This window comes from Buteo buteo, chromosome 8 (genome assembly GCF_964188355.1).
Source record: "Buteo buteo chromosome 8, bButBut1.hap1.1, whole genome shotgun sequence".
In the NCBI taxonomy this organism is placed as follows: Eukaryota; Metazoa; Chordata; class Aves; order Accipitriformes; family Accipitridae; genus Buteo; species Buteo buteo.
In genome coordinates, this window is record NC_134178.1 from 9,397,429 (window position 1) to 9,974,144 (window position 576,716).

Genomic DNA, 576,716 nt, shown 5'->3' on the forward strand with positions numbered 1-576,716 from the left:
CTGTGTTAATTCAAGCCCACATGGACAGGCTGTAGACACCACATACAGGTTCACCCCTACCTCAGTTTCAGTTCTTCAGCTGAGGGCATTGGATCAGGGGTGGAACTTCCAGCAATGGAAACCTTTAAGATCAGGTTAGATGAAGACTTGTCAAGGATTACATGAATATCATAGATCATGCTTAGGGACAAGAAATGAGTTTCCACATGGATGGTTCAACTGGAGATCCAAATTTTTTTTTGTGGTGCATATCCTCATTACCCCAGCTGTTGAGTGGTTTTCCTTCTGCAATCACCAGATGCTCTGTGATTAGAGATTACTTCTGTGCTAGGTTTTGTGTCCATCAGTTTTTAGGCAGGGTGTTAGACTGCCAGCCATGAAGTTGGGGACCAACCAGCCATTTATTGCCACGTGTTTGTGCCATTTGTCCCACTGACTTACAACCATTTTGTTTTCCTTCCGTCTTCCCTGACTCTTTCTACTAAGCCCAGAAGCCTCTACCCTCCTCTGAGTCCCAAAGATCTGCCCTCATCCTTCTGAACCATGCCATGAACTTCTGAAATCCATGCCTCCAGTTGCAGAGTTTGCAGGTCTGCTCAGGCAGGACCTCGTAAGTAATAAATAGGTCCCGTTTGAGCCGCAGGAAGATGGCTGCTCAAGGTTTTTCTCAGCAGCATTATTACTGTAGTTATTTAAACATAGCTTCTCCAGGTCATTGTATTCTTCTAACCTAGAGCAGTAGCTGGCAGAACTGTAATGGATATGGCTGTGAAATTTGCATGTAGTCCTCAAAATCTGAATTCTCATCAGTTCAGGAGAAGACAGCTGTATGTTGAGAAGGGGGGGTTTTTGACTTATTTTGTCAGTAGTATAAAAATACCAGAATGCAGTGACTGATTAACCTCCAAAATGAGGAAGAAGCTAGTTTGTATTTGCATGCTGTGTTTAATTTTGTTTACTAGAGCATGCTGTATTATTAAAATTAGACCTGGATGGGATGATTTTTCCTTATACTTAGAATCTTTCAACTTTAAAATCTTTTCCTCCCTACCGATACAGAGCATAGGATCAAAATAGCAATGTCTTTGTTGTAATACTAACTCTGGGTTGTTTGATAACTTGAGGCTATTTGTGGTACTGCTCCCTTTATTAAAAATAACATTAAAATGGCTTTAGTTTCTAAATCCAATACTCAAAATATACTTTTTTAAAGAATGCCCGAGATAGATTGACATTTTGACACTTCTGAACCATTTTTCACAATGGCCCCACCTCACAAATGTTTTTTGAAGTATCAGCATTTTCTAACAGCCACAAAACAGTTTTGTTGAAGAGTTCCTGACCGGCTCTATTGTAATTTCATATCAGTGTGCGACACCATTTTTTTTGTCGCAGCATGACTCAAAATTTGTACTGTGTGTCACCAATTCAGCCTTGGGTGCTGTAGGTTCAGGTGTTGTGGGTGGGTGCCATCGGACGATAAAAACCTGGGGGTGAGCTGCTTCACTCCAGTGAGCAGCAGGGGCACCTGGGCTGCCAGCAGTTTTGCCTTGTTATTCACTGTATTATTTTGTATGTTCATTTTACAAAGTTAGCACCAATTTATGAAAGTACAGCCTCAGCAGCCTACATGTTCAGTATATGGATTGTAGAGTATATCCGATTTATAGCCCCATCCTGCTCTCAGAAATGTTGTAGAGAAAACGTCTGTTGGATTTTTGCGAACAAAAGTGGGCCTTTAAACTCCTAGTTCATTTGTCTCCTTTTGTGTACTGTACAGGGCTGGTTCTGCTGAGGTCTACGCTAGAGTTACATCATCTCAATTAATGCTCTTGCAAAGCACTTTTCCAAGCTCAGGGGAGACAGTCGAGGCAGTATTTCCAAAGCATCCTGGCTCTTGGCGTACCTTCACTGCTGTTTTCTTGAAAGGAAAGTTTCCGGCTGATGCGAAGTGGGAAGAAAGTTGGTTCAGCAGCTCTCACCGGTTCTGATTTGGTGTTACCGTTGGGTGGTTGAGGACAGTCCTTCCTCTGCTGCTTCATGGGGCTTAGTTGAAGGATGAGTCTTTTTTAAGCCTTGAAGGCAGCAGGTGGGTAGTAGTGGTGGTGTTATTTGCTACTGTAAACGAGGCTTTTAGTGGGTCTACCACCAGTCGGGGGGAACTATGTTTTATTGACTGAAAAACGGCAACTTACCCTTGCTGCAGTAAGCCGTGCTATAGGCTTTGCCCTCCGACGTCAATAGCAAAGTGGGAATGGGATCAAAGCTTTGGATCTCGCTTTAAAGACGTGGGAAGAGCGTAACGGATCGCAGCCTGCATCCCGATCTCTGAGGCTGTGCGCTGCGGGGGGCTAGGCTGCGAACGGCGGAGACGCTGGCCGGTGGGGGAGGCAGGGGAGATGGCAGCTGGGTATGCTGGCGCTGGTGCAAGCTGACTGCTGACGCTCGCAGGCTGGCGGGAGGATATGCTTCATCAGCTTTGTGGGTAGAGAAAATGTCTTGGATTAGTTAGTGCTGGCAAGAGCCAAAGTGAGAAAAATATTGTGAGACTGAAGCGATGGATATGAGTCTTTCCTGGGTTTTCCATGCAGAGCTTCCCAGAGTCCCCCCTGCTCACAAGCTACATGCCACATTTTTCCTTTGAACATCTTTATATATCGCTGAATTGATCCTCTCTTGCTATAGAAATGTCTCGGTTTCCTTCCCAATACGGGCGTTATTTAGCCGTTTAACTTGTGGGTGGCTGGTGCTACCATTCGTTCCTGTTGTGCCTCCTGAGTATCAGATTTGCGTTGCCTCGTTTTTGGAGGTGAGGGAAGGGTTGTGGCTGTGGGGTGACACCTCCCACCCAGACTGATTTAACCTTTGATGCTGCCCTCAGAAAGAGGTCTGGGGCAGGTTGTGCTTTTCCCTTTCTCCCCACAGAAAGTTCCCACCATGTCACTGTTTCGCTGGGATCATTGAGAGGTCCTTGGAGTGCTGGCCTGGAATAGCGCTGGGCAGAAGAGGGCAAGAAAAGCAGCAGCTAAACTAAAAGTGTTGATGGGTTTGATTGCTGTTCATCTTGTACGTTGTGTCACCAGGGACTTTCAGAGTGCATTTTCAAGTATGTTGGGCAGCTTGCCTGTAGGACAGTATTACAGTATTAATAAAGGAGCAGACAGGGAGGAATAATGTCCAGGTTTTTCCAGATCAAACTGGAAAAGAAGCAGATAGGGAGTAGGGAAATAGTGATTTCAGTGCAGTAGAGAAGGCTGTCAGGCTTAGCAGGGGGATTGTTGATTGGCAAGAGCCGTTAAGAGCAGAGTACATTAGTGTCAGAACATTTCCATCCCACATTGCTTCAAGTGTCTGTAGCCCAACTGGTACAGGATGCACGGTTGCATTGTGAAGTGCCAGTAAACCGGTCTAGAGAGGAACCAGGCTTATCCTGGCTGACTTAAATAATGTAAAACTATTGTCCTTTAGTGGAAAACACTAAAAATCCCAGAGATAGTGCTAAGCCCCTTTTATGTGATAAGAAATTAATTCAATTATCTAACCCATACAGCCAATAGTGAGATTAATTTATGCTTCAAGTTCTAACATTAATCTTTAATTTAGCTCAATGCCTCTTCATCTAGCTTGGAGAGCTCAGTATCTCCTGACTGTGCTGTTTTGATCAAAGATGCTGTTCTTCAACAGCTGTGACCCCCCCACCCCGCAATCGAACATAGCAGTCCTAGATACAGACCTCTGCTTATTTGTATGAACAGGCCTGCTAGTAAAGATACTTCCTTTTAAGAGCAGGGCATGTGTGTGGGAGGGTTGGGGACCATTTACTTACCCTCCCTTTTAGGCACTTGGCTCCCATGTGCGGTCTGTCCCTTGGGCAGCACGTGCTGCTGGTCACATGAAAGTTCCTCTGCAGAGCCCCAGCACCACGGCCGGGGCTGGAGACAACCCTCGGGTATTTCTCTTCAGCCCACTGCTCGGGGAACTGAGCCTCTTCGATCTTGACGACTTGCAGGTGGGAGAGTGCATATGCTGTTACTTTTGGAACCGGGCACTTAAACAGTGTAGGGGTCTTTTTGACTCGGGATAATTCGGTTTGCCTTGGACGAGTATTTTGCACATTCAAATACAACCTTTCACTCTTCCCTTCCGGCTTTCATGTTTTGGTGTATAGTCATGTGTCACATGTATTACGGTTGCTCACATGTTCCTCTCTCACATTTTGATAGACTGAAGCAAGTTCAGAGGAAATCCGAGGCCCCTGAGTGCACAGGGGTGTAAGGCAGAGGACTGCACAGCTCCCAGGCTCCAAACTTCTTCCATCTGTTTCATCATCTCTCACTTCCCTTGTTCCAAGGTACTTTGATTTTAACACGGCAGGACTTCTGCCTAAACTCTTTCTGGACCATCTTTTTATACCTTGTCCCACCTTGTCAGTTGGGATGTCTCCTTTCCATTATTTATTTCCTTTACCCCAATGGGATCGTCCCTCCAGAGCGTGTCACGATGTGGCAGTGCACATGCCAGCCACCTCTAGCAATGGACTCGTGGGATAACACAGATCCCATCTGCGATGTCCTGTAGCCTTTTGTTGCATGTTTGTATAGCATCTAGCAGAGCAGCATCTTGTCTGAATGGCTGTGCAAATACATAGGATTACTCATGAGAGTAGGGAGGATTAACTCCATAATTCATACAGATTGATGGTAACGAGAGTTTAGGGAGGACGCTTCGTAGCAGTCTCTTAGGTCTGCTTTTCCTCTGATCTCCCCGAAGTATCACCTGTGGGCTTTGAGAGTGTGGTTGGCAAACTGCAGTCTGAGATGCTACAGACCTCATCTGATGAAATTCCTGTCTGGGGGGAATAAACAAACAGTGTTGTATGTTTTGCTTTAGGAAAGTCAGAGAGTAGTTAAGTCTGTGTTTTAAACCTCCTCCATAAACAGACTCCAGCTGTGACAGTCCTGGGATCTGTACCCTCTTGCTCCAAGCTGCAGTGCCAAAATAGAAACAGGCTTTTTCCTGGACAGGCTTTGTCCTGAGATGATCTCTGTGTTTGTGAATGTGTTCTGACTTGGCAAAAAAACCAGTCGTTTAAAATATTCGGCATGACAGCTGTGAAACTGTGCATACCATGGTCTGGTGACTGACCGGAGGAGTAACAAGTGCCCTCTGCAGAATGACACAGCCAACGCTGGCCTCAGTTCTGACAGCTCCAGCCTCGCTGGTTTGTGGCACATCAACCCTTGTCTTTCGTGGCTGAGAGGTGGAGGTGCAGCTTTTGCCACGAGTTAGAGAAGCGGGAGATGCAAGACAAAAAGCAAAGGTCATAAAATCCATTTGCAACCTGGGAATGCATTGGTGTTTGCATTGCAGTCTTCCATGTGCAAGGCTAAAATAGTATAATGTCTATGTGTAGCTTGAAAGGGGCAGAGTGCTCCAGTGACCTTCCTAGGCTGTAAACTTCAGATTTGATCATGTTGTCTATTTACAGGGAAAGAACCAAACATTTGGGCTGCAAAGGCTTGTTACCAATTTGCGGTGTGGCCCATTTGTATAAATCTCAATAGAAGACATTCCTTTTGGTGGAAAAGAGAGGCCAGCACTTACAACAAGCCCCATTATAGTGCATTTATGACAGTACAAATTAGATGAGTAACAGTATTTGGAGGGAATTTCTGTAAGCTTCTTGGTGGTGACTGTAGACAGTACTGCACTGTAGAATTACATGTATCAATTGTCCAAGTGGAAGTCACTGCTGTGTCCCCAGTTCAAGCTCATATACAGCACTACAGATACTGTGCCAGGATGGTTGGGTACTAACATGCCCTTTCTCTTCTTTAGAGATGCTTACCTGCAACTAACTTATCCTTGCATGTGGACATGTAAGTCCCAGGTGAAAGCATCGAGTTTTCCAGGCTTATCAGTGGATTAAAGTTGGCAACAAAGACAAAACCCTGGTCATTTCTTTTTAGCTAGCTTATGATAAATAAAGGAACTCTGAAGTGTTTCTCCCCCCCCCCCCCCAAAGGGGGAATGTCAGATAGACTATTTCCTGCCTTTCCTCTCTTAAGAATACAGTGTGGGAGGTCTCAAAAGTATAAAATCGCTTTTCCTTAATAAAAAAGACAAGAATCTTGGAGCTTTAATAGAGATATATTTTCTTCTCAACAGTTCTCAAACATTTGTGCTACATTGGATTTAATGACACAGGAGTTTTAAAGGGACTGAATAAATCACTTCTTTTGCTTTTTGTCAAGTAACATGCTGGTGATATAGCCTCTGTTAGAGATCTGGTAGATTTTTCAGAAAAAAACAGCATTAAAACAGGACTGAATTTACTGTGTTTAAAAAACAGCAGTGGAAAAACACGCCTCAAATACATAAATGTTACTGCTAAACACAAAAATGTCAGATGTGCACGAGGTCTCTTCTATTCTTGGAGACCTCGGTTATATTCGGTAAATATATTCAGTTACTAGTGGTAACTTGGAGGACACTTAAGTGCAGGGAAGAGAAGCAGGGATAGCTAAACAGAAGGCTGACAAGGAGGTACAGCTGTGCCAGCACGCGTTGGCTGGCTGAAACTGCGGCGCAGCAGCCGAAGGATGAGTTAAAGCTGTGGTAGATCACAGCACAGTTTGTTCTTTCTGATTTATGAATCCCACACTTTGAGTGTGTCTTTGCGTTGCTGTATTAATGGCTTCAGGAGTGTGTGCGTATCTTCGTCAGGCAGCAGTATATCGTCTATGTCAATCATCAGGCAGTAACAACATGCACACGCAGTGCTACATTCTCACCCACTTGGAAGAGGCTTCTGCTTTGCAAAATGTAAAGCCAGGGGTATGTCACCACATCTTCCAAACTGGCCCCTAAAAAGAATTGTTAGTCACTAGTAAGGACACAAATAGCTCTTATTTGCTTTACAGTTAGATCAAGCTTATGGTGCATTACCATTTGAATGTTACAACCTGTATTTCCAGCACAGTCACTCAGCTCTCATGCATAGATGCTGTCAACCCAGGCAGAATGAAAATCCAAAATGCTGAAAATAAATAAAACAATACGCTTACATGTACTGCACATACATCACATCTTGTTTGTTACATACAACTCTTTTTATGCAACTCCTCCCACTCTATTAATAAAATGTTCTTAAGGTTTTGAAGTGGAAAGCTCAGCAGTTGCTGATGCAAAATGACAGCAGCACAGAGTGATGATGATTTACACCACCCACAGATCAAGTCTGAAGGCTTTATTTACATGCTGCAAGACTGTTTGCACAAGGCTTTGCCCAATTTGACGCATGGGAAATCTGGCGGTGAAACAATTTAGTTGTGTTATGAAATTAAAAAGCCTTCTAAAGACTTAAGGCATTAAGTGCTCTTTGCATGCTGCTGTATTACATTCATAAAATACCCAAGCCTGGCTCTAATGGGCTGTAAACGAACTCTTGGTGAAAAATATATCAAAATAAAACTACAGACAGCCTGGGAGAATGCCTTCCAGGTTCCTCATAAAGACTTCATACCAATTAGCAAAGCTAGTCCCAGAGAGCACCTAACAGGCTTTACGCTAGACCTTGCAGATGCTGGGACAGGACTTTTGCTTTTTTACAATACCAGTATTTACACCAACTATGGGCTTGAGTGATAGCAAACACAAGATTTGCAGTGAGAGCAAGGCAAATAGTATCATTTAGAAGGGAAGATAAACAAAATCGTTACTACTAAGAAAGTGGGAAGTTAGAGCTGCGTGGGCTGAGTTCTGTCCTTACTTGGCTTTGGAGAATTATGTGATTTTATTCTGTGACTCAGAATTGTTTTTACAGCATTTGCGTCACCCAGAAAAGTTGAATCTGCATAAGACTCAGCATGTTCCAGGAGAGAATATTTTGTTCTGTAATATGAACTCACTAACAGACACTGACAGCTTTCATGTTTTGCCTTTCTTATTATTATTGTCATTCAGGCATAAACTGCAAAATGTCTCAGAGCTATCAGGTTGTGTTGCCACAGCAAGTACACGCAGTATCAGGGAAAATCCTGACACTTGGAGAATCATTTTACAAATCAGCAACAGTGAATTTCATTTCTTGAGAGAGCCATGAGCTTTTAGTTTGCCTCCTTCGGCTTCTGTTCACTTGCGGAAAAACACAGCCTGTGTACGAAGTGGGTAATGTAACTGCCCCCCTCAGTTCCACCCGGATCTGACCTGTATTATTTCACTTGCAGAGCCTCACCCATTATAGGTGCCACAAATTAGTCACTGCCCTGAAGTGTAAACGCTTGTGTTTTTCCATCCAGGAGGGTTGTTAGAGGATTTGGCACATAATGCCGTAAGGAGGTGGCAGAACTGAAAGGAGGTGAGCTTGGGCATTGGTTTGAAGGTGCAGGAAATCCAAGCAAATACACATTTAGGCCTTTGAAGGCTGGGTCGCAAATGCTGCAGCAAAGTGCTGATCCAGTATTGGCTCACTCTGCTTGTTCAGACGTGTGCAAGTGTTTCTGAGAAGTTATTTTTGTGCTGGCAGGCTTTGTGAGAGATCAGGTGGTGTCTGCCCATGCGGCTCTGCGTTTCTACAAGCTGGAGATCGTTTCTCTTCCTGCAGCTGGCACGGAGCTGTCATAAAAGTGTGACGCTGACATAAACACCACTCCGGCTAATTAGACAGAAATGAGGTTGCGTGCCTGCACCCAGCCTGGAGCGTGTCGGTAGCACCATGTGGATTGGGTTTTATTAACGGCCGTGGAAGAGCTTCATCCTCCCATCCAGTGCTTGGGGCTGAGTAACAGCTCAGACACCGCTGAAAGCCCAAGCAAGCTGAGTTTTTTCTTGTTCCAAGTGCCTCGCGTGTATCCGAGGGAAGGACACTCAACTTTTACCCCCCTGCTTTGCTGGAGAGCACTGCCACTGGACTTCGACTCTAGTTCACCCTGTTGCTTGTTTGGCGCTGAGCTAAGGCAGGATGGTGGTTCATGACCCCGTGAGCTGTTTATGTAAAGGAAACTTCCTTCTCTCTCACCTACTAATTTTTAAAATCTTTTTTCTTTTTTTTTTAACAACTGCATTTTGCCAGCGGTCTACTTTGGGCTTTTGCTTTTCATTCACTCAAATTTTGTCAAGAAAAAAGGCTGAGGCTGAGTAAGGTGCAGTCATAGGCTGCAGCCCGGGAGGGGGAGGCACTGCACTAATCTCCTGCTCTCTGTCTCTCCTCTTGTGTCCAGAGGAGAAAAAAATGAAGCTGACACGATTATCAGATAGCTCATTAACTGAATCCCATCAGAACTGGTCACTTTGCAAATTCTTGGTGATTTAATTCCCCCATTTAATTAATTCCTTCCCTCAAAATGATTAGCTCACATTAGAGACAATTATTACCTGTTAAATTTCCATTTGATAATTAGTGCTCTTCTAGGCCCTGGTTAAGCTTTCTTGCCGTGTCAGATTTGTTCAAAAGCAGTTGAACTTAAGTCTGTTGATTTGGGGTTCTGTTAATCTTGCCATTTTACATATGGGAAGAAGACAGGCTGCCCTGTCATCGGGGCGGGGGTCTGATAATGCCAGAGGGGCCTCCTGGAAGAGGTGGTTCCCTCCCCATCTCTTCTGCGGACTTCCCACGTGCCTGGGAGAGACGAAAACCAAAAATAAGAACCACCCCAAAATTAATTACAGCACAAAACTTTGACCTTTGCAGCTTCTGCTCTGCTGGTGCCCCAAGTCTCTGGGCCTCGTATTTTTTAACCTGCGTGAGCGTTTGTCCCGCATGGGGCCAAGGACATAGTGTCCTTGAGAGGGGCTGCAGCAGCGAGGGCTGCCTGCGAGGGCTTTCACGGTGGATGGGGGAATTTTGGGGGTCTGGTCTCGGCTCCTGAGGCTGCTTCTGCATTTTATCTACAGATTGGTTCAATGCAAAATGCGGAAGCTGTCCAGGAAACAGAAGGCAACGCTTCCCCTCCGCCGCCCCCCCCCGGATGTGTTTGCAAAGCCCTGTCTCCTCTTTCAGTGTGTTTCTGCCAGACAGGAGCCTGCTGGCATTATTTATTAATTTTGCTGCACAGTGTCATGGTTTCAACAGGAGGGGGGGATAGTCCCCTTTTGATCCGCGCTGGCCCATCGCTTCTCTTGGTGGGGCACTTCTTTAAGGCAGAGGGTGGTGTGGGTTTGGCTCTCCCCGTACGCTGGAAAGCAGAGAACTTGGGGCGGCTGTTTGTCAGGCGAGCGCTCAAAAACCTGCTGGTTACACAAGCCTTGGGTGACATTTCTCGTATAACTATTGCTGCGTGCCGCGGAGCACAGTTTGTCCCTGTATGCTGCCAGGGGAGTGGTGGCAAACGCTCTCTTCATCGTCGCCTCACCGGGGAGGTTGCCCTACTCGAAAGCGACTGCTGGGCTGGGCTCCGTACACGAAATAAAGTGGAGGAGGGCAAGGTCTGTGAGCGATGCCCCAGCAACACCTGATGGCGTGTATTTGGACTGGGCTATTGCTACTGCCCGGCACAGCCCCAAAGCTGCCGGAGGGGTGTTCTCGGAGAAGGTGTGTTCGGATCTGGGCTTTGCTGGCACCAGCCAACCTCGCTGTACCCTGTTACTGCCCTGGCTGCCCGTCCCGTTCCCCTGTGGACGCTACAGCCCCTCGAGTTGGGAGGGACCTGTGCGTGCACCTTTTCTCCGCACCCTGCGATGAGGGCTGATGCTGTAGCCCTTCAGCTGGAGACCCTCAGGCAACATGCAGCCAACCTGGGAAGGTCCTTCAGACCCGATGGGATGCTCTGTCAAAGGCACCTACGGGCCATCTACCCAAAATAACAGGCAGAGGGTGTCCCAGCTTGGTGCCTTCATTCAGCACTTCCAGAGTCTGCTCCTTGTTTTGCAATTTTTAAATTGCACCACTAAAAATCATAGCAGCAGCCCCAAGCAGCAGTTTCCCTATCCTGTTTAAAGGCAAGACAAGCATTTCTGTCACACTGGTGAGCCCATTGCTCTGGTTAGGAGAGAGAGATTGTGGATGAGCTGTCACCGACTGCACCTGAGCAGCTGCTGCGAATGCTCGATTAGTGCCAAGGGGGGAGAGGCTGTGTTTTGGATGTCCCAGAGATGCTGCCGGGCACCGGGGTGAAGGGAGACACAGCCCTGCACGGCCAGGCACGCTGTCCCTTCCCCATCCCACACCCTCATGAGCCAAATGTGTCCCGCCAGCACAATCTGCTAAGTCTCAGAGGAGAAGCATGAAAGTGCTGCCTAATCAAAGGGAAATAATAACCATAGTGAGAAATTCTCGGTAGAAGACAGTTTTTTTGAGGGCTGCGGCGTCTTGCAGAGCCCTGGTGTGATTTATTTTTAATGCTGAACGTCTAGCCCTCCTTCGCATTTCCCACAGCTTGGCTCGATCAATGTGCTTCTGCAGCACCTCCCTCCCCCTCCTTGTACACATAATGTTTACTTCTTCATTTATTATCTGTTTCCCACCATAGAAGGAGAGCAGATACTCTCTACTCTCTGTTATAACTCAAATCCAGCACGGTAGCTCAAAGAACTTGTTGCAACACACTTGTTGCTGAAGTGCAGCTGCCGTAGCACAGCTTTTCTGAGAAGTGCAAAGAGGGTTTATTTAGCCCACCCATCTGCAGGCTCCCACAAACCTCACGCAACCTGCGCAGCATCCCTATATGCAACCTAGAAACGGTTAAGGGATTTGCAGGCTGCAGCTTTGCGGCTATCGTGCTAGCAGGAGTAGAGCTTTCTCTTCACGTTGCCAGTTGCTAGGCTTGGGACTCAGCGCCGGTCCTATCTGAGAGAGTAGTACTCGCCCTGCTGCAGAGGAGTTATTTCTTCTGTCACTCTTGATTTGATATCGCGGAAAAAACTGTTGTGCCCCTTCTCCCTCAGGTATCGTGGTCTTCTGCAGCTGGCAGGAAACAAAGGCTTTTGCATGAGCAGAAGTGGTATACTTCTGTGATCCATAAATACACCCCAGTGTGGAGGATTCGCTGTGTTTGCCCGTAACACAGCCACGGGGGCTTTTTTGGCAATGTTCAGGGTTGACACGGAGGAGGAGGCGTCAGCAGCCCATAAAAATCACAGGCAGGGAGCGAGTGGGAAGAAGAACATGCGGGTGTAAACGTGTGCTTACCTACCACAGTGGCCGTTCCCCTCCCACCCCCGAGCTCTGCTAGCTTTAATCGTCTTAGACCCGTGCAAAAACTCTGCGTACATCAGGTGGTGGATGTTTGAGCAGCTGCATTACTGTAGCTGGAGAATCTAACCCCCTTGCAGATGAACTCGGTGGAGGTCTGGAGAAAGCAGCGTGGCAGACAGCTGCCCCATCGGCTGCTCGCTGTCCCCTCCAGTGCACCCTGGAGCGATGCTCGGTTTCTTACCAGAGTTTCATGCACGCCGTGTTTGGGCTCCCTGAGGTTTTTTGTCCTTTACCCATGACACATCCTTTCTCAGTGGTCCAACACATGCCGTTCAGGTGCGTTGTACCATGTGAGGAAGCTTTTTCTCCCACAGCTGCAGGGAGGAGCACGGGAGACTTTCTTATGCCCCTTTCCTTTACTAGGAGGGGGCATGGGTGAAAGGTGTCTATGTGGCTATTTGTACTGTAACATTAGCTGGAAGGAGGACTTGGCCATATTGAACATTTTTTTCGTAAGTTCTCTTGCTGTGTTTTCAACCCAGTCCTTTAACTGATCTGGGCTTGATTATGCACTGAATGCATTGCCATTACATGCTGAGGAAGGCATGGTAAGTTCATTTAACAAATCTTTCAGATCATCTGTAAGTGTATACTGCTCTAACCTCCTGTTGAGTTCGCTGGTTATTATGTTATTGAAGTTTATTCCTGATTTGATGAGTGGCTCCTTTCCTATCTGCCAGCATCTTTGACAGGCAACAGAATAATCCTTTCAGATTTATTACCAGGGAATGATGGCTGCTTGGCGTGATGGAGTGCTCCTTGTTACTTGGTGTTCAGAAACATTAGTCAGGTGGGAGAAAGTACTGTAATTGGTAGAGAAAAATCACAGTGCAGCACAGTTGTAGCCCCCCGGAGTCCTCAATTCAAGAGTCCCAGGACTTCTGGTTCATTCTCCCCGAGTATCTGATCTGGCTACAGAGCAGGCTCCTGACAGAAGTGCCCGAGTTAAGCGGAGACAGGTAGGCGATGAACCTGCCCCAAATGTTAACACTCTACAGCGGGGAGACGGTGCCACTGATCCTGTCATGTAGGTGGTAAAGATGAATCACCAGGAGGTAAATAAACTATGTGGCGAGGCCTGGGAGGGCTGTTGGCTTTGATAACGTATTGCCCGGTGTGTGTTTATTGCAGACAAGGCTGTTTCAAATGGCGTTTGCAGTGCTGCGTTTTAAGTTCATTGTGCATTGCCCATACGTGGCTGTGGAGGCAGCTTTATTAAGATTAATGGACTCACTAGCCACTAACGGGGAATTAAGCGGAGCTCACTGTGATGTGTCCTTGCCTTTGTGCGTGTACCGTGCAGCCTTCCCGTTCGTTAGATAACGAGGAACTGCAAGTAGTCACTGCCTTGGGCAGCAGCCTGTGGAAAGCCTGAGGACTTAGGCAGGAGGCAAGCAGCTCCCTGTTTATTACACGGGATAGAAATGACCCTGCGGATGCCAAAGGGCTGGGGCAGGGCAGCTGCTCAGCCTCTAGTAAAAGCAGCATGAGCCTAAACCCTCCCGGGGCTCCCGGGCTGTGCATGCCCACACCACTGGTACCCTTGGACCAGCGGGGAGGGCAGGTTGGCCAGCGTGGGCACTGCCAGTCTTGACTTTCCCCGTCTGCTAGTGGGATGTGCGAGCAGCAGCTGCCTGCTCGGCCGCACGCCGGGCGAAAGCGGTGATGCAGCACAGCACGCTGAGCTGAGGGCTGTTTGAAGGCAGAAGCGAGGGCAGGGCTCCCCAAACCCTGCAGAGAAAGACGGGCGATGCAGCCCACGTTCAGGCTTCATCCCTGAAATGCGATGTCTGAGTGTGGCCGGCCAGTTTTAGGAAAAAAAAAAATTTGTGATGGAGGCCAAGGGTCATAGCGCAGATGTAGGAGATGCAGATTCAAGTTCCTCTTCAGCTTTAGTTAACACAGAGCTGAGCCCAGCTTCCTTCTCCCTCCCCAAGGCTGCTCTGGGTATTGCGGGGAGTCAGCCGGTAGCCCCACTGATGTTGTTTTTCAGCATCACATCCATACACATGTAGTGCAATGGGAAGCAGGAACTTACTTCCCAGGTGAGTGCCCAGCACTGCAGAGCAGCCCACACCGGTCCTTTCTTGCTGGAAATGTTACTGTTTGATTAGCACGAGTGAGACACGAAACCACATCCACAGGATGGGCTGGGAGAGACCCCGTGAGCTGGTGTAAAAGCCGGTGGCCTGGGCAGTCTTGGAGAGGGTCCCTGTCTGCCTCGCACGAGGCAGTGGGAGGATTTCACCCCGATGGAGCCGCACTCCATCCCCTGGGCTCCTTGTCCCTTTTGCACGGGGTCTGCGTGACGACTAGTTGGGCTGAGGTTTGGGCTGACAGACGAAGAACGCTAGCCTGTGGTTTGCTGTGCACTGCTTTTGCTTCAGTCTGCCTACCCTAGAGTGTGCTGTTCCCTTTCAGAAGATGCTCCTGCTGCAGCTGCAGGCTCCTGGGCTTCTGCTCCTGCTGCAGGGCTTGGCCATCGCGCGGCAGCTGGGCTGGGGCTTCAAATCTGGTGCCCACCTTGACCCCCTCCCTCTTTCTGCTGCTTCATTGGCTTCGCTTTCCTTACCCTCCCCGTGGGTAAGCGGCTTTTTGGTGGCTATTTCTTGCCAAATGCTGCTGCTGGCCGCCTTGGTGCTTCATTGCTTCCCCCTGCCATGGACCAGGCGGTGAGGAGTCGTGTCCCCCCTCTGAGTTACTCCTGCAGGTAGCCCACAGCCAGCCGAACCCCACTGCAAGGCGGCTGCAGGGCTGCTTCTCCCTCGGGCTGGGTTTATTTCTGAAGGGCAGGAGTCATTTTGACAGCCCGGAGGCACCGTCGCTGGTGGCAGCCCTCTTTGCTGAGGATGCACGGGGAGGACATCGCGGCGGGCACCGCAGCAACTCTCTTTTCCAAGGGGTTTCTTGAGGCAGCGGGGGGTCTTTGCCAGCAGAAGGCAACCTGACGAGGGCACAGCAGCCTGAGGGGGCCGGGCAGGCTGCGAGGGGGCTGCAACATGGGGCAGAGCATGGCAGACAGTGTGTGTGGAGCACCCAGGCTGGGCAGGGACCGACGGCGCTGGGCTGCAATGAAATGAGACCCCCCAAGCCCTTGGGCAAGGGTGAGGGGAGGCCCCAGGGGTGGAACTCCCTGTATAACAACTACAGGTGCCCTCGGAGCCCTAGAGCTTAAAGCCTGAGCAAAGTCCGGGGGCCTCAGTCCAGACAAAAATGCCCCCCCCTGCCTGCAGAAGAAAAGCTGTCCTGTGTTCTGAGCGAGGGAAGGGCTCTTAACTCCTTGCTCGTGAAGTCCTGGTTGGCTCCTCAGCTGCTTCTGCATCTCCTGTGAGGAGCAAACATCACGCCTGCACCACGCGCTGTTTCGGGCAGTGGCGTGGGGCTGTGCTGAAGTTGCAAACCCCGGCACGGCTGCCCCTGCTCCGTCCCGTCGTCTCGAACCGCAGCAGTCCCAGCTGCAGAGGACTCATCCTCCCCACCCCGAACCCACGCCATCCGGAGCTGCGTGTGCAGCAGCGTGGCCGGCCGGCTGACCGCCATCCGCACAGCCCACGTCCCCACGAGGCAAGAGCTGACAACGGGAAGCCCGGCGAGAAAAAAAAAACGCTGAGGCAGCTCCTTCAAAGGTCACCCCAGCGATTACATGTGCAGGAGAGGCTCGGATGTGCCACGCAGCTGCTGTGAGACCAGGGGAAGTATGCACCGAGCTGCGGCTGCTATTACAGAAGCGCAGGAAACCAAAGCCCGGGGCGGACGGAGGGGTTCGGGCGCTCTGTGGTGCAGTGACCTCACCCCCCCCCTGCACTAGTCCCACAAATGCAGGCAGCTCTTCGAGATAAAAAAACCAGGGGAGCGAAGATGTTCAGCCACCGGAGTCAGGCAAGCAGCTCTGCCTCTGCGCTGAGAAGGGCAGCGTTTGGCTGGAAGCATCGAGACGTGCGATGCTTGGGGTCCAGCTAACCCAGCACTGGCGTCTAATGGTTGTGAAGGTGTCCCCAAAGCGGCACGGCTCTCTTGTCATCCTCCGTCGGTGAAAATGGGCCCCGCTGAGGCCCACGATGGCACCCACAGGTAGACGGCTAAAGTGGTGAGATGAGTCCCACCAGCTGTTTTTAGCCAACCTTTGAAAATAAAGGGAATATTTTAACCTGCAGCTGAACCACTGCCCGCACTTAGTGGTCCCCAGTGATCATTTTAAATCATACCAATGTGTATCAGAGGTAGGAGCTACATTCAGATCCTTAACCCACCATCGCATGAAACGCCCCTGGCCATGAAGAAATGGGTTGTTAGAAGCAGTCTTGCATCAAGACTGCGCAAGCTTGCCCTGCAAGGTGGGCTTGTCCTCACAGCCAGCTAGTGAAGCTGTGCCAAGGCTTACATGTCCCCAGCACACATAGCCGGAGCAGAGCGAGCTCCTCTGGTCAGGGCTGAATTCTCCAAATTCTTTTGGTGGAAGATCAGATATAAACATCTATTTTTTATTTTTTTTTTCAGTGGCAGCATAGCTCTGCTGCTTTCTGGGCTCGGCTCCACTGCTATGTTGACCTCTGGCTTCTCTGAGTTCCCAGAGATTAAAAAGGGCAGGACAGGTCATGAGGAAGAGCCCTTGGGGGCAAAAAAATTAATGGCGCAGAGCTGCAGTAGCAAGGTCTATAGCTTCCGAGTCTACTTCCAGCCTGGCAGCCACAGCAGCTTCCCAGCACCGAGCATCTGCACTGTGCGCAACCCTCAGCGTTAACCAGCCGTGAGTCACGCTCTCAAAAGTGTTGAGGTACGGTTTAAAGCCCAAGTTTGTTTATTTTAAGAATAAATGCTGGTCTACCGTATGTACTGCCTGGTATTTAAGTTTTTCTACATAAGAGGACTAGAAGCTTTTCTTTACCAGGCCTCTTTCTCACATTGTCATGCCCTTTCAGGACCAAGCGTTATCGGGAGATGAATCAGGAGCTGCAAGAGCTGGCAGAAGTTCACGGGAAGCACTGGGTGGCAAGCTTGGTGCTCCTTGCAGCGCTCTGCTGAAGCCGCTCGTGGGACGATGCTCCCTGACCAGCTGGCTGCCAGCAGCGGGAGACTTTCCTAGAAACTGTGACCTCAGTGTGTCTCCCACCCCCAGCCTCCCCCCGTGCACATGCTGAGATGTTCGTATCTTCTCCGTGCTGTGGTCTGGAGGCGCTCCTGGTGATGCTCCTGCTCAGAGACGATGCACAGAAATGTATTGCTGTAAGCCTTGGGGCTGCTGCTGCTGGCCAGGCAGGAGCTCCAGGTTGCCAGCACAGGTTGGCCGTGGGTGGGAGAGCTCACGACGGGGCAGGACATGGGCTGTTTCAGCCGTTCCCACCTCCAGCCGCAGCAGAAAAGGCCAGAGTGGGGCTGGACTCCATTGCCAGCCTAGCTGCAGCCACTGAGCTATGTATGTGGGACACTGCCGGCAGAGCTGCTGGCAGAAGCTCCTGCAGGAGCTAATAATATTTGTGCTGGTCTACGACAAGGCTGCCCGTTGCAGTAGCTCTCCGAGAGGTGCTCCCTGCCAGCCTTCCTCCAGCTTCTGCTGGAGCCTCCTCCGGCAGCATTGCTAACAACATCGTGGCTGCTGATTTTCCAGTAGGCACCTACTGCCACCTGCCCCCCACCTCTGAAAGTGACTGCTGAGGTGCATACAGCTCCCACTTTAACAAATTCCCCCCCCAATCCCCAACCTACCAGCCCCCATCCACCCATTGTACCCAGCAGAGTTTCCCAGTACCCTCCGTAGGGGATGTGGTTTGCCGGGTCCAGCAAGCTGCCTCTCTGGAGGAGGCGGCTCTGCAGATCCCAAAAGCACTTTCTGGGGCTCAGGAGTCCTTTATGTCCCATCCCCACCAGTCCCTTACTGCGCACATGGAAGAAGAGCAGTGAGGCGCAGGAGAGCCGCAGAGTCTCAGCAGAAATCTGGTGCCTTGGTGCAGATCATCCCTTCCTCTTTTCTGACAAGCAGATTTAATATCGCTGTGCAAACCAAGCGGCAGGTCTAACACACCAAATTGTCCCCGAGTCCCGCGTACCCTCCTTGCCCACTGCCTCTAACCCTTGTCTACAGCATGTGTGCACCTGGGGAGAGACAACGTTTCTGGTACCACTGTTAGGGCTTTCGTAAATACTGGGGAGAAAGGAGCTGGGAACAGCACTTTTCCCTTCTCCCCCCTAGTTTTCTGCACGGCCGAAAGGCCAGTGACCTGCTTTCTGCGATCACATAGGTTGTGGTTTCCCAGTATTCCCATGGGAACCGGGACCTTCAGGGGAACCAGCAGCTGCCCCAGTGCTGGTGAGCACCCGGACGGTGCCACTTCTGTCCCCACAAGCTCTCCAGCAGCTTCAGCTCCTGTGTGTGGCTTTGCAAATCTCCTCCTCTGTGCAAAGCAGCATGGTGCAAAGCGCAGAAGTGCAAAGCTGGGGGGGGGTTGGTAGAACACCACTGGGGAAAGGTATCCTTCAGATAAAAATCAGTGCTATATGGGTCACCCCCTTCCCTCCAGCCTGTCCCCCAGCACCAGCCTGCTTACATGCTGTTTAGACAGACACAAATTTCCTGAGGTGCCAGCCAGGTGCCTTAAGACTGAGGGAAAGCCAAAACAGAATAAACCTGACGTAGCTGGGTGCTTTAATTTGCAGGAAGAGCCGAGCAGCAGGCTGGTTCCCAGCTGAATCTCTCCTGCTGTATCAAGCATAAATTCATCAGGTATTCCATTTCCTGAAAAAAAAAAAAGCAGAATAATTCACTTCTTAGAAATGAAGAGTAGAGCTATTTTTCCCTCTGACATGGTGAACACAATTACCTAAGGCATGGGAGGCTGAGATAACTCACTTATTCAGCCCCCATTCTCCAAAGAAACCATCATCATTCTGTCAGAAAAGGCTTTAAAACCCAATTCACATCCTGAATGCTAAAACATCGCCACATACAGAACCTGTCCTTATGATTTCCGTGCACCAGCTGCAGCATCACAAGCAAAACGCACTCGTAGACAGGGCAGAGTTCATTATTATCAGGGCCATAGACACCATGCAAGCTCCCTGTGTTTGCTGACCCTTCTCCCGGTGCTGTTGGCGTCTCCTTGTCCTTCAGGAGCAATTCCCAGCACAGCAAAGCCCACGGGCATCCTGTTAGCACTGTGAGCCACGGTGGGACTGGGAAAGCGTGCATGGGGGAGAAGAGTCGCAAGCTGCATCTGTTCGGAGAGCTCAATGAAGGGAAACCATAAGCCTGCGCTTGCCCCCAAATATAATCCCGTTTAGGCTGCACCCTCCACTCCCACCTCCTCTGCCATTATATAATAGGGAGTGGAGTAATGACTTTCAGCAATGCTGTTTGAATGGCAGCGATCCAATTCTGAACTGTATTTTTTTTTTTTTTTTTTTAATGGTGGGGGGAGAGTGGGTTGGCAGAGGGGGGGAAGCATCAGTTTGGTTTGTCTGCAATCCCTGTTTTGCTTTGGGAGCTTTAGAGGACAGACACATTCCTCCATCTCTGCTAATCCTCCTCTGATACAGAGGATTTTCCTGCCATTAAATGATAGCTTGTGAGAAAAAAAATGCCAACTTTTCAGAGACTGACTCGTATGGCTAATGGCAGCCTCACGAGCAGGAGGGAGGACACAGCCACTGCCTGGCTAGGTAAGCAATGTATCTAGGTGATTTCTCTTGGGAATTTTGGTTTCGACTGTTTGATGCTAAGCTGGTGACGCTCCTCTGTACCAGCGCGTATTTCTTAGGGAAAGGGCCAGCCTCTTACTGATCTTTTTTCACCTCAGATGATAGGAACCTGCCCTTGGCACGGCTGGTGGGAAGGATGTGGATGAGTTCCTGAAAAGGAGTAGCGCAAAGCCGCAGGATTCCCTGAGAAGGTCAGTGGTGGAAGAAAGATACCAGAAAGGTGCTGGAGACTTCTTCAGTTTGAAAGCTTGTGGGAGAGGAGCTTTTTCCTTCATCTTCCTTTCTAAACATAGATCTTATTGTGGGAAAATGATGCAGGGAAATGACAGAGGATGAAACCTGTCTCTGTTCTTCCTGTGTGCTTTTAGATCCCTCAAGTTTGCTTGCCAGACCTGAAATGCCACTAGTGAATAATCAAGGTAATGTTTGCCATCATTTTAAATGGTGAGTATACTCTTATTCTGCATTACCCAGTAGTGGATTAGACAGATCGTTCAGAAAGGTGTAGGTTAAATACTCAATTACTGCAATCATTGTCTCTTTACCCTTCTAAAACCTCTGCAAACATCTTTTTAGTCTCTCACTTTTCCTTTCAAATGCTGAGTTACCATAGTATAAAAAAGCAAAAGAGATCACCCCTGGGTGGAGTTTTGTTTATGCCTTAATCTCATGAATATTTTTGATCTTATTGCTGTATTTCACCCTTTTTGTTAAACACATATATCTCATTTGAGCACCCTCTGTGACACTGAGTTGGAGGCATCTTCCAGCTGCTGCCCTGTCTGCTGCCACAGTGTTAAAAGCAAAGAACATCCTTTTTGGGGAAGGGGAAGGAGGAAGGAAGGCAAGGAGGAGATGTTTCATGCTATGTTGGTCAGAGGAGATCTGGCCAACAGCAGAGATCTCGTCTCCTGTGCTCTGAGCAGCAGCTCTTCTGAGGGTTTGGTGGGGTTCAGATGGAGGATTTTCTTCTGACTTCCTTTGCAAGAGAAAGAGGGAGAATTGCCACAAAGACTGCAGTGCTGAGGGGCTGAGCTCCTATTGCCAGGGGATTGGTTTCTGCCTGAATGGTCCTCAAGTGTTTGTTTTCCATGTACTGCACTATGCAAAGAGATACACTTGTAAATAGAGATCTTAGAAGCGTGCTGTGAAATGCCACTAGCAAAAGACCCAGATTTGGCACTAAACCCCCCTTGTGTATAAGAACAGACTGCATATGGCTTGGGTACAGACATTTCCTTTATCAAGTGAACAGAGAATAAGCATGGAGGGGAAGGATGGGATTTGGTTATGGCCGTGCTCATTCCTATGCACACAGTGTACACAGCTGCTGGGAGAGGTCTGCTCTGAAGGCCAGAGCTGTGCCTGAGCTCGGGATAGCTGTAGCTAAACATTGAACTTGCCTGGGACATACTCACGTATAGGATAGCCTATGCACATACGTCCCTCTGGATGTCACCCTGAGCATATGCAAGGCTCTCGTTCCAGCAGCAACACTCGGATCCATCCGTTCCAGACAGCCACCTGCGGTTAGACATTTGGGAACAGGCAAATCCTTAATCTGTCTGGCCCTCAGTTTATGGAAGTGTGTAACAGAAACAACATATGCCCCTGTTTGCAAGCAACAGTGGACTGGTGCAAAGGGTAGCAAACGAGGCAGCCCCTGGGCAGCCTGCACAAAGAAAAAGCAATCGGACGCCGGTGCTTTATCCCCTTCTTGCCCTTAGGCTCCTTGCCTGTTTTCTACCCAGGGCCCTGACTGAAGGGACACTTTCCTTTAGCCATGGATGTTAGATAAGGGCTCAGGAAAAAGGAGGAGAGCATACAAACAAGCAAACAAAATGACAACCTGTCTAAAATCCTTTCCACCTCTCAAGAGTCCTTTACTACCATTTATCCCTGAAGTGATGCTGTTTTGCTAATTCTCTGGTCACGATAGCGTGGCCAGGCTTGATGGGACTTGGATTTTGATAAAGAGGCCACAGCTAAAGTCCTTCAGTGCTGCTCCATCCAAATATCTAAATCCCTCTTCTGCATGCACCGAGCAGGTTAGTTCGAACAGCACCAGGCTTGGGTTGATGTCTTGTCAATGGGGACCTGCCCAGCAACTGGGTTTGCAAGCCTCCTGCTTGAAGAAGCCACAGGCAGCGTAAAGTCATAAATACAGTACCGTGCATGTTGCCTTTAAAAAGGATGGAGAAAGGACAGAGCAATTGCAATTTGAACTGTAGTTCGGTCTGCACATTAAAGCCTTAGAGGCTGCAAAAATAAAAGCTTGACACTTGCTGAAGCTGATGTTTCCTGGCATATCATCTCACAAATCTGTCTTAGTAAAAATGTCCGTCGGGAATACAGCTGTAGCGGGCAATCACTGTGCTGCAAACTGGTGGTGAAAGGCAGCCCGGCTGCTGGGAGCTCCACTCTCCAGACAAGTCTGCAGGAGCGTGGGGGAAAGCCTGGTCCTTGTCCCTTGGGGCCAGACATACACGCAGCAGCAGCAGCAATGTGATCCCAGCAGTGCTGTAATAAAGGTGGCTGCTGGTATCTCATGTCTTGTTGGAAAAAAAAAAAAAAAAGGATTATGCTTCTGTGGGAGCCAATAAACTGCAGCAGAAAAACCAGGCAGTACCAATACCACCGTTTCCCACTAGTGACTACACGGAGAGTTTGCTGGTGTGGCTGTTCATTTTGTTGAGTGGCAGGTAGGATGTGCCTGCAAGAGCAATTACAGAATGAGCTCTGCCTTCAGTTCTTCCCCTCTACTGAGTTTATTTCACAGATGTCTGATTGACTGGATGTTTTTTCCCTACAAAAATGCCTGTCCGTGGAGGCTGATGCCTCCCATTCCTTTTGTTCTTCTTTGATTTCTCCCCAAGAGCACTCTCCTCCTCCTCCTTGTTGTACATCCACCTGTGTGGGACTAACTTGAAAAGAAACAACAATAGCCACACACCTCTCATGTCAGGCTGATAAAAGGGCAAAGCAGCTGTTCCCATCAAGCATAAGGCACTATGGTGACTGCCTTGAGAATTGGCAAAACAGTAAAAACTGTGCTGGAGGCACAGAGTATCTATCTCATCTATGATGAGATCATGAAGCAAGCAGTTGAACAATATCCCTTAATTTGTTTTTCCTCATGCCGCTCTACCAGTACACAGTGGTAATGTGTTTTTAAACACTGTACTGCATCCTTGAGAGCTGCTGGTTCCCCTTGTAGTGCTGCACCAGCTCGTGGTGCAGAAACGTTAGGTTGAATGAACAAAGAAAAGAAAAAAGCAAAACGCATGAATTTGATGTGCCCCAGGCAACTAACTGCCCACTAACTGTCTAACTAACTGTCCCCTGGCCACTGCTGGACTAGCATACACTGCCCTCCCCTCTTCCCCACCCAGAAATACTGCAACCCATCCACAGCTGCTGGCCTTCAAAGCATCTCTGCCTGTTCCCTGGCCAAACCGTGTCCCCATCGACTTGCAGAGACACCAATCACAGAGACACTGAGAAATACTTAAGTCAAGGTGAATCCCCCTTTTGGGTAGAGAAATTAATCAGAGGTGATATTCTAGATGGCATTATATATATATATCTATACACACACATACACATGCATAGACACACACACCCCTTCTCAGAGGGTTTAAAAACCCCAGCAGAAGATTTTTAGGAATCTTTCACGCGATCTCCTTGGTCAGCACTGCTGTATAAGTAGCGTGTGGCAATTAGCCTAACTAAAAAGGAAGGCAAAGACAGTGTAATTTCTTTTTCCTGTCGTGACTAATGTATTTGCTAATGACGTGTCCCCATTCTCTCCTCCCGTGCCTCCGTGGGGATGGCGCGTTCCTCTGACAGTGATCCTTTGGGTCCCCCATGTCCATGCGGTGTGGGCGTGCGTGCGGTCCTGCCCTGCCAACTGCGTGTGCACCCAGGAGCGGAGCTGCTCCGTCCTCTGCGATCGTGCCGGTCTGGGGCAGATCCCTAGCGACTTCCCTTGTGAAGCCTCCTCTATCAACCTGGACAAAAACAGCATCAAGTTCCTCTCCGAGAGGGCCTTCGGGACCTTGCCTTCCCTCAAATCCCTGTCGCTCAACCACAACAATATCTCCTTCATCACCCCGGGGGCTTTCAAGGGGCTGCCCAGCTTGACCGAGCTGAAGATGGCCCACAACGAGTACATTCGCTATCTCCACACGCGGACTTTCACTGCCCTCAGACGGCTGGTGAGGCTGGACCTGGCGGACTGCAACCTTTTCAACATCCCGGACAGGATCTTCATTGAGTTGCCAGCTCTGCAGGAGCTCTTCTGCTTCCAGAACAACTTTCGGAGGATCCCAGGTGCCATCAGGGGCATGGAGAACCTGACCCATGTTTACCTGGAGAGAAACAGGATCGAAGCGGTAGCCTATAACTCCCTGCAGGGCCTGACCAAGCTGAAATACCTGAATCTGCAGGACAACAGGATAAACGTCATTCACGAGGGAGCTTTTCAGGGCTGCCGGAAGATGGAGTACCTCTACCTGAACGACAATTTGATCAGCGAGCTGCCAGAAAACTCCTTCGACGGCCTACGGTGCCTGAAGATGCTCAACCTGGGGGGTAATTTTCTCAGGAACATTTCCAACACCTGGTTCAGGGACCTGGGGGAGCTGGAGGTCCTCTACCTGGACCGCAACAGGATCAACTACATTGAGGAAGGGGCTTTTGAAAACCTCACCAGCCTGGTCGCCTTGCACTTGAACAGCAACAACCTGACGACCCTGCCCTTTTCCGTCTTCCAGCCGGTGTACTTCCTTGGGCGGCTGTACCTCTTCCGCAACCCCTGGGAGTGCGACTGCCGCATCGAGTGGCTGAAGGAGTGGATGGAGAATTACAGGCTCGTCAGGGATATTCCCTGTGCCTCCCCCTCCTCAGTAGCTGGCATCGACTTGATGGACGTGCTCTATGAGAGATCGCCAGAAGGTTACTGTCTCGACCCGGTGGAGCTCAACATTACATCCGAAGGCCCGACCCCAAGTGAAGAGCCTTGGTCTACCACAGAGAGCAAGTTCAACAGCCTTATCTCCAAACTCTTGCTCCAGATGGGCCTTCCCGAAGAGGTGGCAAACGCCACCGAAGCCTATGGTAACAGCACCCAGCTGGACGGACTGACCGATGGGGTTTCTTCTGGGGTGGGGGAAGACAGTATCGAGGCCACCTCCTTCTCTTTTTACCTCCCAGCACTTTTTACAGTGATTGTTTTGCGGTGCAAATAGTCCAAGGGCTGCATGGAGCGTGGCTCCTGCTTAAGCGTTTAGTCCCTGTCCCTACCTAGTCATTAGGGAAAAGTTTGTATATCGCGGGCTTCCGATATATAACTGGCTCCAAACTCTCCCAGGTTGGTTTGGTTGGATCTGGCTCCAGATTCCCCTGGGAGCTGGTAGGATCTGGTTCAAGGCTGGGTCCCGCTCTGCCGTGTGGGGTCTCAGAGCCTCCCAGACACTCCCTGACCTGCGTGGAAGATGAGGAATGAAAGAATAGCAGTAAGGTGAGTTTCGCTTGGAGACGTGCGGTGTCCCTTGCTGGGAGCGGAGGGAAGAGGGCTCTGCACGGATGGCGCCGTTTATTCCGTTGGGCCAACTCTGGTTGACGCAACCATCGACTTTATGAGAGCAAGATGAGGCAGCAAAACCAGATACCCCGCCCCGTTCATATCCTGACAGACGCCCGCACCCACGACGGGTGCTGCTGAAGACTGGCGAACCATTCCTGATTTCCACCAGCGTGTGCCGGGGGGAGCTGGGCTGTCCTGGGCGGCGTCCACGGATGCAGCACTAGCCCTTGTGAACAGAACAGCATCTGGGCAGGGCGCCTGCCCTAGGCGGGTCTGGGATGGGCACAGTGTTTTGGCCATGACTACAGACAGGATTTTGGGATTTTGATCCTTTCTCCCCCCTGCTATCCTGGCACAGGTGCAGGAGAACCGGACAGACCCATGTTTGTCAAAACATTCCTCTCTGAGGCGAAGCTATTTAAAATTAATGGCTTGCTTATTAATGTCATTTCAATGTGTTATTATTTTTCAATGAATCTATTGTTTCAAGGAATATAGTGTTTTTATTTGTAGATTATTTCATGGCATGACAGCAGGGGCAGAACATGACAAATGCAACCAGGCCCTACTAAATATTTTGCATTATTTCCACCACTAATGTGTGCCACATAGCATGTCATATTATGCTGTACTAACCAACTATGCCATCATTTTCTTTTATATGGCATCTTACATGTTTTATCTTTGAAATCTTCAATGAAAGCTGCTAATATGGCCAGAAAGAATTATCACTTTTTATGTATCAGGGCACATCAACAAAATAATCTGATATTTTGCTCACAAAAATAAATTAACTGCTCAAAACCCACATTTGTTTTGAGATCTTCAAATTACTCTGCTGGGTTTTTTTGTAGGCTACTCAAATGTGTGCACATGAATGTCCTTTTTATGGTCTAGAGCAAATGGCAAGCTACTTATTGCAGCATAAAGAATAGACAGTTTAACTTAGAACATGACCGTGCTTACATTTGTGTTAAGTAGCAATGCTTTAAAAAATAAGTGACTATATAGAAATACAATTCTGTGATATTTTAACTATATTAAATTATTATACATGGCTTATCATACTATGATGTACCTGTTCATATGAAATGATACAGCATATACAGTCCTTTAGTACTGCGAAAATGTCATGAAATAGGAATAAAAATGGAAATGAATTAAAAATGACCAATTCAACATGGACGTGACCTCCACCCCTGCCTGGCTCGGTCCCCGTGGGTGCTGAAGCAGCAGTGGCAGAGAGAGAGCTGCCCCGGCTCACTCTTCGCTAAGGTAGTGGTTCAGTATGGACAACACGTTGGCTAAAAACAACTGAGAGTAGCTGTCCTTGCCTCTGCCCCTTCCCCTAGTCGCACACCAGTGAGTATCCAAAAACATAGGCAAAGGACAGGCCAGCTGAAGATAGACTTTGGGCATAGAACAGTTGAAAAATGGTGGGCAATGTACAAACTCATGCACAAAGACCTTTTCTTAGCAGCTCTTGTGCCCTTTCGCATCTGTGATTGTCTGGGAAAACTGGGGAAATAAATAAACTTTTTCAAAAAGGGCTCAACACTTCAGTGAAGGTGCCTTGGGTTGGGTCTGTTCACCGGTGGTCCCGCAGCCCCGTAGGCTAAACAGCTCTGTCGAAAGCCAACATTAGCTCACGCACAAAATGACTGCACGGTCCCAAACTCCCGGAGCAGCTGCCACGTGAGACAGGGAAGCCGCTTTTTTTTTGCCTGCACGTTTTGCCAGCAAAAAAAGGCAGTGTCTCCGGCGGCTTCAAGACACATGCCTTGGGGCAGCCTACTCTGGTCTGCAGGGCTCTGTCCGAAAAGATCTACTGCTGCCTAATTAGCACCAGCGATTTCTAGAGGAAAGCTGAGTACAGGGAAAACCAAACCCTCCCTGTTGTGATGGCTCCTCAGCCCTCCATAGCTCGACCGCAGTTTTTTTCCCCAGGGAAGAAGGATGCCAGATGGTTTGATAAATGCTTATTTGACCTGTTCCATGAACTAAATTCAATGAGTTTGGATTTCCAGGCTATTTATGAATCCATTAATCTTCTTAAGTGCTAAATTCATCTGTGTATTATAAAAGGCTGTTTTTCAAACCTAGTCCAGCCCAATGCTGTAGAGGCATATTATGTTAAGGATGCCTTTACAGGAGCAGTATTTCATCCTGTCAGGGAAGGTTTATCAATAGGCTTGGCACAGATGGTAGGACATTGGGCACAAATGGTTGTATTTCACTTCCGATAAGTACGGATGTCTCATGAGTGAATTGTTTTTATAACCCACATTTTCATTTTCTGCTCTGAAATACATTGAAGCTGAGGATCGTCTTACTCTGCAGTTGTTGAGTATGGCTTCCAAGTTAATTAGGGCTTCAAAGATGCTTCTGTTTTACCTGCAAGAATGGCAGATCTGAATGTGGAGCATCTTGAAGTGTAGGTTTTAGCAGAGATTGCACTGTCAAGTGATGGACAAGGGGACTGTATATGATACTTTGCTGTGTGACAACAGGGACATCAATGGTTTAAGAGTCTCTTGTAGTCAAATACCCTAACTGCTTGCCCCAGAAAGCTTTCCCTGTGCTGCTGTAATATAGCTGTGGCTGCCTAGGAGCGCGGGGCTGGCATTGTGCTGCATGTAATGGGCTTTCAGCTTCCCTGCAGTAACGGAGACAGACTTCATGCTCTCCTGCTCCGAAATCCTGAGCCGAGAGATCAGTGATGTGTGTTTCCAGTGGTACAGAGCATCTGTCATGCTGTGCATTGCTCTCACTTTGCTCCTCTCTCCTCCGTGTCACTCCTTCCTTGTCACCCTCTCTGCTCAGCTTGGGCACTTACCTGGCAGAGCAGTATTCTGGGAAGGACAGCGATGTATGGCTGCTCAAAAGCCCTGACAGGATTTCCAGCTGTGTGAAAGCTTGTATTAGACTAGAAGTGTCCAGTTCATTCTTTCATGATCCTCGTTTCTAAGCTCTGAGCAAAGGCCTTGTTTCACTGATTACATGGGTAGATGCCAATTCACAGTTGCATTTTTTTTTCTTTGTTTTGAATCTCTTGATAGGAAAACAAGTTAAGTTAGGGATCTGCCTTTTGCATGAATAGTTTGATTTTTTAAAATTTTCTTAGACTAGACTCCTGCTGCAAAACTGTGCTTCAGCTGGTAAACCTGAACCAGCTGTTGGTTACAAGTCCCTGGCTGAGAGTCCCTTCACAAAGCAGTGCTGTTTTCAAAATCTGCCTCTGGACTGAGACACCTCCAAAGATGTCACAGAAATGCAGGTCAAGCCCAGCTGAGGTGCCAGTCTCAGTTGACACTGGCTTTGGGACATCCACGTCACTGTGCCGTGGGCTGAGGTACTCATAAAGCAGGGTCTGCTCTAGGAGGGACCTGAGGCTGTCCTGGGGCAAAAGGGCAGCAGAAGGGAGAAATCCGGAGTACAAGGAGTACTTCATCGCTGCTGAGGGCAACATCATCCATCACGCGCCCTGACGCTACTCCCACAGGAGCACACGGACATAAAACCACCATGACGCTGTCGCACTCTCATCCTCCAGTGCCTTGCTCTCCATGCGCTGGTGAGGGCAAACCCCTGATGGTCTGACTGTGATGGGGCGAACATTTAATTAATTGGTGTTCATGTGTATGTCTTTCAATTGAAGCGACGTGATATTGTTTCAGTAGGGTCCCCGGTTACAAAATCATTGCCCTGCACAGACTCTGCATCCCTGTCCCAGGTCAGACAGATGGTGGGGTAGGAGCTGGTAGGAAACCTTCAAAGAATTATTTTTTTTTCTGACTGGTCTGTTGGTTTTGATTACATTGACTGCCTGTAATCTGGAAGGCAGAGAAAATGACTGAAAACTTCTGCCAAACCGGTGTCTGTTTGGACTAATTACAGGTGTTTTCAGCAAAGCCCCATCCGGGAGGGTGATGCGGGTGCTCACCTGAGTCCTGCCCTCAGCTTTACTTGAAGCCGTGGGGAGGGATGGTCAAGAGTTGCCTGGTGTTAGGATATATCTCCTGACTGAAGTTTATTCAGAGAGCTGGTGTTCCCAGACCGAAGCATTTGAGGTCCTGGGAGAAGGCAATTCGTTTTAATGTATGGTACCTGTTAACATAGTGCTGTTCACTGGTGCAACTGTTTTTTTATGCTTTCTGACAGTTGCTATTACATTAGAAGGGAGAAATGGTCAAAGTAAATAGAAAAAAGAAGTTATCTGATTTTGGATATCATTTCTTGGTCTCAGAATTCTGCCCCCGTGTTGCATTCCTAGGGGTCATACTCTGTGTTTAACATGAACACTGTTACGACCCTTTTTTTTTTTCTTTAAATTTACAGCTCTGCCAGTAACCTGCTGTGAGATGTAGCTATTGGCTATTTTGCTTATCTTGTGGAGTCTTTTACATTGTTTTTCTTCTTTGGAAAGAAATATGAAGTCCAGGGCAAGAGGAATCACTGTAAAGATAACTTTGCTAGAAAGGCAGCAGATGCTGGCTAGCTGAGACTTGGGAACTTCATCGCCAATTTTCAAGTGGGTTGTTATGTATTTTAGCTAATTCTCGTCTTTATGACATTTGGCTGCTAGCTTTTAAAAAAATTAAACCTTGGTTTGTTGCGTTTTCCCCTGATAATTTTTTGCGGTCACAAATTCAAGAGGAACCAAATCAACTGAGTTAAAGTTTCTTATTCCGGAAAACTGCTGTTCCTCCTTTGGAGTATATGAAGCCTTGCAAGAAAATAGCCTGTAATGATCGCTGCTGCCCCAGTGTGAACTTCAGAAGATAGGGCAGGTTTGGGTAAGAAAAAAATACTTTCTAGCTACATGAAGCATACCTTTCTAAATGCCTGCTTTTGTAAAGTCAGGTTATGGGCTTGTTGCTGAAACACTAATAATATTGGTCCTTCCTTTCCCCCGACCTGAAGCTGATAGAGGCCTGTGGAGTTTGAAGAATCTGCTGCAGTGACCTCCAAAACAGTTTTAAAAGGGCTTTATGGAAAATGTTAACCATGGTGTAAAGACCATGAAAAAAAAATAATAAAAAGCATCACAAGTATTACTTTAAAGAAAAACACATAATTAATTTTTAAAGCATAACAAAATAATCTTAATACTGAAAATGTGTAAGGTCTAAGAAGCAACTATGTCAAGGGACATTACCAAGTGGCCAGCTGTTGGACAAACTTTAGATTTTACATGATGAAGGACCTATAGGTCAAAACCTAAAGATGCACAGGATCAGCACCAAAAGGTCTCTTTGCCTTGGGGTAAAGCTGGTCTTTTAAACTCTAATATAAAGATGAATACAAATATGGCAAACACATATTTCTGGACAGAATAGATCTTGCCCAAAGCCTGATTTTGTTGACCCTGTGGTTAGCTGAACCAGTTGGATCTTGTACGCTGTGGTTAGTTTTAGCCTTGACTGCAAAAAGTTCATTACTTCTGCAGTTTTTCTCACCTTTGACCTTCACCACATCCTTTGATTTTTATTGTATTTCCCTCTTCATCTCTCCCTCTTTTAAGGTCTGATTTAGAGTTAATTCTTAATTTGTACAGCATAAATCTTATATTCTTTATGAAGAATCCCAAGGCATTTTAAAAAGACCTAAAACTTCCATTAGCTTTACCATACCTACCTGTCCCATGGTTTACTTTACATGCATATCCTATTTATTTGCCTTTTGGGTTAACAGCTAATTTCACTTCGTGTTGTTCAGCATCTAGGACAGGGGTTTTGACCTGTGACAGCAGCTTCTTGATGTGGCTATAGGTCTGCAATGAGACAAGCTTAAGGCGTCCTTCTTCTCCCGCCCTCGTTTCCCCCACCCTCCTTTCCCTGGTTCCTTGTTCCTGTTCCAAGCCAAAACTTGCCTACACCCTCATTGCGCTGCAGCAGCAAGGCTGGCTGTGCTTGAAAGTGGATCACCGAAATGTCCCAGTTAAAAAAAAACATCCGCCCCTCCCTCTTCTTTGATGGTTAGGACCCCAACTATTTCCCCTAAAAGTTTATGAGTCAGGTTGGGCATAAGTGGGTTAAGCTGGGGCTAATAATAAGAAATTGTAATTGCTGTATCTGAAAGAGGGACAAGCTAAATTGGAAAGATCACGCTCAGTTGCTGGTTTGCACCGTATGATTTACTCACGCCAGCATGGATCTGGTGCGAAAGTACAGGGAGAGGTGTTCTCTCTTTTCAGGACCCAAACAAATTAACAACTGAATTTAAGAAATGCTTCAGCAAAATAGGCCCTACACGATAGCTTACGACACGCTGTAAAAATGCTTTTATTCTAGGACTTTTATCATTAACTCTTGTCGTTGCTTGTACTTAGTGCAAACAGCTTTTTTGAAGATGACATCATTGCAGCTTGTCTACCTTCTCCCCCATCTCCCCTGAAACAATACATGAGCAGCCTCCGAGTTGGTTACTTACCTGCTTTAATTAAAACGATGAGCAACAACTAATCATCTAACAACTGATCAGATCTGACCGTGTTCATGTGAAAATGACCCCTGGGAGTTATCTGGCTTCAGCTGGAAGAGGGTCAAGCCGTGCCTTGGTCTAATGAGGAAGGAGGAGAGCAATTCTGCGCAAGAACAGAGCCGCTTGTGTGGGATCGCCCGATGCGGAGCTGTGGTTCTGTGGGACCTGCCTGTAGCTGAGAGGACATGGACTGTGGGCATTCATTTTTGAATATCGGTTTTATTTTTTTATTTCTATTTTGCTTAGATTGAGGGCTGACTCACAGGCACAGGGGTGCTGGGGAGTAGGGAGGAGAGGTCTAGGAAGGCTCGGGCTTTGTGAGAGCAGACGAGGGGATGAGCAAGATTTCCTTACTGCAAGCAAGGAGAGACTGAGTGCCTGGTGGAGTGAGGATCTGCTGGGCTCACAGCAAACTGCGTCATGCAGGCAGGTGTAAAAATAGGTGTAGCTCAGTGGGGTTTTACTCCTGGGCTTTTGATGATGAAAACAAACCCGAGTGCACAGTGCCGGGAGTAGGCAAATGGGCAAATGTGATAAATCAGTAACAAAGGACAACTAGCTATGTGCATATAAATTGGGATGGAGTTGGCAGTAGCAATTCCTCACCATGCTGAATGATTATGTCTCAATGTGCTGCGACAATAAGATATATATCAGACACTATGTGGATAGGCACTTTCTTGATGTATGAGACTGGCAAAGAGTCAGAAGACAAACTGTAGAAATAAATGATAAACTTGCAATCAGACAAAGCTTGTTGTAAATATCTGTGCTGAAATAGGTGATTGATTATTTTTGTAGGCAAAAAGTAGCGCTGAAATTTGCAGATGCAGAATTTTTTAGGCCAGTAAAGCTTAAAGTAGGTTTTGATGAATTCCGTATTACTTGAAAGCCAGGTAATTTGGAGCAATGTGGTAGATAAAATAGTTGTTGACCTATGTAAGGTAATACATATTGGAAGACATAACCTGAACTGCTCACAGGCATGGCTGGGCTTTTGGGGAAAGAAAGACCTGAGAATTGCTGTGAAGGGCTGGTAGATCAACTGACATAAACCAAACAAAATGCTGTGAGTAACAAAGACTGGGACAGGAAAAATAACAGTAGACTGTTATGCCTTTTAGCAGTACATCATGATCTGGAGTATGTCCAGCTTATGTCTCGCCACCTCAGAAAAGACATAGCAGAAATAAAGTTTGGTGACAGAGGTAAATGAGAGTCACGGAACTAAGATTTCTCATTAGCCAGGACTGAAAAGACTGGCTTTGTTTAGGAGACCTAGACGGTGGCAAGTCTTGTTTAGATGGAGAGACCTAGGAAGTGTTAAGTCTTGTGGGAGCTGTGAAGCTCCCTTTGTGTATTGGGTTTCCTTTGAAAGCATCTGTGAGCAAGCCAGTTAACCAAAGCCTCACAGATCATGGGCAGCGTGGGACACAAATGATCACAAATTCTAGAGACGACTGAGACATCTCTGCTCTGTGCCACAGAGCACAATGACCTTCACCACAGGATCCCCTGGGGACGTGGAAGTTCTTTGATTCACAGAGCTTTTCTACTTTTCACATGCTTTTATGTTACACTCCAGTAAGAGGCCCCCAAGCTTTGAAAACAAGACTGAAGTATTTTAAACTCTGGACTTAAGATTTAAATGTAATGTTTCAACAGTTTGGCATTTATGGCAACAGCAACCAATAAAAACAACCACATAGCCTTCAAGTATATCATATATAGAACCAACCTTTTTGAGAGGGAAATTTTTTTCATGAAATCACTAAAATGGGACAAAGTGTTTGTCAGAAACAGTTTGGAAAACAGTGACAAACCAGCCAGGAGGCAGATGCAGGCACTGCAGAAGGAGTGTTGCAACTGGTGTCACACTGGAGAAGACAAGACAGTTTAAAAAACAATGCCCCAAACTCTCAAAATGGAAATAAATCACAAATTGCTACAAGCAACAGCTATAAAGCTACCTATATCCCACAGACTGCGCAGTCCTGAATTTTAAGCTCTGTGAGCAGCTTCCTTGGCACAATGAATTCTTCCTGGTGAGCATCTACCCTGAGCCAAGAAAACCCTCCTCCCTTCTTCCAGCCCTGGGAATTTCTCATCTCTGTCTTCGGTCAATGGAAGATCTTACACAGGATGCTGCCCGTGCAGATTAGTACTAAAAGGGCTAGTTAGTGTTTAGTACCTCTGATTTAAGTATTTACATCTCATGGTAGAAACCTGCCTGTCTTTTGGGCAGATGGTGGACACCACGCCTGTACCTACAGCACCTACTGAAATCCAGATTTAGGCACTGAACGTTACTGTGATGGTGTAAAATCTCTGATGAAACCCCAAGTGACTTTACACAGAGCATGCCTGCAAACACTGCTCAGGGGCTGGGGACTGTTCAGCCTCACCATCAGCTTTAAGCGCCGGAGGAGTTGTTAATACCCGTATATTCTGGTATCACCTTGCAGCCTTACCCATCTTTGCTTGACATTGTAAAACACATGGCGAGTGTCAGGTCCTTATCCACACGGCTTACAACCTAAATAGATAGCAAGTGACAACGCAGGAGAGGACACGCAGGGAGAGGTGAAGCCACTTACCCTGTCTTGCACAGATGACTCCTGGAGTCAAGCACAGCTCTCATGTTCCCAAATCTGCCGCTCTGTTTCTGAGCCTTTGTCTATTTATTTTCTCTGTAGGCAACTTACCTTTCTCTTTGTTCATTCAATCCTAGTGTTTAACTTCTATTGACAGGTACCTTATAAATCCAAATCGGGTTGGGTATCAACTCCTGAAGAGAGCACGTGGATTACTTAAGTGAGGTTCAGGGATTTTCAAATGACAAGAGAAAAAAACCCCTAGTAGTTAAAGTCTGAGCTTAGACTGCCTTGTTCTGTGGATTGAATTTGGTGATTTGCAATCACCTTCTTTCTGATCTCTGGTATCCAGAAAGATGCTTAATTTTATTTAGTAAAATGTCTTCTGTTGCCTTTTAAGTTTTGGGCTTTTGTTGTTGACTGTTGCCCTAGTCTGGGGGCCGAAGCTCTCCAAGTTCTTCTCTGCTTTAGCAGTCTTGTGACCGGTTTCTTTGGGGGGCGCTCTGCTATATCAGGCACATGGGTTTCCCCAAAGAATTCCCCAGCAAATGCAAACTTCTCTGCACAGTGCCTGTGGAGATGTGTCTGTCCTGGACAGGACCAGGATCTCTCTCAGGAGACAACAGACACCAGTCACTGAGCCCTGACCCTGAGGGTCTGTAGGATTTAGTCCTATATACCATTCTGAGCAGCAATGTTACCCTTCCCTCATGCCTGATTACTGCCTGCTACCAAGAACGGAGTCTGTGAGACTCAGGTAGAGAGGACCTCATCGCTGTGTGGATCCTAAAAGGTCCTTTCTAGAGCAAGAGTCGGCACGTGAACCCCAGGCAGCACCGGAGCCTACAAAGCAACCCAGCTGTTGCACAGCTGGGACAGAGGGCAGGAAGGAGAAAGTAGATAGCAACACCCTCGGTGATCTCCAACTTTTAAGCTAATCGTTTTAATGATCAAAACAGATAAATATGTTGAAAACCTATTAATGAAAATACATGGCTAGACTGAAAGTCAAAGCTTCTTGAAATTATTGGGAGTCTTTCCATTGCCCAGCAACACATACGTGCAAGAAGCTAAAGCTTTTTCTTTTCTACCTGAAATTTTGCTAATTTAAAATCACAAATCGTAACAAGAAAATGTTGGCAGAGTGGAACCCTCAAACTGCTGGCACTAAAACCCTTCCGAGGCAGACCCTGGCAGGGGCAGCTGCTCGAGCTGCTAAAATCAACAAGGTATCTTCCTGGAAGCAGGATCTCTCTCTTCTTCCTTTCCTAACACTTGGGAAATACCCCCAAAGGCTTTACTGAAATGCTTATTCTGTTAAGTGAAAAACCAGAATATTTTACTTTAGGAGAGTCATCATTGTTAGCTAACTGGTGAGTTTTTTAGATAAATCTACTTTTTATGCATTACAGAGTTTATTTGTATGTTTTCTTTCCAATATTAAATGAAAATAAAAGTTATGAAAGTTTTCATAATAAACAGAAAATAACCCTGTGGAACTTCTTTCTTCTTCTTTCACCTACTGGGTAACTTCATAAATCTTTACTGATTTATTAAACAATAATCTTTACTGGATTATGGTTTTGACACAGAGCTGTTGCTTTTGTTATACCCATCCTAGTAAACAGAAATGGGTGTAAGGCAGAGTAAGGAGATGCTTAGATATCTAAATTGTTTGATTTAGTGAAAAAGGACTGAGTTTAAAAAGCTTAATTTCTGTGTAAGCCTGGAATGGATTCTTCAGCATTCAGTATTATGTGCTGTATTTACTGTTGATAAATATTCTGTTGATTTTATCAAACTTATCAAATATATATCTGACAATATATATATCTATCAAATATATATAAATATATAAAAATATATAATTCTATCAAAATTACCATAAGATAAAAATATTCTACAGAACTATTAATTGATCTCTCCCTCCTCCACAGCTCCCTCTGGTTAATATGGAGATGAATCTTCAAAGACCTTTTGTAATAAGGATACTAAGTAATGCAGAGGGGTAAGACACATTTGCCAACTGCTAGGAAACGCACCTTAAAATTAAGTTTCTGAATGTGATACCACCCACTCTCCCTCCCCGCAGTTACATAAAGATGGACCCGAGTATAAGACAATTCTGCTGTTTCACATCTGTTTAAATTTCTTTTCACACATTCAATGAATTAGTCCCATAGCAGGTCTGGGCATGGGTTGACACCATGGAGTTCTCCTTACTCTGCTGCGTCTCTCTTTTAAAAGCCTGGTTATGCTTTTGATATATTCCCTGGTTTGTTAACTGTGACATTCAGCACAATCTGCATGTTATCCCTGCTATTTTCAGGACTTGCTCCACCGTCATGACCATTTTGTGAAAAAACAGTGAAAGCGAAGACTCCGTCTGGACAGCTGGCAATGAGAAAAACAGACTCAGGTTTCAGCTTCAAGACGAGTTACACTTAACAACAAGCAAATTCCTCCCTTCCTCTTGGGTATTTCCTCTATACAGATAGAAAAATTAGCTACAGCTACTGATAAGGGAAAATTTGCAATTACTTTGCTAATACTCAACATGAACTCTTTCAAGGATACAATGTGGAATGGGCTACTAGTTCAGTTATCTTCCACAATACAAAACCAGGCTCAAGTTACATACTAATCATACGAACATATGGTAGAGATGTGGCCAGATTTAATTTGCTTGTTACTGATCTTCCCATGGCAGTTGCTAAGAAGAGATACAGCAGAATGCACAGACATGCATATGCAAGCCTCCCCCTTTATTTTTTCTTAGAAAGGTTAAGACTACATGAAAAGCAATCAACTTTCAACTAAAATCTTAACTGAGATTACAGGAAACTGTAATCTCAGGAAACATATTTCCCAGGTAAGAATTAATTATTTATGTAATGTACAGGTCTGGGAAAGAGGCTTGAAAAGCCTTTAACTCTGAGGCTAAATCATAAGAAATCAAAAAGCTTCTGTACTTGCTTCAGTCCAGCTTTCACAGAATTGGAGCAGAAGACTGCTAAAAATCACTTAAGAGGAAGAAAGTAAAAATTACGGTAGGTGCACTAACTGTGTGTATCAGCAAGTGAAAAAAACCCCATGGTAAACATTTAAATGTTGGAACTGGCTTTGTATTTTTTGTGTAGCAGTAGCAAAAAGACAGTCTCCTCTAACTTAAGCTTGTGAGCTCATCCTCATGGTATGCACACAAGGCACAATCATTCAGGAGAAGTTACTTCTGCCCTGCTTGTCTATGATATATTTCCTGTTGTGCAGATATTTTAATTTGTTTGACTATTTGACATAATGTGCAGCAGTCTCCTTGGTAAAAGTTACAGGTATCTCTTAGCTCATTAAAAGTAGTGAAGAAACTAGGCTGAGAGACAGGCTTATAAAGAAAATGAATATGCTTTACATCAAGAAAGCAGGCTTTTCGTGGTGTCTGCTTTAGCTCATACTCTGTCAATTTAGCTTATAAAAAGATGACGTTTACTCCAGTCGGTCAAGAAATGTACTTCTGTAGTTTTCACAAATCCTCTTCTACCAAGTATTTTAACGCCTGAAATTGAGTTCTAACTGCCTTCATTAAAGATCTTGAGAACTAATTACAGTGGAAGAGAATGGGACCAGAACTGTTTGCATGTAATATTTCAGTCTAGATTTGCAAAAAACAATGTAAGCTTTGGCAGCATTTTCAAGTATTTGTTTAAATAATAGGTCTCTGAAATAATTTCTGTAGGGAAAAGAATAAACATGGACCAAATACCGAAGTTAGACTTTTCCTAATAGCTCTAGTATCCAGTTCTTGAAGTACACACTCCAGTTCAATGCTGCTCATCTCATCTTCTACGCTGTCCTTTCAAAATCAACTGAGTAACTTTGCTGATGAAGTTTCTGAAGCAGGTAGCGGTGTTTTCACTTAGAGGCTAGTGGCACAGCATCTTTCTTGACCCAAATCAAATAAAAAGAAAACCAATGCTAAAACATACGGAATAATTCAGTTTTAGTGATGAGATTAAAAATGTCCCTCGGATTTTCAATAGTTGCATGCTGTGGGTTGCATGACACCAGCCAGGATTGTCTAAACTAGGTTACCATTTCCATGCAATAATCTTACCACTCTGAGACATTGAATAACCTAGTGTACTTTTATTAAGTAAATGGAAGCAGAGGTTAATGAACATTTATTGGACCAACTTAACACCTTGAAATCACAGGCATCAGTCAGACTGAGAGGCAGCATACTGATAAGATCAAGTTTTCTTTACAAATCTATGAGCCCCTGTACAAAAATAAAGTATAAAAGGGGCAAACAGAAATATTTGTTTCTTCCCAATCCCAGGGCTGCTTCTGAGGTCACATTCAGCATAAATTTAGAGAAGTCCAAGAGGTGCTCTAAATTATGCGGTGATATTTACAGTACTAGGAGGACCCTTCTCCAGTTGGAGATCAAAAAAAAAAAAAAAAAAGAATCACAACATTAGCTCTGCACCTGCATGAGTCTCCGCTATGCAAGCGAAGCTTCCAGCTGAATTTATGGCAGCCTTTTGCCCTCTACGTACCACACAGATAACAGAGACGCATCAGAAGGGCTTGGGCAGGGCAGGAGGCAGGGGAGGCGTGGGTCGGGCAGGCTGAGGAGTCCCGGGCTTGCTCTGCGCTTCCTGGGCCGGTGCTGAAACCGGTTCACGGAGCTCACTGGGCTGCGTGGTTCGGCTGTGCTTAAAGCCTAGGGGGGGGTTCCAAGTTAATCTTTTGCTACGGAAGGTTCCTACAAGGAAAACAGTCTGTGGTAAAGAGGAGGCAGGACAGTATGCTAGCTGACGTGCTTTACAGGTTTTGTCTCTTGATAAAAGGCTATACAGTGAGAATAAAAGAAACAACACTCTCCAAGTTAGTCTTTCTACTGTGCAGTATTAACTGAATGGTAGCTCCACTTAGAGAAGAAAAGTGTATTAGTTACATGAAATCACTACTTATTGTCATCTACGTAAGGCAGAAGCACCCTCATGGGCCTCATGAGTTTTCTTTCTTTACAGGCTGGATACACAGAAACTCCAAGAAATTCACATTAACAGAGTCAAAAGTGTGTAGTCAAAACATTTATGGTGGACTATAGCCGAATTATCAAAATTACTTTACCTGTTTAATATCATAAACATTTGAGATGAAGAATGTGTCACTGAAGTCAGATACCAATGCTTACCAGAGAAGAAGTTTGTATTTCTAACATCAGAAACACTCCACTGCTTGATTTTCAGCAGGTCTTCCCATCTTTGTGCTTTACTGGGAAAAGAGGTAGTTTGAGAGAGAATGAAACTGTCACTTGGATGAGCTCAGCTGGTGTGTAATACTACCACCGCAACAGCTGATCTACAGGAACACCTGCTAAGGTTCATCCGGCACTAAAATGACACGGCACGACTACTTGAAACGTTACCTCTTACTCACTAAATAACATACTTCACAGTTTGCACCTATCCCCTTTTACGGGGGCTAAATTCAGAACAGATGAGCAGCTACTGTTACTCCAACAGGTTCCCTCTTACTCGCTGGCCCGCACAGATCGTTTCTCACCGGTGAGTTTCCAGCACTCCACAAACTACGAACTCAGGGGACTCGGTTACAGTACTCGTTTTGGGACGCAGTCACCCAACTGTGATTCCAGCTGTAGCGTAAGGGGGTTCAGCAGGTGGGGTAACGCGGCGGCTCACGCTCCCTTCTGGGCTGCAGGCTGTGCTGAGAATGCTGCACAAAATAAACACCTTTTGCCTGACCTGGCTGGCTGGGATGCCTAGCTGGACCTAGACTTTGCCTAAGGATTTTACAAGAACAGAGATTTGACCACCCGACCTGCAGTAGGAGTAACGACCTATGCACTTTATGATAATTACCCCTATGGTAAAGGTTCAACCGTGAGAACCTTTTCTGATTACATGTGCAGTGGTGCCAAACAACTGGAACAGCCCACAGATCAGTTACAGCTGATAGTTCAACTTGGAGGATAAATCCTTCGAGAACACTGCATCATTTTAATATAAACACTAGACTTCATACTATACAACAGCACAGCCAACCGAGCTTTGAAGATAAATCATTTTAAGGAACATCGTATTTCTGACACCTAAAAAGAGGTGGCAATGCTTGCTTCTGTTAACCATTTTCAGAAAAAAATGCAAACCATCAGGGCCAGTGAGAGCATGAAGAAGGGAAACAAAACACCAGGTCACCACACGATTAAATCTTCTTCCTAGGCTCTGCTCTAATTCTAAATTAGCTGAACTTGTGCTGGTAGTACAGGCGGAGCAGAGCCCCTGGAACAGACTACGGGCTTTGCCCTACAAGGGCCTTCGCTTAACGGACTTTAAGAAACCTTTTCTCGTGCATGAGTCACTGATTTGCTCTTAAAACTCCCTGCGATGAAATGAAGGACCCAAAAGCATTTAATTGTTGAACACATAAAAGGAAGTATATTTAAAATAAAAAAAATTGGTCAGACTGTAGAGTCAATTACCATTTTTAAAGGAATTTACAGGGCTGTTGTAGATGAGTCTTTTGGAATAGTCAGTTTATCGCAATGCCTAAACTGGTTTCTTCATTGCACAGTATTTTCTTTTAAAATGTGTGCATCTTTAAACAATTACATACATATTAAAAATCAGCATTTCTTTGCTTAAACTTAATTAAAACGTTAATACTCTCAGACAACACAGATCTGAAATGGTGAAACCAGTAATTGCCCCCTCCCACCTTACAACAAATTAAATTGAGACAAAATTACAAACACATTTCACTACATGATTATTATTAATAAAAATCAGTTTTTTTTTTATAAAGTTGCCCAAAATGCAAGGGATGTGCATAGGTTTACAACTTAGTCAGAATAATATTTTACTTTATTCCCTTGGGTACGTGTTCCCATGAACGGAATGTACTTTGCTGTAGATTACAGGTTTTATCAACACAGATACACCAACGGCATGAACGCTTGCGACTGTCCACATGCATTAAGAGTCAAGACCCAATTTCAAATTTCTAAAAGTTTTACAGAGTTCTTCAAAGAGACAGTATCACATTATCTGGATGTTACACAGAAGTACTTAAAAATACTATCCTAGGAAAAAAAAAGCGAAAAAAGGCCTTTAAAATTTATGAATTTGTTTTGTAACCACTAGACTAATTACTTCAAATAAATAAAGGAAAGCAAAGTATTCCAATCAAAAAATCAGACTCTAAAAAGAATGTAGTGTTCCACCCCCAAGTTAAGGTAACAGAATCATATTATTATTACTATTAAAATAGATTATAGAAAGCAGCATCTATTTTGTGCAGTTTTTAGGGGCCCTTGAAATAAAAAGCTATGATTTCCAAAAATATAACATTCCAAAGGACTGAATAATACATATATTTAAAGATACAGTTTATTAAAGTTTAGGAGAAATGATTAAAAAAAAGATACTGTCTCTTTAAATTAGTGTTTAATTTTTTTTTCCCCTCCTCCTATCTATTCGGACATGACAATAATTATATTTTAGGTCACACTACATCTAGGTAGTCTCTAGGGGCCAAGACCTGTTGACACAAGGTCAATAACGAAGAGGTTTTCCATGTATGAGGTGGTTCCCAGTAATGACAGATTTTTTTTCAATTCTCTCATGACCGGTCTAGTAGACCCAGGAGACCGGGACCCACTGTGAGGCTGTACACACAAGCTCGATGGCTTCCTCCAGGTGCCTGATAGTTTCATCAATCTCATTGTTGATAATTGTTAGGTCAAAGTAGTGTGCATATGTTCTCTGTAAGATTTCGGACTCCTTCTGCAGGCGCTGAAGAGATTCGTCCTGTTCGGCGGTCAGAAAAGAAAACGGGAGAGAGAGAAGTTGGATCCTTTCGTACTCTTCTACAACAGCTTTCTAACTGTTGCTTACAGAGAAGGAAACGGGCCAAAAACCCTTGGGGAGGCCTAGGTCGTTTAGATCCCCCACCTACGTCTATGGAAATCACAGGGGAGAATGGGACAGTTTCTCTCTGGAAGCCGACATTCAAGCAGCACTCACTTATTGACATTACGTGAGACAAAACACAAGCCTAGCGTTAAAAAAGCGAGGCAGAGGATGGAAGCTTAGAAAAGCAGCACAGACATGAGCAACGGAGACCATATATGAATATAACGTACAAAGTGCACAAATATGAGCTATTGGGCCTATGTCCAGGTAAGAACAAGAGAAACAGGAGAGGGTGTATTGTCAGGTATCAGCTGTTCCCGGTTTTGGTCATGTTTTCTGTTCAACATCAGTCTGCCGGATCTACTTCCTTTAATACTCATTTACCGATAAGGAAATTCTCCCTCCGCATTACTCTGCGGTTCCTATTTCAGAGCACGCCATTCCCAGCGTCTCTTAGGGCGAGATCCTGAAGACGAACCACGCAGCCCGCGCTCGAGAAGGGCCAGCGCTGGCAGACGGGTGCTCTCCGTGGCTTCGTGTCAGTGTCCTTACAGAAAGAACCGCATCCTACGGGGTGGGCGTGCTGCTGCGCTCTCTGCAGCCAGCAACGCTACAGCGATGGGCTTTGTGAGTGAGGTCTGCCTTTCTGAGAGCGCGGGACTGCAAAAGGCTTCTTGCTACGGCTCTGCGGCCATTTTTAGTTTGAATTCTCTTCCTGCAAATTCCCTTAGAAATTTAAAAAAAAAATAAAATAATTTGCTGCTTTCGGGAATCTTGAAATAGCCACTGGAAAGTAATCAAGTCCTTCCTGCCCCACAGGTTTGGGGTGGATATGGGGCAAAATTACATATGAACAGTATAGACTCCTGCTGCTCTGAAGTATCTATAGGGTCACTCACCCTTCTTGATCTATCAACTGGGATACACTTTATTATAACAGAGTTTTAGGCTGCAGGAAGTACAGACACAGTGCCTATAGCTGTTTTCAAAGAAATTATTAGCTGATAAATACTGTTCCCAGAGTAAGAGACTCCCCCTTTTTCTGTTTAAACTTCCAAGTATTTGTAATCACAGTGACAAGTAGCTGTGGAACAGCAGCTTTCAGGTCCTCTGAAGGGAACAACCTGCACTGAGACAGTTCTCCTTCCCTGTAGCTATGAAACCAGCCACTTCTGGAGAAGAAGTTCTGTACCAAAGTTACAGTTCTGCTTCTCTCCTGAAGCTGCAGCCTCAGAGGAGGGGGGATGTTGCCTTCACTTGATAATCACTACAGATTTCATTCAAAGTCAGACAAATACTCCTCACATGCGCTTTCGTACAAGGGATGCTCCTTGTATGGACCATTACGCATCGCCAGCGATGTCTGGAACTTCCACAGAAAATACCAGTGCATGCAAATTTAATTTATGGTATTGACAAATTGGACAATATGGATCAATACTAATGTTAAATATTTTTGTGGAACATTTCAGATGGCCCAGTGTCTTTAAGCCAAAAACCTAGTTAGGTAAACTGCCAACTTCTCATAGATTCCAAAAGAGACATCAATTTATGTCAGCAGAGGATCTATACTTTTCTGCTTAAATTAACCTACAAAGGAAAAAAAAATCATAACTGTCAAGCAGAATATTTTCAGTGCTTTAAACATATCTAGCTAAGACTAATTTTATATTTAAAGCCAGTCTTAGCAAAATCACATTGCACCTTTAAAAGAGTTTTAATCTCATGGCACAAGGCTAACAGTATCTGAAAAACCCCCATGAAGCCTTAGAACTGTTAACTCATATGTAGCTTTTTAACTGCTATTCAGATTTCCCCACAGTGTCACCTTTACCTACAAGAATGAACTTTTCTCACTCAAGCATCTTATGGTGACTGACAATAAAAATCTGAAAAACTTACAGCTATCTCATCTTAAAAACAACAACTGGTAGGTAGAGTGAATACTAATATTTACCTTACACACATAGATGTCACAAAACTAAGAGTTTCAAGAATTCATTACATTTTAATATTTTTCTGACTTAGCTTCTCCTAGATCCAACTTTACTGGGATCACAGTGGGTTGTATTTTGGAATATCTGGATTTCCTAGCCTGTTGGAAATGTAAAACATTACTTCTTTCATATACTTTTAGGGGCCGTATTAAGTTTGGGATTTGTACATTCAACACCATATCAGACTTGGCTAAGTGTTTCTTCTGTAAGTCTTAAATGCCAAAGTTCATCTTCGAGGCTAACACTTCCTCAAAATTTTTGCTCTAGTAAGTTCCTCTCAATTTCTCTAAAATGTCTTAATTAAATTTTGAATAGTGAACATCCCAGATTATTCTCCAAGAAGAAAGTTCTCCAGCAGTTGCGCTCTCAATAGTGTCAAGAAAGAAGGTATGTATCAAAAGGTTCAGCTAGCTGCAGACAGACAAATGAATCGCCACAACTTCAGTAATTTCAGTAATAGGCATTTTATGTGGGTCTAGTTGCAGTGTGTCCATTATTGGAACAGACTTTTCTTTCCTGTCACTAGAATTCAGTTCACTTTCCTAATCTTCTCTCCTCCTGCAGCACAGCTGGGACAGAAAGGAGTGAAACACGGCTGTTATCCACGAAATCTCTCCCACGTGTACAATGGCCACCAGTGATATTTTCAGTCTCTGAGGGCTGGGTTTTTTCGTCCTAAATTACGTAGGACAATAGCTGCTGCTCGTGACAGTCAAATCACAGCCTAACAAATTACTAATAATCCCTTCTAAGGCTGTGAACACTGTATAGACACACCATCCGGCCTTTGCCAATTTTGCTCCAACAGAAAGAAATTCTCCTCAATTTAAACAGCTGTTGGACTGCGAACTCCTTAAGAAAAATTCCTTTTATTCTTTGGCTGTAGGAAGGGAGGAAGCATAGCTAAAAATTCAGATGAATTTGGCTCAGTACAGATTTACACATGGCTCAATAAAGATTTAGATCAAAAAAGTGGAGCCTGTCAACTCCTCATTGCTGCTGTCTGGGCAACGGGAGGTAGAAAACAGCTGGAGGAAAGAGGAACTACTTCAGTGTTTCCTGATATGCTCTCTCCTCCCCCTGTTTTTGCACAGCAATAATCTGTTTCCTTTGAGATTAGACAGGTGGGTACACTCTGGGAGATTTCCTATATGATTTAAATCGGTTTTGTGCTTTGCAGAATTGCTCATAGTGCACTGCTATATTCAGTTGGAAAGCATAATATTTTGTCTCTTAACTCTTGCTGTGTGGTCCTTGATTATTGAGATATTTTTTGTGGTCTGTGATAGGCTAAAGTGTCTCGAGAGATCCTTTTAAGATCAGGCCTCTGCACTGATTTTACCACAGAGTTCAGATGTACAGCTGTAAGAGTAGAAATTTTAGTCTCTAGTTTCTTTTTACTAGTGGATAACTTTAGCGCAGATATCTGAAGTCATTACTACATTAAATTTTTATTCCAATGGCGAAAGTAATGTTGAATGGGAACGAGCATATCTACATTCTAGAACTACTGAAATAACCAGGACTACCTTGTCAGCCCCTAGCTGGTACTTACAGGCAATTTTCTGCACCATTTTGGCAGCTATGTACAATTAGTACGAGTGCAGGAAAATGAAAAGAAAAGCAAAGATGAAATTTAAGAAAACATAAGGGGAAAAAAAAGGACAGTCATTTACAGAAATGTTCTCAAAAAGTGTAAGTAAAATAAACAAAACAGGATAAGAGGATAAACAGAAAGGGATACTCATTATGCAAATGAACCTTTCAAAAAGGAAGCATGAATGGGAAATATGAAACACACACTCTCCACCCTTGTTTGCTGCCTTGCAGGCTGCTAACACACAGACACAATTGGCGTTATCTCCCTTCATGCAGCCCAGCAAACCTTGGAAAATAGCATCCTGTATTTGGGTAAGGTCTGTTGCTATTACATTTCCTGCCCCTCCCTTTCCTTAAGTTTAATGAATTCATAAATTAGCATGCTTTATAAGTGTGGCCTCAGTTCAGCAATTCATGTGCCTGAGTGAAACCCTGCACGCACAGAGACTTTAGTCACAAGAGCTTAAAATAAAGACACAGTCTTACAGCATGAATGCAAATATTTAGAACATAATACTTTACTTCTACTAATACTTCTTTGGCATGAACAAATATTTCCCCACCGCTACTATAAAAGGTACATTTCTGTCCTCTTCCTAGTGTACCACGGAGAATATTTTCTCCCTCGTATGAACTGTCCCAAATATCTCTGCATTATATCCTACAGCTGGAAGATTAAAAGTTAAGTACCGCTGACAGATGAGTGAGGCCAAGGAAGACTATTTGGGAGCTGATACACAGGTATGGAGGCAACAAACCCAGGTGATTGCATAATTCCACAGGGTATCTGGCTGCCCGAGTGCTGCTGTAAGCACAATGCTTGCCTGATACATCCAAAGAACGATTCTAACTATTTTTTAAGTGATGCCATGCCATTTGCTTGCATAAAGGCAAATTCAGTGTAGAATATAAAATTTTAGTATTTTCTCAAGATCGTACTGATTTACAGCATATGCCAACACCAGCAGTTAGACAAACTGTCACTTCACTAACATAGCAAATTGTGATATTCTGAGAGACCTTCGTCTGTGCGCTCGTGACATTTACCGGTTAGGGTATGGGTCGATAAGACACAGTGAAATGACATAACTTACTGCTGTGAAAGTTAAAAGTGCCTTCTTCCCCTTCCCCTCTCTCTTCCTGGCTATACGCTTTCACTGCTTGTTCTGGCATTGGTGCTTGTCAGAGCTTTTGTGAGCTGCTTGAAAACTAACAAAAATCCAATTTAGAGCTAAAGTAGCTCACTAAAGGATCTGGTGAGTGCCGTGGCCAGTGCAGACTGGCAGTATACGTCCCAGAAGCAAGTTAGAGAGAGTCACTCCCTTCAGCAACAGTGAACTAGTAGAATGCCTCAGCTACCAGTAAAATTGCAGCTCAAGGCCAGAATTTTTCACTCTCCACTTGCTATTTTAATAATCATTCAGGGCATTTGCATTTAAATATGTTAGTCTTATTCCTTATTTTCCTGCAAGCCTCTGCAGTGATGTCACAGTTTCATACTTATGATACTGTAATTACATTTCTATAGAAACAGGCTGTAGAGACAGGGCTTCTGACTTTATTTTTTGCATGATCAAGGAGACATCTAGGAGATTTGGAACAGATTCATGGTCAAATCCAATTGATTAAATACCTTAATATCATGGTTTAAAAAGGGCTGAGCAGATAAAGTGTTTGTATAAATACCATTTGCCCTGCTGTGAGCTAAATCCAGAACTGCTTGATACCATCTTTGAAATCAGTAGCAATCTGCAGAGTGGATACTCTATAAAAACTAAGTAGGAAATTCAGGATGTGGACCTCCACGAATACTTAACATTATTCCACAAGCAATTACCCCTTTGGCCAAAGCTTCCAATTCTTAGAGAACAGTCTTCAAAATTAATAAGACTATTTCTGATATATATTTGCTGCATAGAAAAAATACTAAAAGATAAAGGCGGAATGACAACACAGTCACACCCCCCCATTTCTTCAGTTCAGGTCAGCTGTAATCTAGTGCTAGCACTGCAGCTCAGAATTGAGTAATTTGTGCTAATGATTTGTTGAGGATTTGGAAATGGATCTTTGAGCTAGGGCAGGGAATGAAATAAAAGAATATGTATTTTTAGAATATGTCATGTGGATATTTCAACTTGAAGTTCATATTTTGAATTAGAAAAATCAGTTAATAAACAATAAACACATCTCAGTCAACTTAATAATGCTGCTATACAACTGTCTTTCTGCCTCCATTTACAGACAAGGAAACAATTAAAGAGTCTTATCTGCATATCTGAATCTCATCCTTAATTCTGTCTCTGATAGGACATTAGATTGCAACATGCCATACCTCATTAATGCCTGGGGTAATCGTAGGTGCAGCAATAAAAACAACAAAAGGAGCAAACTCTGCAGTTCTCAGGACCTTCAATGCCTAGGTGAAAAAAAAATCAGATACTTTAGAAGAACCCCTCAACAATCAATGCGAATAAGTTTAGTCACACAAGCAAGAGATACAAAATCCTGATTTACCAATGCTGGTATTTGTTTTTAACTGATCTGGAGTCAAGACTTCAGTAATACAGACACTTAACTTTTTGCATTATCTTACATTTTTGGTGGTCAAACTGTGTATTAATCCTTAATTAAAGAGAGTTTTCAAGACAATGAAAGCTTTAGCATTTTCAGAGAGGCTCTTCCCATACAGTCTCAAAAAGTGCAGAATTCTGTTTTCATTTAAACTAAATGATTAACACCAGGTAAAAAAATTCACTCATGCCATAAATAGGGAAAAGAGCCAACTGTATTTTAGAATAAATATTGACTAGAATATGATTTTTTCTGACTTTTTCTACCTACCAACACTTTTTTATTATTTTCTGAAACAAATGAAAATGTGATGTGAAAGGTTCAAAGTTTTTAAAAAGTAAGCATAGTGAAGTTTTAAAAAAGTGAGCCTAGCACTAATACAGTAAATGCAGCACCAACCCCCTGAACCGAATCTGTGCAAAGAGTTCTCATTAAAAAGTTGACCTAGTCATAATTTACTGAGTGACACACAGAGCTGCCATACGTGAAACTCTGGTACAGATCCAAGCTAGACTAAAGTGCAGGAGAGCAAGTAAACATACCTCAGCTGAACTCAAATGAATGGACAAGATAAATAAAGACTACTAAAGGTCAGTCTGTTTTTGCTCCTTCCACTTCCTGTCTTCTCCAAAGTTTTTTCTTTTTTTAAAAAAAAGACCAAACAAAACCCCACAATCCATCCTTTTCCCAAGATAAAGAGGTTTTAACCTCTGCTGCTTGAAACCCACCTATACATATATATATATATATGTCATCTATGCCCACCTCCTCTAAACAAGAGATAAACCCTGTATGTAAAAGTCAAAAAACCTCACATAACTAAGAGTACACAAGGGAAAACAGGCAAGTGGTGTAACATAACGAGGAATAAGTCCACAAACAGGCTGGCCTTAATGAGCTGAGATGGATGCATGAGGAAGCTGGTTAAGAAAGAGGCTTGCCAGACAGTGGAGGAAGTGTAGCAAAGGCAGCTGTTACCAAATGTAAATATATTCTAACAAAGATTAAAATGGCTTCTGAGAATTGTAATACTTCTGAATAATGCAAGTTGAAAAGGTTTCTCAAGAGAGTTTGCTTTTAACAGCTGCTCCATTTGAACTAACTACAAATGCTGCTCTCCCTGAAAACTGTTAAATGTGGGCTTTTATTTTTCAGAACAGCACCACACCAGCATCCTATGTTAACTGTCCTAAATAATTTAGTCAGGTATCTTATTTCTGTTATTAAATTCTTAATGAATTTGAACTTCTTGAATCCATTCACAAAGAAGAAAGAAGGCAGCAAATTTAAATAGATAACACTGGTCACAATTTTAATTTGTCTTTCCTCCCATTTCCTTCAATCCGCTAGAATAATAAACATCACATTTGTCCAGATTCACGTTGTTCCACTTAACAAAACATATAAACACATCCCTGTGAACTGAGAATCATGACTACATGGATATTTCAAAGGAAGCATATCAGAATTTTCCACTGAAGATTTTATATAATGAATGAACAAACTACTTGGTGTTTCCCGAGAGCCTGATTTTCCTTCCTGCCCTCTTCTGAAAAGTTTAATACCGCAACACAGAAAGGATTTTATAAATTAACAACACTGATCTGGTCATTGTGCAAACAGGATCAATATCGATGACTGACCACAAAAGTTTCTGACCATGCTCAATAGTGCTATGGAGCCAAGAGTCAGTTAGGAACAAGATTACCCTCTACTACAGCATCAAAGAGAAATTTTTGAAAATATCGAAACATTACTCCTGGCAGGCAATGACAATCACTTGTTTTGATACGTTTCACTGGACATGAGGCTAATATAGTAAAAAGTCACACAGTAAGTAGATTTTCAAGATACAGTGGTTGCATACCAAGATAAACTATGAATTTGTTTCTGCTGTATGTCCTTCTAACCAGATGATTACCAGAATTCTACTTCACAGATTGATACCTTGGTGTTCCAGGGACTTTTGTTCCACATTACTGTATGCATTACTTATCTATTGTGCAATCAATGAAAAGAAATAAATCTCAATAAAATAAGGTTGAAGGATTTGTGATGAGTCCCATTTTAATATACTTCTAATTAGTTACCTGAGGTTCTACATCAAGTATTGCAATTAGTCCCTGCTCATGGATCTTTCGTATTGTTTCCAGTTTTGTCCCATACATTGCATCCTCGTGGCTGCCATATTCCAAATATTCATTGTTTGATATATCCTGCATCATTTGGTCATGTGATACAAAGTAGTAATTTTTCCCATTTTCTTCATCTTTCTTTGGAGGTCGGGTTGTGTCTGAAAATACAAAATAAAATTATTTTTAGTACAAAAGCAATATTAAGCTTATATATGACTTTTTGTTTGGTTTATCAGTGCTTATTCACTGAATGATGACCTGTCAAATCACATATAGAACAATGAAGCATGAGCTTGAGGTAGGCAGAATAACAGGGGCTGGGAAAAGCCGGAGTCTCTGGGGGATGTGTGTTGGGAAAAGCAGGAGATGAAGGGATGTGGAAAAGGTAAAAATCAAAAGGTAACAGAGGAAGAACAGAAGGTCATAAATAACCTTTACCTGGTCAGGACTATAAGACTCCACTTGCTTCTCTTTCTTCTAATATTCCCTTACAAACTGATTCACTCTCATATTTTTCCACTATCATATTTATGTTGGTGACATATCTGAAACACCACATCTCTTCCCAATCTAACCCCATATCTTCCAACAACCCTACCATAATTTCAACCAAAGTATCAAAAAATTGAACTTATCTATTTTTAATTACACCTATTACTGTTCTGAGGAGTAATTAGCAATGTTCTGAGGATTAATTAGCATATTTCAAAGATGAAAAGTTCTATAGAAATATTATAGATCATAGTTATTATTTTAAGGAATTCAAGAACAATGGGTTATATAAACCATATAATATCACTATTCTACTCACTGCTGCCTCAGGTCTACTGAACTTATATTTCCCCCAAATCCTCTTCTTTTGTAAAAACACTTCTGTATTTTCCTTTTCCTTTTTTAATTAAATTCTTATGAGGTTTTCTTCTGAGTGTGAAAGTGTAAGTCTAAAAAGTGGATGAGAGCCTGATTACTTGTGGTCAAGTGAGATGAAAGCTACTTAGCAATAACATACTTTTCGAATATATTGCTTCTGCAGACCTATGTGGTAAGAGATGTATGGCCTACTAATCCTTTTAATTAACTACCACTCTGTGTGACATGACCTTTATGATCAAGTTTTCAGTAGGTAGCTAATTTCTTCATAAAGCATTCCCCAAAACTTCACACCCAACTTAGGGCCTACCTCAAAAGCTACCTAATCCTACCATGGTATTTTAAAAGAATGCAGAAAATGCAGTAAAATCCATCCCTGAGAGTTGGAGAGAATAAATTCAATTACCTAGAGTCAGCTGAAAGACAGATCACGTTCCCATAATACTTAAAGTGTACGTGATATATTTTATATGAGCTATTTATATCACTAACATAAGGAAGTAATTTGGGTCTCTAAACACCAGCATAAAGTGCTATTTTAAATGCCCTAAATGCCTTAAATCTGAAATATCCATATAGGACTATTAGATGTAACACAGGAATCAATGGAGACCATTGCTCTTCTGGAGTGGAGCTGGAGGCCAAGTGATGTCTAAAACAGGCATCTAAACATCAAACTGATGCTTTAACACCTGAATTTCATCCTGATTTGCAGTCTAGTCTTTTTAGTCTTCTTATATAATCAGTGAAGCAATTTCAGTGCTTCCACAGAGCAGGAACCTAATGCAGGCAATCTAAGGCATGGTCGTCATGGTATAGGCGAGTCCATTTTCATAGGTATTTGAAGATAAATTAACTAGTTCAGCTCTTACCTCCCCACAGCAATACAGTTAGTACTTGAGAGAGACTGGGTGAAAAGCATACCATAAAGCATTTATTACTCTTTGTTTTAGTTCTTTGTAATGGAGAACATATTTGCTGGGTTACTGCTCCCTACCTGCCACATAATCTTGTCTGTATTGAATAACATAGGTACAACATACATCACATACTCCTGGCACCCCGCTTTTAAAGTATCTAATCCAGGATTTTAGTGTCTAGATATAAACAGTAGTGTGACAAACAGTGCAGTTTCACATTGCTGCTGGGGCGATCTAATGGCTCATGCTTTCAAAAGGGCTAGGTCTTTCTGTTTTCCTTCTGCTGGCACTGGTCTTTGTCTTAACTCCTTAGCGAGCAAGCCTGGGGAACTTAAATCAGCAGCCAACTAATCCTTTTCCCCTTCCAAATAGGGAAACAGGTAAGTTCTTAAAAATAATACTTTTCAGCAACAACAAAATCCTTATAGGTAGAAAAAACCCTAAGTGCGCTTTTAAAGTAAAGCACTAACAAGGTATAAAGAAAATGAAATTAATTCATAATGGTCATCAGTGTCACTTCTTGGCCATCTGTGGGGTTTCTGAAGTCAGCCTGAAATAGTGGATGGAGTTAGCTGCTGGATGCTCGTTTCAGAATGCCTAGCTTGAGGAAAAAAGGGTGCATGTCCAAGAGAACATGTAGCAGGATATGCAATTCCTGCCATGCTACTGATAGAGATCGTCATGAAGGGAAAACACCCCTGTGCTCTTTGTAACAACCCACTTGTAAGCAGTGAAGTTACTTGTGTTTTCTTCTTATTATTGTCATCTCTAGAAACTTGAAGTTATTTTAGTATAATACTAGTCCTCGAGGCTAGGCTATGAAAGGTAATTTAAAACATTCAGATAAGGTACACCTTAAAGGTCTTCTCTAAATCCAGTTTATATTTCTTCTCACAGGAATTATACACAGTTTTAAACATCAAGGCTGTTCCAGTCTTACCTGAACTGTAAATGTAAAATTAGCACAGAAAAATGAAAAATTTTTCATTCTAAAAGTTTCATTCTAAATTAACAAACATTTGGGGTAGAGAGAAGTATGCTTAACAAGAAGTTTTGTGAATACTAAGAAACATCGAATGTAGAAGTGGTGCTACTTACTACCCACCCTGCCCTGCCCTGAAAACACAAAAGAAGAAATGTAGCCAGTCTTATCACAGTTCCCACCTTTAAGATAGGATTCGTCTCAGCAGAACTGAACACATGTAGTGGTACAATGGGTGTGTTGTCAAGGATGATACAAACAATTTTGCAGTACATTGAACGCTGCTACTTACGAGGAATGGGGTAAGCAAATCTGTCCGGGTGTTTTGTGATGAGTGTGTTTTTTATGTGTCTTCTTCCAACACCGTGTGCACCTAATCCACAACACAGAAATGAATTATAAATTTTCCACTAGAAGAGTTTCAAAACCATGCTGTTACGTTCAGAATAATAACTCAAAATTACCTAGTAAGACTAGTGTTTTCCTTTTGAATGCTGGCAGTTTTACTACTTCTTCATATGTGACGAGATCTAATTGATCAAACACTAAAACACAAAAGAAACCCCCACAGGGATAAGAAAAAAAGGTATATTAAGCGTGATAATTAATTGTGCTACAAATTATAATTTTAGCAAGTTTTAGATTTACAATACAACGTCATATGTTATGGAAAATAAAACCATTTCATTATGCAATTTTAACAAAAGTGTTCATTTAAAAAACTGTTAAGAAGCAATAACAAAGCTACTGAAATGCTCAGGAAAGTTTGCATGTCCTTTCATGCAGTATTCAGCAGACCACAAAAATTAGCTAAAATGGCATGCCATTCACGTTTGCATTCCTAAGAAATAGCAATACTAAATAAAAATCTGTAGACAGTGACCAACATGAATACAATATGAGAACATCTATTTACACTAAAGATAGGGATACTTTCGTAATCATGTTTTCACAAGGTCTATGAGAAATGTATAGAGAAGACTGTTAATACTTTGTGGTATTTAGTCTTCAAAACTACCACCACATTAATTGTAATTAGAGTTCTCTTTAAACACACGTGCTAGTTAACTTGACATGCTTTCAAAACTTGTGACAGAATGAAGAGTTCTAATGAAAAGTGATGGCATTACATAAAAGAACCTCCACCATATTTAGGGAAAAATTGTAAAAGTATTATTTCAGAAATAATTTCAACTGCAGTTGAAATTGGATGAATTCCATCATGCCTATCAATCTATTGTCAATTGCCAAGATATATAATGATTGACAAATCAAGTTTTGTTCACTGAAAACAGCTTAGTCCTCCTGTGCGCAATAACACATAATCTCTGGTAATTCTTGCAGAATTCTAATGAAAAAGAAGCCAGGAGGCAGTTAATTATACTTGTAAAGATTACAGCAATCAGCAATTGTGAGCAGAATAACGAACAAGAGTTTTCAGTTCTGTATTTATGCACGATATAAAAAGAAGGGAGGAGAGACTGCATCTGAAGTATGGGATCTTTGAGTGTTTCCAAGTCCTAAGCTGGTGCATTCACCTCAACTATATCCCATCCATCTTTTAGGATGAGTCCAGATATATCCCTCTCCCTTTCCCCCTATCCAAAACCCCTTAGGAAAGCACGCAGTGGCAGGAGCTTTAGTTTGCTTGCTCCAGAAGTCCCCAGCCACCAAGATCAGCATTAACACTGTGGAGCCTACCAGAAAGCACATGCTCTTTGTACTAAAGTCCCAGTTAAAGCAGCAAAGGGTTTAACTTTATGTATTTCTTTTTATAGGGCAGATTTTTCAATTCAATGGCAGTCTTTTTACCCCAGAGAAAAAGTACATCTACTTCAATTTGGTCAAAGTACAAATTAGTCAATCGTCGTACTCAACTCTTTAAGACCTTGAAAAGATACAGATATGAAAACTTCCTAGTCCATTTGAAGCATTTTGAATTTCATCCTAAAGAAGAATCTCTTTCAACCTTTCCCCAAATATCACAAGCAAGAATTCATATTTTTCTAATATTTTTCTTCCATTCCACAAACATGGAATTCTTACTGCTGTCCTTTTTGCAACTTCACACTATTTAAACTAATTAATAAATAATTTCATATTAGAAAGGGTTAAAGATCTACAACATGTTAAACAGTTTTACCATTCTAACCATCTAGGCCTGCAAGTATCTTTTCCCATTAAAAAATAATTTAAAAAATCAATCCTTTATTTTCTTCTTGAACAAAACCACGTTATGTTAGATACAAACAACAGGAACAAACAACAGAAATGATACATATTAATGCCTTCATCACAAACCAGCAGCATGGAGAAGATGTGTTTCAGTCTACATGGATTTAACTAATGATTGTAGGGTTTTCAAATGCAAACGAAAAATGATTAATTTTTTAATATACACAAGATATGAGGAATACAGGGCACATTTAAAGACTGAACTTTAATGCTTCTGTGTTACTAGCTAATAAAGAAAAGGAGTTCTTGAAAGGAAACAGTAAGAAGCAAATAAAGAGGCATTGTCACTTGACAGGTTACTTACATGCACAGAGGCCATTGGGAGTAAGACAGCATGAAAAATGTACAGGGGTCATTGAGATATGGCTTGTAATATATTAGTAAAATAAAAAGTATATGCACAAAATAAACTTTACCATGCAATAGTCTAAACACAAGGCAAATAAATCACATTAAGAAATTATAAACATATTTTATAAAAGCTTGGCAATTTTCTACATTATGCATAATATGAAGCATCGTTCTAGTATGTTCTAAAGAGTGTTCTTTTATGAAGTCCTGCAATAACATTTCAGTAAAATAAATAAAAAAATATATCTAGATATCACTGCAGTATATCTCTAGAGCATTTATATAAATGTCAGTGAACCTAATAATGAAAAATATTTTATTTTTTCTGTGGGCTTCGGTTTAAAACTGACATTACAATGATAAGATGTATGATTGTGAAATTGTCTCTTGAAGGACACAATAATATCAAGTATGGAGGAAAGAAAAATGGGATGATATTTTTCTTGTAAAGGAGAATATATTTGCTTTTAATTACAAAAACTAACCGGAATATTCTCTTTGCTTCATAAACTATGTCTGATTTGCAGAAGAATTTCATTTCCAGTTCCAGTAATATCCCAATATATCACACTACAATCTTAGCTCTCAAATCATTAGCTAGCCACACAAATCTTAGCTGACTATGAAGTATTTTACTAGGTCGTTTCTCAGCACCCCAGTGCAGTCTCATCTCTAAGACAAAAATAACAGGGAAGTCCAAATAGATTACATACTGCTAAATGATTTATTGAATTTTATACTAAAATAGAAGAAAAATAAATTCTACTTTCTTGTAAGAGCAACATTTTGACATCTGGATTAGACTTCTCAGTTCCAAATTAATTATACTTATTTTGGAACTGACAGAAGAAAAGATCTGCTTTTTATTCTGAGACAGACACACTGAAAGCTTGCAAAAGCCAGCGTTGCCAGATTTCTGACTAACAATACCAGACATGATAGAGTAGTTCAGAGAAGGTAAATTCAGTACCACCTTAGTTAAACTGAAACTCATGCGAGCACCATAGCATTTCAGTGAACCTCCTTATATCCTACATTTGGCATCATTCCCTGGCATATTACTGGCATCACCTGTAATGACTCAAGGACACCAAGATCAATAAACATTTCTAAGAGAAATCTTGATTCCAATCTGCATTTTCATTAACTTTTTGACTTCTTAGGGGGAAGGGGAAGTGTCAGATGGTATTCGGAAAAGAACAGTTTCTTTTATGGTCATTGTGATAATTTTTAATGTTCATGTTTCTAATTTTTGGCAAACACCGTGCTCTGATGTAAAGTGACTAACAGCACTGATAGCGGCAAGCACTGAGGCAGGCAAACTGACTCCAAGTGCTGTCAACCTTCTCCAAAATGTCCCCCCTACATCAAGATAGGAATGTCTAGATTACCTTCCTTTCAGGGATTTAATTGATAGGAAGTCTTTGGGCTAGTTTTGCTCCTAAAGTATTGCCTGCTCCTTCTCCTTCCCTCGCCATCCTCTTTCCTTTGCTCATTCCTTTGTAGCATGCCAGGCTTAGTCACACTGACATTATTAAGTCTGTAGTGGCACTGTGAACTGTATTAAGAAATGTGTCTGCCCTAAAGAAAAAGAATCAGTGTTTTTTGTTGGGTTGTTCTTCAGCTAATCCATTTAACAGCATGGCCACGCAAAGTTATATGGCAGCACCTGAAGGGAGTAGCAATGCTGTGGGAATGTATGCTGGGAGCAACTGATAATACTTTAAAACCAGTACTGTCAAAGACTTTAGGTCATAAAATCCACATTTATTCTCAAGCGTTTTTGTTAAGATCATAATTAGTAAAACATGGTTTACTGCTACCGCAATGGAGTGGAAACATTAAAACAAACAGAATACTAAACCAGCAAAAGGAAGAAAACAAGTTAAAGCTTTCAAACGCTACTTGTAAGGGTTTTCAGGGTAAAGCGTAATTTTATATTTAACTGTGAACATCTGAAATGTGATGGTGAATTAAGGACTATAAATGACAATTACTGTTCTTTGACTTTCTTAGATTTTATTTTCAAACAACTTTTTTTTAAGTAAACATAAATTCTGTAGTACTGCTATATTATGAGCTCTGATACTGCATACAGATTGTACAAGTAATGAGAAATGTGAAAATAGAGATTTATATTGTTTGATTCATGCATTCAAGAATGCAACTGAAAAAAACCCAGAAATTAATTCAATATATAAAATACTTTCATTACACTGTTTGGACAGGTATGTGTTTTAATTCTAATAAAAATCTCTGCAAGTCTCCCAAGAGACTACAACAACATATTTATCATTACAGTATGTGATATCAATGCAAACCCAACAGACAGCTTTAACACATCGAACATTTTATATTAAAAGAAAAAAAGAACTAAATTCCGCTCATGAATGAAGGGGTCTTCCTTCTTTACTACTAAAACTAATGAATTTTGCTCAGCAAGGATCTCTTACTCTACACTTCTACTTTCAAAATTTTCTAAACCAATTCATTTTTTCAGCAGTCTAAATAGGAAACAAAAACTTAGGATTCAGGCAGAAATTGCTGCAAGGATAAACTTCTGCAGTTTGTTCTATTTGGTAACTGTAAATAACACACGGACTACGCAATGGCTCTTATTCCACTGCCAGCTGTAACGCTTCAAGAAAAATATCCTTTCACGATGTTTTCACACATATAATCTGTAACTATAAACACATATTAACAAGGATGCTACTGAAAAGTCTTCTGTAGAGCACAGTACAGTTACATAGACTGCAAAATTCATATCCTCTTGGTTTCTAGTGCTCCTTTAAATGTAAAAAGCAAAACAATGTAAGCTGTTAGGATACATTATGATGCATTTATTTTGTTGCAGCTTGCCTCTCACTGATTAAGCTGTATGTTTCAATAGCAAAAACCGAGCACAGCAATGTTGGCATAATCAGAATTTTACTTCTATTTTCCTAAGTACCTCATCAGGTTTATACAACAATGCCAGCTGAACAATTAACGGCAAGGATTAGATTGTAAAAAATTTAACCTGTTAATGATACTTGCTTTTTTTTTTCATACCTGCATTGTGCTTTGCCAAATATTTGTCTTTGTACTGCTTTTTTTTCTTTCCAAACCAAGTACAGCTGGCCTGTTGCTCCTGTTTGGTCTTCTCCATGGCAATACAAGCAACTCGCCTGGCATATGGAGGAGAAAAATTTTTTTGTTGTTGTAATCAATGTATTTTCAAAAAGCCACATGAATGAATTAGAATGAATTAGAAAACGAATACTTTTTAATAGTACAAGAGTACAGTAAAACTTTTCACCCCCCTTTTTCTTTGTGACTTAAAAGCACTTATATACAGAGGTATTTTGATATAAAGAATATCTTCTGAGTGGTAGATCATTAGAACTCACAAATCAAGTGAGCATGGGAGGAAGGGTCCTGCTAAAATGGCTGTAGACCACTTTGCAGCCGATTAGACTGCAAGAGCATGAGGTCTGTAAAGACCACTATGGTCTAAATTACTTCAGAGCAAGTTGCGTTGCGGAACTGTTTTGAGGTCCATCTTTAGGATTAATTACCGCAAGTGTTCCTATTGCAATGTACACCAGTGTCCCCTTATGTCAGGGCTTGCAAGGGAGCTCTTGAGATGGAATGAAATGTCTTGTCTACCGCTGTTTTTCCTTTAGTAAAATCTCCATGGGCCAGTCTGGGTGGCACAGGTGCTGTTAAACCCTTTATAGCACTCTCATTCTTTTACGTAGCAAATCTTGCATGAAATATTTTGGGGCTAGATTAACCATATTGATAAACTTTCTTGAGTTTTGGCTATGACTTTCATGGCCCAGGACTTGCTTGCCAGAGTTCGTGCTGATACATTTGAAGCATTTACTAAACAGTTTCTGCAAGAGGTTGTTTAAAGGCTCTGCATTGCTTTTGTGGCACTCAGGGCCATTGTCGTTCATTGAATCTGTCATTCAGGAATCTGCATTGTGATTTCTTTTTACTTTTTGGCTTTCATATGAAAAATGAAAAGAAGAGAAAACCCCCAAACTCCCTCAATGACCTTTGTGCTCGACGTCTTGCTAACACCTTATTCCTGCAGCACTTGCATGTAAGCAGTACTAGTGAAAACACTGTTTTGAACCTAAAAAGAATAATTAATTTGACCCCCTTACATAAACAACTAGCCTTCAATCCTAGTTTCCTATAGTATATCAGAAAGCAGAATATTTACTAACATAGGTGATTATTTTTCTAATGTAACCACACATATGATATTGCATGCAACTCTTACTGCTATGCATATACGAGAGAAAAAAATCAATGCCACACAAACTGAGGCAATATATAGACTTTTTTTTGGGAAAAAAAAAAATAAGAAGAAAAAATTATACAAACACTAGCTATACAACAATGAAAGGCATGAAAGACAGAAATAAAAGCAAAGCTAAATTCATTTTTACAGAAAACTTAAGTCATACCATTCTTGAAGTTCAGGAGAAGGAATAAGACCTGCAGTACCATTTTTGGAATTCTCAAGTTTACCCTGCCACCAGTTGTGATCATCTTTGCTAATGATTTGGATAATATCACCAACTCGGAATCTGATGCCAGCTTCTTTGCAAGGAATGAGGTCATCCTTTGCTGGATCATATTCAAATTGTGCTCTTACATATATCTATAAAAAAGAGTTTATAAAAGACACTGCGGTATTATTACTGGTACAGTATTAAAAGTAACAGGTGACAATTTGATCTGTGCATGTAGCAACACATACTGTTTGGAACAAGCAAAGGAAGAAACAGAATGGCAAAAGCATAAGTGATAGTTGAAAATGAAACAGAAACACACCCCCCCAGCAAGCAATGGAGACATATGATGTTATTTTGAAAGCTCATGTCTTCTACATACTGTAAAACCTGAGCAGCAAAAATGAACACATGTAAGACAGAGTCCCTCAAATCAATATTAACTATCACGAATCATTAAAGACTATAAGCCAGCAGCTTACAACTTGAACTATACTGGGCTTTCCAACTGAAGTCCCACGGTATGTTTTAAAAATTTGTATGGCAGGAAATTTTATTGGACAGTGTAAAGGACTTAGGCTACATTACTGATCTTTAGTATTTAGACTGAAAATTTAGTACCTTTTTTAAGACTAAATAGGAAGTCCTGTGTTGCACCCATTGCATATAGTTACTTGGGAGGAATGTGGGAATTCTCTGCATGGATTTTTCAGTAAAAGTCTGCTCCCGTATAAATGAAAACTAACGATTTGAGTAAGTTATTCTCTAAGGAACACTAACAGAAAGAATTCAGATTCTGACTTCACAATTTAAAATAATATACCAATCCTTGTTTTGTGTGTTAGTGAGGTCTCAACCTTAGAAAATAAAAATAAAAGTGATCTACAGTTTTGGTTGCTAATTACAGCCCTGATGCATCCAAGGATCTTAAAACCAGAATTAAATGTCATGTCCAAGATGGGTAATTTCTACAGTTTATGAACTTCAAACATCACACTACAGCATCTCAGGCAGCCATGTATAGTCTACTGCTGATTTCCTTACTAAAAAGGGACTAATTTTTTTTAAAAAAATTTACATTCCAAAGTAATATCCTTCTTTTAAACTGTAACAAACGCCAATTTTGCTCAAATTCTGCTCCAAAAATAGCTGTAACTATGCAGTGTTTGTTAGCACTATTCATGGCACTTAAAAAGTTCATTTCTATAGTAATCCAATCTGCAACCCAACATATGAATAAATTAACTTAAATGGCTAATCACTACTATCTTTTACCCGATGCATTTTTATCTGTTTACAGTGAGAGCATCAGATGATAATATCAATATAGAAGTCAACTTTTAATATACTAAATCTGACCCTTGTTCTGCAGTGCACTGAGTATGTGAGTTTGGACAAGCAACCCAATTTCTTTTAATCACTTTTATTTGGTTTCAAAACATCCTATTTTTTGTTTATTTAGTAATTGGCTTTCTATGAAGTAATCGGTATTGAACCAATCCCTTATTTCTCCTCAACGTTATCTAATATAGGTCTAGAAATGTAAGCAGTATTTTTACCATCTAGAAACTTCCTCGCTTTTCAAGTCCCTGCTCCAGTTTGAGCCATTATCCACCACATACTGGCAGTTCATGGAATGTTACAGACTTCCTTCCTTACAGATAGCAATGTATCTGTTATCCAAGTCCTTACTGTCTTCAAGGATGACAAGCTACCAGAAAAATAATGCTGGTTTAATGGGAAAAGACTCTTGAAAAAACCAGATAACTATAAATGGTGCGAGTACGAGGAACACCATTATTCTGATATGTTTTGAACGAAGTCTCTTCTCCTGGGAAAAATACCTTATGAGAGGCAAAAACCCCCTAACACAACAGCTTGGAAGGTCTTTCATGAAGCCTTTCCAGAATTAAATTCAGGCAGCTGCAAACTTCAGAAGACAACAGAAAATTAAAGAAACATAGCTGTAAGCTTTAAAAATAGGAAACGAAGTAAGAGCAATCCATTCTTGTAATACATGTTCCAGCTAACTTAACCAGACAGTAGTATAAAAAAATTTTCAAAGACAACAGATCGTGGACTTAATTGACTCTTTTGAGTGGAATTGCAAGGGTTGTTATTAAAACCCTTGGTAGAGAAAGAGGTTGAGTCCACGGTTAAAGATTCAGAGGCGGATTCTGGAAGGGCTATATATAAATGGAGCAGTTACTGAAGAGGAATCACAAATCACTTGATGGTATGTGTTGATCTGGAGGCTGCAGTTAAAAACCCTAATTCTTAAAATTGCAAATGGAATCATAGGAAATCTTCTGCAGAGCCTTTAAGGGCTTTCTTGGAATTGTCTGGAGAGGGAAGGTCTTTCTTTGTTCCCTGATGACATGTACTACCATCAGGTCAAGGTAACAAAGTTAAGGGACATTACTGAATCTGGGCCTCAGGACCAAAAATTTAAGAAGGTATCTTCAGACTTATCAACTCTTAATAGAAACTGACCTTAATGTTTTTCTTTGAAGAGCTTTGTTACTGTTAATAATTAAGTTATAGATCAACTCAAGCTTTAGAATCTTTGTCAGTACAATGTTTTAGAGGAGAGTATTAGACACTTGCCCTACTAGTCTCCATTTCAGCTAAAATACAAATTTGAGGTTTCCTCTAAGATGAAAATCTGCACAGGTCACTGCACAACAGTAAGTCTATTAATGCATTCTGAACTAAAACAACATCTCCAGTTAAATTTACAATGACTTTGTAACTCTCACACATATGGACACATACAAAAAAAATGCTATTTTGAATTAGCCACAAACAAATGAGTTAAAAAGAAAAATGAAAAAAATGGAACAAATTTTCCAAGCTTAAATGTTTTAGTCCAGCACATACAGAATATGAGGGGGGAAAAGATAAGCAGGGATGTTCACTAGCAGCTAAGTTTACAAAAATTCCCATGGAGGATATCTATTCACCTGTCTTCCTTTTGGTTGTGTTGTCGATGGCAAGTCCTGCAGAATAAAGTCAACCCAGGAGAAGAAATTTTCATTTTACTTTTTAAGGGTATACAACACCATTTGTTAGTGATTCATACTACATTACAGTAAAATGGTAAGTCAGACAAAAGTATAAAGCGTTGACCCATGTTTAGAAATATTTTTTTTCTTAAGGAAAAATCAAACCCAGGCTGTTTAGCAGCAAGCTGAAGAAAGCAGGTCAAAAGTTTAAGCAGGTAGAGAATGTGCTTTTTAATAAATAATTCATCATCTTCAACACAAAAGCACTGTCAAGTGAAAGAGGCTCTTTATGTGAACACTTTTTCCACTTAATACTTAGTCTTGTTTTAAATAGAGAAGGATGGCTATTATAAATATTAAAAAAATCTATTATTAAAAATATATAATGCAATTAATCGTGCTGAGGAATAAGATTATAACTACTAATCATGTTACAAATTCAATTTAATTCACAAAAGTTTCTTAAAATTTTCATTCACACAATTATTTCTCATTGTTTTAATTAATAAGCACTTTACCTTGTGGCAAATAATTTCTAAGTTGTAATTTTTTTTAATAGTTAAAGGAATAGTTACTGAGTTTTGTTTTTCTTTTTTTTTTTTTTTTAGCTAGTCCCATGAACTCATAATATTGACAGCACTCTTACTGAAGGAACTTGCATGTACAGTTACTACATTGGTCCAAACGATGACAAATGATAAACAACACAAATTTTAACATTACTATACTTTAGAAAAAACCAGGAGATCAACAGCACCTTTCTACCTGAATACATATGAAACAGAAGTACTTTGTGTTAAAGATGTGATGATAATAGCTTGGTTTGTAGTGCAGTTTAAAGCCACTTCCTTTTGCTTTTCATATCCAGGCAAGGCTCATATTTCACAAAGTATGTGCACGTACCACAACAGCAGAGGGCACACCAATTCGTTAACTCAGATAGCGGAAACCAGTACACGTTCCAGAGGTCTCTCAAAACACAAAACTTAAAAGAGTCTAAAATGTCTCGAAATACCAACTGCACAGTTATTCTTTCTTCAAACACTGCTTCCAAAGTTCAGGATAGAAATACAACTTCCACTTTAATCCTTTGCTTAGTTTTGAGGAAACTGCTAACAATGATTTAAGGATGACTGAAGTGTCACATTACAGTTATTAACATTTAATTCACTGCATGGCTTTTAATGAGAAGAATATGTTGGAAAAAAATCTTAAAAAAAAGAAAACGGGGAGTTACATATGTAATAACTTTGGTTCTATCAGCAGGACAAAATTTTCCACTGACCACACGATAAGTATAACAGTAATGGCAGATGAGCACCAACAAAACTTTCACACTTTCTCTGTGTGGAACTGGAAATCTTACCGAAACAGAATTGTTAGTGCTGCTATGACCATTAGCTGGGGACTGTCTGGATGTAGAGGGGGAATCTCTCTGAAATAAGACACAAGGTTCATTAACAACACAACACTATCACAGGAACACAGATATATTTAAAAGAACAGTTACATCCACAGCCTTATAACCATTTGCTTAGCTGCTTCATCTGTGAAAGTTTCCACACTACAAACTCTGTAAATCTGAAAAGTTTTTCCACAGTCTAAGATTCAGGTTTGACTTTTTGATGTATCCTAGGTAACAACTATTTTTACATTGCCTTAGCAATCAAACAGCTTTTTAATTACTGAGTATCTGGGGTCTCTTAGATCTCAAGTGGCTGACAATGCTAAAGGCCGTTAGTCATACTGGTGTCTTTGTTAAAGGCAACTACCTGAAACTTATGTGCTGAATAATACTTTGAAGAGAATGAGGCACATAATTCCATTTTAAAGGTGCTTCCAAATCTTTTTTCAGCTATGTGGTGGTGGTCGGTGTTGGTCGGTTTGTACTCTGTAAGATGCATCCCTCCGCAGTGCCTCAGAGACACAGAAGCTGACACCTGAGAAGGAAGGTGGACACTCTCTTCCCCCTCCTCATCCAGTTTACAGCACACTGAGGTTTTTTTCCTCCAACATTCTTATGGGCTTAAGAGTATTAAACCTTGCCAAAATAGATCACTTCAAAAAAGCCACCTCTCTTGCCTCAGACTACCAGTGTGGTCCTACACTTCAGTGAGGAGACAGCAGATGCAGGGTGTGTACCGGGAAATTCTACAGAAAGGAGAATAGGAATTTCTGACTGGGTTTTGCAAAGGCAAGGAAGTCCCTTGTAGAGCAATCTTTTTCACATGCCATTTTGACTGTACAGCACTTAATTTCATAAGATCAGATAACTGAGTCACCTCTTCAGGAAATAAAATAATACACTCATATGTTGTGGGGGTGGAAAAAAAAAATCCCCTTTACCCCCAGAGGAATTTTGGAATATAATATTCCATGTCAAAGGGCAATGTAGGAATGTCTGGTAATTTTGCCTAATGTCAAGGATAGCAGAAAAAAAGGGCTAAAACAGTTTTCAAAGAAAACAGTTATCCCTGTCACATTTTACCAATACAAGGGCCCTTTGTGAACAAATTAAAAACCAGAATTGGGGTTAAACTCTTCATGCAATATTAATCAGGTAAAGGTCCTCTACTAATATCTTCAAACCTATGCTAATTATGTGATAGCACTCATAGCTATTTTAAAGCATCAAGAAAAGTTAAAATGACAGGCAATACTTTATCCCTGTTGCTGCCTATACGCTTGATGTGCAATGAACTCATGTAGAACTTCTGCACTTTTTTGTGGACTCATTAGATATGATTTCACAGAAAGTTCCATATGTAGCTATCTAGCTGCTTGCTTTGATTTTAACACAGTTGAGGACAGATCCGACAATATTATGGCTGTAAAACCATTGTGGTTCAAAATATGTAGGTCTATATACTTCTGCTACATGCATAAGAACGAAACACTCATTTGCAACATGTAACAGACTGGGGGAAATCAGCTCTAATTCTATTTACAAAATCACTCCAGCATAACAAGTTTAAAATGTTCAAATGAGACTAAATAAGATATTAATTGCTGAAAAAGAAAAAAGAAAAGCCTAAAGGAACTGTTTTTCCTTTATTTTTTGTGTACAGGATTATCAGCATCACCTTAATCCATTAGCAGCTAAGAGATACTTTTTTCCAAAAAATCAGTGACTTCCTTCTTTTATAAAGAGATTTCCTGCTTGCTCCGCAATTCTGTCTCTGGCATTTTCTCACTTTCAAGAAGAGGTGAAAAATTAATTTTACCTTTTTTTTTTTTAAACCTAGTTTGTTATGATCTGCTAGTCAGTGATGGTTTAGCAAGGGAAAGCTTTGAAAAGTGATGCAAGGACCCAAGTCATTTGGAGAAAAACAAGTTTAGAGTAACTTGGGGAATGCCACTATTTTTGGACTCTCTTGAAGGCTTCTCCCTTTGAGGGAAATTTTCTTGGTTTGAAAATGTTTTGATTTGTATTCCTCCAACAATTCTCAACAGAAGACAGCATATTACTCAAAGCAAATGTTCATCATAACATACTGAGGAAAGTACACATTTTCAGTGCTATTGGTGATTTCAGTACTAACTCTAAGAAATTAATTTATGAAGCTAGTCAAGAGGCATATGTACAATTTTTAAATAGTAAGGCAGTTCAGCCACAATTTCAAAGGCATTTAGATTCATTGTTTCCTAGGCACCTGGCCTTTTTTTCCAAAAATATCAGACTCAAAAGTTAAGAGAAAAACTATTATGCACAGTCTAATGAGACAAATCAATGAGTAGAGAGATCCTTGTAGAACACTAGGACTGCTTAAAACTGGACCGGAAAACTTCAGCTTTGGTTGTGAGTTTGTTTCTCCAGTAAATAAGAAAAGGCTTAGTTCTTCCAGCGATAAGAGCGGAAAAACACTTGGAGGATCCAATGATTCTGAGTAGTGTAGAAGTGTTATCATCATATTTCAGTATAACTCGACTATCTAGACTTCCCAACCTTGTCTAGGCCCAAGCCAAATGACAAAACAGAAGTGTTTTGGATCCTTGCTCTTCAGTTGAAGCACACAGCTGAAGCCTTAGAGGAAACAATCACAATTATTTCCAGATGATGGCAAAACTAGCTTCCTGTTGATTCTTTCTTCTTAGGTGTGGATTATGAACGATAAATCAAAGCATTTGAGATGCAATCCTATAGCCAGAAGTCAATTATGTCTACTAGATGTGGCCTGAACAAATTAGATACTGACAAGAACAGTTAGATTAATGACACTGTTGCCAGATCCACACACACACAAAAAAAAGAGACTTTCCAAAAACCTGAAAATACATTTCAACTTCAGTCTTGCTCAAGGAACCTTTCTGGCAGTATTTTTAATACAAATGCAAAAAAGGTTTAAGACTATAAAAAGTATTATAGTCTGAGCACTAGTGGAAACATTGCAAGACTAAAGGAAAAAATCCATGGTGATTACCACCAGATTTTTAAAACCTCATATATAAAAGGGCTTTTCTTCTTAATGAAACAGCTTAAGTGTTTCAGGAAGACAATATGAAACATAAAGGATGTTTATAAGGAATTTTTTTTTGTTAAAGAAAAAAAAAAGTACTTCCCTTACCATTCTCACATATCTGACACTATAAAAAGTTACTTGGGGTGTTTTGTCAGTACAAAGTAAGAATGCAAATGTAGCTAGAGCAAAACGCTTAGTTGGATAAAGCTGAAACATATAAACAGCATACGCAGTCATCAGCCATAAGAAGAATGTGTTGCAATAATTACTTAAGTTCATATTTATATAAGTCTGTAACTTCCTGGGTATCTGAAGCAGAAAACACAACATTCTGGGCACTGTTATCTAGATTCTGAGTAGCTCAGGCCATTTGCCACAACAATGATGAAACAGGTTGTCTCACAGTAGATTAGCTGATCAGATTTTTATACAAGGGTATTCCTAAGTATTATGTTTTCAAGCAAAGCCTGCTCCATAGAATAGGAGGTCTGGTAACTGAATAGAAGGCATGGGTGCAGGAAAAGCCACAAATCCCTAAGAAATTGTAAATTATTCAACTGAGGTTTTGGAAACTGCCTAGTGATACTGAAGTACCATTACTTAATACAGGGACAAGACTTCCCTATACATGCAAAAGTGGCTTAATATTTAGAACACCACCACTACATCACTTCTCTTAAATGCCTACAAAAGAAGAAAAATATGGCAAAAAATGCAAATCTCAGTTATTGAAAAACCCCCAAACATCCTGTGCCCCCCCTCACCTTTGTATATAAAGCCAAATAGGCAGATTCTATGTAAAAGGCAGATCACCTGTGATTCTACTAACATTTAGTTTTTCTTATTTAACAAAATGCTTTGTAATCCAATGATGCAATCATGGTAGGAGTCTCCGAAAAAACCCAGTAATCGATTCTGTTTTATATTCCTCTTTGGTAAAACTATACTATGTGAGCACCAGTCCATGACTGAAGGGGGAGGGGGGGAACCAAACATAAATTTATACTAAATTACTGCCAAAAAATACCTTAACTAGTAAGATTATACTAGTGAAGACCCAATCTCTGGATTTATCCTGCTAGAGAGCATGAGAAGCAAGCCTTCTGTGTCTTAGTAATGTCATTCAACATTCATTTTTAGCCTTTATCAATGGTTAAGAATTTGATTCATCATCTGAATCACAATCCTGAAAAATTCTGTGAAAAAAATCCTCTCTGTACCAAAGGACTAGTGATGCTTTAATAGGATGATTTAAAAACGTTGGCTTTTTGTGTACACTTGTAACAGTTGAAAATCTACCCAAAGTCATAGTGTGGCCAAGCAGGTGGAATAGACTCAGCCATGTCTGATTGAATAAATGCTAAATACCACAAAGTGTGATAGACGTGCTTATTTTTTTTCCTTTGTCTTTGATCACACATTTCTAGTTTTACTGTTTTTTCCAAAGGAAGGTAAGAGTCCATTTTCCTCTATTCTGTGAAATAAACAGTCAAGAAGAACCTAAGGGCACAAAGCTAAGGAAAAGAGATGACCTGCTACTACTAAAATGACACCTAATGGTATTAATTTAAAGCTGTATGCTGAATTTTTTTTTTCAAATAATCATCTTTTCAGCAGGTCTATAATTTCACCAGTTTCTGTATTTTAATATTGGAAAGTGAGATGTCTTTTATTATTACTGCTGTTTACAGCACAGAAGTCAATACATAAATTTGTCAGCACACTCTAGAATTTCTATCTGAGGTGTTTTTTTAAAAGCCTTTGCATTTCATAAAGAAATTTTGCTTTCATATTTATAGCTTTTAAGAGAATTGGCCTCATAGGTGAAAATTTGTCAAACCTTCTACCTCTAAAACCTTTTAGTTCTTGTTGACTTCTATTAGAACTACAGAAGGCAACGAAAAAGCAGTAATTTTTTTCTTGCAAACAGACTGTTTTGACAATCACAATAGCAGTTTCTGTGTGTTCTAGCATCTGTTGAGACACAAAAACAATTAGGGTGAAATCACAGCTCTAATTAAGATAAGGTGCTTGACTTCAACAGGGATTGTGATTTCACTCTTGGAATTCTAATTTGGGAACTGTTTGCGCAGTTAAGCATGTGGCACAGAAAGACTGGCATCATCTACATAGTGCATATGCCATCTGTATGCTTAAATTGGAACAGTATCTCTCAAGTAGCCATTTTCTAGAATTTAATTCCCTTCAGTTGCAGTCTGGAACGTAATTTTGTGAGCAGAAGGGAATTAAACATTACTGTGCAAAAACCATAACACCAAGTTTCTAGTTCCACAAGAACTAACTCTAAATCTGTTTTTCTTCTGTAATGACAAATACAATTTTTTCATGGAAACATAATATTAAGCCACATGTAACTGTTACAGACAACCATCACAAATTTACCTCAACAGGGTTATACAGAAACAGATTCTCCAATTAACCCTTAACAGCCCAAAGCAGTAAAATAATGTTTAATGCCTAAAAAAAGGATGATTGTTCCTCAGCTTAGGAACTTTAATAGACTTCCTGGAGAATGTGTTTAAATTGTAATTTTTTTTAAAGGGGCTTCCTAAATGCAGGAGTTGAGGATCCCCTTTCCTATTTTTTTTTTTTTTTTAACAGGCTGTAAAGAGTTAGTTAAGGTGCTGATGAGATGAATATGAAGGCAGGGCTGAGTAGGTAGGTGGGACCTACTCATGTTCCGTTATCTTTGTTGTAAAATTGGTGTGCGTGATCTAACAGGACAGGCAGAAACAATTTCCCAGAAAGCAGTAACATTCAGCCATCAGCAGGCAGTTAGTTACAGGACTGAGGAAGAAATGGGACAGTTCATTAAATTCATTACCTCACAGGATGAAGATTGCGTGCGATAACTTGGCACAATCTTAAAGGTAATACTTCCACGCATTTCCCTCTGGAAAAAGAGAAGCACTTCTTTAAAGACTAAGACACTGAAGATAAAACCTCCAAACCACTAATGCTTGAAAGGAACGCATCATAGCTTGAGAGCAGCAGTATGTTTTCCTAAAGTAAATATTCAGAAATCTAAAATGCTACAGCTAATTTGTCATTTCACTTATAAACAAACATTTAAATCATCTCTTATTAATCTAAAATATAAACATATATGATCAGTTTGTTCGCCTGACCAGTTTTCAAATGCCTAGAACCTACAGCTGTATTTTAAGGTGAGAGATTCAGAGATGTGTAGGTTTCTTCCATATCAGTCTTTTCTTTGTAGCTATCATCTTGTGATCCACAGACTCTTTGCTACGAAAGTGGCATTTTCTTCCCTTTCATCATACATGTTAAATAGCAAAAGCATATTCACAGATACATTTAAGGAACACATTTTTCCCTATGATGATAATTAAGTATTGGAACAGGTTGCCCAAAGAGGCGCCTGTCCTGTCAAATCTCTGTCCTTGGATATTTTCAAGGCTTAACCAGACAAAGCCCTGAGCAACCTGGGCTGCATTCAACATTGACCCTGCTTTGTGCAGGAGACTGGACTGGAGACCTCCTGATGTTACTTCCAACCTGAATGGTTCTATGATTTACCGTCTTTGTATTTGTGTAGCAATTATACCAACAGTCAAGAAAAGTTTCTTTTCTCTCACAGTATACTCAGTGACTACACTTGGTGTAGACTGAAGATTTAAAATAAGGGCGTGATCTTTATAGACTAACTTGGGATGAGTAACAGGAGGAAAGTGGTATTTTTTCTGTTATGTCCACTAGAGACAAGAGAAGAAACTCCTGCATTTCAACAAAGGAAAGTCAGACATTAGATAAAACTTTCTAAAGGATAGAAGAGTTATACACTAAAGTCAACTGCCTGGAGAGTTTGGGGAATCTCCATTACTCAAATTTTTTTAAGAGCTGGTCAGACATACATCTGTCAGGAATGGCTGGGTGTCAATGATCTTTTCTGTGGGACTAAATGGAATAAATAAAATGACACCTGGAGGTGCGTTTTACCATTCCTGGGTATAAGGTGCAAAAAAAAGCCACTACTAATAAACAGGGGAGAGCCTGCAGAAGGCTTTAACAGCTGAACACAGGAAGACTTTGTGTTACTTGCACATGTAGGCTATCAAGAATAGAAGAAAAAGGGGAAGTCACAATGCAATTACATAAAAGTTGTCAAAATAAGACAGGCACTTTTATAAAGAACATGAAAAAGATTTCATGCACTTACAAGCATTTTTTGTAGTTGTTCTACAGTTTGATTTGCCACACTGATTCCATTTATTTCTCGGATTTCATCCCCTACATGTAGCGTACCTGTGGATTTAACAAAATACACAATTACTTCAAACATGTTTTTACAAATTGAGATAATTTTAAGACAGTACTAATATTGATACAAAAGCACAAATATGAAACAACATTAAAATCAGTTTTTTGGCTAGATTCAGAAAAGGACTTCAGTAGCTATGTATTAGCTACCAAAGATCACGAATCTGTCTTTCAGAGTGCAGTCAATACACCAGCATGAGACTCCTGGGCACCCGATAAAGTACATGGGGAAAACATCAGTCCCTTACAAGGACACTGCAAAAAACCCACACATTGAAAAGAAAGTCACCTGCAACTAGTCAGCTGGAAACATTCAACAGAGATATTCAAGCAGTATTTTATCAGATGACTACTTAATGCAGTTTGGCTTCTGGACACAGTCTTAATTTTATCTGTCAGACTTCCGTATTTTTTCATTTCTCTGATTTTGATTTGCTATAGTTACAGTACGCCTTTTCTGTATGTACACTTGACTACAGCTTGAATGTAATGATTGGTGTGACTACCTACAACGTCAGATGATGAACGAAATTATCTACTTAGCTTAGGCAAGTCAAAACCTGACCTGCTGAAGCTGGGATGGGAATGGCATGCTACAACACAGCTCTAAGACTACAAAAGCTCAACAGGGAGGAGGCAGCAAATTAATTAATTATCTTCAGGATTAGAAGCAATCTAGGAGGCTCTTTTTGCATGATAATTTCTGACTTGAGTAGCTCAAGCCCACCTAATTCTCTAGCAGTTCTCCAAAAAAACTTCCATGGTTTATTGTTAGTCAGAAGATGTTTTTCATGTATAATGAAATATGACAAGACCATTTATTTCACATATAGTTCTATCTGCTATATGATTTAAATAATTTGTGCAAGTATCCTTTTCTAAATACTGTACCTAATACAATTACTGTACCTAATATAATTAATCTTACTTAGAAAACTAGCAACTGTCAAACATTTGCTAAACTAAAACACATGTATGGAAAGTTACCTGGAAAAAGTCAATCAACTAGAATCCTGGAAAATCCTTAACATTCTTTTCCCGAGCCACAATAGTCAGTTTTTCCAAAGAATACCATGCAAGCAAAACTTCTAGCTCGACAAATGTAGGAAAATCAAACTGTGTGCCTGCTAAACACAAGCACAGACTGAACCAAGGAGAAGAATCCTGAAAAGCTCTGTTGCTATGAGTCCCTTTGGGCTCTCCTGTGAAACTGAAGCTCACTTGGCAGTGCTACGGGAGAGAGCCCAAAGTTTACGAAAACTTTCAGTACTCTCAAGAGTAAGTCCTTCAGCCACATTAAATGCTCCAAACAATTCTACCGAAGCTGATCTGCTGACAGTGAAATTATAAAAGAGGACTCATGGCAGTTGTTCTTCCACACTTCAGTGGAAAAATTATCACAATTAATAGTTTACTGAATGTGAATGCAACAGTCCTGCATCTGAATTTCAAATTAATCTAGTTCACATCTAGAATATTAATGACTGAATCTCTAGTGAAACACTTTGAAAGTTCAGTTTTGGCAGACTTTCTCAGGAAGGCATTCAATACCCAATTCTTAAAAAAAAAAATTCTAAAAAAAATGAAGCTCTGTATTGACTGTATCATGCCAAGATTAAATTGTGTTTGGAGTGTAATTGTTATTAAACAATAGTACTGAATCAGAAAGAGCATATGCCCTGGAATAGTATAAAGATTCTTTGGCATTATTCAAAATATAAATCTGATGGAATTAAATATTAGAATGAGAATCAGACTCAGTAATATCCCTGTATCAAATAATTTCAATAGTGCACTATAATAAAATCCCCTCTTCTGGAGAAATTCCCATTTCTGTTACTCTGACAGAAGTGAATATTTTTCTGTTCATGCCTGGAATGGAGCAGTACACATAAAAGATGAGAATAAAGCATGGACATTTAGCAGTAGATAGTCATTCTGTTTTGAGGGGTGGATGCACTGATAAACCACAGGAAGACGTTTGGGGAAGAGGCTTTTATTATTTGTAGAAACTTTTAAATGTTTCTAAATATTCTTGTTGGAAAAGAGTATTCTCAACATCTTTGAATAGAGTCTTCTGTACCATTTGTAGCTCCCATGATACCTAAGCTTAAGCATCTAATTTTGGTTGCTTTTGCTTCCTTTTCTATTGACAGTGCAGTGTTTATTTAGAACTTAAGCTATACATGACTTATTGATGTGTAATACATCTGTAATAACAAAGAATTGATGTATTTCTGGAGTAAATTATTTCCTTCTTTGTCTTTGCAAGGCAGAGTGACGACAGTTTTAGGAAGTGTGTGCTCTTGCTCTGCACAGAAGTATGAGAAATCCTACCCTATTAGGAAGAAGACAGAACAAATTCTTGGAGTCCCTATTCGGAAACATGTTTTGTAGCTAAAAGAAAATCCTGTAGCTTGGAAAGTGAAGGCTGTGAACGTAAAATCATATTTTCACCAAGTCATCACATACATTTTGTTAGAACTGAATAAACCTTATCGGGGTATCAGTGTTCCAAAAACTGGTGTGAGTTTTACATTAAGTCACTTCGACAATGTAGCATAGACAATGTACAACTGCTGTTTTTCTGGTGAAGTTAAATGAGCTGCCAGTAAGTCCTCTCTCTTCTTTGGAAATATTTTTAAATGCCGTATTGGTCCCTCTTCTTAAATGCATCTTAAGAATGAATTCACCTTTAAGCGTGTATGCCCCAAAACCAGTCAGCAGCAAAAACCCCATTGGTTAAGATACTGAGAGCTGCTGAGAACTCAGGCTACATGCAGATCCTCTGAATATAATATTTACAGTACGAGTGGTCTAAACAGAATCCACAGGTAAAAAGTGAATGGACAACTGAGCTAAGTTAAGGCACAGACACAAAGGGGAAAGCCAAGACATAATTAAAAGCCTGAGATGTAAGATACCATTCATTTGCTTATCCTAAAATAGCACACAAGTCAACAAAAAGACAATTTTTAATGACTGAAACTGGTGTTTCATTTTCATTGAGCTGAGTCCCCTGGAAGGTGCAAGTAGATAGCATCTTTACAAGCCTATCTTCCCACTTCAACTCCCCCACCATTTGAGTAAGGACAACTATAATCAGCAGGACTAGGTACAGCTGGCACAGAGACAGGAGGCAGACTTCACAGCACCTTCTATTTCGTGATTGGGAATTGTGCAGTTTCTACGTAATATTGCTAGACCTGAAATTACACATTTCCTGTAACCCTCCCAATAGATCTATTATCTAGTCATTGCTGTTATTGCCTGGCAGTTTTCCATATAGCAAGAGGAGACAGCAGAAACAACAACATACCCCCCCCCTCCCCCGAATCAAATAAAAGCCACAGACTCTGTCAATAGGATTCAAAGACATGTTGTGCTTGAGGTCACTGTTAACTTACACTCGCGTTGTTCTATTCAGTAAAAATATTCTAAATACAGATATGTTGAATGAAGCAGTGAAGCTAGGAGGCATCTAGAGCACTAGCAAAATTAGAAATATTAAAAAAAAAACCCCAAACAGTACTACAAAAGCACTGAAGTATAGTTCATTTTCAAACTAAACGTATGTGCAGAAGAGCTACCTTAGGTAGATGAAGTTTTAACAGGTTTTAAAAGTTTTATTACCCCCATTGTGGCACACTCACGTGAAACAATAGTCTGCAGAGGATCACCACTACCTATGTACTGTTGGAAGAAAACCTTCTTCCTGTGAATCTTAGAGCAACCTCCTTTTAAATTCACTTTTAGAAGCCAAATAAATTTCAGTTCAGAGGGTCCTCTAAAGGAACATAAAAGTCTGTATGAACTGCGTCTTTGCTTGTATGAAAAGTTCCATCTTTCCTGCTTCTTGACAGGTTTGACCATATTGAGGAGATAAAGTGAATATATCAGGGAAAGATCACTGTACCCTTTCCCTGTTTTATGTTTTGTCTTCCTAATTACCTGTTCCTAGCTTCCTTTGAAATAGAACAGTAGGCTAGAAGGAACCTTGGTCTGACAAATGATGAAAATTTTTGTACTCATCAAAAGAAAAAGATGGCAAACTGGAAAAACTAAAGTAATCCTTTTAAGGGTGCAATCCAAACTTGCAGCTAACAACCTAGCAGGGAAGTTCATCTGTTTAAAGTAGGACAAAGCCCACCTATTTTTTGACACCTGATCTGGACACACAAAATGGAAAAAAGGAGTAGACTGGAGATTAAAGATACATGTTTGCAGGGTTTGCTGTAGTAGTGAAAACTGAAAATAAAAATTCAAGTTCTAGGCACAAGAAATATATTTATTTCAAAAATGATTTTTATGACCCTCAACATCAAAAGTACAAAGATCCTCAAGAATTGTGTGAAAATACATGGAGAAATGTAATTTTTTTGTTGAAAAAAGCTCTTTCCTTATTGCAAGGAAAAGTACTGTAACTAGTCTAAAGATTTTCTTTTTTAAACAGTGGCTTAAATAAGTACTGCTCCAGAAATTATTGGCATTTCAATCTCTTACTGAGCTATACTCCCATTACCCTAACTAAGGCTTAAATGAAATATCGTGGGCTCTCATCTCAAGACGCTGGCAGACATCTGCAACTGGAAGGTAACAAAGGCAGTTAACAGGACTTCATCCAAATACAGAGGTACACAACTATGGAATAGTAGCAATCAAAATGAGGAGTATGTACCGTTACACAGTTTGTACAAAATGGTCTAAATAATTGTGTTTGAAGACAAAACTATTCATGACACATGATTACCTTGCCGGTGAATCATTCCTCCATGCATAATTCTTGCCACAATGCAATGGTTCAGCTCATTCATTTTTAAAGTGATTCCCTAGAAAAAGGAAATGTTTATATTTTAAAAATAAAACATTAAGCAGTGTGATTCTTGAGTGGTTAAGAACAGTCACTTCTCCTAAAAGCTTGAAGGTAGAGTATAAATTTTAAGGTTAAAATAAAAACTGTCACTCACTTAAATATGAGCAATGAAAATAGATACTATTTATAAGTGAAGATGCAATACTTCAATATATGAGCATATAAGATTCTGGTTTATTAAAAATGTAATTTTGTATTGAAGTGCAAAGTGTCCGGTTTGGTTTAAAGCCTAATCTGCTATAAATGCTACAAGGTCATTTTTAAACAAAAAAAGCTCTAGTGGTACAGCAGTAGCATGAATGCACACATAGCATTTTAAGTTAAGGATGTGCACAGGAGGATAAGTATCTACAACGGCTGCTGAACTATTCCGATTATACTGGCAGCCCTACTTCAAAGTGCAGAAACTGGCATTAAAATCATTATAATACTGGTCTCTACCAGTACAGAGTCAAAAAAAAGACTGAGGTTCCCTCCATACCATTGGTTCATCTGTGTTCTTCTGGAACTGCACCAGTCGAACTCGTGTTACATTCTCCATGTCCATGTCGCCGTTGGCGCTTTCTGGAGAATCTCCGTTTAAGTATGGAGAGGTGGGAGGAGGTGTAACTCTCAGCGCTTCATCACTGTAAACTTCATGTGCCACTACATCATGAGTTTGAAGTAAGGCCTAGAGGAGATTATAGCAACAAAATATCAGAATTCCATCATCTCTGATGCCCCCCGCTCATTCCTTTAAGTATTTTTGAAGCTTTTCAGAAACTAAAGGAAATCCAAGATATTTGTACCTCACTTTCTATACAGAAACTTTTCCCCTAAAGGATTCTAAGGTAAACTTCAGCAGACTGCAAATGCATACACACATACCTAGTCTTTAAAATCTACACGAGTAAACCTGATTTTCTACTGTAGAAACCTCAATGAGAATGATGCTGCTTCCCTCTCCCCTATCTTCTTGACACCTGCAAGGTGTCAGAATTAAGCTATCTTTATTTATGTGCCTAGACACAGAATTAGGAAGCTATCTTTCTGAGCAAACTATTCTATAATAATTACCCTAGTAAAATGGAAAGGTATTCAGATCCCATGGTATTTCATTCTAATAAAGACCGACTGTGGATCGGTATTGACTGAAAGAATGAAATACTGTTTTTTGTTGTTTACTAGCATCACCACTTCGATACTCTCCCCTTCCCCCAGAGCACAGACCCAGCACAACCACACTGAGTTCAAAATCCGTGATAAAAATTACAGTTTAAACCAACAAACTGCTCAAATACTAATTCATCGGTTTTATTCTGTTTCTTGATGCAAAGAATGGTACAACACATAATTGATTAAATGTATTTAAATATCTTTGATAAGCAGAACAACTGATTAAGAACTCTAAGCTAGGGCAAAGACATGAAGCCTGTATAACTGTAAAAAGTATAACATAGTATTACGAGACATAAGCTGGACAAAGTGTCAACATTTGCAAAGCAGTATTCAATAGTACCAGGCTTTTTTATGGTATGACATTCCACTGTCCTCCAGGATATCGTTAAAAGCCCCATATCACGTCCATTTCACATTTGCATTCAACTTTTAATAAGGAGTATATTATAGCTAGCTTGCTTCTGTCAAAACGCTAAATACAATTTATATGGGAACATGCTAGTTCTACTGCTATACTAACTCATCAAGGACCAGAGATAGATCCTGCCTCTATACCCAAATGGATGGGTCTTTCAGATAAGGATTGATAAATCAAGCCTAGTTCTTAGAATATCTCTACAATAGTAGAGACATCAGCCACCACCATAGTTAGGTCAATCTATATTATAGTTAACATCTTGTTAATTTTCATTTAAATGCTCATAGCTCTTAACTTGCAAAATCCATCAATCCTGCAAGGCTTGAGATTGACCACCTAGAAATTTTTTTGGCAGAGAAATCTGACTCTGCAACATCTTAGTCTTCAATTAAAATGTTTAAGCAGAACTTAAACTGAAAAAAAGGTGATAAAAAAAATCCCTACAAGGGGATTTTTATGGCCTCTACAAAATCCTAAATTTGTTCCCAAGGTAGCACTTCTAAAGTGTGCTATGTTATAAAAGACAACTTCATAAACAGTTTAAGTTCCCTTTCCTCAAATCAGTTTCAAACTATAGTTGGGAATTCAGCATTACAATGATGGAACGGAATTCCCTAAATTAGCAATGCTCTGCCCACATTCCCTCCTGTTTTTCCAGTGTTTCAAGCCCACCTACACAAATACTGTTTTTAGTTAAATACAAACCTGTATCTGCATTTTCTGTTTTTCATCTTATTTTGTCAACCACTAAGCTCAAACTCCTAGGTTTAGAGATTTAGTTTAATTCTCATTCTAGTATCTGAAAACTGTTTGCAGTTGTCCCAGATAAGAGAAGAGCAGCCATGTGCAATCATGCCTTAGCTCTGGCTGTTACAAACCCCATCCATTCTAGGAGTGAGCGTGATCTTGGCTTTGCACACAAGCACTCTTTAACGGAGTAGGATGATCTTCTGTGCTTCCTTCAGCTCAATCTGCTCAAAGCTACTTACTCAACTTCATGCACCTGCCTGTATCTGTTACACTCTCCACGCTTTAATATTACATTTCTTATGTAATTCAGGGCCTTACATTTGTTTCACATCAAATACTTGCCTTGCTTTACACTGTATTTTCAGCAATAATATACACTTTGTAGGAGGTTAAAATATGGTAATCAACATTTTTAAAGGTTCATAATTATACTAGATGACTTCTGAATGTGTTAACAAAAATTAACACAAATTCAGAAACACCAGATATTAAAGTACAGCAAGCTCAATTTAAACGTTGAAAACATTTAATATAAAGGCAGCTATTGGACTTTAAGTAAAGATACTTGTTTTCATGCATTTCTGTTAATTTCGATAATTTAGATTCCCCCCCCATTTCTTTTTCCTTTGCAGAAAATGATAATCCTGCTGAAAATAAGTTTAGTGAGAACAACTGCTTTCTACTATATCGCAGTATCATAGTCTACAAAGAACAGCGTAGGAAGGCAGATGATGATAGATGAAACTTCAATATGTAATTAAGTAAAAGTCTCCTAGTACAGCAAATGTTTCAATTCCTGCCACATACTAAACATATATAATAGAACCTTTTACAGATAATACCTGCACATTTGAAAAACTACTCAAAGTTGTGTAATGGAATAAAAGCTCCCTGAAATTTGTACACAACAAATGAGGTACTTGATAATCTTCTAAAGAATTCTTAAATTAACTATCTGCTGAAAGACCTTTATGCAAAATTTATACACGTTTCTTTAAATTAAAATGTTAAGCTTGTACAGACTAAATTCATAATTTATTCCTGTACCCATAAGGCAAGCAAGGGTAAAACAAATCTAAAACAACAAAAAACTTTGAACTTGAAGATCTCAGTGCCAGTAAGAGTACTTACAAACACATACTTTATTGGCTTTGGTTCTGTAAAGGCCTATACATAGTCTAAGCCACTAACACTGTGTTTAAGTAAACGAGACAGACTATACTCCATTGTCTTCCGATTAGGCATACACATTAGGTAATAATATAAGTAATAGTAAAATACTCTGTTATCATACAGGTATTAATGCACATGATCCTACTTATTACACTTCATTGCTTCAGTCTCAGTGCGTCAGAGCTCAGCGACTTACTAACCAGAGCATTGCTCTGTACGATGTTTGGTAAACACATGGAGTGTAGGCTGACAATATTGTTTTATACAGTTATTTCCTTTCCTAATAGTATCTATTTTAAAGGCTTTGCCTCTGAAGGAAAGTCTGGCAGAATGCCACATATATAAGAATAACTTTGTAAGGTCTGCTACCTTATAAAAGGTGTATCTGGGAGCAGGAGTAGGAATGATGGGAGAGGACGGGATTGCCTCTGACATCTGAAGACTCTTTGGTATCTGCACCCTAAAGGTATGGTTCCACAGCAACGTATGCTGATTTAACTGCTGCTTTACATGTCTGTGCCATTCCTCTCTAACCCGGATTGCGTGTTTCTGTCCCCTTCCTCATTCTGACTCTGGCAGCATTCCAGTTGTCCCCAATTCTTTTTTGCTAAATGGATAACTGTTTGGTTGAAGCAGTTTTCTACTAGTTTAGCACAGTGCAATACCGAAGTGCAGTGCCAGATGAACCTCAGAACAACTGCAAGGGAGAGGATGAAACATGGGGAGAAGGGATGGGACTCCATCAACTAGCAAATTAGCTTGGGATGCCATAGACTAACTTACTGAAATTACTCCTCATCAAAAATATTTGTTAAGGAATTGCAGCTTATTCTTTATAAAAAAATACTTTTTATAGAATTGCAGCAAAAGAATTCTGACAGATGGTTTTAAATTTATGAGGATATCAGGTGGAAATAGATACCTATAAAAGATGATTTCCAACTCACTTTTCCTGTTGCTTGATTTGTTACATGAAATTTTTATATGCCACAATCATTTTTATTGATGCCTACTCTGAAAACATACTTAAAAAATGCTCTTTCTTCACAGTGCCTAATGTTTTTGCAATACTGTGTGGTAATTATGCAAAAAAGGTAAATCAAATGAGCTGTCAGACTGAGTACCAGACAGTATTGTTCTTGTTTTTTTTTTTTAAAATCTTTCTTACAGTATGGCTGAGTACCATTCCACCTTGTTTTCTGTTCTAGCAGAAACAGAACCTTGTTTTTTGTTCAAGCAAGTATTCCTGCTAAACATTGAACCAGATTTGTTACAGACTTCAGGATAGGTATCATCTCCAGGCAATGACATATCAGTGTGTTGCTGAGTACAACATAAAAAGCCAATGTCTGCATTAGCAATTAGTGCAATGAAATAGGAATGAATCAACAAGTAAAACCATTGGGTTAGTGAGGACCCGATGTACACACTGAATGCATTGCAGGAGTTTTTACGTCTGACCAGCTTCCATCTTGCCCTGTGGGCTGAATGCCCATCAGCTGCTGGATTACACTGGCTTCTGGCGTATATCTTCGAGTTTAATTTTATCTGAAAGGAGTCTAGTTTGCATGCTCCAAGACCCTTACATGATACAAGCCAAAGCATTGTAAGGGGACAATCAGGAGATTCATTTCAAAAACACACTCCTGATCTGATTTAAAGTACTAAAAAAAATGCACCCAAAGCTACAGTGGCCATCAAAAGAACACACTGGGACATGCAGCTATCCAGATTTCATCTTATACCTGAATATGAGGTTGGTTTCAGCTCACTCTTTCCTGGAAATTAGGTTTATCCTTCAGACTTACAGTAATTCAGCTTTCAGGTAAGCCAATTCCACAAAGCCCCCTGCATATAATCCTTGTGTTAGGGAAAGTCAAATTCACGATTTTAAACCAACAATACTGTATAGCAGATTTAAGCAAATGCTTTTATTTCTGAACTTAGGAACTTCATCCACAGCATAAACAAAAGAAATCCTTTAAGCAGTTTCAAAAGACTGGACTTCAGTGACTTGAACCAAGCTATTAAGCAGTCACATCCCTGAACTTAGGACAGTTACTGCCCACAAATCAGGTTTGTGAAACAGACACAGAAGGAGTTGATCTGTAACACAAATTCACTAGACTGTACAAGCTATCAATTTATTGTAAAATAACGATAAATAAACACTTATTCTGCAATGAATTCACACACCTTTATCCTAACAAGACCTTGGGAAAAAGGAAGATCCTAGCTCTACCTGCAGACATCCAAAAGGATTCATTCTTCTTTCTATGTGCAACACAGCCCCCGCAAAAAGACAGTGAAACTGCTCCATAATTCGATTACTCCAAACTGTTGACAGTTTTCAGCACAGTAATGGGGACCAATAGTAGTAGTAATAATAATTATTTTGCCAGATCAGCGCATTAGAAATATTTATTAATAGGCCTATTGTATTGTATGCAGTTTCATCACTTGCAGATTTTAGGTAGAACTTACTGAACTTAAGTTTTCTAATATAAAGAATATTACCCCCCGCCTCCCAAACCAACAAGAGTAGCATTTGCTTACCATGAAATGAGGTTGTGTTAAAATACGCTTTAGCTCCTTTGCATCATTGTTCTCTGGGTAACATGAAATTTCTTCCAATACCTGCAAAATAAGCAGGAGAAATGCCCATAGTAACTTTCTTTTAAATAAAGCTATTAATCTAACAAATGAAAACCCTCACTGGTCTATCAGAATACCTCCAAGTAATTATACAAAAGAATATTTTTTGATAGGGAAGGGCTTAGGAGAATGTGCCCTCCCCACCCCCTCAAGAGAATTTAATACCTCATTTCAATTTTCTTTCTGAGAGAGATTGAAGCAGAAATTTGAAGGAAACAGTTGCTCTTTTTTCAATTGACAGCATTCCTCCAACAGCTAAATATATGGAGACAGAAATGAAGTGCTAATAGGTGACACACGTCACCACCACCAATTGCTACTTTCACACATGGTCTCAATTTATTAAAACAATCAGTTTAAAAGCAGAATTAAAAATACTCATAAAACCTTCTCTCCACAAATTAAATTGTCAAAGACATCAAGTGTAGGTGGTCCATCTGCTACCCTACCTCCATGCTCCAGATTTTATAAAATCAGAGTCATATTTCAGCTTATCACTGGGGGAAGGAGGAAGGAGTAAATAAGCTTTAACTCAGTTGCCTGCAACCTGATACTTACACCTTTATTTTCACACTTGGGCAACAAAAGCAGAGTATTTTGGTTCTGGAAGCACCTCCCAGGATTAACTGCCAGAAAATTTTGCAGAATGGGACTTCAGGGTGTCTATCAGTGTGACTTCAGTTATTAAATAGTGTTTTAAAGTCTTCCTGTTCATTCTATTTTAATAGCACTATAAACAGTGTTTTCCTATGACATTACCCCCAACAACTGTACTTATTTATACTGATAATAGATAATACAACTATTTTTTTTTACTACTTGCAATAAACAAACAAAATACTATCTGTCAGGTATAAGAATTAAGAACATCTGTGTCTATCTTTCACCTTAATGGGCCACCTTCATTGCATTTCTAGGTCTGCTCTTCTTAGAATTACCTATGATAAACTTCGTTTTCCAATTTAAAAAGCTGATACCTAGAAAGATATCTTTTTCTGTGACTAAGGCACATAAATGTGAAACTTCTGCTGCAGATAAATAAACTGCACATGACAGATACTGCATTTACCCAACAGGAGTATTCCTTCTAATACCACTATTGTTGCAGGAAAGGTTAAATGATGAAACCGAGTAATATATAATCCTTACAGACATAATGGAATTTTGCAAGTTTATGCAACTTGTTATGTAACTTAAGTAAGCAATGGTAGAATTCCAGAAATAATTCAGATTATGAACCAGAATACATATCAGTATCTTAATGAAGAAAAAAAAATGTTCCACTTTAAATACAATCAAACTTTCAAAGTAAAAAATATATTTTAAAGCCATTACCTCTTTGGCTCTCTGTACAGCATCACTTGGGGGATTCCTGATTTGTGGTGAAGATTTTGTGTTTATTTTGTCGTAAAGCTGAAATAACAAGAAAACAAACTACTGAAATCATATGCTACTTTATATAAAGTAAAGATGAGCACTAACAATAGCCTGCTTATGTTATCATGACAAAGATGATTGTTAAACTGCAAGAACCACAGATGTTTTGTATACAAAATCTAGCAGCTTAGGGTTTTGGCTTTTCATTTTTAAACATTTCCTGATTTGAACAGTGCCATAGATTCAGAGTTCATAGGATGACATGGGAAAGTTCAAGAGGTTAAGGGATTCTGCAGACCTCCCATGCTTTTTCCACAGATTTACAGAAACTATATTCTTCTACTATACGTGATCCTATGAATCTTGAATAAATGCTGTAAATCATACATTCTGCTATAAAATCAAATTAATCTGCATATCCCACTTTTCTCAATAAATCAAATCATCAGACATTCCACACAGTAATTTAAATAAACCTCAGAATATGGGAAAATGCTCTTGAAGATAGAACGCTACAAAAGCCAAAGTCTTTGGAGAAGAGAAACCCAAACCTTTCGAAGAAAGAGTGCTCACAAAAAAGAGTACCCTTATTTTACTAGGATTTTCTATTAGACAGAAGAATGTCAATGTATTCAAATAGGAAATCGTAAACCTCCCAGGTTAATTATTTTTTTTAAAAAACTTTTAAACCCCCCTCAACTACGCAAAACACAATAGCAAAAGATCTATCTTCAGCTGCAAATCAAAGGTAGATATAACAGACTGTCTTTCATACAAACCTAACAGATTGTGCATGTTATAAAGGAATAAACGTATACTTAAGAATAAACAGGCACTGTAATAAGTACTATTTTCAAACAAAAAACTTTTGGCTTACATTTCAAACAACATAAAGATGGTCATGCCTGTAATTATTTCCTATTTATGTTAGACTACTACTTTGAAATATGACAGAAAAAAAGATACAAACCCCTATTCTTAAGATATTAGAGAAATTTTTATCACAATGGGGGTGGTGCAACACTGCAACAAGTTGCCCAGGGAAGTTGTAGAATCTCTCAACTTTGGAAATACTCAAAACTCAACTGAAATTCAAAATAGTAAATACACAAGGGACTCTATAACACTTTCAGCAAATCCTAACACTGTAAAGGACGAGTTGACAAGAACCCCCCCATTTAGGCTGCTCAGCAAGGAGTTCTCAGGAGCCTCCTCTGAGAAGCTCACGGCTCCACTGTTTGGCTGAGGACGGCCTCAGATGTTTGAAAAAGGGAATCTTGTCGAACCACAGAAGTGCCCTCTTCTCTTTCTCACATGAAATACCATTTGGTTTTAGAAGAGATGTAAATTGCAATAAACGCAAACCAATATCATCATCATTTTCCTTGTGTTCCTTAACAATCTAATGGACATGTTGAACATTTCAAGTCCATATGCAAACAAATACAGAAAGACGAAACAATGTCACTTCCAAAAACATTGCCTGTAGGACAGTTATACCACTTATCTTGGGGAAAGAAAAGTAGAAAAGTCAAGCTAAATCAGTTTCTTTCCCATCTGACAACTTCACCTTGTGCTGCCAAAACACTGCTGTGCTCAACAGTTTAAGCAGCCTTGACCATTGTTGACGTTTTTAAAACAAAAGCTTTCTGCTAGCTTATAGTTCAGGAGATACTTTAGTTGTGTACACAATTAGTTGTTTTTACCTTATCTTAAATAAGTTAAGAAAACCTACCCAAGCTCCAGCAACTCCAAATTATTAAGTATCACATTTTTACACCGATTAAGAAACCGCATCAAGCACTGTGTACTGAGTAAAGTGCAGCAGGAGCTGTTGAAAATGCATGATACCCAACATGAATATAATTGAATTTATTTTTCTAAAACTCACACACGCATCCTGCTTAAGATTAATGAAATCACAGAAAAGTTAGCATGAAAATATTTTTATTAGTTATTTCTAGCAATTGTTTAAAAGCTAAGTTGCTGATTTCACTCAAGTCGCTGTGTTATTGTGATCCAAAACAACTGGCAGTTTACAGAAACAACTTTTTCTCACTATCATGGCAAAGTTATCTTCTGAGATTAGGAAGGAGGCAAAAAGGAAAGTAGGAAGCAAAGTGACTCTAAGAATGTTTAGAAAAAAATCAAGGCAAAGTTCAGACTAAACAAGGGTGCATTTATTTTTCCGTAGCGCCTTCATGCTGAGGCATGGCACTTAAATGTCATCTTCCAGGACTGTTACTTACTGAGATTTGCTTCCAAGGCACCAAGCCATTAGGAGCGACTCTGACAGTACTTAAAAGAAAAACCTTAATGTTTGCATTAAGGCTTTAAGCCTATATATTACCCAAGCCACGGGATCCATTCATTGTTTCCAGAGGTAGAAGACAGCCTCAGCTAGAGAAAGGATGTATTTTTGGTAGCTTCACCAGCACACGCAGATCTATTCTAGAGAATCTTCTTCGGTGCTCTACCTCCAAAGCTCATTACAGTGGAAGGCACTCATTCCAGGGTCTAATGGAAAGACTACGTGAACAGCCTACACTGCATTACATTTTTACTATCAGTATAATGTGTTTTTCTCTAAAGTATTATCCAATCTTAACTCTAAAAAGCAAGAAGCAAACAAATCCCACAATAACTCTGAAAAGAAACTTGAACCTCCACAACTTGACATGCATTTTAAAATGGTAAATTCCTAAGTAAAACCAGGGACATTTCATGAAGGCACGATTTAAGGAAAAAAGAAATACACTTTTTCATTTGTTTAACTGGGTCACCATTACTTTAACCTCTGCGTGCAAGGAAAAAGAAAAGTGTATTTTCTGCCCAAATAAAAGACCATACATCTAAGAACAAAGAATACAAATAATACTTACAAGAGGGGGCACTATCTTGGCAGGGGGAAGGAGGAATCTCAGGCAGTCAGAAAGCATAAAGTCAGCTATGTATGAGTTTCTCCCAGGGAAGACCACAGCCAAATGCCATACCGTAAGAGAATATCAACTAAGAAATAAGACTGGTATATGTGTTTGGGGCATGCCCACAATAGATCACTGTTCAGTTCTACATTCAAAATACAGGAAAGATGTCAAGAGGCAGAGTACTCAGAAAATACTTTCCAGAAAGATCAATCATCTCTCCCCACTAGTATAACAAAATGCTTAAGGAAGACAGAAGTTCGATAAAATAAGGGAATTCAGTTTAAATGACAAAACTATCACATGATCTGAGTGAAAGGAAGTAGTCAGGACAAACTCAGAGTAGAATTAAAGCACCAATATCAACATTGCAGGTAATTAAGGGTGTAATTCATTTACTCTTTTGGGAATTTAAAAAAAAAATCAGAAACACGTGTTTTTTAAATGGTACACTCTGATTCAATTTAGTTCATGGAGTTTCTAGCTTACAAGGGGACCAGGCTACATAATTAAAATTGGCACTCCTAGCCACATATTCTATAAACAGATTAACCTTTAAAATTTCACTGTAAACAACTTACTTTGTAATTTGTTGGAAAATGATATCTATATCACTAAAACTGCTGTTTTATGCATTATTCTAAAGCAAGCCAATAGCAGTAGTAGAAAGATTTATTTCTGTATGTGAAGTTATCAATGGTCAAAGATCTCCACATGAGAAGATCCAAATGACATACAGAAAAATGTAGTTTGTCAATTCCTGTACAATATTTTGGAAGCACACATTCTAGATGTTCAGCTAGTTGTGCTCTACCTCTATGCTCTGAATTACTTTTAAAACAGGAGCTGACTGTGGCTTTCATCATATCAAGGTTTTTTTGTCTTATAGATGGGCCACAAATTCTTAGGTTTTAATTGTGGTTCTTGAAATGATGGTGAACACTGTCTTGATCTAAAACTGTTTTTAACCCCGTTTTAACAACAAAACAGCTGTACTTACATACTGACATTTGATGTCAGCAACAGAAAAATTTCCTAGTGGAGACAACCAGTATTGTTACCAAACTGTCTCAGTGTCTATTTTCATATCTCATCTGGAAACAACCTTTTGTTCAGGCCATGCAATTTCTCTCTGGTATAATGCATTATAACACTAAATTATTTTGGAGAGTAGTGGCACAAATTACAACACACAAGACAAAAGTAATTATTGCACACTAAAGACAGTAAAATGACAAGACTGTTTTCAAAACTATAAATACATATACAGCAAACCCCCATGAACCATTTATCTTGTTCAGGTTCACATGTCAATATGTATTTCTAATGCATCCTTAAGAGAAATGAAAATAATATTATGTACAAGATTGTATCAGAAGTACTATTTCTACATTAACTGTTTATGTATTCAAAGCAAAAATAAGAACTCAGAGCAAAAATAAGAATACAACCAAGATATGTATCTTTAAAAACATCTGAAGTAATAAGTGAACCGAGAAACAAAGGAAGTATTAGTACCTCTTAGTACTTGTTTTATATTTAAATTTTTCAATATACCACTTCAACAATGCTTTCACAGAATTTTTTTGGACATTAAAAAAAAAGTCTGGTTCTAAACTGTCTCTTGTTTGGTATGTACTCATGTAAACAGAAGGACGAATCCAGGATATTATTTTGTATCTCTCACTTCCAATTTTAGTAATTGTGCGTTCAGTCTGGTCAGAAATTTTTTAGCATTATGTTATTAAGCCTATTTCAAAAAACTTCAACAAATATTAGTCTTTACTGGTTACAGAATATTAGAAGCTTTCCAACAGGACATAGCAGAAGCTGGTAAGAGGAGCAAAACTTACACCATGCATTAATGCACCAGAACTGGTGAAGCAGTCCTACCTTCTTTGCAATCTTTGAAAAAAGACTGTTTTGCAATACTTTTCAAATATTTTTGCACTTAAAAAATAGCTATAGCAGAAGCAATTTAGAAGAAGGAATTTACAGCTCCATAATTTGTCTCTGAAAGCATCTGAATTAATGTGTCTAAATGAAACCTCTAAAGAAGAACATTTGTTCCCCTGGACATAAGAATCCAACACAACTTTACACAAAAGTTTTACAAAATGTTTAAGAAAAATCTGAATGAAACCTGTTTGCATGCATCACAGCTTAAAGTAAACATGACAACTGCAGCCAGGCTTTATATACTCCTGTGGTACGGAACACATTACTATGTTCAGTTAGCTACACAATTTTAATCACAGAAAACCAGCCTGTTTACAATGCTGTTGTCTTTCAGCAGCCCTGCAACTCCAAGTCCTTCAGGGACCATACCAAAGGTGGTTTCTTGTGGAACAGAATGAACTGGTTCATTCTTCACTGTCCTCAACAGAATGCTTTTCTATGTAATACTAACAGACTTTCAGCAGGGCAAAATCTGTATGTGCCCTAACAATGGGCTTTCTTTTTGCTGGGATGCTCCAATTTCAAGCAAATAACCCTGCCCCCTCACCCCAGTAGCCCAACCTCCAACAATTTCACTCAGCAATAAGCATAAACATAACAATTAAAAATTTCTAATAATGAAAAAACCAAAATTGTTGTAAAATGCCACAGCAATTGTAACCATTGGAATTTCCAGACTTTTGAATACTTTGCGTCTCAATCTCACTCCTCAGCACCAGTTCTTCTGCATTTGCTGCAAGAAAATCAAAATTAAGAGCTTGGTCTAGAAAAGCTTAACAATCACAACTGATATATTAAGAAAACTTGATATAACAAACATAAATTGACATAATAGCTACTTAATAGAGTAGTACTGCTTCTTAAAAAGACAAGTTTTGCTTTAAATTTTGCATGCTAGAACACAAATGCTATAAAGAGAATACCCACAATAAGTCAAGTAGCGTCACTATCAGTTGACCAGCTTTTGCAGGAGTTGAGACTTTGTCTTCTGCCTGTATAAAGGGAACTCGTTTCTTCTGATATTTAAAAGCAGACAGCCCAAAGCCTAATCTGCAATCAGGGAGGCGAGTCAAAACAACACACTGTTCTCTTCTGACTAGTTTTTCAGATGTGCAGAAATTCCTTTTTAACCATTTCCTGTAAGAGGAGTCAGAATACTGTCTGAACACAACCCCCATTCAATGTCACACTGAAAAATCTAGATACATCACAACTAGCAGAAATTTCGCATCAGTGTCTGGTCTAATCTTGAATGTAATCAAAGTTAGATCACACAGTGAAATCAGTAAGTATTTTATCTATCCAAAATCTGGAAGTTTCTGTGACACAAACGAGAAACTTTTGTTAAAACATGAGTTACTGTACTGCTAGTGCATAAAACCCCATGATTTTTCAACACAAACACACATTTTGTGAGGATTCAGTTATAATTCAGACAGATACTGGGTTGCCAACCTCAAATATTAAATCCTTGAATTGAAACATCTAAAAATAATCATTAAAACATGTCCTTATATATTTGGCTTTTGCTTTCTGAACAATATAACCATATGCAACACAGTGATATTAGAGGACTGTTTTTCATCACTTTTAGGTTTTTGTACCATCTAAAAATTCTCAGGTGGGTTTGCTGCCCCTTGCACAGCAACATTTACTAACAAGTAGGCTTGTTGCTCTGTTACCTTTCACAGCTCCCTATCGTGGTACTCCATTTACCCAGAGGTTTCATGTGCTGCAAGTCTGAAAGAAATCCATGACCTCCTGAATGAAAATTCACAAGCAGTAAAAAATGGCCACTTAGATAATTGATAGACCACTTCATTCTTTCTTCTGCTAGTTCTGTTTCACATCTCCTTTTCCATGCAAAATGTTATAACCTTCCCATGGGTGCCTCTTTCCTTGGGATTCTATGCCCTCAAGGAAACACATCCCTGAAGGTAACAAGTCCTACTGGAAAACACACTGAGTAACAAGGTCACAGTCAGCAGGGGCTTTATCTTCAACTTTGTTTAAAGACAGTTTGTTCTTTTAAACCCTCTGTTTTTCACTGCTAAGGACTGTGCCTGAAGCTCACTGTTACCATTTTAGCATCAGTGACCTAACATTCATTTCCCAGCATAATTCTACAGCATGTTACAGTCCCGTCCCATGTGAAAGTCCAAAGCATATTTAAGACTCTACTTTGTGACCTCTAGAGCATTACATGTTACAGCCCTCCACAGCTTCAAACTTTTTTCTGTGTGATACACTTATTGTAGAACTGGAATATGATCAACCTTTGCATTCAAGTTCCTTACACAGTGAAACGCTGTGCAGTTAAACAGTGAACACAACTACTTCAATAGAAGCTTTCAAGAAGCAGTTTATCAGCTAAAATAAGATTCCCTGAGACAGTATTCACAGAACAAGACAGTCTGAAGCAGTCCATTAATTCTGTCTGAACAGACAAGTGTTTGCTTCTCTCCAGCCACAGAACTGACAGCTGCCACCACTGCAGCTTGCTACTTCAGGCACTCAGACTTTCAGTAACCCTGAGAGAGGTTATACTAATTTGAAATACTTGACTTCTTTCTACATATTCACATTCATGCAAAACATAAATTATTTTTTATGTAAAAAAATTCTTATAGTAGCAAAGAGAATCCCAAATTTCACTTTAATTTTGATTCTTTAGGTGACAGAACTGAAATATACATATTCTTCTTTTATTTTTTAGAGGAACTTTTATCTGCAAAAGGTAGGCCAACTGTAATCTGCTTTGAAAGTCATCTGTATTCTTACATATTTATAATGTGTTACTAGTAGAATAGAGTTACACTTGCTCCTACCTGTGTCAGAAACGAACATAAACCCAGATCTTCTTAGGCCTTTACCTACAACAGTGGGTAAGAAGAAATGATGCCAGGTAAACTCAATCAGCCCTATGGAATTTCAACTTTTACTCCAAGCTGCTTCCTTTTTTTGGCACCATGCCACATTTGGGCTTCTTCACTTGTTTTATTTTAAATCAAGAATTTTGGGGGGGAAGAAGAGAGGAGAGGAAACCCAATCAAATTGGGCAAAACATTTTTCCTCTATGTATTAGTTCAATTCCTACTGCATATGATTGGCAAGCAATTGTCTTCTAGAGAGTGACAAATTTCATTGTATTGCATACACAAAACCTGAAATTCTGACCATGCAAAACTGACATACCAATGAAGCTAAATGCCAACTGGAATTTGTTTAATACACATTAGCAGGATGTGAATAACCACATTTCTGATGCTCACAGAGGATATTACATGTTTTTTAGTGGTCGATGCCTTACTACTGGAGAAAGAGGAAATATGTTCTACTTCAAGAACTGCTATAATAAAATTCCTTGACTGTTCAGTGTGCTATACATGACAACAAACACTGCCTGTCAGATGTGGTCCTACTGAGTTATCAGAACACCATCTTAGCAAAGCACAAACCATCAAGGTTCATTCTACTGAGGATGAATATAAATTAAAGGACAGATATGGTCCTTTGTGGATCGATGGACAGATATGGTATCCGTTTTATTAAGGTGGAACCCTGAAACGATCGTAGGCTTCCTTTCAGAGGGAAAACACATCCCCCCCAACCTCGAAGAAGTGCACAGCTGAAGGACCGTGTATGCCTTGCTTTCATAGTAATCCAAGGGGTAAAAAGGAACCCAGAAAGAAATCCTCCTCATTGCCTTCACAGTGTCTGTCTATTGGTGGCAATTTGGTTACATGACAGTTGGAAGGAAAGCATACAGTCCTTTACCAGTGCTGGCAATAGGCATAGATACCAAGAGGCATTACATATGCTACCACTCAATATTTTATCATTTAAATCTTGCATTGACATATTTTGTACACTTGGAAACACCAGGGGAACTAGAAAGTTAAGGTATAGAGCATTGAAAAGGTTTTCCATTCTGTTATGTAGCTAAATGTTGGGATATCTGTTGTAACTATCTTTTGACCAAAACTTAAAAAAGTGAAAATGTATCCAAGTTTAAATCAGCTCAATAGGTTACAATCCTGTAGCAAAACTGCAGGCAGTCATGAACTGTGGGAAATCACACAAAGTTCAATCTGAAACTAAGGTTATACAAATCTGTGCAGCTCCATACACTAAATCCACTGCACTTATATATGTGGGCGTAACCATTTTTTGACTGTAGCTCTTATACTGCTAGTTTGGACAAGCAGCAATTTTAGCTTTTAAAATGATAAAGGAAATATTTCTACTTATGTGTATTACATGGCACATTGCTTTTTACAGTCTTCATAGAACACCAAATATTTTCACAATTTGCTCTAAGTCAATCTTGATCTAATTTTATTTTTTAAACTGATATAGTACAAGCAGATTCAGAGACACACTTATGCTTATACTGGTTCAGACCACATGGTCCAGTGTCAAGATGTTCAGTAATATCTGACTTGCATGTTCTATTTCTTTAAAGAGGCTAACTGTTTACCTTCAGCATTCATGAGCTATGAACAATTCTTAGCTCTATTGTAGAACGTATTCTTTTTTTGCAGAAACTACCACATGCTATGCACCTACTCTGTAAATTCAAAGCCTTCCCACTTCAGAGGTAAAAGAGCTGAGAAAAAGACTATGTTCTTACAAAATAAACTGCAGGGTGTGTGGTTTTTTTTTCCACAACTGTTCTTTTAAATTGTGCCTCTTGATTTGCTTCATATTTACCAAGAAGGGTTTTTTTTTTGTGTCACAGAAGTAACGATGATAAACAGTTATGCTAGTCCTCAAAATCACACAAGACATAATTTCATGTATAATGAATCCAGACTCCAGTACCTGACAGCATTATATTTCACTATAAATTAGGACTCTAACCTAGTAATTTGTCTCATATTTTAAGAAAAACCCATATTAATAGTCATCATAAAAATTATATTGACTGTAAAAGCTGCAGTTCTCAACAAGTGATAGCAGATGTTAAAAGATATGCCAGACAGCACATGCACGTAGCTTGCCAAAGAGGAAGAGGTTGCAATTTAGCAAAATTCTAGATCATATGCGATACATGTAGGTAAACATATGTTCTCTCAAATTGCAAAGTGCGGTAAGCAAAGCCTGGTATTGAATAATCTTAAATAAATACATGCTACACTTTAAAGTCATGGTGCCAAAACAACGATGATTTAGATGTAAGTAGACGGACTAAGATGTTTTCCTACCTCTTCAAAGGAGGTGAGAACTCTTCAATTTCTGCTGCCATGGACTGACTGCAGATATCCAGGCTATCCTTCAGTCCTCCACTGTACACTACGAGAGACCTTCAGTATGCTGTCTAATCTTTTTCTATTTCAGGAACATTCTGCCACAAGTCCCTCCAGCCATTTTTTTGGGGGGTCCTCAACTGCATTCTTATAACATAAACCAGATTTTTCTCTGTTCACATTGCAATCGTTTTAACTTCTTTTGGAAAGATAGACGAAGTTAAACTAGGATGAGATAAAGGTACTACTTTGCACACAGCAGTACCAAGAAAACTAGCACAGCAGTTGGAAAATCAGCACAATGAAATCCAATGGTCCCAATAAAAAAACCCCGCTCTCATTCTGGAATGTACCAGTAGTACTGTTATGAAAGACACAGGCTTAGATCATTATTTCACAAGGTACTTCAACATATTTGTAATCTCAAGGACACAAAAATCCTGTTATTTCGATAACAGTCCCTTGATTTTTTTTTTGCTCCATCAGATATCTAATTGAAGCTGATCTTAACAAAACCAAGGCAAACCACCTTTCAAAGATGACACCAAGCAGCTGATCAGATATAAGTAAACATAAAAGACATTAAGATGCTGAAGCGTGTGCAAAGAACAGCAACGAAGCTGGTGAAGGGTCTAGAGCACAAGTCTTATGAGGAGCGGCTGAGGGATCCAGGGTTGCTCAGCCTGGAGAAAAGGAGGCTGAGGGGAGACCTTATCGCTCTTTACACCTACTGAATGGAGGTTGTAGTGAGTTGGGGTCGGTCTCTTCTCCCAGGAAACAAGTGATAGGACGAGAGGAAATGGCCTCAAGTTGCTCCAGGGGAGGTTTAGATTGGGTATTAGGAAAAATTTCTTCACTGAAACGGCTGTCAAGCACTGGAATAGGCTGCCCAGGGAAGTGGTGGAGTCACCATCCCTGGAGGTATTTAAAAGACGTGTAGATGTGGTGCTTAGGGACATGGTTTAGTGGTGGACTTGGCAATGCTAGGTTAACAGTTGGACTTGATCTTAAAGGTCTTTTCCAACCTAAATGATTCTATGATTCTATAACCACCAGGGAAAACTAATACCCCAACACATGAAGGGCTACAAAAAGAGTTATGTTACATGGACAACCTTTGCCCCCGTCTTACTGCCCCACTTCCAATATGAACTAATGACCTATAGCAGGAACTATAGACTCAGGTTAAGCCTAAATAGGCTCATTCCCAATTCTGTCAGCTGAATTAACTTTTCAGGGTTAGATCACCATCTTGAAGAAAATGATGCTAATGAACACAAACCTTATTCCAGGGGGATACAGAATCCATATAAAACTAGCTAAATCCACAATGATTACAGAGAGTTGCCAAAGAACACAGCTTCCCACTTGTTTTGTGATACTGAGCATATCTTGCACCAGGAGGTGCTAATGCTGGAGTTAGAACCATTTTTGTTTTTCCCTATCCATGTAAACTTTTTGTAATGATATACTGAGAATAAAAATATACTGCAATGAACTCATTAGTACAAAGAACAGTCAACATGTACCAGCCAACTACTTGAATAACTGGAAGTAGGAGGCTGTGAGGCCTGACTGACTTCAAAGATAGAAGCATAGCTTATTGGGCTGTTACTGTACTGCCTTTGGGTATTTTAATGTAAACGAAGTATAGAAGAAAGCTCTCAGCACCAACAAAGCAGAAGTGTTATTCAAGATTTGTGGACTGTACGCCAGGTGCTGTAGCATTTTTTTATTTTTGTCTTTTCTCAGAGTAAGTCCCAAGCTCCTGGAGAAATAATAAATCTGAGAATCTGAAATTTTATAAGGAAAAAAAACCCCAAAAGGTAACCCTTATGGTAAAAAGGAACTCAAACTAACTTGAACTACAGTCAACATAAAAAGAAGTGAAGAAAATCTAGAAAGTCAAATATGAAAATGATCCTCTTTACCTCAAAACAATATCAGTGAAGCTAATTAAATGTTCTGCAAGTGCCAGCAATACAATTCTAGTGTTCTTTGACAGATCAGGGCCCAGTAACACAAAAAGACACTGTAATCAAGGGAATTTTTAATTCCACATGCTAAAAAAAAAGTCTACGGATTTATGCTTTTGGAGTAAGGTGTTGGCGCACACAGACACACACACGCTTGCACAGACACTCACAATGACACACCATTGACACAGGGAAGATGACATTAGGCCAAGAGGAATGGGCCAAATAGTACAATTCTAATTTAAAGTACATACTTTATTAAGCTGAATTTCACTTGATGATTCACCACATCAGTACTATGCTTGTAAATACTCAGAATGACAGAACACTAGTTAGAAATAAAACAGGTTAAGTGCAACAAAGCAACTATCACAGTGTCATGCAATCCGACCCAGAATTTTGCATTGTTGGAAAGTGGTCGATACATACATTTCTCAAAAATGAGTATTATTCAATATAAAAGTTACTGTTAGCTCTTATTTGTATTAGTCTTGTGTTTAAGAGACCCAGTCACATATCAGTATTATATAAGATATTATAAAAACATGGAAGAAAAATGGTTTCTGCTCAGAAGACTAAATATAAGACAAATTCTCTACATAAATTTGTAAGACAGAGAAGCAGGAGGAACAAGAAAACAACGAGATGATGCTGACTTGCACAGTGATCTACATATCCCAGGAACACAGAAAATGAAATGCAAAAACATGAAGGAAGTTGAAAATGGAAGGTATTTTAGAGAATGATTATGAAATAATGCAGAAGAAATTCTAGAGTAGTCTCTGCTTTTAGTGTTCTTTCAGATATGGCCTTCCAGAGAAGTTACCTTTTAGAGAAAAAGCATACTGCAGTGGTGATGATGATCCAGCCCACCCGCTGAAGGAATTCTTCAAACAGTTCTCCCTAAGGCTTGGTCATTGTTCCTTCTACATTACTTGGGAAAGGAGTTTCCATTGCAGTGTGAGAGACAGTCCCTCCCACTCCCTGGGGCTGAGCATGCTGCCTCTGCTGGACTGGGATAAAAGCCAGATTTGATTCCCCAAATAGCAAGGTGCTTTCCTGCCAACATAGTTTCTTTTCCTTTTTTTTAACAAATATTTTCCATTTGCTTTTGTCTTACAAACATATCAATTAAAGGATAATTAAAAATTGGAAAACAAGGTGTTTTAAAAATGAGAAAGGATTATTTCACATAAGCATAACATGTTCTGAGGGAGTTTAGCAAGACATCTAGCACACATACACTTTTTGATGTTTTTGCAAGAGAAACGCATTCATGTTTCACTAAAACATGTTCCACTTATTAGTTTTAACATAATCAGTAGTCAAGTATTCAAGGACCAATGTTGATCCAAAACACTTGAACCACACTATGTGATTCACATAGAAAACCATTCTTATTCAAATAAAAAAATAGAAAATTTAGACGATTCATGAAAATATTTAAGCTTTTTATACACAGCTGCTGGTTTTATTTTCTTATCTATATCATATGATTGATATTCCACCAGTCTATTTATAATATAAAAGAAAAGAAAGGAAGAAGGAAATGAAAGCATCCTGAAAATAGAAATAAAAATGTCTCTTGCTTTGTTTTTTTTCAAAGTATATAATACACTTTGCTCAGAAAAGAGCAAATCAGGGATAAATGTATGAAGAGTTTAAGATATTTCAAACAGAGAACTATAGTATCAGCCATGGCTGGACACTGCTGAATAACAGCTACTTTTACAAAAGACGTTCAAATTTACTGTGCCAACGTCCAACATTGGGAGGGTAAACAGAACAAACCAAAACAAATCCAGTAGAAAGCTTTAGCCAACCATGTAAGAGGCTAAACTGAGGTCCCAACAACATTCACTCTAGCAAAAGAGAAAGTATGTTTCCTTAAAAGTCTGGACTTCAGGACCAAATCTGTTTGGATGACTGAGCTCAAAAGAAATACTAAGGGAACTCTGAAGTGTGCACAGATGCATGTTTTTTTGAAAATTTACCATTATCAGCAAAGGATAACAGACATAAAAGCAAGATTCTCTTGAAATTAAACTCTAAAGGGAAGAAGTAGCTACACATATAGATATGATAAGTATAGCCACTCCAAAATGTATTTAATGAGTTAAAACCGTACGTGTGTAATATGTTATGCCAGCAAAAGCTAAAATAAACTTTCTTAAAAGTTCATAACACTTCTATCGCAGATATACTTGCAGAAATAACAACACTTACCTTAATGATTCCATCTATGAAAATAGTGTAACAAACTTCTTAAATTAACAGCGAAAAGCTATCAGCCTAGAGAACTATCTGACTCAGGACAGACACAGACAAAGCCAGTAGCATAGAGAGGCCCCAGTCACACAAAAGCTGATATTGTTCTCCAGCTGAGCGAAAATCTCACTTGTAAATCGAACGACATCTGCATTCAGAATCACCCACAGAAAGCGTCCCCGGAGAGGTGACCAAACTACTTGACTCAAGAGGAGAATGATTTCTCTTGTCTCCTTCAATGTAGGCAGCTGCATAAAATAGCAGCTTCTGGTTTTACTTTTTAGCAAACCTTGCTTCCTTTGATGCACCAATAGAGATGAAACATAATGTGTAAAGATCTTCCCCATTTGGCACAGCCTTGAAGCCCAGTATACTTTTCGGAAACAAATAATCATTAAAGTAAAATCCTTTGTCATGATACAGAAAATAGCCAAACACCAACGCCTCCAAAATTAGTAACCTCTTCATATTTATTTCCAACTTCTTTATCGGTACTGCTGGCACAAGACAACAATGCCTCCCAGGATCTCTTTCATGAAAGTCAACAAAAAAAATCTTAATTCAAGCATTTGATAAGGCTTCTAAAAATCTGTCAGTGGTAATAAAAAGCTGTTTCACTACTTAAATTTAACTCTGTTTTTCCATAAAGTTATTTATATTCTCTACTTAACTTTGTTACATTCTTTATGATCTAAATTGGATACCAAAATGAAACAATCTATAAAGCTTTATATAGGCATAAACCCAGACAGTTCCAAGTCACACAGAGGAATGTCCTACAGCATTCACCAAAATTTTGATCATCACATTTCTAACAGAAGGGAGGAAAAAAAATAAATCTGTCCAACCCAAAGCTACTCTTTCAATTATTAAACAATAAATTTTTTTTTAGGTGGTGAATATTTCTAAATGGTTGTTCCTAGAAGGCCCTTTTCTTTACTCTCCCCAGTAAACAAAATTAAGTTTTTAATAATTTACTGTGTAACTTTTGTGTAGGAAAAAACACTCAACACAACAGAAGGATTGTGTAAAATTATGAAAAAAACACAATGCAGCTATTCAATAAGCTCACGTCAGGTCTATTGCAGGATTTGGCACAGAGTCAATATAAATTACTTTGTAAGTAGTTGGCACCTTTTCCCCCCTTGTTTTGAACAGCTTTGGCACCCAAATAGTGGAAGAGAGTCTTAAAATAGTTATCTAAACAGACATACAGAAATGAATCAATTAAAAACAATCAATGGGATGACAGGAACCCTGCCTTCTATGGCCTTCAGAGGTGCCTGTCCTCATAGCATTTAAGTTAATGAATTACTCAGAAAGAGGACTTCTATTTTGTGATCTGTAATACCTGAAAAAAACAACACATGGGTAACTTGCACTTTTAACACAAAGATTGTCCTTTCTTTTTTTTACTTTCAGAAAAAGTTAGTTTAGAAGCAAAAGAACGTATTTCAGCAGTAGATGTGATCTATCATCATGTGCCTAATCTAAAAATAAGGATAACTCTTGAGAAAGAGTAGGAACATGAGAACAAATTTAACTGTGGAAAAAGTCCAAGGAAGAGGAACAGTAGTTTTAAGGCGAAGTGACAGCCACAACTTCACAACAGATTAGAAAATTCCTACTTAGTGGAATGCAATGCTTTACAGGTGACTTGTTCTGGTGGCCTCATTAACCTCAAATATTCTGAGAGGAATAAACAGTTTCCCTGACAGAACTTCATCCAAGTACAACTGACGATTTTTTCAGATTTCTGAGAGAAACTGGAATAATATCAATGCATAAACAGAAATCAACTTCCCACATATGTTACTGAAATGAAAAAGCTACCCTTTCAAATAATACTGTCTGTAACTTGCATCAGTCTTTCAAATATGTATTTCATGACATTGCAATCTTTTAGAACTTCATTTTGTATTATTCTAATCAAAGTATTTTTTGGAAGATTCTATCATCCCCCTTCTATATAGCATAATAAACCAAAAATGCTTTTTGATAGCATTTTGTTCTCACAAATATGTTATTATAGTGTGCATTTAAATGTATCCCTCTCTGTCTAAGAGAATGACCATGACTTTTAAATAAAAGAATGGTAAAATGGTATGAATTCATTGCAGCTTTTTCTTGTTTAAAAGGCTACAGCAGATCATTACAGAAATAATAGATCATCAGCGAAGTACTATGAACCAGACTGGTACTGTAAAGAACAGAAAAAAGTAAAAGTATTGCAGAAGAGTGGGTTAATGTCTGGCAGACCTGTCATACAGCTAAATACTTAAAACTAAGGCCATCTGATTTACCAAAGCCCAAGAAGTTATATGACAACATAATAATGGTTAATAAATATCTAAAACCTTTCTGCATGAGTGACACAAGTGTTTTGGTTCTTATTGTTACAGTCATGTTGTTATCTTCCTGTCCAGATTTATATTTCTTGCTCCTATTATCTGACCACCTTTCTATACTGCAGCATGCAATATAAAAAGACAGAGCAATTTAAGCATCTGCAACACAAGCTAGAAGAACTTACACTGGAAAAAAATGATTCATATTTTAATGCAAATTGCAAGATGAGTTGTTGGAGATGCAATTTAGGAAAGGCTTGAACTCTGAATCCCTCCTTCCTGCATGCTTCATATAATTTTCTCCAATGACTGTTTAATGTAAAATGCATAAATAGTTATCAAGAACAAAGATTAGAACTGTAGAGTCTTGTGCCAGAGCAATGCCCTCATCACGTAACAGCTATCTTCAGTTCCTCGAGTCATACGGGCCGCTATGTTGTGGGGAAGCTTTACCAGAAGGCTTATGCTCCCATACGGGCCAGTTCAGAACCCTGCAGCTGGGTCCTCTTCTGGAAGGAAGTATGTGTGGATTTCAATCCTTTAAACTTGAAGGATGCACAGAATCCAGGTGGCCCACTATTCACCAATCACTAAAAAAACTGTAAGAAGTGTACAAATCACCTACTACATTTTAAAGAGTTTGAACACCAAAGGAACTATGGCACCATTTACATTCAGGTCATACCCTTGCAAAGCCGCATATAGGAACTAAAGCATTCAACAATTTTTCAGAAACTCTTTAAAGTTTCTACAACCATAATCGTCTACCTGCAGATCAGATAGCTGGAATGACTCCTATTGCTGTGTGTCTTTCACTGGGTAAAAAGAATAGACATCTTATTAGATTTGTGATATTCACTGAGGTATCCAAGCTGTTAAAATTTAAGACATAGTAGTAGAATGATCATCATCTCTATGGTCACATGAGCATTTTGGTTTGATTCAGGAGTGCATTTTTGAAATGAATCTTCTGATTATGCCTACCTACCATTCTTTTGTTTTCATTGTACAGTGTTAGCAGAGCATATTTACCCTCAAATGACACTAAAATAGAAGATGCTGTTCACGTACCAGTGGTTACTCAGTCCATAGGACTGCGGTATAGCTAGTGTAAGAATTGTTGACACTGGGTCCTCAGTGTCAACTGCTTTGCTCTACAGATCTGTTATTGTTATGCTGTAGTACTTGCTAATGTGGACATAGCCTATGCCTGTGGATCTGGTTCCATTGTAAGTTTTTTCTCAGTGCAATGTGTAGATTGCTTTAGAAAAAGTTTGTCTTGCCTGAAGGCAAGTCCTCTGTCTTCAACATGGAGTATCCATACATCCCAGAAAAAAATCAGGGAAAGTTTTTTCTGCTTCTTTTTCACCTTTATTTTAGACCCCAATACTGTGTAGACACAGAAATCAATGACAGCATGATATGCTTTTGAATTTGTCCTTCAATGAGGGTCTTGGCACTCAATGTGAGGGATGAAGTGTAAGCCTGCAGTGATGCTGAAGGTCCCTGTTTTTGCAGACAGTTGAAGTTCAGCAAATACTTCTACATCAAAACTATACGTATGTTTTCCCAAACTCACACAGTTTTGGAGAAAGTACAATGTATTTGCTTCTTAGGCCTGCTTGGTTAAAAAACTATTGGGAAATATAAATAGGGTTTCTGCATGTGACAAGATAACAAGAAACTTTGAAAAGAGGAAGTCCTCAAGGCACAGAAAGATAAGTAGCGTGCAAACATTTTTGTCTCAAACACCAGACTACTTGCTTTTTAAAATTATTTTTGCAAAATAGAGCGCTTTAGTTTTCTGGAAGAAAAAGAAATCTGTGAACCATCTGATATCACAGTTGATCTGTATGTGTAGCCAGACAGTGAACTATGCTTACAGATAGACAGTGAAGAAACGGCAACCAAGTCCTGATTATGCCTACCAGGAGCACTAACCTGAATCTTCCAGCTTTGTAATTTTTGCACACTTTCTTGTGAAACACCCCCTGCTGTCTTATGGAGTAATAGCTCTCACGAACCACAGAATAATACAGATGTAAATGACTGAGCCTATTACATGCTGTGTTCAAGTATACAACAGAAACGAGCATACCTAGGTGTTTCACACAAAAAAGTCATACTTGTAAGAATATCCATAGAACTGGTCTAAGATAATTACATTACTTAAAAATAATAAAAAAGGAATGAATCTGTACAGTTATAAAGTTGCAAGTCACATTTAAAATAAAAAATATAATCCAGCCCTTACCAAAAGAAAAAAGCTTATTATGATAAATTATTTTAAAGCAGAGCTATTAATTCAAACCAAGTCATTAAGCACTTACATATTCTAAAATATTCTGTATATATAGTCCTAGAATGTATTTTTGTGTAAAGTGCTAGTTGACTGTGACATTCCACACCTAAATAAATTCATTTTTGTATGAAACAATAACAGAGAATATATTCGGGATAAACCAAAACATTATCCAATGAACAACAGACACAGAAATGCACTCAAATTGTTTATCACAGAAAACTTACATCTAGTAGCGTGTGAAGATGCTGATCCTGGAAAACACTGTGAAGAAAATCTAAGTCTTTTTCGCTGCAGTCAGTAAGTGCATGAATTTCTTCCAGGCTGTCCAGCACTTGTGAGACTGCTCCTATGGGGCAATAAACAGGAAAAAAAAAAAAAAAAGAAAGAATAAAGATCAATAAAGCAAAGACTCACAGTAAACTGAATTTTGGAAAAGGAAACTTTCACTTCATCTGGTACAACTGGAACAGGAATCTCAGAAAGCTGGAGTTTTTACAGGAAAACTCACCGAATAAACTTTATGTATATCAACAGTGCCCACATATAGTGTAATTATACATAAGAAATGGTTTAACTGAAGAGAGGTTAAAACCCTTTTTATTAAGCTTAGCTTTGTTCTATTTTAGCCTGGTTTCCAATGCTGTCTTATGAAGTTATTTGGATTATCTGCCCAACTGCCTGTCCTCACCATTCTCACCCCAACCTTCTCTTTTTCACTTTTTTAACAGCTGGCCAATTTCAAATACATATTCCAAATCAGTAAAAATTTGAAAGAAGCAACGTTTTCACAAATTCTTTTAAAATCAGCATCTGGATAGAGGAAGGAAGAGAAAGAAAGACCTGACTGCTGTGTCCTCCGGAGGAGGAAAAAAAAAGGCTGTAACATGAGCTCCGGTTTTCGTTCTGTTTGTTCTGCTTGCTTAGTTATCTCAGACCAGTTATAGCACTTGCTGCCTTTTGACCAGTGGATTGGTTTGGGTCATAGGAAGATGGGGATGATTTTTATATGGCATAAGGGTGAAAAGAGAAGCGAGGGATATGAGGACAAAAAGGAGAAACAGGAGACATTATGGAAGGTAGAAGTCCATGAGGAGAGTTGAACTCACAGCAGGGCAGGTTACAGAAACACAACACAAATCCACAGTAAACCAGCCCATATTGGCTCCTTGTGTAACAACTTGTTTTACAAATCAGATATCAGTGGTGGCTGCCACTTGTGTGCATTACTAGAATGCTAACTTTGGCTTATCTAAACACCCACAGCCCATGTCTTCAGTTTTTCCACAGTGGTATAAGCATCTGGAAAGATGGTAGCATATCCAGTGGTCTACAAAAATGCTGGTGTCTGACAGTGAACTGCTGAATGCTTTTTCATAAATAAATTCTTAATTCTGGATATAGAATTCTGCACATTCTGTATTTCACTAATTTCTCCTTAATATGTTTATCCTGTTTACTTAATTCATTTGCCAGTGTCCTTTTGTCAAGATAGATAATATCTAAAAAATGGCTGTATTTCTTGAAATTCCATCCTCCACTGTATGAACAATTCTTACCAGCCTTCCTTAACTCAAACCCTTTTGTAATCTATTGCATTGTCAGAATGTAATAAAAACAAAAACCCCAACCCCATCTTAACCACAAAAGGAAACAAGTTAAATTCACTTTTCTCTGAAAACCTTGAAAAACTGGAATAAACATAACAAAATACACAAAAACTATTATAGAAGACTTGAGACCTCATGGGTTAGAAGGATGAGTAAGTTACAAGTGTAGAAACTCTTGCATTGCATTTAGTACAAATCTCAACCTAGGATTCGCCTCGCAGTTCCTTGTACACCAAGGTTAAGAACAACAGTATTCCTCTCATCACAACTCATGGCTCAGGAGCAATAAAACTTCTTAGTCCTCTCCCATTAAATGTGTCTGACTACTTATTTCCAACTGATGTATTAATTTAAGTTATGCTCCTTTAAAAAAGCAGTGGCTGGTCAGCAAGTAAAACTAATGGTTTGCCTTATTGTAGTTGCTGCACATGGGGTCAGGTGCACTGATGAAGAGAAAAAACTGCTCTGTCTTTGATAATGAATAAACATGCTCAGCTGAAAGGAACTGTCCATATTCCTCTGCCTGCGCCACAGCTTCCACACTGGGAGACACCGCAGGAAACCTGAGAAAATACAGGCACTGGGAATCTGCTGGTAAGAGCATGGAGAGATCACAGCTAAGCCTCAAAGGCAAGGAAGAAAACCATTACCTAGGGACCCAAAAGGGACCGTGCGCTGAGTTTCTTCTAATGTTTTCAGTATGTCAGTTAAAAGTTGATGAACTTAGAGATCTTCAAGCCTGAAGGAAAGTGCTTGACTTTCCAGAATGCAGTTGGCAGAAGGAAATTTGTTAGAATTCTCTTTTATTTCTATTCTTGTCATGCTCAGAGTTTAAATTAATTCTTTTCTTTTCTAGCAAAACTTCGCTTTCTGGGTTCAAAGCTCTTTCTGTGTATTTGGACTGCTTAAGGAAAACTCAAGATAAGATTCACTTCAGAGACTTGGATATGTTAAGAGTCTCTAATACTGCTCAATGTTGCTCATAACCACTAAAGCTTGAGCCAAAACCAGAACCAATGAGAAGCATGTTCAAAGTTGTCTGCAGCGCTGTATTATTGTGACACACTGAATGCTCTGGACCACCACATTATTTATTTTACAGTATTATTTACTTTGGGAATTTTATTTTGTGGAATACTTTGAGGTCTTTCAAATAGAAATAAATGTTACTCTTTTTCAATATTTGCTTCTCAACAAACTTTTGAATATCTGGGAATTGCAAAATATTAAGCTTTGTTCATTAGGTCTTTTTTCTCCTGTGCATTGGTCGCATTGAATAGACGGCTAAAAAAGAAAGTTTCCAAGAATATTCTTAACAAATCTGATGAGAAGTTCTGACAGTGACTTTGCTAATACCTCAAAATCACAGTTCTACCTTATGTTTTTTTACCTATAATTTTATGCTGTGTCTACTGCCCTGTCTTTCATGCATTTACAAACAACAGGCACCTGCATGAGAAAATGGCATAGTAGCAATATACTGACAGCATGTCATTGCATAAAAAAGCGATAGAACAATTCTGCAGGCATTTTTGTAAACACCTCAACTCTCTCTGTTACAGACATCTGGTTAAAAGCCTAACAGTACCTTTCAGAAGAGTTTTAAATTCAGATAAAAGATACTACATAAAATAAATTGACCAATCTTTACAGCATACCTGTCTCTAAAGAGATTCGTATTCTATCATATTTAAGCTAAATTTCTAATCTTTAGGGAAAGTGTAAAAACACTCAATATTTATAATTAAAGCTTGTATCCTCCAGAAATAGGATTTAATCTCTTTTCATCATTGCAGATGCACCCATTTTAGCCTCAGCATAGATAATAAAGGAAGGAATTGAGTTATTATACAGTCATACAATCTAAAAGCTCGGATTTCTCATGGTCTGTAGCAGTTACAGACAGAATCCATAAATATAAAAACCAGAATGATGCATAAATATTAGGAAGTCAGGAAAAAAAGGAAATTGACTAACTTGACTGGCTTTGTTTGTTTTTTTAAGACTCCCTGAAGTAAACTTTGTTAGAAAATGCTGCTTACTGCCACAGAACTTTCAAGTAGCCCCAACCACTTAGGTTATATGGATCTCACCCTGCACCTTAAGTTACTATAAAAATATATACACATACAATTGCACAGGAAAGCTTTAATTCCAGTGATACAAGTAGAAGACTCTTCTCCACAGTAATAGTAACAAAATCCACATGAAACATGGCTCTGTGAGAAGACTGTGGTAACTGTGGATCCTACTGTAATTGCACAAATGTTCTCAGTGTGCAAATGAGCAGTGACTCTGGGCCATGCACACAACCTTATCTTTCTTGTATTCCCACAAGACCACCTAAGAAAGGATGGCTGCAACTATTCACAGTTCCCTTGGGGCTGACAACTCTGAAAAGTTGAAAACGATGGGCTCTCACTATATTAAAAAGAAAAAAAAAAAGAATGCTTATGACAGTCTTCCGCAGTCAGTACTAGTACATGAAATGTTTTCATAGTTACTGGAATGACTTCTTAAGGATGATATCAAATTACTTCTAAGAAGATGGAGATAAACTGAGTAGCTTTCTGCCTACAGAGGCAGATGTATTATTTGTCAGTTAGACATATTTGCTTTATAAGGCAATAACTTGGGATTATTTCTTCACCTAGTGTGTAGTCAAAGTTATCATAGGTATTTCCTGCAGGTTCTGTTACCTCATTTATGGAGATGGCCATTCTTAAGTAGTTCTCTCTTACAGCTAAATTCTATCTCTGGAGTCTTTGTAGTTCTCATACAGTGCCCTTAATACTACCTGAAGTTGGTAGGGACACTGGTTCATCAAGCTGCAAGTAGACGAAGCTTTGGTAAAATAGTGCTGCTATTACATTCTGGCATCTAGCTGTTCTCATCTGGAACAGGTGGTTTGGCTAGAGAAACTGAACTTTAGAGGTAGGTGGGAGTTGCTTACTTCTCCGCAGAAGAGGAGAGAAGAGAATAAAAGAAATCTTTAAAACACTATTCCATGTATTGCCTACATATTCTCCAATAGTAATATGTCTCCACCACAAAACACACCAAAAGTTTGCTTTCCTGAGGCTCAGCAAACAAGGCAGGTACAATGGACTTCCTCTCTTATGCAGCAGGCAGTACAGAGAATTACGAGCTTCTTTTCATGCAGCAGTGATCTGCGACAGTATATGAATAAAAGAGTGTTTAGGTAAAAAGACTTACACCTTGCTGCAAAATGCAAAGACTACATTCTGACTACAAACACATTCTGAGAAAGCGTAAAAGAATTCTTTGTTTTATTTTTTTTTTAATATTGAAGATTACAAATGCCCATTTAAGTCTTTGTCAGACATAAACCCTCCTCTGAGCAATGAAAACTTGTTAGAGGAAGCCTGACCTTGTTTAAATACAAAACTATAAACCCGTGACCTTTTTGCAAGTCTCCTGCAATTAGTATTCCAGGAAATGACTCTGCAGAAGACCTTATAACAACCATTATAATAATAGCATATTTTTATTAGACAGACACTGACAAAATGCAAACCCCTCAGATTTGTAGAATCGTATAAAATTAAGTTCCTGACACCAACCACTCATTATAATCCTGTTCATTCTTATAAACTACCTTAGTTTGGATGGGCTTTTCAACTATTCTTTATGTTGTACAAATAGGTAAGTAACTATGCATTGAAGATTTTATAGTGGTTTTTAAATGACTAACCAAAGCTTAGCTGCTATTTGCAATTTCTTTATATATCACAATTCAGTCCTTATGGCAGTCAATCTACAATCAACACAAGCTGATTTCTCCTAACTTCATCTCTTGGCTGACTTCTTGTGTGCAGCCATTGGAAATGAAATTAAAAAACAATCCTGGCTCTCAAAGCACAGGCATTTCAGAAGGTAGGATTTGCATTTCACTTTGTTTATGAAGACATCTGAAGCTAGCAAATACAGCAAGGACAGAAGAAAAACCATCCAAAACCGTTAGATTTTAGAGAGATCAAATATTAGAGTCACTAAATGAAGTCACTGGGTACAATCTCATAAAAAACAAGCATGGGCATTATTATGAAGTGCAGTTATTTTCAGAAAAAATATCTTACAAATATTATTAGATTCTGATAGAGAACATCTGGTAAAGTGACAATGAGATAATTTTTACCAACTCTGTAATGTGAGATTCAAGTGGCGTGGATTTTATTATTTTTCACGTTGCTTCTGCTTTAAGACTCCAGCCACACTTATAACTTTAAATGATGTATTTAGTGATAACTGTATAAATCAGTGCCTCCAGTAGTTTTGTTTTGCTGGCATCTGATTACGATACCCTAAAAACACAAGGCATAAATCTTTAACACATTAGGTAATAAAGCACTATATCAAAATGCCGTGGAAATGATGGGGTGTCTGTCAGCTCAGGTTTTCAAATAACAATCATGTACACATTTAAAACTGTTCACTTTAGAGAAACATGAAAATCTAGGCTCAATATCAGCATAATTATAAAAACTAAACACATGCTGTTTCCATTAAAGGCGAGAAAAGAATCTTTTACAGAGATGGGATCTTTCCACTACTTGTGCTGATTTAAATTCTTAGATGTAAGAGAAAGCCAGGTGAGTACCAGATGCTCTTCATCACTTTAAACCACATCTGCAAGAATCACTGAAGTTGAGATGCCTGTAACCTCACACAGTAATTTGTTGCTCTTTGTTTTTCACTATATTCCAGAGAAACTATCTCTGTAAGAACAGATGACAGCCAAGCCATGTGTATATATATGCCTATAATAGCTTAAAATAAGGTGGGAGATACATGTTTCACATATATACACAACAGTGTAATTAAAGTGAAAGGCAAGTAAGGACTCTATCCTTCTCAAATTTGAGCTATATAGTGTTTAATGACTTCTTCCTTCTTGGACAGAAACCAAACAGCCAAGTTTAGACACTCTCTTTTTACATGCTCCCACATGCACACAGTTCTGTGAATGCTACTGGGAAGTGATTAAGACAGTAATAATATATATACACACATTTATATATATATATACATGAGGAAGAATCTAGGGAGACAACTAGAAAGATGGAGGTTTATGGAGACTACAGTGAAACTTTAGAAAGAAGGCAGTTGGTGCGATTGAAGGGTATTGGGATTTACAACTAAATCAAAGAAATTAAGAACAGCTATGGAATACAAGAAGGGAAAGAAAGGCATGTAAAAGTCAGAGAAAAACCAAAGGAAATAGGTGCAGGAGAGAAAAACAGGGAGAAAGAGGAAAAGACCAAACAAAATAAAAGGAAAAGGAAAAAAAAATAAAGAGAGAGAAAACAAGAGATAAAGTGTTCCTAAACAGAAGCAGGAACGCAGAGGAGAGTACTATATATGGAAATACAAAAAAAGGAGAGGGTGAGGGCGAAGGGAGGGGAGGGAGGAAGGGGCAGGGAGAAACTAATGCTTGATTTTGAAAACAGCCTTTGTTTTATTCTGCACACACAGGGGCACTGTGTGTATGCAGGTCTCCAGCTTTCTCCTGTCTCCATACTTGGGACCTTTACACAAAGTTTGTCAATTCCTTTTCCCAGTTCTCTCTCACTGTAAAACTAGCCACAGATACCACAGAAGGCAGTCTAGTGTGCTGGTAAAGAAATATGTGCTGAGAAGGTATTGGTTTTCAGACCAGACCCACACCTTACAAGGTAGCACACTCACATGCAACTAAACAAATAAGTATTTTAACAAATGAATGCCCTTCACTATTACTTCCTTAGATACTTTCTTCTTTATTGCAAAAATATATGGAAACCCTCTTCTGACCAGTAAGAGGGCAGCACACTCTATCAGTCAGTAGGTTTACCTGAAGACAGTCTCTATGCACAAATGAAAACCAAAAATCAGTGGCAGAGGCTCTGTGTGAGATTGCTTTTTTCCCTACAACTGCATAAAAATCATACTGTTGCAAAAATTTTACATAAAAATCCACTGAGTTCTCACTCTCGTATTACTGGACAGGCATTCTGGGATGGGGAAATAGGAGGACAAGGAACAACATTCCCCACAACCTATAAGGTCAAAAGAATAAACCAAACAACAACAACAAAATCCATTACTTTGATCAGAAATGGAGACATGGACATATGTCTTGCTGCCCTGACATAGGACGGAAGAAGAACTGTTAGCCTACGAATCTTAAAATGCTGCAGGAAACCCCCCACTTTTTATAGCTTGTGTTTTGAGATGCTGAGTTTGTTGGTTTTGAAATGGTTGCGGTTTGTCTCAAAGGGTCTAGAATTTCACACCTTCTCCTCTGTCTAGTATAGTCTGCAAGTGTTAGAAGTGCTTGTGCTTTCAGTCTCTGATGAAGCGTGCAGCTAACTTGCAGCTGAACCTCCTCCCTACATGTCAATAATATTCCTTCATTAAGGAGACACATACTGGATAGTTATTTAAATCAGGTGTATGCATATACATAATGCATATGCATATATCATGTATCACATCAACACAGAATGATCAAGAAATTTCATGCAAGGGTATAGCAAGAAAATAATACATGACTAATATTATAGTATATATTTCGTGTGAGGAGAAAAAGGCCCATTAGTCCATGAAGACATTAATTTTGGAACTAAAACACAAAACCAAACCATTTTATCCTTTATTAATTTAATGAAAATTAAAATTTATTTCAGTTGTGTTGCAAATATTGACAACAAAAAGCCAGGTAATTTTAATACTGCCTCTATACTAGAATCTTCAGAATTCCCTGGAAATCGTGTTACTTCTGGGTAATTATACCTTGAAAGTTATAGACAGATTTAGTCAAAAACATACGGGCTATTTTTCTTGAGCAGGCAGTATTAAAACTGAAAATAGCAAAGAGAAGAGAAGCAAGCTGATTTTTAAACATGCAAAGACACACACCATAGCTGAATGATATGCCTTAAAGGAAAACAAAGGGATACCTACTTTCTGCTGCTAGAAGTCCTAGTAGGAAGGCAGCGTTTGGACAAACAACAAACAGTATGAAGATTTCAGAACAAGCGATTTATAAAGCTGCAACCTAGCACACTAGTTTAGCCACAAAATAGTATGAACAAAGTGACAGGACCCCCCAGGTTTTTTTAATATGGTTTCTATGTGTGAAGCAAATGCAACTTGCGACTGAGATGGGAGGAAAACAAACACTTGGCAATGGGAAGGTAGCACATGTACGCAGTGTTAGGTATCTATAATACCAGACTTTTCTCAACATTGGTTAAACTACTTTAAAAAACTCGTGGACAAGAAATGACTTAAAGTAAGAATATTGTAAGAGGTGAACTGAAAAACTATTTCAACATACTGCAAACGAAGCATAACATCATATTAATTAATATATTTACTAGCTAGAATTTAGTAATATTATATTGAAATCAATTTTTTTTTACAAAAGGTGCAGTGAGAACCATTATGAGAACCATTTAGAAATACAATCACTTTATTATTGATTTTAATTTACAGTGGCTTTATATACTTAAAAGTTTTTGTACTTAAATGTACCGGAACAAAGACTAAATAGCTGAAAAATCATAAAGATAATAATGGAGTATTGGAAACACTCAAACTTGTGATCTCAAAACTGATAGTCAGTTATACCTGTAATACTATATAAGGATTTAATAACAGTAAATTATAAGGTGAATGTAATTTTTTTTCCCCAAGCACTCATACTGAAAAAATGTTACACAAGACCCTTTGCAAATATTTACAAAATCATAGGTAATTTTTGTGTAACAACAATTTTTCTTTTTCTTCCTTGTGTCCATGAGACCGATCATTTTTAAGATATGGGCTTATATTGCCCATATTTCATGGAATCTAAATCCCATAAAACCACTAACCACTCACTAAATTGTGAGTTAAGTTAGTTCCACGTATGTTAGAAACAGGGATTTTACAACTTGGCCATACATTTGCTGTTTGATCTCACTCTGAAAGACTATCAGATTTAGCTTTTTTCCCATTATTATTACTTTCAAATTTGAAAATCAAGATCTCATACTGTTAAAAATTTCTCATTTGATATGACAATATAGAATCTAACAGGATAAAAAAGAATGAAAATTTCAACTTACATACAGAAACTCTGAGACAAAATAGCAAAATGCATTTGTAAAAATGCCATATGAAGTTTGTGCCTTGCAGTTTGAGAAAACAAACTAGAAACACTGACATAGACTAAATGTGCCTGCTTTCTGTGCAATGCAAAAACACTGCTTCTATGTTCATCACCTTACACTGTTACCACAGAGCTCAGAAAGCACATAAATGTTCAGGAAATACTGCAACAGTGCTATTTGTTAGCCTAGGCTACACACATACATTTGGTCAGTCTCTTATAAAATATGCTGCTGTGCTTTCTCTGTGGTTGAACTGAAACACAGCATCATAAAATGCCTTACAGGAATCTAGAACCGTTTGCAGCAAAAAGCTAGTCTGAAACCTGTTAGTCACATTTCAGAATATGAGCACACTAAACCAAGCAATTCAAGCAGGCACTACAGAGGAAAGTCCTTTAGCCAAAAGGTAAGGTTTGCTTTAATCTAAAAATCAGTTATGCAGGTTTCCAAAGTCTATGGACTATCCACTGGCTTAACTCCAACACTGACTCAGTAGTTCTGAAAATGTGGCTACAAAAAGGTTTTTGGAAATAGAAAGTTATAAAAAACCTCTTCAATTTATGGGCTTTTCTAACTGTTGGCCTAAAAAATTAAACATCCTGAATCTACTTAAAACTCCAAAGTAAACTAAAAGGTCTTCCTGAATTCAGCTTCCCAAGTCAAAATGTCAAACAATTCCACAGCCTTTCCTTGGGCTCCCGCAGAAAGGGGGAGCTGAAGAAACAAAAGGAGGAAAAATTAAAAGTTTTACCCTGGCGATGTTCATTCTGCAGCCTGAGGCATTCTTATCAAAAAACATGAAAATGATACCTCTGTACTCTCTGTTAGGGGACAAATGGTCAGCATATGACAGAATCGGAGGAAATCCTCTGCCTGGATCTAATGTGCAACCAGGTGATAGGAGGGCCAGGGAGGGCAGGGGAGAGGGGAGGGAGTTGGATGGGGAAGGGCAGCAGAGAGCAAACTGTGAATTTCTCTGGCACCTAATTCATTTCACGGTCCACTTCAAATACTCTCTACTAGGCCAATTTTTCTCATGTGCCAGATTTAGCCTTTAGAGCTGCTGATTGCTAACTTCTGTTTTATGTTTGTTTCAGCATATTAAAAATATCCAAAACATTCACTGCCTTGGGAAACCGACATTTTACAATGTCTTGAAGACAGGCAACCTGAAAGTCAAAAGTTTTACATTCTGGCAAAAAATATTTGCAAGATGTCATTTGAGCTGTTTAGTGGCTTTACTAAAGAAGTTACTGAACACAGCCTATCAGCAGTAAAGTAATATTTTAGTTTAAAAATATTTATCTAATTTTCCAAAACATTTTAAAAGCCTTTATCATACTCTCTCAGAATTCAGCAAGACTGACTTCTGCCATGTTACCAACAGAATGATAGTGGGATTAAGTTAAGTCCTTCAGAGGACAGTTGCTGACGAAAGAGGAAATAGATCACCCAGGACAAGCTGTGGGAACCAAGAATTATTAGCATGCTCTGTATGAATGAAAGGAAGACGTATACAGAAAAATACCTGGTTGACTTTAAATGAACTTTATCTGTGTTCATTCCCATCTAATTTAGTTATGCAATTTGCTGACCCTCATTGCAAATTTCTCTAACAAGAATATCCTTTGTGATTCATCTGACTTGCTACCTATAGTGCCTTCATATCCCAGGCTATTACTCTGGTAGTATAGGAGGATGCTTAAAGGTTCCAGCAAACTCAGGTTCACTGAACTCTGAAGAACACCACTTCTAGATTAATCTGGAAAAAAGACAGGACTGAAATTTTCTGTTTCTGTGTTTAGAAAGACCTGGAGGAGGACAGGATATACAATTTGCATAACCTAATAAGCATTTATATTTCTGCATCTTTATCTCAGTAGGAGTTCCACATTTGCCCCTTTCTGACAAATCATTTAATTTTAATGATAAGCTTCATGAAATTTTATGGGAGGATTAAATAGGCAACAACATTTAAATATTAAACGCTTTTCATTAGGGTTTATGATCTGGAATAACATTATGGGGTGTTAGGAAGGAAACTTAAATAACCTTAAGATAGTCAAGTTTCTACTGCAATTCAAGAGTTTTATGTCTAATTTCTATAAACTAGTTTAGTTTAGAATCATCAAAAGAGTCTATGTTTACAAGCTAGAAATATTTGAAACCTTTATTATTGTACTTCTGAAGAGGAAACAAAATAGATTTCCGTATCTAGCAATTTCAGAAGCTGAAAGTTGCAGTATCTTTTCTTGCAAGCCTCAGTGTTTATCCTGCGATATTAAGTATTTAATCAGCTAATGTAGTCAGTCAGGGAAACATCACGAAAACTACCCAGTTAGTATGGTGTCCTAATCACTACGATCTCCCATCGCAAGATCAACAATGTTAGTTTGGAGAATAACTACACTTCCCTGAGAAATCCAAGCTATTGTTTCAGTTATTTCAGAGATGAACACAGGATAACAATGGATCCAGCACAGGTATTTTGTAGAGTTTACATGTGTACTGGATTCATGTATTCTGTGTGCGGAAAAAATAGAACTTGTACCTTTGCCGTATACTGATATCTGCAATTACATCACTCTATGAGGAAGACACATGCCCTGTTGATGTCAGACTGAAACTGGAAAGAGGAACTGCAGTTTTTAGATTGGGAAAGTTGCCACTGTCAGTCATGTTGGTGGGCTATTCATTTTATTGAAATGGGGGAAGTAGCTGTGAAGAAAAATTAAAGCACTGCAAGTAATTCTGGATGAAGTAAAACCAACCTATTCTTTCTTTAAGAGAATATATGGATCCTTACTTACAAGTACATCAAGTATTCAAAAGCTGGCTGCCTGAAGTTAAGCCATGAGGCTGTAATTACCCATTTGCAATAAATGATCCGAGATTCCCATTCACTTCTATGGAAATTATGAGCAGTGTGCATCTCTAAGGACAAAGCAACCTTTTAATTTAGGTACTCAAACTTGAATTCCAAGAATTGAAATTTAAGAATTTCAACCAAAAAAAATTGCCCCCAATTCCTATATCAATGAGACTGAAATAATTTATAAAAATTACTTGCTCATATGAAAGAGCAGAAATATGTAGTCAGTAAGTAATTTTCTTACCTATAAAAACATTGGGAAAGAGAATTATCACACAGCAGTTCAGCACATGTAATTAAGTTCCTGAAATGTCTTCTAGTAAAGTCAGTGTATAGCTAAAATTTTCTGCAAGTACTACTTGGTTGTTTAGAAAAATAGAAGAGAGCGTCCTATTGGCCTTAAATTTTTCTTAAAAGTTCATTTAACTTTTTTTAGATCAGACAGACCAACTCTAATTTTAGATCAGACAGAACAATGCAGACTTTTGCACTGCGAATGTTGTGAGTAATGTTATATCAAAATTAAGATACATAACTATGACAGGACTGTGTTAGTATAGGGACTGCCAGGTTATTTAAATTCCTGAATATGGGCTGAGGACAAAAGGACTGCTTGGAGTAAGATCACTGTCCTGCCCAACGCCTAGCTCACAGCACAGCAAAAGTATTATCCTCCCCTTTGAAGTATGCTGGGAGGTCCCTGAAGTACATGTATTGTCTCTGAAGATTTGGGGGTCTGGTTTATAGTATCAGAAATACTGTCCAGCGTGCTTTAAAGAGGAGACATCTTAATCATACTGTTCTTTAAAACAGGAGGTCAAGAAACTCTGGTACTCAATGGCTTCTTTTTATAAATAACTATTAGTAAGGTATGAGAACCTTGCTCCTGCCTAAGAACTCAAGACAAAATGTCAATAAGCTTTTACACTCAAGTAATATACATACGAGATTACAGCACTATTTGTAATTACATGTACATACAACAAATAAAAAAAAAAATCAGACAGAATTTCTGTAGAAAATTGCAACTGTGCAGAGATTTTCTTAATTTTCTGCAGTCACTAACACCATTAGGACTGAAAATTACTTATGCTTTCCCATTTAAACGTTAACTTAATATGCAACTTTATGAAATGAGAAATTAGTAAATACTTGGTACTCTAGTCAGCATAGAATTAAGACAGGTTGACTGCATTAAATATACTTTCTGTTAAAATACCTGAGGAGGTGGGGTCTTCAGAGAAGTCTGGCAGCTCTTCAGGGGGGTCACCATAGAAGGAGTTGAATTTGTGGCTTGACACAGCTGCTAGTACTGCCCCCTGAATAAAAATAGCCACAAAGTCTAAATTACACAAAGAAGGATAATAAAACATTTCCAGACACCTTGGATCACTCAGTCTCCTGAGGTCTTTCATGTGGTGACCTTCTCAGTGAAGAATAAATAAGTTTTATAGTCTTCAGCTCTGCTTCACTGTTACCAGTGACCATATCTAACAGAAGATCTGGTCATACGCTACTCTAGTAAACAGTAAATATATTCTTTACGAGGGGATTCATGAGAACAATTCTTTATGGGAAAGCATTTTAAAATAATAAGTGTGAGGCATACATTCCCATAGCACAATGTAAACAAAATAACTAATTTATTGCTCTTTCCCCTCTTACCTAGACTGGATGGCTTAGCAAGTATAAAAATCCAATCCAAAGCAACACAATATGTTGTTATTTGAGAAATTGTCAGAATCTGACACTGACAGCAGTAGGATATTTGACATCCATAATATATCTATATGAAAATGTAATAATCCCAGAATGACTGTTACATGGGAAGTTACAAAGCCAGAAAAATGGTTATCTGCTCTGACATATTTACTTTTTCAAGTAAATTACAGTTTTAAGCACTCAGGTTTTAATGTCTTACAGTTGTGGCAGCAGGCAAAATGGACAACAAATAATTGCAGGAAGCATTCTGCAGAACAGTGCTTTGGATAAAATGGTAGAAAACAAATAGCACTGGTATAAAAGCTCTCAGGAGACTAAATATAGTGACCTCCCCAGGAAGAAATCTGGGAAAGATCTGAAACTGCGCTAGAGCAGGAAAAAAGGTCATATTCTAAAATGTCCTAGCTAACATTTTAATGAAAGCATTACCTGGACATACAAACCACCTAGGAGAAAGTGCTGTTTATGAGGAACACCCTTAACAAGACACCATTGCAATAAACAACTGTGAAGGCCTGTTTCAACTTTTCATTTTATTGCTGACTTCAGAGCATAGATTTCTCTTAGCATTTTTAGAATGAATAAAGTATCACACAAAATTCAAGTTACATAGTTATATTGTTTTAACACTACATTCATGTTACCTTTAGTTTTCGTCTTGCATTGAATTTTCTCAATTGTTCTACTGTTTCTGGAAGATGAATCTTGTATGCATAGCGATCTCTCTCCTTAAAAAACCCCGCAAAAACAAAACAAAAGAAACATTAAATACAGGCTCTTAATATTCTCTCGACATTAAGAAGCTAGGCAAGAAATGTACCAGCTAGTAAGTATCCTAAGGAGAATGAGGATTTGTTGCAACTTAAGGAAAACTTCGAGAAACCGAGAGGGATTAAGATATTTTGAAAGAATTCTTAACTTGGGCCAAGGATATTTTATTTTTGTAATTTTGTTTCCCATTTTGTAGTAAGACCCTAGCCTTTTGTTTTACTCTTGTGCTGTTAGTCAGTCTGTGGCTAGCATTGAACTTTGAAACTGGCAAGCACAAAGTAGTTCTGCTTCCTGGGATTCACAAATCCCAGTGAAGCAATGTGGTCAAGCGCTCTTTTAACGGGTGCTCGCTACAGAGCAGAAAGTGCCAGCTCGATGGATGCTGACACCAGGTGCAAGCTTACAGAAGAATTCTCCATTGCGGATGCAGATGAAAAATTTGCCAATGAACAACGGATAGCGGGGGTAGAACTTGCAGCACTGACTACTTTCTTCCCCTGCCCCAAATCATCACAGAAGCTACATACACTTATTAATTAAATGTAAATATTTATCACATGCATCTCCTGAATCAGAGTGAAATCACTGGCAGAAGTAATTCAGTCTCTTTATGGCACTGAAGATGTCCCTGTCTCATGCTGTATTTGGCTGCTATCTATAAATGGTTTAGAAGAAAATTCTGAGTCAGCAGGGAAGGCAGTTTATCACAGGCAAAAATAAGAGAGGACTGACTGACAGAATGCTGGCCTAAGCTTGGAAACAAAGTTGTCTTAAACTAAATCTTTCTCCTTGCTTGTCTTTCAACAAATAGTGGAAAGATCAGAAAGAGACCACAGACATCAAAAGTGCTATGCTATATAGGAAGAACTTGCATATTTGCATTACAGAATTATCTTTTTTAAAAAGCCTAATCAGCTTAGTTGCTCAAACAACAAAAATGGCAGAGTTTTCTGCCAAAATAACCCTCAACAAAACCCTTGCTTTGGCATCTAAATATGGGTAAGCTCACAAAGTGAGGAAAAAGTCAAATTACAAGCAGGTAAAACCAGATCACCTATGTTTACCACAAACTCAGCCACTGGATTATGATCATTTGGGATTCCCAAACACGGTGCCCATTCCTATGCTCTTTGAAATATTTGATGCACTATGTATGCCCCAGATGAAAAGACAGAACTTCGGCTCGTTTCGAGTGGAAAGGTTTGAACCCACAGTTTCCCAATATTCAGAAGAGTGCCTTAACCACTCTCCAAGAGTGCACACTCCTGCCCTCCTTTTATAAGCTAGACCATTCTGCAGCTTGGAATACAAGTGTCAGAGCCAGAAAATAAGCAGAGAAGTGGAAGAAAAACTCCATTCACTAGTAGTTAGACCATTTACCTGGAGGAAGAACATATGAGCCTGTGCTTCCAAGGTTCTTTTTTTGTGGTTTTGGTTTTTTTGGTCAATATTTGTCTAATGTAGAACATATAAACAGTCCAGGAGCAGACATCAGAACAGCACCCTTTCCAAGTAAGTGCCCTGTTTAAGTTAATGATATTATGACTCTCCCTACGCTGGGCCCACACTACAGAAAAGAAGTAGAGGATAACAAAGAAAAATAATTGATTAAGCAGTTTCTGCCAAAGAAAATACAATGCTCTGAACCAGTACTTGCTACCTTTTAAATCTGCAACACACCCATCATTCTCCAACTCCAATGTTTAGCACAGCCTATTAATGGGACTACTGAGAAGGTAGGTGTATATTCTCCTGCTCCTGTTGTTAATCTTCAGTTTCCAGCAACTACTCTTCCACTGGCTCAAAATGTGTTGTAAATTCTCCCACCACTGCAAAATAATTTGATTACCAGATGCCATACAATTTTATGTAGTTACAGCAGCCTTTGAGCAACACACCACTACCTACTTCCTTCACTCTGGTGGGATATTTCAGGAATCTGATGTAAGAAAGCAGCACAGTTAAGTAGCATAATGCACTGCAATAAACTGCAAGGCTACATGTGTAATATGAAAGAGGTCTAATTATAACTGAGCAAAGAAGACATCAGAAATTACTCCTCTGGAGTTCGAGAGCCGCAGAAAGACGCATGAAGACCTTCTTCAAGCTTTATTCTACGCAGCCCTACTTCCTATACTCTGATGCTGCTGAAGATGCCTAAGTGAGTTTGCTCTTCCTGTTAAGCGAGAGTTCAAGTCTGGGAATTATCAAAATCTCAGGCTCTAATCTTACAAAGCATTTAAAACATATTATCGCACATTTTGTACAATGTCATGTCTACTTTGAAAAGTTCAAAGAAAAAAAAGAAATAAATCTTTTTCTCCCTTGAAGAGGAAACTGGTATGTAAACAGCTGCTTTTACTACCTTTAACCAGGGATGATTCAGTGCTTCATATACTGTTATCCTTTCTGCTGGATCCAGCATAAGCATGCGACGTACCAGATCTTTGGCACTTTCAGAAATATGGCTCCATTGCCTAGGATTCATCTGATTACAAGGAATAAAAAAGAAAATACATTAGTAATAAGAATATAGAAAAGAACCTACTTTTTATGTAAAGTAATTGCAGAGATTTAACAGTGGTTGGTATTTGTAAACATTTTATTATAGTAAATGTAAAAGGAAGTCTCTAAGTTTTTTAATAACTTACAAAAATTGTACATTAGTTGCTATTGAAATGGCATAAAAAATTGAAAACAGTGAGCACTGTATCACATAAAAGCTGACATATCCTTGGTATTATCTTATAATTACAGTGTAATTTTCTACCTATGCTACATTTTCTTCAGATAAAAGTGACCCTTCACTAGAAAAAGAAAAAATAGGCTTTGTCTGACCGTTAACTATGCCTATGATAAATTTAGAAATTAAATCTACTCCTGAAATCAGTATAAGGAATGGCATGACAGTCTATCTATATCAACACACAATTTCATGCCAGGGATGCTGAGTAAGAAGGTAGTAAGCTAATGCCTGTTGTGAACTACTCTGGTCCTGTCCCACAGGTATAATGGACAATGGCTCTTCCCAATAAATTCCTTTCAACTTTACAACAGTTAAGCATCTTCAGCCACTCAGGTAGGGAAGCATACTGACATGTGATCAACCGTACAAGCAATTGCAACACTTTTTAGAGCAAAACTGTATCTTTAGGAGAAAAAATGTGAAGGATGATTTAGAATATATGTTCACCTTATGAAGGTTTATCATATGTAGGTTTACGTCCAACTGGTTGAGATGATGGACACTCGATAGAGCCATACTAAAGTAAGACAATTCTTTCTGTGATGAAGGATTCTATCCTTAAGCTATTTCTAATATTTCTTTAATTTATGAAGAGCTTAAGTTTTATTTAAATAATACACTGCTAATTTTACAAGGTACTAAATGAAAATTCAAAACTATAACCAGACTCTCTTCAATGTTATAATCTGTTCATTTAAAGAGGTCCATTTTATTTAAAATCAGTCTTTACGAAAAATGATGGCTTTAAATTGGAACACTCAGGAACATTATATGGCTATGAAATGCACATTTATAGTTGTGATTTGTCATTTCTTTTTCAGCTCTAATGAAATGAAGGTAATTGCAAATTTGCAGCAAGACTGTTTTGAAATCATTACAGTATTTTCACTGAATAGACATATTATTGTGGAAACAGGAACAGAAAAGGAACTGAGAAGACACAATGTGCTGGCCATGACTTTTTTTTAAACAAAGAAAAGTTAACTTGTACGCTTCCAGAAGCTTTTAGCTGCTTAAGAGATTCCATAAAAAAATCTTCTGTAAAGTGAAACTGGAACGCCTACCAGTCTATGTAATCCCAAAGCTAATGCCATGAAGAAATCCTACTGTTTTTAGGAATACAAAGTTTAAAGAATGAAAAACGTGCTCCTGACCAAGTGCAGTACCACTGCTGTCACTTAAATTTTAGCAGACTGCTATTAAATTCATATAATAAAATACTTCCTAAACCATATTACAGACAATCAGGCAGTTTTAGAAGTTTCCACTCTTAATTGGCTAATACACAGATCATGTATGAGCTTGGTTGCAAAACAGAGCAAAACTCATCTTAGACAAAACCGCAAAAACAGTGAAGTCAAAGCGTTAAATTTGTCTCCATAATGGCTCTAGGATGCTTATGTTATGAAACACGTTTATCTTGCACGCACACCAATATGCTTTCAGTTGCAAGTGGCTCCTTTTGAATCATCAGCTGTACTTCAACACATACTGTACTAAAAAGAAAAATGCATAACTACATTTTTACAGTAACATGCATTTGGTTTTAAACAAAGGCAATATGATGACCAGCCTTTATGATAGTTCTTTTAGGTGACTGAAAATACTAAATGATTCATAAAACTAAGGTAAAATACAGTATGTTATACTTCACAGCTAAACCTTATGTAATCCTACCGAGCCCAATGTATAATTAAGGGCTAGTTGTTGCACCCATTTATTATTTCATCTGAGTAAATATTTCCGTATTCTAATTCCTAACTTTGATAAAAAACACAGCAGGAACAAGATAGACTGGAGAGAGAAAATCATCTCTCTTCCTGTGTAACACAGACAGATTTCTGTAAGCTTCATATTTAAATCAGCCTAAATACAAAAATCAAATTCCAGAAATTTTACCAGCAGAGCTCATCTCACTGGAAAAGGATTCAGGTACACTGTCATTTACCTTGTATTTTCCTTTAATAATGCCTTCAAATAATCTTTCCTTGGTTCCATAAAAAGGCAAACAACCGCTTAGCAGGATAAAAAGGATCACGCCACAACCCCAAACATCTACAGGCTTCCCATAAGGTTCCCTTTTTACGACTTCTGGGGCCATAAAATGAGGTGTTCCTACACGTCCTAAATGGAAATAAAAACAAAATTGAGTCAAGGTGATGTGTGTCGAACATGGAAATGAAGAACATCACTACGTTAAACTAAAAGAGTTTTAATAAGTTTTGTTCATAGGTTAAGCTTTTAGCACAATTCTTTTTTCCTTAAGTTTAGGTTTTTTTAAATATATCCAGTGAGACAAGTCAGTAGTTTCCCTTTTGCTTGATTTATACTTTTATAAATTGAGGAATATTCTATCCTACCCTGCAGACTGTGAAACAAGACTTATATATGAGCACTAAGATTCTTCAGTGAAACATGCCATACGAAAGTAAAAATACCAATTTGGACAATCTTTGAAACAGGAATTACTTATCCAGAGAGCATGTACAAAGACATTGTAGAGTTCTAGTCTACACTGCTTACTTGAAAAAGCTGCCTGTAATTGGCAAAAGCATAGTTTGGTCTGATGCTCTGCCCAAACCTTAGCCAGTCTACTGAAACTGCCAACAAGAATGCAAATACATTGTTCATTTATTTGAAGTAGGCAATATCTTACCGCAGATAAAAAGATAATGCAAATTTGTTTCACAGAGTGCTTTCAATGAGTGCCACACAGTAATGGTTCTGGGACAGTACTGATTTTGGATTGGTAATGAAGGTACACTCACGGAAACAAAACATTTAGTACCAACTAATCTTTTGAGTGGATAAACTGATTAGAATGACTTCATTCCATTTCTACGTAACACATTAAGCCAAATAAAAGCAACAAACATTTTACCTCTCCCTATAAATGTTTCCCATTGTAAAGAGGTTTGTTTCCCCTGCAAAAGGTTTCCAAAATCAAGATTTGAATGCTCAGGGCATTACTGATACTTACAAACACTGTAGTCTTTGAACTACCCTGGTTCCACCAAGTACCAACAGAAGAAAAAACCCACAACTATAGCAAACTGTTACCACTTGTACCACCTTCATAAATTATTCTTGCTCACTGATACTACAGCGGACTTCAGAGGCTCCATTCAATGCTTGCAGCACCTTTGTGCTGGCTAGGAGGGTTTACAATGCAGCCTAGAGAATTTGAGGTGTTTGCACGGCACGTATTTAATTCAGTCTTGTCTTGTAATAAAGAGACTCTTCCTAGACTAGCCTATCCTGCACTCCATTTGAACGTGAGTTAGCTAAGTCACAGCACTGGTAACAAACACCTACGAGAATATCTGGCAGTAGCTTAGTCAGTAAAGACCATCCTTCATGTATACCACCTAATGCAGGAATACGATCTGACCATGTGTGCTGGTTTTGGCTGGGGTTGCACAAGGAGTTGGGAGGGGACACAGCTGGGACAGCTGACCCCAACTGACCCAAGGAATATTCCAGACCATAGGACCTCATACTCAGCATATAAAGCTGGGGGAAGAAGGAAAGGGGGGATGTTCGGAGTGATGGTGTTTGTCTTCCCAAGTCACCGTTACGTGTGCTGGAGCCCTGCTGTCCTGGAGGTGGCTGAACACCTGCCTGCCCATGGGAAGTGGGGAGTGAATTCCTGGTTTTGCTTTGCTTGCATACATAACTTTCGCTTTCCCTATTAAACTGTCTTTATCTCAGCCCACGAGTTTTCTCACTTTTACCCTTGATTCTCTCCCCCATCCCGCTGTGAGGGAGGTGAGTGAGCGGCTGCAAGGTGCTGAGTTGCCGGCTGGGGTTAAACCACAACACTGTGCTCTGTTAACTAGTCCCCACTCACTCCTTTTTGCATCTACAAGGATTAAAAAACTGACAGAAAGACAGTAGCTTTTTCACCATACTGTTCTTAAGGAGAAACACCACCATTGTCAAACTTCTTCACCTGGCTTTGCGTTAAACCTTTTCATTCCCAGTTTATGACGTGATCCCTCTGCCAAACAAATGTTAGGAATCTGTCTGTGACAAAGGAATGTTACCTCACCACTAAGCTAGGCTAGTATCTTAAAAAGTCCATGCAGTCTAGGTTGATGTGATAGCAAAGGGGCAGTTCCTTCTCAGGCTAAAAAGAGTAAAACAGCAAGATGCTGCAGGTCCAGCTCATCCCTTTTATCACTGGGGGAAGAGGAAGGATATTTACTCTGGACAGAGAAAGACAGAGATGGACATGGGGAAAGATTACTAATTCTTCTTGTTGGTTATACACAGTTTATAGGCTTATGATATATTTTCCAGCCTAACTGATAAACCTCAAAGCCAAATCTTCAAGATCACAAATATGAAGTAAAGAATTATCTCCTCAGATGACAGAAAGTCTCTCCCTTTTAGATGCCAGGTTTGGGGAAGGGAAGGAAAACGGAAAAAATTTATATCCAGTATGCACAAGTTGCTGAGAACTCTGTGTCCCCCCCCCCCCCTTTTTTTTTAAATGTGCCTACAAATCTGTATCTCATCTCCATAGGTTTCCTAACTTGTTTCCCCCTAAGATGCCATTTGATGACAGCAAAAATATCAACATTTGCATCTCTGTATCAGGCTATGCATGTACATAAGCAGCAACACCTGCCTGATCAAACAGTATTTGTGTATCACTTAGACTGCTTATGTGACACTAGTGATATGCATACCACAGTCTGGAAATCTTTAGTAGAGACGACATCATGCAAGACCGCAGAGCAGCCTGGCTTACCCAAGTGTTGTTTATCTCAGTGGTAAACTTCCTGGCATCTGGGTGCAGAGGTACTCGTTTGCAACTTTGGAGAAGGTATAACTTTTCTTACACATTGAAAAACACATTTCTGGTAATAAAGATCGTTTAAATCTTTTTTATCAATACAAATGGAAAACTGTGTATACTATGAAGATTCTGCCTTCCTACCAGGCTTTCTAATTGCTGTTATGAAATCTGGGAAGTCTAGAGAAAAGTGATTATTTGAAAGACAAACAGCAGAAATCACTAGAAGACAAGATATCATAAGAACAAAGCAAGCTGTTTAAAAGAGACATTAAACTTCAGGGAGATACAGAGTCATCTGGATCAAGTAGCTAATGAAACTAAGAATCCTATGTATCAAATGGTTTCTAAGTTGATTTAATGTGTATTTCCAATAGTTGTGTGCCACTCTTCTCAGCTCGGGACCTTCTTTGTGTTTTAAGTAAACAATTGCAGAGATGAACATGGTAAAAAAATTACCATGTGCTGTGAGAAGTAGACCTAAAGGTTTGGGTTTTGGTTTTGGGTTTTTTTCTTGCCAGTGTGTTTGTCTGCTGGGCATTTGCAGTACAGTGAAGGCTGACCTATAGGTCATCTTGTTCTGAGGAAAACGCGTACTTGCAAACAATTGCCCATCCTACATTTTCTCCTATGGTGTAAAATAGTATATGTAGCAGCTACATATGGTACATAAGCAATGCAATAGCATTGTTGGGTGTAGGTGTTTAGGTGTCAAGGTGGTGGCAGTTGGGGGGGCTGCAGGGGTGGTCTCTGGGAGGAGAAGCTGGGGCTGTCTCATGCCAGACACGGCCCGTTCCAGCGGATGCACCGCAGGGCACAACTGAGCACAGCAGCCAAGGTGGTGGTGCTTCAGGGAAAGTGTGTGTAAGAAAGGGAAAAACATTGCCCGACAGTGAGGAGTTTGGGAAAAAGTGTGAGAAACAGCCTGGGAGCACCAAGGTGAGAGGAGGAAGAAGTGGAAGAGGTGATACAGGTGCCCCAGCAGAGGTTCTCCCGCAGCCCCTGGAGAGGCCACGGTGGAGCGGGTACGCCCCTGCAGCACCTGGAGGACCCCACACCAGAGCAGGTATCCACCCTGCAGCCCATGGAGGACCCCATGCTGGAGCAGGTGGATATTCCCTGAAGGAACTGAGGCCTGTGGAGGACCCATGCAAGAGCAGGTTTGTCCTGAAGGACTGCAGCCCGTGGGAAGACCCACGGAGAAGCGGGGGGAAAAGTGTGAGGAGGAAGGCATGGTAGAGAGGGGCTGTTATGGACTGACCGCAGCCCCCCCATTCCCATTCCCCCTGCACCACTTGGGATTGGGGGCTAAGGGAGTCAGGAACGAGAGAGTGAAGCTGAGCCTGGGAAGGGGAGGAGAGGAGGTGGTGTTTTCATTTTTGTCTTTGATTCTGACTACCCAAATCTATTTGAATTGGCAATAAATTAAACTGGTTTTCCCCAAGACAAGTTTGTTTTACCCATGATGGTAACTGATAAGCAGTTTGCATGTATTTACCTTGACCCATGAGCTTTTCCATCCTATTTTCTCCCCCTGCTCTGTTGAGGAGAGGGAGTGAGGAGTTTGGCCCTTAGCCAAGGTCAACCCACCACATGTGGTTATGCTGGTATTAACATACAGAATACTGATTAGATGGGAAAAATAAGATGAATCTTCCTCCAAAGATACAGCTTGTTTCTTTCATTTTTAGTTTTCAAGTATCACCTTACCCAATTTAATCATGGGCTGTATAAAATAAGTGATCTACAGTGTCAAGAGAATATTAAAAGTGCCTATTTTTTTGCTTCCTTCTCCCCTTCAGCAAATAATGTTTCAAATTAAAATTACTTTGCAGAAGTTGATAAGCAAGAAAAAATCCTTCATTATTTATACACACTCATAAATATATGCAGAACAGAATAGTTTCTTGAAACTGAGCATTAATCAGCTTCTCTATATTTTGCAAAGCAGGGTCTTGATGGTGGACAACAATTGCAGATTTCCTTTCCCCCTCCACTTCCTGACCACAGGGTAAGACAATACAAAACCACTGAATATCAACAAGTAGCAAACATAACTTGCAAAAGTATGCTTATCAAAATTACAGACAAAACATAATATGCAAGCATTTCTTGTGCAGTAGCCATCCACTGCCAGCACTCTGTTCATTATCAATGACCTTCATCATATTATAGTTATTTTTCATTGACACTTTTTTTTCTAACAGAAAAGCTTCTTGAGGTTCATTTCCTACTTTCTATGTGACAATAGACAAATTACAGCCTCTTGATACTTTAAGGTTTCTATTTTGCTTTATCTGGTGACCTCACATCAGAATGTGAGGCTGCATGTTTACTTAGTACTCAAGTGCCTTTAGAGACAAACTGACATAGAAGTTATGGTTAAAAAAACCTGTCCCTGTCTGATCACCCCAGATTTTCTTTCTCCTCCCTTGGAAGTTAAAGAACTTAGATCACAGGCAGAAGAACTGTGTCTTCGTTGCCCTGGTTCAAAACCAGCATACCATAAAAATCCACTTTAATGAACTGCTTGATGTTGAGCGGAAGGAATATAGACTAGTTCAGTAATAGGTAACATTAAGACCCCAACAGACTGCTGCTATAAACTAGTTGAAAAATGGATGCTACTTAATAGCATGCTGAAAAATCAGTACTACTAAACCTTAATACACACTTTTAAATTTAAAATGAGAACTCCATAAATACAAATCAAATGAGAAAGAAGTCTAGGCTAACTTAATAAAATCCTGCCATTTACCACTCCTAGATTATAATTAGTGAAATAATTACAGAATGATTTGGTTTCATAACCTTTTTAGTGTAGATTACAAGATCCTGATACTTTAGACAGGGGGGACAGTGGTGATGGTGGAAATCACAATTTCATATACATGAAAAAGCAAACCCAGAACAAACAGAAGTAATTAATTAATTGGTTGAAACCGAACTGTCCAGTTAAACAGGATTAAAAAAATGCATATATATGGCTATGTATGTATTAGAAACTTAAAAAGGCTAAAGTAATTTCTGGGGCAGCTGTCATCCTTGTGACAACTAACCACTTCACTGGGTTCATCTAAGGAGCAAATGATGATTTTGAGGTTATTCTAAAAACTGACCTGAGCAAGAACTGCTGAGCTGAGCATTCCTGCATTTCTGAGCTGCACTTAGCTCAGCAAAATGAACGGAGTGCACACATGAACTTACATAGATAGGGATTTTGACTATGTTGCAACGACAAGAACTGTAAGGTGAATATCAGTAACAGGATAAACAAAATCCATAGACAGCAAAGTTTTCTAAAATCATGGATACTCACTGCTCTTTAGACTAAGTATAATTTTTGCTGAAAATTATCTAGTAGAAAATTTGCCTTCTAAATATGTTCAGTGTAAAATTTCAAAATTGTTGTCAACAGTTCAATTGTTTTAAAATATTTTAGAAGCTTTTGAATTTTCTTTGGTGTTTTGGGAGAAGCTTTGCATCTTTTTGGAGGCAGTGTGAGAAAGAACAGTAAGCATAGGCATTTTTCTTTCTATAATAGATAACTTCTGCCTTCCACAGGTCTTTTATTCTCCAGGATATAAGAACACTCATGGACATATTCAAATGACTGCCCATGGAAAAAATAACAGTATTTCAATAAATATTGCATGCATGCATACACACATGATTTTTAGTTGTATCTGTATGTGAGAAGACATTGTATGGAAGGCTGGAATAAATTTTCTGTCTATGTGCTTCTAGGTTCTTCTTCTCTGTTCTAGAGTAGCATTAACTGAAAATCACCACTATATGAAGACTCAGCAGTGGTATGTATTCAATGTGATACTTGCCTCCATCCAATTCATTGTAAACAAATGCCTACAAAGTGTTTGCTGACTTAGGAAGCACTCAATGCCTGAATAGGTACAGATATTCGACATCTTATTTCTAGAGGTAAGCTTTCTTATCAGCCAGTTTTGAGGCATGTTGGTAGTCTGGATATTTATAAAATTGCTAATTTTGCTGATTTTTCCTGTGGATAAACAGACAGCTTCAGTCTTCAGGTGTTGTCAATCTGATATCATTTACAAGCACTAAAGATAAATTTTGACTTACCTTTGATAATTTAGTTTCTATGACTCTTTCCATATTATTCCAGACAATAGGGCTATGCTTTCCACAAGAAGAAGAGTATATACAGAGACCCAATCAGATTTTGTCATCCCTAAGGCAGGGGATTGATGACCAAGATATCAGAAGGAGAGTCTTTCAACAGCAGTAGTATCTGAACGATGTATAAGGAAACAACTGGAACAAATAATTTTTAGGAAAAAAATGTGAGGTACTAATAAACATCACCATCTGACCTCTCACAATAGTGTAATAAGAAATATGTTCATAAATTAAGGAGTTTCTAAAAGAGTGGGATGTCCAGAATAATGTGGAAGGAATCGAAGAATCACACACAACGGATCAGATAGGTCAATACTTTACTACTTTTAATTCCTTTCCACATTACTCCAGACAATAGAGATGTTTAAAGCAGGTGTACAGAGAAGATGAATAGATTTAAAAGAAAAAAAAAAAAAAAAGGCAATTCAGCTTCAGCACAGAAGATTGTCTGAAGAAAATGTATTTTAAAAGATGCATCGGCAGACAACTGGACAACTGGATATTAGTGTCCAGAAAATGAACAAAGCAAAGATCACATGTTAACCAGACAAATTATAATAATTGATTCAATGGCCTTTTCAGCCATAAAACTATGATGGAAGAAGTAAACCTAAATTGACTTTTAAACACATTAGCCTCCTGCAAGCACTCTCAAATCGACCCAGATGTGAAATAGAATTTCTGAGAGACAGTAAACCACAGTTGTATCTTTTAAACAAAACAAAGTCTATCAGAGGCAAAGCTTTGAAGAGGCTCACATTTTTTTATTTTTCGGGGGGGGGGGGGGAAGTGAAATAGCACTCTTGCTTTGCAGAGAAAAGAAACACTACCATTTAAGTGAAAGAAGAGTACTAGTGTAGGATCTCAGCCTACAAATGTTCTCCTTGGAAAACAAAAGAAAGATTTGCTATATCATTGAGACACTGATGATGAAAAGGAAAAAAAGTCTATGCAGTGTAAAAAAACAACATTTCAAAAGTATGATTTTTAAACTGGGGTTTATAAAACCACCAAGAAGATCCAGTTTGGTGAAACACTGGAACAGGTTGCCCAGAGAGCTGGTAGATGCCCCATCCCTGGAAACATTCAAGGTCAGGATGGACGGGGCTCTGAGCAACCTGATCTAGTTGAAGATGTCCCTGCTCATTACAGGGGGTTTGGACTAGGTGACCTTTAAAAGTCCCTTCTCGCCCAAACCATTCTGTGATTCTATGATCATTTTTACATTGATGGGAACAAAACAAAAATAAGGAACTTAAAAGATCTGCCCCCACCCCAAATTCCATAGTCTTATTTGCAGGGAAATACATGGTAATGCCTTCCTTTGCTGTTTTTGTAGTAAGTCTAAAAGGCTAGCTGATGAAGAACCAAGAACACTTGATATTTATGTGCTGTACTTCTATTAAGAACATGTAAGATGTTTTCCAGTAAGATGATGACAGTTGTGTTAGGATACCTGAAGATACTACAGGATTCTGAAGCAACTTAGGGGAGCTAATTAATAATAAAATCAATACTGGACTGGATTAGCATCATGGCACCTGTGACATTTTGCTGCTAAAGGTAAAAAGTGAAAAGCAGTTAACTATCCATAGATAAGACTTGACAGTTAGTATAGAACCTCATACCACTTAGGTCTATACAGTTATCTTATTTTGCACTAGTTGAAACCAGGAGAAAATAAGTAGATTAAGTGAAGGAAATAGCACTTATGGACTCAATGGCTTTTGTTCCTTCAGACTTTTATATGATATAATAGCTAAAAATCACAAGATTTAGCATCCAAGATATTTGATATCTGATAAATCTGATGTCACATTTATTTACAAAAATATTGTGACAATTCATACCACATTCTGAAAGAAAAATTGTCCAAGGAAGAAGACAGAAATCATAATGTGAGATTGCTCTATTAAATCACTGACTTCTCAGGTGTTCCACTACTCCAGCTGCATCATAACCATGCAAACATAACTGTTTCCTGTCTACATCCTGTTCCATAAAAGAATTCACTTATAAATCATGATGATCTGTAACTACTGTGTATACTGCCAGAATTCCATCTTGAAGTACCTACTTCAATGTTTCAAATGAATACACTTAGCAAGATTTTCCACTTCTGATCATAAGAACTGCAAGAAGACACCTTCAGAGATTGGTAGCTCATGAAAACAATTTCTTATAACTCAGAAGATGACACACGCTTATTATTCATTGTGTTGCAGCTTATGGGCAAACACGGTGGAACAAGAAGTATTTCCTTACATTTTCCCTTCTGGTCTTATGAAAAATGAGTTATGGCTATGTCCTTTTTTGGTACTTAATAATAATTAAACTCTCTTAAAAATAAACTCAGCTGGGTTGTTAGCTGATAAAATAGCCATGTTCCTAAAATCTATTCCATAGACATTTTCACTAATGACATCTAATATGATGTCATAGCTTGCTATCATGAGCTCTCTTACACTTCTTTTAAATAACGCTCTATCTGCTCGAAAGAATACTGTAGTTATAATCCTTCTAAACAACACAAGTCTGTCTTTGGATTTATATCAAAAGATTGGGACTGGTCTACTTTCAATACCTGGGACTTAGTTTAACTATTACAAACCCCCCTCTTCCCCCAAAAAACAATTTACGCAAACTGGAAAAAAGATGTCTTTTGTTAAGTTAAAAAAAAAATCCACAGTCCCAAACAAAGCAAAAGCTGTACCCCAGAAGGCAGGCTTTGAAGACATTGAGGGAGAAAATTCCCTTCTATTTGTGTTCTCCTGGGGGTACACACAATCTGGGCTTGCCAGGCACAGGTGTGTCAATGTAAACAGGTAAGCAAAATAGCACAAACGCAAATGCATGAAAGCAAGAAAAAGATTTTAGAATATGGGTAGCCTCTGAATGTTTTAGATATAGCAACTCCTGTTTTAGGAGAAAAAATAGTACCACAAAAGAAAGTGATCATCATAGATATTGAAGAGTTTTTGTATAATGGCTGGATTTTTACGCAAGATTAAGGGAAGGGTTCTATCAGTTGAACTTCACTACATTTGCATTACTTTCAGTGTTGACATGCTTTTTCTAAAGGAAAGCTGTCCTTTTCTGGTTTAAAAGATAAACTACACCAAGCAACATAAAATAAAGAAAGATAAAAGATTTCTTTGCTTGAACACCAGGGTCATCTACATAGGGATTTACACTAGTAATGAGTATATGCTGTTAGGGTATCATGGTAATACCCATTACCTAGATACAGACAGATTAATAAGAACTGCACTTTCTACAAGGCAGCGTGTTTTCAGTATTGTAAAAATTTCAAAGTGTGCTGAGCACTGAAATGGCTTAGCACAGGGGTTTTAGGTCAGTAAGAGAACCTTAATGCCATAATAGCTTTTATTTAATAGAGAATTTCTTTTTTTATGTGTTAACCACCAAATACAGGAATTGCCATGCTGAAAGGGAAATGATTGACTATGTTAAACTGAATCAATTTTTTTCACTAAAAATCAGAAAAAGAATGTGAAAGTGAACAGGTCAGCTATTATACTGCTCAAACTTCTCTATAAGGAGAGTTTCTATTTCATTTAGGAGACAATTAAGAAATAAGTAGTGCCTGTAATTTATTATTACTACAAAACAAAATTATCCATAGGGCACATGGATAAATAACTTAAACAAACATGTAGATAAACCATTTTTTACAAGATATTTATAGCCTAATTCAAACAGGCAGTATTGTTACTTTCATATAACACATATGGGGTGATATTGTAAAGTTGAAGAAATAAAATCTTGCAAGTGCTGTGTAGTGGACTGTCTAGTAATATGCCTTCAGGTAGGACTCTGGAAGGCAAAGGAATTGCCAGATAACAGATGTAGTTTGTGGTATAAAGACTGGAATGGAAGATGAGAAGAAAGAGATAAGGAGTGTGTTAAGGAGAAAGTTTAAAACAAGTAGTAGAACTGAGACCTTCCATGGTATATAAATGAAGTGGAATTACTCTGGATATCCCTGAAAGCAAGAGGAATTTGAAGCTGAAAGTAACAAGTGCTAACGAAAAGGGTACAAATTGGAAATGATGGTTGAGAAAGAGAAAAAAAAAATGAAGGCAGACTGGAAGGAAGGAAGGAAGGAAGAATTTGAGATGGATGAGGCAAAAGATAACAGATACAGAGAAATATTACACTGATGAGGCTTAAGAAAGAAGCTTCTATAAGTACTGCAAACAGAACCAGAAAGGAATGAAAACATTTTTACATAGAAAAGGAAAGACTAGACAAGCACTGATAACTGCATGGAAGTTGAGCACATGAATCATGAGTGTGATCACAGAACAGTGAATGGTAAAAGGAAGGGAAGGACATGACAAATTTGGGGAAAAACGCAGGATTTTCTTTCCAAGTTGAACTTGAGGTTTCTTGCGAGACAGCTAGTAGTCTGAAAGAAAGTACACTGTATCTGACTACCTCCAGAAGAGTAGCTGAAACAGAAGAAATGGATAAAGTTGCTCAGTGAGAATATAAAGAAGAAAAATGAGAGAATCATAAACAAAAGTGTAGAAACTATCACTAAAGAAAGCAGTGGCTGAGGTACAGAAAATTTGAGAAACACAAGAAAAGTAAAGAAAGAAGTGATCTTTCTATTAAGGAAACAACAGTAGCTTAACTGAATGAGTATTTTCTTTGAAAAGATGTATCTAGCTCTCTACGTAATAAGATACTTAGATATTTCCAGGGTATTAGTGATATCTGGAAGGGAATGGAAGCTGTTGGTATGTTTATATTGGATTTGCTTTTTATTTTAAAGAGCATATGAAAGCCAAATTGACGCAGACCTTTAAGTAATTAGATAAGGAAATCTGAGTTTTTGAAGAAGCATGGTACTGAGAGGAAGTTACGAGTTTTGAACAAAAAAATATTTAAACTAACAAAATCTTTTGTTGTGGTCTACTCTGGCAATGAAAGCATCAGAAAATTGATTGGGTCTTCATCTGTGCAGGCTGATTAAAGCATAACCCTATTGTCTGGAACAATATGGAAGGCAGCTAGAAGAAATAAAACCCACAGAAAACAAAACACACTTAGTCAAAAAATATACATACGTATCAAGGTATTGATGTCTTATGCAATAATTACAATGAAATATTAAAACACAGAAAAGAGTCACATATGAAAACTAGTAAGATTTTGCTATTAAACAGCATAGCATTCTGACAGAAATTGCCTAGGAAACATAGGGGAGCATTGACGATGCTGTAGTAAGTCCTTACTCAATTGCTTTGACATACATTTCAATCCTGATAGCATTTTTATTTCATTTGCTTTGTCAAGCATGGAAGAATTATGCCAGAGATTGTATTAAAATGGAAAATTCTTTGCTTTTTTTCAATGTTATTTTGATCAAACCAGTGTAAGCTCCTGTAGATGGATTTAATACTCAGTATATGTACACACAACAATTCTACTAGAAATTTAGCTTAACCGTGTGCATTTATAATGTTAACAAAGTCTTTAGTGAAAGATTATTTCTGAGCTCTTGTTTTGCAGGCCAGGCTGTGTCGGAAGAACAGAACTCTGGAGTACAACATGCATAATATTATATAACTTCAAAGGAAAATTTCTTACCTCCAGCAACTAGCCCAGACTCTCCTAACTGAATTGCTACCCCGAAGCCACCAAGCTTTACTGGGGCTGAATTCTCTTTTGAGGCAAGCAGTACACAGTGTGGCTGAAAAGACAAAACCCCAGACAAATTATTATATTATTTGAGAAATACAGTTTGCATTTTAGAACTTATTTTCATAAATTTGCAAACAGAAGCTAGAATTATTTTTTTTTAAAGAATTTCTTAATTTCAGATATATTTGTTTCTGGCATGGACCCCTCTTTCTTCATTGGCTTCCCTTTCAATTGTCCTAGGCACAGCAAAATCCTTCCAGGACTTACCAGAACTTGCAAGGAAAACAAAGTGACATAATAATAAAATGGAGAAAAAAAATTAACACCTATAATTTCTTACCTGGTATTATTTTTTCTTTTTACCTTTCACCCTTAAGCCTTACACTGTTTCAATTCTCCAGCAGAAATATCCTGCCTATGATACATTTTGTGGGACCCTATCCTTCACACAGAGAACATAAAAAACTATTTTGAGCCTTAATCACAGAATTCACTGATCACTTTCCAACTGCAGGAAAGAAAAGAAACATCCCTGTGATGTTTCTAATAAATATTACAGTAAGGGGGGAAATTGTTTAGGTTTCTAAACTGAATTCCAGACACAGTCATCCATACCTTTGATTTTCCACAGCGTTTCCACTAATAAGAGTGAGGTGTAACGTATGAAAATGGAATAATATTATACAACAATTTGGATGGATAGTGACTGATGTAGGAGGAAGCAACATACAGGCAAAATCTATTGGAACACAATTTAGTATTTAATACACATAGCCAAACTACCGCATTTAATATAGAACAACTTCTGCATTTACTCAAAGCCTCCCTTTGCAGTCAACCATGTTATTTAACAGGAAGAATGTCAGATTTCTATACTGCTTCTTGAGAATACATTACCACTTAAATTACAAAACTAGGAACTCAAAATAGTGGAAAGGGGCTACAACAAGCTCAGTCTGACTACCTGTAAAGTCATCATCTGTAACCACCTATGTTTTCTTTTAAAAAGTTTCGATTGTATGAGAACAAGCACCTTCAAGTAAGAATGCATAGCCTGTTTACAATTCTGACTGAAATTCCTAAACAGATGATATATTAAGAAAGTTAACATGGGAAGTCTCATTTCAAATGCTAAGGAGAATACTAAGCCAAGACAATGTTCTTGAGATGATCATGAAATTTAGGCTACCTTATACCAGGACTTCTAGAATCCATTTTTAAATTTGCAGTTTATAAATGTAATTTTCAATCCCTTACATCCTATTTAAAATAGTATTACCAGGTGGTATTATCTCTGCATATTTTATTTCACTTCTGCCTTATTGAAATCCTTAAGTTGCACACTTTGGGCACTTTCACATTCTCTCATTGCTATCGTTCTGAGTGAAAAAGATCAACCTCAAATTTCTAACCCGAGGCAAGGAGGAAGGTAGATGGGAGAACTACACCAACATAAGCAAAATGTACCATTTCACTGTGGTGTTGATTTATATTTACCCTACATTTGAAAAAGTGATACTATTTCCATGACATTATTAAAAAGAAGACAGGCTGTACCCAACAAAATTGTCATCCAAAAAGGAAGCCACTGACACTGCCCACCAGAAATAAAGTTTCTGAGAAAAAAAATCCAAATCTCCCATTCAGAGTGAAACTCAGAGAAAATTTTATTGTAGAACCTCTCCCAGCAAAGCCCAAATTAACAGCAAAATTGATCTTTTCAATAAACTGAGTTTTGTTAGTTTAAAATAACTTTAAAAAAACCAGTTGCAACACTAGTTAAACTTCCCCTTGTTGCTAATTGTACTGTGTCAGCTGATTCTCATCACTTTCATAGAGAAGCTGGTGCTTTAGCTTTCTAATAAGAGGACTTGCATGTTACTCCTCCCTGTCTTCGCTAGCGGTTTTGACAATCAGGAGAAGTTCTTAATACATAAATGGTAAGTGGCTTCTTTTATACTTAAGCTACAGTAAAACAAATTTCTATTAAAATTTCTCTTAGCTGCAGAGGTACTACTGATGTTCAAATCCTTTCTTAAATATACTTACGTATAAGCATGCCTGCTTGCTTACAGACAACAAAACTTAGGATAACGAAAAGTTATGTTTCTAATGTATCTGCAGTGTAATTGATTTTTCTCTCTCATTGACCTAAAACTTGTCACTACTTAGGCAAGTCATGATGTCAAGCATTTTTATAGAAAAGCAACATAAACAAGAAATTCTAGTAGTAGATAGGTTTCAAGATGTATTTGAAAGCATCATGGTTTTTAATCAAACTTTTAAAATTACTTCTTGTCCTGACAATATGAATGGCAAATATGAAAACAGAAATATTTTTGAAACTGCTAACATATGGAACAAACTTAATGCAATTGTAAGCTCAGCCAACATAGGATGTTAAAATATTTTAGACAGTCCTCTCATAATTCAGATTCGGTATGTACATTAGGTCTTACTAAGAATTTTACCTAAAGTGCTGCCATTTTCACTGCTGTAGCTATATCACACGTTTAAATGTAAATTTGCATTTTTAAGACCTAGCATGCAAATGAAAAACTGTTTTAAAGTTATGTAAATGGCAGTGTTTTGTTGTTGTTTTTTTTCTTGTTACTGTTGTTGGACAACTAAGTTCAGAGTACCAAAAAACAATTCTGAAGTTTTTATGAGATATGGGGAAAAAACCTTGCCCTGTTAAAATTAAGGACAAAAATTAGTAATAATATCATTACTAATCAGTCTTAACCATCTCTCTAAACAGCTTATTGTGATTCTGCTCTCCTAACCACACACTTTTTTGGTCCTCCCTCTTTGGTCAAAGCTCTCTTTTATCTTCCTGATTGTAGCTTCCTGGTCAAAAATAAGCTTAGTGAAATTAAAATTTTGAAATGAAAACAATGAAGATGTGAAAACAATGTTACTGCATTAATGTGGTTTCCAGCTAATATTATTTTATTTGCATAATATTGGTTTGTGAACAGTCAAGAAAAGGAAAAAATACTTAAATTTGCATGAAGATATAAATGATTATAAACAAGCTACTGTAATAGTACTGACTCACAGTGTTACTTCTAACAGATTACATAGCCAAATAAATATTAATTGACAATTGCTTTTCTAATTGAAAACTAGTGACTTGCATGCGAGAGATCCTGGGGACTTACTTAAAATTAATACTGATGAGTTTAGAATTGTTCTCATATATTTCTACGTACTTTTTATCAACACTGAGAAGACTTCACTTAGCTATGCTTACCTGTTCTTGTATCTTAATTAAAAAGTTTCCTGTGTTAGAAAGACTAATCCTAACATCTGAACTTGAAAAAATCATTTGTTCTTATAGATAAAACAAAACATTTAAATTTCTAAAGTTTGCAGCAAAACATAATGGTTGATTTTTAAAACAACACAAGACAGTAATAAAGATGTAATTACAAAAATAGTTATCTGTGTGAGTACTCTGTACCATCTGTTCTTGCCTACTTCACATGAAGAAAAACAGCGAACTGATTATTCTAGACTTACATTGTATCATGATATCCAGCTGAAAATCCTGCTTCTACTCAGCTACAGTGATACTTTCGTGCATTTACTTTTTTAAGTTATTGCCTTTTATGTTTATATCACATAAGACTGTATGCAATAAAGCAAGCAAACATGTGAAAATGATCCAATGGCAATTTAACTCTTAAAATTTCTCTTTGCATCCCTACAGAACAAAAAATCCTCACAAATGATGGCCGCAGCTTCAGCTGATTTACTGACCATTATTCCATACAAGGAAGACTTCTGGAGTAACCAAACTAACCTAGCCATAAATGCCTCAGAAATTCAAAATAATGCCAGTTGTCCCTTAGATGAGAACTCACTGTCACTTGCTTTGATAGTTTTTTACTCCATTATTTTTGTTGTTGGATTGGTTGGAAATATTATAGCCCTGTTTGCTTTCCTGTGCATTCATCAGAAAAGGAATTCTATCCAAGTTTACCTGCTAAATGTAGCAGTTGCAGACCTTCTGCTGATCTTCTGTCTTCCCTTCCGAATACTCTATCATGTTACCAAAAACACCTGGATGTTTGGACTGATTTTATGCAAGATTGTAGGAACTCTATTTTATATGAACATGTATATTAGCATAGTACTGTTGGGACTAATTAGCCTAGATCGTTATGTAAAAATAAATAAGTCTGTGAAGCACCCTAAAATGTTAACTACTACACGAAGTATACATATTTGTTGCGTGGTGTGGGCACTTGCACTAACAGGATTTATAACAGTAGTTGCACCATCTTTCTTTAAGAGCGAGAACAGCAATTCTACTATGTGCTTTCATTACCGAAATAAACAGAATGCAAAGACAGAAGCAATTCTAAATTATATTATTGTAATCATGTTTTGGATAGTTTTTTTCCTTTTGATACTTTCGTATGTTAAAATTGCCAAGAACCTTCTAAAAATTTCAAGGAAAAGAGCAAATTTTCCCAACGCAGGAAAATACACCCAGACAGCAAGGAATTCCTTCATTGTACTCATTATTTTCACCATCTGTTTTGTTCCTTACCACGTGTTCCGGTTTGTCTACATTACATCACAGTTACAAAATCCATCTTGTTATTGGAAGGAAGTAATTCACAAATGCAATGAGGTGATGCTTATATTTTCATCTTTTAACAGCTGCTTAGACCCAGTTATGTATTTCCTAATGTCCAGAAGTGTCCGTAAGACTGTATTCCAACTTATTTGCAGAAGAATTCATGGAGATTCAGGCCTAACTCTGGAAAGCACTTCAGAAATAAAACTTGGACAATATACACAAGAGCGATTATCTACTACCACTCCCCACACAAGTTCTTTGAAGAAGAAGTCTCTGATTTGATTGTTTAAATGAATGGGTACCAGCTTCTCTTTGTCACTCCAGGACATCAATTTAAGATTACCAAATGCTATACTGTACAGCTACTAATCCTGCCTCTGTCTTCCTGTTAAAAATGAGAAGTCTTACTTCTGTTTGTGAAAATGAGAAGTTAGTCTTCAGAAGTATTTTACTCTTGTTTATCCAAGAAAACAAAACAGGAAGTTCTCAGACATCTTCTGTTGGACTGAATTAGAACACTAACTCTTTAAGGAGATTTCCACCAAGTGGTTTCAACCTGTATAAGGAATCTTGTATATAGACATTAATATTACCAACTTGTGTATGTAAATAATAGAAGAATTTTGCAAAAAGTAAATTGTGTCCATTTGAAAAAGCTCTATAAACCATTACAGATTTTATGTACTTCTCTGTTTTAACAGGTTTCAAAGAGATCAGCATTTTAGTTACATTTATATAAGTATTTTTTCCAAGAAAATATTTGAGAATTTAGCAACATATGTGGCTTAAAAATGAGGTGAATAACACAACTGCCATTAATTCAGTTATAATTACAGAAGATACACTTAGTTTTATTAAACAGCAAAATTAAAATATTCAAGCCTCCTAAGCTCCTTATTATATTTTCAACATTTTAATGAATGTCAAGGTCGAACACCTGAGGAAAACTAAGCAATGCTTTTAGAAAATTAGAAATTAATGAAGGAGAGATGACATATGGGTATTTTCAGTTACCTAAGATTTCCTTCAAGCTCTGACAAATTTGGTGACTGCAGCTACACAAAGTAGTTCCAGAAGGAAAATAAAAACTCATAGAACCGAGCGTAAAGAACAGAATAGAAAAATTATTTCTCGTGAACACTTGACACACAAGCTCTGATCTTTGCTCGGGCTCCGTCACTGGTCTACTTACAGATTTCCAAAGCCAGGCATTTCAGCTGCATGCTTCCTCCCTGGCACAGGCCTTCTCTTTTCACGTGATTAAAATAATCTTGATAACTGCTGATGCTATCTCAATAGCAAAGTAACAGCAAAGTCCCATAGATACAACTATATTCTCAGATTAAAACCAAACAAGTTTATGTATTTAGGCACAAACCAAAATTTCAAACTGTAACATTGTTCAAAAAAAAGGGGGCTGAAGGTGGGGGTCGTTTGACCCAAAAATGAGTAAAGAGGCAGTTATATGAAAAACAACTTAAATGTCTGGCATGACACGCCAGAAAGGTGAACAAATAAGACACTAGATGTTAAGCTCCATAAAATAAGGATTTATTATCCTGAACATACCAAGCAATATTGCTCATGTAAGCTGGTTTAAAGAACTTGGTTTTAATACGACTACCAGTAACTTCTCTGATGGATCACATGACTTTTAATGCTAAATCTTTGTCAAACTTGTGGATTTTTACTAATTCTGTACAGTATTCTGGTTCTACAGAAACTACTCATAAAAATCCTATTGAGCAAAGTAAACATAACACTTCACCTCTGCTAGATATAAACTTGGTTTAATTTTTATGTGTTTTTACCTCATTCAGTTCTGGTGAAACTGGGTATAAACACATTAAACAAATTACAGTGACTAGCTAATGTTTTTTGGTTTTGTGGTTTGTTTTTTTTTTTTAAAAAAAAGGGTGAGGTTTCTTAATCTTCAAGAGAGAGATCCCTACAAACATGTAATTTTCATAAAAGTACAGTGGTAACTGTATTTTTTTCTTAAACATTTCAGCATACAATTAAGATATTTGTACAATAATTTGATTGATTCTCACAATAATTGCATTATATTTTTTCATGATCTTTTATCTAGCATCTTGTCATCCTATTACATGTACACTGAAGCAAGAACTGTCTTGGCTCTGTATTTGTACAGTGCAAGGAATAGCGTGTTCCTTGCCCTCTGCAATTCTCCTATGCAGTATAGTAATTCTACATAGTTATATCAACTCTGGTAAATCTAGAGGAGTTTATAAACCATCACTGCACGAGATACATACACTATCTCATCATTCTTTCTTTGCCTATATTTCTACTACTGTGAGTAGTTGACTGATGACACTTATCACCAGGCTGGGAAGGGTGGGGAACATGGGACAGGATGGACACGAACGACACAGTGCGGCCTGAACAAAATTTGAATTCTAAAATTCTTTTGAAGAAAGTGTTCTGTTTAAACCAGAATTTATTTTACAAGGGCTGCAAATCATGGACACTGCATGACTGCAAAACCAGATCTGTTCAGGTGTGTTCAGAAGATCAAGTAATATTATAGGGCTTCAATGCTACAAATGAAGTTGACTTTTAAAGCCAAAGTCAAATAGAAATGTGTTCCACAGGACAAAAAAGACCACCTTAGTATTCTCAGCATACTTCTTCTGTAAATTATGTAATATTTACTTGGTTACTATAATATTATTTTGTAAGCAACTAAATACATAAAAGGACAACAGGAAAATAGTCATGCAGTACAAGTTCAAGATTCTGGTCCATCATGTGAATAGTATTAAATGGGCTATTTTGTTTTTAATAATTTCAACTGTGAAATCTAGTCAGTATTTTCTTCAAGAGGAAAGCCTTAAACACCCATACCTATTTGCATTGATCAGATGTGTTCTACATGACAGTCATTCTTTACAGATTGTAGAGAAGGAGCACCAAGGAAAGCATGCACAATATCAGCAGACAAGGTTTCAGAAAAAAAACATTTTAGAAGAAATGTCAGAGTAACACTTTCCCAGGACTACTTTAAAATAACGCTACACGTTAAAATGTTTCAAAAGCATTTCAATATAGGATAATCTGTCGCTTAGACCAGTCTCTGTACACAAGCAGCAAATATGACCCAAATCTTTTAAAGAGATTTCAGAGAGCTACAGTCTAATGTTCGTATTAGGTAAATCCATAGCACCTATTAAAGACAAATAAAATTAGGCAGGCTTGGATGTATAAGGTACTCTAGGAAAAAGTGAATAGATTTGTTTGAGGCAAGCCATCAATAACAGAGGAGCTCTCTGGAAGAGCTGAGAAGAACTGGGATAAAGGTGATATGGTGTATTTGGACTTCAGCAAGGTCATTTACTAAAGGCTCTAAGAAACCCTAGGATGTTAGATGTTAACTCTTGCTTTAAAACTGGTTAAAAATTGGAAAGAAAGCTTAAAAATACATAGTCTTTTTTCTTCATGATATTCCCCAAGAAAATGCAAATAGAAAGGTTTACGAATATGTTTAACACTACAATGTGGAATGAGTGAGAGTAAGGAGATGACGAAGTTTTCAAACAACACACAATTATTCAGGGTAGTCAAACCTAAAAAAAGTTCAAGATATAACTCTCTGCTGAACAGCAATAAAAGAGCTAACAGACAGTTAAAATTAGGAGGAAAAAACCTGAGAAGTCATGATTGTGCTATTGTATAATTTATATGATATAGAATCTATATAGACTGCATTAAATAAATAACTCTTCAGTTCAGAAATGAAAATCTGAAAGGGAGCACAATAAGTCTATAATAGCAGGTATGGCACAGAAGAGGGGAACAGGTATGACAATATGATCTTTGTCAGAGTGTGGCAATAAGGGAGTAGCAGTTAGAAGAAAAAAATAACCCCCAAAAGCAACCAGACAAGTGAAAATACTTATTGATTTCTACTACTATGTAAATCAGTGCTTTAAGATGTTAAAGGCCAGATGTATCAACTGGCTGAGAAAGGGATCTGAAACTAGACAGCACTGTCATGTAGGAAACAACTACCACTTACCAAAACCAAAAGCAGGTATCTTTACTATTTTTTAAAAATATTTAATCTTTACATTTTTTCTGCAATCAATTTTCCCAAATTTCAGGGTAAAATGCCAGGTTCTGTAAAACAATATTACTGACGAGCAAACAGTCCTGGAGCATTCTGGGAGGTGTGCTGAGAGTTACACTGTGACATGTCAAATGACCATACAATTAGTCACTTTTAGTGTCTCTTACTTCTTATCTTAGCAGTGCTTCCTAAGTACTATTAGGGCCAACTATAGCAATTAGTTGAGTCTTCAGCTGAATTTCAACATGAAAATTATTCTATCTATTCTTCTTTCTGTAAGTAGAGGCTAACTGAATGCACATCTCCACATAACCTGCATGAATCTTGTTTTCCTTCTTTATTCAAATCTACAACACATCCTTAAATTTCAGTTGGTGTACCAAAACGTCTCCTCTTTTTTACCATGTAAAAAGGAGCACATATTCTTCATTAGAATAAATACTTGTTACAAAATGCATAAAAAGCATACATGCTGGCTAGTCACTTCTATACCTTTTAGACTTGACAAATACATTAATAGCTGTATCGTTATACATATATTCCTTAAAATGAATGGAAAAAAATAAGACAAGAAACAAAACTGTTTGCTAGATGCAAGTTTATAGCTTGAATCATAAACATGTCAAAGTGTACCTGGTTTGAGTAAACAGCTGTATAGTTTTGACTGGGATAAAGTTAATTTTCTTCACAGTAGCTTGCATGGGGCTACGTTTTGGGTTTGTGCTGAAAACAGTGTTGATAATGCAGAGATGTTTTCGTTATTGCTAAGCAGTGCTTACACAACATCAAGGCCTTTTCTGCTTCTCACCCCAGCAGCGAGCAGGCTGGGGGGGCACAAGGAGTTGGGAGGGGACACAGCTGGGACAGCTGACCCCGACTGACCCAAGGGATACCCCAGAAGATATGACCTCATGCTCAGCAGTGAAAGCCGAGGAGGAAGTTTGCCAGGTCTGCCATTTCTCAGGAACTCGCTGGGCATCGGTCAGCTGGGGGTGAGCAACTGGGTTTTTTTGCATCACTTGTTTTTCTTGGTTTTGTTGTCCACCCCCCCCCCCTTTAAGCTTATTAATCTCTCTTTATCTCAAACCATGAGTTTTCCCACTTTTACCCTACCCTTTCTGCCCAGCCCACTGCAGGGGGAGTGAGCAAGCGGCTGTGTGAGTCTTATCTGCCTACTGGGATTAAACCACAACCCTTTTTGGCACCCAACGTGGGGCTCAAAGGGTTTGAGATAACGACAGATTTGACCAGAGCGTGTTAGAGGGAGCAGGAGGGAAGATCAGAAGCAGCAGCCTGTTCTGCAGCAAAGCAGCCGCAAGAACAGGAGGGGGAAGAGACTGAAATCATAAACAAGTTTTCGCACTTTTACCCTTCCGATTCTCTTCCCCATTCCACTGAGGGGGAGCGAGTGAGCGAGCGGCTGTTTGGGGCTTACCTGCCTACCAGGGTTAAACCACAACATCAACTTTCATTTTCACACTGCAATTAACTGTAATTATGGTTTTAACCTGCAAATTGGTATTTTTTATGAGGGCAGACAAATATCAATTGTTTTGAGAACGCAACATGGAAAAATTTAATTGAACAACTTCCCTCACAACATCAGTCAATGAAACTATAGAAGTGCAACTTACATCACTGATAAACAAGTGAGAGCCATATTATTCCTGGAACTGGAAAGTTCACATGGACGCTTTAGTTTACTGCTCTCTCTGAAAGCACATACAGAATCAGGGTGGAGAGGAGGGAGTTGTGTTGCACAGTACAATAAAGTGTACAGAGAAAAAGAACCCATTGATAACGTTCTACCAGTCCAAAATATATTTTCAACGTATTCTCTGTAGCACTGGTAACCTGACAGCCTTTTTTCCATCCCTTACACAAAATCCCAACTACTGTGGAATCCAAGGGAAAGGAGAAGGTGCTACAAAGCTGTCACCATTCACTGCTTGTACAGTGAATTGGTAGGAAAAATCCTTGCACAGAAGTTGTTCACAGATATCAGGAGAGTGAGAATAACTGGGGGGAAGCGATGAAGCTGGAAAAAGCCTTAACATTCAAACTGCACAGTTAGAGTGGGAAGTGTAGAAATAAGAACATGAATGGCAAAGAAATGGCTAATTGTGTATCGTAGTACTGCAAAGTGAGAAACAAAATGAGGAGGAAAAAAAGCTGGGGTTTACTCATAAGCCTATGTTTTAACAAGCTGAATGAACTATTTAAAATATACCACAAGAATACATTCTGGTACATGCTACCTTCAAAAGTTATCTTGCTTTTGCCTGAAAATGGTGAGTTTTGCTTCCTTTAAGTTTGCATACAAAGAATGCTAGTACACCTTTGCACTTATTACAAAGCAAGGCCACCTTCTTCATAGAACTCTCAAACCACAGATACAAATGACCGTGCTTTGAAAAGAAAAATATACTTGCTACTCCTTCCACAAAAATTCTTACTAGGTAAAGATGTTAATGTAAGCACGGCCAACAACAAATTAAAAGTCTGATGAAAAGACAGGGTTGTTTTTGTCAGGGGGTATAGAAATGTTCTTTATCAGCAAGAAATTAATTTTGCAGCCAGAACTCCCCAGCTTGCAGCCAACAGAATCTACCTTTTAAGTCTCAGTTTTGCTTTTACTGCCACATTTTAGGTTTTTATTTTTGCTTTATTACTTTTGCATTTTCACAGAAGCTCAAGAAGAACCTGGAAAAGCCAGAAAGCTGTTATGCACAAACATATTTAATTTGAAAAAACACAAATTATAGTATGGTGCAGAAACACAAAGAGAAACTTTCCTATTTGAGTATGATGGCCAACACAGTTTTCATGTTAAAAACTGTTTTCTTAAGTTAAAAGTAAAAATCATCATGACCAATACACAGCCAATGTTTTTTTAGAAGCAAACACAGTTAAAGACACCTCTGAGAGCTGCAGAAAGAATGTCATTGGGGGAAAAAATACCAAGTATTTAGCATTCAAGACCTGAAGTATAAAAATGTTGGAAGATTATTTTTGTTAGTATTGTCAACTTCAAGCTAAGTTTTCCTGCCTAAAAGACATTGTTTGGCTTGTGTTTTGTCTATGTAAAACAATTACCCAGAGCCCATGAAACACTTAACTTTGTATATTTTATGACAACCAAAGAATTGAAGCTACGAGTGCAATATATCCCCATTTCTATATCCCTAAGGATGCTACAGAGTTATGCTGCATACACTTGTAATTCATCAAACAATGTAAGAACTTTCAGTTTGGGCCTATTTTGCTGAACCACAAGGGCAGTTCTAAAACTGGTGAAAATAAACCATTAGTGAACAGCAAAGACAGACCCAGCTCAAACCTTCCAAATACTTTATCTTCACTGATTCAGCATAGTGCTTGACTCAATTAGAGTAGATTTAAACATGAGCTTAGATGATTTTGCTTTGATAAGCTCTTCTTACAATATTAAATACATACACTGACTATAGCTAAAATCCTCATTATATCAAGTCAGGAGAAGAGCTGCACACATAGCGGGTCACCCCTGCAGGGAAAGCTGATGAGCAGGCAGAGCACCATGGTTCCTCTCTGCAACAACTCTCCTGATATAGATGTCCAACTGAAAACAGTTATCGTGTAGTGCATCTGTCTTAAGAGTTTATGCAGTCAAAAAACCTTTCAATTTTAATGTTTAAGGAAAAAAAATCCCCAATGAAACTGAGCACCAAAAGTCAAAGCTCTAGGCAAACTACTTGGTAAATGATTTTTTTTGGAAAGAAAATATGGATTGCACTTGTGTAGTAGCCAGTGCATCTTAGAGACTTATCTTGGTATTAAATGCCATACAGTAGATCAAATTCCAAATACATGAAATTAAATCTCAGTTTAAAGGCTGCTGCATGTTTGGTGCGTGCTGTACATCTATTCGGTACGATTCATCCTCAGCACCCATTGTAGCCATACCCAGGGTCGCACACTTTTCTGTGCCCTAGCCCCAGCAGTCGCCTTCCACCCTTCAAGATGCAGAGACTGAGTGCATCTCCTGGGTCCTCCGCGGCACAGAGAGAGCCAGGACCGCTACAGGAGCCAGAGGTAACTGAGCTGCCGCCTTCTTCCATCCTGCAAGGAGCAACTGCTGCAAATGCATTATATACTCTGTTGTACAGCAGGAACAGTCCAGTTCTCCATTTGGTTTGTGACAGGCACAAGGAGATAGGAGGTTGGCCGGGCCGTCTTCTATCATCTCAAGCAGGTGGAGGGGAGAGGAAGTGGCCAGGCAGCCTGCAAGTGGATCACTCTGTCATATATGATTATATTACATAACACGCTAGGTATGGATTCTATATGGCTAACTGAAATACCTTTCTCCACTGGGAATTTCCCTGGATTTGGGCCACAAAATAAGTTGTCTGCATACAATGGCAGAATGCAACATATGCTGCCTTCTGGCATATAAAATCTAGTTACATGTATAAATTAGAAAGTGATCATGGTTAAAGAGTACAGAAAATATAAACAATTGAGGTGAAGAATGCACATAAAGGTCATTATGAAGAACCTAAGAGCAAATTGCATAAAAGATGCACTTGTACCATTATCATCAAATATATACCATATCATCAAATATATTTTAGATAAAATGTGCCATTTGTAAGTTAGGTGAATGGAAATAGTCCACGAAAAGAATAATGTAGGTGCTTACAAGAGCTTAGAACCAACTGTAACTGTATTTCTGGGGTTGGTTTTTGTTTTTTTTTTTATACTTATCCCATTCCTTTGTTACTCATCAGTTCCAAAATGAAGTCTGATAGACTGTAATTCACTTTAATAATCTATTATCATACAATAATTCAGAAAAAAATGTAGCATTATCTCTTCCTACAGCAAGAGTTATGGTCATCAAATTATAAATAATACAGGCTACAGTTAATAACAAACTGAGTAATAATAATTAAAAAAACCCCTACTAACTGGAATTGCTCACACCATTTTTAGCATGTCTCCTCTTAGCAAATTTTCAGGATATGCATTCTTGTGTCTAAACCTGTATGGAACACCACAGTAACAAGAACTTCTAAGACCACTTAAGAGAATATTAAATATTTAATGAATACAAGATTCCTTTGTTAGAACAAATTTTAATATAACTATACATTTAAAAGTGGAAAAAATAAAAACAAGGTATAACTAAACCTAACAGGAACAAGAATTAAAGCACATGCAAACTAATTACAGTATTACAAACTAATTACTAACACTCCACAACAAGTTTCCCCTCACTTAAACTTCATCTTAAATGAGATCAACTATGTAGTCTAAATAAGAGGCCAGCATACGTATCCATCATTTTGGTAAAAAAATATAAAATTAATAATGAGACTGAACAATAAAATTGATAGTAGATCACTGAGGTGGATTCTCACAGTGTATATTTAAACATAAAACAAAACTAACAAAACAAGAACCTTACCAAAATTGTGGAAGTTTTTGTATGGTATCTCCTCTGTTCTCATAAAGGAACTTACTTATAACTGTTAAAAAGCCGTATCTGACAACCACACATGTATCAGACAGAAGGAAATCCAAAGGTCTCAACCTCTGCAGAGCTAAACAGAGTATGACTGATCTGTGATCAAACCTTTCCTGTGGAGGAAGGAAATTGTCCTGTGCACACTTCTGGATGATTTGTATAAAATACAGTATTTCTTGGACACAGAGTCAGTTTTCCCCAACTGATGCCTAGAACGTATCAGCTGTAAATTGCTTCCACACAATCCATCACCTGAATAGACACATGAGGTGTTCATTTGGTCACTCGTATGAGGACAGACATGGATACAGTATTATTGCATGTGGGGTTCAGGAATAGACAGTCAGCTTTGTGATACCTCTTGGAGCTGAAGAATGGTTAAATGTCATTGAAAATACAAGTTTTCATGCATAAACCAGCAACTTCGGGGTTTTTTCACTCTAGAAAGTGGGCAGTCCTACAGAGAATGACAGTAACAATCCCTCCACCCCCAAAAAGAGGAAAGCACTAGACAAAAGATTGTAAGGTGTTTCTATGCCATACCTACAGGACCGAAGGACTGTTACTACCGCTTTTCGACACTATTTCATTCTTTTTATTTCTCTAATGGAGCTGCACCCTGACCTGATTTCAACGTTTTTTTTGCACAGACAACATCATCTTGTCTGAACTTTAAATGTCTAGCTGCATTTTGCCACTGTAAAAGAAAAGTGTACATTCTGAAAACCTACTTATGTCAGAGAGATATTCTTAACTGTACTTTCCAGATTCAAGTATCATCCGTTTCATTGCAGCACTGGAGATAAAAAGGACATCAGACAGAAAAATTTCCTCTCTGCAAAGGAAGGTGCCTGCAGCTTGCATAGGTAAGCTTAAAACTACTACTTCTTTGTTTCAACTGACAAAATTTGGGCATTGACACAAAAATGATCATTAAGACTTCTAAATGACTGAATTCAACAATTACTTTGTGAATGTAACTCATTATCATAAAAGAATTTCATACATTTTGGCTCAACAATCCATATGGGACTTAGTGTACACTAAAATGCAACAGCTGTAAAAGTTAGTTTAATTTGCAAGTTGTCAAACATGGCCTACAGCATAATTTTTAAATATTACTTTTACAACTTTTTGCTATCTAATTGACTTGGTATCTGGCCTTTTTATCATAGCTACACAGAATCCTCTTTAGTATCTGAGTTCATTTACTTACAGCTGTTTAAAAAAAAATTATCAGTCTGTAAGCTTGAAATCTGTTGATTTTTTCCATATGATTTTATATGGAACAAAAGCTAACTAGGATACACTTCACTAAAACAGTATCTGTACAACAATAAAATCTCTCTTCACTACAGGTTAGTAAGCTGAAATGCCAGTTTTTATATGCATTGTATAGAGCTTTGATTTCTTATTTTCAGCCTGAAAATTGAGAAAAGATTGAAAACTGAACTTGGAAAAAATATATATATTGCAGTTTTCAACAAACATTTTCTATATTGAAAAATACAGACTGAATTGCTTATGCAAAAGGTACGTCTAAGACTAGAGCTTTGAATAAAGTAACATTAGATACAGGTATCAGCACAAAATAAATGCACCTATTCCTGCACCATGCACAGTCTAATTTATACTTAAATGGAGGTACAGGATACTTTTCTGCATTTCTGCAATTAAAGTAGTACTTTGCACTTATTTTGCTTATTTAACTGAATATAGTCTAGAAGTGGTTTCCAAAGTAGGTTACAGACATTCCAGAAGATTGAGAAATAAACCAAGACCACACAGTTATTGTCAGACCCTAGCTTGAACCTTCTGTTTCCTAGTTTATTTTATTAGATTCTATGCATGTAAAATCTTTGGGGTTTAACAAACTCTCAGTGGAAGAGAACACCCAAAGGGTAACCTCATGCAAACTCAAGATGATAACCACAGAGGACAAACAGCACTTCGTAACACTGAAAAGTAGGGGAGAAAAAGGAACAGTTAAAATAAGAGCAAAGAATAAAAGAGATGTTAGAGGCACATTACAGAAGAATAATTCTTTTCATTGTGTTTCAGCTCTGACCATTCATTCAAGAAATACTGGCATAAATGAGAAATTCAACGTGTCTTCTTCAGCCATCGTTAGCTACTACTGTAGCTCTACCAGTCATCTACTCTTTCTTATTTCCTGCTGGAAGTTTTGGAAATATTCTTGCTGCCTGGATATTTTCGAGACAAGCACCCACAAAAAGAACACAATACATTTACCTGGCAAACCTTGTCACTGCAAATTTACTTGTATGTAGCACAATGCCTTTTCTGGCTGTCTATTTTGCAAGAGGGTACCAGTGGACTTACGACTCTGTAGCATGCAGAATAGCAAATCACATTGGGACTCTCATTATGCATGTCAGTATGTATGTTACGATTATAATTTTATGTTCAACTGCTCTAAGTCAGTATGCAACACTGAAGAAAAATAGTGACACACAATACTCTCAAGTGGTTAATGAAAACTTTTACAGATGTGTACTTGAAAAATTTCGTCAGCCAAAATTTGCTAAATATTTGTGCATCACTATATGGCTTACTGTGCTCTGCATAACAGTAACAGCTATAACATATAATGTCCAGGGAAGGGCTATGGAAGAATTTCAGAGATGCTACAATGTCAGGGTAGAAGCTGGGGAATTTACCACAATGATTGCAGCTTCTCTTGCCACTGCGTGTTTTTTTTTATCTTTTACGATAGTTTTGTCATCATACTATTCACTTACCAGACATCTGAGTAAAATACAAAAAAATACCTGTATTGGAGAAAAACATCTAATTTACAATACAGTGAAAAGAAACATTCTTGTCATCCAGATGATATTAACTGTCTGCTTTCTTCCGTATCATATTTTTAGGCCAATTTTTTATATACTGCTTACAAATAATGACTGCCCAAGGCTAAACTGTCTAGTGGAAATTAAAAATTTCCTTACTTGTCTTGCTGCTGCTAAGAGTAGTTTAGATCCAGTTATAACCCTTCTGCTAGATAAAAAATTTAAGAAATGTCTGTATGGCCTGTTTACAAAATCCACACCAGAACACCACAAACGTAAAGCTGATATTTTCACTGAAGAGACTCCCGAAATGTGAAGGAATATGAAAAGATTTTAGCAGAATATAAGTAACAACAAACTCATTTAAATTACCTATAACCAGACTTTGATATGATATAGTGAATATTTAAGTAAAATGATAACATATTACTTGTAAATTTTTTTTTTCAAATTATCTTGCTTGCTACATCAAATTAGCCATAATAAATCTGATGTGCATATCCAAATGAATCCAAGTAATTTATACAGTGAACTGTGTAATACCCCTTCATCCATGCAATGCAAAAGACATTTTATATTTGACCTATGGACAGTGTTTTCTACCTAAATAATCAAGGAAGAAGGCAGAAACTAGGCTGAAGTTGAGGACCCAGTTTTCTTTCATCATCAATAAAAGAATCCCAGGTTTTGGACATGAGTTTCCTTTATACAGAAGGCTGAACAAAGCACAAACGTTTTCTCTGCAATGGCTTAACCACATATCAAAGGCTTAAGGAAGCAGGCACAGAGAGCTACAAAACACATTCAAGATTAATATGTGTTTTTTGTTCAGGACTATTCGGGTAGAAAGTTGATTCCTTTTTTTTTTTAACTGGGGAATGCATCATGAGATGCTAAAACTCTTTAGTGCATAAAGAAAAGTTCTTGATGACATCTTATTCTAAAGTTACTGAAAAATGCCATTATTTACTTTAACTCTGTCCATCACATTAGGCTTTTGCTATAGGAACTGGTTTTTTAGGAGTAAAAAAGTGTGTTAAGAAATTATGTACTTTTTTTATTCTAGCCGTCACAGAAAAAGCTTTACTACAGCTTTGTACTAAAATAGCAGAAATCTCAGATTTAAGATTAATTTATCACCCTGCTCTGACATTTCCTATCATGGCCACAGTGTTACTGAAATTAGACACAGTGACTGAAGAGAAAGTTTTGATGGTGACAGATAACCTGCAGGGGTGAAGCAGCCACAGATGAACAGAAATTAGAAAATCTAGGATTTTACTTAGTGTTTGAGAAGAATGGGTTTTATACATGCTTTGTAGCTTTGTCAGGAGTCATTTTTCTTGCAGTCTTATCCAGGACAGTCCCATTCAACAGCTGAGGCAGTGGCTTCCTTATTGATATGCAGCCTTGGTGTACTCAGGATACCATACTCACCCCAAAGTGCTACAAACTTATTCCACTTCAAAGGTGCATTAACACATGCTGCTCCAGAAGCCACCTCCTTCACACCAATGTTTAAATCCAGACCATTTATAGAAGAGTTCATAAAGCACAAAAGATCTACAAAATTGCAACATATCTGAACGTACAATAATATTCGGCGGGGGGGGGGGGGGGAAGGTTGAAATGCATACATGCAGTTATTTCTAACCTCTGGTACTACTTATGATTAAAAAAAACCCCAACAAAACAAAACAAATCACTGGAATTTCCATACTCTTAGCCTAATCTTGTGAGGTATATTCTATGGTTTAATTAGGAAGGCATAAATGCTTATTATTTACTGGTATACAAAATATATTCAATGATAAACATTTAATGATCATTAACAGTATGAGAGCAATGCAAATCAGGAGATTTTGTGGCTGGCGTGGTTTGTTTTTTTGTTTGTTTGTTTTTTAACTGTAGAAGTTAGAATATCATGATGACTTAAGTAAAGATTTCAATTATTTTGAACCATTTCTGTAGAAGACGCTTAAGATTACATAATGGTTTTTTACCTTTGTACAATCTTCTCTGCAACTGAGCAAGAGAAGTTTACTGAGTGTAAAAAGTGCTATAAAATACTAAGTATTCTGAGAAATCCTATCGCTCATCCAAAACTTCACAATAAAATGTAGTAAGCAATTCTGTCTTCCCAACACTACTACTGAGTTCCATGACAGGTACACTAAACTGACCCAAGTGCCAGTAGACACAAAATACTAGGTCTTCTCTTGGAGGGACCCCAAGACTTCATATCATCTGACAGCTGCTTTGTGTTCTGCAGAAGTTAAATAAAGATGCAAGTGAAAAAGACAGAAAATCATAGGAATATAGTATTTTATTTAATATAGTGTTACCCATGACAATAAAATTTAGTGATTGCTTCTTTCACAGGATTCCCATGTGATGTTTAGCATACGACTTATGGAAAAACCTGAAGTTGGCAGCTTCAGGGTCTAATTCTATAAAGCGCTGTAGGAAAGTTGCTCTGTGAACACAGTCCTTGAGCGTGGGAAGCTGGTTTGTGCAGGTGGGTTTTTGACTGCGCAACAAAACCAATGGCCAAGTACCTACAGCAGGACTGAATCGAGCTGTTTAAGTCCTCCAGATGGCACAGTGCTGCTTAGATGACTAGTTTTAGATCAGTAGCTCTAAGTCTGGGTGAGCAAAGCTGTTTACTACCAATATGTTCTTAAAACTTGCACAGGCCCAAACTGAGAACCCACTACTTCTGTCCCTCCTTAAACACATTTTCTAGGGAGTGTATTTGCAGTTGTTAGGATATCTCAGCAGAGTGTCTGCCTGTGAATGTTCTTCTTTATATAGAGTTCTTGATGGTAGCATAGGTTTAAGTCATTCTTTCTCCACTTTTCTAGTCACTTGTACCCCAGTGCTGCATTTATCAAAAAGGCAAGAAAACAGATGAAACTTTGGGAACTACTAATCAAATATAACTTTGTGATAGACTCTTAGCAAGATGCCTTTCCACCTTTTCTACATAGGACCAAAAAAAATGATGTATACTTTACTTTTTTTTTCTATGTAGTCTGTTCAAGATGATGTCTCCTTTAAATTTTTGAATTGTATCAAAATTTTTCTTGTTTTAAACAGTGGAAAAGCTTTCATACAGTACAAGTAATTTTAAAAACTACAAATTGAGTAATATATTGGTCTAGCATTTGACGGAATAGTTCATGGAGGAAAAATCCCCCAAAACAGAAAGGCATGAAGGAGGGACAGAGAAATACTTCAGCAAAACCGAGCTCATGTGCTAATCTTCTTGCACTGCTTAGACATCCTGGTGCCAAATCAGAAGTTAGCAAGTGACTCATGAATTGTATAATACGAAATAAAATAATTCACTTCCATAGCAGGGAACACAAAATCCTAAGGCAAATATGCACAGCATATGGTTTGCAAAGCAGTTTAAAAGACTGCAAGTGTCTGTCTATTTTCTGGTTAATCTGTTCAAATGTGCTACATGGGTGGCCAGCTCATCGATCAGAAGATACATGTTTTCTGACTGGCTGGGCAAATGACTGGAATATATAAACTTCCTGATCAGAAAGCATGTAGATGTGGAGCTCTAAGTAGGCCAAGCAGCATAAATATACTTCTCAGCAAAACTGCTTCTGAACATTCAGCAGCCAGCTAACAGTACACTAAGAAAAGGGCAGGACAAAAGGAGAATGGGGACTCTGAGATAGGAAGCAGTTGCTACTGGATCTCAAGGATCTAATAACTTCTAGAAAATACAGAAAAAGCACCAGTTATTACTGGCTGTCCCCAGAAAGCATAAAACAGGTTCCATGCCAAAGTGAAAAGAGTAGAAGGAAAGTAACATGCAGCAGATTTCTTGTTTTGGATATTCAAAGATTGGAAAGAGAAGATGGTCTTAAAGAACAGCTTCTATTCCGGTTATTTTTTATATATTTGAATATACACTATTTACATTAACACACACACACACACACACATGTGCAAGCCTTACTCATTTTCTAGATACACCTAAAAGCAGAAGTATAAGACTCTGCTGGCAAAATCTGAAGCGCCTAACTACAAGCAGTTTAGGCAGTGAAAGACAGAAGTGGTAACTGTGTGCGCTCTCAGAATGCATATGGTTAATTAAGTTCTGTATAGCGCATAAATCAACAGGCAAATCTATCCACAGATCAAGTCTCAAGTCACCTGGACCAACTGAGATTTGTATGAGACTCACAACACAGCGCATTAATGCTTAGTTCTACTCTCTGGAAAAAGTGGTTTTACTTCCAGCCACAGAAATATTGAACTGAATCTTAACAGCAGAGAAGTCAGAATCTGTGTATTTTTGCTTTAGCAGTTTTATCTATTTAGACGATCACATGTTGGAAACAAGTGTTCATACCCACTGAGATAAATGAAAATTTTGGATGTCTACATTTAGCCAACAAGCTTGCTCTGACTTCAGTTGCACACCAATCATTCTACTGATCACAGAAACACATACAAACACTTAAACTATACGGAAATCATAGAATAAAGTCGGAGTATTTGGAGTGGACTAAGGATAAAACCTCTGCAACTAATGCTCTTGATGTGATTAAATTACTCTTGTATCAGTTATATTAAAAGGTATTTTTATAACAAGATTTCTGCAACTATATAAAATGCTACATAAGCATCACAATATAGGCTAACTGAAGATTGTAAAAGCTCTTGATGTTTTACTGATTAAAAAAACATTCTGTTGAAGTTATTGCAAAAATGAACAGGTGAAAAAATCTGCAATAAACACTGAAGAAATGCACTTTTTATAGAACACTGTCCTGCTTCATAACTTACACAATGCTTAAACAGTCTATTTCTTGAGCTGAATACCATTCTACTTTCAGTAACTAGCACAAAAGTCTTCTACCAAGATCAACGTTAGTCTATCCTCTTACTAAAAGGTAACTCAGTGAAACTGTCAAGGCAAGATAAAGCAACTTTTCCCACATGCTGAGAAGGTAGTGACTCAAAATAGTGAATGCTGACCAAATGTGACTGTGCTAAATGCACAATGCTGCTTTAGGTACTCTACACCACATTAACTGCCATAAGGATTGGAAATATTCAGGTTCACCTATTTATAACAAATCCACCAACTTCAGCTTTTAAAATCATAATTATTATAATAATTCTATAGCACAGAACTTAAGGAAGCTCAATGATCAGTAGTATCCTTCACAGTTAAGAGTTGCAGAGGCATACTATTAATTTGTCTCCTGCTTGAAGAAAGTTTACAGCTATAGAGCACATTTTCGTTACTTGTTTTTAGTTCCATTAAATCTCCAGGCATGCATTATTGCCTGTATTAAATGTGTTGCTGTATACAAGGGAACTATCTTCAGCTGTATTTATGTTAAGAGAAAAACCACTTTAATGCAGAGTTAACCCAATTTATTACTTTCTTATTCCTGAAGGTGAAGTAAGAGAAAACACTATTTTGCAGGACAGAATATACTGAAGTGGAGATTTGGAAGAAAGAGATAAGCCATTTTTCTCCTAGTTCTTTGTCCTGTTTTAAAGGTCCTCTCCCACTCATCACTTTTTAATGACTATATTAACAAAATACTTTCATTATTGTCTAATACTGACAGCTCAAGAGAAAGTGGCTGACTTCAGTGACAAATGGTACTCGAACTCTAGCAAGGGTTTTATGGAAAAGGCATCTTATTTCAGACCCACATTACTCCCATTTCCCCTTTTTTGATCTCTTACATAAAGATCATTCTGTATATGTATTCCTGTGTAATAACAGTCTATATTGGAAAAGACCCCATTTCAATGTTGCTACTTTTGGTAGCCATCTTTTGGTTATTTCTGACACAGCAAGGTTCTGAAAGAATAAAAGGAATGGCTGAGTCCTATATCACTAGGTTGGCAGAATAGGAATAAATGTTGTGGTAAGGGAAAAAGTTCTTGACATTCACATTTCTGATGCACAGCTGTCTTGAGTTTTTCCCCTTCCTGTGTTAGCATTTTCTACTTTCCTTATTGTATGATCCAACTTCCAAGCAGTGAATGAATGCAAGATCACATTAACTGCAGGTGAAGCAAAGGTGCAATTGTCACTGATTATAAAGCTTTTAAGCAACATTGAAAGGGGTCAAATTATATACAGAGGCTCAAGAAACGTCTGGTCTCACAGAGCAGTGAAGGAAATTAAGACAACTACAGGCCATCTTGTAAAAGCTTTCATGTTTTGATTCTGTCATCGGAGGTGAATCTGGGGCATATGGGAGTTTATCAGAGGCTGCATCATAGTGCTCCAGAAGCTTTGGTAGATCTTGTCACTTACAGAAGTCAGGTGAAGTTTTTGGCACCAGACTACAGCAAACTGAAGTATTCCCGTCTAACTCTTCCTAATTGGTCAAGAGCTAAGGGAGCACAAAAGTGGCTAAAAGACACCTAATTCTTACAGGGACTATAAGGTGCAAATTTTCCTGTGCATCAGATAATGATCAAACATTTTGCAGTTCACAATAACATTCACAGAAAGCTTAAGAAGGAAAAAAATGTAGTATGACTACATCAACCTTACAGATTTTTATTAATTCACTTTCATCTATTCAGACAATTTGGAAATTGGTCATTTAGTCTACTTCCTTTCAAAACAATGTCTACAGTGACATCTAGAGCTGGGATATTGCAGTTAGCTTAGTATGTTACACACCCAAACCCTACAGGCGTACTTCTGCACTGCTTTTGCCAAAATGAAACACTATCTGTTAGTTTACACTACTTTAGACTGATATGTTAAGAATTCTTGCTCACTTATGTTAATTGAACAGGTTTATTTCTAAGGATGGTATTTAATAAAAACAGTGATTTTAAAGTTTTCAGAGTCTGAATAAGCTACAAAATAAACTCCCATTTTACACTCAGTAAAATGGGCCTCCCTCAGAGGCCCTTGAAACTGAAATTGGTTTTCGTTCAGTAACATAGTCCAACAAAAACAGGTGCAGCTTTCAGGAAGACACAGCAACATAAAGATGATATTAATTCTGAAACTCTCCTGTGGTACCAAAAATGAACAATTAAAAGAATCTGGAACCTTCAAGACAGAACAAGATGAGACACTCTACCAGCAATTAAGAGGCTGTATTTAGAATTTGCTGTAAGAAATGACTTTTAAAATAACAAACTTAGAGGGGGAAAAAAAAAAGCCTATTACATGGAATAATTTTCTTGATTTCAGAAGGAATGGAAAAAGATTGACAAAGGTCTGCAATGCCTGCGTACGCAAGACCAAATGACTCTTTAAACGAAAATCTTCAGTTCAGTGTCCATACTCTCTTCCCTTACAGATCACCTGTAGGAGTTTGAAGCACAGCTTACCCTCTCTCAATCTTCTCTAGTCACTAAAACCAGAGATTCACTCCTCAAACTGCACCATCAGAGCTTGTCAGAATTTTCATTAATTCCTATAATGCTTAACTCTGGATAAAAGCAAACTCTTAGAGAAGACAAGTGGGAATAACTATCTTAGACTACAACACTAACAACAAATATGTATATTCAAACTGAAGAGAGTCAAACCCACTTAGGTTAAAACTCCCAATTACTTACATGAAAGTATTTTGGGATAAACTAGTTCCATAAATATCCATAGAAATAGTACAGAATTTACCAGATCAAAAAAAGTATGTACATACACTGTTGTTAAACACTGTATTTCTCCTCCCCAACTTGCTTGTATTAGAGAAGTTTTCATAATAAATGTATAAGACTGCTTGCAACAAGTAGGTAATACTACCAATACTGTGGCATTTAAGCATGCACATCTCTGAAGTCTTAGTCTGGATGAAGACTGTCATTATGCTGTCAAAATGATGCCATTAATCTACCAATTCCAGTTTAATTTATGCAATTAATTTATGTACACACTTGCCTAACAAGAAAAAAAAAAGCAAGCAGATTTCATATGAATATTCAAAAACTAGAAATTAAACTGACTTTGAAAGTAATTTGCAATCAAATGCATATGTAATCTATGAATAAAGACCTCCTAAATGTTCTATATTGATGGAATTAGAGATTGGGTTTAATCTTACATGACACAGTAAGAGTAAACACACACTCAGCAAATATAGCTTCCTTTTCTACAGCTTCCCCCTTCCTTTAAATTACAGAAATAAAAAATCTGTAGTTCGTATTATTGTGGTGAAAAAAAGGAAAAATTAAAACCCCTTACCTTCACATCCCTGTGAATTATATTATTATCATGACAGTAACGTAGAGCTTCCAATATCTGTCTCATGTAATGACTGAAAAAACAAAGACATCATACATGACAAACCTGCAGGGAAAATTACTATAAACATATAACAAACCAAGTTTTAAGAGTCTAACTATGTAAAACTAAATCAACCAACTTAACCTTAAGTATGCAGAGATCAGTAGAATAGAGTTTGTGTTTATAATAATGAATAATAAAATGTAAAGTTTGAGGATTATTCTGATTGAAGTCAAGGAAAAATAGGAAAAATCTGCATTTTCCATTTTGTTAAGGTTTCAAATGTTCAGTAATTCTGCTTCATATGACAAGGAAGTCAGGACCCTTCAGGTCTTCTATAACAAAACACAGAAAGGCAAAAAGTGAGTATCAGTGCTGATTTAACTAGAAAGGGACAGAACCAAGATCTTGGCTTGCTTGATGCAGATTGAAGACTAACTTCTTTCTCCCCTGTGTCCAAAGGATCCCCTGACAGATTACTGACCATAGAAAGCCAGGAAAGCCAACAGCATCCCGTGCTGCATCAGGCAGAGCATTACTATTGGGCTAAGGGAGGCAATCCTTGTCCTCTGGAGGTTCTAGCTGGTTAGAAGGAAATGTTTTTCCCTAGGAACGTAATTATGCACTGGATCAAGTTGACCAGGGAGGCTGTGGAATCTCCATCCTTGGAGATTTTCTAGACCCCCCTGGACAAAGCCTTCAGCAACATAATCCAAATAAAATGTTGACCCTGCCTTGAGCAGAAGGTTGAAATAGAGACCTCCTGATGTCTCCTCCAACCTGGTTTCTATGATGCTAAAAAACCTACAGTGTCAAGAAAAGCAAACAAAGAGTCTCATGGGCTTTGAGCACAATTATCATGCCACTGGGACAATGGGGTTTGTTGTCCTTCTGCAATTATATAGATTCTTTGACTTTAGTTTACCTCGTAAGTGAAAAGTTGAAGTGACCATAAATAAAGTGATATATAAAAAAAAAAAAAAAGGGGGGGGGGGGGGGGATGACGCCATCTAGCAAGACCAATAAAACTCAGACCTGTCAGGCAAGTCACCTAATGCCATTGTATGAGAGATCCATAAAAGGCAAAGACAGAAAATTAAGTATTGGATGTGAAATACTATTTTATTCAATAATCCCATTCAAATATACAACTAGTAAATGGCAAAATGCTCCAAAATTCTACTTTGATCATGCTAATTATTGTAATAAACATTCAGACTGTGGAAACAGGATTATTTATAGTATTCCAACTTCTAGCTACCAGATTGTACAACAGTATATTCCATTATTTTCCATTTATCCTGTGGGATTAGTTAAAATTATAATACATACCTGGCTACAGCCTCGCTGTACACGAATCCAGCATCTGCTCTCTTCACTATTTCAAAACACAGATCTGCTCCATCCATACTGCAGGTAAAAAGAGGGAAAAATGCTTCAGACAGATAACTACAATCAATTACATAAAAATGCTTCAAAAAATCTATTTACTCCACTTACATAAATCTTACATAAAATACTCTGGATACAATGCATTACTAACTAAAACAGCATTTAGTAGGTAATCTAATAGAATATGGCTTGCCACAGGTTAACTGTTTTATGCCCCTCAGATCATATAACAGTTCTCTCAAAACATTAGCAAAACCAAACATTTCTTCTGCTGCTTAAACTGCTCATTGAACAAGGTGCGCAAGACAGCAGAAAGTCAATGCCCTGTACAAGAAGGCTCTGCAAGTTAACAACTAATGCATGACATTACATTAAGTCTGTTCTTAAAAGCATTACAAGTGCAACTCTATCATAAAGACTGTAGTTATACAAAAATCTTACTCAAATTGAATTTTAAATGAAGACTTTAAAAAATACTATAGAAATATAGTATAGTTTTTCCAGTTAGCATTCTCATGAGGATAATTAAGAAGCCAAAAAGATATTTTAAACCTCACAGCCTCACTGAAGGCACCTGAAAACAGTGACAGCACACATACTGTATCACTACCTCTGATACTTGATAATTTTGTTTCTTTTTTCCCTAATTGTCTGTAGTCTTTCTGATAACCTAACTTCCCACAATAAGTAGTATAACACTTTTAGATGCACGTATATTGATAGTCCTTAGGCTAAAATTAGACTACCATTTCTCTAAAACCAAAGCAGCTTGGTGTGGCATAACCGCCCTCCCTTTCTTTCTCCTGTAAGTAACCTAAGGCAGATTTATATCTAAAAATGTTCACTGCTTGACGGGGCAAGGAGAGAGTAACAAGACTTAACAGGAACAATAAAAATCACATTATAATTCATGCATAACAAGGCACTTGCCAAAATATCAATTGTAACATGTCATTTTCAGCCTTTACACATTTCTTTTTCCTCTCCACCAAAGACTCAAAGGGGAAAAAAAAAAAGCAGAATTTGCAAAGTATCTAGAAAGCCAATGTTATCAGGGCCATTTTGGTAAGCTATGCAGAATGTGGGCATACAATTACCTTTGCTTTGTTACGCACCTGTGTATTGGGTTTGCATGGCAAGGTTTTAGTAGTGGGGGGGCTGCAGGGGTGGCTTCTGCGAGAAGCTGCTGGCAGCTTCCCCCGTGTCCGACAGAGCCAATGCCAGCCGGCTCCAAGACGGACCTGCTGCTGGCCAAGGCCAAGCCCAAGCCCTTCAGTGACAGTGGTAGCACCTCTGGGATAACAGATTTAAGAAGGGAGAAAAAGTTGCTGGGGCACAGGAAACTGCAGCCGGAGAGAGGAGTGAGAACATGTAAGAGCAATAGCCCTGCAGACCCCCAGGTCAGTGAAGAAGGAGGGGGAGCAGAGATTCCCCTGCAGCCCGTGGGGAAGACGATGGTGAGGCAGGCTGTCCCCCTGCAGCCCAGGGAGGTCCACGGGGGAGCAGATCTCCACCTGCAGCCCAGGGAGGACCCCACGCTGGAGCAGGGGGATGCCTGAAGGAGGCTGTGACCCCGTGGGAAGCCCGTGCTGGAGCAGGCTCCTGGCAGGACCTGTGGCCCCATGGAGAGAGGAGCCCACGCTGGAGCAGGTTTGCTGGCAGGATTTCTGACCCTGGGGGGGACCCGCGCTGGAGCAGTCTGTGAAGAACTGCAGCCCGTGGGAAGGACCCACGCTGCAGAACTTTGTGGAGGACTGTCTCCCGTGGGAGGGACCCCACGCTGGAGCAGGGGAAGAGTGTGAGGAGTCCTGCCTGTGAGGAGGAAGGAGCGGCAGAGACAACGTGTGATGAACTGACCGCAACCCCCATTCCCGGCCCCCTGCGCTGCTGGGAGCGGTAGGTAGAGAATCCAGGAGTGAAGCTGTGCCTGGGAAGGAGGGAGGGGTGGAGGGAAGGTGTTTTGAGATTTGGTTTTATTTCTCATTACCCTACTCTGGTTGATTGGCAATAAATTAAGTTAATTTTCCCCAAGTTGAGTCTGTTTTGCCCATGACGGTAATTGGTTAAGTGATCTCTCCCTGTGCTTATCTCGACTTATGAGTCCTTTGTTATATTTTCTATCCCCTGTCCAGCTGAGTTGGAGGGGGGAGAGGGAGAGTGACAGAATGGCTTTGGTGGGCACGTGGTAGCCCTCCACAACCTGCAATGCAAAACTTCTCCTTAATGAGTCACAAGCAATGTGCAGAAGCTTTAATTCCCAAATAAATCCAAAAGGTATCCCCATGCAAAATACACTATCATGTAGATAGAGCACTGACAACTATAAGAGAGACTGGTGACCAAAAGAAATGCACATTCATTTAAGTAGGTGGAAAAAAAATTTCCTGGGCAGTTATTTCAGCACCTGGTACCATCTTCGGATTTAACAAGCCCCACAAATAAAGATCCAGAGGCACTCAAGATTTTTAGCAGTATCAATAGTTGCTGAGACACTGAGCCACGAGTGTCATTCCTTTACACTAACTTTTCTATTAAACAAGGTGTTTATAATCAGAATGGTCTTGAACATGTATTTCTACCTCCCACTTACACATACTAGCATTTTTCATGTAAATTTTGTAACAGTAAGTGGCAGTTTGAATTCTTTTTGCATTTTTTTTCAATTAGTTTAAATTGTTTTGATACTAAAAATTGCTACAGACTGTGAGCAGTAATGTTCGAAAGTATTATGCCATTAAGATGAATTCTTTTGATCTCAAAAGCACAAATATGCGGCAGATCTATTTTAATCTCTGACTTCAACTGACTACTTTTTCAAGACAAAATCTTATTCTAGGAGTAGATTTTTCTTCATGTACAAATAAGGCTTGTATCACCCCAATGATGTTGAATTTTATAAGAAAATCTTAGGTGACTTTTATTTAGCTGAGGCTGCAAAAGCAAGAGTCAGCCTCGGTTATAAGAAACCCCAGAAAATTCAGTGCACTAACAGACTAAAAACTCAGCAATATGACAACCACTTAAAAGATGACTTTGCAGAAAGTGAAAGCATTATATAACGTAAGAGCATTAAAGTTTTGAGATACCAATGAAATGAAATTTCAGGAAGTCTCAAGGTTTTTTAAGGACTAACAGCATTAGGCACATGAAAACCATAAAAATAATTTTAAAAAGTTAAAATCCACCAAAATAAACACACACACACACATATATATATGCTGAAGATATAAGAGGAAGATGCAAAAAAAGTTGGCAAAATTACAGCACGCTCATGATCTGAGAGAGAATCACCTGATACCAGTAGAGGGCACTCACGGAAGCTACATAAACTGACTGGGACAGGTCATGGTATTTACACTGAAAGTGCCAGATAAAGCAACTCCGAACGGGGAGTTAACAGACACCACCACCACATCTGAATTGTTTTGGGTATCAATACGAACTATGTCCCCCAATTTCCCATATTCTACTATTGATTTTTCCATGTTTTTAGCAGAACTGTGCCTGGATCTCAGCCCTTTGGATAAATGTTTCTTTCCATAGCTCTGATCAGTGCTACTGTGCACCTTGAAAATCTTTCTACTGATCTGCACAAAGCTGATGATAAGTTGCAACTTGCCCAGAAAGTTTACTCCTGAATCATATTCAACGCAGAAATCTGTTCTGAGGCCAACAGTCACTCTGAAGAATAGACAGTATACTCCAGAAGGGATCTACATTTTAATACCGGGGTATGATAGCTTTGAATTTGCAGATGACCTAATAAGATGTGGCCTACAACTTAATTTATCGATGAAGAATCAGAAAGTTTGAGAAACACTGCTTTAGTGAATTGAATTATTACCTAAAAAAAAAAAAAAGACTTGGCATATTGCTTGTAACAGAGCTTAACTGAGTTTTATACCATGTATGTTAAAGGTCTGTGCACAATACCATTTTTTCCTTCAGTTGTATAGTTTTTATATACTTCCCATCTTCACTTACAACAAATAAACTGCCATAAATTAACTTAAAAAATACAGTATTTAACTTTTCTTGAAGAGCTATGTAGTAACCTCTGAAAATTAAGACCAAGAGGTACAGAAACTCTTACTCCCTATATATTGTCCATGCATCCAGGCTTTAGCTCATTCTAGACAATTAAGTGATGCTCCTGAGTTTACCTTCTCAGCATCTGTTTAGAGGCTTTTCAGTACTTTAGATTGAGACATTTTTACAACTTTGGTGGCAGCCAAGAGATGAATTTCAGTGCTCTTTATAAACTAACTCATTCCATTTAGTCACAAACAATGGACAAACGTCGCTGAATAATTCTTAATTCCTAAATCACAGCACAGAAGATGATCTTAGGAGGAGTAAGTAATTCTAAATAGGTATGCTTGGAAACAATTTTCTACTAGTGTTTTCATAGCAATTGTCCAACCCAAGTATTAAATAGCACGAAATAAAGAACATGGGCATCCTTAAAAAGCACTGATTTTGGTAGTAATATAAAAGTAGTACTGTACCTAACCTGAAATCTTTAATCCATACTCCAATTTAATGTTAAAACCTCCATGTCAGCCAGTATCATGAGGCCATACAAAAATACTCACTTTATAGCAATGCTGTGTGAATTAGTTCATGTTTATACAAACTCTTGAAAATACAAGTATATGCATTAACATTTTATATTGACTTCTACTAGTTAATTTTGCTTAAAAGTGGGTCTTCTGAAGCTTTGCTAACATAGAATAATGCACCTTAATAGCCTGTGATATTTAAAGTTTTAATAAATGCCTGAATTTCAATGCATCGGTGTCTCAATGCTCTGAATTCTCAGTTGCTCTGCCAAATTTTGCTACTTATTATAAGAAAGCCAAAATTTCGATTTCTAAGTCTGGCCTTCTCAACAGGAAGCCCCCAAAGATTGCTCTTTAAGCATTAATACTAATGAAGTCTGGGTCCTATTAATTCCTGTCCTTCAAATGAATGAAATCAACAAATATTAAGCAAATGTTAAGACAAAAACCTGGTATCTCTTTCCTCAAACATAAGTTAGCTTTAAATTCTCTATCACTTCCTTTGACCATAATCAATCAATAGTTCACAGCCTGTCAGGGACAAAAGAGAAACAGCATACCCAGACCAGATAACTGCCTAAACTTTGTGTCCCCAAGTAACAAGGCTACAACGTACCGAATATGCGTAACAGTAAAAGAACAACAAAAAATCCCAAATACAAACACAATGGAAACAGAGGGACCTGGACAACCTTGAGAGGTGGGCCCATGTTAACATCATGAGGTTCAACAAGGCCAAGTGCAAGGTCCTGCATCTGGGTCGGGGCAACCCCCAGTATCAGTACAGGCTGGGGGTTGAAGGGACTGAGAGCAACCCTGAGGAGAAGGACTTAAGGGTATTAGTGGATGAAAAACTGAATATGAGCCAGCACTGTGCGCTCGCAGCCCAGAAAGCCAACCGTATCCTGGGCTGCATCAAAAGAAGCATGACCAGCAGGTCGAGGGAGGTGAATCTCCCCCTCTACTCTGCTCTCGTGAGACCCCACTTGGAGTACTGCGTTCAGCTCTGGGGTCCCCAGTACAAGAAGGAGATGGACCTGTTGGAGCAAGTCCAGAGGAGGGCCATGAAGATGATCAGGGGGGCTGGAGCACCTCTTCTATGAGGACAGGCTGAGAGAGTTGGGGTTGTTCAGCCTGGAGAAGAGAAGGCTCCGGGGAGACCTTATAGCAGCCTTCCAATACCTAACGGGGGGCCTACAAGAAAGATGGGGACAAACTTTTAGCAGGGCCTGTTACTATAGGACAAGTAATGGTTTTAAACTGAAAGAGGGTAGATTTAGACTAGATATAAGGAAGAAATTTTTTACAATGAGGGTGGTGAGGCACTGTAACAGGTTGCCTGGAGAGGTGTTAGATGCTCCATCCCTGGAAATGTTCAAGGTCAGGATGGACGGGGCTCTGAGCAACCTGATCTAGTTGAAGATGTCCCTATTCATTGCAGGGGGGTTGGACTAGGTGACCTTTAAAGGTCCTTTCCAACCCAAACCATTCTATGATTTAAAATCAGAGTTAGTCACTTTGGGCTCCCTTTCAGTCCACAGGAAAAAACAGCACGTACAGAGATGCCTCAGATTTAGAGTGTAATTTTTAAATATCTGAAGTTAGGACAGACAGACTTTCTAATTTAATGACTTCTCTAAGTGTATTGTAAGCTTTTCAAAATTAATTTGAAATTTTTTCCTTTTGTTGGATATTTCGAAAGTCTGGCCCTAACTTTAAACCCAGAAGCTTCTGAAATGATTTTCTTTCAGTAATCACAGCAACCTGTTTTGGTGTAAAAAATACAGTTTTTAGTTTCTTTTGATTTTACTTTTAAAAGTTAACATTTAAGACTTATTTTTATCCTAGATGTAAGTTCTTTCATACTTGCATTATGCATATAAAAGATGAAGGACTACAGGTGAGACTGTGTTTAAAAATAAAACCATAACTGGAACCCTAACATCATTAAGTAAATAATATAAAAAAGTTTTCACTCCATAAACTAAGAAGCTGTGCTATTTCACAGTATTGTAATAAGGCAGAATAAATAGAGAGCATTCATTTTTTTCCCCTTCTTTTTTAATTAACACTTCAACAAAGCCAAGTGATTGAATGTACTGTCATTTAAATGCTCATCAGCTTATGCTTAATGTAAACCTAAATAATTGCAGCATTTTGAAGTACTGCTTTTATGAATTTGAGATTTTAAAACTAAAGCATTTTTACGTTAGCTAGGTTAAATGGCAGTTACATGTATATAACTATACATATATGCAGCCTAACTGGTAAATAAGATCAGTTCTTCTAATGTCCCAAGAGATAAATCTCTCTTAGAATGCACTAAGAAAAGCAAAACCACCTATGTATAGTGGCAAGACAATATTCTGCAAATGACCAGATATTAAGGTGTCTGCAATTCACTCACTACTTATGTATCTGAGCTCTTCAGCATGAAAGGTAAGTACTCTCAGTCCACATATTTTGATTATACTGAGAATAAAATGCATATAATGTACTCTAAGTCTAAAATGCACTCTTCAGACACTTCAAATGGAATATTTGCTTTGTTTCAGAAATATTGCAAGTAGCTGACCCTTCTCAAAGTATTGTCATTGATAAAGACCCACGGTCATTAGAAAAAGTCATAAGCAACAGAATATAAAAGCAAAAGTGATAGTTATATACCAAACAGAAGACAGCATTCTACTTAAAACCAGTGTTTCTCCCCTCCACATGCATAAACTACCAAGCAAACATGATGTGACAGGGACAGCACTGTCAAGAACAGCACAGTATTGAACAAATACTAAAGAAACCAGACTGTGCCCCATTTCATAAATGGAATTTTTAAATAGCAGGAGAGTTTTGCATATTATTTGTTCTTTGCAAGGCACAGACTTAAAAAAAGATTGCTTTCATCTATTTTGACACTGTAAAATATATCTGTTTCACATACTTCTATTGACTACATGCTTGTGTTAGGTAAAAGGTCACAGTTAAATCAAGACTAATGATGGATCACTTGTGGTTGGAAGATAACTTCCTGACACAGCTGGGGAAGGTGTCCCACTGGACCTGTTGTTCACAACCAGAGAAGGACTGGTGGGTGATGTGATGGTTGGAGGCCCTCTTGGGCATAGTGATCATGAAATGATAAAGTTTTTGATTCGTGAAGAAGTAAGGAGAGGGGTCAACAGAACTGCTACCTTGGACTTCCAGAGGGCAGACTTTGGCCTGTTTAGGAGACTGCTTCACAAAGTCCATTGGAAGGCAGTCCTGAAGGGCAAAGGAGTCCAGGAAGGCTGGACATTCTTCAAGAAGGAAATCTTCAAGGTGCAGGAGCCGGCCATCCCCATATGCCAAAAGATGAGCTGGCAGGGAAGAAGACCAGCCTGGCTGAACAGAGAGCTTTAGCTAGAACTCAGGAAAAAAAGGGAGAGTTTATGACCTTTGGAAGAAGGGGAAGGCAACTCAGGAGGACAACAAGGATGTTGTGAGGTTATGCAGGGAGAAAATTAGAAGGCCAAAGCCCTCAAAGAACTTAATCTGGCCACTGCTGTAAAAGACAATAAAAAATGTTTCTATAAATACGTTAGCAACAAAAGGAGGGCTAAAGAGAATCTCCATCCTTTATCAGATGTAGGGTGAAACAGTGACAAAGGATGAGGAAAAGGCTGAGGTACTCAATGCCTTCGTTGCCTCACTCTTTAACAGTAAAACCACTTGTTCTCTGGGTACCCAGCCCCTGAGCTGGAAGACAAGGACAGAGAGCAGAATGAAGCCCCATAATCCAAGGGGAAATGGTTAGTGACCTGCTACACTACTTAGACAAACACACATGTCTGTGGGACTGGATGGGATCCACCCCAGGGTGCTGAGGGAGTTGGTGGATGGAAGGGCTCACCAAGCCACTTCCCATCATTTATGAGCAGTCCTGGCTAACCGGGGAGGTCCCAGTTGACTGGAGGTTAGCAAATGTGATGCCCTTCTACAAGAAAGGCCAGAAGGAGGATCTGGGGAACTACAGGCCTGTCAGCCTGACCTTGGTGCCAGGGAAGGTTGTGGAGCAGATCATCTTGAGTGCCATCACACGGCACGTACAGGACAACCAGGGGATCAGGCCCAGTCAGCATGGGTTTGTGAAAGGCAGGTCCTGCTTGACCAGCCTGATCTCCCTCTATGACAAGGTGACCCAGGCTTGGGGAAGAGCAGCTGGAAAGCTGCCTCGTGGAAAAAGGACCTGGGGGTGCTGGTCGACAGCCGGCTGAATATGAGCCAGCCTGTGCCCAGGTGGCCAAGAAGGCCAACGGCATCCTGGCTTGTGTCAGAAATGGTGTGGCCAGCAGGAGCAGGGAGGTGATCGTCCCCCTGTACTGGGCACTGGTGAGGCCGCACCTCGAGTGCTGTGTTCAGTTTTGGGCCCCTCACGACAAGACAGACATTGAGGTGCTGGAGCGTGTCCAGAGAAGGGCAGCCAAGCTGGTGAGGGGCCTGGAGCACAAGTCTTATGAGGAGCGGCTGAGGGAACTCGAGTTGTTTAGTCTGGAGAAAAGGAGACTGAGGGGAGACCTTATCTCTCTCTACAACTGCCTGAAAGGAGGTTGCAGTGAGCTGGGGGTCGGTCTCTTCTCCCAAGTAACAAGTGATAGGACGAGAGGAAACGGCCTCACGCTGCACCCAGGGAGGTTTAGATTGGGTATTAGGAAAAATTTCTTCACCGAAATGGTTGTCAAGCATTGGAAGAGGCTGCCCAGGGAAATGATTGAGACCCTGGAGGTATTTAAAAGACGTGTAGATGTGGCTCTTAGGGACATGGTTTAGTGGTGGACTTGGCAGTGCTAGGTTAACGGTTGGACTTTATGATCTTAAAGGTCTTTTCCAAACTAAATGATTCTATGATTCTATATACAGCTGTCAGCAAATAACACCACAGAATGGGAAAGAAAACTGTGACTGTATGATGAAGAGTAAAGCTGGCCCTATCTCAGATGCAAGGTCTCTCCAGAGTCTCCAAGGGATCTCTTCCACCAGTGGAAAGAGTCCATTACCCTTCTGAGGAGCAGCTGGGGTGTGTGTGGGAGCAAATAACTTGGCACAGGTACATACTTTCTCATTTATGATGTAATAACATCTAAATACTTTTAAAATAATAATTTTACTTTAAGAATTAGACTTTCTGGGACAGAGTCTGCTTCTTACTCTACACAAGCACTTCATCTATTAAGACCAACTGCTTCTATGCAGTTTATTACAGCAGTACCATATGGCTAATGGCAACCTACTGGTAACATGACATGATGGCCCCATTCTAAAGAGTGCTTGAATTTCCGTATAAAGTGGTTAAAAACATAGCTAAATTTTTTGTGTTAAACTTCATTGCTACTGTTCATGTTCATCAGTACTTCTATGAATTATGACTTGATTTTTTAAACGTTTATTTTTACAAAATTTTCAAAATTGGGCACAGATTGTATTTTTTTCCTGAGTTGTACAATCTCTTGTTATCAGATATATGCTGCATTTGCTTATTTAACGTGTAATTTTTCAAATACGATAGATTTGGCAAGATATTCAGGGCCATTTTAGCAGCTGCTCCATGTAGCTCACAGCTTATGAAAGAGAAACAGTAGTGCACCTATGTATCATTTACGTGCAACTGATGGCACAAAGTTTTAGGTTTGGTTATTCCGTGCGTTTCATGAGCTGGACTTGAATTAATTTTCATGCAAAGCATCTGCCAGTCCACAAATAGCCCATCACCAGCTGGGCTTATATCTCCTCTGCAAATCTGTGTTGTCTTCCCCTTTTCTGTCATTTCAGAATAACTAGACCCTAATAAAATATATTTTATTACTGTAGATGGAACTTTGTTGCAAAGCAATTAAGTTTGTTATAATAATAGCATAATGAACAGAAAGCAGTACGAGGAAAAATAAGTTACCTACAAATACATAGATGCTTTTCTACTAACTACAAGTTTCTTATTATGGTCACAATTCTATAGTATGCCACTAACTCAATAAAACTCACACAATGCAGTCTTACTCCACAGCAAACATCAGTCTTCTGTTGAATCTCTTTACCAAAGCGTCCCCTTCAGCATAATACACTGCACCCACAACTCTTCCATTCCCTGCTACATTTTGAGCACAGGTGTTCCTACTGTCTCATTTTCTATCACTGTTTGTTACAAAAGAGTGATGTCTTGCAGTGTACAAGGGAGACAAGGACATATAAGATGGTAAAGATTTATTATCCTTCAAATAATTTAGCCTCGTATTTCCTTCTTTCATGTGGCCTGAAGTCAGGTGCAGTATTTGTGTAGTAATCCTAATTGTTCAGACTTACTTTTTATGTGTACAAACATAAATGATAATAGGCTTGTCATTAAAAAATAATTACTGCTTTTGTCTCATATTTCTGAGCTACCAGCATGGTAAAAATAGAAGCAAAACCTTTTTTCCATTTCAAAATCTTGTTAATTATCACAGTATGTCTCCCCAAGGTGTGCATAATTATTTCATAATAGGATAATTAAAGTCCCTTGGTCCATGCTTTGGGATTTACAAAATAAAAACCAAAGTCAGTATTGAATCAAAACTTACAAAAAGGAAAGCATAAAACAATTATTTCACACAATCATAAGTTTATAAACTCACCTAAAAAAAAAAAAAACCCAAACCCAAAAGCAGAAGACTTAAAAGCAACAACTTTCACCTTTACATCATTTTTTTTTTTTGCTGTTACCTCCTGCCGCCTTCTCTACCTCAATGGTAAAACTAACATGTGAGAATTATTTTTTAAGTGCATATCTCACATCAAATTCTTGGCTCTAGTGGACATGCCAGTTCAACCTAACACACTGGTATGATGTGGCTTGCTCCAACATAAGCAGGCCAAATGCATCAGAAAACATAATGCTGGAAGATCAGAGAAATTAAAGAGGTAAAAACACATATGCCCAGCCACACTAGGAATCCATATATGGGGAACATAAAAAGAAGAGCTGGTAGGTGCAGAGAAGAGAAGGAAGATTGAATACAGAAGTGCACAAATCAGCATTCTGCATGTCTATATTTGTCCTTCCCAGTTAGCTAAAACCTAACTCAAGAAGGACTAAAAATTTTCCCTCAAAGAAGGAATGTGGCGATTTAGGGGCTGCCCCCCTTTTGTTTCTTATTGTCAATTAAAAATACCTGTACACTGCTGAAAAGTCATGTTTTGTTCACCGTTCCATATGCCAACAGTAACTAAACTCTTACATTCAAACTTCCAAAACATATCTTTTAAACAAAAGCCTCTCTTCATATGATGTGAACAGGTATATTGATTTACAAGAATACTCAAATACTTAAAAAAAAGGAAAAAGCAGTGCAAAAGAAACAATAGTCTGGGAAAAAAAAACCAAACAAAACTTCACAACTGGAATAGAATACCATCAGTTACCCAAAGATGATGACCATCAGCAGATTTTTAACTCGTTCTCATGTACCCTATTAGGGACACAGCAGCCATCAATAAACTGCATGTCTGCCCTTAAAAAGCATGCTATAAAGAATCAGCTTGATGTCAGCCACTTAGCAGTGTGACAGCTTTTTTTATTTGGGACAACCTGTACTGGTCAGAAATAAATATTTTCATAGCACTCAAGACTTCTGAGCTACAAAACAAGCAGGTGAAAGCAGACATAGTTTTAGGATTTTATTTAGCAAATGACAACAAAGAAAGGTAAAATCAAAGAGAGAAACTTACAACTCAAAGACCATATAAAGCATTCCATCTGAGCTGTATGTCTCCAATAGTTCAACAATATGAGGATGCTTCAGCATGTGACAAATACTGGCTTCTCTCTTCAGATCTGTGAAAGATAATGAAGTAGTATATTAGCTATATATCCAAGCTGTTGAATACAAAAAAAATTTGAAAACAATTCAAACACACTGTTTGGAAAGACGTACACATCTGAAATTTCTAATAAATTCTTTAATCTTTATAAAGAACACTGACAAGATGATATTTAATTACCCTCCTTCAGAACTTGTATGAAATTAACTTAAACTCACACAGATCTCAAAATATAAACACACAAAACTTAACAGGCTTTCTTGATTTGACCTATTAATAAAAGATCTCTTTGGTCATAATCTGAAGGACTGTACAGTCATACATTCCTTTAATGCACATATGCAGACTACACCAAGATTTTCATCCTAAATATCCAACATCACTGCGAAATTATCTCCAAATACAGAAGACAGGCTCTTTCACCACACTACAGAACTATTAAAACCTGGAGGTCTCTAGTCCGATCCCTCTGCTCAAAGCAAGGTCAACTACAGCAGGTTGCTCAAGACCACATCCAGTTGGATTTTGAACATGTCCAAGAATGGAGACTCTACAACCTGTGTAGGAAATCTGTACTGGTATCTGATCACACTCATAAGTAAATAAGTTTTTTTTCTTATGTTTAAATTTCTTGCAGTTCTTTAATAGTGATTTTTTAAAAAATAAATGAATAAATCACAGTATATGAAATAACACTCGCATAAATTTTAACCAGCTTGTATTAGCTTGCACCTCTGTTCTAGAGAAGAGGGAGAAAAGCAGAAACAGTTGTGAATAAAGAAAGAGCAGAAACCACTGTGATATCTCTCAAAGCTTGAGAGGTTTTGTTTTTACCAAACAACACACTTGCTTTTTCTGATCACAAATTAATCCTTCTGCTAGTACAGAAATGCAAAAAAGGAAACCACACTGAATTAATTTTCTTTCTTCTTTGTTGCAACTATTTGGTATTTTTGTTAATTAATCATCCTTAAATGTGAGTGTTGGGTTTTTTTTAAACTTACCAGTAGTATTCTAGAAAAATACCAAAGTCCTGAATGAATAGCCTTGATGATAATTTGAGAAGAGAGGAAAATGCCAGTCTGTATTCTGAAGTAGACATTTTACTTTTCTATTCTCTTTCCATACAATTGTTCATTGTTCAAGAATGACCTATATATATTTATGGGAAAATACAAATACACTTTCTCGATTTGAGAATGCTTACCATATTGTTGTGCTACACTAGAAAGAAATTTAAAATGCACTATCTTCATATGTGTCCTATTACATTTCTAACATGAATCAACAACATTCAGAAATACAAGCAGCAAGATGAACATTCTTTCACGTGAAGCATTTAACAGGTTACTCAGATTTATGTTAGACTTGTGATCTTTTAGTCATCTATAAATTTGGAAGAAATGCTCAGAATTTGGAAATGATTAAATTTTAATCCAAGAAAAATTTTCAGATTCACAAAGTGGAAATTTTCTTAATAGAACTGTCATATTACACTTGCATTATGCGCTTCCTCCCTCACATCCTTGCAAATATAATCTAAAAGCAAAATGAGTAGAGCAACCTCTTAGAAACCATTATGTAATGTCATCTTAGGAAGTGCAAACAGAGCAGCAAAAAGAAGCAAATAACTGTCTTTCATTGATGCAGAAGAAATTTAGATAAAGAAATTCATGTAAAATTTTTCCTTTATACAGAGATGAAATGCTATCAAGTAAGAAAACACCAGTATGTCTTTCACTATTGAAAATACTCGCATATAAGTTTTCACATCATCTTCATGCGAAGTAGCTACTAAAACCATATTGTAACTTTCCCTTCCATCATGTTTAGGCATTGATTTCACACTAGATGATTAACACCTCTTTTCTAGGCAGTGAGGCTCTCCTTGTCTTTCACTGAAGTACACATCCAGTCTTTCGTAAATAGCATCACAGGTAAGCATACCGATGGATAGCATAAGAGAATAGAAAACTATGTGATTCTGTGAATGACTATGATCTCCAGAAAATATGGTGCTTTTATTTTGTCTCTTACTGTATAATGACTTTAATGCTACCACACTTCACCATAGTATCTGATACCTATTTTAGATGGAAAGCAAAGTGAAAATCCAATAGGCAACTACAAAAAAGTTCTGCTTTATTTACATGTAGAAATTGTGTTCAAAATAGTTTATTTTGGCTGCTTACTCTCTTAATTTCTTGTGGGCTTTATTTATATTTTGAAGGGAAGCAGAACTGTGAGGAAGAAAATATATGCTGCCATTTACCTCATTCCTTTGTGTAATATTGCATGGATGAAACAATTGCTCACAGACTGAGCATCAGTACCAGAGGAAGGAGAAACAGAAGTGGAAAATAAAATCTCCAAACAGGAAAACAAATGAACAGAAGTCAAAGAACAAGGTTTTGTATGACTAAGGGGTCTCGGGGCTAAAAGCAGAACAAAGTCCTATTTTAAAAACAGCAGGAACTTGTTTAACAGTAGACCTATTGTGGAAGAAGAAAACTAGGTATAAAGAGACAGACAAGTACATACCACATTGATTCAACAAAGGCAAAGGGCAGAAAAGAGATGATGGATTCTGAAGTCCATTTGGACTGTGACCCAAGTGTCAAAATATGTCATGTTTAAGACCAGTAAAAAGGAAAGGGGAAGGAGGAGAAAAGGCAGAGATGGCACATATATGTCATTGTTTTCACTTAAAAAATGACATCATCATCTACTCAAACCTTTATCAAATGCTTTTACTGGACTAAATTAAATTTCATCTCCACATATTCCTCAAATGGTAATTAAAATCCCAAGTGCCTATAGATACTGTTCCAGTTCTGAATACAACATAAAACCAAGCAGATGTTTGGCTGCAAGCAGGTGACTGAAGTTATCCTAAGAAAAATCCCAGTATTATCTTGTGAGCCACCATATTGTCTGTAATTTATCATTCTAAATATAACATTGTATGAAATATTTGCTACTCCTCTAAGTTTTCTAAACATCTGCTGAGTATTTTAGCCATGTTGTGTAGTAATAAAGGTCCAACACATCCCATAGCAAAATAAGCCTTTCATATTCCAAACACCTAAAAGAGCTTCAGGACAACTCTAGAATCTGCCGATGGAGTAAGTCGGCTTTAAGCAGCAAGAGGTGACATGTACCATTTACTAATGGTTATGTATCTAATATTTAAAACAGTCTCCTTCACTAGTAAATAAAATTTAGGTAAAAGAACATACCCTAAGGTAAGACAAAGTCTTAGAATCTAAACCAAACCATGATTTTTTAATTGCTGGACTATTGTACTTTATATTTGAATCCTTTTTTGAACACGTCTTCTATTCATTTTTTCTCTTCTTGATATGGCTGAAGAAATTACTTTCCAGTCCATTCTTTAAGCTTTCTCTGTCAGCACTCTTTCAAAATTAAACATTAATGCCAACAGCGATAATAAAGAGAACAGCAAGGTTTAAAAGCACAAGCTTTAAAAGTTCCTCTGCCAATGGCATAAAAGGTATTGTTACACAACCAGAAATAGGGAGAAAGATGTGGTGTTTCACTTAATTTGCTTAGCAAACAGTCTGATACTTTACATAATAATTTGAAAAGCATTTAAAAGCTGCCATTTTACACTACCTTTACCAATAAGCGGTCCAGAATTTCATTCTGTTTACAAAACTCTAAGGGTTTTTTTATCAACTGGAGACATGTTCAGGTTTCCATTTTATACGTGGCTAATTATTTAGGGAGAGTCACTGAAGTTGTTAAAATGGCATGCAAGTTCAGACTTCTGTAACAAATAGAAAAGTTCCAAGATGGAAAAGGGAACTCCCAGCGATAATCACCATACAGAGAAAACGTAGCCTTGTGTTTGGATAGAGACACTGCAAATGAATTGCTGGAAGCCCTAAAAAGAAAACTGCTCTAAATAATCGCAAAGAAAGATATGTCAATCTTTGATAGAAAATATAAAACATGAGCATCACTTAACATTTCTATGGGACTTAACTACCTAATATCCTACGCATCTCTGACAATTCTGGCAAATACTGAATTTCCTTTCAAAGTCTGATACCCAAGGTTTTAAAACATCTCAAACATACTGAACACATTTTGAAAGTATGCTCATGGTATCCTACAGCATAGAAGAATTAGATGCTCTCTAGCAGCCTGGATTATAGCCCCATACTAGCTACTATGAAGAAAATTAACTCTATCGCAGCCAAAACCAATACAACATTAAACAAACAAATTTCTTCCCCCCTTTCCCAGGCTCAGCTTCACTCCTTCACTCCAGGCTCCTCTACCCACCAGCTCCGAGTGGTGCAGGGGGTGGGAGCCATGCTCAGTGCACAGTGGTTCCTCTCTGCTGTTCCTTCCTTATCACACCTTTCTGCTGCTCCAGCATGGGTCCTCAACAGGCTGCAGGGGATATCTGCTATGCCATGGTGAACCTCCTCCTTCCCTGATCTTGGTATACCCTCTTTTTGTTCCACATTCCCTATGCCACACTCTAGCATTTCCTACCCTTCCTTAAATATATTTTCACAGACGCACCACACACGTGGCTGAGGGGTTCAGCTTTGGTTCATTGGAGCCATCTGGAACCGGCAGTGTACAGCACAGGACAGCCCCCAGCCTCTTCCTACAGAAGCTGCCCCTGCAGCCTCCCATCACCAAAAACTTGCCACTTGCATTTAATACAAGTCTGCTCCATTTTCTAGTAGCCAAGACTACACTACACGCTGTGCTTCAAGGGGCTCCAAAGGAGTTGACTACTTCCATGCCAAGCACACCACTATATACCTCTGCCTCGAGACAGCATGTAACAAGCACACGACACAACCTGCACAACAGCAAACTAGTTTAACCAATCATACTGTACATGAGGTCACACTTCCAAAACCAGGCAAACTTTCATTGCAATACTAGCTTAAAAAGCTTCCCTATCCCCTCTCTGTTTGCTCATTCTTGCTCCTCTGTGAAAATTACTTCTAGGCTTTATTATTCTAATAATATAGCAAGGAAGTCATAAAAGCCCTCAGTACAGCCAACATACTGCAACAGGAACGAGCAGCTGGAGGTGGGAACATTCTGTATTGACATTGGCAATCAAACGCTCATATTACAGAACCACAGTGATGTTTCTGCCCCAAAGACTTTCTTATTTTTTTCTTCCACGAGAGAGTATTCCCCTTTCTCTTAATTAAAACCGCACTGCCTACCTGCCTGGAATATGTGACCGTCTCCTCATCGCACAGATACATCTGACCAGTTAATGATTCCTTGCCTCAACAAGTAGTAAAAGCTTTCCTGCCTCCCCTCCCACGCACTTTGGGGTGGCTAAAGCTCTGCGGTAGCCAAGCTGATTTAACTGCTGGCTGTTTCTCCCTTCATCCCACACACATTCTTGCCCTCTGTTCCACTGTGCAGCAGCCTGGAGCTTGTCACACCACACACCAAACCATTTCAGTGTTAACTCAGTAAAAAAGCACATTCATTTCCCGCCCCCCCCTCCCCTGGCTCGGTGTCATGCAGTCTTAGCATGTGAAATGGCTCAGTGGGCAATCTCAAGTACAGAAGCTGGCTTAGAAGAATGGAAAGGACTATGGGAGGAGAAAGCAAATCAGACTATGTGAAAGTCAGCACTTGGAGCTGCTTAGGATGTTGCAAAATACAAGTACAAGCCCAAATACACACCTTTCCCTGCAAAGTGTCTCCATCATCATCAAATCTTTTACAGTATAATCAATTGGTATCATCAATCTCTACCTTAATAAACATGCTTAAAACACATACCAAAAGAAACAAATGCATATAGCTTGTGAACGGCCCTTGATAAAAACACCATGGTAATCGGCAATTACAATGACAATGTGAGATAATCCATCTCCAGTCGGTATCTTTTGTTTATATGCTACTGTAGTATTTGGAAACAAAACAATGACATGAAGAAAACCAAAACGCAGTTACACCTAATACTCAACAACCAGAATCCATTTCTGAGCCCCCCATGCAGATATCTATGGAAATGTCCATTTTGTGGAATCAGACTTTATAGACGCTCACTAAATTCTGAATAACTTCCATTTTCTACTCTATTCTTTCTCAGTGTTTGGACATAAATATAAACATGTTAATGGCTTTTTAGCTGGATCTGGGTGTCTTGGGAGACTTAAAAGGCAATTTTCCTTCCTCAGTTTATACTCCATCAGCTTTAAATACATGAAATTGGGTGTGAAAAAACACTTTTCTCTCCTTTTCTCTCATGACTTCTGATACATCCACCAGACTTGTCCAGAATCACATATCTGACAGACATTGTAAGTTGATTTGCATGGTTGTGTCCATGAAAGCAAACCCTCCCTCCTTTTACTCATTTCCTCATTTTTATTGGCATACAAATAAGCAATGTTTCATAAATAAGATGGTGTATTTTGGGTAATGAATCAACTTGAACTAATAAAAATGTTTAAGAATGTCTGAAAGAATAGTGACAGCTGCTTATTGCAGATAATTAAAACCAAATAACTTAATTTCATTTAATTAAATGATAATTCTTAGCAACTTTTTACAAAGTACCCACCACAAAGAAAAAAAAACAACCAAACAACAAACTAAATCTAATCTTTCTCAAGCAGGAACAAAGATTGGATAAGCCCATATCTCTCGTCTAAGTTTTTTCTACATTCTACATCCTCTCAGTTTATACTCAACAGCAGGTTCTGAGAGGTAGGGGAACAGAGGAAGAAGAGGGGAAACACAGAAAAGTGGAACCAACACTTCCTGGGTTTTTTTGTTTTGGTTTGGTTTCTTTTTGATGCACAGTCTGTATTTCAAAACACTTAGTAGTTCTCCCTGCTGCAAAGTAGCAGTTTCAAAAGCGTTTCACAAACTCAAGTAGGGACATGATAATCAGAAGTAGTGTTATAAACTCTATAAATTAATTTCAAAGGATTAAGTAGGGTTCTCTCTGTCACAAGTTTGGACTTCCAAACAGAAATGGAGTTGCTGCTGAAGACATTTTGGAACCTCTGCTGTAAAATCTGAACCACTTTCCTTTTCTCCTAACATTGCTCTGTTTTCAATAATTAATGAAAGGAAATTGAAAATAGTCATTGACTCTCCAGCCATGATCAATCAAATTATGAAAGTGGGTTTACTACTGACAACCATATTGTATTAAATCCCATGTTCCCACCTGTTATGCAATACCGCGTAATAGTCTGAAACCCAACACCTTCCCAATTACCTTAGACCACATGTTGTTACATTACAAACCACAACTTTAAACACTTTGCGATACAATAAATTCTTTAACAGAGGGAAGCGGAAGGGTACGTGCAGCAGCAGATCTCTCAGAACATGCTGTGAAACTTCTTTAAAAAAATAAAACAAAAAATAGAAAAACAATTAGACATAAGGTGTGTATTTGGTGAAAGAATGCTACACGCTGGCTGGAGCACTGAACTGGCAACATGCTCACCTGTAAGGTCACAGCAGTTGTTTTTATTGAAATGACTGGAAGGTCATAATTTCACCAAGTTACACAGATTATCAGTTTTCACTACAAGAAAAAACAAACACTTAAAACTAGCAGCCCCATTAAAGGTAGTAAACGTTCCCTCTTCTGTCAACTCCTTCTCCCCTCCTGCACAATCTCTCCCCTTCATGCTAGCGCAACTCCTTGTACAACTGCACAATCAACATGATCAAGGAATCAACCCGACTGCAAACAATCTTTTTTCCCTCTCCCCTCACAGCTCTTTTTCAGCCAGACTAGTTCTGGCTAGTTCTGGGTATCTGCACAAACACGTATGAGCACAATCGTGTCGATAGCACAGCAACAGAAACAAGCGGCCAGGTCCCATTTCTCTTTCGTCCCTGTCCTTCCCTATGCTGGTGGAACTCCAAGCCGACGTGCGTGGATTCCTCGCTAGGTGGCAACCCATCTCCTGCTTGGAGCTGGCGTGGACTCAGCAACCGAACACAAAAGCCGGCCGCTTTTAGTTAGCCGCAGAGAGCTCCACGTTTAGCCAGTTTTATTCCACTGATCTGATTAATGATGGTTACAGTACAGACCCGAGAACAAAAAAAAAACCTACGCCACCCTAAAATAATTAAGGTACATCCAGGACTAAGCGCCCTTTTATCCAGATTCCGTGGAAGACCGTTCTCTACGCCTAACGAGCCATTCCGAGCCGATGACTACACCAGCACACTGCACACATCGATAATTGTATTAGACAACTAGAATACATTTAAACACAGTTTGCTCACGTAAGCCAGAAGTTCTTTGTTTAATCCACAAAACTATAACACGGCAGTGTGATTATCGCTTTGAAGTCCAGCAAAAAGCTTTAGAAAGCTAGAACTTGCAAGCAGTTCAGTTTAAATCACCGGCATTTCTCCTTTTTAAAGGTTAATCACACAGGGTGGGTTCTTTGTTTTGGCTTTTGTTTGTTTCCGGGGATTTTTTTTTTTGCTGCAGGGGCGCGTGTTTTCTCTTCAGGCTTTGGCTGGGGCAATACAGGTAATGTATTGTATCTTAGAATGTGCTAAGAGCATCACTACCAATGTTAAATTCAGATTGGCAGAAAATTTTTACCCCAAACTTTGACATCTCTCTAATATTTTGGCCGAAATTAATTTAGGTAGATCAGGTTAACTAAAGGTTAGACTTTGCAGTCCTTTAAATGAGTTTTTAGTACTCATGTACTAAAATGCAATGACATTACATCAAGTAAGTGTCCTTGAAGGCAGTGGAACATTATCAAGGAAAGAATGTTACTCGATCCTGAAAAACGAAAAGTTATTTCTGTTGCTGATCATTCTAATATTTGCAGTTTTCTTTTTGTTTGAAATATCTTTTCTTCTGTGGCTTAGCCTTTACCTGAACAATATGACAGGGAAATTTACTTTCTGATGTTAACAAAGAATCTCAATTTTACGGGAAAATGTCTGGAATTTGAAGGTCACAACAGAAATCTATTCATAACAGATTCAGCTCGTCTAGACAAACTGTCCCTAACTCCTATTCTAGGAAGGGTTAAATAATCCATTACACTGCTGCTGTTGAACACTAACAGGCAGAAACAGACTGCCCCAAGGCACTCAGAAGAAGGAACTGACTGCTTAAGATGCTTCTCATACAGACAAAATTTACTTGTTTGTTGGCTTTGATCAAAGTTTCTTAACTGCTGGGCTCTGCACAGCCAATACGAAACCAGTTGCTCACTAATGCCAGAAAGGAAATAGTCTACTTCTACTTTGCCCATATCAAGTCTAGACAACCCAGGCAAAACCAGCATTTAAAATATCAGTCTGCTCCAATGAATTTAATTCAGCAATGTCACATAGCTCAGTGAGTGACAGCGTTTTAGTTCTGGTAGCTGTGGCATGCAGGACAGGTTACTGTACAGTTTTTCTCAGGTAAAATAGCGCAAGCTGCATTATATGCTGCTGTACTGAGACAGCCTCAGTACGGAAAGCGCCTTCCACAGCACGCTGAACTCTAGGACAAACAGCAGCTACAGTTCACTGCAGAGACGCACCCTAAGTAATAGATAACTGTCTAGCAACTTCTAAGGATGATACCAATTCTGTCCAGCTAGGAAATCCTGTAGCAGAATGACGTCTGAACACTGGAGAAAAATTACCTGAACAAAACTTGTTTTCTGGTTCAGTGACAGAACAATGTCAGGAACCAGAAAACTCTTTTCAAGCAGTAGTAAACCAGGATAAGAAAAAAGTTAGTTTTGGTTTGTTCCACTTCTGCACATGCTTCTCTTTGCAATTATTACCTAAAGTCATAGAAAACTTGTTTATTTTCTTTGTTAACTGACACATTATAAAGCAAGTTTTGTAGAACAGGTGTGCAAGTCTTAGTTCAGTAATAAAAAATTCCCACTACAGAATGTATTCTTCACCAGCACTTTCAGGATTTCATGCTAAGAACCAACAAAGTTTTAACTAGACTTCTTGTTACTTCCACATATTCCAAAAATACTTTTAAATACTGCCTGTTAAGGTTGTAATGCTTTAAAGAGCACATCTTCCTTTTTCTGCTTGTGCAGTTGCAATACTCTTCCGAGCCTCTGAAACCAGTGCCCTTAAAATATATCCCCCCTTTCATTCAACAAAAATCAAATGTTAGTGATGAAACCAGTGTAACTGAGCTCAAACTTGTTTCTAGCAACATTCACGTCACAGCTCTAGGAATAAGGTTTTCACTTGCCTAACTTGTCTCAAATTGTACAACAGGCTGAAAATACTGCAAAATTTTACAAATACTTATGCTTTTCTCTGTAAAATAGCCAAAACTGACAAAGGTAATATATCCCCATAAAGAAACTATCCAATGAGAATTTTGCCTATGAACGGATTTGAATCCTATCACAATTAAAGGTCACCTGAGAAATATTTTCTTTCATAATATTCGCACACTTCTCGTGATATTTAAAGGACAATTCTTCTTCTCCAATACAGATATGAAGAGTTTACTTCTTTAATCTCACCCAAGTGTTAAGAAAACAGTATTTCATTTCCCCTCTTTATTATCTGGTGATGAGTGAGGAACAAAAAATACCTAAAATTCATACTTAGCAAAAATTGAGTTAGAAACCGTTTGGTCACCTAATCCACTCTGTGAACTTGGAAATTATATCAGAATGCAGGAGATACAGACTTGTAAACAGTACTTCCACATGGCTTTTTAACTAAGTTCTGAGTGAGTTTCCCACTGTCTCTGAAATTCCAGGTGATGTCAATGGCAAGAACCACATAGTAATACACAACAATTTCCTTCACTGTCACAGTGCATTTTGAGGGATTGACATCGATCTATAAAGCCCTGCAGTAACCAGCTGGTGATAATGGATTGCTCCTCCTGCTTGACAGAGTAAAAATTATTTAAGTATTTACACTCATAGTACTTGCATGTAAAACACTCTCAGAACTGAATGAACCTTCTTCAGGTGTTAAAAGGCTTGACTCAAATTTGTTCCATCAACTAACCTGTACTATCTCACTCCTGCACGCTTAGCATGAGATCCATTTTCTTACTTTGGTATCCAAATGTGAAATGAGGTTCAATCAGAGTAAGAACAGAACCTTATAAATTCTGCCCATTTTTCTTGCTCTAAAGTGCAGGAGCAACAATAAGCTTGCACATATATTAAATGGGCAAAGCATGTCCACTATTATATTTTAGAAGTCTACAGAAGTAGAATAACTGATAATAATTTGTATCCTCTCTGCAAAACAGAACTTTGTAAGAGCACTGGAAGAATAGCTAACAGGGTTCTTTTGTTAAAAGAACGAACCAAATTTCCTTTCCTCACAAGTTAAAAAAAAAAAAAAGATTAAATATCTGTCTACATTAAATACCACTAGGATAAGAATTTCATTGACATGACAGGGTACTTGGAAACGTAAAACATAACACTCATATAGGTCAGCTGAATTAAGAGACCCCTGGCCCATTCTGCAGATTCTTTAGACCACCTTTCCTGTCTGCACAACAAAATCAAAACCATGACTTAACATGATAACACATGACTCTCAGGCTGAATGCAGCATTGTCCAGATCCTGAAAATAATATGAAGCACAGTTAGTTGCACGAGATGTACTCCCCATCCCTTCCTCAAAGGAGGAAGCAAATACTAGTTCTGAGCCTGACCTCCCTTCCCTCACAAACTTCTGGTGAAACCACCTGTTCAGTGAGCCTCACGCTGCACAACCATGTTCTCATTCTTCCAGAGAACTGCAGTAGGCAGAGGCAGATGAGAAACCGAGGCAGGGAGGGGTGTACTTGCCACTAGAGGAAGGGGATGAGTTATGCACCTGTAACTTGGACAAAAACCAGTCAAATTTGCAAATCTGTGAGCTGTTTATGCAGGTTGTATATGCATCTGCAACAGTATTAAGAGCCAGCTCAGGTCTAGCAGAATTTATTAGCTTAAATGCAGTATATGCAAAAGAGCTATGTTGCTTCAGGGCCTGATGATACAGTATAGTCTCTCCCAGTCAATACCTGAATTAATAAACCATGATGGACTTGAGCTAGCTCCATGTAAAGTCACTTGAAAGTCACAGAGACCCTGATTCTTGAGGATTTATTAGCCCAGTTAAACACAAGCTGTGGATACACTAATAAACACTCCCAGAAATGGAGTGCCAAGAAAATGGGTCTGATGCTCTCCTAAGGGTCAGTTCTGGACTGGTGCTAAGCTAGAGCTCACAAATCTCAACAGATACTAGCACACTGTACATGTTTTGCACATCCACATGTTTTCTAACACATCCCACTGTACCTGTATTATTGCACTTCTTTTATCTTATTAGCTACAGTACCTCAGTCTCCATTTACCGTAGAGAAGTAAGATTCGGCTGCTTCAATCACTCTGTTGTATAAATCCTCATTCATGAACAACTAATTAGGGAAATAAAATGGCCTCAGAGCACAGAGAAATTCATACATTTTATATATATCCTATGTTTTACACATAACTACAGTCAGTTTAGAAAGCCTATTTGTAATTTCTAGGTAAGTAGGATTTTTAAACAGAATAAACTGCATCATAACATTCTTAAGCTAAAAAAAAAAAAAGCTCTCAACACATTTTTTTAAACCTTTAAACCTTTAGCATTGAACCTGAGCCTAAACCTTTGAACTTTTCAGCATTCTTGAGATATGCTTTATTAAATTAAATAATCTTTCATCTTTTGTTTTCCAAATGCCACAGAAAATCATGAAACTGGAATCCATTTAAACCTTTTTTTACCACAAGTAATATTACTCAAGTGATGCTCATGCTGGCTTAAGAACACTCATAAACACAAAAGTGCCATGTGTTGCCAGCAATGAATACTGGACTCAAAGAATGGTGAAAGCAGACGATGACATATCTGTCATGAGCCATTTTTAAGAGTTTTTGCAAAAATAGGTGTAACAAAAGTCTAAGAAGCTATATCCCAAATTAAACTTTGAGGACATTAACAACGGCCCATGGATTTTAATGAAAACATTGGCTGAACTTTAACTTGTTGTATGTAAGTATAAATGTAAATACTGCACAAATGTAACAACCATTTCTCCTACAGACTATTTTCTTTGTTTTGCCGTCTTTTAACTGCAAATTTATCTTCAAGTTCCCAAAATACTGATAAAATTCACATGATAAAAATGATATAAAACCAGTTGCCTGCTAATAGCAATGAAATCTGATTCATCGTCTCTAGTTTGGAGAAGGATTTTAATATACAAATTTATTATTTACACATAACATAATTAGTAAGCACAAAAAACTTGTAAGAAAATTTTCTAAAGCTTTCATTTTCTAAGTTTAAAAGTTAAAAAATTTTCTTCCGCTTCTTGTATTCACATATCCTTCATTACTATAACACATTTTCAGTATAATCACCTAATATTGTAAGTTACAAGACCTTCAGCAATAACTAATCTTTGAGTTGGACTTTGACCACTCTTTGAGTGGTTAAAATCTGTTGAAGAATGGATTTGGACACTGAAATAAAGTATCAGCATAGCATCAAATGAAAGGGAAAAAAATTCACTTTCTATAATCTTTCAAGATCTAAGGAGCCACAGAGTTGCAACAGGATCCCACAGGGACCTGCTCAGACAACAGGCTTAAGAAAGGAAGGCCTAGAACAGAGCTTACTTGTTTTTACAACCTCTTTCTTGAAGTCCTGATACATGAAACATACCATCCTTTTCGGAAACAGTTCAGATGGATAGAATAAACTCCATTAATGTAACAACCAAAGCAAACCACCTGACCTCAGAACACTCTTAGGGTTAGCCTTTGTGCAAAAGCCTCCAGACCAAATGAAAATGACAATTTACATCTTGATAATGGAGGAACAACATAAGTTACTCTACACAAACAAAACTGCTCCTTTGTCCTCCCCATACCACTTCAGAGAACTGACAGCTACCAAGATCACCATTTACACAAACAAGTAATATATTTTTTTGCAATGTGGTATGTGTTAAATGTTGCCCCATTAGTCCTTAAAATCTCTAAACTCTGTTGGGAATTGGGTCCTTTTCAATAGGTTCAACTTTTCCTATATACAAACATCTAAGTGAACACCAATTAACTTCCTACTAACACATGACAAGAATTGCTGCCAGACAGACTCCATCCAACTATAAAAGGAACAAGATTCCTAAAGCTCTCAGGGCCCCAGAAAACTGCTGTGGAAAGTTCAATCTGTAGGAATACTAAGCCAGAATCCAGTCCACTTGGTGAGGTAAGGAACTCTTACCTTCCCTGTAAGAAAGATCCTTATTAGTAACAGGAATGGCAAAACAAAACTATGCACAAGTGCCATCCAGCATCTACAAAACATGTGGCAACTGTGGGGTGATGCACAACTCAGAAATTCCATCCTAACTGATACAGAAGGAGGACAGAATCTTCTGAAACAGACAAAGCAAATCCTGAAATCAGCATTATCTCAGCAAAGCCAGTGCCCTCAAGGTTAGCAGTTCCTACACGTTACAAGTAACCGCAGAACTAGACCAATTGTATTTATTTCTTTTTTGGGCCACTGGATCATGAATACAGCCAACAAACTTAGGAAACAAAGCATGTACAGGAACTGAAGGTCCAAGGTTTCTTACTAGGAAGAGTAATCACAATTTCAGAAAAAAAAAGGATAGCGGAATCCTCTTCATCTGACATGACGTTCTTCAGAGGAGCTACTTCTCTTGGGTAAATCCAGCAATCAGGTTGCAAGAGGCAAAGGTGATAGCGAAGAACAATACTGAGAGCAAGGGGAAATGAGGTTACTGCAATGTCACATGAGGGTACAGATTTGATTCAGGATATGAATGCCTTGCTATTGGCAAACAAACAGTCACCACAGCATGACCAGCTCTAGAGCCCTGTTCTACAACAAAATATTTCTAAATGCTAACCCAGAAGATACCCAATTTTATAAAGAAACTATGTCTCCTCTCAGTTTTTACATCACTGAAGAAACAGATTTTTTGCAGTAATCGGTATTACATGGAAGACCTAAAAAGAAAGAGGTTTCAAAATGTAAATTATTTTTATAAAAGATCAGAATAGATAAGAAAAGATTTTTTTTTTCTCCAAAGATCATTGCATATCTTGGTGCACTTAGGTGTGGGTTCAGTCCTCAGACCAGCATTTGCAACTCAGATTACCGTGCCCTGAAGCTGTGAATAGCTTTGACTGTTAGTGAGTACAGCCCATAATTCCTCAAAAGTCATTACAAACTATACTCTGTAGGGGGAAGTTAGTAAATACAACAGAACCAAGGTAGAAGTTTCTCTTATGTTGTAACACACAAAGGGATAAGCAAGGAACAAAACAATACCCAGCACTGAACTCCAGCTGTACTTCCCCTGTAATCAATTTATCCCAACATTACCTGACAACAGCAAATGACCAAATCTTCACAGAGGACAGTGAAAAAGCAAGACTAGCAAAGACCAAAAAGAGAAAAAGAAGAGCAAACTCATACAAACTCATAAAAGAGTGCTTGGGGGTGCGTGTGGTGTATTAGGGATAACCAGCAAGCGGTTATGCTTAATGTAGCAAGAGGCTGCGGGGATGCCCTCAGGGGAAAGAGGTGAGGGGCTGTCCCACGCCAGACACAGGCAGCTCCGCAATGGACCCACCACAGAACATAGCCGAGCCCCATCAGCCACATGTGTGCCGCCTCTGAACCAGAGGACTTCAGAGAGCCTCTGTGAAAACATATTTAAGAGAGGGCAGTAAACACCAAAAAAACCAAGATGAACAACAAGGCCAGAGCAGGAGGAGTGAGAAGCCAGAAGAAAAAAGGTGCAGGCTGGAGCAGAGCCGAGGGGTATGGCTCCAGAGGGTCTGCTGCCGCTGCAGGAACCAGCATGCGCTGACCCCATCTCCTGCCTGCCCGCTGCCTCTCCCAAGGGACCGAGGGCTACGTGCGGCCACGGGAACGGAGACCAGGCAGAGGGGAGGGCGAGGGATGTTTTGCCTAAGCTCGTGTGTGTTTGTTTCAATACCGGAATCAGTAATTAAAAGTTTGTTAATGGATAATAAATTAAATTGATTTAAATTCCCCCCAAATTAGTAGACTCTTCTTTTGGCCATGTGATGGGGGAGGGAGGGGATAATGACACAAAAGCAGCAAATCCCAACAGAACGAGAGCCTTCAGTAAATCAGGCAGTGCCCTTAAGAAGAGCTGATCATAGACTGCTCCACAACCACAAACAAAACAGGACATGACCAAAAAAAGGAAACTGGGGGAAAAGCCTGGTAGTCCAGATAATTTCTAGAATGGAACACATATCTTTAAATCCTTAATTGATATTTAATTGCTGACCAGTCCTACCAGATGGACAGGAACACAGATAAGGACAGCAGCTTTGATAAGATTTGAGGCTTCTTCCTCTCACTTTCTCATCAGTGTTACCTTGTGCATGCACTTTCTCTAGCTAGCTTGTTTGCTTGCTTGTTATTTAAGGCAAAAAGAAAAACCAAACATGCCTATGAGCTATTTAGGAAGGAACTGAGGTAGCAACCACAGCTATTTACAAGACTTAAAAGACATGCTCATACAGTTCCTACTCCAGCCCCAGCTTGTATTCATGTGTTAAACAGAGTCACAGGTAGCCCTTAGAAGTGAACCTCTCTTCTGTTTTCTAAGCATCCCACACTGGTTTATTACCTCAGATTCTAGGCTAATACACAACATACAGAAATATTTTCCTCTGAAGACAATATCAAAATTCCCAGCTGAATAAATTCAAAGTATGCTTGCTTATGCTTTCCCCTTAACAAGGTCATTCTTCTTGAACCCTATCAGGTTTCTAAATAAGGTGCATTTAAAAAAGGAAGCAAGCCAGTTGACAAGAAAGTAAAGTCTAACAGACTTAGGGTGCAAATCCTCTGTCCACTTCCCCCCCCCCCCCCGCTTGATTTAGAATAAATCAGTCCAAAGGTAGAAAAAGTAACAAAGCCAATGCGAATTAAATGACAGGACTGCACAATAAGGAACCTGGGCTGAAGAAATGGGGCTTTCCATCCCCCTTCAGTGGCCAGGAGCTGTTAAATCAGCTGTCCTGGTTTCAGCTGGGATAGAGTTAATTTGCTTTCTAGTAGCTGGTATAGTGCTGTGTTTTGGATTTAGTATGAGAATAATGTTGATAACACACAGATGTTTTCAGTTGTTGCTAAGTAGTGTTTACACTAAGTCAAGGATTTGTCAGCTTCTGATGCCCAGCCAGCAAGAAGGCTGGAGGGGCACAAGAAGTTGGGAGGGGACACAGCCAGGGCAGCTGACCCAAACTGGCCAAAGGGGTATTCCACACCATATGACATCATGCCCATTACATAAACCAGGGGGAGCTGGCCTGGGGTGTAGCAAATCACTGCTTGGAAACTAACTGGGCATTGGTCAGCAAATGGTGAGCAATTTTATTGTGCCTCAGTTGCTTTGTATATTCCAATCCTTTTATTATTGTTATAATTTTATTATTGTTGTTATTATTATTTTCTTCCTTCTTGTCCTATTAAATTGTTCTTATCTCAACCCACGAGTTTTACTTTTTTTTTCCCCAATTCTATCCCCCATCCCACTGGGTGGGGGAGAAGTGGGCAAGCAGCTGCGTGGTGCTTAGTTGCTGGCGGGGGTTAAACCACATCATCAGCTCGGCCAGTCTTATTGAGGGGGAAAGGGGAGGAGATGCAAAGCAATGAGACTCACCCACACACTGCAGAGATGGTAAGTGGCATCTAATAATTCTAGATGTTAGCATCCTATCTTTCCAGGGCATTCTAGTTTCTTTACTGGTTTTCCCCTCAAACATAAGCTTTTGAGAGACAGATATGGTAGGTGCCCTATCACTCTGCAGCACAAGGAGAATAGAGGTTCTTGTAAAACACCAACATCAGAGATTAAAAGCTTCTTTCCAAACACATCAACCCCACTTGTCCAGCCCTGTGCTGGAAACAGGCTCCAGTTTGGCACAGCTTTTGAAAGAGAACTATGAGAACAAAAGAGAATACAGTGATGATAACCTGTACAGACCTGAAAATGCTGATGGGTAACACAGACATATTGTAATAAACATTTATGTGGTGGCAACTTGGATACAAATACTTATTTGATTTGGCAAAGGAAAAAATCTACCTTACTCAGGCAAAGTAGTATTTCATAAGCCATTTTCACTATTTATGATGCTATAAACTAAGGCAATATTTTCACCAGGGCCTACAATTGTTAATTGTCATTGTTTCACAGGCTATGTTAAAAGTGACAGATATTAAGAAATCTGCAATAACTGGTTCTGTCACAGTAGATAAAACAATGTGGTTTTTAACCTAACTTTATTCAGTTAGTCTTCTGGGAAACCAGAAGAAATCAAGAAGCTTGGGTTTTATATCGCTGACTCTGCTAGTAACTTTCTGTGGAACTTGGAATATATCTATAAAGTAATTCCTCAGTTCTGTAAATTATTTTAAAAAATCATCATTTAAGTGCCTTAACAAATGCTAAAACATTCTGAAAGAATAAAACATTACTTTTTAGCACCAGTTTAATTTGCAATCCAGCTATTTCTTCCACAGCAACTTCAAAAAAGAAAGAATTTGACCACTGAATATTTTAGGCAAAATAAATACATAGAACAACCCCCTCCCCCAACCAAGAAACATACTGTAAGTCTTATTCATATATGATCTTAAAAAACAACCTCCAAGAAAAATCTCTGTCACAGATTGGAAGTAAACCAACTATATATCACAGTATTTTTATTTACAATGCCAATTTACTTACTGTCAACTGTGCGTATTTGTGGTTGGATTCATATTAGGAAATCAAGTATATACAATACATTCAACATGAGCAGGCTATCCAGGTGTCCCTGATAAGTGTCTTCATTAAAATAAATGACTTGTAGCTAGAAAATGCCATGCCAGTAAGCACTGTTTCACAGTGTTCAGACTGCAGTAATACACAGAGCTGTTAAAACAGGTCTCTCTCCTAAAGCCTTTGGCACTTAAAGAAACCCAAAATTGCTAGGCTATAACCTTAAGAAAATGCAAGTATCTTGGAGTGCTTAGTTAGATATGATATAATATTCTCATCCTTCTATCTTCTAGGTAGTTAAGTGATCAAAGTGTTTTAAAACCATACATCTTCCATTCCATTACTCTGCAGTGGGGAGAATGACAGTTGTCTCAGTCAAATTCTTAAAGTTACTGGTTAAACACGTAATAGTTTTAAAACATAGAAACAGGAGGAAATTTAATGCAGTATTAAAGTTGAAGATAAAATTGAATTCCTAAAATGTATGTTTATTCAAGTTTTTAAGTGGATTTTTATCTTAAATTTAACTGTATAGATGAACACTTATTGTTTGTACCTAACTTCTTTCATCCTATTAAAATAATTAATATACTGGAAGACAACTGGCATTATAATATTTGACATGGTAGAACTAGAATAGCAGATAAAATGTAGAAAGCCTTTAACAAACAGAATTAATTTCATAGATCTCCTCAGGACCTCTAGGTCTTTGATTATTTAAATCAAAATGCTTCTCTATATTGAGAAGCTAAAAATCTCCAAAGTCTACTCTATATGTTAGCCGAGACCTTTTCTTTAAACTGTTTTACAAGATAGCTTCCAAAAAATATTTCCATCTGCCTTCATGTCAGTAGACTTGTTTCTCTTGACGTTTTTTTCTTCTCTTTTCTCCAAAGATTTTTACTTAAAAAGATTACAAGATATATTTTTTTTCTTGTCCTACTGAAGCAACTCTTGTCCTTGAAAACACAGCCATTGTTTGGCAGTGTTTAAAACCGGACTAAACCCATGACTTGCACTCAAGAAAGGCAGATACCTTTGCATCTCTATAAGTTAATATGTGCTAATGTGACCTAAAGTATTTAATTCTCACAAGCAAATGACATACTGACAACTTCCTGAACCCCATACATTTTCAACTTTCTTCTCCTCAAAATATTTCCATTCTCCCACATAATGACATACTATGGAGATCTCTCAACTCCCATATACTTCACGTATTAGTCATAAGTATTTGCTGATGCAGATGTTAGAAGGAAAGTTTCTATGAAGATCAGTGTTCAGTTTCTACAATTGCAGTGCAGATTGTGAGTGTGTCACTGGTCTTTAGCTTTACCATTTTTTCCTCTACTTAATTTTTCAGTTTGAAGACCAGTTAGGCGGTTTTAGTAAACTGCTTTTACAGTCACCAGTCCATATGCAGCAAATTGACATATTGTACAAATACTGATACAACTTACAGCAACTGATAGCAACCATTAGGTAGCTATCTTGTATTTTCTTAAGTAACTGATCATTAAGCAGTCAAGATCAAAAAACATTTTTATTTAAGGCATGCATTCTTGTTTATCTCTTGTATTTTTACTGATTTATGAGCAAATACTTTTAGTTTTGAACTACAAAAACCAGCATTTGTTCTAGGTTTTTACTCTGTATGTGTATGGATATTATTATGAATATACAGACTTATATATATTATATTTTAAAAGTATGCCCCCATTTAAAAAGGTATCAGTCTTTCTCCCATCCTATTATTTAGGGGGTCCATCAATGTTTGCTAACACATCTTTACTTTTGCAAATTTCCATTGCCTATAGCTCAAAACCATGTTAATCTATAATCCAGGAAAAATATCAGTACATGCAGAAAAGCACCAAGTGGAATGTTTGTAGCTGATTTGTTGGAAGATTACCTAAGATCATGATGTACCTATCTGACTTAGCAGAAAACTCAGGAGAGTACAAAAGAATAGGAATCTATGGATCACAAACCATGAAATCTCTGCTGTTGGAAAAACAGATTTTAGATAAGATTTTCACAGGATGTAAACTGTCCCAAGCAAAAAGTCACACAACCTGAAGACTGAATTTTTGCCAATGTCTTACTGCTATGGCAGGATACAGGTTTGTCATTCTAACATGAAAAGCAGTTCTAGAAGTGTGATACTACACAAGGATCATTATTTATCATATCACAGTGACATATATTTTTAGATTCACAAAACAACAAAACCCAGCATTTAAGAGTCAAAGAAGGTTCTCTTTGGATCAATGAATTAACAGAAATTGCAGCTCAGCTGCAATTAATCTTGAGTTTTGTTGACTGTACAAAGCAGAACAGAATACATGCTTGCATCCAAACAGAAAATATTTGAAAATACAGCTGATGCTTATTATCTTCTCTATGTTTGTAACCAGCCTGAATTAACGGCAAGCACAGTTAGAAGCCTATTTCTGGAATTATTGGCAAGAATCATGATTCATTAAATGAGTACAGACTGTGTACAAAGACAGAAGTGTTTTGGAAAGCGTTTCCACTTTTCAGAACAGAAGTTGGACATACCTCATGCATTCTTGCAAAGAGATTAAAGACAATGTTTAAGAATGAAGACTTGAGAGCGTTCTCAAAATAAATCTTTTAAAAAGCATATTTCCTGATTTCTTTGCATAAATTTAATTATGGCTTTGTTTTTCAAAGAGGGTGAAGAAACACACCTTTGTCATTTGGCTTACTGTGCCGGTAAAAGCTCCCGGCATTGCTTACTACTTTAGGAACACCAAAGGAGGAATATACCTGCTTCCCTCTCCAACCTAGATTTCTTTTTCAAACAAACTTGCTTTTCTCAAACTGCTTCTCAGTTTGTTTGCTTAAGCAAGAAGGCAGCTGTAATTAAACTAGGGGTTTTGAAAAGAAAAATGCTATTAGGGTATGTAATAAAACCTCATCTGCTACACCCACAAAGGAGCACAGAGAGACAATGCTGTGCAGGGTATGGGAGGAGACCAAATAATACCCTGCTCAGCTGCTCCCAGGCCCATCACAGGAGAGACATCCATCCATCCATCCATCCATCCATCCATCCATCCATCCATCCATCCAAGAAATTCTGAGGCTGCCTTTGTAGAATCACAGAATGGTTGAGGGTGGAAGGAACCTCAGGAGGTCAGCCAGTCCATCCCCCCGCTCAAGCAGGGCCACCTAGAGCATGTTGCCCAGGACTGTGTCCAGGCGGCTTTTGAACATCTCCAAGGATGGAGACTCCACAACCTCTCTGGGCAACCTGTGCCAGGGCTCGGTCACCCCCACAGTGAAAAAAGTGTTTCCTGATGTTCAGATGGAGCGTACTGTGTTTCAGTTTGTGCCTGCTGCCTCTGGTCCTGTCACTGGGCACCACTGAGAAGAGCCTGGCTCCACTTTCTTTGCACCCTCCCTTCAGGTATTTGTACCCATCAGTGAGATCCCTCCTGAACCTTCCCTTCTCCAGGCTAAACAGTCCCAGCTCTCTCAGCCTTTCCTCACAGGACAGATGCTCCAGTCCCTTCATCATCTTAGTGGTGGCCCTTTGCTGGACTCTCTCCAGTATGTCCATGTCTTTCTTGCACTGAGGAGCCCAGAACTGGACCCAGCACTCCAGGTGTGGCCTCACCAGTGCTGAGTAGGAGGCAAGGATCACCTCTCTTGAACTGCTGGCATCACTCCTCCAAAGGCAGCCCAGGGTACCATTAGCCCTTCTTTGCGGCAAGGGCACATTGCTGTCTCATGTGCAACTTGGCGTCCATCAGGACCCCAACCGGGCCTTTTCTGCAAAAATACTTTCCAGCAGATCAGTCCCCAGCATGTACTGGTGCAAGGGGTTGTTCCTCCCCACCTGCTGGACCTTGCACATTTCCCCCTGCTGAACTGCATGAGGTTCCTGACAGCCCATTGCTCCAGCCTGTCAATGTCCCTGTGGATGGCAGCATGTCCCTCTAGTGTATCAGTCACTCCTCGCAGTTGTTTTCAGTTTCTGTGGTGGGGTTTTGTTAGCAAGGGAGAGTCTACAGGGGTGGCTCCTGTGAGAAGCTGCTAGAAGCTTCCCTGGCTCCAAGTCGGACCCGTCTCTGGCAGAGGCCGACCCAATCAGCGACGGTGGTAGTGCCTCTAGGAGAACACATTTAAGAAGGGGAACCTGCAGTGAGCAGGGGGATTGGAATGTGAGAGGAACCCCTCTGCAGATACCGAGGTCCATGAAGGAGGAGGTGTGCCGGAGGATATTGATGCCCTTGCAGCCCGTGGTGAGAGGGCAGGCTGTCCCCCCGCAGCCCATGGAGGGGAGCGGGGGAGCAGATATCCACCTGCAGCTTGTGCAGGACCCCACACTGGAGCAGGTGGATGCCCCTGAAGAAGGCCGTGACCCTGTGGGGGACCCACACTGGACCAGTTCGTGAAGAACTGCAGCCTGTGGAAAGGACTCCCATTGGAGAGATTCATGGAGGACTGTCTCCCGTGGGAAGGACCCCACACTGGAGCAGGGGAAGAGTGTGAGGAGCCCTCCGCTGAGGAGGAAGGAGCTGCAGAGACAACATGTAATGAACTGACCGCAACCCCCATTCCCTGTCCCCCTGTACTGCTGGGGGGGAGGAGGCAGAGAAAATCGGGAGTGGAGTTGAGCCCAGGAAGGAGGGAGGGGTGGTGGGGAAGGTGTTTTAAGATTTGGTTTTATTTCTCATTAGCCTACTCTGATTTGATTGGTAACAAATCAAATTGATTTTGGTTTTTTTCCCCAAGTTGAGTCTGTTTTTTGCCCGTGACCATAATTGGCAAGCGATCCCTCCCTGTCCTTGTGTCGACCCACAAGCTTTTTGTTACATTTTCTCCTCCCCATCCTACCCCGAGGGGGGAAGGAGAGAGCAAGCAGCCTTGTAGTGCTTTGTTGCCAGCTGGGCTTAAACCACAACACCAGTTTGGTGTTATCTGCAAAATTCCTGAGGGTACACTTTGTCCCATCACTCAGGTCATTAATGGAGATGTTGAAGATGATTGGACCCAGCATTGACCCCTGGAGTACAACGGTAGTTACTGGCCTCCAACTAGACTTCACGCCACCGGTGAGCACCCTCTGTGCCCAGCTGTTCAGCCAGTTTTCAATCCACCTCATTGTCTGCTCATCCACCCTGTATTCCTTCATTTTCTCTATGAGAATCTTATGGGAGACAGTGCCAAAGGCCTTCCTGAAGTCTAGGCAGACAAAATCCCTTGCTATCCATCTACCAGGCCAGTCTTTTCATCTTTGAAGTTTCTCAATGTTGGTCAACCATGACTTCCCCTTAGGGAATCCATGCTCACTACTCCTGATTACTTTCTTGTCCTTCATGTGCCTGGAAATGGTTTTCTTTTAGGGATGGAGGCGAAGCTGACTGACCCTAGGTAGTTCCTTGGGTTTTCCTTCTTGCCCTGCTTGAAGATAGGAGTGACATTTGCTCTCCTCCAGTCCTCAGGCACCTCTCCCAAACACCATGATCATTCACAGATTATCCAGAGTGGCCTTGCAATGATATCTCTCAGCTCCATCAGCACTTTTGGGCCCTGATGGAATGGACCCACATCTGTGTAAATACACTTAGAGGCAATGAACACTTTAACAATATGGTATCCTCTTAAGTGCTTCAGGCCTGTTTCTGACTGACACAAAGCAGAGAGTTCTCAGACATGTCCTTTACTGAATACTTCACATATTTAACTACCAAATGTCAGCACGTAAGTCACCATACTCTTAAACTACCGCATGCATGCAACTAAACGTTTAGTAAAGGGACAGAAAAGATTGAAATAGTATGAGATTTTAAAGCCTATTTTTGAATAACAGCGAAGCATGTCTGTGATATTTTGTTTTCCTTGTTTTTCTGGGAGCGAGAGGATTAGTATAGAAGGGTTTTTAGAACCCTGCAACTACAATCTTTCTCATTACAGTTTGGGAGATATGGTTTGATAAGCAGTATGAGGTTCAGAGTGACTGACTGAGGATACAACTGTAGCTGAGTGGGATGGACATTTCAATGACAGACTCACCACCGGCAAAAAACCCCCCACAAAATAAACCTAGGACAGTTATTTCCAAGACACTTGTAAAGTATTCAGTAGATCATAGGATGTCCCAATCACCTGGCAGGCAACATTTTGCCAGTCTGCTTGGAATAAATAGTATCAGCTGCAGCTTTGGGGTTCTGTGATTTATGCTGAACCACAAGCACTATCTGAAAATGTTTTTTCCTAAATTCAAAAATTCTATTAAGAATTTAAAATATTTTCAAGTTTAATTTTCAGTGAAACTTACATTTTAAATGGTTGTGAGCTCCCAGGTACAGAGATGGGACTCAAACAACAGATTTAAAGGACTGACCAGTTTTGTCCAGATGAAGCAGAAGTGATGCATAAGTACAAGTCGGTACAGAAGTTTTCCTCAATTAGTAAATATCGTTTATGACTTGAGATGACTAAGATGTGCATAAATTATGTGTATTTCTTTGGAAAAATTGTTCAGTATTATGTATTACCCAACAAGATTCACATATTTAACAATACTAGTTATTTCAGTAAAGATTTTAATAAATGGCCACTAAGGCCTATTTTATATCTACAGAGAAGAATTAATTTTTAAGTGACAAACCATATTCACCGACTTTCACTGATGTAAATGACAGGAAGTTTAAAGAAACTTTTCATAACAAGATTCATTTGTATAGGTCTTATTTTCTTGTTCACATATGTGAACATATTTTCCTGTTCCACCTGTATGGAAGTGGGATGTAAAGTGAGAGAAAAGATTATAGCAATGTTACATCAGGAGCACTTTTCAATCAATTATGATTACTTTTTAAAAAATGCAGGTCAATTGCATACTCAGTTATATAACAAAAATAACAGTTAAGTTATATATTATCTGCTGTATAAATTCTGTTTAGTGCTAATTACATAATTATTTCATTATTATACGTGTGCTAAGAATTTCAAGATACAGCAATTTTTTAGTTAATGCTCTAATACGTTATTCTTAGACTAAATAATTATTAAAATGACAGTCAAATACACTTCATATAATTGCATTTTGAAACCTATACAGGAGTACTGTTCACATTTATAAAATTGGGAAATGCATCGACTAATCTTGCTGCTCAGCTGCATAATACCATCCTCAAAAGCAGTTTCACGATAACGTTATGCAAGACCTACGTAATCTGGCAATGAGCAACCAGTCCATAGTGGTTTCAGCCACTAAATATAATAGTCATTTTTACAATGTTGGCACTACACTGAAGCCAAGAACAGATGAACAAAGTTATCAGAGCAATGTGTAGCCAAGTAGTAAAGATTAAAAAAGAGGGGGGAAGAGGTGTGCTCCTGCAGAGCCATTGTGTGTTCAGTACTATAGTAAATCCAGTAAAAACAGATACATATTATAGGCAAGGGACTGAAGTCATAAAGCAAACAAAGCTGTCCTTATTTTGGAGACTGATTAGGAGGAATAAAGAACCAATTGCTTGCAACACATAAAAACTTAATGATCTCCCTTCTATTTAAGCAATAGTTCATAAAAAATTAGGTAAATATTCTTATGTGCTTTAAAGTGGATGTAATAAATTCACAAGCTATGCTTTCCCTTCTGAAGATGGAAAGGGAAAGCATTACGTCAACACTGCTGTGACTATGCTTGCAACAAATTTCAAGAAATTTTATGTTCTTGAAATAAAATAATACCATATAGTTGATCTTTATTACTCTTTGCTTATGATCTGGATGAAAGGCCATGTTTCCTTATAGAACTTTGTATTTGTTTCCTTGGACCAATCAAATTCATATGTGGGACTCCAAAAGAGGTCAAAACAATGGTAATTTGACCTTAGTGACTTAGTGACACGTCATATCCCACTCCTGGGAGCCTGTATCTCAGCACATACTAGAAACAGCACCAAAAAAGGTCCCTAATATATAACGTTGTATTTTACACTTTTTAAAAAATTATGTGAAGTGTTGCCTAAGACTGAATTCTGTATTTCTAACCAAAAAACACGTGCACCATTTCTGCAGTGAACTGACTTCCAGTAGCAAGAAAAAAAGGAGTCCTGAAAAAGAAATCCTTGTTATGCTTTCATGCATTCCTGTGATTCATTGTACCTATTATATAGTTAACATGCTTCAACACTTATAGAAATGCCTTCTGGGGAAAAAAGCTTGGTTCCATCTCTTACATTATGTTTCTGCACAGAAGTATTTAATTCTAATGACTCCTTATGAAAGTTATAGCAGAACTATAAACCAGTTACACATTTATGAAATTTATATGTACAAAATAGTTGAACTGAATTTATAACCAAATTGAAGCCTATGGCTTCTCCAAAAAAAGAAAAGAAGAAAACTCAAATCCTTCATTAAGTTAAAACAAACAAACTCCTCAAAAAGGCTTAGGTAACATTTTCTGTACCAAAACAGTAATAGTTCTACCCATGTATGAAAGAAGTAGAACTAAGGTAGGAACTACATGTTAGTAGTATTATTCTAGATAATTCTATTATTCTACAGAAAGGTAGACTCCTGAAATGACAAAGATCAAAACTTGTTTTAAGCATCATTCTTCAAGCCCTGTTGATAGGCACAAACTCTAGTACGGGTCCCCTTTATCATGACCTTGACACCCGTTCTCTTTTTTTTTTTTTTTATTTTCCTAAAAAGCATTCTTTTTATACTTGATTTTGTATTACCATAGCTACATGGTAAATTCAAATGCTTCTTACCTTTTTACCCCTTTACAACACAGAACTGACAACTACCAGAAATTCCAGGTGAGTTGGTATTTCCAAATCAAAGGCAGAGTCACTCACCCTTTCTTCAAATCCAGTCTACATATGGTATAGTATCATAATATCTGATGACATACAGATTTGTAATATTTTTTACTGAAAGACTTGAGCTCAACACTGACGCTGCATTTTTTTTTTGCTTAAAACCTTGAAAAAACAGGGAGGAAGGTGCAGAATCCTACACACAGATAGTTTTCCAAAAAGTAAGTCGTGATTCACCACAGCCTTCCAATATCAAAAGTTTAAGATACTGGGTTGTGTGTCTTTACTCAGAATTAAAGTAAAGCCTTTCAAATGAACTGCCCTGACAAAATGATTTAAAAAATGCAAGTCTAAATAAAAAAAACCCAATAAGTTTTATTTATTATCCTATTTAAGGAAATATGCAGAACAAGAATAAGGTCTCAGTTGTAAGAAAATCACTCACAACCTGACAATAAGTCAGGGAAAAGATCTGTGGGCTCTTTGTAGAAAAAAACCAAACTGATGCCAACTTTCACATTTTTTGTCCCCAATGAAATAATTTTGGAATTCTTCTAAAATGGATGATCCATAGCAATGCCAGTTTTGATTCCATTATCTTGCCCCTCCTCATGCTAGAAGTAGTCCAAGAACTATGTTCAAACCACTTCTTTCTTGACTACAATTTTGCTCTTTGTCACAGCCAAAAAACTTTTTGCAGAGACTGTCTTCACAGCTCACTTCCAGTAGAACCAGTTGGGGTTCTAAAGGAAACCTTAATCTTTCCTTATCAGCTCATCTATTCAGCTTCACAGTGCCTTGCATGCATACAAACCTGTACAGATGCATATATCAACCTAATAAATAAGGTCTACCCTATTAGAAGGTTGTGGAAGTAATGGTAATCACTTTCTTTCAGAGGACGTTTCTATCAAAATGAATTACAGATAACCGAATCTAATATATGATGAATCAAATCTTGAAAAACAACTTCAAAAAGACATGCACTGTAAGCACAGGTCACTGCCCTTTAAATTGCTTTAATAAAACCCCTCAGCATGTTACAAGAGAACAATCTGACATTAAGAAAAGGCAGACAAACGACATATATTGGCTTTTACTAAGTACTAAAGAACCAATCACCATTCTCTCCCTGAGAAATAGTGTTTGCACTTACAGATATTTGGTGTTAGAACAGCTAACTAAAAGCAAGATATGCAAGTCAGAGAGAAAAATAAGAGAAAAATAAAATGCATGGGATGTGAAGAGAACACCAGAAGAAATGGACAGTAAAAGGTAACTATGGTGTGAGCTGTAACAAATTCAGAAATAAGGAACATGCTTTTTACACTTTTCTATAGCAAAAATTCTGAGTGTAACAACTAAGAGCTGCGTTTGAAAACAAATTTATTTACACTGATATTTTTATTAGGCCTCAATGAGTAAACTAGCTTCTGAGAGCATCAAGTACTCTTCCACATGAATCCTCTAAACTGAACTGTATAAAATAGTCACTTTTATTTCTAAAAATATTCAAGCTTTGCACTTTCTTATATTTTATTTTTTTTGTGTCTATGTGATATGAAAGCATAGTGAACTGTACTAGAATCTGTCATCATGTAAAATAGGCAACATTAATCCAGTAGATCATGTGGCCACTTGAACAGTGACAAGGTGTCAATATACTCCATTAATATGGTTGAATTACAACACTACAGAGATTGATGACACACAGTATGCAAGACCATGAATACTAATACTTGAATCCAATAGAATTTAGCCTAAATTAGATTTGTTAGCTGTCAGGCATCGTTACATAGCATTAATTTCTTTTTTTTTCCTATTATCAAACCACTGCAGAGATGCACACAGACATAAAAATCACTTGAGATGTCCATGTCTATACACACTATGTGTAAGCAGTCTTATGGAAAGAATGCTATACTAGATGAAAGTTTGCCTTACAAGCTAGTGGCTTCTCTATCATATACCACAAATGCTCACGATAGTACCAATTGTTAAACACAGATTAGCCTAGAGAAGTATTAATATTTCAAGCTTGATTGCTTTTGTTACTATAGTAAGGCAGATACTATTATTGTAAAAAATCATTTTTTTTTAATGAATCGTTTAGACTAGCAAATAGTCCTTTGCAAATACATTCCGTGCCCAACCACCACACAAGTTAAAGAAATGGAAACATTGTATCAAAACCAGGTTTAAATTAAAACATTGTATCAAACTACAACAAATTGACTCTTAATATTGAAACACTGTATCAAAACCAGGTTTAAATTAAAACATTGTATCAAACTACAACAAATTAACTCTTAAAATTGAAACATTGTATGAAACCCAGGTTTCATTTAACTCTTTTTTAAGCACAGTGCTGTTAAACCTAGATTTTCTCCCTAAATAGTGCTGAAACTATATAGCCCCACAGATTACATGCAGACTGTTGCTCCTAATACCACAGAATCACAGAATCAGGTAGGTTGGAAGAAAGCTGTGGAGGTCATCCAGTCCAAAGTCTTCCTCAAAGCAGATCAAAGTAGATCAGGCAGCTCAGAGCCTTGTGCAGCCCAGGTCTGAGCATCTCTGAGGATGCTCTCCACAATCTCTCTGTGCAACCCGTAACAGAGTTTTACCACTCACAGGGTGATTTTTTTTTCTTGTCTAATTGGAATTTTCCATGTTGCAACTTGTCTGCATGGCCTCTCGTCTTTTCACTGTGCGCCTATACAAAGTTTGGCTCTATCTGCTCTCTACCCTTCTATTAAGTAGCTGAAGACAGCACTAACTCTCACCTTAGCTTCTCCTTTTAAGGCTAGACAAACCTAGTTCTCTTGGTCCATCTCTGTTGGACTCGTGCCAGTACATCATTGTTTTTCTTGTACTGGGGAAGCCAAGAGTGCACACAGTGCTCCAGATGCGGTCTCACAAGGGATGAATAGAGAGAATAATAACTTCCTTTCACTTGCTGGCTACACTTCTGCAAGTCTGCTATGCAGTTGGCTGCCTCTGCCACACGAGTACGCTGCTGACAAATACAAAGACAAAGTTCTTACCCATAAACACATGTCATCCCACATGGGTACTTATGCAATAGCACTCAAGAACAGAGACTTTTTAGACTTAATCATAAGCGTGGAGGCATACTGGGGTCTTTACCTCTCAGCACTCTACATGTATGTGAAATTAAGGAAGGAACTGTCATCAGCTCCCTCGCATGCAGAATGTCCTACTCTTCCACTCCTGTGCCTCAGAGAAAGACTGGAGTTGGAAAGTTGTACAAAGATAACCTTCAAGACCAGAATGGTCTTGCAGAGGGCAAAACTTTGAGGTAAAGAATGTTCCTAAGGATTAATGTTACCATTCCATTCTGCCTACACTTTAACACAATTTACAACTACAGCTTCCTCCCAGATAAGTTATCTAATATTTATTTTATTCAAATACCACCATCATGGCTCCCCACCAATATGTTTAAGGAATGCCATATCAGAAATAAGACCAAAAAATAAAAAAAAATTAAGAAAAACAAAATCTTTGAAAATATAAACCTAGAGGATGGATAGAAGAGAGGTACACACACACACACAAAAAAAAAAAAAACCCAAAACAACCCAAACCAAGCACGGAGGAAAAACAAAGAGTACACAAGATGGAAAGAGTTTGTGAAAAATAGGCTTAGATTCTTAAGTAGAGTTAAGGACTTGCTCCACATTCACTTATACATCTTATGTGTCTTAATATTACAAATCTAATGCATAACAATTCAAAATCTTAAAAAAAACCCACCAAACCAAAAAACCCCAACAATTAGCAACCAAAAATACAAAAGAAAAAAAACACTAAACACATAAAGTGTTTATGACCTGTTAACTCAATGACCTACTAGCTTGAATTATATCAATACAACACAAGTGGAATTGAAAAAACCAAAATTTCTTAGTATACTCCCAAGCCTTTTCTTTAGACCCAGGCAGCAAATGCAAACCATCAACAGCTATCCTTCATCTTTTCAGTGAATGTATTATTACTGTTGGCTTCTCTTTTCATCCTGATGAGTCCCTACTCTTTTGCCTGCTATTTCTCCCTTTCAACAATTCCTTCATAATCCCAAAATGTTGAAATTAACTGTCATGGAGTGAGGAAAGCAGTACTCCACTAAAGGTAGAAATGTGTCCGAGCATCAGTAGTTAAGATGAGGCTCAGAAACACACTAGAATACAGACAGAACTTCTTTAAAAGATACCAAATCATTTTAGTAAGATTACACTATCTCGAAATACAATGGTTTTGGTGTAACCTGCCAAAACCATAATGCGGCTATACACAAGCTGAATATTATGAAAAGTATGGGTTATATTTTGTTGGAGGGCTAGGAAAAAGAAAATATCAATGGCATTATCAGATTTCAATGAAAATCTTTGGTAAAGTCTGAAGCAAGACCTGTGATTTACCTTGTAAATCAAACTAGCAATTAAGGCTTAAGATTCTGTTTGTTATCATTAGCAACAAAAGTCATTAACCCTTTTTTGCTGGGGAACTTGAGTTCAATAAGGACTTAGATGGCACAAGTGGAATCCCCCAAAACATTACTGTTCAAAAGAATATGATCTCCAGCAAAAATACACTGGACATAGAATACACAGTGATTGTCATTCAGTTACCATGCTTTTTCATACAGTGTAAAAGCAGCACTTTATGCACACACGAGTTGCATATTCAATTTAGAAAAGACATAGTGTCTTACCCTAAAATAGGAAATGTTAAGAGTTACAGCCTTTTATTTATACTGCAGCAGTTCTGCAGCATTGTTTTAAAATCCTGACTATATAAAAAATGTATAGTTTTTTAATATAATTTTGCACACTTCAATCACAAGTTTCCACATATTTTATAGCAAATTACTTGTGAAATTTAGACTAGTAAAACCAAAACTGATGTGTTCTTACTTCCTTTGTATGCTTTTTTTGATTCAGAATTAATTTATTTCTTTAAGAAATTCACATTCTTAAAAAAAAATTCAAACAGAAATAGCAATGGCTTAGAGTTAATATAGACCTACTAGTCTTTTGAATATTTATTATCACAACTGAATAGCTGTAGATTAGAAATGAAGATTAGAAATGTATGCACTAAGTTGAATCAAGATAAATTTGAGATATAAGACCTTGCCTTAAAACTTCTACAAAATACAAACCAGAAAGGATCTTATAAAGCAAACAATCATAGAAAACGCTGACAAATCAAAAAACCTGTCTGCTTAGAATTTACTTAATTGTTCGTTCTTACCTTCTGTGCTTAATCCAGGACTTGAAGTGAATTTTGCTACATCGACAATCTTTACTGCAAATTGTTGCCCTGTTTCCCTGTTGATGCATCGCCGTACAACACTGAATGGACCCCTGAAACACACACACAGAAAACAGCAATAAATAAGCCATTCTCTTTTATGTGTTGAGCTACAATTCTGTTATTTCTAAACAAAGTTTAGATTCCAACATTCAAGTGTAGCATTTACACAGAAGCTTATATGTCTCACCCTTGCTGCCCATTAAATCAAAATTAATAATTTTAACTACAGACTAGTGTAAAGAACACCAAATGAGTTTTGTATTTTCCTATATTAAAGTTGTATTATCTTACCCTGCTGCTTGAGAAAGTCTATACTCTTAGAAACCTTATGTAATGTACTGACATTATTATTAAATTTTAAGTGGACTTAATTTTGATTCATAATCCAAATAGCGGGGGGAAAAAAATTGAGAAAGACATTCTTGCTTTCAGTCCTAAGCTAGAGTTTAGAAATTACTATTTGAAACAACTGAAAGGATATTCCTTCAAAACAATTATAAGAGTAACAGAATTGTTGAGTCATGCTGTTTGGTTTTGTTTGTTTGTTTTACAGAAACTAGGTTTATTTTAAGCTTATTTGACATCACTAGATATAAACAACCTCCATCATGATACTTCAAAATTTCACAAAAGCTTATAAATTTCTCTCATCTATGGCACTTAAAGAACCTCCAGAAAAGTAACAGATAAAAAGATTTATTAAAATTAGTTCAGACAAATGTTAGTATTGCACTCGACTAATAAAAACCTAGTTATTTTTCAAAATTGAAATTACATCTGCCAAAACGCAAGTTAGAACAATGGCAACCTTTTAAAAACCATCACCACCAATATGCATTTTTGGAAGCTTCTTTTAGTAGATGATTTAAGTCCTTGGTGCCTTGACTTAAAACATGAAATCTTCCATCCAATATTAACAACAAATAATACAATCAGATAATTATGGTAGGTCAAGCTTTCAAACATGAAAAATTAATAGGTTATGAAAACAGAATAGGACTGTTTCAAGACTGCAATAGTTGTGGCAAATCAATCCTTTTTTACTACTACTTATTTAATGACTGATATGATAGTTCTAAAGAAATCCATTCAAAAAGATGGAGAGGAAAATTTGAGGATGGAAAATGCCTTTGTTCAGAAGTTCATCTATTGAGTGAACATTCACCTGCTGAGTGAAATAAATTCTTAAATATAGCTTAAAAGATAAATTCTTCCATTCAAGCAGTGAACTGGAAGTTAGCTTACAAGTTTCTGAGCAATGAGATTGCAAAGCAACACAATTCTCAAAATAAAAGGTTCCCTGAAAAGGGAGAAATGTCCCTCTGAGGGCACTTACAAACCTTTATAACTGGCTTTTGGTATTCCTTTACATACCAGATGATTTAAAGTATTTACTTCATCACACTACCAAACCTGTACTCCCATAGCTAAAATCCAATTTTTGTACTTTTTAAACAACATACTTGCCAAGATTTCTTGAAATAGGATCATTTCTGACACAGAACAGGAATACCAAAACCAGCCAATGAATCGCAATCTAAACATTCACAAACAACGGAAGTATTTATTAGCACAGCTATATACATGTGAATTACACTGATGTACTCAAACAGAACTAACTATACAAGAAAACGCATGGGGTTTTTTTCCTCTTTCCTTGCTCCTAACATACAATGAAATCCTCCCTACTGATCGCTATTTTCTCCTCTGAATCCACACCCCACTATTGTTCAGTATCTGGTCTTTTACCAACAGTTACCACAGCTATTTTTAAAAAGATGTTCAATTAAGACTCTAATACATAGAAATCCACTTACATCTGTAAATGCAAAAGGCTCAACTGACTTCATTTGGCATCGGAAGGCCTACAACTATTGGCTTGGAATCCTCTCCCCACATTTCAAAAAGTAATCTTTTATTAAAAAGTCCCATTTTATATAGATCAGTGTCACCTTCTTATCCCAAGTCTCTGCTTACTGTTTTAGCATCTGTCAAAGTAAAATTGCTTTAAAATACTATAAACAGATTTATATTATGGTAATTTAAAAACATTTCAAAACCTAAACCACAGCTTTGGAATAATATCGGCAATACTCGTTTTCATTCACAATTGCCACAAATTACTAGAAACCAAATGTATTTCATTAAAATGATCCTTTTTCTTTTCATTCTCATTGTTTTTTCCACACACAAAGCCTTTCTGAAGACATTAAACAACGCTTTTTAACATAATCTGTTACAGAATGGTAGATTACTAGAGCATAGAGATGCCTGACAAGGCCATATCCTTACTTATAGGTAGACCCCTGACTTCTGTTCATTCACATAAACTCTATGAATATAAGTATTTCTTGCTGTTGACCAACCTACTTCTAGATTTCCTTGTTTCCTCAAGTCTGGGCTTGAGAGCTTGCCCAGCCACCTGAATATGTGTACATACTTCAAGCAGACAAGGAGAGACAGAGAAATCATAAATCAAAAAGGAGCATACAAACTGCAGCTCCAAAAGGGATCAGTCTTGTGGTCACCCCTACCTTTCTCTCTCATAAACATGACTTATTTTTTCTTTCCATTATGTATTAACATTTTAGAACCCTGACTTCAGTGATTTGCTTCCTGCATATTAAGTCTGGGACAAAAAAATTAAGCATTTTATTCAGTTCTGTAACAGAGAGGGTACAAGAAACATCTGTACAGTCTCAACTTTTATGGCCATACTGAAATTTAGCTATGGTTTTAACAGAACCTTATCTACATAGAATGAGGAATGCCAAAGACTCTTCAGTAAATCAAAGGCGCTGTAAAGCACAGAAATCAAGAATTCAGTGATGCCTACAATGAACTCATTCTATTAAAAACCCACACCAATTTCGAGTTTCATATAGAAAGATTTTTAAACATAACCTGAAGATTCAGCTGTTTACAAGCCTTAGATTTCCAGCTTTTTCAAAACTAGCTCTCTCATATTCAAGCCACAGACAGCCTCAAAATAGTATATGTTATGACAATACATTAGATGAATACGTTCCATGACAATAGCAGCACAATAAAGGCTTGAATTTTACAATTTTACATGATTTGAAAACACCCATGAGAGGTGTCCTCATCAATTAAGCAGACACCATTGCTTCCATGTGCCAAGTAACAGAAAGGAACTTTTAAATAAATTAAGGTTGCAGTTAGCTTTTTGACTTTTTCCTCATAGCTGCAATGACACACAGCAATTTTACAAATAAAGTTATAATAGCCCATGATGATACTGTCTAATCTGAGTCAGAAAATAAAAATCAGTGCTTCCTAACACAGTAGTTTCAAACCTTATTTGGAAGTTAAGTCACAAAAGTCTTTCAGGTCACCCTCAGTCTCAGCACTAAAATCACACTCTTCTCAGTCAGGAAAAGGACTACAGTATTTCATCTCTGAAGTGAGACAAGGAGCTATTCAACAGTTGTGTCTGCCACTGGGGAAACATGTATCACATCCTCACTAAATGACAATTTCTATAGCTTATTTTACTAACCCTGCAGCTTGAATTATATAGATCTAAAATACAGAGGTGATGCAGGTAGGGGAAAGAATAACTGTAACACTAGATACAGATCATCAAAACTGTTATTGATAGATCAGAGTACTTATTTGTTTACTTATTAAAACAGAACTGAGTTAAGTTGCATAGTAAGACTGCATCTTGTAACAATCATGCAAAATAAAATTATAATGTAATATGTTTTATATTTCATTTCTCTCTGTGCTGCCCTTAACAGACATACCTGCTGAGATACATAAATCTTTGGTTTCAGAGCTATCCTCCCACCTCCCCTCAAGCTTTCAAAATCTTTCACGGCAGTTAGGATGCACACAACAAACTACACTAGCTCAAAGTATGAGAATCATTAAAATATGCAAGTAGTAAGGACTATTTTTTCACGGGTATTTTGTCAACATTGGCAGTAGCACATTCCAACACCTGCAATACTTTGAGTCCCACCAGCAATGCACACCAAAAAGCAAAATGTATTTTCTTAAAATGAATTTGGGATGCATGCTGATTTTTGCTGTCTACTGCAGATGGAAATCAAGTATTACAACACATTATTAAGGAGGTTATTGATTACATGTAGGCATGTAGGCCATAAAAAAGTGGGTAAGAATGCTGAAGAGGTGCCTCATAACCAGTTATTTTCATGATTCCAAAATTTCAAGTAAGCAGGGCAGGTCCTGATGTAACCTTAACCTTAGTGAAACGATTTTCTGGTGATTAGCTTTACTGTCTAGCACAGAACAGTTAATTTTATATCAGCTAGACACAAACTTGAAGGAAATCAATTATTAATTACTCTCTCCTTCAGGAATACATCACTTGAATTAGAATAAAATCCTAAAAATTTGAGACCATCAAAGACTTTTTTATCATGTCCTTCACTTTATTTTATTTAGTGTATGTCATTAGGACTTCAAGGACAAAGATCATAAGCTGATATTTTGCAAGCTTTATTTTTTTTATACTAGAATCTTGTTGGCTTACCTGTCTGTTCTGCTTCCTTTCCCCTTTCCTCCAATCTGTATTGGTGTGCAAGAATGAGAACTGGTTGTGAATAAAATATACCTTGCTGGTTCATAACCACAAATACTCACAACCAGTAACTACAGCCTGTTCCCTTCATGTGTCCTGAATGAACCGAGCTGACCTGTGGGAATGGAGTTCCTACTGACAGATGCTATAAAGACACTTTCTGAAACTCTATGCTTCAGAGCACCCAAACTTGAGGTTTGAAGTCATTTTCATATCAGATTATCAAGAATTTGCTCAACATCTCTCTCAAGTGAGTCACAATTTTTTGAGGAATTTAATATAAACCAATGCATTTTGGCTCTCGAATTCAGTTTCATTAATTTAAGTTTGGAAAAAAAAAAAGGTAAGAAACACAAGGTGAACATTTTGTCAGTAAAACCAACAATAGTGAACAACATCTCTTCCAATGAACAGAGTGCTCCTTTAAAAATGAGCTTCCATTTAGAAGTACAAGGCCTTAGATTCCTTTTCCTTAATTAACAGGGCTTAACTATTAAGAATTTGAAACATGTAATAAGAGGTCTTAAAGTGACCTTTATTCAACATTTTAAATGGAAGATCAGTGTTTCCTAAAAGGGATTATGTCAGTTTGTTGCATTAAGGTAGTTTAAATGTATACAGATAAAGTCACATAAGAAGAGACATATATACACAGAATTTTTTTCTTTTAATTTTTCTTTTTTTAAAGGCTATGCATCTGCTTACCTAAGCAGCAGTCAACACTGCTTTGTACTAATGTGGTTAATACTTCCAAAACAACTGTATCCAAATTCACAAAAATTGTTGGAAAGGAAGCAAATTACAACCACATTTTAAAGAGATAGTTCTCTTTCCCTCTTCAATCATCCATGTCATTTATAATATATTCTTGTTCTTTAATTTTCCCTTTGATTGAAGTGAACCTCTTTTGAAAATTAAGTATTTCCAAGATTAATTAAACCTGCAATTAGTCACTATATCAGCTCATTTGCACATGGAACTGCAGCCTAAACCGTGGTTGAACCTCTCTGTGAGCTAGCACATTGGATTAGATGGCATCCACATTTAAAAAGCCATCACTGGCAATGTTGGGTACACATTTTTTGTTATATTTTCAAAATAAAGTTTAAAATACAGCATTATTATGACTGTGGCACAGAATAACACTTGGGTTGAAGATCTGATACTTCTTTAGAAAATTAGATATCCCAGTACAAGTCACAAAACTGAGTTCCCAAGCAGCAACATTTCTATCACAATTATGCTTCAACAGTTCACATCTTCAAAACCAAGCCTGTGTTTTAACTCAGTTTTAGGATAAAACATACAAAGAACAAAGCACAAGACAGCAGTTCACTGGATCTCAGCCCAATATGAATACATACTTTCTAATATTAATCCAACAGAAAAAAGAATATACAGAGTACCAAAGCTGTGGTTCTAAGGTAGGAAAAAAACCCCAACAACTCAGAATTCTTCCTTTACCTTCATGATCATTTTTATGAGACATGCTCACTTAAACAACTTAGAAAGTACTGAGTCATAGTGTTTACATAATATTTGAATACAACACATATTTTCTAATGATTTTGTAAATAATGAAATAACTGGAGAAAGGCTACTGAGTAAAGTGGTAGGGTTTGAAACAGGTCATTTAAAAACATTGAAACTAAAGTCAAGAAAAGATTTGGAATTTTTTTTTAAATAATAGTTTTTTAAAGAATTTAAGAAATATTAGCTAAGTAATAAAATATGATTTATAAGAAATTACTCTTACAGCTTAAAAATAGTCAACCACTGTCTATTTTAAAGGCTTAAGCAAGCTTATATACATAGGAACAAAAACTTCAGGGAAAACACCTGTCAAAAAAACCTGGAGTAACTTAAACTTCAGTTATTCAACATATAAATACCTGATGGGGGATGAGGGTGGGGAAACATGCTTTAAAAAAGCACAGTCAATCCAGTGCACTGTAGGAGCTAATTAGACATCCAGCTTGACCTTATCACTCAGTATTTCTACTGCAGAGCTCAGTGCAACTCCAGTCAGAAGCAGTGGTTGCTAGTGTGGACCAGAAACCCAGTCATGGTCCTCCTTCCAACCTACTGCCCTTCCAGGAGCGTCCCCTCATTGCAGTGTTATTAGAACCCATTTTTTCAGCCCTCCTCAAAGCCTTGTGTGACACAGAAAGGGAAGAAATGAAAACTAAAATTGAAAAGACCACCACACAATTACGTTCAGTGCCAAAACGCTGGCAGAGCTACCCCAGAGAAAAAAAAAGAGGAGACAAGAGGAGCTTCCAAGCCTTTTTTCCTTTTTTTTTTCTTTCTTAACTATTTCTTTCCTTCCACAGGAAACTACAGAAGGAGTAGCCACTCCAGTGCTTGTGAAAGGGAAACACTCCCCAAGAAAACCTTAGGATATGCTTAGAATTTATGCAATGTACTGAAAAAAATATTTACTTTCAATTTTAGGATTTTCTGGTGCAATTCAGAAGCTTGTTTACATGTTTTTGTCACTATAAAAGCAGAACACTGGCAGAAAGAGATCTCTTCTGCTATCCTGTCTTTCCTATCTCCAACCTGCAAGGGCGATAAGCTATCCTTAACTGATCTGTTACCTCTATCAACAGAAATGGTAAGTTTGTGGCCTGATTTTTCTTCTTATCAAGCAAAAAGCAAGAATGAATTTATCAGTCATTCTACATTTTAATATATGAGGTGTCTATCTACCAAATCTCTTAGGCATACATATGCTATAAACAGATGCTGATATGGAAAAATATCTTTAATGTATCTGTACTTTGTAAACAACTCATATTTTACATTAACTGGCTGGGATATTGAGGGGACAGGAAAGAAAGAACATTGAGATAAGATGCTCACTAGATTCTCTATTCTATTACCATGAAATAAAAATTTCAGCACCAGTCTCAAACAACATTCTTCACATGCAAGCTATTCAGAAAATATTTTTATGTTCACATATACTACAACACCCTTCATTTTCAGAATTCCATAATTATCTGTTAACACTGACTTTATCCTTGTAAATTCTCACATTTTATTCATAGACTTACAGAAGAATTTAGGCTGGAGGGTACATCTGAAGGGACATGCTTAATAAATTTTGTCAGAACATCTACTTGTTGCTATCAAAACCAATACTACCACGTTAGTTGTTTTTTTTTCCTAAGAAAACAGCAGAAACTACCTCGCTCTCTGAAAACAACCATTTACAAATAATTTTTCAACTCAGCATAGAGAGAAGCAAATTCTGCTTTCAATAATTATTCTAGTAATAGGTTTCATTGTCTAAAAAAAGTTGGTCTGAAAGCTGCAGCCATAGCAGCTATAGTAATAGCAAGTGTACTTTGTTAAGACCTATACACTTTTTGGAACAAGATCAGACATTAGCTGCTGGGTGGCTTTCCGAGGGGCATGCTTCCACAGGAAGGGCCACATACAGAAGATTACAGAACATCATTTCAAGTTCATGTTTGGATGATACTGAAGTATGATGACTGTTTTAAACAGAAGCAATAGCTATTGACATAGAACAGCTCTTTCAAGAGACTGTCCTCAGATCTCCCTTTACATCCTATTTTTCAACTCATTAAAGGTCATTTGCAAGAGAAGGGTCAAGACCTCAAATCTGAGTAACTCTTAAATAGCCTTCTTAAAGAGTTCAGGCTCTTGGCTCTATGGATTCCATTTTTAGCCCATTTCTTCCTTGATAATCTGTTTCCAATGATTCACTACTAATTTGCTGTTGTTGCAAGATTAGATATTGGACACTATTTTCACTTTCCTAAATCAGTACGTAGGTTTAAAATGCTATGCTAGCAGCCTCAGTCTTCAAGAAAGTGACTGATTACATGTCCCATTTCCAGATGGATGAAAAAAGGAACAAAAAATTATTTCTAAGGCATGTATGTACTAAGCACACAGGTAAATTATGACATTCTCTTAACTGAGATATAAATAAGTATAAGGGTCTCAGAAAACGGTGCTATATTTTTAACCGTTGGTGAGAAAGAAGAATGAAAATTGGTTTGTTAAGTTGAGATGAAACATCCTGTCCCCTCACCAGTAAAGAACTCAAGAAACTGATGACTAATATAACTCTCCTCTCTCTCTCTGGTTCACCTTAAGGTAGGTAAGAATCCACATCTCACACAGGAAGGGATTTTTGGTGGGTAGAGACTGGTAATCAAAGCACACAACCTACTTCTTGAACATGAGAAGGGGGAAATAGAGAGCTTTGTTCACTGACAAATACCCACTGGAAATACTGCAATAAAAGCATAGAATCAAAATCCCCAAAATTTTATTTTTATACTCTAATATTCTGTAACACTTCACAGAAAAATACAACATACCAGCAGCTGAATCAAGAGCATCAGTTCAAAAATGTTCGTAAAAACTGATGCTGTTCTCCTAACAGACTCCTTTAAAATCTGACCAAATCTTTTGCCCCTTTCTCTTCTCTGTGAAGAAAGATCTAGTGCGCAAGATCAGGAGGCAGCGAAGGAAATCTGGAGAAAAAAAATCTAAAACTATATTAGGTATGAAATCATTCAACAGTGAGAAGAAAAGCAGCAAGAATGAACAAATGTGTTATAAAGAGCACTTCAATCACAAGAACAAAAGGGAGTATATTAAAAATAATAGCTTTGACTCCCCCAAAATAGAGAAAGGTTGTAGAGTATCTTCAGTCTCATCAGCTAGAGACAATGATCATTACTTTTCTCTTTTCCCATTCAGAGGACCCTTTTATCCCATTCATGTATTAACACAGCCTTGTTCCATCTCAGGCTGTGGCTTCACCAGCATTTCTTCAGCAGCGGTACCAGCCAAACCAGCAACCCTTCTAGCTATTGTGTCCTCCTGAAACAGCTTTGGCATGGTTACACTGAACCAAGCCAAAGAAGGAAAAAACCCCACCCAAATACCCCCCACAAACCACTTCTCCCTTTTTTTACTGTATTACTCTTCATCCAGAGCAGTTGCTTGATTTGGCTTAAAGTACAGCTACACAATGAGCGGTTTCAAGACAGTCAAAACCAGGAACAAATGGCTAGGACACAGGAGGTGCTTATGCAGCACTGCTGCTAAAAGTGAATCTAGTCTCAGACCACAATGATTTTTCATACAGTCCTACAGTGACCTGTAGGACCTGCACCAATATAGCATATGTGCACTCATGCAATGAAGCAAATGAACTCGTCTGAGAAACTGTCTTAGGTAAACCCACATATAGCTGGCTCCACTGTGCAGTTTGTCTCGCAACTACAAGTGCTTTCAATAATACATAGCACACAGAGGAAGATGAGAAAGAAGAATGGGGAATACGTCAGCCGCCACTGTTGCCAAAAATTCCTTCATGAGATTACAGCCTCAGGTGAACTTACATATGTTAAATGCTCCCTACATCATCTCTCCCTCCTGCACAGTGGTTCTAGTTCAAATTTCCATTTTAAGATTATTAATGTCCACTTTATATCTATTAGTCCTGCTAACAAAACTGAGCTTACATACTACTTCCTCTTCTCTTTCACTCACAGATTTTGCCAAGCCTAACAAAATACACTTTTTTAATGATGAGTTCTCTCATTTCAGAATCTCTTCCCTGCATCTGTTCCAATTTCAGTTTTTCTTAACAAAAGCAACCAGAACTGTGAGTGGTACTCCAGACAAGGTCTTAGCAAAAGTTTGCACAATGTTAACGATACTTTCTTCTCTGCTGGAAATGCTGCGCCTGGTAGAATCCTGTACTTGCCTTCTCGACACATACATCATATAGCCACCTAATATAGTTACATTCTTCACCTCAGTTGTTTCCAACCAGCTAGCCTTTGCCTACCCCAAAGCCTGTTACTAGTTTTTCCATTCTCAAGTGGTGGATCCTGTATTTAGAAGTTCATAATTTCCACTACTAAAGTCCTTGGGTTTTTTTCCTTTCTGGATGATGTCCAGATCCTCCTCTGCAGCACTAATCCTCAAATGTTGCATCAAAAAAAAAAGCATAGTTTAACCAGTACAATTCAATTTAGTCTTTTTCTTCTTTTAAAATAACCGAGCAGACAACTAATCCAAAACTGCCCAATGACAAACCTTCACTTTTTTCCACTATTTCCTCTTTGAATGCCCCATTCTAATTTCTTCTTTAGTCCAATACAGAATACTTCACATTTATCATATTGTAATATTTTTGTTTGTTTTAAAGAAACCAGCAACCCAAATTACAGGAGGGAAGTGAGAAGGAAGCACTAGCAGATCTGACTGATAGAAGGGGTTTTCTCATTGCTCAGAATACACCACCACTAACTCAGCTGCCCCAACACTACTGTGTTACACAAATCAGAAGTTTCCTACATGTTCATGGCAGTGGAGAAAGGTACACTTAACTTGCATGGGCCTCTACAGAAGTAGAGAAGAAACCTCACATTTTTTATGGAAATAACCTCATTTAAGTACTGTTATTATGTCTGTGATAACATGACAGTTCCTCAAAACTGAAAATGTATCATCTTTATACTGCAATATATGCAAAAGGTTCAGAAATTCTTTGAGGGTCTCTCTTCCCCATATCTGACTAACAACAAACCTCCCATTTAATTTGCTACCACTACACAATAGTTAAGTCTCAAACTTGAAACATTGCAATGGTCAAACAAAACAACGTTTTTAAGACACACACATATACAAGAAATCGGTATCTCCCACAAAACCGATACCTGAATCTAAACAGAATTTATTCTGGTAATCAGTTCAATCAAAATTACTTCCTGTATAGCTCAATATTTAAATTTTGCTTAAAACCCAAACAAACAAAGAAAAAATTCAGTTCAGTTTAGCTGTCACTTAAAATCATAGCCTCAGGGACATTTCTGTGTGCATACCAATTCACAAGACCCTTTGGAACCAATACACAGAAGTTACTGAGGAAATCGAGAGAGACGAGGTTTCTAAGTGAGAAAGTTCTCTGGAGCAGCACTGATCAGTAAAGCTAAATTATCTGAAGAATCTTGATCCAGACAGACAGCTTCCTGTATGTCTTACAGTAGTTTGGCCTCTGAAATGCCAAACACCTTCATGTGTTAGGAAAATTAAAAGTATCCTGAAAAGAAAGTGTCTTCTGTGTCTCAAAAGTATGCAGATTAGTATTAAATTCCGTAAGTTGTCAGCGAGACCATGTATGAAGTGAAGGAAAACATAAATACTTGAGGTTTTCTTTTAAAGATGTTGGAAGACTTCCGATATTTCAGAAATCAATTTATGACTCAAATCATCAGCCTTTAGGGTGATTCATAACGTTTAAATTATGGAAGGATTATGGGATTTATTAAGAACATTCATCTGAATATTGGGGGAAAAAATTCCTGGTTGTTATATTTATAGAAGGTTGTTGAATTCTCTCTCCAGGGGAAAAATGACTAAATTCTGACCTCTTGAAATCTGAAGCTTTCAACAATATACTGGAATGAAAAATCTGACACAGAGAAGATAAGAACACTTAGTTTCTCTCTTCCATCTGGATCTGTTAGGTTTCTGAACAGTAGTTCCTTGTATTTTTATATATTTAAGGCATATAAACTACTGTTCAAAGTCAGGGTGTTTTGTTTTGGGGTTTGTTTTTTTAAGTACAGATTGCATTTCAACAGCATCAATGTATCTATGAAAAAAACACTAGTCTATACCATTTCTACTAGTTCAGCTTTTTTCTAAAGTTTAAACAAGTTACTTTTTAGTAGTTTATTTAGAAATGTCATCTCACTAACTTAAAAAATTAAAGATGTCTTGGAAAAAGCTAATGCAGCTACAAGAAAAACATTTAAAACTAAATAGGGCTATTCGCATTACTAAATATTTGGAAGGTATATTGTTACATAAGTATAGTAGGAAAATGAACCACTGTTGTTTGTAAAAGTAACAAATACACTAAGTATTTAAACATGAGATACCAGTTTCCTGTAAAACAATTGTTCATGAATTTTAAATTAAACTCTCTTCATGTGTTAAAGGTCTCTCCTTAGTATGATCGAGTCATTAGAAAGACTCTACCATACAAAATATTTCATATTAACTACAGGAATATTATTCCTATATTAACTATAATAACCTACAAGATAATTATTAATACACACACAGCATAATGTATTGTATGATCATTTCACAATTTCTTTTTTAGAAAAGCCACATTATTTTTTCCAATTGCTAAACATTGAATAGAACTGTTAACAACCTGAAACTAAATGTAAAGCCTTTACCTAAAAGCTACATTTAATATTTTTCATTTTTTTTGTTATAAAAAAGGAAAAGCTGCCTGGATCAATTTCCCAGTCAGCTCTGAGACACAGTTGTACTAAAGTTTGTGCCAGTGCCTATGTGAAGATAGCACAGGGGTGCTAGCAACCTGCCAGGAGACAACTAGGTTTTTAGTACTGCTTTTTTGAAAAGATCAAACAACAAATTATTTCCGGAACTATGAAATTAGCAGGAATCAGAGGACTGACTCCATCTCTGCATGACCATGTAAGGTACACACACTGAAAGACTCCACAATCCTGCAAGTGATTATTTGACCTTTGGGACACTGACAAAAATAGGAAGTTGAATTCATGGTCCAGGTCAGGAACAGCTGACATTTCACCAGTTTCCAGCTGCCCTTTATTTTTTTCACGGACTGAATAATGAAATGAGGCATATGAGCAAAACCTTGGGTTGAAGAGTAGATCTCAGTTTGTTTCCTTACATATTCTCACACCAACAAACAAAAAGTCAAAGTATTCTTTCAGTTACGTCACTCTAAATTCAAATCAAACTAAAAGTGATTTCAACTGCAGTGATAATTCAAGAATTCCCTAAATTCAAGGGAATTCAAGTCATTCCCTAAATTACTGTCTCAAAGCACCAAATCACCTGGGCACTGATGATCTTAAAAAAAAATAATAAAAAAATAAAAAATCCAGCGACATTGGTAGAACTCCTAAAAAAGAATTAGCAGACTGTTCAGTAAGAAACTTGCTGCTGCCTATTTGAGGCATTCCCAAGCTTAGCTTGCTTGGCTGCCACAAGTAGCTGGTGGCAGCTGCTACTGCTGTCACCAGAAAAGAGCCCCAGCAGTAGAAATGCAGCTTCCAGCTTTGTTCTACATACACACGAAGGACTAAGCACGTATCTACACCAACTTCCCAGTCCTTAAAAAAAAAAAAAAAAAAAAAAAAGCAAAGCCAGAGAATTTAGCTACTACTATGGTTTGAATAATGGCACAACCTCAGAGCTATGAAGAATCCCAAGTATTCAAACAGCGAGGTCACAGATTTGAACAAAACTAGGACTTAAAACTGCCAACTGCTTTTGGACTAAATGTATGAACATGTGCTATGGAACCCTACCATAGCACCCTCCTGCTTTATACTAGAAATTTCATTGTAAATTTAAGTCTAACCATATTTTTAGATGAATTAAGGCTATACAAAACAGAGCCAGAAGTTAACTGCTAAGAAAGGCAACATTTAGGAAAAAGCGAATGAGGAGAAAAGTGCTGGCAGTTGAGGATGAGGGAAAGGGAAATGGGAAGAAATCAAATTATCATACTATTTTTTCTTCATTATGCTTGAAATATGCTTCATATTATGTCAAAATAATTTAAATAGAGAGAAAAAGAGAAAGAGAAGTGCTATAGATTGCAGAGAATACAGAGAGTATTGCTCAACCACAGAAAGCAACTTCCCGTTGGCAGGGTTTTCAAATAACTGTACAACTCTACTTGTAAAGATGTAAAAACATAAATACCTGACACCCATTACTTTAGGTGAAACATGTACAAGTGAAAACCAAAACCCAACCAAAAACAACCCCCAAAACTTTAATGAAAGCTTATGATGGTATTTATTCCCTTCAAACATCCATCCAGCAAGGCAGCTGGTTATGCAGTTGAAGTTGGCAACAAGGATTTATTTGGCTTTTAGGAGCATGTGATCCTCTTTGAGGACGAAGGACTGCTAGGAAGTGACAGATTCTGCCCAAAGAGGGCAAAAAGCATTTTTGCCAACAAGGTGATTATCCTGGTAAAGGAGAGCTTTACACTAGGAATGACAGGGGAGGGAAATGAGGACCATAGTGAGGGGGGTGATACAGACAGCAGAGACCTTGTAATGACCGATTTCAAGCTTAATAAATAAGGAAGGATGTACAGGACAGCACAAGGACAGCTCTCATACCTCTTCTGGGAAATCACCACAACTAGGTGACTTTCTGAAGTGCCTGTACAATAACTCATGCCACATGGGGAATTAACATGAAGAGTCAGAGGTCTGTGTGCAGGTGCAGGGCTACAGTGTCATTTGGTTCACAAAACCATGGTGGACTGGCTCACACAACTGGAGTGCTGCAATGGGTGGGTATAAGGCTTTAGAAAGGACAGGCTGGCACAGTAAGGAGGGGGAGTTGTTCTTTATGTAAGAGAGCAGCTTTATGTATGGAGCTCTGCCTTAGGACTGGTGAGGAGTCAGGTGAGAGACTGTGGGTCAGGATTAGCATACAACCAATATGGGAGACATTGTGGTGGGTGTCTGCTACAGACTGTCTGGTCAGGAAAATGCAGAATCATAGAATGGTGTGGGTTGGAAGGGACCTTTAAAGATCATCTAAGTTCACCCTCCTGCCATGGCCAGGGGCACCTTCCACTAGACCAGGTTGCTCAAAGCCCCATCCAACCTGGCCTTGAATAACCCCAGTGATGGGGCACCCACAACCCCTCTAGGCAGCCTGTTCCAGTGTCTCACCACCATCATCATAAGGAATTTCTTCCTTACGTCCAATCTAAACCTACTCTCTTTCAGTTTAAAACCGTTGCACCTTCTCTTGTCACTACAGGCCTTGGTAAAAAGTCTCTCTCCATCTTTCTTATAAGCCCCCTTTATATATTGAAAGACTGCAATAAAGTCTCCTTGGAGCCCTCTCTTCTCCAGGCTGAACAACCCCAACTCTCTCAGCCTTTCTTCTTAGCAGAGGTGTTGCAGCACTCATAATTTTCATGGCCCTCCTCTGGACTCACTCCAACAGGTCCATGTCTTTCTTGTGCTGGGAACCCCAGAATGGGATGCAGTACTCCAGGTGGGGTCCCATGAGAGCAGAGTAGAGGGTGACAATCACTTCCCTTGACCTGCTGGCCACATTTCTTTTTATGAAGTCCAGAATATGACTGGCTTTTTGGGCTGCCAGCACACATTGCCAGCTCACGTCCAGTTTTTTATCCACCAGTATCCCCAAGTCGTTCTCCGCAGGGCTGCTGTCAACCCATTCATCTCCCAGTTTGTACTGATACCAGGGATTACCTAATTATCTAATATTCCATCCACCAAAACCATATTTCTCCAATTAAGAGGCAAGAATGTTGTGGGGGACTGTATCAAAGGCCTTACAGAAGTCTAGGTAGATGCCATCTGTAGCTCTTCCCTTGTCCGCTGATGGAGTCACTCCATTATAGAAGGCACGACTTGGCCTTGGTGAAGCCATGTTGTTTGTCTCTAATCACCTCCCTGCCTTCCGTATGTTTTGACACGTCCTCCAGGAGGTTCTATTCAATGAAGCAGATGAGGTCTTTTTCAGAGAACTGGAAGAAGCCTCATGTATACAGGCCCTGGTTCTCCTGGTGGACTTTAAACACCCCAATATCTGCTGGAGGCACAAAACAGCAGGGTGCATGCAATCCAGCAGGTTTCTGGAGTACATCAAATGGAATACAACTTCCTGACACACATGGTTGAGGAACCAATGAGGGGAGATGGTCTGTTGAAACCTCACACTTACCATCAAGGAAGAACTCATAAAGATCAGGGGCAGCCTTTGCTGCAGGACCCCGAGATGGTAGAATTCAGGATCCCAGAAGGAAGGAGCAAGGCAAAAAGTGGTATCACAGCCCTAGACTTTAGCACAGAAATAAGAGCAGGAGAGATATTTTTTGTAGCTTACTAGCACACCTGGCTAGGCATAAAAATCAAAGAATGATGGCAAATACAGAGAAATACAGAGCAACGAAAGAAAAAAGCTGATGTCAGAAAGTAGCTTTGACATCTTGCAATACCAGAATTAAAAGGGAATTTTGATCAGGCTGCTTTGTATTTAGTCATTTGGATACAATATCTACTTGTTCAGATAACTGTCAGAATAAGAGTTTTGCTCATAACTCAGCTGTATATTTTATTTTCCAACTTACTTTAGTGTCTGTGGCATCTCCAGATAAACCTTTATAACAAATTACAGCTTCATTAGAAGCTTAGCAATACCCCTGCAGACAGAAAGTTTATTGGCTGATAGTACTAAACTAAGTTTCACATTAAAACAAATGTGTGGCAACATATCTAGAACAGTGATTCCATACCGTGAGGAATTCTTATACACAATTCCCTGGCAAAACTGCTATAATATTCAAAACTCACTTGAAATAACAACAATTTCAAGGAGCTATCAAAGCTGGATCTAGTCTTTCCATGGAGTTTCAGTTGAGGTAGTTGAATGAGTACATTATTAATAATACAAGTTGGCATAGATATACATGATGCTTATATGCACACACAGAGACCTCCCCCCATATACATATATATACACACACACACACACACAGAGCTAAAGTGCAGTATGCCAAAGCAATTCCAATGTATGTTCAAGTCAAATCTTCTGCAAACACTTTCGAAATCTAGTTTTCTTCTCTGAAAATTAAGTGGATCTGAGACTGCATTACTGAACCATCATTAAATAGCTCAGATCATTCTTCTATATTTAATTCTACTGGAGTTCTTATTCTGCAAAGCCCAAGTATGCAAGCTAACTCATGGTCATAACAGAAAGTTACCAGATAAAGTTATTTCATTCTGAAAAAAAAGCATCATTATAAGTTTTAACTTTTCAGTTCCATCCACTCTTAAATAAAATGCAGGTGTCCAAGGTATAAATTTTCACTACCTTAAAGTTACATTTTTTTAATTATTGTAGCACACCAGCACAAAAACATCTTGTGTAATGGGTCAACAATGAGACAAAACTCCAATAATTTAAGACCTGATGCTATATTTGATAGTGTTCAGAAGCATTTATCAATAGTGTAGTTCCTTATCAGACAACAATTTAATCCTTCCTGTAGAAGTTATAGCTGAGCAAAATTCATCAGTCACAGATCTTAGTTTGCTAAAAGACAGACAAGTGCTCATGTCTATGAAGCACCTCAAGATTTAGCTTCACAGAACAGCAAAAAACAATTCAGCAGGATTGACTTTAATACCTCTTGTCAGCTTGTCAACTGATAAAACCTACTCCATTAGCTGTCCTATATTATTTACTCTTTTCACCTATTAGCTACAATCGGAGCATTAGTACAAACAGAAGAACAAGGATAGAAATTCTCTTGTTTCTTCAGGAAAGTTAAAAAAATTAAATCTCAGTAAAACTGTAAACTCAGTGCATTACTGAAATTTACCATTCCCCCTGGCAATTACTGCTGTGTAATTCTCAAGAATAACTGTACTTAGCACATGGAAAACTCCACTTCTACAAATCGCAATCTAAACAGCAACACAAGAAGCCCATTCCAGTTTTGTGAAATCTATTTTCATTATTTATAATATAGACTGTCTCTACTGTATTTCAGTCAAGTGCAGATTTGGATTTTTGGTTAGAATGCACAGTTATGTCCCTTCTCCTCTGCTTCCCTACGCATCTTTCACATCTATTGAAAAAGGTTTAGCTTCAGATCACAATCTTAGAATAGACAATCCTACACAAATATTTTAATCAATATTTTTATGTTGTGCATCAGATCTTTATCTAGGAACACCAGGCACTGAATTTAAGTTAAAAAAAAAAAATCCTCTACAGACAGCAGAAATGAAACAGCAGAATACATTTAGAATACAGACTATTGACAACAGCTGACAGTTATTTAAATCTATAGGCAAGATTTAAAATTAATGGAGTACTGCAGAAGTCTCATTTCTGAAGTTCTTACAGAACTACTTACAGAGTGTTAAAGGCTTTGAAAATCAGTTATGTTTCTACATTAATATGCATACATATTCACAAGAGCATGCTGTAGGTATGCAATGATATCTGGTATTCATGTTCCCTCTCCCCAGGTAAACCCTTGATATTAGTTACAGAAGAAAATCACAAGGGACACTGCTCCTTCACCTCTTGGTTCTTCAGGAGGCATGAGTGAAATGTAGAGCTATAGAAGTTTGCCATCTAACAACATTAAATAGGAGAATCCCAAAATCTTTTTTAAATTTCTCTAAGAAACCCCCAAACATTTTAAAAGCCACAACATAATCTGCCTAAATTAAGTTTCCAATTGCTCTACTGAGAGCAAATAAGACCACTTTGGGTGAAGAAAATGGCAGTTTATGGAGTTTGTCATTCAGAATTTAAGCAGTCCTATGATACCAACAGAAAAAGCTCTCTCCTGTGCTTTCATGTATGCTGGGAAAGAAATATTGGATATCACAAAGTTACCAATAAAGAGAAAATACAAATGGATGATGCTCCTTTTCTCAGAGCATTGTACTCTTCTACTGTTTGCAAAAGTTATGTCGAAAGCTATGAAAACAGAGCTGCCTATACAGCAACAGATTAGTATCTGCTCAGACCTCCTTTGTATTACAAGAGCTTCATAGCAAGCTCTTAAAATTCTTCTCCTCTGTACAGTCATGAAGTTTGACAGAACCATGACAGTTCTTCTGTTATCCGCTTGCTGCACTCAAAACTACCATATTGTCTAGAAATCTTTAGAAAAAGCTCCTTCATTAATCAACTAATGTTGCCTTGTTAATAGAGGCACTTCCTATTAGCAAGAGCTATAGTTTCAGTATATGGTTTTTCCTATATATTCTACATATTTGTAACATAATTAAAAAGTTCTTCATAAAAGCTAAATCCTCAAAAAAGTAAAAATCAGAAAAAAATTAGTCACAGGTTACCAACTGCAGTTCCTGGAAATGCATTATTTTCAATTTTAAGCTGACTGCTTGCCTTACAGAAAGCATCTTTCTTTGCACCTTAAGATAAACATAGGCCACACCAGAGTGGTTGAACATTACAACCGTGACTGAAGGACAAAGTTAAATGGTCTTCACAGTTCAATATAAGGTGCAAAAACATTCACACTGTATCTGAACAGAAGACTTTCAAAGCTGGCTGCTTTCCCAGGAACCTTCTTTCCCAAGAGCAACCAGAGGACAGGTTATGCATTGGACAGACGGTAGGAGCAGCAGTCTACTAAGAGCTGTCAGGGCTCTCTAACCCCTTCTACAACTGTTCTGCCAAACACAGAATGGGGTATTTATAATAAAATGCTGGGCATACTGAATCTCTGTCTGTACAGTATGTTTGGCAGCCCTTCACCCCAGTCCCACACATAGGTATTGAAACAGGACAAGGACACCTCCTTAAGGCAGGAACAAGTTGAGAGATTCAAGCTGACTGCAAAAGTCAAATTCTCTAGCACATAACTATTCTTCTTCACCGTCTCTGCTACACTTGTATTCTTAGCTCTGCCAAGCAACAAGGGTTAAAAAACAAAACCTGATGAAGCTGCAAATCTTCACAGTTCAAACAATTATCAACAAGTTCAACCAAGACTAACACCTGCAGGATATCCAGTTCCTCTCTGGAGAACACCAATCAGTTCTGTGTTGCTTCTGGTGCTTTAAGACACAAGTACTGAACTAGATTACCTGTGAGAAATTTATTTTCACACATGAGATTTTTTTTTTTTTAAGTTTTTGAAATATAAGTTCCAGGTTCTGCAAGTATCTGCAGCTTTTATCACTACCTTGACTCTATAACCATCTCTCTTCTGCTGCTAACAAGTGGCTTGTGCAAGCACTGTGCAGAATTTTAGGAAACATAGCTTAAATATTAATAAAACAATTTATGGACAAAGCATATTTAGCCAATTAGCTGTCCAGAAATTACAACAAGAAGGTTATTCCTAGACATGTAATTAGCAAAGCTGAGAATGTAATGCTTATGCATGACTTGGTACTATGATATTTATCAAGACTAAAAAATACACTCAATTTTGTATTATTTAACAATTTTGTACTGACTGCTTCTTTGCACCTAAAATACAGATCATAAGTGCTTTCATTTTATTTGAAAGCATATTTCCTGCCCTCAATGCATCAAATAACAAACAGAACACAAACATACTTTAAAAAAGGTATAAACATTTTAATACATGCCTTAGTGTAATTTAAATGTAATTAAGGTACCATATTGGGTCAAAACCAAATAGCACCAATTAAAAAAACCTATTACTTAACATGAATTTGCAGCACAAGCAGAGAACTTTCCGTGCTAGACAAGTATGACACAAGCAGATTATTTTGGCCAGACTTCAGTGACTCTTTCCTGTGTTCTACTGCACCTCTGGACCTTTTTCAAAAGCAGAAAACTTGGGGAGACGCCAAAAGTGACTCCAGCTGCCACCTGGACTACAGCTTGACAATTGCTTTAAGATGAACCATTATACAGGTAGTCATCAAATGAGGAAATCCTGTCCTTCCAGGCATGCACTTCTGCCAGGTTCTTTGTATTAGCATTGGCAGTTGTGTGGCCACAGGAGTGAGACAGGTAAAAATGTACCTCGGGAAAAACAACCCATCACAAAGAACTGGGCTTAGATGAGACGGTTTTCAGTTCTCTTCTGGTCACTGGAAGGATCACCTCTTTCAGAAACATATGTTACTTCAATCAGCTTGAAACAAAGAAATGAAAGCATAAGAGTGCTTGTCAGTGTTAAAGGACAGAAGATTGTTAGCAGAACCTGACAGGTCTTAAGAACATTTGAAGAATCCTATTTGCAAAACAGGTTTCGCTTCTCTTTTATACTGACACTCTTCAATTTTACACAAATTAAAATTACAGCCACTGTTATCACTAAGATTACTCCAGCCAGAAACTTAATTATAAAAGTAAAGCTAAGACCTCACTTGTATGAAAGCAAAATTGACACCCTATGACTTCTCTTCTGTCAAAAGCTAATTCACTTTTGCTTAAAGTTTAGATGCAAAGAATTAACCTATCATTCAAAACTATTTTTAAAATAGTTGAGAATCACAGAATATAAAACCCTGAAACAAAACGTTTCTGCTGTTCCTACAAACAGCGATTAAAATACCCATGAAATCTTAATATGCTTTAGTATGCAATCAGATGATCATAAAAAAAAGCTCTCCAAAACAAGTATTTCATTCTCAATTAGATCATCCACACTGCACTATTGTAGTTATGCAAATTCAGAGCTTATTTTAGGCATAACACCTACCTGAAATAATCTTGCAAGTCACATGCTAAATGCGACAAAAGGAAAATAATTTTAAGTGAGCAGTATTTGGTCAATCTTCCAATATATACTACCACTTAAATAGGTTTCCTAAATGAACTCCTCAAAAACCTTCTTTTAAAGCAGAAGCAACGATTTAAAACAATCCAGTATTACTTCCCACAAATTTCAGACCACCTACATTTTCTATGTTTGTTTCCACATTTGCTTTTTAATTCCAAAATGTATTTCACAGGCTGGAAGGGACCTCAGGAGGTCAGCCAGTCCATCCCCCCTGCTCAAGCAGGGCCACCTGCAACCACACGCTCTCAAATGTTTCAGTAAATCAATTTGTATCAAAACTTTGGTACCATATATATCTGAAAAGAAAGACAACCTAAGAGATAAAACCACTTGTCAAATTCACTAGGACAGCTAAAGATGAACATTCTGCAACACCTCCCCTGTCAAAAAATTCAGAAAATTACAAATTATGTACCAGACCACAAGTCTACATTAGCAAGAGGTGCAGGGCAATAGGAATTGGTTGGTAGACTGAAAGAGTATTGAGAATCCAAACATTCACACTGAAAGTGGTTTCAGAAGTTTTGCTCTGAACTATCTCTAGTCTGGTCCCATGGACTAAAGACCCATTAGTAGTTGGAAAGCATTATGTTCACCTTCAGAGCACATTATTCAGTTTAGTTTAATTCAAAAAGAATTCAGTTCAGACACTCTGAGATCACTCTACCATATGAAATGCAGCAAAGCATGTTAAGGTTGGATGATCAAGAGATTTAATTCAAAAGAGCACTTATGACCTGAAATAAAACACCAGTGGAGACACACCCATATTGCAGGTCCACTGATTTAAAAAATATTTTTCTGTAACAAAGAAATCTAAAACTCACATTGGAAATATGGAAAAAATATATTACATACTTTAAAACAACCTACACTGCAAACAGAAAGGGATTTACAGTGTTGTATCTTTCTTGCACATTTGTTCTTGGGGAAAGCATATCCTGATTTTCATGTACTAGACTGGTAAATTCTGGAGTGTTTAAAAATGTTTTGACAAAGTCCAGTGAAGTAGTATGGCTTACACAGTTCTGACAAAGCCCCATGTTAAGAGCCATCCTCTTCTCTCAAACACCATTAAGAGCTAAACTATGATATATATTGATGTGACTTGGAAACACTAAGTCATACGATTGTGAGGCAGACATCTGGAAAAAAACAACAAAAAAACCCAGAAAAAAATATGAGACAACTGAAAAATTTTAACATATAATAAAAATTTGTTTCCCTTTGAAGAATTAATATAAGAAGTGACTAGGGAGTTAAATATGCTCTATCTCAAATTTATTTACATCACCTAATTTATCTCTTGATTTTCCCTTTTTTCCACAGAATTCACAAGGGGAACACTAAATTAACTTTAACATGCTGCTTTTGCAGCAATCTTCTAAAGATACTCTACCAAGAGATGCACCATGTAATCTATGGGCAGAAATACCGTTACACTGTTTTTCACATCTTCACTGTTACTAGACCTCAAGAGATCATATCTGGTTTTCTGTACTCTGACTTTTGTACATGTACTTAAATTTTTGCTATTTTATGGTTTGTGTTTTTTGGTGGGTTTTTTTGTTTGTTTTGGTTTAGTTTTTTCTAATTAATTCTGACTGGCTCTCTACCTCTTCCCCCTGTAATCACACTAACCTGCATGCTAGATGATTTGGGAAAACAATATTTAAAATACTTACCCGTACTGTACCTGCCACAGATAATCTGCTATACATTCAGGAACACTACGTTTGTAATTGCAAGCAATAATTAAAGTGTTTATTTCAGCTAATAATTTTGTACATTCAAATGTAAAAGTTAGAAATTGACCTTCGAACTGCTGAACGGCCAAATAAGAGACAACCAAAGACCCATTCCTGGACTCTAGGTCAAGCAACACTACCTGGTTCATATATGCTTTGTTCACAGCTAGCCAGCTCTACAGAAGTTTTTTTTTTTGAAAGAGGCAGTGGGAGCAATCAAAAACTAAGCCACGGAGAGAGTTAACAACTATGCAATTTAAACATTGGATTTTATATTTGAGCTTATTTACTGGCTATTTTTTAGGATCACAGGTAAATGCCCTAAAGCATAATATATACAGTTGGACCATCTAGAGGGCAAGATGCCTGCAAGTTGTATGAAATGTATTCACATTTACTGTAGCAATGTTAAAAAATAGATATATTAAGATAATTTCTTTTACTGGCTCACATTCTTACTGTTCGTTCATAATGGTACTATGTTAGTAACCAATACAGAAAGAATTTTCAAAAAAATTACACTTTAAAAGGTTAGTGGAATTTGATTAGCTGTACTCTACAAAAGTTCATTGATGTTTTGGTCCCAGATATTGCTGCTCAAGTTACAGACTTAATCTGCTTTTTTTTTAATTCCCAGTCCACATCAGGATCTGTCAGAATCTGCTACCAGCAGAGGAGCTGTTTCAGCTAGGATGCAACTTAAATACATTCCACAAAACCAAAGAAATCAGCATACAACTCATTCTGTTCCTCGGCTTGAAAGGTCAGACCCCAAAGCAAACGGCAAGCTACTGTAACCAGTGCTCAGAACAAAATCAAGTTATTGTATTGAATACTTGATCAGCTTTGAAATGCATAGGTATGTACAGTTACTACTAGTAACACAGTAATGTTCGAATATTGGAAATTTAAACCACAGTTCTGTTTTGTTAATAAAATCAATACGGTAAGTTTGCTAGGTATAACATTTCTCAACTTATTCATAAGCACAAGTACCAGCAAGGTGCAGTTTTTATTAAAAACGATGCAACTCACTGAAAGGATTTGTTATAGTGAAAATATCAACACTAAATTAACTGCAAACATCCTTGAGATACATTATATTTAGTTCTATGTATTTGGAAAAGACAATACAGAATTGTATTTGAACAAGGGGTAACTCAATTTACCCAAAGTATTTTAACTGCAGGAGTAAAGCCATAATCCAGAAACAGTAAAATCTACTAAAACACCTGTATATCTGAATTACAGTCTTACTATTTATCTGGATGATAGCCTTACTGTTACCAATATTAAAGAAATTAAGCAAATACTTCTAGCAATAGTGTAATATGCTTAGACCATAACAGCTATGAAAGAATAGTGTTTGTAGGAAGAAGTTATTTAAGTTCTACTCGTACAGGTTTAAAAAAGCATTCAGACAATACTTCCTCTAATGAGTTCTGACAGTAGAATTTAATGTAACTCTAATCCCATAACAACATGCATTTTACTGATTGCATTCCAATTTTATTAGAATATTTTTGCATGAACAAGCAGTTATTCTAACAATATTAAATTCCCCAAACACACACAAAGTGTAAGGCCAGAATATTTGTTCCGACTAGTAAAATTCTAGGCAACCAATAGTTGTGTCTCAGAAAGAATTAAGTAGCCCTTATTAAGTCTCAAAATTTCATAGACAGGAATGATTACCTCAAATGACGCAAAGCAGGGCACTCTCTCCTCTGGTTCAGTTTTAACCATCTGTCAGTGACATGGACATGCTAGAAAAGCTACACATTGTTACAAAACAGAAGTTCAGATAACCATAGTCTGCGTATCTAAATAAGATGCTACTCTTAATGGCCACGACAAAATAAAGCCCCTTGCAGAGCAAAGTACTTTAATTTGAAACACATTTAAAACTAAATACATAGAACTAAGTTCTGCATATATTCCTTATGGTCACCATATTTTTAACTTAATGTTATTTCATTACTTGAACCACTGTAGAATGTCTGTACACACAGAACACAGCTCTTCAACACAAAATGTATATTGTTTGGGGGACACACACACAGACTGAATGTTGTCTGTTTGAGGGGTTTTGTTGTGGGGTTTGTTTGTTTGAGGGGTTTTGTTGTGGGGTTTGTTTGTTTGAGGGGTTTTGTTGTGTTTTTTTTTGTTTTGGTTTGGTTTTGTTGTGGGTTTTCTGTTTGATTGTTTTTAAACACTAACATTTAGGTCACAGTTCATGCCTGGAGTATTATAAAAAGCACTTTTAATCATGCTTTTAGAAAAGCATTTCAGTGTTACTTTAAGATGTATTTTAGCTGTTGGAGAAGATGTATGGAAATCAGTTTATTATAATATACAGCAGTAGTACAGCAATTTTTACAGCATGCAATAAAGAAAGTTACCTGGGAAACATAAAGGAATTCCACAGGCACTTTAATGATTGTTAACTGTTTGGTACATATTCGCATCTACTTTTATGCAGTATCTCAAATTATTCTTCAGTTTTGAACAGAAAGATTAACAGATCCGTAAGGAATATAACTAAAGCAGTTACAAGTAAAGTTATAAAAAAAAAAATCCAGAGTTAAGAAAGTTGTCATTGTGTCTAACTTACATTATTGTGCTTGCAATCAAAAACAGTAGTACTGTTGTTTTATATTAAAGAATCACTGCTCACTGGTAGCTGAATTGAAAACTATTTCTTTTCTGTTTTCACTTAATTGAAAATGGTCTGGTCATTCATAAGTAGCATCTGCTTAGGCCACAACCTTGGGTTTAGAGAACCTTAAACAAAAGAAATGAAACCACTAAAATTACTGTTCAAGCACTGTGCTATAGAAGCATTACTGCATGCAGGATAAACTCACTTAAACAATGCCCATATTAATAAGTTACACCATTTCCAAAACAATAGAACCTGATTAATTATAATACTCATTTGCCTCTGCTAGTGATGCTCCTGTCATGAACACCTCTTACATGTGTATTTCGTACACAGATCACACTGATGAACTACATCAGTTCGGGGAAACATATAAAGCAAACACCACATAGTCCTATGTTTCTTGGACAAGTTCAAGCCTCACAAAATATCTAATATGGTTCAATTTTAAGTACACAGAGTTCCCAAGACAATGCAAGAAACCAATGACAAACGTTAATTTTTCTCCATAATGTTCTAAGATGAACCTTCTGACAAATTTGTATTTGACATTTTTCAATAAGACTATTAGATACCCTATAAATTATGTTTACATGCATACAGAGTACATACTACAGAACACAACTCTGGAATACTGTGCATGGTGATATCAATGTAGAGCCAAGCCTGAGAAATTTGTGTCTTTTTTATTTCTCACTCGTCTTACAGTAAAAGAAAATTAAAGTTCTAGGTAAAATGCCCAAATAATATATTCTCTAATTATTAGTGAAACTAATTTCTTTATTACACTCTGTATTTGCAAAAGCAGTACTTTTCAGGATTGAGAGGGGGAATGTGCTCATGAAATTAATTGTCTTTATGTACTGATAGTAAAAGTGTTTGCCACAATTATGTTACAAAACCGTTTTGTTATAGAATAATAGAATTTTTGATATCATGGCTGGCATTAAGACTATTGCCATCTCCTTAAACCCCAAACAAATTATGTTCAGAGGAAATGCATGCATGCATTAATAACACTCCTTGCACAAAGGAACACAGATAAAAAAACCAACTTTTCCCAAATTGTTATTTGCTGCCATGATATTTTTCAGGTCACAAACATAACGAGATACTATTAGTTTCCCAGCTGTTAGTTTCAGTAACCTTGTTTTAAAATTAAAGTTCTGTGTGGCTGGGTTGGAAATCAGAAACATGCCTAATGTCCAAAGCGGTCAATACTTCTAAGCAAGTGGCTACTACAACTAATTCAAGTATTAGGTACAAAAGCAATACCAGCTTATGGACAGCATATAACTGACAGGTTTCAATACTACTGGCAGTTAAACAGAAATCTTGGCACTGTTAAACAAGAAGCTTTGTCTCTCATGAAACTCCTCCCTCCATTTGTCACTGTACTGTGCAGAAAATAAGACATGCTGCTTTGCATAAAACAATTACAGTGTACAGTGTATCATCTCAAATAAATATCTTGGGTTTTTGTATTTACAGATAATGCATAATAAAGAACAATTTGGATGCACTTTAGCCACTTCTATATATGTATGTATACTCATTTTAAGTAGATTCAGAAATGAATCTAAATGTACATTCTTTAAAGACCTAATTATTCATCAAATGCTTACAAGATCATTTAAATGAGAGAAACAGCACCATGCTCTCCTGAAAAAGATTTTTAAATTCGATCTCTCGGTAAGAAAATTATTTCAATCTGATCCCCCATCACATTAATATTTCTCTAAAAAATTAAATTAGGTATCTATAACAGTCCAGGTGATCTGTGGTCTCCCATTCTAGTGTAGCAAATTTTGAGGACATTCTTTCCAATTATGTTATTTGTGCCCTAAATTGAGACACATGCTCAAGTATAATTTAACTAGGGGTAGGGTATTTTATGTTTACTATTCTAAGTAGCAAGTTTGGAGCAAGTGATCCTTTATGCTCTTTTACATATCAAATTTTTACTTATGTCTTTTTCAGCCACGGGGGAAAAGATAAATTATATCAATGATGTGTTAAGTGTGGTGTACTCAGAAAAAAACAGAATACTCCTTGGATATTTGACGATCAACTTATTCATCTAATTACTGAGGTAGCACAAGCATGCTGTTAAGTCTTGAAGATTTCAGAAGAGCTAAAATCACTAGATGGATCCAGCCCCCTCCCTCTTTTCCCATGACTATAAATTTTACTTCTTTTCTTATTTACTTTCACCATTGAAAAAAGGTCCATTTAAAAAGTGAGCTTACTCACCAGGTGGGTCTCCCAGACATACACAGCTCTCGCTGTAAAGCCATACAGAAGCCTGTTAAGAGGCCTGCTGCCAAGGACTGGCTTTAGATCTATTTATAGCATAAACACGGTGAAGGCCAGATAAGTCTTATTAGCCTATTTAGCAGCTATTTGAAGATTTGTTTATTTCAGATGCAATAAATTAAAAATAACTGCATAAGCTTCAGTTTCTTCAGAACATTTTAAAGCTTAAGCAACACCCTATAAAGTTTGTTACCAACACTACTCTTGAAAGCACTTCACACCTTTAATAACTACAGAGTATGTTACATTAAAGGATGTCATGAATTCAAAAAAACTGAACAATCACAGCAAACAAGCCATTCATTACATCACTTTCAAGTAAAAGCCTGTATATGGATACTAAATCAGCAAGACAAATTCAAGAACTAATACCTTTTTGTAACTGGATTTAAATAAGCTAATTTCGGTCTTTGGCACTGGGTCTCAGTAACAGGAGAGAGGATTAAAATCACAGACCCATGTGGCTAAAACAGATGAGTAAACATTACTGCTGCACAGATGCCATTGCAGGCAGAAAGGTGTAACTCAGAAAAAGAAGAGAGGAATGTGATGAAAAGATTAAAAAAAAAAAAAAGGATCTGAACTCAGTGTGTGCAATGGGGTGAAAAGGAAGATACTTGAGGAGCATGCCAAAAAAAAAAGCAAAGAAAGCTCTACTAGAATCACTTATGGCCACATTAGTGTAAATCAAAGTCTTAAGAAAAAACTTCCTCTCAGGAAACACAAATTGATTCACAATTAAGAAAGAAAAGAAAAAAAGAAGAAAAAAAAAACAAAACAAGAAAAGAACAAGCACAACGGACAACTATTTATGAACTGCAAGCAGTTGGGCACATTTTGTTACAGGAAATAAAACAATTGATGATGACCCAACTTTACTATGTCTCACTTTCAATGTGAGGTGTATCTTCGTATAACATCCCACTGATTTACATTTCTGTTTAAATTCCACTATCACTTTAAGACGAGGGAAGGGGAAATCAACTTCACAATTAAACGAAATTAAATAATTGTTTTAAGTTAAGCTCATTTTCTTCCAGTCCTGTGCAGAAGGATATTCACTTCTGGTTTAGTAAAGGTGGTCCAATGACCTAGTCAAATGTCTACATTAATTTAGCGGAGACTGAAGCGGAAAAAAGAACTACCTTGTACCCAGGTGTTTCACCTACTCTTATTATCTCTTTTCTCTACAGAAGTCCACATAGAAAACCTATGAGGAACATGCATGTACATTCATGTTTCTATGACAGATGCAGTGAAAGACTACCTTTAAAAAACATTCCACTTCTTGCTTCTGTTTACAATGCAAAATGAGAGGAGGCTGTGAAGCCACAAAAACTTTAACAATAATTAGGTTTACTAGCACATAACTCCATGCAAACCTTGTCCATGCTCACAGCTTCAATTATAACAAACATTAACTGGACTGTGGTGTTCAGAAGGGGGAAAATATCAGGATCCTTCTTAGCTGTAGCTCTATTGTCTTACACCCTTTTAAAGAATGATTTATTTCAGTTATGTTACTAGCTTTACAGAGCTAAACACAATAGCACCACGCTGTGGGAGAAAGTATCGTCATACATGCATAGTGAATGAGGCAGCAATTAGGAATTGAGGCATCATAAGAAATGTTTCCAAATGTTTTGTTAGTTGTGTATGCCCCCCAGGTTTAGAAGGATATGAGGTCTGGAATGCTGTCTAATAACTTTCAGTACTAAATGAAAGATCCGACTTAAGATGACAAACTTAAAGGTATATTACAGCCAGACTTTCAACATATTTCTGATCACGGCAAACCTGACTATGTAGAACCGTGCATCCCATTCCCACTATTTTTATAAACTGTGAGATTTTGAATATAGTATCAGAGGCCATTCCACTCTCAGAAACATCAAAAGCAGCTGCCACATGCAAACCTGGGTTGGATCCAATTAAAACCTCAAGCCTTCAGCCTATGCTGAGGAAACTTGCCACAGAGCTTATAAAAAACACAAGATGTACCATCTATTTCTCTAAAACATGTACACAGAATCAAGAGTGGTTGAGGCTAAAAGGAACCTCTGGAGGTCATCTGGTCCACGCCCCTGCTCAAGCAGGGCCACCTAGAGTAAGCTGCCGAGGACCATCGGCTTTTAAATATCTCCAAGGATGGAGACTCCACAACCTCCGAGTAATCTGTGCCAGTGCTTAGCCATCTTCAGAGTAAAAAAACCCAACTGTTTCCTGATGTTCAGACAGAGCCTCCTGTGTTTCAGTTTGCGCCCGTTGCCTTTCTCACCGCCCTCCACCTCCTGGTAACACTCCTCCTTAGGCAGCCAAGGATGCCATTAGCCCTTCTTTGTGGCAAGGGTACATTGCTGCCTCACGTTCAACTTGGTGTCCACCAGGACCCCCACAGGGCCTTTTCTGCAAAAATCCTTTCCAGCTGGTCAGCTCCCAGCATGTACTAGTACATGGCGTTGTTTCTCCTCACCTGCAGGACCTTGCACACTTCCCCTTGTTGAACTTCATGAGGTTCCTGTCAGCCCGTTTCTCCAGCCTGTCAGGGACTCTCTGGCTGGCAGCAGGACCCTTTGGTTTATCAGCCACTCCTCCCAGTTTGGTGTCATCTACAACTTTGCTGAGGGTTCCCTCTGCCCCATCAGCCAGGTCATTAATGCAGCTCACTGTCTGCTCATCCAACCCATACTCCATCTTCTTTATGAGATCTTATGGGAGCCAATGTCAAAGGCCTTCCTGAAGTCTAGGTAGACAATATCTAGAATGAGTGGCGTTCCTCAGGGGTTGGTATTGGGACCGGTGCTGTTTAACATCTTTCTTGGTGACATGGACATTTGAGTGCACCCTCAGCAAATCTGCCAACAACATCAAGCTGTGTGGTGCGGTTGACATGCTGGGGGGAAGGGATGCCATCCAGAGGGACCCTAACAGGCTTGAGAGGTGGGCCCACATGAACATCACGAAGTTCAACAAGGCCAAGTGCAAGGTCCTACACGTGGGTCAGGGCAATCCCAAGCACAAATACAGGCCAGGTGGATTGAGAGCAGCCCTGAGGAGGACGTAGGGGTGTTGGCTGATGAGAAGCTCAACATGACCCAGCAATGTGTGTTTGCAGGCCAGAAAGCCAACCATATCCTAGGCTGCATCAAAAGAAGCATGACCAGCAGGTCAAGGGAGGTGATTCCCCCCCTCTTCTCCACTCTCCCCACCTGGAGTAATGCATTCAGCTCTTGGGGCACCAGCATAAGAAGGACACGGACCTATTGCAGAGAGTCCAGAGAAGGGCCACAAAGATGATCAGAGGACTGGAGCACCTCTCCTCTGAAGACAGGCTGAGAGAGTTGGGGTTGTTCAGCCTAGAGAAGAGAAGGCTCCAGGGAGACCTTATAGCAGCCTTCCAGTACCTAAAGGGGGCTGACAAGAAAGCCAGAGAGGGACTTTTTACAAGGGCATGTAGTGATAGGACAAGGGGTAATGGCTTTAAACTGAAAGAGGGTAGATTTAGATTAGATGCAAGGAAGAAGTTCTTTACTGTGAGGGTGGTGAGGCACTGGAACAGGTTGCCCAGAAAGGTTGCAGATGCCCCATCCCTGAAGTGTTCAAGGCCAGGTTGGATGGGGCTTTGAGCAACCTGGTCTAGTGGAAGGTGTCCCTGCCCCTGGCAGGGGGGTTGGAACTAGATGATCTTTAAGGTCCCTTCCAATCCAAACCATTCTATGATTCTATGAATATCCCTTGCTGTACCTTCATCCACCTTGATCTTTTTTCATAGAAAAAAAAAGATGGAGATGTACCAACTGCAAGTAGGGACCAAAGGAAAAAAAAAAAAAAAAGAGAAAAATCTAGCATCTGATTAAATTTCAAACATTTGGCCTATGAGGACAAGCTGAGGAAAATGAGCTTGTATAGCCTAGAGAAGAGAAAGCAAAACAGGGTACCCAGCAGTAGTCTTTCAACACCTAAGAGGTTGTCAAGAAGATAGAGCCAAGCTCTTTGCTGATGTATACAGTGGAAGAATGTGCCACAACAGTCATAAAGAGTAACAGCGAAGGTTCCACCTGCATGTAAGAAAAACATTTTTCCCTAGTAAAATAACTGAACACTGGAACAGGCTGCCTATGGAAATTATGGCTCTCTATCCTTTTCTAGACCCAACTGGACAAAGCCTTGAGCAATCCGCTTCAAGCAGATTGGACTGAAGACCTCTCAAGGGCCCTTTAATCTGAAAGATTCTATGAAATCAATTTTACTTTATGTTTGCAGTGGCCTAACAGCACACTCATAGTGAGCTGAGACAGCATAACTCATTCATTCCCAAAACCTCATTCACTTATCTGAGTCTTCAGGGGGTTTTGTTTGTTTTGCCAAAGGAACAATGCAACACAGATCTTATTTATCCATCCTGCTGCCTCTGGACTGATGGGTCATCATATGGGAAAGAAAACTGCCACAGCAACAAAGTCTTAAAGAGATATTCTTCATTTTCTTACCCATAAACCTTCAGACATTCAAACAGGCCAGCAGCAAGAGAGTTTGTACTGCATTCATACTATGTAATACATTAAGCATCTCCAGTCTCATTAGTCTGAGGCAGAGAGTTGACAACCACCTGCTTCTTTCCAGCAGCATAAAAGACAGAAAAAATCCATGGGGAGGAGGGACAGAGCACCATTTCCTATTGTTAACTGAATATAAACAACTGTCTGATTGACACAAAACCCCATCCTCTGACTGCATCCATACACGGGAATCTTCTTTTTCAGTGACAGATAAGACGATCACACAATTCTATAGAGACGCAGCAAGCTGAGTGGCATCGCAGTATCTTGCATGTTTTTAAGAAGGAAATGTAAAAATTACAATGCTTGATTTCTGCTAAACCAGTATACAAAAATACTCTATGAGCAATGGCTAAATTTTTTATTGTATCTATACAGAAGGTTCTTTTACACAAAAGCAGCACTTAAGTAGAAGGTAATTTCCAGGTTTATATTTGTAAAATGGGTATTTTGACATGGCAACATCCTTCCAGGAATGTTTAATCAAGTGCTCTTTCTTTGTAACGTGCCAACAACAGCAGTGCTGCAAGCTGAATCCTATCTGTTGGTAACCTTGTACAATCCTGCCCTTACTCAAGGAGACTGCAAGGCTATGATATAGGAAATCATTGCCAGTTTAACAACCGTATGCTGACTTCTATGCAACGCATTCAAGTCTAGACGGTAGATTTAAGCCACTCTGGTTACAGTATTCACACTGCACATCACAGGAAAGGTGGAAAGAGTCACACTTACTAATTAGTCCTGGCTAATTTTAAGTTTGCAATACTAACAGGTGTTGTTTCTTTTTTTTTTTTTTTCTCAAATCAATGACTTATATGCATCATGTGGAAAAGTTAACAAAGAACAAAATACAAAGAATCTCAAGAAGCAGAGAAACTTAACTCTTTCAGAAGAAAGACAATAGAAGTACCAGTATGTAGCTACAAGAAATCCACAGGACTCAGAATCATAATGTTAACATGGAATACATTGAGTGTTCAGCTTTAGGAGACTAAAAAAACCCCACAATGCCCTTCCCCACCCCACCCACTCATGCCCCACCCACCCCACCCCCGCAAAAAAAACACCAAAACCCCAAACCAACTGAACAAAATATCTGCTGTGACCTCAAGATTTAGAAAAAGTCTTACTATCAAAAGGTAAAAAGTCTTCCATTTTCTGTGCTGTCTGAAAATAATAGGTCTGTCAACTGGGAGTCACCAAATTTTGTCCAGAAAACGTCTTCAAGCTAGGTTGTACCAACAGATAAACACATTAATAATATTTTTAATATATTAAAAATCTGCATAACCTTAGCATAATGTTATGGGGTTTGTATTAAAAAAACCTAAATAACTTTTAGTAAATTGTGAATTTATATCTATTTACAAGACAGCTGCAGTAAGATGCATGCATACAGGATCAGAGAATCCAAGCTGGCACAGAGCTGTCAAACCTAGTTATAACCAACTATTGTTTCCTCTGTCAGAGTTGAAGCATGCTTTCATCCCTCACCTTGTCTGTTCGTGCAATTGTTCCCTAACCTGCTTTAGTCTGAATGAGCTAGGTTAGAAAGATATAATATTTGAAACATTTAAATCAACACAGTTCATTTAAAATTAAAGGAGCTGTGCCATAAGCGCTAGGGAGAAGGGGGAAGGAAGAGCAAGAATGAAGATTAAGGAGTAATTTAATCAGTTAAAATATAGGATTAAGAAACAGGGAAACTATAACTTGAGATGGCCAACAGAAGTCAACTGTTACCTCCCACGATTATCCCCTGTGATTTAGCTCAGTACAGTTTCTGAAGTCAACATTTTTGTTCATAGCTTACTTTAACATACTAATAACCTCTACTCTGTTCATGCCGTGAAACGGCACACAAAGAAATAAATCATTGCAATTGAAAAACATTCTACTTAAAAGCCACTGAATATTGGAGGAAGAATTGATGGCAATAACCTTGTCAAACATTCCATCCCTACTCACGAATCAATCTTTACACCCTTCTGCCTGTTCTGCTTTGCTAAAGTAGTCTCTGTCATGTCTGATTATCACCTCACTAATCCTAATCTTGCCTTCCATGATTCTCATCTCACTTCCATTCCTCTTCCCCCAGACCTTCTCAGGCACCAGCTGCTGCTTTTCCACAACCTTTAGCTCAGCTGGCATGTTTTTCCTCTCGTCTTTACAAACATTCTGTTATTAACCTGTAAATTAATTTCTACTTGCTGCTCCTTTTCCTTCCCTCAAGCCATTTTCTCTGTCCTTGCAGGCTGGCAATCACAATCCTCCTCCTCTGGTTAGTTATTCAATTTCATTTTTCAAACACAGTTCCTTATTCCTTCCTTCCTATCAACCTACTCTACTCATCCTTTTCCCCTCCCTCTTTTTCCCACATTCGCTCCTGTTATTCTTTTTCTGATGTATTAGCCTTATATGTACCAATGACTGCTTTTTCATACTTTTCCCATAAAACGTTATAATACTGTAATTCTTAATGAGAAAATGAGAGCATTTTACACTTTAAATTACCTTGTATTCTCTAGAACCTATTTGCTTGTTCTTTTCTACAATCTTCATTTCTTTATATTTATCTTCTTTACAAAAGTTTTATATGTTGAACCTAGAATGCAACTCTAACCTATTTCATAGAATTCTAAGAACTTAAGAAGTCCATTTAAATATTGACATCTATTCTATATCTTCCTTTTCCTAAGAGTTCTTCTGAAGTTGTTAAAGCTGTCTTTGAGACCATTAATAAAATTCTTCAATTTTTACCTTTACTACTTTCATTATGATATACCTTATGTCTTTTTATATGAGCTAGAAATAGTGTCTTCTATTATTGCATATAAGATGGTTCACCTGAAAAACTGATTAAACCAGTCTGACTCTCCAAAGGAAAAAAAAAACCACCAACCACCAAACCAAAAACCAGCATTCATGAGCTGAACTGTACACAAAGAGCCGGAAGAAGCAGATCATATTTTTATGAATATAGTGAAATCCTAGATGGCTCTAACACTTCTCCTGCTCCAAAGGCTTAAGTACTCTTCATTCCAGCAGCACTGAACAAGACATAAACAGCATTAGAAGCTCCAACCTGTACAGTGCAGTTCCCTTCACAGGCAAGAATACAATCTAAATTCCCTACTACCTGTAGCCCTGTAACAGTGTATTCTTGCGTACAGTCACCCAGCTAGAACAGCTGTAGAGCTCCACATCTAAGTCTGACTTCTAACATAGTAGTAGGGGCACTCGGTCAAACTCAGGTCTCCAACAGCCAGGGCTGGTGCACTAACCATGCACTGGACAAAAAGAAGTTGCTTCTTACTCTCCCTCCCCATCCCCTTTTCCCCCAGTTTTCATCAAAAGTAACCATGCTTGATGAGCTCCACACTGAGTTCAAGATATTCTAAAACGGCCAGACTTGACCTGAGAAAGCTTATGTCAAAATATTCAGAGGTTGAGGAGAAGTTTTGCACTGTTTCCTTCACCGCTGCAACATAACAGAGCTCAAACCTATCCTAAGCAACTACCTCAGCAGATCAGATTTGAGCACGAGTTTGTAGACTTTGCTGAAGCACACTGCTAATTTATTGCTCCCAAATGTAAGTATCAATGATTTTTGACACCATGTGAAATTAAGGTACAGATGAAGCTCTAAATAAGTAACAACAACACAATAGTAATAATAAAAAGCAAACCACAGCAAACAACTGAGGCTCTGCTAGGCTTCTGAAAGTAGAAATTGGGCAAAATCCTTGGTCTAAATGTAGCCCTGAATCAATTCCATTTAACACACAGATGTCAATTTTTCCTGGACAGTTCTATTCAAGCAGAGACTGGAACTGACCAATAATTTTAGAAAGTACACTATACAACTAAAGCTAATTCTGTGGGGAAAAAAATTAAGATGACACTTTAGAAATATTAAGTGGTATTTTTTTTTTAACGTAGAACTTCATACCTAGAAACTGCACATTTACTCTTATCAGAACAAAAAAACCAATGATGAACTCAATGCCATTAAACCACAGATAATTTTCCCTTCAGTTTGTCACAATATAAAAGCTCAAACTTTTAATTTGCTTTTATACCTTATAACCCATAAGAGATGTGAATATGTTTCAAAAACATCAGCACTGGGGATATTTGGAAAAACATAATCGTTTCATTCATCTTAAAGCAGTGATGGCAAAATACTAATTGAGATAAAACTCAGCAGCTCAATATGAGTGACAGGTACAAAAAAAGTAAAAATTACATCTTTTGACTGGACAGAACAGCATGAAAGTATTTCAGCAAGTAGTTTTCTCTGAATATAAATTACTTTTTCTGATGTAAGGTATCTGACAGTCTTCAGTCTTTGTTGAGACTTTCAGACAAGTCAGGGTGGGGTGGGGGAAGTCCCAGAAATGGACTTAAAACAAATTCACACAAAACTTAACATCCAGTTACATTTTGAATAAAAAAAGGATTGCAGATACTACAGTAAGTGCATCTACCTGGCCTGCCTCAAGTTTGGGTGCAGACAAGGCTCAGTCTTGGCAATGAGTAACTGGCAAAAGAGAACTGAAGCATGCATCCTGACTGGTGGTGAAAGCCTTTGGTAGACATGGTAGCAGATGATAAATCTGACACAGCCTTCTGCAGAGATGCAACTTCAGTACAGCTACAACAAGTAGGAAAAAGTTCCAAGGCTGTACTGCATGAACCTTCACAGCTGGAGTAAGGTTGAAATGCTGAAAGGTAGGGTTTACTGCCAAACAGTTTGTACGAAACTCCCCCCCGCTTTTTTTTTTCCCCCAACATACTAAAAATTATGCTATGCATATGCTTTAAAAATAAACAAATTAACAAACACCTTTTTTCCCCCACAGACAGTTATCAGCTTATTATAAAAGTCTCTTGGGTAAGCTTAGCCATATTTCAGAAGTTAATGTACTAATTAAAATAAGAACTTGCAGCAGCTAAATAAAGTTTTCTTTAATCAGTTTGTCCAAGCATTAATTTCAAATCTATCCTACCTTGCAAAAAACAAGTCTCATTTACTTCTACCTGAAGATCCAGTGATATGTTAGTAGGAACTAGGCAGATTGATGGTCACTGCTATTACCTGCTTTTTCTCTCCACATTCAATTGAGAAGCAGCTGAACAGGTCTGAACTGTCACCTTAACTAGCCCCTACTAATGGAGATCCTGTTCCTGATTCTCAGTGCAAACACATACTACAAATTGAATCAAAACCCCCTTCCTCATTTTTATGTTAAAGTGCAACTGAAAGAACTAAAGGAACCCTCTGCACACCTCTTGAGATTCAAATCTTGCTTCTTTTCTCCCCTCTGGGTGCAGACTTGGAATGCAGAATAAACACGGTCTTCTCTATGCTTAGGGTATTTTCCCTCTGAATACAAAGGTGATCCCCCCATTTGTTATAGAAATCTTACCCAACACTAGCTGCTATAGCCAAAACCAGATCCTACTATGGCCAAAACCAGAATATATAATCCACGAAAAGAGTGCTCTAAGATATCCAGAAATCATTTTACATAGTTCAACCATATATCTAGGGTAACTTTTTTTTTTTTTTTATGGTTAAGGCACACTTTCAGAATTGATTATCTATTTCCAATTGATTGCTTATTTCCTATCTTAAGGAGAAAGCACTCCCTTCATAAGGCTAGAAAACTCCATCTTTACAGTCTTGTCCTTTCTGCAAGAATCTGCCCTGAACAAAGCTTTAACGCCATTACTTTATTATTGAGAGTCTAATCTGAATGCAGCTTCAAACACAAGCTGGAGGAAGATTATGCCAAACTAGAAGAAGTTTTTTTAAAATATGTATATTCAAAACTGCTAATGATCTCCTCGTCCTCCTCTTTCTGGGCTTTTTTGGAACATTCAAGGAAGGTGCTGGCCTGGTTCTTAACAAAATAATTTCTACACATGGGATACTATACATGGGTATATTTACTATATGACACTCCTCTGTAACAAACTAGATTCCAAATATCACAGGGTCCATGCATCACTAAGGTAGCATCACTGAAAGGGAGCCAACACCAAAAACCTCTTCTCTCACTACTGTTTTCCAACATGTGACAACCACACGTAGTCCACTGAGAAGCAGAAAATATTTGCCTGAGAGGTAAAAAAAAATGATATCATCTGTGCTTTCCTTCTAAAACCAAACACATGTAATCTTTCTGATAAACTGGTTTCCTGGCTTAACTGTTTTCCTGAAGACATGTCACTGTTCACACAACAATTTGCTTTCCGGTGTACCCTGATTCCTATCCAGGTAAAGATGAAGGTTTTAAAAGTAATTGCTCTGTATTTGGAAAACTGGCCAAAATCTCTGAAGAGAATGACTCAGTGGGAAACTTATGAAAGGGAAGGGGGGAGAGACACTCCTTTTAATGCAGATTTTTTTTTCAGTCTAGCTTAGGCCTCAAAACTGTAAGAACATGAGTAAAAATGGCAAGGCAGGGGGAACACATCTGAAGGAACACTGCTTGACAGATTTTTTTAGAACTTCATTATATACATTTCACTATGAAATGTAAAAATCTTTGAAAGTGAACATTTGCACGGAAACTTTTCTGGATAAGACAAAGAATTTGATCTGCAATATTAATATTGTGAACATTTTCTACTATTTGCTGTCAACTTCTTCACAGGGAAATAATTCCCATTTTACAGAATTACCTGTGTAAATAAGTAAGATTTTCATATACTACATAAACATTACAAACTGTTTACATAGACCAACATGGACTATAATTTAAATAAACTTTTTATGGCAAGTGTCCGACTACAGTTAGAATCTTACTACTAGACAGGTTTTCTCAAGAATGTAAACCAAGAAACCATTTTAACTGATGAAAGAGCATATGCTAATCAATTTTCATTCGCAAGTCACCTCCACATAATACTGAAAAGCTGAACATGATTTTTTTCAGTCCACTCTGAATGGCACCAAAGATTCATAAATACACTGACAGTTTTGGATACTGGATCATCCCAAACCATATCAGCATATTTACCTTGTTGATTACTAGCTTGCTAATAACTAGAAATAGCCCTTCCCAACCTATCTGTTAGAAAAGAGAAGGTAACAGATTACATACGCTTTACTGAGAAACAGGACTAGGGAAGATATAGAAAACATCTGAAACTGGAAAAAAAAAAAACAACCCCACAACAAAAAAACACCAAAAAATAAAGGATACTTTCACATTAGATTGATACTGTCCACCTTCGCATTAAGTATGCCAGGATCAAAAATTTGCTCCTGAGCAAGATACTGACCATAACAACTCAGCTCATATCCATTAAAGCAGACAAGAATACAGGGTTTTTGCATGTTTCACAGGGTCCTAACTCCAAACAAGAAAAACGCTTAATTAGCACTTGGCCAAATATGAATTTGGACTTAGCACACCTTTGTGCATTTGAGCCACTCCAAAGAATGCTGATCCAAAGATCCTTGCATGTCATTAATGAACAGCATACTTTCTGAAGGTTTAAAAACAACAATTTCTCCAAATAGCATTTAAGCTGATAAGATGGAAGATCATATTTATGTTTACTAGAAGTGAAGGAGAATGAGGGGAAAAAAAATGAAGAATTTTACCACCAGCCCATTTACATGTGGATAAAGTTTAAAAAACAAGAACAAAACCAAAAAACCCACAGTGTTGATATTATCTCTCATTTACTAACAGGGCAGGATCACACCCCTTCAAACCAGCTTACTGGCATAATGTTTTCCACAGAACACATACGCTCCTGCAGAAGATATGTTACAGTTTCAGACTTGGGAGATGCGACTTTCTCCTTTCCCTTGGAGGCTTATATTTTTGGAAGTAACAGGACCTTGAACATGGGCAGTAGGCATGCAAGTTTCCATTTCCTGAGATTTCAAGAGTTATCCTGTAAACCAGCAGCAGCTTAACAGAAGTAGCAGGGAGAAAAAAAGAAGCATTTTTTAATTATTCTTTGAGGACTACCCCCCACCCGCCCCAAAGCCACAGAGATTAGATAAAGTAGAAAAATATAAAAAATATTTTCTGCTAGTTACAGTATACAGGAAAGATTGGAGCAAGTTTGTAGTTATTAGATAAAACATGCTTGTGTGCTCTTCCCCCAAACCAAGAGGGTAGGGAAGCACAGTCAACCTGCTAGAATAAAAGCTTCCCCCACCCCAGCTTTTATGAATATTGGCCGGGGGGGGGGTGGGGGGGTGGGGAAGCATCACATACTAAGTACCTGAACTGTCATCAGGACTTTCAGGAGACAGTAACAAAACAGGTTACTGTGTACCACTCCCTCTAAGGAAAACAATCCAGGTCACAACACTACGGTCTGCAGTTGGCTGCAAATTCAAAGATAAAACTGTAATAATGACACTTTTTCAAAGGTTCTTGTAACTATGAGGACTAGAGAAACTTTTTGTTAGTTTTGATTTCAGAAACTGAAGTTGTAGTTCAATTCTGCAGCAAGCCAGTTTCCATGGGAGCAAAATTCTGATTGACAGACATCCTATGGTCTGCTGGGAGGCCCAGTGAGTCTGAAGAAAACTAAATGAGATCTCAGAGTAGGCCAGCACATACAGTGTGAAACAACATATAAAAGTATTGATATGAAAAATAAATGGAAAACAAAGTGGGGGAAAAAAGGCAGAAAGAAGCTTTGGCAGAGCTACTGAGGAGCTTTATATTCTAAAAGAAATGCTGAAAGAATGAAAACTGGCAGAGAAACCCTTAAAAAACCATTAAGGTATATTGACACTGAAATCAGAAGTAAAATGTTGGTACTGAAGAGACTAGCAAAAACCAAAACTGTTCTATATTCATTAATCAACCAACAGAGAAAGCAGAGTCAGATCCAGTATAATCCTTTCTTCAAGATATTCTGAAAGCACTCCAAGGTGTAGGAAGGAGGATGATGAACAGAACTACTTTTTACAAAAGATATAAATATGCATAAAAGTGGTATATGACAGCATATTAATCTCTAAAACCAAACTATAACCATTCTGAAACGTCTCTTAAAATTACAGAAAACAAACTAAGATTAAAAACTTAAGGTATTGTATCACAGTAAGAATAGTAACAGGAGTGTGACTTGCAAATGTTTAACAGCCAAAACAAGAGCAAAAAAGTGCTGAAAGTTTGCTTGTTAATTACAGCTGTATCTGAAGATGAGGCAAGGAAGAATACAAGATAATTCTCTTCAGAGAAACTCCCTAATGTTTTCTAAAGGAAATAAACACAGGACACAGCTATCTTCTTCACTGATGCAGGCTTTACAAAACAAACTCTTCTAACAGCAGTCAGTCATGAAATCCAGCCAAACTTTGTCTTTTTAAGAGTACAGATGAAAATGTAGGACCAAATAGCAGCTCAAGATAAATTTCGTCAAGAAACTAGAGATGGCAGCAAAGTCTCAAGCTATCAACTGAGAGTAAGAGAAAAAGTTAAATGAAAAGGAAAGTTCTGAATAATTCTTACAGCTTTATTCAAAAAGTAAACATTTCAAGTTGGTTTTTTCTCTTTCCTTTTTTAAACAGTGACAAAAAAAATTGGAAACCCATTAGAAAGAACAGGTATAAACCACAGTAAGGCTTTATTTTTAAATGCAATGACTTCACAGATCAATTTTTAGCACATATCAGAAAAAAAAACATTTTAAAACAGCTTTCAATAAAATATGCGTGTTTGAATCTACCACGCATCAGTATTCTCAGAAGTAACCACTGATTCCTGAATGTTCCAGCCATATATCTGAAACCACACTTCAGGACAGTATTATTCTCATGCTTTTCCTCAGCTTTGCAACTGTAACAAATACTAGAAATTTGCGTATAGGCTCAGTTTCAGGAAGAGAATTTTCAACTCTTAGTTTTCTGCAACACTTCAAATTTTTTAAAAGTACATTAGCAATATAGGAAACTAAGCCCTACTCTGAAAAACGACAAATATTCAGGGAAAGAATCACAAAAGTTTCACAAAGTGATCTCACCTTTCTGCTAAATTGCATCCCTGAGAATACCCTAAAGTTCTATACTTCTGAGTTTGCTGTTCAATTCTAAAACAAAAGGATCCTAGCATATTGAAAAGCATTGTCTCAACAGCAACAAATACCTCAGTATCTCACAACTACAGAATACCCAAACCAACACTTCTGCTACATATTTTGCCTAGCTACTAACTGGGACACATTCTCAGAACCAACCTGCCAGTCCATGCCCAGTGCAGCGGCAGCTACTACTCACTCATCAGTGCTTGGAACATTCACTCCGAAATCGGGAGGCACATATTCAAGTCCTTCCCTAATACACAGTGCCTGAAAAAGCACTCACCAGGCTAGAAGATATGGGAAACAAAGGTATTCTCAACACTCCCAGCTGATGTTTTATGGAATCATTTAATATCCACCAGATCCCTAAGAAGGGAAAAGAAGCATCCATGATGATCAGACTTACTAAGAAAAAGAAGACATCTGATTCCCAGTCCCTGTTCTGAGAGAATTTTAAGTATTTCATACATACAACACAAGGAAACCAACTCTACAGATGGCAATCTATTTGAAAATATCCCTAACCAGCAGAGCAAACAGACAATTTACATTTGAAAACTTCAAACAACGAAGAAACTAAGAATCTAAGAAAGGAGATACAACTGTAAGAGCTGAGAAAGTATCTTGTCTCAATGGCAGCTATGAAGTATTGAATACTTTCCAAGTGGAAGTGCCTACAGCTGATAAAAAAAATTGACACATTTGAGATCTCAGATTAGAGAAAGAGCTCCTGATATTTTAAACAACCTGTTTACTTTATGCTTTTAAAGATAATTGAACCTTAAGGGCTGAGCATCCGAGAAACCCAGCCAACAGGTAACCATTTTTTCTACAGAGGAAAAAGAAAAAAAAAAAAGAAAGAAAGAAAAAAAATCTAATAACTGTAACTGAGCAGAACAGTTCTGTCTGACCTTCAGTTCTAAAAGCCTGTTTTGTTGCTTTCATCTCTGTAGTGCTGACGCTCTGAATTAAGATGCTTGCAGGAACACACTAAGGAAGAAATTATCTCTAGTTTAGGGGCTGCAGAAAGGAAAACAGTGGTTTTTGTAAGCAGAAGTTGGTACTTCTCAATCTAAACTTGATCTAGATATACTAACACAGAACTTTTCCTAAAGAACAAACAAACAAACAAACCAAAACCAAACACCCAGCAAAAATTTTAATTGAAACAAGTTCTTGATCAATACAATTCATTTTAACTTTAGTTTTAGAGCAAAAAAAAAATCTGAAAAAAGGTAGCTCGGGAAACTTTTGGGTTTGAATTTATTGAATTTTCCCAAATATGCTATCAGTACTTCTGCACTAATCACATCAGAACAAGAAGTAACAGACTTAGATTTGGGTTCTATAAAAATTAGAAGCACTCACAAACATTAAATTAAGCTTGCTTGCACTTCAGAGGACATCCAACTGCTAATATTTAAGCCCTGAAGGACCCAACAAAACACATGCACACTTGAAGAGCATCTGACCAGGTCATAAGCTAATATGCTTCAAAGAGTTAATTAAAATATTCAAAAAATAAAAATCCCAGGTTTACAGTTGCCTTCCTAATTTTAATTTGACTCTATTGTGTATCCAATTTAAATCCCGAATGAGGTGAGGTCCTGACATAAAGTTAGTGCTTGGTTTTAATTACAGGGAGTGTCCATGTGTATAGAAAGAAGGAAGAAGCAAAGTAAGAACATAAAAGCAATTAAGTGTGATTTTTTTGTGTGTGTATGTTAATAATTGTTTGTTAATATGCAACTTATTTTTTTCCTTAAAAAAAAAATAATCTTCCCCTTTTTTCCTCCCCTTTCCACACCATTTTCTGGGTTGTTGCAGGAAAGCATTTGGATGCTATCTTCCAGTTTATTATGCAAAAAAGCCAAACATGTTTTAAAAAACAACAATAAAGCATTTTAGGATATGGCCTTAGTAGTTCCTTGCTGTCAAAGGTGACGAGAGGAAAGGGGTCCTGCACACCTTATCTCTCTCCATCCCTAAGTCTTCTACTTTGAGCTAGCCCTGACTGCATTGTAGGTCTAGTCAAACCAGTGAAAACAGCAGAATAACCCATTCAACAAGTGAATATTTTTGTAGTGCATCTGACTTCTATAGATCATATGAATGCTAAAGCTGGTAAAGAGGAAGGGTAGATCATGCAGGGCATGGAAGCACATAAAGAGATCAAGACCTCCCTCTTCCAGCAGCAGCAAACTTAATTCAGCTCACATTACAAAATTGCACTCATATACTCCCAAAGTGCCTCACACAGGGGCAAAAAGAGGAGAAAGGCTACTGCTACCATGTTTACAGAATCTACACACCAGCTACAACTCGATACAGCTCTCCTTCAGGAATCATGATATACTTAAAGAGGCTGCAGGATTATGGATATGCAGAATTTCACCTCAAATCCTGCCCTGGTTAGCTGCTCTACAGCTTAGACCAGCGCTGACCAGACAGATGTTTTCTCTAAACCCATCTGAACCCAACCTATCCGGTCCTGCTGAATTCAAATTCAACCCTAGCAAAACTAAAGAGCTCCACAAAGATCTGCTCTGTTCCAGGAAATGTTACTAGGTCAGATCGGTATGGATGCAGGAAAGATCCTATCACTGAAATGTATCACTCCCTAAATTTTTTTTTAGTGTTCCCAGGCTACCCTCACCCTCACCTTCTATATCATCTTCTCCTAACCAGTAAGAGGGGGATGGAATGGAGGTTTGGAGAATGGAGATAAGATTGCCTCGCCTCGCTCGCTTCTTTGCTGTACCTTCCATTTACAGGTGTATAGATCCCTCTAACTGAGTGTAAATTAGTGCTTTCCCACAGTTCAAAACTGTTCCCCTCTGTTCAGTATCAGGAACAACATCTGGAGACAAAAAAAAAAAGGAGAAAAGTGGGCAGCTGACAACTCCATTTGCAGCAACAGCTGCAGGATTTCCCTGGAGCAGGGTAGAAGTAAAGTAATAGGAGACCCTTTTGGCTGGCTTCTCCAAGCTAGAACATCAGGAATGCAGCCAAAGGTTTTACTCATAGACCCTCTCCCTGAAACAAAATTGGGAGAATAAAGTAGAGGAACATGTCTAAAGATCTTGTCAGGACAAGTTAAACTTCCCTTTAGGAGAAATACTAAGAACTTTTTTCTTTTGGTTTGTGGGTTGGTTTTGTTGTGGGTTTTGTTGTGTTTGTTTTGTGGTGGTTTTTTTTGTTTGTTTGGGGTTTTTTATTCCCCCCCCCCCCGGAAAGAGCACTACAGTATTCCATCAAAAAGGGAGAAGAGGTGAGAAGTTTCAGGGTGAAAAACAGGGACCACCTTTGTAAAGGGTTTTTTGTTTATTTATTTATTTAAAAAAAGACAATGGCTCTAATACTGGGAAAGTTCATAATGAATCCTGAAGGCACAAAAGAAAAATGGATACTTTACATACCCACGTAAGAAGACATCTAGAGACAGATTTCATAAAGTTCTGAGTATCTTAAAGGCCACTGTACCTGAGAAGCCTCAGCCTCACTGCAGCTAAGACCCTTTTCCTTACCCCTACAGCTATTTGGATCTAAAATTTCCAAACATGAACTACCTTCCAAACCCTGGTAACAGTGAGTTTAAATGAAGTCATGAATTAGCTAAGAATCATGTGTTCCCTAGGAAAGGCACACTTTAAAATGGTAAGGGTTTCTCAATCTCAGCTACAGCAGAACTGACATTTTGATGAGATGAACCTAGTTTTTTCAACTTAGCTGAAAGTGCTTCCTAAACAACTGAACTGAAACAGAACACATTTTATACCAGTTTAAGTGCCCATACAGGACTTAGACCCCAGCTTTTACTCCTAAAAATTTTTCAGAGGCAAGTTCTTTACAGCTTACTTAATTCACATATCCTAGGAAATTTACTCAGTATTAAATGCTAGGAATAATTGCTTATGTCCACACTATCCAGAAAAGAAAATGGGGATGTTAGTAAAAAATGAAATCAGAGTACCTGCAAGCAGTTACACGTGCCACTGGGTAGCCAAAGAAACAGGTGAAGAAGCCAGGTGAAAATCTAGTTAACCAAATGCTACTTAGAAACCTCTGGTGGAAGGAAAATATACAGAACTTAAAGGGCACACAATGAACTTTGTAAGTGTGTGAGAACTATGCATCAATTATAAATGTCTTCACATAGCGAAGACATGTTTTAACTATTGGTTTCTGAAAAAGCTAAGTCAATATAGAAATCGACAAAATATTGACAATACAAGAATTCTGACAAATCCTAAGGCTGGAAGGAAAGTACAGCCCCACTGTACCTTGAATGTTGCAATAAAAGACAGAAGGTATGTAATAGCTTTCTGGCTACCCCTTCTTAACCTATTCTAGAAAAAAAGTATGAAAGTAAAAGAGCAAGGCACTTGTTAACCAAGGGAGGGTCACATCTGTTATTCGAGAATACATTAGGAAATAGTCTATTATAATGCAAAGGTCTTTTATGGTCAAGCTCCAAAAATTATTCCAAACCTTATTTAGCTGTTTCCATTTCAGAAAAAGATATTGGTAAGAATGGGGCTTAAATACTAGTAACACTATTGTAACTGAAATGTCAAAGCTGGCTGTGGACTTCTGTTTGGACAGGAGAGGCATTCCTTTTACCAATAGACATCTCCCAAGAAACATTGTAACTTACTCTGAATACAGCAGAAGTTTATTAAAAGAAGTTACTAACCTGACACTCTAAAACACAGTTCAGTTTACAGCTACATTGAAGTGCAGGCTCTCTCTTGCCATGCTTTGGATGCCTTACCTAGGTATCCTCTTACATGCTTATTTGACATACGCAAAGAAAAAGAAAAGGTTTTCTTGGGGTTCTTTCAGTATGCATATTGCTTGATAGTGCACTATCTTAAGAGATCAGTCTAACTTTTTAAACAACTAGGGATGATAATTCTGGCCATGCATGTAATATATCCTGTATACACATTTTCACACTGTATATTAAGAAAAAGTACTCGCTCCTGGAAGAAAGGAGAATTCGTAAGAGTTATTTTTATTAGCTCCATAATTTGGCATAAAATACCTACTTTTAACAGCAACCACTTTCAATTCTGAAGTCACCATTCTTTAGATGGCACATTTAATGTGACTACAGGTTTCTGAAAAGTGATCTTTGGAAACATCATATTAGGGTTAATACTACTCGATTACCATTCATTGTCATGACATCTGCATAAGAGATTATAAAAAGGCCACTGTATCAGACAGCGGGCTGAGTAGGTGAGTGGCTGTTGACATAAAATACGGGTCTTTTGTTTCCCTAATATTTCTTTATCCTGAAGCATTTCAACTCAAGCATTGTGTTTGAATTGAAATGATTATCAAGGATCACTTGGGTCCTTGGGTGCCTAAAGGGGTCCTAAAGCCTAGCCCCCATTCTTGAAGGCAACAAAGTTTCATACTATTTTAATAAAAAGATCAAACTCTTAACTTTGCAAATCTTCAAGACTAGGTAGCTTTTTTTGTCCCACAACTTCTCATGGACAGCTGCTCCAGAATTTCAGTAGTAAATTGGTCTAAAATCTTCTAATTTTCAGCCTCAAATTACTTGGGACTAGTCTGCACACATTTGGTCATCTGCTCTTATCTTCAAGGGCTTCCTTCCCTTGGGTGTTTAAGCACAAAAACATATTTGCAAAGCCCTTGCACAATCTTTCTCCATTTGCGTTTTCCTAGATGAAGTTCCTTCAAACTCCCCTCTTAAGCGAGCCTCTACTTCCCAATCATTACAGCAGTCTTGTTCATTTCATGAGGATGTATGCAAGAATGCAGCTGCTTATCAAAACAACACTAGAAAAAGGGACACAAATGGAGAGTACTGATTAAAATGTTGTACTCTGCAACTAGGTATATTAATTCTACCCCATGTTCGGCTACAGTTGAACCTCTGAAGTAGACAGAACCTCTTAAGTAGAAACAGGTCACTGCTGCAATTAAAATCCATAGCAGAATAACTTAGCTAAGGAGATATTCTAGCAACTATACACTTCAAATAATCTACTGTTATTTTCCTGAAGTAATGCCCATTATGACCTCATGCTTAAATCAAATATTCATTATAATCTGTTACTCTTAAACACTGGAACACAGAAAAGAGCTGAGAATGTTCTATTAGTACACTAGTATTTCAAACAGTACTAAAAACCTCAAAAGCTAAGCTAGACAAATCTCTTTCCATATCCCAGAGAAGCTCCCTTGCCTCTCCCCCCTTTCCAAACAGTGAGTACATAATAAAGTTGTTTCACATTTTCATTTGGTTTGTCAACACTATATCCATTAGTTATTTGCATCAGTTTTACAGGAGATGCAAAATTTCAGTGGTGTATTAGAGAAAAAGAACATTTGAGAGTCAACAGTATTCTCACTCCTTTGCAGAGAAAATGGAGGCAATAATGAAAAAAACAATATCACTGAAACCATCAAAATACCCTTACACAGTTTTGTTATCACAATACTTAAAATTATTAAAATATTTCTTGGACAAGGAATCCATGAGCTCTCTCCTCTCTTTCCTAAACACTCCCTGACTGGGGCATAAATCTAAAGTATCTCCATCTCAAGGTAATAGCTTAGGATGGAACTACAACCACCATCCCCTTGTCTGACTTCAATGGGATACAAGCCTTCATATTTCAGTGCAAGAAAGTCCCCTGTCCCATTGCCCGCCCCAAGACCTTGCAACCTCCCCTCAAATCTCCTGCAGTATTCCAGCAGTCCTGGTAGGCTGCAGAATACAGGAACACCTGCAGGCTCTAGGCACTTTAACCCCTCTTTACTAGACGGAAGAGCCCAAGTAGAGAGAATCATCCCATCGTAGGGGAAGGGAGGATGAAAACAAACTAAAATCCTCAAGTGTGCAGTGCAGAAAAGGACCAGACTGAACCCAGCTATATTGCAGAGAATGTCCTGAAAGCTACAATAGTGTTAGCACCAATCATCACATTATACTTTAGCATTAAAAATACCAACAACTACACTACTACTATGCACAATGATTGTACATAGATATGATCCGCAAATGGAAGATGAAATTACAAAAATTTACAGTTTAAGTGACTACTAATATGAAACCCAACGATTTCAGTTGTGATCAATGCTCTTTTAAACACAAATAAACTTTTATCAACTTTATCACACAGTATTTACAACTTAAAAATTTGGAGAAATTTTTAAGCAACCTGCAATCCTACTGTCAGAAAGATCAGACAATCTTTATGGTACTCCTCTAATGCTAACATACACTGACATGAATCTTAAGAGGTGCAGAAACTCAAAACCAGATAATGTAAAATAAAGTCCTTGCAGAAGAAGGACTCTATCTATCATAAAAGACATGCTTTGGCCTTCTAGATTCAATACCACCTAAAGACAGGCATTCTCTCTTTGGCATAAAGAAAACTGCTGCTATGTGTATATGGAATTCCTCTGATAGAACAGTTTTTACCACAGATGAATACCCAAGATGTTTCAACTCTACAACTACTACATTTTATAAACTACTCAATGCGTTCTGAATGAAAATTTTAATAAAGAAGTACACTTAGCACTATTATCTGTGAACTGTCAATCAAACCCATAGTCTGATCAACATAACAAAAGTCTTAGATTGTGTACTTCTCAACCAATATACAGGGAGAATCTCTTCAAAGTTACCTGGAAGCAAGTTTGAAAAAAAATGGTACACCTGTGGTTTTCATCACTACCAGTTATCCTGAGACACGTTAACACATTTCTGAAGGCTAATCTATAAATCCCCAATTTACTTCTTGCTTGAAGTGTGTTTGTGTTGGCCAAGTCTGAAGACGAGACAGTAACCTAGAACATAACACATCTGGTAAGGTAAACTACATGGCTAATGTTAGTTCATAAATACCACTTTTTAAAGTTCAACAAGAAATTGGGATTATTATTCCAATTTTTATCTCCATATAGCTTTCAGTGATGGAAGGGTATACTGGAAATATATGCAAATGAAGATTTCCCTTAATTTATTTTTTTTTAAAGGAAACACAAACTAGAATTTCTCTTTACCCCTCCTGGCCTTTCTTTTCTCCTGCACCCATTCAAAATGGAAAATGCATGCTTGCAGAACTTAAACACATTAAATATCACATAATAAACAGTTTATCACTGTCATTCCAATCAATTCATTCATACACTATTGCATTGTAATTGTTCCACACTCCAGCACACCAAAAGCTATTATTACTGCATTCACACAAAGTAAGTCTGACCAGTTTATTGTATGTAAAAGTGTTTAAAGTTTATCCTAAAGATCAGAATATGCCTCAACAAACTGGGCCGCATGCTGTCAGCTAAGAAACTCTCTCCTTAAGTCTCTAGTAAATTGTATGGGAACTTTGACTAAATATTCAGACATTTTACAGGCAAAGATCTCTTTCCCACACCCTTTGTGAAAATACTTTTTACTACCTTAAATGACAGTGGTAACTAACTATTTAGGAAAGATAAATCACACTTTTTAATATTTCATGTGTCTGAAATGCAAATCTGGGCCAGATGTGCTATTTGCAAGAACTAAATTACTGTATCAATCAATAATAAATCACAGGAATGTGCAGACATTTAGTGGATGTTTCACTGAAGGATGTTTAGTAAGATGCATACGTAGCAATTCAAAGCAGATTTACAGCAGCTTTCCTCAAGTTGCCTAAAGATGGGCAAGGTGGTACCCAGAATCTGTAAGCTAAATAAAGATGCTGCACCCCTGGTTCCCTGGAAGTCACCTGAGTAGTATTGCAAAGAAACAGGAACACTCCTTATACAACTGTACATGAATTTGTGTATTTATTTTAAAGGGTTTTTTTAGAGGACTGACATGACATCTGTGCGGAAAAGCCTGAGCAATCACAACGAGCTATCAACCCTTCACACCATCACTGCTGCTATTTTCAGTGATCCACCCTGTTTTTGCTACAGTGCTCTTGGCATCATTATGCTACTGTGATTCAATATTTATCCGTTAGATCTAGTTATATCACAACACTATCTATACCACCTAAATCTCATGTGGAACTTCTGTAGCTAATACCTAATCCACAGTTTTTGAGCTCTCTCTTCAAAATTCTCCGATCACAAAACAAAAAGTCATTTGAGATGTGCAAACATCTGGACCCCTGTGAATCACCCATTCTCTAAAAGGGTGTGCGGTCACGCATAATCACTGCACCTTCTTTCTAACGGTAATCAGGTATGAATAAAATAGTGTGTGGACTGCAGTGGTTAGCATAAAACCTCTTGTGAAAGGAGTGTGCCAAAAATTGTCTTCAAAACATGTTTAATAACTGTTTTGTTTCTCGGCTACAGAAGCACCAGCATTAAGCTAAAGCAATCGCTTTCCATTTACGACAGCAAACAAGGCCCCTTAAGCTTAATATTTTAAAAAGTTGTTTGTGTTACGAGAAAGGTAGTAACACCTTGTGAAATGACAGAACTGAGTGCTGAAACTTCTGCTGACAACAAAGTCACCTGCTAAGTCCAAGACTAGTATTTTAGTAGAATCCTGAGGAAAGATTAATTCTAGATTATTTTTAGCCCCAGCTTTGAAAGTAGACAGCACTTGATACAAACTGAAAAGCATACTGCTAGAGAGCGGGCAAGAGAACACATGCAGAAAAAATTCTTTGTTTATAATCAAAACAAAGTGAAGAATTATTCCTATAAAATTCATTGTCAGGAAGAAAAAAAATGCAAACACACTGAACAGTGTCACTACTAAGGCTTCTGCAGCAATCTCAGCTTTGGAATCAGAAACCTACGGAAAATTAGGAAGTCACAATATTGCTACATCTTTCATGTCCATTTTGCAATACAAACACAACTACATAAAACACATGAAAGATGATGGATTTGAAACCGAGCGGTCACAAAAACATGGGGGTGGGGGGGGCGGGGAACGGAGCCCAGCTTTAATTCTTTGTCACAAATCTGATTTGGGGGGATTCTATGCATTTTCCTAGTGCGATTACGCAGACTGAGACTTGAACTGTCATTTTCATCCACCCTACAACAGCGGTAGCCCGAAACAGGCTGCTGGGGAACGCCAGCAACTACCTCAACTCCTCGGTTCGATACAAGCCTCGAACATCGGTTTAATAGCAGTTGCATAAGACGACTCGAAAGGCCAAGCACTCCTGCTGCCTTATACATCTCTATTTCCACACGAACGAGAGCGGAGGGAAAGATCTGGACGAAAACCGAGCACAACCCCGGCGCCACTACTACTGCCACTAAGCAGCTGGTTATTATGCAGCAAAGAGGAGGAAAACCCAACACCTGGCGCACAGATATGCAGACACCCAGTGAATAGGTGGATCTACGGGGAGATATCTTCCCTCTCCCTTCCCCAATAGGCAATCCTTGATGGGTGTGCCAGGAATGGGATACAGGGAGGGGGGGGGGAGGAGAAGAAAAGGGGTGGGAAGTGGTTGCCGCTCGCTGCAGCCAGCCTGAGCGATGGTTAGGTGGTCGGTTAATCATGGTGGCTGGAGGAAACATGGGGTCACTTCTCCCCCTTCCGCCTCCCGTGTAATCGGCGAAGGTGGGCAGCGCGGCGGAGCCACCCGCCGTCTCACCGCCACCGGCCACGGGGGGGAACCCGGATATCCCGCACCGACCCGCTGGCGGCGGCGACTCAGGTGGGTGCCGAGCAGAGCATCCCTCTCCACCCCCCCCCGCCCCGTTCCCCCGGCTCCCGGCGGCGGGGGCCGGGCAGGGGGAGCACCGCCGCCCCCTCCCCCGCTCTACCCGCCGGCGCACACGCCCTGCCCGGCCCGGGCCCTGCCCTCCTCCCGTTCCCCGCGGGACTCACTTGCCGATCACCTCGCAGAGCTCGTACACGTCCTCGAACAGCACGTCGTCGTCGGCCATGGTCCGGGCGTGGGGGGGGGTAGGGGGGGATCAGCCCGGGAGGCGGCGGCCCGGGGGAGGGAGGGGGGGGGGGGGGGCCGCGGGCACAGTCCCCGCGGCGCGGCGCGCTCCCCTGCCGGTCAGCGCCAACCGCCACCACCACGGTAAATCCCCACCGCTACGGCAGCTCCCGCCGCCGCCGCCGCCACCTTCCTGAGGCGCCGCCGCCCGGGGGCTCCCGCGGCCGCGCCGGGACTCCCCGCTCCTCCTGCCGCGGGCCGCAGCCGCCGCTCCCCGCGCGTGTCACACACTCCGCGACCCCACCTTCCTCCTCCTCCTCCTCCTCCGCCCCCCACCCCCCCACCCCCCCCCTCCCGCCCCCTCTCAGCCGGCTACTCCCCAGCGGCAGCGGGCGGGCGGGCAGCTCCGGCTAGCGGGGCGGCGCGAGGTCCATGGAGGGGATCGGCGCGGCGCGGCGGGGAGAGGAGGAGAGGAGAGGAGAGGGGCCGGCGGCAGGCGGCAGCGCCGTCTCGCTCCCTCGCCGAGCGAGGCGGCTGCGCGCTCCCGGCCGGGCGGGCGGGAGGGGGGGGGGGGGGAGAGAGAGAGAGAAGGGGAACAGAGGGGGGGAGGATAATAGTGGGAGGGGGAGGGGCGGGGAGTTGCAGGCGCGGCCGTTGATTACGCTCCCAGGCGCGAGGAGGAGGAGGAGGAGGAGGAGGAGGAGAAGCGGCGGCCGTAGGCGCTGGCTTTACTGGAGGGCGGGCGCGCGCTCCCAGCCGCCGTCACGCAAAGCCGTCACGGAGTGAGCGAGCGGGCGGGCGCGCGCGCGCCCGCCGGGCCGAGCAGGCGCGGCGCGGCGCGGCACGCAGGCACGCACGCGGGGGGCTGCGTTCGCTTCCGCTCCCCCCCACCACACCCCCCCCCCCGCCAGAATCGCTCGCGGGGCCACGCCCACCGCCCGTTTCGGGGGGTCGGGGCGGTGTGCGCAGGCGCGGGCGGGGATGACGTCATGGCGCGGGGAGGGGGCTCGGCGGGGCGGTTGTCGGTGCCGGCGGCTGTGGTGTGTGAGGGCGAGGCCGGGCCGGAGAGCGGCGACGGGCAGGTCTGAGGTACCGACCTTCCCCCGCCGCCTGTCCGCTGACCGCCAGCGGCTCTCGGGGGGGAGGGGGGTGGCGGTAGAAGGACCAGCGGCCCCGCCGCGCTGAGGCTGCGGGGTGTGTGGGGGGGGGGAGCGCGGCGCCGGAGCTGGGGGGGGGGGGTGCGGGGGCGTGTGGTGCGGGGAGGGGAGAGAGGAGACTTGCTGCTGCCTCAGCGGGTGGCGAAGGCCGCTGCTGAGGTGAGGGGTACGGCGCTTCGGCTGCACGCCCAGGCGTGGTCTGTAGCGGCAGGCGTCCCTTCCCGTTCTCACAAACGCGGCCGTAATAATAAAGAACCTCTGTGCACAACTGGGCTTGTAAGGCTTTGTCCAGGGGCGGCTGAAGTGCTTCCCCCCCCCCCCCCCAAGAGGATATAAGTATTGTCTGGAGCACGATTTGAACCGTCTTTGTTATTAGGAAAACAGTCATCCTGTTAGCCCTAAAAGTAGTGCATTGAAAGAACCTTTTGGGAGTGCTCTTCCAGTTGGGCAAGTAACTGGCGGCTGTCGTTTCTCTTAACAGCCACTTAAAACCAGCGTCTGAGACACCCGGTGAATTTCAGAACATGAAGTACTTCCTGATACAGTGTGTTCCATGATTTTTGACATGTCACACAGAAAACTATATACAAAAGAGATGTTAAGTTGCATGTGTGTGCTCTTCCAAGTTTTGAATTAGATGGTTTGTAGAGGAAAGCAAAGCTCTTTTGAAGGAATTAGTCAGGAACTGTTGCAGTTTACAAAGTGTTTATTTTTGCCAAAGTACTTCAGCACACATGCAACTTCTTAAAACTCATTAACAAAGGTAAATCATATAGTTGTTCCCCACACTGAGAAAAAACCTGTCAAAGCAGAATTATCTGATGAAATGGTTTAAAGGTTAGCTTTAAAATGCAGAGCTGACAACGCTTCACCAAGAACACCTTGTTCCTGTCTCCAGACGAATTCAAAAGAAAAAAAATAAGAAAAGCAGTGAAAATAATTACATCGATCTCTTGCACAATGGTAGCATATAAGGTGAGAGATTCCCATGAGGCTGTACTCTATGCCATGCAAATCTTTAAAAAATATTTAAACACCATCTGCTATTTGGAACGTAAACAAAAAGCCAATGTATTTAGGTTGTTCACTAAATTTCACACAGCTAAACGTGGGCAACCATTTTTTGCTTTTGCAAGGCCATCAGGCTGAGTACCACATAGGCCTCACAGTAGTAAGTTTTAGAATACGGGTGAGTGTTCACTTATGTTTTGAGCTGAAATTGTTATTTGACTATATGTGGAGCCATCATTAGAAGTTAACAAGAAAAAATGATAGAAAAACACACAAGGAATTAAAATGCTTATAAGAGATCCCTTCCCGGGCTGAGGCAAATGCTTTTGCCAGTCCAGCAGCATCACTTCACGGGGGGTCTCACCTTCCTCTGGGTGCTGAGAGTCACACCAGGCCACATCACCCGGATGTGACAAATTAAACTGAAAACACGGAATACCAAGCATAATACATGAGGGGGCTTGGGGCCAAAATATTGTAATAGAACAAACCCTTTAAGAGCTTTGGAGGGCAGTTGGGTCCGTTTTGGGATGACACAGCACATAAACATGGTTTTCTGCTAATGAACGGCGTCTCAGAGCATAGATCGAAGAGTTAAAGTTGTCGTGGGAAGGTAGTTTCTTGGAAAACACTGAACAAAAATGGGCTTTCGCTGAGAGAGGTGGTTCGTTCCCTGGCATCTAGCCTACTTGAGGGGTCCTGCTGCCTTCCAGGAAGGAGGGTAGCCGCTGCTTCTTTATCTGATGGGCTGAGCTTCCTTTTTTTTTTTTTTTTTTTTTTTTTTCCCTATACTGGAGCAAAGACACGCTCTTTAGAGCAGCTGTAGCATTCATTGCTTAGGCTGGCAAGAAGCAAAGTGAATCTATGAAAGCCTACAAACATGTCGGTTGTCCACATTCAGCACAGGGGGAGAGCAAAAATGGGTGCTACCTACCACTGGAGTTGCATGAGAAGAATCTGTCTGAACTAGGATTTGTTTGCAGATCTGTATCATAAAAAGTTGCATACTGAACCAGCAAAAGCAGCAAGGATACCACTGCATCAGCTATTAGTAGAACAAATGAGAACTATGCTGTAACTCAGTTTCAGATTGAATGGGCTCAAGAAAATACGAGCATAAGTTCACCAGCAGCCAATACACAATATTATGACCATCCAAGCAATGCATATGCAGATATGTTTGTGATCATGAATTTCAGCCACCAGTTTGAAAGTAGTCATTCCCTTTCCCTTTCACAGGTAGGCATTCTTGATTTTCACCCATGTATCCTCCTTACAGATTCTGGCTTTAATTTGAAATTATAAGGTTAAATTCTGAAATACACACACCTAACATCTTATTAAAAATATGTAACAATAATGTTTGACACACAAGCAGAAGAAACTTTACACTTGAGACCTGGAATGTTTTACTGGCAAGGATAGTGGTTGGTCTGAAAACAGTTCAGGGCATGAGTCGTGTCAGGGCTGGGAGAGGGACTTCTTCATACAGAATTAGCAAGAAAAGGACACTGACTATTTGCAGGAGGGAAATGCTTTACAATCCCTAGTAGCCTTCCCAAATCACTGCACATATTTGAGCTGCCTGTCTGTCAGATTCTGTACTGCCAGGTTAAGGAGTATTTTTAGGCAAACCAACATTGTTTAATTCCAAAGTTCATTTTAAAGTCCAAAGAAATAGCTGAGTGAGGGCTTGGGCACTAGAAACCCCATTTCTTAAAATTTTATGGTGTTTTCAAGTTTTACACAGCTGTGGTCTTTGCAGGGTGTGCGCATACGGTCCACACACCATTGGTGAGCCACAGGGCAGGTAAGTTGTTCAAAGGTTGTTATGGAACCATAGTTATCAGTTACATCCAAACAGCCTTTATAGTGTTTTCATTTAAAAGTAGGATGTAAAAGGTACGTGATGAAGAACAAGAAATTTTAAGGGTTTGCCAGTGTTCTGTAATCCAAAAGATGTAGGAACCACCAAATTCTGTGCCTCAAATTCCAAGTATAACAGGGCCCTGGGTACTTTGATCTGTAACCCGGGTATTAATTCACTCCATCTTACAAAGTTTGAGGATGATACTGACACTGAAGATGAGTATGAACTGTCAGTACTTTGTAAGAGAGAGTATTGGAGGCTTACCAGATTTCTGACAAACTGCCATCTTGTTTAGGAGTGCGAATTCTATGAACTGAAAATAGTTTGTATTTTGGGCAATGAAATGTATTTTGGTTGCAGTGAAAAGAGACAATGTTTTGATCACGACAGACGCAGACATTTTCAATCCTTGTAAAAAATGACGGTCAAAAGAACCCTAAAAAGCCATCAGCCAACCCTGAATAAGTCTGGATAACTTCTTACAAAAGTATATAATTAAATCTGCTTGGAAATCTACTGTGTGGCAGGGCAGTCTGCAGCTGCAGAGCTCGGGTGTAGCACGCTGCACAAGTCGTGCCATACCGTAATTAAGGAGGCCGGGTTTCCCACAAATGCGTGTCTTAACAGGTGAATGATGTTTGTCTAGGAAGATAAATCTCCAACTGCATTTTTCTCCTTAGTGGAGTTTTTTCTAAGTTCCTCCACGGTGTCAATTCTCCATTGTTCAATGGGAAGTGGACTTTCACTGCCACCCTTCCTCACTGAAGACACTATCAGGTCTCTTTTCTGCAGCCCCCTATCTTCAAAGGACAGTTGGAGCTTATCTCTGGGATCCGTACCTTGCCCCCATCTAATTCTGTTGAAATTGACCCCCAGGTTCAAAAGTTCCTGGGAAAGATACAGGCTTGTATGTATATGTGAACATGGCAAAGCATAAACGTAATTTCCTCAGGCAACCGGCTAAGAGCTGCCTCTTTTGAATGAGGAATTTTTTTTCACTGCCCTTCAGACATGGTGACCACATCCCCTTCACTGGACACTTGGCTCATAGTGACCCAGCCACCCAGCTGGGTGAGAGCGCCAGGTCATGTAATAAGCCAGATCTTGGTCAAGGAAGGGTAAGGGAAAATGTCATGTTCCTCATCTGTAATTAGACCACTCTCATAATTAAACATAAATTACAGTAACACTGCTGAAGACAGGTAGTAAACTAAATCAAAGCTGAGCCTGTCTGATACTGCCACAGAAGCTCACGGTCACCCTTCAACATCAATTTCCAAAGGAGAAACAGTCCCAGGTAGGGACAGCTGGCAACATCAAAAGAGAGGGGAAAAGTTAAAAATTACACAAGCCCCTACTTAATGGAATTTCTTTTTTAGCTATTCCTTGCCATTCTGGTTATTTTCCCCTTCCTTGTGTACTGTGCACCTGTGAACAATCTTGATTGAATTACTGGAGATGCTTATTTCTTTCCTCCCCAGTTGCAGCTTTTCCTCATTGATGGCTATGGATTAAATACTAAGAATTGTGGAGGAAATCTCTCCATGATGCTTTTATTGAAACTTTTTTAAATTAAAAAGATCTTACAAGATGTACAGGGGATAAAACCAGGTAATAAAACCAACTCAAAATTCTGGTTATCTTTTCATCATTATTCTAAACAGAAATTTGCAACCCTATGCTACAGTCATGCACCTATATACAGAAAAAGAATTAAAAATCACATCATAAGGACAATATCAAAATGCTATGTACTACCACTGAAAAAAAGCCCACATATTTTCCTTTCATATCTTTCTTCTTGCATTTCTCACCCTTCTACTATCTTTTGTAGAAACCTTTAAGCAATTTTGGGGAGGCAGGTGTCACCTTAATAATTAGGAACTCCAGAAGGGCCCCGCAAAGCAGAGTAAGTGCCCAGAGGAGCTTTGGTGTAGATAAATGGCAAGGAATACTGCATCTAGAGGAAATCCTCGTCTACACCATCCCTGCGTGATGCTGAACTTGGAACTGGCAGCTGTGGCTCTGGAAAGAGCCCTCGGACTCACTCTGGCAGTTCTCTGAAACCATTGTTGCAGGGTGCAGTGATAGTCAAAAAAAAGCCAATAAAATATTAGGCCTATCAGGACAGGCATGAAAATGAGGCAGAAGGTGTCATTTTCCCTCCATATAAAGCTCTGGTGCACCCACAGCTGGAGGGTTGGGACATTTCAGGCCTCCTCTTCTACAGGAGGACACAAAGGAGTTTGCAAAGGAACAGAGAGAGAAGGGCAATGAAAAGAAACCAAGGATGAGCCATCTGCCTTGCCAGGAGAGGTCAAAAGGACTTGTCAATTTGTGGAGGAGACACCTGAGGCAGGATGTGGTTGAGGTTTACAAAATCATGAAGGTGGTAGATAAGGTGAAGGCAGAACTGTTGTTCACCAAGTCCTGCAATAGTAAAACGAAGGTGTGCTTGGTAAAACAAGTAGGAAGGTAGTTTAAGACAGATACATGAAAGTACTTTTTTAAAAAAATATACATGCACGCTGGATAGCGAACTTCGAGAACTTGCTGCCACAGGAGGCTGTGGACACCAATAGTATCAGCAGGTTCAAAAAGAAATTAGACCATTTCAGGGATGACACATCATTATAAACAAATACTGGAAGGAATAGGCAGGGCTGTGCCGTGGAGCATCCCTAGCACAACAAACATAGATGCTGGGAAAGTGGAAGGGGAACGGACTGCAGAGAGTGGCTAGGCTTTCATGCACTTTCAGAACTATCTCCTACTGCCACTGCTCCATTTTCATTTTTAAAGGTGTACATACAGTCTTTCACTACAAATTATGCAGTCAGCTTCTCTACATTCGGGGAAATCACAAGAGTCAGCATACCTGGAATGCAAAGAATATCCTTACCCAGGAAGGCCATGTTATTGATCTCAGTCTGTTGATCCCCTGTTGGGTAAGTAGGGCTAGGTGGACCCATTAGGGCATTTCTTATATTCTCAGCCTTTTAGTTTCATCCTATGTTTCATTTTTCATTCTTGACTTTGTCCTTTTTTTTGTCCTCATTCTGCCACCAGTTTATTTTCCAAACCCTATTTATGAGGTTTGAGGTACCTATTTTTTCTTACTGCATTTCCCAGATCACTATTTCCATTAATGTGCAGTAATACAATCCAAAAGCTGACAAGGCTTACAGTTGAAGACTCCTCAGACACAGCTATGGCTTTACCACTTATCCTATAGCCTCAGGGTAAGCCAAGCTTACCACATTTTATAACTTTAGAAGAGAATACTAATTCTGTAAATAATTATTTGCCAAGTATTTCACCTTCCTCCTTGTCATTCAGCTTTTTTTTCTTTTTCTCTTGGTTTTCTCAGCCAATGTTTTTGTCAGATGGGGTATAGCTTCAAAGAGGAGAGCAAACACCTCTCTGCCTGGCCACTTAGTGTACTTCCCACTCCCACTTGTCCCTTCCTTACGCTTTCCCTTTCTGAAGTGTTATGCTGACAGGGCATGACTATTCACACCCAAACTTCGAGGCTCTTTTATCCTTCAAGAACAAACCCACCTGCAATGGAAGCAGTTAGTATCAACTTCCCGGGCTGGCCAAGTTACCACTGAGAAAGCTTCCTGTAAATCTTTTGCCTGCAGAAATCCAATTCATAGATTGTTTGCAACAGATCTTTGAAATTTAGCAGGGAAAAAGTCCTGGAGGGTAAAGAGGTATGCTTTTCTGTGTCCCGTGAAATTCTATTCAGGTCTGACAGAGGGAGAAACTGGAAGAAAAATATCCTTTTTTCCTACGGCTTAAGTTGGCAGCAGCACTCTGGCAGCCATCCAAGGGGACCAGCCCTGGGCATTCTTGTCCCAGGCAGCGTCCGCTGCACACAGCGTTGTGCTGGGAGCCTGACACTCCGGCTGTAGCTAAAAAGCTGTGGTGAAAGTGAAGTTTGGAGACAGCAGAGAGAGAAAAAACAAAACGACACTCTGTAATTTCTCTCTCTAAACCCAGCACATAGTATTTCTTTGATCTCTTCCTTTATGGGCTCAAGAGCACCCTTAGTTTGAAGAAATTGGAGCCATGCTCCCCTGGTGATCACCTGTGCACTGCACATGGTCTGAATCTCAGCGGAAATTTTTATGAGTAGCTTGGGGCCTTTTCATTGAGGAGGAAAAAAATACTTCCACAAAGGCAAAATATTTTTTTGTTTGGGAAAAGGTATTTGTGTGCTATGTGTGAGACTGTTTTCAGGACTGCTGCCCTATGTGCTCTCACTATTGGAATGTCAATGGAGAATGTAACAGAAGGGGGGAAGAAGTGGGAGGAGGATCTTGATGTTAGGACAGGAGATTGACACACAGGTGAACAAATTGTTATTTACCTTGTAGTAAACTGTGGTCCCTGGTGATGCTTTGCTCACTGTTTATACATGAGGCCAATATGCTCAGTTTCAAGGTTTTTTGGCCATCAGTGCTCATCTGGAGACAAGACTTTGCCCTCAGTTTTCTCACAGCTCCAGGTGTACAGCAACATCAAACACATCTCTCTGCTCCTTCACCAATGTAACATCCATATATTATCATCCGAGCAGAGGAAAACCAAGGGTCATGGAAATATATAAACACTTTTTAAAGAACTGCAAATACCTGTTCTAACTTAGTATGTATTTTATGGATGATGACTCCTAATCAGAAGCTCTGTCAGATGCCAGTGATGTCCTTAGCACAAGTAACACAAAAGCGCCTAGCAGAACTAAATTCCGAAGATTATATTTTTACTGTGAATTAAGGAGGACAAAGCTTTAGGAGTAATTATGTTTTCTGTGAGGAAAAGAGCCAGAAGTAACACTTTTTGATAAATTCTAAATAATTTCTGCTTTAGTCACTGTAGAGCTGGGCTCTGGATGGATGTATTGGCTTCTTTAGAAGGAACTTAAGAAAATTAGGGCTCTGATGATGAAGAAAGGGGAGGGATCTACTTTAACATCTCTTGTCTCCCCTAGCCTATGGAACAGGTAGCTGTGTTGCTTGTCACTCAGACTCTGAACTACCCACTTACAGTGCAGTGGGTTTAGGCTAATTAAAGCCATCCCTGTTGCTGTCTGTCCACCCAAACCTCTGTGCTGTAAGAGGCACATGAACAGAGAAGCATCTCTGAGGCTAGCCCAGAGCAGGAATACACACTGGTGTCCTCACCACGCTGTCACTCTGTGTCATTCAAATCCCTCAGACTCCCTTGCGGTTTGGGTTCTCTTCGAGGAAGATTTACAACTACCGTGGTGTCGATTATGTGCTCCGCACCCCCAGGCTTTGGGTGTGCCTGTGCTCAGTCATCACAGTTTTGGATAAAGGACAACTCTGAGAGGGAGGCTCAAGTTCAGCCATAACCACTGGTTCTTTCAAATAAGAACAAAACAGGCAGGATCAAGTGTTTTGTTTCGAAAGAAAGGAGATGCTATCTAAAAACCTTCTAACTTAGCATGGATATCTAATAATTAACTGCTAAGTACTTATTTACAGTAATTGTCAGAACAATGGGTAACTCATACCCAGGGGAAAGCTGTGACTCATAGTACTAGGCCTGATGGTGGTTGTGTTGTCCCTCCTTTGATGCCTTTGGTTGGAAGTATGAAGATAATCACAGAGAACATGGGGCCCACGGTAGCTGTACCTGTCCAGAAGCATGTCAACTCAAGAATGTGAAGGGCATGAACACCAGGAATGGAATATGTATAAGGAAACACACTATTATTGCCTCTGTTGTATAGCTACAGCCAGTGCCCAGCTGGTCAGATAAACCAGGATTTTGGGAAGTGATTGTTAATTCTGTTTTCTCATCTTGTGAGTTTCTAATACGAATCACCTCATGTAACTTTAGACAGCAGTGGTATAGACATCTACACCTGAGCTAGTAGTCTGGGCTTCCTTTACAGCCAGTCAACAGATAACAGGCATTTCTGGGGCATAATCACTCTGGATATACTGGGGAGGCAGTGAGTAGCTCCAGCAAAGTTCCTAGATTTCCCTGATAAAAAATAGGGATATTTTGCTTTTGATCTTTCAGAGGGGATGCTTTAAACTATTCCATTAATATAGTAATGGGTACCCTAAAAGAAACGGAGAAAATTACTAGCTTTTTAAAAAGTAATGAGAAATGTATTATTTTTTCCTGGTCTGGCTTTCACCTTCACAGAAGTAAAAAAGATGTCTCCTTCATGTGTCTGGGTTGTCCTGCGACCAGCAGGCACCATGGAGTTTGATAGGGATCTGTCTTAACTCGGAGTGTGAGCTCTTAACAAGAGCATTGCACTTTGTAGCTTGTATTTAACAACTGGTTCAAGCCAGAATCTCTTAAAGACATGGTTCTCAGCAACTTCCCTCTGCATCTTGAAATTAAACATTAACATAATAAGGAAGTTCAGATACTAACTTAATCTAACTTAATGAACAAGCACACATTCAATTAGTCTCTAAGGTACTCTGAACTGATTCATGGTATTGGAAATCTCTCGCAGAGTATCAATACTCTTGCTGTCAGACGGCAGCAAGTCTGTTAGTTCCAGTTGTGCTGTGTCCTGAAACCAATTCATCTCAACCTGCTGTGGCTGTTGGCTGTCAGAATTTCTCAGGTAAAATGGCTGTGTTGGTACTCCTCCTTTAGAGAGAGTGTCACTTATTCCTCTGCATATGTCCACCTGGTGCCTCAAGTTTGTCTCTGACCACAGGATATTCCTTGTGACATTATTGCTGTTTGCAGTCATTGCTTTTCATTATAGATATTCTCACAGTTGTTTTTTACAAAACAGTGACAGCTCCCAGTACCCCAGATTATGTTTTCCTTTCACCTTCCCCCCACCCCATCTTTTTTCCATATATCTGCTGGCTGCTGTGACTTTGACATGAGTTCCTAACAGGTGCTCAGGAGCAGGCACTGTTGTTCTCAGTTTTCTGTTGAATAAAATGTCAGCAAGTAACAAGTCATGTTACATTGGTACCACTCCGTTATTTAACAGCACCAAGTATGGATCAGAATTGGCATCTGTTCCTGTATATCCTTTAATATATTTTCTGCTAGCCTTCAGAGCCTGGAGATAATAGAGGTTATGGTTATATGACTGAACTTGTATTTCAGAGCAGAACGGTTAAACACGAACCTGATAAATGTCAGACATTACTGTATCAGGTATACCAGGCCTAGCATATTGAATCAAATTTGGGATGTCGTCTTTCTAAGCTGTTATGTTTTCTAGCAACACTATCTCAGGAAAATGAGAATACTCTAAATACATATCTAGGAGTAAGGGACTGCTGACTGTGCATTTTCCTTTTCCAGCCAGGACATGCAAGTTTGTTTCTCCTTTGCATTGGGAACAAGTACTTGCTGTGCCATGTGACAAGTCTTCCCACTTCCTTAATGGCATCGTTTGTTTAGGATCAGGACAAATCTCTAGTCCTTCTCTTACAGTTTTCAATCCCTAAATGAGTTTCCTTTGTCCATTTTATCATTTTTCAATAACATATTAAAAATGACCGCTCCTGTGTCTTCAAGCATCCATCTGGCGCTAAGAGCTTCCCCCAACTCTAGTGTGATAAAGATTATCAGTAAAGACAGTATAATGTGCTGGGCACAGTATGTAAATACTTTTAATTACATTTTGTAAGAAACTTGTTTGTAAGAGCAGTTTTGACAAAGTCTGTGTTCTGTTTTTACTGTTGCTTTTTATCTGCCTGATTCATATAAAATCTGACTCTGGACTTTGACGCATGGCCCTACTGTTAAATAGGAGAGCGTGCCTCCAACCACCAAAACTTTCCTAGGTTTACACTTAACTTGCAAATCCCATATCTGTAGCTGAATATCCCTCTTTAAAGTACTATTTCCCAGGTCCCTGTGGCCGACAGTCACTTTCGGCTAAAACTGGGGAATGAGAGCGTGAACCTCTCTAGCTGTGGGGCTGACGACCATCGCCTCCCCTCTCCTTTTGAGATGCACTGGCATTTTGTTGAGACGCGTGACGTGCGTGCCGCCGCCGTGCAGCTCCAAGAGGACTCGTGCCACTGCCTTTCTCGGAGCGGGTGGCAGAAAACTCGGTGTTGTGATTACTTTTACAGGCCTCTCTAACTCCTTCGGTTTCTCACAAGCTTGTCACTAGCGGTGGCACTCGTTTCTCAAGCACTTTGCCATGTCGTCTGTTTTCTAGAGCGGCAGGCTTAGAAAGCTGGTTCTGGCAGCTCCGTCAGGCACGAATTTGCCTACAACATTCTTCTCTCCAAGGAATCTTTAAACCCTTTCTTGTCTGTCAGGCTAGGTATACTAATGATAACATCAACCTCCCTCGTGTGATCATTTCCTGAACCATTCTAGAAAATGAGCTGGATTAATGAAGACTTATTATTTAAATTGCTGAAGCTACCCAGCTCATTTTGACTGAACACATGAGCTTCTGCCATGACTGCTACAACCAGAATGGATGTCTATTGGTCCCTAAGCATCCGGCACGTCCCAGGTGCAAGATTATATGCCTTAGTTTAAATATCATAAACTAAAGCAGCTATGACTAAATTTCTGAGAGCGTGCGAAGCTAGTTTTGTATGACAGCATGAAGCTCTGCATTGGTTAATTTGCTCTGCCGAAAGCTCACTGATTTAAATTTGGTTCAGATATCTGTGCTGACCATTGCAGTCTTCAGTGAAGTTATACTCTTAGTTCATTTTATTTTTGGTCCCAGGTTTTGTTTTGTAAGCATACAGAGCCAAGGCGTTTGAGTGAAATCTGATTCATTCCCTGTCTGATATCTCACTGACCGCCATGGCTTAACCTGGCTCTCTGCACCAGCTCCTGGCTTTTTCCAGAGCTCTGGAAAGCTGTGGTTCCCCTCACTGGGCAGCCTTACAGCTGATACTGTCAGCTGACAGCAGCTGCGGCACAGAAAATGTTCTCAGGTTTTGTACTTTGAAGTCTACGGATGGCACTTTATCACTCATCTGTGAGACATGCTCCCCAATGCTGAAAATGTTTACAGAAATGATTTGCTGTAGATAGGCAAAAAATGCTGGTAATTTCATTGTAATTAAAAAATTTTCATTTCAACACTCGAGGGGTTCCACCTTCACTGTGAAAATGTCACAGGTCTCAGCAGTCCTGTTACCCTCAGCAGACCTGTATGCTGTTACTCACCATACCCTTGTTTTACTAGAATTACATTTGATCAAAATGAATCAAAAGTTAAGATTTTCAGAAGAACTTTTGCTTTTTGTTTTCTTTTAGGTTTAACCTCTCACTTCAAATAAGAGGAGGCTGGTAACATTATTTGCTCTGTTTCTTAGATAGTACGTTATGCATTTGCCTGATTTTTCTTTTTACCTTTTCCTCTTTATGCTTTGATTTTTCATGTCACACAAATGACACAGTATCCCTAAATATAGCAGAAGATTGCTCATGAGACTTTCTTAAGTTAATCTTATGAAAAGAATTGATTAAACTTAGTTCTTGACTAAAAATTAAATCTTTTTTTTCTCTTTGTTTGACTCAAGATCAATTTTAAGCACCTTTGTCATTCTTTGACAGGTAAGCAAAATGTTTTGGAAAACATTTTGAGAAGGAGAAATAGCATAGAAAAAGCCTGGTTCCCACATGACCTTAAACCCCTGGGGTTCAATCCTGCAGCACACTGAAAGATCACATCTATAATCTGTTCCTTAAACTCAGGATCTCTCATATGTAAGATTAAACGTGCGTTTAAGTATCTGAAAACTTTGTTTTGTCTGTTTAACTGAATCAGCCTTCTGTATGGTGATACCAAACTCAAGTACACTCTGAAAACATGCCTGGCTCATTTTCAGCCACTGCCGTAAAAAGACCTCCCTCCAAGGGGGACATAATACAGGAGAAATACTAACCGAGGAATCCCCCACCAAATTCAGCACATAGCCTGCCCTGGACGCTTATTTCTTTGCTACTGCTTCTTGCTGCAGAACACCAAACCTTTAGACTAGATCATGTAGTCATGTAGACTGGACATACAACATGAAGAAAACATCACTCCCGAACATAATTCTGTGTATTTTTTACACTGTCTTCTTAGTATACGTATAGGAGAGATGGTAAGTGAAAATTGACCCAAGTGGGATCTTCTTCACAGTATGACAGGTTGTCACCAGGAATTCAGCATGAACGATCAAACAATTTTACTCTTCTGTCTTTAACACAGCATACTAAGATAAGGAAAAACAGTGTTGTACACAAATAGAATACAAAATGAGAATAATATTTTCTGATTCAAGTACTAGCATGTGGAAAAGAAGAGAAAAACTTTGCTCTGAAGTCAGCCATTTAGGTGGTGCTTTGGCAGAGAAGTCAAGAGTTCTGCTGATATAAGGAAAGAAATATGTGGAACATGGAGATCAAAGCCAGCCTACAGTGTAGGAGGACCAACTGGCATTGGCTGGTGTCTCTGTGGTGTATATGTTTAAATACAAGTTTAAATACATATGTATTCAAATAATAATAGTTCTACATTTCTAAAGCTCTCTCTCTTCTGTTTGCATATTGGTCTTGCATCATTTTGAATGGGGCAAATTGCTTTACTAATTTTGATGTCAGCTACTAATATTTTAAATGAAGCTGCCAAAAAGTTACAACCATAATTTACCCAATAGAATTACTGCTATGAACTTTGCTACAAGCTACTGACTGAGTAAATAAATTCAAAATTCAAGTGGTGTAATTTATCGCAGCGTTTCTGCAGCTAGGGTCCTATGCAATACTTCATGAAGCTGAAAACCAATACAGTGTTAAAATGACAATACTGGAACAAATTATTCAGATTCTCTAATTACATTACGTATGTTGAGACCTTGAAACTAACACCTGCAGCATACCAGTGCATTAATACTAAGACGGTATAGTTCTGGCTTTGGAAGGAAGATACACAATTGACAAAAAATGTTTATATCCATGATTACAATGACCATTCAAAGGACAGGTTAGGGCAGGAAACAATGGGGACTACTGATGCAGAAACCAGAAAAATGAGCAGTGCAAAACATTTGTTCAACAGGAAGATTTGGGTTGTCATGAGAATTCCCCCCAGCCCAGCTTTAGAATGGTTAAACTTGAACCGAAATGTTTGGCAACTGTGCCCTGCTTGGAAATATTTATAGAAGGCTAATACTTAGCAGGTGGTAAAATTTTCCTACCAAGGATCTCCAAGCATTTTACAAAATGTTAATAATCAAGCTTCATAAAAAATTCATGTGTAGCTTTTCCAGATGTGTCTGCTCCTGCAGGCGAGCGGTTCGAAGCCCTGCTCTCTGGCCCGGCAGAGCCATGCCTGCAAAATGTTCCCTGTCCAGTCCAGAAAGGAAATCCTCGGAAAGCTGGGGGGGTATTCAGAGACGAACGGAGGAGCAGGGCACCCTGCTTGCTCTGCGCTCACGTACTCCGACCTCTAATGCTCTGACGGAGACACCTAACAAGCCCCCAGAAACTGGCACTAAGACAAACACAGAGACCTCTCAAATCTATTCCTGTGACCTTGTTAAGCACCATCTGCATTGGAGAAAGGAGGGAGATTTGGAAAGGTTAGAAAACTTACTTAAGGTTACACTGCCAGTAGTTGGCAGAGCCGGAGCAAGAATCCAGTGTTGACTCCGAGCCGTCTGCCTGCATCACCCGGCTGGCTTTTATTCCAGGGAGGTACAGCGCAAATGGGAGATGAGACACTGCAAAGGCATTAGACAGCTGAACAGATTGTAAGTGCTCTGGACAATCTTGTGATTACAGCCCTTGTGAGCTTTGCTTAACTGCTGGGTAAATTGGATTAAACAATTATGAATAGGTACAAGACACCTAAGTGGATGTCATGTGGTAGGAACAAACATTTTTTCATCAAAGAAAATGCAAGATTTTCTACAGAAATGAATTAAAAAAAATTATTTCTGAAAAATTCTTTGTAGGAACCTATGAAAAAAGCTAATTGTTGTGGGGGAAGAGAAAGTTCTGATAGAAACATAGTGAGACAGATAAAGAAATGTCAAGAGAAGTGGTGGAATGGCCTAAGGCTGAGTACCAGTACTCAGTGATTAATATAATTCACAGTCTGTAAAAGAATGATCAGTGAGGTGGCAACGTTTGCAATATGACAAAATTGTTTGGGATAATTAAAACAAGAGAAGACTGAAGAGCACTACTGAGATAGCTAAGCTAGGTCACTGAGCATCAGATGAAAATTAATGTGGGTATTGCATTTTGGAAGAATTGCCTAAACTGCTTATACAGATGTCAGAGCTCAAAGTTAAAGGCAACCAGTAAAAAAGAAAGTCTTGAATGAAAACTTCAGTCCAAGTCTAGGAGTGGCATGGAAGAAGGTATTGATTTATATGCTAAATAAATCTGGGGTATTTTTATTTGGAACTTTTCAATTCTGGTTATCATGTAAAAAGAATAGGCAGCAGAAAAAAAGAACTTGGAAGCAACTGGGAAGAACAACATGGAAAACTTCCCATATAAACTTGAAATTAGGATTATCTAGATAAGAAATGAATGGGAACTATTGAAGTGCACCTTAAAAATAGTTAAGGGAAGATATTTCATGTTCTTGTATTTTTAGTTATAATACAAGAACAAGGAGATGTTCAATCAATCCAAATGTCAAACAAAAATGATAAAACTTACCATATTTAGATAAAGAGAGAATGGATAATGGATAGCAATGGATACAATACTAGACTATAATCCTGAGGCCAGGAGTAGAACCAGATGGAGGAAGTTAAAAGGTATTTATGTCCTCAATTAGAACATACTACAGTATGCATAGGACTGAAGAGGAAGGATAGTAAAAATTATCATAATTCAGGGACTTAAAAACAAACATTAAAATAAGGAAATGGACTGGCTATTTCATCTTTGCACCAAGAAGAGGATTTTGTCTTCCTCATCTGAAGCATCTGGGACTGTCAACAGTTGCTGACATGATCCTAGATTAGATAGTATCATCTAGTCTACCCATTTGGAAGTCAAAGGTGCTAATTAGAGGAATCAATATGAACAATATTAAAAACCAGCACTTTCATAGTTTGGATGATCAGATGCTTCGTTTTGTTTAATCAGGAAATTTATACTCACAGGGGGTATATAAAATTGAACATAATAATTAGTTTAGGCAGTATGCTTATCCTTAAATTCAGATATTTCAGTTTATAATGAGTGCTTTTATAGTTATTCTCAGACTTAGTCAGCAGGAGACAGACAATTTATAGGCATGGAGGAGTTCCTTTACCAGTGTTGAAGAGCACATGACGTATATATCCCTGCCATCTGCCCATCTTGTACCCCAAGGTAAATCTGCCTCAGTAAAGTAGAGGAAGTACAGCTGTGGCCAACTTATTAACAATCAGAAATCCTCAACTGTCATATAAGCATCAGAACAAGGATCAGAACAAAGTGGTTCTGCTGTTGCATCACAACCACAGCTGTAGCTATCTGAACAAACCAGAGGTCAGAAATATTTCTATTTAAAATAAACAATCATTTGTAAAATTACAGGTTATCCCACAGAACCACGGAGACTCCTGTCTCCATCTTTGTTTTGTTCACGTCCGCTTTAATGGCTGGGTTTTCCATCCTGGAGAAAAAAAAGAAAACAAACAGAAGGTGCCTAAGATATGTCCAAGCTCATAGTCTTGTCCTTTTGTACTGCTGAGTTCATGTCTTTTCCATTTCCCTAACAGTGTAGATATCCACAAACTAAGAAGTCTCATGCGCTGTTTTTTGTCAATTGATCTTAAATTTTGATGGGCTCGATGCAAGGTGATATAAAGGCCATAAATCTCCTGGAAGACAGGTTTCATCTTTGGATGCAATTGGAGTGGAGACAAAAATTAAGCAGTACAGACCATGGGAGGGACCTGTGCGGTGACCTGAGTCCTCTTGGTCACGTATGACGCAGCAGTACCTCGGCTTACACCATCCCGCAGAAGTGGCTGCCCTGGCTGCAAGCTGTGAACCCCCATTCCCCTGAGGCTGCCCCTAGCTGAGTGTAACTGGGTATAAATAACCACGAGTTTCCTCATCTGGGTGTTATAGAAATCTTCCCCCCACCATATTATTTAAACACCTTATTAAAAGTAGTCCCCTTGCCCCTGTGAAAGGGTTAGGTTTTGGCAGAATGGAGTCAGACATGGACCCATGGAGAGCAAAGTTTTTAGAGACCTTGCTGTGCACTGAAGAGTTTATGTGTTTCTCATAATGGGGAATAGAATTGAGTTTTGTGTTTAAAACATGGATAGACTAGCATTTAAAGAGTTGCATTTAAGTAGCTTGCTGTAGCTCTTCTGCCCACATTTATATCCTTTTTTCCCCCCTGTGAAAAACAACTACTGGTTCCTATCTTCTGCTATATTATCCGGTAGGTAGGGACTTTTGCTGGGGATGTACCAGCGTTACAGCTTCCCAGACCGGAGCGCTCAGGTGTAGCTAACAGCTGAACTGGGACCCCTTTGCTCTCCTGCCAGAGCTGATCATGCTCCACCGCTGCGCTCCAAAGACAGCGGAGTTTGCTCACACTCCACCAGGGTGAAGAAGATAAGACATGTTAGACAGAGGAGAAGACGTGGACATGTTTCTGCTCAGCCATTTGCTGCTCTGTAGTATGAAGCTGCCCTGGGTGAGTGGGGTCTATCTCTGCCAAAAGCCCAGTTAGCTGTTTCCACAGCATCCCTGGAAGCATAAAAGTGTCATTCCATACAGACTCAGGCCTTAAAGCTTATTTAGAAACATCTTCATCCTCTATTGCATGTTATAGCTCTTGCTCTAGAGACCTGAAGTTGATTGGACATAAGTTGGTGAGAGTCCTTATTATAGGGTGTTGACAGCCTAGCTCCTTAAATATGAAGGGATTCTAATCTGAGAGCTTGGACTTCCGTTATGGAAACAAGATTTATATTTATACTGAGCCTTTTCTTAGTTCTGTATTTTAAAACCAATACTTACAGCCTTTCAGAATTTAATTTCAGGTTTTTAGTACTCCTAAGCTTTCTTTGTCCTCTCTTTGGTCCAAAAACGTATAGCTTTATTCTTTACTTGGACCTATAAATAAAAATGCTTTTCTCTTAATCTCAGAGTCTATGGCTGTCTGTCCATATCAGTCCTGATCAAAGGTACACCTTTGAACTTTAAAATCTTTTCTATAGAATATTCCCATATTATTCCGTGTGCCTCATCCTGATCTTTAACTCATTTCTTACGTTCTTCTCATACCTACTTCTGATCCCTTCTCTCTCTGTTCAGCTTACCTTGCAGTCTGCATGAACCTCGCTCTGAGGGTCTGTCTTGTCACACTTGACTCCCACTGCAGGGACCTTCTCTTTAATGGACAGTTCAACTTTCCAGAGTTTCCTAATTTCCCTTTCAGCGATCCTTGCTGAGAAATATCACGCCTTTTAACTCAGCCACTACCACCTACCAACAGTAGGACTTGGGGATTCTTTTTTTTTTTTAAGCTATACCTTTGTTGCATTTAAAGTCTATAGATTTTAATAGTCAAGTCGTTAAAAAGTCACAGAGTGAAAGCTGTAAGAGTAATATACGGAATCTTAACTTGGCTATTAAAGGAGAGTGGTTTCTAAACACGAGAAGTATTGTCAGTGAGACACTGCCTGGGGCCCTGGAAACACTCCAGCCTACAGCGTCTGAGTTTTTGTCGGGGTGGCAGCAGGTTGTGCGCAATTACGTCTCTACCTACGGTTCAGCTTAGATGATTGTTGTGGTTCGGTTCAGCTAGCTGGCACTGCCAGAGACCAATGCCACGAGCAACTTGTCACAGGCCACGAAGACTGGGCGGTTGCCTGACGTAAGGATACAGTAAGGACCTTCCAGCCTCTTTGGGGACACGGTGCTTGTGCCGTTCTGTGCCCCCTTACCTCTCCCTTTACCTGTCTGGCAGACTGGGGGAGGATCTCCCATTTGTCTGGGTGGGCTGACTTCAGATATTCCCCTGCCAGAAATCCAGCTGATTTGATAAGGATTTGGGAGATTCAGGTCCCAAGTCCACTGTTTCTGGGGGGGTTAGCGGTGGGTTAGCCCGGTTCTTGTGATCCGAATGGATGGACGCTACCAACCTGCTGTAGATTCCAGAAGCCCCTGGCCAAAGGTGCTGTTAGGACGCTGCAGCTCCGGACTGAAACGAGACTGTAAAATTGGTGACTGGAGGGTCCAGACAAACTGCCTCTGTCATTCCTGTCAGACGTATTGCTTTGTCAGATACCAGCTTAGCAAATGTGCCCTGCAAATTAAGATTGTGTTTCTCTATAGCTTGTGAATGACCAGCGGCAGGATTTCTGAATTTGGGATGCAGTTAATGGGTTTCTTTGCAATCCTTGAAGTCTAATGATTCATAAAGACACCCCAGTTCAGGCTCCCAGAGGTGTACACTTTTGCAAAAGCAAAAAGCAGTAAAGACTAACATTTGTCTATAAAGATTTGGTGACTCAATCTATAAAGGGAGCAGACAAATTCAACTGAGAATTGCCATTTCTAAAATAATTTCCTTCCCTAACTGTGTTACAGGTTACTTTACTGGGAGATGCTGTTTACACAGAAATAAAAGCATGTAATTTCAAATTTCATATCAGGCTATTTAATTTCACAATGAGCAAAGACAAAATTTGAAATATACATAGGATAAGTTGTTTGTATCAATGTGCAATTGCAAAATACTGAAACCAATAAAGTCCCCTAAATAAACCCCCACGGATGAAAAACTCTGTGCTTAAAAAGCCAATTGCTTTTTGATGAGCCTGAGAAAAATGTTGTTTTTTCCTCTAGCCCAAATACTGTCAAAAAGATATTCACTTATGTATGCTCTCTGGCTGTTTGGTAGGAAGATTGCTACAAGCCTTGCTTATCTGGATATTTGTGATGTATGCATTATGACATCATCTCAAAATGTATTGCTGGCAGTAATAGAAGTTTGTAGAAAGTATGGAAGTTTATGTTTATGACGTTGTTTAAATTTTTATGATTTATCCACTAAACTTGGGGATTCTTTTGTCTAGCATCCTTGGTGATGGTTTATGTGTATGCTATCACTGAAGATATAATGATGAATATCTCTAATGGGCAGAGTGAGGGAAGTGCCAGCATCTTTACCATATTGGACGACTTGCAGGTTATCTATTCACTATTAACCTACCTATATCCAAGAGTTAAATCAGAAGAGGGCAGTAAAGGAAAATTACACAGGAGACGAAACAATGGGAAAAATATAATTCCCTAAGGAAAAATAGCAGTGAGGAAAAAAAATAAGCCCATCTGCTTGACTTTGTCCAGTCTAGGAGTGTTTACTGTTCCCAAGGCTTGAAACAAAAGAGAATGCTTAAACCTCACAAATTCTCATCCCAGGAATAAAAAGCGGGTTGTGAGCAAATAGAAGCTGATAGCCCCAGAGAGAGAGAGGTGGGGAGGGAGACAGACACAGCGAGTATAACAGTTTGTTAATTCAGAGGTGGGTAGAAGTGGGTCTCCTGGAACTAAGAGTGGTCGAGATTAACCCAGGGCAAGGAGATGTACTTGTACGGACATCAGTCGCTGTGTGAGTGCACTTTCCCAAATATCTTGTACCTTTCAGGGAAATGAATTAGCAGTGCTGTGTTTCATGGCATCAGTCTGGGATGACATTGTTAACTTGGTTGGGTACCTCGACCCCTTCTGGAAGAGTGATTTGATTACCTGCTATCACCGGGTGGGGATGCAGGGAGCCATACTCGTCTCCTACCAATGCAGTCCAAAGAGACAAAACAGGCATTGCTTCCCCAGGATATATACTCATATGAAATTAAATCCTGTGTAAAATGATATACCTAAAGCACTGTGAATATTTCAACAGCAACTGATTCAAATTCTAAGAGAGTTGGTAATTTCTTTTGAAAAATTAAATTGCAATCTAGACGAGACATTTACTGAGTTGCAAGTCATATTCAGATATAAATTTTTTCAAAAGTAAAACAATAATCATAATTATTATTATTAAAATGGCATCACTGCATCATAAGCCCTCATAAATGCTGTGCTGTTTGATTTATAAAAACCTGCGTGTAGTTCCCTGTATGCTAACTAATAAACATTTGAAACAGAAAGAGGAAGATTTTAATGAGAGCACTTCTACTGTAATTGAAGTTCCACTTTTTACCTCTGGAGTCTATAAAAAATGCCAGGTTGGGTGGGTTTTTTTTGGTTTCATTACTGTACTTCTTTCAGCAGCCTGGTGTTGTTCTGACCTTTGTGCACTCAGGGTTGTCCAGATGTCATCCTTGGTAGGACGCAGGAGATGTCCATTGCTCTGTTGGAAAGGGGAAATTTATTCTCTGCAGAGTCTCAGGCAGGAGCTGAGCTTGGGGACTCAGGTTTGTGGATCCCCAGTTTCTCCTGAACAGAAAAATTTCTAACAAAGGAGAGCCTAAAACCTTTGTCTCTGTAAGGATTTTTGTTTAAAGAAATGAAGGCTTTATTCAGGTAACCTCTCATTCACATTGTGACCGCCCTGGCTCTATGGCTCCTTAGCTTAATATCTCATCCTTACCACCAGGAGATCAAGTTTACTCCTGTCTCTGAATTAGTAGACCCACACTGGTGTGTTCCATGAGTATCTCTTATCTCTGGGAAGAAACTGAAGGACGAAATCTTCTTTTCCAGACCTGCTTCCCTCCCCATGGCACATCAGTCCCTCTGGAAGGGCAGCAGCTGCTGCTGCATTGGTAGTTACTGCTTGTGTACATTTGGAAATTGCAGCCTGCTCTACAAAGATTGCTATCGTCATGCAAGTGTTAGAAAATGGAGCTAAATATTTTAGACAAATTATTGACTGCACTTAACAAGTGTGCAGGGTTAGGGAAAGAGCAAGATTAAGCCTGACTTCTGCACACTCTCATTGCCATGTAAGCAAGAACACCAATACCACCATATTTTACCCTAAATTGGCTGGTAGCTTTGGGCCTGGACCATACACTGTACCTTTCAAAGACATGTCCCTTGCTATTCCTGAATTTGCTACCTACTGAGCGTCACTAGAGCGTCACTAGAAGCATCCTGGCGGTTAGTACTCTTAGGTACCCTAATTGCCTTTAGGAATTATGGATTAACTTGCCTCCTTATTCTTATGCCTCATTATTGGATCACGCACTCCAGTGAGAGGCTACAGTATGTCTCTCTACATTGAAAAAAGTAATAGCCCAGTTTAAAGCCTAGGGAACAAACAGTTCACTATTTTTTTGCTGTGTAAGCAAATATTTATACTGTATAAAGTGGCAATTATATGCTGCTCCTGAGAATAATTACTGGTATTCACTTGTCAGTGCTGCAAGGGGCAGTCAGTGATGAACTTGACTACAGAAGACCCATCAAAAACATTTTCATTAACACAAGATTACTCCAGACTTCTGATGGAAGTTTCACTTTTCTGGAAAGAATTTCTTCCATGTGTCATTAAATTGAATGGTCTTGAGCTTGTATTGTATGGTACTGAATGTTTAAGCTAAATATTGAGTGTAATGCAAATTTTTTTTGTAAGTTGCAGTTTACTGTTTGAAGACGAGGTTGTGGTAGCTCATCTCAATACTGGTTTTGTTCTGAAGTGAACTAATGGCAGTGCTGTCCCAAAACACCAAATTAAGAAGCAGGAGGGCATGTAGGAGTTTAATTTGTAAGTTTATGAGGGGGCACAAAACCAGCTCATCTGTTAGGAACCCATAGATGAAAGACAAAACTGGTGGACCTAATAATCACCTTCAAGAGTAAAATGTTTGGGGACTGTAATAGTTGGAAAATTACAGGAATCTCTCTAGGTTTCCATGAAACCGAAGCTGCTTTGGAGAAGGAAAATATTTCCGTTTGTTCTGTATATGCTCCGAAAAGAAAAGGATATTGCAATTCAGATTAAATGGTAAACTTTTAGAGCAAACAAGCCAGTAAGAGGTTAATTTTCATTTTTCAGATGGTAACAATAATTTCTAGACTTACTAGCTCAGTAGAAACTAGTTGCAAAAAATGTCAAAAAAACATTCCTATGACTTGTTATGGCAAATAATGATATTTTATATAACTAAGATTAATTTGCCAAGACGTACTACCCGTGCTAAATGTTCTAAATTTTGATTAGCTTCAGTTATCATGTTATAGCTGAAATTCCTCTTTCCCTTCAAGTTTTCTATCTCCCATTTAGGAGCATGGCCCCTTGTGTATGGCCTCAGCTTTCTGGTCTGTACTCATCTATTGCTGAAGCTGCACGTTTGGTAGCAAAGTCTGGTTTAATGGTAGTATGCTTTGGGGTTATCATGACCTCCAAATGTGTTCTAGTCATTTTGGAAAGTAACTTTGAAATATTGTGCTGTGTTTGTTTGTTTCTTAAAACGAGGCCGTATTAATTTTTTTTCATAATTACTGTGCGTGAAGAAATCTTTCAGGAGATGATAGGTGTCCCGTATGTCCTAAGCCTTTCTTCCAGCAGTCCAGGTCCGGTGGTCACCACTGGTCACCGACTGTCCCTCCAGCACAGAGGGTACGGGGGCATGAGGGAGTTCCTCGTCCATCCTCTGGTCGTGGAGCAGGTCACCTGTAGGAGCCCGTGCTGTCAACTCCTGCATCCTCCCCCTTTCCCTCCCATGTTTTTGGATGCAGACCTGTAATGCTGGTAAGCCCAGGTGTCTGTTCCCTACTGATTCCTGTTCTGGTTAGCTGAGACAAGAGGTGCTCAGCCCATCAGAAGAACATGCACTTTCTGTCAGTTCTGCCGCCCGTCATAACTTTTTGTTTCCCCTTGTAAGAATGATGTGGAATACTGTTCTTGAAAGGTTTGGTACAGTTTATCCCCATGTTATTTTGTGGCTAAGTATCCCATGTTCCTATATGTTACGAATTTTCCAGATGAGATGAAGAGTTTTTAAATGCGATGAAAGAGTCAAACATCTCCGAAGTTTGGGAAGCATCAAGGCTCCGTCTGCCCCCAGTCTCCGGCTGCAGTGCCTCATTGCAATACAAGCACTCGTCTAAATATAGAGATAGCTAATTGCTTCCTGTATTTTCAAAAAAACTTTAACATTGGGGAATTCACTCGTGTTGCTTTACAGCCCTGTCCAGCTGGCAGCACCTTCACTTGAACCGCAACGACAGCAGGTAATTGTAACAGAACAGTCCCTGTCAAAACAAGGAAGATATAATATGCCGGTGGATAATGAAATGGAACAACTCATGCAAGCAATAAAGAAAAAGCACTGCCGGAAAGATGGAAAGTCATATTCAGACCTTTAAAGACTATAAAACCAATACAGTAAAAGAGTGAGCTGTTGAGTGTATGTCTGCTCAACATCTCAGGACAAAAGGAGAGCTGTGTTCACAAGCAGCCTCTGTAGACTTGCTTTGCGTCTGGGGAATGCTTGCTGAGCAATGGTGTTGATCATTCCCAGCATCATTAGCACCTCCCGTATCAAATCTCATACTGGGAACTCCTCTATTCCAGTACGCTGGCAGTTTCTGAGACCGGTCCATGCCAAGCAATTTAGAAAATGGTATGAGAAGCAACTATGAAATATATTGTCTGTAGTCTTCCTAAATCCTAACAGTTAAAAGAGAGTTTTTGCTGTTTGCTTTAGCATTAGTGTTTTTCAATATTCATGTGTGATTTGTCCCTTCTACTCTCTTCTCACAGTTTATACAAATGTCTACCCTTTCTTGGAATTCTTCTGATTTGTTGGGTGTAGTAATGTGTGCTAGAGAGGAACCCCATCAGGTAATTATGCCTCGCGTGCAAAAGTCTGTCCTGGATGTGTTTGTTTTCTATTTTACTGATACTGTCCTAGCGCTGTTTTATGCAAAAGAATAAATAAGGAACACCCATCTATATACTGTACATTAATCATTATTTTATACATAATACTTTTATACTTCTGTAATACTGCCTAAACAGTACCCCGAAGTCAGTGCTATTGCAGCACTATACTGGAAGGATGCTCAAGCCAGTCTTAAATTAACTCTCACAGCTGCTGCCTGCAGCTCGGTGGTAGCAGCTCCGAGTACGGCTCAGGCTGCCAAACCCACCCGAGAAGCAGTTAGCACAAAGCCAGATCTGCACTGCTGCGCTTACAGTAGCAGTTGCAGCTCTATCACAGCCGGCAGTGTGGGTATACCTTCATCGTTCCACCCCTTCCCCCTGCAGCGGGTTTGTCACCTAATTCAGAGCTCATTTATTAGTAGCTATCTTTCTTTCCAGGAACGCGTTTGCCGTATGTTTATGTATACTTCTTTTTTCAAGGAACATGCAAAGACTAAGTTCTTGGGTGTTCTAGAAATACTGCAGATAAAATATAAGGATATATATACATGGGTAGAAAGGACTATCCTTCCACTTCATTACTCTCAGTATCTTTTCCCTCTGGGAAACCGCAGTGGTTTTTTTCAAGCCGTGCTATGCCAGAGACCTTCCAGTGGCAATAGACACATCCTTAGGATAACAGCAGGAGCAGATGACTGCGACACTGCAAGAGGGAAGAGGTGAAGGCAGCCCAGTTCCTCACCCTCCGAGCTGTCCTGTCCCTGCTGCCCCCGGAGTTTCTATTTTTATTTCTGCCCCTGGGACTTAGAAGCAAAACCAAGGGTTGTGTCTCTGTCTTTGCAGTTGCAGAATAACATTTCCAATAAGGTCCTTTCGTGGACTGAATTCTTATCTAAGATTTGGTGCCAGGGGGATTATATATTATATTATTTGCTATGTAATGACAGTAATTTTTAATATTAATTGCTTTTTCTACTTCCTGGCATTCAGGAGTCAGAAAGGGCCAGAAGAAGCAAGAAAAGGGAGAAAAACCTCTTATTTTTCTTTGGGCAACAAGCTAACTTTTCTTTAAAAGTTCATGCTATATATATATTCTCATGTGTTTAGCTCAGGCAGCCTACATTTATTACAGAGACAGTGTCACCACTAAAATCTTTACAGTTTTGCCTTTGAGAGAAGATAAGATTACCATACCGTTCCTTAGGTGTTCTCTTTCCTTAGCTGGAGGAATGCTTTCCATATATTAATTACCTGCAAAAGCATTAATATAGATTTTAAATGTTGACAACTATAATGTTTATAATGTTTGCATGTGATTAATTGCACTTTGGCACTGTGCATATAATGGGATACGAGTTATAGCAAATAATATTTCACTATTTGAAGCACGCTTCACAAAAATAATTGCTTTCCGTATTTGTGTGTTGGTCTAAGTAAGTGAACAATCTCAAAGCATAGGGCAAAGTCAAACAAAGCACCTTCAGCTGTGTCTGGAAGACACCACTGGAAAAAATAATTTGTATTGCTCCATTCTCCTTGGATGAGAGTAGATATGGAGTCTGTCTCTCCTTTGCTCTCTTCATTTTTTAGCCCTGCTCCCTTTCTTCATGCTGTCTCTTGTTGCTCCTTCTCTCCTGCTGGCATCAGTGTTGTATAGCTCTGTTGGGTGCAGTAAGAAAGATGATGTATACATTTATGTAGATATATACAAGTTATAAATTGGACAAAGGGTACTTTTACATGCCATCACTTGGAAGTTTTAGTCTGCTCCTGGTAGCTGTTTTCAGATAAGACACTACAGTTTAAAGGCATAATTTTTCTTCTTTTTTTTCTGCAGCACTTCATATAATTCAATAAAGCTACAAGTTTGTTTTATTTAGTGTCAAAAAGTGCTGTATTTTAAAATGAATCTAACTTAGACTTTGAGGAGTCTCCAATGGCAACTCCCTGGAGTGGAAGCATATGATGGAGAGTGTTTGCAGAGCATTCAGCCGGTAGCTGTGTGCCCTCAGCACTCTCAGATTAAATGCCTACATGGCCTTTTGGTTGCTGTTGCATTATTGATGTGGATTGTGGTGAAAAAACCTGCCAGAAATGTGCAGAGCAAAGGTGGCTAGAAAAACACCGTTTTCTTGTCGTGCGACTTGTATATTTGCTTAAAGATGCTTTTGCAAGTATCTTTTAATGAGCAGAAAACACAACAATTACATGAACCAGTCATCTGTCAGGCTGGCAGTATGGACAGTCAAAAATTAATATAATTTAGATACGGGCTGTAAATGCCTGACAACAGTGATTTTAGATTGACAGCGTGCATTAATTTGCCTGCAGTCTTTTCTGTACAAGTTCCTTCTACATGATATCTGAGACTGACACCACATAACCTTTCTCATAGTTGCAGTAGTCAATATTCTCCTGTTAAAATCAAGAATTCCTAAATAAAGGAGAAGCGGAAGCCATGGAGTGCACAGGAGCTTCTACCTGTCAAAAAGACTGCATACAAAGCATTTCATACACAGGAAAAGAATTTCACAAATCAGTCCCATCTTCCACATTGTTTAAACAGCCAACTCATCGCTGAGCTGTGGCAATGGGGGGAAGAAGGAGAGGACAGCCGCCGTGAGCAGACTGCAGCAGCACTTCCCTGCAGTGCTTTGTTTTTCTTGCCCACTTCATGCACCGCAAGTGAAGAAATAAAGTTTAGGCCCTTCCAGGGTCTGCAACCTGGTACATCTTTCTTACTAGTGCAAAAGTGTTGGGCACTGTGGGCGCTCTCTCTTCAAGATGCAAGTCACAAACCATCAAGTGTTTTCCCTACCTTCTACATGGCACCAGGAACTGACTTTCTGGAATGGGTCTACGTTCAAGAATGCACTTTTCCAGTTGAACTGCTGAACGAATATGCTCTGGCTAATGCACCCTCCAGGTTCACAGGCACAACATGCCTAATTATTTCAGACAGGAAAAAAAAAAAGAGAAAGAATTAAATCTCCAAGTTAAAAAGAAAACTAAGAGATATAGGGGACTAAATATGTCTCAGGGGACGTTCAGATGGACATTAGGAGAAGGTTCTTCACTGAGGGGGTGGTCGGTCACTGGAACAGGCTCCCCAGGGAAGTGGTCATGGAACCAAGCCCGTCAGAGTTCAAGGAGCATCTGGACAATTCTTTTAGTCATACGGTTTAGTTTTACATAGTTCTGCAAGGAGTTCTGCAAGGGATTTGGACTCAGTGATCCTTATGGGTCCCTTCCTACTTGAGATATTCTACGATTCTATGATTATTGGAAATGTTGAGTGATCTGGCACAAATTGGTCCCTGGTCTGAAAACAGAATTACCATTTCCTCTCTATCTACCTGTGATGTAGGAGTAGGAATCTTCTCTTTTCAAATTAGTCACTGAAGATGGAGAAATCCAGGTGTTTATTTAAATAATCAAAACAATAATACATGTGAGATATGGATTAATATCTTGGCAGAGGTGTGTACAAGTCACACTTTTATTCACCTGTATGTGGTAATATTTATATTGTCATCCATTTGTACTTTATTGCTTCCAATGCTGGAATAGCCACTTAAGTCCCCTGCCATTTATTTTGTCCTGTAATTAGATGACTACCTTGTTGTTGTTTATAAAAGTGCCAGTGCCTTTGCATGAACTTGCAAACTTATTGGTTGCCTTTGTAGGGAAAAAATCCTTTCTATGAATGTTTACAAGGACCAAAGGCACTGTGAATTCAAAGCAAATTTCTGTTTTTCAATTCAGACTTACACTTGGAAGTACACTTTGGTACTGTTCGCCTAAGTCAAGCTAATATTTTTATTAAAATATCTTTGCTAAAGATATGAAAAAGATACATTTGTGAATCATTGGGTTGCCAGGCAAGATATGAAGATGAAGGAAATAAAGTACTGTTTGATGGAGGGAAATTAAAAAAACAAACAATGGAAGTGGCCACGTTGTAGCTTTTAACTCGTGTCACAAACAAAGCTGGATTGACATGGTTGGCTGCTATTTTAAAAAAGGCAGAGGGCAAAACTGTTTTCAGTTCCTCCAGCAACCCCAATCAGCCTGGGCTTGTCTGGAGCAAGTCACAAGAGGGAAATGGCCTTTGATTTCAAGGATTTCTGAAGTACTGAGCACCTCTGAGCAGTTAACAGACTGTACAGGGGAATTATGTGGTGGATGCTATATTCTATTCAGTGCTTTCTAAAATGGAATGCGAAACATTTGTTGCTCTGTATTACACTGATACTTTGCAAGTTGTCCCCATTAGTGACATGACGTCAAGAGAAGTCCACTGCTGACAGCCATTGCCAGGAAGCTGATCAGATGGTACAAGCAAACAAAAAATTTGGCTTTCTTACAATTTGAAGACAAAGAAGGGAGGCCAGGGAGCTGTGTGTTTGGTGAGATGTAAAAACCCAAGTTTGCTGAAGCCAGAAGCTGTATCAGCGATGAATTTAATTAGTTTAATCTCAAGTATTCTATTTTCTCCATTTGTGTGTCTGCTGTAACCTATCATTATTCCCTATGACGATGCTTGGTTGAGCTGTCTTCTCCTCCACTGCTGTCACAGGCCACTTCCAGAGAGGAGGCGTGTGGGATTTTTCCTCAGGCTAATCCGAGGGGAGTGCGGGGTTGAACCCAGGTTCCACTGGGCAGCGCCAAGCAGATTTGGGTGCTGAGTGAGACTGAGAAGTCACAGGAGTAGGGTCTGGAAACCTCTATGAATACCGGAGAAATTGGATGCTGAGCACTCCAGAACTAGGTGATGGTTTTGTCCTGTCTATAAGCAGGACAAACCTTGAAGACAGGGAAACTGCAGGACTCTCCCACTTCCTTATACAGCAAAATCATATCTTGGTTGGTTACATTAGATGCAAAGTTTATAAAACACTTTGGGTATTTACTATAAGGTAAAAAGAAGTGGGAATTACAGGGCAAAGAATATGATCAGGAGTTACACACACTCAGATGTAAGAAATGCTTTCCTGAAGAGCGCAGCTAAGCAATTAACAACACTCCCACGCCCTGTTATAAAATGTGCGTGCATTTTGCAATTTGAAGCAGGGCTCATTACAGCAGAAGACGTTGAGCTCAGAATTGGCAGTACTAACAATTAGCACCTTAAAATACTGTCAGTTCCTCTTGAAGGAAAGAGACATTGATCCCCTGTGCTGTGGGTGTAAGGGATTTGTTACCTCCATCTCTCTTTCTCTAATCTGGGCACTGTTGTTGCTCCGACTCAGGTGAGGAAATCACGGCATATATCTTTCTCACATTTGAAGTAAATAGTTTAAGTGCTCCGATGCTAGTTTTAACTATATTCCAGCAATAGTAGTCATTACTGCACACAATTTGTGTTGCAATAACCCACAGAGACCTTTTCCCAGACTGATCGTGCTTGGGCTTTGTGCAGTATGAGCACGGGGTGATCGACAGCTCCTACTCGAGACAGGGTACGGTCCTGGAAGAAAGAAACCTGGAGGTCTGTGTCCTCGTGTCACTGGCTGGCCATCCTGGAGGTTCACACTTAATTTTCTGAGGCTTTGGCTTTACATGGCTTGCTGGTATGTCAGTATCACAGTATTTTCGATTGCTTGTGGAAAAATACCCTCCTCTCCCTCCTCCTGGTGAGATTCTGTCTCTGATCTCTGTTGGTTTCTTGTGTTTCTTGCTACAGAATGGCCATTGTCCCAGGCAATGTTGCAAATCGCTTTCACAGTACCGACTTCATGCCATTTTATAACCCATCCTCTAATCTCCCTTGCGTTCATTCCTTCAGATCAGGGAGGGAGATGCTCGCTCCCGAAGCGCAAGACTTGCAGGGACCACACCACAGGTGATCTCCGAGGGGCAGTGAACATCGTTCCAGGTTCCTGCCAGGGTTTCAATACCTTTCCGTAAAGACTTATTTCAAACCCCACATTGACTTTGAAGATGCTTTTAAGGAGCACAAATTATTGAATAATATTTTAAATAAGGAAAACCTGATTATGTTCTATAAATATTAATCTCACAGTGTAATTGCTCTACTACTCTATTATATTACAATAAGCCTGCTGGTGTTGCAGCATTTTAAATAAGTGCTAGATGATTTAGTTTGTTCTTACACTCTTCATAGCAACAATCTTCAGTCTGAAACAAGATTGCAATTTGCTGATTAAAGAAGTATCACCTAATCAAGTGAGATAGATTGAGGATTCTTTTTTTTTTGCACTTTTTTCTTTTTATTTACTCTTACTAAATGTTTCATTTTTGGAACATCTTATGCCTTTTCTACTCTTGCTGTTTAATTGGCATTAATAAAATGTTCCTAACCTCATTCACCCAGAAAGTATCGCATATCCAAGGCACAGTATAAAATTTTGGTTTGGAAATGCTGGCTTTGAGAAACTACCCAGAGTGGCAACAGTCCCTGAGGATGTAATCTGTTAATATGAGTTCTGATGCAGTAATGTTTCATATTTGTTTTGCTGGCTGTGGATGTGACTAGTTGGGAGACATTAGGGAGGGGTTGCAGAGAGAAGTGGATTATATTTAAAGCTAATTCTGCATCAAAATGGCCTGGAACAGTATATTGCAACTTATCTTTGGTAAAAATACCATGGTATCATTTGATTGACAGGGGGCATCTGGCTCTTCTCTCCATTCATGGAAGAGGAGCTATATGTAAGACATGAAGAGACAGCAAATTCAATAGGATGAATAAGGCCACAGCGGTTTTTGCAGGAGTAAAACAATTGAGTTGAAGCTGGTATTTGCTTTCTTCAGTCCAAGTGGAGCAGTGGTGGAATCCATGCCAAGAGATGTGTTTCCCATCACATCTTATTCAGTTTAGCATCTTATTAGTTGCAGTCAAATATTTTCATAGCTCACGCCTGTGCTCTTAATGACCTTTTCTTCACACACAGCTAAAGTGAGAAATGAACCTACACATACAATGAAAGTGAGATTTTACTTTTAAGTAGATGCTCTTATAAACATTCATGCACCATTTTTTGCCCTGTGGCCCGTGCTATTTTTCAGTCCCCACAGCCAAGCCCTTATTGAAAGCTGACCACGTATTATTTGGAAAAGGTAAGTGAAACTGGCCCTGTGGAAGTGACACAGAATGAGTTGGCTTGTTGGCATGGTGGAGTACCTGAGGCTTTTAATCTGTCCTTCTGGTAGGGCTTCTCATTATCTCCCCCATTCCTCTCTCTTCATATTCACCATGCTATAAATGCCTTCTTTTATCACCATATCGCAATTGCTGTAAGTACTTCAGAGCACTTCCCACATAAGACATCATGTAGCTTTTACAGATCTTAGTGATGACTACATGTCCACATGCACGTGGACAACCTCAGCGGAGAACCTTACCTTCAAGGTGGAGTTTGACCCAGATGTGAGGGCAAATGCGATCTAAATGAGTGGCAGGTAAATACCACAAAACCATGTGCATAAGACTTAAAGTTGGTACCACTGTGGTCACTTTTAAAATTTCTTAGTTTCAAATTTCTTGGTATAAAATGTCTTTATAGATCTTTGCAGAACACCTGTCCTGATGGAGCCTTGTTTATGATAGCAGCTGAGTATGTTGCACACGTCAGTGAAGAGGGATCAGCACAAACATTTGTGCAAGCAAAACGAGAGATGCACAAATACTCACAGGACGTGAAAGTGCTGTAGATGGGCTTAGAAATATGCCACAAAGATCACAGTCAATGTATTTTCTTTCCTTCTTTAAGGGATTGCTCATATCTGTGTACCAAAATATTTATTTTTTTTTCTTACGGAATAGTTTGAACATCCCTTTATTAATCATTAAAACACTAGATTCTTATTTGGGGTATAGTTACACTGAAAACATGGGTATGAATGGAGAGCAGAACAGCAATACACAGCCTAACAGTAAATTAACAAGATGTAGCTGTCTGGCAGCAGCAGTGCCAAACCCAGCCCAGTGTCATTGCCTCTGGTGATATCTGCCTTTTAATTTTAATGGACAATGTTTAATCAGCCAAATTATTTTAACTGTGAAAACTTTAAAATAAGAGAATTGAAAGTATCTTACCTGTTACTTACCACTGGCTTTCCAGCACATTGCTGTTAAAACTAGGTAATTTTAACTCTATGGTGGCAACCTGCTGGTGACATGGGAAGGCAGATTGCTTTCTTAGGGTCAGTTATGCTTTAAAAAATCTTTATGGTCAATGTAACAAGTGGGTGCAACTGCAGTATCACACATATTTATATTACTAAGCACCTAGTAAATGCATGTATTTGAAAGCAGTTCTTTTGATCTTTTGCTCAGGGAGATCTAAGTGTCAAGTAGTGGATAAATATCCACTTTCTTTAAAAAGCAGTTCGTTAGTTTCTCTTGGAATGAAAGACTTCCCCAAATTCAAGCATGTTTCCTTGCTGCAGTTAAAAGCCAAGTGAACAAAACTGTATTTTTGAACTAATAAATCCTCTAAAAAGGAAATGTCATTAGTGTAATGAATACATTGAATGGTTGTTTGTTATAGACAATTAACCTCCATTAATTGGAGTGGTGTGCTCACAGAAGAAGGATTGTTTATTTGACAGAATGATTTTTTTGTGGGGAGAAGACATTTCAGATAACTTGCCAAAATAACTTCATCTCTGGCTGATGGCACTAAGTTACCGCGGGCAGCGCAAATGAAAGCTGTCTGGAGAGCTGCAGAAGGATTTCGCGACACTGAATGACCATGTAGTAAAACAGCAGGTGAAAATCAGTGCTGATGAGTAGAAAGCAGTGTAAATGGAGACTTTCTCCAAGCTTTACATGTGCAGCAATGGGGTCTGACCTAGCCATTTCGGCTCGGGAAAGAGCTTGGGCTGTAACAGGCAGTTTTATGAAAACAGCAGTGTTCAGCAGCAGGCAAGAGGTAAAAAGAAAAAAGTCTGCCTGGAATTGCTGGCAGAGGCGCAAAGAACAAAATAGAGTTCACCGTTACGCTGCAGTGTGAATCCTCAGCTCGGCCATCTGCCGAATGCCAACCGTCGCCGTGCTCTCCCCGAATCCGTAGAGATCCCCGCGTGAGCCCAGGGATGGAGCAGTGGGGTAATTCCCAGAACTGGGGACTGACCGCTGATCCCTACCACGGGAAGCGCTGACCTCGAAGGGGCTGAGGGGGGTCCGAAGCCCACCTCCTGCCTACCCCAGCCCCCTCCCGTCGGTGTGCAGGGTCACCGCCAGGTCCGGTTCGCCCATTGGGGGGGTATTTTGCAGAGTTTGGGACATTAGTATGTGGAGATAAGGGGGAAGCAAGTGTGTTACAGTTCCATCAAGAGCAGTGCCAGGGAGATGTCTAATCTTACAATCCTCTTACGTCCTTGGGAAAAAAATGTTACCGTCTCTGTCTCCCTCTATTTAATTTAGTGGCCTTTGGGGACAATTGCTCAGTCATAGAAAGATGAGTTTCAGAGACTGGAGCCCTGATGCCACAAGCTTTCCTGCTTTTCCAAGCACCGGAGTCTGACATAGATGCAACGGAATGGAGAAGGTACTAATTAATATGTTTTTTGCTATTGATTTTGCTTTTTTCCCTGCTGCTGGATAATTTTACTATCAGCTTTATGATTTTATTGGTAGATCTGCCTAGTTTCTTTCTTCCATGTTAATTTTTCCTTGTTTGGTGCTGCTATTAGGGATCTCTGCTGTTTGTTATCATCACAAGTGTAAGGAAGGCATTATTATCTTTTTAAAACTTGTATTATCATTTACTGTTGCAGTTAATTCTTAGCCATTCTGTATCAGTGTTGCTGCCTGTTGTGAAGCCAATAAAATGCTAATGAAAAAGGGGCCAATTCTAAAGTGCTGTGATCAGTATGCAATACTTCTTACATGCTAACCTTTACCATATGGATTTAATATCACATCTGATTTACACCTAATAAAACAAGAGTCTGCTTCTAGAGTCATTCTGTCTTATTTTTTTTTAGTATGGAGCATTTTCCACTTCAGGTGTTACTGTACGTCACACTTTGCTCAAAGAGCCATCCTATGGCCTCACCCAGCTCCCCTTACCCAATCAATCTGACTTCAGCAAAAAAACTTCCTGACTTCAGTTATCTGCCAGTCACGGGCAAAGCTGGATCCCTTGTTCCAAACTCTGCTTGCAGTTCCAATGGTTTAAACCTGGGGAAAAATGGTCTACCTAAACAGAAATGCTCTGGGCTTCTGGAGTAACCAGCGTGAACATCTGCAACACCATCTCTAGTCTTCTCTGTAACGTTTTAGCCAAACTCTTACACATTTCTGGCTGTGATCATCAGATTTAGTTTGGAACTTTGACAGCTAGAAGTAGGCATCCTGCTCTCCTGATTTGTAAGCCTGTTCAACCCTACTAATTTCAGTGGGATCACGCAAGAGGTGATTGCAGGGCAGGTCTGGCCAGCTGGCCTTACTGCTAGCCTGCACGCCTCGATACTGCAGAAATGTTTCCCTGGAGTTTACTACGTAAGGAGCATATCCCATGGCTGCTTCCTTGTAGACAGTGGAGCAGCTAAATGATGGAATATGTTTACAATCAGTACATCCTATTTCAGACCCTGGGTCTTTTTAAATAGATATTCTGTGTTTTTCCTCTTCAGTGTTTTGATTTGTCTCTTTAGGTTATAACACTTCAAATGATGACTGCATTAAAAAGATATGTATTGATTTTCTTCTCTTTGATTAATAAACATTTAACTCCAAGCCACCTGTGCTCTGGTAGCAGTGGAAGGGTATTTCAAAATGGTGACAACAGTTGCATCACAAGATATATTCCTCCCTGATATGCCAGGGCTCTATTGCCCGAGGGGAAGGTACTCCTGGGCCGTAGCAAAGCACATACCACAAGTCCAGGATACCTGTATTTTTTCAGAACAGTGTTTCCCACCCACAAATCCCTGCCTATAAATGTGGTACCCACAGAGAAGTAGGTCCCTGTCTCCTCCAGATGTTGATCTCAAACACTGTGGATGTGCCATGTATAGGCAGAAAATCCAGAAGCAAGTGAGAAGGTTGGTTTGCAGCCTGCTGTTACCACACTTTTGTGTAAAGCCGCAGTACCTGGGGGCACAGCGCGTGGGTTTGGGGGACTGCAGCAAGATGAGGGCCTTGCTGGGGTACTCCTGCAGAACCGGAGCAGGCAAAAGGCATCCCATTTGGCATGCATGTACTCTGAGGGGTCAGTCCCCACCAGCTCCAGCCTCTCATCTGTACTCAAACTTCCCCATCTAGAGAATTAACTCGCTCCATAGAACAGGCTAGATGCAAAGTATAACACCCACGTGCTGTGGGCAACTGGGATTTCAGGATCGTGGTGGAAAATGGGGAGTGCTCCACCTGGACACCACAGATGTCTGAAGGACTCATGTCTGGGCACCTCATGCAACCTTCCAGGATGCTTCTGTCTGAGATCAGGCAGTACCCAGTGAAGCAGCTGGAAGAGGATTTGTCTCACCCGGGCCACAGCTGTGGACTTCCCTGCTGGTCTGCTTGAGACAGGAACCCCCAGGGATTTTACCTACTGTTTTGAGGGGAATGAAAGGCTGCTTCAGGAGCTCCACACTTTTTGTGGGCTTTGACTTTTACATTATTTTCCATTCATTCACCTTCTTCACTTCTTTTCAGAATGGTACTATCTATGATTTTCTCCTCTGTAGGCCTTACACCCCACTACAGAGGCAAACAAGAACTAGCTTAATTCCTAGCATACTCATCTATTCTCTTTTCTTCCAGCTTCCTCTGAGCTCTGTATCACACCTGACCACTCACCCTGTTAGGAGTCAAAAAAATTGTGAAGACTTAGAAAGTACTAAGACCCAATTATTGAAGTTGTGCTACTGAATAATAGACTGAAAAGCAAGATGCCTGGAGTGCATCAAAGGCCTAGTGAAGGTCTATAGAGATGCCTGTGTTATTTTAGGAAGAAATATGTGCAGCCTAAGTAATGTATAACTACTGCATTTAAAGATCTATGGCATGAAGAGAACACAGGGTGCTTCTAGTGACAGGAGCTTGAGAGCATCCTTGGCAGAGGAATAAAGTGACTAACTACAAAGCGTATGATATTTCCATGATGGAAGATGATAATCACTTGGAGAAGCACTATAAAACGGATAAGGGACAGGGTAAATGTAGATGGAGAGGAGCCGTAGGATCGAGGTGCTGGACAGCGAGGTACCTCCGTGGGCTGTGCAAGACCCCGTACGCTGTGCTGCACTTGGGGTCTGCCCTCGGTGGGGGAACCTGGGGGAAGGTCTTGTGTCGAGCTGGGCAGCTGGGCAAGGTGAAACATGCATTGTCCCTGCAAGAGAGGGGTTGGAAACAGGCTTGGAGCTACCCACCGCGGCGAGCAGCTGCCCCAGGGATGCCAGCAATCTCAGCGGTGCCCTGGGCGGTGGGGGGCAGAGGGGGCCGCGGGGGAGGCAACTTTGGGAAGATGGCCACCACTTCGGACGTGGCTCTGCTGAGTGGCTGCAGGTCGTGGCGGCAGCTCTCCAGGACATGTGGTACCAGCACCTCTACGTGGAAGGGCTTCTGCAGGTCTGAATCGGTCCTTGCTTGACAACCTGGAGTGGCTCATGGCATTCTCCGAGACCAATAGATCCTCTCCCAGACCTGTCTCAAGTGCGTGGGATATTGCCGTGACCTTGGGGTCTCTGGTGTCAAGCGTGGGCTCACAGTGTGAGAGCAGAAATAGGCGGCCGATTGCACCTCTTGTTCCCACCAAACTTCTCAGACAGGCAGCGAGGACCCAGCCGCACTCTGACACCAGAGAGGTTAGTATTACATGAGGCAGAGTCATATTATTTAAGTGGGCATTAGTGGAGCCCGAGATACTGATTGTACGATGTCAGTAATGAATTAATTCTTTATGGCCAGAGGTGAACAAGAGAAAAGCACACAGGAGGCCAGGCAAGCCCCGCACAGCCTTTGTGGCGAGAGGCAGGAGCCGTTTCAAAGTGATAAACAGCTGAAAGCTGTCCTGGCGTTAATGCAGCCGCTGAGAGAATTTCTCCTATGGTAATCTATGAGTTTCATAGCCCAACACTCCATTACTTATTTATAGATTTATAGCTCTTCCCCCTCCCTCCTCCCAAGCATCTGGCTGCTGTATATGAAACACACAGTTGCAATTACAAAATGTCTTCTGAAAAACTACCACCCCGTCATCCGCTGCTGCGCGGCGGGGTAGCCGGCGATTGCAGACTTCGCACGGTACTTGTTGGCTTGGCACCCGTGGGCTCAGGAGCACCCGCTAAGCACCCAGGGCCGGACCAGGGCCATCCAGGGCCCACCCCACACCCTGGCTCAGCTTGTACCAGAGCTGGGACCAGTTGCGGTGCCAGGGCACAGGATGGGACCTGTGGGCAGGGACCTTCTCCTCGGGCAGCAGTAACAGAAGCCTCTGTTGCACCTCAGAGAGACACAGGCGGCTTTGGTCCTCCCTACCGTTCATGTCAGAAGTAGAAATAGATCAGCTAATATATTTTGGGTCTGCTGCGTCATTTTCTCCTGCGTGCAGTTTTTTTTTTTGTTAGGCACTGGGGCGATAATCCTACACGTGGCAATTTACTCCTCTCAGGGACCACGTTTTGGGCTGTCTCTGGGCTGGGGCGGTATCGCTGCATGTGTTGTGTAGGGGTGTCTTTTAAATGATTTTGCACATGTATTTTTAATTTTTGAGTTACATCTGAGCTGTATATTTCGCTGACTGCAGAAGCTGGGATCTTCTTTGGAGCGGTGCGAGGGGAAAGGCAGCTCCGGGACCGCGGAGGATATCGGGATACTGGCATCTCCTGATGTAGTCCCAGGACTTCCCAGAAACAGGGAAGCAAAGCATTGCTGCTGCTGTGAGAGATTCAATGAGAAAAACGAACTTCTGAAGATAAATGTGTTACATATGCAGTGGGAGTTTGGGAGGGTAACTGGTACCTCTAATAACAGCCAGAAGCAAACAGATAGCTATGAGAGAGTACAGCGCACGCTTATGTGTACCACAGTAGGTCAGGCACATTATGTTTTCTGCCAGACAAGATTTCTCTATATGTTTCAAAGATAGCCCCAAGAAAAGTGGTTTTCAGTAGTCAAGACGCGAAGCTAAAAATGCAAAGAATAAAAACTGCACAGTCACCGGCAGAAGTCAACATTCGCTACCTGTTATCACATTGTATTTCTGATGTGTCTCTATTATTTCCATACCGCGTGCTGTGCTGAAGCGCAGAGATCTTGGTTATGGCAGTTCCTTTCGTTGCAGCGTTGATGGGGGGTTCGGGGGCCCTGACATCCAGCTGATCCCTGGTTCCTCAGAGCAAGTGCAGAGGCTTTAGGAGCAGCTGCCTCGTATTATTATATTTTACCTTGCAAGTGCTTCGGTTGAGATGTATTATCCTGCAAAACTCTTTGTCATTTTAGCACTTCTGCCTCATCTGCTTTTCTGTTCTCATTGAATATATTTGTGGTGGCTAGGTGTTACTGCTGGCGTCTTTGTGTTTTTCTGAAGCTGAAGGATACCACTTAGGTCTGTAGATATATACTTCTTTTCTTTTTCTCCAATATATTTTTAGTGATTAATTTTAAAAGGTATCAGACTTGTCTTTAAAGATTATTGCAGAACTGTTCTGATGCTGTTGACAAAATTGCTATGTCATATTCTTCTATGGTTGAGTCAGTACTTCATAATATTTTACAAAGATTCTGTTCTATTTAAGTGGATTTGATTTTTCTGTTGCCCATTAACTTCCCATGTATTTTTATATAATGGTTTCACTTACAGAATAATTAAAAGATTATTAAAAAAAATAAAAATAATCCTGTTTCTAGTCTAGGCAGGTTTGCAAGTGTTAGTAGGGAGTTCAATGGCAAGAGCTGAGTCAAACCTAAAATCCTTGATTAGCAGCTTTAATCCTACTCTAAAAGGAACTACACAGAGAGATAGCTCTCTGCACCTGTCAAAACCTCTATCGTAGTCATCATTTTATTTATTTTACCACATTATTCAAGTCCTTTAAATTCAAGTCTTCTGCACAGAAGAGCTGTGTCTCATCACGCCATGGGGTGAGTAGGTGAGATAAGCCCATTTTCCTCTAAGGAGGTGTTTCAGTAGGAGAAATAATCAGTGGAGGAAGAGAATAATTTCCTAAGTTTCGATGCTTTTGTTACACGACTGTCATCTTTAAAATTCAAGAGTTCCATCTAGAGGAATCCTATTTCATGAGCTTGGTTTTGCTGGCCTTTTAATGTGTGTCATGTTTGCTGGCTGAAAATAGATTTATTCATTCTTTTTTCTCATTTTTCTTTGTTGGATACCTATGAATTCCATTGTTTCTTCCTGGCAGTTTTTGAAACAACACTTTAACATCAGTATTCCCTGCTTACACTTAAGATATTGTTTCCATGTTTCTGTTTATCGAGCGTGCTGAAGAGAGAAATTCTGTTCATGTCTGACTGTCACTTATGAATTTGTAGCCCAGAAAGTTACAAGGCTCAGATTTTCCCGCCAACAGAAATAAAATATATCCTTAAGCAAAAAAATATTTAGAGTAGCTGAACAGTCTCTGGCAACAGTGAAACCATGTAATAATATAGAAAATATTGAATGCAGACATACCCACTGAGAACTAATATTTCTGCAAATAGACATAAATCTTTATTCAGTTTGTTTTAGGAGTCCCTGTTCCCAAGTCTTTTTTTCTTAACCTATAGAGAAATCTGGAAAAAAAAATCCAGCTGAAATGCCAGCACAAGCAATTTGCTATTATCTTTTGGGGTTAGGAGTCAAATTCCTGTTGATTTTTTTATCTAATGAACCTTTTAGGCCCTTCTGCAGCTCAGATACTCCAGTTTATCTTTTCCAATATTCTTTGTTTGTCAGACAGAGATAAAATACCTTGGTAATGTTTAATAATGAAGGCTCATATCTAAAACTATACTAGGATGATCTTTGTATTCAGATGTGTGGAATTTGCCTAAGACAGAAGCAGGCTTCCTAGGTGTCAGAGAGAAAAGTTTTAGCTCTCAGAACCACATTGGCAAAAGGGTGGCATGGTGCAACTGATGGAAATGAGCTGAAGAAACCCCACCATTTATGCTGCAAACCCTGAATTTTGCTATTGTAGCTTGATTAAAACAAAGCAAAACAAAACAAGACAAAACCACTTTAAGCTTTCCTGTGATTCTACTTTCCCAAGCAAAATTAACCGTACCTTCAAAATTCATACCCATGCTAAGAGTGTAACAGCATTCTTATGCTGTATGATATTTACTGGTGCGACTGTATTAGCAAAGCCTTCACGCTTAAGTTCTGATCACTTTTTAAAGAAAACCCTTTGATGTGTCCTTAAAAAATAACTATAGCAGAGGTGTAGTGTATGTGGGTGCTATACTAAAAAACCTGAGGGCAGGGCAGCAAGGTTGAGACCGTAAAAGCAAGTTACCCAGGCTATGTCTGTATGGCTCAGTAAAAGAAAACTAAGGGGGCACTACAGCTGAGTTATATGGAATAGCCTGAATTTATAATGCTTAGAGCTCGTCCCTTAGTAGCAGATCTGTGTTGGAATTATCTGATTGAAACAGTCCAAAACAGAGCTTGCAAGGCAATGACCTAAGAGTTAACTAGCATGAATGATCAGAAGGCCAGTGATTACACTGGATCCTTGGTTATCTTTTACTTAGAAGTATAGATTTCCCTTTAATGACATGGGTCATGTAAAAAAACATAGGTACCTCTGAACACATAAGCAACAGGAATTCAGCTGAGCACAGCAGGTAAATTGCTTTTTTCCACTTACATATTTTTTTCTTTCAAGCTCAAGGTAACATGAATTAATTTTTACCTAATTACCTAACTTTACCCAATTAATTAGAAGTCAGATCATATTTCTAATTTTCAACCTAAGGCTTATTTCAATTTTGATTATGTTGTACAAAAAATAGAACTTCTTTACAGCATTGTCTTTAGCTTCTTTCTCTGCCAACATCTTTTGAAATTTTTAGATATCATTAGGAAGACAAATTAAGGTCAATTTCATAACCTCAGGCTTAAATTTGTTTGTATTTTTAATGAAGCCTCATTGTGGTATGCAATCACAAGGAACATTATCTAATCTGACACCTGCAACCTTGTCTCTGTCAATGCTGACTTTGGAGTTTATTGTAGTTTTCCTCAACTTTCTCCCTCTTCATTTTGTGACTAGCTTTGCAATTAGGTAATTTTAGGAATTCAGCAGAGGCAAAATGTAAGTTTTCATGATTTTTACTACCTGTTATACTGTGCTTATGAGATGATAACCACATGGATATTTCTGAACAATTGGATGTAATGAACTGTGGTGAGGAGTTTGCTTAGAAGATATTTCATAGTCTGCTTAAAAATGTGGACAGCTTTACAAAGATGCCCAAGGACTGCTGAAGTCTTGTGCTCCTCAGAGTGTTCAGAATTGGCTAATTGCACAACAAAGCCAGGACCAAACGCTTAGGTTTAGCCATGGAAGTGGCTAAGAGTGGAAAAGTCTTCCTCGGTCTTTTTTGATTTACAGTTCCTTTCAACTTGCTAGCGTAAGGTGGAATCCTTCTACAGTGAATTTCATCCCACAGACTACAGAATTGTTTTTCTTGGTTACCTTTCAAAACCCTGTCAAGTACTAATTCATATCTGCCTCTGGGTCTGCAGGTCTTACGCTGAAAAACACTTCTCTGTGACCAGAGAGGAGAGCTGGTGACTACAATGAGTTTTGAATGGCAGATGATATACCTTGGGTGGTGAGGTTTCTGAAGAAGACATCTCAGTTAGGTATCTCAAGGTAGGTGGAATGAGTACAGGATAAAATACAGAGGTAGAAACTTGAAGGAAATGTTCATAATCTTTTGAGCCAATACTGGCGGAAATACTATCTCCTTAATATTCCACTTGAAACAGGAGAAACAAACTCTGAAAAAGTCATTGTAAAGAAAATCTCAGCATTGGCAGTCAGTCATTAATTTCAAGAGTAGGACCTTCCAGTCTTTTCCAGGACCACGATCTGATACTGTGGCCTTGTAGTAAAATGCTACTCTGTACAATCTGCACTAAAACCCAGGGACTATGTTCTTGTTTGCTCCTCACTGTGCTATTGAGGTAGTGAAATTATGGTTCAGTGCCAGCAGAACGCCAGATTAATGGATATGTCCAAATGTATGCAGAAATAAGTTGCTCAGTGAAGGTCGTCTATTTATTGCACATATATTTGGTTTACTCACTACGCATAATTTAATCTCACAAGTAATAATATTTGCACAGTGTAATTTCAGAAAAGACTGTGATCCATAAAGAACTTCCCAAACAAGATAACTGTAAAGCAGATTTAATTGCAAGAATTTATTGTTCTTCAAAACAATGGGGCTGTTTAATAAAGGTGAAACGAGTGCTAAAAATCCAGGAAGCAGGCAGTGCAAAGTCTACAACATCCTTAGTTTTACCCCCGTGTCCGTACGTGCTCACCATCCATCAGCTGAAGTTCCTAACTAGCTGTCACATGAAATGTCACTCCAGAGTATGTGCATTTGCTTTTTGCATGATGGTACTTGCACTGAAACTTACTGTCCATTAAATGTTAAGTTGTGGTATAAACTGAAAACAACTCCAACCCAGAGAAGCATTTAAATATACTTTAACAATTAAGTTAAGCATAATTTAAGTGCTCTCTTAGTTGGGACCCAGGAACTGAGCTTTGAATCTCCCATGCCCGTGACTCGTTATATAGAAGCCCAATTTTTTTTAAGGCAGTAAACAGCTGATTGGTGCAAAGTGCAGACTGCCCTCATCTGAACTGCGAAGAAACCTCAGGAAGATGGACTGATGCTTCCATAAATAGAGAGCAGAAAATGGATTTTTTTTCCAGTGGAAATTTAATCAAGATGGAAACATTGCATAGGAATGTGCAGTTTTCAACGTAATTTTCTTTAGAAAATAAAATCAACAATTCAAGTATTTTTACTGCTGAGTCTTGGACTCTAAATGCTTAAAGGGAAAGTTTTTTACATGAACACACATATGGGATCAGGCTACAGCTGGCATTTGAAGGAGAATGAATGAATTAGTAGAGGCTACCAAATATAATTTATAACAAATTCCCTTCCTGAGAAAGCAGCAGAATTTAAACGACTGTTTGAGTATATTCATTGCCAACATCTGCCAAGAATATTCATAAAAGGAGATAGGCTAGAGGTGGGTTTCAGCATGATCTTTAGAGGCTGAGGTCTTCACCTTGCATTAGATAGGTACAAGGGCAGAGATAGGGGACTTTTATGTAAATTTGATTAATATAAGTCCCCAGACATATATAATGTATCTCCAGCCATCAAAGTATGATAGAACTAGAAATAGGACAGGTGATGTATTCGTACCCTTTCCCTAAACTTCTCATGGGGTTATACTGAGTGCAGAGATCACTTTAGTAACAAATCCTCCCCAGGGCTCTTGGCAAAAAATATTCCATGTCTTCATTGTCAGCTTGGCCAGTGAGGAAACTTCTGTTCAATTTTGTCTATTTTGGACAATGAATGGGCAAAACTTTCAGTATGAAAGGTTACAAATTGCTGATTTTGTGTTCTGAAAAAGCAGTTCCTCTTAAAACCTGCAACTTCCAACTATTTTCCTCTGATTGGGAACTAACCAAGGAGCAGTGTAGAGAAAAATGTGCTGAAGCTTTCTAATGAAATGAGCTTTAAAGCAAAAATTGTTCTGGAACCTTAAATAATGGGTCACTACTGTTACTGTATTATTATTTACTTACAGATCAGATGACTGTTTATTTTTGCCTTAGCATAGTATGGCTCTCCTTGGCTACAAAAGCAAAATATTGATGAGTCAGGTAGCTAAAACAAGATGCAGAATGCAAGATGCTTCAAATAATGCCAAACATTTTATGTAAGATCTATCTAATTAGAAATTAATTCCCTACTTAGTAGCAGACAACAGATGTCTCCAGAAGTAAAATACCTTTTCTTTCATCAGTTTTATCTACATAGGCTGGATCTGGATCCTGACCATGTAGATTTATTTTCTGTAGTAGTAAGTATAGTTATACATGTTGTATAATTATATATCATATATACTTGGGTCAATTTCCCTCCTTTTAATTGAACTAATTTTGAACTAGTTCTTGTCTTATATTTTGGCACTTCAAAATGAAAAATATAATAACAATAGTAATAGCAATAACAATAAGGAGCTTCATCTTAGAGGTCCATACAGACTTTAAAACATGGATAGAAGACAACCATTTTCACTTTTTCTGCATTTGGCTTTGTTTCAACTTTGGAAATTAGCTGATAGGATTACAGATTAACATAGACCACACAGAAAGTTGCATACCACCAACTGAAACTCACCTAAAGTAACCCTGATGTTGTACAGCAGCGTCTTTCAGATGGAAAGACTGCCAGAGCAGGAGGATGACGAAGACTAGCTGGGAACTCTGTGGAACTACCAAGCAAAGACCTTCACCTCCAGATTTGAAGCCAGTGACTGATGCCTGTGCTTGCTTGACCTTTGCTAGTGGAGGGAGTCAGGATCCTGCATTTAATCTGACATGTTCAATAGTGTAGCCAGCCACAATGGTCTTTTTTTTGCCCCCTGACACATTGCTGACCCTTTAGCACTACTGGAAGAGGTTTTGTGCTCCAAGGCAGATGTAGGTACATTCAATGAAAATGCCTCCACAGGCCTGAGAAGCTCTTCAGTGTTTATTCTCTCTGTTTTGACATTAGGTACTTCACCTCATCTGTTTTGCCAGCTGTCTTGAAGAGATGTATTTCTGTAATGGCTTATCCTGTAAGTTAAACGGCAACAGTTAAAGCAGATCCCTTGTGGTATGAGTTGCTTTGCATTGATACACATCAGAAGGTCATTAAAATCCAAATGGCAGTAGCTGAAAAGCTCACTGGCCCAACAGGTACTGAGTTTTGTCATCACTGGTTACTCATTAGCAATTTTCAAAGGTGGGCTTTTCAAAGTAGAACTGTCATTTGAAAAAGTGAGCAGGCCAGAGGATCTCAGAACATGTTGTTACAGGTTTTTACCTTCTTGCCATTGTGTTTGGACAAGTATCTCATCTTCTCCTAGCACCACGCAGGTCACTGGCTGCAGCTGAAATAGCAGAAGCTGATCCCTCTCCTGCTCTTTGAAAATTTGCCTGCTCAATGCAAATATTAGAAGGGTAATATGCAGCTTTATTCCTCTCCCAAAACATGTGGGAAAAACATTTTTTTTTTTTCTGGCAGTCTTTTCCACTTTTCTTGTCATCTTCTCTGAGGTATTTAAAAAAGTAATCCAAAGGATATTCAAAGCTAACAAGAGTGAGAAGGAGCAGAACTTAGATGTTCCACGCCAGGTCCTTGTGGCATTAACTAATGAATCCCCACAGCACTTCCAGAACTCCAGCTTGTACTAAACATTTTATTGTCTGGACCCCATATATTATAAAAATCAACACACATTCAAAGTAACTGATCAGTTTATGTGATGTACGGGGCTAGCCAGCTGGTGGCTGGAAAGTGTGGGAACCAGGGATCTGACTTCAGGTCTGCGTGAGAGTTGTTACAGCTTTTCTAAGTTTCCTGTTGCCTGAAGTCCTTCTGACTATGGATACACGTCAGAGCAAAACACAGACATGCACCAACCCCTCATGCATTTCTATGATTTGTAAAAAAAAGCCTGGCAGGCTGAACAGAGTCATGGTGTGCTGCAGACAAGCAAAGAATGAGGACTACAGGGCTCATATCCTGGGCTATGACAGCAGCACCCAGCTTGTAAGCCTAGACACAGCTAGTTACTGTAGGGCAAGTCCTTTTTCCTCTGTTTTTTTCTTCCCCTTTTTAATCACCTTGTATTTTTTTAATTGTAATCTCTGGAGGGCAGGGAGAACAAATGTTGCTTAACAGTGTGGACAAAAGTTTAGCATGACTTTAGTTGTTGCAAAGCCAGGAGTGACTTGGCAGGATTTCCCAAGAAACAATCACTACGACCTTAAGGCAAGGCAGCACTATTCTGTATCCTCTATAAATCCTACTCTACCACACGTCTTAGATATTTTAAATATATCTTAGAGATGCTCAAACAGTGTATTAGTACCGTGCTTTCCTTGTATACATCAATATGTAAGGTGACTAAGCAAGTTCCTGAGTTACCATGGAGCCTAACTGCACAGATCTTGGGAGACAGTGAAAACTAATAAAACAGAATGAGAGAATAACTCCCTGGGAGCTGGATTTCCAAAGTGCAAATAGCTGAACGCCGCATCAAATATACTTTTGCCCCTTTCTTAAAAGATAGCAGATGTGGATGAACTTTGCTGGTTAGATTCCATTGTTGGGCACATCCATGATGTACAGCTGTGGTCTTTTTTGCAGACAAAATACAGCCTAGCATTTCCCCTGAGGGGAATTTCTTAAGCCTCTGTGTCTCTGTTGGACTTCGCTAGAACCTCTCAACTTGAACACAAGCAGCTCCTTCCTCCTTTCGCCCCGGCAATCACTGCCCCCAGCACTCATCCTCGGGAGGACTGCTCTTGAAAAATGAAATTTGAGCACCCAACCTCCTCTTGGGCAGTTACGGTGCGAGAGAAAGGAAAGAGAGTTCCCTCCTGAGCAACTCACGAAATGCAAGCAGCCTTAAGAAAGGGTGGGATTCATTTTGCTAAATGCAGATACTTTCGTGTGAGCAAGAGGTCCAAGTCACTGGAGAGAAACAACTGCTTTTAAGCTTCTATTTTTGTCTGAGACGAACAACAGAATAGACACCCCCCACGCCCCATCGTTGTATTGATTAGATTGCCATCGATTATCGACCTTCAGATGCCTGCTCTGCTGGAAGCATCAACGCCGCAGGGGAACCTCATGCAGGGCACTCCTCCCCAGCAGCCTCTGGACAGCCTGTCTGGTTGCGCTGAGCATTTTGTCCTGGATGTTCATGTGGCCAGGGACTTGGTCCTTGATTGACAGTATCCTCTCTTGCCATTATCACCTCTTCTCATAAAAACAGTTAATTTTGCTCCTCAGAATCTGAATCTGGGGAGGGAAGATAAAACTCGAAGGATGGGAGTGGGAACTGGAAGATCTCCGGAGACAAGAATGTTTCATTCTCTCTTCACAGAAGTAAAATGTAGAAAAGCTTTTATTTTTCTGTTTCTTGTGGGCATTTTATAAAAGACTGGGTGGATTAATTTGTTTTCTAATCCAAGCAGCTTTGTTAGCTAATTTAACATAGATTCCTGTGTGTATTGGGAGAAATCAGCCATACTCCCATGGATTTTCTCAAAATGTCTCAAAAAACCTGCAAGTAAATTCCACAGAAATGTGTCCAATTTTTAGTGAGGCTAGAAATTACTTAATAATCTCAAGTAGATATTAGGAGTGCTTGTCCCTGTGGGTCAGGTCTTGCAGGAGAAGCAACCAGCTAATCAGCTATTAACTACTTTTTTTCCTACAAACAACAAAAAGAAAAATCTGAAATACTGAAATCTTCAAACCCCAGAATGGCTCACATCAAGCTTCTGGTTAAAATACTGTCTCTGCTGGACTCTTTGGTCATATGCAAGGGGGACAGCAGAAACAGCCAATACTCTACAAGAAAGGTGTTGCTTTGTTTAACCAATGCCTATTTTCTTTGGGCAAAGAGATGGTTGCCTGAAGTAGGAAATAGGATGCTGCTGCTATTCAGCTGTGACCTTCTCCATTCCCTTCAGGAGCTTTTCTGCTGGGGGACTGTAGGTGGGGAGGGGGAACTGCTTTTTGTGGCTGCTTGTCCTCAACTTCTCCAGGAGCAGTAACTGCTACTTGCATTGCAGAGGGCAGGATTGGAGCATTCCTGTGTCAGAAAATACAGCTATTGAGCATTTGGGCAGTTGCTCTCCCACTTCCATGACTCACGAGCCACTTCATCAGGATGTGTGCCACAGGAGGCAGTGTCTGGCCAAGGAGTCCATGAAAGCAAGGAAACCAGGTAGGACTTACTTGCATGTGATTTTGGACTCTGGAAAATCTTCTAAAGCCTGCTAGGGACTGAGTCCTCTTACTGTTCAAACAGCAAGGGATGGCAACAGTGTGCCAGGCCACTGGGATGCATGGTTATGCCATACATGTGAGTTTGTGGGCTGCCACTTCTCCACTGTATGAAAACCTTGCAAATAATCTTACCTTGGTATGTTTTGTTGCCCTGGCAATCGCAGGGAATGTTTGAAAATGGGAGAGAATTTTTTTTTTTTTTTTTTTTTTTTTGTAATAAAGAGACAAAATGAAGCTATTTGGAAAAAAACCCGAACAAACAAGAGAAACATCTGTACCTCAAGAACTTTTTTCTCTGGGGTCTGCATGACAAACTTGCTCCCAGGAAGGTGAATGTCTCAGAGCACCTGGCCTTTTTGTGAGAAAATGGAAAAATACCTAAGTAAAGGCTACGGCACTTTGCAACTTCTCATGTACTGACTCATCTTAAAAACCCATGAAGGCTGCCTAGCTATCTTGGGAAGCATCTAACCCCTCATTACGCTGAAAAGTAATCCTTCAAGACTCACTTAAACCAGTGAACTGGAGGATTATGTTCATTGTAGTGGGGAAGTTCTGCTTGTGGCAGATCAATCTTCTGATAGCCAGCATGACCCTGCGACAAGGAGGCGGAGGAGGGAGGAACACGGTGCTATTTTTGAACTTCATAAAGCTTCCGCATAATCCATCATGAAAATTGGTGGATCATGAGGGATATCAGTTAATTTAGCTAGAGTTCAGCTAAGTTTGTTTTTCCTAGAGAAGAATTTTTACTGTTTCCATTAGGGATTTTTTAATTATTTTCTGTGAAGGAGATCACGGAACTTCCCATCCCCTTCTTGAGAGCTGGTACTGTGCAAACAAACAGCAAAATTCACTTCGCCTCGAACAATTTGCAAACTATAAAGAAGTACAAAACCCAGCAAACAGTTTCAGCAAACGGGCTGGGGAAACATAAAATAACAGCCAGACACTTATGACCAGCATGAGATTATTATGATCAACAATCTAAATTATTATTGTACATCCCTAAGTAGCCTATTCTGGCAGCCCCATAATGTATGTAACACACTGTACCTTCTGCTGCTCCATATCTTTATAATTGGTTGCTGGTAATTTCTGTCTTCATCACAGTATTTGATGTTCAGTGCATTCTTGATTGTTTCTTCTGCTGAATGTAGTCAACAGATAAAATTTACATTCACAGTGCTTGCAGTTGCCTAGCTTCTGCAGAATTTTTAAGTTCCAGTAGTTGGAAAACAGTCTTGATTTAAGTTTAAAATAAGTAAGATACAATTAAAATAATTTAACTGACCATCAGAAAGCTTAACTTCAAAGGAATTAAAACCCTCTCTAAGATATAATGTCACCTCGTAGTCCATCTGCTATAATTTGAGCACTTTTATCAGCGGAGAATCTTACCAAAGGCTTCATGAACACAAGAGATGATTAAAAATAAAAGATCAAAGCATGCCAACAAATCCTGTTAACAAACTCGAGCAAAAGGGTGCTGTTTTATAATTAAATATGAAGCCAACTCAAACAAATATTTGGAAACACTGAAGTGGGATGCCACTGTAGCTTTTGGTGGGGTGTGCTATACATATTAGGAAGACATCTTTATGGTGTTGCCACTGGTCTGACCAGAAGCCATGTGTGGGGAGCCTCATTGCACCTCTCCTCTCCCACCAGCATTTTCCTTTTTCAGTGCCATGCTTCCAGATACCCTCACAAATCAGCAGCTAATTCAATAGAGTGAAGAAGCAGCGAGCTTGAAAATATTGCATTAAACCCCCCAGCTCAGCATCAATACGTGGAGGTGCCTGCTAGGAAGACGGAGAACTCGATCAACTCCACCTCCCACGATGGAGTACCAGTCATCTAGGGGGTTTAACAAAGTTTCTCATGCCTTCTGGACAAGGTTCAAGAAGCAGAATTTGCACTATGTTTTTTGTAAATCCTTTTGCCACTAGTGGTACTACTATTAAAAAAATCTTTTGAGGTAGCACGTGAAGGCTGTGACTAATTTGCCTTTGCCCATGGTTAAGCAATAGAAACTGCTTCCCTGGACTCAGAATAATAGACTGAAATATTCCCATTTCCTGCAGATGAGTGAAAATAAACAGATTTGATCTCAGTTGAAAGAATGTAAGTAGAACAGGCCTTCATTTGTAGGGGAAAATAAACTCTGCTGATCCCTTAGATCTGGGAGTATAAACAGCATCCTTTTTCTCCCAGGGCAGTGTATAATGTGAGTGCATGGTTTGAACATCTTCAAAATAAACAGCTAATCACCCTTTCTGGCCTAATTAGGTTATGTTCTGGCCTCTGGCTCTAGGCCTCATGCAAACTATTTTCTCCAAAGCGGTACTGGGGGAAGCCCTGCTCCCCTCCTAAGAGAGCCTGTCCAACTCTCTGTTTGTCAGTTAACATTTGCTCCTCGAGGAAAGCCAGCTTGGGGATCTTCCTTTCAAGCTTGACAGATCCAAGGCAAGAATATTCCAAATGTAACTCTTTCTTCCTCTCGTCTGCTCATCGTGACAGACACAATGGGAGGATGAGCAAAATCGTTTTTTTATTATCTTTTTTTTTTTTTTTTCTGGATATGGGCTGTCTGCCTGTTTGCTGTGTATCAGGAAATTGTAACTTGGTGGGTTTTTTGTATGGGAGTTTATTCACTCTTTCCAAAAAGGTGATTTATCAGCTGTACAACTGTCAATGTCCACTGCAAATGGTAACTAATTAATCCATAAGGATTGTATAGGGCCACTGTTATTACTGTGGTATTGCAGACAGGGGACTGAAGCACAGATGTGCTGTAAGACTTGCTCAAGCTGACACTTTGCAAGGAGAGACCTGGGAGTGCAGAAGTTGCTGACTGAAGCTCACGGGCCAGATCCTGCACTGCTGGGCCCTTACTGGGGTTGCTGCGAGTGATGGTGCACTTCAGCTGCTGCGCTGTGATTATTAGCAAACAGAATTAATACAGAGAAATCAGTGGCAAAGGGCAAGTGGGTTTTTAAGCTCTGGTTCATCAAAGCTTTCCGGGCTGCAGCATAGGGTCTGTAAGAGGAGAAATAGCTGACCAGATTCAGAGCATTTCCATATTTGCACTATTCTAAATTTCTCTTAAAGTATGCTTAGATGTCTGAATATGTTTCCATTTTCCATTGCTCTTCTTAAATAGCTGTTCTTCCCTATCAAAACCAGACCCTCCTAACTTTAATCCCCCTTTCAAAGTTTCTTTTCATCTTAAGAACAGCTAAAGGTGCTCCAAGGACTGTTTAAACTGTAATTCCTGGAGGTGCTAATTTCCTCTCTTCTCCTTTCTGACCGAGGCTTGCAGTGGGGCTGGGGCAGAGCTGCTGAGGACCCCAGTGGGGCCCATCTTTCCCAAGAAGTTGTCCATAGGTGGGTACCAGCCTGGTCATGGCCAGTCTGGTTTCTTCTTGGTCCCATTTCTACCTCCATTGGCTGCAGGAAGCAGTTTCTGCATCCAGCGCCGGCTCTAAAGGCACAGACCCTTTTTTCGTGCCCTTTCTCCAGATCAAGGAGTGTTTGGCTGTCCTGTTGACACAAACCCTGGAGCTGAGCCTTAGCTCTTTTGAGCCTCTCAGATGTATGTCCCCTCACAGCTTTTCTTGCCTGTGACTGCCTTTTAGTAACAACAAGCCAAGGAAGATAAGAAAAGCTGAGCAAAGACATTTCTGAGCCACAGGCATTTAATTCTCTAGGACGTCCTTAGAAGTAAATGTTTATATACGCTGCCTGGTTTGGTCGCACTTCTCTATAAGCTCCGTATTTGCTAGCCTGGAGGCCAAGGTGAGACACTGCTGCTGTCCCCAGGCACCCAAACCGTCTCTGCCCCCTCCCAAAATACATCGCCCTGCTCTCGCCGAGGAGCCACGGCTCCATCCGCAGCTGGGGCCCACTGCAGAAAATCGTATAGGTCTGGGGTGGCAGTGGAAAGGGAGATGAAGGCATGATAACCCCACGGTGAGGGCTCCTTGGGGGACAGGGCGCGTGTGCTCAGCGCAGGATGGGAGGCGTAATGAGGTAAGGAGGCAACAGCATGAAGAGCGTTCACAGTTTAATAGACATATTTCACACTGTCACAGTATCTTCGCGAGAGCTCGGTTCCCGGTTTAGGTATCTGAACAAGTGACAGACTGCATGGAAGGGCTGTGACAGGGAGGCGTCTCCCCTCGAGCCGCGCTCTCAAAAATCTTGATGACGGATGCAAATCACTTAGAGCCAAATTAAGAAAAGTATATTTAGGCACCTAGAGAAGTAAAGAGGCACTTAATAGGATTTTCAGAAGTGCATAAGCAGATTAGGCATCCAGCTCCTATTGAAATCAATGCTGATGGAGCATTTAAAAAGAAAAAAATCTCGAGGTATCTCAGCGCTGTTACAGCCTGCGTGCGCTTGCAGGGGGTGAGTGGGCTTAAAGCCACATTTTGTTCAAGATAAGCCTTACAAGTAACAGAGCTCCCTGGTTGTACCAAGTCTCCAAAACCATAGAAGCAAGTTCTTAAGCTCCCACAAAGGCTGAATTATGCTGGCCTGTGAGAATAAAGAGCTGGAGGGAGAGGTAATGAGCTCTGTGTGCCTGCCTGTGTGGGAGAAGGAGCAGGACTTCTGCAGAGGCAGAGGCAGAAAGTAACACAAAACCGAGGAGACAGAGCAATCACTGGATCCTCACTCAAGCAAAGGCCTTGCGACAGCTTTTTTTTGGTTACAGAGCTGGCTGAGAGGGGCTAGGTGAAGAAACTGCTGGTTGTTTGATTTTGACAGGGAAGCAGCACTTTTGCAGTCCTTGTAAATAAGCAGATTTGACCCAAAGAAACATCTTCTTTGGCCAGTTTCTCCCCTGCATAGAGAGAACTTGTCAGGACCTGGATTTTGCCTCACTCTTTGATTTTTACGTGGAGTATAATGCTGTAAAGTCAGTTCCTTGCTTTCCCTGAAATGCAGCTCCCAGTCTATCGAACTGAAATTAGTCGTTATTTGCTTTACTGAGCAGTAGGGAGGATACATACGTTAAGGACTGTGAGGCACTACGGTAACTGGGGCCAATTAGCTGCTACCCGAGGGCAGTAGCTCCCAGATGTGGGATATCAGACAACTGCGAACCTACAGAATTGCTAACAGATCACTCATTATTCTCCTCCTGAGACTTTTGATTGGGGAATTAACACACAGTATTTTTAGTGAGTGTCCTCAGAACATTTATCTTCTTCTATGGCATGTCAGTCCCTCAGGGAGCACTATTTGGGAAGCAACTGCTGCTCGAGGTGACAGAGAGGAGTTATCTCCTCCGTAATCCCTGTTGACATGAATGGCTGATGCAGACAGTAGGCAAAAGATATGCATGTCATAACTGCACTCCCAAACATGTGAATAACATTGAATGAATGAAGCAATCTCAGGTACCTTATGGGCCGCTGACTCCAGTCTTGTACTGGTGGTTTCTAAACTGAACTTGGCTATAAACCTCTGCTATGAAGAAGACCAAAGGAAATGACATGCTGGAGAATTCAGAATGGTTGTTGATGTTAAATGTGCTAGAAGCGTCAGGCAAGAGAGGGAGCTGATTTATGGGCCAGCAGACAACATTCAGTGAGGAAAGTCCTAGCTTACTAACTAGACCAGAAACCTGGAGGTAAGAAAGAAGACTTCTCTGTGTTACCTCTTACCTGATCAACACTATTAAAAACCAGAAGGGACAAGTTTCTAGATGCTGCTGGGAGAAAGGAATTTCTCAGGGCTTCTGGCCTTTTTGCTTCATAACACCTTTCCTGTAAAAGTTAGACCCTTCTGACCTGACTGTGGTGGTGTAATATCTGATGTGTTGTAGTTCTTTGCCTACCCAGGAGGAAAGGGAAAAAGAAACCTTGATAGGCAATGCACGCCTATATTTACTTGCAATCTTGTCTCCGGGTTATAAGTGCTGAATTATTAGTGTTATGCTAATAAAGTTCATTTGAGCTTTTGGAGCAGTCTCCTTCTAATTTAAAGAGAAGTTCAATTTGGCAATTTGCCAGCTGGCTAACAGGATATTAATCAGACAATACCTAGGGACCAACACCACTATATTGCTTTTAATCTTTTGACCAGTAAGGAAAACAGGAAGAAATCCATTTCCCTCTTTTCTTTGCTCAATGGGATAACCAGCTGGTACAGACTAGCTGCAGCTCAGTTCAATTTGGGAGTAAATATTTGCGTTTTAGCTGGGTAAATGAGAGAGCAGCGCTACTCTCTTCCCAGCTGCCATGCAGCTGGGTGCCATTCATGCTCACAGTGGGGCTCCTGCAGGTCTTTGGCTCCCGGAGTCACGTATTAATAGCAGAATGTCACCTTGCATTGGAAAAATGTATAGCTTTGCTCAGATGTGCCTAGAAAGGAAAAGTTTGTTTGACTGTGCCAGACAGTCATTTAAGGTGATGACCGCAGACAACGTTCAGGACCAGATTTGCAGCCCGTACACTGTCTGTGTAAGTGTAGCCCCAGGAAGGAGAGGAGGGGGCTTCCAAAGCAGTGGGGTGCCCACTGAGCAGGGACCACCCTATGGCTGGGGGCTTGGTAGTGCAACGTGAGGGGTCTGGTTTGTTTGTCCCCAGATAGGAACACATGAAATAGAGTTAGGAATCTGTTAAATTTCTATGTCCTCGCAGGACTACCCTTTAAGGACAGTGGAGATGTCCTCTGTGAGCCTGCAGGCAGTCCTGCAGCGGCTGCAAGGGGTGGGGAAAGTGCTGTCTGACCACATCTCGTGTCACCAGCTAAAGAGTCCAGGTCTACCCAGGGAGGTAGATGGTGGCTGCCCAGATTTTATTGTGATTTGCTCCCCTTCTCTGAAGTGTGGGTGTCCTGTGAAAACCTTTGGGGACTCTTTGATGGGGTTTAGGCCTGAGCTGGTCTTGCCTTGGTTCTGTGTGCTCAAATGAGGAACAAAAATGAATTACCAGGACCTTTAAGGCAGATTCTGTATTTTTTACACAGGCCCTTCTGACCAGCAGTGAAAGACTGAAGAGTAAAAGCACATTAATATCCCGGGGCATCTACATGGAGACAAGTGGCTCAGTTTTCCTGCCTTGGTGCCCTTTTCCGAGGCTCCTGGTGGGGATAATCCATCCCATGGATGCTCCTGGCAGAACCATTTGTTTCCTATACAGGCGTAGCCCATCAAATCAGCACTGTCTGTTTGCTACAGAAAATGGGGCCCGGGGTCCAGAGCAAGTGCTGCAGCCCTGAAAAAGAGCAAGCTATCTGAAAATAAAAGATGTCATTAAATTTCCTTTCCACAGGGTGAATGAAGAAGCTTTTACCTGGGGAAGAAAGGAAAAGTGTGCTTTTTGTTAGCTTCATCCAGAGAGAAAGAAAATCTTTGACGTATTTTCTGGCATGTGACTCCTGTTAGGCTTCAGCCTAAACAGCCTGTTTTCAAAAGCACTGGAATGTAGTTTCAGCCATAATTGGTCAACAGAAATGGAGGCAGTGAGGGTATTCTGTTGTACAGAAGTCCTGGGTGAAAACCCATACATTGTGGCTAAGAAGTCAAAGAAAACAGATTTAACAGATGAATGTTAATCTTGGGAGCTGAATTGGAATCTGACTCTTCCCTGAAAGATGGAAAACTGGAGCCATTGCTGGATGAGGGAACGTGCTTTTCCACTCCAATTTCAGACAATTGACTTACTTAAACTCATCTGCTGAACCTTTTGCCCTGCTGACAAAGAAATTTAATTTTCCACCATTTTTTTAATTTATTGCTCAGAATACATAAGTACTAGAGATACAGCTTTTGGTGTAAACCAGCATAATCCTTTCACCACCGAGTTGTTCTGTTATATAGTATTCTGACCACTCTATGTGTGTGTGAAATTGCTGTCTAAAATGTATTGCTTCAAATTGATATTTTCCTGTTTCAGGACAAATTTGTTAAAAAATTCTAAAAGGAAATTATGCAAAATAAAGCAACTGCTCTTTATTGTCCTGGGTGGAAAACACTTGAGTCCTGCATAGTTTCAAAGAACTTTTGAAGGAACTGAAATTGTTCAGTGTCATACTACAATGGTGTAATTTTTATAGGCTAGTTGAATTATTTTTACGAGACAAAGAAATCCCTTACACTGAAAGTGCTATATATTTGCAAAGGAACAAGTAATGTGCTTGCATTGTACTGAGATCACGAAAGCATGCTGCTCTGAATGAGCTGAGTTTGGTCCAGGCCAACACACAATAACGACTGATGTTTTGATAACACTTCAGCAGCATTGAACAAGGGTTGATGTCTCTGCCACAACAATGGGTAGTCACTGAAGATCTCAACAGTGAAGCCAGAAAAAAAAAAAAAGGCAACAGTTTTGGAAGTGTTCGGCTTTTCCCAAACTCTCACTCAGTTAAACTAAGGGTGAAGATTGGTAAGTATTTATGTAGCTGGAGGTACCTCCTCTCTTCAAAGTCTGCTCTCAAGTCTGCTGAGAAGATTCCCATTGCCTTTCACTCTTTGGACCAGTCCGTATATGAAAGAATTACTTTATTCCTACCTCTGGTATGAAGTCCATTGAGAAGTCTGCATGAGAGAACTTGGAGTCATTCTAATGGTACTCATGGGTATACTTTTCTGGAAAGAGAATTTCTTGTTCTATGTTGTCTCCTAAGAACAAAAATCCCTAAAAAGATCTGGTCCTCCATGTGACGTAATTTGCTTATACAATAATTTTCTTCTTCTGAATGAAGCCAGGAAAGAGTTTCGTGTTATATTTCAGGGAAGTTAGGTGATGTGCAGAGTGAATATGTCAAGTGACGGAGTTCTAGTGTATAGCAACAAAGTCAACACTAATAAAAGTTTGCTGTCTTTCTAAAATGGTCTTGTGCATTTAGGGTGTCAAATGCTCTAGGACTTATAATGCAAAAAGACAGGATGTTTCCAAGGCAATGAGATGAGGCTAATTAAAATGTCAGATAACACAAGTTTAGATTGTTTGAAAAACTGTTATATAAGATAGTAAGATCTTCATTAGAGGGCCACAAACTTAACTTTTTCGTAAAAAATAATCTTAACAATTTTTTACATCAAGTCTGACCTCTGCTGCCTACAAATTTAGACTGATATGTCAAAATACATACTACCTTTAATGTTCCTGTCAAACCTGAGCTGTGATGCATGGAGTTATTCCCTACTTGGAGGGATGCTTCTGTGAAACTTAACTAATAAAAACGTGGCACATGGTGACTGATGTCTGTTCTCACAGGGCGTGTTAGCGTGGGACAAACACCGCGTACTCATCCTCTTCTTGACACTGAAAAATGAGGCACATCTAGTAAAAAACACAATATATGCTCTAATGGTCTTGCAGCAACCATCTTGTCATCTTTCTCCCTCCTCACACACCTTTCTCACCTCTTGACTCTTTCTCTTCCTTCCCTCGTAGACTCTGAGCCTACAATTTATCTTGCAAGGAGGTCCCTGCCGCCTCTGAACGTGTCCTACGCTTGTGCACAGGCACCTGGCAGGATCTGGGCTTCCTCTGTGGGAGATCTCAGGCAGCTTTTTGCCAGCTTGGACAATGAGAGGACAAAGAAAAGAGCTTGTCCTGGCAAAATAAAGATATCCTTAAAAAATTGAAACAAAACTCAGCAAAGAATCCAAATCCCAATTCCAGCAACCTGGTAATTTGTCAGTGCCAGGCGTCAGCCCACTATTAGTCTTTTTCTGGATAAGATGACAGAGCTCTGTTGACAAGCTGTAGGACTTATTTCAGGAGCTGGCACCTGGCTCCCTGGCACGTCCCCCTGATGGCTGTGTCACGCTCCTTGGAGCTGCCTTTGGATCTGCAGAGGTTACAGCTGGAGCGGTGCTGTGGGTTGACCCTGGCAGGAGGCCAGGTGCCCACCAAAGCTGCTCTATCACTCCTCCCCTCAGCTGGACAGGGGAGAAAAATTATAACGAAAGGCTTGTGGGTCAAGATAAGGACCACTCACCGATTACCGTCATGGGCAAAACAGAGTAGACTTGGGGAAATTAGCTTAGTTTATTACCAATCAAACCAGAGTAGGGTAATGAGAAATCAAATCTTAAAGCACCTTTTCCCCACCTCTCCCTCCTTCCTGGGCTTAACTTTACTCCTGATTTTCTCTACCTCCTCCCCTCCAGCAGCACAGGGGGATGGGGAATGGGGGTTACGGTCAGTTCATCACACGTTGTCTCTGCCACTCCTTCCTCCTCAGGGGCAGGACTCCTCACACTCTTTCCCCTGCTCCAGCATGGGGTCCCTCCCACGGGAGACAGTCCTCCCTGAACTTCTCCAACATGGGTCCTTCCCATGGGCTGCAGTCCTTCAGGCACAGACTGCTCCAGTGTGGGTCCCCCGCAGGGTCACAAGTCCTGCCAGCAAACCTGCTCCAGTGTGGGCTTCCCACGGGGTCACAGCCTCCTTCGGGCATCCCCCTGCTCCGGCGTGGGGTCCTCCCTGGGCTGCAGGTGGAGATCTGCTCCCCCATGGACCTCCCTGGGCTGCAGGGGGACAGCCTGCCTCACCATGGTCTTCCCCACGGGCTGCAGGGGAATCTCTGCTCCAGCGCCTGGAGCACCTCCTGCCCTCCTTCTTCACTGACCTGGGGGTCTGCAGGGCTGTTTCTGTTACATGTTCTCACTCCTCTCTCTGGCTGCAGTTTCCTGTGCCCCAGCAACTTTTTTTCCCTTCTTAAATCTGTTATCCCAGAGGTGCTGCCACTATCGCTGATGGGCTCGGCCTTGGCCAGTGGCAGGTCCGTCTTGGAGCCGGCTGGCATTGGCTCTGTCGGACACAGGGGAAGCTGCCAGCACCTTCTCACAGAAGCCACCCCTGCAGCCCCCCCACTACTAAAACCTTGCCATGCAAACCCAATACAAGCGGGCTGCCTGGTGCTCCCCAGCCTGCCTGCTTGGGAACCTCGCTATTTATTTCCATAATTACATGTCCACGCACCACTGCCCCCAGGCCTGTCTAAGGCCGAGCAGTGCCTGCTGCGCCAGCAGAATGGGTGTCCCAGCGCTCACATGAGCGGAGCACGAGGGGGAGGCTTCTCACCCATCCCCAGAGGGGCTGGAAGGTGCTTTTGCCTCTGTCTTAGCTGGCCCTCTCCTCCTGTGTCCCTCTACCCCTTTTCCCCTGAGCCGTTCACTCTTGTCCTTGCTCGGTGTCACCGTCAGTGGCACAGGACCACCGGGTGCCTCGCTGGGGCGCGAGTCCGCTCCATCCCTTCCCATGAAAGGCCGCAGCATCTGATCTGGAGATTTCCTGCTCCCGCTGCAAGAAAATATTTAGCATTTTAATATCTTTTCACATTTTTAGAAATAATTTATGTATGAACATACACAGTGCTTAGTAATCATTTCTCAGATGAATGTGGAATTTTTCTAAAATTAAACTATCATTCTTTTCTCTTCACACTTGGCTGTCATATCTTTCTTAATGCAAATCAGTCATTGACTAGAGACACCTACTGTAAGAAGCTATTTTAGCTGTCTGATCGGTTATAAATTGATTCTGAAAGTGAAGACCGTTTTGGGGAGATAAGCTGGGATTGGTAGGGAATGGAAAAAATAATTCAAAGGGGAAGTTTTTGTATTTGAATGTAAGTGACTATTTACCTCTATCTCAGAGCAAAGACTATAATCCAGGGGTCCTATCTCTCTTTCCTCCTGCTTTAACTCTTAGACCACAAATCCTCCCCCCACCCTGGCCCTATACAATGCAGAGCCCCTGAGGACCAGAGGAGGGTACCCCAGGGCAGAGCCCAAGGAAAAAATATTTCCCCTTTCAGTCTCCATTCAATAGTGGGCAAAAGGAAAGTGGGAGATTATCTCTGAAGGAGCCTGGCTACTTTTCTGCTCTGAAGCAAGTCCCTTAACACACGAATAAAAAGGAATCCATTATGGTTAGTTTCAGAGAAACCTCTCTTCACTGCAGTATTTCCCCCCGCTATGCTTCAAGTGCTCTTCAGAGGGAATATTCACATTTTCCAGGCAAAGAAAATGGCTTTGCTAACACAGTAGTGGTCTGCACAAAGCAAGAGCGAAGCAGAGAAGATTCACTGGATGCAACTTGGGAAGCTGGAAAAATGAGAACTGTTTTCTGGTTTTCTTTTTTCTGCTCTTTATTCTTCAGGGCCAGCTCTGATATTGTCTGCTGGGGCTTGAACAAGGAGCTTAATTTTTAAGGCATGTCTGACTTCTCTCTTTGCATTTTTTTCTGTTGCTTGCACTGCCAGTTCTTAGTATGTAATTAAAAGTATGCAAACAGTGGCTGAGTTTTTAAATGAATTCAGTTTGAGTGAACATGCTTACAGACTTTAATGTCTGCATGCTGTGCCTATATGAACAATAGTTATCCTGGCACGAGTATTGGGTGAGAGTCAATTTCGAAGCCGCACAGATAAACAAATACAGAAATCAACTTCTACCTACAAGTAGCTCTGTGCTTTGCTGGTTTGTTAAACCATTTCTTTTTCCCTAACAAATTACAGCTACGTAACACTATTCAGATTTTGATTATTTACGATCAATCCACTTTGTCAAAAATTCTGAATGCTGTTAATCAAATGCATTTGAATAAACAAATGCATGTAACAGTTGCAGCATGTTTGTAGATATTCAGAGGGCAGAAAAAGAACTGAATCAATCAAATAATTACAGATCGCGTGTTCCTTGCACAGCTCTATTGTCCCTTGAACACTTGTAATTGGGAGTTCAAAGCCTAACATTCTTTGTTACTTTTGTGAAGTTTAAAGAGGTATGATTTTTTAATGCCTAGACTTGCGGTTTTTCAGATGTATATAGGATTTTCTAACATGCTCTATTTAATACAAAATTCAGGGCAGTTATAATCCGTCTCTACGCTTGAGTTAGAAACAGAGTCCTGCGATCAGATTGCAGTTTTGGACCGAGGCCATTTGCTAAAGAAAGTGATTCTCCCCCCCCTCCCTTTCACTTATTAAAAGATACCCCTCATTTGGCTTCTAACAAAGCTCCTCGGGAACCCATCGCAGCAGCCTGCAGCAGCGGGAAGGTGCGATGCCTTTGCCAAGGCTGCATGGCATAGCCCGGAGCCACCCCGTCCTACCACACCGTAAAGGGAAAGCACTTCCCAGTTCCTTATGACAGCTCTTTGCATCAGCTGCGCTCGAAGCCTTATGCCATCTGTTTGCATCTTTGCTGTAACCTATGAAAGTTTGTTTTGTTAAGAATTCAGCACCGGCGCCTGGGCTACAAGTGAATGCAAATACATGACTTAGGCATAATTGCACAGGAGCAGTTGCAGGGGGGTGGCCTAAGGGCCCGTCTCCCCACTGTCCTGTTTTGCAGCAACAACCAGTGGGGTAAGGAGGGCTGTCCCTGCTTCTTCCCCTGAATCAGGAGACAGATGTGCCATTTGCAGCCGGGGAGGGAAGGATGGCTCTAAGTCCATAGCTGTGCACCATCCCGTGAGGCAGAAGCCAAACCACTGCTGCACCCCGCACCCTCGGGACGCACCATGGTCCACCTGGAAGTTGCTCATGCTACTTCCAGACTTTCCATCACACTGTTTGACAGGGCAGGTTGTGACTGTCTCACGGGTACCCTGTGGACACGGGGTGCCTCTAGGCAGTGCAGTACTGCAAAGCGCTTGAGCTCCTACCTGTGTCTTCCATGTCAGGCCTGCCCTTATGTGGCCACTTCTGCTTCAGGTTCTTCCTCCTTCTCCTGTCTTGGGAGACCAAGACTTGCACAGGCTGAGAATGTGCTCCTTGTGACCTGGGACCTTGACAAACTCATGCATGGAGGTCTGCCAAGTCACCTGCCTGCAGCCTCCTCTGCCTGGCTCAGCTGGGTGAGGCGCTCCAACCTGATGGTTGGGAATGGGAGGATGCGAGTGCTTCTCGGGTCACACGTTGCACTGTCCCACCCTCTGCTCAGCCTCTGCCTCCCTGCCATTGATTTTTTCTTGGCTGCTAACTTGGAGACCAGGATGTTCATGTGGTTGCAGTGATGGGTCTGCAACTCCAGTCCAGTTGCTGGCAGTCAGGCCCTCTGCTGCACATATGCACATACACATATACACATTGGTCTCTCTGGGAGCTTGTGCAAACCTAAGGTCACTCCAATATCTGACTCTCAGACCCCTGGTGTCTCTCTGGTATCCAGCCCCTGACCTATCGTCTCCCTCATAGCTGTCTCCCAGAACCCCTTGTCCTACACACACTCACACAGGACTGACGTTCCCTTGGGAAATGCACACACACGTAAACACACACTGGTGTCTCCAGTTGCTGGCACCCCAGACACATGGGCCCTCTGACCCATAGCCTGACTCCAGCTGCTGCAGGCACACCCCTATATGCACGCACACACACAGAGAACAGAGAGTCCCTCGCTCAGGAAAGACGTTAGAAATACAGTTTTACTAGAAGACTGTGGTGATCAGGCATGGGGCATGACCAAACAAGCATACTGAGCAGCAGCCTGTTTACACGTAACTGGCTCCTTTTATCCACTGATCTCTGTATTTTTCCACACTTGTTCCTTCGCAAGCAAACTTCACCCTCCCGTTCTTGCCTTTGGTCTTTACCCTTAATATCCCGTAAGTCTCACATATTCCCACTAACCCCTTTAAAACCTCCCACAGTAAATTTAACACCATTCCCCAAATGCTCATCCCACAATGAGTCCCGTACACCTGCCAGCAGTAACCCTGCCCAGTCTGCCAGGCTCCAGAAAGCACAGACTCCTCCGACATCCAGACCATGGCCAGGCTGTCCTCTGCTGAGATCACTGGAAGCAGCCAGGTCCAGGTGCTGTGGGGCTTCCTCTGCCTGGTACTGTCCTCTGCTCATCTCCAGACCTTTGTGTTTATGGTGATTAGCCCTTCATCATGTAAACTAATAGATCCCACCACTGTAAGTCTGGGTGGTTCTCAGAAGGGTAATCCCTGAGTTTATACCATTAAGTGTCAGCAGATCCACAGTTTGATCTTCAGAAGTTGTGTGACTTCTGCGTCTTCCATGCTCCTTTGATAGACTTCTTCAGTCAATACAGTTTTTACAGTCACATATGGAAAAAATAATCTCCTAAAGCACATTCACTGCTATTTTTTAGGAAGTCACGTTATGAGGCTAACAAGGAATGTGAACGGCATTTAAATACTAAGCAGGCTGGGACATCATGTGTTTCATACAGTAACTTGGGAGAGGAAGACAACCCTTTAGTCTTGGTAGACAACCTACCAAGATGTTGTGCTGCTACTAAATATTCTTCCTTCTGTGTGCTGGACACTGCATATGAGCAGTGCTGATAGCCTTCAGGAGGTGATCGGGAAGGATACCTGATATCGTATAAACAGAGTTGTCGTTCTGTTGCCATTTGTAAGACTATATCCAGAAAACCTATAATTTATTGCTGTGAGATGGAAACAGTGAACACTGAACACTGGAGGCAGCCTGCAGGGTTAGGGATGGAATGGGGCCTCTCATGTTACCGACCAGCAGAGCACACCAGGGATGTAGTGCGTGCAGGAGAGCGCCTGGTAGACATTCATTTGTTGTCATATCAAAAGCAATCCAGCAGTACAAGGTTCAATACTTTCATCTGGAAAGATGTTTTGGGAAGCCACCACTGTGCAGACCACCTGCCCTCTGCTCCCTCCCCTGCAATAGGCAGGGACATTAGGTACCAACGACTCTGGAAATATTGGAGCTGCCAATGTAAATGTTTTTGATTAATCTCTTTGTGAAAAGGCCATGTGTATAAACGCACAGGGTACATGGAAACATTCCTAGGATGGTGACTTCAAAACCATTTGCAATCTTCTGTTTACTATTGGCAAACGTTTCCAGGAGACATGTTTGTGAGGAGTATGTGTAGAATTTGGCACCATAGCTTGAGGCCCTATCCAGCAACTACTGAACGGATGGCATAATACCTGTGTTGTCAGGCTTGACACAGTTAGAGATGAAGCACTTCTTTAGATTAGTATGGGATTAATTCCTTTCTTGGCTACAGAATAGTCATATTTGATGTTGCCCACTTGGAAGAGATGTTTAAATGGATCAACAATGTTTTTGATAATACCTGCCAGGAGCATTTTGACTCAGTCCTTTACAATTACTCATTTTTATAAATCATGCGTCAGTTTAAAGTATAAAGCAGACATCTAAAAGGTGTTGAAAATGAAAACCTAATAGCATTTGGTATTTCTTACATTCCTGTCATAGACTTCATGTTGGAATAAATGTAGATGTCCAGAGAATCAGACCAGATGTGATGTTTAAATTCCTTCAGTACCATGATTATCTTGACTTTTTTGTATAATAAACTACTTTGCAAGACAGATCTACTAGTTAGCCAACCAGCTGCCAGAACCATCTTAAAAATGACTGATACTTACCAGAAGCACCGAAGCTGGTGAGGAATGCCATCCAGTACAAGGATACAGTTTGTATAGTTGTAGGTACTGGTTGCAAGACTCAGCAGTGGAGAAAAATTGAATGGTCACTCCTCCTACAATTCTTAATCAAAGACTGGGAAAAATGTATTATGAAGATAAATTATATGACATCATTCTCTAGAGTATGGGCACATGTCTTTACTTCAAGCTAACCAGCGACCACTGTGAGGAACCCAACTTCTCACACTTTGCAGTGAGGAGGCAGGTGCAAAAATTATTTTGCTTGTCCTCCAGGCCTTGAATGGTGGATAAAAACAGTCATAATCACTGCTGAAAATAGTGATCTTTTTTGAGTTCAGCAAATCTATTTCTTGCCAGTGCACTGGAAAATTGGAACGTAGATCTGGGAAAGATTCACTTAGAATAATAAAGTATATGTTGGCTTGGCACTTGCATATATACAAGCCACCGATTGTCTGCACGCCTTTTAGAGGGGCAATAATGTTGATGGTTTTGAAGACAGAGGAATTCTGGGAATTTAAAACCTATGCAAAGCGAGTGCTTTTAACAGAATTTTGCTGAGCTTGGGCAAACATGGGAGCTTTCATCACAGCTTTCAAACACTGTAGGAATTCTTGAGTCATCTGTGTACGCCTGAAATTGCAACAGCTGATATCAACGACTGCTGTTAGCAACTCTGCTGTGACAAATGGGGTGAAATAGGTTCTGGTTAACTTCTGCCGTATGAAAGATATTTACTCCAGCTTGCACTGACAATACTGTACTAAGCATGAGATTGGAAATAATCCTTGCGACAGGTGTGCTACCCTTGCCTATCTTAACATCGGATGGCTGGATAACTGATGCCAAAGAGAATGCAGTTGGGGAATGCCTGGACTACAGCATCCACAGCTACCATAACTCTTCAGAAATATAGTTGCACCCTTTGCTGCCAAAGCAAGGAGGCTATGTACCTTAGTTATGAACTTAAGCAGAAAAACCCCTGCTTTTCCAAAGTAATTAGCCAAATAAAATTGTGGTTGTATCTAGAAATATTTTTTAAATATAAACTTTATTTGTAGACCTTCATCTGCCCCTGTTTCCAGCTGAAATGGTGCAGCATAGAAGTTGATTAAAATTCTCTAACAGTGAACCTACATGTTGAATCCTGTTGTTGAATTCTTTTTTATTGAATAGTAAAATGATGAACAGTGCACGTAATACATGATAGAGCAATATTGCTTTATTTCATTTTGCAATTTAAAGTTAAGAACATTTTGGTTAATGGAAGGTGAAGATAGTATTAAGGGGGTTATTATTTATCAGTGATTTATACAACAATGGGATTGTATTGTAAAGCACTGAGTTAGAAAAATTGACATGTTAAGTCTCCTTATCGCTCAGGCATTGGAAAATTGCCCTTGGTTCTTGTTGAATAATACACATTGGCTGATATACAAACTGTACAAAAGGTACAAACTGTGTATAGATTCGTTTAGAACTCCCAGGTGGGAGAATTTGAGTATGTTTTCAATGAAGAGTCTATTATCCCTTGGTAACTGAGAACTTTACATATGAAAAATATGGCATCTAAAATGAGTCATCTTAAATCCAGATAGAGCTGGCTGACCATGCCAAATTCACCTTTCTGAGCTAATCATGGCCTTCCATTACCAGATTATTTTTTTTAATGGTAGCCATTCCTAGGTACTGTAGTTAAATGTTTGCCTAGTAGTGATGATAATTTAGCAAGTTCCTAACAGAGATGTGGTGATGTTTTATTGCTAAAAAGAAATAATTTGAAAAAAACCACCACTTGTTGGTTGCATTGTTTCACCATTTGTAAGATAACTCATCTAGTAGACTGTAAATTCCCCAGGGCAAAGACTTCTATGTTTATATTTGTAATCTGTCCTTCAGACCAATGGGACAATGTAGTCCATAAACAACAATAAATGAACACCAATTAATTTCAGATTATAGGCTGAATAAGAAATTCAGTCTGCAATTCTGCTTTCTAGGCATGGTTATGTAAGATTTTATATGGCAATTAACATTGTAGCAGTAAAAATTTTAATGTGATCCCATGCCAGGAAAATATCCACAATCCGTCTAAACCAAATGCCTCTGAGGACTTTCTAGACCTTTCATTTGTTAATGTAAGTGCTGTTGTTTTGTTCCGACAAACCCAGTCAATGTATTAATCTTATGGCTTAAAAATATTCTTTTTCCTAAAATTTGATATAAAAGAATAAGTGCTTACTAGGCTGCAAGAGCAACACATATTATCTAGCATGGAGGCAGTGCTGTTTTATCAGAAAAAGAAGGCATATTTCTGTGATAGTAATTTAGTCTATTCATAAAACACATAAATATAAAGGATAGTGCAAGTCTGAAGATGAAGATAATGAGAGCTGCTGAAGCTCAGAATGCCAGAACTTCAGTGCTGGAAGATAAGTAACAGCCTTTTACTCTTCAGGTGTGTTACATGAGGCTGCCTACAAGAATGAAACCAGTGAAAAGTCATATTTTCAGTATTTTATTCTATTTTTTATTATTGCTTTGAATGTTGCTCTCCTTAATTATGGCAACAGATGTTGGCAGTACTGTACAATATGTGTCTGCACAATATGTGTTCCTTTCACATTTTGTTCTTGCAGAGAGTGAGACTTGGATTTTTTTTTAATTTAAAATTAAAGAAAGAAATTTATAGGATGTTCAATAATTGGAATTCTTAAAAAGTCTCCTTATAAGGCGTGGGGGAGGTTCACAGTTCAAATACACTGTGTAATGTCAAGGAAGTGTAGATTCTTCCTTCCCCTCTTTCTCTCTTCTTGGTGATGTAGGGATATATTTTGAACAAAGAATACGTGACAGAAAAACACATGTATTCTGTAGCTTGCTTGAAAAATAGTTAAACATCTGCCATGCAGTAATACCATGATATGAACTGCAGTCAACTAAGAATTGTCCCTATCAGTAAACCTGATAGATTTATTGAGGAAACCCACAGAATATGCAAGCTTTAGTCTGGCCCAGTCTTTTTTCTTCCTTCATCTCTCATTTTGTACATGAATATAAATACGTACTATGTCTCCCCAGGCCAAAAGCTGAAACGAAATGACAATAATGTAGGGATATGGACTCTGGGCAACATTAAAAAAAATCATGTGTGCCTGTGAAATCCAGATCCCCTTTTCCAGTGAGATCTGGGGAATGCCAAGTGACTTAAAGATAGCATTTAGGCTTTGCTGGCCTGGGTGCCCTCGTCTGAGTGTGATGCCATTTAAACAGTTTGCACCCCTTCTCCTCCCCACTGACCCTCCTTCGTCCCTTCTCTCTCCTGTCACTCCCTGTCTCCTTGCCAACAAAAATGTGTGATGACCTGAAAAATAATCTGAACTAGTTTTTTTCCATCTGGATCTGTTCCCTGACGTGTCTCCCAGTGTGACCACACACAGCTGTGCCGCCATGGGAGTGGGAAAGATTTTAGCTGGCCGAAGTAGATCTGCCACCGCATGTGAGACCAAGGCCTCAGTCACTTCTACCATTTTTCACTGTGATCTCACTCCAACAATTAACTCATCAGCTACTGACAGCACGTCTCCTGTCATTCTTGAGCAGCTTTCAACATCCGCGGAGCCTGAGCCTCCACTGGGAGTCAGGACGGTGCTGCTCAGTGAGCTCTCACAGAAGCAGGCCGCCCCCTTCGGCCTTGGAAGGGCGGCCATGTTAGGCAGTAGGGAGTCTCTCACCCTGTAAGTCACCAGTGCTGTTGTACACTGTGAAGGAGGTTTGCCCATCGGGGCACAAGCGGAGAGGTTTGTGTGGGACAGTGAATATCAGCCCTGTGCTCTTCCACGTCGTGGGCAGCAACATTTTGCTCCTCATGGTTTCTTGGGCTTGTGGCTGCCCGCCCCTGGTTATGGCCTGGAAAAGCCTGTGCTGCTTCAGCTCTGCCTGTGCATGTTTTGCCCCATATGCAGTTTAAGGTTTTATGGTTCCTATCAAAATGTCTGTCACCGTTTCTTGATCTTACACCTCCAGACAGCTCCTACTTCTCTCTATGCCATGTGATGACATGGAGGAGCCCCGGTGTGAAGGAGGAGAGCCACACAGTGAGCATAATAACAGACAAGCCAGGTCTCTTCTGGTCAAGATGGATGTACAAAGTAAGCTAGGGCACATCTGTGTGCCACGACGCAAAGATCTCCCAGCTCCCTGACCCACGCTAGTAAAGAGTGTTGTGTCTGTGCTTCACCTTGGGGTCATCAGTCCAGGGCTGAACCTAAGCCATGCAGTCCTTCTTCTTCCTCTTCTGCTGTGCAAGACACCCTGTTGTGAACAGTCTCCTGAAGATAAGTTTCTCATGTGAGACATCTCCAGACCTGACAGATGACCATCCCCCTCACCCTGCCATACCTCTCCTGTTCTCCTGTGTCCTGCACATGCCCTGTGCTGGTGGTTGTTGGTCCCCACTGCCGGCAGCAGCAGGGCTGTGGCCCTCCTGGGGTGGCAGAAATCTGGTGTTTGTCATTCTTCAAGCTTGGTTGCTGTGCTGGAGCCAGCGAGTGAGACCAGCCTGCATTTCAGCTCCCAGAAGCCCCAACTGCAGTAGGAGCCCTGACTGATTTGTCAGCCTTGAGTCACCGCTAAGTGCTGAGGTGACCCAAGAAAACTTCAGTACCCATTTGGGGACTAGCTGGCAGCTGAATCGCAGCCTTGAATATGCTATTAGCATATAAATGATAGTCTTAGGTGAGCAAAACGATCAGTTGATGTCAAAGTGGCTTTAAGGATAAGTTCTCACTTCTTCCTGGTGAAAGCCAAGACTCAAAGGTGAAACTTCCGTCATGGAAGAAAAGATAGGGCCAGAAACTGCCCACCGGGGACAGCTATTGGCTCACAGAGAGACATCAAATGTATTTTTCCCACCCGCTCAATTTCCTCCAAGTCAATGAAATTAGAATCTGACCCTTTTGTTCTGATAACCTTTGAAAAGGAGTCAGGCTTGCCAAAAACCTCTGCTAATACACCAAAGGAAAAGGAAGCAAGTCATAAAACATATTTTGGATCAAACAGTAACATTCTGTTGCACACATCTGAAACACAGTGGAGGGAACACAGTGCTGCTTTGGAGTATGACTAGGGACATGAATCACGGTATTAGCTCAATATTTGCCCAAAGAGTATAAACCACTAGGATTCAGGCAGCTAAACTTTGTTTATAAGAGCTGTACAAGGAAATGTGTATACTGCAGCTTTGTTTGTCTTAGCTGTCCAATTCCTAGGCGTTCCCTATACTCCAAGTAATTTTTTGTGTTCTTTTCCTTCTTTTTGAACAAGGAAATTGTATAAATAGCACTGATGGTAATGAAAGAAATGCTTCACCTCAGAGAGAGCAAAACATTGGCAGCATAACCAATTTGACATTGTCATAGATTTGGGTTGGCAACATTGACAATAATAAGCAACAGATCTTTTAAATGTAAATTTAGCACGAGACATCAAAAAAGTGATGATTGGTGCCTGGTAAAGCTGCCTCAAGAAGAGTTTGTTCAGTCTAGTGAAGATCACGTGGAGTCGTGTGAGTCAGTCAACTGACTCTGAAAAGTGGAGTATGGGGTGGGTCAGCAAGTGGTTGGCTTTGTGGTGTTGGGAGAAGAAGGTGCAAGGTTTACGTTGCCTGTCTGATGGCCCTCTGGTAACTTGTGACACTCTCAGATGCTTCAGACCAAATCTGAGAAGGGGCAGTGTTTCCAGCGATCCTAATTTATCAATGAAGCTTTGGAAAAAATCCTGGCAGGTGGAAAAAGGACAGAGGTTTTCTTCATTACTTGTCTGGACAACTTAGTGCTCTGTGTTGATTTTGGCAGCCCCCCAGCTGGCCAGGTGGCAGGCACCTTCTGGCAGACCAAGGCTCCAATGTGTATTTCCACCCCAGTCTCAGTACCTGTTGTCTCCTGCCCCAGTAGCAAGACAGAAAAGGGCAGCAAGGGCATGAAGGACAAACGAGTGGAGTCACCAGGAAGCCTGGGAGATATGAAGGCAACTGGAGGTATTGCAAGGCAAAATGTTACAGGGACATGGAGGATACTATGAAAGGGCTTAGGGGACATGGTGAACTTATGGTACTGGAAGCAGAGAGGGGTTATTTGGGGTAGAAGAGGAAAGCTGTGGGACACTGAACTGCAGGAAATCAAGGTTCAGTAGTTCTGCTCCTCAGGGAGCAACTTGTCTTCAAAGCCTGACAATATTCCATTGTGGTTAAATGTGTCTGGAGGGATTGGTTTATTGCTATAATGATATATGCATCTCTTACAGATACTTATCTCGGAGGTTGTGAAGGGGTTCAGTTAGCAATGGCAGGCTATAAATGGGGAGGAGAAGGATGTCAAGCTTAACAGTAGGGAGGAAGGAAAACTAAAATAATAAATATTGATTTGGAGTATGTCTTTTATTATCTCTCAGTGAACAGGAAAATGTTATAATAATGTGATCTTTATGTGAACCGTAAATTATCCACGTGAAGCGTTTCTGCACTGGTGTTGACTAATCAACGAACCATTCTGGGGAGAGGTTGGCTATACCGTTCATTCAACAGCTTGAGTTTGTTATCATATTTCATTGTATTCCTGTAGGCTGTAGTTTATAGTGACTTGTGAGATGCATGCCCTGGACTCAGGGAAATCACTTTTACCAGATGGTTTGAATCAGTAGGAGTCTTGTCCTGAGTTCAGTGATCCTTCGATCTGTTCCCTATTGCACCATGTTGTACAGGTGAAGAGAGCTAAGTAAATCTTGGTAATAACAGACATTTTACTAAATTAAAATCTTTTACATAGATTCTGAGATATACTGAAAGTGAGCTGCAAAGTTAAACCAAGCACTGGATATGCAAATTGAATGCTGCATTAACCTACCAGTGAGAGGTGTTTTTGGAATAACAAATGTAATTTTTGCATCTGAAGTTTATTTGGACTTCATCCCCCTCTGACATCACTTTTGTGGGTGCCCAGGGGATTTGTGTATGGACATGCCTAATGAATTTGCTGTTACCATACGTATATATGAAACACTTCCAAGAGGGGACATCAGCAGGAAAGCGGGGTTCTGTCCATGACCTTCAGCTTCTTCCCAAGAAACCTGAAACAGCATTGGAACCAAAACGAAAGCATGGGCTGCACCAGGAGCTCTGTAGAGGACACTGGCCCTTGGCCACCTCGTGCCACACAGGGGTTATGTGTGTGCGAGGGGCTTAGCTTTCCCGCAGGTGCTTTCCTGTGGACCACGTCCCTCCCCTCACCCCTGTGCAATATGGGACGCCCACCCAACACCACCTCCTGGGGGGCCTCTTCCCCACTTGGCCTCATGTCCTCATGTGCCCCCGTGACAAGTGGCCAGCTGGTGACTAGTGTGGGGAGGAGAGAGGGCCAGAGCTGGTCCAGCACTGTGTTAGGTTGGCCAGTATCTCTGCAACCTTCCCAAGGAGACTCGGGGATGTGAGGGACCCCGAAGGATGCCCTGCTGTGCAGTGCTCACCCCGTGGTCTGCCCCGAGCACCTCTCTGCCAGCTGTGGTCTGCATGACCTGTTGGAGGTACCTACACCCATCTTTTGTGTCAAAAAGCATTTTCATTTTATTTTAACCCTTCCCCCTTAAAAATTTAATGAATTAAGTTAATAAATTGACATTCCCCTCTCAAAAACTCCTATAATAGAGATGCAAAATAGGGCCTGACCCAATCTGTCTTTTCCCTCCATCGCAGGCTGAAGCTGGGAGCTTCCCTTTAACAGGGGGTCTCCACTCTCCCCGACATGCAGCTCGGGGATGCATTTCTCTGCGTTCAAATTGAGGTGCTAAGGTTTCAAGACCCAGGGACTGCATGTGTGGACACCTCCTTGCTTTAAATTCATTAACAAAGCCACACTATTAAGGAAAGTAAGATTTATTGTCCAAAAAAAAATTCCCCAAGGAAAAAAATGAGTAACGTGGCAACTTGTGATTCCTTAATACGTAGGTCAGATGGAGGAAATTTAAGTGATGAATGAATACCAAGTTTTTCCCATTCCAGGGTCAGGAAGAAAAAGTCATCCAAAGAGCCAGTGCAGATGTTCACCATGTGATCACACATCTTTTTTTGTGGTCTGGTGAACAGATCATGTAGCTAGTATCAATACTTTAAGACTTAATCAGATGTCAATGCCTTAGTTGCATACATTGAAATGAACATATTAAAGTTATTTGTGTTTCTTAGAGCTGTTATTTCATGCTACCTGCAGAAAGGCATGGTGGGTCAAGGGTACATCTCTGCCGGTAGTTACTTATGTGTAAGCCACGCAGTTACATTTTTGTCTCATTTCCATTTTTTTTGGAAAAGCTTTGCTCACATTCAGCAATTATAGTGCTATTCTGAGATGAGCCTAGCCAGGTCTGCTTAAGTCTGGGATATTTTCTGATTTCTGTGTGTACTTTTTCTGTCCTACAGGTTTTGCACGACAAGCTGACTAAAGTGATGCACCTTCACCTGCTTACAAGCATTTACATGTGACTTGAAGGAGAATTTTCTTTTACATTTTCCACTTCAGAATTCCACTATTTTGTTTATTCAGCACAGGTTGTGAGGCTCAGGCCATCTTTTGACTCTCTGTGGGAAGTTATCTGTATGTGGAAGGCGAAAAAGTGCATTCACTTCTACTTGAATTACCTGAATCATGTAAGTCAAGTCCTTCTTGGGCAGGGGCTGTATGTGACCTCCTTCAGCTCCCTTTCCCAGGTTGACCAGAGGCAGAAGGGAGCAGAGAAGTGATGGACTACATCAGTGCAGGAGAGCAAGGTGGCCGCACAGCGCTTACAAAGAGTCTGGCAACAGATCCATGACCTGGCACCAGCCCAAGCCTGAGAGGCCATGAATCTCTTCTGCTCGCAGTGGAAAGCACTGCTACCACAGCAGAAATCAGCTATTGTATTTGTGTGCAGGGGAGAGTAACACAGACAAAGATCAAAGCCAATTTGCTGGTGCAAAGTTGGATCCCATCATTAGCAATAAAAAAAAGGGTGTTTTGTTTTGTTATAGACCATCTTTTTTGTATCTATGACTTTCCATTTATACTATTTCTTCTCTGAACTTTGTGAATTCTTGTATTTTTTATTCCGTTTATTGGTTTGTGAAATCTGTATGCATGTGTGACTATCTTACAGTGTAGTTTGCATATACTATGTTGCATATGCCAAGAAGTACGCAGGTGGAAGACTTTGAACATGAAACACATTTGAAGGGCCTGAGCTTGCACGATGTTAGATGTCTAAAGATGAGGGTGCACAGAAACAGTGACCACTCTAAGAAATTTCTTTCTCCTTACCATATCTCCTTCATTAAGAGGAGACACTGTAGGAGACAAATGATGGGGTTTGTGTGAGTTATTTTTCTTTATTAGAGCCTTAGAGCCCTGCTGCTTCGAGTATTTGGGAAGTGTTGCTTCTACTGATGCTCATTACTATTGGGACTCTAATGCAAATAACCGGTGTCTGCCACAGTTAGGATTTTTTCTGAATATTGTTCTTCTGACACTATGTAGTTTTTCAAAAGGAATTTCTGTAAACCTTTTAAAATACCGAAGTCTGATTGCTTTGAAATTTTAACAGTGTCAAATATTTCTTTGCAACTGGGGACAGTAAAATGAAAGCTGAACAGGCACCTCTGCCCACACAAGCAAAATTTTTTTTGCATTTTCAAGTGTTTCTGCTGCTGGGTGCTATTGAAACTTTGAAAAACCTTTCTAGTGCTTGAAGTGTGACACAAAGGAGGGACTGTTTCATTTTTCTTTTTCAAAGGTGAGGAAATTTCAAAATTATTGCAGGCAATAAAAAGGAAAATGAAAAGCAAAACTGGAACAATTTTCATATTATCAATTTTACAGTGTCAGTGTGAAAAAGAAAGAGGTAAAAAAGGAGAAAGTCTTTCTCTGTATGTATCTTGATTTTGGTGAGTTTCACATTTGAATCTTTGTGAAAGATTCTGATTTGCAATAGTAGCAATTTTTCTTTGAAATCCAAATCTTAATTTTCAGATAGTTATGGGAATAAATCTGGTTTGGTTTTTGGAAAAAAGAATCCCTTCTAGATACGAAGTGAAATGTCTTTTGCTATCTAAAGAATTCTGAATTTGGACAGTTAAATTAGAAATAACTAATAATACAATAATTGCTTATATGGCTTTGATTCCAACAATCCCCCCTCCCTGAATTATGAGGGAAAATTAACTAAACTTGCTTGCTAGTAATAACTACCTTGTGACTGTTCCTGTAAGCCAAGACTGTCATCTGCAGACATGAATAAAGACTATTAACATTATACTCACTGAATTTCAAGGAAATTTCTTGCAATGTGTAAAAGTAATCATGTGCAAATGTGTTTGCAGATTGGGGCTGCATTCTCACCCAAATATATAATGCAGTTTCCAGGTGGTAGCTATCTGATATTAAGTCTATTTTTGTTTTAACACAATGAATACTCAGCAGCAAAGTAATACTGCTCGCTGCCTTTTCCTTCTAATATTGTTCATGGCAGAAATCCAATTTATACAGTGCAAATAATCATTATTTCCAATAGGCCGGGGATCTTTCCTGGCAAGAGCATAACCAATGTCTTCTACTCCTACTTGTGTCATTCATGATATTTCAGTAATGTGAGTTTGCATATAAAATCCATTACCCATAGAAGGATTGTGGGAGGGGAAAAAAAAACAAACGAGAAAAGAAAGCAGGGAACATGCCTAGTGCTGTGAGGCACAGGGAATTAAAAGCAAATAGCAAAGCAGGTGGAAAAATCTGACAAGGAAGCTTAATACACTGAAGACGTACTGAGAGTTTGTGGCCCTGGGGAAGCACTGCAATCGGTGTCCTGGTGACATCATTCAGTCCCTGCACATCATTGCTGGGGAGTTAACTATTGTTAAACAGCACTTTTATGAGGGGCTTGCCACAGTCCCCAAGCCCTTTCCCACATCAATTCTGATGTAAGAAGAAAGGACTTCAGCGGCGATCCCTTTCTCACTTGGAAGGCTGTAGGGACTCAGTGCCAAGTGCAGCTCTTCAATTGTCTTTTGAAAAAGACTCCAGCAGGATGCTAAAGCAAGAGTGTGTTTTCATCACTGACTTTGCAAATGGGAGTGACTCATGTGCCATCTGTTTTGTCCCTCCACCCGATCATATGCGCTCCCTGTTTGTGCTGGTTAATATATTTGCCATCTATTAAAGGGAGAGGAAACTTTGGAGCAGTCAAAACAAACATGCCTGAGAAAGGCTGAAGTTTTGAAAGGGGCTGGTTGGAAAGACGTTGCCACTATCACTTTCCACTGAAACATGCGGTTCTGGGGCAAGGACATAGAATCATAGAATCACAGATTGGTTTGGGTTGGAAGGGACCTTAAAAGATCATCTAATTCCAACCCCCCGGCCATGGTCAGGGACACCTTCCACTAGACCAGGTTGCTCAAAGCCCCATCCAACCTGGCCTTGAACACTGCCAGGGATGGGGCATCCACAACCTTTCTGGGCAACCTGTTCCAGCGCCTCACCACCCTCACAGTAAAGAACTTCTTCCTTACATCTAATCTGAATCTATCCTCTTTCAGTTTAAAGCCATTACCCCTCGTCCTATCACGACATGCCCTTGTAAAAAGTCCTCCCCGGCTTTCTTGTCAGCTCCCTTTACATACTGGAAGGCTGCTATAAGGTCTCCCCGGAGCCTTCTCTTCTCCAGGCTGAACAACCCCAGCTCTCTCAGTCTGTCTTCATAGGAGAGGTGCTCCAACCCTTTGATCATCTTCATGGCTGTCCTCTGGACTTGCTCCAACAGGTCTACGTCTTTCTTATGATGAGTCCCCACAACTGAAAGCAGTATTCCAAGTGGGGGCTCATGAGAGCAGAGTAGAGGGGGAGAATCACCTCCCTCAACCTGCTGGTCCTGCTTGCTGGTGAGAACAAGGTCCAGCATAGCACCTCTCCTCGTTGGCTCCTCTATCACTTGGAGAGGGGAATTAACAATGCATTCCAGGAACCTCCTGGTTTGCTTATGCCCTGCTGTGTTGTCCCTCCAACTGATACTGGGGTGGCTGAAGTCCCCCATGAGGACCAGGGTTTGTGAACGTGAGGCTGTTCCTGTCTGTCTATAGAGGGCCTCATCTGCTCGGCCGTCCTGGTCGGGTGGCCTGTAGCAGACCCCCACTATAATGTCACCTGTCCCTGCCCTGCCTTTAATCCTGACCCATAAACTCTGGGCCATCCATCCCCAAACGGAGCTCCATGCACTCCAGCTGGTCATTGACATAGAGGACGACACCCCCTCCTTGTCTCCCTTGTCTGTTCTTCCTAACGGACATGCCAGGTGACAACCCACTGAAGTCTTCTGACAGTGGGTCAGGGATTTCGGAGTGTCTGAGGCATGTCTGTATTATGTAAAACAGTGACTGCATTAGCTCCAGAGCATACTAAATACAACACATAGTGCCTGGGCTGGCAAACCCTTCTCTGTGCCCATTGTCACAGGTCCATGGTGTGCGGGGGTGGCTGTCCTGCTTTGGAGCCTCAGGGGGGACTCTCCAGCCTGGAAGGGAGAGGACCGAGCTGGAGTTATGACACCGTGTGGATTTGTGAGCAGTATGGAGAAGGTGAGCTGGGACCGCTCAGCGTTGCCCAGAAGAGATCCCTCCTTCAATGCAAAAACTAGGGGGGACAACAAAAGCAGCAGTTGGCAGGTTCAGAAAAGCCCAAGAGCTATTCCTCTACCCAACACATAGCTGAATGATGGAACTTGCTCTAGGACACTAAAATCTTACCTGGGGCTTAAAAGGTGGTTGAATAAATGAATGGAAAATAATTTCCATCAAGAGCACTGCAATATGATGACAACACCTCTGGCTCATTCTGCAGCATAAACTCTACATGGTGTTGGCACTAAGACTTGGACTCCGAAATCACTAAGCCTTATAACACTCAAAAGACCAATGCCAGAATAAACTGGAAAACTGGATTACTGCTGCTTTGGCTGCTCACAGGCTGTCATTTTACCAGACTTCTTGCCTCTGAGGTCTTAGTGGTCAGTCAAAGAGTCCACCAACAAGACGGTAATAACCCCATTTGAGGAGAAGGGCTATGCTGGGGGGTAGCCAGAGCATGGCACGCTCCACCCATTTCCTAGACATTCTCTAAAACCGCCATAATATGATGGTGACAGTGCTTACTAACAGGGCACTAATAGATGGTGTCATTGGAGGAAAATCAGTAACAACTTGGGCTCTTCTTAAGCATTACATCATGACAGTAGGCAAAAAGCATAAGCAGGGCCAAGGAATGACTTTCTAGAGCACAGCCTGCCCAAGGAGCAGCCTTCCCTCAACAAACTCCATCTTTCCCTTGGTGCCTTGCTGTCATGCGCTTGTAAATCATACCTCCCAGGTTTTAAGATTTTATATACAAGTATATTGTGACAGAATTGCAAGACATGCTGTATAAAAGGGTGAAAAATACATCTTGAATTGCCTGTAGTTTCAGGTCCTCCTCAGTGGACTACCTGACTCTGTCACACACAACACCCCAGAAAGAGCTCACAGGTCTGGTGACATAGTTTCAGCCTCCCAGCTCAAGCCAAGACATGAGCCAGGATGTGTCCCAGTCTTGCTCTAACTGGTTTATGTTTCTCCTTAATCAGTGAAAATGTTACCTAGCTAAATGAGAAAGAGGAACAAATTGTACCTAGTACCAGAAAATTTCCCTCAGAAACAGTTTCCAAACATATGCATTAGGTAATGAGCCTGTTTCCTTGACTATGTGTCACAGCACTCAGTGCTATTCTGGTTGTATTTCACAAGCTGGCATTGCTTTTTAATACGCTTGCTCCTGGTCTGCTCTGAATCAGTTGTTCTGCATATTCTCAGGCTGCTTTTGTAAGAAACTGCAGTTATGCCAGGCGGTTTCTGTCAGCCCTATGCCATGTTTCATGATGGAGCATGATTTTCAGCTCTCTCTAGTTTTTCATTTCCACCTTTCTTATCTCTAGCTGTGTCTTTTTGCAGTGTGGTGTGAAACCCTTTGTAACGGGAAAAGGTGCAGAAGCCATCTCAGTGGCCCTCCTTGCAATTCCTTGCCAGTGACAACAGCCACAAATGCACGATGTAATTCAGTACAAGTATGAATGCATTCAGAAAATATACGCAAGGTGTTGTTCAGGAAGCTCAGCCTTTTGCTTATGAAATCTCCGAGAGCTTCTTGTGCATTACATCAGCTTTCTCAACAGTTTACAAGTCTCCCCCCCCGCCCCCCCCGGAAACATTTGTCACAGTGGATTATTTTATTCAGTGCTGCTGTATGTAAAATGTAGAATGCTAATACTTTATTTGGCTAAACATGCATAATTTGGGAAGACAGGTGAAGTGATGGATTAATCATCGGGCTTTTAACTTTAAGTCTTGTTAGCTGCAGTTTTAAATGTTGTTTATTTGAAATTACAGTGTGGATATGATGTCTAAGTGGAAGTTCTTTACATATATAAATTAAAGCTGCTTTTGCTGTTGGTAATAAGCTAGAGGTTTGATTTAAAATCTGTCATTTTCTCTCATACCTGGATGTTCAGATAGACTTATCACAAATAACCCAGTGGTAAAGGTACAGCTACCGTGGTGGCAATAACATTTTCCTTCTGCTTTCTATGAATATCTCTAAGCCTTGACTTACAGGACCTCTCCTGCTTGTTGTGGGAAGGTAATTACAGCTGGATGCACATCTCACCTTTGGCATCTATTAAAATGTCTAACTCTGGCGGTGTTTGTGAGAGCGAATTTGTGCCACAGCTTTCTGTCAGCCATGAGTTCGAGCGAGGGCCCTGTCATCCCAAAGGCAGCTGGGCAGAAGCAATGCCTGGCCACTGTCAGCCCGCGGATGAGCTTGTGGGAAGCTCCTATGACCCCCTTGCCATTTGCTTGAGCCTTCCAGCCCACTTGATGTTCAGATATTCGACACACGAAACTGCACCTTTGGGTTGGGAGAGCAGAGCTACATTCCTGGCTTTGCCCTTCTCTGTCACCTTTACAAGCCTGATCTGCAGACCAACACCCCCAGAATGGGCTGCACGAGAGTGCCCCAAGAAAAAGTCCTTCTTCCCTGCTGGGGGAGGTTTGCTAGTTCCTCTTCTGGAAAATTACAGACATCTGGAGACATGGCTATGAGTCTTTGGCGTAGAAATGAGTTGAATCCAATTTTGCTGCTCTCACTGAGTAGGGAAATCGCCCTTTATACAGCTCACAGCTGTCCCAAGTCACCTTCCTCAGTATCTATTTATAGATTTTATGCTCAAGACATGTCAGCTTCAAAAGAAATTCTTCTTAGGAAAGAATTCTTCTTCCCAGCATTGTCTGGGAAGATAGGGGTACTCCTGCTTTGAATTTGCGCTGTGGAAGAGAGAGAGGTGAATATTAGTTTTGTCAGAATGGCAATTGAACCAAAAGAATAGAAAAATGTTCGCCTGATGCTGAGCCAAAAAGGGTATTTTTAAGGATTCTTTTGTGAAACTCAAACGCTTTATTTAAACTAAAAGGAGTTTTTTCAACTTCATTTTGGGACTATTTAATCCTTTTAACCTTTTTCTGCTTTAGATTTTGTTTAGATAAGTAGTGTCATTTCAGAGGAATTGTTTGTTTTGATGTCAGACAGAACACATAGGTATTTCTGAAATGAAATATTTATTAAGCATCATCCAAACACAGTGTTTTGATGTAATATTCCCAGTACTTTTCAAGCTCTATTTCACAACAAATTTTTTAGTTCCCAGGGATGTTTTGCCCAGTTGAGGCAGGGGCTGGTCTGGGTCAGGCAAAGAATAAGCAGAAAATCCTTCCTAAAAGAGTTAGAGACAAAAGAGTATTTTAAGAAGCAAATCCTTCTTCCTTGACCAGTGCTGGAGGGAAGCCGTTGGTTAAATGGTCTTTAGTGATGCTGGATGATGCTCTTCTATATTCTGCTCCCGGGAACTCGTATTTTTTATCTTTCAGATCTGAGGAGAGGTACAAAAAAACCTGTGTTGCTAATTGGTATAGCAAGCCGGCACATAGTTATTTGTTGCCAGAGATACGTGCTTTTCCTTTAAGGGTTCTAATGTTTCAATTTCATTTGTGACTGCCCTGTTTAGAGGCAAAAGCCGTGATATCTGTGTTCAAGCCTAGCCTGTTCACAACACTGAAGATGCACCTTGCCTGCCAGAGTATAACCATCCTTGGGAAATGTAATTACCCTGAACAAGAGAAGAAAGTGTGAGGAAATCACGCCTAGCCTCACTGTGGCTTGGGGCCACGGTGCTGCAGCAGCCTCACCCCCCCTCAGCAGTGTACAGCTTGGCTTTGTGCAATCTACCTTAGTTTATGTCCACTTCAGCATGTCTTTGACAGGAGAAACTCTGGAAAGCAACATTTGCTGCAGTCAGACAGGAGGAGATGAAGACTTGCCAGCATTTGTCATCTGACAGTAAGTAAGTAAACAGGTTGGCAGCAACGTCTAAGATTGTCTCCTCTCTGCTTGGGACAGTGTTATATTTCAGTTGAGCTTATGACAGAAGAGAAAATCTTGCATTTATCTTTTATCTTCAACTTTCACATTGCTGGTTGCCTCTAATCCAAGACACTGCGGTGCTTGTAGCTGGACCAGGCTGGAAGGTGTTGGGGTCCAGTAAAGGACTTTTTGGGGCGTCTCATTGCTGTAAGGCCACACGCAGACTGCGCCACAGCGTAAGAGCATCACCTCCGAGGCAGCTCAGATGCGCTGTTTTCCAGAGCGTGAGGTTTGATCCTGCCATTGATTGCCTTTCTTGGAGGAATTTCTTCTAAACTGCCTTTTATATGCTTTTCTCTTCCTAAATCACTGCTGCAATTGTTCATAGTTGGCTGTGTTTAGTTTGTATTTATACAGCTTTCCTGCACTGAATAACCACCGTTTTATATTAATTATTGGAACACAATAAGGAAAAGAATTGGGGAGAAAAGATTTCAGCTGTGATTCTATCTATTCATAGCATCAGTTTCCTCTATTTACCAACAAGGGTTTCACTTGCCTAGATAAAGGTATTTTATCCTACTCATTCTTGTTTTTTTTCTTGCATCGGAATCCTGTTTTCCTTCCTTCCTTCAACTCTTCTATTTATGTAACGCTCCTATTGTAATTTACTGCATTGGAAGAGGAACTTTTCAAGCTCAGTTTTGCCCTAGCCCAAGCCTCAGTACTTTTTGGAGGACAGGATTTGCTGGGTAAGTGGATTAGTGTCTCTCTTTTTTCTGTCCAGGGCTGCATCAAATTGCTACTAAAATCATAAGAGATAAAATCTTTGGCAGTTAAAACTACACATTTCTGGGGCTGCTGCCTTTTGCATAACACACATGTGGGACTGCTAGGTGTTATCTGGAGTCTGAGAATTTTATCGGATTTATTTTCAGATTTTTAATAAAGGGATGGACTCCATTTAGGAAGCAAGTTTATTGTCACCCGGCAATGGCCTGTTTGTCACTGTGCACAAGAGGATTTTAAATCTGCACTTTAGAAGATAAGAATGAATAGAAATTCTGCTGATTATGCTCCCTTTGGCTCCAGGATTGTTTCCAGCCGTCTGAGCTCTAGAAACAGGGAGATAGAAGCAGATAGACTGACCATGTTGTTTTATCAACCACTTCAATGTGCAGCATTTTGAGTAAAACCTTAGCTTCCCGCTACGTTACTTCTGTTCCACATCTGCTTCCCAGCCTCACTCACATGCTGCTCTTAACTTTGCTGCAGGAAATACGTAGCAGCAGTGTTGATCACAAGCACTGCTACATACTCTTTTATTTAACCAAGAGCAATTGCAAAATGGGACTGTGTCTGCCGGGCAAAAACACAGTCCAGGTCAGAAATAGGTTAATTAAAAGGAGATAAGCAAGGCAGGAAGTCCTGAAATAGATAGTACGAGTTGGCATGATCTTGACTTTGAAACTTACTTAATAGTTTGCCTTTTCAGACAGTTTATTTCTTTGCTAAATCTTATTCTTTTGGGCAAGGAGGAGAGGAAAAGTGATTAAATGAGATTAAGTGGCATTTAATTCACATTTTTTCTCTTTCCAGTTGTATGTCTGATACTCCTTGTGTTGAAGTCAGTGCTCTTGCATTTGGTGGGGACAGAACCAGAGCCTCAATAAATAATTGAATGCAGTCCAGTGAAAAGTGCTGCATGTGAAATTTCAGAATTGTGATGACACTGAATGCAGCAAACTCACATTCAACATAGATAAAAGACTGTGTGTGCTAAAGCACAAGCTCATGCATTTGCTTAATTAAAGTTCCTGGAGTCAAGGCAATGGGAAGGGAGGAAGGAGGGATGGAAACTTGTGGCAGCTTGATGCATTTTGCCTGAGAAGGGCAGGAGGCGGCATCAAATCTCTCCCAGGTTCTGCCACACCTTTTTCATGGGCAGGATCTATGCTTGCAAATCCATAGCCAAAAATTACCTCTTGGCTTATGCAGGCACCCACGTACAAGTGTCAGGTTTGGTTTACCTTGTGCACACTTGAACTTGCTTGTTACGGTGGTAACAAGTCCTCTTTAGCTCTCTGCACAGAGAGAACATTTTTCTTCTTCTCCAAGTGGGGCATGCCCTCTCTTTGGTGACACAGCTAACTGCTTGGAGGTGTGGATGGCCTACACAGATGGCTCAAAAGTCAATACAGAAAGCTATTAATGAAAATAATTTCCAAAGCGTATTTTCAGGGGGATGCAGCATGTGAGCAGCAGCCACCTGTGGTCTGCGGGTGGGAATGCAAACAGCAAAGCGTGCGGTTCACCCTGCATCAGGGTGTTAGGACATTGAAGAACGCCAATTCACAGTCTTATCAGACCTGACATAGTCTTGTCAGGATATAGCTATCCTGACTGGGATGTCAATACTTTTTGAATGGTATAGGCTTAGTTAGTCCCCCTGAGACGATGAAGAGATGCTGACCGCCTCACTGCCGAATCCAGCCTTCCTTGCATCATAGATATTTCAGACTTGAAGTTTAGGTTGGAAAGCTGTAAGTCCCACAGCCACATACAAATGAAGAAAAGAATTGCTTTTTTCTAGAAATCAGATCCTCTATGAGATGAACTTCCCATGATTTCTTGGCAGCAAGAGGTATGTTTTTCGCTGAGTTGTATTATTCACATATTGACTATGCTTCCCATGAAATTACAAATACATTTAACATGAAATTGGCCAGATTTCACTATCAATTTTCTCATTTTCATCTTTGGAGAAGGATCTTACAATGCTTAGTGATTGAGCAATACAATGATAGAAGAAATTCAAAGTCAATAGATGCAAAGTGATGCATATGGGGAAAAAGCACCCTAGCTACATACAGAATGACAGTTTCTAAATTAGCTTCTAATGTTCGGAAAAGAAATTTGGGAGTCATTACTGCTAAGTCCCTGTGAAAATCAGTTCCTCGCTCAGCGGTGGTCAAAAAGATTATTAGGAATTATTAGGAAAAGAATAGAGAGCAAACAGGAAAAAAAAAAAGTTATGCTACCACATAAATTCATGATGCATCTGCATCCTGGATATTATGCAGTGAACTCATCACCACAGCTCAGAATGGAGAGCTGAAGGTGGCCCAGAAAAAAAGGAAGAAGCAGGCTCGGTGAATGGAGTGGTTTTTGTGTGAGGAAAGGCAAAATATACAGGGTATTTTCAGCTTGGGGAGGAGATGAAGCCTGATAACATCATGAATGGTAACGGGTAATTGAGGAAAGAGATTAATTATCATTCCTGACAATATAAGAATACAGGCTGATGAAATAATCAACTGGGTGTTTAAAAAGGAAGCACTTCATCACCCAGCATGTGGTGAAGTTGTGCAACTCATGGCCACAGGATATTATGGAGACCGAAATAATAAATGGGTGCAAAAGCTGATGGGGCAAATTTCCAGACGGTAGGGCCATCAGTTTCTCTTCAAAATGATGTTCAGGATGAAACCCACAGCTCAGAAGTCACTATGTCACTGATGACCAGAAGCTGGGAGGCAAGGGAGGGTCACTCAGTGTCTGCATTACTCCTCATACACTTCACTTGAACATTTCCTTTTGACCACACTCAGGGTATAGAGCCAGGAGAATCTTTGCTTTTCTGTATGATGACAGTATGGCTATTCTTCCGTCATGCTTTTCTGTCATTAAAATTTATGACTGAAGTATTTATTTATTTTCATTTGTATGCTTTTCCACACTTCCATCACTGTGTCATGTGGGTGACCTAAATGTAGGAGTGCATTTGTCCCTCGCAGCTCTTCAAAATGGCAGAGGAGCAGCCCAATCCCCCCTTGCAAGGGTATCCTCACCCTGGGAAGAGTCTGCTGGGCTGGGAAGGGCCCTGAGAGACTTCCAGCCGCCTTCCTTCTCCTCACGCTCTGTGTGGTGCCCTGAAGAAATGGCCATGCAGCGCTTCGCCGTGCCAGCCCTTCCCCTGCCAGCCCTCCCAGAACTGGCTGCCTCTGGGCTGCATCCAGTCCTTATGACTAAGGCACAGTGAGAGAGGAAAATAAAACCCCCCAGTGTGGCAAAGCCCTCAAGTCCTTACTCAACACTGAAGTGAAGCCTATGTGGTTTGGTCTAAGTCCAGAAGCACATCTGTGGAAGATGTGGGAGCTGGATCCAACCCTTTTCTTGCCTGGATAGAACCTGTAATTATGGTTGTCAGTGCACGACACCTAATATATCCTTCTTCAATATTCTTTTTTCTCTTGGTGTAACTTCTTCTTGTATCCAGTGTGCTGTAATTCTGGGTTTTTCCCTTTATAGCAGTTAGTTTCTCAGCGTAGTCCCTGACCACAAATAGTTTTGAGCGCAACATCTGGTTCTAATGTGCGCTCTAGAAATGTTACTTTCTGCCATATTCCACTTTTCTCCAAAACGGTATTTTTCCTCTCGTGTTTGCCCAGAACAGCTTGTAAGCTGATCAATATCTGAAGCAACGAAGGATCCATTTGAGATCAAAGACTTCAAAAGCCACATAAGTGATTTCCCAGAACTTGGGGCAGTTGCAGGAGAGGCACTTTGCAGCCTGGCCATGCACACGGGAACGCTGTGGGGCTGCCTTCCTCCTCTTTCTCCATACTGGCTTTCCCCACTGCTCCTACTAGTTACCATACCGCAAAGCCGATCTCAGCTTGTTTCCTTGCTGGTGATCCCACCTAGCTACCTTCTCGTTTTTTTTCAGTTCTCCTTCACTTCTAGCCAAACCCATTCAAATGTTCAGAGGAGGAAATATTGCTACTCGGTTCCTTCTGTTGTTTCTCACTGCCATTACAGCTGCTTTTTCAGAATTGCTAGCTTAGGAGCCATCCCGCATTACGTGAGTAAACAAACCTTCACCTACTTACAGGGGGAGTAGTGCTCTGCATCAAAGAGGCTGTGTAGTCGGTAAAGTGGAGATACAGGATGAAGCAGGAATGTTTAATGTACTTTCAGGCATGGGAAACATGAAAAGCCAGCTGAACTCCAGAGAAAACTGTAGTGCACTTCTGGTATGTTTGCAATACAGATGATGTAAATAATATATGACTCCTGGAAGGAGTGTAGGCATATATAAAGTTTTATGTAGGGGAGCACTGCACGCATGTGGGAGATTCAGATGTGTCTACAAATCATGGGCTGGATGCCAAACAGTGCAATGGTGCCCACTGTAAATGGGGCTCAGGGACTGAATTACTTAAGTAATTAAAGTCAATTGTGACTCACATGCTGAAAGAGTAAATTGTGCACTGCCACAATCCACCAAGTTATTTAACTTTGGAAAAACAAAGCTCCTCTGTGATGGGGGAAGAGGATTTATTATTCCATTATTTTATCTTTACAAGCCAAGTAGTAGGCAAATGCAATCATGGTCTTTAAGAGTTTGCCTGAGCGGGGTTGTCTTTCTGGCCAATCACTTCATCATTACCATAAAGCACGGAGAAATAGAGCATGATACAAACAGATGAAAAAATGTAGCTTAACCATTTTAAATCCCTTAGGGCTCTCACCGTTGAGAGGTGAACAAATCTATGCATGCCCTGAGGACCCTGCTGTCCAGCCATGTCTGTGCAAGGTGGACCTTCCTCTGGTGATCTGTTCCCACCCATCCCGGAGGGGGCAGGGGAGGAGGGCTGGATGGAGGACTGGTTTGCTTTCTGGAGCTGGAGACTTGCTTTTCCAACTCTGCTCTTTGAGGCACACCTGGGACCTGATCTCTTTCCATTCAGCTGCCCTGTCTCATTGCACAGCCACTCTCCCAGGCCCCTCTTCTTCTTCATTAAAAAGAAGAAGAGAAGGTCCCAGCTCACCCTTTGCCTCCAACTCCCAATTCACCCTTTTTGTAGTGTTCCTCCCTCTTCTTGACCCAGAGAATATGCCTAATGTCTTTTTCAGTGTTAGGATCTGTAGCTGTCCTTTTTTCATCTGCTCATCCATCCATTTAATACTTAGCATGACTGTGAATGTTTGCCATATGGGCCTGTCTCTTGATATTTTAATCTGGCCTGGGTTTTGGTTCAGTAATAAGCAATAAGAACAATTATAAAAAAGTTTGTCACAGTTGATATAAAACAGAATTATTTTTTTTATTCCTCCAAGGCCATATTCCTAATATAGCTTCTTGGACACCTGAGAAAATGCTTACATTGAGATTTTCTTCCGACTGTGTTGAAATGATGCCAATAGGACCGAGATTCCCTCTGTAATCATTTGCATGCTTCTGATGCTGTTTAGCACATGGTAAATATGATGAAATAGAGGAAAATTATTTGCGTTGCTGGAGGTCAATAGAAATCTCAGTAATTTTACAAAACATGTCTGGAAAACTAGCTGGCTGGGATAGTTGCACCAGAGAGACCTTGGTCACCTTGCGTAGCAGCCAGCAGCCTCTTTGAAACCTCCCCAGACATACTTCTTAGCTTGAAGTCTGGTCTTTGATGGTTGCTGCGCAGGCGCTGCGTACAGCCTCCGGAGCAAAACTGCTGCTGTGCTGCACCATCACCTTCCCCTGGCAGCAGGGAAGAGCTTTCATTGCAATGGAAAAAAACAGGGGAATTGGCTCAGAGAGCTCTGAAGGAGCAAGCTTGCCATGTTTTGGTGTTTTCTGAGGCTGCATGACCTTCTCTTCAATATAAATAATCCAGCAGGCAGGTACAAAGCAGCCACTGATTTCGTCTGCTGCTTTCTCAGGCGATCACAGGGATCACAGCCCTCAGTCACCCACCTGGTGCAGCTGTGCAGCAGCTGGGAGCTGGCCCTGGGGTCCATGTACAGCAGGAAAACCCCACGAGGGGTGGGCTGCTGCCAGCACCTGACCAGGAAATGCTTCTCAGAATTCAGAGGGATCAGGTTAGAAACTGAAGCGATTTAATCACCATCTCTTGTAAGAAATGCTGTGACGGATAATTTTGTCCTCATTTATTAAAACTATTCTTTGATCTGAAAAGAAAAATCTCATTTTATAGGAATAGTGTTTTATGGAAAAGGTATTTTGAACTTATTTAGAGATATCCGGCAAATTTTAATTATAGAGGAACACTTACTTTAGCACTTTTTACTCATATTTTACTCCTCTGAAACCCTGGCGGGTCTGAGTCAGCAGGATGCACAGCTGACTCCAGCCCAGGGAGGAGACTGGGCAGAGCAGACTCTGCAGCCTCCAGATGTTGTGCACTATTTTATTTTCAGTGGCTTTTTGTAACCCTCTTGGAGACCAGGTGATATACAGATTAAGGGTATTTTTTTTTTTTTTTTAAAGGGAGAATCTAGCTAAGAAAAATGACTAGGAACAGTACAATTTCTGCTGGTCTGACTCAACAGCATCTGCTTCACTTAAAGCACTGAGAAATTATTGAAATAAGGCAGGTGTCCAGGTTTCATTGAGGAAAATATTTAAGCTGTTTTCATAAGGAGGAATGGCTGTAAGAACAAAATTGGCTTATTTTGAGGGAAACTGCACAAATCAAAACAAACAAACAAAACAGGAAAAAAGAGGGAGTGTGATTTTCATATCAGCTTTGAACTGTCCTTTTTGAACAGATTAGAAGGTCAGTGTTTTGAACATGTACCTAAAAGACTGACATTTTGGAAGAAAGGGTAGTGAAAGAAAGAAGTAAACCTGCACCTGGGTACAGAAAGAGGGTTTTGCCATGCTGCTGCGGAGGATGGCAATGCATAGGAGGGGTGGAAGTGAATTTGTCTCTCTCCAGACTCTCTCCAAAACACTATGTATACATGTTATATCAACATGCCCTTAAAACACTGGAGGTGCATATAGTTTTAACAAAAGTCTTGTTATTTTACCTGTCATTCTGATTTATGCTTCTTAGAAAACATAGAGCTGCAGTTGGAAGAGAAGAGAAAAGCCATATGGCAGACTATTGCCAAACAAACAAACACATACAATATAGATGCCAAACAGCTTTTGTACAAACAAAAAGAGCAGAAAAACAACCTCATCCCCCTTTGATGCCTCTACATGCTTTCATGAAAGAGTATGTACCTGGCTTTTAACCTCCCTTTAATCCTTCTGAACAGACTTGCTCTATCAGAACGTGTGCTTGAGGTATTTCCTAATGCATACAGGTTTTAATAAGATCGCAATTACAGAGATAAATATGCCTAACCCTGTGACTAACTCTGGAACTGGCATTAATTTTAAGCATTATCACTGTATTTTACGTACCTGAAATATTGTCAGACGGAAAGCAGCTGGCTGGGCAGGAACTGTCATACCTCAGAACTGGCTGTTATAAAGGACCCTCGTCAATCAGGACTAAAAACCCGCGTCTTGCTCGTGCAGTGCCTGCTGTTCCCCCAGCCCTACTATGGCAACCTCTGGAGAAAAACCTTACTCAGGCAAGCAGGACCTTGCTTCTTTTGGGTCTGCCGGGTGGTGGGTGGGGAGGATCCTCAGGAACCTGTTTATTTAAGGAGATAACTGTCATATAATTTTAAAAGCCCCAGGGCAACACCACTGTACCTTTTTGTGAGAGTAAATGAGGAAAGAAAGAAAATTCTCTCTCCAGCTTTTATTAAAGAGGGAAAACGCATTTTGTCTGTTGTGGAAGCATTTGATCTAACGCGGGCTGCTGAACTGCTCATCAGATACAACTGCACGCGGCTGGTGCACGCGTGTGCACACGTGTGCGCGCGCACACACACACACTGCTGGGCACTACAGGCAGCACCGGGGCAGCGTGCTGGAACGGGACTGGGAGCTCCACTGGGAAGCAGTGGGTGGATGAGGAGACTAGGACAGCCGAGATTGGGAAGAGAAGAGCAAAACTGGAGCTGAGAGCAGGGGCGACAGCAAAGCCAGGGGTTTGGAGGAACAGTCGAGAAGGAAGGATGAGGCAGTTGGACAAGGCAGCGGAGAAGCGCAAGGGGCCGGGGAGCGACAGCAGCCAGGAGGGTGGCTGGGGCTGCCTCTTGTTGTTCCTAAATTCCTCTGCTTCCATGTTCCCCTGCTTCCAGAGAAGGTCTGTGAATGCCTTAGCAAAGTGTTTGGTTTAGTCCTCTCTAAACCAGATGAATGTCGAAGAAAAGAACTTACTGTCTCTGCCAGCCACCCTCAGTTCCCAGAGGCAGAGATCTGGACCAAGGACTGTGCCGTGGCTTCGGGTGCTCCACGCTTGGTGTCTGCTGATCCGACTCCCCATGCTGAAACTGATGTATATTTAAAATTGGAGATGACATGTTTCATGCTCCTCATCCCCCCTTTTCCCCACATGGATTGGCACAAACATGCCTAAGCAGGATGCTCAGCCTGCGCAGGCAGACCTCTCCAGGTCTGGAAAAGTGAGTACCTGAACTCAGCTGCTGGCCCTGTCACAGGGCAAATCATCCCCCTGGTCTGCCAGAGAGCTCGGCCGCAGCTGTACCAGCCACCAAGGCCTGGACTTGGCTATACCTGTTTTTACTTCTGTCTGTATTGTGGACATCTACCACAAAAAGGGACTGCAATGGGTTATCTGTATGTTCATCCATGATAAAATGAGTAACTTAATGAGAATTTACCATGGATGTGGTAGGTCTTATTCCACACAGGAGAACTTGCGTTAATTGATTGTGTTAATCACATCCCCCCCTATTCATCTTAATCCCTACATTTAATTTTATTTGGGTTGCTCAGTTCCCTTGAGGAGCTGTGCTTGATCCGAGTGCAGTCAGACTCAGTTAAGTTTCTTGACATGCCAAGGGGAGTGGAAGAATGCACTGAGGATACGGCTCAATTCAAAGCAGAAAACACAGAAGGGAGAAAAAGGAAAAGATATCTAGGTTCAAAAACTAAAGCATTGTCTTGGGGCTTATCATTACAAAAATACTGAATAGCTATGCCTGTTTTAGGAAGGAAAACAGACGAGAGCAAGCTCTTTCTCACTGAGGGATGTGAGGTAGCACTACCTGCTCCCATAGTGCTGCGTTTTCTTCTCCCAAGGAGCGGGTGTCCTTGCCCATATAGCAGAACCATGGCTCAGTGCTGCTTCTGCACCATGCATGGATGTTGCACGGCACAGTGTTGATGGACATGAACCTAAACCGTACCAGAGAGTGCACTAACGTGTAAATGCTATGGACATTCATGGATGGTGTTTGAGCCCAGGCCATGGCCCTGTTTGGTTTGCTACTATTGGCATAGCTCATGAGTCTCCAATCTGTAGGCAGTACACTTTTATTTTGTAAAGGCTCTGTGTTTACAGGATGCAGAAAGGAGAGGCTGCTAGATAGGAATTTCAGATCCATCTTTGAAATTTGTCAATTTTGCAACTTATTCAAATTCTTAATATTAGTCTAATATAGCTTTTTGTGATATAATTTGTCTTAGCCTCAATTTAGGGTTGAGGGACATTAGCCCAGTAAATCCTGGAGGAACAAAAAACCCCCACCTAGTCTTTTTCTTCATGATTTTTTGTAAGTAAGTGAGGTAGTTAGCAGGGATTTAGAGTAGGTAATTTTACCCTTGACAATAAATCGGCAATCATTTGTGATGAGGCAGATAGACATTCAAGCTGGGCAGAGAACAGCTGAAGTAGAACCTCAAGAGATTATAAAAGAAACTTGCTGATGTGCAGGTTTCTGACTTTCTGGTGTCAGCATTAAGCGACACTATTCAGGTTAAACAAACCTTTTTCTGTGTGGAATAAAGCTTTGCTGCCGAACGCCTTTTTGTATCCAGTGAGCAAGACATGAGAATTTGTGTAGATAGATATAAAGCCATGTGGCTAATCAGCATGCTTGAATATTAACCACCCCCCAGCCCCCCAAGTTGAGCTGGTTGCAGCAATCAATCAATTTATAATACAGTTATAAAAGCACAAAGCACAGGGTATGTAGACCAGGCACACATCGTTGCATATAAAGAGGGGGTAAACAAAGCAACAGCCTAATGAAGCATTGATTCCAGCCGTCCCCCTGGGATCTGGAATCCATACATGGGTGGTCACAGGTGCTGATGGTGTGTGCTCTGAAGCATGGTCACAAGAGGCCAAGCAGCATCTTGGGGGGCTGCCTTCGTTCTCAGAAAACAGAGCAGGGAAGACACTAAACAATACAACGTAAATAATTTCTTAAGCCTTAGAGATCTTGATATCCACGCAACTCTGGTGGAAATCGCCTTGCAAGATCTTCACTGAGTGGTCCTGTTTGATTTCTTGCCACCAAAGCCCAGGAACGTCCCAGAGGTGGATTCTGACCCTGCACACCATCTTGGCCCTCTCTATTGTCCGTGTTAGGTACAGGCTCCCTCTCTGCTACCCTCCCGCGGAGAGGGGATGCTCCAGCCCAGCTGCCCTTGGGCTCACCAGCAGAATGGGTTTCCTGCAGATGTCCTGTGCTCTCATCCCACGGAAGAATTGCACTTTGGAAGTCACCGTAGAGCTACACTTTCTCTGTTTGGAGGTACACAATGCTGAGAGCCAATGTACTCAACATACTTTGCAACAGACTTTAGAAACTCAACAATTTTTAACTTTAGCAAGGTTGCCTTTATTGATGATGCAGTTACTCTTGTTCTCTCCAGGCAAGTCTACTAACACACTGATAACGCTTAAACGTTGACCTGTTCATAGATAGATAAGCAGGCTGGTACCAGGCCTAGTCTCCCTAGCACAGTAGCATAGATTATAGCACCATACAAGAAATTGCTAAGGATCTGAGCAGTTCACATAATCCCAGTGGAATTAATAAATATGCTTCAAGATGTTTCTTGTGTTGTAGCAGATTAATTTATTTTTATTAATGTATCATATATTTGAATGTTGTAATCACGTCCTAGCTCCAGGAAAATGCTGTGATCCCTGCTCCAAAGCTCTTAAAATGTTATGCTAGTCACAAGTCTATTACTGAGATTAAAGAACTAAGAGGGTAAGGGGGACAACATCAGTCTGGTGAAGAGGAAGGTTACAGCTACAAGACTGCCTGTTTTTCGAGGGGAATTGTAGTTGCATCATGAGATTTGGGATCAGGTTTTTTTCTCCTGCTAACATTAGATTAGAAGACACTCACATGTTGGCATGCAATGTGTGAACTTCAAAGGGAAAGTGTTTTGGGTAAGGAAAGAGTGATGAGAGTTTTCCAAGAGAAGTGCCCATGAGCAACATAGGCACTTTTTTTGAAGTAGATGTCTACACGTTCCAGCTATTTTAGGCAACACTGGAGGATTTGCCAGCTTCTCTAGGGCATGTATTGGCATGAGAGACAGACAGCAGCATTCCTCAACCTGGTAACTTACCCTCCACTGCTCCAGCAGGTGCCCTGGGACAGCAATCCTTGCTGCCTTCCCACCCCAAAGCCACGCTCGTGATCAGCCCTTGTTCTGGTGGGAAGCAGGTGACAGGGTCTTTCACCCAAAGCTGTTCAGGGCATCTGTGGTAGTGGTGCAGCTTCTTGTGCTGGGCTGGACCTATCTCCACTGCACAGTCTTCCTACACAAGACTACAGATGAGGAACTACATTTTAGATGCTTCATTTACAGGTTTACTCAGTGTCTCGCTTTTGTGCTACAAATTCTGGTTACTGCTCAGTGCCGACCTAAAGTTCATGCCTATGTTGTGAAGAGGGCTAGAGATGGTCAAGGCTCTTCATTCATGACCTTTATAAAAATTCAAATAACTGTTTTGCCAAAATGACTTTGGAAATAATGGGGTTGGTTTGGGAAAGGGTGGGAAAGGGAGGCTATTATTAAGTCTATTTGGCAAACTGAAAAGAAGATGTTTTGGGAAAGTCAGGAGAAAATAGTTATTAAAACAGATACATTTTTTCTGGATCTTCTCACTGAGTTTTTTGTTTCTGAAAAGCAGTCTGTTAATGACATGAAAAAGATGCAAGAAGAGAAGGAAGTTCTGACTAATCCTAGAGCTTAATGTGGATATGTCAGCCTTCTGTAATAAAAAACCTTGTCTCCTTCCGTCCCTGCCTCCCTTCTTCCCTCCCGTCTCCTTTTCTCCCTCCATCCTGAGTACTGATACCATCATAGTTCTTGCAACTATGCAAATTCTTGTCCAGCCACAGTTTCAAACTAGACCCAACCAGACAATGACATAGTAATGTTAAAAAAACAGCCTTTGAATTTTCGCTGGGCTGATTAAAAGAAAATAATTTTAAAAGTACTTTTAAAGCATTAGTGGATTCAGCCTAGCCAACAACACAACAAATAACATTTTTTTTTACTCAGTTCTTCTCTTTTTTTTTAACAAGTTTTTCATTGAAATGGTTGCTAATTTAAAGCAGGAAAATCACCAGCTATGTCAGTATAATTTGCATCAATTAGTCACCCAGAAGTTGGTGCAATTCTATTTTGATCGTGCAAAAAAGCAATAGCCTAAGGGTGTCTCTAAAGGGGGAGTAACACGCAGCCATAGTACATTGCTAAAAATAGCTCATAGGTGAGCACATCTGCATAGGCCATAGAGAACTCCAGCTCCCAGAGGAGAAAAGTAAAGAAGATATCTTCATGAGTAAATCTGTGTGGGTTTTTTTTGAAAGTGTTTCATTGGTTATTTTAGTAGCAACCTAAAAGACATTTAAATATGAAGATATTCATGTCTAAAGTATAAAAGGGAGAAGAACAAGAAAAAGATATATAGTAATCAAGTATAAGCAAACATTACAATTATAATTTTTTTTCTGCCTAGCATCTCCCCAGCTATAGCTGAAGACATTATTCTGATAAAGACACGGTAGTCTCTATTCAAAGCAAATTTCGGGACTGTGAGAGGTAATAGAGTTGGCCATAGTTTTTTGCCATCCTCACCACCTTGTTTCTAGACGTTGGCTGACCAAGTGCCGTGGAAGGATCGGTCCTGCAAACACTCGCCCCCTCCTTGTGCCTGTTTGGCCCAAGGGAGGACTGATGATTTAGGCTCTCTACACATTGCTTTAAAAAAAACCCCAAAACAACAGCCAGGGAACCACAAGCAGTGATGGATCTGAGGGTAGATGGACTTCATTCCCCATTTTTTGGGTTCTTTAGTGTTCATGTGTTTCTCACAAATATCATACAGTCAAGTTTACCCATCTTTTACTTACAGCCCTACCATGGGCAAAGGTGTGCTTACTTTTTCAGTTTGTTGACTTCTGAACATATGAATTCACAGTTAGTTATAGGTTGGTACTTGCAAGAGCAGCGGTGAAGAACAGAGGTGCCATTCTGGGAATGCCACTGGTCACCGGCTGTTACCAAGATTTAGCAGGCTACTACATGGCAGTATTAAATCACAATTATGTAATTTCAGACTCTTGCCATGTCTGTGTGGATGGAGATACGGTGATTGTGGAGTGTGAGTGTCACTACTGCCTGTGACAAAACCCTTGGGCCCTAGAGGGGTCATAGTGTGGTACTTGGTCAGAAATGCTCCTCTTCTTTCAAGACGGGGAGATGCTTGTAGCTCTTGGGAGGAAAGAAAGCAGTGTGCTCTTCTTCATTCTTTGGGAACGTTTCACCCTTCTCTTTGTTATTTGCCATGTGGAGAAATAGCAATTTTTTGGCACAGATATAATTGCAATTTCGGTTTTGATTTGTATTACCTGGAAATCAAACCAGAGCCTCCAAAGGGCAGGAGGGCCTATATGGCAGCTCTCTGGAGTCTCAGTGGCTACAATATGTCTGTCTATATGGAAAATATTTTTTAAAGCATGCTTGCTATGAGGACTAAATGGCAACATGGGCTGTCTGCCAATAACCTCAAATCTGTAGTGAGAAGTAATTCAGTCTGCTTGCAAGCTGAGCTCTAGCCTTCGTCTTCTGTATAGACTGTCAATTTCTCTCTGATTTACTAAGAGCAGGTACAAAGCATATTTTATTAAGGCAACATCTTCCACTCCAATCATGGTTCTTAAAGTAAAACGCCAGCATTTTACTCACTGGCTCCCCAGCACCTTTCAGGGCTACTTTTAAACTTGATATACTGTGGTGAGTACAGGTCTTGATGACTGGTGGTAGCTTTCAGCACAAATCATTGCTAGATTTAGCTGCTGCTTTCCATATATCATCAAGAAGCTTGAAGCAAATTCATTACCAGAAGGCTGGTGTGTGTCCTTGCTGCATTTTTCCAGCTTATCTAAACTGTTGAAATGGTCGAGCAAAAAGCACTTAAAAGTGGAAGTCCAAAAGTATCAAGCTGAGTTTCAGCTGGCTGGTAAATGAAGATGCAAGTGACATTTACCACTTGGTCCTTATCAAATCCTGTAACAGAGATGACAGAACATCTCCTTGAGAAAGCCCTTGCTGTTCTCACCAAAAGCAAACATGAAACTACTGAAGTCAGGCACGGGAGATGTTTCATGACCTGTTGTAACAGCTGCCCTGTGTGGGTTTACAAACCTGTAGTCTGAAATACATTTTTGAGTGTTGCTCCTAACTGTGTTTGGAGCAGACCCTTGGAGGCTGCAGTCCCACTGCAGCTTTAAGACAAGCCATGTTGAATGGTGACGTGACATCATGGTGTGACGGAAAGAAGATGAGCCTCAGAGGAGCTGTAGAGTTGCCCAACTCAACATTTAGTATGGAAAATTAATAAATGTCCAACCTGTGCGCATGCTAAAGATTTGCAAGCCTTTAGTGCTGGCGTGCGACATCTCCGTGGACTCCGCGATGAAGGTGTTAAAACCTGGCACCGGTATTTGGTCAGTCAAGTTAGGAACTTGCCCCCCACCCTCCTGCTATTAGTCCCCGCTGTTTGTTGTGTCTCTAGTCACACCCTTCGTTTGTACAGCGCATGACAGTAATTTTATGCGTTTGCATAAAATGTAGCTCTCAGGTTGTATGGACCGAGCATGAAGCGGATGGTTAAGCTGACCTAGCCGTGGTCTGCTGCAGAAACGAGCAGCCCCGCTCCCCTTCCCCCCCGGTCCAAAGAGCAAGGCTGCTCGATTCGGCTGCTTCGTTTGCATCGGCGCTGCTGCGTGTCCGACTCCACGATGTGCTGGTTCAGGGAGTTCAGCAAACAAAACGTACGCTGAAGAGCTGTTTGGCCTGAGTTGGCTGCTCATGTGTTTATATCAATGCTGGCGGTCGGGAGAGGGGTGGGGAAGTGTTGCTGGGGAGAGGGAGGGTTACACATACCCTTTTTGGCAGCAAAGATGTTTCATCGCAGCGGATTTAGAATGAAATGTCATCCTGTTGGGAGTGCGGGGAGCATCTCATCCACAGCGAGTACTTGGGCTGCTCGCAGGGAAAATTACTAACCCAGTCGTTATTCTCTGTGTTCACATTCAGGAAAGCCTGGAGTTCACTGCCCACGCAAATGGTGATACCAGGCTGTGTCTGCCCTATGCCCAGGGGATACCCACACTCCTACAGACAGGTTGTAAGAGATAACAATCCCACAGGTTGCATGATAAAAATGCATCTCTCCATTACAGATTGAGTTAGCAGCTGCAGGTAACACTCCATGTGATGTCTGCACCTGAACAAGCTGCAAAGAGAGATGGGGTCTGTAGGAACGGCAGCATCCCCAGGGCAGTATCCTGTTTTGTGCCTTGCCTAAGGGGCTGGAAAGCAATGAAGGTGTTGGAGTTCAGCATTAACTGCTCAGGCTTTCCAGGCTCTTAAGGCTCTGACTGTGGCTCTTGGAGCTGAGACAGGCCCTGACAGCACTTCAGCTGGGTGAAATAAAGAGAGCAGCAACTGGAGCCAAGCCAGGATGCAGTTAGCTGAGAGAGAGCCCTTCCTTTTCATTTTTATAAATTTGTTCCAAGACTGTTTTATTAAGCTTATTCTTTCTTTGCAGAATGATGGTCTAGTTTTCAGAAGGGTTTCAGACTGACTGGCAAACCATTCCACCCAAGGAAATGTTGATCCCAAATGCCTACCCGCTCCCGTGGAGCCCAGCAGCAGGCGTAAGGTTGGGGTGCTGAGGAGATGGGGGGGATCTCCCCTTTGGGATGCACGGGATGCACTAGCTTCTCCCTTGGAGACAAGCTCTAACCAGCATACTTTGTGATTCGGTGGGACACTGGGTGAGCTTTACACAGGGTGTCCACAAATACGTAACAGCCAGGAGCAGGGAAGGACATACAGTAAAAGCCAGGCAGACTTAGAGTTAGGGTGCTATAACCCTGCAGCATTGCTGTGGCTGAGTTCCCCAAAATTGAAACAAAAGGAGGCTTCCTAGAAACCATGTTGTGAAACTAGCCTTTTTTCTGTGCTCTTACGGCGGGTATGGGGTGCAGAAACACCTCCCTGGCAGGTGAGGGGCACACTTGAATGTGGGGAATCCCCAGGAAGTTTGGGGTCATCGGTCGGCACAGGCAGGCGGAAAGTGGGGAGCTGGAGCACACCTGCAGCCTCCCGACAGCCAGACCGAGGAGGAAAGGAGGATCCTGGTGGAATAGCAGCAGCTGTGATGAGAAAATTAGAAGCCAGAGTGAAGATGCTAAATAATGCTGATCTCAAACAGCTACAGACTGAAAAGGGAGAGTTTGAAGAAAAATGTCAGCGGACCAAGCGGAGGGGTATTTGAAGGAGGAGTAACGACATTCCTGCGTGCTGAAACAGTGTGCAAGTGAAGCCTTCGTTTCAGGCATAGAACAAGGGAAAAGTATAACTGTAGGGAAGCAGTCGTAGGTACACACTGAAAATATGAATCAGCCAAATGTCTTCCCTCTGAGGCTGGGAGAAGTACTGGGCAGCATGGACTGTGGTGCTGTTGATGGGAGCGTGGGTCTCCCGGTATCCATCATGATCAGGGCTTTGGAGACAGATCCTGCAAGCTGCTCAGTGCTCCCACTGATACCAGACATCACAGCCATGGGAGCAGAGAGAAGTGCATAGCAGGTCCAGGATCAGGTGCAATCAAAGCAGAGGTAAGGATTTCTGGGACACTCACTGTGGAGCAGAGCATATATATCTTGGTGAACAGGAGGATATTTAAATCTGCATTGAGATCATGGGCAAAATACCAGGGCTTAGGATTTGGAGTGTGGTAAGAGCAAAAGGACTTAAGTAAATTGTATTGATGCAACTTGAATCAATTTGTATTTGATTTGGTCAACAAGTCCCAAAGCCTGTATAGAGATTTGTATTTCAGAGGGATAATGGATTATTGCAGGTTAGGTCAAATGAGAAAGGAACTGACTCCAGCCAAGATCAGACAGGTGCTCCCATTCTGGGTAGACTTGTTTGTGAAGCTGCTGCCCTTTTGTGCTTAAAGGACTAAGGGTGGGTAGCTGAGTTAATTCCTGCATCTCAACTGATGGACAGTAACCTCTAGCTGAGGACAAACCTTGTAAACAGGTGTGCAAGCTGTTTGCGTCTTAAGCTAAATCAGTGTGAACCACTCTTAAACCAATCTAAACATCTTCTTGGAAAGAAGTTTCAAAAAACACCTTGTATTTTGCTGTTGCTTGATTGCATCAGCTTAAAATTCACCTTTCAATCAAACTGGTGGAAATTCACCTGTAGTCTACTCTTTAAGCAATATGCTTCTCAAAAATTAATCTGGCCTCAGACTGAAGATGAATGAACAGGAGAGGAAAAAGCTTTATCCTAGACAGTAATCTTGAGAGCGACTCTGATCTTCTCCAAGTTTAATGTAATACAGTGCCACTGATATCAAAGCAGATATTCCACTGATATCAAAGCAGATATTCTTCCTTTACATAGAAATATATTTGATCAGTGGTTAAGCTGTTAATTTGGTATTATTCAACTAGATATAAGGTTTTTATAACATTACCAGTTTATTAATAGTTGAAAAATGAAACTTTACATTAGTGTCAGGGATGTGGGGGAGAAGCAGAATGAAGAATGTAAAAAGATGGTAATATTTGCCCAGGGCAGAAAATTAAAGAGCAATCTACTTTAACAGTGTCACCTATATATAATTTCTCCTGTCTACCATTGCCACAGTTTTCCACACCTCAGGGTAAAGCTGGCATTCTTAGCAGAGCTCCTAAATGATTCCTTGTTTCTGGGAGGTGCTGTTATTAATATATATATATTTTTTTTCTTTTTCTGGAAAGCAACAAGTAAAACCACTCCCAGACTCTGCAGAACAACACAATGAAGTTAGACCCATTGCTGGCAGCAGGGAGTTGAATGTTGCTGCACAGCCACTACCTTTCTGCTCTTCAGCAGCAGAATGGGTGCATTGCTTTGGCAAGATGACAACTCTTACTTTGATTTTTTTCATACATGTTAAGGTATTACATAGGTTTTCTTGAAGATACCATCAGCTTCTCTTTCCTGCTTATTTATTGAGAAAACTTTCCTGCATCTGAGAGAAAAAGAACCTTTAATTTTCAGGAATCTGTATTCTTTAAGTTAAAGTCTGTTAAAATGTTCTCTTACGTTCAAAAAGCCTGAGCTCCTTACAGTAGTTTGTACAAACACTTCCTATAAAGATGTGTCTGAAATGATACATACTATTGGGATAACCTGTGTGAAACTTCTTTTGTCTCTCAGTGTTAGCCGCTGGTTTCTGAAATTCAAGCATGGCTGTACTATCGTGCCAGCCTGCTAAACTTTGTAGCATGACAAGATCCCCCCCACAATGCTAACGTCATGCAACCACATCAAGTGACACTGAATGTGTATTTGATGGATGTTTGCCATGCAGTCCGTCAAGACACCTGGTTTATTTGGCTCGTGTCTTTCATTCCAGCATTGCCTTACCCAGGATGCTGGTTCTTGGTGGGGTTTGCTCTTCTTGGAGGTTGATCGCAGAGTTCCCATTGACCTCCATGAGAAGGTGAAGTGTTTTTGCAAGAAGCCTCCAGTTAAGAGCAGTTATTCAGAGGAAGTAGGAAACCCTTTGCTGCCTCAGTACAACACAGGGGTAAGTATGGAAGCATGGGGTTTATCTGAGGCTGGAGTTTGAAGAAGGTCATTAGTCTATCAGGTTTGTATGTTTTTAAAGCTTTCGGGAAAATATTTGAAATAGTAATCCTTGTAACTGGGGCTAAAAATTTAGATTCAACAATTTACTTAAGGACTGAGTTTCTCTAAGGGTGTGCTCACTTTGTGTACTTAGTATTTTATGGCCCCAGCCTCTGGCAGATGCCTGTCTATCAAAGGCGCTGTGGATCTACGGCCAGATTTAGGAAAGAGATTCAGATATGCTGTACCCATGAACCAGCATCATCAATGTCTCACTTAAAACATACAGAGGGAGTAACTTCATGAGCATTTTTAAGAAATGTGGCCTTAAAGCTGTTGGACTTCATTCTGAACCTTTGTTTTGTATTTTGTAACCAGTGAACAGTAATGAGCTTTTCATTCCTGCTGGGAGTTGTGAATAGGATAAATGATCTACCAAAGATGCCTGTTGACAAATTCCTATTTTTAGCTTCTGCTTCTTTTGCCTGCCTGCCTGGAAATTTTACAAGAGTGCCCATTGCCTTGGTATCTAAAAACTTTCATCTTTTAACTGTCCCCTTCGGCCTCTGGTATTAGCTTTTGGGTTAGAGTTACCTCTGTGGATAAATATAAAGCTAGTTTACACAAAGAGTAGATATCCGTCCACGCCTCCTCTTTCCAAGGCTTAGGCAGAGGTGTCAGCTATACAGGATGAACCCATCTGGCAGTTCTTAATGTTGATTTGACTATTTCTTGCTTTTTTATTGCACAAAATTTAATTATGTAACATTTATTTGTCATACAGGAAACTACTTTTAAGAATATCTTTAATACTACTCCTAGATCTACTCTATGAAACTTAGACCTGAATTGTAACGCTAAACATTTATAATGTAAGCTCTGTATAAGAAATTCTGAGTTAATAATAATAATAATAACAATAACAATAACACCACCACCACCACTTTTCATTTCACTTAGTTGTTACAAGCATATCCTTTACTGGCATGACATTACAGATCAGGCTAAATGTTAAAAAATGAAAATGCAAAGCTAAAACACTGTTATTAGCCTACATTTTAGTGCCAATATATTTTCAAACAAGCCTTATGGCTTTGGTAATGGAAAACAGTCTTTGTGTTCTCAACTCTGCCTTAAGGCCTTAAATTCAGCCCAGGCTGATGTGACCAAAAGTCATCACCCATTCAACTGCTCTGTGATCAGCTACAAAATTTAGAGCTGTAGAGGTCAACTGTTTGGCTGTCTGTCATAATTGGCATCTGTGTTGAAAGTCTTAACAACAACTTCAAAGAGGGAGCTACGGGTACTGAATACAAAAGCTCTCTCAGCCCGAGAGTCATCACTCACGCTTATATAGCTGTCTGTCTGTCTCCGTAATGTGCATCAAATTTTTTTACAGTGGTTGTATGACATCTGGCTGCCTAATCTGGGATTAGGCAGAAGCGGTTATTCACTTCTAAGCCCTGAAGAGGCACAGGTTGGGGAGCTGAGGGTTTGAGAAGGGCTCCTGTGGAGACCACATCTCCCAGGAGGTCGTAACTGGAAGTAAAACAAAGCTTGTGTCTGCAGGGGCATACAAATTAGCAGCACATAAGCAGCTTGGGAGAGACAAACTTCTTGTGGGTCACCCGAAACAGTACAAGAAACAGCCAAAATGTTCTAGTAAGACTTTGCATATGATTTCTCAGGAGGTCTCAGGGGAAAACCTAGTCAGCCTCCTTTTACAGATTTTTTTAAAATTTTTATTTTAAAATGAGGTATGGGATAAAGTCAAATACTTCAGTGTCTTCCATTGCAATAGAAAAAAGAAGGCCCTCTGAGGAGTTACTCTCTGCTTTCTCTGTTTTCAGTATTATTGATCATAAGCAAATGTTAAAAATCAATATGTTGACAGAATGGGCAGGAGCAGATTTTGAACTTGACTGTTGGGAATTTTTTCCTTGAATGCTTCTCTTACAGAAAAAAGAAAATGATCAAGTGGTATAAAAGTTTTCAAAATCTGATGGATATGCAAGTTAGTAGATGAATTGTATAAAAATCTTTTCACGCTTTGTAGATCAGGGATTTCTCTTTGACAAAAGAATACATAATACTTTTATTTTATATTTTCTTCAAGTCGTTTCAGTATGAGACTGAGAAAAATACACACAGAAAAACTGGAATATTAGAAAAGTGATACCTGAGATGTTTAATTAGCTTTCATCCTGGAGTGCTCTTTTTTATGTATAGGAGATCTGAACTGAATTTCTTGCATTAAAATACTCCCCGTATTGAAAAATGCAGCCTGCTGAGTAAAAAGACCCTTCTGACATGTACAGAACTTCTGAAGTTCCTTTTGCATGTAGTTTGGGCATATTTAGACCTTTCCTCTGAACATATTGAACAAATAGGTAACTTCGTCAATGACGGGAGGTGATAATACTTGAATCGTGCAGAGCTACCACAGCTACTTCTTAGCCAGGTGTGTGGGCAGTTGTGTCTCTGAAGCCAGTATTCACCAAGGGAGAGAAAAGTGGCAGGGCTTGTAATGTTTGATGGCATCGCTTAAAAAACGAGACTCGCTTTCTTCATTGCCTTTGAATCCCTATCCTACTGTCTCTGTCAATTATCATGGCTCACATTTTCCTTGTTGAGAAAAAGAAAAATCCATCCAAGGAAGGAAGGTGATCCTTTCCCAATGTATTTCAGGTCATTTTGACACATTTGAGAGCTGGTAAAGAACAAAATTCTTTTACTGGGTTGATGGGCTGGGATATAACAGCTGCTAGTTGGAAACAACTGGCTTTCTTTTCAGATATCCAAGCATAATCAACTTAAAAATACAACCTGTTGCAGTTGCTTTGACTGGACATCCATGTAGGCTGGCCAGAAGAGCTGGTGCCCGAAGCCACAGGGCAGACAACCTTGTCTCTGTTTTCCCAGGCAGGGTGTCACAGCTCAGTCATAAAATCATGGCTAATTAAAAAAAAAAAAAAAAGAAAAATTCAACAAAAAAATCCTCAGCTCTGAGTTTCTAACCCCAAATCAGTACCCAAGGCACTGCAGGAACAGGTCCTTGCCCTGACTCTGTTTTTCTTCCCATGCACCCTCTGGCATTGGTTTCTGGCTTGTGTTAACCTCCGTGTAGCTGAGTTGTTGACAGCTCCTGTTTTTTAAAGACAGATCAGAGACTCTGCAACTTCCTACTGTCTCAATTTGGTACTTTAAGGGCAAGATTGGGCTAGTCCTTGCTTCCGTATGAGGTCAGGCTGAGGAAGATGCTAGTATTTCCTCTCATTTTCCCTGAAATAGATAAAACCCTTGTTCTGCTAGTGACAAAAAAAGGTCTAGCAAATTCACTGCCTGCCTTCTGCTCACTTGCCTGCAGGGAATGCCTTTAATAGTTCATCTGGCAACTATAGTGTACCCTTCTTCACAGCACGTGCGCCCACCCAGTGAAAAAGGTGCTACTCAGCCCTGTGCGTATGCATCGAGTCCTTGAAAGAAAGGAAATTTTCTTTTTTTTCAGCTTGCTGAGGGTTTGCCAGCAAGCAAAACCTGGTGAGGTTTCTGCCCATTCGAGTATGAAATCTGATTTCTCTTAGCAGAAATGGTTGAAACGATGTAGCTGTTTTTAACAGGGAGAAGGGGAGCGATCAAGATTTTTTTTGCTTTTAGAATTGGAGTTTTGATTTTTCCTAATGGCATCGTAAACACATAGCTTCTCTGCTGGTGACTGAGGTGTTCTCCACACCAAACTAGTAAAACAAATTACACTTGTGACTAGGACAGGGCAGCTAGTAGTGTTGGTTCTGCTTCTAAGAGCACACCCCATATAGGCTCTACCTTCTCTTCAAAATGTGTATGTACCACAGGGGAGGGGGGCGCGTGGGCTGCAGCTGAAGCTCACACTGCTTCCTTATTGTTCCTGTGATGGGGTTAAGAAAAGGCTCAGCTGGTAGTTTGCTAAGTTCAGGAGCAGAAGCAATGGACTAAGTGCTTCTGCATTTAACAAAGAGCAGAAGTCAATTATAGCACCACCCAGGAGCAAGGTTAATTGGGGCAGGAGAATCAGTGGCAGGTCTTTGCCAATTCTCCCCTTTGTTCAGCACAGTTATATATTGAGCTGTATATCTAGTTATATATTCATTATCCTGAATGTGGGCCATGCTGTGGAGGTAATCTACCTCAAGCCTGAGATTTAAATGCAAACTCACATCTGAATAATTCAAATACAGAAGACCTCCTAATTTTTATTGGGGATGTATTTTTGTTTATTTCCATGGTTGTATAACACACACAAATGTGAGGGAGTCCTTTGTTCTCTCTATCAAGGGTGCTGTACATCTGCGCAATGCAGAACTACCTTGGCTCGTTGTACTGACATTGAGAAAACCAAGCGTTGTCTGCAGACTGAGTCTGAGGAGCGCCGTCTGCCAAGAACGACGAGAGTTAAGTCACGAGGGCAGAAAAGTAAAGTTTTACGGTGGGCTTTTGGTTTGTCTGACTGAATTAGTTATAAGTCTTGCTGGCAAAGAAACCAGAGCAGCACAACAGATATCCCAGGCTTATAATGATCAATACTGCAAAGTGATAAAGCTAGTCCTGAAGCTGGGCGCTAGGAGCACTCAGGTCTTTTAGCTCTGCTCCTTACAGGAGGACACTGATTTCTTCCCTTTGTTAAAATCTGCTATGTCACTATGTATCTCCTTTGGAAATATATGAATCCTTATTATTATCATTATTACCGTGTCAGGTTGTCGTGGTTTAACCCCAGCCAGCAACTAAACACCATGCAGCCGCTCACTCACTCCCCCCCCATCCAGTGGGATGGGGGAGAAAATCAGGAAAAGAAGTAAAACTCCTGGGTTGAGATAAGAACGGTTTAATAGAACAGAAAAGAAGAAACTAATAATGATAATGATAACACTGATAAAATGGCAACAGTAGTAATAAAAGGATTGAAATGTACAAATGATGCGCAGGGCAATTGCTCACCACCCGCCGACCGACACCCAGCCAGTCCCCGAGCGGTGATTCCCTGCCCCCCCCCCCCCTTCCCAGTTCCTAAACTAGATGGGACGTCACATGGTATGGAATACACTGTTGGCCAGTTTGGGTCAGGTGCCCCGGCTGGGCATGAGAAGCTGAAAAATCCTTGACTATAGTCTAAACACTACTGAGCAACAACTGAAAACATCAGTGTTATCAGCATTCTTCACATACTGAACTCAAAACATAGCACTGTACCAGCTACTAGGAAGGCAGTTAACTCTATCCCAGCTGAAACCAGGACACAGGTGCTGCAGAAACCTAGAAGAAAAACATGCCTGCTTTCCCAGGAAATGTTCGGTATCAGAATGAGAGGCAGCTGTCAGAGGCAGTCAGGAGATAAACCAACACAAAGGAAGGGTGAAAGACTATTTATCAGCAGGAGAAATGGTGGTCTCAGCATACCAGGAATTTTTGAACCATTGAGTTTCATTGCTGGTGATGAAAAAGATGATTTTCCACTGCTAAGTTACAAAATTGCATTGACTTCAAAAGGAGATAACTTGTGCTTTGAAGCACAAATGCACAGAGACGACCTGGTGCAACACTAATACAGAGAGCTCCCTAAAGCCTACTTAGGTTGCAACTTGCTTTGGTTGCCGCTTATTTATTTATGTAATGACAACTGACAGTTTTAGAAGTCTCAGACACAGTCATACATCACCACCGTTGGTATGAAAACTTCCTATTGATATTAGGCTAATAAAAAAGAAAACCGATTGAGAGTGTGTGCACTTACTGGCTGCTGCTGGAACTGCAGAGTGTTGTGTCAAGCCAAAAGACGGTTGATCTTTGTAACGTGAATCTGAGGCTCTACTAACCTGTGCTTCCACTAGTTGCTTGCAGAAGTCAACATTAACATGTGTACTCCAGACATAAGCCCAGAGTGCGATTTATTGCTGTGGTAATGCCACACTGTCCATTTGTAGCCAAGCTAATTCATGTACCCGTAAGAGCTACCCAGGGCAGCTGCAAGGTGCCAGGCACCTACCTTACAGTAGATTGTCTGAGCAGACATTCACGTGCCAGCCAAGGGACTTACTTTGGATGCTGGGTTGAGTTTCACATCATTTAACTGTGTCACACTGTAGGTATTGACCCCAGCCCCAGTCACCCTTGGGATCACTATATGGCAGCCCGGAGAAAGAGGCAGTTCTTGGGTACGGTATCTGTCAACTGTTTTCAAAGTCACCTCTGAACAAGACAAAGCAGTTAGTTATCTCTGCGAACTATGAAGGAACCTCAACAATAAGCTCTGGCGTGGATATCAACAAAGTAGATACACGTATTTTTTTTTTATTATTTTCACATTAGATCTTGCCTGTGTGCTCAGAAGAGCCTTGGTGAGCAGCCTGAGTGAGAAGGACTGGCCAAGGTTGGCCACCCACGGGTGCTGGGCTCTCTCACAGAGGAGACTTGGCCTTGTGACAGGGACATTGACTATCCAGCTTGTTAGGATGGTTGAGGACACGAAGGAAGAGCCATCTGAGTCTCCTGTGATGACTTTTGGCATGGACAAAAGGTATTTCTGAGCCCTTTTTAGTTTTTCTGTTCTGATCATGAACTGCAATTGACTGAGCTTGAAAAGACACTGGACTTGCTGGGGGATGCTTACTTCTACAAATGAAAGAAATGATGTCACATCCAAGGGACATATTTTGGACACCCCCCTGGATCTCAGGCAGGACTTTTCCCCTTCAGGCACCGCCAGTGCTGCATGAAAGGACATCATTTGAAGCAGGTGAGGAACTGTCTCCTCCAGCGTCCGGGCAGGCTGGGGCTGTTTTGCTTTGTCCTGCTCCAGCCAAGAGCAGAGATTGCTGAGGAGGTGACCTGTGCCCGTGCATCTGCTGGTGGCTGCACAACACCAGAGAAGCAGAAGGGAGAAGTGAACGCTGTGGGCTGCCCCGTGCTCTCCCTGAAACACAGTGTCCACGAGCACGCAGGAGCCCTGCTCTGCCCCAGCCCTGCTGAGGATGCCTGCATCCCCCAAGGGCAGGGAATTGCCCTTTAGCAAGGTGGTGTGCAAGTATATAACACGTAGAGGAAAAATAGTAGTTTAAGTACTTCCTTAATGGGACCTTCAATGAGCCCAGGGTGGAGGGAAATGTCAGGTTTGGCCTTTCCTTGTTGTGGTGTTTTTTATGCCACAAAATAACCCCAAATGTGCCCTCCCCATAAGCAGGCATCACAGGCCAGCTGGCCCCTTGCCCCCCGCCAGTGGCAGTCCTGCTTCCTAACGAAGCCCTGTGCAAAAGCGCAGCGACGCAACCGGCTGCTTCTCTGCTGGGTGCACAGAGATGCTTAGGGGTGATGGAAGAAAAGAAGCCGGAGCAGGGATAAATAAATCCAGACAGTCCTTAGCAAAAATGATGAAAAGGGGCATGGGGAGCTTCTGCACATCACCTGTGCCCTCTTCCCTGCAGCCCTGTCTCCTTGAAGCTGCAGGAGGCTTGGCTGGTTTGTGTGCTGCTCTGCTGCTCTTTGCTGAAGGGTGGCCTCCTCCAACGAGCAATCAGTCAATGGTAAATGATAAGGGAAGGCCGCTGAGGCTTCACTAACTGCGTTCATTACAAACGTTGTAATTGTAAAGATTTGCTATAATTCAGTTAGCTGCCCTAAAACCCTTGGCAAGCCACATTATTGAAATGATTATTGTTACAAGATTGTTGTAAATTGGAGTCAATCATCCAGACGTGAAATTGTCTTTTTTATATCTGTGTGGTAGGCAACAGTCTTCCTCCTTTTATTTCTTTAAATTAAAATCTCCTGGTTATTGTACCTGGAGTACCATATTGGACAATGGGATCCCTCCCCAAAAAAGCAATTAAAACTTCTTATCTCCTCAACAGAGGAGCACTGAGCCCTTCTAATCTCAGAGTTCACACTGTTACTCCCAGCAGTTTTTTTGGTGCCGTAGAAAAACAGCTGTCAGGGATTGCATAGGTGGAGCTGACTCCACTTTGCAGTCCAGGTGGATTGGACCAGAATTTCTCCACCTGCACCCTGTGGGAATGGCTGCAAAGCAAGCAGACTGGCCAGGGAAAAACATATGTGGACATTTCCATATACATGCCAAATGAACACATCACAGAAAAGTAATTCATAAATGTTGAAAGTTTCAACTGATCTTTACTGGTTATAAATTGATGAGCTGCTGTGACAGCCCTGCACAAGATGGCATGCTAATTATTTTCAGAAGACGATCCCTGGATTTGAAGTGTTGTAGAAGCACAGGACTAGCCCATCTCTTGAGGCTCTGCAAATCCTGACTCCTGCCCAGTGTTCAGGCCTGATGTTTATTGCAGTCTGAGGAAATATGTGACCCTTGCTGTTGCTGCTGGTCCCATTGTGTCCCTCTGATGCTTGCATTGCCATGCAGGGGATCTTGTGCATATTTAGGACATTTCACGTCTGCTGGGCATAGGCAGGTGGATGGCTGGAGATTATCCTGGCCATTACAAATGCCAGTTCAAGGGTGAGAGTTGCTGTGCCTCCTAACGGGATGACATTTTGTGCGCTACGTAAAATGGCTAATAGATACCCCAGTTAGAACTTTTTCTGAGGACTAGGTGAGTAGCTGTGGCAGGCTTGGTATGAATATTCAATGGGAGAAGTTCCTTTTACTTGATCAGAGGTGCAAATACATAAGCATCAGGTAACATATAGTCCAGCATAGTTGTTGGCAGTAGCTCCTTTAGTGTTTATGTGCCTTCCCTGAGGAGGGCTGCCAGCTCAGTCAAAAAGAAAAGCCGCCTCTGCTCTGGCTGAGCTATGCGCCCCATAGGAGCAGGGGAGTGGGAAGGAAAGAGAACTTTATATCAGTGGGTACCTCTTTAGACTGCATGGCTAGTTTTCTGTCTAAACAAGGATAGGTGTCTTTAATCCTGGGTTTGCACCTTTGGAGCAAAAAGAATTAGTCCTTATGCCTCTTGTGGCTTCCTTGTCAAGTGATAGCACCTGGTGCTGCTGTGGAAATTGTGAAAACTGGCACTTCATCTGTTCCTTGCAAACCCCTTAAAATTCTTCCTCTGATAAGCAAAGGTTCATGTTGTTTTGGAGCTGAAAGCATAGCTGGATCCCAGTAGCCGTGAAGAAAACAGTGGGAAAAGGGGCTGAACATGGCTGCCTTATGCTTTCAGCAGCAGAGGGATGTTCTTGCTGCTTCCTGTCCCCTGTGGGAGCAAAACTGCCCAGAGTCTCCTTTTATCTCTGCCTGGTGCGGAGAAACCATGCAGGGCAGGAAAGCCTGGAGTGGGAGAAGGGGAAAACCCCAGTGCTTCTGGTCTGGGTGTATGTGGTCTGCCATCCTTGGCTGGTAGGACAGCAAGGTGCCCCTCCAGGGATCACCCCACTGCTCTTCCCAAGTAGAAGACCTCCCCCCTCTAGGTGGAGCAGCACTGAGGGGATACGCTTTGCCCATTTCTCTCCCCTGTGGAGCAAAGGGATCGTATTTTGGGGGGCACACCCCCACCTCTTCTATTGCTGGCTGGCAGAAAGCACAGATTGCCCCTACAACCTGTCTCCACACCCCACCAGCTAGAGGATGGGTGGCTGTGACAGGCAGGCCAGTGACTCCTTTTGGACATTTTTTTACTTCCCTTTATCGTCCCTGGATGCATGCTGTCACCATGCACTATGCTGTGCTGCATTAGTGGCACGCAACCTGCCAGACGAGGGAGAGCTTCAACCTTAATTTTTTGGCTTTGACTCTTCCCTGCTCTCAGGGTCACTCAGAAAAGTTTGTTGGTGTGTGATTCTCTAGGGTCCTTCAAACCACTATGGCTTTCATGAGCATCACTCAAGTACTGCTTTCCATGCCTCTTCTGTCTCACACAGAAGAAGCAGGTGACATGACTGTGAGGGCAATGAAAGATACTGAGAAAAAATTCACTAGAAAATAAATTATTTTCTTCCTAAACAGAAAAGGTGTCATAACTTCAGGGAGGAAATACTAGATCAGGTCTATGGGTGCTACTCCTACCTAGAGCCCAGAAGCCAGTTGTGGAATTTTAATCATATGAGCCCACGCAATAATAAGTGTATTTTTCTTTTTACTTGAAATTTCTTTATTCAGCTGAAACTGATGCTATTGTTGTATCAATGAGATCAAATATCCTAAGTCCAACCCATTACCTCCCCTGGGGAGAAAGAAACGTAAATGTCTTGCAGATGAATTTGAGGTAAAGCTAAAAACGAAAAGTTGCTAATTTCAAAGCAGGCAGTGAGAGTGCTGGTCAAATTGAGAGCCTGATGCATTACTGAGTGGAATATAAAGTTCTTCTTTTGGTTGTTTTTTGTTTGTTTGTTTGTTTGGTTTTTTTAATTCTGAACCAAAAGGTTTCAAAGGCATTTAAGTAAACCCAAAGTGATATGATTAGTACAAGCCCATAAGAAGTGATTGAATTAGTACGTCCAGTGCTATGGCTACATAATGGAAGCCTTCAGTTTCTATTAATTACATGTTTGAAAATCTGGATTAAACAACCAAACTAATAGGTAAAAACACCGATGTAATATGCAAAGGACAACGGCACTGTCACTCTGTATAGCAGAGCACCAATTCAGTGCTTAATTGATACAAGACCTGTAATAACATGGAGCATGTTTAATTAATAAGACTCCTAACTGGTCATGAAACTTTTAAGAGCTCTTGGTGCTGTGAAATTGTTGTAGTTTACATCCAGTGTGCTACAAAGCCTCAGATCTCTGCAGGCCACGTGTGATGTTGAGTTAGTAACCGTATGCAGGCAAAGGCTTCACCGTGCTGCTGGCTTTTGTCTCCGTGAGCCTTCACGGCTTGCAGACGAAGGGCTGGAGCCCGATGAACCTTGTTCGTGGAGAAAGACTCACGTGCCATGGGGACCGCTTATGCAAGACAGAGCAACTGGGTTGTCCCCAAAAAGAGGTGGAGAAATACTTATGTTAAAACTAAGGCGTGAGTGATCCTTCCTGACATTGATTAGGAAGCGCTTCTGAATTTTGGCTGATGGTTTGTGCTCCCTTTAATGTGAGTGTTGCCCTGGCTCTGAGGGATGCTGCACGACGGGTTGCGAGGCATGGGGCTTTGGTGCCCAGACATCCCGCTCTGAGGAGGAAGGTTAACAGATGGAGGTGAACTTCACTGCATACAGGCAGCACATGTTTATCAGCATACCACAAAAGTAAAACTCATATTTGAAGGAGTTCTACCATCCGCCTAGTTAAAAAGACTGGAATTCATCTTGGGTTTTGCTTTCCCTTAAGACGAGTAGGGCAAAATGTGGAAAGCCTGGGCAGTCAAGGTGAAGCAGCTGAAACACTTGGTGGTGTGGCTTCTTGGTCATTAGCTCCCACTCTTCCTCTTTATTGCTGACTCCAGCAAGCACTCACAGACTGATGGTCTTGAGAGGGGGCTCTCTTGGCGTTTTATAGACTTTCCAGGCAGAAGCTTTCTATATTAAAGGAACAATGTTCACTTTAATGTTTCAGCCATATGCCAGAATTTATCATCCTTCCCATTTAAAGCAGTTCATCTAAATTTGATCCCAGTCTCGTGCAATAAAAAAATATAATTAAAGGTGAATGTAAAAATTATTGAACAAATAGAATAAAAGGGCAATTAAAATAATCAGAGTGAGAGGTTATAAAAATGCAAGAAACTACTGCTAGCAATAGCCTGTTAAACTATTCCTACAGCAAATATATTTAATCATGCAGATGCCATACTTTTCTTACCTCTTGCACAGACCTACATGAAATACTGTTAAATCAGGGATACATTCTGGGTATTTTTTCTCTAATACTTCCTAAGATTCATAGGAAGGAAAACTTGCTATTAGCACAGGCTTCTCTTCTTTTTCTTAAAATTGGCATACTCAGGGTAGTAGTGCCCTTGATGAAGAGGACATCTTGTCTGACATTTCTTCATGGATTCCGCCCCCCCCCTCAATGAATATATTTAATCCCTTTTTTGTAAAGCTCACGTAAGTTTTAGGCACCGTAAAAAAGGACTCCAAAGCTTAATTCTGTGAACTACCAACTCTGGTTTTCTATATGAACCTGCTACCTGCAAGTTTCACTTGGTGCCCTCTCTGGTGTTAAAGGAGACAGTGGCAATCATTCTCTTTTCCCTTTCTAGTTCCTGCCTGTTCACAAAAAACATTTGCAGAAGAGCAGTCAAGTCAGATTGAGTACTCTGCATGAGGTCATCCTTCATCATAAGATTAATGGGAAAAATGTTCCAGGGAAAATGCCTGGCCATCTGTAATGCTAGCACCAGAGAGATGCTGTAGCCAGAGACTGTGTTATATGGTGACCAGGGGACTTCGGAGGAGGTGGAGTCGTACAACTGGTTCTTGGAAGAGAGTTAGCTTCAAACTGCAAAGACAATGTGAAGAGAAAGCCTCCATAACCGAATTAATAAGTTTGAAACCATACTGATCAGAAAGTATTTTAACAACCAAACTTGACAAATAAAAATATTTGTTATCAAGACCTCATGAACCTGAAAATACCAGATCCAGTATGTTGTGTAACTTGAGAGAAGCATTTAATCTGAGGTACATTTTTCTTTGCACCAGATTGTTAATCTAAAATGTAATGTCATTAGCAGATGTGTTGTAGTGAATCTTCTGAGTCTTGTGGCTGTGATCAAAGGTAGAGCAGGCTGTGAATGGTGATTAATGAAGATACCGACTATTTTTTCAGTGAGCTAAAGCTGAGAATTTGTTTTTAATCCTTTATAAAGGCAAAATCAAGCAGCAGCTAAGCCAGGCAACAAATAAGCAGACACTTCTTTGTGAGTATGAGATACAGCAAATAATAGGATAAAAGCTATTTGTGGATTTAGTGGTGTTTGTTACTTAACACCTACACGTTCTCTAATGGCAGTTGCTGCTGCTCCGTTAATGCACTTGACTGGTTTGGTTCACTGGCTCGTGGCTTTGCTTTGCGGAAACATTCAAAAGCTTGCTGATGAAAGGAGTGCATCAGAGTGAAGCTGAAGATGGGCCGGAGGTTTTGAAGTTAACTCAAAATCTCCTAGTTGTAGGAGGGTGGCTAAAGTCTCTGATTTTCCACAGTTGCTTTCTGGCTTGCTGTACAGGTGCTTAGTAGTCAAAAGCCCTTGGAGTGGTTTGTGCCATGCGGTGGCTACGTCCAAGACGATAACCTCTGCTGCGTAGCAAAGGTCTGTGCCTTCGTGGTAAGGGCCATCAAGAAGATTGTCGTTAGCTGCGGTGGTTCCTGGGAGCTATGGGTTTTCTCTCCTGCTGTGACCCCTCAGAGGAGTGGGGCAGGGTTGGTGGGTGCTCTTGGCTGGAGGCTGCCAGGGTGGGGAGGACTGCAATGCTGTGCTCGTTCCAGGCTCTGAAATAGCTCTTAGTGGCCCCACCACCGACCAGCCCTGCTCACTCTGCTTTTCTGAGCTGTGCTTCAGTCAGCTCTGGGGTCAGGGGCCTCTCTGGATGACAACCTTGAATAAATAGGAATTTCTCTCCTGTCATAGCTATGTTTGGCATAGCAATTATTTGCTTGAGAAGGGACCACTGCTGAGGGAACAGCATCTCCCTCCTTTTGATCCTTCTCTGTAACGTCCATGTTAAGGATGTGACACACATGCTGGTTTTGGAAGAAAGCTCTGGCTAAAATCCTGGCCCCACTGATGTCAATGGCAGCATTCCCACAGACTTCAAAGGAGCCAGCGTCTTGTCCTTTATCCTTCTGTTCCCAGCCTTTACATACTAGAGAGGATGTTTGCTCAAACCAACAGATGCAATATATGTATGATCCTAATGCAGAAAAAAAGCAATGTTAAGAAAGATTGCAGTGGTTTGGGAGTCCCTGGAGATATGAGAGTTGGGGGTTTCTCTCAGGAGTAGGGCCAGCCGGCTTTCCAAACACAGGCTATTGGGGAGGGTCAGCTAATAGTGTGATGACAAACGCAGAGAAATAGCAAAGAGAAATGTCCCAAAGCTTGGGGGTATTAGAAAATGCAATAATAAACTCAACTTGTGTCTGCCAGAAATCAAACTGACACAATTTAGGAGGAAATATGCTGGCGATTCCCCACCACCCCCGCTTCCCTTTTTTATCTTCTTTGATTTTTCCAGCTGGCTCATCTAGTTGAAATTTGAACTGAGTCTGACTTCAAGTTCCTTTCAGGATTTTGTGGAATATTTTATATAGCAATATGTCTGTCTGACGTCATTGCAAGATTGTGAAATCTCTAAACCACCTCTTGTCCTTGCTGCCACAATGAAAACATAAATTATAACAGTGCCCCATCACCCCTTTAATGGTTGCAGCACAACTCCCACTTGTGGTCTCCATGACTTGGGAGAGAATTATATGCACTGGCTGAATTTTTTAGCAGATATAATACCAGAACAATTTTGGGAATTCGGGGTGAGGGGAGCATAGTATGAAAGCAAAAATGACTAACAGCTAAAAAAATGCAATATGCTAGCAAATATTAATAAGTCCTTACTAGAGATGGATTTGAATAAAAACTTTGACTACACCACACCATGAAGTATGGTGGGAGTTGGGAGTCCAAGCCCATATCACCCATCATGTCAACCCCTCCCTCTGTAAAGGATTGAACCAAACCCACAAAGCTCAAGATCTGTCAGTTAAAAGGCCCATCAGATAATGAGACCAAAATAGTGTAACCTGCATGAAAAAAGACTCCTTTGTTTTGAAGCATGTAAAGACAAAGACAGTCAAGGAAATATATTGCAGAGGTGTTTTATTGCCTTTTCAGATAATTTCTGTGGAGTGTATTTTATGAGCTTTGGCCACATTTTTACATTACTGGTGAATAAAGCTCTCATTGTTCAAAGGGAGTCATCTGGTGACTCATGAATTTCTTCAAATGCTGCTTAAAAAAACCCTCATGTGATATTGAGAAAGTTACTATATATATAGCCATAGGCCTACAGAAAAATGAGCCACTTCGTAGCTTGATCAGTTACTGAACTGGGGAGTCTCAGACAATTCAAGATTGATAGACACAGGGAAGAAGCAAGAATATAGCATCATCTCTGCTCCTCGTGGTAAATAAATCTCTTTGATTTTGTGTCACAAATGCTGATTCTGTATTTCCAACTCAGGACTTCACTCTGGAAGTATGAGTTGAATTTAAAGTGAGTCTAAGTTATTTTTTAATGAATGTCTGCTTTCTCCCTCCTTGAGTGAATGCAAGTGCAGGCATGCCTTGCACAGAGCTAACTGATAACAGGGAAGTCAAAAGGATGCTGAGCTGGGCAAACAACTGCTTTACATGATTTACCTAATTTTCTAGGTCAGTCTGGAAGAAGCCAGTCTTTCAAACCAATCTTCTCTAGCAGCTTCACAGTTGTGTGCCCAGGAGGCTCCTGGGTGTGCTGGCTGCCTGCAGCCCAAGCAGCGTGATGCTTTTGAGGGAAAGGGCCCTTCCTAGCTGGGTGAGGGACTGAGTCCAGAGCTGCAGCTGGAGTTATTTTCAACAAGTTGATCCTAGTGCAGAAGCGCACCAAACCACTTTATAAACCAGCTGTGGCTTAACTTCTGTTCTTTAAAAATTTCCATTGTATTGTGGAACCTATGTATTTGCAAAAAAATTAAAAAACCCCAAGCAGTCTCACCCTTGCCCAGAGGAGAGTCTGGTCATCTTGTAGATCAGATTTTGCCATATCTAACCAAAACCGTGCCTAGTGCACATGTGGCAGAACTACCTGGATGTCAACTACTGGATCTCTCTATTTTTCCTCCTCTAGCTTGCTGTTTCATCATCTAGTATGTTACGGGCATTTTAGAAATACAGTACATCGTCCTCTGGTAAAAACTGGTTGAAGTAGAGCAGAGCATAGATCCATGTCAATGTCTACTAAAAGTGGTTGGTAAAGATATTTTCATAAAAAGTTTTCAACTTGAGGAATATGCTTACATTCAGTATCGACAGCTGGGAAATGCACCCTGCCTGGAGAAGTAAAGAATGGACCAGTTTGTGGAAATCTGAACCCGTGTTTATGAATGAGAGCTTGAGACTGGGATGTTATACCCATGATAATACAGCGGGGACAAATTGCTGCTGTGACAGACTGTGCCAAAGGACATGGCCTTTTAGTGTGTTTCCTACCCCTACATACCTGTGGAGCATCAAGTTCTCCAGGTGCTGCCTTGTTGACTGCTAGAGTTTGAACCAGGGCTCTTGGGAGCCAAGAGTTGTGTGAGAGCCAAGGGCAGAGCTCCTCTGTACCTGCTGGGAGACACTCATCCATTTTGCATAACAGGACAGAAGAGACCATGTAAGAGTTATTTACAGCGGGTTTGCATGCCTTGGTCTGAAAATGAGGTCTGGACAGAGCAGGTCCCCATGTCAGGGAACCTGAGAGCTGCATCCCCCTTGCAAGGAGCTTTGACATTCCCACACATCCCACAACATCCCTCCTCTGGGAGGCTTTGCTGCATTTCCTATCTGCATTCTACAGGTTTTGCTCCTGTAGGGCTGCATTCAGGCAGATGGTTACTGTGTGCCTGGAAGCACAAGTGAGGAACTAGAGAGGTGAGCTTATCCTATACCAGAGAAAAAGATGCATCTTCTCTGGCAGCAGGGCCTTCAGGAAAACTTGGCATTGAAGAGCTTTTCCCTTTTCTGCAGAACACTGAAATATTAGGAGGAAAGAGGGAGGGCAGGCAATCTCATTATAATCCCTCCTTGCCTGAGAAATAGGGAGTCAGGAGACATCCGTAGGTGGTTCCTCTGGGAGCTGGATAAGGTGGTGTGTGCACTGACCACAAAGGCCTAAATAGCTGATTAAAATGTAGTTACAGACATTCAGGATGACCAGATTTTCAGAGGTGCTGAGAGCTCATAAATGCCTTTGAAGCCAATGGGATTTGTGAGACTGTGGTACCTTTGGAAGTTAAGCATTATAAAACTGAGCCATGCCTTAATACAGATTCAAAAATATGTAAAATGCCCACCTCATAACCTCAAGTACTGAGCAATTTTAAATGCAACATACTAAGAAAAGATAAAAATGAACACAGTGCACAATAACTTAACTTACAATATTTAGCAAAAATATTGGTATTTCTGTCCTAAACACTGCACCTCTAATGAGGACACAAAACTATGAGCAATTTACATCCAGATCAATGCATTGACTAGACAGCGAATCTCCAAATTACTCAAAGTTAGTGTATTTCTCCATGTAACCTTTCATATTATTAGCAGCAAACAGTGTCCTAGTTACTCATGTGAATGCAGCAACCGACTAGTCAATAGCTAAATATCCTGTGCTCTGTTAGAATATGTCTGATTGATAATCCTGCTAAGTTTCCTCCATTTAAAAGGGCAATACTTGATCAAATCCTTCTCTGTTTAATGCCTGTATGTCAGCTTTTCCCAGGGCCTGCGTGCTGTCTGTAGCCCCGTGTCCTCTAAACTGGGGCGCTGGGAGCATCCCCGTGCCCTGTTCTGGTGGCTCCCCTGGCTCCAACCCAACACCACATCACTGTAAATTCCCAAAATGAACAAGGAGTCCTTCTCCTTGGGGGTGCTTTCCTCTCCACAGCTGGGATAGCAGGGCCACAAGCCAGAAGGGAGTTTGCTGTTTGTTTGCCAGGTGGATGTTGGGAGAGCCCCAAGGATACCTGCATGCGGGACATGCCTGTCAGTCATTACCGGTAAGTCCTATTTTCACTTTCTCTGTGGCCACTACATACCTGTTTTACACCCACATTATGCACCAAGAAGGAAGTCCTCTGTGCTCCATTGGTCAGTAAGGTCAATGAATAACCCATCTGGACACTACCCTAGCATGGCCCACTTTATGTAGGACATTGGAAGGAAAGGATCTGAAAGTTTAGCCTCCTGACTCTAGCCATTGAAGGACAGGGAACTTGTTACTGGTTCCCAGAATTATCTTTTTAAGATGTGAAAATTGAGTTTTCTCTTAAAATTTAACTTTTCCCCTGCGATGGACACTAGGGGTGGCTGAAATGCAGCCCTAACCGTTTTATTTCAAAGAGATCACAGGAAGCATCAGGTGGCAGTGACTTTTCATGACTGATGATCTGAGCTACATTTTTCATTAATGTAACTCCTGGCCCCCAGCCCCAAGCACTGGAGAGGAAACAACAAACCTCAAATCATTCTGCAGAGAGTACAGGGGATTACACAGTGGTAACATGGGAAAATGAAAACAAACTAAATCTTTATCCAGCTAAAATCCTGCCACAGTTCAGCTACAGATTTCACTGTTCTGACTAATGGGATTAAGACACGCACCAAGGGGCTCCCATTCTCTGGTGTTGCTGCCTTATTCATTTAAGTGCTGGCCAGTTTCAAAGCCAGGGAGATCCCTGAAAGGGTGCAAGTACCAAGTGACAATTATTTTCCATTTTTTGATGAATGACTCTGAAGAAGTCTGACTTGGACACTTCTTGTTAAGGAGGTGAAGTCATCTACTATGGAAGTCTGCTCTGGGAAGCTTGTTGATGATCTCCATGCTTGGCAGCATTCCCCTTTTTAGTTCCAGTTTGTGGCTTTTTTTCACTCTCCTTAGTTAAAGCTTCTGCTCGACTTCATTCAACCCCAAAAGCAATCCTGCTGTTTTTCACTGGCTAAGGAAATACTGGAACTCTGTTTCAGAGAATGATGATGTTAGTGCGCAGAAAGGGCCAGCAGGTCCCTGGGAGCAGAGAGGCACAGGGGTCTCCACCGGGGCCCCCAGGGTCTCACCAGCCAAGGCCCATCCCACCACCCCCAGCAAGGGAGCGGAGGAGGCCGCGAGATCGCAGGCAGGCTCAACCGAGTTTCCAGATGACCACGCAAGCTCATGGTGATGGGGCAGGTCCGAGGTCAAACCAGGAATTCAGTCCACAGGCCAGATCCAGAGAATGCTAGGCAGGTCCACAAAGACAAGGGAGGTCCCAGGTCAACCTGGGAAGTCAGACCTTTGGGCAGGGCCTGCCAAGCAAAGATACGGTTGTGGCTACATATTAGAGTTTTTATGAATTGTAGATTTTAAATTCATAGCAACAAATAGCCAGTACTGTTTGAAAAGTAAATGTATTTCTTCCGCATTGGTGTATCCAGCTTACACCGTGACATTGCTTGAGAGTCCTGGGTCAAGCTTTGCTGTGCTAGTCACAATGATAAATTGGGCCAAAGAGATGCTCCTAGCCCCAGAGACCTTAGGTAGGGACCAATGTTTATATGTGTAGTCTTATGGGGCAGGCACAAGGGTACCAGTGCTCTGATTTCCCTGAGATGCTCAGCAGTGTATGGTACTACAAAGCAGAAAAATGTGAGAGACAGAAAATTGCCCTATCTAATTTAGCTGGGACATGTACAATCTCTTCAAAGAAGAGATTTAGTCTATTAGATTCATCTGTAGTTTTGCTCCAGCCACTCAGCTGTAAGGGGGTTAAGCTGGAAGCAAACAGTGATTTAATTTTATGACCAGACTGAAAATACAAATAAATCTACGGCTCCTGTGTGCTAACTGTAATGCATGCCCAAGTGCAGGATGCTTTAATTGGGTATAATAGCTCCAGGTCTGGACTTACATACTGCACATCAAATCACTCCTTTTAAACCATAAAGTGCTATTCAAATAATTATTTTATTAGCATCATCATCTTTCTATATGGAAACGTGGAGCATATGGCAAGCTCAACAGATGCCTATAGCCACCATCCAGATAACGTTATTAAAAACAAAAAAAGAAAAGCCATTACATTTTTGGCATATTGGCTGAGAACACTCAGGAGGCTGAACTGGAGACTGCTGTCATATTTGTCATCCTGCTGATTGCCTAATGTGAAACACAGAAGGCCAGTGAAGTGTGAGAAAAGCGAGACATTGGGGAGGACCAAAGCCTGAGCACTGGGACTAGGAAATTACAAGCAGTGACCTACAGTAAATATGTAACAAAAGTGCAGAAACCCGGCTTCTTTCTGCCAGGGGACAGGCTGCTGACTGGGAACAAAGCTTCAGATTTCTCTGAGTGATTAGAAACTCGCAGTGCTGTGGATGCCATGTCCTAAAAGTCCTGGAGGAAGAATATGGGCAATGCGGCTGCCAGCTGATTCATGGGGAGCAGCTGCAGAGAAAATGCCTCTTCCTGCCCTCCCAGATGGATGAAAACTCTCATGAAAGGGCCCCTACAAAGGAGGGTTGGGCTTCAGCCTCCAAGCAGATTTGTGCAGAGATACTGTAAGTCCCCAGATGGAAAAAAAACTTCCTGAATATCCTGTTCAAAGGAAAGGCTGCTTCTCCTCCCTGTGAGAGGTGGTCAGGATAATGCAGGGCCCTGGGGAGCGAGGCTTTCTGCTCTCCTAGAACAGGACCTGGTGCCTGCATCTGCTGCTTTAAAATTGCTGTCAGGCTAGGCTTTTCTGAGTGAGAAAGTTTCCTCTTGTTCCAAAGGTGGGGAGAAAGGAAGGGAAAAGGAGCTCAAGGTGGGGAATTACGTGTGAATGAATGTCCTTGAAAGAGTAGAGCAGATGATTGAGCTGGGTGCTTATTTATTTGTTCTTTTTTTTTTGTGAAGGTGTTAGAATGAGGACACTCTTGATTAGTTTTGCTGCTTTCTAATATCACTAAGCAGTGCTTTCTGACAAAGTAACTATACGGAAATACCTTTTTTGCTATGGAAACACCATGGTGATTTACATCAGCTTAAGGAGTCCTGCCTCTGCAAGCTCTTCTTTGATTTCTAAGCAGCAATAAGATAAGTTTGTTGGGTTTTTTTTTTGAATAGGGAATGCTCCTGGTACACAACACAGTGCTTCAGACACTGCCCTCTTTTCCCAGGATTTCTGGGTAGCCTGCTGGGTATTCAATGGCAACACACAGGTAGCTGGGACTGAGATGAGGCAGCTGGCTTCAGTTTTGAAACGTGCATGGATTTTGTGGTTTTGACTCCGTTTTGGTTGCAAACAATCAAAATTAAGGAGAGTTATGAAGGGGGTCTCAATTTTTCGTTCTCAGGAGAGCCATGTGAGTAAGAGAGAGGAGTATGTGTGTCTGTGAGAGAGAGAACATACTCCTAGTCCTATCTATTTCTCCTCCAAATTTGTGGAGAACTATTATGTATGTGCCTCCTCTGTGACTGCTTTTGGGAGGCATAAGCAGGAGGCAAGGAAACAGAACGATTCAGATAATTGACTTTACTGAGCAAGCACTCAGGCACAGGGGTGGAGAGCTTACACAGCTTGTGTGGGGCTGCAGGCAAGCGGGATTGCTGGAGCGTGAAGCAGGACTGTCCAGAGGCACCATCTCCTTCGCAGACCCCATCAGGAACACCCGTGCTCGTAGGCATGCACTGTAACTCACTGGGCCATGGTAAGTGACTGGTGAAGGAGATTGATTCATTGTTAATTTGCCTTTCCTCTGTCTAATAGCCTGTATAAGGTGTAGTTTAAAGATATACACCAGCTAATTAGGAGACATAGTTTCTGGATGGGAGTCACAGCTGCCTGATGTGACATTTCTGCAATGAGTGAAAAAATGTAAGGGGTTTGTTTACACACTTCAGATGTCCAACTTCAGCTACACTGCCACAAATGGCTGAACTTGTGATATTCCTTCCTTCCTTCATAGTAAGGATTTCTCCAAGAACATGTAATGCTGCCTGTAATACTAGTTGTTAGGCTGCTCTTGAAGTATGGTTTGTGTGCACAAAAGCTTGACCATTTTTTTTCAACACTAGCTGTTGTTTGAATAAAACATGTTGTTACACATCCCCTGCAAAATTTGTTCCTTGTCCTTAATATTTTCTCCCAGTGATGTTGCTAGTATGATTTCTAGAGCTCCTTCAGGTTTCCGTAGGTTTTCTCACCCATAGATGAGGAATGATTTATTCTCCACTGCCTCAAATCTATCATTGGTTTTGGTGCATGTTCCCCTCCTCCTTTACAATACTTAAATGATTTGAAGATTGTTTTAAGGAGATCTCTAGCTGTTTACCTCTATGGCATTCATTACCAGCAGTTTATCACCTTACTGTACTTTTTTCCTACTTGTAGATGTGTACAAAACGTGAATAATTAATATTATTTTAAGTGCACAATAAATACATATTACAGAGATAAATATAAATAGAATTACTCATACAGCATATATTCATTATTGCATGCTATATAATGTTAGTGTATGCAATAATATATAGTATATACACTATGCAGTTGACTGTATTCTGTGCAGCATACAGAACTTTCAATCTAACAAAACCAGAAAAGTAGCTTCAATGAACTATATGAGAACCCTACTTTGAACTTAATTTTTCCTTTTTCATGGTTGCATTTCTGAAGTTGTGATACTAGAAAGCCATGAAGAAGTCTTCATCATGAAAGATGACCTTTTTCAAGATACCAGATCCTACGTGGTATGTACTTTATCCATAGCTAAATGGCTTATGCCTCTATTACACCTTTAGATTCAGAGCCTGCCCACTTGGTGCTAGCAGGGGAATATTTTGCCTTGCCTGATGTCAATGTGCGCTATAGCACATTCCAGAAAATTCTAGAAAACTTGTGAAGAAAATGTATCATAGGTTTAGGACTTGTGAACCTTAAATGGTTTAGAAAACCTTTAGATAATGTTTGAGAAAGACGCAGGCTTACTCATTGCAAATATTGACTAGCTAAAGGACAAGGCTCAGCAAATAAGACTTGATAAAGTCAATTCAACTCTTCCTATTATGTGTAGATTAAGTGCTGCCTTCCCACTTTAAAGGGTTTTATTTTGCACCCAGTGACTCCTTAAAGAAGGTTCCTGCACTCCTCTGGGATACTGAGAGAGGAGTTCAATTTGCAGCAGGGAGACGGTAACTTTTTTCACAAAAAAGCAAACTCTGGTGGGACAGAGGTTAGGACCAAAGGATAAAATAAACCTCCACAAACAGATCAGAAGCTGGCGTGGAAATCTGAAGGGCCATATCAAACTTCTTTTCTTGAATTATCAAGTTTATCAGGAAGTAATTACAGGTGTGAGGATGGAGACTCCACTAAGACAGGTACAAAACTAAGCTCTGAAACAGAAAAGTTGGAGAGCTGTGTGAGTCCTTGAAGCTATTTAAGAAACAGAAGGTGGATCTTAATATCCATATTCAAGGATTAATCATCTTCAGTTGGTGCGAAAGATTCAAGTGAGAAAAAAAGGAAGCCTTCAGTCCTTCTGGTGAGGAGATAATTGGGTGGTTGTAACACTGCAGTGACAGCAGTGAAGTTTCATGCTCTTCAGGGCCTTGGTAGATGGCACGGCTGTGCCAGCAGGACAGTCCCGTGCATGTTCTGTAGGTGGTTATGCCATTTCCAGGATATGCAGCATAACTGCTCTTTCACAGGCATGTTTTCACTGACATGGTTTCCAAGGTAGTAGCTCATTTTTTACCTAACAACAGGAGTCAGAAGACAATTGCTGCTTTAGTAAATAGCAGAATATAATTTAGTTGATTGTCTAAAAAAAAAAAAAAGGCAAACAAAACTTGGTAGACCAGCGATTCCACAAAATATGAATGTGGGCAGGAAAGTATGTGTTGATAGCACTGTGATCACAAGGAAAGAAGCCATGGTTAGCACAGAAAGAGGTGAATAGCATTTATAAACTCTCAGGCCTGGGACTAGTCAGTGGATCTACCCTGATTTACACCATCTGAGAACCTGGCCCATGATATATAACTGTAGTGGTTGCTGGTAGTTCTGTGAGTGAAGCTGAAATTCAGTTCAAGGTGACCAGGAAAAACTTGTCCATGTCAATAGAAAAAATTGTCATAGAAATCAATGTAATTTTAGAAATAACTGAACTATTGTGCAGATCTAACCATATTCTTCAACTCTTTGCATTACCTTTGTGCTGTGAGGAAATCAGCTCTGGGAATTCTATTTTGGTTCATCTTGACTTTTTCAGCCTGACCATTTAGTTATTTTGTACCCTGCACCAGAAGTACCTGATGTTCATGGACACATTTGTTCTTCCCAGGGTTATTATATGGTGTGCATAGAAGAATATAAACATAGAGGTTGTGGTGGCACAGTGATTCACAGTGATTCACCTCTTTCCTTTTTCTCCCAGCACCTGCAAGAAGTGGGGGAGAACCAGGGGTCCCCACACCATGTGTCTGACCGAGCCCTGCCACAGAGCCTCGGGAGTAGGGAAAGGGCTACTTTACCTTCTACCTTCTTACTCCGCAAGCTCCCAAAGGCTGGATCCCAGCATAAGCAAAAGCACCTCCTGGTTAGTTCACGTATGTCAGCCACTTACATCGGCTGAGAGCAGTGGAAGAAGAGCAGCCTGGCACTGGTACACATTTATCCTGGCTATCACAGATACCCAAGGACACCAAAGGAGATGTCAGGCTATTCCAGTTCTGTGGCTGCCCTGTTAGCACAACTGTGTAATAGGATATACCTAAATGCTTCAAACTTCTTTGTTTTTGTTTCAAGATGCAGATGGCCTAAGCAAAGAGTGGAGAATCAGATCTTCATTGCTAAGAAATAACTCTGCTACCCTTTTCTTAGTCTGGCAGCCAAGAGAATATGCTCTCTCCTTTGTTGGTATTTGCTCTCAGGAGTGTCACTGGACTAAAGAAGAAGATGTACAGCAGAGGATGATGCTATCAGGAATAATAATACAAGAATGTATATATGCAGGAGATTGTCACGTTATATGATAAAAAAGCTCATCTCTGCACACACAAAAGAGCACAGAGGGACAATGGCAGGCAGGGGAACCTGAATTATACCCTGGCCCATCACAGCAGAGCCATCAGCCCATAAAAAGCTCATCTCCACGCGCACAAACAGCACACACACTTGTGCACGTGGACGAAGGAGCACAGAGAGGCAACGGTGGGCAGGGGAACCCCAGTATCCCAGAGGAAAGGAGCTCCCACCACCACCATCACCCCACCCCAGCTGTGCCAGGAGAGCCTCAGCCCCGCGGGCTGGGGGACATCCACCCACAGCATCAGTGGAGAGGGTCTCCGGAGTGCCTTACGGACCAAAGGGATCGCTGCCTGCATGGATGTGGCACACGTTAGGGGATGCAAGGAAAGAATGTTTTAGGATTGCATAAGACAGTATGGGATGTTTTGGGAGGAGCCAAGTGTGGGGAAAGGGAGGGATCAGGGCGGTTTGGGGAGGAACAAGTGTGGGAGAACAGAAGGGTAAAAGGACTAAAAGGGTCAGCTGTGTGTGAACAGTGGCTGGTCAGTAAGCCTGTCCATGCCCTGCACCTGATCAGCAGAGTCTCTCCTGTCTCCTTATTAAGCTCCTTTTCAACTCTTGAGTGAGGGGCTCTCTGTTCTCTGTACACATGTGTGTGTGTCTGTGTGTGTGTGTGTATGGGGGTCTGCGTGCCAGCAGCTGGGCTGGCCCGTGTGTCCATGGTGCCAGTGACTGGAGCGAGCGTGGGGGGTTTATGTCAGCGTGTGATCACCAGCTCGGTGTGCCTGTGCTGTCCTGTGTGCGTACATGTAGCGTGTATGTGCCTTTGTGTGCCTGCTGAGAAAACGTGCTCAGCCTCGCTACAGGTTGGACCTGGGGGCACGGAGCTGCAGTAGCCTCGCCTCCGTGGGTCTACTGGGTTTGCTAACGCCCTAGCAAAAAGGGGTTTGGATGAACAGGTTATTTATCGATTGCAGTGGAGTGGAGGGGTGAACCAGGAATATGATCTACGTACTGCGATCCTAACAAGTCACAGAGGAGAAAGCTCTGCCGTTTGCCTTTCTTCAGGCCCCAGGGAGTCATAGACACGGTACCTCTGTCAGGCAAGACCTGAGCACTCAGGCTTCTCTCTCTGCTCTGTTTCCATTCCCTGACAGTGGGGCTGGCCTTTCTGTTAGTGACCCCAAACCGTGACTAGACCAGAGTGCCTTGAACTATCACTGGGAGCCTCTGCCTTGTCTTTGCTATTGGCTTGGCATTTTTGAAGGCCCAGGACCACCATCAGGGAAGACAAGGAGAGAGTGCTAGGTGGAACATAAGCTTCCTGAATCTGGGCCAGAGACAATGCTAACGACTTAAACATATTTTTTTTTTTGCTAAGGCACTCATCACAAAGACAAGCTTATCCTCCTGAATATGGAAGAATCATGCATTTTTTATTATGCATTTTCTGAACGTGTATTTCCTGAGTGTGCATGTTTACCCGTTTGTAAAATAATGTTTATCAGGAATGCCAATGGTGGTTGATTTGACTTTTCTATATAGCTGTCCATGTGCTGGAAGAGTAAAAGCACTAGCATGAGTGCATTGGTGAGCAAGCATGTGAATCTGCATCTAAAGTAAGGAAGGTAGGATGCATGTCTATAGGATTTCCTTTGATTTACTAGAGGTCAAGTGATGAAGAATTTGATGTCAGAGAGCAGGACCATTCTCTTTCACTCTACATAGCTGTGTCCTGAAGGTTTAGCCACTCAGAAAGGTGACTATGTTGAAGCATGCTGGACATGGTGAGGAAGCACACTTGTCATTGCCACCTGCAACATACTTCTTTCTGCTTATTTCTATAGGATAATGTGTCCTAAGAGACAACAGAAACATGGGGACTTTTATTTTTTAAATTATAGATCAGTGAAATAGTGTCAAGAAATAATTAAGGTTACAGAAGTCTGTGACTGGTTCCAGCAAAGCGGGCATCCCTTTATGCAAGGAAGAATCACCTTCACCTACATACATTGATCAAGCAACCACAGGGTCCCAGACCCCCACAGAAGACCCGGCCCCACACCTATGACCTTACTGCAAAGTCACCTCCTGAATTTGTGATGTTCCCTTGCACCTATGGATGCAATTCTCTGAAGTAGAGCAGAAGACCCTATGTGATGATTCCCTGTGCATTGGTGGCCATGAAGCACTTGCAGAAGGTCAGAGGAGAGCAGCTGTGTTGCATGATGGATCCTCTGTAACTGTAGTGGTTGAATTACACTAGAATCCCCCTGTAGCTTTCCTAATGTTACTTTTCACACTCAGCTTGTTGAAATAGGCTTGATATCTTAGTGTGTGTCAAATGATACAAGTGCCTAGGACAGCCAGTGTATACAAAGGTGCAAATCCAGCAATATTGCAATGTTGCCCGTGTCTTTGCAGGAGAATGTATGTCATCACAATTTCCATGGTGACAAGGCCTTGAAGAACCAGTTAGAAGGAAGAATAAAGACATTTGACTAACTTGACTGCTTGACTAACCTGATCTCCCTCTATGACAAGGTGACCTGCTTAGTGTATGAGGGAAAGGCTGTGGATGTTGTCTACCTGGACTTTAGTAAAGCCTTTGACACGGTTTCCCACAGCATTCTCCTGGAGAAACTGGCTGCTCATGGCTCTGATGGGCATATGCTTCACTGGGTAAAAAACTGGCTGGATGGCTGAGCCCAAAGAGTTGTGGTGAATGGAGTTAAATCCAATTCGTGGCTGGTCACAAGTGGTGTTCTCCAGGGCTCGGTATTGGAGCTAGTTGTGTTTAATATCTTTATCAATGATCTGGACGAGGGGGTGGAGTGCACCCTCAGTAAGTTTGTAGATGACACCAAGTTAGGAGGCAGGGTTGATCTGCTGGAGGGTAGGAAGGCTCCACAGAGGGATCTGGACAGGCTGGATTGATGGGCCGAGGCCAACTGTATGAGGTTCAACAAGGCCAAGTGCTGGGTCCTGCACTTGGGTCATGGCAACCCCATGCAGTGCTACAGGCTTGGGGAAGAGTGGCTGGAAAGCTGCCCGGCAGAAAAGGACCTGGGGGTGCTGGTTGACAGCCGGCTGAATATGAGCCAGCAGTGTGCCCAGGTGGCCAAGAAGGCCAACGGCATCCTGGCCTGTGTCAGAAATGGTGTGGCCAGCAGGAGCAGGGAGGTGGTTGTCCCCCTGTACTCAGCACTGGTGAGGCCGCATCTCGAGTGCTGTGTTCAGTTTTGGGCCCCTCACTGCAGGAAAGACATGGAGGGGCTGGAGCTCGTCAAAGAGCAACGAAGCTGGTGAATGGTCTAGAGCACAAGTCTTACGAGGAGCGGCTGAGGGAACTGGGGTTGTTTAGCTTGGAGAAAGAGAGACTGAGGGGAGACCTGATCGCTCTCTACAACTACCTGAAAGGAGGTTGTAGTGAGGTTGGTGTCAGTCTCTTCTCCCAAGTAACAAGCGATAGGACGAGGGGAAATGGCCTCAAGTGGTGCCAGGGGCAGTTTAGATTGGACATTGGGAAAAATTTCTTCACTGAAATGGTTGTCAAGCACTGGAACAGGCTGCCCAGGGAAGTGGTGGAGTTACGATCCCTGGAGGTATTTAAAAGACGTGTAGATGTGGCGCTTGAGGACATGGTTAGGTGGTGGACCTGGCAGTGCTAGGTTAATGGTTGGATTCGATGATCTTAAAGGTCTTTTCCAACCTAAATGATTTTATAATTCTGTGATTCTACAATTTTTGCTTGTCAAACTGCAACATAATATTGACCAGAAAAAGAAGGTAACTGTAATACTTCTAAAATCTGCTGCTCTTTGTAAAGACATGTATATGCACATAAGTAAGGCTGAGACCTGAGCTCACTATGGGTTCCCTGATGCCTAATAAAGGCTGAGTTCATCCTGTCTCCTCCCCTGGCCCACATGTTTTCACAAAGCTTGTGGGAATGTTATGGCAGTAAGATCTGTCCAGTTCTGTCAAATGTGGTGGTGACTATGAAACAAGGGATTCAAAAGTAATTGGGGACAGAGGGGACAGACACACAGGCAGCAAGCATGGTTACACAAGCTTAAAAATGAGGCTGAAAATAATTTACTGCTACAACAGTATATGACTCCTTAACATTGCAGAGCCACGCTCTACACAGTGGAGAGATCCTAGAGAAAGACAAGAATGAGACCCAACAGGAGTTACAAAACCTCTCTGAAGTACTAATGAGCTAAGGCAAAAATTAAGCCCAGAGAGCTTCTCTCTTCCTCCCCCTTCCCATCTTGTTTTGGTTTGGCTCTTTCATCTGAGCAGCATTTTTGAGAAAAATTAGTTTTTAACAAATCATGTTATTTGGAAAAACAATTAATATTGCAGGAATACAGTACATACAGACAGTAGGCTCTAAACTCAAATTAATAAATTATCAAATAGTAAAAGTAGAGTTTTGTTGAAAAGAAAAGAGCCAGGCACCTGATATGTAGGTGTCTTATACTAGAATATGATAGTTTGTTGGCTCTCCCTGCTCACAGACCATGTGTTCTAAGTAGAAAAAATTGAATTATTTATTCTTGGATGACTTTTGACAGTTGTTCTGACAATAGACTACTCTGATGACTTATACCAACCAACTTTGGTGAAAAAATACACTGAATACACCAGGGAAATACAATTTTCTGTGTTACTTGAACACAGTGTTGGTAGAAAAACCATGCAGAAATCTTACCCTCCAACCACACTCACTGTCAGGGCCCTGTGGGTACTAATAGATTGATTTCCTAGCTGGCCTGCTGGGCGATCATAAGACCAGACCTGTGGATTGAGTTCCTCCATTGACCTTGAACCTTTCTCATTGCCATAAACTTGCCTGATGATCTGGACTCTTGGCTGGGCCTGGCCACCATCTCCAGGTTTGCTTTGTGGTGGGACGGGCCCTGGCTGGTAAGACCCCTTGTAGCTCCATGCTTACTGTCCTGTAGGCTGCCTTGCTGTGCCTGCCATTCTACTGTAGACAGTGGGTGGGCAGGAGACCAGCCCACAGTTTGCTTGAGTGGTGAACCAGCCTGACCCCAGAAAGCGTGGTCTCTTTCCCAGGAACACACCTACACCTTGGTCTCCTTACGCAGGCTGCCAGCAGCTGCAGATACATGTTCTGTGCAGCCCCAGGCAATTCTTTGGCAAGAAAAAAATCAAAGAGGGTGCGTTGTGTGCTACCTTTCTGTTACCCTTGTGCCAGTGGGCTCGCCTGGTTTGCTCTGTGGAATATTCCCATTCCTCTTCTCCTTCCTTTGGCTTCCATGGTGCAGGGTAGTGCAGTATGGGAAGGACTTTGACCTTGACTGTGTGAGCAGGTACCTTTGGCTGCTGCAGTTATAAACGCCCAATGAAGCTTTTGCGCTTGGTTAGACATCTAATATCTAGCTTGGATTGGATCATAGATGTTAGATTGGCAAAAAGTAATTAAACTATTTTTTAATCGGTGTCCTGCAATTCCATTAGGTTGATTCAAAATGGATATCCCATTTGGCAATAGCTATTTTTTAGCATAATGTGACCAGTACCTGGAATAGTAAATATTTTGGCTTGACCCTGGTGCTAAGGCTGAGAACTAGGCAGTACAGGTCAGAAGTATAAGCTCTGGGGGTGATCAGCTGCCGGTCTGCTTCCTAGAGGAAGCTATGACAGCCATTGGATACTGTCTGCCTTCATCTTTTATCTGACGATGCTCTGCAGTTGTTGCTCATCTTCAACTGCAGATTCAGGGAAAGACTCCTTTTCCTCTTTAAAATGTCCAGGGCTCCCACATGGTCTGGAGAGACAGAGAACCAGGCTTTCCTTCCAGAATTTAGTAGCCACATAGCATATCTGGATAGGCTGTCGATGTTTGCGGCTTCTTTTGGCAGATAAAAATTACAGTGGGGGTGTTGTTAAAGGACAAGTGTTATGCGTAGGTCTTGCTTTAACATCTAGGAATGGCGCTGCTGCCCAGGCTGCCTGCAGACTGGAAGGTGTTGTGACATCTACTACATTTGTTTCCGTTGTCATGCCCTACTTAAATATATACAAAAGAACAGCCAAGCTGGGAATGACTCTCACAATTCCCGAAGCAGGGCTCTGTAACGGTTGGGTTGGCAATGCCTATGATTACATAGTCTGTCTGCGAGCTGGTCCCTTTCCCCTTTCAGTTCACCCCAGGTTTTCAATTTCCCACTGACTTTAATGGGCTCACTTTCTTAGAATTTGTAAGATCTGGCCTTAAAATGACTTATGTTAATATATAATAATAATAATTAATAATATAGTTCACTGACCTGAAAGTTGATGCGGTTGCTATGGTTTTATGCAAAGGGCAGGGTGATCTCATTGCTATCTCTTTTAAAGTGATCAGCAGTACTTGATTGGTACTATACTTACAATATGAATATTTAGGAATGTCTGGAAAGAGACACAAAAGCATAAGCATGCAGAACAAAATGACAAAGCAGTCCCACCATGTCCTTTAATATAACTGAGCAGTCTGCAGATAACTTGAAGCCTTTACAGAGTGTCTCCTGCCTTGAACAAAGTGATTGCAAGGGGTCACGGTGCACAGCAAAGACAAAAGCAGCTGCAAACCACAATGGCACATCAAATATCTCCATGATCTTAGGAATTTCTTCATCAGATCGTCATGTAATGAGGCAGGAGAAGCAGTATCACCTGCAGCTTTCAGAGGGATGGAGAAAAAGAATATTAATGTCACTGTTTCGCACTGGCAAGACACAGGTGGACAATCATCATGACAGGCTAGGACAGCATTGCCAAAGCAAGTGAATATACTGCCTCTGATAACATTGCTGACAACTGTATGGAGTCCCTTCAAATCTGTACAAGGGACTGATACACACCAAAGGCTCACTGCAATTGTAAAAGTCGTTGGTAGGTAAGCTGATGGGTGGGTTACAGATTACAAATGTGATCAGCACGTGGCTAAGAAAGGAATGTGCATTGCATGGGATTAAACTTTTAAGAACCTCAGACTTTAAATGAAGAAGTTCCCTGACAGTGGACACTGTTATCTGGAGACTGAATTATGCAGTAAAATATCTCTTCTTGTTGACGGTTCTGAATACCAGAGACTCTTGTATGTCCTACTTCTGAGTCCAGCTCTGAAGAGTGGCTGCAGAGGTGCAGCGGACTTACTCTGCACTCTGTGCAGTGGCAGATGCTTTCCATTTCCTACCTCTCACATGGTTCTTTCACTAAGACATTATGTGGTCTATATATTGACAGAAGAGCTGTATTGCACACCTAGCACCCAATTTACTCTTCTTCTGGAAGGCTAAGTACGGACCTTTATGTCTAAATAGACAGGAGTGTTTCAGCACAGACCATATGGTTCACCAAAGCCTATTCCTGTAAGGTTTTAAAAATAATCAGCCACTTTTCTATTGCTCAGATCTAATTACTGACAACACCTTTCCAACCTCTTCCCTTGAAAAGTGTGTCTAGTGATCTTGCAGGCACTCTTTTTACACTTCCAGTGCTGACTTTGAATATTTCTTTTGCACTTTTTAAACAGACAGTCTGTCTACACAGTGTAATGTGTTTCCTACCAGGGCAGGGAGTGTCAGGCTATGACCCCTTGTTCACAAATTAGATACTGTCTTAAACAGCTTACTGCATCAATCTGTTGCCCTTTTTCTCCTAGGGCTTCTTTACCTCTTGCAGCCTCTTTATTCACTAAGCCAGAGGCCACCTTAGGCAAATCTTTTTCCTTGAGTCATACTCTCTGAACCCAACACTAGCTGTGGTTTCCACCCTACCAATCCTTCCCTAATGAGTAAAGGTGGGGAGCTAAACACCACTTAGCTAGGTGCTTTGTGATCTTGTCAAACCTTGTGACAAGATAACTAACACTGTGTTATTTTGCACATCTATAGTATAGATTACATGTCAAAAATAAAGTTAAAATGGCTTGAAAAGTCTAATTTGATTCTCTCAGCATCAGAAAATTCAGCATGAAGACTGAATGCTATCCTTTCAAGAGTATACTAAATTCTACTTATGTATCCCTAGGTTTCAAAATATGTGTAGTAACATCCAATAGACCGTATCACATTGACAATGAAGACAGGTGAAATTGTGCCCCATCTGAAGGTGCTAAAGGCAGGCTCCGTGGATATAAAATCACACAGTTTTGGCAAGACTGGCTGCTAATAATTTCCAGCAATCAGAGAATGAGAACTTATTAGTAAAGGGTTTTTTTGGTTTTAACTTATTTAAATTCACTGTATTATACAAAAGAGATTTGAGTGCCTTCATGGCATTAATTAAAAATGTTAGTAACTTCACAGAGACTGAACTTCAGAAAGCTCACTGCTTTGAAAGATTCTATCAGTGTAAAAATAAATTCTTTATACTTAAAATGGAAAGCATAATAAAATCCATAAGGATATTGCCTTGCCTAAGGCAATTGTGAGTGGTAATCTTCTGTTGATTCTGTTGGTGCCAGTATTTCACTTGGGGACTTAATGATAGGGAGTGGGAAGGAAATTATTTGTTTTATCCCAGAGGAGGTTTTGAGATACTTTTTTTCCCTTTTGCAGAGTAGGGAAAGAAAACTGATATCCTGAAAGTTTTCAAGGACTGGTAATCTGAAAATTATGAATCATGTAATTTTCAAGTACCTTTTAAGAGGAAATTAGTAGGAATTATTTAACAGAAGTGTTGCAAACTGGAAAAACTCCCAAAGTTCACATATTTAATTTTTGTGGTCTAAAACCTGTGAAAGGGAAATCACCTATTGAAAAAGGTCATTTATCAAAAATTGTCGATCAAAATCTAGGCCCAAATAATTTTTCACAGAATGACAGAATGGTCAAGGTTGGAAGGAACGTCTGGCGGTCCTCTGGTCCAACCCCCCTGCTCAAGCAGGGCCACCTAGAGCTGGTTGCCCAGGACTGTGTCCAGGCGGCTTTTGAACATCTCCAAGGATGGAGACTCCACAACCTCTCTGGGCAACCTGTGCCAGGGCTCGGTCACCCTCACAGTGAAAAAAGTGTTTCCTGATGTTCAGATGGAGCGTACTGCGTTTCAGTTTGTGCCCACTGCCTCTGGTCCTGTCACTGGGCACCACTGAGAAGAGCCTGGCTCCACTTTCTTTGCACCCTCCCTTCAGGTATTTGTACCCATCAGTGAGATCCCTCCTGAACCTTCCCTTCTCCAGGCTAAACAGTCCCAGCTCTCTCAGCCTTTCCTCACAGGACAGATGCTCCAGTCCCTTCATCGTCTTAGTGGTGGCCCTTTGCTGGACTCTCCCCAGTATGTCCATGTCTGTCTTGTACTGAGGAGCCCAGAACTGGACCCAGCGCTCTGGTATGGCCTTGCCAGTGCTGAGTAGGGGGCAAGGATCACCCCTCTTGAACTGCTGCTAACACTTCTCCCAAGGCAGCCCAGGGTACCATTAGCCCTTCTTTGCGGCAAGGGCACATTGCTGGCTCATGTGCAACTTGGCGTCCATCAGGACCCCCACAAGGCCTTTTCTGCAAAGATGCTTTCCAGCTGGTCAGCCCCCAGTATGTACTGGTGCTTGAGGATGTTTTTCCCCAGGTGCAGGACTTGGCATTTCCCCTTGTTGAACTCCATGGGGTTCCTGTCAGTCCATTTCTCCAGCCTCTCAGTGACTCTCTGAATGGCAGCACGACCCTCTGGTGTATCAGCCACTCCTCCCAGTTTGGTCTCATCAGCAAACTTGCTGAGGGTACACTCCGTCCCATCATCCAGATCACTAATGAAGGTGCTGAAGGGGAGTAGATCCAGTATTGACCCCTGGGGTACACTGCTAGTTACTGACCTCCATCTAGACTTCATGCCACTGATCATCACTCTCTGGCCGTTCAGCCAGTTTTCAATCCACCTCTGTCTGCTCATCCATCGCATACTTCATCAGCTTCTCTTTCACTATCTTATGGGAGACAGTGTCAAAAGCCTTAATGAAGTCTAGGCAGACAATATCCTCTGCTCTCCCCTCATCTACCAAGCCAGACATTTTTGCTTTCTAAAAGTAGAGAAGTACCAATTGTGAAAAGATAACAAAGATTGACATTGCATGATGGAAATTGAGATGTGTGGAGGGTATTTCTGAAGTCCAACAGTAGCCTTTAACATACCTCTATATACATAAGATATATTGGGTAAATATATACATGAAGTTTATATGCTAACTTAGTTATCTTGTCTGAAGATGAAAAAAGAACAAATGAACAACATAAATGAAATAGGTTTCGGGCTGACTGGCATAACCTGTTTTCAAGCTGTTCTTCACTGGATTCCTATCCCCTATGTAAGAGTTCAAGCAGATCAGTTATACTGCAGCTGGCCATCTGTAAAGCAGAGGTGATGCTTCTTCCTGTGCCTGTCCCTGCTATCCAGATGGCAAGCTGTGTGTAGACCTGCTATCCCAGGTGGAATCCAGGTCATCCAGCTTCATCCTTCTGCAAGCTTGGTGTTTAGTCCATATTTGTCTCCATCAAATGCCAGAGATCCCTCCCCCATGTTCAGAGCTAGGTAACTCCAACCTCTAGAGGAATGGTTGAGGCAGATAGCTGGACCACCCCTTGCTCTTCATGGGCAGTAGTGCTAGGTCACAAGCCTTATTTACCATGTTGAGTGGAGCAAAGAGAGGCAGACAACAGACACAGCAGCTTCTGGGTGCGCTTTGAGATCTTCTAGATTGTCAGGGAGCTGCTTCTGGGATTGTGGGGAGCTCCCAGAAAACCTCTGAGAAAAGTCAGGGTGGCAGCTGCTGCTGGGTAGGGGGAGCTAGAAGAGTCATGGACTCCTGGCAAGCCCCAGCAGCTTCTCATGAGCTCTGTCAGATGTTCCTGATTAAGGGATGCATTAAGGTTTTGAATTGAGCTGACTCTGATAAAGCAGAGGAAAGAACCCTCTGAGTGGCTATGAAGGGGAAAGCCTATGTAAAGGCTCACCTCAGAGCACATAACTGTTGTCCATCATTGTTTTTCATGGAGGTGGTAGTGGCCATTGCTCATTTTGTAGGCTGAATACTTTTTCTCCATTTTTTTGCCTTCACAATGACATGTGAAATCCCTTACAAAACAAGCCCACTGGTTAACATTGGAAACAGATAACTTTGCTCTTCTTTCTGTTAGTAAATATGCATTGTATGTGCATTTGCTATTAGCAATTCCAAACTCCTTCATGTAACAGTTCAACAGATTTAATATATCTGTCACAAAAAATACTTTGTTCAGTGCTGTGCTGCACAACCCCAATCTCAAGAAGTTGAGATATTTAAAGGTGAGTGGGCTTTCTTCCATAGGGAAAACAAGACTATTTCTTGCCTACACCTTCCTAACAGATCACCTTCCTCCACTCCTTCTACTGGCTAATGCACTTAGTTCTGCTGTTTCCTCTGAAGGGTTTCAGCAGCTGAGTTAAGGAGATCAATCAGCAAGAAGCTCCCAAGTTCACTGAGGAAACCCAAATGTTAACCTTATGCCTCATGAAGGTATAGATATTATCGCTCTGGAAGGACGTATGGGTCTTTCTTTGTCTGTTGATGATACAGAGGGTTTTGTAATCAACACTGCCTACCACAGGAACCCCTTTGTCTCTTTGAGTATACGTATGTCTGTTTTCATGGATCCGATTTGATATGTCCTTCTATCTTTCTGTTTAGAAGCAGATCTCAACAGCTGATCAAACCTGAGAGAATGAAAACAACCACAGAGCTTCCAGCTTAATATCACAGCTGCTGTGGTTGCAAGCACTACACAGAAAGGAGTCCACTCCTTTCTTTTTCTATAATTAAATAATTTGTATTTAACGTGGATCTGGCCATACCCGACCATTCGATCTCATGACAAAGCAGCAATCCCTTGCTTCTAACTAACCTTAGCATATATTGCACCCACAGATTTCAGTTTATGCAATATCCAGCAACATGCCTCCTTGGCAAGGAACGTGACTGAAGATAACTGCCCCAGCCCGTATTCTGCACAGGCTCCCACTATCAGATGCCCATTCCTCTTCTGGGTTCTGGTCCCTACTCTGTAAGCCATAGTCTGCCTGTGACCATAATCTTCCAGATAGCTGCACCTGAGCCAGCTGAAAGCAAAAGTAAGAGTCTCGCTCAATTTCCATGTCCAAGATCTTACCTGGAGATTGGGAAGAGCCAACTGTAGAGTGAAAAGTAATTTTGCCAATCACAGCATGATTCGTTTGCCTAAATATAAGCATGTAAGGTCACTTCAGATACCCTCATGTATGGTTTGCAGATGTTTGCAGAGGACTGGGAGATATGACACAGGGCTTTGCCCAAGCCATACCTTCTAGAGAGACAGCTAGTGGCTGGTCGGGGTATCCCAACAGCAAATAAAATCTCAGATGCAGCTAAATCCTCCCCTCAGCAGCACAGAAACAAGAATGGGAAAAAACCTCAACGCTGGTGTGCTAAGTAGCAGCAGCAAATCATTCCAGAGTATAGCAGAGAATGGCTGCATCTGACCTGCTGGCACCAGAGAAGGCTGCGGTGTTGCACCTTCCCCGACCTTCCTCATTTCCAGAAGGGCAATAAAGTCTAATGTTCACTCCGATTGTCAGTCTGACCAATAAGCCTCACTATCACAGAAGTAATAGTAATGAAAAAAAAGTGCTGGTTTAGGTATATCAGTCGTTTTTAATAGGATTTGTCACACAAGTACTCACCGGTGAGAACAGAGACTGGATTATATGTTCCTACATTTGTTCTTGTGCCCAGGTACTGAAATGCCTGCGCAAAAAAGATCACATCGGAAATAGCTTCTGGTTTGGGTTTCAGCAACACAAGCCCAATTTTTTCTCATTGAGGTGAGACCCAAGGAGACGGCAAAACTCCCAGAAACTCTAACAAAAGCAGTAACAGACCCCTCGACTTTGCTATGAGAATCAAATAAAGTGAAAACAGAGGGGCAAGGGGGGGTCAGGCACTGTCTGAGCAGATGTTACTCTGGAAATCACTAGACATACTGAAAAATGTTAAAGCTATCATGGGACTGCATGAAAGATGAATAGGTTTTATAAAATTACAGTTTTTTGCATAAATTTTCTGTGTATTTGCTTAACTTTCTGTTTATACAGTGTTCCTATTTCAACCCCTAGGTGAACAAAGATAATTATTTTTTTTAAGTCCACAAGCTTACTAACTTGACAGAAAGTCAACCAAAAAGGAAAAAAGTAGACTTCCAAACCTTCTTTAATAAGCAATGCGAATTTCTGTTTGTATTTTTTTCCTTTTTATGTTTTTTTTCTGAATTAAAGATGTATTCTGAGAATGTTGACAGTTCTTCTTCCAAAAAAAGGCTTTCATGTTTGGTTCTCTTTTAATGTCATTTGATCCTCTGTTGTGATTTTAACAATGCAAGAGGAACCACTAATTCATCCATTATTTATTTCCTTTTTTGCTTCGCTGTGTTTTGTTTTGTTCTTTTCAGTCACTGTGTTTTAACACATTTTTGCCAGGTGTTTCAATTTTTATTTCTCATATGTCTTTGACACTGTAGTAAATGAGGTTCTTATTAATATTTAGCCCCCCGCCCCCCTTTTTTTAATGTAATACTCAAAAGTCTCAGCGTATGTAATAATACCGTGCATTCTCTGTAATGTATAAACTCCTGGTGAAGTGACTTGGGAGCTTGGGATCATACCTCACAAATGTCTCATTTCAAAGAGCTTTACTCATTGAGAGAAACGTCTCATTTCAAGGAGCATTACTCATTGTAGTCTTATCGTCAGTTCCATTGCACATGTGTTTGCTCTTCCTGGCATATATTGATAAAAATCATTTACATTAGAAATGCCAGATCATGGAACTGAGGTTTCATAAAGAATCATTGTTATTAAAGAAACAGCATTTTCAGTTATTTAAATTATTCTCTATGCCTTTCAGTCAGGACCTTTGTAATAAACTCTTTCCTCCATTTGAATCTTTGCAAGCAGAGATTCATGCTTGCAGTGCTTGTCCCAGGAATCATAACAAATATTTCTAGTACTTCCTCCCGAATTTTCTGATGCCTCTCCAAAGCTCTAGCCAGATCCAAGAATTATTAACAAGACAAAACCAAAACCAACTCCCCAAAAGGGTGCTAAGAAACAGAAAAAAAATGTTTGTATGTATTCAAACCAGTCTTTAGTTTGAATAGACATGATCTCTATCTTTTGACCTAATCCTTTTCTGACCCTGGCTGTAACATATCAAAGTGTTTAATATCTAAGTTCCATTTTCAAAAAGTATTTAGAAACTTCATTTTCATCAGAGACTTAGGAGCCAAAGCTATGAAGTTGTGTGTAAGAAAGTTCTTTTTTTTAATATATCTTGATGACAAGTTATATCAACAGGGTTTTAGTTCAGAAATACAATTCAGTACCTTAATAGTGAAAGAAGAAATTAGTGTTGTGATTATTCCCCAAATAAATATTGATTTGTAAATTAAGAATTTAGAAAACACTTAAAGAAAATTAAACATATTCTGATATATCTGGTCAGTGTGTCTAGTAGCCTTAACTCTACCCTGCAGTTTTGCTATAAAAATAACTTTGCCTTTAAGTATGTATTTACTCCAATTTTTAACTATAAACACTAGTTGTGTGTACATCACACAACTGGCGGTCTATATATTTAAAAGATGGCAATCCAGAAAGCAGATCAGGAAAATGACTATGTGCTGCTTTTAATTAATAAATATAAGCCATCTGCTCAGTGCCCATGAACAGCAACAGGGCAAACAAGTTTTTGGAAAGAACTTTTTTCCAGTAGTTACTGCAAGCTCAATTCTAGTTTACAGCATACCTATTTCAAAGTATTAAAAAGTTACACTTTCTGAAATGTAGTTTGACAAGAGTGAATATTTGCAGTTATGACTGGTACAAAACAAGTATTTTAAATGAGCTAATGAGCATTCATACTTCACGTTTTGGATTTTTTAAAAATATAAAATAAGAGAATAACTCCTGTGGTGCTACAGGAACATGAATTCAGTGATGGGTCTCTGTCCAGCTGACTGGAGAAATCCATTTACCACCACACTCGCACAGAACTCTATGTACGCCGGTGAATAGAATATATTAAGAAAACGTTTTATCATTGCAAAATACATATACTTGTCTGTTCTTGGTTTTACTAGAATGCCAGGTTTTTTCTGTGAAATGAGCTGAGTGAGAAAACAGTTTGGCCATTTTAATGTTAAATCAGTACAGAAATGATGCTTTTGAGACTCCAGAAGTGTCTGCCTGTCCCCTACCCCAAGCCCAGGCACTGCTGTACACATACCTAGCGAGATTCATCTTCCTTAACTGGAATTCTGCAATCACAGGGCTGCTGAGGCAGGAAAGCATCTCTGGAGATAACCTAGCCCAACCCCTTGCTCAGAACAGGGTCAACTAGAGCAGGTTGCTTGGGGCTGTGTCCAGTCTGATTTTGAATATCTCCAAGGATGGAGACTCCACGACCTGCCTGGGCAATCTTCTCCAGTGTTTGACCACACTCCCAGTAAAGAAGTATTTTCTTATGCTTAAATGGAATTTCCCCTATTGTAATTTGTGCTTACTGCCTCTTGTCCTGTATCACTGGGCACCACCGAAAAGAGCCTGTCTCCATCCTCTTTGCACCCTCCCTTCTGGCATTTGTACACATTGGTAAGATCCTGCCCGAGCCTTCTCTTCCCCAAGATGAACAGTCCCAGCTCTCTCAGTGTCTCCTCATGTGTAAGATGCTCCAAGCCCTTAATCATCTCTGCGACCCTGTGCTGGACTTCCTCCAGTATGTCCCTGGCTCTCTTCTACTGGGAAGCTCAGCACTGGCCCCAGGACTCCAGGTGTTTCTCACCGGGGCTGAGTAAAGAGGAAGGATCACCTCCCTTGACCTGCTGGTGATGCTACGCCTAATGCAGCCCAGGATGCTGTTTGTTTTCTTTGCTGTGAGGGCACCTTGCTGGCTCGTGTGTCACTTGGAGTTCACCAGGACCCACAGGGCCTTTTCTGCAAAGCTGCCTTCCAGCTGGTTGGCTCCTGCTGGTGCCGGTACATGGAATTATTTCACCCCAGGTGCAGGGCTTAGCATTTCCCTTTGTTGAAATCTGTGAGACTTCTGTCAGCCCATTTCTCCAGTTTGTTGAGGTCCCTCTGAATGGCAGCAAAACCATCTGGTGTGTCAACCACTCCTCTCATGTTGTTTCCACACTTGCTGAGGGCACACTCTGTCCCATCATCTAGACCATTAATGCAGATGATAAACATTATTGCCCTACTATAGACCCCTGGGGTACACCACTAGTGACTCATCTCCAGCTGACTTCATGCTGCTCATTATGATCCTTTGAGCCTGGCAGTTTGGCCAGTTTTCAGTCCACCTTGTTGTCCACTTCCCTAGTCCATACTTAATCAGTTTGGAAATTAGAATATTATGGGAGTCAGTGTTCAAAGCCTTTAAACTCAAGATAAACAGTATCCAGTGCTCTCCCTTTGTCCACCAAGCCAGTAAAGGCTATCAAGTTGATCAGTGATGATTTTCTCTTCAGAAATCCATGCTGAGTACTTCCAGTCACTTTATTTTTCATAATGTTTGGAAACAGTTATGAGGGTTATTTTTTCCATCCCATTCCCAGGGACTGATCCAAGCCTGACCAGCCTGTCATTCCCCAGGTCCTCCTTCTTGACAGTAGCAGTGACATTCACTTTCTTCTGGTCCTTGAGGAACTTCCCCTGGCTATCCCAACCTTTTAAAGATGATTGAGAGTAGCCTTGCAATGACATGGGCAAACTCTTCCATCAGGTTTTCTTCCAGCTGCCTGAAGAAAGCCTCATCTACTACTTCTTCCTGATCAGGCAGTTTGACAACAGTGATGATGTGAAGGTGTGGATGCTGTCTTTGAAGATGAGCTGAGAAACTACTTGGAGACCCTGTCCAATGTGGGACATCATCTCACCTTCCTCTGAAACCCTATAGTGCAAGTGCAGATGCAGCTCACAGCTGCAGCTCTTAAACATCCTATATGATTTTAATCAAGTCCCTCTCCTTACTCTTTCAGTAGAGGAATTCTCTGAATTTTTCCCCTGCTCTCTCATGACATCTTATACCATCACACAGGTATAGCACTTAGAAAGACACTTCAACAGTAACAGTGCTACCCTTGTATTAGAGATGTGATGTCACTTCATCCCTTCTTTTCTCCAGCTGTTTGTATTTTGTATCTGGGTGATGTACATAGACGCTCTCCCTGGGGGAGGGACAGCACCACCCTACATGTCATAAAGCTCAGGTAAGGTGCTTCTATAGGAAATTAAAATCATAAACACAATGCCTGAGCCTTTGAACAAGTAACCGAAGGAGTGGAAGTGAACAGCTCCCAGCAAAACTGTATTTCCACAGCAGCCAAGCCAGTCATCAATTGCTCTGTTTCAGCTTCCTTTGAGTTGGAACCGTTAAAATGTCTCTACAGCATCTGGAAAGACTATTTTCCATAAAAATAAATATATATAATTTTTGGCTGTGTAAAAGTATCTTAACTTTAGCGGCAACATCATCAGCTAACAGTCCTTCAACCGGGGACAAAAAGGAGGCTTTAGCCCTAATAACTTTGTAGGTTGTGATTTTTGCAATCAGCTGACAAACCCTTTGGATACTGCTTGTTTGCTTGAGATACAGATGAACCCTTACATACGTGTGCCACCAGTTACCAAACGCTATACATTGTCCATATAGCAACCCACATCAATAAGACACCGTTTGGCATTTAAAATTAAATTTAGCATTGCTAATTAGTCAGTCACGCCTCTGGTAACCTTATTCAATGTTATGGTGCTAATCATTTCTGGAAGGCCTTGACATATTTTATAATTGAACTGCCAGGTTTACATTTTGCTGCAATTCATTCATACCTAAGTGTGACTTGTTAACCACATTAAGTTGATTTCTTTTGAAGGCTGGTGGGAAGCATGGAGTCCTGATTCCCGTGTTTGTGTGCAATTACTGTATTCCAGCAGAGTACTGGGAGGGTAAAGGATTTGCTGTCATTTTTTGAGCTAAATGAAAGGTTGAAGATGGCTGGTCTGTGGACGCACTTCTTACTGACTGACTGGTATTTGCTGCCTGTTTCCTTTTGCTTTCATAGAATCACAGAATCATAGAATAGTTTGGGTGGGAAGGGACCTTTAAAGGTCATCTAGTCCAACCCCCCTGCAATGAACAGGGACATCTTCAACCAGATCAGGTTGCTCAGGGCCTCGTCCAACCTGACCTTGAATGTTTCCAGGGATGGGGCATCTGCCACCTCTCTGGGCAATCTGTTCCAGTGTCTCACCACCCTTGTTGTAAAAAATTTCTTCCTGCCTATCACCAAGTGTGTCTTCCTTCTTTTCTAAAACTCTGGTCTTACCTTTTGGGGGCAGGGATCCTATTCAATTTTATTTACACAGCCCTTAACGGAGTGCCATGACTTTGAGTTCTAAGTCACATAGTAAAAAACCTAGTATCTTCCCCTTCATTTTCCTTCCCTATTCATTAACTTAAAGGACTTGGCAGCTACAAGAAAGCAACTTAATTCCTAGTGTAGATTGTTGAGTAGCATTAAACTTGCTTCAACAAACCTGTTTTGCATCAATAGCATTGTAGTACATATCCCTGTGAAGCACAATCTTCATGTGAGATTGCATGTGATTGGGATAGGCTTATATCAAAATGCAAAGACAAGTATGCACACTTCTGGCAGCTCTCTGCCGTGCCTGCCTGGACTTACTTTCTAAAATGAGATTAATCTGCTTGAATTGAAATCTGTATGTCATGCGTGGCACTGAATGTGGTTACAAAGAGGGTCTATATGCAGCTGAGACAAAACAGTTTAAAGAGATACTGTTTTCATGGGGCTTTATGTCTAGAACTCTTGTGTACCTAAAGCAGTAATGTCTGTAAGATTTGCAGGGGATTAAGAGGGGGAAAAAAAACCCAATTCAAATGCATGACCCTTTAAATACTATCATCAGGCTGGGAGGTACCTATTCTTCATGTATTGCTCAGTACGGTTCCACCTCTCAGTAGAAACAATCTGTTGTTTATTCTTGCTGGACACATTTGAAATCTGGCACATTTGGAGTTTTAATGCTTTGAATTTCAAGGAACCAGGTAGCATTAACTACTTCCATTTCTCTGTGTATGGCATGTGAGCCATGAATAAACAGTGACCTCTGCATCCAGTCTGCAGCTGATTCCCATCACTTTCAATCCATCAAACCAAATCCACACTGATCTATGGGCTTCAGAGGAGTGGCACTTAGTTTGAATTTGACCTGTTGCACCTTTGTACCGTATAGTCTTGAACACTATGCTTTCTCCTATAGGCCTATTTAAATTTAAACTCCTGATGCTTAGTAGTTACTTTAAATGAAGACTGTCAGAGGTTCTCTGCTCTGAACAGGGTAAGCCTGTTCTTATTCCAGTCGACTGGAATAAGTGTCCAATTTATGAAGAGAAAATTGACTACTCTTGTTGGGGCATTAGAGCATAAAAACGTAATTAAATGTGAGATAGCTATTTCTTGAAAAAGGTGAGAAATTTATTGTCCAAAATGGATTCTCAGATTTGATCTTTGGCAGAACAAAATTAATCTCCGAGTCTTGATAAACCCTTGTTCTGCTGGAAAAGATCCCTGTTTATCACTGGTCAGTGGTCTGCCTTTCAAAAGCACCATGACAACAGTCGGGCCAATAATACTTTTTAACCTGTTTAAATCCTATTCATCAAAAGCCACCTAGAAATGGGATTTTTTCCAGCAGAGTTTGCAGACAGGTAGCTGTTTGTTAAAGCTATAGTGTTCTTTTTCAGCTTTCAGAACATCTGTCCTGTATTTCATTCGCCACTTTTGCAGGGTGCAAATAACAGCAGGCACACAGACAGAGCTATTAAAAATGTAAGAGCTATTCCAGTAAATCAGTTAGTTTGCAGTAAATCAGTTAGTTTACCATTATTGAAGTTCTGTATGAAGTGAATCTTGCTGTTGGCAGAACAGGATTTTGTAATAAATAATACAAAATATTCTCTGTTTTTTAAAAGGGATTTTGTAGAGAGACTTCAACAGTAAATGATTTAATGGGATACGTGATGATCAATGGAGCTGCCTTGTTGCATCTCAGAACATTGAAAATCCTGGTGTACACAGAATCCTTGGAGGACCTCTGCCTTTTAAAAGATTATTACTAGCAGCTGACACTTACTCTTTTCTATTTTTGAAAAGGTGAAAATCTGAACTTCTAAAGCTTGTGAAGATTTCAGAAGAGTGAATTATGTCTCCCTACTGGAGGCTGCAGTAGCATCAAGTGAGATACATTATGGTATTAGCAGAGGCATCTACCTACATGGGCAGAGATCCTTTGGAGATTAGAGTGTTCAGAGGAAATGATTCTCCACTGGAAAGGGAGACTACTGCAGAGAATTAGATGGGCACACAGGAGAGAGCATCTCAGAAATAGATGGGTTCCATCAAACAGATTTCCTGCTTTGCAGAGGACAGAGGCAAAAGTGCATTAAGACTTGGAGAAGCTGGACAATGTAGAAAGGAGAAAGACATAAGACGTTACATCATGTCCAGCCCACCCCTGCATCATAGCCTGTTGCCATCAGCAGACATATTGATATGCTAAAACCTCATAAATGTGGCTCTGTACTCGTCTCAGATACTGGAGCTATGTGTGTCCCACAGGTTGGGTCTACCCTAAATCAGTCACAATAAAGAAAAACTTCCAGTCCTGTATCATTCTTGAAGTTCTCAGATTCTCCCATGTTCCTCTGCTTCTGTTATATTGTCTAACACAACTGGATTCAACAGCAGTTTCATCAGTGCCAAATGTAAATTGAATATAAAATCCCTACATTTATTCTGCTTATACATCTAAAGACCACACTAATTCTATCAGGTTCTTTCTTCTTCCTTGTTTACTACTCCTTTAGTTTCCTTCCATCTGCATATTCTGCAGATAAAGGTGTTCTGTCATTCCAGAGTTAAAATTACTACTCACAAGCCTAAGGCCAGGGACCAGTCCCTGCAGAACCTCATTAGAAACATCTCCACTCAACCACAGTCTGCTGTTTACAAAAGTGGAAAAAAGATTTTGGAACCTGCATGCAAAGAAAGGCCCAAAAAAGAGTAGGTCTTGTAAGCTCGTGGGTGGATAATCACAGCAGAATAATCTGTAGGAAGAAGCCTGCAGGAAGAGAGAAAAAGAGTGGTCAACAAAGAAAACTACATCTCAGTGATCATGAAGTATTGGGATAGCCAAAGAGCATCTGGGATTATGAAAAACAATTAAGGGAAAAACAAATGGGACCACTATCCCAGAAGGATGTTATGGTCCTACACCTAAATGAAAGAAAATGATTTCTGTTTGAGTAAGTCAGGGCACAGGTGCTGGTTAGTGGAATGAGTGTAAGGAAATGCAACTTACAGTTCCCAAGGTGGAATTAAAACTCATGGAGGTTAATGCACCTGGATCAGGTGGCCTGGACAGTGTTCATCCTATACACTGAATGAACCAGCATGGAAATTGCAAAGCTTTTTTAATGAAACTAGCAAGTTGAGAGCTTATGCCATATGAGTAGCAAATAGTAAATGTACTGTCTACATTACCAGAAGGGGAAAAAGTGACTTAAGCAACAACAGGCCCATTAGTCTGAATTCAGTGATAAAACGCAACTTGGTTTCAACAAAAATAATTTGCATCTGACTTGCCTCATGTTTTTCTTTGATGAGATAACTGATTTTTTAGACAAGAAAAAAGTAGATCTAATTTATCTAGATTTTTTTTTTTTAATATGGTACCACACATTGTTATTAGTTATGCTGAAGAAGACATACAATGCTTATAAGGGGATAAGGCACAGACTGGAAGGCAGATAACAGTCTTATAATGAAGGGGGAATCATCCAGATTGAATGGGATTATTACTGCATTCTTCAAAGGCTGCTCTTGTGACTGATACTCTTTTTTTTCACTAATGATAACCAGAATAATTAATCCCATATCCCTTGCATTTTGGTGTTGTATGATAGTCCCAGTAGGAATTTCCTTTAGCTGATCAAATAAATTCTTTGAAAATTTTGGGCTGGGGGGAGGTCAGTCCTGAAGCACTGTTTTGGGAAGCAATGTTCAATGTCTTATAGATTATCTTGGCACAAAAAAATGGATATTTTTTAAGGAAATTAGGAGGCTTTGTCAATGCAAAGATAGATAAGGATATTTTATAGCAGAATAGGGCAACCTTGAAGACTAGGATGATGGAAATACAGCAATATGTAATAATACACAAAGAAAAGCCATGACTTTAGGGATTCATATGCAGTCTGCTTCCTCTACAAAGGGGTTTCATCAGCAGGAAACAGATGAGAAGGAGAAAAACCCAGGTGACAACCTCAAAATAAATCTTATTGACTATATATGACCTACACTGATTTGAGAAAAAAATGGAAGTCTTTAACCTGAATTGGCTGTTTTTTCAGATTATCCTCTTAGGTCAACTCCTTTGAATTACAGCCTACCCTTTCACAGAGACATTAATCTCTTATCTTACTGAGATGCTTCCACTCCGACCTGAGGTTCTGTCATGACAAGGTCAGCAAACCAGCTGCTCTGAGTTGGAGGGAAGATCCCACACCTGACAACCCTGTAGCAGAAGATTGCAGTATATGCCACTGTGGATTACTCAAAGGAGTGATAAACTGCTATCGAATTATAAAACACAGGAGACTGAGAAAACAGAATCTCTGAGGAGTTTACTCAGACAGCAGGAAACTGTGCTGGAGGCAAAAAGAAAAATATGAGTATCCAGGAAATATTAGTAAAAATCCCAGGTGCACAGCATGCCTCTGAATGTTCAGAGTATTGGCAAATATTGACTCCGACTCTAGCTGCTTATTACTGCTTTGCCAAGTCATAATGATGGAGGGTGATTATTTGCTTTTCTTTTTTTTTTTTTTTACATCTTTCCTTGTTACAGACGGTTAATTTTACTGTGGAAAAAAAAATAGCTCTAGAAATACAGCTCAACTATTCAGTAGGCTACAGAGAGCAAAGAATAATCTGGGGGTAAGCTCTCCCTAGCAAGACTCCAACAAAGGACCCATCGCTTATAAATGAGCAGTATATCATATTTTCCAGACTATTCACAGGATTAAACCAACTGTGCATACAGTAAGCTCTCTTTACAGGTCTGAGAGCAGCACAGGCACCGAGACCCATTTGTTTTGGATGGTTTTCAAGACACGGCAATTGTTTATATTGTGCAGTGGCCCAGGGCTGAGGAAGAGGAAACTGTAAATTGTAACGAGCAAGACGGAGTGTGCACAGGGCTGTGCTCTAGGAAACATCAGCTCTCCAGCTGGAAATGGAGGCGTTGGGAGCAACTGCAACAACAGGGATGTTGGTGTTGGAAGTGAGCATTTATGTTATAAGGAAAAGAACCGAAAAAGAAAGAAAATGCTTCAAGGTGATATGGTCAGCTAAGCCTGGTGATGACTCTTCTTCCAGGTGTATTGTTCAGCCCAATTCTGTTGACAATAGTGGTGAAAACCTTGTGAAAACAAGATAATCAGAAGCAGACTTTGGCAGTAAAGTATCTAAGTATCCTTTTTTTTTTTAAGGGCTGAATTTTTATTCAGAAAATTACATTCTGGGGGCTTGGTAAAATTCAGTATGTTGCAGGATCAATACATAAGTGTTAAGGAGGGCTGTTCAGAGATTGTCTGCTGGCTGTGGGCAGGTTGTCGGGGAGGGAACCGTGAGATTACAAAAGCTGTGACAAACACTTGCTCTTGCACCCTGCCAGCTAAATGCAGGACGGACGTATTGGTTGCTTCCCACTTGAGTATCTTAAGTCTATTGCCCTGAGGTAGCCTAATTATCAAGTGGGGAGCAGGAGAGAGGAGAGGATTGCGGGAAATAGTACTTCTACAAAACACTTGAGAAAGGTCAGTAGTGAGGAGGAATGAGTGCTGGAGATGATCTGGCACGTGGCTGGTGTTACTAGAGGGCAGCTGTTCAGGCTCAGCTTAAAAAAAAAATCTATGATAAATCTAAAAGCGGAGTCACAAAGTGGAGAAACATGATATTTGTCCGGACGAGTAAAATCCTTAGGAAATGTGTAGTGCACTAAGCAGAAGAAGGCAGTGAATAAAACAGATGTGCCACATCAGCTGTGGCCTGGCACGATGATGAAGCAGGAGGCAGAGATGAAGGCTGGCAATGCAGGCTGAGCCCTGGCTGTGGCTACAGCCCCCTCCCCACGGAGGGCACCAAGGGTGCCAGGAGAAGGCAGATGCAAGCTCGAGTGTGAGCTTTGCTTGCTCCTCCTGCAGGAGGTAATATCCTTTCCCAAAATGTTTTTATTTTCCATTATTAAAAAAAAAAAAAAAAAAAAAGTGGTCAAGTTTCCGTGCGTGTGTTTTGCTGGTCTGGTGTGCCTTTCTGAAGGCAGGCAGAAGGGTGAGCAATGGTGTGGTCAGCCTGCCCGGCTGGCTCCGTCCTTAGCCCTCTGTCCTGCCCTCCCAAAACCCAAGCTGTCCCCTATGCAGGTGCTACCACTCTGTCAAAATGTGCCAAGCAGTGGGATGGTTTCCTGCTAGGAACCATTTTAAACAGAAACTGGTTGTAGGACACTATGATGAGATGGTTGAGCTCTATTTTAATTGTATTTGTGTCCTTGCTTGCAGGCAGAGTTGTGCTAAATCTCCCTTCCTCCCAGTCCCTGTTGAACAGGACTCATATGTGAACATTGCCGTACAATACTTCAACAGGAAAAAATATGAAGAAACCTAAAGGGGGAAACCAGTGGGGAAGTGAGCGTCACGAGCAGTCGCTTAGCTGAGGCGCTTGGGAATAGAGGAGGTTTAGAGAGAAGGTGTCACCTGATGTTGCTACCTCTACCAAAACCCAGAAGGCTCAGTGATTTCAGTTTAGAGGATTGAGAAAGTGGAAAGTGAAAAATTAAAATAAAGCAATATGAAGGAGCAATGACGCAACTGGACCCAGACAGGCAGCTGGAGGGATGCCTGGTCTCTCTGCAGCAGAATTTAAGTGGAGAGATTTCAGGTCTGTCTGAATACTGATCCTTTCCCCATGCAAAACACCACTGGTTTTAGTGAGCTTAGAAGATGGATTTAGCAGAGATTGTGTTTCATCTGGCTGTTTGGAAAGACATTTAACAACACTTCTGACGAAGCTTAAATGAAAGTTAACGGGGCTGTCCTTACTGCCCTCTGAACAAGGTGTACGTTTCCCTCCCCTCAGCCTGTGGGGAATAAGACTTTACATATTCTCCTGCAAGGAATTAGTGTTCAGGAAATCAAGTGGTGTGAATCAGTGCATCTTTGTGGGTTGTAGTGGAACAACTTCTATTCACATGACTGATGTGTCTGGCCTCTTACCCTCTGAGACTTGGAAGGCAGGATTGTTTATACCTAAGTGCTGACCTTCACCTCTGCTTATGTTCTCAGTCACCTCTAAAGAAAACAAATGTAAGTACTGCAGTGATTGGGTAGTGCACACGTCTGGCAAGTCTGAGGTTTTGAGCATGAGAGTTACTCTTTTGTGCTCCTATTTCATGCTCTGCTGCCTTTTCCCTGCTCTGAGATCCCACGTCCCCCCCAGGGCCTTTCTCTGGCTCTTCTCCCCTATGGAGATGCCCTCCCTGCTTGCCCTTGACCCATGTGGACCATCGCCTCCACCACGCAGCTCGGTGCAGGAATTCCACGTGCTGGGAGCTGGAGGAGCCTGAAAGGTTCCCATATGTATTTTTCTAATAGCAAACACGGAGCGTATCATTACTGAATTCACACACAGACTGCTAATAAACACCCACACTCATCTCCTTGAAGAAAAGATGTCATAACTCGTTTCATCGTTTTCACTGTTGTCAGTGAATGTTACCTACTTATGGGGAGTAGCTCAGGTTGGCACAGTGAAGGCACCAGTCTGAAGGGTGATTATATTAAGCACACTGAAATTATTGTCATATCAAAACAGGACGGGTTGAACAGCTTCATTTTGTAAAACTTTCTGACTGTAAATAGATTTTTTTTTTTTGACAAAACTGATCTTCTTGCCGAGAGCATTACTTTGTGGAGAATTAAGAGAAATATATGCTTAGAAACTCACATTTCAAAATGGGAATTTCTACCTGAAAACAGAAATGGAATTGCTGCAATGACTTTGGGAATTACAGGGTGCACATCGTACCCTTGGAGCTGTGCCGCCATGGCCAGTTTGTCTCTCATCATGTCATTCTAGAATTAGTAATTCTCAATTCACTTTGTCTCATCTCCAAAAAGTTGGGATCTGGTACATTGAGGGAAACCCTGCCCGGCCCAAGACCCTAACCCACAGAGGTGAATGAGTGCAAAGTCCTGGCTGTACAGCTCCTATGAGACATTGTGGCAACCCTTCTCATCTCAGGTTTGCAGTGCTTGAAAAGAAATATTTGGATTTTTATTTGATGGTTTTTGAAACACCTCTAAAATTTCCATAAAAAAAATCAATAGGATATTGTAATCTTCAATTACTTTTGAGTTACTTATGAAAATCAATGTTTTTTTGTCTGAGCAGAAATTTTCCTGGTTTTGAGCTAGCTCCATAGCACATGCATAGGTCAAATCCACAGCTCTTTCTAAGAAAAGGCAACTTCAAGCCTGTAGTTTTTGTTGTTTCCTGTACAGCAGAGATTCTGCAGACTTCCATTTTTCAGCACTCAGCTGTGCCAGAAATAATGTATGCCTTTGAAAACAGAGGGTTTTTTCCTAAACAATAACTCTCAGTTAAAAACACTGTAGAGAATAAGATTAAGGGTTAGGGGCTAAAACTGTTGAATGCTGTTGGGAGAGCCTCCTGTGTAGCTCTGTGCTGGCAGTCACTGAGACTTTTCGTTAGATTGATTGGGAATTTTCCATTACATGTTTGTCCTTTTGCTGTCAGAAAAAAGATTTTTCAGAAATGTGAAAGTATCCAAAGGGAATTTTCTACTTAGACCAAAATGTTTACTTTTTCCTTAAGCCATCAAAGTGAAATATTGCATTGCTGTTCAAACCAAATTACAGTGTTTCACTTTTTTTAAATAAAAAGGGAGCCATTTTGGTTTGTGCTCTGCACCGAAGTGCAGGTGCCTCAAAGGAGGTGTAATTCATGTTCCCAGCTTTCCTTATGGGTGTACTACAACTTCCCTGAGACCCCTGGCTCTCTCCTGATATTACACCACCTGATATTTCCTAGAAACTGAATGATTCAGCTGAACTCCCTGAAATTATGTTAGGATTTAGAAGCATTTTTGCCCCACAGAAAGTCCTGTTAATTACCCCTTCCTTTGATCTGGGATTAGAAAAAAAAAAAATAAAAATTGAATTTCCCAAAGGACAGAAACTGTGATTTTTTTCTCAGCTCATTGGCCTCTCCGGCTATTGCTCAGTCGCTCACTCTTGTGAAAAGGGAAGAGAAATTACTTCAAACAGAAGTGCTTTAGTGTGGTCACCGCTTCAATTTGAATTCAATTGCACTTAGAATAAGCCTGGGAGAGAGTTTGGCAGATACATAATGTGTTAAATGACACAAAAATGTAATTATTATGATATGGCATGCATTAACTGAGAATTTCTGATGTAGGTTGAAAAAAGCAGCAGTCCTTAGAAATGGATATTCCCAAAGAATTAAGTGGTAGGCAAGTGCCAGGGAAGTGAGACATATCTTTTAAATTTCTTTTAATGGTTAACTTTGGCTCTAAAAATAAAAATGCTGATTAATTACCTTTTTAAAGCACTTTAATAATGCCACTATTTAACCTTTACAGCAACTTGGTGGAACAGCTGAGTTTTAGTACTGCCAATGTAGAGATAATTAAGGAGAAGATCTGTTAAAATGTCTTCATTTTGGATGCCTTCGATGTTTTTAATGCCCACCTCGAGACACCCGGTGGCTGAAGAGCCTCTGCACCTTCTGTTGGTCTCAGGCCAAGCTGTGGCACCTCTAAACATTTTTCCCCCTGAGGCCCCACTGTGAGAACACGCGTCCGTGGTCATCCACAGTGATAAACTGCTCCCCAAAAATGCACCCTTGTGACTGCGTTGCTCCACGCAGAGTCAGGCAGACAGTTGTCAGACCATTGAACAGATGCAGGGTACAGGCATTTATCCTGGCTTTCCACCCCAAGCGTTGTCCAAGTGTTTCCAGTGGCACGTTAAAATTAGTCCCATAGCAAGACGGATTGAGAGTTAAGGTTTGATTTTTGGAGCAGGAATCATTTTGATGTGCACCTGCAGAAGAGCTGAGAAGGTCAAAGACTTAGCCCGAACCCCAGCCACCTTTGGCAAGTGTCACAGAGGGGGTTGCATCCCCTTGAGCATCGCATAAATCTCAGCCTCAGGTAGCAACCCTAAGCTGTAATTTTTAGGGTGCGTTTTATCAACTTGAGATGTCTGAAGTAGTAACATGAGGGCTGTCTTATAACACACCAAGTTGGGGAGAGGGTTTTTGCAGGCACCTAGGGGCATGTGTTGCATATACTGGAGTATGGCATAAGGATTTTTGGGGATCGAAAACCTTCTGGGAGAGTGTTGGACAGCCATATAGGGTGGAGATGGTTGGCTGCATCTGTATTTTCTTCCAGGAGCTGCTCCAGGTCCAGTACTCCCACTCACCCCCTGACCACCTCCTATTCACCCGCGTGGGGTGTGCCCAGCAAAGCTGGCCCATTTGGTTGCCACAGGCACAATCAATCACAACCATACCTCTTAAGACAGATAAAACCAGTTTCGTTACCTGTGGTGGTTGACAGTCCTAGAAATACTGCAGTGTGTGCTTTACTCCTCCAGCCCTCCGATGGCTTTTCCACAGCCTAAAGGTCAGTGCTGTTCACCAGAAGGGAGGTCTGAGGTCTTGCTTAGACTCGTCCTGGTGTTTTCACAGCCCAGATAGACTTTGCTGAGGACAAGGAAGGGCAAAGTCTTGTGTTAGGACATTCCTCGGCTTTCTTTCAAGGGGTGCAAATTTTATGGCTATCATCAGTAGGAATCTCTGGTGTTCTTTTCTGCAGGTTTTGGGGCAGTTGCTGGTTCCAAAGCAGCAAAAAAAGAGAGGGACGGGGAAAAAAAGGCCAAAGAAGATCCCGGTGTTTAAAAAAGCTTTATCAGGGCTTCTGTTCTTACAGCAAAGCCAGCAGGGATGGAGAAAGCTTGAAAGCATACAGACAAAGGAGCAAGTATGGGAAAATATGTGCACTTCCCTGCCACAGATTAATAAAAGAAGGAACATATTTTAAGTCAATAGATAAAGCACTTACTCGCATGAATGGCAGAAGTTTAGTTCTGGAAGGAAACCAACCATTTGTCAAATCTGCATATTTCTTCAGTTAATCAATAAATAAAATGAACTGTTGGAACAGGAACACAGAAACTTCCCTGTTTAAGGTCTATGTAATCTGGCCACCTGCCTCTGAGGATGACCAGCACCAAATGCCTCAAAGAAAACTGCAAGAAGCAGCTCAATACTGGGTTATGAAATAAATTGCAAGGCCGGTTTCTTCCTAAACTTCACTGGTCAGAAGTTGGTTTATGCCTTGATAGAAAAGGTTTGTTCCCTGTTTCTAGTGTTTCCATCTCTCACAGTACATGTCGTCCTTGAAGCCCTGACCATGCACTTCTGTTATTAAATCTCAACTACCTATAAAACAATTGAACAAATAAACAAAACAAAAAAGAAGAAAAAAGAAGAAAAAAGAAAGAAACTGACAGCCTTCCCATTTGTGGGGGATAACTTGACAAGAGATTTCAAAGTCTGACATGGGTTTAAGGCAAGACTGGACAAATGCATATGAAATTAATGCACTGTGTGTTACTAATTACACAGAAACCACTTCTAGCACAGCAACTGTCTCTACTTGAAAACAGTTGGAGACTGGAAGAATATGAGAGGAGAATATCACATGTTCTTGTCCTGTTCTTACGCTTCCCTTGGGAAGAGCAGCTATTGGAGACAGGACTAAATGGACTTACGGTCTGATGCAGAGTGGCCTTTCATACAGTAAATATCATTTACATTTTGAAAAATCCTCCCCAAATTCGTAAGGCTAAGGCAAGAATCTCAAATTATTTATGTTTCATTCACAAGCTAGTTTTGGTATATTATCTGGAAAAGCTGTGGATTTTTTTCCCATTGTTTAGGATTGAGCACATGTCTTAGAATCTCCAGGTATGATAATAGTCAGTGTTGAAATGCTGGGTATTGTAGTTTTAGAATAGTAGCATATTATATTACTTATATTATTTTCTTTAATAATAGTAAAAATGTGCTGCATCTTCTTAGAAATTACCATTGAGGGTTCTTTTGAAAAATAAGAACTTATGAGGACAGTTTTATTTTAGCAACAATTAAAAATAACCTTTTTTTTTTTTTTTAATAGGGAAAAAAACCCCCAACTATTGTCAGGCAGTGATTGCTTTTACTGCAAGGCTGACACCACATCACAAAGTTACATTCTCCCCCAGGAAACCACTTTCCCACGTGGCTTCAGTGGAACGAGAACTTGCTGGAGTTGAGTGGGTGCTCAGTGCTCTGCCGCAACAAGGTCCTGGCTCAGGAGAACCACGGTGTATTAAATAGGCAACACCGAGCAAGAGCCCCTGGGCTCCCGCAGCAATGCAAATTCAGAAGGAGGCGAAAACTGCAAGAGAGGAAATGAGCCCGTGGGCCACTCACGATAAAAAAAAGACAGGCAAAATTTGTGCATGCCAGCACAAATAGTGTTTTTAAGGGCATAGATAGCATCTTTGGGGATGTTTTATTTTTAGCTTGAAAACTTTAATACACTTAATTAACTTCAAATGGGATGTACAGCATAAACAGGCAGAAGCCTGCTGGTGAAATTAATTATTCACCCTAGGAAGGGACAAGGTGTATATGAGGATGCTCAAAATGGGAAAGGGGAATTTGCTGTCTGGAAATGCTGTCTGGCTAAAAGCAAGGTGTAATCTGACTTCTGCGTGGAGTGCTAGAGGTTTGTATTTGTGTGATGATTACATGGGACTAAAGAAGGCAGTAAACTGCAGCTTGTGAGGGTTCCTTTGCACAGCATTTCTGTGTGAGGGTACAGAAGTTAGAGCATCTGAGAAGGTCTCAGTTCATGGAAGCTGCCCTGGATGAAGAAGTTTGTGGTGTCATTGAGTGTAGCACATTACAGCAGGGAGAGAACCCTGGCTGCATCACGGTAGAAACAATGGTAAAAACCATTAACCAGAAAGGAGAAGGTGAACTCTTTAAAAACCTCTGTGGGATCACCTGATGAGCCTGAACTGTGTAATCCACTGACATGAGGGAGGCATAAGAAAAAAACTGAGTCTAGCTCACTTGATTGGCACAGAGTCAATTCTCCTTGGCTGAAGTTAGACAAAAAAGCCCAACCCCTTCAGTGATGAAGGCGACAGTCTCTTCCCAGCCACGCTTCAATTAAATACCTTGCAGGTGAAGCAACAGGAAAATACAAAGGAAAAGATGCTAAATTTTACAGCTTGGTGCACCCTCAATGCCACAACTCTGTCTAATGCAGTCCTGTGGAAAACAGCCTTTGCAGTACTGCTGGGGCAGTCCTGCTGCCATACGGCCCCGGGAACCCTATAGACACTGCAGCAGGGAGAAAGCTGGAGGTGGCCCACGTGTACATTCTCCCTCTCTACAGCTAGCATATCCTTCAGGTCAGGAGGAGCGCTGCATCATCCATTTTTGGGTTTTCTCTGTGTGTGTGTGTGTATGTGCGCATATGAAAGAGAGAGAGGGAGGGGGAGACTGCTCATTTTTTGTGTCCCTTAATTAGGACCATTGTTACCATGGCTCTGAGAAGAATTCAGCCATCATGGGGACGGCTGTCATCACTCCCCCATGATACAGCTTGCAGGAAGCCAACATAGTCAGCTTTCTGACGGAGTTAGAGGTCAGAGTGGGAGGCGGAGGACCTACATATCAGCTCTGCCCGTTGACAAAACAAAGTGCTCGCGAGTCACTGCGCAACGTGTGCCCATGTACGCTTGTCTGGGCTCTCCACCTTGGACCCCCCCCCCAGCCAGGATTCAACGCCACCACTGCTGGTTGCGCGGGGCTCCCAGCGCTGCATCCTTCTCCTGGGCAATCAGGCATGCAAGCCTTCATTTCATGGCTGGGCTGTTTCTTGACTGAGAAAAAAGAGAGGGAGACAGTCTTCTCCCAGCTACACCCGCCTTCTGCAGCAGCATGGTGCGGTGCTCGCACCCGGCTGAGCAGCGCAGGCATTATCGGCGATGAGCCGCTTCCACGGCTTTCTGGCATGAACAGGGCAGCTCAAGCTTCACAGGTCTGTTTGTGTTTGTGCTGCCCACAGCAGTGCCCATCCCTGCACCCTGTGGCCCACTGGTACCCTCTACCCAGATTCTTTTGCTGACATCTCGGGATTGAAATTGTAAGAGATACAGAGAGATGGTCAGCAGGCAAGCTAAGTTGTCATGAAGGTATAGTCTCTATGAAATTTATTCAGGTGTTATTCTTGAAGACACAAATAGAGGGAGGATGGGACAGCAGGGACTTACTGGCTCTTCTACCAGGCAGCATCCTTCCCCAGTGAATGAGTGTGTGTGAGCACCTGTGACGGCAATTTATAAACACCAGTAATTAATCCTGAGCCGGTCCAGCCAGTGGCCTTCCCTTCCCTGTACGTGACTCAGTTCAGCAGGGGCTGCTTGTAGATTCTGGCTGGGTACCTCATCTTAGCAAACACATGGTGCACAGCCTGTTCGTGTGCTGCCGCTTTGCTTACCATCTGTGAGGATGCTGTTGTCCACAGGCTGATCCCATCTCTTTCTCATTGTAGACTGGATATGACCAGAGGACCCCATTGCCACTGATGTTAGGGAAGAAAAAGGCATAATCGACTCTGTTCTGCATCGTTTTGTTAATAAGCCAGCTGTATTGGGAAATGTCATTTAGGCCTCGCTTTCGAGACAAAAGATTTTTTCCTGTCTAATTTAAAGCATTAAAATCTGCCAAATCTAGCCATTAAAACTCTACATGTAAATTCAAGCCATAAAGTTACCCAAACACTTAAAGCTTAAGTCAATTTGTACTAAGATGTACATAGATTTATTCCACATATGGCTCCCCTATGGGAATTTCACAGCTAAATCCCTGTGCATCTTATATCTTATTGTAAATACGTATGCTAATGATGCATAGAAATGGCTTTCACAACCGTGACTCGCCAGTAATTTTTGTTTGCATTACTTTTTATATTGTGTTATAAAAAATCAGGAATGATTTAATATTGAGGAATTCCTACCACTTTGTTATGGCCCTCTACCGAGGAGAAACTAGCACAGAGATCTGCAAACAATGGTTTAATTTGCCCAGCCACTGTATCTCACCTACTTGCACACCAGTAATAGTCCATCTGCTGCTGACAGTCTGTTCCAAACATAGTAATATAACAAGTAATAATACTATAGTAATGTAACACATCACAGCAAACCATCCCATAAAGAACACACAGTGTTTGCTGGGGTAGGTTTGAAAATACTTGGTTTGTGTGTTATCTTTTTTTGCCAGTATCATTATGTTACAAATGAGGCTTATGTGAATAACTGCTTGATGCTTGAGCAGAAAAGTTAATATTTATGCAGGGGAATGGTCTGTATGGAGAAAGATTGATGCAACTGGACACAAGTCTGTCATCAAAAGAGGTTCTTAATATTTTGATGGTGGCAAATTTTTCCCGAGTGTTATGACTGATTTTGCTCCCTTTTTTCTTCTGAAACCAAGGGTAAAAATCAGTATTACACAGCTGGACTTAGCAGTGGGATACCTATTGGTGTGATGAGATGGGGCATGACTGTGTCTTTCTAATCTACATTATTGAACTTTTCATTCCAAGATGCGCTGAGAAACTTTTGTTCTCGGTCGCGTTTGACAAGCCTGTTTCCTCTAACAGGGAGTGAGCCAAGAAGAGCAGTGGCAGCTGGCAGAAAGAGAAGTACCAGTGCAACCTAAGAGTGAAGGACTGCAGGACCTCTAAAGAAGATGAGGAGATCTGCTGAACCCTGTTCAGACCTGTATCCTCTCTGCGGTTAAATAATTCACCAGGAACATGAAGCCTTAGGTGCAGAGTTATGTGTCCATATTAGTGCTCAAGCTTTTTTTTTTATTGTACAAAAGCTTGCATCTGAAGAACTATGCATATCTTATGATTTGTTTAGGGTTTGGGGTTGGTTTTTTTTTGATGTGTGCTAGTGGGTTTCTTCCTTCAAGAAATTATGCTAATAGCATTCTGGATATAAGACAGTTTTGTTGCTCAAATGAAAGCACTGAACTATGTGCTTGATGGATACTCTCGTTTCTGTGTAGCAGTCAAAACTTCTGTGTAAGTGATAAATCTTTAAATATTCGTAAATGCCCTCCAGTTACTATACCATTCCAGTCATCAGTATTACACTATCCCTTGGGTCTGTGTTTTAGTCCAAGTGAAAATGATCAGAAGCCTCTGAATTTTTTTCTCTTCTTCTTCATGGATGCCCTTCAGGCAGTGTGAGAGGTGGTCAGATAGACGGCAGTCCCAGACCATCTCATGGGGAATTAGGGGCTCCTGTTAAATAAATAAATAAACACAGACAGATGGACAGAAACAAAATGGAAATTAAAATGACAGCGAAAAGAAGAGGAGAGGAGAGGAGAGGAGAGGAGAGGAGAGGAGAGGAGAGGAGAGGAGAGGAGAGGAGAAAGGAAGTGGGAGGCAAAAGGGGAAGAAGGGGAAGGAGAAAGGGAAAGGGAAAGGGGAAGAAAACCAACACTGCAGATGTCTGTCCCTTCTGATCAGGGTTTCAAGACCAAGAAGGAATGAGGCTGAGCCCCCGTGACCTGTAATGCTGGATGAGATACTGCTGAATCATGCAGTAGTATGAATTTGATGTGGATTAGGCATGGGTGCATGGCTGCATTTCTGTCCAGATAGTCCATGCATGTGATCTGGAGTCTCTGCTGGCTTCCTGGAGCTCTGGCAGGACTGATGATACCTGTTCAGGAGCACGGCGTGGTGTGAATACATGATACAGTATGAAGCCTGCCTGTACGAACATAACCTCTTGATGTTGTTTCAGCAGATTTGAGCTGGCAGAGTGAATTTATATTGGATCAATGCTTTGCATTATGTGGCCACAGCATTGCTGCTCCGATGTTGGCAGCCCTGAAGTCAGATTTGCTGTATAGTCAAACCATGGCTTGAATTGGCATAGAAGGAAAAGCTATTTAAGGTCATGGTTGTGGCAGACTGCTGGGTCTGTCTTGAGCAGCTTGTGTAACTGCTCCACAAGCTCTACTGGCTCCGAGCACTGTGTGAGTCTGTCACAGTATTTATTTCTGAAACGGGGAAATTAGCTAGAGAGGGAACACATTTCCACAGGTTGTCCATGTTATACCAAAACTTAATCCAGCTATAGCATGTGGTGAGGTTGTGGTTCAAGTGGCTTCTACTCTCCAAGACCACATTTTATAAAGCCAAGACCTCTATTGCAGACACACTGCTGTCTTTAAAGAGAAAGCATTATTCATTAGAATCAAACTCTCTGCTGTTGAGATGGAGCTTTCCTGGGACTTAATTATATCAGGTTTAAAAGGACAACAGCCAAGGATGTTAGGCTTTCCCTCCCATGAGAAGATGTTCCATTTCCATAATTTTAAACTCCCTTTAAAAATAAGGGCTGGGAGAAAGACTTTGGAATAATTCTTTCTCTGGTTGGGAATTAGAGATTAATAGATCTGAATCCTTGCTTGAATACCAGTGAAAAATGGGTTGCAACATTTATAAACTGCTCTACTGTCTAGTAAGGGAAGAGGACACCAGGTCCCTAGATTTTATCTAAATGCTTCAGGGCAGAGGTCTTTCAGTCTAGGCAGACACTAGCCCCTCTTTGCAGAATGGAAAACTTTAGCATGGCTAGGGAGAATAATTACTGAAATACTTGAAGTTAGACTAATATATTGGACATGCCATCATAGGTAGGTTTTTGATAACATTTTTTCCACACAGAGATTTTTTTCCAACTAATATCAGTGGCTTCATTTTGCCACCTCTGCCTGGATGTAGCATCTACCAAAGATCCAAGGCTCAGACAGAGATGCCTGATATCCTTTCTCCCCCATTCACAGCATGAAAGCAGTCCCTTGTTTGAAAAGTAGCTTGCATGTATACAACTGTAGAATAGTTGCATATTCAGTGTAAAAAATTATCCTGAAGTATCTAAAAAGTACATATTCTTTATTATTATGGCAGAAAGCAACTGAAATTATTTCTCAGGAGTCTGGTGGGACCAGTCTAGCAGACGTCTTCAAGTCATGGACCAGTGTTTAAGTTCAGACACTTGTACCACATGGAAAGAGCATGTGGGAGGTCCTGGTGGCAGAAAGAAAAGGCAGGGACAGGACAATAAGACAGAACTTCTCCAGGTTTGTGCTGGAGCTGTTATTCAGGCTGGAGATCCTCTGATCAGGCTGGATATGTATTACCTGCAGGAGAATTAAACACCAAGTCCTGCAAGGAGCCATTCTCTTACTTTGTTGAAGAGACCATATGTATTGGGAATCATTCCAGTATGGCATAAATCTCCTCATCTTTTATAGCTAACAATCAATCAGGCCTATGGCATTTTAAAATGCAGCAAGGTCTTAGGACTCAGGAATTCCAGTGTAAGACTCATGAATTAAACCAGCTTCATTTAAGGTATGCAGGGCCACTTCTACTATCTTTCTCTGAAAGTCCATTTTGAAAAGAACTGACTTAAGAAAAAAATCTGTATACAAAAATGTACAGCCCTCCTTTGTCACTTTGTGGAATAAAATGACAGCAAAGGCTGAGACTGTTGATTTAAAATGCAAATAAGAAATGTGCTCTGCAGGACTTATGACCTCCTCTGTGTAGACACAGGTGGAACTTAGGGAGAGATTTCTTCCTCTTTTAAAGTTGACACTTAAAGAAAACTACCTTAATTGGTCACTTAATAAAGTGCTTTGTCTTTATGATTGGTTTTCTCCTCAAAGAGACAGGGAAATGTATAACACCCCCACCCCCCAAATACATCTTAGACATTTGCAGTTCCATAGTATCTGGAAATACACATATATTTCACTCCAGCATTTATCACAGTAATAGCATTCTGGAGTGAGAAAAAACCAATTGTTCTTATGTAATACGATGTTATGCCTTGACAGGATCACATTTAAAAAAAACTATTCCAGTTTGGCTGTGGACAGACACTGCCTTCCATATTGAACCAGATCTGCTGGTGGAAAAGGATGCTCACACAAGCCTGCCCTCAGTTTCTTGACACTACCTTGCAGCTAGAGGCTCTTGCTCTGTATCAGGCACTCGTGTGAACACTCCCTAGCTTGCTCCAGTGCAAAAGGCACCAGCTAGCTTAAAGCAATCAAGTGGCAGGTGTTTGTTCATAGAGGTCATTTTAACTAAATTGCTTAGGGAGCAATCAGACAAGCAGCTCTGCTAACAGGTAGCAAAAAATCGGACATGAGCAGGGGTGATAACCTTACCACCAGCACAGCTGCTTGAAAACAAATGTTTGTCTGTCCTGTGCGGGGCAGATGGCAAGTTACCTTACCTGACTACAATATAAATTAGGTGTGAAACTGTGAATGGGAAGAGGAGAAAAGCTTGTTGTTACAGACTAAGTAATATAAATCATTTACAAGTCTTCACTCAAGTATTTGTTTTGAGAACCTTTACAGATTTGTCTTTTTTTTACAGAATACTCTCGATTAAGTAATTGATCATGATAAAATATGTTTCAGTGGTTTCAGGGAGGTACTGTTAAGCACATTGTCCCACATTTTCATGGCAAATGCCTTCCTGATAAAGAGTATTCATGATTAGATGTAGTGGAGAAACTTCCCATTGACCAAAATCCCCTTCGATGAAACCTAGCTGAAGTCAGAGGAGACAAAGCAACAAAGAATACGACATTTGCTGTGTTTTACACCAAATGTAAGCAATCCCAAAGATGAAATCAGAATGTCAGTAGGTACACTTAACTAGTTCAGAGAATGACGCAGGAGAAACATAAATGTGCATGGAGAATTTAAACTCTTGCTCCAACTTTTGGATCTCAGATTGCCCCTATGGCTGCATTTCTGTCTAGGAAGCTGAATGTGCGTGGAGCTGTTGGTGCTGAGACCAGCCAATACAGCATGGCCCACATCCATGATGTTATACGTTCTCTTATCTTCTAAAACTGCTTATTTGGAGTGGACCCTGGCTCTTGCCTGGGGACTGCTTGGGATAGTGCTGGCTGGTCCAAGCTTGAACTGTACCAGGGACTGCTCTACCCCAGCCTGGTTGAGGTGCTGGAGTCCCAGTGTCCAGGGACAGTCTTGCACTGTTTAATAAACTGACAGAGATTTAGTGTGGGTGTTTCACTGACCCAGACAGCGTTTATGGCAGTGGTTCATTGCAGGTTATTCTACATCGCATAACACATGATGCTTGAGTTCTTGTCAGTTTGTGTGATAGAATTACATAAGGAAAACTCAGAATTTATGGATGGGCATAATGTTACCTGGAAGTGAGGCAGGGCTGGTTTGCAGAGCTATAGCTACAAATGATATTTATGCATACCTTGTTATTTTCTGTATGGAATCTCAGCACTCCACAAAACCCTGAAGGGAAAGATTTTGCATCCTTACTCCTTTTCTCTAGAGGAAGGGTCAGAAAGCCCCTAGGACTGTTACAGTGATACTGACAGTACTTTGTATTGTCCTTCTGTTGTACTTTGAAGGAATTAGGAACTACAGCCCAGCATCAACCTCCTTTTGAAGTCAATAGTAATGTGGCATTTTAGTTATTACTATCCCTAAGAACCTCACTGGCCCCTGCCACCTCCTGTGCCACCGCACTTCACAATAATTTTGATTTACCAGAACAGATAGGCAACTAATAAATGGCAGGGGTGAAGAAGTCTCAGAGAGTGGTAACTGCTGGCAGAGGCGCCATCCAGGGTGGTCTATAGATTGCTGTCAGGATTTCCCTCCTGATAATCCAGAAACACTGAAGGAACTGGCATGCATCAATTCTGCCATCATTTGTCTTATTTTTTGAAGCTGTGATTTCTGTTATCTCAAACATGCTGAAGAAGATGATAGCAAATGCTTAGTTCCATTTAATCCCTCAGCTGGGAAAATCAAAAGATAAAGAAGATGTAGATCTGATGCTTAAATAGGATCAGGTACTTCAAAGACAAAACTATTTTTCTCCTCAGGTGTTCAAGAAATTTCTCCTCCAAAAAACCCCCTTCTTTGTTCCTGAGTTTTAGAATATAGAAAACATGCGATACTAACGCTTGCCCCCCTTATTCACACAATTTCCATCTTGCTAGAAATCAAAGTACCACAGAGGAGGTGGAAGTTTAAAACTATCTATTCTCCTACCATTAAAAGATGTCTTTTGTATTCAGTTTCAACAGCTTTGAATATGAAAAACAAAAGAATCTATTTCTAAAAAATTATTCCCTATCAAATGTAATTATAAACCAATTAAACTCTCCAGAAACTTGCTTTTTACCTGTAAGAAGTAACAACCCACAAAGATCTTCCACAAAGAAAAACTTTAAAAGCCTTTATATATATTTATTTATATACATGCACGTATACTTCAAACTTTAAATGATATTGCGCAGTTAACTAATCCGCTAGAAGCATTAAGTGTAATTAGCGCAGTCACAACTGTAGCAAGACAATAAAAGTGAAGCAGTTCACTGAACTGAACAACAAAACTCTAAAACATGCCTGGGGCAAAGGTAATTTACTTTATAATAATTTAAAAATGCATGTGTTACTGCCAAAACTACCCATCTGTATTTTTCTATCAGTGTCTCCCTCTTCCTGGGTCCATTTTGGAAACTATTCCTAAGCTAAACATGAATGTAAATTTATTTATTTCTTTATGAAAACAAACAAAATGTCAGCTCTGGTTATTTAGAAAAAATTATTTTGGTCAGTAATACCAAAGTATTTGGTCAGTAATACTGAAGGAAGTTAACATAAAGCATAGCAAACACATCCTGGGTATAAGCTTGATTAAGTGTCAGGTAGTTTTTCTGACCAGCTCCATGGATCAATAAGATCTAAACTAAAGAGATGAAGCCTGGGAAGGGCTCAGGAATCATGAGCATACACAGCACTTCGTGGTTGTGTCCCCTTTTGATTCAGAAAACTTCTCCAACTGCTTATCTTCCACAGTTAAATTAAATCTCTTTTTCTGAGGGGGGTGGAGGTGTTGTCACTCAACATACTTATTTACCTGTTTGTATCTAGCCTCTGCAAAAGAGTTTGAGTGCAATTTTTTTTTTTTCTGGATGTTTCCACTGTGCCGATATCAGGTAACCGCTGTTCCCAGCTGTTCCCAGCCTTCAAATTACTGCTCAAAAAATGGAAAAGGAAAGCCTTTCTCATGGGCACACACAGAGTTATCCAGCTGATTTTGATGGGACTTGCATGGGCACATACTGATGGCGTTTGGACGACACCTAGAGATCCAGATCTTCAGTTTCTGTCTGAACTTGTAGAGGGGTAAGTACCTTCCTAGCTATCGCTCTGAGAAAGTGTGACAGGTTATAAATGAGACACTGAAAATGAGTAAAGGATTTCCATGCAGTGGTTAATGTAAATACCTCCCTGCATTTGCATAACACATCATATAGGCAATCCAATTAAAGGAGGGCCGTATTAAAGGTGCCAGATGCCCCCAGGTACCTTGTGTATTACACAGTTGTGCTACTCATGCACATAAAAGGCAGTTTTGTTGTGCTTGCTCCACATGCACCATAAACCTGACTCAGCTGACACTGAATTTATGGACTTCTGCCTTAAACCAGTGCTGAATTAAAGCAAGGTACAAAGCTGTCAAATGAACGGATTCTCGTTAATGTCATAAACCACCTATACCATGGCATCAAAGACACTGACCTGAGGAAAGGATCGTGCTGCAAGTCTGGACCTGACTCTAAATCCATGCCGTTGCCTGAACATCAGGTATCCCACAAGACTGGTGGAGAAGAGGGAGGGAAAGCTCAGAAATTTGGCACACCAAGAGCTCTTTGCGTTATTCTGATCCTGACTTTAAAAAAGTGGAGAATGTTTCATGTGTGAGGGTAAGTATGGTTCAGCAGGGTCCTCCCAAAACCGCTCTGTAGATCTGCAGCAGGAAATTTACATGTTGGTGAAGCATTTGAAGAGGTTTTATCTCAGCTTGAAGCAATACTACGAGCAATCACACAGTTAATTGTACATCAGAGTGTCTGCCAGTCATCCCTTCGCACTGATATGCTGTCTGCACTTTCCATCCAAGGAGGAGAACTCTTGAGAGAACTGTCAGTAGGACAGTTTGCATCCTCTCCTCTCTTCTCCTTCTCCTTCTTTGCTGCTCTGTGATGCCAGCAGTCTGCTGCACTGCTCTATTTTCTACAGGGCTGTCTGCAGCAGATGTTACAAGGATTTTGCTTTCATAGGCATTTTTCTCTAGAGGCCAAGCCGCACTGATGAGGGCTCTTTGTCTAGGGGAGGAAAACCCCTCACACCAAACCCATCACCCGGTTGCTCCCAGATACAGTGTTTTATGCAATGAGAAAGATGGTGGATTTAGATTGTGCCCATTTTTACCCTTGTACTGTCTAGGTAGCAATGGCTGATAGTTACTGCCTCTCTGTTTGTTATTTTTGTTGTTTGCAAAAGTTGTCTTCCCCTGTACAGCTGCATGCAAACCTTATCTCCACCACGATCAACATCAAATCCAGCTGATGATTCATTTTGCCAAGAAGGTTTGAGGTTTTCAACAACTGCTGGCTTTCTCCAGGAGATAATATGGTAAAAAGACCTGGAGGATTTTTTTAACAGAATTTATTGTTTGGGAATTATTATTGTTCACATTTATCCGTTTTCTGCCTCTCTGGATTATCTGCATATATATATCTATGGGAATATATATATATAAAATATAATAATAGATATATATGGGAATATAGTCAGAGGGGCAGTTCAAGACATAATAAAGTTTATAGGACCATAGCTGCTTATTGCCCCTGGTTCTTCTTGAGTAATGGAAGACTGTATGGGAAGTTGTTTGTTACTAACAGATTTCTTCCTCGTTCTGTGAGTTACTGCTTTTTCCTTCTCTTGGCTTGTTTTTTTCTTTTTATTCCTCTATGGAATATTCTTTGCTTTTCACACTCGCCTGGATGCATTTTTGGCAACAGTCTTTCTTTTGTAAGAACCCCAACTGATCCTGCTCCTCCACACCATCCTCTCCCCTCAGAGAGACACCAGGTGAGATCACACTTCCACAGATTCATATTAGGTGCAAGCATTTTCCCAAAGATTATGCACCAGATAAATCTCTCCATTTCAGCACATGGTTTATTACCGAATATATTGTCTGCCTACACATGCAGGAACAGATAACCAGTGATTTATATTTTCATAATGACTACTGAGGTGATTCATTTACTCTGTTGTATATTGGTGTCAGGGCAAATCATTTATATAAAAGGGGAGAGAGATCAAGGAATGGATGGCAATATAAAGTGACACAAAAAGGAAAAGAGGGTAGAAAAAAGCCTGGACAGACATGAACACTTTCAGTGACCTGAGAAAAGTTGTGGCAAAAGAGTTTTGTTGTTCCTGCTGCTTTTTGTCACCTTCTCCCTGCTCTCTTGCTGGATTTGCTGCTCTACAAATGTATGTTGCTCATGCCCAGAAAAGCCAAACCTTCTTCCCTCGGGAGGTTAATTCGAGTGCCAGTATGGCATGGAATTTGGAGTTGTGTAATGTGCTCACTAATGCTCCTGCTTCAAACCTCACACTGCTCAGAGCAACTCCTGACCCCTGAGCAGAAAGCTAGAGGGACTTAGGGGAGCAGCTAACTGCAGGCGTGTGGCTTGTCAAATTGGCTTAGCTCAGACCTGTGCTACAGGCCACTTCAGAATAAGGTGTTGGTAATATTTCCACGCATGTGAACAACATGCTTTAAATGTTAACTGGCCGTAAGAATTCTTCCTTGGTGTTGAAAATTTGCTATATATTTTACAAGTGCATTTTGCATGGCATCAGGTGCTTCTTACTCTTACAGTAGATCGAGTGGTTGCTTTTCAGGTTGGACATACATTTAGCATTATTATTATTATTATTATTATTATTATTATTAACTATATTATTATATATTATTATTATTATCTTTCCATTCCTGAAGAGACCATGGTAAGTTTAGCCTTTTCACATGCCTTATTTGGGGGTAATCCTGTAGCTAGTTATTTTGAAAGACCTTTAGAAAATCTGCCCCCGAAAGGCAGTATTAACGTGCTTAGGACATTACACCAAAGAGGCAGTTCACAGTCACCTCTACCACAATAATCTTAACTGAAGTTGGTAAGAACTGCTATAGCCAAATCTTTCATAAGCGGTGTTTACAAGAGTCCCTAATTTGGTGCTGATCAGCTGTTGGATGATAATTACATATATGTGAATCTTTGTTTATTCCCTTGTTCACAAGTTTATTCACACAAAGGCATGATGTCATGAATTCTTGTGCAAGGGTGTGCACAAGTGTGTGCATCAGGAATGGGAAGCCCTGCATGGGTTAGCAAGTCAGAAGATAGTGACTTACCCAAATAAAGAAAAACACATAGCAAATGCTCAAAATTAAAATCCTAGAATATTTGCTATGCACACTGAATTAATTGAAAAACTTTTGGCAATGCCCACATTTGTGAACACTAAATGTATTCACCAGTACTTTGCAAATAAAACTGGAAGCTAAGGTTATGAATAAATTGTTCAGTGTTTCTACTTTGAACTCTGGAATATTTGCTGACAGCACTGTTGAAATCAGAGAGGGAATTTATGTGATAATACTGAATAGGTTAAAGAAGAGATAACATCAAGACACAGTATATTCTGAAAGAACCTCCTATCATTAGGAGAAATAGTGATTTTCTCCCCATAACTTCTTTCATAACTGCCTTTCAGCAGCGCCAAGCAAATCAGGTTTTTTTGTTGGTTACGTGTGAGCTGTGACTTGCTATATCCACTGATGTAGAAATACTTAGTGGCAGAAAGCACGTCACAGCCAGACTTCAGCAATTTTTATTTAAAAGAAAAATGCAGCTTTTAGTTAATATAATATAAAGCTATTCATGAATTAATGGAAAAACTTGGTGACTGATTTCTGGTCAAAGTGAAATATTTCACTTAAACACTTTCCTTTTCTTGGGCTTTCTCATCTAATATGGCTATTTGAAATGGATTTCACCTACAACTTGTTAAGCTTTTTTAAAAGTAAAATTAGAGAAATAAACCAGGGCGGGCGGGGGGGGGGGGAGGAGCGGGTGGAAGAAAAAATTATAAAGCATAATTCCCCCTCAGTTGCCTAGTCTCCCATCATGTTGACCAAAGCCAGTTAAATTGTTTTTCGGCTAGCAAACCATCTTACCTGTTATTCACCTATCTTTAGTTACTTCAGCCATATAGCGAGGAGGCTGCTGTTTGCCTTTCAAATTACTGGGCTTGTTTTACGCCCACTGCCAACGTGGTGGGGGACAGGTTTTACGTTTTGCAACTCGCCGTGCTGCACACCAGCGGACGCATCCTGGCTGGTAGGCTGGTGAATGCTCTTCGGGGGAAGTCAGGCAGGTTTTGCACCACTACCTCACCCTGGAGGAATTTCTTGAGGAAGGGATGTGTTTTAGTCTGTCATTAAAGCTTACCCTAATGAAGTCAGTATACTCCCCAGCTTGCATCAGAAACTCCTCGGGGCAGGGCTGATCCAGGTCTCTGCTATGAGAGAGTTTGCTATTCCCTGCATCCAGCTTTCCATTGCCGAGCTCTGAATCTTGTTGCCTACTCAGAGGACAAACTACACGTATTACAGAAGTTCAGGCAATCATGTGTTAAAAAACCGTGTGTGCTTTTTCTGCTGCACCTGGTTAATCGCTCTTACTTCCAGAGCTAAAACCTGAAAGCTTTCCTTGTCTTTATCCCACCTGATGTGCTACAGGACACAGGTAAGAGATAGGAGGGGTTCCAGCAAAACAGAACGCTACATCTTGTTTGTCAGTGAGCTGTCAGAACTGGAAGGCAAAAGAAAGAAAATAGTATTGGGAAGAGCTAGGCAGTGACTTTCAGCCCTGCAGAAAACAAAGCAACAATTGCTCAGCCCAGACTAAACCACTGGAAGCAGTATGGATATTTTTAAAACATGCAGATTGTCTTCACAGATCCCAAGTACACTTTCACTTGAGCAGTAAGAATTAAGCATAGTATTGTTTCTGCCAGAAAGTGGGTTAAATGTGGTGTAAACGCCTTACAGACAAGGGCAAATAAAGTAAAGGGCCTCCTGAGGAACCACCTATGCATGGAACTGGAACCCCTTAAATCACCCTTTGCTCACACTTCTCACTGTGTCGTCACCTTCGGTAATGGGAGTACAGGGAGAGGAAGGCACAGACGAATCTGATTCAGTACTGAACCTACATGTGCAAGGAGAAATGAATTGCTGGAACTGGATAATGCTGCAAGCAAATCCAAATCCCAAAGCTCGAAGTAGGACCCCTCTAATATGCTTGTTTCTTGAACATTATCTCCTTCCCCCTCCAATCAGCAGCTGACGAGGACCAATAAACGCCAGCCTAACAGCTCTTTGGAGAGATGTATTGGCATCATTTTGCCTGTGGGAACTAGATGGAATTGCAGCATATCCGGACTGTTTATTTTCCCCACTTTTAAATATTCATATGAATACTTCTGAAGTTTTCTTTTGCCCATTGCCTGGAATGAAAGATAGCAAAAGTCATTCCGTGCTAATATTTCTGCCAAGAAAAAAAAGTTTCATTTTAGCCAGGATGCTGTTGTTTATAAACTGGCTGACAGAGAAGCACAACCACCTGTGAAATGAAGACAATGGCCATCTCCATTCTAAAGGGTGTTTTCCCCTCCCTGAAATAAGCAGTGTACTGCATGCAGGAAAACGGCAGCTGCAGGCAAAACACGGGAGATCTAAGTCAAACCCGTGCTATCCCCTTCACCTCCCCTGAAACAAAGACAATACCTTGTTCATAGGGGATTTTTGATTTTGCTTCTTTGTAATGTTTTCCAAACCCAGCTTTCACTACTCTCTGCTTTGTTTCAGTGAATCCTTCTCCCTCCTGCTTCCTCTCCCTTTTCTCTCTCCAGTGCCTCCATTTTTTTCCCCTTCAAGTTCTTACAGTTCACGCACCTGGAGAGTTTTGCATGAGATTTCTCTGTTCCTTTATCCTCCCAATGTCTTCCCTTCTTCCACCAGACAAGCCATGATTCATATCCACACCTTTTTAGTGTTGCCTGGTTTTGCCCATTTCTCCCACCTTTGGCCTCCTTCCCGTCCATCTTTGACTGCCACTACACACTTCATCTTGCTTCTTCTCCTCACCTCTCCTTTGTCATCCCCGTCATGTCTGAAAAGAGTACAGCCAACCAAAAAATCTGAGTGGTTTGTTTGACTTTTGGTGCTTAGAGACTTGTATTCCTTTACCTAACATTTTCTTTGCAGAAGTCCTCTCCTTCCTTCACATTCCCCATTTTGGTGCTACGTGTTGTGGGCTGATACTCCCCTCTCCATTCTTTTTTCTTTTTTAAAAAGCACTGGTTCCTCTTCTCTCCTGTCATACTGCTGTTATATATCACTGTCCTTTGACCTATCTCCTCCAATTTAACCTTATTGCCAAAGTGTAACTCCTGGCTCTTCCCCTTGTTACCTTCATTCATGCTCACCTTGTGTAACTTCAGTGGAGAGCTTGAGGACTCTTCTGACCCTTTACCTGTACTCAACTGACTTCTACTTGGGGTTTAAATCTCTTTTCAAAGAGAGGATTAATCTCTTTTCAAAGAAAGGACTTCTCCCACTGCTATCTATTTCTGATCACACCAACTGTAACTTGTCCTTTTCTCTAACCATGAAAAATTCATGTTAGATTAATTTTGTTGCCTTAAGCTTACTGCAATTGTCATGACTTTTACAGTCATGCCTCCAACCAGCCAGCTCTCATTTGGAATTGTAAAGTCACGTTTGCATGCCAGCCACACTGTTGTGCCAGATTTTCTTTTCCTCCTGACAACTTGCTTCTATCTTGTCCATTTTACCTAGGAGGAGTTCCCAGAAATTTCAGAGACCTTGTTGAAATTCCCCTTGTCTGTGGGTACCTGTAAGAGAGAACACCATTGAGGCTGCACTGTTTATTAGTGTTTCATTACTATTTCATGTTCACCCATCTGTTTGCATCTAACCACTGCCACTGCTACTGAAGCAGTGTCTCCTTTTTTGTTCAGAGTCGGTACCGTACCTACATCCGTAAGGTCTTGGTACATGACAGGTGATGCTTGATATACTGCCAGTGCAAACACTGAGGACAGTAAAATACAATTAAAAATATTGGCAGCAATTGTATGAATCTTTTCTCCTCTATCACTCAGTTTTACATTTCTTGAAATGAGTTTAAGACATTCGGGAACCTTTCAGGAACAGGATCCATCATGCTGGGTTTTTTTATTTGAAGGGTATGTTAACTTCTGCTGTACTTCTTGGTGAGACTCAAACTTCACCTGAAGCTTCTACGTCATTATTATTACTCAGCCTCCTTACTGTCCAGCTCCAACTGTTCATGAGCGGAAGTCATAAATCTTAAAGCAATAGTTATTTTAAACACATTTGAAACATCAAGAATTATCAACAGGCACTTCTGCTCTCAATACTGCTAAAATCAGATTAAATTCAGTTATGACCAATCAGAATAAAACTCATTTTAATTGGTTGATTGAATTAAAAGTAATCTGAAGAATTAAATATTAATCACCACTGTGGAGAAATTTGATAAGTTTTCTCTTTAGAGATGGGTCTGATAAAATGCATAGTTGGTCTGCTAGTTATTTGAAAACAACCACCACCACCCTTATCCTAAAAATGAAACTCTTAATATTTTTTCTGAAGTGTTTATCTACCTCAGATCTTTATTTTCTACTAATCAGAAGTGTTCCCAGTCACTTCTAGATTGATTTAAAAATAGCTGAAAACAAATAAGAAGAAATTCTGATTTTGATCAGGTTTTGACAGAAAAATCTTAAAATCTAGTTACTTTCACCCCTCTCCTATCACTTACTTTGTATGCAGAGAGATCATGGCTTCAAATGTGGTATTAGCAGAAGGAATGGAAGGACACTTAAAGGAAACAACTTGTCTAAATGGCTCCGTAGTAGAGAACGTAATACAAAACAACAGAAAATATGGAAATGCGTCCTTGTGTCTCTCTGATGCTTCCTTTTAGCTATAAGGAACTCAGCAGGTTTGGTAGCCTTTGGAAGCCTTTTAACTGAGCCCCATCTGCCTGCCAATTGCAAATGCTACATGCCTTGCATGGAAAGCTGCTCTCAGAAGATGTTTCTTGACGCATGTGGAACAAGCACCCCTCAGATTTCACTTCTGTGCAAGAGCCTCAAATGGCAAAAAAACTGCCATGGTGACAAATATTTCCTAAAGTACAATTGGTGAGCAGCACCAGGACTGTTTTTTCTGTTCTCTTCTTCACATTGCAAGGACTTAATCGTACCTTGTCTAAAGTTTCAGGGAGATTATGTAGCATAATTATTATTTAGGCAATGTTAAAGTATTTTCAGAAGGAATTTAAAGGAAGGTGGCAACATGCACTCCCTTTGTTAATCCATATGGTTAACTATGCTTAGGTTCCAAATCTATGTTACCGTCCAAGGAAAAGTCTAGATAATCCATTTAAAATTGAATATTGGTGGATGTTTCTTCAGTTTGCTAAGCACACTCCCATACACTGGATAATGTCTCCCTTTCTCCTGTTCAGTGGTGTCTTTCCCTACAGCTAAGAGTGAGCTCAGAAATCTGCCTGCTCACTTTCGTGTACCGCTGCCGTGTTGTGTTAGACAGTCATAGCTGGATGGTGTGAAAGTTTAAAGGACACTGAGGGCTCAGACATGGACCTCAGACAGTCAGGGCTCCCTGGCCAGACCTTCACCTCTGCAGGGGAAGAAGAGCTCATCTCACCTGACCATCACTGGGTATGACAGCTGAAGGGAGGACCTCAAACCTCTCAGTGGGCTTACAAAATGAGATAGATGAGGGGACTTGGTGATCACCAGTCAGGCTGTGGGTCACATCATCAGTATCTGTAAGTAAAAGACAGAAGAAAGGCTTGGGGAGATCCTGTAAAGGCTTCCAGCTGCCTCAGCTCAGTGTTCCTTTGTGCATTAGTACTGGTTTTGAATTGAGGTTTTGGGCACCAATAGCTTAGTTGGCCATTCTCTTGAAAGCAGGATGCCATGATTTGCCAGACACCCCATGGTCATCCATGATGCTGGCTTGACCTTATGGTAAACACAAAATAATTCAGTATAGCATACTTAAGAGAGCAAGTAAGGTATATTAGGGACAGCTGCAGAGAAAAAAGTGAAAAAAGAACCCTCTTTTTTTTTTATAGATATCTATCCTTTTTCTAGCTTGAAATAGTCTATATCAATACCATTCAACTGAAAAGCTATCTGGTAGTTTCCACATCTGTCAGATGGGAACTGATTCTCTGACAAGGTCTGTCTGCAGAATTGCTTTTCCTGAAAAGGATACTGAGCTGGAGACAAGTGCCTTCTCCCACACTCTTTTTCTCCCTCAGCTTCCTGTCAGACTCAGGTGTCCCCTTGAGGGTTTATTACAATTCATGCACTTGATACTTAATGAAGATCTCAGGATCCCACAAAGGATCATTGATTTATAAAGATGTTCTGGAAATGCTCATGTCCCTTGGGCATAGTGATATGGAGTTACTACCTGGGTAGACAGTAAACAAACCATTTACCAAGGTGAAAGAAACACCTAGTGAAAGACCTGATACCTGACTGCAGTATAAACATATGCCTCATCCATTATGAATGAAGTTCTTCTTGCAGCCAAATAAGGAAGATTTTAGACTTTCATAGTAATTTATGCACCTTTATGAAATACACAATGAAAACCACAGACATACAGAACAGAACTAGAAATGTGGCTCCTTCCTAAGTCATGGTGGAGACTAGACGTGACATTTGATTTGAAATGGCAGAATTAGGAGGATTTTAAAAATAATAGTATTGTTTCAATTGTTTAGTAGATCTTCAGAACGTGCATAATTTTTTGAATGGCCAGCAGTAGTAACTGTATTGCTTAGAAGCTGCTGAGATCATGAGATCAATCAACAAAACCAGTCTGCAACCTCAGTGCTCATTGATTCAGTTGTTTTTCCCCAGCAAAAACAATTATTGCTGTGTTACAAAAGATAGCTATTCATTTTTTATTATGTGCACCATTTTTTTCTATTCACAAAATAATTGATTCAATCTAGAACTTAAACCTCCTTTCATCACTTTGGGTATCACTTTTTAAACTAGTATGTGTAGCTATAGTTTCTCACTACTTTTGCGCAAATGATTAGGGATGTTATTCCTGGCATAAAGTTCTGAATGCAAAGATCACCTTGAAAGAAAGGAATGGGGAAGATTAAACGGATGTTGATATTATATGCCTGTGGAAAAATCTGGAAAATTTAGAGTACAATTATGGTGTAATGTACTGTCAAGTGGTCAGAAAGCTCTCTTTGTGAACAACTGAGAGGAAATAAGAAATTACAATGCTTTCTTATATTGGTACGGCTGGTTTTTTAACTTTTGAGAGATAGGAAAGAAGTAGTAAGGAGATGAGCAGGACAACATATTCTGTATAAAGAGAAAACAAGGAACAGCATCAGCCCAAGAGAGCAGTGCCCAGGTTTCACAGTCTGAAAAAAATCACTTAAACTGTCAGTTTGCTGTGTTGCTAGAAAAGACAATTCCAAGGACAAAACCCTTATTGGCTTAAACAGTGCAACTTTCTGTTGTGCATCAGTTGCTGCTCCTTGGGTGAGTGTTCCTGACTTCTGCTGTACCATTCAGCTCCATTCAATGTTATGAAGATCCCTATAGAGTTATTATTCCCAGGAATTATCGATGGGCATAGCACAGTGCACAAGCAGACCTCCCTGAACTGGAGTATATAAGCCTTTTTTGCAGGGAGAGCAGCTGGCCACAGCAAAATGACACCTACCATCAGAGGTGACAGTGCCCACTCACGCTGCTGGACCACGTAGCGTGCTGAAGTGGCATCACTTTGAAGTCATCCATCTATACGGCAGTGTGCATACCAGTTTGGGAAACCCCAGTGTAAACAACTAGAAATGTCTGCTTAAAGAGAAGTCTTCCATCCTACCTGACCTGACCTGCAGAGGATATTTCTTGTACTGTATACTCGCGTTTTAGTTAGGTTTCATGTACTGCACATTGAGGGCCTAAAACCCTTAAGCTGTCTCTTGGATGAAAAATGAAAAGGTAGCCGTACTCCAAAGCCCAGAGGAAAATGGGACAACACATTTTTTACATAAAAATATTTTTTTCAAAATTAAACCTGTGTAAATATATATTAAAATAAAATTACTACAGTGTTCTCCTATGACACAGAAGAGAACCCAGCCCTGTCCAGACGCAACTTACCAAAACCATAAATAAATTAATCAGTGCATTGACCCAGAAGAATTAAAGTTTAAAAAAAAAAAAAAATCTGGCTAAGTCAGCCCTTTGGGATACTAGATGAGGAAAGATTTTCATAGGCTTTCTACCATGTTTTATATCTCTTCATATCACTTGTACAAATCTCTCCTGTTTGGTGCCAGAATAAACAAAACAAGAGTTACAGCAATGTTGCAAGCATGCCAGTAGGTTTCTTTCCAGCTCATCTGATACAGAGGTAATTTTTTTACTCCTTCCCAGCCAGTTTGTACATAGAAGTAATTTGAGAACACTAAGCCTTTATTTGCAACATGCGGATAACAGAATTCCAGCTACATTCCTACAGGATTGCATCATTCACTCATCAAAGTCAATGCTGAAGTATGATAGTAAGCAAGTATTTACAGTGTAGAAATTACAGAACAAATAGGTCTGTTGAGCTTTTGAGGCCTGCTTAATATATTATGTCACAAATAAATCTGTGCAAATATCTGACTTTTCTGAACTGAACTGGGGAAGGAAGTAAAATTTAAATTTACCCAATAGTTTTCAGTTTTTCTGCTTCAGCAAAAAAGTGTTTTTTTATTCTGAGTCCAACAAGGTATTTGCTTTTGAATCACGCAAATTGGTTTTGTTTCTTTGCCCTACATTTTTTCAGCCTTTTGAATGTTATTTGAAGGTAAATTTCAAAATGAAATGTCATTGCAAAATGATGGATTGATGTGTAACCAAATATTTCAACATTTTCTGTAAAAATAAAAAAATCACAGTAGTTTTAGCCGAAGCATTTGGAGGAAATTGACAACTTACATATGTATATTTTGGGTGAAGAAAGTTGCATCATCCTGTTGTCTTAATAGGTTGATGGAAGTATGTGGTAATAAAACTTGTACTCATTCCTTGTTTCATACTCTTTAAGCTGTTGAGTTTCAAAATTAGAGCTAGGTGGTTTGTGAATTAATGCCCTTCCTAACCAGAAGTCTTCCCAGTTTGCTCTTTGCCACCCCTCTTTTCTTAATATGTCTTCACCTGAACAATTACCACTTAAACATTTCAAGGGAGAAATGAGGGACCACTAGGACTACGAATAGGACTACCTCTGCTAAACAAGCAGTATGATTGCTGGAGAAAAATAATACAGGCTCAGCTGATGACATTGTTGATACAAATATGTGTGTCCCTGCAACAACCTTCCAGCTTTTTTGGTATCATATCTATAAATCAGTCTAAGAATCAATTTGAACTTGACTGCATAGATAGACATGAAGATGGAGAGGATTGCTTGTTCTTCAGCTATTAATACCGAAGGACACAATTTCTGTAATAGCCAACTCTGTATTTTTATTTGATGTACAGTTTTTTAATACATTATATTTCCAAAAGGCTGTCTGGAAAGTGGTAAATGTGATCGTCCTGCACATGAGAATAATAAAAAGAGATTTTTCAGGCCTCTTAGTTTATTTCTATCACTCCTAAGAAAAATCTTTTCATAAGGTGGTAAGTACATCAGCAGTCAGTTCTTTTCTAAGAATGCTAATTATATTCTCACTGTATGAATTAATTATAATTCCTTTTGACTGTGGTGATATTGTTTAGAGAAATTATCTCTCAGGTCAGATGAAAAGGTTTGACTTTGTGTGACACACCGGAGTGATTTGTTCTCCATTGTGACATTAGTATTCCTTAGCGGGAACTTTGTGAAGAATTAAAACCAAATTAAACTGAGAAAGGGGCCCCTCTCCACTGACTTCTTCATTTAAAACATTATATAGAGAAGCACCTCCATGATCTGTCATGTACAACCGAACAATGAAACAGACATTTTCTTCTTCACAGAGCACCTTCCTAGCGGCAGCGTGGCATGTGTTCCCTGAGCGTACTTTGCTGTGATACGGTTCCACTGGAGACAAATTGAGATTAGGGTGCAGGTGGGAGTTATCAGCAGAGCTGCACCTGCTTAGCCTGGTTCTGAAATTCCCTCTGATGTGTAAGAGTCTGAACTGCAGCCTTCAGATGCACAAGTATTTGTGGAGACTGTGCAGTCTGCAGGAAAAAAGCAGGCGGTGCAAACCTCTACTGAGTTCTTCATTGCTGCCTTGGAGGAAAGATTTTTGGGAGCTGAGGCACAAGGTTTCAGATGATCTCCAGTTTTGCAGAGAGCAACAGAAAAGCAACAGGATCTCCTCGGTTACGCCTGCCTTGCTCCTGAGCTTCCCAGGGTGTGGTGCACTTGGAAGCTGAAGAAGCATCTTAAATCTGTTTCCTACGGGCTGGACCGGGATTTAGGCTGCTCACAAATGCTTTGTGGCTTTATGGCAGGTGACTTCAGAGCCTTGTAGGAAGGACCTGAGCCGCCTGGTGTGTGTGATGTTGGTTATGTGGCATCATGAAAAAGCAGATGGGATACACGGAGGAAATTGGGCCAAAGAGCCCTAGCACCCATCCACAGCAAGTTCATCCACAAGAGCTTTTTAAGACTTTGGGGAAGCCAGAGCTACATACTCCAGCCACCAGGGAAGCCCAAAGGGATGCTCTGGCAAGACATTAATATGACAGGTTAGTGAATTTGGCCTTGAAACTGCTTTTGCTTACATGTCTTACTGCTGCTGACCTGGCAACTCACATGAAAGGGCAATAAGCACTTCAGTCTTGGTTATTTTTTTTATTCTCCCACCGCTACTTCAGAAATTAGTAAACAGCAGCTGAACTGCCAAGAAAACATAAGATCTGTTAGTGAGACTCTGAATTAACCCAACAGAGCCTATGAACTGGACCCTTTTAGGACACAGCACTGCACTGGTCCTCATGGGACTGGCTCTGGCCACTGAGCCCCCACCGCCTCCCCCCCCTTCTCTGCAGGCTGCTTTCAACAGCTCAGTCACTGATAACCTGGCAAGTGCAAGACTCGTGATGGAGCTAGGGGGATGTGAAGCAAATAGTTTTTACGCACATGTCCCAAATTTAGGAGTCCTGGGAAGGCCTCAGGGTGACAATGAACTCGTCAACTTCAGAACAAGATGCAAAGCTCATTTGATCTGATTCCACTTCCCTGTGAAAGAGTATTCGAAACAAAATTAGATGGAAGATAGAAGGAAAAATTGAGACCAAAAATGCTAGTAGAAAATAACCGCATTTCAAGTTGGAAGGTATTAAGTGTCAATGGGGAAATCTGGGTGTGTGCATCCCTGCCAGGAGACAGAAAGAGACCCTAAAGCTTTAAGCAAAGTGACCGCAGCTGGGAGATACTGTACATAAAATGCAGCCGTGCATGATTGCATTACTCAGAGGAATCAGAGTGTTTTGCTCATCCTTCAGCTATGACATTGTTTAAATCAAGAAAATAAGAGGAAGAAAAAAATCCACTACTGTGGCATCCTTTCGCTGTCAGACGTAGGAAGCGACGTGCCTGGGTCAGGGATAAATGGATCCAGTGTCGTCTTTCAGGTACAACACCCCAGCAAATGGCAGCACAACCCTTCCTCGGTGACACCCAGGGATATTTGGTAAGTATATTCCCCTCTTTCGGTGGGAGGTGGAGGAGAGCGGTCCACGACACAGCAGTTATTGTGCTCTTCCACTTCTCCGCGGAGCAGCGAGATGACCATTGATCAGAACCGAAGGAAGAAGGGGTAAGAGCTCTCATTGTGCCATTGCAACCATCCTCACAGTCGCACACTGTAGAGCTGCCAGTCTCTTGAAAGGAAAGCAAACAAACTTGTCCTCATTAAACTCATGTTCTGGCCCTCTCTTTTTTATTTCTTGCCATGTTAAAAGAAGTCTGTGTTCTTCTCAGTTTGAAACCCAGGGTCTTTTGTTTTGAAGATTTCCAGTTTCAATAGTTCAATTTTAGTTCCACCTTCTAATTTGTATTCCTGGTATCAGCTGCTAAGAAGCAAGTTAAATGATTTGAATTCACGCTGATTTAACATTACTAATTGCACTGCCAATTGCTTTCCAACCTTGTATTTTTTTAAGAGACATCAAAACCTGTGATAGGTTTAAGATCGTCAATACTTAAAAGAAGGGAAAGAAGGAAAGAGCAAATAAGCCAATAAACCTGAGTGGAACAAATTATCTATTACAATCAGTTAACTGTGTTATCTAACACCGTGCCTGCCACAAAGAAGAAAATCAGCCTTTTCAGTCTCTCTAGGTGGCTATACATGTATTGCAATAAAAGTATATAAGAATGACATGGAGCAGCATTGCACTGAACATAGTTAAAGGCAAAACCTGGGGGGAGAGGGGAAAGCCCTTGTTCCCATAGTAACCAGTGAGCCATTAAGAAGATATACACCTCCAAAAGCTGAATTAAGAAAGTGCTTTTAACTCAACACATTTTATTTAATTTCAGCATTTTTTTTCCTATTTTAATGCTGGGTGGGTTGCTAGAGCTCTGTAGTACGCACCTTCAACAGCTGCCACAAGGAAACCAAGAATACACTTTTGAGTCAAACCACTAATAAACAGCTCATCACTCGAACCAAATCTCTTTCCAGTGGGTGGGCTGACCACCCTGCAACCTTATGATAATTTAAAAGACCTCAGAAGAGAAAGAACCTTAAAATAAGGGGGGGATTGAGACGTAGGTGGGAGTGGGGGAGGATAGCATAGCTCTACATCCAGTTTTTGTACCAGTCTGACTACATGTACGAGGGGTGCAAATATTTAAGCCAAAATAGTAATAAAAGTAGCATAGATGTAAGGTGCATGCAGGTCTAGTACAGCATAGCTTTTTCCTCTTTCTGTAATAAAATAAGCTATGCTCACATAAACACTGATGTAATTATGTTTACTCTGTGCATTGGCATGTGTGTGTGGGATTTGTAGTTCTGTAATTATATTAGTGTGTGTAGCAGTCTGTGTAAAGATAAGTTTTAAAAATTATTTTCAGGAGTCACATTTTCCCCTTGAAACCTCCTGCCTTTGTTTGCTGTTATATAACCACATTTTGCTTTGCTTTGAAATATTTTCTCTTCTCTGTTGCTGTTGGAAATACCCACGCAAACCAAGAGGGGAAATGGGCTATAAAGGGAACAAATGAAACTGAGTATTGACTTAAATTGGTTTTGGTCCGGTTCCAAATGTTGCCAAACACACAAGATAAATACATAGAGAGTGGAGAAAAACTGTCCCCCTCTCTTGCTTGTTTATGGTACTAGCAAGTGTAGGTGCTAGTTACAAATACCGCAAGTAAAAAAAAAGGTTAGCACTGCTCCTCATAATACTAACACATGCAGACTGCTTATGGTTATGACCTGGATTCTCAAAAATATTTAATATAAACATCTTTGAGGACCTGACAAGAGTCAAAAGTACATGTAGGTAAAGAGAAGGCAACAATCTGTCTTCATTATATTTATCTCAAAGATGTCCTCTGTTTTTCAGTTTTTATCATCTATTTTTTCCTTTTTTACTGTTGACGGTCTTATAATTTTCATGTCATGCAGGCCTACAGTTTTACAATCAAGCTTTATTGATAAACTGAAGCTTTTTTTACAGTATTTTCTAGAGGCTCAGCTGAAAACTAGACTCTCTTATAAAAAACTGCATCCACACATGCATATACACACGTGTAAAGGCTATCCTTCCCCCAGCAAATTTACAGCCAGGTACTTAAAAACAAGACAAGCATTAGAAATGAAATATGACTAGCACTTCATAAATGGAGAAGTGGGAGAAAGAGGTCATGGCACATCCAAAATCACATGGGAGACCTGTGGCAGAGCTCGAAAACAAACCTTTTGGCTGAGGTTTTTTTAGGCTGTGCCTAAATAACAAGATCCTCCTCCCTTATCTTGGGCCATGCCCTCTCCTTGACACCGCAGCTACGGCATAGCTTTCCAATTTTCTTTTAGAGAGTTTTCTTTTAGGGTAATTTATTTTATAGTATTTTAGGCATCTCGCCTTTGAATTCCACCCCAAACTCTCATCTAAGCCTTCCTTGCCTCAGTCCTCGAGTAACACCGATCTCCTTGGCCGTCCCTCTCGCGCCCCAAGTTATCCCGTGCAGCTTTCCTGCTCCTCCCTTTCACAGTGGCATTCCCTGCCCACGGGAGTCCCCGAACCACTGTTTGCAGCTTGAAGTCATCACCTTCATCCTTAACACTCATGTCTGTAGTGTGTACGTAGGCAAAAGGCTTGGGGCGCAGAAATCAGGTGCTGCTGCTGTGAAGACATTTAAGTTTAAGAGAGAACGGAGCAAATCATGGTGCCGACGTTGCTGCCAGACTTCCTGATCACTGGAGAGAAGGGGCTACGATGAGTAAATTACACATTTAGAGCAGACAATCTGAATACAGCCCTTTATACTTCAACTTTGACTGTATGGATGGATTGGCTGAAAAAAACTGAATCGCAAGGTCATTTCCTCCTCCACAGTCCTTCTTAAGAACCATTTTTACAGAGGTACCTGGAAGAAATTAGCCATTATATGGTGGAAAGGACAGAAGGGTCACCGGGGCAAGCTTAGTCTGAAGGGAGAATTTTCGTGTACGCTCCCTATATTGTCTCTATAAGTTGTGAGATCTCAAGGCAGGGTATGTCCATAGCCCTGGTGGGGAACACTCCCCGTGAGTGCTACTGGAATACTATCATTACCAAAAAATAACAGTGGTAATATTTGGGACTACAGTTAAAAATCCATAGGAATGAGATTTGCTAAATAGGCTATCAATGCCATCCTAAGCCATAAGGGTCAATCTCATAAAGCACTTAGGAGCCTAAGAATGCCTGAGAATATCTAAATGTATTGGTGAGTTTGGACCCCAGTCTACATTTTTGCACTTAATGTGCATTCTAGAAATATTTCCCTACTATGTTTAATGGATCTGGGAGCAAATTAATTTAGAAAAATAAATTCAAATAGACTTTCCTGAATCAATATTGCAGCATTTCACATTCTTGATAACTTGAATCATAGCGCTGGAGAAATATTCAGCTGCTGTAAATTGCCATAACTCCACTGAAGCCAATAACATTAAAGTAATTTATTTCAACTGAGGATGTGATTTTTACAGAATAGCCCTGGCCTTATTTAATTGTGGGGTTTGTTTGTTTGTTTTAACAAATAGGGAAAAAAGGGCAGACTCCTGTATTTGTAGGCAGAAGAAGGGATTACTTCTGCAAAGAAACTGGGGGTACCAGTTACAAAACTAGGAATATCAATGACCATTTTTTTGTGAGGAAAAGAGCTCAATCACAGAACAGAAACAGGGAAGCTCTGCATCTTCTTTTCTCTTTCCCTCTCTAAGAGACAGTGCTGACTTATGGAAACACCTTGGAGACATTTCAGAAGTTTGTATGATGTAACCTCATTCAAGTACACTAAAACTGCAAATACGTACATGTCCCGGTGAGGATTTTTGTGGCCTCTAGAACTTGGCTTTAATGCTGGTTAGAAAGAGAATTTCAGAGAAGGGACAAACACGCAGTGATTCTTCTTCCAGCATAAACTGGCAACTGTAGGAACTGCTCGTTGAGGAATTTTCTGATCTGGGCTGGATGTTTCTAGGCCAGAGGTGCCAGTAGCCCTGCATTCAGTGACTCTTACTGACACTTGGGAGCAAATTTATGCTATAGCTTCCATAGCATCCCGTGAGACTTTATTCCCCAGCCTTGTGTGAAAAGTTTTTTTTCTCCTCTGCTTTCAAACTGCTGGTTGATAATTTCATAATCAGTCTACCTGCTGTTGTAATGTGAGAAACAGTGAATAAATCATTTCCTGTTCATCATATCTACCTCAGCCACATTCCATCTTTGTCATCTAGTATCTAGTCTATTATTATCTATTATCTGTCACATAGTCTATCCGCTCTCCTTGTAACAAAACTGTTCCATCGGTTTGGTCTTCCCGTCTCTGTCTTAGTTCCAGTACATCCTTCCGAGATGGGGTCAAGTGAATAATAAGTACATAATGTACAATAATAATATACAGTAGCATAAGGCTATTTGAATTTTTTCTCTTCTCCTTTCCTAATAATTCTTAATATCCTTTGTTTCTTAGATAGTTACTCAGCACTAATGTATCATGTATTCAAAGAATCTTGAAGGACTCCAACTATTCTTCTTTAATGACATTAGGTAATTTACCATCTAACTGCCTACATGTAATAGCCTGTACATAGATGCATACATGAACATACACATGTATATCTGCATTGCCTGTCTATATATATAAGCAGAACATTACCCTTCTGCATCACACTGCAGTTACTAGAGCGGAATTAAATACAAAAACATATGATCTTTTGAAATACTTCATGGTCAACTTTAGATTAGCCTTTTCTGAATAATTTTGTGTCAGCTAATGTTATCAGTGCCCTTATTATCTGCTTCTTGCAACATTTATGAATATGTTGAGGAGCACTGGGCCCAGCTCCAATCCATTAGTAGCACCATGAGTGACAGCATTATACTGTGAAGAATCAAATTATTCTCATCCTTTCTTTCTTTTTTTTAGAAGCAGCTACTAATTGATCATTGCCATTTATGCTGTGAATATTTAGTTTTTATAAGGCCCTTTGATAGAGGCTCTCAGTGCCATTTTTTTGGCAATCCAAGCAGACTGTATCAGCTGTAATGTTTTTTGCTCCTAGCCTCTTCTGAGAACTGTCTGATACATGAGGCATGACTGTCCTTTGCAAAAGCCATGCTGGCTTTTCCCTGGTATTTCTTACACATACTTTTTTTTTTTTTTCATTATTATAGTTTCTAATAATTTTTATGGTCCAGAAACCTAGCTTATTGGTTGCTAGCACTCATGATAACTCTTCAAGCCTTTCAAGCCTGAAATTTTTGCTGCCAGGTACCAAAATTAACTTAGCCCTTACTAGTTCAGGAATTTTATACAGGATTTTTTTAGGACTGTCTGATGCACAGAATTTGATCTTCATGGGTTTTTTACATATGCCGAGATTTATTTTACTTAACTGTAATTGCATAAAAAGTGTGTGTATCTCAACTAGCACCATAGTTAAGGGTAACAGATGGGCACTTCCAGTGGAAAATTCTCCTTACCTAGTTTAAATATTGGTCCCTCCATATGATCTTTCTCTCTCTCTTTTAGATGCTTAGATGATAAGCACAGTCCAGTTTCCTAACCTTTAGATGGCAACAGCCAAATGAATCCAACCCTAGCAATTCAGTTCATCAGCTTGCTCTAAAACTTCATTTATGGATGCTTTAATCTGAAGCAGTGTCTCCTTTGTTCTTACAGTGCCTCCCTGCAGAAAGTAATGAGCCAAGTTGGTGATAAGCTTAGTGTACATAAAAGATCCTCACTTTTCTGGGACCTCAAGTTTTTCACCATATTTTTTCTTCCTTTGAAGATCTTATTCCCCTTGTGATGCAGTTCTCTGGAAAAAGCACCTTTTCCAGAATGATTGTTTATTTCTTACCTTCCTACTTGTCATTCCCTCTCTTGCTTTGTGTATAGGCTACTAATGTCTTCTGGTAATAACACTGCCACGCACTGCTGCAGTTAGCCTATATTGAAGTCACACTACTTTTCTACCTTGTCCTGACTACAGCAGCACAGTTACCTTCAGATTTTTCTATTGTGTTTCTTGCTGTGAATATTTGTCCATTAGTTCCAAATGATTTTCGGTGTGAAAACAAGTATTCCAGATTCTGCCTCATTTCCCCCTCTCTCTCACACACACAAGCGTGCACATAACCGTGACTCCTTAATGACGGATAAAATCACTGTTTTCCCTATGAGAGCAAAGAAACAGTGAGACATCTTGGGCTGGAAGAAATGGATTTCTTCAAGGACTATCTCAGAAGAGATGTGGTTTATTTCACACAAAAAGTGGGGCTGTACTAATCTGACTTGCTGATAACACATCCTAGGTACAGACAGGGGATTCAGAATATTTTACAGATAGAATTTGAGGACAGAGCATTAGAAACTGGGTTAGTTTCACAGTACAAAGTGCAAAATCATATAGGGACATATGAGTTATAAGAACACTTGCTGTCATTAGATGCCTACTGTTAAAGGCCCTTCTGCTGGAATGACAGAGGAAGAGAAAAGACAAGATAAAGACACCTAACATCGTACACAGGCTGTCAACATGACAGAAAAGGCAAAGATCCTGGAAACCCAAGATGGATTGAGTTATTTCTTGCAGAGAGAGGGGTGTACACACGCCCTGCTGGCAGGTGGAGTATGATTTGGTCACCCAGGATCAAAAATGATTGCTTTAAAGTAGAATGTGTGATTGACAAGGGCTATTCAGATGGTTAGGAAAATGGAGAGCATAATATATGAAGGAATACTAGAAGAGCCTGGCTTGATTAATTTACCAGAATGGGGAGTTTCTGTTGATAGACACCTCAGTGGGGTGAATGTTAAGTAGGGGTAAAGCTGTTGTGGCTAGGGGATAATGCTGGCAGTGGACCAAACGAGGCACTTGCCATGTGGGAGAAAATGGAGCTGGTGGGCTGGTTAGCTTTTGGGGGCTTCCACCTGGAGTACCCTGGCAAAGAAATGAACCCTTTCTGAGAGGATGCACAGTATCGTCACCACGTGCAGGTGAAGACGTTGAGTTCCTCCTGCTTTTCCAACTGTCTCACTGAGTGTCCTTAGACCCAGCTTGCTGTTCGCTGGGCTCTGGTCTCCGCATTGGTAAAATGTAGGTAATTATGCTGATGGCTCCTGTAAAGAAGCTTGAGATCTGCCAGCAAACAGGGCTAAGTAGCAGCAACGTGTTGTTATTCTCATTTCCAGCTACTTCAAAGGAAAGCAGAATCTGCCTTTCCAGCCACCAGGTGAAACGAAGGTGTGTGAGTGGGTGAGAACAAGGGCTGAGAGAATAATGGCTGCGTCACCTGCACAGCTGCAGGCAAAAATCCCAGTATTATTCAGTTTTTTATAGAGAGAATATAAGTTGAAGAGAATCTTTATTTACTTTTTAATAACTCACCTCCCCACGTACCACTGATGATGCTTTGAAATTAATAAATTTCCTGACAGCAGGGACTGTAACTCCCTGCATTTTTTGCTGACATTTTCATTTGATCATTGCCTCTTCCACAATAAACATCTGTCCTGAATGTAGCTGCTTCTTGCTGGTAAATGAATAGCTCCCTTCATGGTCTGTGCCACATTTATTTTAACTTGGTCAGGCTGGCTAAAATTAGATGACTACCACTGAAATCTAAATCTCATTCAAAGGAGGTCAAAGTTAGCCAGATTAGTATGTTGTCAGCTGCATTTTAAAATCTTAAAAGATAAAAGAAAGTCCTAAAATATTGGTGTATCACCCACCAACTAGGAAACATTAATTATAAATAAGGGGAAAAAATGCAACTGATCCCACAAATATTTCCAAAATGGAATTTATGGAACCATTGGACTCCCACAAATACGTTCCTTCATCTGTGTTGTCAACAGTACCTTTTTGATAGGGATCCTTCAGGTGTCCGTCCTCTTTGGCCATACCTTCATCCCCCGCAGGCTTTCCAAAGCTGGGAAACACCAACAGACTGTCACTGAAATTGTTTGCTGGGATTTCACCCAGGGCACAAGGCTGTCAGGCTGCGGTCAGCGTGGTTTGTTCAAAGCATCTTCAGCTCCAGTTTGACTGATGAGGGAAATTCTTGACTATGTAATGGTACTTCTATAGCACTGGTAGTGCTGGGAGGTCTCTTCCTTTCTGATGAAAAATCCTTCATCCTCACTCTATCAGAGGATGTTTAAATAAACAAATAATACTAAAGTAATTTTACAGTAATATTTCTTCTGGCTAGACTCAGAGAAGTACACAGCAAGTATAGTGTTTAGTTAGTTAGTCTTTTCAGTGCAAAGGTAGGTTGTGTCAGTTTTCTGATGGAAAGATAGAAATTTTTGCACGTGGCAGAAGAAACTCTATATTTAAGGGCAGATGCCTCCAGATGCAACAGGACATTATTCTCCATTACTTGCACCATTAAATTTCTCAGGTTATTCAGATGCACACTTGACTACACTGACAAATCCTAATAAAAACAGAATGCCAAACAGAAAAAGGAAAAAAGTTATACAAGATAAAAGGGCTACAAGCTCAAAAGCTCATTGACATATTTATAGAGCATGGTCAGGTTTACATTTTAAAGTACTAAAAGGTTGGTAAGTGTTTGACAGTGCTAAGCGTGGTCTTGAGCTCTTTTTGCTAGAGGTAGCCCCTCTTGGTAAATACAAGCATCTGTCTCTATCAGGAGGCTCACTGAACCAAAGCAACACAAAACTTCTGCCTTCAACGTGACTTTCAGGGTTTCCTTCTCAGCTTGCTTCATCTTAAGGTACTTTCTCCCTGGTGTCTTCAGTCAAATCAAGTGTGAAGTGTGCCGTGGACTCTGATAATGCTACCACCTCCGCTGAAGGGAGGCAAGATTTGCTTTGGGGTAGCGTCAGTTTAGAAGAGTTCCACTTAACAACATACATTAATACATAACACAAATGACACAGTAGTCTCAAATATGCCAGTGGTAGTTCACTACTGCTTGTTTGCTCAGAACAGCTGTGAAAATAATAAAACACTAGCATTTTGAGCTTAAACTTGAAGGCAACACTGTGCATCCACTGATATTCAAAAATCTAAAAGTGGGCTGCTTCTAACAATGACAAATGCTAGATCTTCTCTTCTTTTGCATACACTGAAAATGGAGTTCGCCTTATGCAGCTTTGTTAGGCCAAGTTACTGATGTCCCCTCCGTAGTCAAAGTTGAGGGAAAGACACTTCTAGAGGACAAGTCCTTCCAGTTTACATTGTCTGTGTCCACAGTGAGCTAAGATAAAAAGCTTGTATTAGTGACTGAGCCTTTAGACAATCCCACCTTCACTGCCAGTTGTATTTTATCTGAGCAATAGGCATCCCTGCTTTGTAAGCTTTTACCTTGAGGAAGGTATTCGTTTGGTTGTTCCCCAAAAAAATGTCTGTTTGAAATCAAACAAATTTTTATTTGTCCAGGCCTTGTCACATATGTTGTCTCTTTCCCAAACCACATACCATTGCTTACCAGTTACTCCCGCTTTCATGCAATAAGATAGAACTTTCTAACACATTGAACAGCACAGCAAAGGAGTAAGTTACCCATGGAGGGTAGCATTCCCATCACTGGAGGATTTTAGACACAAGCTGGTCATTAAGAAAGGTTGCAATGTAGCTGAACTTGGAGTACTGACAGTATGGGTGACTTACTGAGGTTCCCTCCAGCCCATTTTCCTATATGTCTCTGGAATCACTAAAACACCAAAAGTATAATTAATGCAAACTGACTGAGAGATGGGAAAAAGGGTTACTGCATGTAAGCAGTGAGTGTTTAGGGGGAAAAAAAAGAAAACCCATGCATTTTTTATGTCCCAACCATGTGCTGCTGATTCCCCAGTCTTTCTGAAAAGCTTATTCCAAGATGTTAGTACTGTATTACTTGACAGCCTGCTGCTTCCAAAATACAGAATTCCTGGTGAGCTGCAGTCTGCAGTTAAGATGTGAGCATTCAGAAAGGACTGTAACTGAATTTAGATGCATGTAACTCTTAAATTACACAGTGCTGTCAAGTATTGATGTTTATACTTGATAGCTTTAATATTACTATTTATGTCTCAATAAATTATACTTGCAGAAGTAAAAATGGAAAAGCCAGACTGCATTAATATCTATACTAAACATAAATCTCAAAACATAATTGATATGGATATTAGCAGTGTAATTTCAATAATATTAAACCTGCCTATGGCTTGTGATAGGATCTTCTAGATGCAGTGTACAAGTGATAAAGTGAATCAGGTAAGAAATACTTTTTGCAGAAGACCTGTTTTGAATGAATGATTGAAACCCAGGTATTGGATACCAGACAGTCATTTGAAGTGAGAAACTTAAGACCTTTGATAAACCAAAGCAAGCTAAAACACATATTTTTTTTTTTAATATCACTCTAAAATGTGCCTTGAATTTGAGGTTTTCAGATTATTCATATAATCATTGTGGGGTTTGCAATGGAGCACACTTGTGTTATTTTCTCTGGAGAGAAAATAACTTCTTACTTGCCAGTTATGCTCCACAACAATTGGAGACGGGAAACATCTCCCCAGAGTAAAAGTGTACCTCTTAAATATTTTAAAATTAGCACACTATAGCAGAAGATATCTGGCAAGTCAACTGCAAGCTTGCTGATGCCTCAGATTATGTTTCTGAAACGGCAGGGCACCACGTATCACCCTGAAGAGGACTGTGTTTTTACAGCAATAAATCTGTCTTCAGCTCCTCTTGATGATCTAACTTGCAAGACTGTTGTTCACATTATGTGTTTGTGCTTAATACGGGCTAGAGGAAGCTGAGAAGCTCATAAAACGAGCTTATCTTTTGTGTTAGGGTGAGAAGTGCTTTAAATTGTTTCAACCATGAACTCCATAGATAGTGTAGCTACCCATATGTGAAATTACATTCCATAAAACGGCAATTTCACTCAAATCCATTAATGAATTTTCTAGCCTCCATGGGTTCCAGCAAGGCTTTAATTTGGGTAGAGCATCTGCAGAGGAGGGGATGATTGTTATTTGAAAAACATCAATGTATGGGGACAGACCATCCTGCTCTGTGGAGACGCCGGAGGTAAAGCTCTGGAAAAGTTGGCAGGGTTGACCCTTCTGACTCCTCGGTGAACTTTCACAAATGAGGGAATGGGGTGGTGGAGGGTGAGGGACTGAGCAGCCATGGTGCTCTTGCTTCACTGGGTGCAGGAAAAATAAGGACAGGGATTGCATATAAATTAATTTCTTTTTGATATTCAGCCTGCAGATTCCTTTAAAAATTTCATTGCTTTATCCCAGTAATCTTTTAGTGTCAACACAATTAATTGCCCTTTCTCCAGGTTGTTTAAAGATGCTTCAAGGTTTGAATGGTCTTTGTGACCTTCTGTGAATGCCATGCAGCAAAACTCTATGGCTTTGGGGAAAAAACCCCCCACCAACCCACAACATTAAAGCTCTGAAATAAATGATGGTAGAAATAAAGAGAATAAAGCTTCTTTTTTAACTCCTTTTGCTCAGCACTTGACATGATTACAGTACCTGGTAAATAAAAGTCGCCTCCAGTATCACAGCATGTTTAGCATGCAGAAAATATTCAAATATCTTCTGAAATGAACAGCATATCCTGCTGGCATAGCATCATGGTAAACTTTCACTAGACAAGACAGGCTTTCACTGTACATGAGGACTATGTGGCTTTACAAAAAAATTATGTATACATCCATAAATCATATTGGGAGACTGGAGAAAGTAGTATTGGTGGGACTTGAGGCTAGCTAGAGTGTAGACAAAATTTATAACTTGGTTCATGAAATAGAAGTCCTGGACCTGTCCATAAGTGGAAAAGAATATTTTGCGTTTGATAAGGTAAGTACATGTTTTTGCTTGGATGGTAGGCTTATCCATCACTTGTAGATTAGACCACTCATATTTTCCACCTGTGTTTATATCCCAGGAAACTTGTTCAGGATGATTCAGCCCATTTACTAGTGAAGTTTTACACTGGCATCACATAACACCAGAGTACTACAGACTGCACAAGCTAGCAGCTGACGTCTGAGTAAAGTTGAATATTGGTTTCACGTGCATGGAGACACTCTAGAGTCAGCCAAAATAAACAGGAAGGCACCTGTCTCAGAATTAGATTTAAAATCCTAACTGATTTGGGTCTACATTGCCTGAAGGCAGTTGATTTTTTCCTACCAAATATTCACAGCTGAGGTTATCAGCATGACAAAGCTTTTTTGATGTAAAAGACAGACAGATATCAGTAAGGGATTTTCTGAGAAATGTTTCTTATTCTGGACTGTTTTGCCTTCTGCCATGAATATCAGAGCTCAGGTTAGCTAATGTCTCCATAAATGCTGCAAACCTTTTTTTCAGAATTCAGATGTTTGAGGAGAGTCTGGAGCGAGGTTGAGATGGGTTGTTGTTTGCAAGCTCTAATGAAGTCATGGGGTCAGACCAAGTTGTGACTCTACAGGCTGGCAGTGACTTCACGAGAGATTTTTCTCCTTTAACTACAGATGTATTGAAGTATAACATTTCACCCAGACCGGTTTCTTTTGAACGAATGCATGTCTAAGGTAGTTGGGAATAAATTCCTTGCGCAGCTGCCTCTCTTTCAACCGAGTGTGAAGAATGGGAACACCTACCTCACACTTGACGCCTACCTCACACTTGACATCTTGGGTAAATTTTGCCTATCTTTAAATTTATGTATTATTGGAAACATTCACCATCTAGAGAATTGCTGCTCTTCTATTTGATAATTGAAATACAATAATTAACAATCTGCCATGTATAAGGGGAAAAAAAGATGGCCTTCATAAAAAAATCCTGTCTGGGGTTTACCTCCAGCTCCCCTTTTCATCTTGTTTTTACGTATCTTGAAGGGGAGAAGTAAAACATGACAGACAGAACTACTCTGGATCTCAAACCACCATCTGGATCCTCAACTCACTGGTGGTTTTTTCCTTTTCCCCTTTCTCGCCTTCTGTTACCATTACTTGCCAGATCTGAGATCTCATTATCCCTTTCCTCTCCCAGTCAGACTTCAAGCAAGAACACAGTGCATGGATCAGTGTCTGAATATTTCCTTACAGATCGGCAGCCTTGTTGGCTCCCATGCATGGAGAAGTTTGAATTTCCCAGTGGTTTAGTGCTGTGATTTTTCACATTTGTCTTTCAGGCAGTTCTTCAGCTCAAGCCTAATGGGCCCAAGTCAGGTTTGCAGCTACGAACAAGCACACCAGGAGATGAGCAGTAAGCCTGTTGCCTTTGAGAGAAAGTCTTCAAGGCTTTATTCTTCAGGGCTCTGGGTGTCGGTGGGATACCCTAAAAATCCACTGCAAACAAGTCTGAGGGTCCTGCCATGTCCCTAAAACCAGCTCCCTGGCACAGAAGTTGGAGGACAGCAGTGTGACTTTTGAATACAGGGAAATAAAACAACACAGCAATTGCTTTATAACAAGCAGAAACACACAGGCATTAACTGAGAAATAAAAAGGTCAAGAGAACAGATTTTTGTCACACGCATCTAGCTTGCTTCCTAATTCCTGTCAGTCTTTTTTTTTCTTCCACAAAGTCATAATTTCTGGCAGACTCTGCACTCTGATGGCATTACAATGACTTTTTTTTTTAAGGACATCTCCCTTTGGAACATTTTTGTGTGTGGTTTCTTTGTTCGGTGAGCAGAATATGCCTGCCAGCGAGACAGAATCTCATTTAGTTACGAAATACACTGATTCTCTTAATGAAGTTGTGGATCTGTTCTGCAGAGAAAGCACAGATGAGGGTCTCCTCAGCTTCTCTCTGTAGGGCAATTATGGCTCATTTTAAAAGTACAAAAATTCTCTGAGGCACCAAGTCCTTTGGATTTTTTTGCAGGTTTTGTTGAATTATGTGTAACCAAGGTTTCACAAATTGGCACTGCATTCCATCCTGACAGAAGGGCTTTAGTTTTGGGGGGGCATTTTTTAGTCTTCATTTATCATATTACTACTCTGCAGGGGTTTTCTTGAGCAACAAGAATTGAGTTGTGTCTCTTGAACATGCATTTTAAATTACAATGGGGTCACTCTCTTCTGTGTTTGATAATTATCAGTTGCTTGAAGCATACAAGAATATGTTGTCACGTAGGTAGGCTTGAGCTTTCTGGTGATGGAAACTGGACAAATCTTAAAACTTGTTAGGTCACACAGTTAAACACTTCTCTCTCTTTTTTTTTTTTTTTTTTTTTTTAATGCCGTGTAGGTGTATTCTTTATGCAGTATGGCTCTTCCTATAAAGACAAATCTGGCAATCATTCACAGAGGCTTTTATCCTTGCTTTCTCATATTAATTCAGTTCCTCTCTCTGATAGTTTCAGCTTAAAAATATTTAAGCTACTTAACTGCTTCTGCTGCTCATTCTAGTCACACTGGTGACTTCTTATCATCGTACGTGTACTCCATCAGGCGTTTGCACAGCTAAAGGTGCTCTGGACGTGGCAGAACTTCCCATCTTGTAACATCCATGTTACATACTTATCCCATCTGTTTGAAAATCTACACCTTTTTGGTCCTTTCAATGTATTCTCTTTCTTATTAGAAATACAGCTGCTGTTGTTTTTATTCTGTTTCAGGAGTGCCTATAGGACCCAGATGAGACTGGCAGAGTGCTGAGCTAAGCACAGAGTTTACATAATGTGTCAGTCTCTGCCCTCAAAAGCTTGTGAGCCAAACAACCAGGACCAAGAGCAGGAGGAAAGAAGAAAGGTGAAGTGACGGGCCAAGGTCACGCAGCAGACGTTGGTGACAGCAGTGGGACCAGAACAGAGCTTTCCCGAGTCCTAGGACAGCACCCTGTTGCACCAAGCATGGGGTATTTTACAGAGAGGATCCCTAGGCTCTCAGGATTCAATTATTTTTTTGTTGCCTTCCCTCTGCTCCCCTTACATGTGACCGGCGGCAGCTGTGGTGCTGGCTATTGCCAATGTAGTAAATAGAGTCTTCTATCCCCGCTGAAAGGAGAGTGAATGATGTAATTTGGCTCCTTTTCACTCCTGCTGGCTGCCAAGACATTATTTCTGTATCAGTGCACATGGCCATTTGGCATCAAGCGAGACCCCTCTCTTTGTGTAAGTGGAGGCAGGATGTTAATTCTTTTTGATGTACCAGTAACATATCTGGAGCGGTGCAGCAGCGTTTCTTTCAGGAGGCAACTGATTCTCAGGGCTCCCTAACAAAAAAGGAGTGTGAGCTCCTTTCATTGCATGTGGAGCAACCAAGGAGGTAACCACATACCTCCTTCCATGCAGCTCTGCTAACCACAAGTCAATTTTGTTGTGTACTTTTAATTTCAGTGGGATAGTAAGGCTGTTTGTTTTGCTTATTGTGGTAGTTCTGCTTCAGAGCACCTCTGCATTGATTCATTAAACTTCTTTGTTCTACAACCTTTAAATTTGAGCAGCATCCCTTTTAAAGGCTGGAAGAAGGATTCAGATTCTGTGTGACATATAAAGTCATATGGCACAAGGCCATATTTCTGCCTACTCTGCCTCCGTCTTCTGACCATATGAAAATATTCTTACTCCAGTGACTTTACATCAGATCATTAACTTTGGTTTATTGCCTGTGAAGACAGTTCTATGAATTTTCCTTCTGGATTTTTGTGAACAGGAACAACTTGGAGGAAAGGGAGGGAAAGGAAAGCAATCGCCTTCTGATGGCAGTCCAGATTTATGTGTTTGCGTGGCTGGTCTAAGACCCAGAGTTACTGTGTTTCTTCCTTGAGACCTCCTGCACCTCACATTGAATGGGGTGATGGTATCAGAAAATCTTTTTTTTTTCTCTCTTAGGAAAATTAATGGGAGTCCTGGACAAACGATGGATGCCAGTGGAGGTGCTAGAACCAGCAGGTAGGTGATCGCGAGTGCCTTTTGCACTTTGTGTCTGCCTCTCTAAGGAAAGAAAGTGGCTGCTTTCATTCAGGAAGGACAGACCTACTAAAGTAACTGGATCTGCAGTCTCACATTAATAAAAAATATGCACTATTGCGTCTCAATTTGAACAGGCTAAAGAGTGCTTATTGTGTCTACCACAACAGACATGGAAATTCACAGAGTGAGAGTACAATCTGCTTCAGAGCCTCTCCCCAGGCCAGCATCAACAAGGCATAATTTTTGAACTGCACATTAATTATCAGTTTGACAGTTCTCTTTCATTTTTACTGTATTTTCAAGTTGGCTTACCTAAGTTACCAGAGGCAGGCTCGCATGTCTGTTCACAGGAGTGTTGCTAATGAATGGTTGAAGGTTTTTATTGCCTTTGAATTGACACAGAGGCTCACTCCTTCCTTTGCTGTTTGGCAGTCAAAGCAAAGGAGGCAGACTGGGCATACCTGCATCTGTAGCATCCAAACTCTCTAGCAGTTAAGTTTGTTGCTCCACACTCAAGGCTAAATCCAGTGAATACTTGAGCATCCATTAGGGGCTCTGGCACTGGAGAGTAAGGATAACCGAGATGGTCCCAGTTTCAGGCTTTGCATGTGGATGAGGCTGATCAAAAAGTTCTGGAGCTGGTGTCCAGGGGCAGCCCAGTCACCAAAACAGAGTCTATGGGGCACAACTGCCCTGTATCCCATCCTGCTCGGGTATGGGATTGGTCCTTGTCCCACTGCTCCATACTCACCACACCAGTGCCGTGGGACTGATCTGCAGAGGTGCAGCTCAGCAGCACAGAGCAACGCAGCAGAGCCTCAACTTCTTACGTTGCAGGATGAAACCTATTCATGCAGAAGGCTGGATTTGTCCCTTCATGCACAGAGAGAAACACAGTTTCCTACCTCTCTCCCTAATTAAACATCTCCCCCCCAAAACACTTGGTTGCAGCATCTATATCCATTTCTCACGCCAGTCTTTTATTCCCTGAGTGGCTTCTCTTTCCTTCTCCCCCCTCCACTGGGAAAATGCTTCGTTAAAGATTTTTTCCCAAGCGAAGAGGTGTGTGACTAAGAGACAAGCATGTGTGCGTAGCTTTCCAGCTTTCCAACAGGATCACTGCAGCCGGTCAGGGCCAATCTGATAGAAGAGGTCTCAGACTCCCTGATTTCACCTTGGAAAAAGCATTTGGCCCAGGCTGAGTGTAGAGTTTTGTCACTTAGAGGTGAAGCTGCTCCCTCAGTGGAAAAGGAGCAGAGTTCAGGGGAGAACCACAGAGGATCAGACTTTTGCTTCTGCTGTTCCTGGGGGAAGGAGGACGCATGCTGATGATATAAGGGGTTGTCCCATCATGTTTTGCTGCCACCCTGGACATTAATATCTTTTTTAGAAATAGTCTGGCCATCAGTGGAGGAAATCAGTGGTAGTCGCTGATGCCTTCAGCCACTGCCTGCTTTGTGGGTGCCTAGACCTTAACACATGTGGGCAAGCAAAACAGCTTCGGAAAGTGTGTCCCCGAAGCTTGCTCGCTGTTTCCATCAGAATTGCTCTTGGCAAATATGGCACTACCAGCTTGTCAAGTGCCCATCTCTGGCTGCGTGTGTGCAGAGCCCAGCATTTCAGCTTGTCACTGGCCTCTCATTTCTGACTGTCTGCCGCTTCAGCTTTGTGTCTCTGGCTGTACCCCCTTCTCACAGGGTTGCCTGTGGTAATCACTCAGCCAAGCTTTCTGCTGACTTGTCCAAATAAGTTTTCATCCTGTCAAAAATATATGGATACTCTGTTCATTTAATAATTCACTCAGGCAGAATCTTATGCAATAACATTCGTAACAGCCGTTTTCCTTAACTTCCTTTGCTGCACAGTGAGACCTGGGAATGACAGCTGTGGATCTAAATGCTGCCTTCCTTACAAATGAAGGTGAAACTCAACTGACATTTGTGTTAGATTCAACAATGGCATTAATGGCAAGAGTCAAAGGCTGTGGAAAAGGTCCTTACAACCAACTCAAACTTTCATTGAGGAGAAAACTGGATTTTGGATTAGGAGCAAATGCAAGTTTTGGAACAGAAAGGATCAGCTGGTCCAAACATCACAAGTATGGAACTGTCCTCACCTTCTGAACTTCATTTGGCACTGCTCAAAATGAAAGCTAAGCCAGCAACAGGTCTGGAGACTCCTGAGCTATGGACCCAAGGAGGGAGGTTCCCATCTACATCCAGAACTGGAGCCAGAGCTAACTTATGGACCGGAGCCTTTTCCAGGAAGGTTTAGATGCACTTCTCTCTGAGCTACCTCTCATGCTGAGACAGTGAGTAATAGGTGACATTTCTTTTCAGGAGTTAGCTAGCTCTCCCCCCTAATGCTTGTCTGGGAGAGACAGACAGGGACCTGTTCTCAGCCCTGCCTGTTTCCGTATTCGAGGCAGAACACAAGATGCACAGTGTCTGCTCTGTCCTCTGTGCCAAAGATACGATGTCCTCAGTCACTTGGTAAGGGGGAAGACTTTCCTCTCTGGTCTGTGCCTGTGTGTGTGCATGTATGTGTGCATGTGGCCAATATCTTAGCTAGAAACCCCTCCACAATTTATAGGAAGGATTCAAACCCCCTATCTTCAGGGCTGGCCATTTGGGTGTAACTTCACTAACAACCTATAAACAAAGTCCCACAGTCCTGTGGATGCTCTAGCTGGAGCTTTGCTTCCCACATCTCTGCCATAGCCAGAGACGGTCCTAAGTACATCAGTACAGCACTGTAACAAATGGTACAATTACTCTTGCATAAGGAACTGTTTCAAAGACACTTATTTTATCAGCCAGTGCATTTCAATGGGATTTATTTCCCCTCTCCTGCTATTCATTTACTTCTCTTCTTTTCATTGCAATAAAACTCTGAACAGAGGGGGGAAAAATCTGGATGTCAATTCAAAATGTTGTAGTAAATAATTCACAGTAATATAAGGAGAAAATACTTTTTGTTGACTGCAGGTCATGCAGAGCATTGCATGCATCTCAGCCCTGATAAACACGGTCAGCTCTGGATACACAAATTTAAAGTCTGTCTGTCTCCTGTTTCAACCGTGGCTGATGTCATATAGGGTACATTAAGACTAGTGCCAGGTATTAACACAGAGTGCGGTAATGTATGGTCCAGTTGGCTGGTAAACACAGGACAGTTATTTCTTTCAACTCAGCCACTTTCCTCCTTCATTGCTTTTGTCACTGAGAAAAAGAAAACAGAGAGGTGAAATGTGAAGCCTTCCAGTTGCCTACATCTGTTAACCAATTTATTTTTTTTAAGGTAGAGGAAATGGGAGGGTAAAAAAGGTGAAGGTAGGAGTATGTCTTAATCTACAGAAGATCTAGGTCAGCAAATAAATGTAATCACTCTTAGAATTAATGTGATCTATGTCAGTCACATTAACCTGTTGAACCAACGACCCGTGGCTCCCACCTTGAGTGTGGTTGGAAATATTAGTTTTAACAATGCCCAGGACTGCAGATGAAGCGTAGCCTTCCTGATGCTGCAAACAGTGATTGAAAACTATCTGGATTATGGAAACTAAAACCAACCAAACAAGTGGGAAAACAGCAGCCCCTGTCTCTGCATCTGGTTGACAGAACATTAATTCAGATACCATTCAAAACATTAATCTTTGCTTAGTTTCCAAATCTGAGCTGAAGCAGACAGGCTAGAGTTACTGGACTTAATATCATAACATGTGCTTTTTAAAGTTGCTTTTAATCTTTTTGATCCGTGACAGGGTAAAATATCAGGGTCTGACAGAGCTGGCAACTCTGCAATGGATAATCTGCCTTGTAAATGCATTGTCTTGGATTACCAAGTGGGTCAAGGGGAAAAAGGTATTGGTAAAGAGGGGTTCAGGCTATTAATTAAATTTAATGTAACGATCTGCTGAATACAGTGGTTGCCAATAGTGAGAGGAGGAGAAGTGGGGAGGAATCTCTCTGCTTCTATTCCATACTTCTTAAATGATAGGGCACAAATTTTCATGCAGCACCACACACATTCTGTGTTTATTATTGTTTTGATAGCTAGCCTTGCAAAGTAGGGCTCATGAGTATAGATGATTTGAAAATAATGACTCTGACATTATATGACCTTTAGGTATGTTGACAGCCACTCCAGACTACATGCTATTTTATGAATAAAAGAATATTTTTTTGGCTGGGGGAGTCTGTTGATGGAAGAGGTTTAAATGTAATAAAGCCAGAGTTATAGTCAAACAAAGTGACAGTCCTTGTTGTGGAACTCGCTGTAGGGGACATGAGATGATTTCTGTGCATGATAATGCATTTGCTTTTAAATGCCATCACTAGATTGATAATTATAGAATTCTTCATATTGTGCCTGGCAGGGAATCAAGGCTGAATCTTACCAGTCTGTAAGACTGAGATAGAAAAGTATGCTGTAAAACAGAAGAGTTTAGTCAGAGTTTGTGCATGCAGCTGCTAAATGTACTTAAGGTGTAACAGGAGAGACTGTTTAGTCTTTTCTTTTCAGAGTCAGCATAAAGCCTGATGATGCTTTATTAACACTCAGCATATTCAGAGGAAGGCTCCTAAGACCTCTCTGTTGCAAACCATCCATAAGCGACCACCACCAAAAGCCTGTCTTTTCTCAGTTCAGTTAGGTATGTGGAAATCGGTTTAATTCCTTGTATCCAGCTTTTACTGCTGCCATTTTTAGATGCAGAGGAATGTTTCAAAATCCTTTCATTTCACTTTCAAAATATAGAGAAATACAGTGAGGAGGACAGAGCATCTGGAGCAGCATGAAGATATGTAGTATCTGTAGCAGGCAGAGGATGGAAAAGAGGAGGGATTCTGCTGGTCATGTTCTACCACCAATTTCCTCAATCAACTTATTCTGAATAAAATAATAGGTGGCAATTTTAAGAATACCATGCCCTAGGGAGTGAAAAATGAAACAAAGAAAAGGCATGAAGTTGTAATTGTCTTTTATGTATTCGGTACACTGAAAATCACGATTGCAACTGCCCACATGCAATCAATACCATCAGCACAGCTCACGTCGCTGATTGAAAATACTCAGTGTGTTTGCTGCTGTGTGCCACACTCCCCATGCAATGTGGTTGAAACCTTGCGAATTCTGGTGGTAAAGAGTGGGATTTTTTAAGTGCCGTAGTGATTTAAATATGCCAGTGTTGATTCACAGTAGGATATCTTCTTTTAAGCAAGTAAAAAATAAATTAATCAAAAATGAAACCCGTTTTTGGGTGGACAAGCCATCTGTGAATGCTTAGATAAATATGACGAATGGTTTCAGTAAGAAAAAAAGAGGGGGATTCTCTTAAGGATATAAATATGTTCTATCTGGCCTTTTTAAACACAGTATTTTGATATTCTTTCATTTCAAGACAGCAAACTTTTTGTTTAAAAATTGTCCTGATTATTTAAAGGGGCTCTAAACACTAACCACGACACAGCATTTGCTTTTGCATCAAATAAACCATTTCCACATTCATCCAAAATTTTCTTTCTCATTCCCCACCCACAGTGTCTCAATTTGGGAACTAAACCAAAAATGCATTATTCATTCAGCCCATTTCAAAATCCCATCTATGATCATTCAAAGACCCTTAAAAGGGCAGAGCACACTGAGGGTGCACTGAAGAGCTTCCTTCCCACTTTGGTGAGGAGATCGCACTCATGACGTGAAAGCGCGGATGTCCATGTGTAAGTCATTGGCTGCAGAGACAACGGATGCCAGAAAGAGAGGAGGGCAACTTCCCTGGGCCTTCTCTAGAGCTGTTGAGAACCAGCAATGGAAAGAAAATGTGCCCCCCTCGTTTCTCAGCAGCAAAAGCAATAGCCCAAGAGAAATCAAGGCAGAAGAATCAAAAACTCAGGAGAAAAAGAATGAGAAGGAAGAGAAATAGACAGAGCAAAAAAACCCCATCCTCACACAGAAAGCAGAAGGGGAAGAGGCATGCTAAAAGCAAGACAGCACCAAAACAGTCTGTTGCCACTGCGTGCCAGTGCAGAAAGCTTAAAAAAATGAACGGCATGTAGCTTGGCAGTCATATCTGCAGCATGCAATGTCACATGTGGGCAGAGCTGGACAGCCATGATGGAAAATCTGCCTGACTAATAAAGATCAAGTCCTTGAAAGAATATTTTTTTTGCAGGACGAGATCTTTTATGCTGCCTGGACAGGGTTGCAGTCTTACTCAGAGCCACGTTGCAGAAAATGTTTTGGGATGTTATGAAAACAGAATACAACACACATACGTACAAGAACACTATAATTGTATTTGTGTGCTCAGAAGCACCTTCGTTTCTTTACACTACTACATTAATGGGCTGTTCACTGATAAAGAAAACACGCTTACTGTGCACTGCATCCATTTCTAGTTATAAGTTAAAAATTCTTCTCTTAGGAAGATCCCTCTGTGTTGCGCAGGTGTGTGGGGATTTCTGAGCATTTTAATGACTCTACATCTTCTTATTTTAGTTAGAGAAGTCTGAAGCAAAATTTCTAAATTCAAATAAAGAACTTGAAAAATGACATGATTTTCAAGAGCTCTGAATTCTAGAGGTATGCAAATAACTTTTTTTCAGTTCCTTGGCAAATGTACCATCTCTAACTGATGATATTTTTAGCAAATATATATTTTTTTAAATTTTTTTTGTGAGGCTGAAAATGAAACCAGCAATTTTGAAGTTAAAACCTGTTAAAAAGCTCCAACAAAAATGTATCTTTCTTTCCAAATGAGAAGCTGTTTATAATATGAAAATTAATTTTTTTTTCAGAATATTAAAATGGAATATTTGGACCTTGTTATGGAGTGAAATATTTTATTGAAACTGAGATGAATGAGTAAACATTTCAGTGTCTCAGTATCTGCATTTTTTCACTGAAATAAAATTCCATTATGTAGTATTAGATTTGCCAAGCTCCTTTCAGCTTTCAGTGGACGTGACTGATAGATGTTTATTAAGCGAGCTAATATTTGTGCACATAAATCTGGAATTTGCAATATAACATCAGTTTATGGTTTTGTAGTGATTTTTAAAAATGAAAGTTAAAAGGCCAGTAGTGCACTGTAGTTTCTTATATAAGCAACAAGAGTGAAGTCAATAGGTACACCAGATAAGGGAATACAGCAGAGTGAAGACACTGTAAGGTTTTAGTTACTGTGTTTGCTTACTGTCATCATCACAATTGTATCCATAACTTATTGAACCAGTTCAGCCCACATGGCTCAGCTTTCCTTAAATAAAACAGCTGTTGCTCTGACCGGGCACTGAATTGTTCAGTTTCTCTTGATTCTCTTATTATCCACATTTCTATAATACTTACTTGGCTTTGCAGGCAGTTTTATTTTCATACATCAGTTTCTTTCACAAAGCAAAATGTAAAAAAGCAGATACATTTTCCCTGGCACTTCTCCCACTTTCATCAGGGTTTTTTTGTTTGTTTGTTTTGTTTGGTTTTTTTTAATTCATGGACGTCTTCTAAATTGCTGAATCAGGAATATAGACTGCCAGCTCTCTCTGCTGGTAGGATACGTGGAGCTGAGCCGTTTACACCAAAGACTTTGAACAATTATCACCATCAGACAAGGTGGTCTGTCAGTGACCAAAGCCTTGTTTCAAAGCCCTTTGTGACTGATGGTCAGATTCTCTGGTGTCTAATTTGCCATAAGATCTCACTGAAGATTATCCCTACAGCTGAAGCTTTCATACCACCTGGTCCTTCTATCCTTCTTCCTCTGTTTCTCTCTACCTCTGATGTCTAACAAGGTGCTCTAACATGTGCTTGTGTTAAACATATACTTCCATGGCAACACTATGAGATGTTGACCCTTCACCAGTCCTCCTTTCTCCCTAGTTCTGGAAGGACTGGTTTTTTTCAAACCTTTACATCTCTGTCAAATTTGGTTGAAATCAGCCAAGATTTTCAAAAATTGTTTGGCATAGGAAACAATCTGAGTGCCAGACACACATTCCTATAGACACTCACGTCCAAACATATGCAGCATGAAACGAGGCTAACACATCTCAGAGGCACCACATTCCATATAAGTCAACATTTCTGGAGCTATTGAACATCCATGTGAACACTGACAAATTTTAGGTTTCTCGTGTTTTAGGAGTTTCCTTATTTTAACCTCACTGTGGTGCAGGCAAGCATTAAAATCAGTGAAAGTTGATGACTCTGTGATGAACCCATTGATAAAGCACACCTGAAAGTTCCCTCCCCCAAAATACATGAAGAAATTAAGCAGGGAGGTAGAAGGGTCAAGTTCTCATGAACTGATATGTGATTAAAAGACAGGAAAGTATAAATGCTCAGTTATCACAGTGCAGAAAATGCTACAAGGGGTTACCACTGAGATCTGTGCTGGAACTTGTGCTCTCCAATGTATTAATGAATGTTCTGGAAAGGAAAACAAAGACGAAAAGTGAAACCCTTGCTGAGGTGTAATAAAAACTAAAATTGACTGTGAAGACTTGCAGGAGGATGGCTTGACGCTGAGTGATGGGCAATAAAACAGCAGGTGAAATTATCTTTTGATCAGCTGAAAACCTGATGCATGTGTAGAAAAATAATCCCTCCTATACATAAAGACTGACAAGTCCCACATCAGATGCTGCCATTCAAGGGATTAGATGTTCAGTTCAGTGTAGGTTGCTCTGTGAAAATAGCTCACTGTTCAGGGGCAGTCATACGGAGTGCTAGAAGTTGTTAGTAAAGAAAGACAAAAGAAGGAAAAAACAGAAAAAACACAAAAGGAAAGCAAAGCATGTCTTCAAGTCAGCAAATAAAGCAGTGATGCACCTAAATTTTACAGTTCTGGTCTTGTCTTCTCTAAAGTAGTAAGAAGGGCAACACAGAATACTGTTGTTATGGAATAGTTTCTGTACAATGAGAAACTAAATAGAATGGTTAACTTCTTTGAAGAAAAAGGATGAGATACGAGTGATTTCTGAAATCATAGGTGATGCTGAAAGGACAGGAATTATTTCTCATAAAACAAAAAGAGTGGCTTTCAAATGAAACTGTCACACTAAGTTTTTAAAAGCAACAACAGGCAGAGTTTTCCACACAGCGCATAATTAAACAGCAGAGCTGATTGCCACTGGGTGTAGCGGAAGCCAAGAGTATAAATTCGTTAACAAAGCAATTAGACAAGCTCACAGATGAAAACTCCATCCATGGTTACTAAACATCAAGATGCCAATCCACTTCAGGGCTAAAAAGTCCCTGTTTCACATTTGCCCTGTTCTAATATTTTGTTCCCAAGCTACTGTTACTGTCTGACACCAGACACGGGATACAGAGATGGACAGACTTCTGGTTTGGCCTGATATAACCTCCTTCATCGTCTTAATCGTGTTACAGAGAAACAGGAGGTGAGATGATCGAGGTTACTTATGGGATGGCCATCGGAAGTGGAATTAGAACCTTTTTCTTTTATTGACCCACTGACATGCCGCTGGGAGAAACCTCTTCTTTATCTCTATATTTGACTCTTCTGCAAGACCTGCTTTCATTCTTTATAGGTTGCAGATTGCAGTTAAGTACCTCCAGGAGAGTCTGAGAGTATTTGGATGGGAGTCTGGCCTTTGGGAAATACATATGAATATAAACAGATCAAAAAGAATTTACCACAACCTTGTGCATCACTTCTGAATTTTGGTTGAAATCTCAGGAGGCAATCATCTGTTGGAACAGGGAAGGAACTGTTAGTAGTGCTCCAAGGCCACTGGCAAATTTAAATTCCTCCCTCTAGGGAATTAATTGGAAAATATGCAGTTACGGAAATATTTTTGGAACTCTGGAAACAATTTTCTCTATACCAGCTTGCCTAAGAACTAGAATGGTTCAAGAGTTTCGAAGACAGAGATAATAAATGACATTTTTCCAGAAAATGATCATACCATTTGTGCTGTGAGGGGCTTCAAATGAGAAGGTATCTACAACAGCTGTAGCAGAGAAACTTACTGAAAATAAGCTGCCTCCTAATAAAGAAAATAGAAGGCACTGGAGGCTCAGACCAAAGCTGCAAATCAATGAATCTGTGATCCAAGTGCAGATTTTAGTCAATGGGAGTGGGTCTAGGTACATGAAAGTGAATGTGGCCCCTGGAGTACACCGCAGGCACTTTTAAATTTAATTATAGCCTAAATACCTTTTTTCATTGGGAAATAAAAAGGTTTTTAGAATGTCAAGCCTCCTTGCTGGTGCTCTCACTAGTGCCAGAGGATATTGTGACAATAGGGAAGGGAAGATAGTTACTGTATGTTATTTTATATTCAATTACAACCAAATTGGTGCATACAGTCTAAATCAGGAAAGAATTTTAAAGAAAAAAAATTACACTCAAACAAAAGATATTTGGAGAGGAGTTATTCCATTAAAGGGCTAAAGAACAGCTTAATGCAACACACTACTGAACTTCATCTGCTTTTCATTTCCTAGAGCGCTACAATTGCCCTCCTCAGAAGGAGGAAAATCAGCTGGAGACAAAACAACTATTTTAGCACAATGGAGGAGCTGAGAGGCAGAAGGGAAGGAAGCAGCAGGCAAGCTTTGTGGGAAAGACACTGGAGACTCCATGGCCACAGATTTCCTCTGTGTCACTTAGGCATGATCAGGGATTGATTTTTAAATGCAATAGTAAGCAGCATAAATGGGTACTGAGTAATTTGAGAAATCAGGCACTGGAAATGCCCTTGTGACTTAACCCTTATATTAAGTACGTCAGTTGGACTTTTCACTGTCAGTTATGTTGACTGTGATGTACACAAGATACTGTGTCTGAGACACAGCCACATACATGAGCAAAGGGGTCACAGGACAACCCTGGCTTTGTAGGACTGAATTAGACCATTCCCCATGGAGAAAATAATGTGTGACTGCATGAATATGGACCATACCTTAGAATCTGTATACGCAGAAGTGGGAGGATGAATCTAAGCATTTCTTACCTTTTCAGGGTGAATTTTGTGATGTTACCAGTGTTCTTTTTAAGGATATGTTTACGTGTAGGCTGAATATGCAGAAAAAAGCCTAGACAGTTGCCACTAAGTTATACATAGATCGAGTCATGTTGAGGGTTCAGGATGAATCCCACAAACACAGTTTTAAGATCAGGCTGTCATCCTGTATGGGTTTTCTTTAGCATCACAACAGGCATCAGGAAAATGATTGCAGAGACAGAAGAACAGGAGTACCTCATGCACAGCCTCAGGAATGCATCTGAAATTGTATATTGCAAAAGTCCTGCCTATGCAAGACATCATCTTGCGTCCATTTGCATTATTAAAAGACAGAGAGGCCTGCACCTTCAGCTATGTAATGCAAACATGGTGAGACTGTAGAGTGAGTGTAGCCAGCAAAGGGCACATATCTTGGAAGCTCGGAGCTGGTTTAGCATTTTCTCCAACTCCTTTTTTCCTGCTGACTACTTTTGTAGCACGACTGAATGGGGGGGTTCACAGCTGGGACACTCGTGTTCTCTGGAGACCTCACTCTGTCAGCAGCTGGCACAGGTTGCTCTAACTTCTGCTGTGGGACTGGACTAGCACACAGAGAGCTGAGGTCAGGCCTTAACCTTTGGGGCTCGACTCTGTGCTGCTGCTCAGCCACAGCTGGGAATCTGGGTCACGGCGTCTTGCTCAGGATGCAGCCCAGGACTGCGCTTATTGGAGGGAGGTTAATCTCTGTGTATGACTGTGTCTGCAAATCATGTCAGAAGTTCATGTCTAATAATAGCCTGGCTCCGCCAGATGTTTCCAGGAATTAATCAGCCCTAAAGTGTCTGGCTGTGACTTGATTTCTTTAAGTATAAATGAAATGACAGGCAAGGGTAGCTGGTTTAGACCGGGAAGTCCATAACCATGGGGCAATGGCCTGTATCTACACCACGCAAATCAGGCATGGAAAAGCACTCATCAAATCATCTGTCCCCTTGTATCTACCATTGAAAGGTGGTCTACTAAAAAACATTACCTTGAGTTTTGCTCAGTCTGTGCTTTAATTTGCATTTAATGTGATGGGCTTTTTAATCTACATTAATTCTGGTTACCAACCTTGACCACCAGCATCTTTGACAATAGATTACAAGCATCACTAATCCTAAAAAAAAAAAAAAAGCAGTCAATGAGATAATCTAAGAAAAAAAAAAATTAATTTAGGTTTCTTACTGTCCTAAAAGTTGCCCCTCAGCAACATCTCCATTCTTCAAAACTTCCCAGCAGTAATTGATTTTGCAATACACCTCAGAGCACAACAATTTTGTGCTGTCTGTTGTAAACGCCAAAGTCAATGCATTACCCACATTGGCAAACTCCCTCCTTTTAACCCAGCCTCAGGAGTTTCCATTGAACTCGGCTCTGGCAACACACGCTGGAGGACCTCTTCCCGCTCCCACCGGCGAAAACACGCAGTGACCCGGTGGTCTGCAGCTGCTTTGCCTCAGAAGACCTCGATCAGACTCACGCTCCGCTGTTCAGTGGGGCCAACAGCTCAGGCAGCCAGAGGCTCGAATAAGCTGAATGAACTTCATGGCAGCCCTGACTGCCCCTTGGCAGACCCCTGGGGCTCCCCCACCTTCCCACGGCCCGGGACCCCACGTCAGCCCCCCAGGGCCATCAGCCCCTGCCCCAGCGATGCTGCAGCAGGGCCGGTCTCCAGCTCCGCACAGCCCTGCCCTGCCTGGCCTGGTTGCACCCCGATGATGGTTGGAAAAGGCAGAGCCATAAGGGAATGGCAGAGCCAAGCAAGGCCCTCCGACAAATACCAATCCTGTGCTCTAGTGACTAGGCAGCAGTGCCGGACCCTGCAATAAGAAGATTTAGGCTTCGCCACATGCCAAGAACCCCAGGAGAGGCACGCTGGCTTCCAAATGTGCCTGTAATTCCCTTCCCACCATCGTTATTTTCCCGTTAGTCCTTGGCAGGTGGTTGCGAGCGTTGCCCTGAGCCTCCTTCGCTCCCGGTCTGTCCCTCGGCTGGGCAGGGCTGCCCTCCCACCCCCTGCCCATCCTGCTGCCCCCCCGAGCCCTGTCGCCCCCACCACGGTGCCCTGAGTGGGGAAGGGGCAGCGCTCGAGCAGGGGCAGGACGCCGGAGAGGTGGTGTGCTCTGGCAGGATGGATGGTGGGTCTGCTCCCTCCCAGTCCGACCTCAGATAAATCCTCATCGGGGATGCATGGCCAGGCTCCTCCTTTGCCAGGGTATAATACATTACATTCTTAACGGAGGAAAAAAAAGTTAATTACTTTCCAGATGCATTAGGGGAATAGCTGTGAGTGCTTTCCTGTTCATCTTTTATTTATTATATATTACCTAACTGTTTAAAAATTTATTGTTGTGATGCCTATAATTGTCTGGGTTACAACAGACCACGCTTACTGTATGTTTTATTTTCAGAGTCTCTACCATATACCTTGCAAGACAGGAAACTGGGAGCCTGAATGTCATTTTGTGAGCAAGAAAAATGCTTCCCTCTGCCCAGTGAACATTTAGGGCCAGACTCAGTCCTTGAGAACTTCATTTTTGTATTACGGTGTTATGAATTTCTGGCCAAAGCACTTAAGGGCACTGATTTGCAAAGCCAGAGGAATCAATATTTTCCTGTTAACAGGCAAACTGTCACATAAACTAATCTACTAAATATCTGCATGTAGCTGTCCAGCCAGCTACTCCCCCACAGGCGTAATGGCATTTTTCTCTACTGTTGATAAAAATGTACCTTCTGTCTTACTGTAATATTATAATTATCTTTTATAATTCACTTAACATTAAATTATCTGGAGTCAGGTTGTCTTTTCCTTATGTCCGTCAGTACCCTCTATTCCATATGCATTATGTCCCAGTGCAAAGAAGAGGAGAGTCCTCACATATTTTGAGTAGATCCTTGAAAAAAAAATAATCCACAAACAAAAAGTGACCCACTAACATAAATCTCATTTGTACTGTTTGCGAATACTTTTCAGATCTCAGTTTAAGCCCATTTATAACACTGATATACTTTTTTTACTTTATTAATTTTTCCCTTCTTCATTTTCATGCCTTTTAGTAGCACAGCTCTTCCCTAAAGCCTCACAATATCTCCAAATAGAAAAAATATTTCCTTAAAATAAAATATGCTTCATCACCATCTTGTCATCCAGCCTATGAGACAGTGCTTCCACTGACTCCTCTAAGCTGTGGATAAGGCCCCACATGTCTTAATTACAGAGCTTAGCATAAGCTCTTTTCACAGAGTGTAGCTTTGTTACTGCATTGTGCTGTACTGTGCACCATTATTTGTAGGAGACTGGTGCCTGGAAAACAGTTTTGACAAGGGCATCACTGGTCTTATAGCAACAGACAATCCTGGCCCAAAGGGCTTGCAAGCTATGCAGGTAAGACGGACAACATGTGGTGGGGGGAGGACGCCCCTGGAGAAGGAAAGAACCTTGCTCAGTGCTGCATCAGAGATTTGGAATAGAGCTACTATCTCCATAAAACCAGCTCACAAGCTGATATTATGAGATCACTCCATTTTGAAAGTAAGACGAGTCTTTAGTGAAAAGCTGTGACCATGTAGACGCCTTTTCCAGTATCTGAACACTTTCCTTTTGCAAGCCATCTCCTGCCAAGTTTGATACAGGTTGCTGAAACTTTTCTTTAGCCACTTCTATTGGTGTTGCATCTTTTCGCAATCTCTTGCTGGCTGGCCAGGACCAAAGATTGCCATTGAATCACATTTCACCTTTGCGATGATGTCGTGCTGGCCCTCTGTGTACCTCATGCACATCGTGTCTTTCAAACTCAGTGCTGAGGACAGCATAGAGTCTTTTTGAAGCTGGAGGTCCCAGCTGCTTCAGGTCAGCCTGCCAACATTCCCCAAATACCTTTGTTTATTTCAATGCCAGTATGCACTTGCTGGGCATTAACAGGAATTTGAATTCTTCCTGCCACTCCAGATAAGGCTTTATTACCCTCATGTGTCACAGTGACTGTGGAGCAACCATCATTTTTAAAAGCTAACATTTTATGAGTGCAGGTTGCTGGTTTGTCACTAAATTCACAACCTCCTGAAATATTTTCTCTCTTATTCTCATTTTTTGACCAGTGTTCATGACTCTGCTAGGATTTAATGTTCTCAGAGTCACTAGACGCATCTATTCCCACACAGCTTCAAAAGGCAATAACTACAGCAGGGGAATCAACCACTGCTGACTTCTCTTGATCCTTTCCCCGGGAGTCCCTGGTATGCAGAAGCATTTCTCAGGGCTAAGTCTCCTTTTCTCAGCAATCTATCCAGAAAGCCTGAACAAGATGTTTCACAATAATAATGTTGATGCTTTCAGTAGGCAAGACTTTAATAGCTCATGTAACCTGAGGCTGCCTTAGGCATCATGTCATATTGTAGTCCCTTATGGTCTACTGTCAGGGGGCAGTTACAAAATATAAACAGCGTCTACTCAGTTTCAGTCTCTGTGGGTATGGACTGACAGAGTGCCCTAGACTGACTTTACTTCTAATACAAAAAAAAGAAGCGGGGCTGCTCAACCAAGAGAACCAACATCCATTCATCCACCCCTCTGCCCATTTTTCCTTTCCAGGCCACACCAGGCCAGGACTCTAAATGGGTCTTCCTGAATACCCTTCAAAGCATCCCAAGTCTAAGCAAGGTGGCAGATTTTCTCTCCCTCCCTGACTCTTTTGCTGGAAACCATTTATGTCTTTCAGGCAGAACGCCTTTGTCTCAGGAGGGTTCATAGCATTCATGCGTAGCTTCTTTCCAAGAGAGAAGCCAGATGCTCCGCCCAGGTCTTTAAAGGTATTCATTAGATGAGTGTGTCAGGGGTCATCAAATACTTTTAAAAGCTGATATCATATTCCAGTTATCCCTGACACCTATATCTCATTCATTTCCAGTTCCTCAACCTCTTGTGTCCACCCCCATGAGATAGTAAGGTTTCTGGGCCCTCAACCTAACATCTCTAGCTTTCCTCTGTGTGCAGATTTGGTTCTCCTTTCTCATGCTTCTGGGTTTGTGGGAATATTTTTGTTTCCCAGGAAATCCAACATCTGGATTGGTCCAAGACCCACCATGTCCCCTTGTTCACTCTGTTCTTAGGTATCACTTTGTTCACCTATTACTCACCTGCTCTCCTGGCTGTGGGTCTTAAGACAGCACATTGCAAACTCCACATGCTGGGTAACAGTTTGAAATCACTCTGGGTTTATAAAACTAAAATGGCTCTTTCGTAAGTAAGCTACTTACAAAGATGCTAAAACTGCAGACTGCCCAGTGAAAAGTGTCTTCCACACCCATCTTCCACTTTTCAGCTACATGGCTTGCAAAGACAGAAATCGTAAGTGTTTGTACAGAGCTCTGAGACGTTATGCTCTCCAGCAGATCTCAGCCTACGAGCAAAGCTCGTCTACTGAGACTATTTCTTTTCTTTATTATTCTTTTTCTCCCGCTAATTCTGAAATGATAGCTATTAAAAAAATGTTTACAAGGGTTTATTGCTTGTGGTGTTTCTTTCCTGGAATGCAAAACAGTTAAAAAAGTAGTTTAGGATGCCTTCTGGAAATATCATATATGTTTTCCAGGAAGTGTTACAATAACTTGTGATTCCATAGTGCTTGGTTTCCATTAACAAATACTAATGGCTTGATGATGTGACAACTCATGCTAAGAGAAAATGCAGTAGTTAACTAATGCTACAATAACATCTCACTGTAATGTGATAAAGAACTCCTTACTGAACTAGATGCCAGCACAGTTTATGCAAATTTAATCTGTTCTGGATATGTGCACCCCATCTCTCAGCTATCTCTTCCCTCAGAAAATCTGGTTCATCTCCCATGGGAACTGACCCTGGCACTATGACTTCTTGATCATGTAATTCTCCTGTTGTATTAAGGTCAGTAATGACAGCACCACATCATTCTCTAGCAAAATAGTGACTTTGGTAATCATGAGCTGATGATATATCTTCCTGGAACACTGTAGGATCTCTCAGAGGTATTTTATTAGCTTGAACCAATGTGATGAAGGTAGTATAAAAATTTCCCTCCCACTTCCCCAAATACAGAAGAGATACATGGCATCCACATTAAAAGGGGCTTCTATAAACTTAGTCTGTCATGGCATTGAAAACTGTGCTCAGTCCTATCTTTACCAGAGAGTTTTGCTGGCTACGTAACACCATCACTGTGGTTACATCAGTGCAAACACTTACAGCTCTGACAAGCTCACTTTTGCTGAAGAAAGAAGCAGAAATCCTCTGCAGCAGCTATTGTTTCTTTTCTAAGTCTGATAACATTTTCTGATTTTACGGATCACGCTACTCATCTTTACAGTTCACACTTGTCAAGAAGCTAGCCAGTAATTACTGGGAACCAACATAGATTCTCCTTCCTTTAGAACAGAAAATAGCTGTGTCAGCTATTGACCACTATAGAGTACATAATTCAGTTATTTGCTACTTTTGCGTATGCAGAAAGATCAATCTGGAAGAGTAAGAATGAAATTTCTTGGAGTATAAGAAATAATTTAAAAGGAAAAGATTTTCTTTAATTATTCTTCATTGGGTTTGGGTAAAATAATTCTAAACAACTTGAGAACTGTTACCCATAGAAACAATACTTAAAAATAAGCATGACACCTATTATTTGCCTCCCATAAGAATACTCCTTTCCTACACACACACACACACACACATGCACTTACTTACACAAGTTTACTTAGTAAACTTGTGTCTCCAGCACTGACTTAAAAAGCAAAGAGCTTTGTGTAACCACCATTCCATTAAGTGAAGCCATAATTGATTACGTAGTGTTTGCTGGTCTTTTAAGCTGCGTCCTCCAGCCTTAAGCTGCAGGTTTGTAATGGAAGGTGGCACATGCATTTCAAAAGATGGTGGTTGCAACAGGTTGTAATGGGTGTGTTGAGAACCCTTGGATCAGTTATCATCTTTGGGGTTTTTTTCTACCTTTTGTACCATTCAAAAGATACCTTAAAATGTATAAGTATTCATACAGGAGGAGCTGCCAGTTCCATATAAAGGGTGCGCCTCTGATACTGAGGGGATTTTAAAAAAGCTCACGTCTTCCTGTATCCAGCTGAGATTCCAGACTGGAGGAGGAGGAAATGGAGCCAGCTCTGTATATCACTCCACACTGAGACACAGCAACACTGGCTGATAGATTTACTTTAGTGTGAGGGCACTTATTCCTCAGGGGTTTTGGCTAAAAATGAAGAGAGATACTGGGTAAGAATTCAATTGAACTTCCGTGTCAGCTTGTGAATCAGGGAGGGCTTTCCAGATGGTGATAAAGTAAAGCAAGGAGTTGTTTTTCTAAGCAGTTCCTCTAGAGGCAAGAGCTGCAGTCACTTGTTGCATTTAGAAACCTTGACGGAGTGGAAGGGTAAGTCTGGGATGTGCTGGCAGGTTTCTGCTGGGCCTTAGGATGAATGTAATGGACCTGCCTAGCCCTGTGTGTCTGGGCATGAGAGGAGGAATGATGCCAGGCTGAAAGAAGGAAATAAGGGGATTAAACAAATAGCTGTAATTCTTGAATTAACACAGTGCACTGTGTCTGCCCTGAGATCTGAATACAATGGCTCTCAGTTAAATACGTTTTTCTGCTGAGCTGGTTTTTGGGATAGCTCATTGTAATGACTTCCTAAAACACTGAACTTGAATAAATAGAAAGGCTCTCAGGGACTTGCTCCAACAGAGCTTTATTTCTTCCACTCTGACACTCACCATGTTCTTTCCCTCCAGTAATAATTGCTACAGGAGCCAATGGAGAGCAATCCCTACTATATAACAAGGTACAACATTTGCAACCCTAACCATTCTCATGTGGCTACAGGAGGAAATAAAGGCATGCACTGCAGTAGTGTTTAGTTGTCTTAGGACTTTCTTATGACAAGTCAGAACTGAACCAATCTTGGATGAGAACAAAGGAAATTAAGCTACCTGGATAACTCACTCTTGAAAGGTTTCGAGACCTAGATATTTGCAGGGGCTGTACTGGCAAGCAGTGAAAAAACTGGGTATACTTAATAAAAAATGAAATGCAATGAAGGAATATAGAACAAACTCCCCTTCTCAGCTTAAGCTGTTGCAATGCAAAGGTATTCAGACCAGATTTTGTTTAGGATATGTTTGCAGTAAAAGCAGCCATTCTGTAAAACTGGATTGCTCCCAGGAAAATCTGCAAAGGAATATGAAAGCAAAATGCATCCACAAACATGAAGGGCAGCACTCTGAGGTTAGTAAAGAAACAGCATTCTTTCTTGGATCCCCTAATACATTTTCAAGCCCAGGTATTACAGCTGACCAGCTAAGAACATGTAATCCACTTTAATTGAACATTTTACTGCATGTTTCCTGGAGCTATGGAACAGTAATGTCTTCACAGGAAAGATAATAGCTGTGTCTGTAGTCTCAGGGGCAGCCCTCAGGCCTTGCTCAACACCAGGCTTGTCTTCCTTGCATACTGGAAACCTATTATTCTCATTAGGTATCAAAGGCAAAGTGTGACACTAGTTTAAACTGCTCCTGGAAAATGCAGGTTAAGTAACAAAAAGAGTGCTCTAAAGGTAGGGAAATTCAGGCAGCTGAACACAGTACAGCTGGATGATTAAACAGTGTCTTCATGGGAGATATTTAAAGTTTAATCCTACTAGTATAAGTAATTTTTAGCAAGCAGCATCTGGGGGTGTGTGTCAGTGTTTAATGCATTCTCTGGCACAGAATTAAAATTTGCTTGGTTTACCTAATCTGGGGGAGGGGTGGGGAAGGAGAAGAAGATGTCCAATCTGCAAAATCAGCCCTGGATTCTGCAGGTCTAGGTGTTCCCAGCTTTCACTGGTAAAACAGAAAAGCTATCCAATGAAAACATTCAAAAAATCTTCCAGAAATATCTATCCTTTCTCCCTGGAAAGAGCACTTTAAGTCTGTTACCTGCATAAAATGTACCAGATGTTCTTCTCTGGAAGAGCACTGCAGCCTGTTGAAATTTTATGCTCTTCACCTCAGTGAATTTAACATGAAAATAATAATTAGGAAAAAAAGTTTTTTGAACTGTTTGAATGGTTTGCGTGCAATACTATTTAGGGGTAGGAAAAAACCCGGGCCTGACTGGATATTTATTTTGCCTTGAACCTGTTCCAGTCATTCTCTGCAAAGTTTTAAATGATTTTTTTTTTAGTTTACTTAATGGAAATAGGGGCAAGGAGGAGAACGGCAGCAGGAAGGAAGGGTGTTAAAGAAAAGGGATTGAAAATGGCAGCAAATGTGAAGAGTATTCTTTCTATTTTCCTCTCCTTTACGGGAACTTTCTGCCATATCAAGAATGATGCAGCTTCAGTGGTTTCAAGTTTGAAATCAACAGTATAAAAGCAATTAAAATACTCAGCCCAGTGGTAATACCTTTCACCAGGGGATCTCAGAGCACTCTATCTTTATCCTGCCCTATTCTACAGTGTAGCTATTTGAGGAACTGAAATCATCATTGCCCGCCTGTGCATTTTAGCAATCACACAGCATCTTTTTTTTCCTTTTTCTCCTTAAACTCTGCCTTAAGGCAATACTGAATGACTGAAGTTTCTGCCTCTCATCTTAACCAAAATGGAATCTTGGATCCATTTCCAAAAAGTGTTGGCGTGCCTTCACATTTCTGCATATATATTATGTACTTTTATTATAGGTCTGTTTGCTATCCTAAGTAAGATCATAGAGGGTAAGATAAATACTATCAAGCCTGTGAGTGAATTTAAGAAGTTATTTGGACTGAGGTTGGACAATTCAATAACTCCATCTCTAGGGCTTCTGATGCAAAATAAAAAATGAGGCAGCCATATAGTACAAAGCACTGGTCCAGATAAAACTCTCTCTCTTGGTTCAAATTTTCTCAGACAGTTAGTTTTATGGGTTAATATTGCAGTAGCAGTCTTTATAAGAAACCAGATATCATCTGTATTCTCACAGCTAGCATAAAACAAGCATATATGCATCAGCTCTTTGCACTATGGTTAATGTGGCAGAGATTTAACTGTATACCCAAACCTGACCTGGATCCAATTTGTAGTCCTGGAAAATCCGGAAGTGCATAGATCCAGTATTAATGATAGTGGGACTATACCACTGTAGCTTCAGAAAATAGATAAGTGTTGCTTTATAATTAGTGTAATATATCAGTGACAGGCTTTAATATCAATTAGGCTGTTCTGGAATAAAGGTGAGCATCAACTGTTCAGTGTCCCTTAAAGACAGGCTCAGGAAAAACAAAACTGACTGGTTTAGGTTAGATAAAATATGAATTAGATTCCATTGTTTGCAATACAAACGGATTTTTTTCACCACATTTCACCACAAAACTCTGAAATAAAAGTAATGGAATAAAAAAATATGTGAAATAAACATGTTTCTCTGGTCTAGTAGTTAAGATGATCAGTCCATTCACAGAAATCTCCATTATAAGAGGAGAAAATTGTATTTAGATATATTGAATGTTTCAATATATTTCAGTGGTATATATTTCAAGATGTTTGAGATTTACGGAAAGTTGCCTGTGAGTAGGAATTCTCCTCCCTCGCTCAAACAATCTGAACATTTATTTCCAGATGCTTTAAACAAAAGGAGAGCTAATATACAGTGGCATGTTAATGCTTTCATTTACTTTAAAGCTCTATCTGACATAACAATAAATTACTTCCTTGGGTCTGAAAAGATGTATGAAAGTAATGGACCTGGGGAACAACAGAAAAGAAAAGCCACCTAAACAGAAAGGGAAGTTGTACATATGGTGTACTAATGACCCTAGAGCCAGAACCAGAACTAATTTTCCCTCTGGCAGAAATTCTTTCCTTTATTCAGGTATGCAAAGGAAAGGAAGCCTAAATCCCATGGAACTATGAGGTACCAGCTTCATGCAATTATTTATTACCAGTCTTATATCACTATCATATCTAGGAGATGCCTCAACTGAAAAATGGCCTGCTTGTGCTAAACACCATGCATACATGTCACTGCAGATAGCTCTTGCTTGAAGGAGCTGACAAGCCAAGGACAGGGAGCACACAGCAAGGGGGGGAAAGGAAATATCATCTCTGTTTTCTGAATAGGCAAGGGTGATGCAGAGACAAGGTAACAGGGAATTGAAGTGCTCTGAGCCTGAAGTGTCCTGGGGCAGGATGGCAGTGCCTTTTCTCCAGAACCATGACTTTTCCTGGAGATGCTACCAGATGCTTTGCAGGGTTTTGGTAGGCGGTAAGCATTAGCAAGAAGCTAGCCACATGTACCTTTTTCTTCAGTGATATAGGGCAAGGCAGCACAAGACACCAATAACTGGCAGAAAATTCCCTCACAGTGGTGAATCTGAGGCTAAGCAATAGGAAAAATTTTAACTTTTGCCCCTCTGTGCTTTCTTCTTGTCTCCTCTACTTCCAGAGAGGCCTTAAAAAGCATGGGCGTGTTGCAGATTTGAAGTGAAAGGAAACAAGAATCTGTCATTTTAGAAGAGCTGATGCTAAAGTAAAGAAAACTACATTCACCTGGCTGAGGGACAGCAAAAGAACAGCATTTATTCTTGATTCCTAGCATGTGATCTTGAGTTCTCTGTGCCCAGCTTTCTGATTTCTCCTTGCTTCAGTTTCCTAACTTGCAAGTGCAGACTGCAGCAGCTGAATTCACAGGCAGCCTGCAAGCTTCAGGTAAAATTTTTATCTGAAAGGTATTATGCATCTTCAACAGTTGTGTATCATTAACGTGGGAATACGGTGTATCAGAAACAAACCTTGCTTGGGTCTAGATCGTCTCTGATTGAGTTCCAAGTTTTGAGATGGGCCACCAGATGACCTCATCTATCACTAATGTGGACTACTTTGTGGGACTTGTTAATAGGGTTGCATGCACATTATAACCTAGAAATTCTGGGTTATCACTGATGCTACCAGCTGCCATGGCAACAGAGTTGGTAGGCATCTCTCAAAGAGCCTTTTTTTTTTTTTTTTAAGGCCTCCTTGAAAGCATGAGGTATTTATCATCCAGCATGCACAAGCAGGTTTAGCTATGAAAACGGTCTGACTGCAAAATGATAGACACTGTCTCCCTTTAGTTTCTCTACAACTCATATTTTTCAGTTCTATGTTCATGTTACTGCATTTAACAAGATTTTCATTAAAACCCTTATTTTTATGGCATATAACTAAGCTAGATTTTCAGGACTTTCCAGTGTTTGGGTTTTAGCTTTGCAATTCTCCTTGATGTTATTAGGAGTTGCCCAGAGCAATTTTCCTTGAAGACTTTTTAAAATTTAAACCTCACTGCCTTTGTCTAGGAACAGTGGAAAAAAATGTAAGCTAAATCAGTGGAAAAATAAAAGTTTGCCATTTTCAAATGAGCATAGAACTACTGAGGATCCATCCACAGAAAGTTATTATTTCGATTCTGTACAGCTCTAATATTTTACTTCAAGGAGCATTTGCTATGTGTTCCCTTCTAATGTCCCTGGAACAACCACTGTTTTCTATATCTTTGACAGGTGACACCTCTGTAGATGTGCTCACCAAAAGGACTATCTAAACTTTAAGTAAACCACAATAAGGGCTGTACAGACTATGCAACACACAGTCTCCATCTAGCAGTCCCAAAGACCTTCAAAAACGCAAAAGCTTTAAGACAGCACCAAAGAGATGAGAATTCTTGTTTGCCTTTAATTGATGGAGAATGGGGGCACTGACAGGTTAAGACATATTAACTGACAGTTACCGAATAAGCCAATCTCCAACTCTGCCACTGGCCTGAGATTTCCCTTGAACCCTTTTCTTGGGATTAATCACAGGATTATCATTCTTTCCTTCTTAAATATGCATTTAAAGGACTGGATAGAAACAGCATGGAGTGTTTGAGTTGACAATCTGGTCCAAATATTTAGAAGACTAGACTATATCTGCATGCTTTAGAAAGAGGAAGCCTGCCATTTATTATCCTTTATTTGTGTTGTACTGCATTTGCAAGATCAGGGCTCCGTTCTGCTAAGTGATCACTTGCAAATCAATTGCAGATGCCTTTGTGGGAAAAGATGACACACATTCTCTAGAAAGGCACAATTCATGGCACAGCAGAGATGGAAAGTCTTGTTTTCTGCACAGTTCTGAAACTTCCACCTATATTAAATCCTTAGTGGTAAGTCAATGCCAGGAAGCATGCTTTTTAAAACTGAGTCTGGGTATCTTCAGGTACTGACGACTGTCCTTAAAGAAGTTTTATATTTTTCATGAAAATAGCCTTTCCTCAAGAACAGAGTCAGGTTACTGAGTTATAGAGTCCAAAGCAGTCAGGCCACATAGCAAACTGGAAACACCCTTTCTACTATGTCTGGGCCTCTTCCTTCACTCATGAATCCCTCTGCTCCCCTTGCACCTTACCTGCTTGACCTCTAAGAGCTGGTGGGATCACAGTGAAGCTGGTCTGGCCAGAGGCCATACTTTACAATGACTTCAAACACATTGGTGAAGAATTAAGTTGATTAAAGCCTTGTTCATGTGTGAAACAATAAAGTTACACTCTGGACTGCCTACAGAGTATTATCAGGATAGCACTTGTCTGCCTCTCTGATATGGAAGAGACACACTGCCTAAGACACACTGCTAAGGTAGGCATTAACTTGTGAGAGTGGTGATTTGCATTGAAATTTTTGAGTCAGATTCTCCACAGGTCTGATTTGGTGTTGCCTCTTGAAGTCAATGGGGCACACATAGTCTGTAACAGCTGAGGACCTGTCCCTTTATTTGTAGGTTAGAGCTTTTGCAAAGCACCTTGATTTTCCATCCTGTTAAAATTCATAACACTACATAAAATACATGGAGGAAGAGTTTCTAAATATTTTTCTAATGGAGCAAAAGTACAAAAGCCCTTCCAAGGGAGCAGAATGTGATACTACCTTCTACAAAGCAATCTTCTTCTGCTTCTCAGAAAAGGAGGAAAAAGGCAAAACAGAACAACAAAAAGTGAATTCTTTCATTTGGACAAAATTAAAATTGACAAACATCTGCAAAATGCACAATCTTACTGTCATTTGTCCTCCATCCTTAGCTTTGTGACACCTGGTTTAGATCCAGGTCTGATTTCCTGTGAAAACACTGCTTGGGAAAGAGACAGGGAGATTTCAGTGATTATCTGGCAGTAGGGTCTGCCCAACAGTGAGAGTGACAACCCATCAGCCAGGCAGCATTTGCTCATAGATCCAGCACTATGACTGTGTGTGCCAAGGCTGGCTGCCTCTGGCCCTTGGCAAAGTTAGGTGAAAAACGTGACATAGTCTGCTGTGAGGGTACTGTAATAAGAAATAATGTAAAAATTGAGGGGAACTGGGGGCAATGTAATAGCTGATGTACCTGAAAGCAGGCTCAATTGTATTTGTTGCTTATGGAATGACTTTTTTTACAAGGAAGAATTGCTGAAGATGTTGCCTTTGTCTTACATGTGGATGCCCTTGTTTATGTCTCCTACATTAAACTTCTTTTAACCTTCTTATCAATTTGTTATACATCTGTAAGCTTGGGATAGTTTAAAAGCACTGTACCTTCCACATTTAGCCTCTGTATATATCAGCAAGGAACAAAATACAATCATGGAAGGTAGCTCAGCATTTGTGCTTCAATGAATTCTCAAAGATCCCTCTGTTGCCTGCTTCTGTTTCCCATGCCTTATAGATTGATAAGACATAGCCTAAGATGACAGAAACTCAATACTATCTTGGTGGTTTTCCTCCTAAAGGAGGCAAGTGACTTGGTAGAACCTTTTCTAGTACTGCACAGCATCCAGAATGGGCCGGAAAACAGTGAGAGAGAGGCAGAACTTGCCAATGAGTTTGGTTCCCTCTTCTGAAGCAGAGTGTGGGAGCTATCTGGCCTACAGACAGTCAGTGCTGCTTCACAGGAACAACAGTGTGAGGTACAGAGCAGCAAAGATGGGTCTTTTCTCCCACCAGAAGACTTTACATACCATGCGCTTTCTTACAAGACCAATGCTACTTTCAGTATTAAAAGTCAAATAAGTCTTGGCTGGTGTTGGTGAAGGTATCAGAAGTCCCAGCAGAGTTATTTTAAAACTCATTTTAAATGAGTCACCTTATCAGTCCCATCCTACCCTTTACACCACATGATGTCAGGCCACAGCTGCTGGCTTCTACTGAAGCAAGGCAAGGACTGACTAAAACTGGCACTGCTGCTTTCAAGAGACAAGGAAGTATATTTAAAGGATTTTGAGAAGCTTGCCTGCCCCAGTGAGGCTCTAAACCACCAAAGTGGAAATTTGTATTTGTGTTAACCTGTTCTGAAGTGAAGACCTGCTCTGAAGATCTGATCTGATGAAGGATCTGATCACATGGACCTTCTTGTGAACCAGAACCCAGAATCTGGATTTACCCCCCTAACTTTAGGCACGTACATAAGGCTTAAAATTCCTTTAAAACCAGTGGAAAGAAAAAGTTTGCCCAAAAGGTTATTCAGGTTATAGATGAAGTAAATTACTCCCTGGAAATGCCACAGTCTTCTAATTTATAAATGATTTTACATTGTTGCAGCCCAAATACTGTCCTACCCTTGCTTTCGCTGGGAAGAAATTCACCTCCAAGATTCTACAGCAAAAGCTGTTTCTCTCTTTCCTTTTTCTGTGAGTGTTGGTGAGATTGGGGTGCTCAGTGTTCCTTATTCCTTCACACATTATGACAACATTTACATAAGTAGCTAATTGTATTGGGTTTGTGTGGCAAGGTTTTGATATTAGGGGGGGCTGCAGGGGTGGCTTCTGTGAGAAGCTGCTAGAAGCTTCCCCCATGTCCGACAGGGCCAATGCCAGCCGGCTCCAAGACTCATCAGTGATGGTGGTAGTGTGTCTGTGATAACATATTTAAGAAGGGACAGCCAGAGAGAGGAATGAGAATTTGTGAGACAAACAACCCTGCAGACACCAAGGTCAGTGAAGAAGGAGGGGAGGAGGTGCTCCAGACGCCGGAGAAGAGATTCCCCTGCAGCCCCTGGGGAAGACCACGGTGAGGCAGGCTGTCCCCCTGCAGTCCAGGGAGGTCCATGGGGGAGCAGATCTTCACCTGCAGCCTGGGGAGGACCCCACGCCGGAGCAGGTGGATGCCCCTTAAGATAGTCGTGACCCGGTGGGAAGCGTGCGCCGGAGCAGGCTCCTGGTAGGACCTTTGGCCTGATGGAGACAGGAGCCCACGCTGGAGCAGGTTTTCTGGCAGGACTTGTGACCCTGCGGGGGACCCACACTGGAGCAGTCTGTGCCTGAAGGACTGCAGCCCGTGGGAAGGACCCACACTGGAGTAGTTCGTAAAGAACTGCAGCCCGTGGGAAGGACTCACATTGGAGAAGTTTGTGGAGAACTGTCTCCCGTGGGAGGGAGCCCACGCTGGAGCAGGGAAGAATGTGGAGTCCCCCTGAGGAAGAAGGAGTGGCAGAGACAATGTGTGATGAATTGACTGCAACCAGGGGAAGGAGGTAGAGAAAATGGGAAGTGAAGTTGATCTTGGGAAGAAGGGAGGGATGGGGGGAAGGTGTTCTGAGATTTGGTTTTACTTCTCATTACCCTACTCTGATTTGATTGGCAATAACTTAATTAATTTCCCTGAGTCAAGTCTGTTTTGCCCATAACAGTAATTGGTGAGTGATCTCTCCCTTCCTTAACTCGACCCATAAGCCTTTTGTTATATTTTCTCTGGCCTGTCCAGCTGAGGGTGGGGAGTGATAGAGCGGCTTTGGTGGACACCTGGTGTCCAGCCAAGGTCAACCCACCACACTAATGCAGAGACAACACACAGCCTTGGGGAAGCATTATGCCAAAGCAATCATCAATAGAGGGCAAATTACAGTGAGTGCTACTTGAGGTACAATTTCTGCCTCTGAGATGGTCTTATGTTGTATTATTGTCTTTGCTGCTTCATACAGCGGTTTCCCCTTCCATTATTAAGAGGATGGGTAATGTACTTGTAGCACAGATGGAGCAGCATAGAGAGGCTGGCCGCCTTGGCTACAGTTAAAAGAGGAATCTGTCTTGGAGTGGGAAGCATAGGTAAGATTCCCTAATCCTTGTCTTTTGTTCAGTCGGGCTGAGGGAAGCTGGTGGTTTATGTTTACTCCTTGGGATCTCACTTCTGTTAAAGAGTAGATTAATTATGCTGACATGTTAAGGTCTGCAGACTTTTAAAATGCTTTGTATGAATGATGCAGCAAATGTAAATGTTGCAGTCTTGCAAATGATGCACATGTGCCTGTTCCCTTGTATGGGGTATGCTCTTCACACATACAAAAGCAAAGAATTGATGCAAGAATGTTGCTGTTTCCCTTCACATTGACAGTACTGACAATTAAAAGTAAATGCTTCTGCTTTATGCCCAACATATCAGAAGCTCACTGCGCTTTTTGGTTTTCTCCCCTGTATTGAAACTCTATTGTTATGTTTTTTTAAAAGCAATGTGTAGGTATTTTGATAATGGAACATTTTAAGTACTTTGAAAGGGTTGTCTGTAACCTGGAACATTGCTTTTTAAAAGCCTAAAGCACTAACAATATGATATAACTTTGTTTTGTGTGGTTTCTTTTTCTGCTACGTCCCATTACTCTTCTCTGAGGTGAGTAACATTGGTCCTGAATTGACTAGCAGCATGACAGAAATGAAGGAAACAAGATAGCTTCCCAGCTGTGGTTTCAGCACAGCAGTGCTTGGGATGAAATGAGTAAGGGAAGAGTATCCTGCCGGCTTTCCACTCTCCCTTGCCCAGTCCTAAGCCCAGAGCTGGTCTGGCTCAATACAGAGTTACAAGCTGCTTTAATTTCTGTTGATTGACACTGACCCTTGGGGCTGCCAAGCATGCAGGGGGCTGTAGGCGTACTCCATTCCCAGGCTTAATGTGCATATTTCACTTAAAGCAATCTGCTCTGGCAGAAGTATAAGGTTGCCATATTACTGGCACTGTGAAACCCATTGACTCCCTGGGACAGCAGATCTCCTCAGCCCATGGGTAAGCCATCCATGTAGCCACTCCAGATAAAGTCTCTGCTTTCCACTGTAAATTGATTTGTGCCAGGCTTTTCCTATTTTCGTGAGTTTGAAAGCAACTCTGCACTACCAAGCCAGAAATGGCCCACTCAGCATGATGTTTGAAAACACAACAATCAACCTGACCCTGCCTCTCAAGCCCTTGAGAGACGTTAAAGTAAAAGACGCAGTGCATGGGCTATCAGTGTCCTAACAAAGTGGCAGTCAGGTGAGGTTTGGCAGGGAGGGAGACAGGAGGAAGGCCCTCACCAATTCCACCGCCTCTGATTTACGACACCTTTGATGGCTACATGCAAGAAGCATCAGTTAGTGAATTATTCCAGGTGGCCTGACTGGTGGAGGGAGTCTCTCTGCCCCCACAGGGCAGGATTTACAGCTCATGCCGTTCAGCGCTAACAGTTGCAGGTAAATCTGAGACTGGAGCCGTGAGCCCCTCTGCTAAAAAACAGCTCTCCAGGCCCTGGATCAGCACATGCCATGGAGCCCCTGTAAGCCCCAGCAGCCCCTCAGGGATACCTCAGGCCCCAGCTCACACCCTTGCAGGTTTGCTCTTTTGTCCACTCCTGCAGAATAGCAGATTACAACGGACGGTTTCCCTCTATCTGCCTCAGGCGTATGTGAATCACAGAGCCAAACGTGCGCTACCAGACAGGGAAAAAAGATATTAAATCACATCCTTCTTATAATGTGTCATGGTTACGTCTAGAATGATACGCTGCAGAGCGCTCGAGCCCACGGTCCTTTTTTAAGTATGTTAAACTGCGCCACGTCATGTAGTTTATTGCACACTCAGCGTGTCTACCCAGAAGTGATTTTCTAGTGCTAGTGACAATTTTTTACCTGCTCGTCAGGCATAGGGCTTTACTATGCCCAATGAATCAATATTGTTCCTACTGAGAAGCAGGCAGGAAGCCTCCACGGCTGTTGAAGCATTCCCAGTCAGCCCAAGCCATTATCTCTGAAGACTTTCTGACTATATTTGCATAAAGTGATTTTTCCCTCTTATTTCTCCTTGGGTTATTTTTGTATTTCACTCCTAGATATTAATGGGATCCTTTCCATGCCCTGAGAGCAACTCAGGAAGCTTGAGGACAGCAAGCTTCCATTTTTCCTGGTTGTCCTCAGTGGATTTACCTGGCCAGTGTTATGAAAGTGAATGAGAAGCTTTAGTGTAAATACAAGATTCTGGATGCACACATTCTTGCATTCAATGGAAGAAAACAGCTGTCAATACCTATAATGCTGTGAACAAGTACTAATCTTCAGAGCTCTTATAATCTCCAGAAGCAAAGCTGGAAAGGGGGGGGGGGGGGGGGCATATGAGAACCAAGAGGAGATATATGGAAACAAGAAGGCAAATTTGAGGCAGAGAGAGCTGACATTTTCTACTTGTGGTTCCCACCATGCATGCAGGGAGTTAAGGCAAAAAGAATTATCATTTCTCCCCACATTTGTCCTAGAGCAATCTGTGTCCTGGATTGTGGTGTCTGCTTACTAGTAGAAAAAACAACAGAGTTGCAGTTTCATTGTAAAGTGTATCAAGAGAAAAGACACAGCACAAAGTAACAAAGTTATATGGTTGTCATGTATGTGGTAAATCATGAAATGACACCAGCCAACATTTAGCTACAGCTGGCCTAAAGGACTCATAGCTTGAATAGGGAAAGAACGCAGGTACTGATATGCCAAATTACCATCATCAGCATGATGGTGAAGCAGAGTTAAACTGCTTTTTCAGAGGGGCTGCCTTGCATGATGCATTCATAAGATGATGTGTTCTGACAAGTTAGTGAGTGCTTCAATCCTCCTCTACTGGTGGAGACTTTCTTCCTGCTTCTCAGCAGAGACGGCATTGATTTGCTGAGCTCAGAATAACCCTGTGGGTGAGATCTGTTGTGCTTTCATACACAGCACCTGTCTGAGACATGTCTGTCCCAGACATCATTTTGGGAAAGAAAACCCTTCTCACTCAGGCTGGAATCCAGTATGGTCAGAGATGTCTTGGGCTAGAAAAAGGAAAGAGGAACAAAGGTCATAATGTGAAGATGCGTAGAGCTAAACCATAAGTACACAACAACTGTCATGGTATTTGAAGCTAACCCACAGTGTTGCAGGGCACAGCATTACAACTTTCAGAATCAGCATCAGGCAGTGCTGACTAGTACGTATCATAGGCAGCTGCCTAGGTCATGGCTAGCTAGAGGTGGTGAACTGGCACATTAAATGAATAATACACAATTCCCTTTGCACCCTGAATGGCTCTTCATAGCAGGAGGCTAGGTAGGGCATGATTAGAGGAGACACCCTCTTCTCAGCTGCCCAGACACCTTGGACATGTGTGTCTCAAAAAATCAGTTAGGTTAACTGGGTAACTCTTCTGCAGTTCAAGCTCCATCTGTTACAAAGAGTTTGAGGATAATGAACAAAAACTGAAGCTCAACGAAAATAATTTGGCTGGCAGAATACCACTGAATGGGTTTGTCCCAAGACACTGAGGTTTGTTCAGAAAGGAAAGTGTGCAATTTCTTCTTCTCCAGCACATTGCCCTACCAGCCCAGAGCACTGCAGATTCATTCCTGTTTTAATTTGCACTGATCTATGTCAAATCATGACGAGTACATTACTAGAATATAATATGAACAACTGTTTGACTGGAAAAGTATAATCTCCAACTCTAATAGACAATTCTAGCTAGGCATCAAGTATCATCTGGCAGACATGGCATGTGAAACTACCATATGGTGAGGATCCATCTAGATAAAGCACTATGCTCCAAGTTCTGCACTGGCGTGTGAAAAAACATCTTCCTCTCCTGAGGACAGGCAGTACACACTTATATGAAAAGAAGCATGGACCATAATATGTAGTTAGATTTCACAACTGTCAAATTGTGAACAACAAGTAAACAGCATTCTAACCAATCCTTGTTTCATCTCTAAGGATTTCTTAAAATGTTTTTTTGTTCTGCAGAGTTAACATGGATCTTGTGTGGAAAGAAGCAGGTGGAATATGAGTGTGTGTACACAAGCATATGTGCATGGTGCTCATAGGTTGGGGGTTTGACAGCAATGGGGTCTATTTATATGGGGACAAGGAAAATATGTTTTCTTTGCTCCCTTCAGGAGCAAATGAGCAGTGAGTGGGTGGGAGACGTAGGGAGCGCATCTGTCTCTAATCAACTATGTGCTGGGTGGTTGAGGGAGTATGCTGAGAGGGATGCTGCTGCTTCCACAGCCCAGCATATATGTGTTGTGCTGCACTTCTGACGCAAAGTGTCCATAATGTATCTCCTGCCATGGCTTGTCCATTTTTCCTAGGCTGGGGCTGGGAAAAGTGCATGGTCCAGCCACCTACATAACAACAAGGATTGCAATAACACAGACTCAAAATCAGAAGTATGCAAGAAGCCAACAACCTGATATACTTTTTCTTGATTTATTACTAAACTTGTCTTACTATTGCACCCTAACAGACACTACTGATCCCATACCCTACACTCCTAAATTCACAACACTCTTTCACTCCCAAATGAATAAATTCTTTTTAAAAAGAGGATGGACTTCAGCAGCCCCGATGGGCTACCAATAACTACCTCAGTGGAGAAACTGTCCTATATGGCATTGTAATCCATAGGGGCAGGTGGGGAAGTTGGAAGGTGCTCTGGAGACCATCGCTTGCAGCAATATGAATACTTGAGACAGCAAAAGACTACCTGGAAAGAAGAACATAGGCAAAGAGAAGGAGTAATATACCTGAATAAGCAAGGATAGAGAGGCAAAAATGCAATGCAGGGAAACTCCCAAGTGTCTGAATGTACAGAGAAAGGAAGATGAATTTTGCTTAGGCAAATACGTACTCTTCAGCTAGAGTAATTCACAATGAAGGAAAAAGATCAAAGAAAACCAGTGAAATTAGTCAGCTGAATTTTAATATGCTACTGAGTAAAGACTAAGGAAACTCCTACAGATGACAGTAGAAACACTTTCTAGAGATCAAAGTTTAGCTAGAGATAAAAGACAGAACAACAAACTAACGTTTTGTAATTTCCTCCCTACCCCTGATAACATTCTCCATGTGTTATTTATGAAGAGACCAGCAGGCCTTTTTGGGGAGAGAACATGTTAGATGCATCTTTGATGGGGTTCCTTAAATTTCAGAAAGCATTCCAGTTGCAGTGGTCCCTGGCAAGTTTGCTATCAATTTGAACAGCATCAGAATTGGGTACATGGTAAATTCAACAATGAAAATAAACCAGACACTTTTAGTTCCTTATGGTGTGTCCCAAATAGCTTATAAAACACAAATGCTTCCTCAGTCATTAGGGATGAACAGGTCCCCTGGCATCCTAAATAGAATGCAAAGTGTGGATCAAAATGGGTAATAAATTGAATTAATGTGCCAAAGACATAGGCTGATGTCAAACTGATGTTAAGGGACTGACTTATATTGAACTTCTCCTTGGAGACAGCAACATAGAGAAATGGTTAGTGCTCCGTTTCTAGCACAGCTACCAAGCAGTTTGTTGCCATGCTACTGTATCTAGGTGGCATCTAACTGGTGCACGTAAAGGAAAATCCTGGTTCTCAGAGTCAGTCCTTGGCTGGGGTGCTAGCAGGAGCCTCATATACATCAGCTGAGCAAGCTGTCTTCCTCTAGTTGTGACCTGGACCAGAGGAAGCTGAGGACATGCCACACAGCAGTATCTCTCCCTCACCATGGCACACTCCTGTGATGACTACTTCACTCTCTGCATTTGCACTGTAGGAGAGAGTGTGGAGCTGAGCCATGTGCTAGATGCCTTTCACATCCCTCTGTGCCTGAACTCTCATTTTCTGTAGAAGAACTGAACCCATTTAGCATATAAATATGCCTCTGGGGAAACAAAATGGAAGGTGGGATTTGCCAGATGAAACTTCACAACAGCAAGTTTAAAGGATGCTGGGAAACCTTTTGAAAGGGAAAGTAGTAAACAGCTGAAAATGGAGAAAATCACATCATGGAAACAAACCAGAGAGATAGGAAACAAAAACAACTAAATGGTTGGATGAATGAAGGTTAAGAAAAGGTTCCAGTTGAGTTAGATGAAAGGAATGGAAGTAGTCAATAGACTCTCCTTCATCTGGAGCTCGCCCTTTTTCTCTGTATTTCCCTAAATCAGGCAAAAAGTTGTAGATGTCCCAGTGGCGGAGATATGCAAGGCTGGGGGCACATCTCCTGACACAATGAGAACCACACCCATGTCTGCAGTGAACTTTCAAACTTTCAAATCTAGAAAGTCTAAAACCTGCACTAACCATTTTTTCCCCAATCAAACATGCATTTTTATGGCTTTAGCAGTTACTCTTCACACTGAAGAAATTGCACAAAATGCTGCAGATATTGAGCAACTCACAGGTTAGGCTGCACTTCCAGATGCTCACATGCTTTCCAGGCCCTCAGTGCTTTGGGAGGAGCGTTGTGGCTGGATGCCACGCTGCAATCCACTGCACCGCAAGCACTTGACTAAAAATGACAATGGTGCCTTTCTATGGGCTTTGTGAACAATGATCGGAAACACCCTTTACAACCAGCCCCTCTCTGGCATTTTCTGGGTCAGCTTGAGCTCAGCCTGAGCCATGTCAATGCCAAACCTCCCCAGAAGTTTCTCCAATATCAACTGTGTAGCACATACTGCCTAACATGGGAAGAAGAAACACCACAGAAAGGTAATCCATAAAAGGAAAATTAAGCTTGGCTTGACTCCTTACACAAGAAAACACAGTTCTCCCCCTGGTATGGGCTGGTCAATATTTGCAGTTGGAAAGAGACATGCCCTCCAGGAGGTGTGAGAAAAGCAGTGAGACTGGCAGGGCAAAAGCATTAACAGGGCTGCTGCCTTCACCCTGCCTGAGGAGAGCAAGCCAGAGGAGGAGCCCAAATTCAGTCATTGTAGGTGCTTTTGCAGGAGCTAGAAACCGCTGACCCCGTAAAACACCATCAACTGCATGTGACGGCTGCTGCTGCCTCTTCTCACCTTCTCTGTAACGTAACGCCCTGGAGTGACAAGCTGACTAGACAAAAGATCCAGATGGGAGCGATTTCTGAGCATTCAGAAAAGTCTGACACCTCACCATTATCATCTCAATAAAATGTAGCCGAAAAAAGAATAAAAAAGCCCCCAGGGCCTCCACAGCTACTTTATTAAGCGGCCAGAGAAGCTGCTGCCCTGGAGAGTGCATCCTCACGCCCCGGAGCGTGTCAGGGCCGAGGCGTGAGGGCAGGTGCACAGCTGCCATGCAGCACGGCTCCCCTCCGCAGCCGTGGGGGAACCTTGGCAGTTTTACAGGCCTGCTTTACACAATCTTTACAAATCCAGGGAGCAAGGGGGTGGTGGGGCCCGAGGTCAGCATGAGGGTCCTGCTGGCAGGGACAGGGATGGCCCCCAGGGGCGAGGCCAGTGAGGCCTCTGCTTTCCTGCCACCAGGCCCTGGCCTGTGGCGCCGCCATCTTGGATCCCACCCCAGCCCCAGCAGCCTACAAATGTTTTCTGTTGTGCTTATGGGCACAGTCTCGGACAAATCTTTGGGTGTCATCCTAGACAAAAAAGCTTAAGCTACTTGCAGCAACCTGTGCTGTCTCAGAGAGCTTGGACAGGAGCAGTGCAGCCCATCTGGCTGGCAAAGGCAAAGACAAGCTGTTAAAATGGAGGCTCTGACCTCTGTCCGCAGGGCTGGGGGGAGCAGAGGGCATGGCCCAGCAGCAGATTACTTATAAGCACACAACTTCTAACAAATACATTATCTAACCTACAGAAAATATATTGCAGCTATGGCAGCATTAAAAATCCCCTTACATTTACCTGGCCACCTCTTAAAAATGTGTTGAAAGTAATACCTACCAGTGAAGGTCACAGTATCATTAAGAGGGAATGAGTCTACATTTCAATTGGGAAAGAGGACTTGGGGAAGTCCTGGAGAAGAAAGTCATCCTGATCTTGCCAACCTGCAGCAACCAAGTACAGTGCAGATCCAGCCAGGAACACTGCAGAAAAGACCTTCACCCCACAGTGGGCTGAGGACAGCTGACATGGATTGATTTAAGTAATATGCTATTAAAAGCCCTTCTGAATGATTGCAAGCTATTATGTGGCTTCAGACTTAAGCACTTTTAAAATGCATATTGTTTAATTGACGCATCATTATAGCTCCTTTCTAGCCATTACTGTTGCTCATATTGTGACAATCTGAATACATAGTTGTCATTATGCTAGTAGCTATACAGATAACACATACAAGAAAAGGAACGGAGAAGCTACCAGTCATGGCATAGAAATGGCATCTCAGCCTTAATGATACCAGTACAATTTGTGCTGCTGCAATGCATGTCACCTTAATCCATAGCTGAGCGACTACAGGGATGCATATTCCTAGCATGGTGTTAGTAACAATTCTTACCACCTCCAGAAATGCACTGGTGCTATACCACTGCATATATCAAGGCAATGGCTACAGTTTGCTTCTATACTTCCCACCCATATTCTCTAATATTTCTATCTGGGTCCCAGTATCAACTGTGAAAGTAGAGGACATCAGAGGACATACTACTACTACATTATGACCCACTGAAGAGAGGAAGGCACAGCTATATTTAAATCAATGTTCCATAGAGAGTGTTCTGCGTTGGCAAATAAGTCCTTATACATTTACCTGTCATAAGATTGCCATATATTAACATGGTAATGATGATACATTTCAGTAATTTTTTTCTTCCTTTGCTGATCACATATTCCTATTTCCTTTTTAGCTTGACTCTCCTTAGTGTGCAAATTCTAATTTGCAAGCTTAAAATACAAACTCTGTTTGTGAAGATAAGATTTTGTAAATATTATATCTCCCCTGGAAAGGAGGAAATTATTTTATGTTCTCTTAAATAAATTATTTAGATAATATCAAGTCTGCTCCAGGTTAAAATTTTTGAGATGTAAATGCGTTTTAATTTGCCATACTTATACCAAGTATATTATAAACATTTGTGCTATTTTTGGTATTTTAGAAGTTGGTATATTTCAACAATACTCAAAGTAAAAGAGATATTGCAGTTAGAAAAGCAATATTAGATCATAGAAAGGGAAAAGTAAAAAAAAAAAAAAAAAATTAAACATCTTAAAAACAGATATTCAGGCTACAGCTGTCCTGAAGGGCACATGCTCTGAGAGTGATCCCATCCTGCCCCCAAGCTGCCCAGCTCAGAGGACCAGCTGCTGCAATACACCCTGCCCATTCAGGGGGTTTCCATCTGGTGGAAACCAAACAACAGGACATAGCACAGAAAAAGGAATGGTCTCCACACCTCATACGCACATTTCAGCCTGGCTTGCTGTCAGGATGTTGTGAAGACATTCACCCAGGCAGAGCAGACTGGGCGATGGGAAGTGGTATCAGGTTGAACTGTTCTGAATGCTAAACTTGTGCCTTCCATGCTAGGCAGCTTGATGGTGTGCACTGAGAGTAACAAATACTGAAATACTGAGTTTGTTTCAGCTGTCTATCAGAGAATAGGAGGAGGGAAAGAATGGGGGAATGCCCCTGAAGGAGAGGAAAATGGATGGAAGTTTTGCTCCAGTATGGTAATGACAAGGGGGTATAAGATGAGGAAGGTTTAGAGCTAGAGGAGCAAAAATACTCCAGTTAAGAGGACTGGGGAAATATCTAGAAGATAGAAGGCTGTCACTGAGCTCCACAGTAGCTGGGAGCCAAGAGCAGCTGCTTCTCATGTGGACAAGAGCCCAGCCCAGCAAGACATGGGAGATCCTGGCTTCTCTGACCTAAGACCACAGCATCAGGGAGAAGCTAGCAGCATCTCCTACAAAAGCATTATCCTGCAATGATGAGAAGCAGTGGCTTTGCTGAGTTCCTGGCTCAGCTGGAGCAAGAAAGGGCCAGTTGGATCTGGCAAATCAACAAATGGTTACAGAACTGGTGCCACAGCCAGGGGTTTGGCTGCTGAGACCATGGGACTTGCTTTGAGAAACCTGATCTACTGGGGGGTGATGAGGTCCAGCTGTCAGAGACGGGGAAGACCATCTTCCATCATAGGCTTGCCAAGCTGGTGAAGAGGGCTTTAAACGTACGTTTCCGTGGGAAGAGAACCTCAATCCATCCCACTCCTACCAGTTTGATGCCAGTGCCAGTAATAGATGTCCAGAGCCTGGAGAGGGATCACAGGTCAGCAGAAGAGTGCCAGAAGAGCAGCACAAAGGAATTCCAGCCACTCCAGCCAGTAAGTCAGCTTCATCAGGGGCCCAGCTTAAGTACCTCTAGGCAAATGCATGTAGCATGGATAATAAACAAAAGGAGTTAGAGATGTGCACACATCTGCAGGGCTATGATCTTATTGGCATCACAGAGACATGGTGGGATGGCTCCTACAATGGGAGTGTTAGAATGGAAGGATACAGGCTTTTTATTAAGGACAGGCAGGGGAGATGAGGAGGGGGTGTTGTCCTCTATGTTAATAACCAGCTAGAATGCATGGAGCTCCATCTGGAGATGGATGAGGAGCTGACCAAGAGCTTATGGGTCAGGATTAAAGGCAGGGCAGGGACAGGTGACATTATAGTGGGGGTCTGCTACAGGCCACCCAACCAGGAGGGCTGTGTTGTCCCTCCAACTGATACTGGGGTGGCTGAAGTCCCCCATGAGGACCAGGGTTTGTGAACGTGAAGCTGTTCCTGTCAGCTGACAAGAAAGCCGGGGAGGGACTTTTTACAAGGGCATGTCGTGATAGGACGAGGAGTAATGGCTTTAAACTGAAAGAGGATAGATTCAGATTAGATGTAAGGAAGAAGTTCTTTACTGTGAGGGTGCTGAGGCACTGGAACAGGTTGCCCAGAGAGGCTGTGGATGCCCCATCCCTGGAAGTGTTCAAGGCCAGGTTGGATGGGGCTTTGAGCAACCTGGTCTAGTGGAAGGTGTCCCTGCCCATGGCAGGGGGGTTGGAACTAGGTGATCTTTAAGGTCCTTTCCAACCCAAACCATTCTATGAGTCTATGATTCTAAGAAAGCCAGGTCTGTCTGGCTCTCACAGCACCAAGATATTGCCAGTCAGCTGTTTGGTAGCGTCTTGCTTTGTTGAGAGCCAGAGGTTTTTGGATAACAGCTGCCAGTGAGTTCCAAGCAAGATATTGTCCCTCTGAGCACCAGCATCTCACAGTTACTGTTGAGCCCTATTTCAGGAGGAACTTCCATCTAGGAAGTCCTAGTTTTTGCTGGAAAGATACCGCTGGGATCCAAGCTGCCTTGCAAACGTGAGAGTACGCTGAGTGAGCTGGACTGTGTGTATTATTTTGGACTGTGTGTATTATTTTGGACTGTGTGTATTATTGCCATGGAGGAGACCACTGGATTAGCCAGTGCAGTTGTCAATGGCCATGGGCCTGACCTTTCTCTAGAACTGGCTGCAAAGTGGTGCTGGAGTAGATGCAAAGGGAGCAGAAATACCCAGCTGGCAGGGCAGGCAGCAGGGGCACTGCAGAGCCAGCAGTGAGATCAGCGTAGGCTGCGGTGCAGTCACAGCCTGAAGGTGTGTGGATGGGAGTCCTTTCCTTCGACGGGGAGATGTTCCCATTTTTAAAGCTAAGGTAAGGATGTGGGCAAGCACTGCCTGAAGATTTTGCCAGAGCACTACTGCCCGACTTCTGTTGGAGAATGAAGAGGAAACCTGGAAAAGTGAATATTTCTGTAGAAAAGACACAGCAGTAAATAGCTTGATCAAAAACATTGGGATAGGTCATGACCTACATTAAAGGCGAATTGATTTCAGGGGCTAAGAGATTATTTCCATTCTGTGCAACAAGGAAGTTTTGTGCTCTGGTGTGGCAGTCCACACTGCCTGCAGAGGTCTCTGTGAGCAATTTTTCATCCAATCAGAAAAATAATTTCTTCTGAATATGGCTGCTTAACACTGCCTTGAGTGGAAGTGCCCATCTTTAAGAAACTTTTGTTGGAAATTCAGTATATGTTTGCAGTAAGCAGTGGTTCTAAAATAATAAAAATAATTAGTGCATTTTATAAACTAATCATCTGTAAAAGGACCTTGAATGCCAACTTTAATAAGAACTGAATTTTTATGGTTGTGTTATATAAACCTTGAAAACAGAAGTTTATATACTGGAAATGCTGACAAGCCCTGAGCTACAGTGCTATGACCAGCTAATTGAATTCATATTACCCTGCATTCAGGGAATCAATAACTATTAGAAGCAAAGGGCACCACCTTAAAAGGCCAGTGGGCACTTCATGCAAGGGGGAGTTCTTGTGGTGAAAACACAGCTGTGAAACATTGTAGGAACATGTGCCAGGCATCTGCAAGAGAATCATGTCTGAAACACTCAGTATACTAAGGACGCGCTGAGCCAAGCCCTAAGCAAACACCATCATTTATATTTTTTTCCTGATTTAGGATGATAAACAGTTTGATGTGCCAGCCTCAAAAATTGCTGGGTCCCAAGATCTTAAGCTAAGCCAAGCAATACTCTTGGACACCAGTATCTTAACTGGGGTGCGAACATGCCAGAGAGCAACTGAGAGAGGGGAACTTATTTATAGCAGCAGCAGGCTGTTACATACTGGTGTAACAAGACTGACTAGTGACTTGTTACTTACTCATGCATGAAAACGACACCTTATGGTACACAGGCTGCTGCTCAGTAATAACCCCAAGGGCAACCAGCTGGTGGAGAAACAACCCAAGCACCTTCTCATGGGGAGCAATATCCACCATGACGTGATGGCTGCTCTCACCCCTGAACTGGGATCCAGGTTCCCTGCAGCTAGGCTGACTGCTGGGACACGGACCGAGGTGCGTCATCAGAGAACCTGGTGCCAGACCTGTGTTAAATACAGTTACTTGCCCTTCTGAGAGGAAGCTATGTTAATGCTTAACAAAAAGCCCACTGAAGTTGTTTTAACATCACTTTGTGCTGGTTTTTTCATAGCTAAATGCTGTCCCATATTGCTTCTAGTGGTGGGGTCGGATCAGGACACAGTGAGATTATCTCTCTGTGTGTGTGAATTTTTCATGCTGGCAGAGGAAGAGGGAGGGAGAGAGGGAGAAGTAGGAATGAGAAACTATAACCATCAATGAAATACCACGCATGCTCCAGGAATCCCAGTGAAAAGAATTTGTGCCTCCTGCTCATTTTACTGTTAGCAGCTACCTTCTGTAAAACACTGAATCTTGCTCACATTTACATAGGGGATCCAGTAAAGTACTTAAGCACGTGCCTAACTGCAAGCATGTGAAAGTTTCCAGTATAGCTACTCACATTCACATATAAGGATGTTCTCAAAAGATTGATTGGATGGCAATCCAGGAGACGAAGGAGCTTTAAAAGATCTTACAGGTCAGACTCCCTTCAGGATTACCTGGTGTGTGCCACTGGGCCATTTTTAAGGGTTTAGTGCTTAGTCTGTGACTGCTCGCCTTGCTTGTGACAGTTCATCTGAGCTGCCCTACTGAATGGGTTTATGCCTCTGGGTTGCTTGTAATCACTTTGCTTTGATTGTTCATTATTTGTTTCATGTCTTGGCAAGTAAAGTCACTCTTTTTTTTTTTTTTTTTTTTTTTAATGCTCTCTGCCAGGTGGCTGAGTTGTGTAAAAAATGAAAAATACAAACCCAGCATGTTTCTGGTATTTTTAAAAAGCATTCACTAATTTTTAGAAAACTCAGTCTTATCCCCTCCTCTGCCCTGTCAGGCCAAAATAATCCAGACAAACAAACCCTCTTGTGATAGAATAAGTGATAACTTTAGGATTAGCAGATGTACCTACTAGCATGCAGTAGTCAGAAGACTATATGAGAATAAAACCCAAAGGGAATCCTTAAGTATTCAGACTAGGGGAATTCATTTGGACAGCTACCCACATAGACAAAGTAAGCAGCTGCCTCCAGCAGCAGACTTCGGGAGAATCAAACTGGCCATAGTTTTTCCTCTGCCTGTGGCACAGCCATGCAAATTCAGACTGCTGCTGCTGCGGAGAGAGCGCAAGGGGCTGGGATGCCTGAGGAGACCAGCAGCACGGGAGGAGGCAAAGGGCAGCAGTGCTGACCCCATCTCTTCCCTGGCAGTAGAAGACTGACCCTGCAGGGCTTCCTCTTGCTTCCTGGGCTCAGCTCCATCCCATCTCCTCTCCCTCTGGCCTCGTGGCCCACGTTTCCTGCTACAGTCACTTTGGCTTTTTTCCCTTGGAATCCCTGCAGCTAAAAGACAATATAATCTTTCTCTTTGGGAGTCATTCTGCCTCCATCGCAAGTTTTACCCAGAGCCAGACCCTTTGAATTTTGTAAGCCATGTAGTCCTTGCAGGGCAGAGTGGAAAGATGACAAGGTTTATCCTCTCCCTAAAGGGTAATCAGAAGTAAAACAGGAGACAAAACCAGCAACCCTGCATTGGACGCTGTTTTCTCCCCAGTGTTTCTGAAGAAAGAGGAGAGCTAGAGGGGGAGGAGGGATAGGGGCCTAGGAGTGAGAAAGGAGATAGAGGAAAGGAGAAGTTTTGGCATGTTGTCTTGCCAAAACGTGCAGTACAGATGGGAAGACACAGATGGAGCATTTCTACTGATAGTTCAAGAAATCAAACATGCAAGCAGTTGCAGCAATTTCCTTGTATCACTGTAGTGTAACGTTCTGTAGCAGCAACTCTTAAAGAAACAGGCTGTCACTTCAGCAATGCTTTGGGAGCCTGCACATGAATACAAACAGTCACCCTAAAAATCTGCTGCAACAACTCTTGCCTGGCACAATAATTTGAGATATTTTGTTTCAGCTCACATTATGTTTGCTGGCCCATCTGCAAGCACATAGGAACTAAACCATGCTCCTTAACTTAAAAAGCTAGATTTGCCCATGGCACAGTGGCAAACCAGCAGATGTATGGAAGCAGATCTCTGTCTTCCTTTGTGCTCAGGTGCAGCAGAAGTCTGAAAACAAGAATAAATGTTGCATGCAGTAGTGACGTTGGCATGCAAGCAGGGAGGAAAGAAAGGGATCCAGTGAAATGCTGTAAAGAATTCTGCAGGTACTATATGTCAAGTCACCTTATTAGAAGCACTGAAATGACTGAACAGTCCCTGAAGCACAATTGCTGTAAAGACCTGCCAAGAGTTTCCAGTCTAATTAGCCTTTAAGAGAGTCAGCAGGAGGCCTTGATATCTTCTCTGTTGTGAAGAGATCTGTGACTGGATACTCCTTTGTCTCTGTGGGAAAGTGGGTGCTCCCACTCCTAGTCTCCTGGTTTCCACAGGGTCACAGCCCTCTATCACTTCTGCAGCTGATGGCAGGGCAGGGAAGGCTGGAACAGTGTTCTGGCTCTGGCCCATGGCACCATTTCTCCATGTCCCCAAGGATACCCAAATGGATGCTTTAGAAGAGGTTAATGTGGCTAGGAGCCTCCTCTAAGAGCAACTAAGCTGAGAGATGTAGAAATCCCTTCAGTATTTCCCTCCCCATCACTCAAGAGGAAGTTCTTGGGGAAATTTATTTCATTACCTTGTCCTGTTCCGTTTGTCTTTTTTTACTATTGGAGAGCTGACTTAAGACTACTAAGATATATGTTGGGTTCAGCTAATAACAAAAGTATTCCCTATCCATCTGTCTGTCTGTGTTTTTCTGAGGGCAGCTGTCACCATCACATCTAAGAAGAAAAACAGCTTTTGAAAATAACTTCTTTTTCAGACTTTGTGAGTCCCAGCACAGGCATTTTCTTGCCTCTCACATTCTGATTTTTATCCTGCTGCAGTAAGCAAATGGGAGTTGGAGAAGTCATTAATGGCTAATTTAGACTGGCAATTAGGCAAAATCTAATGGGCTGCTCTCAGGTTTAGAAGCTAGTACTGCTAGTTGTAGGCTCTAATTTTGACACTGGCTTTTTCCATGGCCAGGATGAATTCCCTTTGCTTGTGTAAAATGAAGATTTACTATTCTTTATGAAACTACATGCTGTTGGGGTTCATTACTTAGGATTCATAAAATATTTTGGAAAGGAAAGGTAGGAAACATTATTTTGAAATTTTAATGTGTGTCCGAATACCCTCCAACCCCCTACTCTGGTCACTTTAAAATCTCTGTCTTGGGTGAGAGAATTCCTGATCTTACCAGACTTGCACTATAAATTCAGTAATAGCATTGGTCTAAAAGACACCTTGCTCAATGGAACTGATTAACATGCCAGCATTATATGCAGTTACAGTTTTGGCCAACTAGAGACATTGCTGATGTAGAAAAGGTGGAAGTGGTCACCACCTCTGTCAAACATCATTTTCCATTGATTCTGTGAGCATTTGGAATCCAACACTGTCGTGGGATATGGTATATTTTGATATGCAATGTCAGTGGACATTTTTTTTTCCTTACATCATCATCAGCTGCAAGAATGAGGTTAAACCAGCATTATCTTCCATTAAAAAAGACTCTTGAAAAATACCCTTCTTAAGAGTTTGTGAGCACAAAACAAACCTCTCTCAAATAAATGAAAGGCTCGTAACATAGATTTTCACTTAAAAGCTGCAGATGAAGCTCCAGCCCCTTGAATGAATCTCTCTCCATGAGAAATTCATGTTTAAGGAAATAAAATAGGAGTGATCCTTGCTTTCTTCTCCCTCTGGGCTGAGCAGGGCTCAGTACTCTACTTTGAGATGGAGAGAAGATAAAACCTTCAAAGTTACCATCTTCATTTAACACCCATGACACCAGCCCCAGGGAGACAGCTCTCCCTGGGCTCAACCTCAGAAATCAGTTCTGGGGAGCACTAAACGATGGTGATGCCAATACAGGCACTGTATGCCACTCTACAGTGCCACTTTAACCTACACATTTTGGTCACTGACTCACCCCTATGGCTCAGCTGGCTTTGGTCCTCAGTGCTTTTATTGTCAGGAAGAGATATAGCCTGAGTTAAAAAAGGGACTAGGCTGAGGACTGGAGCAGAAGCACCAGATATCAGGCAGGAAGGTAAATGTTCACTTCTCCTGCTTGGTGATCCAGGGGGAAAATGAAGATGCTGTGTCACATACAAAAATAGTAGATGTCAAATCCTGTGGCTTTGCTAAAGTCTGTTCTTACAGAGGCAGATATAAACATTCAAGCCTGCCTGGCAATGACTGTTAAACATCTGACTCAAGCTTAACGTGCCCTTTCAGGAAGAGAGAAGTTTCCCTTCAGGAACTGAAGAGAAATCAGAAATTTTGAAATTAATGTCTCTTTTCCAAATTATAGTTTGCTGCCTGGGTCACTAACACTCACTGTCTGCAGAGACCCCGGGAGGTGAGGAGTATCTGGGCCATCCAGGCTGGTTCTCTACAATATGGACATGGGGAAATGGGGCCAGTGCAGATGTTCAGAGGTTTTAAAGCCCCAGGAGTTACTAAGGATAATGGCAAATGACTGGTGCAACACCAACCAGCAGCTCTACCAAGAAATTCTTTCATTGAGCATGTGAGCTAGCCCTGTTCATCTAGAATTCAATGAGAAGTGGAAATAATGACAAAGTAATTTATGTGAGTGTGGCACTCGTAAGAGACACTGCCTGAGATAATATGAGTTCCCATTTCACATATCAGGCCAAAGCTGTGGTGGTATAGGTGACCTTTCTGGCAAGATTTCATTCCTGATGTTTGTTCTGAGCAAGAGGGCACAGAGAAATGAAGACTGACATAATTTGGAGATATTCGGGCCTTGTTTTCATTTGCTGGTATGCTAATTGTTTTCAGTACCATTGGGGAGTTATTTTATATTTAATGCCATAGAAGAGAATTACTTGTTTTGGCTAATTACATAGTCCTGTGATCACTGGTCTGTTCAACATATTAAATTCCCTGTTTCAAAGTCTTCCTTCTTCAGTGGCTTAATGCAGCTAAGCAGATATGTGACAGATATTTATAAGAAGCATGAAAGTGAATAAAATAGGAGAAGTCAGATAAATTAGGAGTCAGGCGATGTTTGGATCAGCTTTTCAAGAGGGTTCTGCTATGTGAGGAGTTTACTGCCTTGCGGTTTATTTCTAGTTTGTTTCCCCCACACTATTCACTGTTAACTGTGATTAGCCTTTACTGTGCCTAGGTTTATAAGCATGCTAGGTGAAGATTTACTTCAGAGAGCACATCTTCCACATATATTGAATATATCACCCTTATACTGTTGGTGAGAGAGGCATTTTAGATGACACATGAATATTCAAGCCCTCTTTAAAACTGAATTCTTCTGTATAGCAGTATTGTATTTCCACTCTTTCAAGGACAGGACTACAAATTCAAAAGCATTTGTATCGTTGTCTTTCTAAAATAATCGGATGTGTAGATCAGTAGTTTCAGGAATAGACTATTAATTGTATTGCTTTAGGCTCTTCTAGAAGATAAGGATAGTGAGATAAGAACCTAAATATAAGAGAATCTGGTTTCCAGGACAATCATACCAAATCCAATTTATAAGCTGTTAAACATATGAAGGGTAAGCTGGAAAAATTCTCAGGAAAATTCAATGGCCTAGGCCCCAAAGCTATTGGCTTTTGTTCTTTGTTGGAGCTTTGAAGGGAAGATATTTTCATGGTTGATACTCATAGATTGTTGTTTACAGCCCAGCAAAGCACACACAGCGTTATGATGGAGATAAACACATCTCATAGATTTTATAAACATTACAGATGTCCCTTTTGCTCCTAGGAATCACACCCTATGAACCATCATGGGACAAAATGCTCTGGCATTTGATGTTATCTGGCCCTTGGTTTCTAATAGCATAGTCACAGCTATTTATAAAGTACAATAGAATTTTGCCCTACATCCTTGATATAAATGTCAAGTGCCCTGCAGTATTGTGTACTGTTCCTAGAGAAATGATCCATTAAAACCATACATATGAGAGAGCAAGTATTCACAACACTCCAGAAAGAAATTATATTCTCATAGAATAATAGAGAAAATTGGCTGGCTTGCATAGACCATATTGACATGCAGCAAAGCCAGCCTCTTCATTAACTGCCTCCCCATGCTAGAACTAAGGACATCCTGTCTACAAGGGGGACAAACAGGCTTCATTTAGCTTTCTGCCTTAGACCCTTTGTTACAACTAAGCAAGGCTGTGCAGCTGGACAAAACCAAAATGTGTAGAGTACATCAATAACAAGGAATCGAGGCCAATAGAGAGGTGCAAGAATGAGAGAAAAAAAAAAAAAGGCGAGCAGATGCAAATCCTTTAGCTGATCCTCAGGTTGCATGGGGGCAGGGAGGAGAAGTCCTATTTCAAACCCTGAGATACATTGAACAAATACCATAGTGCACATGGGGAAATGAGGGCCTTTTGCAGTTGGGTTTATACTGTGAAAGTGCCAAATGCCTAACAGTCATGGCCAGACATTTCAGCTTTAAGGACTGTGTGGCAGTCACAGCAAAAAATCTGTCTTGGTCTTTTGCCATTGTTACAGAAATTGTATGTTCAATATTCCCCAAAGTCCCTTCTTTAGGGGAACTAAGACTCCTTCTAAAGATGGTTCTTCTTCCAGGGCAGGGGAAGCAGAGGACCTCAAGAGAGCTCTCCTTTCTTCTGCCTTCTTTTCTCTGTGCCAGTCCTTCTTTGGACTGTTGCCTATTCTACCCAGGCTTGCCAGGCCCACAGCCTTGGAGCTGGAAATGCATTTTTTAACCTTTTCTTTTCCAGATGTAGTGGCAATTTGTGCTACCCCCAAAGAATTGCAATCAAAACTTCTTATTCCTGTGGAACAAATGTCCCCTGGCATTTCTCATTTTTGAGTATTTGAGAGCGTATTTTTCCTTTAATATCCATGTGAATTCACTGTGGTTTGCACAAACGTGATCACCTACAGCAGCTGTCTTACTGACCTATATCTCTCACTAAAATCCCATGCCATCTTAATCCTGTCCATCTAGTTGCATTATTCCTGTCTTATATTTCCTGGTCACCAAAGAGTTATCTTTTTCTCTCCTTTTCAAAGTGCATGTTTTCTGGGGCATGGATCATATTTTTGGTCCCTGTTTGTCCAGCACTTAGCACACTGAAGTCCTAGTTTTAGCTGGCTTTCTAAGTGCTGAAGCAATACCAAGAAGAATACTCACTAGTGTAATAAACTGATTTATTTACCTCTATATCTTGCCATGATGTCTAGTATAATAAAATTAATTTATCCAAAACACATTCGGTACCCGCTATCACTCCCTTTCACATGGCAAAGAAACCAACTCAGCCCAAAACACTTAGCAACTATACCATTGTTTATTGCACTAGAGAGACTGTATGAATATCCAGATAGATTAAAAACATGTCTAAAAATCACTGCCTTTTCATAATGTTACATTGTAGATTTATAATCTTCCCTAAGGAAACTAAATTAATTTTCAGGGATACTTTTTTTTTTTAAGTGAAACAGGGATAATAAATAATCCTTTCTAGTACCTCTGGAGATAATTGGCTGGAAAACTAAAGGGTGATAATTGTTAACCAACTTGAGGTCACTCAGCTGAACATTAGCACCACTGAGGCATGCTTCTGAGTAACAGGAACATGCCCTTCAGACAAAGATTAATTAAATGCAAAAGTTGAAAGAGAAGCAGCTGAATTCACAACACAGTATACCTTTCAGAGGATTAGAAGTGCCAGTGTTTTAATAGTAGAGATGAGTTTCCAACTTATCATAGTCTAAGTGTTCCATCGCTTGCATGCATATTTGATAATGAAAGGATTTGTTTGAGAGGAGAAGTTTTAAGGAAAGGAATGCTATTTAAGTTGCTCAACTTAACTTAAAAGAAAAAAGAAAATACGGAAATAGTTGACTTCTATAATGAAAATTTCTCACCAAACTCCACTTTCAGTTCTACCGGGCTGCAGTTCCAGCTGGAGAAGACTCTCTTTTCCTTCTCAGCCTGGCCTGGAGGATGCAGCATCCGCTGCTGTAACTCCTGCTGAATTCAACAGGAGTTTTGCCACTGGGTGTAATGAGAATTTGATTGTGCTTTCTATCAGTATGCTCCTAAAAGGGAGATAATTACTGTATGATGAGAGGCCTGCCAAACAAGATATGGTAGTTTCTTATAGTGGGCTTAAAGGCAGTTGCAAGCCAAATTTAGCCTTATGAATTTCTTATAGGCAAGACACACCCCGTGGCTGCTTCTTCTTACACATCCTGCTTAGTCTGTTCAGAGGCTGACTGAGGTCATGCAGAGACACTTTCAGCTGCTTTGCACGCTCTGTGCAACGGGACTGTGCTCAAAGGAAACCACCAGTGATTCTTGCCTCAGGAACAATGGAAATGGTCTCTCCTTTTAAGCTCACCCTGTATTCAACAATTTAAAAACACAGCGCTCTCACTCATCCTGGGAGGACATGATTTCTGAAGCTCTTTTCCCTGTTGTTTTCTGACTTTAAACAGATTCTAACTCACAGTCCTCAGCCACAGTAATGAAAATAACTGATCTGGTTAGAAAGGGTGCCAAACAAGTTTCTAGATTTAAGAATATTTGCTTTATAAGTCTATTCAGTAGTGGGGGATTAGCACGACCCCAGATTCAAAGAAGAGGACTCTCTTGTCCACCTGGAGATAACCTCCAGGTGCTCACATTGACCTTCCCCCATTTTCCTGCCCTGGTGCCCTCTGTACAGTCAGCTGTAGCCCTCTTTCTGCATTATTTTCCTTTAAACTAAAGTAGGGTGGAAACCAGGTTTGTTTAGGCTCCTACTTTGTGCTCAAGTTTTAGTGAAGCTGAAAGGGCCTAAGACCACCTATAGGCTCTAGAGTAGATGTGCTTTGTGGCACTCCCTACAGTCTTGATCCCTCGATTATCCAGATCTGGGATTTGCCCAAAGTAAACATCAACTCTCTGTTGGGTTGTGTAGTTCCTGTTTCCTTATGAGTACAGGTGCTTGGGAGAGGAATGAAAGCTGGTTCACCCTACTGAGTCAAGAAGCAGTCAGAAATCCCCACATAGCATCTGCAGAATCCCCCTGGGTCCTACTGCAAAAACATGGTTTGTCTGTCTTGATGATAGAGCAGAGTCTTATTCCTCTTTGAAGGAGGCAAAATCCTGCCTTTCTTCCTTAGGTGCCTAAGTTTCAGATGTCTGTAGCAAGCTGCCTGTATCCAATGCCTACTTTTGGTTACTCTGAAGGCCAACACAATGTGGGACTGAAGGCAAAGAGAAGTGAATTACAGCCTTTGCTCTCTATACTGGGAGAGACCCTCTTTGATTGAGAGGTCTCTCCAAGCCCTGCCTATGCCAAAGGTGTTGGGCAGGAGCAGGGACAGAAAACAGAATCCCCCAAGCTTTGTGCAGAGAGACTTCTGGCCATAAAGCCCTCCCCCATAAGGTATAGAAGTGAAATGTATAGCCTTGTTATCCTGGGCATGCTATTTAAAACAGGCATATTCATTCTCAGAGTAGGCAATCCAGGGGCCAGATGCATGTAGAAGTCACATCTTCTTGGCATAATGATCTGTCAGAAGTTGGCCTCAGATGTTTTTCCTCTGCAAGTAAATGTGACCTAGGTCTCAGCTTCAAATCCTCTAGATATGTGTTCTTGAGTGTATTAGAAGACCAAAGGGCAGTTTCTAAGATCCATCCCACCTTCTAAAATACCCAGGCTTCCTCATCCCCTCAGAAGCTTATAAATCACTGCACTTTAGAGAAAGATACAGATCCTTTTTATTTTTTAAACTTACAACCACTTTTTGTCTTGCATTAAAGCCTCTTTTATTTTCAGAAACTTTCCACTCAAATTATGAAGCAGATCACAGGCCAGCAGAAAAACATTCCCAAAAGAAAAAAAGGAACATAATGGAACACAAATTAAAATACACATTTATGTACAAAGCACTGTAAGTGGTCTGGACACAGCATGCACATCACTTTTACAAATACACAGTAAATGAGTGAGTCCTAACACCCACACTTTAAAAATTGCAGTGCATCCTAATATCTTCCAGATGTGGATTTGATTAGGGCTAAAGTTAGATGGGTTACAACCTGCACTTAAAAAGCTTTTCTTTGCCACAGACTGAAGAGGGTAAAGATTTGCTGAAGTATAAGGAAAGGAAGGAGCTGAACCTTCCCTGCCAAACACTCCACTAATGAATATGTGTATGTTACTGGCAATCAAGAAAAGAGAGGAGTGGTTCCCATTATGGCTGGTTTCTTTATTTCTTACTGAGGTTGGTAGAACTTCTCACATGAAGGATGTAGCACAGAAAGTGGCCTATTACAATTTCTTATTTCTACATGGAGACAACTGCTTTCTACAAGCAAGTGCACCTTGGAGGCACTGAGGCATAAATATCTACCTAACAGCCTATAGCCAGCTAAATAAATGGCAGGTTTTCATCAGGCTCTGGCTCGTGTGCATCTAGCAGACGACCCCAAATAAAAGCCTGAAATTTTCCATTTGGGCTAAATAACCTGAATTTGTGCAGCTTCCTTGTGTGGAAATCTGTATGTCACCTGGGGCAGGAACAAGCAGAGGTGGCACACAGCACTCTAACAGCTTTCTTCAAAACTGCATTTGTCCTGGAGCCACAAAAGTAGCTCTTGCCTTTCCAAGCAAGAATTCCCAGAAGATGCAGTTGCCTTTCCATTGGAAATCCTTTAAGCTCCCTATCAAGATGAACCCTTCTGGAGTCAGTGAAGGGCGCTTCCTTGCAAGACTGTCAGGGGTCTCGCTATCAGGGCAGGTGACTGTGACTCATGTAATCTGAGCATTCTCAAAAGTTAAAACATTGGCTCTGATGCAGTTCTGTAAGCATTACAGATAATATCTGAATGCTGCCTGACTTCCCATGCTGCTTAAGCTCCCAAAGACTTGCTCCATCTTGTGCTGGGCTCATTATAAAACCAGGGTTCACTTCTTTGAGAGCAGAGCCTTCCTTGGTTACTCCACAGGCTGGGCTAGGTATCAAGGTGGGACATCCTCGGGTCTCTCCATAGATGCAGGGAGAGTTCCTCCTGCTGTCTGTCAAGGAGGAAGTTATAAGGACCTTTGCTTTCCTTAGGGTAGAGGATGAGAGGAATCACACCCCACACTTTCTCCATGCTGAACATGTGGCATTTTTTAAAGGTGAATTTGAGTATAAGTGGGTCAGAAATCATTACAGATGAACACACATAAGAAACATCCCACATTTCCACCAATGTCTCAGTCCTCAGCAGCTACACTGAACTTGGTGGGGCAGAAGAACCTTTCTGAATAATTACTGGCAGCTCTAGGAAAGTACCCTGTGTTCAGCATGCTCAGTACAGCATGCCAAAAATGCTCCTGAGCAGAAAAATGGTTGCATTACTATTAATGCAGGCTATATTCTGAATTAAATACTTACCCCCTTAGTAAAGATTAAAATGCCAACATTATAAAGGCAGCACGGCACCTTCCTGAATCAGGAGGTGCCTTTAATGTAAATGAATTTTATGAAATATATTTGTCACCATGAAAGACCTGATGACATTGCAAGCAAGTAGACAGTAAGAGTCATCTGGCTTTCTTCTGCATGCATTACCAAAGGATCAGCATGCACATCTCAAAAAAACTTCGGAATTTTTCAGTAATCTTCCAGCAGCAGAAGAGATTTCAGACTCTTGTATGTGGTGGACGGTTGACCACTTTAAGCAGGTACATCAGCTTCTTAAGAACTGTATCCTTTTACATCAGCTGAGAATGGCTGTCTGGGAGCAAATAAAATGCTGCTAGCCCTTGTCTCTCAGTTACAAATTTAAGATATGAGTGACTAAACAAGCTGGCATCAGTTGTAGAACATCTGGCAGAGGGGATTGGTCAAAGGCTGGTGAAAGAAAAATGCTATATACGTTGACTTTTTGGGCACTTTTGGGGATTTTAATTCTTTGGATAATAATTCTTGGGATAATTCGAACTAACGTGAACCAGCTGCTTCCGGCATTGCAGAGTGAAAAATTAAAATGCAGAAAGAACAGAATGGCTTGGAGTCAGAAAAGCAAATTTACAGTGAGATACCTACTCTGTTCCTGTCTAGAGCTGATGAGACCTTGGCAGCCACTTAACTCCCAGTGTCTCTTCTAAGACTGGTGGCATAAAGAAGAACAGCAATGAAGAGACAGAGAAGTCTGCAAACTGTGGAAGGAGGAAAGAAAGACAAGAGGGACAGCTAGTCTGCAGTTTGCCACAGTTAACTCACATGATTTAAGTTTACTTGGAAAATCAGTGGACATGCAGGGAAACTGGTTTCCTGGGTGTCAAAAGTCTTAATCTTGTAACCTTTTTGATAACGACTCGTACAATTGCATATCTCTTATTATAACTACATGTACTTGCAAGAAAAATATGTTCATGCTGAAATGAGGTATGAATAACTTAGAAAGAACCACCAAACTTTTGAAAGGCAAAGATGGCTGCGAGCAGCAGAGGGGAGGATAAAGCAAAGTGATCTGCAGAATGTAATGAGGAATGGAGGGAAGTGAAGATGTCTTCTGCACCTCCCCTGGCAAAATACAGAGATCAACAAGGAAATAATTGAAAATCATCAGCCTGAAGAAAGATGTAGATAACAGAGTAAGTTCAAGGAGAAGAATACACCAATATGCAACAGTCCCAGCAGGAATGTCTGTGCAAAACTGCGTGGCAGCAGAATGACTCCATTTATTACAGTCTAATTTATTGGCTGCTGACAGTGTGTTCTGTTCAGAACAAATATAGTGCAGTCTCTGTCCCCACAAGTATTCAGTTTAGCTAGAAAAAAGATTAATTAAGATCTTTCAGAGTGCCTTCAGTGTATTTTAAAGCAGAGGTGTTGCAGAGTCTCACTCTTGCATTCACTGGTTTTATTGGCTATTGGACATGAGAAGGAAGTTGCTTATTAACATATTTGACCTCCTGGTTTGCCCATTTTTCTTGCAATGCCTTTCTTCTCTTCCTTCCCCAAGGGAAGTCCTTAGACACACACCAGAGGTTGGGATGGACCTGCTCTGTCCATATCCTACACTAAGCCCTTTCTTTTTCGCAAAGATAGGCCACTGTTGGGACATGGTGTGGAGAAGAGAGCAGAGAAATCAGTGGAGGCCATGAGCCCACTGTAAGGACATTCCTCCTGCTCTGCTCATTGTAGTGCAATCTTGCAGCCAAAAAGTTTGTGGTTATGGTTTTTGTATTGAATGTGTGCCTCTCTGTGCATACATAGTATTAGAAAACATTCTACATTGCCCAAAATACAGTGACATAGCATGGAGAAGACAACTAACTGCCCTTCAAAACCCATGTATATTCATAAAGTTTTAATGGCAAGTGGAGGGACTGTTTCAGACCTTTATCACCTGAAGCGGAAGGATGACACATAAAAGGCTTTCTGTTCATTTAAAGGAGGAAAAAAAGAATAGTACTCATCAGAGTTTATCTTGCTGCCCATTGCTAAAGCTCCTCTTCACACAATCTGGTTTCACATGATGATGTGGGACACCTATTGCTATCACTGCAGTTGAGAACGGAACACATTAATTGCACTTATTGCTGTGAAGTCTGCATGATGGGGTCCTATGGCAGGAAGACAAGTATGTCTAGAGGTGGAACTCTTTTCTACTCATTACCAAGTGGCTGAATTTCTGATAGAGAACACTACATAGTCATTCAAATGGCAGTAACTCAGGTTGTAACGAAGAACCTGAGACATACTAATAAAAGCCCCATTTCTATTTTATAAGTCACATAATGGATGTCACATTCAGTGCTTCTTACAGTGAACAGGCTACTTATTAAGCATAGCCTATGACTTTATTTTATTTTAAAATTGCCATCTTTTCCAATTATTCTAACTTGTTAGAATTTTCTCCCTTTTAAATCAGTATATTTTTAGCATGAACTAGAAGTTACAAACAACAGAAGTTGCTATAGAAACTGAAAAGGCATTTTGTAGAATGAAAATGCAGGAAGAAATATTGTTCACTATTTATCTGCTGCAGACAGTAAGATAGAATCAATACATACAGGTGTGTGTATGTGTATCCGTACATATGTATGGATATATATGACTTCCCTTACTGTGTCTATGAACTCTTGTGGTCATCTTTGTATCCTAACATTTAGCTGATTTTTGGCACTTCTGCACTAGCAGGCTATTACACCCAGCTACATACAACTATCCTGTATCTACGTGCCCTGTAAGCATCTCTGTATTCAGTCAGCCAAACCACTGCAAGTAAAACTGATATGATATTGCAGCACAGCTAGAGGCAGGTGCCTTGAATGGGTTGGTGGGGGAAAAAGCTGTTCAGCAGTCTGACTAATCTCCCATTATTTGACCCTCATCACACACCACATTGGACATTGCTAATAGAGGGGACTCATCTGGCTCTTTTCCTCCCAACCTGAATTGGCCCCTACCGCACAGCCATCCCGATTTTTCTGTTAAAGCCCTTTACTGGTCTCAGTTGTAAAAATAAACTTCATAGTTTAGCAACTTTGAACTAAACAAAGGTAATTTCCAGTCACAGGATTTGTGTTTTTTCTGAAGTCCATATCTTAAATGCTGTACAATCTCTAAGCCTTATCTATAGAAGGGCTAATATGAATGAAGTATTATATAATATAAGCCACTGGGAATCAGATTGAAAGCCTAGTGTGACAGCATGGATTACTGAACCAGATTCATAGGAAAGAATACTGTACAGATTACACTTCATGTACTCATTAGATTGTAACAAAAACCATCAGGTGTTTCATAGTCAAGGTGTCTGCAAGATTAGGCCTGAAACATATTTCTTCCTTCTGGTCTTAACCCTTTTGTTTAACTTCATTGCTCTTTGTAATGATTGCATATTTCAGCTTTACAATCATTCTGTGTTAAGAACAGGTCAGAAAAATATCCACCAGAGATAATTTAGAAACAGCTGATCCTGACCTGAGGGAGGAGAGGCTGGAGGTAAGGGAATGGATTGGGTAAGAATCAAGGACCTTTCCAGAGCTATTTTTTATGTGTTCTGTTATTGTTAGAGTAGTTCAATACTGTCTTAAGAAACAAAATTTTTCTTCTGCTTCAGAATTCATATATAATGCTGGCAAACCACTTCGGACCAGGTTCCTGAGTACTTAGGTGCCCCAAATAGGAGATGGTTGCTTACAGTGATTGCCAAGAGGATCTTGGAAATCATGCTAGGTGTTTTTCCGCATGTTAGTTGCCCAAATACCTTTGTGAAGCTGTTTTTTTTCACAGATTGTCATCAACTGTGATCTTCTGGTTTCCCAGCTGTCTGCCTGGCTGGGGCCTTGGTGTCTGTTTTGCAAAAGAGCTGTGGACTCACAGCTCCAACACAAGCTAGCAGAGCCATCCTGGGATATCTGGAGCTGTGTATAAGTCCAGTCACTCAAAAAAAAAAAGTGTCCTAATGGTTAACACTGTACTCTAGATACTGTGCACCCCAGCCATGCCCTGGCTCTCTGTCAGAGCAAAACTTGGATGTATCTCTTTAGGCAACAGATCTCCTCTAGAAATCAATCTGGAGGAATCTTCTGTGATGTCCAGGGGGTTGCCTAGTCTGGATGAAACCCTGTGGCAGGCTTTGGTGTGGAACGTGCCCACCCCACCATTTAGACATAATCAACTGGGCATCCAAAGGCAAGGTTTTTACTTTCAACTGTTTTTGCCTCAGTTCATAGTTTATAAAAAGGGGATGTTGTGAGGAAGTTTCTGGAGCACTATGATGTAATGAGGAGTAAAATAGAAATCCTCATGAGAAAATTAAGGGTTTTAACTTCCAGGCAGGACTGGAAAAGTGTTCATGTTATACACCCTAGGAGTATGCAGAGAATGGCAAAGGAAGAGTAAAATATTGAAGAGCTGCTTGTTAAATAAGCAACGTCTATCAGATACTGAATAAGGCAGGGGTCCTAGAGAAAAAATAGTAAATGATCCTGCAATTAGAGACTGTATCCTAATGCACAGTCTCCTAGGGATAGATGAAGCACTCACAGGCAACTTGGAAGTCTGACATTTCCAACTTTTAGATCTTTACTTTGCTCTGCTGACCAGAGTACAGGGAAAAGTTTATTCTACACGTGCCTATTTATACATACTTAGTCTTCCAAGTGGTTCAACCTTAATTACTATTTATAGAAGCAAGTCTGATTTCAGAATTTGGATCAGTATCAGTACCTTTACATTACTTACCAGTAGACATGATTTACATGTGCGTTGTTCGGCATACATTCTTGAGTAAGGCTATTTTCAATTCTGGTAATATTCAAGCAGTATGTTGCTTTTTAATATGCATGTCACTTTCTCTGACTCAAGCTCCTCAATTCTTGAATACATCCTTGTTAAAGAGAACAGATGGTTTCAGTTTCACTAGATGAACTCTCAAGGGTAACTTCAAATCTGGGCGATACCACTGTCTATTTGGTTGAATTGTATCGCAGGCCCCAGCGTCTTTGTGATGTTCCAACCCCTTTCTGGTTCTCCTACCCTTTCTGTCTTGCTTTAATGCTGGGTTGCCTTTGCAACAAGAATAAAAGACCAGTACCTTCTCCAGACCAGTCTTTTGTCTGTAATACCCATTTACAATAGGTAGCCAGCTAATTCTAATTCAGTATTAATAGTCAGGGCATGAGAAGAAAGGATAGTCAGGAAATTAAAGCCAAATGTGGTGAGCTCAGAATTTCTCAACAGCATCAAGTATTTGGAGATGCCTGTTCTATTTACAGCCTGCCCATGTGGTGCTCTTTCCTCTGTTGAATTGCACCTTTCAATCAGCAGCAGCACTAAGGGAAACTGAAGAAGGATCCTACCTTTGGAGGCCATGTTGCTAATTAAAATGAGACTATTTTGAGGATAAATGCCCAGGAAAAAGAAAATGAGACAGAAGATTAAATGGTGTTTTGATTTTCCAAAGAAATACCTTTTCAAAACCTCTGTAATAGCTAAGAGTAAGGTCAAAACCAAGTGGACGTTTAGGACTACATAGCTGTTTAGTAATAATCTTACAGAAACCCTGTTCTTTGGGACATGGGTGTTGGGACACTTCCTCTCGCCTCCCCACTAGGACAGTGACAGTGGACCCAGCAGCATTATCATCCTATTCTGCCTGAAAATGCCTCTGACTTTTTCTCTAATAATATCCCAGCTGGATTGTTATTTCCTATCAAAACTTTATTGACTCACAGCAGGACATTTGCAAATGATAGATTAACTCTAACCTCATTAATATACAAAGCATTGTTAAAAGGGAGAGCTTGAAAGAATTACAATTCACTAGGTCTATTTTCCAAACAGAAATACACACAGTGGGTGAAATCAATGATCAGTGTGCAGCCCAGCAGCCTGGTCAAGTACATCTGTGTCTTTTGTATGACATGAGCAAAATACTGGTTGCTATATCTGTTTTCTGAATAAATTTTCCCTAGAAATTCCTTAGGTAGGCAGAGGTGGAGAAAGATTCTCAGAGATCAAAGAAAGTGCTTAATATGAGCAACCAGTTCAAAGAATTTTGGTTATTATGCTTTGGTTGAGATGAGAGAGCTCCTTGGGATAGGAGAAACATTGCTGGCTGTTTTGAGAATATAACCTTATCTACATCAGACATTACATCTGGGTGTCCATGTTTCCCCGAGCTGCGCATTAGATTATGTTTCAGTACATTTTTACAAGAGAGCCAGCTCTTCATGGCACTGTGCCAGCTTTCACTTTCTTGCACAAGTTGGGGAAGAGATCAGCAGATGACCAAGATTAGGTCTAGGAAGCATGAGTGGGTAAGAAAGACTGTAGCAGGCTCTAATGATGGGCCATGTGAGGGGCTATAGGCTATCAAGGGCAACCTGGAAAGCCTACAGCCTGCAACAAGGTCTTGCAAGTGCAGCCTGGGGTGACAGGAGGAAATGGAACAGTGGTTTAGGGTTTCTGCTGATGTTTCTGCCTTAACCTGTGTCCTGGTGTAGGGCTTAGCTGTCTTTTTGATGCCAGTGAGGTCTTCATGAATTCTGTAGAGGTGGTTGCCATTTTCCAAGTCTTTCACTGGGACTTGCTGTAAAGCAGTTAGCCTACCAACTGGGATTGCCACTTGCAAATCATCCTTTGAAGAGATATGACTTGGAGCCAGCATAGTAATCAGATGTGTGCTGATTTAACAATAGAAACCACAAAGAATATGAGAAAGCAGAGTTTTAACTTAGAATTGTTCCTCTAAAATGTGATAGCAAGTATGATCCTGAGCACAATAGCAAAGTGCACTAGCCAGACCCTTTGCAGTATTTTCTGTACCACTCCATAGTATCAACCATCCCATTCAGAAGTTCATTTAGTTCTGTCAAACAAGAGTACCTCCCTCCTTCTGCTTCTTCTGCTGCCCTCTAAACCCCTTTATGAAACCAACTATCAGGTCGGCTCTTTCAACAGAGCACTGCTAATAGTCTCTACGTTTGGACCTATCTTTTCCAGGATAGCATCTTCTCTGAAGGTGTAACTTCTCTTCTGGTTCCCAGTTGTTGTACCTTGCGACTGACTGCATTAACATTAGATATTCTTGGTGGTTCCTGGTTATTTAACCAAAGAAATTGCAATAGACTGTGCCAACGGTCTGCTTTCATTATTAAATGTTACACCAATTCTGGTGCTGTTCATAAATGTTACAACAAAAGATTTAATGTTGTCCCAGTCAGAGGTCTTAAACCTGTGGGTCTGTGTACTGCTTCCTAGGGGCCAAAAAAGGTAACTGAGAAAAGCAGCCCTAGTGGCAGTCAGCTTTAGTTTGCTGGGGGGAGGGGGGGGTTGTCTGAAAAAATCTAAAAAAAACATTGAGCTAGGTCTCTGATGACAATATTAAGCAGTGTTAGGCCAAGAATTGATTTCCTGGGACATTGCAGGAAACAGCCTCACTTGCTGATATCTCCAGCCTTAGCAACCACCTTCTGAGATGTGCCACAAACTAATTCTTAAGCCATCTAATATGTGCTCTGTTAATTCCATATAATGCAAGCTTTTAACCAAAATGTCATGGGGTGCTAAGTCAAATGCCTTGGAGAAATCTAAATGTATTATATCAACACAATCATCTTCATCAACCAAACCTATAATCCTTTTTTCAAGAAGAGACAATGGCTTTATTTGACAAAACCTACCTCATATGTTGCCTGGCATTAACTATACATTTAACTTCTAATTCTTTGTGCATAGACTGCCACATTAATTGTTTCAGTATTTTAGCTGGGCTCAGTATAACAATAATTGTCCCTAGTTTCCCAAGTCATCCCTTTTGCTATTTTCAAATATTGGGAACGTTTGTAGTTCTCCAGTCCTTTGGAATTTCCTTATTTACCAAAGACTTAGTAAATATTGGCAGATCATTCAGCTCCCCAGAGAGTTCCATTAAATCAGATTGAAAATAAGTTATCAGGTGCAGTTTGCTTTAAAATGCTGAAATTAGGTGTGACTGCTCTGTCCCTTCCATTCCTGCAAATGCCAGGCCTCTGTTCTGGGGACAATGCCAGCTGTGATATGGTTACTCCACATGCAAGGTTTAGAAAAATAGGCAGTGATAATTTGGTGGGTTTATGTATTGTATTTTTACAAAGTTATCATCTAATCCAAACTTGGGGGTTTTACTCAACCTACTTTTTTTCTTGTTTCTTATTTTTGGAGTCTTATTTTATAAAGTTCCATTAATTACTAAATATTAATACTTAATTGATTCTTTTGTCTTCCCTTATCATTCTACACTGTTAAACTTGCAAAATGTATTAATCACCATTTGCTTCTATTTACCCTCCTATTTTTTACTTACTAGTCAGATGTCTTATTGCTGTTTTCTTATCTTCTTGTAGCTGGGATGAATTCTAGGTCAAACCAGTCCTTTTTTGTGTCTATACTATGATGGCTTCTTGGCAGGATATTGACTTGACTCTTCACAAAGTACTCTTAGCATTATTAATATTTTATATGTTTAATGTACATTTTCAGTTTGTTTGGCTAGCAAGGTGTTTAAGCTTGGGAAAATGGTCTTTTTCAAATTTCACATAGACAGTAAAAGTGTCACATTCATTTTCATGAAGAAAACACAAGTCTTGCTGGCTGATGCATCATAACAGCAATTTTGTACGTTTACAGTTGTGCTGGTTTTGGCTAGGATAGTGTTAATTTTATTCACAGTAGCTAGTATGGGGCTATGTTTTGGATTTGTGCTGGAAACAGTGTTGATAACACAGGGATGTTTTAGCTACTGCTAAGCAATGCTTACAGAGGCAAGCCCTTTTTTCTTCTTACCCCACCCCACCAGTGAGTAGGCTGGGGGTGCACAAAAAGTTGGGAGGGGACACAGGTGGGACAGCTGACCCCAACTGACCAAAGGGATATTCCAGACCATATGACATCATGCTCAGTACATAAACTAGGGGGAAGGTTGGCTGGTGGGCTGCTGCTTGGGAACTGGCTGGGCATCAGTCGGTTGGTGGTGAGTAATTGTTTTCATTTGCATCATTTGTCTGTCTTGGGTTTTATTTCTCTCTCTTTGTTATTTTACTTTTCATTACAATTTAGCATTATTATTATTCATTATTTTATTTTATTTCAATTAGTAAATTGTTCTTAACTCATAAGCTTTCTCACTTTTACCCTTCCAATTCTCTTCCCCCCATCCTGTTGTGGGGGGAGTGAGCAAGCGGCTCTGTGGTGCTTAGTTGCCAGCTGAGGTTAAACCATGACAACAATTAACTGCTGTTTGTGCATCCTCATTCAATTAATTTCATAGATTCAGTCTGTAATGTTCAGGCCATCAGGCGTTGAGATGCTGTCTGTTAGAGGGAATTCTCCAGGAGTTTCAATACCTGTCATTTGAGTTGGCCAGCAAGTATCTTCTTGTTATTGTAGTCACAGGTTGTTCTTTTGTTGCTATTGTCCAGCTATTAAACTAAGTGCAATATGTCTAAATAAACATTTCTCATTACCTGGCCTCATACAATATTCATAAATTCATACAGATTAATTCCACAGCCCTCAGAGAGCGTGAGTTTTGTTGTTCTGTGTTGTTCAGTGGTGGGAGAGGAGGTGCAGAGACCTTCTTTATTAAGGGAATGAGGACATCCAGAAAGACTGGGTGTTTTGGATGCAGAATAAAGACTAGCTCACTGCAAGGGCCTGACAGAGCTGGGGGGAATTGAACAACTTTAGCTGAAGGAACCTCAGGCAAACAGACAGATCTTTTTCTTTGCATGCCATGGCATAGTCTGTAACATATTTGTATACATAATATGTCTTCTGGAATTTTCACATTAAAGTGATGGCAGAGGGAAGATGTATTCATCTGACAGCTGAAAAAATAACTGATGTGCCACAGCTATGCCATTCCTAGGAACTCAGCTATCTTTGGGACAGGAAAATAAGAAACCAAATGATTTTAAGAAAAACTGATAATAAATAAATTAAGCTCACAGGCTTACACCCTGTGTGACCCAAGGAAAATGACTGAGCCAAGCAGGCAGGAACTGTGGGTTTCTGTTGAGGATCTACAAAGCCTTTGGAATCACTGTGTAGCAAAACAAAATAATGTCCATGAAAGCTGTTTTTAAAATATTAGTGCAATTGGAATGGCACTATTATATTAGTGTTTTATTTTGGCTTTTATGCTGTGGAAATAACAACATATTTGTGTCACCTCTCATAGTGGGAAGTCCATAAAGAAGACCCAAATTCTGTGATGCAAACCCAAAACTCCACAAAAATTAGTAGGATGTAGTTGTCTAGCCGAACACACAAGCAGGCCAATTCTCATAAGCTTTGGTATAATCCCTAGCGTAGTTGTTATCGCTCTCAAAGACAAAGACAGATGGTTTTGCATCATCAGTGGTAGCAAGTAGATCCTAAGAGCTTTCAAAAATCACTGAATCATGTTCAGTAAATGTTTTTCCTCCATTCCATGTCTTTTCTTATCTCTTCCTTCCTCCCTTCCCTCAACTAACTTAATCCTGGATGCAAAGAATTTCTTGCTGACACTGAAATATTCTTCAGAAGTCTAGCTTTCTTGTATTTGTATATGAAAATCTGTATTTTTCTTTCTTTATTTTGTTTGTAAGATATATTTATCTGTTAGAAAACTAATTATCATCGATTGCCAAAAAAAAAAAAAGAGGGAGAGAGAAAGAAAGAAGAAAAAGATTTAAGACCTTCCAGTCAATGAGAAACTGACTTAGAAAAAGCATCTTGGGATTCCATTTGGACAGTAAAACCTTAACAGACAATAAGAGGGAGAAAGAACACATACTGTTTCCTACAGAGGGAGAAAGAACACATACTGTTTCCTACACCACACAGGATTTGTATGGAAGTTAAGCTGGAGACATTCAGCACAGTGGTAGTTTGCTGATGGTCTTATTTAGTGGAAATGCAGAAACACATTGCAGGAAGGTCTGACTTTACAAAAGAGCAAGAAATCTATTCCAGAGAGTGTTGGTAACACTGGATATAGATGTTATAATTACAAAATACCCAATACTGAAACAATGAAAACCATATTCACATTTGGCACAGAATATCAGTAACTGAAATAGTTTTTTGGAAAGAATAATAATGACAGCAATAATAATAATCATCATAGAAATGTATATATTACAAAAGGAAATAACAGCTTGATGGTGTAAATATGGTGAATTTCCTCATTAGTATCAATACCCTTGGGTACCTTTCCTTATCTGATTGTGTATAGCTTTGGGGTTATTTTTTTCCCTTTCCTTCTTTCTCTTTTGTCTTTGTGTTGCTTTAAGGAAAAGACACATGAATTTCTCATCATTCAGACACTAGGGAGTCAATTAGAAGCCATGCTTTGCTGGTTTTGTGAGAGTGGCTGCTTTCTGGGTCCAGTGCTCCTAACTTGTCATCCTGCACAAAGTCTGAGTAGTGTCTGAGATAGACAGGGGTGCTGAATCTGTTCACCAGCCTCTGTGCTGGGTGTTGGGGAGGAAGATAGCTGCTAACCCATCCATGGCCTCCTCCATCCCTGTGTGCTGGCCAGGTAATTGCAGAGTAGGCATTTTGTTTTCAGAAGCATAAATGACTCGTGAACTTAATTCCTTCTCCAGAGACAGTTGGCAGGGATGCGGCACCTCAGACACTTGAGAACTTCTGAAAATCTTGCCCCAGCAACAGCCCTCTCTGCAAAGAACGAGCACAGAGCTTGCCCTGCAGCCTTTGGAGGGCAAGGTATCTCCAGTGGGACCTCCTGTCCTGGGTGACCCACAGGGCTGTCCCACCACCTTTGTGCTTATCTTCTGAGGCTGATGGAAGTCCTTTCACCCCCAAACTGGATAAAGCCTGGGCCATTGTGTAGAGATGAAGGGTGTGGCTGGCAGAAACTAAAAACTACCTGTATCCTTTGCAAGCCCTATTTAAACACAATAATTTTGGTAAATACAAGGACTTGGTGGCTCAAGGGGAGGAACAAGATACACGTGCTCTTGTCTTCCTCCATTCTGCTGCAGCAAGTGTGAGCGATTCCTCTTCACTGCGACAACATTCGCAGTGAACCCTCCTGGATAAAAGCATCATGTTGTCAGAGCCCTGAGGGCACCAACCACCAGCCCTGACTGGTCCCTGCCCAGTGCCCTGGGGCTTCCCCCACCTGCCCACAGCTCAGGACCCAATGTCAGCCCCCGGGGCTTTCAGTCCCCGCAGCAGGGCCGGTCTCCAGCTCCCCACAGCCCTGCCCTGCCCGGCCATGGTCCTGGCCCTGCCTCACCCCATCCCCATCCCTGGAGCTGGTGCTATCCCAGTGCCCCCAGCTTCTCTGGACTGGGGGGTGGAGTGAGACCAGGCTGCCAGCCCCTGCCCTGCTAACCCTGCCATGGGGAGCCCCGGCCGTCCTGGCCCATAGGTAGCCACTGGCCCCCGTGGCACCCTGACACAGCTGTCTGTTGAGATGGAGAGGTCAGCCGCCATCTCCAGTGGGTCATGGTCTCTGCCTCCGTTCCCCTACACATCAGGTTCTCCAGCAAATAAAGTCAATTCTGCTCCCACATCCCCGTGGCATGAGGATGGGACTCTCCACACCTCCTCAGAGGCACCAGCTGTCTTGCCTTGTACAGTTATACAAATAAAATATAAAGGTATACTGTATGCAAAAGAGAAAGCGAAAAATTGACAGACACAACAAACGCCTGAAAATTTTACCCCAGTGATTCTGTGTGTTGTAATAAGAAGACACAGCAACAGCCCCAGCTCTGCTGCCTGCAGAAGTGAGCATGTCCTCCCACCACGCATTGTCCTGCACCATGTAAGAAACAGCAAAAGTAGTAGAAAGGAGTGGTATAAACTGCCTGGCTGCCAAGCTTACTGTGCCTTGGCACTCTATAGCAGACCGCAGCGAGATGAGATGTCCTAGACAAGCAAGCAAGAAATGTTATTTGAATAATTCTGAAATGATCATGAAATATGCTTAGCAAGCCTTTCCCACATCAATACTTGGCAGTTTACAAACATCATTAACATTATTTCCCCTTAAAATTGAATGAACTGTCAGTTTTTTAATGGATATATTGTCTGTCTAAAGTAGAAAAAGGGATTGATTTGCAATTATTTATTTCAGATCTTGGGTAGTTTGATACACAGTTTGATATTCTTCCAGTGATTGAATTGCTTGTCTGTATATATTACAGATAAATTCAAAATTATGCAGAATCCAGAAATAACTGCTTTTAACCAGATTGGTCTTGGACAAACCCACATGTACCCAGAGAACTCTAGAAATGACAATTCTCTCTGGGCATATCTTGAAACACAGATTGAAAGCAGGATACATCTGGACTTGCTGAGTGCCTGACAATAGACTTTTGGCATGGATAAATTAACTGCAGACATACCAGAGTCCTTCCCCATGCTTCCCCAATTGAATATTGTCCCCCTTTTAATATTGTCCTGATAATGAATAAGCTATATCATTCTCATTTGATACAAAACTCTTCTCTTATTCATTCATTACTTTGTACACGCACGTACACACAAACACATACACACACCTACTGCAAAACTTTCTCTTCAGGTGCCCCTCTACTAAAAAGTTTTAGATCTGCTACTGCTCAGGAGATGTGAAATTTTAAGCATAGGTGAGTCCAAGAGTCTAGTCAGTAAGGGCATTAGAAAATAAAATATTACATTAATTGGGATGAGCTTTTTCACCTTTGCACAGAGCATACCTTAACATCAGACATGAAAGCCTCATTGTGAAAGATAATGATTTAAACCCCAAGTATAGTATGAGAATAGGTCAAGAGAGAAAATCATAGCATATCTCAGTTTATGTGGAGCTTACAAACAAAAGTGCTCTCAGGCGACGTTAAAAAATAAGAGAGAGAGAAGACAGGTAAAACTTCTGGCTTTTAACGAACTAATTGCAGATGCTCAAATTAATCTCATCAGCATGCAAGCAAGCAGAGATGGAGATTTCAGTTACCTAGTAGTATACTGGAACTACCTGGACCAGTTGTTGTATCTTTATGCTCTCAGAAATTAAATCTTGGCCAAAGTTGCTTTGCTTTTATTAGCATGCCTGAACTTCCAGCACATTGCATCTGACAACAGATGTGAATTTATTAACCCCACTGAGCTAAGCTATACTTGTAGAGGATTTAAGATTGTAAACAGATACTTTCACAGAGTTAGGAAATGGTAGAGCAAAAAAATCCAGCTGTACAAAACCTGTTAATATCTGAAAAAAGGAGAAAATGTAAAGCCCTGATATGAAGGCCTGAAGTTTTGCCAGTTTGGTAGAAGTGATGTTCCTCACTAGCATCCAACAGACATTTTCTGAAGCAACTTCACTTGAATTTCACAAGTTGCTATATATACAAACACACTTCCAAGTCCTGTAGTTGCTATGTTCATCTTGAAGAGCACTAATAAGGCTTCAATCTATTAAGATAATCCAAATAATAAGCCTAATAATCCTCAAGAAGCAACTAGTTTTACCATGGCAAGGCCTTGAGAATAAGATTAGAAACTTGAAAATCATAGGAATCACTGCTGACTTTGTGTGGAGGAGAACTGTAGTACGTAGGCATGTATTGTATGAACTGGAACTATTTGCTTGGCAGGTTGTGGCATCCTTGTCTGGCAGAGATGAAGGAACTTCATCTTATGTGTGAAAATAAAGATGATCACACTGGTCTGTCTGAACAAGCCAAAATAACGAACTTTGTGAGCTTTACTTCTAAGAGTTGTTGGGACCTTGGCATGAAATACAGTATGTAGAGTTCTCAGGGGCAAAGAGGTAAAAAATGTGTTTGACCTGGTTATGGTGACAAGAGAAGACTGTTTCTACAAAAGTGGGACATGGTATGGTATATCTCCACGGGATTTTTTTGCAATGGACTGATTTATACAATACAAATTATCTTCTACTCCTTTTCTACAAAGAGAAAGCTATGTGAAAATAGCATAAAACAGCCACAGACCAGTGATCAAGGCTTTATCATTTTCTGAAAACTAAATTTTCTGGAATCAACAAGTTGACATAAATAACAGCAATTTCATTTAACAGATTTTGGTTCTGAGTTTCAAATTTGCAAAGGCTTCTGACACTTTTTCATTTTCAATATATGTTCCTAAGCATATGAATCACATGTGATTTCGAATACAACAGAAGAAAGACATTTTATTACTTAGAGGTGATGCTCCTACTATTCACATTTTACTGTTTTCATTTATGTTATTACAAATGAAGAAATGAAATCACATTGTTCAAGAACATTTTTGTGTGTGCATGTATTGTAGAATATGTCTGGCAATGAAAAAGCTATTGATATTAAAAAAAAAAATCCCAAGTGTAACTGGGTAATTCTAGATATACTTTCCAAGCAAAATCTTGATTAGATTTTATCTTTGATTAACTTCTTGATTCTTCCCAACACAATTTAATTTAATTCTCTATAAAGATTTTTAAAAATGCAATGGAGAGGAAATTCCAAGCTTCCCAGGACGCACATATAAAATATATGTGCAAGTGAAAGCATGAAGTTGTAGACTTACCTAGTCAAACTGAGTAATCAAATGCAGTTGGTAACCTTGATTTAACTGTCACTTTCACATGAGTCTTTGCCAGGACATGTCAAGATCTGCCCCTTATGTCCATAATTTATTCACCTATTCATCTTTCTATTATAAATATTATAGCTTGTTTATGTCTTATACTCCCTATTACAATTCTCTTTTACTGTCTGGTATCAGGCAATTTTTAATTATTTAAACTTGTCCAAGGAAAAACTAGGAGATATTTTTTTGGAACAAAAGTGGGGTCAATGTCCATTTACCCCTTTTTACTGTTTATTATATGAAAATAAAATCTTTGTAATCCATATTACTTTTTTTCAGATAATTTAGCACTCCTTACCATCCTCATAGGTTCCCCCCACCCCCTCTTTTTCTCTGTCTCTCTGACCTGTCCCACACTCATTATATAGATGGCTAAATAAAAGCAAAAAAAGCTTTAGAAGCAACTGCATCTCCATGGTGACAAAACCACAATGTCTCATTTGTGCTCCAAGATCCCCAGGTAAATGCTTTCAACTCTTCTTGTGGTGTGGATTTTAGTTGGGTGGGGTGGGGTGTATGTTTTCCTAACACAACTCTGACTTTCTTAATGTCATCATATTAAACACTATAGTTTCAAACTATATTACACACAAACATGTAATATTTGTAAATACACATAAAGATCTTAAGAAGGTTCCAGTTTTCCCAAATCTTTTCAATGAAAAAAATCTTCAGCTCTTTTGTAGACTGAAAGCATAGAAGACCGAAATGTTTTGTTTCCTCGGAAAAACACGCAAGGTAGCAGGATACACAATTTCTCCCCAGCATTTGTCCCATAAGACAGTTTGACCTGGAAGGAAAAAATAGAAGGAGGAAAGAGTTTCACTTTCTCTGCCTGTGTTCTTGCTTCTTCATCAGCTCTGTGAGCAAGGTCCCCAGTTGCTCTAATCTGACATATTGCTGGGATTTTTTTCTTGATTTTTTTTAAATAAGAATCTGACCATAAGGGATTAGATGGCAGATCCAAAACAGAGAGCAAATAGCACAATATGGGGATGGGGCAGGTGGGTACTCACCTAACACAGACTTTTCAGGCTGGCAAGAGAAAATTAGTTTTAAATTTTGAATTTTAAAATACAAAACCCTTTTGGTGGAATCTGGGAGCAGAAAATAATTAGAAGTTACTAATTGTTTTTGCTGTCATATTTTCCCTATACTTTTCAGTCAAAATATAGTACTAAACATCACAACTACATCAGGAAAGATGGAGATTGAGAATGAAGAATTTAATTGTGTAAAACACACAGCAGAGGTGACCAGTCCGCCTTAGTCCAGAGAATTCTAACTGTTATGACAGTTAGAATCAGTTATGACACGTTATAAAAGACTTGAGATCCAAAAATATGCTTGTGGTTAACCCACTAAACAAGCTTGTCTTTCTTGAGGAAACCTGATTGCTAAAAACCCTCATCTGTTATGCAGTCCACAGATAAGGAATCCTGTCACACAGTTTTCATCACTGACTGTCACTTCACTCAGTTTACATTGCTTCTCAAACCTGATTTGATCTTTTAAAGTTTGCAAGAAGCGTGGACAGAGGTCAAAGATATATACTATTCAGGTTCTTGCAAGGTTACCACGGACTTTTCCGTTTCCTAATGATTTTTTAAGCTGACCTTTGAATAAAGTTTTGCAACTCTAGGAGTAAAAGTTAAGCTAAAGCTTATGGTCCAAATAAGCAGGAGGTGAATATAAATGTTTATGAATGTGTATGCATATGTAACTTGTTGTCTGTGTCTAACAAATCTTGAAGGTCTAAATTTCTCTATGATTTGAACATCATCGCTAAGTTTAGAATATTCTAAAAAGAATATATTCAGGTTTAGGCAAATTCAGGCAATTTAAAATGTCCGCACTAAAGCTTTAGATGGTTAATAGTAATTCATATGTCTCTATGCCACTTTTTGTTTTAGCTGCTTGTCAGTATTTAATTTCCATTTTAGCCAAATGAAAGACCAGTGAATTTTCTGTTGTAAGAATGTGAGTGTATAGGTGAAGTGCAAGGCAATGATTGGGTGAGTGCGCATATACACAACCTACCAGAATAAAGGCAGAAATATAATACAGGGCAAGGATTCCTGAAGCGTGCACCTGAAGGCTTGAGCACCCAAATGCCTTCTCCTAGACACAAATGTATGTGGGAGCTGCCAGTGCAGGCTCTGATAGTGATACACAATCACAGGAAGGTTGGAGCTCCTGGTATAGAGGACTGCTTTCTGTAGTTATGAAAGTGAAACCTCAGTTAGCAATATATAAGATAGATTTAAATCAACAGAAAGTTCATTCCAAGAACAGAAATACCAAGTTTCACAGTATAGGCTTTTTCAGATAAGTGGCCAAAGTCATGCATCAGTAATCCATTAAGCCAAGAAGAAAGAGGACTTGCATTAGGAAAATTGGCATGGTCTGAATTGTGTGTGCCACATATGCTGATGGCACTGCAAGTGTGAATTCAAATAGAATTTCTAGGGTCAAGCAAATACCTGGCATCAGTGAAGGCAGATATGGTTGGTAAGGGATTAGAAGAACAGTAACTTCATTTAGCTGATTACAAGTGTGCAAATACTGCTGTATATCACAAAATAGCCCACTTGTATCCTAAAAATAATGGGCAGTTTTTTCACAGGGTCTACCACATGCAGATTGGGCTTCAAGAGCTGTTCAGTGCAAAGGCAGCATATGGGCTATCTGGTAAGTGTAGAGGGACAGCAGTTACTGTTTTCTACAAGTTCTTTTGTTAATGAAGAAAGTGCACCAAGAGTGGATTAACTACTTACACCTACCCTCCAAGCTCAGAAGTTCTTCCAAGAGATGTTCAATATGGTTAGCAATTGTTTTTTGAAAAGTTAGTTCAGTGCCACATGCTAAGTGGTCATATGATTATCCTGTATATCTGTTAGCTGGTCTTGAACTGCTCCGTCAGCCCACCTTCCATACCAGTATGCATGGCTGCCCAGGTGCACAGCTGAGTCAATAGATTCACCATCTTTCTGACCCTACTATTTAGGCAGTTCTATCTCTCTAGCTCCACTCTCACATGTGGCCTGGAAAGATTTATAACAGTTGAAACTGAGAAAACTCACAGGTTCTCAGGAGAGAAGACCTGTTAAGGTGTGTGCTGGCTGTCAATCCCCAAGCCAGTTCAATAGGAAAACCTGTTTCCTGGAATGGCTTTTATCTATCCATAGCAGAAGTTCAGCTCTGTGATATCAAGTCAGCTAAGACAGGCATCAAAAAGAAGATGTGTGTAGAAAGGCAGTCTTCAAAGCCAGCTAAGAGAGACATGAAAAAGGGGTTGTGTGTAGAAAAGCAGTCCTCTGTGACCAAGATCTGTGATTATCAAAGAGGCATTTATGTGCTAACAGTCTACTTAGGTATTCCTGGTCTTTCTGGCACCTATCATTGCACACAGAACAACCGTACAACCACATGTAGCGTGCCAGAGCATCCCCTAACCAACTCCCATAGTCATCACAGTAAATGGGGGCAGAGCAGCCTTATATTCCGGGCTTGAATCTGTTGGGTGAACAGGAGCATCACAAGAGCAGCAGAGCTTGATGCCGATCCTTACCTGCAAGTCACTCTCATGCCTAACAGATCTATTCTGAATACGCGTTACTCTTACCTCACCTACAAATCACTCTTGCATTCATACCACAAGAAATCCCCAACACAACTCACTAATGAGAATGACAGCCACCTTAATGCCAACAGTCAGAATGTACTGAACACAAAGTCAGCCTGAAAAACCCAGGGAGGAATAAGTGTGTTACTTAACTAGAACCATTCAACACACCCTTCTCAGTGCAAGGATATCCTAAAATCAGATTATCTTAAGCCCTTGGAAGGAGGTGCTAGATAAATAGGAATCAAAACTACTTGTCACTTTGGGGAAAGTCATCTTTCTGAGTAGACCTCCTGTGTTGAGTACATGATGCTGAACAGGGAGCACTCAATGCCCATCTTTGATGGCAGTAGCTGAGGTGAGAGAGCAGTGTCCAGGAGACAGGGAAGTGCTGGGGTTTGGCTCTTCTGAGTCTCCTTGTGAATGAACTTGGATGATGGCAGAGTGTTTGGTTTCTGCTTTGCCCTGTGATCTTCTTGTCCATCCCTCTCCTACTGGTCAGCTGCTGGCCAGCTTCCCTTTCTGACATCTATGCTTTCTTTTCTGTTTTCCCTAACTTTGACAAATGTGTAGGTTGCTTATCCTTTCTATGGGCCTTGTCAGACTGGCAGAGAAATGAATTTTCTAGCACTTTAATAATATCCTGGTGACAGGCCCCAAGTAGTATAATCTGCAGTTTGATAGCAGATGCTGGAGCATTCAGTAGTTGAGCTGAGCAGAGGGAATAGAGATGGGTGCGAGTCATTGGCTGCAGTGTGAGGATTCTCTAACAACACACCATTTTTGTGTGTGCACTGACAAGAATCTGGAAATTTCACATGCACAATCCAATTCACCTGCCCTGAAAGCCTGCATCATATTCTTTTGCTTAAAACAAAGCATGCAGACAAAGAGATCAAATTTTGTAGTCCCATCAATCACAAAGCTAAACCTGGCAAGTTTATTCATCCTCTACCCCAGAACATCAAGTTTACACTGACATAGTATCACTGATTTCCACGTACTTGCTTGTGATGTACATGAAGTTACAAAAAAGTCATGTACTTTTACCAAGTCACGTTCAGCCCTTGACTAAAACCATTATGAGTATCTTGATTATAGTTGACAGTGTTCATCTCACTCTAAATATGTGTTTTCACCATCTTCTAGAGCTGTCTCCTGCTAAGTAAGCATTCTGTTTTGCTGACTAGAGGCTATTAGGTATTTTAGAAAGTTATGGCATTTATAGTTTCACTCTCATTATAAAACACTGTTTACTTCCAAATTTCCCTTCTTCCTTCCCTCCCCTCTCCAGAATATACATAGCAATGAGCTGAATGGTCTCTGTTTTTCTTGCATGTATGGCATCAATCAGCACTTGCAAAGGATAGTGTATCCTTGGCTCTACTTGATTGAGATCTGCAGTTTCGCATTTACATAATTAATATACACATCCATATTTAATCTGTGCAGATGAAGACAAAGTCATGACTGCTTAAATACCACAGAGCTTGGCAAGCTTCCAATGCTGGCAAAAAGCTGTACTCTCATGCTTTCCTCTGGGTGGAATTGCAACTATTTAGCCAGTGCTGTGACATATGTACCAAGCCTCTCTACTTTTCAGATGGGAGAGAGGGAAACAGAGTAGTAAAGCTATGCTCAGATGCTCCCTTACACACTGCCGTAATGTCCTAATTACTTGAATAAGAATTTGTTTCACTTTCTTTCTCCTCTCCACTTCCACTTAAACAGAAGCAGAGACTGTTGGTTTTGGTCATGCCCGTTGGAGCTGGTATCATAAAGGTCTTTTTAGAAGTCTGTATATCTTCCAGAGTAGAAGCTGCAAAAAAGTGGAGGGAACATGTTCATCACTAGTATTTCTGCAGTACTGCAACAAGGACCAGGAGAAGCTGGATCCTGGCTACATAGAAACTTGCATTACATGGTGGTATGTTCTTGGCAGCTCCAAATACAGGAGCTTGGATTCCCCCTCTCCTTCTTCTTAACTTTATGCATCTGACAGAAGTGCCTTCCTACAGCTCAGTGTTTCCCCAGATCCCCTGTATGAGTCAGTAGGTTCAGTGAAATGTCTTAAAGTGAAGTGAGGTGAATTCAGGACTAAGACAGAACAGGGCTGGTCAGAAAAGAATAATTCTCTTTTGTGAAATAAAAGGAAGCCTTGACCTATATTTCTGTTTCTGTCTGAAGCAAGAATAAGATCTGACATTTTTTAATTAGAAATGGACAATTGGCTGCCAACGGCAGGATGGTCTGGTGTGACTGGGGAACCTAAGCAAGCAACAGGAGACCTGGGTGTCCTGTCTTCTCCCACATCCCAGTGGAGATTTGGATCATCAGAAGCAGCTCTAAGTAATCACTTTGTTAATTTTGTGCCATATGTGGTCCCTAGAGAAACCCTGTGCTTGCCAGCAGCCATGAACTCAATAGAAAGAAAGTATAATCTATATACAACATATAATATTGCACAATATTTAATAAGGAACACTTTTTGGGCTAGGGACAAGGTTAATAGGCAGAGTAAGAATGAGTAAGGTCTATTTTTAAAAATAACTTAGATCTGGGTACCAGAAAGAGCTGGCTACCATGTAGAAGAGCATTTACATAGTCCATATTTCCCCTGGCTGTTTAAGGAGAAAAAACTGCTTGGTGCCATAACAGCTGGAAAGGAGCCATAAAATGCACCCTAACACACTTAAGAGAAAAGGGAGAGAGTATTTCTGCAAAATTTCAGCTATTCTTGATCCCTGAAAGTCAAAGATAGTAAGATTCCTCAGGAAGAGATGCTAACCAGCAAAAAAGGACTTCCAGTTTTTAGCTACAGAGTGATCATGTTTCTTGTCCATTTCACCTGTTACTTTACCTGTTTTTCCCAATCTTCTCTTTCAAAGCTTGACATTAGGTCTAGCTTAATTTTTTTTATTTGTTTTATCATTAAACTTTTCTACTGTTTGGGTCCCTGGAAAGCAACAAATTTATCACACACTACAATCACAAGTTAGCATATTTCCAGGAAACAGTGTTTGACAGCAGCCCAAAGGACCTGTCCTTCAGGATATGTTTTGGGAAGACTAGAAATTTGGAAAATTACCACTAGATTGTCAAGGACTGGTGAGGTAACTGGTATTGCTCAATATCTTGTTTTATGAAGAAGTTCCATTCAACAGAGAAAACTCACCAGCAGAAGACTGATGAGCTGTATTTTATGACTCCAGGAAAACAAGAAACTACCAAACTGAGATTTTGGCTATTCCAGGGTATGTAGTTCTCTCCAAACAGAAATTCCATAATAAGCATATATGAAATGGGAAAAAACACCTTCTCAGAAATTGTCTATGAGTTCCAGTGAGGAATACTCCAGGAAGAGCAGATAAGTGAACAAGGACAATATGACCATTAAAATTGTTCCATAGGAGCTGCTGTGCTACACATCTATTCTGTGGGTAGGATGGGACATGGAATGAGAGACAAGGAGGTGTAATATTGGTTGAGGCATTTTTCTATGATTTTTATGCCACAGTCACTACATATGGGGCTAAACATGTATCTCCACAAATGCCATGTCAAGTAATGGACATAATGATGGCTAACTCTCCACTTCAGAAAAATTATTGTCTTTTTCTCCTTCCTTTCTAGACACAGTCCAAACTTCTTTCTGTTTTCCAAAGGAGAGGGGAAAAACATGCAAAAAACTCCCCTCGAAGTACACCTGATGAAGTCATTTTTCTGTATAATTAATAAGCCAATTATGATGAGGAAGTCACATCAATTAATACAATTGTTTCAGGATTTCGACTTAATATTGCTAGCCCTGGGGCTGCAAGTCTTCTCTCGGGAGAATTTCACCCCACATATGCATTTGCATCAACTCAAATCAAGAAACTCAAAGGAGTGGAGTTTGCCCACTAGAATCTACATTCTTAGCAGAATAAACATGTCCAAATTGGGACAAGAGCTTTTGTTTATTGTTTCATTAATGGCAATTGCAACAATGAATGGAGTGGTCTAACATTCTTCCTTTAAGGTAGGCTAAGCTTATCACTTTCCTTTCAGCTCTAATTATTTCCTTCTTTAAAAGATATGTTTGTATTTTTAATGGATGCACACAGGAACACAATTAGTAGTTCCAGCAATCTGGGATCATTCAGAAACAGCATAATTTTCTCTCCTAAAGGGAACATCTCAGCTGGCATCAGCCCTGATTTTTTTACCCCAGAGGAAGAGACTCTTCAGAGGGGTTTGGTGTTCTCTGTAGAGGAGGTGACACCAGGGGTAGGACAGGATCTCTGTCCTGCTGCTCAGAACAGATAAACTCTGTTTGGCTCCCCTGGACAGTAAGACAGAAGAGCCAGGAAGAAGCTGTTCCCTGTTTTCTGGCAGTTTTTAAACCACAAACATCTTTCTTCAGTGAGAGCACCAATGTTTTGCATGTATTTCTCAGTACTTGTATTTTATTCACAATAACAAACAAGAAAACTGTACTTGGATGTCTCACAGCAAGTATATTTCTTAATTCAGTGGTCATGTTGGAATTATTTCAGTATATATATGTATGATATAAAACTCAAAGGCAAATGATAGTTTCCTAATATTCTCTCTGATCAAATGTCTTGAAATCTCCAGCCTTCTACAATCCATTTCTTTCTGTTCAACCTTCTAATGGTGATACTGAATGACACATAGGAAAGTAAAAGGGCTACATGCTCAATAATACAGCACATTCTCCTCAATATCACCCAGAAGTAAATCAGTTCTAACTGAGGGACCAGGGCAATTAAATCAATTCACCCTCCCTGACAATTTGCAACATGGTTAAAAATTTTGTTGTCACTTGGCTGGGAGCCTGGACCACGATCTGACAAGCTCAATAGGGCTGTATCTAGTTGGCAGTTAGGTAAAAAAGACTGAAGAAGAGGAACACTGAGGAACACTGAAGAAGCATAGGAGATAGTATTAACAACTCAATGTCTACAATTCTTTAACTCAGCACTAAATATTCAGTACATGAGATTAGGTGATACAACCCTATTATTAAAGTAGCTGAGGGTCTGCCATGCAATGGGAGATATTCAATAGATTAAAGGCTAGTTGCAATTTTACTTCATTATTCAGATTCTAAGGTCTTTAGGGCAGAGAATATGTCTATCTGTATTCTCTAAAGCAGTATGTATATTTATGGTGCTATCTAAATGCCTCAATGTAATGATAATGTCAGGTTGTATTTCTATTGAGCTTGTAACTTGGCTGAGGATCAGGTCACCCGAGCACACAAGGTCCCAAAATACAGCTCTACCATGACCTCTCCAGGCTGAAGGATGCAGTTCCTTTCATCTATACCTGCTCACCAACACAACAGTTTAAAATGAAGTGGCATTGACAAGTGACTTTGCTCTGAAAAATGACATTGCAGAAGTGGCTTCTTGGGGTTTGATGTTAATTCTACCTCAGTGACTTCCCCTTCAGATTGCTCAGTGCATAACTGAGAAAAAAATAACTGAGGAAAAAATGTGTGACTTTGCTGGTAACTTACCTGTGATTCTGAGGACCAATTTTGTCATCTTCCACTCTAGAAATATGGCAACATCTCCCACCAAAACCAAAGGAAAGACACAAGGGAAAAATAAGGCTAGTGCAGAAGCAGACCTGATCTTAAGTGGAGAGTATGCCTAACATGAAGTGGAAGTGGACAAGGTATTCACACAGGTGAACGTTAGGCATCTAATTTGAGTGTCTAAGAAGTCAAGGGCCTTTAGAGGTCTCCAATGATAGCACCCAAGGTAGGAACTCAACTCTCTCCACAGCCAGGCAATCTGCTCTAGCAGCAGGCCCACTGAGTAAAGTTTTATCACAATTAGTGTTGTACACAGTGCAACAATTGTACTTTGAATACTTAGGACACCAGTCACAGGTTAGTTGAGACAGTTCAGAGAGTATGTGCACAGGTAAAGGAGACCACAGTCTGCTCCTGGGCCATACCTACTTGTTAACTGATGTTTTGGTCATGACCTCTTACATGGAGAAGAGACAACTTTCCCTGTTTTGGACATGACGGAGCAGGGAATGAACTTTCACTTCACAGTTTCACCTTATAATCACCCCATTTAAGCACTGCCCTATCAAGGAAGCCAGATTTAGAAATCAGTATTGCTCAGTGATTTTCAGTGCATAGTTCATAGAAACTCTGGACATATAAAGACTACTTTCAAAAGGTCCACAGAAAATAAATAAAAACCAGGAAACTGTCAATGGATTTATGATCACCATAGAAGAGCCTGGACATATCTGGGGAATGTTTTAGCCTTCAGTAACAAAAAATATTAAAATTGGAAACCACTGTCCCAGCAAAGTGGATACAAATAAACTGGACAAGGCCAGTTCTGCCAGTGCCTTTTACTGAAAACAAAGTTCAGTAAAACTTTCAAGAATGTGGCTAGCTGGGTGATTCAGGAGAGGTTATTTCAAAACAAGGGAAGGGGGAAATACATCAAGTGTTGAAGAGCAGAAAGAAACCTGCATTACCAGGACTTGGTGGCAAATATTTTTTGGCTGATGTCTCTTGTATGAGGAATTAATGTGAAGAGAGACAGGAAAAATAATAGCTTTGTAGGATAACTGGGGTATGATATAGCAATGACCTGGTTTTAGTGACCTAGGGGTTTCTTCTTCAATGCCAGCCTCTAAAGTAGTTAGAGATATGTGCTTTTTCACATCCTAATGCTAATAACCCAGATAATTTCCTCCTAGCTAGCTCCATAGTCTGTTTTATGGGCACAGTAAGTTCTTTGCTCCTTATCTTCTTGGAGTGGTAAGATGCCACCTGTTCTCCACACTGAATTCTGGTGGAAGATGTTCTATGTCTGTGAAAAAATATGTGCATTTCCTGCAGGAAAAGTGCAATTTATGTTTAAGGACTGTATCTTGAAAAACAGAATTTATGATATAACTGCATAGGTTTCTTGTTGTCTCTTGCAAGTCTTAATTATTCCTAGATGAAACAATAGCTCCACAAAAATTAATGACTGTTCCTACTTCTATACAGTGACAATTCATTTTTAGTGTTTCTCTCTTCTTGTTTCTCCCACAGATGAAGCTTCCTTTGCTTCATATAATGATGAGTCTGGCCTCTTATGAGACACTTCCACCACAGCAAAAAAAAAATGGCAAGTGTGTCCAAACACATAGATGCACTACTTCCCCTGGCCCCTTGGATCTTTCAGAATAAGGCAGAAAGCAGAAAATAATCTCCTACACTGGCAACTGTTACTTTTTTCTCCATGCTCTCTGTGAAGTCCCATCAGCAACCTCCAGTCTGTCCAGAATGGTGTCATCAGACTTGGCTCTGTGGCATGGTGCAAAAGCATATTGTCCCCTCTCATCCTCTACTGCATCACGAAGCCAATTTTAACTGCCTGTCCTCACATTCCAAGCTCTGCTCCGGGCTGCTAAAGCATCTTTCTCATGAGGGCACCCCTTAACAGGATTAAGCAACTATATTAAATCCAAATTGAATTGTGGACTCATTGTACTCACATTTGATTCTATTACAGATTGTATTTGTTTCATTTCATTATTTACTGCCAGAAAATGAACAACCCCCTTTTAGCAACAGGCGTCAGACTTATAGAGCTGAGACACAACCAGCCTAAAAAGAATTAGCCAAACTCCAGACTCCAGAGACAATAACATGTCTATAAACAACCACTTATATAAGAAACCAATAGATCATTTTAATATACTTGTGCTTGAAGTACAGGTCAGGGGACAAAATTGATGGCATTTAGAAAACCAGTGCACTCTAAAAAATATATATAGATAAATTCATATAGTCAAAGATTTGGATTATATTTTAATTTGGTAAAATCAATATCTACTTCATATTTCTGGAATGAGAAGGCAAAGACTAATGAAACTGACACAATACATTTTCTGTAATGTTATTGAGGTGTGAATTAGAAAGAGGAATGTTGGAAGTGTCTATAACTCATACATAGCATATATGAATTCCTTCATCTGCTTTTACTGACTGATTTATTGCAGAAATCAATACAATGAACAAACAAACATTTTCAGTATTCTTCCAGCCGTTCCTATCAGTGTCTAGAAGCAGTGTGTATCAAAACCGCCAAGATGTTGCAATCTTAAAAAAACCCAAAACATATTTAACCTAGGAACAACATACCAGATGGTTTTAAATATGCCATATTTACTATAAAGTGAACACTAAGAACAATGGTAACTTGAGCCAACGTCAACTGAAGTCTTTAACCAATCTTTGTTCATTTTACAAGGATGCGTGATCAAATTCTAGCTTCAAATGAGTGATTTTAACTAAAATGTTTTACTTGCAGCTACTGCCAAGGAACTGATGCATCACAGTAAACCAGCCCACAGCACAGGCCAGGAGTCTGCTGGTTGGTAATACCTGATGCTTAGAAAGAAAAACAGAGGAGCAGATAACTAGCCCATTTTTTTGCTTCACTGATAATTTTGGAATGGCAACTTCTTGTCTCTGGGACAGGGAAAATTCCCTGAAATCACAAGAGATAGGAAATAATTTGAAAATCACAAATAAAAAGAAAAACTGTTCGTTACTCAGTTCTGCCATCAATGCAGCTTGGTCTTGAGGTCTCAAAGACTATGCTGGCTCAAGGAGGCTGCTATAAGCCATTTATTGTTTGTTGCAAATAAAATTTTGTCCAGTTTGCATTAACAAAATGCAAAACCTCTGGAGGCTAAACCTCCTGTTGTGGTTTCAGCCCAGCCGGTAACAAAGCACTATGCAGCCGCTTGCTCACTCTCTCCTGCCACGGTGGGATGAGGAGAAAATATAAAGGCAGGCTTGTGGGTCGAGATAAGGACTGGGAGGGATCACTCCCCACTTATGGTCACGGGCAAAAGACAGGCTCAACTTGGGCAAAAAAACAAAATCAATTTAATTTACTACAAATCAAATCAAAACAAGGATATTAGGAAGTAAAACCAAACCTTCAACACCTTCCCCCCACCCCTCCCTCCTTCCCAGCTCAACTCTATTCCCGGTTCTCTCCACCTCCTCCTGCTGCTGGTGCAGGGGGACGGGGAGTGGGGGTTGCAGTCAGTTCATCACACGTTGTCTCTGCTGTTCCTTCCTCCTCAGGGGAGGACTCCTCACTCGTCCCCTGCTCCAACGTGGGGTCCCCCCCACAGGAGACAGTCCTTCACGAACTTCTCCAGCGAGACTCCTTTCCGCGGGCTGCAGTTCCTCACAAACTTCCCTGGCGGGGTCCTTTCCCTGGACTTCAGTTCTTCCCCAACTTCCCTGGCGTGGGTCCTTTCCGCGGGCCGATCTTCAGTCACACACCGGTCCAGCGTGGGCTTTCCCATGGAGTCACGGCCATCTTGGGGGGCCTCCGCTCCACCACTCACCTCCATGGGCTGCGGGGGGACAGCCTGCCCTCTCACCACGGGCTGCAGGAGCATCAACATCCTCCGGCACACCTCCTCCTTCACGGACCTCGGTATCTGCAGAGGGGTTCCTCTCACGTTCCAATCCCCCGCTCACTTCAGGTTCCCCTTCTTAAATCTGTTCTCCCAGAGGCAATACCACTAAACAGACCAGAGGGTTCAAAGGCTTCACCTCCTTGCTTGCTTGCTGCAAGGCAAGCCACATACCTCCTTCATGGGAAAGGTTCTCAGCCAAATACAAAACTGTGTGACTCTTTCCCTGCTGGGTCTGGTAAGTAAGCAGGTCGACCAGCCCAACACCGTGGTGCCATGAGGAAAGGCTCATAAGGAAGGAAGAATGAGAAAAAAGCCTGAGGGAAAGCCCCCCACCCCCAGCCCAACACAAGCATCCCTTTTTTGGGTATGTTGGAGAAAAAAATATTTAATGTTGTTTTCTGTGAAAGGCCTTGCAGTATTTTAAATGGATATGGGCAATTTTAAAGTCCGTCTTGATTTATGAAAGTTGTCTTAACACATAATAATGATGTAAACTGTGTAGTGCTCCTCACGGCTCAGTTTTATGTATGTGAGGTGTTAGCAAACATTGATAAGGGAGCTGGGAGCAGGAAAACTGCAAAGTTGTCCCTGTTTAGATTTTATCCTGCTATGTTATCCTGAGGAACAATGCCTATTCTCCACACATTTACATGGAAAGAACAAGAAAACCTTTAGACTGCTGATCCCCCAGACTTCTCTCCTTCCACTTGCGGCCTGTGCTGTGACCATCAGCTTCAGGGCTGTATGCCAGCACTACTGTGCTGTGTTCTCAGTCCCACTAGCAAAGTCCCAACCCTGGGTTACACACTTGGGATCTTTTCCTTCCAGTACTGTTCCTAGATAACTTATTTCTTTGTCTGAAGGAGAAATTTATGAGCTTGGATAGGATACTGAAAAGTTTATGCAGTTGTCATCTTAACAATAAAACATCCATGGAGTGGATGGGGAGGACAATGTGCAAACCATTTGCATCCCCACAACTACATCTGTGCAGAGTATCCTCTATTTGTTCATGCAAAATATGTGATTCAACTAAAAGCTGGTGAAAATCCATCCATACACATTTATGTGATTCAATGCTATGGGTTTGAGTCAATGCCCTTTTTATTCACTTTTCAAAATTCCACCTAACTGAATCTTTGAAAAACATTAGGAACAACAATAATGCCAAGAATCTTTACATCTCTGCACTGCATGTCTTTCTAGAAGGATCCAGCTTTAAAACTCACAGTATGTTCGGGAATCATCCCATCAGGAAAGAGAAATAAGAGGCTGACCTGTGTATTTCTCCCACAGTAAAGTGCAGCATTTACAACTTAAACCACTATCTCTGATAACCATCTGTAAGTAAATCAATAACTGAGTCCTTTGTGGAAACAAGCTGCTGCATAATGGTATCTCTGCATATTTTTAATACTGATAAGGCAACGCACCTATGAAATGCATAGCCATGAACCATGTTTCAAGTAATTTCAAACAATAAACACATGAATAAAAATCAAACTCTTCTAGACAGTTCACAAAGAATAAAATTCATCCCTGGGCAGGGGGGGCTGGCACAGAGACATTTCACTTTCCTAAGCTGACACCTTCAAAACAGTGCTTTAAAGGCAATTCAGCATTGCACAGACTTTGGGTTGGCCTTCTGCTCAGCAGTGAATTTCATCCATTGTGAATTATATGTGAGAGGACTTTGATTTTTCACCTAAGAAGAGAAAAAGACTAAACGAGTGGGATGCATGATTCATTTCAACTAGATATCCTACTTGCAATCAGCACTTATTGTCTCTGGTGCTTGTAAAGGACAAAGCAGGGTTGTCTTGGTATCCTGGAAGAAGCTAAAGAGGTTTGTACATAAAAAGCGAAGAACAGGAGGAAGAAGAGATTGGGGGAAGGAGTATTCAGTGAGCTAGTTTTTTCCCAATGCAATGGCAAGAAGATCTATTACTAAAACAGCAGGTATCAAAATGGCACCTGTGTATGCTTTGACAGGAGTTACAGAGCTGCAGCTATGAAGGAAGTGCCCCAAACTTCCATGTGAGGGGTATTATACCCCATAAATAAGTAAAGGTTATTTTGCTGTACTGAAACTTGAGAAATATTAGTATTATATACTATTCTGGGCACTGGTAAAATTGCTTAGAGGTTTGAAATTGAAAAGGTATTATGAAGGAAAATCTTAAATACTCTAGAGGTTTAGACTTTGAGTTATGAGGAGGGATTAGCCTGTGCTTGCCTCTGCGGCCTGAGGAAGAAATGAGGTAAAATGGGAGATTGTCAGAGAGGTAAACGAAATCCTGAGACGAACAGATTGAAGGCAGTAAGCTGTTAAAGATAGCAACTAATTTAAAAACAAGACACCATGGACTAAAATTGGGATGGGATGGGATGGGTAGGTGCACAGGCAATTCAGACAAAATTACTTCACAGAAAAGAATCTGCAATTTGGCATGGATGGGAAAAGTCAGCTACTGAAGCATGTGTGTTGGGGAGGGGGTAGAGTGCAAACCTACTGTGAAAAGGAACAAGATGTATTTTTGGACAAGGATAAAATTCAAGGTTGCAGCCACTAATTGGATTTTTGAGGATATGCTGATACTAGCTACTTGTAGGTTGGTTGGTATTTTCTGGGTTTGTGAGGACAGACTTTAACAAATCGATGTTTTCTCCTAGCAGTTAATGTTGTGGAGTCCTTAAGTCATTTGCAGCGTCAGCTGGAGCCCATGAAGGTTGGTGGGACTCCTTCCTCAACTACAACAGGCTTTGGATAAGGCTTCTCTGGTAGAAACTAGTGGAGCTTTACAATTTCCTCAGCTCTGTGGGTAGTCCTGCTTTTTGATTACCAACAAGCCTTTTAAGCGAATTACAGCTGTAGGAGAATACTGCTTCTTTAAGCCTTTTCTTGCCTGAGTGCTGAGTGCCCTTGGACCCTCCCTTCCTTGCTGATTTGCTCAGGAGTCCCTGATGGTCTTAACTCATTCTGTTCACGCTTGTGCTACTGCTATCAAGATTTCTAGGCATTGGCATAAAGTTTAACCTTCAGATCTTAAAGAGTCATAGACTAGATTTCTATGACATCTGAAATCAATATAAGTAACAGCGATATTTACTTCAAAGCACTGAACAGTAGGTAATTTTAAACACAAACCTTTTGAGGCCCTGCCAGTGCTAATGATCAGTGCTCTGATATTGCATGTACACTTGCTCTAGCTGTCAAATAGCCACATATAGCCTGTAAGGCAAAGCAGCAAAGTCCCCCAAACTCTGACTTGTACTTCATAAGCTAATGAAACAGTTTCATTAACTTACTTACCACAGGGAATGATGGTATACATGAGCAGGTCTTATATTTTACACACAGAAAAGTGCTGCAGTAGTCACATACCTAAATCAACACATCACAAGGTGATACCTTGATTTTATTTTCCAGCTTACAAATACAGTGGGAAATCATGCTGTGACTGCAGTCTTCAAAGGCAACAGGTGAATTTAATGTGAGGGGTATCCACTCAGTCCTTCTTTTGTAAAGACATCTAGGAGTAGAAACATTGGTGTGCTTTAATTGTTTTGTCCTCTGATGAAGCAAAGCAGGTATAGACTCAGATAAATCAGCTAGTCAGGCAAGGTTTATAGTGAATTCCGGTTAAAGCTTTTCCTTAAGGAATGAATGGACAAAAAGCATGACGTACTATCACAATATGCTTAAGACCTGCATGACTTTATAGTTTATCTTTTCCAATATACCCATTAATATAGCGCAGAGTAGAGAAGAAGCTGCTGGAAAGCATAATCTGGGCATTTCCATCCCTTGAATGTTTCAGCTCTTTAAAGGAATCTTGACTCTGCATTGATGTATTTGGCTTTGAAAGTCAGAATATCCTAACTTGGCTTAGCCTGCCACTGCTGAATTGTACTCTCTGTTGAACTCTACGCTCATTTTGGTCTGGAAAGAAAAATTATTTTTTTACTCAAGTTGAGTGGCATTTGCCAGTCTATTGATTAAATCAGAATTATTTCCATAATCAGGTGTTACCTGGTATGAATCCAGATGTAATTGACATCCTGTGAAAAGTATTGTAAAAAATGGAAATACAGAAACTTGCTGTCCTAATTCATATTAAGTAACAACTGTGATACTCAAAGTATTACAGTCTAGCCTAGAGGAACTTAATTAAGTGACACCTCTTTTATAAGACTATTTTTAACCTTGTAACAGCATATATTTTAAAGCAGAATTATGTATTTGCTGAATAGATTGGCAAGTCGACTGAAGCAAAGATGTGCAAAGGTTATAATTCTCTGTTCTGCTATAAAGGAGACCAATCAACCACATTTTATTAACAAAATCCATGCCACACCACAATGGTCTCTGCTTTTGTTCCTGGGTCACTTCGCTTTGTCTTGAGATGAGGAAGTGTGTGAGTTCAGTGGCTCTGCTCCACCTTCCCATACTCCACTCTCCTCTGGTACTTCATAACTGCAGTGTGCAAAGACCCGAGCCAGAAAGAGCTGCACACATCTTCACCCACCCAATATATAGAGCCAGAAATTCTTGCAGTGATGAATTTTTCCTCACAGAAATCAATAGAAATGTATTTTATTATAATCTTAAGATCAATATCAAATAACTAAGCCAAGCTTTTGGAAAAATAAGTCCCTAACTATAAATTTTCCCTAAATTTAAGCTTTGAAATCAATTGAATCCATAGTATGCCCCAATACATTTTATGGCCATTTGAACCATTGCTTTTATATTTAACACCGTATTTTGTTCTCGGAAAGGGTAATAAATGTTTCTGCAGCACTGAAGAAAGCCAACAGGGGACACTGGTTGTTCGGAGTACATTCTTTCAAAGCATTTTTCTTCATGTTGCTGGAGGAACTAAATTAGCTGGGAAAACTCGAACTAACAACCAGTTATCTGTCATGGCACTTTGTGCCCTAATATCATTGCACACAATTGTTTTACAACGTGAAAGGCCAACAGAACATGCTCCCAGGGACAACCCTACATTGAAAACCATCGGATAGGTGCTACTTTATGATTGAACCTAAAGCAGTTCAACTTAGACAATAAAATATAGGAGTGTAGTAAGGTAAATGACAAAGGCTATGAAGGGCTGGGAGGACATCAAAACCTGTGTCAGGCTCTATCTAAACAAACAACAGTGCCCATCTTTGCTGCATCCAACCTGCAGTCATGGATCACAACCCAGCACTACTTGTGAGCCAAAGAAGGCAGCGGGAAACCGTTCGGAGTCTGAGAATTGTGCAGCTGAGCATCGTGCAGCTGAGCATCTGGCAATGGGAGGGATGCAGCTTTGAGAAGACCCTCCCAAATATGCTGCAACAACATTGTTAAGTATTGCTACCGCAGGTAAAGTAAAAACCTTGCTACAGCAAGTGAGTAGAACCAGGTTATGGGAGAATCCTGAATTATGCTCAGACATGGAAAATTAAACTACTGTTCTGGGCTCTGAAAATTTTCTTTGGCTTTTAGTGTAAGTTTATGCTCCTGGAAATGGGAGTACCTCAATGTCAGATGCATCTGGCCCTGTAACACTGGTTAGGGTCTTCCAGACTACAAGGGCCAGACTGGCAGGTCTGCAGCATTGTGCAGAAGTGGCCTCCAGGATGGATCTAGGGCCACACACACAGTTTACCTGCAGGAAGAGCCCCACAGATGCCTCTGAGATGGTCCCGCTGATGTACCTGTGAGTAGTGAAGCAGTGGAAGAATGGGGAGCGTCATTCGGAGCTGCCTTTTGGAGATCCCACAAGGGTGCACTTCTCTATAGTGTGGGTAGGCCCAGAACTTCATACCAGGCATGGAGAAATAGTGATCTCATGTCTTGCACCTGTCTTCAAATGCCCTTGTGGAGATATCACAGAACTGATATGGAGTAGATAAGATGATCTGGGATCCCTCCTAAAAGGATTCTATGAGGAATGATGAGATGGGGCGAAAAAAGGACCTCAGAAGACATGTTCCCCATGTGAGGCCATGACAAGGTGTTTCCTTCTTCTTCCCGTATCAGGTTACATGACAGAAACATTCAGATCTCAAGTCTGTGGTCCCTATCTCTCAATCTCTTTCCTCTGCACAGCAGGTTCATCAGGGAGGGAAGCTTCAGTGGGGAAGACTGGGAAATGCCACCTTCCCAGTGCAAGGTACACAGGGTTATTGTCAATCTATTATCTCTTCTGTAATATTGTTTCTAAACTCTGGGACAAAATAACATCTCAAAAATTTCTTTGTGGTGCACAGACAGCTGACTTAAACCCTGGGGCTGCCCCAGAAAAGCTGGGACATCTGTTGACCGTCACAGTATCTTCTGATGCAAAAGCTGGTGGCACTTGTGGTGTCTGAACTCAGCCTGGGCCTGCAAGGGAAAGGCAAAAGCGACCACAGCCTCTGGTGTCCTGCAGCCTGCCTTCCAAAGGTGGTGTACATACACTGGTACATGCTGGTGGCAGGTGCAAGTTCCAGTTTTGTCCCTGCGAGACAACCTGGACACAGTAAAAATAGTAAGGCATGAAGGGGTGAGGAAGCAAAAGTAGCTCCAAAAATCCCTTCTGCTCCTTTCTTCAGGCCACTGGCTTAATCCCAGCATTAGCAGCAGTGATAGGGAGAGACCAGTTTTCCTGGACTGGCTATTTTCAGAACCTCTCTGCCCCTGCACAGCCAGGCAAGGACCACATATGGCTCAGAACTACGATGTTTGGGCCACTGTATTTCCTCTAAGAGGGCATCAAAAGGAGGGTGCAATGGATTCCCCTTCACCCTTTGGTACTGACAAAGGGATGGAAAAGGTGGTGCAAGTTAGTCTATTTAGTGCAACTGTTAGTCTATTTTTGCTCCCAAGTGACTTCCTGAACTTTAAGCCTCCCTCCTCAGCAGAGCAAGCTTCCTCCTCTGGTGAGTGTCCTCAGTTTGGGGATATGGTATGTGGCTTTGTGTGAGTGCAGAGCACCATTTTACAGTGCTTGAGGTGTGCAGATCTTCCTATTTTTCCCCTTTCTATCTCGTTGGCATTGTAAAGTTCCAGCCCAGCTCATCACCAGCTGTCAAGAGATTACTATTTGCAGATACAAATCCTCATAGCTGTTTGAGGAAAGAAAATGAAGGATAAAAAAGAAGGGAATCATGCCAAAGAATGGCCAACAAGATGTCTGACAGACAGACAGCCCCCATCCTTTCCCCTACGGCTTAAGCCAAAAAGGCAGGAGACTGTTACCAGGGCCTCCGTAGGAACAAAGAATAAGCAGACACCTGTGCCTGCTCCTTTCACCACTGCAACCATCCTTTTGTCCTTCCACCCATTAACTGTCATTTGTAAAGCACCAACGTTCGGTTGGCAGCTGCAAAGCCAGGGTCCTTCCCCTGAGCTGCTGACAGCGGTGTTATTTACCCAACGTCTCCCTGCGTTTCTGCACACTGTTTTTCTCTTGGCTTGAAGGAAAATGCTACGTAATGTCCTGGTGACGATCTGATTGTTACCCCAGGAATAGAGGTAATTTAAAACAAAAACAGATTGCTTCATTTGTGGAACGCTGTTAGTACTTGGCTTATATGCTAAACTGGTAACCGATACAGATTTCAACCTCATTTATGACTGAGATATAAATAACTGTTCTCATAGATCAGTTAGCTGGGAGTCAAACTAGTTCCAGGGGAGATGAGTTGTTGGGAAAAACCCTTACTAGTCCTCCCAGATGGATATTGTTTGGACTTGTACAAGAATATCCAACCTACATTCTTCCTTCTGTCTCGTACTCTCCCAGCTCAGTTAGATCACATTGGCAACATGTTTGATTTGTGTCTTCATATAAAATATGTCAGTGCCACTTGGGAGGAATTAGTGTCCAGAATACAAAGCCATGGGCTTTGAACTCAATTTCTATGGCCATAGGCAGGATTCTAAATTCAGTGTCCTAGCTTTGTTGAGCAGCCTCCCTCTTTATCCCTTGGCTCTCATTCCAGGGGGTATAACTGAGCTGGGGCAAACACAGCACGGTAGGAACAACAGGTGGGACTGGGACAGTACATCTAGTGAATTCTTTGGCCTTTTAAGCACCTCATGCTTGATTTTTTAATCTGTTTTGTGCTGGTTTTTTGGTTTTTTTTTTTAAGTTTGTGGGTTGTTCAGCAGGGAGAGCTCTGCTTGTTGACTCAAGTACATGCAGATGTACCTGACCACAGCACCACCTCCTGAACTTACCTATGCTATGGGAAGCTACCATTTCTTTATAAGGTATCCTTTGCATTAAGTAGCCTCCCTTTCCTTCTATATGCCTTCCTTTCAGCCTATTCCATACCTGGAGGGGTTTTACGCACCTCAGCAGTGATGGGCTTCAGAAACAAATTCACCCAGAATGGCAAAGTGCACTTGGGAATTGCTAAAAGATTTGGTCCAATCATTGGTATCAAATGGGACCTTTGTAATGCTGTGATAACACAGACGCTCTTTTTTTTTTAACTATCTACACAATTTACAGGGGTTTAAATCAGGCGTGGATGGTTAGGGATGGGAGCTTCTACCCCATATGCTGCTCACTTAACCCTTCCCGCTATGCCACTGAGGCCCAGAAAAACAGAGAAAATGTTTCCTGATGGATGAGGAATAGAAAAAGAATAATAAGAAAAATAATGCAGCCTTACCTCAAATGTATGTACAGTAGTAGCTACTCTATCTTAAAGAAAACTAGAAGAGGTTCATAGAAGGGCAAAGAAAATTATTTGGGGCATAGAAAACCTTTCATATGAAAAAGGTTGTGCTAGGACTGTTCACCTTAGAAGGGAAACCAATGAAGGAGAGTATGATAAAGATATATTAAATCCTGTCTAGTGTAACACTGGTGGCTGAAAATATTCAAGTAAATTGAAAAGCAGCAATTTCCAGACTGATCAAATAAAACCCTTTTCACACAGGAGATAATTAAACCATGGAACTCTCTGCTGCGAGGCGCCAGGGAGGTCAGGCACTCAGCTGGATTGCAAAAGGGCAGGATTTCTGTCTGGTAACGAGGCTCTCCAGACTTACAATAGCTTTTCATGCGTTTTAAGATATTAACATCTGAATTGCAAGGAATAGATTAGGAATAGCTTTTCACCGTTAGGAGTGGGAAGCGCTGCCCTGTGATTTCTTATGGTTGTTTCTGAAACATCTTCCTCTGGAGGCTAATGGGGTTCCTGGGGTGGCCTGGCCACCTGCCTGATGAGAATGATGCTGATGTCCCCTTGAGGGCTCAGATTACTGCCCGTGTCACCCAGTCGTGCTGCGGAGCCTGGGTACGCCAGGGGGTGAGCCCAGAGTGTTTCTAGTCCCTGCAGCTCCTCTCTGGGGGCTCCTCCAGTTGGTCTGACTGTCTCCCTGTCTGAGGTGGTCCAGGGCTACCAACATCGGGGCTGACACCTCCCCACTCACACCATGAACTTGCACCTTTGCACCTTTCCTGCAGTACCCCTCCTCATAAGCCTCATCCCTGGGCACCTTGTGCCAGAGTGTCACTGGCAGCGTGGCAGCACCATCGGCACGCTCCGGCTGCGGGAGCAGCGTCTGGGGGTAAGTTGCCCCTGGGAGTCCCTTGGTCCTGGGATGAGGTCCAGAAAGGGCCTAGAAAGACATTAGGAGCAGTTCTGCCTCAGTGGCTTTCTTAAAAAAAGGGCAGGGTTATTCTTTTTATCAATGTGTAGGTGACACCGTGCTTGTGTGCGTTTTTAAGAATTTAAACCATCTAGAAGGAGTATGGCCAAAACATGATGTAACATCTTGACTTTCATATGGGTGTTGTTGGGGTCTTCAGGGACCGAGTCCAAAATCCCAGAGTTATTTCCCTGTTTAGCCAGGACTATCAAAGAAACTTCTCTTCATTCACACAGAATCAGTCCTGCCGCAGATCTTTCTTCATTATACTTTGTTGTCTTGGGATGTACAATTGCTGAAGGAGAAATTGTGTTCCTCTACCCTTCAGATGAAAACCCCACTGCAGGAAAAGCTGTCTTCTTCAATTTGATTTGAAGCTTGAAGCTTCCAAGCAGCTGTACAAAAGCTTTCTGTATACATAATTTTGCGGTTATGTTCATGCTTTAATTCCATGCTTATGCAAATAGACTGGGCTTTCCCGAGGAGCTTAGAAGTGGCTTGAAAAACTTCATAAAGGTTTGAAGGTTGCATGGCATCTTATTATCATAGGTGACCATGTCCTAGAGCTCACTGTGGTTGGAAGGTGAGGGCAGGAAAGGAAGCGAGTACAGTTAAGTCTGTGGTGTCTTTATGCAGCAGAACTGTGTCAGTGTCTGTGCCTGACATAATGTGGTTTAGAAGCACTTAATTTTTGTCTTCCTGCCTGCACTCCCTGACAGACAAGTTATTTATTAATTTTTAACACCAGGTGTGAATTGTCATGCTAATAGCCACGCAGCTTCTTCAGTGCAAAAATTGCTCAGCAATACATTACAGCTGGCCTGACCCTTACTTAAGAAACGGTTGCAAAGACAAATATTAACAATTTCCCTCCACACAGGAGGAAGTGTACTCTTGAAAGAAATTATGCTTAGACTTGAGATCCCTTCAAAGTCTTCTATGGAACACGATGGATTTTACCCCAAGTATCAACATCCCTCCTCTTTTAGGTTAGTAAGACATGTAGCATGCAGGAAGATCATATCTAATCTGAATAAACACTCCTAATCAAAAGTACTGGAGGTGTGAGGAGCCACATCACCAACTGCTTTGAGCTACTGATCTGCTCCTATTACAAAGAGTGAACTGCTAAAGTAGATGCACCTATCAGTCTTTTCTGCTCGTAGTGCCAAGTTCAGCTATTTTTGCAAAAGGCATATTTGGGGTCCAGAAGCACAATAAAGCATAGTTTCTCAGAGAGAGTTTGCTTTCTCTGTTCAAGCAAAAAGTCAGGGACAACATGCAGTCAGACTAAGAGAACTGATGTCTGCAGGAATCCCAGGTTTAATTCTCTGAGTGATCTTTATATTTAGCTGTAAGTGGAGAATCACACATGAAGTCAGTAGGCACATGTTCCTTCGTAGCTGACCCCATGAGTGAGGAGTCCAAGGGGGCTGGTATCTGCTGACAGAGGACAGCCTTCCCAGACTTGTTAGAGTTAATGGAGGGAGAAAGGCTCCAGCTAAGCTCTTGTAGGGTATGATTGAATGCAGGATCTTATCGTTCCCAACCAACTGAAGAGGAAACACAGGAAGACTAATCTATCTCCCTAGGCTAAAGTTAGCATTTGGGTGTACTCCCTCTGGTCCCATTAAATTCCCATTAAAAATCAATTTATTGGGACCAGGATTTCATTATCTCTTCTTCAATAACCTAAAGCCAATGCCTTCTGTGCTTCATCAGTTTCTTGAGTCCAGTTTGCAACATTTCTTCCAAGTCCATTAATGTTCAATAGTCACAAAACTTTATAGGCTGCCTAGGTACCTAAATTTTTGTTTATCCTCTAGAACCACAAGAAATTCCTATGTTGAATCATAATGGAAAAATTGAAATGTCAAAAATAGTTGTAACTTACTATCTGAAGAGAAAAAGCAAGAAGTTAAGGCCAACTGACAGTTTTGCTTTAAGTCTTACCAATTAGATTTTGGGGTTTTTTCCCCTACTACAATTACATTTTAAGGCAAAGTCAATTTAAACTGGAATTTTATTTTTTTTTTTTCATTTCAAGCCAAAACCATTTAAACCAAGAGTTTTCCTTAAAAGTTTTAATAATTTAATCTGTTGACATCTCATGTCAAAAAATATTTCACTGTAAATTTCTGGCCAGTTGTATTACCAGTGATTCAATGTTTAATTTGCTAGATGTTCCCATGTTTACTTCTAACTAATGGATATTTTATAATATGGTACACCTTTACAATTTATTAATATGAAAAAATAATATATATCTAGCTTTGACTAACAACAAAACAATGCTTTTGAACGTGAAAAAAATAGAAAGGCCATTCTTACCATAAATTCTTATGACTCTTGTTGTGCTGCATTCATCAAACTGATTTCTCCTTTTCAAATGCTGAAGAATAAGTAGCTGATAATTACACAGATTTATATATATTGTGTGCCCTTTTAAAATATGGCAAGCACACAATCTTGCATTATTCTGTATCAGGGGACCTGTAATGCAACATAAAGCTATGGCCGTGAATGATATTTTAAAAGTTTATTTATGGTTTGCAGTGTTTCAAATAAGGTTCAAAAATGCATACACAAGTGAAAGGTAAGCTGTTCTGCCTTTACAGTCACCTGTGGTAAGGGATTGTCAATTCTTTTTCTTGTGATGAGGTGCAGCTCCTCTGAGCTGTGCTTTGAGAAGACATGTCTGGAAGCACGGTGGCACGGCTGAGGACTTAAGCTGTTAAAGTTTCTCTTTGTAGTCATGTGGGTGGGACTGGTATATGGTAATTTATGAGCTAAGGTATATATAGCCTCTTTTTCTTTCTCCTCTGGGATTTTCAAGACCATAAGTTGGATTTTATTTGCAATTACCTGCCTGCAAACCTCCTTGCCTGTATTCTGCCTTTCCCCTATCCTTCAATATACTCTTTCTCTCTTTTTTGCCAACGGCCTCTGGAGGAGGCACTAATCAAATTTCACTGCAGAATTCTGCAATAACTTGTTTGTTTGCTTTGTACAAGAAGAAACGGGAAAATGATGAAAATTATTAGCCGGAGGCATCTCCATTGTATGGGGGAAAGAAAATTATATGAGAGCAGATCTGTTACTGCCTAATTTTGCACAGTGACCCATGGAGGTCTCCACGCCGTTTGCAGAGGTGTGTGTGCGAGGCAGAAGGCCAAGCATCAGGGCAGGGGTGTCTGCCTCCTGTGAGCTCTGAAAAGCCAGCACTGGCATCATTCTAGTTTTACCATCTATGCTCACATGGTGTCTGAGCTTATGGATTTGCACTGGCTGCCAGGGAAGCACCAGTGTGCAGCCTGGGTTGTGTCATCCCCCTGCCCCAGGGGCTCACCTGACTCTGAACGTGGGGACCTTGTGTGACTGGAAGGAGGGAGGGGAAGGTGCTGAGAAATCAGCAGACACCAAAGTGGATTTCCCTGCCCATCTTGGGCAGTTGGGACATCCACAGCTCTGGACATTCTTTTTCACTTTGAAGACAGTCCTTCAAAAACCCTGCAGACTGAAATGTCCATAGCATCCCAGGTACTTCTCTGCTTTTGTGTTGGTTTCCAGCCTTGGACTACTGATACTGGCAATGATTCATTTTTTTTCTAATATGGAAATCACTATTACTGTCAAAAAGTAGGAAGTGTCATTGAATTTTCTCTTGAGACCTTTCCCTGGTGAAAAAAAACAGGATAGGAGCTAATAGTCGTAACAGCTCTTAAACAACTCTTGATCCTTTTGAATTAATTACTGGGGATGAAAGGGGCTGAGCTACTCATGAGTCCATAGAAGTTGACAATTGCTCTCTGGAAAGCATTAAGGAAGAATATCATTTTGGTACAGTGAGACATTAACGTTATCTTTCATAGTCAATGGGGACCTAAGGTCAGGAAGCAAGCAGTGTCCCTGTTGCCCACTGATTATAAGAATTCAGTGCAGAATTTAGTATCTCCAGCCATGAGCTGAAGTGGATAGTGTCTTGAAATAAAAGTTACCACCATGGGGTTTAGGAGACTTCCTCGGTCCAATGGCATGTCCATCTGAAGTTCAAGATAGCTTCTCTGAAAATTAAGCCTTTACCCTGCAAACACAAATACATTACCACTGACTGCCAGCCTATGGCTCTGTATTAGGCTTGTGAACACTGGTCTGGGGAATCTGTGCTCTCATACAGTTATTTCATCTGTATAGGCAAGGATTCAGTTCTTCATCCAAGTGCAATTATTGCCAGCTCCATTTTGTCTTGCTGTTACGCATTTGCTAAAACATGCTACACACTGACAGACTGTCCTACTCTGAGCCTCTATTTATGCTTCCCTCTATAAGCACTGTCAAAACTGGCTCTTCAGGCTTGAAAATTGTGGTTTGAAACCTTCCCTGAATCTGTTTATCTTTGTACTTTTAAGATACTAAATCTTAGCCTCAAGGTAGAAGAACAGTCAGCTCCTCCTTTTCAGTTTAGGACAGAGGATAACACCTTGTCACCAACACCCAGAGTGTGTTTCACTTCTCTTCATCTGCTCCTTCCCTTCACCTCCAAACCATCAAGGGGTGAAGATACGTTACATCTCTTCTTTGCAATTAAAGTCTGTCTACTGTAGCTGGGTAGTGCTATCGTGAGTCATAGAAGTCTGATATTATCTGTGTCAATGAGTTCTACGAGCTAATGATACATTATATAAAACATCTTCTTTGAAAAGAATACTTTGCTGTCTTTTGGTCCTTTGTTAGCAACCAAGTACTCTTTTTTGACCTTCACTATACAACGTGATTTTATGTACCTCAGTTGCATTTTCTCCTTGTTTTCTCTCTAAGAGAAATAATTCTGACATTTTTACTTTGTCTTCACGCATCTTAGCCTTACTGAAAGCTGCCGCCTGTCTGTCTCGTGCCTTCTGCCTCTCTCAAGACCTCTGATTTACACTGTTCTCTGTAGAAATGTTGAAGGTCTGGGCTGCTCTAACGAAGTGCCCAGACTTCAGGAGAGGATGATCTTACTTAACACTCTGGGTTAAGGTGATGGGGAGTAAACAGAACAGTGTGAAGAAACGTAGCAGGTAAAGCATCTCTAACATTTTGATTTAGGACAAGGATCCAGGCTTACAGACATTTTCAATCATTCATTTGAGAAGAAAATATGGTTCTGTCCCAAGTGAGCTAAAAAATCTGGTGGCAACGAGTACAATACAGAATAGATGATTCCTTACAGTTAAGCTCCCTATAGCTCTGGAAGAGACATAGTGCCCTCCCTTTGTAATCAGTATTCTGGGAATAGCCAGATAATTTATCAAGAAATCAAAATGAGATTTTTGGTGTCCTAACCTCTATCAGTTGTGTAAAGTAAGTGAAAGAGCCATAAAAAGCTACTCCAGGCCTGTTGCTTAAATGAACTGCATAATGAGATGTAGAAAGCTCACCTGATCCAATCCATGCTGAAAGCAATTACACTTTTCCACTGGCTTCACTGAAAACTAAACTGGCTGCCAAGACAGAAACTGATCTTTCTGTTCAATGACACTGTAGTAAAGAAGCCCCACGTGCTCACTGTGGTCTCTACAACATCATTTTGACAGCTTTTTTTGAAAAGAAGCAGTTAAAAACACTCCATGAAGAAAAACTGTGATGCAGAGCTTGGTACCTTTCTGAATTCCTAACAGCCTGTAAACTCATGGAGAGAATGTCTTTGTGCTCGGCTGAGAAACAGCCTATTTCTAAGGAAAAGCCTCACTCCATTCAATAGAAAAATATAAACTCTGCTACAGGGATATCTGAGTAGTTCAGACTATGCCTCCAGAGTATAGAGACTATATATGTAAGTACCCTCTGCTAATTAATACTGCACTATCACCCCACTAATTAATCCACAATAGATCTCCTGCCATTTTCCAAGGTAATACAGACGTTGGAAAAATGTAGCCATGAAAATCTGAGGAATAATGGAGACCCCTCAATGGGGCGTACTGAAGCCAGAGACCCTGGGAGGAGCTCTGGACACAGAAAATGCCTCTCAGTTACAGAGACAAAGATAAATGCAGCACTCTCCCCTCCCAATGTAACCTCACAGCTAAAGAAAGCAAGCTTTCGAGTGATATAAGACATTTTAAGATATTTTACTATGAATCCAGCATTGCTGTGGGTTTACACAGAAGGTCATCTGAGTCAACCCAGCTGATAAATGGTGTTTGGTCAGTGTAAAGCCAGTGAATATTCCAAACAAATGGGCTATTTGTCTTAAGTACTGCAGGGCTTGCTGGACCACAGTGGAAGACAAGTATGAGGAGGGCTGAGAAAATGTATTCTGGCATGCTTAGAAGATGTAGCCTATGTTAGAATAATCTGGGACTTTCTTTCCTCCCAGTGTCATCGTTTTAATTGAAAAAGTCCTCACTATTATGTGGGAAGTCATGAGAAGGACAGCTTCATCTCTCAGGACACATAATCCCACCCAAAATCAGTGGCAACTTTTTCTTTTAAGAAAATGTACTGGAAGGCTGAGGATAAGATGACCCTACCTTTGTCAACTCCAAAGAGAAAATAATGCAAATAGTGATAATGGAACATTTGTGGCCTTCTAATCTGCCTGTGAAGCCAGGACTTCTTCCTAGAAAAGAGTCTTGACAGTGCTGCGGACCTTGGCTGATCACCACTCTCAGACGGCACCAGAATCAAGGACAAGCCGGCACATTGAAGGTCCTCATACCAATGACACATGAAATGATTTTAATGAGTAACTGTTTGCTGATGTTAATGAGCAATTGATTGCCATTGCAACTGGACAGCATGTAGTTGTAGCATGAGCAGGTATTTTCCTCACAAACAAAAGTGGAAAACAAGTGCTGGATACCAGCACAGAACTTTCTGGGCTAGCAGGTATATGAAAGGGAAGATTTAACCAGAGCACAGTCAGAGCTACTGACTGCTAAAAGGAAATAAAAGCACTTTCCTAATTATCAGATGACGTGCATCTGGAAAAATCAAAGTGCAGAAATAAGGACAATGAAGGCACTTTGACAGTCCCTGAGTGGAGAAGAGAGCTGGCATTTGAGGACAGCACAGGGTTTCTTGCAATCAGTCAGGAAGGTATTTGTAAAGTCTTTCTGAAAACATGGGGAATGAGTGAAATAAGGACTGCAGCCTCTCCAGAAGATGGGTCACCTGAGTTGGATGTCCTTCCCCTCAACTGACCTTGCTGGCTATGCACATGTGGAAAAGGAGCTAGAAAACTGCTGTGATGGGCTCTTTTCTACTTTCTCCCCCTCTCTTTCTTAGAGCCACCATGGTGCAGGGAGTACAAAACGCTACATGGTTCAGACGCTGAGCGATCAGGGTTATGGCTGGATGCAAGCTGTGCCCGAGCATCTCCCAAGAAGAGGTGTGTGTCTGACTGCACCCTGGCCCCAGGGGGATGAACCTGCACCAGCCCCATGCCTCAATAACTGCAGGAAAGAAACCTGCCTGCTGGAGGGGAGCAACAACCACAAAAAACTGGGGAACATGCTCATGTGCATCCTGCTTGTGGCCTCGGTGGATGCTCAGTAGGATTTCTGCCAAAAAGCAGCACCCAGCTGTGCTTCTTTGTCCTCCTGATCCCCAGCCCAGTCCTTCCCTCTCATGCCAGTGGCAGTTTCCATGAAAAGGAAGCTGAGAGGCTGGTGACTTTTTAATGCTGACAAATGTTGTCCACTGCAGGTATAATTTGCTGCTTAAAGTCATAATGGCCATTTTAGATACATTTTCTTGAACCATCATCCATGAACAATGGGCTTTTCTACAGAAATGTGAGTTTAACAACCCTAAGGCTCTTCTAATTTACCCCAGCAAGGTGATACAGAGAATAATTTAAAAATTAACTTTTCCTCCCAGTCTTTGATTCCTGCCCCAGTACAGTTACTGCAAACAGAGGCATACAGAGTGAAGATTCAAAATGCAGCTGCGTCCTGCATCTTCAGCGCCTGTAGCTCTGTCCTCAATTTCCAGAATTAACTCAAATAAATTATGCATTTCTACATGCTTAACCAGGAAAAGTCTGCACAGTGACAGTGCAGAGTCACTCAGAAGGGAAAAAAATCTGACCCTGTAGTGCTATGGATGACAGCTATTTTTGCCTTTTTGCTGATACATTGCCACCTGGGATAATTTACTAAAGAAAGAAACTAATGAAATTACTGGAGTACCAGACAAAGAAGGAAAAAAACAGAAGGAGGAAAAGGAAAATTCCCATTAACATCACAGTACAGAACAATGAAAATGCCTCCCACCTGCAAACTTCTCAAAAACATTTCCATAGAGCCCCAGCTTCTAATTTGGCTTCAATTTGTAGTGGCAGAGAACTGAAATTTATTGAAAGGAGATAAACATGACTTTTAGGAAGGCAATGTGATGAACACTGCTAGCAAATTGCAGCAGGTGTGAGCATTAATATTATTTTCCTGTACCCTGAAACTTGTTCCCTTTGCACATAAACCACAGCTTTCCCATTAGTCTATATCATCCTGGCTCTATATTGGTTTTGAACTCCTAAGTTCATCGCAGCGCTATCCAAGGTGCAGATGAGCTGGCTAAGATCCTTCTGGGTAACTGTGCAAAGTGTATGGAGGGACCAATGATGGCTCTGCTTAAAACTATGCTTAAATTTTTCCTTTTCCACGTGCTGACAATTATTCACAGGGAGTTACATTTGTATTTGTCAGGGAGAACCCACACGTACGGTGGACTTCTTGAGAATTGGCGCTCAATGCATGGCCCTTTAGGGTGAAGTGAAGAGCAAGCTGTAGTTTTAGAGAAGGATATACATTCATTTCTGTGTCAGGTTGGCATGTTTTACACATTCATACGTTAATTTGATTCACAAATTTACTGATCTTCTTTTCCTGGTCACCTTCAAAACCAGCCTATTGCAGCCTATATTTTTAATCCCCTTTTTTTCCTGCTTGCTGACTTCTTCTTATCCTAAAGCAATGACTTTAATTTTCTCCTTTGAAATAATTTAAGGGATCTGGCCTTGTGGTGTTTACTTGTGCACCCTATTCAGTTTTCCTCTAAATAAATATTTTGCAAAAATTACAGCACAAAAGGGCATTGAAAGGAAATCAGAGTCCAGCACACAGAGGCTGATGTCCTCAGCCTGCTGAAAACAAATCAACCTGGGCCCTGCAAGCTGAGCCTGGGCAGTCAGAGAGAGCCAGTACGACAGCAACTTTATTGTTTAATATTCATATTCTGTTTATTTTAATGCTGGGAGGCAAATCTATTCTACCTACAAATGAGAAAGCAGTATTTGTTTTCACCAATTCAACCCTCATTTTAGGCACAAGGTTACCTGACACACTCCCTCCCACAGCAGCAGTGGGGAGCAATCCCAGTCCGCCTCGGGAAGCTGCAGTGGGAGGAGGCACGGGTGGGAAGCGGTGGCTGACCAGGGGCTGGGAGCCAGTCCCTGCCGAGTGGGGTAACTTTTCTGGTCATGCAGTGAACAGCGTGAACCGTATGAGAGAACTCAAGCTTGTATGTGAGTCTTCACAACCTGGTACTGGTGAGCTAGAGTTAAGAATTTCTCAGGTTTGACGGTTTGAAACCTATAGAAAATCAATGAAGATAAGGGGATCTCTGATCTCACATCTCTTATTCTGCTACTTTTTTCCACATGAGGGCAGTTTTCTTAACTACTGACTTTGAAACACAGGCTTTACTATAGCTTTGACAAGATCATCATGAACAAGTGAGGTCTGACATTCAGCATAAGGAGAGGAAACCTCCGTAATTCCCATTCTGCAGCTGAAGAAGTAAGGTGGTGGTATGCAATATGTCTGTTTCTGTCTTTTGCAATCCCAGTTGATGACCAGGACATAACTTGCGAAATAACCAGCCAGCCACATGGTCAGCCAAGAAATGATTTAAATATCTTTTTCTGAAATATCCGTAGGACGGTGACTCTGTTTTCACACATGGCTTCGTTTAGGAAGTAGAATTTCTGCTACTGTTAGCAGAGCTCCCGCTATGGCCTAGGTATGTGGATGCATACAACATACAAACCCCACTGAGCAAATATTTTGCCATGATTTGAACGTGACAGGCTGAGCAAACAGTAGGGATGGAAGATTTTATGGTCATGTCATCCCTCTAGCTTGTATTCCAGATGGGAAAAAGATGTCTTTCCTCTTACCTGCCTGTATCTCCGCACTACGTCTGTACATCTTAAGCAGAAATGGAGACATGCTCAGGATACATCCATAGAGTAAAACACATTTTTCCTTTCTAAATTCCCAAAATAAGGTCAGGAAATTCTCTTTCTGTTCATGGACTTTCTGCAAGCTGGCAAAGAGGCTAAATTAACTGCATACATTATTCATTACAAATTATTCACTCTATGCAGCACATACTGATTGTTTAGAAAATTCATTTTTTCTGTCCTAGAAATGTCACTGGCTGTAACTCATTACCTCATCATTGACAAATTCTGTTGATTGCTTGACTAGTTGCTTTAACTAATCCAGGATTATGGATCGCAAGAATAATAATAGCCACTTCTCTAGCACTTTGCACATGAGGATCTCAAAACATGATTTTGAAATGCTAATTAATCCCCAGAGCACCTGGGAGGTGAAATATTCCTATCCTTATAGCAGATTTGTAGCTCTTGAACCTTGTCGGGAGGTGGAAAGTCATTCTGCTGACTCACACAAGCTGCCAGGTCAGGTGGGTCTCATTAGCTCCAACCAGGCAAGATAAAAAGCTGAGCATTAAAAAGGAAAGGAAAAAAAAAGGAAATCAAGTAAGAGGAGGTGGGAAGGGTGAAAGAGCAGTAGGTAGTACTTTTGTTAGCTGCTTCAGGCTTGAGGAAGCATTGATTGCCTGTTTGGTTTCAGAGTCTTGTTCTTAGTGTAGATGTTGAGGTAGCTGAATAAATGATAGAGAGTTAAATGGAAATGAACGCTTCCAGTTGAGCTCACTGACTACACTGAATCTTTCAGGCCTTTCTTTACTTATTCTGCAGGGTGTATTTCCAGACTTGCCTACACTAGCAGTTCAGAAATTGTACAATGTGAGTTTTACTATGTACCTGTAGCTGATCTGTATGGCTGCAAAAAGTTGGAGTAGCTGTGTGTGCTGGGCTAAGTGTGCAGTGACTACTTGTCTTGGACATCTGTGTGTTTGGTAGCCTGACAGTTTCTTGCTCGAAGATGAAGCTATTTGATGACTGTTAGAAGAAGCCATCTATTGCCTAAACTGGTGAATATGACAGGCTGGCAAACAAGCTAGATGGCTAAGGATTTCCTTTGCCTAGGATCGTTTCTAGGTAGTAGAATGGCTACAGTGGAGTTTTAAAAGCTATATACTGGAGCCAGTTGATCTTTGGCTGGTATAAGGACTAGTGGGAGAAGAGTTTTTGCTGTGTATCTGCATCCCTTATGCTTTTTCACTTTATCATCTATTAGGAAACTGAGGAATACAAGGCAAGAGGAACTTACTGTCTGAAACATCGGGAGGTGTGGGGATTTGGGTCTTATCTCAAAGTCTTTCATGAACAACATCATATCTTGTAGTATTTGAAATTTTCCCTGCATTTGTTGGTCTCTTAAGAGATCAAGTGGTATGTCAGCTAGGCACTGTGGTAAAGTAGAGCTCTGAAAGCAAAGAACGTTCTGCTCTGCAGCAAAGGAACATCAAGCAAAAACACCAAGTAAACTGTGTACGTTGTCAGTGGGTGTTTCCAATGAAAATATAGAGCAGGGGCTTTGAGCAGAGGCACACAAACATGCGTTATTCCTTCAAAAATAAGCAGAACTGAAGATTTCAGTGAAACAAATGTTACCAGGGCCGGATAATTTAATGTATGCTGAGGGGAGGGGAGTGAAATGGGGGAGTGGGTGCATGACTCTTAACACTCCTTTGTCTAGAAGTGTGCGGTATGGCAGCTAACATTTGTGCTTTAAAAATTTAATTACCATCTGAAGAAGTGAATCCAGATAACAAGCAAACACAGACAGAATGAGGGGTAGGGGACCAGTTCATGTCTGTAAGCTGCAGCGTATGGATGCTAATGCTGTTCTGGAGCTAATGTATTTTTTGAAAAAGAGGAGGGCAAAGAAAAAAAAAATCTGCAAAAAACCCCTGAAAGCCATGAGCACTCGTGGTTCAAGGGAAAAACAATAGTCTGTCTAGCAGGGACATTTACACAGAAATGGTGTGACAAAAGCTTACATATTGCTGCAGGTTATACTGCAGGGCTCTATGGCATTGATGTGAGTACTTGATTAAATAAGAGCAGTAAGGGTATAGAGAACTGCTGCTTAAATTTTCGGTAAAATGATCTTGCCAGCCTTTGTTGATATCAAGAAAAGGACTGACTGGGTCCTTATGACCTAATTCTACTCTTCCTTGCACAAGAAGATGAAGGAATTGCTTTCTGGAGGTTAATGGCTTTAGACTTGTATGTAAATGAGGGGAAAAATCTGATCTTAAATCTGTAGGAAGCAAAAAGTAGTGACAGGATTTACTGCAGACCTCTTCCACAGAGGAAGTCTGTGGGGGCTGGCAGGGAGGGATTGTGCAATTAGAGGAGCCTTTAGCAGTACCATTCGTTCTGCACATGTCCTCCCATTTCAGTGCTGGCGAGTGTGGAGATTTGAGGAGGAAGAAGGAGGTGGCAGTGTAGCTGTGGATGGGACTCTGCAAAGGGCTGTCCCAGATCCCACAAGGGTGTGTTTGTATTGTCCCTTCCTGACAATGTTTTTCAGGCCAAGTTCCTTGACTGTCTATGCTGACTCACCTTGGGGTGGGTTTGGGGCATGTGAGCAGTGGCCCAGGTGGGAAGTCAGGGCAACCTGGGCAGCAGTGAGCTCCTCAAGCCTTGGTGACAGTTCTGCAACTGTGGCTGTCTGAGATCACACACAGCCCACAGTGTGGTGCAGTGGAGTAGGTGACACTACCACCCCATTCCCCCACTGACACTGCAGGACTCTTCAAAACCTTGGCAAGGTGGAAGGGGACCAGGATGCTGGACCAAGAGCCTCCTTCTCCTGTGGACGAGTCCCATGCTGGAGCAGCATGAACATAGCCAGATTTAGTTTTGCCCCAGCCGTAATGAGGACAGGACTGGCCACTTTGCCTATCCTGACATTCAGTTCCCCAAAGCTACGTGTCCCAGCTTCGCTTTGCTCTGGTTTTGCCTTTCCTTTCATGGCCAGGCCCTGTACCTCGGAGGCTGTTGCCTGTTCAGATCTGCCCCTCTGCTCTAGACTGGTGGCACTGTGCTATTTCTGAGCGGGTACCAAAGCTGCTTCCTACACGTGGAGTTCACAGATGCATGCAGGCAGAGAAGGGTCTGTGTCCAGGAGATGCAAGCCCTTCCTTGTGCTGACCTGTACCTTTCTGTGGCACCTTTCTGTTACCTGTGTGACAGCAAGGAGGGCAGGGTGAGCCCGAATATGAACCAGAGAGGCTGAACAGCCACTTTGTGCTAAAGAACAAGATTTCGAGTCAGGGAGAATTGCAGTAATTTTCCTGTTCAAAGGGCAGAGAAAATAATAGCTTGTTTGCCATGGATATCAGATACCTGAAAAACCAAATGGATCCCTGGTGTAATTTTATGGTCTTCAACAAAGTTAGCCTGAGATCAATAGCAGCCAGGGACTTGAAAGTTTTCAGGTAAGAGCTATTAAGGGCACACCTCTTTGCCCCCTGTGGAATGGATAATGTGTTTCTGTTGTTTTGTCATCTCCAGGCTCAAAGACTGTCTGGGGCTGTTGTCCATTCATTCTTCTCTTGGAAAATATGTACGTGTCCTGGGGAACCCAAGCTCCTGTTGTCTGTGTAGGTGGGGGGGGCAGTACTAGTAATAGCGCAATGAGCCTGAACTGTTTCTTCTGAGTGAGGACTGGGATGCCCAGGTGAGACAGGACAGAGAAGTATGTGTTACTAAACCCTGTGTTGCTAGCTCTGCTGTGTGGCTTCAGGGTTACTAGAATGGCATTTCCCATATACACTTTCATTCATTCTTCAGGAGAGAAAAAATAATATATTCCGGCATTGCCTACATGATGTAGGATTCTATTTACCTTAATCTGTTCCTTCATTTGCTCTCTGCTGCCTCTCGCCTCTTTTGTATGTTTTCCTTCTTGCTTCACTTCTTAATGAAATGTGATTTCCCTAGTTTTCTAGTTCCCTTGAATCATCAACAAAAACCTGGCATGACTTTTTTTAAAGACTTACTATCAATATACTTATAAAATAACTTTAATCAATGCTACCTCTTGGGGAATTCCTAAGTAATTGGTAGAATACAACTAATTATTGTGCTGTTACTTTACCGTTCAGTCATTATTCTTCTGTGTAGTTGTAACTTTTGCTATCTAAATATTAGCTCTCTGATGAGCACTCCCATTAAGCTACGTTTTTATCCTCAAGAAAACGTGTAATTTGTTTAATTGCTTTCACTCATCTGTTTAACTCCTGTGCTACCATGTTACCGCTTTTAAGAACACTTGGCATTTCTAACTCAAAAGTCTGAGAGGAACTTCTTAAGGAAGAGGTAGGTGGCTTCAGCTTTGAAAGAGCTTACTTACCATGGGGGAAAAGTTCAGTAACCTTTTCCAAAAGGATAAAAAGCCAAAATATCAAAAGCTTTTGTTTCTCAAGAGGTTCAGAAAAGGGCTAGGGGAATATTATTTTCTGAATATTATTCAGAAAAGTTTGGGGGAGTGCTGGGGTGGGGTGGATATTTTGTTCTTTTCAAGCTGAAGTTAAATAATCTGTGCAGCATGCAGTCAATGCTGGCAATTCAGCTTGAAATGAAGCATAGTATTTTTTTTCTGATACTTTAGACTCATAGAATCATAAAACAGTTCAGGTTGGAAGGGACCTTGAAAGATCATCTGGTTCAACCTTCCATGGGAAAGAGACCCTCAATGAGATTATTTAGCACCCTGTCCAATCCTGAAAACCTCCAGTGATGGGGACTTTACCACATCCCTGGGGAGGTTGTTCCAGTGAATGATTGTTCTCACTATAAAAAAATTTATTTCTTATGTTGAGATGAAAACTCTCCTGCTGCAACTGGTACCCGTTGCCCCTTGTCTTCTCTATGTGGCTCCTTGTGAAGGGAGAGCCTCCATCCTCTCTGTAGCTGCCTTTTAAGTACTGAAATACTGTGATGAGGTTCCCCTGAGCATTCTCTTCTCCAGGGAGAAAAGACCTAACTCCTTTACTCTTTCCTCATAGAGGAGGTTCTCCAGCCCTTTAATTATCTTTGCAGCCCTCCTTTGGACCCTCTCCAGTCCGTCCACATCTTTCTTGAATTGTGGGGACCAGAACTGGACACAGTACTCCAGGTGTGGCCTGACAAGCACTGAGTGGGATGATCACCTCTGCTAGCAATGCCCCAGGATGCAGCCCAGGACCTGAGTTGCTGCAGCAACGTGCTGCTGACCCATGTTCAGATTGCTGGTCCACCAGGACCCACAGGTCCCTTTCAGCAAGGCTGCTCCCCAGCCACACAGGTCCTAGCCTGTACTGGGCTCTTTGGTTATGTCATCTCAGGTGCAGGATTTTCCGCATGTCTTCATTAAACTTCATACTGGTCTTGCTAGCCCACTCTTCCACCCTATCCAAGTCTCTCTGTAAGATGGCTCTCCCCTCTGTCGTGTCCACCTCACCACCCAGTTTAGTGTCATCAGAGAACTTGGTGAGGGTGTTTTCAGTCCCATCATCCAGATCATTTTTGAAGATGTGGAGCAGCATGGGGCCCAGTATTGGCCCCTGGGGGACCTCACTTGTGACAGGCTGGCAGCCTGAGTAAAAACCATTGATCACCACCCTCCGAGCACAGCCTGTTAGCTGGTTTCCCACCCAGCTCACAGACCACCCATCCAATCTGTGTCTTGCCAGTTTGTTCAGGAGAAGACTGTGGGAAAGTATCAAATGCTTTGCTAAAGTCCAGGTAAACAACATCCACTGCTCTCCCCATGTTGACAGAAGATGTGATTAGTGACTGGGTTAGTATGGTATGATTTGCCCTTGGTAAATCTCTGCTGGCTTTTTCCAATCACCTGCTTCATTTGGTTAGTAATAGTTTCTAGAAGGACTTTTTCTATTACTTTCCCAGTGACTAAAGTAAGACTAAGGGGCCTATAGTTTTCTGGGTCCTCTTTTGGACCCTTCTTGTGCATGAGTATGGTATTTTCTCTCCTCCAGTCATCAGAGACACCCCTTAATCTCCACAACTACTCAAATATTATAAACAATGGCCTTGCAACAATGCCAGCTGCTTCTCTGAACACCCTGGGGTGGATTCCCTGTGTGTCCATGGATTTATGGGGGCTGAGCCCTTGCAAGAGACCACAGACCTGCCCTTCCTCCACCACCGGTGGGTTGTTGTAGCTACTTGATCTTGTGATCTGGGGTCCAGCTACGCCAGTAAAGACAGAAGCAAAGAAGGTATTGAGACTTCCACCTTGTCAGTATTACTGATGACTAGTTTCCCTGCCTTGTTTAGCAACAGGTCTATGTCTTCCCAGTGCTTCTGTTTACTGCTCACATATCTAAAGATCCCTTTCTTGTTGTACTTGGCATCCTTGGCCAGTTTCAGCTCTAGCTGAGCCTTAGCCTTCCTGACTGGGAAACCATTGTAATTTTTAAAGCAGTGCCATTAAAAATGAATGTAGCTGTATCAATTGCAATGTGTTACCCTGTGATTTACATTTCCAGGTATTCTGTAGAACATGCTTTTTTTTCTTTGCAATAACCTTGGCTTTTGCCTGCTTGCAATGAGGTGGTGTGTATTTAGACACTGTCACAAAGAATAGTCTGTGGTAGTTCATTATTGTTAAAATTGTAATAAGTGTATTAGTAAAGCAAAGCTATCACTAAGATCTGCAATACCAGCAGAAGCTTCTCTCTTTGTCTTCCAATTTCTTTAATGCTAGATACTGACAGGTAATAATGACTTGAAGGAGTGCTCATAAAAGGCACTTTTTTCCCCTAACCTGGTTAGAAAGGTTCTTATGAAATTATTGCAAGCATTGAATCTTATTCAGTTTCTGTTTAATAATAGATTCTTGTGTAATGCAAGTGGTTTTTCCTTTATCAAGTCCCTGCTGACCTTTTTAGGATTGCTTCCACCGCTGTTCCAAGTTAAGGCACCTGAACAACAGCACAAACCCCACGACTGCCACATCCCCAGTGCATTTAGCAGTGGGGGCCACGCTGGCTCAGCTGAAGTGGGAGGTCCCCTGCTCTCTTACTCCATGCAGCTTCTTACCTTGCTCTCACGTCCTGGTTTCATGGTTCGTGGCCATGGGCAAAGCATGCAGACCCAAGGGGCAGGGCAACATGGGCAGCATGCTGGCTATCCTGTTTTCTTAGCACTTCTTTGCTCATTGATTTGCAGAACTATATGAGTAGCAACCCTGACTGGCATTATCCCCCTGTGCTTGTAGGCAAGGGGGGAGAAAATTGCTACTGATTATGTTTGCAGAATAAGGAGGGGGGAGTCGTTTGTCCTCCTGTGGGGCCACATGGGGCCCAGTCACAAAACTAAGAGAAAATTGAAGTATTGGTGGAATTCCTCTTGCCCTGGAATTTTCTATAGTGCTACAGAAAACTCTAGGTGGCTTAGTTGTCATATGACTATGATCTATTGTAAAAAGTCCTCCTCTTACACATTCTCAATCTCTGCTTAATGAAGAGACAGGCATCGTGAGAGCAGTTTGTAACAAATTTATTAGTCAGTCATATGCATTTAATTAATGTATAGCTCTGTATTCTACTTACAGGCAAAATTAATAAAGAACAGAAACAGATGGACCTTTTTAACTTGCTGAAAATGAAGACATGCAGTTCTCTCTGCTGATGATGTAATCCCAGACTGACCTGCTGCCAGAGGTTCTGGTGGTGAATTCGTCTGCTGAATTATTCAGGGTGTAAAAAGCATTTGGATCAAGTTTGCCAACTTAATGGCAAACAGCCTGTCTAGGAGGGATGGTGCTTCATTCATTCCCTGGGTGAAGTGGCAGCCTCACCTGCCCTTTACCTCCTACCAACAGTGTTGTTTAAAGTATTTTCTTAGTACATGGAGAAACCTTACCTGGGAAGCTCAAGGAACCAGTCAGGGTGTTTGTGCCAGGAAAATGCAGGTTGTGCATGACCTAAATGATCACCTACCAAGGTCAGACAGAGGTTGGCAAATCAGTACCATGCACGAGGGGGCCCACAGTGACGGCTCCTCTGTCGTGTTAGTAGCTGCAAACAGTAACTGCAGTAACACTCTGTCATGCCTTATGTGGTGTTACCAGATAGTCATTTAGCATCCTAACAACAACTTTGGTCTGATTAATGCAGCCCAGCAAGGGTTTCCACAGGAATCGGTGGCGGGATGCTTTGGAGCGTGTGAACCAAACATTAAGTAGCTACAGGTGGCCTTTTGGTGTTAGAGGGGTAAAAAAAAATGTAACTTCGTATTGCCAAATCCTCCTGGAATTGCACACTGTGGGCAACTTAATCCTTAAGAATGCATTTGTGTTTTCTTTAGTCTTGAGCTCACTAATCATCCATGCTTTTCTCTGTGACCTATGTATTAAGGTGTTAAAAGAGAAGGGCCAGGACTCTGCAGTTACATTAACATAAAGCCAGAACAAAACCTAAGAATGTCAGTGTTTTCTAAGGGAAGAAGTGTCCCAAACTGCAGGTGACATGCCATACCAGTGTAATGAGTATGTCACTTCAAGAAGACCTGAGCAGACACTCTACTTCTTCCCTGCTCTCCCCACCCCCACCAAAAAAAAAAAATTATAGACAAGTACTAAGTACTCAGGCCTGTCAAAGCAAGCATTTTCACTTGCATAAAAAACATTTTGTTCTACCCCCCTCCTTTTTTTCCCCCCAATCTTCTCATCCGCAACTCAAAATTAATTTTAAACTGGAAGACTTAAGAAAGCTAGTTGCTTACTTTTCATACAAAATATTTGTCATAGTTTGACAGTTTACAAAATATGTATGTTTGGATGAAATGGCTTTTTCCTACAGAAAATTTCTGACATGTTCAAATTTAGTCAAATGGTTTCAGCATGTGAAATGATGTGCTATATTCAGTTATTCTGCTGGGTACTCCTAATGAGGCTGTTCTGTGGGCTATTCAGTCATGAGACTTAAGTGCTTTTCTTGAGACAATAAAAAAGGAAGGAAGCATCAAAAAACTGGTATAGGAAAACTGAGATTTGAATAAAGGGAAAGGGCAAAATCAGTGGACCTGGGAATACTGTTAGGCATACTGTCACCATTAAAATACAAAAGAAAGCATATGGTGAACCATGACATGATATTCTTTATAATCAGATAATTTAGAGAGATTTAGTGGGTTGCTTTATGACTGAAGCATGGAACAGAGCAATAATTACTAATCTGTCACTTCCATTGACTTTGACTACATGGGACAATTGCTGCTTGATCTACTCTACAAATCCAGACTGGTCACATTCTCACTTAAACTGTGCTAATTTATGTTGTCAGAAGGTCAAATTAATTGGTACTAGGGATGCCCTGCCATGCCTGCTTTCCTATGACAATGTCTCTTGTACTTACGGCTGGGAGACAGGTATGGGAACTGCAGTGATGCCTCAGCACTGCTCTGGGAACCTACAAAGCGAAGGAAACTTTGGATAACTAAACAAGTATAACAGTCCTCTCAATGAGATGACCCAGATCTAGCCTAGTGCTTGAAAGGCCTTGACTGTTGTGAGAAGATGCAGGTTACCTCCATTTTTTAAAATGAGAGCAACATCTCCAACATTATGTTGGTTGTTGGATGTAACTTTGAATATCTTGCACATACCTCTGGTTATGTCCTGTGAAGAATGGTTGTCTGAGTTGTATATCAAAAAGTTTTTGCTCTTTTTCTCTGTCATTTCCCAGGTTTTCCTAGAACACTTTTTGCAAATATTGCTGATTTCCACCACACGTTACCTACAAAAAGCCAAGCTGACAGTCTTTTCCCTGCCTCTTCCCACTTTCTTTCCCCACAGCCCCTTCATCCCTATTTTCTTCTCCCACTCATTCCAGGAGCACATTGTATCCTGCATGGATTTAAAGCCCTGGTATGAGATGATATGCTTCAGTTTCGTTAGTGCTTGCTCATGAAAGAGCCAAGGGCTGAGTGATTCACGTTTACAGGGTTCCTGACACTGAGGGGGAGAAAAAGACTGTGTTTGAGAACCGGCATCACGATCAAGGTGGCTTCTGAGGCACCAGAGAGCTAACTCTCTTTTACTTGCTGCACTAAGAGCTATTGCATACATCTTTTTTTATGGAGGATTACTGATACAGCACCAAATATTGATTCTTGTCTCAGTTTTTCCCTTTTTGAATTGCCTCCCGAACAGCAGGATTCTGACTGTTAAAACACGGTGAACATTAACAACACTACAAGGATTTTATCCTACAGTTTAAACAAAAATGATGTTTGATATCAAGAAAAAATGTTTCCTTAAACTCCCTCAGTCCTTACCCTGTGGAAATACACAAACAAGTTGCTCTGAATATACGGCCTGAGACAAAGGTGGAGTAATTCATCCAGCTGCCTTGTCTTCAGGGTGCACAGTACATCTGCCTTTCTGTAGCCAGACAGGCATATTTCTTACTTGTAACTATCCCAGCCACACAGATAAACAAGTTTTTCTGTCTAAAAAACTGAGAAGTAAACTGAAGGTGCTGAGAGGAGAAGCTGTAGGGTTTAGTGGCTGGGATGCTAAGTCTGGCTTCTTCTCTTATTCCCTTTATTGATTGTGTGCGTCTTCAGTAAGTCTCTCTGCTCTCTGTATCTGTTTCTCTTACTGCTGTCCTATTGCTCCGTCTCTGGCATATAAAATCCTTGTTTTTCTTTGTGTGCTTAGTGCAACGGGCTACACTGAGCCAAGCAAGAACAACGTATGCGAGGCACTTACTTATAAAGGCGTGTTTGCCAAAAGGGCTTAACCTGGCATCTCTCTCTGTGCTTGCAGCCAGCTGTGAGGGTGGCCACTTGCAGGCATGATAGAAAAACATAGATCTCCAGCAACAGCCATTTTCCCCAAGCATGGGGAATGGCAAATTGCCAGTTTCTCCCTGTGGTCTTCAGGATGCAGCAGCTCTTGGGTCTTGCTGCTCTGTCTGCCGCTGTGTGCCTCCCTGCACTCCTTCTCCTAGCAGCTCTCTGGTGCAGGGAGCCCTTCAGGAACCCTATATATGCTAGGGAAATCTGATGGTGAGCAAGATTCCCCCATTCCTTCTCAGCCTGGTGGTCTGACCTTGTTCTGGTGTTCTCCATGGTACCACAAACCATCCCACCATACTGCTTCTGGAGTACAGACCTGCTTGCACACTAATTTTTTAGATTTTTTTTTTGCTAAGAAATGTTGTTCCTATCACTGCTGTCATTGATGAATTAGCTCTACTGCTGTCTTGCATTCAATTTATTGTTGTGATCCATATATTAGCTGTAAACGTCTTTTCTTACTGCGGGTCCCACTTCTCAACACACACATGCCTTGTACTCTGGCTTCAGCCTCTTTGGTCCACACTTCACCTCCTTTACCACAATCTACGTTGGGGATGTGTGCATCCCTGGCGCAAATGGTTTGATTCTTAAGAGCAGCAAAAAAATCTCCCTGTAAAATTGCTGAACCGTCTGCATGTAGCAGAACAAAGCATATGACATGTAATCTTATAGCTGTATTTCTGAATATCCTGGCTCCCCCTTTCCTCTCAGTGCTTGCTGTGCTGCACACGTCATCACGAAGATCATGCTCCTCAGGGGTGGTGCTCAATCTCTGTCTGGGCTATAAATCCCTGTGTACTGTGCAAATAACAAGGAATCATCAGATAATCTCTCATGAAACTAATGATGCGTCACAAGATTGTACAGATTATAGTTCTTAGTAATTTGGAGATTTTGCTGTCCTAAGTATCATCTGCTAATGGTCCCTCCTGTACACACGCTGATGATCACGCAGTATGCTATTGTTTTTACCTGCAGAGTTGTAATTTAACGACATTAAAACTGTGAGGAAAGCTTGGCGATATATAAAATGGATTAATGTTTGCTGATTCTTTACTGTTCCTCTTCCTTCAAGAGGAGGTGTGCAGTACAGACATGGGATAAATGATAACTTTGTCAGGTCAATTGTGCTTTTCTTTCCTTTCTGAGGAAGGATAGGCGGATTTGCCCTCAGCAGTCCTCTCCTGTTATGTACTCAATAACAGGCTGAAATAGGTTTAATATAATTGATTTAGCATTGTGGGAGGATACTTTGCCAAGTAGTGGAAACTGGCTTGTGCCAGCTTAAAAGGTTATTGCTGTGTAAGAGTGCCCCTTCATGCATTATCTGCAAACACGGCTTCTGATCCAGTGTAATTGATTTTAAAGCCTGATAGTTTGCTAAATTGATTTATAATATGAATCACTGCTGGAATTGAAATTTTTGAATTCAGATGTAAGTGGCAAAACTTCATCAACCCAACCTGCCTTTGTTTGGAGCCTCTGCCTTCCTTTCTGTGCTTAATTAATGCTTTCCACAGGAACTGGTGGAAATTCTAGAAGGCAATTGTGAAAAATAAAGGCACAAGTGGGCATTTTGCCTACTACCTCCCTTATAAGAGAACATAACGTGAATAGAAGCCAATTTAACTAACAACTGTGGCTCTGTTTCTGATCTCATACAGGTAAATCTTTTGTGTGACTTTTTACATCTTTTCCACTGCAGTCAAAATTATATCTAAAAAGTCCTTGTGATACGGAGAATCTTCTGACTAGGAAACTGCCTAAAAGCATACAGTAATCTGAAAAGAAAAAGAAAACCCACCACTAAAAACCAACTACTTGGAGACTAGAATACAAAGAAATAATAGAACTGTTGCCTGCATAATAGTGTAAGAATAATGAAGTCCAGGCCAATACATGGGACTGGCTAGTGTTTGCAGGAGATGTCATCTGATTTATAAGAATCAAGTGAGGCTGGAAAAAAAATCCTTAATACTGGAGAGAATCATTTCATTTCCACACAGAGCAGCAAATACAAAAAGGGAAGATTTTATCTTATCTGAATCATAATAAACCCTGATATGTGTAGAATGTGGTGCCCTGAGATAATTTTCCTGTGATGGAACAAATGCTTTTTTGTATATTTGTCTCTGTGCAGTCAGGCTATTGGCTGACAGGGTGGCGAGCACATTTGCACTGTTTGTAGTTCTACACATGAAGTTTAAAGCTGACAGTGTTTCTGAATGCTCGTGAGACAGTGACAGGTAACTGCAGATGAACTGGTTCACAGAGAAAACAGAGGTGTAATAGTGGAGAGGGACTTCACTGGTCTGCTTTAAAGTTAGGTGCCTTGTCTGCACTGTTGTTCACTTTTTCCTTCCCCTGAACAGCCACATGCTTACAGAACCTTTCCAAAAAATGGGTCAGTCAGTTAGGACGGACACTGTTTGCTCATCAGTGTCAGTCTGTTATTTAATTCCGAAAGGCGTTAAGCAGCATGAAACTTTGAGAACGATAATGAAATGGAGCAATCGAGCAAAAACTTGGGCCCATTTACTTCTGTCATCTTGTATTAGTGTCCTTATTAGTGGTGAGTGCTGCATGAGTTTCTTACTGTCAAAGCCTGAAAGTGACCGTTTTGGGTCACTTTGGTAGCTAAAGGACTAGATCGGCCAGAAAAATGTATCTTTAAAGTATCATCATTGGCATTGAAAATTACTCCAGCAGTGATCTGTGGGTCTGCTCTAATTACTAGGCTTAAATTCCCATTGGTGTTTAGTGAAAATAATGATAAAAGAAATCTTTATCTGTCAGTGTGATAGATGTACCTGTTGTTTTATCTCATGTCTCAGTGAGGGGGAGGAAAACCTTCCATTGCAAGCTGTTTTCAGTGGCTGATGGTACTTGGTCTTGATTGCCAGAAGGGCAGAGAATTCAACCTCACAAAGACAAGTTAGAGAGAAAGGAATAATAATAAAAAAAGACAGTTTGCTCTGATAAGTTGAGACACAGTCTCTTGTGTCCAAAGCCTACCAAAGGTTTTTATGCAGGCTGTAATTCAAAGCCACCATCAGATTATTGACAGACTTCCACAGCTCAGGTACCTGGCAGATAAGGAAATGGGAAAGAAATCAAAATGTTTTATGGGAAATATTCTCAAAGCGGGTGCCTCACTTGTTTCCTGTACACCATGATTTCCATTTTGATGCTCTCTTCTAACCACATGTCATCTGTTGCAAGAAACTTTTGTGACATTCAGAACAGTCAGGCATATTTGTCTCCAAGCAGTTAGCCTGATTCTGGGGTGTTAACCACTGAATCAGAGATGTTGTGTATTGAAAACTGTCACATAAGTCCTGAAATTCTGAACTGAGATCTTGTAGGAAAGAAAAAATGCGTAACATAGCCTATCTGCTGAAGCCAGGATGTGTGCCTCCAGCTGAGAAGGCGGCACGGATGTGTCATTTGAGAAAATAAATGAAACTCCTGATGCACCTTGAAGATCTGTTCTAGAGTTTGCCCTCTGAGAGCCACTGAACATCTGTCCTGTTGCAGCAGAAAGATTACATATTTGCTTCCCAGTCTGCTACAGCAGCAGAAGCTATTGAAGTTAAAGCGTACCAATGTTAATTTGGGCTATGTCAGAAGACACTGAGTGTAAGATTAGAGGCATTGAATAAGTGTGCTCGTGTGGCTTCTGTTGC

The 576,716-nt window shown here is 40.6% G+C and overlaps 4 protein-coding genes and 1 long non-coding RNA gene across 10 annotated transcripts; 4 read left to right on the forward strand and 1 right to left on the reverse strand.

Annotated features, from left to right (window-relative positions):
• The first annotated feature begins 3,924 nt into the window (after nt 1-3,924).
• NYX (nyctalopin) lies at nt 3,925-26,527 on the forward strand. 3 transcript variants are annotated; one of them, XM_075034685.1, is made up of 5 exons: nt 3,925-4,009; nt 4,224-4,351; nt 19,984-20,076; nt 20,254-20,329; nt 23,735-26,527. In XM_075034685.1, the coding sequence occupies exons 4-5, from the start codon at nt 20,308-20,310 to the stop codon at nt 25,132-25,134; spliced, it is 1,422 nt and encodes a 473-aa protein (XP_074890786.1). In that variant the 5' UTR covers nt 3,925-4,009; nt 4,224-4,351; nt 19,984-20,076; nt 20,254-20,307; the 3' UTR covers nt 25,135-26,527. The 3 variants fall into 3 exon arrangements, with proteins under 3 accessions (XP_074890786.1, XP_074890787.1, XP_074890788.1); XM_075034686.1 differs by having other exon boundaries at nt 20,254-20,304; XM_075034687.1 differs by lacking the exons at nt 3,925-4,009; nt 4,224-4,351 and adding an exon at nt 17,355-17,416.
• Nucleotides 26,528-39,855: 13,328 nt separating this feature from the next.
• Nucleotides 39,856-263,010, reverse strand: CASK (calcium/calmodulin dependent serine protein kinase). Of its 4 annotated transcripts, XM_075033578.1 has the most exons (26): nt 262,597-263,010; nt 208,361-208,473; nt 175,318-175,423; nt 162,962-163,039; nt 161,588-161,660; nt 136,316-136,418; nt 123,686-123,861; nt 121,357-121,479; nt 118,865-118,948; nt 117,718-117,817; nt 104,085-104,206; nt 84,790-84,867; nt 83,356-83,436; nt 77,782-77,970; nt 77,178-77,256; nt 72,327-72,412; nt 70,971-71,039; nt 65,032-65,100; nt 63,624-63,659; nt 60,613-60,809; nt 59,204-59,319; nt 54,028-54,108; nt 53,856-53,936; nt 50,747-50,949; nt 48,418-48,501; nt 39,856-42,384 (listed from the first exon to the last, which is right to left on the reverse strand). In XM_075033578.1, the coding sequence occupies exons 1-26, from the start codon at nt 262,653-262,655 to the stop codon at nt 42,208-42,210; spliced, it is 2,763 nt and encodes a 920-aa protein (XP_074889679.1). In that variant the 5' UTR covers nt 262,656-263,010; the 3' UTR covers nt 39,856-42,207. The 4 variants fall into 4 exon arrangements, with proteins under 4 accessions (XP_074889679.1, XP_074889681.1, XP_074889683.1 ...); XM_075033580.1 differs by lacking the exon at nt 63,624-63,659; XM_075033581.1 differs by lacking the exon at nt 65,032-65,100 and having other exon boundaries at nt 39,858-42,384; nt 262,597-263,009.
• GPR34 (G protein-coupled receptor 34) lies at nt 137,973-143,061 on the forward strand. The gene is made up of 2 exons (XM_075034688.1): nt 137,973-138,309; nt 140,085-143,061. The coding sequence occupies exons 1-2, from the start codon at nt 138,307-138,309 to the stop codon at nt 141,243-141,245; spliced, it is 1,164 nt and encodes a 387-aa protein (XP_074890789.1). The 5' UTR covers nt 137,973-138,306; the 3' UTR covers nt 141,246-143,061.
• Nucleotides 151,345-153,697, forward strand: GPR82 (G protein-coupled receptor 82). Its single transcript, XM_075034691.1, has 2 exons — nt 151,345-151,434; nt 152,630-153,697. Exon 2 carries the CDS (start codon nt 152,663-152,665, stop codon nt 153,695-153,697), a length of 1,035 nt encoding a protein of 344 aa, XP_074890792.1. The 5' UTR covers nt 151,345-151,434; nt 152,630-152,662.
• Nucleotides 262,144-321,759, forward strand: LOC142033580 (uncharacterized). The gene is made up of 4 exons (XR_012651254.1): nt 262,144-262,423; nt 306,182-306,311; nt 312,336-312,490; nt 319,842-321,759. It is a non-coding gene; the product is annotated as an uncharacterized LOC142033580 (long non-coding RNA).
• Nucleotides 321,760-576,716: the final 254,957 nt, after the last annotated feature.

Bases quoted from the DNA above. Each gene is read 5' to 3' on its own strand.
- GPR82 (XM_075034691.1), top strand. From the start codon at position 152,663: ATGAGAAATTCAACGTGTCTTCTTCAGCCATCGTTAGCTACTACTGTA.
- CASK (XM_075033578.1), bottom strand. From the start codon at position 262,655: ATGGCCGACGACGACGTGCTGTTCGAGGACGTGTACGAGCTCTGCGAG. The intron at 208,474-262,596 runs GTGAGTCCCGCG...TGTGTGTTTCAG, and splicing joins CTCTGCGAGGTGATCGGCAA to GGGTCCATTCAGTGTTGTAC. The intron at 60,810-63,623 runs GTGAATAGATAT...TCTTTTTTATAG, and splicing joins CACAACCAAAAGGAAGACAG to ATATATGTAAGAGCACAATT.
- NYX (XM_075034685.1), top strand. From the start codon at position 20,308: ATGTTTGCCATCATTTTAAATG. The intron at 20,330-23,734 runs GTGAGTATACTC...TTCCTCTGACAG, and splicing joins GTTTGCCATCATTTTAAATG to TGATCCTTTGGGTCCCCCAT.